The 506,604-nt window shown below is 49.7% G+C and overlaps 19 protein-coding genes across 48 annotated transcripts; 13 read left to right on the top strand and 6 right to left on the bottom strand.

Moving 5' to 3' along the window:
- Positions 1 to 6,194: 6,194 nt before the first annotated feature.
- Positions 6,195 to 9,352, bottom strand: VSX1 (visual system homeobox 1). The gene is made up of 5 exons (XM_065631512.1): positions 9,001 to 9,352; positions 8,529 to 8,607; positions 8,158 to 8,281; positions 7,070 to 7,250; positions 6,195 to 6,472 (listed from the first exon to the last, which is right to left on the bottom strand). The coding sequence occupies exons 1-5, from the start codon at positions 9,350 to 9,352 to the stop codon at positions 6,195 to 6,197; spliced, it is 1,014 nt and encodes a 337-aa protein (XP_065487584.1).
- Positions 9,353 to 42,191: 32,839 nt separating this feature from the next.
- On the top strand, positions 42,192 to 58,255 carry ENTPD6 (ectonucleoside triphosphate diphosphohydrolase 6). Of its 3 annotated transcripts, XM_065631850.1 has the most exons (15): positions 42,192 to 42,242; positions 42,710 to 42,817; positions 44,352 to 44,692; positions 45,993 to 46,069; positions 46,885 to 47,028; positions 48,149 to 48,224; positions 49,802 to 49,837; positions 51,008 to 51,096; positions 52,458 to 52,537; positions 53,433 to 53,497; positions 53,850 to 53,951; positions 54,419 to 54,559; positions 55,463 to 55,519; positions 56,502 to 56,614; positions 56,870 to 58,255. In XM_065631850.1, exons 3-15 carry the CDS (start codon positions 44,434 to 44,436, stop codon positions 56,957 to 56,959), a joined length of 1,329 nt encoding a protein of 442 aa, XP_065487922.1. In that variant the 5' UTR covers positions 42,192 to 42,242; positions 42,710 to 42,817; positions 44,352 to 44,433; the 3' UTR covers positions 56,960 to 58,255. The 3 variants fall into 3 exon arrangements, with proteins under 3 accessions (XP_065487922.1, XP_065487921.1, XP_065487924.1); XM_065631849.1 differs by lacking the exon at positions 42,710 to 42,817 and having other exon boundaries at positions 42,206 to 42,242; XM_065631852.1 differs by lacking the exons at positions 42,192 to 42,242; positions 42,710 to 42,817 and adding an exon at positions 42,454 to 42,615.
- Positions 58,256 to 59,156: 901 nt separating this feature from the next.
- On the top strand, positions 59,157 to 79,948 carry LOC135986451 (glycogen phosphorylase, brain form). 2 transcript variants are annotated; one of them, XM_065630381.1, is made up of 20 exons: positions 59,157 to 59,455; positions 61,705 to 61,806; positions 63,845 to 63,923; positions 65,273 to 65,376; positions 66,767 to 66,898; positions 68,459 to 68,570; positions 69,635 to 69,717; positions 70,666 to 70,809; positions 71,152 to 71,244; positions 71,369 to 71,515; positions 71,639 to 71,802; positions 72,151 to 72,265; positions 73,960 to 74,061; positions 74,199 to 74,346; positions 75,546 to 75,604; positions 75,919 to 76,060; positions 76,399 to 76,606; positions 77,013 to 77,147; positions 77,830 to 77,896; positions 78,156 to 79,948. In XM_065630381.1, exons 1-20 carry the CDS (start codon positions 59,213 to 59,215, stop codon positions 78,306 to 78,308), a joined length of 2,532 nt encoding a protein of 843 aa, XP_065486453.1. In that variant the 5' UTR covers positions 59,157 to 59,212; the 3' UTR covers positions 78,309 to 79,948. The 2 variants fall into 2 exon arrangements, with proteins under 2 accessions (XP_065486453.1, XP_065486452.1); XM_065630380.1 differs by having other exon boundaries at positions 75,522 to 75,604.
- On the bottom strand, positions 78,490 to 125,030 carry ABHD12 (abhydrolase domain containing 12, lysophospholipase). Its single transcript, XM_065630382.1, has 13 exons — positions 124,825 to 125,030; positions 102,306 to 102,430; positions 98,761 to 98,866; positions 96,250 to 96,369; positions 93,507 to 93,537; positions 88,882 to 88,927; positions 87,446 to 87,575; positions 84,615 to 84,652; positions 84,349 to 84,428; positions 83,498 to 83,580; positions 82,693 to 82,771; positions 82,274 to 82,401; positions 78,490 to 81,787 (listed from the first exon to the last, which is right to left on the bottom strand). Exons 1-13 carry the CDS (start codon positions 124,962 to 124,964, stop codon positions 81,748 to 81,750), a joined length of 1,146 nt encoding a protein of 381 aa, XP_065486454.1. The 5' UTR covers positions 124,965 to 125,030; the 3' UTR covers positions 78,490 to 81,747.
- Positions 125,031 to 138,560: 13,530 nt separating this feature from the next.
- PPP2R5D (protein phosphatase 2 regulatory subunit B'delta) lies at positions 138,561 to 174,679 on the top strand. Of its 4 annotated transcripts, XM_065633010.1 has the most exons (16): positions 138,561 to 138,643; positions 139,536 to 139,619; positions 146,002 to 146,200; positions 147,347 to 147,546; positions 147,935 to 148,045; positions 150,078 to 150,170; positions 150,659 to 150,789; positions 151,192 to 151,251; positions 151,942 to 152,050; positions 152,989 to 153,042; positions 155,732 to 155,902; positions 157,979 to 158,106; positions 160,166 to 160,267; positions 170,696 to 170,768; positions 171,243 to 171,359; positions 171,732 to 174,679. In XM_065633010.1, the coding sequence occupies exons 1-16, from the start codon at positions 138,617 to 138,619 to the stop codon at positions 171,867 to 171,869; spliced, it is 1,797 nt and encodes a 598-aa protein (XP_065489082.1). In that variant the 5' UTR covers positions 138,561 to 138,616; the 3' UTR covers positions 171,870 to 174,679. The 4 variants fall into 4 exon arrangements, 3 of the variants coding, with proteins under 3 accessions (XP_065489082.1, XP_065489083.1, XP_065489084.1); XR_010606055.1 differs by lacking the exons at positions 170,696 to 170,768; positions 171,243 to 171,359; positions 171,732 to 174,679 and adding exons at positions 160,604 to 160,748; positions 164,230 to 166,125; XM_065633011.1 differs by lacking the exons at positions 170,696 to 170,768; positions 171,243 to 171,359; positions 171,732 to 174,679 and adding an exon at positions 161,462 to 163,843.
- MEA1 (male-enhanced antigen 1) lies at positions 174,566 to 175,833 on the bottom strand. Its single transcript, XM_065633013.1, has 3 exons — positions 175,561 to 175,833; positions 175,333 to 175,444; positions 174,566 to 175,253 (listed from the first exon to the last, which is right to left on the bottom strand). The coding sequence occupies exons 1-3, from the start codon at positions 175,807 to 175,809 to the stop codon at positions 175,090 to 175,092; spliced, it is 525 nt and encodes a 174-aa protein (XP_065489085.1). The 5' UTR covers positions 175,810 to 175,833; the 3' UTR covers positions 174,566 to 175,089.
- Positions 175,834 to 176,006: 173 nt separating this feature from the next.
- Positions 176,007 to 199,015, top strand: KLHDC3 (kelch domain containing 3). Its single transcript, XM_065631360.1, has 11 exons — positions 176,007 to 176,192; positions 183,167 to 183,393; positions 185,690 to 185,866; positions 188,131 to 188,246; positions 188,743 to 188,814; positions 189,029 to 189,242; positions 189,529 to 189,615; positions 190,828 to 190,936; positions 197,138 to 197,211; positions 198,072 to 198,150; positions 198,348 to 199,015. The coding sequence occupies exons 2-11, from the start codon at positions 183,240 to 183,242 to the stop codon at positions 198,412 to 198,414; spliced, it is 1,149 nt and encodes a 382-aa protein (XP_065487432.1). The 5' UTR covers positions 176,007 to 176,192; positions 183,167 to 183,239; the 3' UTR covers positions 198,415 to 199,015.
- A 1,582-nt stretch (positions 199,016 to 200,597) lies between these two features.
- Positions 200,598 to 203,903, top strand: LOC135986953 (neuronal PAS domain-containing protein 4-like). Its single transcript, XM_065631510.1, has 8 exons — positions 200,598 to 200,895; positions 201,470 to 201,636; positions 201,733 to 201,869; positions 202,048 to 202,153; positions 202,303 to 202,549; positions 202,818 to 202,927; positions 203,377 to 203,512; positions 203,588 to 203,903. The coding sequence occupies exons 1-8, from the start codon at positions 200,795 to 200,797 to the stop codon at positions 203,901 to 203,903; spliced, it is 1,320 nt and encodes a 439-aa protein (XP_065487582.1). The 5' UTR covers positions 200,598 to 200,794.
- A 78-nt stretch (positions 203,904 to 203,981) lies between these two features.
- RRP36 (ribosomal RNA processing 36) lies at positions 203,982 to 213,676 on the top strand. The gene is made up of 7 exons (XM_065631361.1): positions 203,982 to 204,266; positions 208,701 to 208,839; positions 210,945 to 211,011; positions 211,862 to 211,966; positions 212,085 to 212,159; positions 212,254 to 212,371; positions 212,581 to 213,676. The coding sequence occupies exons 1-7, from the start codon at positions 204,041 to 204,043 to the stop codon at positions 212,718 to 212,720; spliced, it is 870 nt and encodes a 289-aa protein (XP_065487433.1). The 5' UTR covers positions 203,982 to 204,040; the 3' UTR covers positions 212,721 to 213,676.
- A 1,047-nt stretch (positions 213,677 to 214,723) lies between these two features.
- On the bottom strand, positions 214,724 to 218,081 carry LOC135987389 (transmembrane protein 121-like). Its single transcript, XM_065632262.1, has 2 exons — positions 217,998 to 218,081; positions 214,724 to 216,222 (listed from the first exon to the last, which is right to left on the bottom strand). Exon 2 carries the CDS (start codon positions 216,219 to 216,221, stop codon positions 215,283 to 215,285), a length of 939 nt encoding a protein of 312 aa, XP_065488334.1. The 5' UTR covers position 216,222; positions 217,998 to 218,081; the 3' UTR covers positions 214,724 to 215,282.
- A 12,990-nt stretch (positions 218,082 to 231,071) lies between these two features.
- LOC135986700 (phosphofurin acidic cluster sorting protein 1-like) lies at positions 231,072 to 323,222 on the top strand. The gene is made up of 24 exons (XM_065631003.1): positions 231,072 to 231,299; positions 298,440 to 298,527; positions 308,955 to 309,044; positions 309,416 to 309,541; positions 309,731 to 309,893; positions 310,043 to 310,134; positions 311,164 to 311,244; positions 312,042 to 312,101; positions 312,747 to 312,898; positions 316,712 to 316,805; positions 317,128 to 317,199; positions 317,493 to 317,623; positions 317,747 to 317,879; positions 318,004 to 318,108; positions 319,198 to 319,304; positions 319,618 to 319,772; positions 319,866 to 319,976; positions 320,831 to 320,933; positions 321,686 to 321,728; positions 321,832 to 321,874; positions 321,977 to 322,118; positions 322,280 to 322,503; positions 322,704 to 322,817; positions 322,917 to 323,222. The coding sequence occupies exons 1-24, from the start codon at positions 231,130 to 231,132 to the stop codon at positions 323,030 to 323,032; spliced, it is 2,715 nt and encodes a 904-aa protein (XP_065487075.1). The 5' UTR covers positions 231,072 to 231,129; the 3' UTR covers positions 323,033 to 323,222.
- On the top strand, positions 319,524 to 419,431 carry PTK7 (protein tyrosine kinase 7 (inactive)). 2 transcript variants are annotated; one of them, XM_065631002.1, is made up of 20 exons: positions 319,524 to 319,528; positions 403,216 to 403,509; positions 404,627 to 404,729; positions 405,174 to 405,364; positions 407,074 to 407,221; positions 408,182 to 408,312; positions 408,569 to 408,835; positions 409,063 to 409,196; positions 409,619 to 409,754; positions 409,889 to 410,008; positions 410,135 to 410,284; positions 410,560 to 410,710; positions 411,063 to 411,190; positions 411,479 to 411,682; positions 415,842 to 415,997; positions 416,180 to 416,412; positions 416,973 to 417,053; positions 417,129 to 417,280; positions 417,358 to 417,536; positions 418,566 to 419,431. In XM_065631002.1, exons 2-20 carry the CDS (start codon positions 403,233 to 403,235, stop codon positions 418,724 to 418,726), a joined length of 3,102 nt encoding a protein of 1,033 aa, XP_065487074.1. In that variant the 5' UTR covers positions 319,524 to 319,528; positions 403,216 to 403,232; the 3' UTR covers positions 418,727 to 419,431. The 2 variants fall into 2 exon arrangements, with proteins under 2 accessions (XP_065487074.1, XP_065487073.1); XM_065631001.1 differs by lacking the exon at positions 319,524 to 319,528 and adding an exon at positions 377,398 to 377,500.
- On the bottom strand, positions 323,641 to 340,203 carry LOC135986698 (cullin-9-like). Of its 5 annotated transcripts, none has more exons than XM_065630996.1 (30): positions 340,049 to 340,203; positions 338,749 to 339,357; positions 336,080 to 336,234; positions 335,278 to 335,799; positions 334,498 to 334,633; positions 333,873 to 334,063; positions 333,005 to 333,389; positions 332,582 to 332,783; positions 332,065 to 332,272; positions 331,768 to 331,961; positions 331,408 to 331,625; positions 331,040 to 331,274; positions 330,541 to 330,646; positions 329,986 to 330,216; positions 329,732 to 329,822; positions 329,472 to 329,643; positions 329,154 to 329,259; positions 328,668 to 328,763; positions 328,410 to 328,585; positions 328,058 to 328,203; positions 327,802 to 327,978; positions 327,429 to 327,544; positions 326,756 to 326,938; positions 326,269 to 326,426; positions 325,723 to 325,933; positions 325,466 to 325,631; positions 325,172 to 325,317; positions 324,903 to 325,020; positions 324,299 to 324,495; positions 323,641 to 324,218 (listed from the first exon to the last, which is right to left on the bottom strand). In XM_065630996.1, exons 2-30 carry the CDS (start codon positions 339,341 to 339,343, stop codon positions 323,934 to 323,936), a joined length of 5,922 nt encoding a protein of 1,973 aa, XP_065487068.1. In that variant the 5' UTR covers positions 339,344 to 339,357; positions 340,049 to 340,203; the 3' UTR covers positions 323,641 to 323,933. The 5 variants fall into 5 exon arrangements, 4 of the variants coding, with proteins under 4 accessions (XP_065487068.1, XP_065487070.1, XP_065487069.1 ...); XM_065630998.1 differs by having other exon boundaries at positions 328,058 to 328,191; XM_065630997.1 differs by having other exon boundaries at positions 329,986 to 330,213.
- On the bottom strand, positions 340,858 to 342,522 carry MRPL2 (mitochondrial ribosomal protein L2). The gene is made up of 6 exons (XM_065632101.1): positions 342,252 to 342,522; positions 342,012 to 342,153; positions 341,814 to 341,929; positions 341,614 to 341,724; positions 341,196 to 341,269; positions 340,858 to 341,106 (listed from the first exon to the last, which is right to left on the bottom strand). Exons 1-6 carry the CDS (start codon positions 342,520 to 342,522, stop codon positions 340,894 to 340,896), a joined length of 927 nt encoding a protein of 308 aa, XP_065488173.1. The 3' UTR covers positions 340,858 to 340,893.
- Positions 342,602 to 370,079, top strand: KLC4 (kinesin light chain 4). 6 transcript variants are annotated; one of them, XM_065632446.1, is made up of 16 exons: positions 342,602 to 342,804; positions 354,129 to 354,395; positions 354,566 to 354,796; positions 355,164 to 355,242; positions 355,329 to 355,554; positions 355,865 to 355,952; positions 356,346 to 356,447; positions 356,743 to 356,916; positions 357,074 to 357,173; positions 357,724 to 357,776; positions 360,902 to 360,969; positions 361,045 to 361,153; positions 361,832 to 361,954; positions 368,160 to 368,284; positions 368,390 to 368,447; positions 369,513 to 370,079. In XM_065632446.1, the coding sequence occupies exons 2-16, from the start codon at positions 354,147 to 354,149 to the stop codon at positions 369,600 to 369,602; spliced, it is 1,875 nt and encodes a 624-aa protein (XP_065488518.1). In that variant the 5' UTR covers positions 342,602 to 342,804; positions 354,129 to 354,146; the 3' UTR covers positions 369,603 to 370,079. The 6 variants fall into 6 exon arrangements, with proteins under 6 accessions (XP_065488518.1, XP_065488515.1, XP_065488520.1 ...); XM_065632443.1 differs by having other exon boundaries at positions 342,603 to 342,804; positions 361,832 to 361,981; XM_065632445.1 differs by lacking the exon at positions 342,602 to 342,804 and adding an exon at positions 343,113 to 343,134 and having other exon boundaries at positions 361,832 to 361,981.
- LOC135986701 (heme-binding protein 1-like) lies at positions 370,255 to 375,277 on the top strand. Its single transcript, XM_065631004.1, has 5 exons — positions 370,255 to 370,451; positions 370,664 to 370,749; positions 373,593 to 373,734; positions 373,877 to 374,060; positions 374,216 to 375,277. The coding sequence occupies exons 1-5, from the start codon at positions 370,286 to 370,288 to the stop codon at positions 374,388 to 374,390; spliced, it is 753 nt and encodes a 250-aa protein (XP_065487076.1). The 5' UTR covers positions 370,255 to 370,285; the 3' UTR covers positions 374,391 to 375,277.
- Positions 419,432 to 425,319: 5,888 nt separating the features above from the next.
- Positions 425,320 to 438,390, top strand: SRF (serum response factor). Of its 4 annotated transcripts, none has more exons than XM_065630713.1 (8): positions 425,320 to 425,857; positions 427,270 to 427,536; positions 432,699 to 432,960; positions 433,308 to 433,487; positions 435,095 to 435,214; positions 435,866 to 436,057; positions 436,590 to 436,666; positions 436,927 to 438,390. In XM_065630713.1, exons 1-8 carry the CDS (start codon positions 425,420 to 425,422, stop codon positions 437,020 to 437,022), a joined length of 1,632 nt encoding a protein of 543 aa, XP_065486785.1. In that variant the 5' UTR covers positions 425,320 to 425,419; the 3' UTR covers positions 437,023 to 438,390. The 4 variants fall into 4 exon arrangements, with proteins under 4 accessions (XP_065486785.1, XP_065486784.1, XP_065486787.1 ...); XM_065630712.1 differs by having other exon boundaries at positions 435,850 to 436,057; XM_065630715.1 differs by lacking the exon at positions 433,308 to 433,487.
- Positions 438,391 to 446,487: 8,097 nt separating this feature from the next.
- LOC135987780 (cullin-9-like) lies at positions 446,488 to 483,192 on the top strand. Of its 10 annotated transcripts, none has more exons than XM_065632936.1 (42): positions 446,488 to 446,897; positions 447,508 to 447,568; positions 448,712 to 449,320; positions 450,135 to 450,289; positions 450,570 to 451,103; positions 460,138 to 460,276; positions 462,694 to 462,884; positions 463,368 to 463,752; positions 463,974 to 464,175; positions 464,485 to 464,692; positions 464,796 to 464,989; positions 465,133 to 465,350; positions 465,484 to 465,718; positions 466,112 to 466,217; positions 466,542 to 466,772; positions 466,936 to 467,026; positions 467,115 to 467,286; positions 467,499 to 467,604; positions 467,995 to 468,090; positions 468,173 to 468,348; positions 468,554 to 468,699; positions 468,779 to 468,955; positions 469,213 to 469,328; positions 469,819 to 470,001; positions 470,331 to 470,488; positions 470,809 to 471,019; positions 471,111 to 471,276; positions 471,425 to 471,570; positions 471,731 to 471,848; positions 472,256 to 472,452; positions 472,533 to 472,792; positions 472,870 to 473,233; positions 473,558 to 473,698; positions 477,613 to 477,777; positions 477,867 to 478,030; positions 478,935 to 479,028; positions 479,247 to 479,321; positions 479,821 to 479,931; positions 480,978 to 481,095; positions 481,443 to 481,576; positions 481,769 to 481,863; positions 482,252 to 483,192. In XM_065632936.1, exons 3-42 carry the CDS (start codon positions 448,726 to 448,728, stop codon positions 482,448 to 482,450), a joined length of 7,572 nt encoding a protein of 2,523 aa, XP_065489008.1. In that variant the 5' UTR covers positions 446,488 to 446,897; positions 447,508 to 447,568; positions 448,712 to 448,725; the 3' UTR covers positions 482,451 to 483,192. The 10 variants fall into 10 exon arrangements, with proteins under 10 accessions (XP_065489008.1, XP_065489007.1, XP_065489006.1 ...); XM_065632935.1 differs by having other exon boundaries at positions 446,810 to 446,937; positions 466,545 to 466,772; positions 468,566 to 468,699; positions 481,772 to 481,863; XM_065632934.1 differs by having other exon boundaries at positions 446,810 to 446,937; positions 466,545 to 466,772; positions 468,566 to 468,699.
- A 3,830-nt stretch (positions 483,193 to 487,022) lies between these two features.
- THUMPD2 (THUMP domain containing 2) lies at positions 487,023 to 500,069 on the top strand. Of its 2 annotated transcripts, XM_065631092.1 has the most exons (11): positions 487,023 to 487,124; positions 487,785 to 487,917; positions 489,485 to 489,894; positions 491,060 to 491,137; positions 492,482 to 492,534; positions 492,835 to 492,922; positions 493,505 to 493,576; positions 494,198 to 494,312; positions 495,981 to 496,098; positions 497,639 to 497,888; positions 498,546 to 500,069. In XM_065631092.1, exons 1-11 carry the CDS (start codon positions 487,029 to 487,031, stop codon positions 498,558 to 498,560), a joined length of 1,428 nt encoding a protein of 475 aa, XP_065487164.1. In that variant the 5' UTR covers positions 487,023 to 487,028; the 3' UTR covers positions 498,561 to 500,069. The 2 variants fall into 2 exon arrangements, with proteins under 2 accessions (XP_065487164.1, XP_065487163.1); XM_065631091.1 differs by lacking the exon at positions 498,546 to 500,069 and having other exon boundaries at positions 497,639 to 498,508.
- Positions 500,070 to 506,604: the final 6,535 nt, after the last annotated feature.

The raw sequence follows: 506,604 nt of genomic DNA, 5'->3' as shown, positions 1-506,604 counted from the left end.
ACCTAGCAACTGACCCCAGCAAGGGGGAAGGACCGAGAGACATCAGACTATGAATTCTTAGCGTAAAACACAGTCTCTTCCTGGAATAGATACTGACACCTGTATATATACTGATACCTGTATTTACAAGTTAATTTAGGGGGAAGTGTAGCCAAAGTACCGAGAATCCATATTGATAAGGGGAAGGGTATTGTATGCGTCGGGGTAGTCTGTAAACCCTGCAGTACCCAACCAATGGGAAACAGGGGAGGGAAATTGCGGCCAGGATTTGGGGGGCCTATAACCAGGGGCTTTTTGCCCTATTAGGTGTGCCTACCTTTAGGTAGAACACCCGGCCTTGCAAAATTGTTATTAAAATATGCTTTGCTGAGAGATCCTGCCTGGGCCTATTATATTTGCAAAATAATTGTTTCCTACACGTTAGTTATAATTGTTTAGTTTCTTACTTACAATACATCTATTAATTATTAGTTAAGTATAAACTAAGCACTCTGCTTCTAGACGTATCACTTAATCTTCTGTCTCCCTCTTGTCGTGCAGAAGGATCTAATACTTGAAAAATATCCCCTCGTTTTGCAGGTGGTCAGAAAGCATTTATCTCATGTCAATTGGTTAATGATGGCTACGTCTTTTATAACTTAATCACAGTATACATTGATTTGGCAGCTTCTCTTCAGAGGCCTTTGCTGCCCTGCCCTCCCCGAGCCTCACACCAGCAGAGTGGAGAATAAGAGGCATGCACCCAGGGCAGAACAGGTTGCCCGCAGCAGTGCCAGCCTGGTGAGATTTTGTGGGCTGAATATGTGCACTTGGTTCATAAGAATGTGCTGGTATTGGTGTTAGTGCTGACCTAACCTTGGAGAGGAGCAGTCTAGGGGAAGTCAGAGTCTCTGATCAGCACCTGTGCCCGCTGCCAGAACCTACCTTGCTCTGGGGAAGGGGCTGCTCGTTGTACCGAGTGCCTGTTCATGCTCCAAGAAGTGAGTAATGAAAAACAAACTCCCAAAGGATTCTTTAATTCTGCATCCAAACACTCCTGCCTGTCGCCCCACAGGTGGACTGGGGTGTTTTGGCCTGAGGGGAAGGAATTTAGCCTGGAGAAAAGGAGGCTGAGGAGAGACCTTATTGCTGTCTACAACTACCTGAAAGCAGGTTGTAGCATGGAGGGTGTTGGTCTCTTCTCCCAAGTAGCAAGTGATAGGACAAGAGGAAATGGCCTCAAGTTGCACCAGGGGAGGTTTAGATTGGATATTAGGAAAAAATTCTTGCTGGAAAGTGTTGTCAGGCATTGGAACAGGCTGCCCAGGGAAGTGGTGGAGTCACCATCCCTGGAGGTGTTTAAAAGGCATTTGGACGAGGTCCTTAGGGACACGGTTTAGTGCTAGAGTTAGATTATGTTATGGTTGGACTCAATGATCCTGAGGGTCTCTTCCAACCAAAATGACTCTATGATTCTATGGTTGCCTCTAGCACTCTAGCCAGCTTTTTCTGTTCCTGGACTGCTCTCTGTGTCCCATCGCCCAGCTCCACATGAGGGAGCACTTAGAAAACATTTGTATCCCTTCCTAACCTCCCAGTCTGAAAATCAAACCAGTGGCTTAGGAGGATCAGCTGAGACAAAATGCCAGTTAGAAATGAGTATTACTAAGCTGTGCAGAAATGGCACCATGAAGTTGCTTCTGCAAATGCAGCTCTGCAGCCTTCTGCGTTCTGGCCCGCGTTGGGCCCATCACTGAGACAGCACCACCACCTCCTTGCAACGCCCAGACGGGCATGCCTGACAGCCTGCAATCCCATAAAAGTTGAGAGACATGCCAAAATAATCTCATTTTATTCTCTTTCCTTTTCCCTTCTTCCATGATTGGTTTAGCAGATCGCTTAAGTCCCTGGTAGCGCTGTACATATGGCACTATGTAAACATCTGTATGTGCCAGAGCAACTGGCAGCCCAGATGAACTGAAGTGAGCCTGTGGCAGCTCTGGCTGCTGAACAGTGGCTTTGATGGTACCAACTGCTCTTGGCCAAGCCTCATCAAAGGGATCTTCTGCCTGAGCAAACCCAGCCTTTGTGGCTGGGGGACCCACAGGGCCCCTCACAGAGGGAAGATCATGCCAGCCAGGCGCTGGTGTAGTCACTGAAATGGCTTGCTGGGTCTGACATGGGCAGCCCCACTGCAGCAGTGGAGATGTGAACAAGTGGCAGCCATTGCCTTAAGTCAGGGTTTCTTCTGTTGCAACCAGCCCTGGCCTGAACCAGCACTGGCAGGAGCCATGGCTGTGTTTGGCTACCATAAATTTCATGATGGATCAAATCTGAAGCAACAACAAGAAGAATGTGCTGCCCTACTCTCACTGCTGCTACAACAACAGTGACATATGGAAGACAAGGACTTCCCTGCTAGGCTTGGTGCAGGCGAGTGACTGCCTCTGCTCCCAGAACTGCCCCACCAGACCCTGCCACCAACTCCCGAGCCACCAACTCCTGAGCCACCAACTCCTGAGCCTTGGGCAGTGGCTGTCATCCATCAGCACCTCCCTTTGCCTGAACCTCCCTGGACTCTCACCCTGTGAGCAGAACAATAGGGGTACATCTGAACCCCAGCTTGCCTCGCTGCATGCCTGTCGTGGTTTGATTGCTGGGTGACAATAAAACCGTGGCAGATGTATTGTTAACCCCCTCTCCCCTCCTTCCCCCCTCACCCCTCCCTCTCCCCCCTTCCCACTAAGGACAGGCGATTGGGAGGGGAAGAAGGACAGAGAGAAGAGAGTTGGGAAAACTAAAAATGTTTTACTAATGCTACCAATAAAAATAGAGAAAATAATACAAAATACACAAAACCGATCTTGAAAGTCCCGGCAACTGCTCCAGCAGACGTAGGGCTGGCACCCGAAGTCCTGGACTGGACTCTGCAGCCAACTGGAGCTGGATTCAGTCTGTCACTTGGCCTCAGTTCACAGGGACAACTCGCAAGGTCCTCTCCCAATGTCCGCCATAAGGAAAAGGGACGAGATCCTCGTGATCTCCCACTTTTATACGAAGTATGACATGAATGGGATGGAATACTTTAGTTGGTCAGTTTTTTGGTCACCTGTTTCAGTTCACTGCTCTCGTGGGATGTGCATCCATCCTTATCAATGACCTCACATTCCATTGCTATGTCTACCAAAACATGTATCTAGCTTTCAGGAAAACTGCAGTTAGTAAGGAGACTTTAGCTGACAGAAATTCACTAAAAGAGAAACTTGTTTTTAACAAAACCAGGACAATGCCACAGTTACTTTCTGGTACACAAAAAGTGCCTCAGGCCAGCAGCCCTCCCTGGAAATCCTCCGTCACAGGATGAGGCGAGAGCTGGGAGCCCATCAGGCACTAACAGGAGAGTTGTCTGTGGGAATGGCAGGACGTGTGGTTCCAGCTACCTGGATGATAAAGGAAGATCAATACTAACATGACCATCTGGACAAATAATACTAACATGATTAAGTCACAGCAATTAGTCAAAACATAAAGGGCCTTGGACAGATTATACAGAAGTATGCTTTTTATGAGCGTAAGGAGTGATAGCTCAGGCCAATGAGAATGATATCTCGGGTTGGAAAACCGCCCCTGTATGTATGACATGTGAATGTTGAGCCTGGGCCTGTGTGTCTGTAATAACATTTTTTGAAAAAACATCCTGTCTAACCTCTTGGTCCAGGCGTGTATCTGTAAACCTATAAATTGAGAACTGTTAATTAAAGAGAGCTCAGCTAGGCTTAGCTCTGCCTGGCTCTGCTCTCACTGCTAACAAGAACTCTGTGTGTGTGCATCTCTGTCGGCATCTCCGTGTGCGTCATTCTCAGTCGCTGCAGTTATGTGCACCCTGCATGGGCCTGGGGCTGTGGTGTTTCCCCTTGTAGCAGTTGTGGCAGAGACACGCTTGCTTTTGCAGCGCTGCACCCAGCACAAGGCAAAGAGCCAGGCCATCTGCACACAGACAGGGTAAAAAAAAAAAAAAATATTGCAGGCATCTAATGCCAGCATGGCACAGTCCAAATAAAAGGTTTTCGGATGCTGCTCAGGCAGGATTAGGCCTCCAATGTGCTAAATCTCGGCTCTTGGTGAGCCTAATTGCTGCTGTAATAAGTCCTGGCTGGTCCTTTCCTGAACCGTGCTCCCCATGGCCCCCCCATCAACCATTTTTTTTTGCTGCAAAGCTTGTAGTTGTTATGCATATGTTCCCGCTGGCCCAGTAGGGCCTGGCTGAGTGGAGGAGGGGAAAGGCAGAAAATCTGCAGATGACACTTCTATTGCTCTGCTTTTCCCAGCCAGCATCCCACCTCTCTCCTGCTGCCTAGTGTGGGCTGTGGCTCCCTGTATGCAAGGAGCCAAGCCCAGCAGCAGAGACAGGGACAGGTGACAGCATCCTTACATGGCCACACACCCCCTGAGCTGTATTAGGAACTTTTTGATAATTTTCCTTTATGCTTTGGCCAGTAGATTAAACTGGAGGTGTTCAAGGAGAGCCATCGCAGTGCATGTGGGGGCCAGTTTAGCCCAGCCATGAGATGAGGACCTGTCGCAGCCTGCAGCTGGGAAGTTGGATGGCCACAATATCCTTGTGCCTCGCTGGGGGTGCTTGTGCAGTTACGACCCCACAGCTGCTGTGTATGCCTCCCTCGGAGGCAAAGGTACCCCCAACCATACCTCCCACTTTGTGTTCAACTGGCCCAAGTGAGCAGCTGCTCCTTGTATTTAACCACAAGAGACATGGGGGCACATGGCCCAACTCTGCACCTTCCAAAACAGCAGAATCAGGGGAAGGAGGAGAGTACTGTACAGACACTTGAGAGGCAGAGCACCTTTCCCACTGCCAGGGCAGAAACATTTCAGTGAAGAACCTCCCACTTGAACAGTACTGAAGAGGATTTTCAACCACCCTTGGGAGAATGGAGCCACTTTCTCCCCGTGACTTCACTCGGGAACTGGCTGAGTGCTCTGGTTTGGACCATCTTCTAACCCATCAGCCACGGTCTGGCTCCTTGGCTGGCACGAATCAGTCACCTGCTGGCAGGTGTAGGCCACTGGATTCATTTCTTCATTTCTGGGGAGAGACACAAGGGCTTCACTTTGCCCCTTTGGAACAACCACACTGCCTCAGCAGAGCTCTCCAGCCCAGTTTAGGCATGAGTCTCCAGAGGATGTGTTCAAAGCTAGCAGCTAGCACAAGATGCACCAATGTAAGGTACTAATTGCAATGCAGAGCATGAAAACCAAAGATACACCATGATTTTATTTATGGATGTGTAATAAATAAATGGTGGGCAAAACAGAAAGAGCCACATTCAAAAATCCAGATCACTAAAGTGCTTTTAGACATAAATATAGGATGACCAAGAAATAGCTCTGACATTAACACTTTTTACAGACAATTACAAAACATCTTAATTCACAAAATTGTTTCATTGCTCCGGGGTACTATGGCTTTGTTTTCCAAAACGTCTGTTCTATTATGCATAGTGTGGCAGATAACATTCAAGAGTGTACAAAATCTTTGCATAAACAAAAATGCCTTTACCCCATTCTGCCCAATATGAGTTAAGGAAGCTATGCAGTGTAAATAAGGCTGCATTGGCGGGACCAGATCCTCAGGAGTTATAAACTGGTGCATCTGTCAGGTTACACCAGCTTGAGGATGAACCCTACTGTCTTTAAAAACTCTGCTGCTCCTTGAGGTGGAAGAACTGTGTGTTCAAAGCAGAGGGCCTTGTCCGATGGGCGCTGTGAAGGGGTGGAAGTGCTCAGAGAAGGTGTCTGTAAACTCCTGCACTGTCTTTGCACCCACATGTTTGAGAAGGGAGCAACTCCTGTTGCATTGCTGTGCTTTGTGCTCCTGCCTGCCCAGGAAAACATTTGCAGCCCTGAGGGGAAGGGCGGCTCTTCCCCAGCAGCTGTATGTGATGACCACAATGCTGTCTCGTGTTCGCACTGCTCTTGGCCCTGCTGAGACACCTCTCCCACCCTCCACCCTGGCTCTGCTGAGAAATGAACAGCTTGAAAGTGAGGGAACAAGGAGATGTGTGTGCTCTGTTTTACAATGCCATGAATTCAGTTGAAAGTTCAATTATTTAAGAAAAAATATATATGTATCGATAAATCAATAAATATTATTAGCTTGCTAGGAAGCTGTGATGTCTGGCCTTCTCTGAGGCAGCTCAAACTCTGTGGTCCCTGTCCTTCTGCTCCGTGGGTGGGTCCCCATTGACACACTGCCTCAGTACTCCCCTCTTCTCGTGCTTGGCTGTCCTGGAGAGGTCAATGGCTGTGTCCTCCGAATCTTTTGCAGGGCCAAGCGTGTCGGAGCCCCTCTGGGAACTGGCCTGCTTCCCATTGAGCTCCTCCTCCTCCTCCTCCTGCTCCACTCGCCAGCCATCTGCCAGCTTCTCTTGGCTCTCTGCCTTCCTGCTCACCTCCGTGGACTTTTTGTGCATGCCTTGCAGAGGGGAGAGAGCAAAGCCAAGGGCACTACTTGCTTGTTTCTGCCCAGGACCACCTGCTGCCCTCCTGCTGCTTCCCTCAGCTCTCACTTGCATCCTGAGGAAGACTTATGCTAGCTACAAGCCTTTCCTGAGCCAGAGCCCTGCCACCTGCTCTCTGCTGCCTGAGAGGATTGGTCTGTACCTCCCCTGCACCAGGGGAGAGGAGTGCTGTCATGGCACATCCCAGCCTGGATTTTGAGTGCCACCTCAGTGTAGGACCATGTATGAGGTAGCATCTTCGGTTTGGGGCAGGGGGAGAGTGATGACTTCCTAGACACCCTGCAGCTCCCACGGTGGCTGCTAGCAACTATAGAGTGATACCTAGCCACATGCAGGCATCTGTATTACACAGCAGTAAAAGGTTTTTCCTTTTCCCAGCTGCCGTTTACAAGGCAGGAGTGGAAAAGCCAGGGCTCTTGGCAGCCTGCATACAGCTCAAGGCTGAGACTCCATTCTTTTCTGAGAAAAGCTGAGGACAGCCATACAAAAGAGGAAGGGCCACTTACTCTGCAGCTGTTCCCTGACCCCCCCAGTCCCAAGCCCCCACTTACCCAGCAGCCATGGGGCGCAGGATCCCACCAACCCGCTCTTGGCAGAGTTGATGATGGTCTCAGGCAGAGGGATGGAATGCCTCACCATGGCCCCGTAGAGTCCATACTCGGCCATCACGCTGCTCCGGCCCCAGCACTTCTCCCGCTTCCGCCACTTGGCTCTTCGGTTCTGAAACCAAACCTTCAGGGGTAACAGCCAGGAGAGCACAGAGGGGTGGGATTGTCGAGGAGACGGCCCCCATGGCGAGGCATCCAGGGCCCGTTTGGCACAGGGAAGTGTGCGTCCACGGCAAAGGGGCAGCCACAGGGGTGCATGGAGGGGTTTGAGTGTGTGAGCGCAAGATGTGGACATGCAGGTGGTATTGGGAGGGTGGCCAGAGCAGTACGTGGGGGAAGGGGGTTGAGGGAAGGTACACACGTGGGTGCCAGTGAAAGAGGGGAGGAAGGGGGTGAGAGGGAGCACACATTACACGAAGCTGATCGTGATACTGGAGCCAGAAGTCACCCTGAGCTCCCCCTGCCCACAGAGCCCCTCTGCTGCCTTTGTACAGAGCACCAACTTCTCCAGAAAAAAGAGTCCATAATGCAGTGACTGATCATGACAGAGGGTGCTCAGGTCCATCTCCTCACCCCCTTCTTGCATTCTAAGGAGTGTAGCTACAACCTGGCTGCTGCCTAGACTGCTGCCTCATTCTTAAGCCAATGAGCTGCTCCACAGTGGGCCAGGATCAGGCCCTAAAGTACCATGTGTCCCTCAAAGGGACAAGATAGCAAGTAAGCTAGTGGGACACAGCTTGGCCCAGTGGCTCCTGAATTGCTCTCAGCCCCTGCCTGAGTTCGGTCTCTGAGGGACAGAGCCAAGCTACATGCAGCAAGCAGCTGCCAGAGCCAGCTCAGTCCCCTGTTTCTGCGTTTCCATTTGGAGCCTGTTCAGTGCCGCGGGGATGGAAGCTGAGCCACTCCCTGCAAGTGCCCTGCAGCATTTCAGTGACACCATGTTTCCACCACCAGCACTCACTGGCCATAGGGCAAGGGACAGCCGGGCGCTGGCAGATGCCACGGGAGAGAGGACCGTTGCAGCCACCTACCTGTATCCTGTCCTCCGGCAGCTCTGTCTTCATGGCCAGCATCTCCCGGGCATAGACGTCGGGGTAGTGAGCTTCGTTGAAAGCCTTCTCCAGCTCCTCCAGCTGGTGAGCTGTGAACACTGTCCTGCCGACAGGAGAAAGCATCCTGTGACACAGTCCAGACCCTTACGGCAAGCAGCGGGGCTGGCAGCCCCCTCCCCGCTGAGGTTTTCCTCCTGGAAATCCTCCCCTCACCCCCAGCTGCAGCCCTTCTCTTTCTTTGCTCCCTTGAGGACATCCACCGCCACAGCCTGGGGACTAGAGGGACAGCGGGAGTCTGGTGGCAGCAGCGAGGATGCGACAATGGGCACAGCCCCAGTCTCGGGCTTTACCTGTGCCGGCGTTTCTTCCTCTTGGTCTGGGAGGCGGACATCTTCAGGTCGCTGGCGTCCCCAGACAGGCTGTCTTCATCTGGCAACAGCATGCGGGAGGGGAAGAGTCACGTTCCCGTTGGGAGCAGGGAGACCAAACCCAACTCCCAAAAACACGGCTTCAGCTGCCCGCGGGGAGCGGGCCCGGGGAAGGGGTCCCCTCCCGCAGCGACCGGCGGCATCAGGGCCGCGGCCGAGCCCGGAGCACCGCACCAGTGACGCCTTCCCGGGGCACAGAGTCGGAGCCCACCCTTGACGGATTGTCGGAGGGGTGGCAGCCCGGAGGGACGGGGAGCGCGGGGCCGATCCCGGGCCGGCGAGAGGATGCTCGCCGCCGCCGCCGTGTGCCTGGGGCCGCAGGTACGAGGCAGCGGCTCCGGCTGGGGGTCCCCGTGCCCAGGTGAGCGGCCACCCCCGCCCCGGCCCCGCTCACCGGAGATGTTCTCCTTGTGGCGGCGGGCAGCGGGCGGCGGCCCGTGGGGCGGGCGGGGGCCGCGGGCGGGCAGCAGCGGCAGCGGGGAGGGCAGCAGGCACGGGCCGCCCGGCCCCCCCAGGCCGCACAGCAGCCCCAGTCTCAGAGCCCCGCCGCCCTCGTAGCCAGCGGCGGGGGGGCCGGGGGGCGGCTGCAGCTCGGCCTCCAGCCCCAGCAGATCGGTGATGGCGAAGCCCTTGGCCCGCAGCCCCGCGCCGCCCGGCCGCAACGTCGCCCCGGGGGCCACCGGTACTGGCACCGCCACCGGCCCCGACGCGGTGCGTCCCCCCGACGGCTCCGCCCGGCCCGGCATCGCCGCCGCCGCCTGGCCCGGCCCGGAGCGGGCATCGCGGTCCACCGCCCTTTTTATCGTCCCGCCGCCGGCCCCGGCTCCAATCACATCCCAGGTCGCCGGGGGGGCGCTCCCAATCCCCAGATTAACGGCCACTGGCCCCCCCGCCGCACCGGCCCCGCGCCCCTCCCCTGGCTCCCCTCGGCGCCCCCTCCCGCTGTCCCTCCCTCCACTCCCCTCGGCCCCCGCCCCTCGATCCTCCCCATCAGCTCGCCGGGTCCTCTGCGGTCCCCACGGGCCCCTTCCCCGGATCTCCTTCGGTCTTTCTCAGTCCCTACCCAGGACCCTCTCAGCCCTCTCTGCCCCCGGTCGCGGCCACCCGGCTCCCGCATAAGCCCCCCTCACATATCCATGGATTCTCACCACGGGTCTTCTCCCAGGACCCCACTGCTGTGTCCTTATGTCCCTTCCCCATGTCTCCTGCAGTGCCCACCCCAGCTCCCCGCCCCAGTATCCCCATCCCACTCCATGGCCTCTCAGCCCCATGTCTCAGACAAGGCATCCCACTGGGCTGCTCTGTCCCTCTGCTCAGCACCTTGGGGCTGTGGACGGCCGGGGGCTGTGGAGCAGGACCTTCCCAGACTCCAGGTGTCCTGCTGCCAGGGCTGGGGCCACCTTGAGGTGCCTGGCCTCCGTGTTCCCTTTTGCTCCCAGATTCTTGCACCTGGGCTGCAATCCTTTTCCCCCTTCCCTTCATCTGTTGATGGAAATGATTTACAACCAGCTTACACGGACAGCCTGATCTGGGCCTTTGCTGGATGGTCAGATTAACCAAGGGTCCTTCTGATAAAGATAATTACAAGGGGACTCCGCATTAACTTTGCATTATTAAAGAAAGACCCAAATCTCCCTTCGCAAGCTGTTCCTAGGATTAGCAGAACAATAACTTTCATTTAGGATAATTGCCATGGCTGGCACTGGGGGCTGGCAGTGGGGGACCCTCTTGACCATCATGTTTTGCAACACGAAAGGCAAATGCATGCTAGGGGAGCAGAAGGCGGGGGCATGGTTGCACTCCCAAAGCCACCAAACAATTGGGGTCTCCATATGCATGGAATGCAGGGATGCTCGGCACATCTCCACCCAGGGCTGCCTCCTGTCCAGAGCCAGGGCACCCTGGGGTCCCCTTGGGTACCTTCTCCAACTTCTCCAGAGTGGTTTTGTTGCATTTTTGCTGGAATTGGAGACTTTCACTGCTAGGCAGGGAGGATCTGCCACAGTAATTAGACGCCATAATCCAGTCACCTCCCACAACAAATTTCCTGTCCGAGCAGATATTAGTGGATAAAACCCTAATTTTTGACGTTGTCCCAGAATCAGCTTGATTTCAGCAGTTTACATTCAGGCTGAGCTGTTGGAAGAGATGATGAAGCCTTAAATATGCATATGGCCTAGGCATTTGGAAACTTTGGAGATAAAGCACGTATAATTGCTCCTAATCAGTTTATGAAACATAAAAGCTCAAACCCAAGAGAAAGACGATAGATGCAGAAATGGAAATAGCGATTAAATCTCCCCGTGCTGGCGAGGTGGCCTGGATACAGCGCTGCTGCCCCAGGGCAGAGGGCAGCCATGGCAGTGCCATGGGGGACGGGGAATGTGGCCACTCCTGGGATGGGGCTGCCGGACAGGGTTGGGGGATACATTGGCTGCCACCACCGGCTCCCCAAGTTGTGCTGGAGAGGGGCATCTCCTCCAGTCCTTTGGACAATAAATCAGTTAAGGGATATGTTGATATATGCTCATCAGATAGGATTAGCTGGGATTAGACTAATCAGTAAATGTTTCTCTGCTCATTATTTTCCAGGGAAGATTTTCAGCTGATTCTCCGACACTGAAAGATTATTAATCGCTTAAAGAGCAGAACATCAAACATCGCCCCTTGCTCTAATTTCCCCAGAGTTTGCCAGCCGCCCTCACCCCCCATGGGCAGGGCATCTGCATTAGCCGGCCCAGCAGCCCCAGAGTGTCCCAGCACCCAGCCCTTCCAGGAGGGCTCTGGTCAGGGCAGTCAGAGGCCACAGTACCCCAGACCCAGTGCAGACCTGTGTCCCAGCTATGAGTGCTGCCAACAGCCAATGCTGGAGCACCTCCATCCCCTGCACTCTGCTCCCTGCTGCACTTTGCAGGACTGGGTGGCACAGAGAGGTGGGACAGTCCCCAAGATATAGCTTCCTCCCTGTGGCTGCTCTAGCACCATGTCAGGTACCCACCATGCCCTGTAGCACTCTGTGGGATGGCATCGTGAGGTCACACAGGATGGGGCAGGTGCCTGGGGCTGTCTCCTTCAGACACCGGGGACAAGCCTTGCAAGTCCTTGAGAAATTACAGATACATGCAACATTTTGACAAACACTTCTCAGCCAATGATGGTCCTGAGCCAGCAGCTGGTGTGTTTTTGGGGCCTTGTCTTTGCAGGGATGTGAGACTTAGGGAAATGCCAGAAGGATGTTCACTTATCTTGCAATGACCTGCTGTAGTGACGAGGAGGGGGATGCAAGGAGAGGTGTTGAAGGGCCTGGTTTAGGGGATTAGTAATTGGATAAGACAGCTTTCACCTCCCTGGTTTAGATATGAATCAGGTCAATAATAAAGGACCATCTGACAGTTTCAGGCATCTCAGGGTGGAAGAGACTGCAGTGCTCCAGGATGGATGGAGAACCTCTCTCCGAAAGCCCAGCTCCTGCAGCACACCCACCCGTTGGACTCGCACCAGCAGTTGCAGCCTGGCACTCCTTGCCAGCGCCCTGCCACACACCCGCATCAGCTCCTGGCAACCTGGCGCAGGAGCAAGACTGGAGCCTGATCCCCAGGGATGATGTCAAAACCACAGCCCTTGGGTGCCTGCTCTGCAGGGCAAGCTCAGGTGGTTGTCTGGTGGCCATGGTGGACCTTGCATGGGTATGAGGTGGCCCAGGAGTGGAGTGCAGTGGCGAGAGCAACCAGCCAAAAGCAACGCAGGCAATTTGGCAAGGGTGGAAGACCGAGGTGAAGGTTCCTGCCTCAATAAGCGTGGAGAGAAGAAAAAGAGATTTTCTTCTGCCACCTCTGTGTCCTGCTGGGACATGTTTATAAATATCTCAAGGGTGGATGTCAAAAGGATGGGACCAGACTCCTTTCAGTGGTGCCTAACGATAGGATGAGGGGCAATGGGCACAGACTGAAGTATAGGAGATTCCAGCTAAACATGAGGAGAAAATTCTTTACTTCGAGGATGACAGAGCACTGGAACAAGCTGCCCAGAGAGGTTGTGGAGTCTCCTTTTCTGGAGACATTCAAAACCCACCTGGACGCAATCCTATGCAATCTGCTCTGGGTGAATGTGCTTTAGCAGGTGGATTGTACTAGATGATCTCCAGAGGTTCCTTCCAACCCTAACCATCCTGTGATTCCGTGATTTGCAGGGGCAGGCGGCATGGCTGGATTAAACAAATGGCAAAATCTGTGCTCCCAGCACTGCCAGGCTGAAAAAAGTTATTTGATTCTAGTTCAAGTTTGTGTGGGTGAAGCAAAGCATTTGCAGGGTTAGTGCAGCCACAGCTGACCATGCACACCACCTGCTCCATGCTGTAGTATTGCCAGACGAGCTTACTACAAGTGCATTGGCAGCCCTAATTTGGCACCAGAGCGGGGGGTCCCTTTCCATGTCCCACTCTGCTCTACATGCCCCAGAGACATCCCTACTAATTCCTCTGCACAGATTTCTGTCTTAAGGCATTTGCCTTTGATTAAAACCAGAAGAGCAGTCACAGTTTAAGTGGAGTTAAGTGGAGCAAACCATGTGCTGATGCACAGGGCTCTCACATCTGGAGTGTCACAGATTTAATCAAACTGCTGGGAGGTGCTGCACACAGACAGCTGTCATAGCAGCTTGAAGACCATCTCCTAATTAATTTCTAGCCAAGCACAGGGCGAACAAATGATCATCAAGGTGATACACCTACAACTGTGACTAAAGGCATGACTGGCAATTGGTTAGCAAGCAGAGCTCACCCCATGTATCTCCAGGAGCTATAGGTGATGTAGCCTATATAAAGCCCTGTGCTTGCTCAAAGGGAGGAGGCTGTGGCTTCTCCCAGTGGTGTAAACCCTGAGGTGATATATGGGAACATAAGGGACACAGTGTTCGGGAAGAAACCCAGGTGTAGCAGGCACAACGGCTGTAGCTCTGATTTCTGGCTGCTCCTTCGGCTAGTGCTTTTTGCTTCCACTCCACTTTGTTGTTGTTTTCTAGCTCCATTTACCTGCCCATCTCACACCTTCCCTGATAACCCCTCCTGTCCTATACAGGGTGTGTGAGGTGGGACACAGCCCTCCCTGGGGATGCTCTGCCTGGTGGTACCCAGGGCCCCATGCCTGCCATTGGTCCTGGGCAAACTCCACTTGCTTTCACAGCCTTCTGCAAAATCTAGGCAACAGCAAAGCAGAGCAGGTCCAGATTCAGTTCCCCTTGGTGTTCATTCACAGCTTATTAAAGCTAAATGAAATGACTACCGGAGCTGGGTCTATGTGGGTACTTGGAAGTCCTGGGCACATGGCACAGCTAGGCTGGGAATATCCAACTGTGAGGAGCCCCACACTAGCTGATGGACTGTCCACCCCAATTAGCCCCACAAAGAAGCTATTATTCCTCCACACTATGCTTGTCTGATTACTTTATCTTATTATTTTTTTATCATTCCTCCAAAATGTGCTAATTAAACAGAAATCATCGAGTCAATTAGAGAAACAATCATTAAAGCAGAAAAGAAAATAAAATATCAACAGAAGAAAAGCAGCTGTGAGGCTCCCAAGCACACACAATAGCTGCCACATTCATTAAATCAGCATCTCCCAAGAGAGGGGTAGACACTGTCCTGCTCTGGTACGTGCCCTGGAAATGAAACTTCCCAAGTGATGGAGTCATTCCAAAGCGATTGAGTCAGATAGATATATATAGATATATATAGATATGTATATTTAATGGAAAAACAGCATTTCACCACCACCTCATGTTTCTTTTACATTTGAGAAAGAAGAGAATTTTTTGGTCCCAAGAAGGTCTCGACCCAAGGACAATGAAAATCCCCTGGAAGATTTTTAATGACATTCGTGAGTTTTGAACTGAACCTAGATTCTTAACTTCCAATCTGGAAGACTATCAGCCAGTTTCTTCATTCAGATGTTTGGCCTTCAATCAGATAATCGGATGAAGTGAAAATAAGTTAAAATAAGTTAAAGCCTAGCAAGGTCTTTCAGAATATCTCCACTGACATCCACAGTTTTAGCATTTGCCACCTAGATATGGAGGCTTGGGGGAGCTCACCATGCTTTAGCCTGGAGGATCATAGAATCATAGAACAGAATCATGGAATCATAGAATAATTTGGGTTGGAAGAGACCTTCAAAGCTCATCTAGTCCAACCCCCTGCAATGAGCAGGGACATCTTCAACTAGATCAGGTCGATCGGAGCCCCGTCCAGCCTGGCCTCAAATGATTCCAGGGATGGGGCATCAACCACCCCTCTGGGCAACCTGTGCCAGTGTTTCACCACCCTTATTGTCAAAAATTTCTTGCTCATGTCTAGCCTGAATCTCCCCTCTTTTAGTTTAAAACCATTACCCATTGTCCTATCACAACAGACCCTGCTAAGAAGCCTGTCCCCATCTTTCTTATAGGACCCTTTGAAGTACTGAAAGGCCACAATAAGGTCTCCCTGGAGCCTTCTCTTCTTTGGGCTGAACAACCCCAACTCTCTCAGCCTGTCCTCACAGCAGAGCTGTTCCAGCCCTCTGATCATTTCTGTGGCCTCCTCTGGCCCCTCTCCAACAGGTCCATGTCTTTCCTGTACTGAGGGCTCCAGAGCTGGATGCAGGACTCCAGGTGGGGTCTCACCAGAGCAGAGCAGAGGGGCAGAATCACCTCCTTCAACCTGCTGGCCACACTCCTTTTGATGCAGACCAAGATACGATTGGCCTTCTGGGCTGGAAGTGCACGTTGCCAGTTCATGTCCAACCTTTCATCCACCAGCACCCCCAAGTCCTTCTCTGCAGGGCTGCTCTCAATCCCTTCATCTCCCAGCCTGCATTGATACCAGGGGTTGCCCTGGCTCAGGTGCAGGACCTTGCACTTGGCCTTCTTGAAACTCATGAAGTTCACATGGGCCCACTTCTCAAGCTGTTGGCAGTGATGGGCAGCTGCTCTGTGAGCTATGTGGAACAAGCAGGGGAAAAGAAGAAACCTGCCCATAGCCAGGCATTGGCACAGCCAAATATTGCTGGATCATAGTGCAGGCATCTTATCCAGGTGCCATGGGCACTGCTGCTGCTCTGCATTTACTCTGGGTGTAACATCATAAAATATCCCAGCCTGCGGCAGATTCATTGGTTGCTTCCATGGGACATCTAGGCTTGTCTCCAGAACTCCAGTCTCCTGATGTGGCTGGCCCTCAGATACCAAGCAACATGCTGGGGAATAGGGCATGGCTCACTCCATCACCAGCAAGGAGTGTTAGAAAAGCGCAAGGACAACCAGGTTGATTTAGAAGCCACTGGTCCCAGGAGGTAAAGGAGCAATGGAGAAGTGCCTGGACTGCAAATCACAGAATCATAGAATAGTTAAGGTTGGAAGGAACCTCTGAAGGTGATCTAGTACAACCCACCTGGTAAAGCACATTCACCCAGAGCAGATTGCATAGGATTGCGTCCAGGTGGGTTTTGAATGTCTCCAGAGAAGGAGACTCCACAACCTCTCTGGGCAGCCTGCTCCAGTGCTCTGTCATCCTCGAAGTAAAGAAGTTTCTCCTCATGTTTAGCTGGAATCTCCTATACTTCAGTCTGTGCCCATTGCCCCTCATCCTGTCATTGGGCACCACTGAAAGGAGTCTGGTCCCATCCTCTTGACACCCACCCTTGAGATATTTATAAAAATTGATGAGATCCCCTCTCAGCCTCCTCTTCTCCAGGCTGAACAGACCCAGCTCTCTCAGTCTCTTTTCATAAGAAAGATGATCCAGGCCCCTAATCATCTTCATAGCCCGCCACTGGACTCCCTCCAGTAATTCCTTGTCCTTCTTAAACTGAGGAGCCCAGAGCTGGACACAGTACTCCAGATGTGGCCTCATCAGGGCAGAGAAGAGGGGTAGGATAACCTCCCTCGACCTGCTGGTCACACTTTTCCTAATGCACCCCAGGATACTGTTGGCCTTCTTGGCCACAAGGGCACATTATTGACCCATGGTCAACCTGTTGTCAACCAGAACTCCCAAGTCCTTCTCTGCAGAGCTGCTTTCCAGCAGGTCCACCCCTAACCTGTACTGGTGCCTGGGGTTATTTCTCCCCAGGTGCAGGACCTTACACTTGCCCTTGTTGAATTTCATCAGGTTCTTCCCTGCCCAGCCCTGCAGCCTGTTCAGGTCACGCTGAATGGCAGCAGAGCCTTCTGGTGTGTCAGCCCTTCCTCCCAGTTTGGTATCGTCAGCAAACTTGCTGAGGGTACACTCAGTCTCTTCATCCAGGTCATTGATGAACAGGTTGAACAGGACTCAACCTAATACTGACCCTTGAGGAACACCATTAACTACAGGGCTCCAACCAGACTCTGCATCATTGATCACAACACTCTAAGCTCTGCCATCCAGCCAGTTCATGATCCATCCCACCGTGCATTCATCCAGCCCACACTTCCTGATCTTGCCTATGAGGAGGTTGTGAGAGACTGTGTCAAAAGCCTTGCTGAAGTCAAGGTAGACAACATCCACTGCTCTTCCCTCATCCACCCAGCCAATTATACCATCATCGAAGGCTATCAGCTTGGTCAAATATGATTTCCCTTTGGTGAACCCATGCTGACTACTCCTGACAACCTTCTTTTCCTCCACATGTTTGGAGATGATGTCCAGAATGAGCTGTTCCATCACCTTTCCAGGGATGGAAGTGAGGCTGACAGGCCTGTAGTTTCCTGGGTCATGCTTCTTGCCCTTTTTGAAGAGCAGAGTGACGTTGGCTTTCCTCCAGTCCTCAGGTACCTCTCCTTTTCTCCAAGGCGTTTAAAAGATGACGGAGAGTGGCTTAGCAATAACATCTGCCAACTCTCTCAGCACTCGTGGGTGCATCCCATCAAGGCCCACGGATTTGTGAATGTCCAGTTTGTCTACATGATCTCTAACCTGATCCTCCTCAACCAAGGGAAAGTCTTCCTTTTGCCAGACTTTGTCTCCTCTCTAGGGTCTGGGATTTCTGAGGGCTGGTCTTAGCATCTGTCACTAGGGCACCATCCTCTTTCAGCAGTGGTCTTACATTTTCCCTAAACTTTCTGTTGTTGCTGATGTACTTGAAGAAGCCCCTCTTGTTGTCTTTGACATCCCTGGCCAGATTTACTTCCAAGTGGGGCTTGGCCTTCCTCACCACATCCCTGCATACTCTAACAGCCCCCTTATATTCCTCCCAGGTGCTCTGTCCCTTTTTCCACATGACATAAAGATCCTTCTTCCACCTGAGTTTTGACTGGAGCTCCTTACTCATCCATGCCGGCCTCTTACTCCCTTTACTTGATTTCTTCCTCATAGGGGTGCAATGGTCCTTGAGAGAACTGGCTGCTCCGCTAGTGATTTGAAGGTTGATTTTTTTCCCTGACTTTCCTCTTCTCCACCTCACAGCCTGTTTCCCTCCCAGACAGCTCTACCCATCCACCCTGCAAACCACCCCGTTCTTTCTCTAAGTGCCTGTCTAGCGCTCATTGTCACAACATCTGAACCTCTCTGCATTTTCTTCTTTCTGCTGCCTCCCATGGCCTTCCTAGTGCCCTGTCCAGGGGAATGGTGAATCCCCAGGCAGCACTTTATCCACATTCATAACCAGCACCTCACCAAAAAGAAGCCTCCCACGACGAATACATCCCTTCCCACTTCCCTGCCCTGACCTGCAGCAAGCTGGAAGCAAGTGGCTGGCCCTGCAGGCACAGGGAAATCCAGGAAAACACATGAAATAGTGATTACAGTATTTCTAGTATATCTCTGTTGGGTGTAGAGAAAAGGGGATTTCACTTCATTCTGACCTCAAAGTGATGCACAGACCAGCTCAGCTCTGGGTGAAGGTGTTGCCTAAGCATTTGCATTTCCAAATCAGTTCAGCCGTGCCTAATTGTAGGTATGATGCTATGAGACCTGACAGAATTACTTCTCCTTTAATTAATCTCCAAGTTTGCTATCTGAGTGCTGTGCCATATGGTATTCATTTTTTAGCTTGGTATGACAACACTTGCCATGAAAGAAGCCAACTTAATTAAAGCAGAGGACACCATGCGCACAGGCAACTACTCTCACTCTTCCCTTTAATACCGTTTTCTAGATCATCTCTCCTGAATGCAAACAGGTGATGAAATGTGGTGCCTCTGCTTGAAGGTGAATTTAAAGGTTTTGGCTGTGCAAAGAGGTCCAGGTCCCATTCTCAGCAGTGGCCTCAGCTTGCAATGTGGCTCAGGATCTGCTCGGACAAGCAATACCCTGGCGTTGCCCAGCTCTCTCCTCTCTGCAGGTGAACGGGGAGATGGCATTGGCAGAAGGGCCAGGAGATTTTGGAGCATGACTTCCCAACACCAAGCAATGTCTCAATTTCTTTTCAGACAGAGCAGATAGTTCATTAATGAATTTCACAGCCCCCTCCCCTCACAGTTAAGCACTGGACTCCAAGAGACATAAACTAAGGTCTTTTAGCTAAAGAGACTGACATGTGGCTGTCTCACATAGCCCACCTGGCATTACACAAGCAAATGACCCTTTACCGAAGCAATCCTGTCCCAAACAGACCATCTGAAGTACCTATAGAAATAACAGAAAAATAAAATCAAACATATCCCCATCCATGCATTCTCTTTCACATATGAGCACAGGCATATGTGCTTGGCTGCCTCACCTTTGCAGGCAATTGCATTATTTGGTGTTAGAAATACAGATATAAGAGGCAGGGTTCCCGTAGCTCATTTCACCCATTTTACTTGATCCTGCAGGAGAGCCGTTCATGCCCAGCTACCCACTATGCTCTCAGGGATGCATTTTCTGCACTTTTACACTGCATTCTGCAATTTTCTTTTTGGATGCAGAAAGAGCAGCTTTTAATGTGCACGGACTCCCTGCTGCCTGTGTCTCCTTCCATAGCTCAGCCCTGCTCTCACCAATGTCACTCCTGAGCCATTCTCTCCTCTCCTTCCTTTCTCTTCATCTCTTTCATTGGCAGCACCTAGTTGTAAAATGTGTAAAATGTTGTTGTGGGATTAATTTTTCCTGTAATAAAGGACAGATTTTAGCACAAAGGACTTTCCAGCTTTCCTACCAGCTCCTGATCTTTGCTTTGACATGATTCCTCCAACATGGTCAAGGTGGCCCCTGATGCCAAAAAGGAACATATTGTCCAAAATGAACAGATTGAACATTGCCAACAATGAACAGTTACTTAATCACTTCAAATAAGGACTTACATTATTGGTATTGTCACACTTGGGGGAAAAAAGGAGGAAAAGGATTAAGAGAAAGAAATAAACCTCTCCCTTGAGGGATCATTGTCTGCAGTCTTCCCTTTCAGCTCAAGGTTTTGCTGGATTTTGAAGGTGGAATAAACTCATTTTCTTCCTATTTGACAATGGCAGCAAAAGCTTTTGTTTCCTTTTGCTCAGTACCTAGAAAGGTTCTAGTTTCACTGGTGTAGAGATGCCCAGTTAGCAGTTTCCTTCAGCATTTCCCTGCTCACTCTTCTTTGCGTCTCCTGCAGTGCTCAGTCAGCCAAAGCACCCTTCAGCCTCCTGGGAGCTGAATGCATGGCGGAGGCAGTAGAAATCCTAGAGAACACCCTTCCCTCTGCTCTTGTTGCCCTGCCCAGCCCAGGGCAGGAAACCTCTGCTCCAGGCCCATTTAGGGTTGCTCGCTGCCCCAGGCCAGCAGAGAATTTTTGAGGGTGGACGCAGCCCATCTGGGAGGGGACTCGTTGCTGAGGGTGTGCTGCCCCACTTCCCCATATTTTTGTTGGCCATCCCATCCTCATAATGGTCTGGAGCACATCTGAGTGGGTTACATGTGTCTCCCCTCCTAGCTGGGAGTCCATGACCCATCTTTCCCTTTTTAAGTAACCCCCTACTTTGTTCTTCACCCAGAGGGTGGTAGAGCAGTGGAACAGGCTCCCCAGGGAGGCAGTCATGGCCCCAAGCCTGACAGTATTCAAGAAGCAATTGGACAACACCCTCAAACACATGGTGTGAATTTTGGGCTTGTCCTATGCAGGAACAGGAGTTGGACTCAGTGATCCTTGTGGGTCCCTTCCAACTCAGGACATTCTACGATTCTATTATTTGTTTCTTTAGTTTGTGAGAGGAGATGTGATGAAGAGCGTTGTGGCCCCATGCAGCAGCTGACTGTTCATTTGTTTGGCAAAGGAGATGCTCGAATTGGTGGAAAGCCCTGAGAGCGTCGGTGTGAACCATGGCTGGTGTAAGATGCACATCGAGCCGTGGGGCAGCCATCCCCAGGGATAAACTGAGAAAAGAGGCAATTAGCCAGTCCCTCACCAGCACAGCAGGAGCGGTTCAAGGGGAAAGAAAAGCCAAGCCCCGGTGGTAATGACATTTTTCCACATGGGTAAATGCATTGATCTGTGACAAACAATACCAGGCTGTGCCTTTGCCCCTGGTGCAGAGGAGGAGGGACGGGAGAGCTTCCCCATGCAAGATGTTAGAGGTAGAAGTTTCCCAGCTTCCCTGCAGAAAGCTGGATTTATGTGGCATACGGGGCTCTAAGTATGTGCTTCCAGCCCTTGCTGAAACCACAGTCCAGGTCTTACCCAGGGACAGACTTCCCAGCAGGTGACATGAGCTCCTCCTTAAAGGCAAGTGCAATGCAGGCAAGCCTCATACACAATCCCATCCCACATCCTCAGAATGTTCTGTAGAATTGAAAAGCAGGGTAGAGAACACTTGAGCAAAGCTTGATAACATAGCTATCCTGGGTTAGCAAGCATGTCTCTGCTTGTTCAGCACTCTCCTTTGGGCTAGAGCCATCAGGAAATGGATCCTGATGGTTGTTTAGTTGCCAGCTGGACTGTAGCCTGGGACCTGGTTTATCCCAGCTTCCTGCAGTCGCGTGGCTGTGCCATGGGCGTAGCAGGGTGGGACTAGGTCTCCCAACAGCAATAGTGAGCATAAAGGAAGATTTGTTCCCTTTGTGGCAGGCCTCTTCATCCATGAGACAGTGGCTGTAGATGCCTTGGCAGGCCAGGAGCTGTGCATGAGGAAAGGACCTGTGGCTAAATCCAGGGAAGGCATCACTCTTGCCCCCAACTCAGCACCTGCCTCACCCACCACATCACATGGGATTGCTTTTCTTTCCTTTTTAACAGCAAAATGGCACTTCAGGCAGTGACATTTCACCTAGAAAGCTCCAATTCAAGGCAAAGAACCCCAAACTGTGACTGGTTAAGGCAAAGCACCCTGTCCATCTGATGTGAGCTGCAATGGTCAGAGGGCTTTTGTCACTCACCTCTTCCCACCCTCTCTTTTTTTTTGATACTCTCTTCTGTTCTTTTTTGCACAGGAGCAAGAGGACTCCACCGCAAAGCGGACCCCAGCTGCCCTGAGCATGGTGGCACCCACCACACTCCCTGGCCAGAGCAAATTCCCCACCATGCTAGCAGGCAAATACCAGGCACAGGCATCAGATGTGCCCCTCATCCCAGCATCTCTCACTCCTCCTTGCTGAATTTCCAGCCCACAGAAGTGGCTCAGATTTTCCTGAGCAAAATCTAATCAGTCCTGTGTAAAAAAAACTGAGGGGAAAAGAAAAGCCCCGATGATATTTTTAAATAATACCAAAAAGCTGTAAGTATTTGGTCGGCCTGTTTGTTCTTACTGCCTGGGATCAGCCCGATTATTCAGGGATTCATTTTTATTTCTAAGTTTTTTTTTCTCTCTTTTAGCAGCTGCACATTAATAAAAACTCCATTTATTGGAGGATTTGGCTGGGATTGCTATAATAAAATAGAAGGATTTGTGCTGGGCACTAAAAGAACTCTCGGCAAAAAGTAGTGTTTTTCCAGTGATTAGGAGCGCCAGAACATATTGTTTTGCTGTGTAGCCCTGTCACTACCGAGGACGGTGACAGATGTCTTGTGTTAATGTTGAATGATTAAATGCCATTTCTGAAGCCACTCCCCAGCTGTGTAGCACGGTGCTGCTTCACTCACACAATCTGCCTTCAGTCTGTTCCCTTAGTCAAGAGCATCCTGCCTTGCTGACTGTCAGGAAGCCCCCATCACAACCCAGGCTGCCCAAGCCCAGCCTATGTCCTGCCCGTGTTGGGACATCAGCCTTTCAGCTACCCTGTAAGGACCAAACCAATCATCATAACAACTCAAAGATGGAGGATGCAGCCAGTGGAAGCAGAGAGACGAGTAAAGCTCTTGGGCTTTTCAGCTCTTGGGCTTTTCATCCTCTCCTGGTGTCCTTCACCCGCACCACTAGTAAGGGCAGATTTGGTGGGAAACATGAAGCCAGCTCAAGATGTCACTATTTCCTGCTCTATCCACTGCTCTGCTAAAAGAGGTGATACGTCCTATAAGAACAGGCTGAGAGAGTTTGGGTTGTTCAGACCGGAGAAGAGAAGGCCCCAGGGAGACCTTATTGTAGCCTTTCAGTACTTAAAAGGAGCCTATAACAAAGATGAGGACAGACTTTTTAGCAGGGCCTGTTGTGATAGGATAAGCGGTGATGGTTTTAAACTAATGGAGAGGAGATTGAGGCTAGACATGAGCAAGAAATTTCTTACAATGAGGGTGGTGAAACACTGGCACAGGTTGCCCAGGGAGGTGGTAGATGCCCCATCCCTGAAAACATTCACGGTCAGGCTGGCTGAGGCTCTGAGCAACCTGATCTAGTTGAAGATGTTCCTGTTTATTGCAGGAGGACTAGATGAGCTTTGAAGGTCCCTTCCAACCCAAACTATCCTATGATTCTGTGATTCTATTATTCTGTTCTATCCATAGGCCACTGTTTGGGTCAGCAGAGTCTTGATCTCATTTTTAACCATTGCATTTGAGCAGGGGAAAGAACATCCCAATTGGAGGTGTCTACACAGCCATGTCAAGCTGCACTGGAGGGATCCACAAGCCCTCTAGGACTGGCTTACTTGCTTTCCAGGATCCCCAACCCATCCCTTTTCACTTCTTTGTTCTGCTAAACCACTACAGCCCACAGATCGCATCCTGCTTTGCCCAGAACTGGGTAGGTAACTCAACTCTGGGAAAAAAAAAAGAACCTCTGCCCAGGAGGAGAAGATGGGCAGGCCAACAGTGAAGTGGAAATGGTGGTTCGCTGAAATTTAGCAAAGAGTGATGCTCCTCTTTTAGAATCCTTCTCTAGCCTCAGCAAACAGAAAGATACCCAGAGAGATGCATGCACACACACACACAGATCCTTCATCAGAACATCTGTATCCTCTGAAAGTATGTTGTCTTCGCAAAACCATTATCTGTTTGGCATCTGTTGCAATGACCCACTCCAGCGACAAGTTGTGCACACATCACTTCTGACCCATGTGCGCACATGAGACATCCGAGTCCCAACTCAGCACAGAGGACAAATCAGGTTGTTCTCCCAAATAGTGCTGATGCGGTTGGGGGAAAGGGAGGAGGTGGCTGGGGAAAATCTGGCTGTTCACGTGCATTCACACATGTCGTTACAAGTCCTGTCAGTCAAGGAGACAACATGGAAGGGGACACTTCAATAAGCTAAGAGGTGCAGAAAGATGTTAAGGAGGGGGATTGGGAAGCCAAGCCAAGATAGTGCAACTGCACCCATTCATGCCATCTGCAAACAGCACCCTTCTGCACACTTCTGGTCCCTCCAACCACCCCTCTCCATGTACCCCATGGATTCAGGGGTGATGTACCCCCTGGATTCAGGGGTGATGTCCCCCCTCAACCCAGGACCAAGCGCCACCGAAGACATTGGCCCCTGGGCTGCAGCAACCTGGCTGCGCAAGGCAGCTCCTCTGCAAAGCTTGAGGAAGCAGGAGGGCAAGGTGCTGCCAAACAGCAAAAGGTCCAAATTGATGTCTTTCTGCCACCTCTCCTTCAAAAAAATATGAAACATGCTGTCACTCACTAATCCATCAGCCTGACAGGTCAAGTAAAAGCAGGTTGCCCACTCGCTTTCACTTCTCCTCTAGCCTAATCTCTGTGCTAAATTACAAGTTGATAATGGGTTCCCATTAATTATTGATTTTCCAGATAATACTTGTTAAAGTAGAATTAACGCTATTGTTTCTGAACAAATACTGCCCAAATACTGTGTTTAGTGGGCTTGTAATCAGCTTTACCCACTTCTCCTCTAATCTGATTGAAACAGATTTCCTACCAAATCTTTTTTATCATTTTGTTGATATTAAAAGGTCACATATTTATGCCTGCCCAAAAGTTTAATTTAAGTTACTGCAATTGATTATCATTATGTGTTCATGCACGAACAGCAGAATGCTGATGGATGCAACTTTAATTTAGACTGGGAATGAAAAACCAGAGAGAAACCCGAGGTACACTTTTTATGGCATTCAGTGAGTGATGTTGGGCATTGTACATTTTAGCTTATTTTCCCAAGCCCTATATTATGATTCTGTTCATCATAATGCCTTTTGACCTGCTGCATTTACTCCATCATAATTATCCTTTAATACTCTTATGAATGAACTTTTAGCTTATCTTGCATTAATTCTCAGGACAAGCAAAGCACACACGTAACAAACAAAGCCATCTAAATAAAGTGTTTAACCCTTTTGATGGCTTTCTCTGAGTATTCAAAGGCGGGCCATGCATTTAAGAGGTAGGTGGCTTCCCCTCACGTGGTGCAGAGTGTGTCGTGGCATTTCAGCCCCTCTTCAAGCCAAGCCCCATTAAATGACTCTCTGAAAAGCAAAAGCAATTAATTAAAACCAGAGCAAAACTAGATGCAAGAGTATCACAGAGCAGTCTGGGATTTCTCTAATGTTGGGTGGCCACCCAGGCTGAAAGGCACACCGGACCTGAGATGAGCTAGTTAGAGGGGGAAGGTGGAGGCAACTTGTCTCAAGCACTTGAGAAGCTTTAATTCCATTTCCCACTCAGCCACAAGCTCTCAGTGAGCCCTTGGACAACTCAAGTCTCTAGGGCATGGAGGGAATACCCCTGCCAGGTCTGTCCTGTATACCTGCACCTTGGAGCAGAGACTGTCTTTCATAACACAACCATCAAAAAGCTCACAGTACTAAAAACTGTATCATCTTCAACCTTCTTTCTCCTCCATGGCCATGTGCAAGCCAATGAGTTGTTCCATTTACTGCGTTTCAGAGTTTGGCACATAATCACATCTCAGTTGTGGTCTCAGCAAAAGTTTCTATAAATACAAATATTCCAGGAATACAACATCTGGGGAGCACAAAGACCAACACTGTTTTGCAGCTGTAGCTGGGTGCAAGCAAGACCCCGTAGACTGGACTGGAGACACCATCTGCCAGAAAAGTCCTCCTTGTCCTTCATAACCCAAAAGGGACGAGAGTCTCTGATACTCCCAGCGCCTTGGACTCCTGCCACTGACTCAGCATGTCAGACTCTCTCAAACTTTTCTGCAGATGGCAAAGCTGCAGCCCATCTCTGCCGTAACCAGATTTCCCTTGATCCACCTTGCGACAAGCATGGGGGAGCTGGCAGTGGTCAGCACCTGCCTCCTGAGGTGGGAGACAGGCCCCTGGGCACTCACCACCCAGACAGCCCTGCTCGCCCTGCATTTCTGAACGTTCCAGGTGGGGTGGCACCTCCTTGGCAGAAGATGCCTGCTGCTTTCATTTTCCATCAGTTCATTGGAGAGCATCTCACCTGTGTAATCCAGAGGTAGTTAGAGGACAACTCATTAGAAACAATTCTTAAGATCCTTTTATAGACTGGGTAAACTCTGCAACTTGACAGTGAAAATCAAACAGATTTTCATGGAAATTTGGTGACATTCAGTGAAAAGCTGTTAGTGTGCATAATGAGAAAATACCTAATTCTCCCAAAGAAGGTTTTATGCCCATAAGTGCATCTATGATAACCTGGAAGGGTTAGATTATAGCTAGTAATGTCATGCAGACCTCTAAAGGAGATTAACTCAGGAGCTGCGTTATTAAAGGTGTACTGTTCATGAGTCTAACTCCACTACAGTGATAGAAACTAAACAGTACTAAAAAAGTTAACAGCCATGAGCAGCTCTACGAGACAACTTGCCCATGTTAGTGCACATTCCAATAAAAATAAAAATCTCAATAAATGACAAATGAAACAGCTGTCCTTTTTGTTCCCCAGTCCATCTTATTCACTCTCTAATATTATTTGCCCTCACGAAATCCTGTTACAGTCTTTTCCCTGGTTTTACCAGCAAGACGATGGTTCTTTCAAAGTCATGGGGCTGGATCCTCAGCTGCTGTGGACTGACCCAGCTTTGTCAGCTAATGGGACTATGTTGATTTACATCAGATGGGAATCTGGTTGCTCCCCTGCTTCATGTGGAATGGACTCACAAAGATTATCAGTTAGCTTTAAGACTATCGTGTTTTTGTTGTAAAGAAATCACCCTAAAAGCATTTTTCCCTATTCAAGTTTTAAGAATCCAATCCTCTGCTTCAGCTTAAGGACAATTTCATGATTACCACAAGCAAAGACGGGACAACTTGAGAATTTTTTATTTTTTTCCTGATAACATAATCCACATTCCACAGAATTTGCCATGTGAAATACACTCCTGTGTAATACTGAAGTGTTAATGGCACAGAGTAAAACCACAAGCTGTTTTGAAATGCAGAGGTTTTTAAGGAAAAGATATGAAATCACATAATGCAGCTCCATAATCATTTGACAATAAATGATCCTTTTATCCGATTATTATTTCAGTTGCATGTCCTTAATAAAATGCAGCAGTTACCCATTCCCCAAAGCCTTTGGACCACAGTTATGACCAAAGAACAGTGGAATGCTAGGTCCTGGTCCTTCATTACCCCACACAGCCTGAGCTCCTCAAATCTTAGGGCTGTCAATGGGATAAGACACAAGATCACATCATTAATTACTTTACACTGCAGTAGTTCCAACAAAATCATTGCACCAATGGTTACCAGCTAGCAGGCAGGAAATGGAGAGAACTGACATAGGAATATAAAAAATATTTTGAAGCATTGAAAAAGACCCTGACTACTAGAGTTAAAGAAAGTTAAGAAGGAAGTCTCTACATTTACCAAGAGCAAACATATTTCCTACTCATTAGCTAGCTTTTCTACAATACGCTGTTTGCTAAGCTGCCATTCATGGTTCAGAATAATTTCTTTTAGTCAATAAACTTTTGCAGTTTTAAACAAGGGAAGAAACAGTGGTCACCTCTTTTGGTGACAGCTGCAGGAAACACCAGCTCCATAACTTTCCAAGGGGAAGTATGATTAGAAGTTGGCTCAAATAATGTAAGCATGTCGATAAAATAATACTACAGCCTCTCAAAGGAATTTGATTTCATTCTGGTTTAAAAATAAAGGAGTGTTATACAATATTGGCTGTGCCCATACTGACCCGCTTTCAGTCTATTTAACTGCTAAATCCTCGAATTAACACCAGCCTTTTCTCAGCCCAGTAGAGTTTCATTAACTGCCAAACTGCAAAGAAACAATAAATGTTACTTCTAAAGCTTTATGTTCTGGAGGTTTTTTAATTATCGTTATTTTTTTTTCCTGGATTTTTTTTTCCTGGATTCTTGCCACATTTGCAGAGGATTCAAAAATGAGTACTAAATAGCACAGGGTCAGGTCAGATATGCAGACAAATGTAAAAATGTAATCACCTGCAGAAATACATTATTGTTTTCAAAAAAGCTACAGCCAAATGCAAGTCTACATCTCCACAGAAAAAGACAGTGACTAAAATAGTCAAATAAAAGGTTGAATAAAATGCCATGGTTGGAACACACTGTGTCTGAAGCGAGATGAATTTGGATAAGAAAGAAGGGGCATATTTTTCACCATGTATTCCCTAAAGTTATTTACAACAACCAAAAAAATGGGCTGTTCTTAACTGTGCCAGCTATGAACTTGGCTGTTTATGCATTGTGTCATTTGTACATGGGGTACAGTAAAATTATTCACTCCCAAAAAGACACTATCAGAAACTAGGGCATAAAGACAGGAGGCAGAGAGATATTTTTCTCTTTTTGTTTTGTTTTCTTGTTGTTTTGTGGCCCCTGGGGACAGAGTAACAGAGTTGTAGAGGGCAATTTGCCACAAGTAACTCACCTAATCAATGTGCAAGAAAATACATGTTGAATTTCTGGAGAAGGTCTTTTGCCTTCACAAATTCTGCAACTGGAAAGGAAGAGTCCTTGCATTTTGCCTTCCAAATAGTCTAGTGGAAAAAAAATAATCCTGCAAAATTACAAAAGCAGCATGGGAATCACACTGCCTTGGTCGTCCCTTGCTGACCTCACTCAGCAAGATACCAGCTGTTTGGGAAAACACCGAGTAACCTGGGATGCTTCGCTGCTGACTACAGACCTGTTACACAGATCCGTGATGTGGGTCTGATTTTAACACGTGCCCCACTCTACCCAGTTCCCACTGAAAGGTGTGAACACTGCAAGCTCACAGCACCCCAGGAAATCAGGCACCGTGCATCTGTACAGCAATGCCTGTGGGCTTTTTATGTATTTTTCTTGTAATAAATAGGCAATGACTAACGCAGTGAAAGAAGATGTGTCAGAGCAGAGCTACATGTCAGAGAACAAGCCACCAGAGCCAGGCTGGACAGGAACAAAGTGGCTGACCTAGTACAAATACACAGACCTTCATTAAAGTCAGCCACTGTACAAAATCATTCAAGAGCAAATTCTTGTTATAACAGTATTTTTCAAAGTTGTTACAGCTGTCAGAGATATGTGCAGAGCAGTAAATTTTCTTTCTTTACCCTGATGAACTACTTAAAGTAACAGATAGTCCTACAGAGCATCTGCAACAGCAGCCTCTGAGATTCACCAGAAGAAATGCAGATGTCCATGTAGCACATTCATGCCTCCTGACCAGAACTTACTTTTCTATAACTTTTCACAGCCCTTGAAGCAGCCCCTGGACTGCCAAGACTCTGGACTTCTGGCTGAAATCTAGTGGTCTGGATGGCGATGATACAGCAACAGCTGAATAGTTATATCAGAGGCTGCAAGGCATGCAAAGTAAGCAGCTCAGGAGGGTCCTTCTTCCTTGTAATGGTGGAGAAACATCCGCAGTTTCAAAGCTGGATAACTGAACTTTCAAATACCTGCAGAGATTATCAAGGGTGGTAAAAGCACAAACTCTTTCTTTGGCAGGTGCAGATTAATTGAAACATCTGACCAAAATGCCCAAGTATGACAGACACATCTCATGTATTTTTCTTCTGCTGATTAGGTAGCAGTGCTCTGCAGTCTAGGTTTTTGAACTGGATGACTGAATGTGGTGCAAATGCTGAGCAAGACCGTCTATTCATTTAGACTCTCCACCAGCCCCAGCAAATTCAGACCAGAATAAAACTGATGTCATTAAATCAGGCTGAATTATAGTGGTGGCTCTGGTACTTCTTTGGTTGTTGAAATCCCAACATGGGATTTCTCCAGAAATGAAGGAGCAGTTACAGGATTGGGGTCACATCTCCAAGCACAGAGCATGTGCACCAGTGATGGCAGTACAAGCTGACAGCTGTCATATATTTTCTCTCACCAGAAGAAAAAAAACTATTAAAAGAGCAAAAACTTTGCACAACACATGCCATCATTGCACCAGCATCAACCCAGAGGCTTAGAAACACACAGAGGCAACAGTTCTGGGAACCACTCTTTTCCTCCCAGGGATCCCATCCATTGCCTTTCCTCTCCTAGGAAGAGGTGAGAACTGTGTGTGTGTGGGGAGAAAGGTGTTTGTCCAAATTACCTTATTTATTCATGTGCCTTCCTTAATAGAATGATAAGAATAATAAGTCCTTTGGGAGCACTGTAACTAATTCAGGCATGGATGTGCAAATGGGTAATTTGCAAACTAATTGCCTCCAGACAATATGCTGTGCAGACAGGTTGTCCCAACACTGGCTCTGTGTACTTTTTGTGTGCGGTGGCTGCCTGGTAAGAGGCAGTTGAAATGCTTTTCTGGGCAGACAATAGGCTTGCTCAAGTGTGCAACTATTTTGGAGTGAAGCTATCCCGCCCACCCCGGGTGGCGAGGGTTTTTTCTGCCTGCGTCCAGCTGCCATGTCCTGCCAGGAAAATACAGAGGGGCCACGTATGGGACAAAACCAGTTTTGCCTTATTGCCTCTGCCAGCTTGGAAGGATGCAGAGAATATCAGCAGCATATGGGCCTCAGGGGATTTCAGCAATTTAACAAACATTATATGCTCCGTAACAAAACAACAATATTTTGGTACTTAGATCAACCAAATAACTAAATTAAATTCCCTAGATGGTGAGGGCTGGTATGCTAATTGGCTTGCCTTGTGGATTTTCTATGCGGCTCCCCATGAAACAGATTGGCCCATTTTTCAGGGAACTGATTGTTAATTGGAGTAATGAATAGCAGGCTGGAGGGGCCAATCACTTCGCTTGGTAAATTCGAACCCCTGTTATTCATGAGGACGAGCTAGAGGTGAAGTGGTTTGCCTGGGAGATGGGCAGATGGGCTGGTGCTAGTTTGATACAAACCTGTTTTTCTTTCCCTTTGGGCTGGGAACACAAGGGAAGGTTTAGCACCTGATTCCCCCATCCCTCTGGGATGCTGTGATCTTCAAAGAGTTGAACTGCTGGGGAGAAAGGCTTCCCCCATTGACTGTAGAAGGCCAGAAGATACCTTTCATAGAATCATAGGGTAGTTTGGGTTGGAAGAGATCTTCAAAGGTCATCTAGTCCAACTCCGTTGAATAAGCAGGGACATCTTCAACCAGATCAGGTTGCTCAGAGTCCCATCCAGCCTGGCCTTAAATGTTTCCAGGGATGCGGCATCTAGCACCTCTCTGGGCAATCTATGCAAGTGTTTCACCACTGTCATCGTAAAAAATTTATTCCTCATGTCTAGCCTTTACTGAGCAGGCCTTTGCTGATCTGCTGCTCTGGCTCTGTGGTCCCTAATACAGGCAACCTCTATTGCCCCTGGGAAAGTCCTTGGCTCTGCTGTGCTTTGCTTCCCTGGTAGCTCTGATGGTCTGGACAGAAGGGCTGGAGGGGCAGGAGCATGCTGGTGAAGCCAGGTCAGCAGGACACAGCACTGAGGCTTCTCCCTTCATCATCCCAGGTCTTGCATCCTCCGCTGGCTACACAGCCACTGCTCCTTCCCCTTCCCATTCAATCACCAGCAGTGGTTCTGGTTCCCCACTGTCTCAGCTTGCCAAGCTGGTTAGAGGAACACAACTGAGATGTGAGGAAGGTGAAGCTTGGGGGTCTTGTCTGCTTTTTGATCCAGAATCATAGAATGTCCTGAGTTGGAAGGGACCCACAAGGATCATTGAGTCCAACTCCTGTCCCTGCATATGACAAAGCCCAAATCCACACCACGTGTCTGAGGGCATTGTCTAAATGCTTCTTGAATATTCTCAGGCTTGGGGCTGTGACACCTCCCTGGGGGGGCTGTGACACCTCCCTTGGGAGCCTGTTCCACTGCTCCACCACACTCTGGCTGAAGAATCTTTTACTAATGTTCAACCTAAACTTCCCCTGGCACATCGTCCTGCCATTCCCAGCCCTCAAGCCCACACTGGCAAGGATAAAGGCTGTTACCTTGTTTCCCACCCCACTCTCTCCAATGCCTGCCCTTAATTTCAAAGTGTGAATATGCTGAGCCTTCTCTGTTTCCCGCAGACTTTGCTGTAAGCAAGCTCTCAGCATCTCCCTGGGGCTGAGCAGCCCTGCTCAGCCCAGGTTCCATGGTGGCACACAGGACACCTGCATGGTCTTACTCACAAGCACTTACTGCACCGAAACACAAGGTAACAATTGCCTGAAGACCACAGCCAAACTATGCACCAAGGACTATACTCAGAAAATTTTAGAAATAGGTCTCTTTAGGATATTCCAAGTACTATTCTGCAACTGATGACCTCTTCAGTTCGTTAGTTGAACCAAAATAAAGGTTTTCTATAACATATTCACAGAACAACCCTACCAAATTATTTTAACTCATTAATACATCACCTTTCCAGCCAGCCACAGTTATACTTTCTACAAAAACATAGCAATTGTTTCAGTTGCATATTCTCCAACAAATGCACAGTTTCGGTTTCATGTTGAGCATGAGAGTGGCTCAAACCAACACACAGGTACCTAAAGTCAAAAGTCACTTCTGAAACTCTCACTTACAGTGTAATTTTTCTGCGTCATGATGTCAAAGTAACTGAGCTCATCAGAGAGACTAAGATTACATTTTGCAAGAGGAGACTTATTTTTATAAATTATGTTAGAAGACAGGTAGGTGACCCCATTTACTGAGAAAAAATGTGGCACAAGAGAAGACACTCTATATTCAAAAGCAATTAATAATTTTTGGTGTCTGAATTTCTGGATGCCCAAGGTGGGTGGTCCAAAAGGCCCAGTCCTCAAAGAGCAGGGAGGTTGGTTTTGGAAAAAAAAGTCTTCTTAAAGTGCCTCAGGTTGAAAAGCAGAGATTTCCTAAGTTTGCTTCTCTGGGCTGATCACAACTATTCATCCAGGCACTTCTGCATTCACTCTGGCATACAAGTGCTTTATAACCAACAGTGAATTTATTACTGGAGCACTAGAAGATACATTCATTTGATAGGAACTAGAGGCTGTCACATTGAAATGGGCCTCTAGAGGTAGTTTTTGCTCTTTAATATGACCCAGTCACATTTTTGTACAATGAAGAAACGTGCTAGTAACTCTTCAGGTCAGATTTAATTTTTAGATTGGATACCTTGGGTTACAAACATAGAGCGTAGTTGGCAGGCAGCTTCATTTCCATATTTCCATTTCTACACATATTGAGTAATAGAATATTATCAATATTAAAGACAGACACTTTCAGTTTTCTGTTCTTCCTAATTTTAAATTGCTTCTAACATGCTTTAGGCAATAGTCATTAAAATATTGTAAGGCACACAAAGAAAATTTGTCATGAAACTAAACAGTGTGAAAACAAGTAATCACTTGAAAACGCAAATCATCGCACAAACCCCACAACTACTGTCTATGGTCAGCAGTCTAGCGGGCAGCTGATTACTAAGGACATTTTTCAGAGGTTGATACTATCTCAGGGCCTCTCAAGGTCCAGCAAAGGCACACACCAAGTCCTCCCCCAGGACAGAAAGAAATCCCCATGCAAGGGGACAGACTGAGGGGAAAAGCCCCTGGGGGTCAAGGAGGGATCAAGGTGACCAGGATCAGCAGGATGCCCTTGCAGCCAAGGGGGACAACCGTGCCCTGTTAGCAAAGGGGAGGAGAGGGATCCTACCCCTCCATTCAGCACTTGTTTGTTCAAAGGGAAGGCAATGGGAGAGAGCTTATTGCTATCTGCAGCTACCTAAGGAAGACAGAGCTGTGTTCTTCCTAGAGATCCTCAGTGACAGCACAAGAACTGATGGGCACAAGCTAGAACATGACAAGTTCCTGTTAGATATCAGGAAACAAATTTCATCTTATCTGTGGCTCAGTCTTGGGACAGGGCCCAAAGAGTCTCCATCCTTGGAGATACTGAAAGCTCAACTGGACAAGGCTTTGAGCAACCTGATCAAACTTCAACTTTGGCTCTCGTTTGTGCATGGGAACCTCAAGAGGTCAATTTGAAATGAAATTATTCTAGATGTCAAATATAATGCCCCCAAAATTATTTATTTATTTATTAAACCAGAGCACTTTTACTAGCAGCTGTTTTTTTGAACCTTAATGCCATACAACATTAGCTCTCAAAAGCTCTATAGAAGAGATTGGGATCAATTTTCTGCGGTGGAAGTAGAATGATAAGGTGAGAAAGGACTTTCTTCTCACTCAGATTATTTACAATTGACTCCAAGATTATGACAAGATCATAAAAACCTTTATTAACAAAAGCCTGGTCAAGGCACAGGCTGCCTATTCAGCTAGAAAAACCTGTGCCACTTGACAAACAGTTGAGCTAATGAATAATATACAGTTTTTGACTGCCTGGAAACCCATTCCTAACATGAGACACAGAGAGCAAGTCCTGAAATCATGAATAGTTAAAAATGGTTGGAATGTGTTTTTGCTTTACTCATCCTCCCCATACATTTTTTCTTGAGAACAAGCTTCTTGAAGGAATTACAGATAATATTCAACACAGTGCTATGTGACAGCCCACAGATGGATGCATTTCTAATTAATTTGGAGAAGTTAAAAATGCAGTGATAGCAGACATGAAAAAAAATGTGTGGACTTCTCCTTAATTAGATTACACTCTGTATGAATGAGGACACAGCAGTGTAAAACACCTGATGGCGTTGTTAATACAACTGCTAGAGTTCGTAGCAGCAGACATCTGTTTTAAAGCTGTGATCCAATTCTGCCCCTAGAGGCCAATCAGTCGGGCTTTGGACCTCGGTCTAAACTACTCCTATATTTACACAGCCCTAAAATTACATTTGGCCCTTCGAAGGCAACCGCAAGGCTGATGTGGCCCCCGGTGAAAATGAGTTTGACACCCATGGTCTAAAGCATTACAAGCAAAAATCAAACTTGCTGGGAGCAGGTGCAATTCCATTAAACTTGAAGGTATTACTGCTCACCACATTTCAACATCATCCTAGATTTTGAACAGTTCCTACAGTCTGCAAGTGAGACACAAGTGCAAGGAGAAAGAAACCCATTCATTATAAAATGTTCTAATATCAGCATGGTGTAGTAATGTTGTTTCCCAGCCTAGAAATGTGTCTCAACAGAGTGATTAAAGTGCAAAGCACATTCAGGTCCTACTCACTGGCCTACAAGTCACAGTCTTGAAAATGTTGCTGTATTTTCTCTCTAATGCTTAAACGTACAGACATGAACATGGACAGACATATTGTCTTGCCTAAAAGCCTTTTTTTTTCTTCTGAAAGGAGAATCAATTCATGTTTTACTGCAATAATCCAAAGCACAGGTCAAATATGGAGGGGACTGAGGGGGAAAATCTGGAAATGATCCTCCCATACATCACTGCAGACAATGGGCACACACCTCCATATAAATAAATAACTACTACGCCATCCCCATTCACGTTTCCAATTAGTGCAACCTATTTAACAAACAGACACATAATATAGGTCAGTTATGTAGGTCATGATAAATTTGTGAAGAATTTCAGCCTGTAGGGCACCAAAAAGGCCACATTGAGGCAGCATTTTCCAAGTTATAGCTCATTGCTACACATGGCTTCAGAAGAGCAGTGACGAACAGCAGAGACCTGTTGGCTTTTCTATTTTGTGGTACTACAGCCACAACCACTAACGAAAACATCAGTGACAGCCCCTGGGAGACACTCTGTGATGCGATCACAGAATGTGGTGGAGCCCATCTGGCATTTATTCTAGACAAATCCAATGCAAAGCCACTAAGATCACCTATTACACCCTACTATAAAGCAAGTGCAAAATATACTTACATGGCCCAAATCTAGAGTGCTTTAGAGTTTTAACTTATCGTCACACAATACCTTCAGCTCAAGAAAAAAAAGCCCAGAAGACAAAAAGACATATTACTTCAGATCACAGAAACCACTGAAGCATCACAAGAAAAGCAAAGACAGAGCTAGACAAGCAAACCAGTCAGTGGCGGGCTTACATGTGAATTTGGCAAAGGCGTGTTTTGATCATGATTTCCTTGGAATAGGAGGCTTATGTCATTGTTTTGCCCACCTGCTGCCCCTCCAAAATTTTTCAACCAGTTACTAGTTTCAGCCACAACTGCCAGAAATGTAAATGTTCCAGAGATGTTTAATTTCTACGAGTTTGTCAAAAACTGATGGGTATCCAGAGGAGATGGAGAAATATCTTATTTATGCTTTCTCTGTAGGAAAGGAAATGGCAACTCAGCATTTATCTAGTATGTTTGACCATGGCACTCTGACCAGGGACCAGCTCTGGAGAAGCCACAGTATGTGCCAAGTCCTGTCTTGCTAGTAATGTTGGGAACAGACGACTGGGAACCACAGTGGAGGGCATCAGAGAGCAGCAGGTGCCATATGAGGTTTCAGGTAAGTGATGGGACTGCAGAGCTGCCTATCCTGCTCAGTGATATGGAGAGGATGTGGGAACAGAATATCACAGCAAACATTACAGGTGTGTGGTTTGCAGCAGGGAGATAAAGGGGTTGTGGGACTCTGATCCATAGGGAGACAATCTTAATGTTCACTGTTCAATTTTTCTATTGAAGGTCAGCACTAGTATGATTTGTTCTTTGAGACGAAGGGAGAAAATGGATCTTGGATGAGAATTTGAGCCTTAGGTTTAGTAGTTGTTATCTTCCCTTACTATTTCCAGAATATTTTTCTTCTTCGGGCAATCCCAATTCGGCCTGTTGTGGGGGCAGAACTTCTGGCTTTCTGGACTGCTGTTAGCAGAGGAACTCCAAAATCTTCAAATGAAATATTTCAGGAAGTTAACCGAGGTACTCTTTTGTACCTTAAATGTGCAATAGTATTAACAGCATTATTAGCTAAGCATTTGGGGAGCATCTGGGAGCCAGGACACAGCTAGGAACTGAGATGCAAAGCAACAGCAGTTGGAAGGCTGATGCCTGAGCACCTGTGGGCTGCTACACCAGCTTTAGTGGCACCAGCACAAGCCACAAGCTGGGAACAGACTCTTCACTTTGAACTTCCTAAACCTCTGCTGCTGCCTGGTAGACCAGTACCTAGGCAGGGCAGGGGGTGGCAGCACCAAGGGAAACATGTTCTGCACAGGGAGCCTTAATTAACTGGGCAGATGTTCAAAACCCCACATATGCATCCAGGTCGACATAAAGCGGCCCAAACTTTATCACTGGCCACGTGTCAGTTAGCTGAACTCCTGTGTGCCTCTCTGAGGATGTGAGGAGATGGAGCGTTTTGTGTAATTTGGCATATGTTACTACCTGGCTTGCACAAAACAATATACCAATCATGTGCAGTTCATGAGTATGCTATGCCAAAAAACCTGACCTTCTATTTATGTCTATAATATAATCTTGCTACTGAACTGGTGAAACAGCCTTTTAATTATATAGTTTCTCATATTCGTACAATTTGTCTTTGATCACTGTTTATCAATTATCGTCCAGACATCCAACACAATCGTTCGTATAACACTGGAGTGACAGAGATAACCTGCATTCTAGCTCAGGTATGAGACCTATATATAATGCACCAAACTATGAATTTAACACGTACATATAAGTAATATATTTAATACATAGACACTATACATGAAAATTTGTTACAAAACTCAGACTATGTGGCCTAAGTTAATCCTAGGAATGACCACAGTACTGTCTGTAAGAAAGTCTTGGGAACAAATGCAAAACCTTTTAAACCATCTACACTCGCTCCCAGGGCCCCAGATGAGGCGAGGGGCTTTCCAAGAACAGATTGAGAAATGTTCCCCATGCACATAAATGATGCTTTTCACAGGAGGAAAAAAACCCCACAGCATTACATTCCCATTCTTTGGGATCTCTACTCCTAACAGCAGCACTGTTTATGAACATATATGCAAGACATTTCAACTATGAGAAATAAATAGTGTACTATTTTGCCCTGTGCCTGGGGAAATGGTGTTCCTAATAAAATACTGCTCTCTGCTGGCCTGGCCTGCTTTTTCACAAGGACCTCACTTCCTGCAGTCTTCTTTTCTGTATTCCCCAGTGAAAAAGGGAAATAACACCTTGTTTTGCTAGCTCTTTAATTGCATTTTTCAGCAATCTTCATTTAGGATTGAAAACCATTATATTGCTAAGGAAAACAATATTGATATCACATAAATCTTTTGTCTTGAAGAAAAAAGTGTAAGTAGTCCTTGAACCAGAGTAACTCTCCAGAAGTATTCCTGTTTTCTTGCAACTTGAAAGAATAGGCTTTTCATGTAGCAGGCTCCCCATTTTAACGAGCTCAGACAAGAGGTATTTCCAAACCTAAGCGACTGAAGTCTTGTTCTGGGTTTCAGGGAACATGCTTATAGGTGGAAATTCTCATAGCAGTGCAAAATCTCAGTGACAACCATAGGATTCAAGATGGGGCTACTTGGTCCTTTACTTTAAAAGACACCTCTAGGCCTGGGTATCTCCCTGACCCAAAACTTTTAGCATCTTTACTCCCTATCCCTATTTTTTGTTGCTTTACCAGAAGGGGATCACTCAGACCAAAGCTAACTGAAAACCCCCTTATTTGCATTGAATTTACCTTCACACTGCCACTAGGTGTCGCTGTGCTGGTGTAGCAATAACCATAAAAGCTGACATTCTTTAATCTGTCAGCATCTCATATTTCAGGTCAGAATAAGGTGATGCAATGCTGCAGACTCACCAAAACCAGCCACCTAGGCCCAGCTGCAAGTGTCATCTTCCCCGCAGTCCCAGGGATAAAGGGTATTTACCCAGCAGTCAGGCTGCATCTTTGCTGAGGTGCTCCTGTCTATCATCTACTTGACAGGTTTACAGCTCCTGAGATGCTCTGACCGACAGGACTGCTCCAGTAGCAATTTTGGGATTAGCACTGACACGAATTAACAGAGAGCTCTCAGCTGTTTGTTTTCAAACTGCCTGCAGACTCAGACAGGTTTCTGTGGAGAAACCACACTAGGTGTCAGGGTTTCGCCTGTAAACTAGGAGAGCTAGAAACTAAATACAGATTCTGTTACAATCACATCATGGGGGAGCCACAAATCTTAAAGATTTCAAGTCTTTGTGCCTTAATATTCCTTTGCAGGATTCTCCCATTAATAGCACAATTCCTTTTAAATATAATTAAACAACACTAAAATGAGTCAGAAAAACAGTTGGAAATATCAATTTCATTTACCTGGGTAAGGGAGTTTGATTTGAACAGTAACCATCAATTGAAATTCCTTAGTGCCTGCTACCCACAGGACTGGGAAAAAAAGTAACAAACTAATTTACTTTGCAAACGCTACTATGAGAGAGTCATCTACTGGAATTAGTAACACCCTGGTAGACTCTGCGCTCATTCCTACAGCAAGGTCTGACAGCACAGATGCCCGTACCTGTGTGGAGCTGTAGGTGCGACAGCTGGGAGGACGTGAGCGTCTCGGATACAGTCAGCGGCATTGTGCCTTAGACCTCCGCTCTGCATCTGATTTCCAAACATCAGTTTCACAGCATCACAGAATCACAGAATGTTAGGGATTGGAAGGGACCTCAAAAGATCATCTAGTCCAATCCCCCTGCCAGAGCAGGAACACCCAGATGAGGTTACACAGGAAGGCGTCCAGGCGGGTTTTGAATGTCTCTAGAGAAGGAGAATCCACAACCTCCCTGGGCAGCCTGTTCCAGTGTTCCGTCACCCTCACTGAGAAGAAGTTTCTTCTCAAATTTAAGTGGAACCTCTTGTGTTCCAGCTTGAACCCATTACCCCTTGTCTTACTGTTGGTCGTCACCGAGAAGAGCCTGGCTCCATCCTCGTGACACCCACCCTTTATATATTTATAAACATTAATGAGGTCACCCCTCAGTCTCCTCTTCTCCAAGCTAAAGAGACCCAGCTCGCTCAGCCTTTCCTCATAAGGGAGATGCTCCACTCCCTTCATCATCTTTGTGGCCCTGCACTGGACTCTCTCCAGCAGTTCCCTATCCTTTTTGAACTGAGGGGCCCAGAACTGGACACAATATTCCAGATGAGGTCTCACCAGGGCAGAGTAGAGGGGAAGGAGAACCTCTCCTAACCTACTAGTAAACCACCCCGCTTCTAATCCACCCCAGGATGCCATTGGCCTTCTTGGCCACAAGGGCACAGTGCTGGCTCATGGTCATCCTGCTGTCCACCAGGACCCACAGGTCCCTTTCCCCTACACTGCTCTCTAATAGGTCATTCCCCAACCTACACTGGAACCTGGGGTTGTTCCTGCCCAGATGTAAGACTCTGCACTTTCCCTTGTTATATTTCATTAAATTTTTCCCCGCCCAACTCTCTAGCCTGTCCAGATCTCGCTGGATGGCAGCACAGCCCTCTGGCGTGTCAGCCACTCCTCCCAGCTTGGTGTCATCAGCAAACTTGCTGATAGTACACTCAATTCCCTCATCCAAGTCGTTGATGAATATATTGAATAGTATTGGTCCCAGAACTGACCCTTGAGGGACTCCACTAGATACAGGCCTCCAACCAGACTCTGCCCCATTGACCACGACTCTCTGGCTTCTCTCCTTCAGCCAGTTTGCAGTCCACCTCACTACCCGATCATCCAGTCCACACTTCTTCAGTTTAGCCGTGAGCATGCTGTGGGAGACGGTGTCAAATGCTTTACTGAAGTCAAGGTAGACCACATCCACCGCTCTGCCATCGTCAATCCACCTTGTTACGTCTTCATAAAGTTTCCATCCATATCATAGAACCATTTCATTTGGAAGAGACCCTCAGGATCATTGAGTCCAACCATAAAGCAACCTAACTCTAGCACTAAACCATGTCCCTAAGAACCTCGTCTAAACACCTTTTAAACATCTCCAGGGATAGTGACTCCACCACTTCCCTGAGCAGCCTGTTCCAATGCCTGACAACCCTTTTCAGGAAGAAATGTTCCCTAATATCCAATCTAAACCTCCCCTGGCACAACTTGGGGCCATTTCCTCTTGTCCTATCGCTTGTTACTTGGGAGAAGAGACCAACACCCTCCATGCTACAACCCAGAGCTGGACCAAACGTGAAGCTGAGGAGCTCTTGCCAGGGCTGGATTTCACAGGGGCCAGTCTTCCTGCTGCCATCTCTTGGGTGACCCCATCCAAGGATTACAGGGACCTCTCCCTCCACTTGCCCAGACACTGGTCTGTTTCACAGCCACCCTCTGCCCCGCACCTCCACCTCCTTCCTTCTCCCACCTTGGGGACTGTTTCTTTCACACCTCTTCCTCACACCACTCTGGTTTTGTGGCATTTTGCCCTTTTTAAAGCACATTTTCCCTGGGACACCATCAATGAGGAGCTCCACTGGGCCTCATGGGAGGGCTGTTGCAGAACTGGCCGTGTCCAGCACAGGGCAACACCGGCTTCTCCTCACGAAAGAGTGTAGGAAACAATTACCTTGCCAATATAATAGGCCCAGGCAGGATCTCTCAGCAAAGCATATATTATTAACAATTTTGCAAGACCGGGTGTTCTACCTAAAGGTAGGCACACGGAATAGGGCAAAAAGCCCCTGGTTATATCCCCCCAAATCCCGGCCACAAATTCCCTCCCCTGTTCCCCACTGGTTGGGTACTGCAGGGTTTACAGACTACCCGACACCTGCCTCAGTTTACCGATCTCATTCATCTAATTCTAACAGCCCCCTCCCCTTATTGATTTATTTAAAATATGGATTCCTGGCTCTTTGGTTACTCTTTCCCCAGCTTAGCTTTTTAAATACAGTAATCAGTTTGCATTCCGGGATTAGCTCGAAGAGACTTCGTTTTACACTAAGGATTCATAGTCTGATGTCTCTCAGTCCTTCCCCCACGCTGGGGGCAGGCGCCAGGTCCTCAGTTTTGTAAAAACAACATTCCTTCGCTAAACGTCCCTCACAAGAGCCCCCACGGCCAACACGGCCCTCCGCGGAGAGTGCCAGGGCCGGGGCGCAGCCCCCACACCCCGGTCGCACCGCGCCTGCGCAGCGGGCGGGACGGTGGTACCGCCATGGCGGGGGAGGCGGCAGCGTGAGTGAGGGCGGCGGGGTGGGCCGGGAGCTGCGCTGGGTTCCAGTGGGTGCGGAGGCCTGGGCACGGAGATACGTGTGTGAAGGGGCGCGGCGGCGGGCGGGCGCCCTATGGGCTGGGCTGGGCTGGGCTGGGCTGGGCTGAGCTGAGCTGGGCTGGGCTGGGCTGGGCTGGGCTAGGGCGGGCCGGGCCGGGCCACTCGCGCTGAGAGGCCGCGCCGGGGCCGCGGAGGCCCGGCGGGCTCCGTCCCGACACCCGGCTCCCGAGGGGTCTCTATCCTGCCCGCGCTTGCAGCTTTCCCCTTGCAGCAAATCTCAGCGTCCCCTGACATAGGCAGGAGGAGTTAATCTCGGCTCTCCGCAGGAAAATGAGGGTAGGAGGGTCGTGCTGTCAGGCTGCTGCTCTTCTGTCCACCTTACCCTTCCAGCCTCCCCTTTTCTGAGGTGGAGACTTTTGTCCCCTCACAGGATCACCCGCTTCCTGCTGCTTTGCTACCATGATGTGTTTTAGCTCTCGTGTCGCTGCAGCTCAGGCCTTTCTGGCACACGGAAGAGCGCAGTAATCGCCTTGGATAGGTGCAGTAATTGCCACCTACACTTCTGTGCATGGTGATAGAAGCCAGAATGTTGGGTGTTTTTTTTGTTTGTGTGTTTTGGTTTTTGTTTGTTTCTTTGTTTTTCAATGCCACCTCCCTGATTTCTGTTTCGTGATGGCCTGTGATTCCTTTATCCCTATGCTGAGCTATTCTTCATGTGTATTTGTGCCTGTGGTTTTGCTTTCCTCCATTTTTATAAAATTTTGTCCTACCCGTTTTGGACAATACACTGTAATTGCCTTGAATTTAAATTCCTCCCCCTCATGCCCTCTGTGGACCTCTCTGAACTTGTATCATCAACAGATTACATATGTGTCAAAACCTTGTTTAAGTCAATTTCGTCAGTTGGTTTGCTTTCTCTTCTTTATTACACTATCAAAGAAAGAAAGGTACAATGTAATTTGCTCCCTATAAATCACCATGACTGCTTTTTAATCATCTGGATGATGTCATGTGGGCACTGGTAGCTTTCTTGTGTTGTGCTTTGCTGTGGTTTCTTTCCTGCTATTGGAGCTGGGGTGGGGGCGGCACTCTTAATTCCCTCGATCTTCCTTCTTGTCTTTTAAACACTGGGTTTAAATTGTCCTTGTCTAGTCTTCTGGGACCTCCTTCACCATTCAGGAACTAACAAAGCTAGCTGCAAGTGATTCAAGTTGCTCAGAGAGGTTGTGGGATCTCCATCCTTGGAGGTTTTCAAGATGCAGTTGGATATAGCCCTGAGCAACATGGCGGGTCCCTATAGCTGCCCATACCTTGAGCAAGAGGTTGGATGAGAGACCTCTTGAGGTCCCTTTCCACCTCAGTTACTGTATTTAGCTTCTCTGAACTTGTATTTAGCTTGTATTTAACTTGTATTTAGCTTGCTCTGTTCCATCTTAGACCTCAGTAGCAATGGGGAAAAGATGATTTATGCAGCTTCATGCCTTCAGATTAGCTGTAGATCTCAATGACATGCTGAAGGAAGATGGATATGTTCCTTCAGTAGCGTCAGGTCTGGTAGACATTCTGCAGCCATGGAGGTATTTGATGGTTAGGCCAAGCAATGTAGAATAGAGGGATTTTGCTGATAGATCCGATTTTACAAGGGATTTGCAAGTGAATCCCAGCTTTTTGAATGCAGGATTCTACACTTTTATATCTGAATAAATGTAGGCATTAGATTGCAAGTTCCCCTGGGTTAGCTGAGATACATATGAACACTTACGACAGTAGCTGTCTTATTCCAGATGCTGAAGGAGCTGCAGGCATAAATTCTTTTACTTGCCAGCAGTGGTGTGTGGCTCCTTGTGTCTAAGGTTTTTTTTTTACCAGACTGGTTGCTGTAGTGACTTACTGCTTACCTTGCCTGTTGTGCCAAACTTTCTTATCACAGATCTAAACCAACTAACAGTTAAGTATTTAACTAATGTTCAAGTCAGGTTTACTCCTGTAAGTCCCTTATCGAATAACCATCATATTCTTAGATGCTTTCAGCAAGTTTAGAAAATAAAACATACCTTTTCTGTTGAATATAGGAGTAATATGGGAACCACCTGTTCTGTGTGAAAGACAAGAAAGAAAACATTTGATAAAGGGAAGAAACAAAGCATCTAATAAATGGAAGCCATGAAGATATCAAAGCGGTTCTTTGCTTTTGGGATTTTGGCATGCATAGGTCTTTATGTTGCATACATAAAATGTCACTTGGATTCCAAACCAGTCATGGGAGCAACAGAAGGAGCTGCTGAAAGCAGGGGAGACAAACCGAACCATCAGACACTTACCACAGATCTCTCGGTCTTTTATGGAATTATGTTTGATGCAGGAAGCACAGGAACTCGCATCCATATTTTTAAATTTACACAGCAGCCAAAAGGTATGGCTTTCTCATTGCACAATAGATTATTTCTTCCTTAACACATGGAGCAGATTATTGATGATTCTTTTCTAGGGATTACTTGAACAAACATGCTTCAGCTTTCTAGAGAGACATCAGGAAGTATATTATGATTCAAGCATGTGGGTTTGGATGAAATTAGGAAAACATTCAACAAGGAGAAAATACTGTAATGTCAGAATGTGAACTAAATAGCAGCTGTACCTTTAGAATGATGCCTTGAAGAAAAGCAGTTTTTCATCACACTGCTTGCTACAAGTTCAAACTGCCTTATTCCCCCCAAATTTTCACAGTGAGGTTGCTGGCTGTCTCCAGATCTGGCAGTGAGCTGCTTCTCTCTCCATTGTCTTAGTGCATCTTTGGCTTCAGTATTTGATTTAAACTGCAGAACTCCACTGTTTGATTTAAATTGTTGTGTATTGCATCTTGACAAAAAGTATTGCTGAGAAGAAAGACAGAAGTGGATGTAAAAGCTCCAGTTTTCCTTTGCAGTTGTAAGCTTCATTTGTTTAGGTGTTGCCAGCTACTATTTCTGAAACTCTTAAAGATGAAAGAACCCATGTGGGTGCTTTGAGGATTAGCAGTGTGTGGTGTATGGTGCGATTGGCCTATGGGGGAGCACCTTAAGTTGCAGAATGAGCTAGTCTGAGGCTTAGCCACCAAAGGTGCTAAACAAAAATCCATGGATTTCCTTCATTCTTCTTTCAGTGTATTCCCAAATCTTTTCCTCTTCTTTCCCTGCTTCTCTTTAAACAAAATTTCAGAATATATTGCAGGTAACACTATGGAGTACAGTTGGGTACAGGAGGATATCAAGTTCTTGTCTTGCCTGCAGGTTTATGTAGTTGTCTATATCATGACTGTCCAAAATACTTAGGTCTGGTTCCTGCTGCTGCCATTGAAAATGGTGGTAAAGCTTCCACTGTGTTTTGCTGGAGTCAAGTTTAGCCAGAACAGAGCACACTGAAACATGAGGTCTTTGTTACTGGTGCAGATTGGGAAGCTGCACATGGCAGGTGACATGGTGATTGTCTGATGTGCATGAAAAATATGTGCGTAGTGGACACAAGCACCTGAAAAACAGTCATGACTTTTAAAAATAGCTTCCTTGGGAGCTAATTCCATAGCAAGGGCTGTATTTAAAGTTCAGGTGGCTGTTGATAGTTCATTAAACAGAGGCTTCAGTTGACTTCCATTAGCACGTAATGATGTAATTTTCTTTTTGTGTATGCAAAATGGTTTGTGCCATTACTTATTTTGGAATACTGCTTTTGAACAGAGACTCCCAAATTAACGCATGAGACGTTTAAAGCACTGAAGCCAGGTCTATCTGCATACGCTGATGATGTTGAAAAGGTAATTTTGTTTCTGTTGCTGTGAAAGTACATGTGCCAAAACCTCCTGTTCTTGATGTGCCCTGCAAATCACATCTTGCTATGGTACAGGATGCTGAACCGTCTCAGTTCAGGGAAGTGTTTCCAAATGATACAAGCCCACAGTAAAGTTGATCAGCATGCAGAGGAGTGAGGAACAGAATGCATCTAGTCCTGCTCAGTGATGTTAATTAAGCACAGTGGATGTTTTTCCTATCTCTGCCTTAAGATTTTTGATGCATTTAATAAAATGACAAAAGAGCTCTGCTGGATTGGAGAAGAGCCTTCTCCAAAAGTGACCAGAATTGGAATAGTCTAAAGGAAAGGAAATAGTCTAAAAAACAGGCTAAGTACTAAATTACTTCTCTCCCACCTTCCTTACCTTCTGGCTCACAGGGATTTAGGCACTTCCTGAGCCAGACTTACACACAGCTCATAGTGTCTTACTGGCTCCAAAGGCCTTTTTTTCGTTTTTTTCCCCCCGGCAAGGATTTGTCGTCATACTGCTTTTTCAACCTTTTGTAGCCAAAACACTCAGTGGCAGAGAGTTCTATGTCACCGAAAAAGTGACTCTTCCTGTTCATTTTTGACCTGTTGCTGGATAATCCCCATTATATCTACCAGGTGTCATGCTATTTGAGATAGCGAGTTCTCCACCTTCTGACCCCCTGTGATATTCACTTGTCTCTGTTCCACATTTATAGTGAATCATACCTCTGATCACACTTTTGTCCCTCCAAGAAAGGCAAATCTAAAGAGTTTCTAAGATGCAAAAAATTATTCTTTCTCTGCTCACAGAGTGGCCAGGGAATAAAAGAGCTCCTGGAGGTGGCGAAGAAGGACGTTCCAATGGAGCTGTGGAAGTTTACCCCTCTGGTCCTGAAAGCCACAGCTGGCCTACGGTTGCTGCCAGGAGAGAAGGCTCAGAAGTTGCTAGATAAGGTACTATCTCTTGTCTTTCCATTTGCTTTCCAGAAATTTTATAGCAAAATCTGGTGCTTTCTGTATAAGGTACATACTCTCTTATCTTCACGTACACGAGCCATTCCTATAATTTAACCCTGAAAGCAGTACAGAGCCACCTGATCTCAAATGGGGTTTAGGGAAGAAATTGCATGAGTACAAGCACAGACGAATTATGACAGCTCCAAATAAGCCTGGAGATGACATATAATGTAACAAGTGTAATGAGATACTCCTGATGGTCATCACAGGTTCGTTCTTACTGGATGTGTTTGCTGGTGGTTTTGACTAAGATGCTGCTGTTTTGAGAAAAGCACTGTACTGTTTGATTGGTCATGTTATCAGCCTGCTGCTGCAAGATGACTCCTTTATATTGGTTGGAAATAATGTAAATTGTATTTATAGGCATGTAAAATATGTTTAATATTTTTTAAAAATATAAAAATAAACAATATGTTCCAGACCTTACGGCTGCGGGAAAAGTTTATTGAGTGTGCACTAAATGTACTCTTTTCTACACAATAATTGGAAGGAAGAAATGTGGTGTGGTTGAAACCGATGTCTGTTTTGTTCTCTACTGCCTGCAAGCTGGCCCATCTCCACACTGAATTTCAGCTGGAATTGCTGCAGTTGTTACTTTAGAGGACCCCGGAAACGTAGGGCTTTGCCACCACATGTAGGATGTAGTCTGGAGGACCTCTAATAGCCAACATGCTCCTGTTAAAAATACCATTCCCTGGGGCATTCCTGACAGCCAGGGTGTCCATCTCCTGCCTATGCTCTGCATATATAATAACCTGTGGGTGACCAGTTACAGCAAAGTGAACTGGGCTCCCTTCTCTACCCATGTCCATCCCTTGTTAATGGCATTTCTGAACAACCTTCATGCTTGAAAACCCACACATCCATCCCTGTCTCTGCACCAAACTGCAGAGCCAGTGCGTAAGTGGCTGACCTTTCATAGCAGAGCACAGGGTGAGCAGCAGTCAGGATCTGGTCCAAAGAAGAAAAGCAGTTGTGTAAAACTGGAATTTAAAAAACCCCTGCTTTCCAGCTGGAAAAAAGATTTCTCTGAGTGTAGCTTTTATTTGAACTACAGGTGAAGGAGATTTTTCAGGCCTCCCCCTTCTTCGTGAGGGACAACTGCGTGTCGGTAATGAACGGAACTGATGAAGGTAGGCTAACTTGTGGAGACCCTTTCTTCAATCCTGGAGATTGCTGCTGCATTGTGAGAAGTCCCCACTCACTGTAGCAGGAACTCCCAAGCAGCGGGTTGGACACAGTTTTTACACTGCCTCAGGCAGTGCCTGCCAAAGAGATCTTGTGCTATGTTTTCCAATTTGAGGTCCTGAAGTCTGTCCTGGTTTTCAAATCTCTGAGTGCCAGGCAGTTCCCATGGGATCACCAGGAAGCCACTGTGCAGTCAGCACTTCTGGAAAGGTTTCTGAGTATCTGCTTGTTGAGATGGTCTACAACAACTGGGTTTGCACACCCTGCTCTTGGCAGCGCTTGTCAGAGCTTTCTGGAAGTAGTTGGTCATGATGTTAATTATAACTGATCTAATGAGTGTGATTGTGAATTCAATTTGGAAAAAATGTTACATAGACAAGAAAATACATGCTGAAGTAAGTTGATTCTCATAAGAAATACTGAGGACAGAACCCAGAATCAGTCTTGATTGAAAATAATTTGAAGAAACATGTCTGCATTCTATTACAAGTAACTGAGTGCTGAAATGTGTTTTAGAACTGCTTAGAAACTAAACTTTAAAATAGTTGGAGCTACTTGGAGCTGTTTATGAGTTTCTTTTTTACTGCTTAATGAAAGAAAGACATTGTAATTCTTTTTGTTTTCTTTTACAATCATTAATAGCAGTGACACCCTTGGTTCAGCCAAGGGTTGAACTAGACTGTGTTCCCTAGAATGCCTTGAGTTTTAACCACATGGATAAATATTTAAATTGGTTAACATAAGGCCCACTAGTTTATCTAATTTATGGAGCAAATGTTTATAAAACAAGAGGACAGGAACAGTACAGCTCACAAAAATCCTTAGAGGAAAATAGGAAAAATTGGAACACTAAAAAGATTAGAATTCTTAGTATTCAAAAGCAAAGCCAAGTGCCTGACATCAAATAAAAGCCTACCAGTGTATGTTTTCCTAGGAAATGAACAATGTGAGTGTCAGTCATTTCCTTGTCTTTTAGCTAAGCACTAAAGCCTTTGTGACTTCTCACCTAAGTTTTTGACCTGTGAAATACAGAGTTCTCCGGGCACTTCATATGTGGGGCTTCTTTTCCAAATATCACATAAGCTCTGGTATAGAATGTCATTCTCTTTGTTCAAGGTATCTAATCTAAGCCATTGAAAGTTGTGGTAACACTGGCTTTGGGGCAGGGTGGGTCAGGGGAGCTCAGCAGAGCCAGTCCTATTCACCTTTCTTGAAGGTTCTTGCTTAGCTCTCAGCTAAATATGCTTTGGAGACTTTGTATTAGAAGTCTTCCATTTCTGAAAGGGGGACAAGGGAGCTTGTGGCAGGTGGTATCTGGTGTCTCTCTGTTGTTGGATGACAAGCTCTGGTTTGCTGATGATTTTGTTTCAATGGTGCAGTTAAATTGTATGAGAAAACTTAAAAATGCCTCCAGCTAGAGCAGGAAGACCTTGTAATTCATCTCACCTTATTTATTACTGTTGTGTGATAAAATGAAATGGTATGATCTAACAGTGCATTTTCTATATATTTCACTTATTAGGTATTTCAGCTTGGATCACAATAAATTTTTTAACAGGTATGTGTACATGAGCATATGCATAAAGATGTCACTGATGCTGTGAAATTCATGCTGTTTTCTGCCCTTGCATGGCATTTGCTCATTCATTGGGGTGGAGCGGCAGAAAGAAGGCTCTGGGAATAAGTCAACAGTTGTTTTTGGCCTAGCCTTTTTAAGTCATTAGGATTTCGGCCATTTACTTCACAGAATGAGGAGTTTAATCCCTTTTCCTAGAGGTTTAACGTAGCCTTTCTTTCATTTCCCTGTAGGGTACTAGAGTATTTTATTCCTTTTTAGAGTCTGCCACTAATTCTGGCTAAATTTTTAATGGTGATGTTCTAGATCTGCTTGGCAGCTGCACAGAATGAAAGAAAGTGCTGTGCTACTTCCTTACAGATTTATAACAGAAATACCACAAGTATTTACGCCACTGAGTTAGAAAAGGGTAGCTGAAGAGTAAAGAAAAAAGTGAGTTGAAGCCCTCTCTGACAATTAGTAGAGCAGTCTCCCTTCCTGAGTGCTTTATTCAGTGCACACAGCATGTGAAGCAATATGATAAGTGCTCTAAAGCTTTTTATGCTCACAGGAAATATCAGAAAGGTCAGAGATCTTCTAACATCAGCTATTATGAGGGATACTGAGGTACTTGGCACAAACTAGTCTTGTCAGGAAGGCATATTTGAAGGATCTAACTGAGAAGAACGGGATTTAAATAAGAAGAGGCTGTCAGCAGGAAGAATTCCAAGAGAGCTGAGTCTCTGAGGTCAGTTCTTTTCAGTCTGTCATCCTCTTGGCCATAGGAAAGGAATCTGCAAAATATCACTAAGGGATCAGGGAAAGGAGGCCAAGAAAACCACATTCCTCTGTGTTATGAAGTGGTTACCAGGGTAGAATTTGCAAAGGGGTCCTTGCATCCACTGAAAAATGTTTAGGAATCCAGTAACTAGAGCTGCTGTAATTAGGTCATGAATAGCCACCAGAGAAATAAGAGAAACTCTGTCACTTGAAGATTTTCAGGGCACCCTGATAAAGCCAGAATAAGTGCCCAGTAGATGAGGATATAATTTAGTTCTGGCTGGAAGCTGACAGGTGAAGTAATGAAAGATTACCAGTATACTTCTGGTTTTGTTCCTAGCCAGTTTCTCACAGTGCCCACCATGGCTTTCTCTGTTCTGTCACACATTCCAGGTAGCCTAGATGATCCGCAGAAGAGAAGTGTAGGGATGCTGGATTTGGGTGGTGGATCAACACAGATCACCTTCCTTCCACGCACTGAGGTAATGTGAACATGCACACTGTTGGGAAATGCTCCTGCAGAAATCACTAACTGCTCAGATCTGCTTCCCTTGGAGACAGACCAAGAGTTTGTTGTTGTGACATGATGCCACACTTCTGACACAAAAACCCTGGTCACTTGGTCACATCTGCCTTGTTATCATCCATCATGGAGGCATTTACAACTCTTTGTCAGTCCTCTTACTCTACCTCATGGATCGGTGGTACATGTGGTGAATCTGCCAAGTCTACTTTATCTTGGGGAAAACGCAGTGTTCACCTGAGGGTCTTAATCCTTGACTCTCTGTTTGTGCTGCTTATAACAAAGAACTCAAAGGCAATGCTGTTAATGAATTCAGGTCCAACATTTGGCCTATATTGGCTTGTAAGAACACAGTAAGATGCCTTATCAATCCTTGTTTCTGGTTTTGCTGAGATCACTCAGATGCAAATGAATGCTTTCTAAGGAGCAACTGTTATTATGCAGTAAAAAATACGTGCTGAAGTTATCATTTCAGCTTCATGTTGTGGTGTTTTTACAGCTGTTCCATGAGCTGGAAGCCCTGTGGATGTGGAGTTGTCAGGCTCTAGCCTGAGCAAAGATACTGTTCATAGTAAAGCTGTGCAAAAGCAGAGGGTTGGGATGCTGTATCTGGTGTCCCAGACTGAGCTAATCAAGACATTGTGCTCTTACAGCAGAATGACAGGGGATGTGAAGAGTCCAGGATGTGGAAATTCTGGGTTTAGAGATGGTGTTAAGATGCAAGCAGCATGACTAGCATGGTGGCCTGAGCTTTTCTCCCCACAGACACACTAGCCATACTGGTGCACTTGGGGATGCAAAGTGCTTTAGATAATTACCTTTTCATTTCTTCAGAGCACTGGCTGGTCCTCACTCCGTTCCTTGGTAAGCACAGAGATGACTTGTGGAAGTTCACAGCTGAATTCACTTGAGTAGGAAGTCAATGCTTGCCTGGCTTTCATATTATTTTGTGTGCAGTTTTCCCTAGTAGGGATCATGTGAAGAGGCAGTTCTGTACCCTCTTGACAAAAGCAGTTAAGAGCTGGAATAAGAACTCCTTTTTAATTAAAATAATTCTTTCTTTTCATACACCAGTTTGGTGTGGATACAAATAGAAATGTAACCAGTTTAGACTCTGTCATGTGAAGATAGTATTTTAGATCAAGGTTTTATGGTTGTGTTGTGTATCAGCAGTCACGTCAAAATACTTGCAAGTTCATCATTTCTCTCTGAACCACGCTAGGATTGTTTAACGTTTTTGGTAATGTTTTGGAAGATTGTGTTGTTGATGTTTCCTCTTGCTGGCAGAAACCTTGCAGTGACATCTTTTTCTCCCTCCAGGCAACTCTCCAGACATCGCCAGCTGGCCATACAACTTCATTTCAGATGTTTAACAACACCTACAAGCTGTATTCGTACAGGTTAGTTGTGGGAAGAAGAGCACACTGTACAGATAGAAGCTTTCTATGAAATCAGTGATATCTAGGTGTTTTGCTAAAGTGGGGTCCTTGTAAATAAGTACTGGGAAGAAGCATTTGCTGTTGTGGATAAACTTTGGCTGCCTGTCAGGTGCTCACCAAGCAGCTCTATCCCTCCCCTTTCATCAACAGGACAGGGGAAAGAAAATAGAACGAAAAGCTTGTGGGTCGAGATCAGAACAGGGAAGTCATTTACCAATGACTGTCACGGGCAAACCAGACTTGACTTAGAGAAGTTAATTGATTTTATTGCCAATTAAACAGTAGGATAATGAGAAATAAGAACAAAATCAAAAACATCTTCCTCCCACTTCTCCCTTCTTCCCAGGCTCAACTTTACTCCCAGCTCTTGTACCTCCTCACCACCAAGTGTTGCAGGAGGATGGGGGTTGTAGTCAGTTCATACCACTTTGTCTCTGGCATTCCTTCTTTCTCACTGCTCCCAGTGTTTTGGGCAGAGGGAAGCAGCTTCTTCCCACACCTGTGCTTGCTGTGGGGTGTGTTTGGGCTCAAAAAGAGTCAATTCTGTGTGTTAGAGGCTGTGCTGCCTTTGAGGAGAGTAGGAGAAACGTTAGAGGAACAGTTCCCAGTTCTTGAAGAGCCAGCTATTGCCTTGACACTTGACAGCTATTGCCTGTGCTTTTTCAAAGAGAGGTTATCCTTCTGTGTAAGGGTAATAGGAGAGTGGGTTGTCACACTGTTCACCTTATCTGAGTTAGCTGCTAACTCGAGCCATTTTGCTGGGACTATGTAGAGGAGACTGGCATGTACCAGCTGAGTTATCAGTAGAGTAACAGGGGAAGGATGTTTGTTCACAGAGGCTTTTATCCCTTTGCAGTTACCTGGGACTCGGGCTGATGTCAGCAAGGCTCGCCATTTTAGGAGGAGTTGAGGGAAAACCCTGTAAGTTTTGGGCACTCCTCAAGGGTTGTCTCTGAGCAGAGGGTACGTAAATCCTGTTGTGGAAGGAGGAGTTGTCTGTCCCCTTCCCACTGGGCTTGAAGTTCTGACTGGTATGTGGACTCCTGTCACCAGGGCTGGGTGCATTTGAGACAAATGCAGGAGGTGACACTGCTAGATCCCAGGAGACCTGGATTCTTTTCAGCACTGGGGCAGGATAGGACATCTAAGCTATGACGGGGCTTGGAGGTGCCTTGCTGAGGTTGTAGTACTGTATGGAGCAGGGCTGGGGGTGAGGGATCTGAAATTAACTTCTTATGTTTTTCCCTAATGTGGCTTTGTTTCATTTCTGCAGTAGGAGAAGGGGAGGAATTGATCAGCCCTTGTTTACCACCTGGCTTCGAATCGGAGTGGCAACATGCTGAGATAATGTACAAAATTAAAGGACAGAAGGCAGGTATAGTGATTAATCACTCTTCCTATCTAGGCCAGGATGCTATTAGCAGAGTAAATGATATACTCTCAGCCTCTTGCAAAGACACTAGATTCTGTGTTTACTGTTCTGTCTGTCTCCTCTCAATGTGCTGTTAAAAGAGATTCTGCAGCCCTTTCCTCGTGTACTATGGCGTGTCTGTCCAGCCAGTAAAGCTGCCAGTAGTAAAGCAGGTGGAGCTGAGCAATCCCTGAACAGGTCTTTAAAAAAGTTCTGCCTCAAATGATGTTGTCCATCTCTGCATACTTAGGCCCAACCTGAGGATGGTTAAGTGTTGCCACTGGAAAAAGATGCAGATTTCAGTTCTCTGTGAGGAGCTTACAAAGTGCTGTTGTGCAAAAGGGAGCCTGTTTCCTGACAGATCCCTAATAAATGATATGTATATTTCACTCTCTGTCTATAATATGCTGGGTTTATTTGCCTTCTTTTAGGTGAGCCTCTGTATGAGTCTTGTTCCAACGAAGTTGCAAAGGTGCTCTACAAAAAAGTGCATAAAGCTGAGGAGGTGAAGGACTTGAATTTTTATACTTTCTCCTACTACTATGACCGTGCAGCAGAGGTTGGTCTCATAGGTAGGTTTGCTCCTTTTTTCATTTCATTTCATTTTAAATGACAAGTTATGGAAGTTATGGTAACACGCACATCACGATGCTTTGCTAAGCTGTCATGGAACTTAGTCTTTTGTTACACTGCTGTGCAGTGTTGGTCTTGACTGTATATTGAATGCTATTTGATTTCTATAAAGAAGGGACTGGAGCTGTGAAATAGGACCTGCAATTTCTGGTAATGGTTTTTAAACAAACCGTCTGCATTTCGGAGATCATTGTTGCCTGATTAACTTTACAATCCAAAATAGAAAAAAAGCCCTCATAATGATAAACAAATTTATTGGGTGTTAAAGCAGTAAAGTGATCTTGGCCTGTGTGTTTTGCTTTGCTGACCTTTTTAGGTGGAATGAAGATTTTCAGGTAATTCCACATGTATGCAGAATGCATCCCATCTCTTTTCCAGTGGTATGCTGGTGTACCCAAGGCTATCATGTTCAGTGGTTGAAAGCAGATGATGAGATCTCAAGATAGTTTGGACAAACATACCCCCCTCCTCAGCCGCTTTGTTTTACAAATAATTTCAAATTTATTATGTTGCAGAGCACCACTGCCTTGTCAGATCTTGTTAAAGGTGTTTGTTAACTGTGTTCAGGCATCACAGGGCAGGGCATCACAGACATGGGGACAAGGTGAGAGAGTCTGTAAACTATGTTTCTTTAGGAAACAAGGCTAGAAGTTCTTCATAAAATGAGGCTTTTCAGTCTGTATAAAGAATCTTTTAAAGGTGCTTTTATCTTTAAAGAGAGTGTGAGTTTTATAATTTATTTCAGTGGCTCAAGGTTTGATTTCCAAACAACTTTTATGACTTGAATCTACAATTGCTCTTATACAAAAACCATAAAAAAACATGGGGTTTTTTTCTTTTAGATAAAGAAAAAGGAGGAAGCTTAACTGTCGGTGACTTCGAAATTGCAGCTAAATATGGTGAGTGAAATACAGTCAAACACGCACTAGTAATTATGTGTAAATTCATACCTGGGTGGCAAATGTGTGACATGCTAAGAAGCCTGATTTTGTTATTTAAAGTAAATACTCAGCACCTCTCTCTGTAGCATCTTACCAACATTTCTGCTTATTTCTGAAAATCTGAACTATTTTTATATTAATTCTTGCTTTTGCAGCCTACATAAGACACATAACACATTTAAAAACTCTCTCAAGAACTACTAATAAACTTGTCAGTTAACAGTTGTCCTGAAATCATGCTTTAAAAATAGATGTGGGGGTTCTCATCCTGTTAGCATAACCTGGTTTTTCTTTTTGTCTTAAGATTTGTTCATATGCTTAACTGTTAATCAGAAGAGGGGGAAAACTGGTTCATAGCTTTTTGCTTCATCAGCTGCAGTGAGAACTGCCTACACAGACTGACAAATGTAAACATTCTTTACTTAATACCACAAACTCAGGCTTTGACCTTTGGTAAACTTTATGAATGACTGAACAATTGTTGCAGTTCTGATTTCTGGACTACCGTTTGCGTAATTCATCCTGAGAAAATAAGTGGGGTTTATTTTGGTTTTGTCTTTTTCTTTTGTCTTTTTTTTTTCCTTTGGTTTTGTCAAAATCTGTTGAGTGCTTATGCTTGACAAACATAACACACCCAAAGCTGCTCATATTTTTAAAGGCTTGAAGTAGATAAAAGGGGAGTTGGAGGCCCTTTTCATCCTTTCCCAGAGAGGTACAAGAAACCCAGCTGTCTTAGAGGCAAGACATGATGCCTTGATCATCCTTCCAGTGTGCCAAAGCTTTTGTCCTTCTGCTAACATGTGCATGTCATTTCAGCCCCATTGTAACAGGTTCTGTCACTGCCCAACTCGACTGACAAGAGGTGTTTTATGGATTCATGTGAGGTTTTTCAAAGCTGGGCCCACAGTTCACATTCGGACACTGTTTTCTTTCTCCTTAGTATGTAAGACCATGGAAATCAGCCCCGGGAGCAGCCCTTTTCTCTGCATGGACCTAACATACATCACCTTCCTCCTGCAAGAACTGGGCTTCCCGAAGAGCCAGGTCTTTAAGGTGATGCCCAAAAGGGATTGCTGGGGAGGGTGGGCAGGAGGGTGCTGAAGCAGCAGTTGTCATGCCAGGAGCTCAGTCCTGAATTTGCCGTCTTGCTACAACACATGCTCTGTGATAGGGGATAGAGGAACACTCTCCCCATGGTGGTGATGACCAGTTGTGATAACCTTCAGCACTGTATTCACCTTACATGCTTCTCCTCCCAGAAAATTGTGGTTTAACTTTTTTTGGTTGGTTGGGTTTTTTTTTTTCCAGCTTGCCCGGAAAATTGACAATGTTGAAACGAGCTGGGCATTGGGAGCCACTTTTCATTACATCGACTCACTCAATAGACTGCAGTACTAAAGCTCCTCAAACGCAACTTTTGGGAATCTCGGTTTTTTGGAAGCCCAACACAGGAGAATCTATTGAAGGGCCTGCTTTTGGATTCTGGGAGGTCGTCATAAACTAGGCCCCTTTCCTTCCACCCCCTGCCAAGTCCTCTCCATCACTAGCTCTTGTTTACAGCGCAGAGTGTAGTATCTAAAGGATAAGCCTTCATTCAACAGCATCTGCAGTCAGCTTGATGTAAAACTTGATCATTGTTAAAGGAAAACCAAGACTCTGCAGGACATCTATGATCTCTATGAGAAAAAAATGCCATTTTGGATTATGCCTGTACTATGTGGTTGTACTGTGCCAAAGTTGCTGTAGGAAAGGGTCACTCCAGAAGGAACTCTTTGCCATCCTGATTACAGGGTGCTTTTTCCTGCTTGTAAGCAGTTTCCAGTGATTATTTTTATTTTACTACTTCTATGTTTGAAGGTGAAGTTGTGCGCGTGTGTGCAAAGACAGTGCATTTACACATATTTTGCTGCTGACAGGCAATGTAAGTCTCAGCTCTGCTTTTTAGTTGCTGAATTAGAAAAGCTCTAGAGCAGTCTAGAAACTTGATATGAACTTAGAGGCATGAATTAGAGCCTACGTGCCCTGTAGGGTTAAAGGCTACAGCCTAATGTTGGTTCCCTGCCTGTTGGAGATGTGTGGTAGAAGACGATACCAGATTTACAAGGTCTGGGAGTTGGGTATGGGGCTAAAGATGGATTTGACAGTTCTAGAATCACTTGGGGCAAGACTGATGGACAAGACACAGCCACAAAAATAAACCCTGAGCATGGCTTATTGGACCCCACAGACGTTTGTGCCTTGGCAAGGTTGATGCAAGACCTGAGATGAATGCATTTATATGGTGTTTTGAGTGCTGCTTCCTGTAGATGCATCTCACTTTGATAAATGAATGTATTGTGGTTGCACTGAGCTGTGGCAGGGTGGCTGCGATGCACTACTCCACCAGTAGGGCTGGAAGTGATCTTGGAAGCAGCGGGAGCTGGAGAGGACATGTGGTATTTGTAATCTAACTGTGGAACTGTGTTGTACGTGTATGGATGTTTAGAGCAGACTCGAGTGGGCTTTTGGGGCTACAAAAGAGCCCAGGCCCTTGGAGAGCCAGCACTGCCTGTCCCAACTCATGGGCTTATGGTCACAGCCTTGTGCTTTCCTGGGGGTAGTGAGATGTGGTATGGGGTGTGCTGTGCTGCAGGGCTGCTGGATCTGCAGGTGAGTGTACAGAGGACACTTGAACCCCACTGTACTGACAATAAAACCCCAATTTAAAATGAAAATGTGGTGGTTGTGTGGCTTTTAGTGACAGAGCCCACAGGGTGGGTGTGGTGTGCTGAGAAAAAAGTGATTCATAGAATCATTCGGTTGGAAGAGACCCTCAGGATCATTGAGACCAACCATAAAGCAACCTAACTCTAGCACTAAACCATGTCCCTAAGAACCTCAACTAAACACCTTTTAGGCACCTCCAGGGATGGTGACTCCGCCACTTCCCTGGGCAGCCTGTTCCAATGCCTGACAGCCCTTTCCAGCAAGAATTTTTTCCTAATATCCAATCTGAACCTCCCCTGGTGCAACTTGAGGCCATTTCCTCTTGTCCTGTCACTTGCTACTTGGGAGAAGAGACCAACCCCCTCCATGCTACAACCTGCTTTCAGGTAGTTGTAGAGAGCGATCAGGTCTCCCCTCAGCCTCCTTTTCTCCAGGCTGAACAGCCCCAGTTCCCTCAACCGTTCCTCGTATGACTCATACGTGCCCTGACACCCCTGTCTCCACATGCCATCTGAGCCCCCCACACCTTCGCTGTCCCCACATGTCACCCCTGACCCCTTAAGCCCTTAATTCCCTAGAGGCCATCCCTGTCCTCACACACCATCCTCATCTCCTCACGCCATCCCGGTCCCTACACACCATCCCCGTCCCCACCAACCCCGCCCCGCCGCCACCCCAGTCCCGGGCACCAGGATGGGGCGGGGGCAGGGTGGTGACAGCCATCCCCCAATGTCGCGGCGTTGCGGCCCTCCCCGGCGCTGCGGGGCCGGACAGGGCCGGGAGGCCGCTCCCCTCATCGGGGATCAGGCCGGGCGCCGGCCCTGCAGGGCTCCGCCTCATCTTGGGCGGTGGAGGCGCAGGCGCGGCGGCCTCGGCTCCGGCTGCGGCAGAGCCGGAGCCAGCGGCGGAGCCAGCGGCCGAGCCGGAGCCAGCGGCGAGGGAGGGATGGCGGCGCCGCTGAGCGACGGGGAGCGGCGGAAACAGATCAGCGTGCGGGGGATCGCGGGGCTGGGGGACGTGGCGGAGGTTCGCAAGAGCTTCAACCGCCACCTCCACTTCACCCTCGTCAAGGACCGCAACGTCGCCACCCCCCGCGACTACTACTTCGCACTAGCCCACACGGTGCGTGACCACCTGGTGGGGCGCTGGATCCGCACTCAGCAGCACTACTACGAGCGAGACCCCAAGGTGAGCCCCCGCCGGCCCCGCCGCGGCAGCTGCGCCTTCCCCGTCGCCCCGCGGGGTTCACTTTGGATGTGACCCACGGCCGTGTCCCTTGCGGGAACCTTGCTTTTGCCATGTCGTCTTGGGCATCACCACAGCCGTGGCCCTTACCGTGGCCGTGTCCCTTGTGCACCTCACTATGGCTTCTTCCCCATGGGCATTGCCACAGGTGTATCACTCGCGTGCACCCTACTGTGGCTTTGTCCCCACGGGCGTTGCAGTGACCATGTACCTTGTGTGCACCTTGCTGTGGTGCTCATGCACCTCACCATGGATGCATGTCTGTGGGCATTGCCCTGGCCATGTCCTTTGCACGCACCTCACCGTGGCAGTGTCCCCATGGGCCTTGACCCAGCCATGTTCCTCGCGCACATCCTGCCGTGGCTGTGTCCCGATGGGCATCACCGTGGCCATGTCCCTCACGCGGTTCACCATGACTGTGTCCCCACGTGATTCTTTGCAGCCCTGTCCCGATGAGCCTTGCTGTAGCCATGTTCCCCCTCAGGCATCCCCATGACGGTGACTCCCTGCGCCTTGTCACAGCCATGTCCCCTGTGATCCCCCTGTGAACATGTCCTCACATGAGCCTTGCTGCTGCCAACTCCTCTGCATGCTTCACCATGGCCATGTTCTGCACTCACACCACCGTGGTGGTGTCCCCGTGGGCATCGTCACCTCCACATCTCAGCACATGCCTCAGCACAGCCATGTCCTGGCTTTGCTCCTGCAGAGCCCACAGGCAGCTTGGTTTTGAGGCTGGAGAGGTGTTTCTTGCCTTGTGCAAAGCAGACAGGCTCTCCCAGGTCACCAAACCCTGGGGAGCTGGTAGTTCCCAGGGGGCTTGGCCTGCTCCCTCCTCTCCTCCGCACTTGCCAAGTCAGGATGGTGATGCTGGAGATGTTGGGGGCCGCGGGACATTATTCAGCACTTAACTGGAGAGCCCCAGAGGGCAGGTGTATACTAGAAAAGGCATATACATTCCTAGCATGCAGGCAGCTGCCTCCTTGAATCAGCTCTTTTCTTGAGGTTATAAATATTGCTTTGACTCAAGAAACAAATGGCACTTTCACACCAGTATGGCTGCGTGTGCACTGGGAGTTAGGCTGGTGTGTGGAGCTCTCCCTTTTATCCTTACTCACACAAATGCACACTGATCCATATTGCTGCATCAACAGAAGGGATTGTGCAGATCCCATAAAGTCTAAGAGGAGTTTGGAGTGGGTTTGCTTACTGTTCCCTGCACTTAGATTTTCACTACAAACATGTCTCTGCAGGAGACTGAAAAGCACAGAGTATTTGTGCAACTGTGCAATGTTTTCAGTCTTTCTGATGAGCCCCAAGGAATAGATGGATCCTTTCAGACTCCCAGCAGAGGTGTCAGAGTGGGTAATCCTGCTGCTTAGCAGGGAAAGATCCCGGCGATGAAGAAAAGATATTCAAGGCAGATATTTTAAGGCAGACTATAGCTCTGTTCAAAATTCCTGTTTATAAAAATGTCTATAGCGATAAATCTGAGTGAGGGCAAAAGTTTGTACAGCCTGCTTTTCGTCCAACAAACAGGCTTTCATTAGCATCCACAGCACAGGCACAGCTCCTCTGAAACCTGGAAGGTCACTGCAGAGCAGGCTGTCTTGGCACAGTTGTGCTGGGAACCCTGCCACCCGTGGGACAGTTTATTTGTTCAACAGGGTGAAACCTGTGCGTGAAACTCGGCGAGGGGAGGAGGACCTACCCATGCACTGGAAGATCACTCACAGGAAGGTGCCTGGCCCTGAGCCTGACTGGTGTCCATGGGGCTGAGGGCTCGCTCCAGCTTTCAGCAGGCTCTGGATCAGCTTCAGCTCAGCATGGGAAAACTTTAAAAGCTCAGCATAAGCGTCACCTCAGCTGAGCTTGATGGTGTGTAAATATACCATTCAGCATCCTAGATAATTCTTGCCCTAAGTTAATTAGGGAAACACTTAGCAGGCACTGAGATTTTTCTATAGAAGGCTGTTGGCAGGGAGATGTGTGGCAGAGGGTTGGCTGGCATCCTGCTTGAGAGCTTTCTGAAAAACAAACTGCGGTGCATGGTGTTTGGCAGCAGGCACAAACAGCCAGTTTGGGAAGACATCCCTACTCAGGGAAGCACTTGGGTCTGCTCTTAATTTTAAGTGACTTTGTTGAAAGCAAAGTTCTGTGCTGTCTGTAAGCATCTTGCTTTGCCTCCCCAGCGCATTTACTACCTGTCCCTGGAGTTCTACATGGGCCGCACTCTGCAGAACACTATGGTGAACCTGGGCCTGCAGAACGCTTGTGATGAAGCCATTTACCAGGTGAAGTCTTGTGGGGCTACTGGAGTCTCCCTGAGGAACTGGCCAAACCTTTCCACGCAGAGGGCCTGCGTGTCTTTATTTCTCACGGTTTCCTCCTAAGGATGTGTTATTTTGAGTAAACAAAGCAAGGCCTGGATCTCTGTTAGTGTTTTTCATCCCCTAGAGAATACCATGGGAGGACCTGGAGTTCCTTGAGAGTTTTCCTGTAGTAGCTGGGAAAATCCAGAAGAGTACCCAGAAAGCAACACCAGTATCCCAAAAGACGAGGCTGCACATAGCTTTCCATTACTAGGAAAGATGATGACTTGTTATGGGAGATGTAGTCTAATGATGGAGGCTGGGCCTGAAGGGGAAACTACAGCACCAAACCACCAAATTGCAGTTCATACATGCAGGTACACAAGGCACCACAGCAGCGCTGCCAGATAAAAGTGAATCACTGGGAACGAAGAAAGGGGAGAAATCATTTGCTTGAATTAAAACTTTATCAGATGAGTTCAAACAGGAAAAAACACAGCTGAGGACCACCAAGGCAATCAAAAATGCGAGGCCATGCAGCCATCTCTGCAGCAGGAGAGTGACCTTTTTGACAGAGTATGAGTTTTTGGGCTTTCGTACCCAAAAGCTTTATCTCCCCTGCTCCTCTTCCCCTCAGCCCCATCGGATTGCTCCGTGTTACACTTTCTAGCAGAAGTTGGGCTTTGTCACCATCTCTCAAAATCAGGTGCTACAATTGTTGATGAAACACCCTGGTGAGCACTTTCCCTGCCAAGAGATGGGAAAGCATTTCCAGGGAGGGACCTGACGCTTTTCCTGTCTTAGGTGTCGTGCCTTGGAGAGCAGGCTGTTTTTTTTCAGGGAGGATCCCCAAGTCCCCTTGCGAGGTATTTTCCATGTGTGGATTTGGCCTGACATGCAGGTGGAGGCTTCCTTTGCTCTAGCCTCTGACATGTGGAGATCATCATGGCCAGTGGCTTAGTTGGGATGGGAGGTCTCGTATCTAGCATGGCTCTGTCCATGAGAGAATTTGCCTCAGTTTTTATTACCCCCGTCACACTGTGCATGGGGCTTTCCCAGTTTGTGGTGGCAAACTGCTGAAGTGCTAGGAGTGGTTTGGGGAGCAGCTATGGTTTCGGTCTGACTCCCCACTCTCCCTTCTGACACTGAGGTGAGATCATAGAACCATAGGATGCCCTGAGTTGGAAGGGACCCACAAGGATCATTGAGTCCAACTCCTGTCCCTGCATATGACAACCCCACAGTTCACACCATGTGTCTGAGGGCATTGTCCAATTGCTTCTCGAACACTGTCAGGCTTGGGGCTGTGACACCTCCCTGAGGAGCCTGTCCCAGGGCTTCACCAACCTCTGACTGAAGAACGTTTTCCTAATGTCCAGCCTAAACCTCCCCCGGCACATCTTCCTGCCATTCCTTTGGGTTCTGCCAGAGAGTAGAGATCAGCGCCTGCCCCTCCTCCTCCCCTTGTGAGGAAGCTGTAGACTGTGTTGAGGTCTCCTCCAGCTATGGACTCCAGCCAAGGAGCTCAGCACAGTCTAGGCAGGAGCATGATGGGGAACGCTGTGTTAACCAGCTGCCAGAGTGGCCATGCCCTTCCTCAAAAACTGGGTGGGCGTGAGCAGAAGGGCAGCGCATGAACTCGAGCAGGACTCAGTGGTCCCTTCTGCACCGATCTGGCCTTTCGCCATCCTGTCTCCAACGGCGAGTTTGGTGGAAGTGCCTCCTGGCATGAGGGGCTGCCAGGAAACGAGTGTTTTGTTTGAGGTCTCTAAGGAAACCTAGTTCATGGGAAAGCAATGTTTGATGATGAGCTAAATTGTTTTCTAATTAATTGGACTGCTTGGGACCAGAAGCTGGTGAGATGCATTGTGGGGAGGGCAGGGTGGGGGGATGCATAAACGCCCATGGGTTTAATTGCCTGTGCTGTGGGTTTTTGGATCTGTGTTTGCCTTCCTTGATGAACAGCCCCAGGATGTGGCCTTCAGCTGGTGACATGTTCTGCTGTGTCTCTCCCCAATAGCTGGGTTTGGACTTGGAGGAGCTCGAAGAAATTGAAGAAGATGCTGGGCTGGGAAATGGAGGCCTGGGCCGCCTGGCAGGTAATGGTGGGAGAGGGGAGTCCCCTCCTTACACAGAGTGCACGGGGACCAAGGGTGACCTGGCTGGAGGCTGTCATGGCCTTGCTGCTGGCACCTCAGTGGGACAGCATTCCGACCTCAGCCCTTCAGCAGCCTGGTACCCTCCTCCTGCTCCTGGCTGGCCAGAAATGAGCTCCCTGCCTGGGGAGGGCACCAGGGAGATATAGTTGTGTAGTCTGCAGCACAGCAGGCAGGGCTGTGGCTGGAAAAGGCTGTCTGGAGCCTTTCTGCTCACCTCCCCATGAAATCTGGCACTTTTTGGAGCCACCCAAACAGCTCTCATGTAGGCAGATTGTTGGCTGCTATTTTATTCTGACTGTCATCAATGTTTATAAATATATGAAGGGTGGGTGTCACGAGGATGGAGCCAGGCTCTTCTCGGTGACGACCAACAGTAAGACAAGGGGTTATGGGTTCAAGCTGGAACACAAGAGGTTCCACTTAAATGTGAGAAGAAACTTCTTCTCTGTGAGGGTGACGGAACACTGGAACAGGCTGCCCAGGGAGGTTGTGGATTCTCCTTCTCTGGAGACATTCAAAACCCGCCTGGACGCCTTCCTGTGTAACCTCACCTAGGTGTTCCTGCCCTGGCAGGGGGATTGGACTAGATGATCTTTCGAGGTCCCTTCCAATCCCTAACATTCTGTGATTCTGTGATTCTGTGTCATAGGATCATAGAATAGTTTGGGTTGTAAGGGACCTTCAAAGGTCATCTAGGCCAACTCCCCTGCCATGAGCAGGGACATCTTTAACTAGATCAGGTTGCTCAGAGCCCCGTCCAGCCTGGCCTTGGATGTTTCCAGAGATGAGGCTTCTACCACCTCTCTGTTGTCCTGCAAGACTGCTGGAGATAAGAGCTTCCCAACACAGAGGAAATGCAGGGGCTGATCTTTACCAGAGCTGCCATGGACCGAGGGCTGGAAGGGTTTGCTTTGAAAGCAATAATAGCGAAGTAGCTGGTGGAGCAGCAAGTTGGGGTCAGAAGCCCTGCTTCACTGGGCAGGCAGTCTCAGAGCAAGGCGTGGGCACCTCAGACAAGTTTAGAAGAGCTCTCACTACAACAAGGCTGGATTTGGTTTTTTAATGACCTGTCCTTGTCTCCAACAACTTTGAGGCGCTTGTGGTGGCTCAGCAGGATGTGCATGGGGTCCTGCTGTAGGCTGTCCCCTTCCATCCCTTCTGCACACGGATTTCCCCTGACAAATATTTCCGGTGGCACTGGTTGTGGCATCTCCTCCCCCCTGCGCACAACACACCGTAGCACGTGGGGGTGAGGTTCCTTGCAGAGTGACCATGCTCTGTTCTTCCAGCTTGCTTCCTGGACTCCATGGCCACGCTGGGGCTGGCAGCATATGGCTACGGCATCCGCTATGAGTTTGGTATCTTCAATCAGAAGATTGTTGATGGCTGGCAGGTACATTGACAAGCTCAAGTCATGCTTTCTCCTTCCGTTTTATGTTGTGGTGGCCACCTCTGCCTGTGGACAAGCCCTGGCCACACAAACAGCACTGAAGTACCTTGAGCATTGAGCATTTGAGCCCATCACCTGGTGCCAAATGGGCTGTCACCTCCTACCACTTGTGCTGACCCCAGGGCTCTGACCGTCTGAGCAAAGAGAAGTGATGAGGGTGCTGGGGGTGCATGAGTGGCTGGAGCTCGCCCAGGGCCATGTGCAAGCTCATCCATGCCAGTCACCAACCCAGCAAGATGGTGTTGGAGCTGAGCCCTCGGGGCTTGTCTGGGACCAAGGGCTCCACAGCACAGCTGCAACAATGCCCAAGTCCCATCCAGCCTGGCAGTGAGTGGGCAAGGAGTCAGGCTGAGGATGGAGATGTGGCCAAACACCTCATGAAAGTGCCTGGTGGAGTTTGAACTTGATGGAACACGTGCAAGTGCCAGCGTTGCTGCTGCTCCTGCAGGTTTCCTGGGAGACTGGCAGCAGGGGCTTAAACAGGGACTCTCCCATTAAATGAAAATAGGCTAAAAAACTGCCCCAGCTGGGGCAGTCTTCCTTAGTGTATGTCTGAAAATGCTTCTAAGTATAAAAGACCTTTTTTTCCATTTAAAGTAGCTCTCCTTAAGTCAGGGAGGGTGAGATGATTGTTTTTTCCTCCTTCCCCACAAAGAAGCTGCAGTGCTAGGCCCTGTAAATGGTGAAAACAGGGAAAAAAAGCATCCACTGTAATTGGCTTAATGTTACTTTAAAAAGAATGGGTGGTGGCAATACTGGGTCGTGGCTCAGACCTGCCCTGCCTGGCAGAGCAGCACCTGCAGGAACAGAGCATCTCTCCCAGTGACTCGGACCCTCTGGTTTCTGGTGCACACCTACCTCCGTGGCTCTGCTGAATTCGCTTCACTCCCATTGGTGCTGTTATAAGCAGAGAGGAGAAGAGAAATCCTCTCTGGAAGAGGGCAGAGCAGTTAGTAAGACCTGGGTTACAGGGGGTGGTTTGTGGCCAGGAACAGCATCAATGGGCTTCTAGGGAGCCACATCCCACATATCCCACTATCATGGCGAAACTGGATGTAAAGGCCTTGAGACAGACTGAGTGCAGCCATCTGTGCTGGATGGTTTAAACCTGTACAGGTCTGCAAAGCCAATAGACGCTGTTTTATTTATACCAGCTGGGATGTAATCATCCATGTTTTGAAAAGCCCAGCTGTCCTCTTGAGGCCTCTGCATATCCATTTTTAAAGCCAGCTTACTAAAGCTTTGCTTTTAAACTGACCTCCCTTTGGAGAGCCTAGTTTATCTGTCACTTGGAGAAACAAGCCATCACTTGAACCCCGTTTGCCTCTTGCAGGTGGAGGAGGCTGACGACTGGCTACGCTATGGCAACCCCTGGGAGAAAGCTCGCCCCGAGTACATGCTCCCCGTGCATTTCTATGGCCGCGTGGATCACACCTCTGAGGGTGTGAAGTGGGTCGACACACAGGTACCAACATCCCGCTGGGTGCTGTGCTGCGGGAGGATGGGCCAAGGTAACTTGGAGGGGGAGCGTCTGTCCCCGGGCTACCTGAGGTGGTCAGAATTTGCTTCTCTCCTGATCTGGCAACACTCACTCTGCTACCCATGCAATTACAAAGGTGACTTGGTTGGCTATGGCTGCAGCAGGATTTGAGGAAAAAGAGGGATGATCATAGAGTCATAGAATAGTTTGAGTTGGAAGAGACCTTCAAAGCTCATCTAGTCCAAGCCCCCTGCAATGAACAGGGTCATCTTCAACTAGATCAGGTTGCTCAACCTGTTCCAGTATTTTACCACCTTCATTGTAAATCATTTCTTCCTCATGTCGTGATATTGGGTCACTGCTGTAATTTCCGACCAGTTGGGGCCTCCTTCTCTACTCATTTCCAGGGTGCAGCCCTACAGTCTTGCATGGATTTATGTTGGCAGAGGATGATATCCCTGGCAGCTGTGCCAGGCTCCTACAGCACTGTTCCTGGTTACCACTCACTCAAATCCAGTGGTGTTGCAGGTGGTTGTGGTTCTGCTGCTGTGGGTAGGGATTCATCTTGTGGGGTGGCCATGGGTGTTTAATGCCTGTGATCAGAGCAAGTTCCTCTTTTCCAGAGCAGCATGATGCGTAGAGTGCTGTCAGGAGAGGCTGGAGCCATGGTTTCAAGTCTCCAGTCTGCCTGGAGGGCTTGTTTTGTGGCATCATGGAGAGCAAATGCTTCCTCAGCCTCCCACAGCTGGGGAGGTAATGCTGTCCTTCAGGAGCACGTGCCTGCTCAGAGCACAGGCTGCTGCATGGTAAATGCATTCCAGTCTTACAGCTGAGGAAGGCAAGCTTTAAAGAAGCACAGATTTATTAAGGGAACTGAAGATGGATCTCTTCCAACCAAAATGATTCTGTGATTCTATGATATGTAGACTGCATTAATAGTTTTGCACTCATGTTCAGTTCAGGTGCCAGAGATCTCAGTGGATTTACCCAGGCAGGTTCAACAAACCTTGAACATTGGATGAATTGCCCTGGGAGTGGTGCTGCAGTGGTAGGGTTTGGCCCTGACAGGCTGTGGAGGGCTTACAGGCAGGATTCAGGCAGTGGAGGTTATCTCGGATGGAAACACAGAGGTCTCAGCTGCTCTGGTCCTACCCCAGCACAGACAGTGTTGCAGTGGCCAGCTGAGGATGCTGGCAGTGTTCTGGTGAATAACTAACAGGTATGCCAGTTGGTATAGGAAGGTCAGCAGGTTGCTTGCAAATCTCTCTTACATTCCATTGGTGGTCTTGTAACTCCAGTTTGTCTGTAAAGCTCCAAACAACTCTGCTTCTCTTATAAATGTTTTGCCAGTGGGTGCTGGAAGTGCCCATGGTAGCAGGGAAGCCTGTGAAGCTCAGCAGGTGTATTTTAGTGAGGTGAGATTCTTACCACAGCCAGGATTTGTCTGTGTCCTCTGGATTGCTTCCTGCAGAGGTTTTAGCCACTTTCCCACTTTCTTTGAGGCCACCATGCTGCTAATCAGAGGGGAATACTGTTCTTTCGCAGGTTGTCCTTGCGATGCCTTACGACACGCCAGTGCCAGGATACAAGAACAACACTGTAAACACCATGAGGCTGTGGTCTGCAAAAGCACCCAATGACTTCAACCTCCAAGAGTGTAAGTGCCATCCCTCCCTGGCCTCTCTTCTGGCCAGACTGGGACATGGTTGTCCCGGTGTGCACAGCACCTGGCACTGCACTGTCTGACCTGCTTTATCCATGTCTCCTGGCCACCTCCAAAACACAGCGCTGTGTGTGCATCCATGGATCACGCTACCTCCACCCACTTCCAGAGCCCTTATGCGCCAGGACACCCATCCATCCTCCTTCGATCCCCATTGCGCTTATCATGCTCTCAAAATCTGCCCTGTGGCTTCCCCAAGTGATGGACCACCTGCCACTGTGCTCCCCACATCACCAAATGAGCTGCAAACCCACAACTGCCACAGAGGGTCATTTCTGTGCAGCATCATCCCTTAGTGCTGAAGGACAAGAGCAGCACAGCCCACCTTAACTGTTGTTTTCCTTTGAGTCTACGTGTGACCTCTCTAGTGCATTTTCAGACTCTGTAGTTTTGCAGAGCAGGTACAGGGCAACTAACATATCAAACGTCAGTGCTTGGCTGTTACGGAAGGGGAAAGTTTTAGACTAGACTGATTTGATTTATTCCTCAGCACAGAGATGTGTGTCCGAGCAGCCCTGCCAGCAGAACTTTTGTGGGACAAGGGATGATGGCTCTTGAGTTCTCATAACGTCTGCTCAATTCTTGATTGGCAGCTGCAAGCTGGGTTTCAGATGAGCCTTTTGTACACTTTAGGAGTTGAATGTGATTATGGTCTTTGTGCTTCTTTGCACTGCCCCATTTCTCCTTAGTCCTTAAGCAAGATGGCTGGTCATTCGCTTCCTTTTTTTCACCTTCTCTAGCTGCTGTCTGTCTTCAGTTTCTGTCTGTCCTTCCTGAGATGTGTATCTTGAGAAACTGCATGGAGATGTGCCTTTCTTTTAGCCCATCTCATGTCTCTCTGGTGCCTTTCACATATGTACATTCCCATTCATATTCCATTAATACCGGCCTGAATGTTCCTGTTACAAATCTCTTTACGAGAGAAAAGCACAATGTCAGGGACCTGCCTGACTCTCGACACCTGCTGCAGTGCTGTGTGTATTTCTGTCTTGCTCCAGTCAACGTGGGTGACTACATCGAGGCGGTGTTGGACAGAAACCTGGCAGAAAACATATCCAGAGTCCTGTACCCAAATGACAACGTAAGTGACTCTCTTGCCACTCTTCCCAGCTGCATGGGATCTTCCTCCCTGTAGTTGTATTGCCTTGTTTGCCAGAACTGGAATGTCATGGCTACCTGATGTTTATTGTTCTGGTTTGTTGATTTTTAATACAAGAGGTTGGCCCCATAAGTCTTAGTGAACAGACACAGCTCTGCTGGTTCCAGAGGGGCTCTGCTGACGGATGGCAGCTGAGAGTCTGGCCCATACTGTATAGCTGATCTGTTCCCTGCTTCAAAGTCAAGGCAGTTACCAATTTACATGGTTTACCCTTTGCAAAAGTAAGTTGGCATTTCAGAGGTGTCCATGAGGTGGACTCATTTCCATCCCCAGTTCAAGGGATTTGTCACTGCAGGGACTGTCCCAGGCCATGCACTCACTGGGTATAGGATCCAAAAGGGAAGAGCCCTCACTGTCTAGTCACGGATGAGCATCTATGCTGAAAAAACTCAGCTTCTGGGTGGTCTATCAGAGTAGCATGGATGTGGCAGGTTCTGTGGCCATCTGGAAGCAGCTTTTTGGCATAGAATCATAGAATCATTTTGGTTGGAAGAGACCCTCAGGATTGAGTCCAACCATTAACCTAACACTGGCACTAAAACGTGTCCCTAAGAACCTCATCTACGTGTCTTTTAAACACCTCCAGGGATGGTGACTTCCATTTCCCTGGGCAGCCTTTTCCAATGCCTGAAAACTCCTTCCATGAAGAAATTTTTCCTAATATGCTGAGCCCCTTGTCCATCCCTACAGTTGCTGCCCCATTAGAGGCAGAATGAGAAATGTCCACATTTGCCCTGATGAAGTGCTGAACCTGTGAGGTGCTGTTCCTGTTGGGAAGCCCATCAGAGTGGACAGGAGCATCTCCAGGGGTTTGGCTGCCAACTGGGGATGGTGGCTGCGGCACTGATGGCTGTGGTCCCCCACTTGCAGTTCTTTGAAGGCAAGGAGCTGCGGCTGAAACAGGAATACTTTGTGGTGGCTGCCACCCTCCAAGACATCATCCGCCGCTTTAAGTCCTCCAAGTTTGGCTGTCGAGACCCTGTGAGAACATGCTTTGAAACCTTCCCAGACAAGGTGAGTTTGTGGGCAGAGAGGGTCTGGGGGTATTTCAGCCAGACCTGCCTATCATGAGGGAGAGCAGGATGCTCAGGACCAGGTGGAGGCATGTATACCAAGACCTTGGCAGTTTGGTTTGGAAAACAGGTGATCTCCAGGCCTATTTTCCTGGAAAAAACTTGCAATTTGGAGCAATACTTGCAAAGGTTGAACAGCTCCGTTCCCGCGAGCAATGTCTATGGGGTGTGTGCCATGAGAAGAGGCCTTGGGCTGACCCTCACCCCAACCCTATGCTTGCGGGACACTGTCACAGTCCCATCAGTCATTGCCAGATCTGAGCCCAGCAAGTCTCTGTTACAGGTGGCTATTCAGCTAAATGACACCCACCCTGCCCTGTCCATCCCAGAGCTCATGCGGATCCTGGTGGATGTGGAGAAAGTGGATTGGGACAAGGTAAGCATAGCTGGGAGGTCTGTGCTGGACCTTGCAGGGACAAGAGCTGCTGTCCTGACCTCACATGGGATTTCCCTTCCCCTCGGGACCTGGGCACACGTGTGTTAACCTGTCTGTACTGCAGGCCTGGGAGATCACCAAGCGGACCTGCGCATACACCAACCACACTGTCCTGCCTGAAGCCCTGGAGCGCTGGCCAGTCTCCATGTTTGAAAAGCTGCTGCCACGTCACCTAGAGATCATTTACGCCCTCAACCAAATGCATCTGGATGTAAGGGACTGGGCTGGTTACAGGCTGTGGGAACTCTGGGGCATCTTGATCTGGCTGCCTTTAGGATGCAAATGTTGCTAGGTCCTATGGCTGGGTTGCTAATGTCCCTCTTTCTGCCTGCAGCGGGTGGCAGCTCTGTACCCAGGGGATGTTGACCGTCTCCGGAGGATGTCGGTGATTGAGGAAGGAGACTGCAAACGTATTAACATGGCGCATCTCTGTGTGATTGGCTCCCATGTGGTCAATGGCGTGGCCCGTATCCACTCTGACATTGTGAAGAACTCGGTGTGAGTTGGGGGACACCCAAGGCACCATCTCCATTCACTGGGCTTTGCCTGCAAGCCAGGGGGGCTAGCTGGAGCCATCAGGTGTCAAGATCTGCTTGGGTAGTCTTGCTGGGTTTGGCAGGCTTGGGAGATGGTCTCATTTGCATGCAAGGTCTATCTCATCTCCCTTTGGGGCTGGTAGAACCCTTGGCAATGATGGCTGAGGAAGGGAGTGAGAGGCAGCACAGAGAGTTCATATATGTTACAGGGAGATCTGCAGAGATGACCCTGAGTCAGGAGCAGAAACAGTGGGGGCCCAGCTGAAGCTCTGAGTGGTGGTGGGTGGTTCATAGCTCCCTGGTGTTCCAGGTTCAAGGATTTCTATGACCTGGAGCCGGAGAAGTTTCAGAACAAGACAAATGGGATCACGCCAAGGCGCTGGCTCTTGCTGTGCAACCCGGGACTGGTGGATGTTATTGCTGAGGTGAGTCGTAAGCATCTGAAGTGAGAGGCTCAGTGTGATCTGTTTGCCTCTGATCACCTCTTCATGTGGTCTGATCAGACCTGAGGCTAAAGCCTGGTGGGTGCCAGTGAGGACAGCCTGGGAGGAGCACGTCTGTGGCATGTGTCAGTGTGAGATTGGCTGGGTTTTAAAGTCAGTGATGAAGAGCTGGCCAAAAACGTTGCAGAAATTTGGATCTGTTTCCCTGCTGGAAAGCAGCATTGTGGAGAGGGACCTGGGAGTCCTGGTGGACAACAGGTTGACCATGAGGCAGCAATGTGCCCTTGTGGCCAAGAAGGCTAATGGTATCCTGAAGTGCATTAGGAAAAGTGTCACCAGCAGGTTCTCCTCCCCCTCTACTCTGCCCTGATGAGGCCCATCTGTGTCCAGTTCTGGGCTCCCCAGTTTAAGATGGACAAGGAATTACTGGACAAAGTCCAGTGGAGGGCTACAAAGACGATTAGGGGTCCAGAGCATCTTTCTTAGGAGGAAAGGCTGAGAGAGGCAGGTCTGTTCAGCCTGGAGAAGAAAAGGCTGAGAGGAGACCTTATTTATGCTTATATATATCTCAAGGGTGGGTGTCAAGAGGATGGGACCAGACTCCTTTCAGTGGTGCCCAACGACAGGATGAGGGGCAACAGGCACAGACTGAAGCACAGGAGGTTCCACCTGAATATGAGGAGAAACTTCTTTACTTTGAGGGTGGCAGAGCACTGGAACAGGCTGCCCAGAGAGGTTGTGGAGTCTCCTTCTCTGGAGACATTCAAGACCCGCCTGGACACGTTCCTGTGCAGTCTGCTCTAGTTGAACCTGCTTTAGCAGGTGGGTTGGACTAGATGATCTCCAGAGGTCCCTTCCAAGCCCAACAATTCTGTGATTCTGTGAGTCTCTGCAAAAGCATTCAGTTTCACAGGCACGAAGGAGCTCACTTGGAGCTCCAGCCCCAGTTCTGTCTCCTTTGTTTACCAGTACCTTTAGCATAGGTTTTTGCTCCAGACCATGACATGCCATAGCTGAATAACGTCCTGCAATTAAACATACCTTAATGTCCCACCCATCAGTTTTCCAGCTGCCAGGAGGCCGTGGTACATGTGCATACATCCTTCCTCTAGAGCTCCTTGAGAGAGAAGGACTTGTTTGGGTTTTTGCAAGTGTCCTGTTTTCCTTGTACCTTTGGGCTCCCTGATGACACACAGAAGAAAGTGTCCCCTTTCCTGGCCAGAGTACCTGTTGCGGTTGAGACAGACAAATGACATAGACCAGGTTCTTCCAGGATGAAAGTAGTAGATGCCATTTATTGCTACAAGTGCATTTTTATACAGTTTTACCAACTCGTGTTTCTTCACTATTAGTTAAAAGTTACAGCAGTAACATCTCATTGACTAATTTGCTATCATCAATGTTACTCTTCTACTCCCTTCTCTCTCACGGGTACACCTGAATATCTCTGGATACTCCTTTACTCCCATGTTTCTCATGGGTAAACCTTAATATCTTCAAGGCTGATGTCTGTTCCCATACCTTCTGTCAAGGAATCCACTGACCCACCGTAGTTTCCCACAAGCACCTCTTCCAATTCCCAGCGGGACTGGGGAATCTTTGTTGGGGAAGCACAGTTGTGGACTGGGTGAGGTGTCTCATGGATGGGACATCCGTCTCTTGGTTTGTTCTTTTAGAAAATCGGAGAAGATTTTATCACAGATCTGAGCCAGCTGAAGAAGCTACTGGATTTCATCAACAATGAGACTTTTATCAGGGATGTGGCGAAAGTCAAACAGGTAAGATGCAGTGGAGGTGGGGTAGGGAAAAGAAGGCTAAAGGCACCATACTCCCAGGGACATCCCAGCAGCAAATACTCACTTCTGCTGCAAGGCCTGGGAACCCACGCCTGTTCCTCATCAGATTTTCTTGCCAGGAGAACAAGCTGAAGTTTGCAGCCTACTTGGAGGAGAAGTACAAGGTCAAGATCAATCCTTCGTCCATGTTTGATGTTCAAGTCAAGCGAATCCATGAGTACAAGCGTCAACTGCTGAATTGCCTGCATGCTATCACCCTCTACAACCGTAAGTCCTGCCTGGGCTGGTACTCAAAGGGTGTCCCACCAGCCTCTCACTGCCAGGGTTCCCACATAAAAGTGTGCCAGGTGGTGGCCAAGGACTCCTGCACCTAGCTCTGTCCTGTCATGAAGGGCTTCTCTCCAGGAGTGAAGACAGAGAGTGTGAAGGGTTGTACAGAGCTCTGAGGAAAAGCTCACGGCTTGTGTCTCTAGTCCAGCTGGGTTCCAGGGCCCAGGTAACCCCCACACCTGTACTGCAGGTGTTAGGACTAACTGGAGAAGGCTGAGAGGAGACCTTATTTATGCTTATAAATATCTAACTAATGAGTTAAAATCCCACTTTCTGGTGTATGCTTTGGTCCTCTACCCATTCCCAAAGGGAGGCAAGTCATTGGAGCCCTGCATTGAGCTGGCTTGGGTAGTTCTCTAAGGACCATGAACCAGCAATGTGCCTGTGTGATCAAGAAGGCTAGTGGTACCTGGAGTGCATTAGGAAAAGTGTCACCAGCAGGTTGAGGGAGGTTATCCTCCTCCTCTGCCCTGGTGAGGCCGCATCTAGAGTACTACGTCAAGTTTTGGGCTCCTCACCTTAGAAAGGCCAAGGAATTCCTCAAGAGAGTCCAGCGGAGAGCTACAAAGATGATTAGGGGCCTGGAGCATCTTTCTTATGAGGAAAGAGCTGAGAGAGCTGGGTCTGTTCAGTCTGGAGAATAGAAGGCTGAAGGGTGGATGTCAAGAGGATGGGACCAGACTCCTTTCAGTGGTGCCCAACGACAGGATGAGGGGCAACGAGCACAGACTGAAACACAAGAGGTTCCATCTGAATATGAGGAGAAACTTCTTTACTTTGAGGGTGGCGGAGCACTGGAACAGGCTGCCCAGAGAGGTTGTGGAGTCTCCTCTGGGGACATTCAAAACCCACCTGGACACATTCTTGTGCAATCTGCTCTGGGTGAACCTGCTTTAGCAGAGGTTTGGACTAAATGATCTCCAGAGGTCCCTTCCAACCCCAACCATTCTGTGATCCTGTGACTTTGCAGCCCATTTTCACCCAGCACAGCTCTGGCAGATGTCTGGTTGGGCATTAGGGTCCTGCAGGTTTGTTGAATCCATGTGACATGGGCTGGAATCCCAGCCCACCGCTGAGGCATGCAATAAAACTCTGCTTTATTTTCACTTCAGCTGTCTTATGTCCTGGTTTTTTAGGCATCAGAAGCAATCCATCCGAATCCTTTGTGCCCAGGACTATTATGATCGGAGGAAAGGTAACATGCGTTCCAGACTCGGTGCGTGCATGGCTGAGTAGGGATGTGGGGAAGGTGTTGTCCTCTTTCTGTGGCTCTGCCAGGCCTGCTGTACGTTAGACAGCATGTGTCTACTGGTGGGCTCTTCAGGGACCACTTTCATGAACTAATCAGACTGAACAAGGTCCCATCACTCTTTCCCTGTGGCTCAGGACTTCTCCTCCCAGTAGAGTGTTTTTGTCCCTGTGAACAGCAGAGGTGAGGATCCACTCTGGCACCTCTTGTGCTCTCCCTTTCTTAAAAGCCTTTACTGTTTCTGGGCTGCTCTTCTTCAGGCAGCCCCTGGCTACCACATGGCCAAGATGATCATCAAACTCATCACATCCATCGGTGAGGTCATCAACAACGATCCCTATGTGGGCGACAGGCTCAAGGTCATCTTCCTGGAGAACTACCGGGTATCCTTGGCCGAGAAGGGTATGTCTGGTCTTGTGTGAGCACCTATCAGGAGCTAGGCATGTCCCAGCTGAGCCCAGAAACTGGCTGGCCTGAGAGACTGTCATGGAAGGTCACCTGGCTGTGTCTTAGGAAGGGCCTGAGGGCTCCACACAGGACAGAAAGCTACCTTCATGCAGTTGCATGGGGTTGTGGCAGGGTTGAGCCTGGCTCTGGCCCCAGAGCTGTACTCTTTGGGCTGAGGTTGACATCAGCGGGGCCACTAGCAGATGCTCAGGGTTGTTTTGCATTCCTGGGGCCAGGTCGTGGGGAGCTGCAGAGTGCCAAGGATTAACTCTTTCTTCTCTTCCATCTGGCAGTGATCCCAGCAGCAGATCTCTCCCAGCAAATCTCCACAGCTGGAACGGAGGCCTCAGGTACGGGCAACATGAAGTTCATGGTGAATGGAGCCCTTACCATTGGTACCAGGGATGGGGCCAACGTGGAGATGGCTGAGGAGGCAGGCGAAGAAAACCTCTTCATCTTTGGCATGCAAGTGGAAGATGTGGAGGCCCTGGATCGCCAAGGGTTAGTGCTGGGGAGACCCCAATGTGTGCCAGGGCTTGTCAAACAGGGATAAAAGTCCCAGCTCTGGCAGGGAGAGCCATGATCTCTGGGAGGGACACCCTCCTCCCTGGGCAGCTCAAAGCAGGGGGCTGGAGGCTGAGGGTTGGTTGGTGGATGGTCTGTCAAGGATGCAGCCCAAGCAGAGTGGCTGAGAACAGAACAGGAGGCTGGGTACGTAGTGTTTCAGGCACTGTGACTAGTCTCAAAGCCACTAGCAAGGTGTTGCGATGAACACAACCCCAGGAACAAGGCTAATCTCACCGTCCTTGCCTGCCTTCCCTGCCCCAGACACCCCAGGTCCTGCTCTCTGGGTGCTGGGCCCCCAGGGGAAGCATCAGTCCCTACAGCCCATCTCTGCTGGGTGCAGGTACAATGCACGGGCATACTATGAGCGCCTGCCAGAGCTGCGCCAGGCTATTGACCAGATCAGCGGTGGTTTTTTCTCCCCTCAAGACCCCGGTTGCTTCAGGGACGTCGTGAATATGCTCATGTACCATGACAGGTGAGTCCTAGCAAGCACCATCCCCCATCGGGGGGCTGCTCTCAGCTTACCCAGGTCTCCTTCCCTGCTGGCCTGAGTGCCCCTGCACAAGGGCTCAGCCCTGTCTGCCCACAGGAAAGTCTGTGCTGCCTGGTCCTGCCAGCCTGGGACCCTGTAGCAGGCAAACTCTAGCCCTGGCAGTTTTGAGCACCACAGTATGAAATGGACATAAAGTTACTGGAGAGGGTCCAGAGGAGGGCCACAAAGTTGGTGAAGGGTTTAGAGGGGAAGCCATATGAGGAGCAGCTGAAGTCACTTGGTGACTGAGGAGACCTTATCATGGTCTACAGCTTCCTCACAAGGGGAGGAGGAGGGGCAGGTGCTGCTGATCTCTTCTCTCCGGTGACCAGTGATAGGACCTGAGGGAATGGCAGGAAGATGTGCTGGGGGGGTTTAGGTTGGACATTAGGAAAACGTTCTGCACCCAGAGGGTGGCGGAGCACTGGAACAGGCTCCCCAGGGAGGTGTCACAGCCCCAAGCCTGACAGTGTTCAAGAAGCAATTGGACAATACCCTCAGACACATGGTGTGAATTTTGGGCTTGTCCTATGCAGGGACAGGAGTTGGGACTCTATGATCCTTGTGGGTCCCTTCCAGCTCAGGACACTATGATTCTATAGCTTTACTCTGCTTTGGATTTCAGGTTTAAGGTGTTTGCCGACTATGAGGCCTACATTAAATGCCAAGGCCAAGTGGACCAGCTGTTCATGGTAAGAACTGCCTCCTACCAAGGAGGTGGGACACAGGCATCCATGGCTACAGCAATGTAGCAGGGATGCTGCAGGGAGCTGGGACAGCATGCCCCTGTGGAGCCACTCTTCAGTCACTGTATGGTTTTGCTGCTCTGGCAGCCCCACACCACAGCATTTAAACCAGCCAAATGTGCACAGCCAGTGCCCTTGCAAGGCTGCGAGGTGGGACAGAGCTGGGTGAGGGACTGACTGCTGACATGGCCTCTCCTCTTCCCAGGACCCCCGGGAGTGGACTAAAAAAGTCATCAGAAACATTGCTTGCTCAGGCAAGTTCTCCAGTGACAGGACCATCAAGGAGTATGCCCGGGACATCTGGGGTGTAGAACCATCTGCCACAAAAATCCCCCCACCCAACCTCCCCCGGGATTGATGCAAGCACAGAGGGAAGGAGGGACAGCTTCCCAACCCAGAAGCCCTCACCTGCATTTCACCACCAGCCAGATGGGCTCAGCTCTGCAGCAACACAGCCTTTCGCTCAAGGAGCTGGAAAGATACTTAGGAGCCCTGACTGAGGAAGAGGAGCTGGCGGAGAGGAGAAAGGACCCTGTGTTTGTACCCTTGTATCCAGCCTGCATGTGCTGCATAGTGCTTTTAGTGAGATGACCACAGATAAGTCTTCCAAAGCTGTGCTCCATGCTTAACAAGGGCTTTCCAACTAAATCTTCCCTCTTTCCCTGCATGCAGGCCTGGCCTCCTTGACCCTGCCCCACAGGCAGGTTTAGCCAACAGAAGAGTGTGTCTTGCATCCTCCTCCAGTGAGTCTGCCAGCTCCAAAGCCAGAGGAGGGAGAGGCCACTGTCTGCCCCTCTGCCCCTTCCCCAGTAGCACCTAGAGAAGGTGGGGCTGGCTCCAGTGCAGGTGCCAATATCAAATGCTATTAATCCACAAGGAGAGAGTGCCTGGGATCAGCAACTTCCCTGCCACAGAGCTGTCTGTAGCTTCCTCCCATGCCTCTTTGTTAACTAAAAGCCCAGTAACCAAGCCACTCCAGGGATTTTTAGCCTCCATACCTGCATGGAAAGAGTTGTACCTGACCCTGCCAGCTGTGTAGCTTACCCTGCTGGGCCTACAGGCTCTTGGCTCTCCCCACACAGCTGTATGCTGGGTGCTACCCAGGGGGTGAACATGTATCACAGCTCTTACATCCTTCCACAGCTGAGTCACGCTGTTCCATGTGTCCCTCCCAGTCCTGGGGTCAAAATTTAATACCTGTAGTGCACCAGTACTCCCCTGTGTGACACCAACTCATTAAAACAACCACAACACTTGCTGGTTTGACTTTGCAGTGACTTGTGACTACTCTACACCTGTGGGTTCAGGCTGCAATAAGTTCAGGCCATAACACATGAAGCCATGCTGGCCTTCCCCAGCTGTGTCTTCATGGGATATGGTCCCCAGCAGCTGGCATGATGCTGGGGTGCTGGCACCATCACAGGGGCAACATGCCCATGGCAGAAACATCAGTCTTGCCAGTGGACAGGGTGTATGGGAGGGAGCTGGTACCAGAGGCTGTACTGGGCTAGCAAAGGCCAAAGCCATTTACCTGCACCCCTGGCACACTGACTGTATGGGGGTGGGGGTTACAATGCTGGGTTTGCCCTGCAAATGGCACACAGGGCCCCTGTGCCAGAAATTCCACAGGCAGCTCCCATTTCCCCCAGCCCCAGTGGGGAAGCAGAGCCTCAGCTGCAGCTGGACCACAGGCACAGACCCACTGGGCTCTGCTCACTCAGAGCTGGCAGCAGCCACAAAGGCTGGTCCAGTCCCAGCTGTGAGCTCATCTCCCATGCACAACCCTGCTGCAGCCCTGCCACACACCCAGCTTCCCTGCACAACTCTGGGAAAAAGTCTCAAAAACTGCCAGGTAAAACAGGTGAAGCTGATCAGCAGTCAATGCCTTTATTAAAACTACACCACTTTAGATAAACATTTCAGTTTAAATTTCCAAGCATATCACTGGCCTACTAATGGGAATGGCGGTGTTGGGATCACCAAAACCAGTGGTTTACATGCTGGACCTTCAGCTCTGTCCCACAGTAGGAAGGCAGCCAGCCAGCCCACCTCTGGCTGCGCTTTGACCCAAGCCAGCTGCTGGTGGCAGCATCAGCTGGAACATGCCCGTCACCCTCTGGAGCCAAGTAAGTGTTTCTCTTCTGTCAGTGCAATAAATACAAGTGTGTCAAACATAATTTAAGTGGCACAGTTAGCTTAGGAGTATCGTGGGTCAGAAATCTCAGGGACAATCACACTATAGCACTATCTTAGTACAAGAACAAGCTACTATCTTGCTTTGCAACTAATATGAGCCTGCCTATATAACTTGGATGCATGCTGAGCAGTTTATACTACGCTGTACCCCCCTGAACAGACCCTTCAGGCAGCACAATTCACTCCTGAGCACTAGTGACTAAACCTACAGCACCTGGCATTGTCTATATAGACTGACAGTGGGCAAATCCAGGTCCCCAGCCAGCCACCATAGAGTCAGCATATGACCCTCTTCTCATCTCAGTGCAGAGCTTGTTAGTGGCATAAAAGAGCCCCTGTTCTAGCCTCAAGCAGTGCAAGCACACCCCCAGAACCTCTCCCCCTGGGAGAAGCTCCTTTTCTGCCTCCTGGACAACATGCTCTGACTATGGCTGTCGGACAGGCTAAGAAGTGCTACTGGAAGCGCCTGGGGTGCCCAGAGCACAGAAGGGAGGTGGAGGGACAGCCCAGACTGTAATTTTTGCATCAAGAACTGCATACCACTGCCTGCTTTTAACTACAGAGGAACACAGTGTAGCCACCAGGAACAGGAAAACCTGACCTAAAGAGTTATAAGGTCATTAAGGAAAAAACTGCCCTTCCCACCCAAAGGAAGCACGTCTGTTTGGGTGTGTACTGGGAGAATGGAAGACATCCATTCCCACATCCTGGGCCTACACTGTTCATGGAAGGGGAGATGTAGCAAAAAAAGTAATCTCACGCTTTCCACTCTAACTCCCAAGTTTGCAATTTATCTGCATAAGTCACTTCACATGCACTTCCTAACAGGACTGAAGAAGGAGAGGAGCTCCACAGAGGATAGCAGGGATGGGAGCAGAAATGATGCTTAGAAGGAAAAGGGCACGAAAAAAAGGCACTAACCTTTTCCGTTAAATAGATGTTTGAAAAGGAAAAAACAAAAAAATCTTTTGTTTTATTTCCAAACGTGTGCAATTAGCCCAACACTTGCAACACATCGTCACCGAAGAGCTGAATAAAAATATCTCTCACCACCTCAATCTTCTGTGTATTTGTAATTACAGCCACTTAGCCAAAAGCCAAAATGAAACGTGTATTTCCTAGAAAGAAAACACCTCAAACTCAAGCAAGACAATTGTGGTATGGAGACACAACAGAAACCATTCACCTACAAATGAGTCTCTACATGATCCAAAACCAGCAGCAGTGTTTAGAAGTGAAAGAAACACCCTTGGTCATGACATGCCTGTCCCAGGAATGTCTGTCCTCAGTGGTACTATGCCAGACTGGCCAGGCTTTGTTGTGCTTAAAATTTTCATGGTTTAGTACTGGCTCCTGGGCTGTTATCACCCCTCCATCCATGTCAAAAAAGAAGTGAACAACTTCTTTCTTCTACATTCACAGACGCTGATCCTGGGAGCTGGAGTTGCCAAGGGTACGCATCAGGACCGGAGTGGGAATCCCTGACCTCCTCTAGTGCCAGGGTTGGAAGAACAGCAAACTGACTCATGGAGAGGGGGGGAGGAAAAAGAGAGAGAGGAAGGAAAGAAAGGAAAATATCTGTGCTGCCAAGCAGCCAGTCTTCAGTGATGATGCTCATGTTCAGATTTTCCCAGGAATTCCCTAGGAAAGGAAACGACACCACAGTGATACTCAGCTCTCTCCTACGCTCTGGTGCACACTGGAACCTGCAGATCTTCCCATTCCTCTGGAAAATATTGGGGCTCACGCACCTACAGCACCAAGCTTTGCTCTCACCCATCAGTGGCTCCCACTAGAAGAGGCAAGCAGGAGCAGCTGCTCTGCAAACAACTCCTCCAGAGCGACCAGCTCACAGCAGAGACGAATCCCAGAGAAGTGCTCACAGCTTTCTGTGGTTCCCCTTCCCAAAACCCACTTTGCAGAGAGGTAGAGAGATCTGAATTTGTGCTAAGCCAGCCCCGGTATCTCACCCACTCTGGAGACCAAAGGGGTTTTCAGAAGAGCTGCCCAGTACAGGTGCCTGTTACCAATCTCTCTTGCTCCTGGGAGCATGTCACACTGTGCCCCAAAGCCCCAAGCCCCAGCAGCGCCCAAACCAGAGGAGACCCCGGTTTGCTGTGCTGTTACCGCAGTATTCGAGGTAGCTCTGGACTCCTGTAGATGTACTTGTGTCGATAGCCGAGGTCTGTGTGGAACGGAACAAACTGCACCTTGTAGTCTCGGAAACTTTGTGATGTCGCAGCAATGTTGTAAAGCTGAGTCCAAGGAGAGGCAGGTGAGGAACATGTGTCACTCCAAACCAGCTACCCCTGCCAAACCAGCACTCCCTTCAGGGGTGGGCTATGGGCCCTGGCTTGACCAGCTTTGCTACCTCTAGCTCTGTTTCACTATTGATTTGATATTGCCGGCACCAAAGAACTTACAGTCCCTTCAGGCTATTCATTTCTACATATACCTTCCCATTGCTGACTTTTTGCCTGGCTGAGATGATGTTCTATCCATACCAGTTCCACCCACCCGATTAGTTTGCAGAGCCACACATGTACCTTCTTTCCTAGATGAAATGGCACCACTGGGTCATCCTCAGCATGAAGGATGAGCAGGGAGCAGGAAATGTATTTCACACTGTAAAAGATAAAACAATGTCACAAAGGCTCAGAGAAATGCTATCAGTCTCTAAAACCACCACACTTGGATTTTCATGGAAACTGCAATGACAAACATGTCCTCTGGGTCATTAACTGCAGTTCAGATCTTGAAAACACTATTATCTGGGCACCATTCTTTTGATGTATAGAAAATTTACTAGTGAAATAGGCACCCTTGTAAAAGCTATTTGCTGCTTAGACCAGGGAAAAGTGGTTCACCCCACTGCAAAACATCATCCCTTAAGGTCTGGTTTGGTTTTAGTACTGGAAAGCAAACTCACAAATCCTCAGGCTCTCTATAATGAAAGGCTCAGTGAAAAGAAACAATTACAGGCAGGGTGGCTTATGCAAATGCACAGCAGAGAAATCTTCCCAAACCTTCAATGTGCCAATGCTGCTGTTTAATACGTAACACACTTGAAAAGCATAAAATCATATGGACCAAATTAGCACATCCCCGAGTAGTCTCTGTGCTCTCTGTGGCATCTGTCCTTATTAAGAACAATTGAAAAAGAGCAAGCTCCATGGTGCAAAGCCATGTTGCACTCACGGCTGCAAGAGTAACTGAAATACCTTCAGCAAGTATAATGCTTCAACAAAAGAAAAAAAGAAAGCAGAGTGTGCAGTCTGATGTCTATCCTACTTGATGGTTGCCATGGCTCATTGTGGCCACACCCGAAATCCCAGTAAAAAGGGAACTCACTTCTCATCATTTGCAAATTTAATTCCACTTGTCGTGATGGGGTCAAGGAAGAACCAGTCAAACCCAGGGAAGTATCTGTATATCTGAGAGGAAAAATTTGCATTAGTTGCAGTTATACAAACAGCAGTAATGGGGCAGGCCACTGCCATCCCAGTAACATTCCTTGGCTGCTGGCTGGGCTCTCTGCAGTGAGATGGTCCATGTTTCCACCAGCATTATTTTTCCTCTCCTGTTTCAGGCCCACCTTACCAGCCCCCTCCAGAGCAGGCTCTCTGGGGGCTTCTGTGGTCAAGGTCTCTAGGTATCATGCTGCTGCTGGCAACAATCTTCCTGGAAGAGAGCTTTATCCCAGGGCATCTCACCAGCCCACCACATCTAACACCTGGTCTGGGTGTCTGCTCATTGCAGAGTCAACTCACAACCATGCCAGATGGAAGAGCTGGCCACACCAGAGTGAACTCACCAGGGAAACCATGCAAGCGCAAACAGGCCACATGGACAGGGCAGTGACCAAGAGAAGCCCAGCTTTGCCATCACTTTGCTCACAGCCCTCAAAATAGCCTCCTGCATCAGAGGAGCTACAACACAACAGGCTGTCCGCTGCTGAGAGCAGAGTCTGTCTTCCCATCGCTACATTTACTGCCCTTTCTGATCCCAGTTTCTGCTTTCTTTAAGCAGGCTCCCCCCATGGCTCTGGTACTACTCAGTCTTCTCTGCTGCCTTAAGTGCACCTCTCTACCCCTGACACCTTGAAATATCACTGCTGCCCCATAGGTCATGAAATTAGCTCAGATAAATCACTTCTGAAGGTTAATTATAGGCCACGAGCATGAGAGTCACTGTATACTTGCCACAGAAAAGGGGTGACTTCGCGCCTCCTCCCGTATGTTGGTGAATGGAGATTCCAGTATCAGGGCATCCGGAGGTGTTTCTGAAAAGCCAAAGGTAATGTGCTGAAATGCAGGGGTGCAGATAGCCAGCAAAGTCAGGGTCTGCCATGAGAGCAGCTGCCACCGTCATGCACCAACGACAGCCTTGTCGCAATCGCAAATACATGCAGAAGTCTGGGATGCCAGTGGGGGGCTGGGTGGGAAGAGCATCCACCCACCAGACTTACCTCTTTCACAAAGGCGCCTCACTAGATTTGTTGCAACCCTAGAAAGAAGAACAATGAGTATTTAATCTGGCGCAGACCTTCTGTAAAGCACGATGTTCTAGTGGTAGCAGGCGACAGAGGTACAACTCAACTGCCATAACGTCAACCCCTCACACTATCTGAGATCTGGGTAGCCAGCCCACAACGACTTGTGTTCCCACAGGTCTCCCATACCAAACTGTCTCAAATGGTACCAAATGTCTGCATTTAAGCAAGTCCAAGGAAGCAGCATACCATGTAGCCACTTGGAAGGACCTCCTGTAAGGTGGGTCTCAGGCTCCAAGCATATCTGCAGCTGTGTGACAGTCTCTTATCCCCAGAACACCAAGACTGAGCAAGAAAGAGGGGAACAAGCAGATGGGTGCTGTATTCCAGCCAGCTGGAGAGCAGGGTCTCAGGGTGACACTGCAAGGAGTTTCCATAGCTGGGTCAGAAAGCAGCAAGGTCTCCCCCATGCATCTCCCTAATGGGACAGGGATTGTTGGGTTGGTGCAAAAATAACTGCAGTTTTGGACTGTGAATTTTAAATCATTATAACTAGGCTCAAACACATCTTTATTAATCAAAATAGGAACCATTAGAATCAACACATTTTTGCCAACAAGAAATGTTTATTTCTATAGGGTAAAAATCCATGCTTCGGGATTTGCCAAACTCTTGGAAAGCATTTTCTGCATCCTGCTGGTTGTGGAAGCATTCTCCCTGCAAAACGTTGTCAAGATGCTTGAAGAAGTGGTAGTCAGTTGGCAAGAGGTCAGGTGAATATGGTGGATGAGGCAAAACTTTGTAGCCCAATTCGTTCAACTTTTGAAGTGTTGGTCGTGCAACATGCGGTCAGGCCTTGTTGTGGAGAAGAATTAGGCCCTTTCTGTTGACCAATGCCGGCTGCAGCCGTTGCAGTTTTTGGTGCATCTTATTGATTTGCTGAGCATGCTTCTCAGATGTAACGGTTTCACCAGGATTCAGAAAGCTGTAGTGGATCAGACTGGCAGCAGAGCACCAAACAGTGACCGTGACCGTGACCTTCTTCTGGTGCAAGTTTGGCTTTGGGAAGTGCTTGGGAGGTTCTTCACACTCCAATCACTGAGCTGGTCATCACTGGTTGTCATATAGAATCCGCTTTTCACTGCATGTCACAATCTGATCAATAAATGGTTTGTTGTTGTTGCATACAATAAGAGAAGATAACCCTTTCAAAACAATGATTTTTTTTTTGATTCTCGGTCAGCTCACGAAGCACCCACTTATTGAGCTTTTCCACCTTTCCAAGTTGCATCAAATGCCAAATGACTGTAGAATGGTCGACACTGAGTTCTTCAGCAACTTCTCGTGTAGTTGTAAGAGTATCAGCTTCAATGATTACTCTCAACTGGTCAACTTCTGACGGCCGGCCACTATGCTCTTCATCTTCAAGGCTCTCATCTCCTTTGCAAAACTTCTTGAACCACCACTGCACTGTCCATTCATTAGCAGTTCCTGGGCCAAATGCATTGTTGATGTTGCGAGTTGTCTCTGCTGCTTTACAAACCATTTTGAACTCAAATAAGAAAATAGCTCAAATTTGCTTTTTGTCTAACATGATTTCCATAGTCTAAAATAAATATAAAATAAACAGCAAGTAATAAGTCAGTAACAAAAAAACAAAGCCAGAAAAGCACAATAAAATGATGTATTACATAACCACATTTATTTAAGAATATACTGCAATATCAAATGGCAAATTTCAACAGTGCAAAAACCGCAATTGCTTTTGCACCAACATAGTATTTCCAAAGTTGCTGAATACCCCAAACATAGCATATTTCAAAACCTCAAACTCCAGGCTGGCTACAGTCACCAGGGAACTCAGCTGGGGACCACAGTGTCAGGCCACTTGGACTGCAGTGCATTGGGAAATGTCATGAACACGCTCTGACCCAGAAAGAGATCCTGAACAGGGTAAAAATTTAGAGGAAGAGCGACAGGAAAAGCCTTTGCCTTCTCTCAAATGAAACAGGATGTTTAGTATCACAGCAATGAAGACACACTATCCTGAAGCATGTCTCTATCCCAGCAACACATTTATTAGACAGAAAGATAAGCTGTTGTGGTCTCAAACAGTTTAATCTGCACACAGCTCAATTCAAAAGTCATTCTTGCATCTGCCCTCTGCTCCGCTGCAAATCAAGGGGGTAAGAGCAAATGCTGCCAGCTGGACATGAAGCACCTCCAGACAGCAATGGAAAGGGAGGAAGTGAGAAAGGAAAGCTAAAAACATGCAGGCAAAGGCACTTGACACTTCAAACTTCCCTGTGCCAGGCATGATCATGTAAATTTCATTGATGGCCAGCAGTGCAGTCATGTGGGCATCTGCTGAGTACTGATTACACATAGCATGTTTGCCAGGACAGGAGGAAAATGTTTTGTAAGAGCAAATGTTTTGTAAGCTGCACGTGCAGCTGGTCTGAGATAATCTTTTCAGAGTATCAGAGAAGCCTGATTTGCTCTGAGGGACATACAGACACAGGCTCGCCACAGGACAAGAACAGTGCAGTCCCACTTTCTCTCCCCTTGGTCAATCTGCATTATATTAGTGTAACCCTCTGAGTAATGAAGGTTGAACATCAATTCCTGCAAAGTCATTCACTGTAGTCCTTCTCACTCTACAGAGTGCAAAGGGAAAGCTATTCTGCAGCAATTACACCACAGACTCCAAGCCAAGCCAGCCTGGGGATAACAGCAAACAGCACCTTCATCTGACGTGTTTAATGTTTTTCAGAAGCTGCTAAATCCCACTTAGATTAGATGCTTACCCTGTGCCCAAGGAATGTCCCCAGATATAGACAGGGTTGTCTCCACTTCTTGCTTTTATCCAGTCAAAGACATGAAGGGCGTCATACGTCATTCCCCTCTCTGACGGGCTGCCTATCGAATCGCCCCAGCCTGGAACACAGAGAGTCCTTGTGAGAATCACACAAACTGGTCAGCAAAGCCAGCCAGCTCTCCCCACTCAGCCCATCTGCAACTGCAAAGGGACCTGGGACAGAGACAGTTTCTGTTTATTTCACTGTGCACCTCTACAATTTGGGGCTGAAAGCCCTGATTGATCCACAGTCATTTAAAGAAGGTAACTGCTGGCTACCAAAGGGTTTTTGTGGATTTAGTCAACAAAAACAAAAGCAGGATCTCCAACAGTGTCACACTGTGTTCCTGCACCTACCCATCTGCAACATCGCAGCTCCCCAATCTTACCTGCTTTTGCATGCGTGTAACCAATTTGTAAGCAGAGTCTCTAACAGCATAAGAACCGGATGCTTAGAGTCAAAAAACAAGCACGTTTCACAAAGCCATTGCAATATCAGTTTGTGCATGCTGTTTCATCAATGCCCTCAAGCATTTTTCCACCCTCCTGATTGTTTTGGCTCTATCACTATTGCAGCAAGTCTACACATCTTATGTTAAGCAGCAACCCACATCCATTCTGATACCTAATACTGGCAGCTGCTTCTCTAGCCGCTTAAGTCTGAAAAACAGGGCAAGCTCCTACAAATAAACCTCTCCCAGATGTCTTCTGGATAAAGATGCAACAGATTAATTTCTTTCTTGTATCTCCAGTGGCATTACACTGCAGCTATGGCTTAAATACTAAGAAGGGGGGGAAAAAAAAGAGCAGCAAATGCTTGACTACTCGTGGCACAGAGCTGCCAAATGGTCATGGCTTCTGCCAAGGACGTTACCAGTTGTTTGCAAATCATTTGCTCTATATCTTGTCTCACCTATCAATCAGCTTTTAAAAAGAAGTGCAAGTTCAGTTCCCTGTGTGACCTCAGGAAAGTCAATTAGATAATATACAAAAGACTATATCTAGGCAAGGTTACTAGCTTCCATATAGGCACCTGGAGGATGCCATAAACTGGACGCTGTGACAGCATATGTGTCCGGGTCACCCTCTGCTCCTTAGTTCCCAAATCAACAAACCCTGTGCATAAGGACAGACAGGAGCCAGAGTCCACCGAGCTGGACATCAAGGAAGCAGTGCTACAAAGGAAGGCACTGGAAAGAAGTTTCTGGAAGTTCTTTGGATACCCAAAAGGAAAAAAAGCAGCAATAACAAAATCTAATTAGCTGGTAGCAAGCATTTATAAAACAACAGCTCCCCATTTGGATCAAAAAAAAATGAGCAACTTCTTTGTTGCTTCTACAGAAAGAGACATCAAAAAGTGTTTCATAGTAAAAGAAGCCCACCTACCTCGATAATCAAATGTGACCACATGGTACCCAAGGGAGCTGAGAACCTGGCAGGGAGAGAAACATGCAGAAACCCATCACAGAGACTATACAGTAGCCACGCTCTTGCCTCAGGTCAAGGCGTAGGGATCTAGTGTATAACATTATCAGCCTAACACAGTAAAGTCATTAATGACAGCTTTTTGGTGTAGCAGGCACAAGGCCTTTCAAACACTGATCATCTCAGCTCACTGGCTTTACTCCATTTGTTTCCTGGGCTTTATATCAGGCTATTTTAGATGTTCATTCTCCCTTTAACAGCTTTGCCTTCAAGATCCACAAACATCCTATGGGTGTTTCCCCTACAAATACTTTCAGGTTTTCCAGTGAAACAGCACAACTGCTTCATTTATATTATTCAAATTGGCATTAATGTTAGCATAACATATAGGAGCCCATTTCAGGTTTAAGGCTTAAATGTATACATCCAAAACATGCAATTACCTTATCACAAAGGTTTATGTTACAGTCAATGGTAACCCTAACAAAATCTGTTCAAAGAAAGTAAAAATAATAATCTCTTATGTAAAACAAACACTTTATTTCTAGTGTAACTGAAATCTTAACAGCCTGTTACTAGTCCGGATCTCATTAGTACAGGGAAAAAAAAAAAAAAAAAGAGAAAAACAGAACAACATAGAAAAGAGGGGTGTTCAGGTAAGCTGGCAATTCAGCTCCTATGATGGTGACTGTTTCTCTCACTTCCCTCTAGGATCCATTTGGGCTAATTTTCATACATTTTGGACATGTATTGGATGATTCTTTCTAGTCAGTGGCCTGTGATTCCATGTTACATCCAAATTACTTTATGGGAGTGTGTTCAACATACATTGGAAACGTTCTCTTTGTTCTCTCCAAACAGATTTTTGCCTAGCTCCCAGATTTACATCTCTGTAGCTGAGCACTGCACTGCATTCACTCTCTTCATCCAGGTCATTGATGAACAGGTTGAACAGGACTCAACCTAATACTGACCCCTGGGGAACCCCACTAACTACAGGCCTCCAAACAGACTCTGCACTGTTGATCACAACCCTCTGAGCTCTGCCACCCAGCCAGTTCACGATCCATCCCACCGTGCATTCATCCAGCCTGCACTTCTGAGCTTGCCTATGAGGAGGTTGTGAGAGACTGTGTCAAAAGCCTTGCTGAAGTCAAGGTAGACAACATCCACTGCTTTATCTACCCAGCCAGTCATACCATCATCGAAGGCTATCAGCTTGGTCAAAAGGATTTCCCTTTGGTGAACCCATGCTGACTACTCCTGATAACCTTCTTTTCCTCTACATGTTTGGAGAGATGTCCAGAATGAGCTGTTCTATCACCTCTCCAGGGAGGGAGGTGAGGCTGACTGGCCTATAGTTTCCCAGGTCATCCTTCCTGTCCTTTTTGAAGAGTGCAGTGACGTTGGCTTTCCTCCACTCCTCAGGCACCTATCCTGTTCTCCAAGACCTTTAAAAGATGGAGAGCAGCTTAGCAATAACATCTGCCAACTCTCTCTCAGCACTCATGGGTGCATCCCATCAGGGCCCATGGATCTGTGGATGTCCAGTTTGTCTAAATGATCTCTAACCTGATCCTCCTCAACCAAGGGAAAGTCTTCCTTTTGCCAGACTTTCTCTCCTATCTCTAGGGTCTGTGATTCCTGAGGGCCAGTTTTAGCACTAAAGACAGAAGTGAAGAAGGCATTCAGTAACTCTGCCTTATCCATACCATCCGTCACCAGGGCACCATCCTCATTCAGCAGCAGACCTACATTTTCCCTAAACTTAATGTTGCTGCTGATATACTTGAAGAAACCCTTCTTGTTGTCTTCGACATCCCTGGCCAGATTTACTTCCAAGTGGAGCTTGGCTTTTCTCACTGCATCCCTGTGTACTCTAACAGCCTCCTTGTATTCCTCCCAGGTGGTCTCTTTTTCCACATTACACAAACATCCTTCTTCCACCTGAGTTTTGACTGGAGCTCCTCACTTATCCATGCTAGCCTCTTACTCCCATTACTTGATTTCTTTCTCATAGCAATGCATCAGTCTTGGGCTTGGAGGAAGTGGCTTGAATATTACCCAGCTCTCTTGGACCCCCCTACCTTCTAGAGCCTTATCTCACAGGATTCTTCCAAGCAGGACCTTGACGAGGCCAAAGTTCACCCTGCTGAAGTCCATTGTTTTAGTCTTACTTATTGTCCTGCTTCCTCCACACAGGATCCCAAACTCCACCATCTTGTGGTTGCAGCAGTCAAGGCTGCCCCCAACCATGACATCTCCAAACAGTTCTTCTTGGTTTGTTAGGACAAGGTCCAGCAGCACACCTCTCCTCGTTGGCTCTTCCACCATCTGTCAAAAAGTTGTCATCGCTGATCTGTAGGAGCCTCCTGGACTGTGCGTGCTTAGCTGTGTTGCCCACCCAGCAGATGTCAGGGTGACTGAAGTCTCCCATGAGAACCACGGCATGTGACCCTGAGGCTACTTCCAGCTGTCTGTAAAAAGCCTCATCAACTTCCTCTTCCTGATCAGGTGGCCTATTGTTTCATGTGCTGCTATGAAGTTGGGTAACCTCATGCAGTGGGGAAAAACACCCTCCGCATCAGCTCTCCACTATCCCAGCATATTGGTGTAGTAACAACTAAAAGCTTCACTGCCAAAGTCTCAATGTACAAGCACGAGTTGCAGAAGGAGCCTGTGGTAGTCTATCATTGACAGTCAAGGTAGCCAAGACAACAGGATTGTTGTCAGTTTTAAAAGGTTTTGAGTTGCATTACTCAAGCATGATTAATTTAATTTATGAGAATAACACAGTGACCCTGAATACATTGGTAACTGTGATATTTGGAAACCAGGCTTGAGCAAAGAATAACTGGACACTTGTCCAGACTAGAGGAAAGGATGCTCCTCAAAGCACATTTGTATCTGGTACTGCTCCACTGCTGCTCCTTCTGCTGGCTTCTTCCCCATGGCTCCTGCTTCTGGTTACTGTCTGCAAACACACATTGACCTGGGCAAGAACAATTTCGGACACTTGCTACTCACAGACTGTGCAGCATTGACATCCTCGATTTTCAGTGCTGCTGCTGAGAAAAGCTGCTCCCATGAATCAAGCACTCAGAAAGAAACGATAGAGACATCTTAGAGATGTTATTTCCCTTTTGAGGCTGTTTAGAGGGTTTCCCCTACTGCATCCAGCCTACTAGCAGCAGCAGCAAGTAGGACAGCAATCCAGCCTGTTTCATCCTGCTGGAATAAACACAAACCTAGAGATGATCATACTGGGTATTAGTGAAAGGCATTTAAAGAACATCAGGCACAGTCAACATGGGTTCACAAAAGGAAAGTCCTGTCTAACTGATTTGATACCCTTCTACAATAAGGTCACCTGCCTAGTGGATGAAGGGAAGGCAGCAGATGGAGTTTTTCTGGATTTTAATACGGCTTTTGATATTGTCCCTCACAACATCCTTCTGGGCAAGTTGTACAACTGTGAGACGAGCAGGTACGTGGTGTGCTGTGTGAAGAACTGGCGAGCTCAAAGGGTTGTGGTGAATGGGGCTAGAGCTGGTTGGGAACTGGTCCTCAGGTGTCAGTTCTAGGGCCAATTCCGTTCAATATATTTATCCATGATCTGGATGCAGGAGTTTAATACACCATTACAGCTGGTCAAAAGAGGTGATTGTCCCGCTGTACTCAGCACTGATGTGGCCTCACCTTGAGTACTGTGTGCAGTTCTGGTCCCCACAATTTAAGAAGGATGTGAAGGTCCTTGAATACTACCAGTGGAGGGCAACAAAGCTGGTGACAGGGCTGGAATGAATGTCCTATGAGGAGCAGTTAAAGACTAGGTTTTCTAGTTTAGAGTAGAGGAGGCTGAAGGGCAACCTTATTGCTCTGTACAGCTTCCTGAGGAAGGGATGTGGAGAGGGAGGTACTGAACTCTCCTTGGCATCCAGTGAGAGGACACGTGGGAATAGTTCAAAGCTGTGCCAGGGGAGGTTTAGACTGGACATTAGGAAGCATTTCTCTACCAAGAGGGTGGTCAAACACAAACAGGCTTCCTAGTGAGATGGTCGATGCCTCAAACCTGTCAGTGTTTAAGAGGCATTTGGACAATGCTTTTATATGTTTTAACTTTTGGTCAGCCCTGAAGTGGTCAGTCAGTTGGACTATATCATCATTCTAGGTTCCTTCCAACTGAAAATACTCTATTCTATGATTGTGAGTATATAGAGACTGATAACACAAGAAAGAATACTCTTAAATGGTACCTTAAATTACTATACTAGCAAAATCAATCAAATTAGAGCTATGAAGAAAACTTTACTTTTTCCTATAAACTGTGTTGTAAAAGTTCCTGGCAAAGAATTTGGTGAGCTCAGTCGGAGCCGACACTCAACAGCAGCAAGGTAAAGACCTTTCAAATAACTTTTAATACAGGGAAGTGTGCTCATAGCTTAAAGACCCCTGTTCCCATAAACACATCGTATCCAGAGGAGACTAAGAGTCCTGAGCTATCTGCCTGTTGGCAGGGGGCTGAAATGAGTGGTCTGCTCAAGTCTGTTAATGCAACTGCTTGGACAACATGTGCAGTCACTTACCTTGTAAAGCTCCACACGGTGATCCCCTCCTCTGGCCAAAGTGATTCATGAAGAGGAGAAAACACCAAACAAACAAAAAAGTCAAAAACAAACAAAAACACATGAACATTTACGCTTCCAGAAACAGACTTTCCCAATTGCCTTGGGCTTCCAGTTTAACACAAACATGCCAAACATAAGAAACACCTAACTGCTTTGCCACAGGCTTCAAGGAGACAGCAAGTCTTTGTTGAGCTATGCAGGACACAGTTTTAAAGTCAACTTCTCCTTATAAATCACTTCTCACAGCAGGTAAAGACAAACTTTTCAAGCTATTCTCCTACCTGCCTTTTCCAAAGCCTGTAATGCATCCAAAAGAGCCTGTCCCTGTTGGCTTTGGAGACTCTGCGCTCCTGTCACCAGTGCTGCCCCAGCCAGTGCTACACCTGCTCTCCAAGATGTGATGCTCTCAGCAGAACTCACCACACTAACCCAAGCAGCTGACCATTCTCAACTGACTCCAAGCACATGGGCAGAAAAGGACACGTGCAAGAGACTGAGCAGAGAAAACCAGAGTTGAACATTGTAAATAAGTCCAGGGGAAGAATTTACTTTAATTTTTTTTCATAAAGTGAAACCTAGATAATAAAATGGAAAGGAGACTGAATGCGCCATTACATGCTTTAAAATACATCCACAACATGACATGGCTAATCCACACTCCAATATTAGTATTGATGTAAGAGTAGATTTACTCCTGCACTCATATGAAAACTTTAAAACATTCACACTATGACTGGTTTGGTCAGTACAGCCTCCAAACCAAAATGCCACTTTCCAGACCTCCGTCTAAGAACACGTGCTTGCCAGCCAAAATCTGCCAGCTCCAACTGTACTACAAAATATTTAATGCAGCCCAAACCACTCAGGGCATAATACAAGGGGCTGCTTGTGAGTCATTTTGAATCATACAAGTCTGAAGAAGAAGATACACTTGGTTGAAAGTCACCCTTGACATGCACATATTAGTGCCTTTTCATGCACTCTTCAAATTGCAGAAGAGGAATTTTTTGCTAAGGGGATCAAGTAAACATAACACTTTTGCCTCAGGTCCAGACAACTCAGGCAAACCAGAAAGACAAGGCAGTGCCTTTTACTTATGGTTAATGCAGCCTGCATCAATAAAGCAGCCCTTTGACAAGAAACTAAATATGCAGTGTAGGAACATACAGAAATATCTACTAAAGCTGAGATAACAAAGGCAATACACCTCCAGCTTCTCCAATACACATAGTAAAATGAAATGTGAAATATGTAATCAATCCATAGCTCACTACTTTATCTCAATGTATCTCAACACACGTAGCAAACATATTGGTCCCAAATTACCACCACTAAGCTGCAGAATAGCTTCCATTTGCTACACCCAATAAAGAGCAACAACATAAGTAAAGCAGTACTTGAAAAATAATGCAACAATCTGATTAAACTTTGTAACACATCCGCACAAGACTACAAGGCCAGTTTCTGGAAACCCATCTGCTCACGCATTTCCAGGCTCACAGCGTGGATCTTCCACATTGTGCCCTTGTACCAAAAAAGAACACTGCTAAGACAAGAATTTAGGTGAATAAGGGCAACAGCACAGTTAAAACAAGAGTTTCTTTGCTTTACATCATGGAACTTGTATTTCTGCAATGTTTCTGCTCTTGCAGAGTATCTACGAGCAGACATGAGCTTCAAAAGAACATGCACTGGCACTCAAAACTCAGAAAGGGGCTGATACTCTTTGTAAGATGCATCATGCAGAGATGTGGTAATAAGAAGTTGATTATGAGAAATATCCAGGAAGTTTCACACTGCACTCATGGTTTTTAGCATCCAGCAACAAAGTTTAGAGAACCAACCTACTTCTTTAGCTGATACACCGTCAACTATAAAGTTACAGATTTTAGAAATGCTCCTGTTGCAAACAAATGTCCTGTACATATGCAATAATGAAATAAGACCAGCACATTACCTTCCTCTTTCCTTCTGATTTTCCTTCCTCATAATGCGTTAACTACTACAATAAGCTCACAAAAGGAACTGGAAAGTTTATTTAATGCATGTAAATCACATCTAAAGAAGTACAAATACTATCCTGTGTCTGGACTGAGAGACTACTTGCTGAAAGAAGTAAATCTCCCTACCTGACCTACTAAATGTCACAACCTCCTGGCTTCTCCCAGAGGCTACAAGGTAAACTATATCACCAGATGTCTCTGATAACTGCAATCAATCTATTCCCACACTCAATAAATTAAGAGACATCATTTCTTAAAACATGTTTTCCTTTTAAAAGAAATGAGAAGCACCAAACTGCTTTTAGATTTTGTTTTACTTTTAATCATAGAATAGTTTGGGTTGGAAGGGACCTTCAAAGCTCATCTAGTCCAATCCCCCTGCAAAGAGGGACATCTTCAACTAACCGATCAGGTTGCTCAGAGCCCCATCCAGCCTGGCCTGGAATGTTTCCAGGGATGGGGCATCTACCACCTCTCTGGGCAACCTGTGCCAGCATTTCACCACCCTCATTGTAAAAAATTTCTTCCTCATGTCTAGCATGAATCTCCTCTCGTTTAGTTTAAATCCACTACCCCTTGTCCTATCACTATAGGCTCTACTAAAAAGTTTGTCCACATCTTTCGTATCAATGTGTTGAAGCTGTGGCAAGCCAGGAAAACACAGCATGAAGCAAAGCCATCACTGTTTTGTGCCTCACCTTGTTCCTGCATTGCCGTGCAAGTAAAGGATTACAGGATGGCTGGAACCCAAAGCATCTTCAAACCACAACTGGTCCTTCCCTCGGGCATTCTTCCATAAGGCTGCAGGGACCGTGTGCCTGTATACAGAAGGACAAACTACATTGTTCTGTTGCTGCTCAGTGTCTCCTCCTCTAATTTTGAGTTTTTCTGATCATTAACTCAGGATTACACACCTCACACACACTCTTACTCAAAGTTGTCACAATTAGCCAAAAAACGGCCAAATTTAAAAGACAGTACCTAGGATTATATCTACATTTTCATCTCCATCAATGTTGCCTTCAAAATTCAGGGCTGTGCGAGGCTTCAAACTTCACAGGTAACCCGAAAGTACAACTAGTGAACTTCGCACTGTTCTGGAGAAATAATCTGAATTCCTCAGCTTTTATGGCATTTAATTACCTCAATTAACATACTTATACACCATAAACAAGATTTCATAGCTAGGTCAGCAGATATTCAGAATAACCACAGTCAGCTGGTTTTGGAAGGAATGTTCAACGAGTAAGACATATCTGACTCCATGGTCAACCTGAGAAAAAAGAAGGGCTCAGGGTCTGATGAGAAGATCATGTATTTTGTTTTCAGATAGCAGGTTCTTGAAGGTATAACATTTTAGCTGGAAAAGCTACAATCTAGAAGAGCCAGGAATTTTTAACTCGCAGCTGTTCTTCTGTAGATAATATAGCTGGGCAGCCTATTAGAAAGAATTCAGCACTGGTGGAATGGAAAGAAAGGAATGACAGACCAAAGAGAAGGAAGGCATTTAAACTGGATAATTACTCTAGAAGACGAACACTGAAAGCAAGTACATGCCCACAACCTTCTCAAATTGTTGAGAAGTGGGGTAGCTTACAGCTATCAGAAGTAACTGAAGTACTCATATGCCTTTTTCCTTGGAAGACAAACTCCATCTACCACACCCTTCCTCCCAGATGTGAAGTTCAGAGACAGCGAAACAATGTAAAAAGCCTCCATGCACGCATGCAGACAGCAGACATTGAGATCTTGAGGAGGAAAAAAGCTCCAGTAACTGCAGCACTCAACTTCCCCAACTGTTCTGCCTCAAGACTTTTGCAAGCTTATGAGTAAAGCAGGCTGAGGACTTTTTTTCAGAAAGTATGCTGAACACAAGACTTTACACTGGCATTAAAGCAAGGCTCCAAACTTTCCTGAAAACCTGTCTCATAAGTATCAAGACAAGTGGCAGGGGCTCTGCCACCACAAGCTGGAAGTTCTGTTTTAGTAAAGATACAGAGTACACTTGTAAGGGAAACAAAAATCTCATGACTGCATTCTAAACTTACTCAACAGCTTATCAGGTAGAATTTTAATTGTCCAAGTGAAGATACAAACCACTGTTTATCAGCCTACCCTGGAAACACTAAACTTCCAGCTTCTAAACATGCTTTCCACCAAAATTCACTTCCAGGAATGGAACCATCTTTATGTAGTAGGATATCACTGTCCCATTCAAAGGTCATATACCTTCAAGTGAATAGAAAACCTCTACTGCATTAGTGGACACATGCAAACTACCCACACAACTGAAACGTCCAAATCCTACAGCTTACAGATCTAACAACACTGCCTGTAGTATGGCACAGTCCCCTTCCCTCCACACCTGACATAGTGTCTAGCCTTTTTTTCAAGTGTTTGCTGCTTGTGCATAGATATTCAAACTGCAGGAAGTTCTTTTTCTTCAAAGGTAGCAGGAACTTCTCCGTGGCTTTGAAACTTCTGGTGTTGAGACACAACAGAAAGTAAATGTGAGAAACAGATGCAGAAGCTGATTTCACCTGGTGTGATAGTAAAGCAAGCACTGAAAGCAGATCTTTTCAGAGAGCTGACCCTGTGTAACAAGGAGCTAAAATTAATTGCCTTGCCTGGGACCAGAAAATCTGCCTCACGAGGAAGGAATGACAGGTGAGCTCTGACAATGTCACCTATTTTGTAAAGAAAGTAAACACTACATGTTCTGTTCTCACCTGCTCTCCAAACCTTACATTTGTGTTATACACAGAATACTCTTCCTCCTACTCTGAACACTTTGATCCCATTTTCCTATCTTCCCCCACATTTATTTTGCAAAACTAAATACGAACAGGTGAGCAGGTGAATGACAAAAATTCTAACTCCTTGGGTCTCATTTGATATGGAGGCATGATCTTTGTAGCAATGCAGACTTGTAAATTTTACTATTCCAAGTTATGAAGTTTCTCTGAATGCATGGGTTTTGCACTTGTGTTTCATGCACTACTGATCTGAGTTCAGATGAGCTCCAGAGGTTTGCATGCTTTTCAACATGAACTCAGTCACTTGGCAGAGGAAAATACAAACATTCACTAATCGGAGCTGGCAATGGCTATCATATGCACAGCAAAAATACCGGATAGTCAACACTGAGAACAGAAAGAAGGAAAAAGATGAATGGCACAGAACATACTGCACAGAACCATCTTCCTTACCAGACTCCAATGGTTACATCCTCCTCTGGCTGCAGGTAATAATTACAGGTGTGGTTTAAACCTTGATCCTGTGGTCTTTTCAAGTCAATGAAATATGGGACCCTCACTGAAATTTAAAAAAAAAAAAAGGAAAGAAAAAGAAAAATAATATGAAACCTTTTAATTTTTACCTTTATTTTCTTACAAAACTGTTTACCAAGGCACTGTAGAGTTGTAAAAACTGATCCACTGTGTTGGGAAGACCTTATGCTTTTTGTGTGAAAGAATGAACTGGCTACAGCTGTGACTAAAATACAAACAAAGAGACCAAGGTAAGAAGACCCAAGCAACCACCAAAAAAACAGGGAGCAGGCTAAAATTAAGAGCCAGGGGAGACAGATACAGCTTCCTGTGACACACATTTAACCATCTCCTGCCACACTGCTTTGTAAGTCTCCCAGACACAAGACAGTAATTCCTGTTGTGTCAATGCGGTTAGCTCATTCGGCAAACCTTTTAGTGTATGCATTGTAGCTGTACTCGAAGTTACTGATGGGACAAACTCCCTGGGATAAAGGGTGCATCCCAGAGCTGTAATGTTTCATGACAACATGTGGTTTCAGCCTCTGTAAGACAACAATCTAAAAGACGTACTGCATTACAGTAGCAGATGCGGCATTGCTCTTGTCCTGTGAGAGAGTAAGATAAATTGTGTTAAACACTGTCCTGAGCCTTTGAAGAAGATATGCAGTTTGTTAGCCCACTCTCCAAAGATGATCAAATAATTGCTGTATCTTCCAGACACTGCAGCATTTAAGAGATCATGCTAGGCCAGAAATTTCACCTCTTCAGGAAGAAATGCCTGAAAACAAAATCATTACACCTCAGTTCACTCTTCCAAATGTTTTATGTTCTCTGACTTTAATACACAACACACAGTTGTTCATAGCTTGTCATATTCAATGATTCAAACACGAGCAACAGAGTCAAACATCAAACATTTTTGACATTTTGTTTTCCATTGCTTGCTTCACAAGCAACATCTTACAGACACAGGGCCATGTGCTAAATGAGGGCATGTGCTTAATCTGAACAGTTCCTTTTCCATCACCAATGCTGTATGGCCTCTCGAGGCAGCCTCTGACACACACAATGCCAGAAGAGATGCTATAGAGATCTACTGACATCACTGAGCAGTTTTAAGGACTCTCTTTTCCCAGTGCTTCAGGCTTTTCCCATAAACTTGGGTTCCACTCCAACAGAACCAAGAAGTCCTTGAAATTTAGAGGCATAACAATTAACATACCAAAGTTTTTGCACTGTTGACACACAAAGAAGAGGGATAATGGTGACAGTCAATTCTCACTTTGCTTACCCCACCCCCCCAAAAAAAATTGCTAAACATTCCACAAACATGAAAGCCAAGGCAGACAACAAGTGATGTTAACCTGACAAATATGGCCCCTTTGACTGCAAGTCTATATCTGTGCAAGTCTGCTTGCTATTATGGAAAAGCATCTAGAAGAGTCTCAGACACATCATGAATGCCATCAGAGACCTGCTAGGTCACTGCACTGTCACTGCAGAACTTGGCGATGTTCTCACAAGGGTGGTGGATCCTCCAAGAGGCCAGTAAGTTCTGTGGTCAAGGTCTGGACAGGCGCACGAGTCACTTCTAGAAGTGTTCTGGGAAAATTATTCAACTTCTGTGCCTTGATTTTCACATTTGCCAAATCTGTTATGACTGTCTTGCCAGATTTTGTTTAACAAAGATATGAACAGGAACATAACATTAGCGATGAGGACCAGGTAAGCACCTATCTCAAAGCAAGAGAAAAATACAGAAGTACAAGCAATTTGTATGTATGGCATTTATCACTGGGATGGTCCACATGCACAGAAAACAGATCATCATCATCTAGATATACATCACATGGAGATTTAGCATATCAAGGGGGTTTTTTTTTAAAGACATTTCAGAGCTATTCGGCATCATAACACATCACATGACAAAAATCACATGATTTGTTAATCATTCTGATACACTAAATCTGATCTAGTCTGTATTTATGTTTCTAGAAATCCCAGTTTTCCAAAGACTTCCAAGGGAGACAGTTTGAGATCTCTACCCATATATCTGATAACCTGGAATAAAACTCTGTCCACAAGAACAAATCTAGACATCGGTTTAGTTGCTAACGGTGGGAACACTGCTATCAATTCATCTTCAGGTATCTTGAGAAACAAATGGGAGCCCTTTCTCCTGAAACTTTGTGTTACTGTTTTGGAAGCAAATACCAAACTACACAAAAGGAGGAGAAAAAGATGGCCGAAGAGTAGTGATTTATACTCAGGAGGTTAAAAAAAAGCAATGACAGGTCAAACCCTACACCACTGCTCTGAAGAAGAAACGTCACTCTCCAATGGAGAAGAATTATTCAAACATGCCAATGTACTTCTAACAAGTGTGTCAGAATGCACTTTGTGTTAAGGCAGATAGTTTTTCATGGGAGTACTGTCACAAGTAAAATCTAACTGCCATTATATAAAGCAGTAGGAACAATGCTGTAGTGGTATTAGCACAACTACTAGTGAAAGTGTTACAGGACAATTACTTCAGTCCCTTGGGAATGAATAGAGGTAGGAACTTCAGGGAGACCTAACAAAGCTCTGTAAGGGCAAATTAAAATTATTGCCGAAAAAGCGATGTAACGAAAATAGAAGTAACCTGCAGTATTCACATTACCCAGCTGTCAGTTCTGACAAACAAGGCAAAAGAGCTGGCCTGCACATATGCACACTTGAGTGACCAAGATCCAAGGTGTTAGAATAAAAAAGAGCATGCAATCAAAACGACCGAATTTATATAAAAGCAATATATTCATAGTTGGTCCTTCTAGCTTCTACAATCAAAGGAAGATACTTTTCAAAACTTCATTACAAAACACAAGTGAGGTTTAAAGACAAATTTAGATCATGAAGCAGTATCTCTCATACAGTGATGCTCCATCATTTTCCAACCTGTGGATGCTCAGGCCACCCTGGGCGACCTGGTAACCGAGTCAGCTCACCAGACCCACCGTATGGCCAGTCTGTCCAAATGCAACAGCTAAACAGACACAAGGAAAACATTCAATCTGACTGCATGAACAGGACTCTTCTGTCCCAAACAGAATATTCTCCTGAAATGCTTTCAGGTGAAGAGTCATTGCCTGGAAGACAATTCACTGGATTTAATTTCACTTGCTTGCTGTCTCTTCATGCAACTTTATTGAGCCCTTCAGAAAAATGCACTTGACATATGGCATAGTTCTCCTGGAGGAGACCCTTTCACTGAAAGTTGGCTTCAGTTTGGTCACTGTATTTATATAAAGACACACTACAAAGACCTCCAGGGCCACAGAGAATGCTTTCCAAACCGTAGTTTGGAGAACTTACAACCTGTGAAAGTTCATATCCTTCACAAGCTGTACACATGCAGGGTGAAAGTGAAGCCAGACAAATGAAAGATAATAGACACTCCTCCCCTTCACCCCTCACCCATCCCAACAGACTGAGTCACTTACCAAAGTTTAGGAAGACCAGCTTTGCCTGAATAGCAGGGCAAAGTTTTACTAGAAACGGAATGGCTATGTACACTCCCAGCAACCAGATTATTAACTTGCGCAATCGAAACCACAATCCGTATCGCCTGTAAAAAAGACAAAAAAAAAAAAAACAACAACAAACACACACACAAACAAAAACACACAAAAAACAAACAAACAAAAACAGCCTGGTCATTTACTCTTTAAACAGTTTCCATAGCCTCAGTTGTTTAAGAGAAGTAACCAAATTGTCAGCTGATGAGAGGCAGCTTAGAAAAACGGAATAGAAACTTCCCACTGATTACATTTTAAAACACTCAGTAACAAGAGCTTCTTTTCTGCTGATTTAAGGGATATCAGGATCTGTAGAAATGCACATCACATGTTTGTCTCCAAAAAGCAGCCTGACTGTACTTCCCATTTAAAACACTATCAGCAAGATTTTGTTCAGTTACATTTTCACATATTTTGAGGAACTATGTGTAATGAGACTGGTAAAATTACACATGATCTCATGTACAGACAGGAGCAGACATTCTGCTTTGTCCAGCTGAAAGTGTTCATATGTCTCAATGCCTTGGAATGCAAAACTTTCTAAGTTATAGAATGTTATGAAATTTCTTATCTGGAGCACCATTCTCTGAGTCCAGACTGAGTTTCGAACAATTGCCCTAACACTTTATTTCTGGTTTCTCCTAAGTATTCTGATAAGTAAGAGTATGCTACAAAAAAAACTCCACACCAATACACACAAAAAAAATCCAAGGCTCACACAGCAGCTAGTTAAGCAATTTTTCTCAAAATATACTTCATTGCCTCAGAACAATAATCACATACCCACTCATATGTATATATACACATACGCATGTACGTATACACAAAGGTGTATTTCTAATGATCTAGTTGATTAACATTTTATGAGCAGAAACACCAAGGCCATCAATCATAACCGCAATCAAGAACTAAAATGCGTGTAACCCCTTCAGGCAACACAACATCCTTTGCTTTCCAGCATTCAGTCTAGAGCAAGAATGACATTTCATGCCAGTGAGCCACAAGTTCTTGGTATCAGGAACTGCCAGCAGCTGAAAGCAGAGATCAGTTTTTCCAAGAAGCATGAAATCATTAATCTTCCATTTGGCAATTTTAGGACCTGAGACACTGAACTTGCTCCATACTAGTGCTAAGTGAGTTTGAACACTGTCAGCTAGTTGAAGCTGTCAAATAGAGAGCCTGAAGACCTTTTTTTTTAATTATTTCTACAAGAAATACGTGTACAGATGGAACTAGGATGGAAACAGTTTAATCATGCACCAAAATCTTCAAGATCTAAACATCTTTTTGTAGCCCTAGGCTAAAACCCAAGACTCTCAGGAACAGTTTTGTAGTACAAGTGAAAAAGGTGACACCCCAACCTCCTGCCTGGGTAAGTTTTTTGCATGGTTGCCGGGGTACTCCAGGGAATTGGCTGTTCCCTATTCATCCAAAACCTGCCTCCATCACACCGCTGCCTGCCTGTAACTACTTGTCTGTCTCCTCTCACCCAGGAACCATATTCTGGACTTCGGAAACATCTACCATCAAAAGCAATGCACTCTTCTTGACAAGCTAAAGGAACTGCTATTTTCCAAGAAGGGAAAAAAAAATACTAAGACACTGCAAACTGGCTCTGGGTGCAACAAGCCCATGTCAAAAGGTTCAACAGATTTTAGTACTTCTCATAGCAAACCTGACAATGAAGAGGTGAAGAAAGCCAGCAAGGCTTCCCAGCGAAATTTCTGTACCTCAGGCCCAGGTTCCTAAAGTATTAAAGAAAGCACAAACAGCAAAGGACTGGCAGAGAAAATAGTACAAAATAGACTTTAGAAGAACATTAGTGAGGACTAAAGCCTTAGACTGACCCACCTCTGCCCCATGAAGAGCAGCAAATAGAGGAGGCGGCAGCACAGGTCCCAAGTGCACAAGCAGTAACAAGCAACACAGAAAGTCTGCTTACAGCTCTGGGCTTTGAGCGGGGCCCAGCAGACAGATTCTAGAGCCAGAGTCTGCAGAGCAATCCACTGTGAAATGCCATAAGGTCAGCTAAATACACATGCAAACTCCACAGCTTTGGAAAACACCACACATTTTGCTTGGGCTAATTACAACCGGCCACAGCTCTCTACTCTTAAATTAAAACCAGCTTTCCACCACCACTTCCACATCAGCACCTACTGCCTATTTCCATTGCTGGAAAAGGGTTTGTGGAAGAGAAGGGGAGGAGAGATTATCAAAGGGTTGCTGAGCAATTGGAGTATAATTTAGCTCTCTTCAATGAGAAAAGCGTGTCTTCTCATTAAAACTTTGTCTCTTTTGTTGCTCAAAGTTAATCCAACCTTGCTGTTTCCTCTCATCACACCCTTGAGAGGTGACTCTGCCATCACCACTTCCTCACTGAGAAGGGTAACACAGGTGAACAGCCAGGCAGGATGGGGCTTTCCAGCAAGCTGTCCTGCCTGGGGCCCAGATCTGCCGCAGCAAAACAGAGCTCTCCTAGGGCACTTTTGCACATGCCAGGATTTCAGTCCTACAGAAAAAACCCCACTTGTTTAGGAATGCACCGGAGTCAGGTCTGAACTCCTCCAGACACAACCAGAGCACATCAAAACACACGTTCTTCAGATGCCTGGGTTGCAAAAGCACTTAGTATGACCCAGCCACAAGCTGGAATCAGGAGCAGAAAACACTGTAGGCAACATTGTCCAAGTAACGCTGTCAGAGCTCAGGAATTATTTTAGTTTCTCTTTTCAGAGACTGAACCGAGACATCTCTTCCTTTGCTGTGGTACCCCATGCCAAATGCTAATTGGTAATGTGACATTTAAACCTCATCTCCACGGAGATGTCTACTTAAAATGCAACCGGGCCAAAGCCTCTATCCACCACCAAACACCTTCTCTTTTGATAAATCCAAGACAACGTGCTGAAGAATAGACATTGTAAAATTATCAGTTAAGTCGTTAGTGAGCAATTTAGCTAAACTGAACTGCTACTGCTCTGCAGAAAAGCTATTTCAGGAAATAAATGGCCTACACAAGGAGCTTTTGGTGTGCTCAGGCAAAAGCAGCAGCAATATACTTTTCATCCCCTTTTCACCAGGAAACTAAGTAGGTCTCGGTTGGAAAATACAAGTGAGCTAGAGAATAAACAGCTGCAAGCTGAAGACATTGAAGAATATCATAAACAGATTTCTGGGAACAATAAACGTAATGTGTAAAGCAAACAAACAAAAAACAACAAAAACATCCCACACCAACCCAAAACACTCAACCCCAAGTCACTCCAAAATCAAAAACAATCCCCACTCACATCACATTTTCTCTCTTCATTCACCAAAGGCTTCTGCCCAACTTCTGGGTTCTGTCTAAACACACACAAAATTTGAAGTAGTTTTTGCTTCACAAAAGTTTCTGAAGTAGATGTGAAAAATGTGTTCTCTCTCCAGACATACTTGAATATGAAAGTAGAAAGTCCTTCCTCCAAGTGTGACATCAGGAACAGAAAATTTTCCTTGTAATTTAAACCTGGACAAAAGTCATATTAACTAAGAACAAGCATATTTTGCATCTGGGTAGACAATAAGAGTATCTGACCAGCAAGGAGGAGCTGGGGGTCCTCTCATGAAAGCTTCTCCTGAGTGCGCTATCTTTACCAGCACTAAGGGAAACAGAAACACCCTTCGTCTCACCACAGAGAACACCTGCCAAACTAAGATTTACATACTGCGCTATCACACAACAGGGATTTCAACCCGTGGTCCACACAGTGTGTCTGCAACAAGCAGCTCAGGCAAGCAAACTTTCTTTCCATTCACAGTGAACTCTGGAGGCTTTATAAACAGCAAGTGCCCAAACAACACACTACTGTGGCACGTTCTCCATATAGATTCAGATTAAAACAATTTCTGCTGGAGAGCACGAGTATCACTTATGTGTCAGAACTATGCTAGAAGAATTTCCACTAGTATCTCCTTATCAGCTGTGCTACAAGGGTGAAAGGGCAAGCCAAGTGTGAAACAAGAGACTGGTACCATCAGAGCTGCAGTTGAGAAACAAGACCATTTATCAGAAACACACACATGCTGAGCTTGCAATCCCAAAGGACCTACAGACAAATGCATGTAGAGCCCACATGGACCTTGCCATCTAGAAGAGGCAACAGTAAAATAAAATGCTCACAAACACCCAAGTATGAGGCTACGTTTGCTCAGTGAATACTATTTCTCTGGCTTGTTCTGGTGTCTCTCAAATCATCAGTTGTTTGAACTGCAAACTGGCAATCCTTTCCCAGCAGGAATTTAGAGCACAGGATGTGGAAAGCCAAGACCATTTTCATTCTTGGTTACACAAGGTATCTCCTGATTACCAGGTGACAAAAGTGACTTTATAAGACTTTATAAGGCAGAAATAAATAATGTGAATAATGGCATCAAGAGAACACAGTCCCCCACTTTTCTAACAGAAAACTCTTTTTTTTATTGATATATTCTTCCCCATAGACAAGGATCAAGACCATAACAACCAGGAGGCAGATGAAGACATGGGCAAATGATTAAAAAAACCTGAGGGTCAATGAGAATTTAAAGGACTGGGATGAAATTGAGTAAACAAAGTTATGCAAAAAGTGTCCTATTCTACAACTTGGAACTTGCAACTGAGCCCCAGGGCACACAGCGGTGTGCAGAAACAACACAGCAGCCAGGCACATAACAGCCCACACCAAGTCACTGGCAAGCCCTCCCAACTTCCTCGCTAGTCTTGCTTGAAACAAGAGGTGATTTCTAGCCCAGTGTCCTGGTTTTGTTAACAACAAGACTAGTTCATCTTTTAGTGAATTTTCCTTTCAGCTAAGTTCTCCTAAGTAACTGCACTTTTCTGAATTTGGCTGCATGTTTTTGCAGACAGGAGCTGATAACATTAGCAATGGAATGCAGAAGAGCCCCAGATTTAGATTTACTGCTATGGCAGCCAAGGTTGCTGATAAATTTTGCAGTTCCCATAAGTGAGAGGGGTGTATTTGCAAGGAGAGGCGAACAGAACAGGTGACCAAAATTGACCAACTAAGTATTCCATCCCATCCACATCATACACCCTGTAAAAGTGGGAGATCACAAGGGTCTAGCTCTCTTCAACCATGGCCAGCATCTGAAGAGGACCCTGCCTGTCATGCCTGTAATCCGAGGCCTGATTCCAGACCCTGCATCCCTGAATCCAGTCCAGTTTGCTGCAGAGTCCAGCCCAGGACATCTGGTTAAAAGCATTACTTTTTTTTTTTTTCCCCCCTGGCTTCTTTCATAAAACAACCCTCAAAATCATGGACATAAACATGTATATCTGCATCCTCAGAGATTTTTTAGTTTCAACAAATTCCTAAAAGCCTTCAGTCTTATAAAGACCTGAAAAACAAGAACAAAAGAAGCTCTACCAGATTCCTTTGCCATCTCCTACAAAAGTATCTTAATTTTGAATATTTGCTCATTCTGAAGAAATATTCTAGTCTCTCTCGAAAACTAAGCTGCAGTATAGTATCATCCCTTCAGCACTTCTTCAAAAGAATGAAAATACTATACTGCAAAGAGCTCTGCAGAGCACATTTTTACAAGGGTAAAGGACTTAATGATTTTTCAAGCATCCAGCAGCAAACATATTGTTAGTGACACATGCTACATCTGTGAAGGACATGATTTACTTTTTGATGTTTTAAAAGATAACCTGATCTTACAGCTATTGGGATGCGACAGAAAAGTTCGGATATCTATTTGTTTCTTGACAGCCTCTTACAATTCAAGTATAAATCCTTCTGCACATAAAGCCAAGCATTAACAGTAAGAGTTGTTAGACCTGTTACCAGGAAGTATCAATTAATACAAGGTAAATTTCCATTCTGTGCCATCAAAGGTAGAGAGGATACAACAGGCAAATTCACACCTGATCCTATGGCTTTCATCACTGTAGTATACAAAACATTCATCAACTCAAGAAAGGAATCTGAAATCAGGAACTATTTTAGTCATGTCATAGAATAGTTTGTGTTGGAAGGGACCTTCAAAGCTCATCTAGTCCAACCCTCCCATCATGAGCAGGGACATCTTCAACCAGATCAGGTTGCTCAGAGCCCCATCCAGCCAGGCCTTGAATGTTTCCAGAGATGGGGCATCTATCACCAATCTGGGCAACCTGTGCCAGTATTTTACCACTCTCATTATAAAAAAAAAAAAAAATTCTTCCTCATGTCTAGCCTGAATCTCCCATCTTTTAACTCAAGACCATCACCCCTTGTCCTATTGAAACAGGCCCTGCTAAAAAGTCTGTCTCCATCTTTCTTATAAGCCCCTTTTAAGTACTGACAGGACACAATAAGGTCTTCCTGGAGCCTTCTCCAGGCTGAACAACCCCAACTCTCTCAGCCTGTCCTCACAGCAGAGCTGTTCCAGACCTCTGATCATTTCTGTGGCCTCCTTGGGACCCTCTCCAACAGGTCCATGTCTTTCCTGTGCTGAGGCTTCCAGAGCTGGATGCAGGACTCCAGGTGGGGTCTCACCAGAGCAGAGCAGAGGGGCAGAATCACCTCCCTTGACCTGCTGGCCACAATTCTTTTGATGCAGCCCAAGATACAATTGGCCTTCTGGGCTGGAAGTGCACATTGCTGGATCACGTCCAACATTTCACCCACCGGTACCCCCAAGTCCTTCTCCACAGGGCCGCTCTCGATCCCTTCATTCCCCAGCCTGTATTGATACTGGGACATGCGCTCTGACTCAGATGCCAGACCTTGCACTTTCCTTGTTGAACTTCATGGTCCCAAGGCCCTGAAGTCTCTTTTGATCACCCTTGCACTATGGGTCACAACTTCATTGCCATCCACATGGAAGAACAGTAATGGGCAGTAGTTCAAGGGCCGTACCAGGCTAGGAAGTTTCCTGGTGCTGTCCTTAAACCAGACCCCAGGAAGGCAGCAGACATCCCTAAAAAGGAGGGTCTGTCCAGCATATTGGACCCTCTGTACCCCTCAGAAGGGAGTCACCTACAACTATAACCCTACTTTTCTTTCTCATGGAAGTGGTTATAATACAGGGGGTAGGCCTTTCTCATCCTGTCAACCCCTGTGGTGTAGATGAACCTTCATTTTCCTCATCCATTGTCTGGCCTTCCACATCCAGAGACTCATACCTGTTGTATAGAGGCACCTGGGAGGGAGAGGTGAGCAAGGGGGGGTTTCACCTGCTACCCCAAGTGTGGACTTGCCTCCATTCACTCTTTTCCCTTGAGCTACTGTCTTCAGTCTCCCTTAATCTTGTTTTTTTTACTGCTCACTCTTCCTGTTTCAGGAAGGCCAGAGCATGATGCCACCAGTCTATTTCCTCCTCAAACTCCCTGATGCTTCTACTTCTCCTCTCAGCTCTACTATCAGACAGAGCATATCATCCACCTGTTACATGAACAGTAAAGAGGCTACAAGAGACCCTGAGAAGCCACCCAGTGCGTTCTCCCATCCTACAAAGGACATGCTATTTAAAACAGTTGTATGCTTCATTCCTCCCACCACCTCCTGGCAAAGTGCAATAGCCCATGCTTCATGAACATACCTCTGCCAACGCACAGCTGAGCTTGATGGATTGAAGTTCATCAGGTACACACAACAAATCAGACTAGCTGACTTCTCACTGAACAGTGACTTTTCCCAGAAAAAGAGAAGGCTACCAGAGCACTTCAAAAGCTGAATAAAGATTTACCCAGTAGGCAGAGACAGAAAAGGTTATCCAAACCTCAAGATCCAGCTAAGCTACTAAATGGTCCTATTTACACCAATGAGAAAGTGGGAGAGGGGTGAATAAAACACTAAGCACACCTTCTTAAATACTGGCCTTAAAAAGCTAGGATAGAGCAAAGCACTCAAGTCTTCACCAGCAGAGACCCAGCCCAGGAAAACCTACTCTGCTCCATAGTTCCCACCAGCCTATTTAGTTTGACTGTACCCAGGAGCAAGCAGTTGGGATGTTTTACTATTTCTCTTTTAATTAAAAGACAAATTAACAGGAATAATGAGCTTAATAAGGCAGTGGAAAGGCAACTAATTTGAAGCCTATGGATTTCAATAAAAAAGACAGGAAAGAAAGGCAAGTTGAGTTTTTTGAGAATGTTTTCAAACATACAAGCTCTACCTTCAGGTTCCTCAGAATATATGACATCTTATTTTTTAAACAGACACACCACCAACAGTGATAGAAAGTGAAGGTGTCCCAACAGAGACAAAAGCTCAAAAACCAGCAATGACAAGAAGACGTCAGTACACCCATAAAACCTTTTGAGTTAGCATCTGGCAGAAAATTCAAACCATTCTAACCATAGAAAACCACTGCCAACTACTGAAATTTATTCTTTCATTTGCTATTATTATAGCAAAAAATGGTTTGTGGTTTTTTTTCTGACTAGTATGTTGTATCTCTAAAGCACAGCAGAAAGCTATCATAAGCATTCTCTTATTTCCTTGTTCATAGCAGTATCACAGACAGTGAAAGCTGCATACACAGTTTCAGAGAAATGCTGTGTGTCAGCAAACGAAACTAGAATATTTTGTCTATATGCTTACCAGCACTTTCAGCATCCCACCCCTTATTTTCCATTGACAATGTCCTACGTAACATCAATCAAATGCCTACTGACACTGTCTTCAGTTAGGCCTACTGGATTTCTCTCATCTTTTAAAAATCACCCCATATCACCTTTCAGTCAGAGAAGTTACCCAAGTTCAACTGACAAACTCTACATGGGCAAACTATGTAGTTAGTCCTACTTTCCATATGCTTTCATATCTATGCAGCCTGACGTTGGCAGACGTTAGTGTGGCAAGAAAAGAAAATTCATCATAGGAAGGACCTCAACCTGCATCATAGCAGATACATGCAAACAGATATAAAATGAGCTTTTCAAATTCATCAGTTTGTAGACATGGTTTGGCATTTGTCGTAGAAAAGCCTGTTCAAAGAAGGAGCCTCCAGGACTTTTTCTTTTGGCAGTGGCATCAGATTACAGACTGTACAACTGCTGCCTTAGACATAATGCTTTTCAGCAATGTCCCTTCCGCCCCTTCATTGCAAACTGCCTATTCCCAAACTCTTGCCTGAGGCTTCCTAATCCATTTCAGCCCCCAAACAAGCTGTTGCCTACAGGGCATCTCCTTTTGGCTGAGGTAAGAGCTTCAGGCAGTGTTGTTACAACTATCTGAATGCAGATGAAGTTTGAAACTTCAAGGTCCCAAATTTCCCCAGTAAACTACTTCACTACTTAGCTCCCCTCTTATCATAGAATGCTAGGAATTGGAAGGGACCTCAAAAGATCATCTAGTCCAATCCCCCTGCCAGGGCAGGAACACCTAGGTGAGGTTACACAGGAAGGCGTCCAGGCAGGTTTTGAATGTCTCCAGAGAAGGAGAATCCACAACCTCCCTGGGCAGCCTGTTCCAGTGTTCCGTCACCCTCACCGTGAAGAAGTTTCGTCTCATATTTAAGTGGAACCTCCTGTATTCCAGTTTGTATCCATTGCCCCTTGTCTTGTCATTGGTTGTCACTGAGAAGAGCCTGGCTCCATTCTCATGACACTCACCCTTTGCATATTTATAAACATTAATGAGGTCTCCCCTCAGTCTCCTCCAAGCTAAAGAGCCCCAGCTCCCTCAGCCTTTCCTCATAAGGGAGATGCTCCACTCCCTTAATCATCTTTGTTGCCCAGCGCTGGGCTCTCTCCAGCAGTTCCCTATCCTTCTTGAACTGAGGGGCCCGGAACTGGACACAATATTCCAGATGAGGTCTCACCAGGGCAGAGTAGAGGGGAAGGAGAACCTCTCTCGACCTACTAACCACCCCCCTTCTAATACACCCCAGGATGCCATTGGCCTTCCTGGCCACTCTCACTTAGACTGCTTCTGTGCCTCTTTCTGATTAATATCAAGTGATTAAACATTAACTTACAACAGTAAACAGCAAGAAGGAAGTGTTGTAGCTTAGCCCCAGCCCACCCCCCAGCCAGCAGCTCAGACAACATGTCGCTTGCTCACCCCTTCTCCGTCCCTGATGGGATGAGAGGGAGAATCAGAAAACAAAGGCAAAACTCGTGGGTTGGGATAAGAACAGTTTAACCGAACACCAAATAAAAATGAACAAACAGTAACAACAATAAAGAAAGAACCTACAAAGCAATGGACACACCAGCTGAGAGCAAGCGAGAGGCTGCCCCCACCCTGGCCCGTCCCCTTGGCAACTGTTCCCTCCGGCCAGTTCTGGGTTCAACTGTCCTGGCAGTGTAGAAATTAACCCCATCTCAGCTGACCCAGCACAGGAAGCCATCTTAGCCAGTCATTCACAAGAACTCGGGGCTGTCTCTAAAAAGAGATATAACTGCAAAGTAAAGGAAAGCATCTCAATGAACTGGGTTTTTCAGAAGAGACCAGCCATCTCCAGCTATTGAAACCTTAATAACCACATTTCGGCTTACGGAATAGGGCAAGATCTTGGGCAGGGCCTGCAAGAATCAAGACCCCAGTGCAGCAAGAAGGGGAAATGAGGCATGACCACTCAGGCTAAGAGGAATAGGAAGGTACTGTTGATCGGTCAGTCAATAGCAATGAAATGCCAGGGAGGGTCATGCAGGGACTCAAGAGGGCACCAGGAAAAAAAAAGCCCATAAGGTGTGAGAAAGGCAAGTTAGTGTACAATGTTAATGAACAGCAATTATGGAGCAGCCTCCAGGTAATGTATGGGCCTTTAGCAATAAAACATGTTTGCAAGAAGCAGAGCAAATGAGGCAAGGTACGGAAGGGCTCACACAAGCATTTACACACCCTGCAGGACAGGGACACAGGAGCTACATCTAACTTTTCCCCCTGAAGTACCCTGTCCCTTCCCAGTGCCATGCTCTGGGCTCCCCTCTTCACAACCATCACCTAAGAAACTACCCCTGACAACACTACTGGCCTAATTAATCCACTGCAAGTACTGGCACTTCTTCTGAAGGACAGGAGCCTGGAACTGGATCTTGATAGCTTACATTCTAATTGCATGAAATCTACCTATGTGTCACAGAGCAAGAGACAAGAACTAGATGGACATTCCGCAATACAGTACTGATTTATTTTAAATGAATACTGGTGGCATGGCCTAGGCAACAGCTATGCTACTTCTCAATGCTTGGGTAAAATGGTATTAGCATTCATGTGAATTGTGTGTGACAAGAGCAATCTGAAAGTTGTGTTTGAAGAAGAAAGGAGCAGATGCTTCTGTTATTTAAAGTATGGAGCAAACAATGAATAATTATACCCTAGGCAACTGAACAATTGACTTTTGGGACAGAAAAGCAGGCTTGTGGATTAGAGTTTTAAGGCTGTTGACTTGCCTTGAATGCATCTTCTGCAATAGCCATTTAGTTTGTGCCAGACCCGTTCCAGTAAGAACCATTTGTTTAAATTCTAATATGCTTTCTCCAGAGCTCCCCAGCAATGCTGCTGATGCTAATCAAATCTGAAGTCACCCACACTAGATTTTAGTTGAGCTTGGCACTGAGATACCACTGTAGAGCAAGGACACTCCCTCCACAGTGTTTACTGAATTCTTAAGTTTTCCACTCATTTCACAGCTGACAGTTGGTTTATATCAAAGGCACAGCCCTCTTACTAGTCCACAAGCTGGGGAACCCAAAGCTGTCTGCAAAGGAAAGAGGAAAAAACAGGACATAAACATGAAAAGACTGAAACAGCACTGAAGTGGAAATCAGGAATTCGAGACCAGCTGAGTCGGATTCTTATCGAAGCAGTACAGCTTATTTCTCTCTACCATGCTCTCCCTCACAAGGAGGAATATCAAGGTGCACAAGCAAAGGTTCAAAAGCAGAACCAATTTAGACAGTTCCTAACTGCTGTTTAACAGAGCCACTTGCCTGTTGAATACATACCATAATTGAAAAAGCATACAATACATATGGTAAGGGCCAAGCCAGCTCCCCTACCACCACTTAAAACTTGTTAACATGCTGTAAATCCACCAAACTTGCAAGCGTGTGTTAACCTCACAGAAATAACAGGAATCCAGAGTCAGACTCTGTTCCTATGGACACATGTGCATGAACACGTCTATATTTCCAAGCTGCACAACTTTGTGAACATGAAATCTTTTCATGCAACAGTTTTGTGATATGGCCACGAGCCACACAGCTTGAGAATTACCACTACTGGCATGCTCTGTGGCTCTTGCTCTCTTTTAAACCCTCTGAGCAAAAGTCTCATTTGTGTATTGTAGATCTTTTTCCTTTCAAATACATAAAGATGGTCATCTTATATTAGTCCAACTGAGATAGCTCTGCTTTTTCTGGCAGAAATCCAAAGCCATTCTTCCTTGAAAGCCTGAAGGAAAAGAAAAAAGCTTTTGCGTTAGCAGGGATTTAGGTGATACTGCCACTTTTTAGATGCACAACACACAATTATTAACATATTTTGATTACAATGCACCAACAGTTCCCTGTTAGAGGCATACAAGCAAACAAGAACATTAAACAATGCCAAATCAGTTACATTTAGCTGGCAGTCAGTGTCCTCTGTAATTGTGACCCGTTTAAAAAGGGAAGCTTAATGAACAGTGCATGGCCATAAAGCAACAGCCATGGTTAAAGAACAGATGTACAAAAAAATACACAACTGCTGTCAGCCTCCGACATACCTTGAACAGGGGGTTATTTTGCATACAGTCAAGAAAATTAATTCATTCCTACTTTCATCTGTGCATTATTCAGGGATTCCGGCTTTAGCTATCATCTTGTGAGGAAACAACTCCAAAAGGACAAATGCTTGAAAAATTAATGATAATTAAAACCAGCACCTTTGCTAATACTACAAAACTCTGAAGAGCCAAACTAGAAAACACATACTCAAAGAAAGTGAAAAGCAGGTGTTGGGAGTTTCTACTTAACTGCATGGAAACAGAACATTTTGCAGCACTTCACATCAGCCTGGCACAAAGTTTAACGTGAAATGTGGTCCATACTCTGGTAATCAAAAGGGGAAAAGAATGCTTTACTAGAGACAGCACAAAGCTATCAGAAACTGAAAGAAAAGGTTATTCACTGCATTTCTGCTGGATTTGCAAGGATAAGCAAATGGGATATTTCCAGTGATTGTGTCCAATTCACAGTTTTCATATCCAGCAGTATAAAACTGACATTGTCAGCTTTACTCCATAATACTTCCTAAAGCTGCTCTGAAACCAATCAAAACTTTACAAAAAGTGAGATAGGACTGCTTTAGGGGAGAAAACAGAGCCAGGCTTCCCTTCCTGGGGATGCCAAGGAAGTCTAAAAGTCTACTCGATTATTTAAACACCTTGCACACACTTTCCTCCACAACCAAAGGATGCTGCAACCTGGAAGCTCTGACTCCAAAGCCCCAGTTACATCACCCTCATTTGTGTAGGCTTCTCTGTCTCAGAAAAGTGATGCCAGGGGAAGCTTTACTACCAGCAGAAGGCAAATCAGCCCATAGGCAGGGTAAATGCATTTACTGCTCTCTGCTCGGAGCTTGCATATATTCCACTGAGAAGTACTTTTCCAAGAGGATTTTTTTAATCTATGCCACCTGAAGTCCTTTATTCTGCACACCTTTCGTAACAACGACCATATGACGTCATTTCTCTTACTGCTCAACACCAATCTCTTTTGCAAGAAGAATTAACCAGCATTTTAAGTGGGTATAAATCTGATTTTGATATAACCATTAACACTGAGAACAGCAGTACAGGTACTACAGGTAAGAACATTTGAAATCTCAGCTACCCTTCATTGTCCTGTGCCTGTTGTACAAGAAGCGTACTATAAGTGAAAGGTAGGGGCCAGATTTTGGCTGACCCATCAGTTCTTTTTGGAGGCTGAGAAGGAACATCAGTTCTTGCTATTCACACATCGCCCCTACTAGAACACAAGAGGATGGTAACCAAAGAAAACCATCATCTCTCATATCATGCTCAGGAAGAAAAACTCTGGGTTTAAGAGATGTTAAAAGGGAAACTCTGTATTCTACTATCTGTGCTTAAAGATATTCAGCATCCATTCAGACATGGCAGTTACCAAAAAAAAGTGAAACTGGTCAGACTATCGGGGGGAAGGTTTTTCTTTTCAAAATAAACTCCACAAAGATTGAACTACTTACACTGCTCAAACCCATTTGCCCTACACTGGAAGGTTTGCTTCAGCTATTTCCTAGATTCATAAGACAACTTCAATGCCTGGGGTTTTCATGCTCTTCTTTTGATTCCTAAAATTCTCTTCCTGTAGTTTGACAGATTGTTAGGAACAAGGAGAGGACAGCTGTAGGGCTTATCTCAAATACTTTCAAGTGTTTGTGTTCTAAAAGTTAATTTTCTAGTCCAACAAGCTTTTTTATTGCTCTACTACTCGGTAAGAGCTACGATGTTGAAATAAGAAACACTTTGATTTGGAAAGTAAACACAGAGATCCTTCCTGTTAGCTCAGTTCAATAGTCATACTTTAAATAATCAAGGCGCTTAATAGAGTCTAAAATTAGGAGATTCTGCTTGCAAGTTTGAATTGCTTTCAATAAGGAAGAGGCAGATTTCTGAAGCTCAGTGTTGCACTGTTTTCCCAACAGTTACTGTTCTGAGAAAGAGATAGGTGCACAAGCATGGCCCAAGTGCAAAGCCTGGACATCAGCCTGACTCCTGGACGGACAACACACATGCCAGGCCTCCGTGAAAGGACACCTGACAGCTTGCAGAGGCCATGACCCAGAACAACTTCACTCTTTTTCCACAGTTCCCATCCCACAGTTGCACACTCTTCCCTGCCTTACAGCCAGCTACATTTAATCTGTGTTCTGGTGACCTTTTCAGTACTTCACCAGTGGCCCTAGACTGCCAACTGCTCTGTTCATCAGTCCTCATCAACCTGCTCCTCCTCTCAGTTTTACCAATAGTAATTGTCTCATAGTTGGGATAGCTGATACACAAAGTTACGCACCCTTGAGCCCAAGCACCAATTCCAAAATAACTCCCCAGTTGTGTCTCTCTTCACTGAGTTTTCAACACAGAAAACATGCTCTCCATTAGCAATGCAAGTCCTGTCAATAAAATAAACTACAGTACAAAGTCAATTGCTTTGGAGAAACAATTTTACCACTGATGCTTTCATCAACCAGGCTGTAATCTTGACAAACCTGTCACATTTTTACACTGAGACCTCCCTTCCACAGGGCAGATCTATTTTCATGTATATATATATACACTTAGCTGCTAAATCTTCTTCCACTGAATTGCAAATCAACTCTTACCATTAAAATTGCACAGACAACCTCAGGCTAATGACTTTAAAGACTCCTCGCTCTCCCATTACCCTTTTAATACACTAGAAGTACTTTCTTTTAATCTTCTTGTGGTACTGATTCAGTCACAGCTACATTAACATAGTGCTCTCACATTACCACCTTAGTGAATCTCCCTTGCTTACAATCACTCGGTCTTGATGTCAGTTTTCCACAACTGCAACACCAACAACATGACACACACAGTGCAGCCACCCACTGAGTTTCCAAAACCCAGGGTTCTGCAGGGGAATTGCTATAGAAGCTTATTTACTAATTTCACATCCTGGCACGATCACCAGAATAATCTGACCTACCCTTCAGGCCTGGAAGGATAAAGTAACTTCACTGTAGCCTCCTAAGAGGACATCATGGTGCCTTTCAAAGGAAACTGGACTCAGCAGGCAGGACTCTTCATCTACAGAAGTCCTGCTTGGGTGTATTAGGCCTCTTGCACATGCTGCAGCAGCGGATTCTGGAGAAGAAATGATGCCACCATCATTAGTTTTAATGAAAATACCACAATGTTGTTTTCACCAAAAAGAAACACATATGTATTACATCTGGAGAAAACTTACAGACTCACTGTGATGACCTGTGACTGCATTTGCATCTGTATGCCATTTATAGCATGAAAGCAAGTCATCCTCAAAAACTAGTTTGTCAGAAGTAAACCACTGATCCTCTGTGTAAGTGAAAACAAGCTGGAAATAGACATGGGGATACCAGAGGAAAAAGGGATATCTAGAGGGAAAAGTACGCACAGGAACCTAGGACTTGTGCTGATGTTAGAAGCTCAGTTTAGCTGGTCATCCTATAGCACAGCACCACACTGGCTGACAACCCAGCCCATGATTATACTCACTGGTATGCCCAAAGGAACTGGTAGTGGCCAGTTGAGAAGAAAGGACAGAAAAGATTGTGACAACACTGAGAAGACCTTGGTCTCCACAGACATCTTCACTCCAGAGGTGACTAGAAAGTCCTCTCAGTCCCAGGAGTTACCCACAACCACCCATACACTGGGAAGTTTAGGTGTACTGAAACAAACAGAGGTCTGCAATTCAGAGAGCTCCTAAGTAGAAAAGGACTTTCGAGAAATTACAAAGTAGCAGCAATTAATAACACCACAGTAATTATTAATTCAGGCATAAGCCATCAAAGCAGAGCAACTGAACCCAAGGGCAGGCATGATGTCACACGTACGGCACCACAATGACATCAGGAGTTCAAGGACACCAACAGAAAACTCAGTCATAACTACAGGGCAAACTGTCTTCAGTCTGAAGTAAGCCCGCTCAAGTATAGGGCTCTCTGAGAAATATGTGCACTTGAGAAAGCTGCAAGACTGTAGGATGACATAACACAGAGCCGATGCAGCAGAAAAATGCTGTGCATCAGAGATAATTAAGAGAGGCTCAGGTGAAAGGTCCAAGGAAATACATTTTAGGTCATACAGACAGGCATGCAAGTGGATGCTAGGAGTCTCAAGAGATGCTCGAGAGAGTAAATTATGCCTGTTTAACACAAAAAACAAAGTCAGTGATGAACATGGTGAAAGAAGCAGCGCTTTAACAGTAATGCACTGAGGCATGGAACTGTCAGCTAAACATCAACACGGTGGCCTCACAAATCAGCAAGTCTTTGGAAAAAAAAAGTCCCATATTAAAAAAAACAACACTAATAAAACTAATAACTTCCCACATTGCAGGGAGTCTTGCTATTTTCGCTGAATGAATTACACATCTTCGAGAAAGAAGGAGGACAAGATGAACACAAGGAAGGAGAATTATAATGGCTGCAAAGGCTGAACGGATTGGGAAGATGATGTAGAGCCTAAACACCTAATGCTCCCAACTGGGTAACGTGGGAGCAAGTCAGGGCACTCACTAAGACACAAACTGCCAAAATGGATAACAATGCACGAGACACACCAGAATTTAGACACAGCCACAGAGTTCCTTTTCATTTAAAAAAAGAAAAAAAAAAGAGTAAGGCATGGAGTAATTACACAATCCCACTTTCGACAGATCTGAGCAAAATAATACTGTGCATCCTCTTCAAGAGAGAATTGTAACAAAAACCCCCAAAACATGACCAAAAAAAACCCGAGCAAGCCATGCTACAAAAAGAATCCACACACAGAGCAAGCTGCTTTTACACATTTTACACAAAAGAGGAACTGTGATTCAACCTGCACTTGGAAGAAAGCACAGACAAGTGACTGGAAACCATTCCATAGTTCCTTTGCAAACTTTCTTCAAGAACAACTATGAAGAACAACTGAAATAGCAGCAGCTACCCAGTAGGAAGGTGGAATTGGTGAAAAAGATGGGTGACTGATGAAATGTCTATACAAACAGCACGTTTCCTCTTTGAAGAGTACTAACAACTGATTTAACCTGAAGACAGCAATTAAGAGAGATAATTGCACAAAACTCACTTGGGAAAAGAAAAAAAAAATCTTAAGGAAGATATTGATGAAAACTTGCAGAACAATTCAAAATTTGTCATCTCAGCTACAATGACTAGAATGGAATAATCATAAAAGACTGTGCAAATGCTTCCAAAGTAGCATCAGGAAAAAAGAGGCCAGGCCTTGAGATACAAGGCAAGAGAGGGAACAGGGGGAGACATAACAGATATGGCCAAGTTTTCTATCAGAGGAAAGATACTGCTGCTTAAATCCAAAGAGACACAGGAAGGCATGGAGCACTTCAGCAGCTGGCGCAGGATGGCACCAAGGGTTACCACATATCGTATTTGACACACCTGGGCATACTCACCATTCCAGTAAAATTCAGCTGCGTCAGATGGAAAGACAGCAGCAGACTACTGCAGCCCCGCATCCTCAACGCTCACTGTATTTTCACAGAACTCCCAGGAAAGGGTACCATAAAAGCAACCTTCTGCCTTTCCAGAGAAGTTTCTAAGTGAGAAAGGTGCACACAGCGAACACAAATGCAAACGTGGGTGACTACAGCGTAACTGAAATTACACCAAACCGTAACATATTCAGACAAAAAAGATCTAGCTTGTGGGATCCACATGCTAGACAGCCAGAAGTGTGCCAAAAACGCACCGTGTAGGGACCTATACCATGAACAGGGGGTCACTAGGAGAAAAGATAGCTGAGAGAACTTAAGAGACAGCTTCTCCTTGGACGCAGGAAGACAAAAGCGTTGAGATACCTAGCTTACACAGAGGGGACCTGGAGCTCTTCACTGCTTCACAGCATGGAGAGACACAAGTTTTAACACTTGCAGCAAACTAGTGTTTGTAGGAGAACAAGGAATGGCAAAATTCATACTTCAGGTATACAGTCTGACTATTGATTGGGATTAATGAGGCACAGATTAAGGACTAGGTCACAGAAGGGAAGGGCAATATACATGTGACTGCCACCCGGACCAGGGTTCAGCAGAAATGAGACAGGAAAATTCGCTTTTATATCAATGCCAGTATTAATACCATTTGATTTTCTTTATTCTCTGTGCTCCCACATAAAGGTTTTCTAAATCTAAGGCTGCTCAAATGCATTTCCTCAGAACACCAGAGCCACTGACCACAAAAAAAAAAAAATCAGAGCAACTACCCAAAACACAATGCTACCTTAAAAACCACCCAGCACTTAAATGCTGTCACTTGGAAAAATGCGTCACAACAAACATTAGAGGAATGGCCATTCATGCAAAACACGCATACTGGGAAAACCCAGCACTGCATGCTGCTTCTTTAGTACTGCATTATTGCATGTAATAGTTTCTGACAAAACATCTCCACTCCTTTAAAAAACAAGTTATTCACAGACTTTTAAAGTAGCTACTGGTAAAGTTCTTAGATAACCACCATATTGTATTTTACCACTACCTATGGAACTAAAATGGAAATATCTGTATTTGTTCCTTTCTGTTTGTAAACCACTTAAGAAGAGCCATATCAACTACAGCATGCACTAGACAAAGCCACTTAAATCTTATTTATCAGATATTCATCTCCATTATACATATATGCACACACCCTTTCTGTAACAGAGTAGCTCAAATGCATAGCTGAAACTTCAGAATGAATTTCAGCTCCTGGATGAATGAGCACAGTGTGATGATATGACTGAATCAAACCAGAGGGACAAATACGGTGCTAGTGAAAATTTAAAAATTAAACAATACTGTTGCAAGAATAAGTTGCAGCCACTTCAGACAACTGTGGGGTGGATTTGCTTTTCTAACCAGCAGTTTGTATCGTTTACAAAGAAAAGATGGAAAAATACATACTGAAGTCAAACGTATGTGCTGTTTTCCCAAGTCTGTGGGGAGACTAAATAACAGCAGTAGGAAATGCAGACAACCCCACTTCCCCTGAATGCAGAATTCACAGCCACCAGAGGAGCTGATTTTAACTATTCCACTAACAAGCATGCTGCTAAGAACAGTTTGCTGTGGTACAAGTCCCCAGTTCCAGGTATTACACCACCTCCAGCATCCCAGCAACCTTGCGGCAGAGTTTTCACCTCCTTACAGCTTCTGCGAGCTGGGGAGTAAAACTGATGTACAACACCGAAAATACCGTCACAATCAAATGCTAATTTTATAGCCAGTGGTATAAAAAATGCTGCAATAACAGCATGACTTTGCATATTAAAGTATGATATAGATTATCGTTCAGCAACTTGTTAGCCAAATAACTGGCCACAGTCAGGGTAACCCCAAGGGAGGTCTGCTGTGTACGTACCCTTCTCATGTTCATCTTTAAACACCCACTGTTGTCCACTGCTGAAGGTGGGGTACTGGTCTAGGGAGCTGTATGACCTGACTCAGGGTGTTTGTTCTGGATGACAACCTTATCTCTGAGCACCATACTTTCTTCTGCCCCTCCCATTCCTGCATGCTCAGATTCACACTTCAGCAGCGTATTTGTCATCCTGTAGAAAAACATAACTGGATGGTACTTGCAGACCCAGACGTCTTGCCTGAAAACTACTGTCTGAAGGCTCACAAGGTGAGGAAATCAAAGGAGGTCCATTGAACGTCAGTAAGAAAGGCAGACAACTCAACCCATAACAGCAGAAAAGAAAAATCAACACAAGCAGAGAAGTGCGCAATTGTTGCACTTTGCACTTTTACTCAGTTTAAAACACACATGCCATTTTGGCAACAACGCACAAGATGATCTACAGGACTTTTTTTTTAAATAATAATTTCTTGATATGTGGAAGGAAAGTGAGTTCCAAAGCTTTCCTACAATGTCAGGAGTTTCAGAAACACTGTTGTATGGAATACAGTACCTAAGAAAGAAAGAGCAAGTCCAAAATACATGTAGGATACTTCAGGGATTTCTGAAACAGGCTTCGAAGGCTCAACATGAAGAAAAGTGAGAAAAATTTGCCTGCTGACCATTTTCAAATGCACAAATGGAGAAATAAATACAAGAAAACTTTCCACAGATTGGATGTTTTCCCTGCTTTTAGCTTGGCCTTTACAATACAGTGTATCTAATAGCTGTGCTATGTCTGGTTTCCACAACAGCCTGCAATACGTGCCCTTTGGGCTTGCTCAGTGCTCATCACTGAAGTATTTCTACCTCAGTAAAAAGTACTTGAATGCCATTCACAACGTTGAAGAAGTTAATAAGCCATCATCTGATTACCTTAGAAGTTATACTCTTGGACAGATGGAATAAATACGCTGAATTTTTAAATATTACAAAAGCGGAACACTGACAGAGCCTGATCCATTGCACAGTCATTGGAAGAATCAACCCAGTGCCATCTTCAATTACCAAAAGCTTGTCATAATAGAGATCGCTGAAAACATCCAAAGGTTTACCACCAGGGCATAAAGTTGAATAGCTACTACCCAATAAAAGAAATAACATTTTAAAGCTTCTGTCTTTGAACATTACAAAAATCCATGCCATGAACAGGAAAAAGTTATTTTCAAATGTTAATTTTGTCTATGAGAACAGAGAAATTTTACCAGGGAAATAGCCACATTGGCTCATTTTCTAGAAATCCACTGATAAACACTTTTTTTTTTTTAAACAGACTGCTGTATTCCCAAAGCACAGCAATTTGGCTTCAGCTACCCAAACCACACAGCTCTTTTGATCATTAAATATTCTTCACACTTACAAAACACAGTCAAAGAAAAGCACTATGCTGGTGTAGATGAAACTATAAAAGGTTGCGCCTTTTCCTTCCCAACCCTCTGCAACTGTGAGTCAGTCTTCACTGTGCACTCCATCCCCTGAAATCTTGCATGAAGGTTTCAGCTTATAAGCATCTTCCATTGTTACAGATTTTATCTTTTTATAGAAGAACACAGCATAAATATGCACAAAATGTTTAAAACGTTAACACAGCTGGTAAAAAGCCACAGCTAAACTCTCTTCAACAGAGCCACACATATAAGTTTCTCCCATCAACACCTAAATCCGATTCATTTAATCAGTCTACCTGCAGGTCCCTGCTCCTCCACACTCTCTGATGGATAAGATTTTGTGCTAGCCAATTTTTGTGGGGTGAATGCCTGCCTATACGAAGGGGGCTGGACGAAGCAACCCTCAGGTATGAAAAAACAATCCTTCCAGCCTTTGCTATGCAGATCTGCGTCTGCAGGACCCGCTACCACCCCATCCTCTAATGAGTTACTTGTACCGAGAACTCGAAAGCACCCGAGGAGGGGACGGCACCTGCTCACCCGGCACACAAGGGCCCGAGCAGTGTAACCGACGTGCGAAACATCCCGAATTCCCACGTACTTTTCTGGCCCCGGGGCTCTCCGGCCGCGGGCTGCTGCGGTGCTGCGGAGGGGCGGAAAGACCCTTTTCTCTCTCCTTGCATAACACAGCCCCGCCACCACCGCCTCCCCCATCATCCTCCCGCCCTGCCCCCGCCATCCCCGCCACCAGGCTGAGGAGGTGCCCGAGGCCGCGCTCCCCGCCAGGCCCCCGGTGGGGAGGACCGAGACGCCGCTGCGGCCGCAACCCACGGCGTAGCGGGGTTGCCGAGGCCAGGGGTCCCTCCGGCGCGGTGCGGCGGGCTCAGCAGGAGCACGGGGCGCGGAGGACAACAAAGCCCGGCGCGGGGACGCCACCGCGGCGGCACTCACCTGCCCAGCGGTCGCTTCATGCCCGTGTCGGCAGCGGGCAGGCGCAGGCTGTGCCTCAGGCTGCAGCCCTTGTCGAGGGACACGGGCGCGGCGGCGGCGCGTTCATGCTCCACCGTGACCGACTCGTTGCGCTTCCTCATGCCGAAGCGGCGGCGGCCGGGGCGGCGGAAACGGCAGCGCGGCTCACGGCCACCGCTCGCCCTGCGCCGCGCTCGCGCCGCGCCACGCCCTGCCCTGCCCCGCGCCGCGCCACGCCCTGCCCTGCCCCGCCCCGCCCCACCGGCGCCCCCGCCAATCCCCGCCTCCGGAGCGGGCTCGCGAGGAAGGTGCTGCTTGCCAGTACTTCAGAGGGACCGCGGCGCCATCTTTACTGCGGGTAAAAGCGCCGGCTGCCATTTTGTTGGCAGCTGGAGGTGAGGCCTTGATGCTGTGTTGGTGCGTGTCACAGGGCAGGGACCCGGGAGATATCGCCGCTGTCATCCTGGAAACCTGCGGGTGGCTGGAGCTGCTGGCACCTGGCATGGACACCTGGCCTGTGGAGCTGCTGCTCACAAGGGGGGATGAGCCTGGCATCATGAAACTGCTGCTGCTGAAGAGCTGGTGGAACACGGGGAAACACGGCAGCTGTGAATGAAAGAAACCACCTGGTCTGCGTGGGCACTGTGAGACCCTGCCCGGTGTTAGAGGCAGCAGCATCTGAGCATGGAGAAATGGCAAAGCTGATATGGATGCAGAGAGAGGCAAAACTAGGAGCAGCTCTGACTGTTAGACTCAGTAGGAAGGACGGACAGGCATGAAGCACTGAGATGACACAGATAATCGTGGCCTTGGTCCCTGAACAGTCAGAGATCATTGCCTTCCTCTATTTTGTCTTCCAGAACTTTCTCTGAAGCAGAAGGCAGCTATATCAAAGTTACGGATGTCATTGCCCCCCTCCCATTTGCTCTGTAGCCCTCTGGAGAGGTTACAAAACCACTCTGGAAAGCATGTCCTCATCTGCTGATCTCTACAGATGCACAGAGGCAAGGCTAACTTGCTACAGAGCTTCCCAGCAGTGTGGTGATTCTGCACTGGAAACAAGTGGTGGCAAATAAAGAATAAATAAAACATCCTCTCCAGTATCAGCAATAGCTGGTGGCCGCGCTGTCCATACCATCGCGGAGCAGGACAGCAATGCACTGCAGAAAGCAGCCACGCTCAGGTGTTCTGCCTCCCACTGCTGCTGCTGGGTTGATGTATTTGGGTATCTTCTGTGTTCCTGTAAAGCGAAAAAGTGAAGCAATTATGGGAAAATGGCTCTTCAGACAAGTAATCTCAGCTGTCTTGCATCCATTTCTTCTGACTTGCTCCCAACTGATCCTGTACCTGGTGGAACATGTAGATTCAAGAGAAATACATTAATTAATTAATCCCAGCAGCAAAGACAAAGGCAGTGGACCAAAAAGGGGGAAGCAATTGTTAAAATGCAAGCCTCAACTGTCTCAGCAGTTACAGATAGCTAGCAGAAAGTACTGTGTAACGTGCTGATATGTGCTTTGTCATGTCTCTGGAAGATTCTCCTAACATTTGCAACCTTTTAGGAATTTTTCTCTCAAGCAGATCATAATTGCTAAAATTTTCAGCCAGGCTTTTGTAAAGACTGGTTGTTCTCTTGCCTGCTTTGAGCAGGAGAGTGTTCTTGTTCCTCTGTTTCATTTCCTACATCTCATTGGTACGACTCAATGCTGCAATTGGGTATTGTTAGCCATGTGTTAGCCATAGCTTTGCCTAGTGATAACATGTCATCAGTGGTGGTCTCTCCAAAAGCAGGCTCTGCAAAGGCTGCATGGGGCTCCTTGGGAGTGACAGTGCAGTCCTGTGAAGAGGGAATTGCCAGCTGCTACCACACTTTGACAAAAGAGATTCAGGTGTCATAAGTCCTCTGAGATGCTTCCAGGTGAGGTTTATTACTGAGAGGGATGATTAAGGAAAATTACTTGAAAGTCTGTCTTTGTGGCATGGGCCTTAATACTGGTTGGCTTTTTTTCTGTGCTAGGAAGAAGACAAGCAAGTATTTTCTTGTGGCAACCTTAAGCTATTCTCAGCATTTCTAAAGGCTTTTCTTCCTTAGCCATGTACAAGTATAAACAGGTGCTTGTTTAGTCACTCTCATCACATGACGTTTTTAAGATTCATAAATCACCACATGATTTTTTTTTTTTTTAGTGTAACGTCCTCTAGGCTGCAAGTACATAATTTATAGAATATGAAGAATATGAAGATCCCATTTTCCCTTCTTACCTATTGAAAAAGATGAGTGCTGCCTCAGAAATACACCCACTCATAGAAATAAATGCATGGCATCCATTCTGAATTCCAAATTAACCCCAAATGCCATGGTTGAATTCTAGTGGAATTGATGGGGGTTTGTTACAGAGACAAGGGTCCACTACAAATTGTACTTCTGCTGCTGTTACAGGGAAACCAAAGTGAAATTCTACCATCTGCGGCTACCAAATACTTTCTCTGAACAATGCAAAACTGCTTAGGGAATGTGCATGATTTCTTAGCAGCCAGTAACTCCATGTGGTTCTACAAAGAGAGCATGTACAGGAAGAACAGGAAAATCCAGTCAGGGTAAAGGCTGGGAAAGAATCTGAGATTTCTTAGCTCAAGGCATGAGCAAAGATTATGGTACAGCAATAGCAGAAACTGTCCCTGTGGGCAAGGACATGTTCCATAGGGTTTCTGTATGTCTGGAATGATCTGGCAGAGGTCTGGAGACAGGCCACAGGGCAAGGACACAGTCTGCTGGAGTGCACCAATGGTAATCTCCTCCCCACCCTGGATCCTCCAGAGGCAGCTTCACCTGAACTCACCTGCCTGGCCTGGAGATGAGGAAGAGAGGTGGAAATTGGAGGACAGCAAGTGGGTACACATCCTAAGTAACATCAAGAAAAGGGATGAGAGCTGTGTTTGGCTGTGGATGAGCTCAACCAAGTCTCCCCAAAGGACAGAATCCAGAGCAGTAGAAACTGACAGAACCCCAAAAGGCTAGGAGAAAGTACTGGTTAGGAAACCACTGGGAGAGAAATCTCTGGAGACCACAAGGATATTCAAAGCAGCAGAGAAATTAGAAAAGAGCAGAGCCACCTCCTTTGAGGAGGTGCTTGAACGGGGAGCAAAAGCCAAGGAAAGGTGACTCAGGGCAGAGCAGATGGAGACTGCACCCTGCTGAGGAAGGCAGCAGTACCTCTGGAAATGCAGAGAGGCCTGCAAGGAGGACAGCTACCCAAGCTTTCTGTTCTGCAAATTGCTCTTCTCTGACAGGACAAAGAGAGAAACCTAATGCTACAAGCTTTCCCTACCCACCATTCATGCCACAAATTCTACAGCTCAAGTTAGTGGCACGCGTTTGTACTTGATGGGCAGCATAGGGCCTTCTGGTGAGTTGAGTGCTCCTCCGGCTGCTGCCTTTGCAGCACAGCACCGTGGTATTCTTCATTCTTCATTGTTGTGATAGGACAAGGGGTAATGATTTTAAACTAAAGGAGGGGAGATTCAGGCTAGACATGAGGAAGAAATTTTTTACAGCAAGGGTGGTGAAACACTGGAACAGGTTGCCCAGAGAGGTGGCCGATGCCCCATCCCTGGAAGCATTCAAGGCCAGGCTGGATGGCGCTCTGAGCAACCTGATCTAGTTGAAGATGTCCCTGCTCATGGTGTGGGAGTTGGACTAGATGAGCTTTGAAGGTCCCTTCCAACCCAAACTATTCTATGATTCTGCCTACCCAGCTGTCCCTAAGTTGGGCCATGTAGAGGAAATTATGAAGAATTCAGATGGAGAGGACTGTGGAGCCATCCTTACATGCTGACTTAATGAAGGCAGGAAAATCCGGGTTACTAAGGGCAGAGCCAACTTTGGAAAGGTTCATCATCCAGTGCTCCTAACAAGTCAGGGAACTCTTGCTTCCTGATGATCCCAAGTCAGTACAACCTCCTGCCTGCTACCTGCTAGTTTTCCTAGTCGACAGTAGACACAGAGCTGACTGAAGCCAGCAGAGCTGGACAGAGTTTCAGTGTGTGGTGGTGCTCCAGTCTGCTATGCAGTGGCTGAGCCAAGCCTCTCCAGCAAAGCTAGAGTGTTTCCACCACTCTCCTGATACATCCTTGGCTATAGCTAAGCCAGTTTCTGAAAGCCCTGTGTTGAAACGAGTAGTGCTTTTTAGATTACAGAGTTCTCAGTTAAGTAGTAAAGCATCTGGGAAGCATTTCTACTCACCTGCCTGCCTGGGCACTTCCTCACCAGTGTGTCTGAAGGTGTCCAAAAGACATCTCTCTACAGTTTTCTCTATGCTGACTATCTTGCATGCCAGTGACAATGGTCAGTAAGATGGTCATGAGGTCCAGGAATGTCATTCAAACCCCTTTTCGTCCACCTCAGTTTTCCATGAACGTCCTCTAGATCCTGCAGATCTGGTGACTTCATTTCCAGGAACTGCAGAGTCTGTGCAGAATCATAGAGTGGTTTAGGTTGGCAATGACCAAAGTCCAACCTCTCTGCCATGGGCAGGGACATGTTTCACTCCATCTGGTTGCTCTAAGCCTTGCCCAAACTGACTTTGAACACTTCCAATGATGGGGCATTGTGGTGGATACACTCGACCCCCCTCCACCAAACCGGCAGCAGTTTGGTCCAGGCTCCAGAGGAGGTAAAGGCCTGAGCCATAGCCAGGCCAAGAACTCCTTCTAGGAAACCCACAAGGAAGCAGAACAGCACACTGAACACTGGTAAGTTGTGAGTGCAGGGAGTCTCGTGCAGACTTTTCCTACTGTATGCAATTTGACTATGAGTCAACCACTTTATTCTATAAATATGACAGCCTGGGTGAGCCCACTTTGAGCTCTCCCTGCTAAGTAAGTGGACTGTATGGCAATGGTTTTATTACTCACAGGTCAGTGGATGAGCCCAGTTTAAGTTTAATATTAATCATTTAGCTTAAGTAAATGCACACTAAATATAGTGAATCATTTGGAAGTATAAGGTGGTATGATTTTTAATATACTCTCTACTTTGTGTTACTTAGGAAGCTGGATTTTCAGAGATCTTGAGCTGTAATGTTCTGCTCATATTTACCAAAAGCAACTGCAAACTACACTGAACACTTGCAAAATAAGGTCTACTTTGCACTTCGCTGGGAAGAATGGAACTGACTGGGGAAAAAAATAATGATTTCAAGGCTAACGCAAAGACATTAAAGACATCTGTGAAATGGGCCTGTTTTGCACTTCACTGAGAAAGAAAGGATTTATTCAGACAAAACAGCACCTGCAAGGCTGTGGACCATAAACAATGTCTACAGCTAAGCAAAACAAAGACACATATGAGATCAGTGAAAAAGATCCAATGAGAAGTAAGAAGACCCCAAACTGAAATATTGCTATTGGACTGAATCATGGTATCAGTGGTCTTTAAAGATATAGAAGTCTATGGTTTTCTATGTTCAGGTTGGACCTCTGTGCAGGGACCCAGCTTAATCCAGCCCTCCTGCTATTCTACTCCATTTTTTTTTTTTTTAATTTCCGAGAATTTTGTTTCCTGAAAGTTTGCTCTGCAAACAGTTATCAGGCCTCACCTGAAAGTTTGCCTCTGAAGTTCTAAAATACAGACGCCGGAGCAAATGGTTATCAGGGAGGGAATGCCTGAAAATTTGCTCTGCAAACTGGTATCAGGCTTTGCCTGAAAGTTTGCCTCCGGAGCTCTAAAATACAGACTCCGGAGCAAATGGTTATCAGGGAGGGAAGACGCCTGAAAGTTTGTTTCATGAATGGATATCAGGCTGCTGGAGAGAACTTAAGCAGCGGTAGGCTTGGCGTATTTCCTCTATGCGGTAAATAGTAGAGTGTGATAGAGGGAACTAATGAACTGACACTTTAAGGGTTAACCACAAAATGAATGCCTAGTATAGAGCTTTATGTAACCAATTATGTTAAGAAAAACAGAGCTTCATTGAATGCAAAGATAAGAAGTTTTACAGAGACAAGACAACAAAGATTTTCAGCAAAAAGGAGGGCACCAATCTGGTTTCAACCAACTTGACAGTTTGGGTTCCAGCCAATTCAGCATACTAAGCCAAAGGTAAAAAGTTCACAGTGACAAAGCCGAAGGAGCCTTCCTCCAAAGACCCCTTCTCAAGACCACCAGGGGGCACAGCGCAGGCGCAACAGGGAGGGGCCAAAGAGGTGACTATGGAAATGATTTCCTGGGACTCATTTTAATAAGAACCGCCTTCTCGGGGAAAGGTTATGAATATGTATAGGCGTACATGGGGTTACTATGAATATGTAACACCTTGTGGTAGATAAACACACCTTCTATTGTTAGAAAGCGCACGCAAGATTAAAGGGTGATCCTTCACACGCCCGACATCGTCAAATAAACATACCTACTTTATAACCTTGCGAGTTGTAAAGTTTTATGACTTTATAGGTTGTAAAGTTGTTTCCACACGTCAAGCGAACCTGTCATCAAACCCTTTCAACTCATGCTTTTCTTTGAGAAATCTAAACATTGTTCTGCAGTAAGCAGAACAAGCATCCACAGCTTCTCTGGACAACCTGCTCTAGGGGCCACTACTTTCTCCTCTTCATTAATGACCTGGATGATGTGTCAGAGTGCACCCTGAATGAGTTTGCAGATGATAAAGCTAGGAGGAGCAGATGATACACCAGAGGGTTGTGCTGCTATTCAGAGGTGAGTGGCCAAGCTGGAGGAATGAGCCTCATGAAGTTCGGCAAAGGCATGCGCAAAGTCCCGCACGTGGTAGGCGGGTAAACCCCAGGCACCAGTACATGCTGGAGGTATGATAACTGGCCAGCTATGGCCTCAAAACTTTTTGGCCTTTGCTGCCTTCAGGAATTGTGGGCCCCAGAGGCCAGAGGGGGTACCAGATGTGAGGAAGAGTTCTCCTTGGAAAGGGAGAACTGGTCTGAGGAACATTTAAACAAACAGGACAGACACAAGTCCCTGGGAGCAGGTGGGATAACCCCAGAGTACTGAAGGAGCTGACTGACATCTTTCCAAGACCACTCTCTATCACCTGTGTAATTACAATGATGGTGATGGGGAGAGGTTCCCAGGGACTGGCAGAAAGCAAGTGTTGCTTCTGTCTTCCAGAAGGGCCTTCTGTTCCCTTTAGAAGGGAGTCTCCTACAACCACAATCCGCCTTTTTTTCTTGGTGGGAGCTGTTTTGATGGAGAGTGCAGGGTGACTTATCCTTTGGAGGGTGGGGTGGTGACAGCAGGGACCCTCCTCCTTCTGCACAGGGCAGGAACTTGCTGCCATTTCCCCTGGTTCCTGAAGCTGCTGCATTCCACATCCTGAGCCTCATGCCTGTTGGACAGAGGCACCTGGGAAGGTGGGGTGGGTAGCAGGGTGTTTCTCCTGCCACCCCGAGGGTGGACTTGCTTCCATTCATCCCTTTCCCTTGACTTGCCTTCTTCAGTCAGGCAAGGGGAGGACACAGGAATCCCTTGATCTTCATTTCTTGCTGGTGGTCTTACCTGCCCCTGGGCAGCCAGAGCTTGATCCCACCAGTCAATTTCCTTTTCCAGCTCCCTGATACTTTTCAGCCTTTCCACCTCCTCTTGCAGCTCTAGTACCAGGCTGAGCAGGTCATCTACCTGCTCACACCTCACACAACTGTTTTCTGTATTACCGCTCCATACCAGTGAAAGGCTCTGGCATTCTCTGCAGCCTGAGGTCTGGGTGGCTGCATGTTCCCATGGCAACTCTGTCTGAGTTGCCACCTCCTTCCTGTTGAGCACAGAGTACTTTGCCCCAAGTGAAAACCTTAGTCAGCTCCTTCTGCAAGGGTGACAACAACCAAGTGAGGTAAATCACTTGAGCTTGCCCTGCCTGCACAAACTGCCTGCGCAAACTGCTGCACTAACTGCTTCACCCCTGCTCGCTGGCCCTGTTTGCTGGACCTGGTCGCCTGCGCTCCCTAGGAGGGCGTTTAAACCTCCCCCGCTAGCTCTTGGCAATGCTCCTTGCGGGTAGGTCAGCCCCTCTCTCAAGATCAGCTGCTTTCACAGGGATTCTCTTGGCAGGACTGCAGTTCCAGGATCTCCCTCTCACCTCCTCAATCCATGCCCAGCCTTAGCTCTTACTGTAGCTGCTGCTGTGCATGTCGGTTCACCGTGTTTACATCTCCCACAGTTGCTCTGTAGTCACTGCTGTGCTCCTCACTCATTGCTGACCAAGTGTTGTTTCGGTTTTGCAACGTTTAAATTTCCCCCGGTTGCTCTTGGCAACACCCTATCAAAGGGATGCAGCCCAGGGACAGGACATAAAGGGTGATCCCAATGCTCTCAGTGTCCGCCAAGAAGGGCTTATAGGACTGTGCCTGCATCTTGGGAGAGGCATAAGTGTAGGACCTGCAGAAGGTCTGGCTCAGCGCCAACTTGGCTGACAGCCCCCCATGTGAGGAGGCCCCAAGGGACTCCCCACTGGCATCCTGCAGGGCCATCCTCCTGGAGAAGCTGGAGATGGAGACCTTCACATTGTCCTCAGTGTCCAGGGGAAGGTTTTCCAACTGTAAGGCTCTTGCAGGGGAGGGGCAGTGCGTGCTGGGGGCAGGCAGGGGCAGATGGCAGCTGTGGAGAGGGAGATGTCGGGGCCAAGGAGGGAGCTGCGGGTAGATGAGGGTCTGCAGACTCCTCTGGGAGGAAGAGGGCTTGGACTGGGAGCTGTGGGGCAGGTGGCTGTGTGGAGGGAGGGTAGGTAGGTAAGGGTGCAATGCAGCAGGCAGAGGCGTGGAGGCAAAGAGAGGCTTCCAGGAGGCCCTTCATTGCCTGTGCTGGGCTGGGGGGAATGATCTTCCAGGCAGCATGGCTGGAGCCTGCAGACCCCTCGCTGCCTTGGGGAGCTCTGTCCCCAGCTGCCAGACTGGAGACCCCATGCCTCCATGCTCACCCACTGGTGAATGATGCTGCTGCTGTGCAGTAAGGCCAGAGTGAGGAGCAGCTGGGAGAACCAGAGCCCTGCCTGGCTCTGGGAGCAGAGCTCCTGGCTCTGCACCCATGCCAGGATGCTCCCTGAGGGGGCCAGCTCACAATGCATTTGGCCCAGGAACTGCTAACGAACATACGGTGCAGTGGAGGTTCAAGAAGTTTCACAAAGGAGACGACAGCCTTGAAGATGAGGAGCGTAGTGGCTGGCCATTGGAAGTTGACAATGACCAAATGAGAGCAATCATCAAAGCCAATCCTCTTACAACTATATGAGAAGTTGCTGAAGAACTCAACGTCAGCCATTCTACAGTCGTTCAGCATTTGGAGCAAACCGGAAAGATGAAAAATCTCAATAAGTGGGTGCCTCATGAGCTGACTGAAAATCCAAAAAAATTGTCATTTTGAAGTGTCATCTCTTATTCTACACAACAGCAATGAAGTATTTATCGATCATATTGTGACAGGTAACAATAAGTGGATTTTATACGACAACCAGCGATGACCAGCTCAGGGCCTGGACCAAGAAAAACCTCCCAAGCACTTCCCAAAGCCAGACTTGCACCAAAAAAGGTCATGGTTACTGGTGCTCTGCTGCTGGTCTGATCCACTACAGCTTTCTGAATCCCAGTGAAGCCATTACACCTGAGAAGCATGCTCAGCAAATCGATGAGATGCACCAAAAACTGCAACGGCTGCAGCCGGCATTGGTCAACAGAAAGAGCCCAATTCTTCTCCACAACAAGGCCTGACTGCATGTTGCACAACCAACACTTCAAAAGTTGAACGAATTGGGCTACAAAGTTTTGCCTCATCCACCATATTCACCTGACCTCTTGCCAACTGACTACCATTTCTTCAAGCATCTTGACAACGTTTTGCAGGGAGAATGCTTCTACAACCAGCAGGATGCAGAAAATGCTTTCCAAGAGTTTGTCAAATCCCAAAGCATGTATTTTTATGCTACAAGAATAAACGAACATTTCTCATTGGCAAAAATGTGTTGATTGTAATGGCTCCTATTTTGATTAATAAATATATGTTTGAGCCTAGTTATAATGATTTAAAATTCACAGTCCAAAACTGCCATTACTTTTGCACCAAGCTAATACAATGAAGTTGGTGAAACACTGGCACTGGTTGCCCAGAGAGGTGGTAGGTTCTCCATCCTTGGAAATATTCAAGGCCAGGCTGGACGGGGCTCTGAGCAACCTGGTCTAGTTGAAGATGTTCCTGCTTATTGCAGGGGGGTTGGACTAGATGAGCTTTGAAGGCCCCTTCCAAACCAAACTATTCTATGATTCTATGAGGAGGTAGAAGCCTGTCTTTATGTCCATGCTTTAGTACAGTGTAATAAGGTGCTTGTAGCACAAGCCCTTCAACACCTGTGGGCAGCAGGGGCTTGACGTGGGACAGGCCTGCTCCACTCTGGCCTCCCTTTGCCTTGCACCTCTGCCTGTTTTTGCCCATCCATGCTCCCCTAACTCCTGGCAGTTCCCCACAAAGTGCCCGCCATGGCTGCCACCCTCCTGGAGCCCCCACTGCCAATAGCTCCCTGCCCCTCTGAATCTCTGCCCATTGCCCCCGGGTGCCCCCAGTGCCCCCTACCCCATGGATTCCCCCAGCTGCTCCCTGCTCCTTTGAGCTCCTTAACGCCCCTGCTGCATTGAGCGTCCCATTAGCACCACTGGCCACAAAGCTCCCCAAACGGTGTCCCCCTGCTCCCCTTAGCCCCTGATGCTCCAGGGACCCTCCAATGCCCCACCCTGCCCTGCAGCATTTAATGGTGTTCAGGGGGCCCCACCACTGGCCCTTGCCAATGTCTCCTGCTTACCCTGCCTGCATTGGACGGGGCAGGAGCTTCCTGAAGTCTTCCTCCAGCACCTTCCTTTCAGAGGTGACCTTGATGGCCACCTTGTGCCACAGCAAGGAGACTGCAGCCTCATACTCCTAGCAGGCACCATGAGCCAGCAGCGGCTCCAGCTGGAAGCCCATCTTCCCCAGCACCAGGACAGTCTGGGGATCAGGGGGTGCCTCCACCATGGACAGCATGGCTTGGGGGGGGTCAAGCAAGGCTGGGGGGACCCCAGCTGGAAGCAGGTACCCCCAGACCTCTGTACTCCGCCTGGCCCCCAGCACCCCTTGCCCTCCTTTGGCTGTTCTCCACTCCTGCTCATGGTTTAGCCCCTGGCACAGCTCATCCCAAGGCCTGGTGAGTGCCAGCAGCAGCCACCCACCTGCCAATGACCCACCAAGGTGGGGGTGACAGGGAGGGCAGCCAGGATGGCTGAGGGAAGCAGTGGGCAGGAACAGATAAGGTCCCTTCTCTCCTGCACCTTTGCAGCAGTAGCTGGGCAGTCATTTCTGAGAAAGCTCCTCCAAAGCTCCCAGAAACACTGATGGCTACAGCCAAGACCCAGCTGGAAGGTCAAATACTTGAGCTGGCCTAGAAAAGCCCTTGGAGCAGCAGCAGCAAAAGAGCTGAGGTCCCCAGCTTGTGAGAGGGAGCTACAGTTGAGCACTCTCACTGAGGAGGGGCAACACACGAGCCCTCTCACTGCCCACCTTGAGCTGAGGACCCCATGCCCTGAAGCCATCACAGTCTTTCCCCTTGTCATGCACCTGCTGCCATAGAGAAGGGGGTCCCCTCTGGGTGTGGGGGCAGCACTACCAGCAGCCCCACTCGGGGATGCAGAACTTGCTTGTTGAGGTTTGCTGCAGGGGCTGGATCCTGAGGTGTCCAAGGCTGAGGGACCAGGCAGGTGGCAGCAAATGGCTTTCTGGTAAAACACCTTCCAGAGCTCTTGGGCAAGCTTGGAAAACTAGTTTTGCTCTTTCAACACTTCCTGCCCTGGGCAAGCACATCCTTCACCACCAAGACTAGGCTGTAAACTGAGACTGGTAGAGAGCAGGTCTTGCTGCTCATGTGCTCACACTGGGCATGCAGGGCTCCTGCTGGAAGAGGCAGCTGCTAAGCAGCTGAGGCAGTGAAATGCAACTTCTCTGCTGGCAGGTTGGGGAAAAGTAGGCCCAGACACCAGCTGCTTGGCACTGGGAGGAATTCAGGGACCAAGCAGCAGCTTGCTGATGCTGGGCTCCTCCAGCATCAGTTGCCAGAGGAACTGCACGGAAAGCCAAACTAGAACTCAACATGACAACTTACGAGGGAACAGTGATAGCCACAAACTCTTCAAGCAAGTGGCCTTTACCTCCTCACAGCAGTGTACTGCCCTGCTCACAAGCACCCAAATGGTTGTACCAATCCTCTGGTCAGGGTCACTTGTGCACAACATGGGAGAGGGACAACTGTAACCAGGGCCTTGCTCTGCTTCTGGGGAACCTCCTGAGTGCCAATGGCTTTCAAGCCAATGATGATAAGCACAATGACAACAAGCTGTTGGATGGATCTTTTCTAATGGTCTCAGGGAAAATTTTTCCCCTTGTGCCATGCCAGGTTTGTTCACCTGATGACTTTAGAAAAGATTGTGCTCCTGCTGAAGCACCTCTGACACAGCACAGTGACCCTCTTTTCTCCCCACTGATGCAGCACATCCCATCTGAGAGTGTGCTCTGTGCAGAGTGGCTGTGTAGGGCTGAGGATCCAGTACAGGTTTTCCAGTAAGAAGCCCACAGCACACACCACAACACAGGCTCTAGGCAAAAGCTTCACATGCTTCAAGTCAAAGTGATCCTTGCTGCTGGCTTCGCTGAAGTGAATAGAAGCTCTTGCACCTCTTGCAACAGGCCAGCAGCCATCATTTTAAGCATGTTGGACCGACTTAAGCTTTTGGATCGGCCTTAGGTCCTCTAGGCATAACGAGCCCTAATGGCCTTCCCAGCAGGTTCTGCTCAGTTCAGGTCTGTGAACTTGAGGGCAGCTCGCTGTCCGCTGGTTGCTTTTCCCATCAGCTTGAAGGCAACATCTGCAGGCTGTTTGAGGCTGTCCTCCTACTGCAAGGATGCAGAGCCATCTGCCGATGAGTTGTCAGAGTTACCCTATATAAGCACGGAAGTGTCCAGGGACACATGACCCAGGAACAACCTTCGCTGTTACTAGCAGGGGCACTGCTCTGGCTGTACTGGGCCTTGCAGCGCTTCTACGGACACAGTTCCATCCACCCTTGGGTCCATCTGTCCACCACCTAGCCCCATCACTTCCATCAACAGCCTTCCCTCGGCCGTGCCTCAGAGCACCAACAAGCACCTGCCCCACAGCGCTGAGGTGCAGCCCCTGGGGCCCACTCAGGCTGTTGGGACTCTTTTTCCCCAAGCAAAGCAAGGGAGAACTGCATAGGACGTGGCAGAAGGAGAAGCACTCCCGCCGCTTTTACTCCCGCCCTCCGGGAGGCATTTCCAAGCGGCAGAGACCCGGGAGGCCCAAGCAGCAGCTCCGCATCTCCCCACCGTGGCCGGGCGCCTGCCTGCACCGGGGCTCCCGAGGAGACCGTCCCCTGGTCCCGCGCCCCTAGAGCTGCTTCCCTGTGGGGGTTGCTCGGGCACCGCCGCCTCTAACCCGCCCACACCGAGCCAAGGCCAAGGCCGAGTCCCGCCACGAACCGGCGCAGGCGGCGCGCTCCCCCGGAAGAGTCCGTCGCCCACCGCCCCGCCCCGCCCCTAGGAGGCGTGCCGGAGCACAGTTTCGCCAATGAGAAAAATCTTCTGCCCTGCGTCAGCGCCGCGAGGTGGTGGCGGAGGCTGTTGCTAGGCCGGCTGGCCCAATGGGAGCGGGGCGCTGCGGCCGGGCCCGGGCGCAGGCGGTGGCGGCGGCGGGCGCGGAGCAGCTGGGGCCTGGCCCTCACCATGCCCTACAAGCTGAAGAAGGAGAAGGTGCGGCGGCGGTGCGGGGGTGGCCTGGCGTGCTCCGGGCACTGGCCGTCTCGCTCCCGCCGCCCTCCCCGCCGCGGCCTTCACTCGGCGCGGCCCTAGGATGGGGGCGCGCGCGGGGCTGCGGCCGGCAGGGGGCGGGGGCGCGCGCCCGGGGCGGGCGGGGCGGGTGGTGCAGGAGGGCGGCGGGGGCGCGCGCTGGGCGGGGGGCGGCCGTCGGTGCCGGTTACCCCGCGTGAGCCCGGCGGGGGAGCAGCGGGGCTGCGGCCCGCCCCGCGCGCTCGGGAGACGGCGGGAAGTCGCGGGGGCTGTGGGGCACGGCCGCCCCTCCCCCGCCATGTCCCCGGTGGGGGAGGTACGGTCCCACCCGTGTCGCGGCCCCGCAGCGGGGCGGCCGCCGGCGGCTGCCGGTACCCCGCTGCCCGGTCTGTCTGCGGCGCTGCCCGCGGGCGGGGTCGGGGCCCGGATCCGCCTCTGCCGCCGCCCGGGGCGGGCGGGCCGGGCCGTGCCCGGCGAGGCTGTGGGTGTCCTGCGCCTTGTAGCACCCGTGGGCAGCGGCGGGGCCGAGTCCGGGGGAAGGGCTGGGCCAGGCTGGGTGGGCGTGGGGCCCGGTCCCCCGAAGGTGCCCGGCCGGGGTCTGCCGGCGATGACCGGGACAGGACGTGCCAGCACCGCTCCTGCTTGGGCCCGAGCCCCCACCGTGGGTGTCCCGTGCCACGGGAGTCGTTCTGAGTGCCCTCCTCAGGGAAAAGGGCTTGGAGTTACCACTCGACGAAGAGCTTGCTGCAGGGGTGGAGGTGGGGTGGGTCTGTATTCATGCACAGCTGGACTCTGCAGAGATGCTAGAATTCTGGACAAGGTGAAATTTTCTCTGAATATATTTTCATCTTTTCAGGAGTCTCCGAAGTCTACTAAAAGCACCACAAAGCCTGGCAGCAGCAGTAGCGGGAAGGATGGTGGGGCAGAGAATTCGGAAGAGGTAAGGCTTTTACCTTGGGTACAGCAGAGCGTGTGTGCAGCTCATCTTTGAGGAAGAATGACATCTTTCATTCTAGCTGCTTCAGGCTGCTCTGCCAGATAACTTATGTCTTCAAGATCTTAAGGAATTGGAGAAGACGGCAGCAAAGAGTAAAATTAAGATGGAGTTAGTTCCTCTTAAAAGTTGTTTCAAAGGGAACGATGACTATGGAAGAGGCCAGGATGAGTCTTGTACCCTACAGCCCTGCAAAAAGAGACTTGGCAAGAAGCTGATGGCAAGCACTTCTTGCAGAGCATGGTGAATTTGGCTGCAGAGAGGGAAGAGCCCTGGTTATCAAGAAGGAGGAAGCCTGACAGACGGGAGCAGCTTCCTTGCTCCTATCAGAGCAAAGCGCAATAAACTCTGTTGTCGCCTTGTGTCAGAGTGAGAGAATAGCGAGAAGCAATAAAAAAGGAACAAAATGCCTCTTCTGAGGCTTTTTCTAGGGGAGTGAAATTAGGAAGTAATGGATAGGTCACCTACAAGAATAAACTGCTAGAGATTAAATGGTTCTCCTTTGATATAACAGTTTTGTTGCTGAACACAACATTATTCACAAGGCAGTACAGTCTGTATTCCCAGCTGTGCAGAGTCTCCTTCGCTCTTAATTTTGATGTTGCCAAGCTAGATGTGTTAGAATGGCCTCAGCGGAACATGATATGTTAAGCTGCGCTTAAAACTAACAAAAATTTGGGTAAACTGGAACTTTTCTGGTAGACTTGAGTTTGTCCAGCACTCAAACAGTGAGGTTGTGGTTTTTGAGACTTGGCTCAGAAGAACATTGTACACATGTCCAAGGAAGCATGCATATGTGTGTGGTTTATTTTTTTTAATACTGCAATTTGGCAAACGAGCTGTGTCACTTCTATGTCCGTAGAAGCCTGTGTGCTGGAGTCTTCTCTGGAATACATTGCACTTGTAATTTGGAGGATTCGGGGTAGGAGACGTAAGGCTAATGAAGACTAAGAAGAAATCTGTAGTTCAGTGGCATGGTTGTAGTCAAAATAAGGTTGTTGTAGAAAGCATAGATCTGTGTTGCAGAGGCTCAGAAAATACCCCTTCTACTGGCCACTCTGTTTCATGGTCCAAGCCGTGCTCTTGCCTGTCATCAAGGAATCAGAAGCTGAGTGTGTTTGCCTCAGAGCAGGTAGCAGTTTTGTAGATTTTCTTTTTATATCCCATCCTGGTCTTGGCTTCTGCCCATTTTTTTGTGTATACGGCTGAAAACAGCTTGTTGGCAGAACTGTCTGCAGACTCTGAGGAAGGGAGAGAACTCCTGCCTTGACATCATGGAGTCAGGCTTACCTTTTATTTTTTGTCTGCTGAGTTCACAGCTCTGAGAAGAGGAAGGAAAGCCTGGGTCTTGCAACGCAGGTGTGACAGATAGCCATCAAAGCAGAGCAGTCTGATGTCCCCATCCAAATCAGCAGTGGGCTGTGGTGCTGTTTTCTTGGTTACAAGTGGTGCAGCAAGAAAGGAAGAATAGTACAGCCTGCAAGCTTCCTTCCATGACCTGAAATGGCATGTAATGTCTGGTTGTTCTGGGTGCAGAAGAAACTTAGAATTGGTGCATCTAATTTTCCCTCCCACAGAACATACCCAGCCACTTCCTCATACTCCAGACAAAATCCAGCCCTTCTTTAAGATGGAAGGCTGGGTCTCCTTTGATCATAGGAACAGAGAGCAGAGCAGAAAGGAGACACCTTTGCGGTGTGCACTGTCACAGCTATCTTCTCCCTTTCCCTGTTGAGTTTGCAGTGGAGTTTGTTCTCTCTTGGTGCTTTCCTGTCTCTGGACTGCTCTACTGCAGGATGGAAGAGAGCTCTTTGCTTGATGAGAAGAAATGTATACCGGTTTGAATGCGATTTTCCTGCTCTTCAGGAAGCACAGAAAGGTATTTTGACTTTAATATTTGGGGGGTCATGAGGAATTAGGTAATGTGTGCTGGGAGAGGGACTCCTTCCTCATGTCAGAAGCAAGAGGTGCTTTGACTCTTTAAACACCAGGAGTGGTGTTGCCTGGTGGGGTTGATGGGCTGAGCCTGGCCTGGATGCCTCTGCTGCCATTGTGAGAGTTTTGTGCCCTGTAAATTCCTTCATGGAGTTACGGTTACTTGGTTGCCTTTTCTAGAGTGAAAGTTGTGTGCACCAAAGAGAATTCTCTTTTTTTTCATGTCTCAATAGATGCTTCACGGGCTTGCTGGAGGAGAGCAGCATCTGAGCAGCCCTCTTCCAGTACACACTTTCCTCTCTCACACCATGCTCCAAGGAGCTGTGGAGGACTCACTCTAATTTATCCCAGTACCAGAAAGTTGTGACTGGTTTTGCAGGCAAGTTGTCTGGCTGGTGGAATGAGTAAAGCTGGTTGAAGAGCAACTCTGCTTTGACAAATCTGAAAAAGTGCAGTGGATGAGGACCTCATATGTGGATCTCTGTGGAGGGAGATGAAGGGGGTAGGAGTCAGTTAGAAACCTTAGAGCATAGTGCTTTGTTCTCTGCAGCGAATGAGCTTTTAGTGGAGCTGATCTGTAAGGGCAGATATGTTTAAAAGCAGGCACATCCCCATAAGGGAAGGAAGTGTTTGAATTCTCCCTTAAGTACAGGGGTAGTGCAGTGCTCTTTTAGATGCCCATCTTAGAGTGAAGCTGTCTGAGGTGAAAAGCCAGCAGAGCTTAGCCAGCCCCTGGCTTTGGGGAGGCAGTTTGCTCAGGAAGAGACAGGAGCAGTGGAGGAAAACATGAGAGCAGGGAGTGGTAAGTTAAAGGTTTATTTAGTTCGTTCCCTCTGGAACATGATGAAAATATGAATGGAGCGAATTTCTGTGTGGTTATTTATGGAGAAAAAATAGATTATGTCAGAGACTAAGGCAGCATTGAATGAGAGGATGAGAAAGAGTTACTCCTGGCCAGAAAGACTGGAAGAGACAGCTGGGTGGGGAAGAGAGTTAATGACCTGGAAGTGGGAGCAGGGATTAGCAGCAGCAGCAGTAAAGAGGAGAGAGGAGTTGCTCTGCAGCCTCAAGGGCAGCTTGAAACCTCGCTGATGAGATTTGCAGCTCTGGGAGAGGGTGCTTCTTTTTACTGAGCTGCTATATTTTGCAGATGTCTCCATGGGGCTTGTTACTGCAGTACCTGGAGTTTATTATTCAGAGATGGGCATTACAGTGTGTTAGTATTACTTCTGAGGCAGAGCTTGATTTTAATAGGGAAGCTGTATAACAGCAGACACAGAGAGCAGGTATTGACTTGAGGGATAGGAACAGAAGAGTCATCTGAAGAGGAGGAGGAGCTGAGAGCAGATCTGGGCTGAGAGAAGCTTTAGCAAGCAGGGGATGCTCAAGGGACCAGTGAGGCAGAAGGGCTTTCCAAGTGGCGATGCAGCCAGCCGTGGTAGGAGTGCCTGCAGAGGTGAGGTCATGCATGAGTAGGAGAGTGGAGGAGAAGCTGGCAGAGCTCAGGGTGGCTGGGGAAAGAGGGTCTCTGTCCCTGGGAGCCTGAGGTGAAGAGAAAGGCACAGAGCAAGCCCAGGGCCTGGGGGTCATTGATGTGTGCAGGCAAGTTCCTCTCAAGGAGGTGGTGGGAACCAGTGAGGAGGAAGTGCTGTGACCAAGGAGCCTGTGCTTGGAGGAGTTACAATGCGGTTGCAATTGGAGCTGGCCCATTTGTCATGAATAGCTGCTCCACCACAGCGGCAAAGGTGGGGCTGCCACACCGCAGTTGGGCCAACACCTTTGTGCTGTTCTCTTTGCTGCTGGCAAACAGTGTCTCCCAAGCAGCTGCCTATGCTGTGGTGGTGTGAACCCTGCCTGCCAGGAAGGGGCTGAGCCTTGTCAGGTAGATGTGTGCCAGCAGCCGTGGAGTGGGCAGCTGGTGGTCATGTTGGAGAAGCAGTTTGTGAGGTTGATACTTGTGCATTAAGAGCTTTCAGTTTTAGTAGTCTGCTGTCTTTTCAGAGATGGAAACTTTGGAGAAGAAAGTGTTAGGAAACTTAAAAGAAGCCTCTTCTGATTCTTGTGGCCAAGGTAGGAGCTGTTGAAGGCAGAAGAGCAGCAGGCCTGCCACGGGAAGCACACCCTGAAAGAAAGTATTCAGCTTGATGCCAGAAAGTCCATATAGAAGCAATCCATCTAAAACCCTCTGAGCACTGCAACGTAAAAGTACATATGACCTCCTCCATCATTGGATTTTTCTCTAACAAACTCAGTTGTGTGATTTTTTTTTTTTTTTTTTTTTTTTTAGTGTGTATGTCTGCTTCCTAAATAACTAGCAGCTAAACCTGAAACTGTGTTTTGTCTCTCTTCATGCCAGCTGTTGAAGACTGTAGAAGCTGGTGGCAAGAACTTTTCCAGACCCCTGATGAAGTCAGTGTGGCTGCAGCCTGTTCACAGGCAGTACACACACCATGTTTAGAACATTTGAGGAAGAAATTTTTTACAATGGAGGTGGTGAAACACTGGCACAGGTTGCCCAAAGAGGTGGTAGATGCCCCATCCCTGCAGATGTTCAAGGCCAGGCTTGATGCAGGTCTGAGCAACCTGGTCTAGTTGAAGATGTCCCTGTTCATTGCAGGGGCATTGGACTTGATGACTTTTGAAGGTCCTTTCCAACACAAACTCTTGTATGATTTGCCTGTGGCATTTCTGGGTGGATGAGGAGTGCACAGGCATGTCCTGTTGGCTAGGAGGGAGGACCCATGTGTCCTGCTTCCCTCAGTGTTACCTATGAGGCTGACGGTGCACCTTTTGTTTCTGCCTGTACCATCTTTTCTCCATGGTGGCTCAGCATTCAGATTTTGCCCTCCTTCCCTGTGGAAGAAGAGTGATGGAGAGTAAAGGACTAGCCTTCCCAAAAGCATCTGGGCAACAAGTGAGTAGCTCCTGCTGCAATGATACCCAAATACTCAGGATGAGGAATGAACTTCTCACTCTTGGAAGGTTACCAGCAAGGATTCAGCCTGACTTAACTGAGGAGAGACAACAGTTCAGGATAAGTTGCCTCTGATTTGTAGTCTGGGCCTGTTTTGTCTGACTGACACAGCTGTTTTCATCATAAGCTCATCTTACCCCTTCCTCTCATTGTGGGACAGTGCTACTCCATGAAAGGAAACAGATCAAACCTAAATTCAAGACCATTCAAATCTTCTTGTCTCCTGCTATCTTGGCTTGGAGCTGAGCTTGAAACAGAACAGATTTCCTTCAAGCAGAGCCAGACCAGAACCAAAATATTTCTGATTTCTGGTTCAAAGTAATGGCTTGACAAAATAATAGGTGTTTCGTGTTGAGCACTGTTTTCACAGGGAATCTTTGCACTTGTCTCCCTGTAGGCAGCTTTCTCTATTCCTACCTTGCTGCCTCCCCACATGCTGTGGGGTGCAGTGGGTGTTGCCTTCTTCCATGTTAAGTTTTCCATGAGTTGGGTCAATGTGGTGTTAAAGGGTCAGTTATTGAGCTGTTACGGCCCAAGTGGGACTTCAACCAGTGGAGCTTCAGCCGAGTCAGAACAGAGCTGAGCTGAACAAACACTGGCCTGAGTTTCTGGTCACCTGCTAAAAATAGGGAAGTGCCCCTCTAAGTGCTGTTTAACAAGCATGAAGTGGAGAGGATGTCTGCTGGAGGAAAGTGCAGGCAAAGAGGTTGTGTGGCTAAAAGGGATGATGTGGAAAAAGCAAGTTGACAGGAGAAGTTCAGACAGCAGGGAGGCTGAGACAAGGCAGAAATGGAGGGAGCAGCCAGAACGGGTTGGAAAAGCCCCCAGCCTTGGACCTCAGGGTTGGGTATGGCCTGTGTGTTTTTTAGACTAGCAGCTGCTTGTCTGTGGATGGAGCAATGATTTTAGCCTTTCCAGGGCTGTCATGTCTCCTCTATACTACATGCTGCTTTGCTTTTTCCCGGCTGTTTCCTTACACAAGAATAAGGAAGCAACTTGCTAGTTTTCAAAAGTTGTTTGCTCTATGTTGTACAGAGTGCTGTCATTGGATGCAGTAGCACACTGAGATTTCTGTTTGGACCATGGAAAGCTGTTATTTCTGCTTTTTTGCGTCAACAATTTCCTGTAACTTCTTGCGAGATATGGCTTTGCTTTCTTTAGCACCCAGTGTGCCGAGAGGCTTCAGTGCCTTTGTGGTACCTCACAGATGTGGGTAAAACTGATGTTGCTTTGCACATATGCTGCAAATGCAACCAGTGGGTCCAGAGCCCTGCAGAAGCGGGTGAGATGCACTGAATTGCAAGTGCAACAGTGAAAAACGTGCCTAGTTTCTTCAGTCCAAGAAGAAACTGATGACACCAGATTGCTTGTGAGGCTCGTAGGTAAAAAGTTATGAGTTGTTTTATTTTCCCTCATCAGGCTCAGCAGCTTCAGCAGCAGCAACAGCAGCAGACAACTTCGAATAAGCGGCCCAGTAACAGTGCTCCCCCACCAACCCAGCTGAATAAGATCAAGTACTCAGGGGGACCCCAGATTGTGAAGAAGGAGCGCCGGCACAGCTCTTCTCGCTTCAACCTGAGCAAAAACCGCGAACTACAAAAGCTCCCAGCCCTTAAAGGTAAAGAAGCTGTGGGGTGGGGGTGACTTCCATGACAAGCTGCACCTTCTCCAAGCAGAATGGGGTGGTGTAAGGGTTCTTCCCAAAGCGACCCTGGCAGTGTCCTGCTACCCTCCTGCTGGCAGTGCAGCAGGGATGGCTCTGGGAAAGGTGCTTGGCTCGGCAGCAGGTTGAGAATTGATGGGTAGCCTAAAAGAAAAGGAGGATACTCAATGCCAACTTCAGTACTTACCTTCCCATTTGAACTGTTTTAAACCCTCATGCTTATATGTACTTAGGATTGCCTCAGATTCTTCAGCAGGTTGTGCAGGAAGGTGGTGAAGTGCAGAGACCTTGGTGCAGACTGCTGTTGGTTCCTACAGCCATCCGTTCCTGGGAGAGGACCAGGCCTCCTCCTCCTTGTTTCCATTGCAAATTACAGTAGTGCTATTGAACTTGTCCACATTAGGGCAATTACCCAGCATTAGCAGTTAGTCTGCATAATGGCGCAATTAAACATGACTTAAGTGTGGACAAGGAGAAAGCATTTGCAGCAGTCACTCAGCCAGACCCGTTGCTGACATTGCTCACAGAAACAGGTGGTCCTTTTAGAAAGGGCAACTGCCTTGCAGCTCAGCAACCATTCTGCAAGCAAGAGGTCAGTTTGCCTGATTTGCCTTAGCAGTGCGTAGTTTTCAGTGGCAACATATCAAAAAGAGAATACTGTTAATATAGAGCCTCTGCCTCCTTGTCCCCTCTGTTCTGCGCTGCTCTCTGGGAGGAGGGTTAGCCTGTAGTGTTCTCTGCCCAGCTCCCTTTGTGACTGGAGGTTGTCACTGGTCTATGATGGGAGCTAGTTAAGTCAGTTTCTTTTCTAGTGTACCTTGTACTGAGAAGGGATCAATGCTTATCAGATCAGAAACTGCTACTGTGTTTGAAATTGCCTTATGGGGTAGTGCCTCCAGAGGCTTTGTAATCCCTGTGCCTGCACTGTTCCATCTCCACAGCAAGGGTAACACTGCCTCTTCTCTTCCCCTGCCAGCTCAAGGGGCATTGTGACAGGGAAAGGGAAATGCAGGACAGGGAGCAAACCACACTGATACCTGGGCAAACCAGGAAGATGTTCTACCTGTCTCCAAGGACAGATGTCCCTACTTTCTCTGACAGATGCTCCTCCACACGAACGAGAAGAGCTTTTCATCCAGAAGCTGCGGCAGTGCTGCGTGCTGTTTGACTTCATCTCTGACCCCCTCAGTGACCTGAAGTTCAAGGAGGTGAAGCGAGCAGGTCTCAATGAGATGGTGGAATACATCACACACAATCGTGATGTTGTCACTGAGGCCATCTATCCTGAAGCTGTTATCATGGTAGGGTGTGGGGCCAGTACATGTTTGTGTGCCAAAGAAATAGGGGCTGTTTGGAAGCATGTGGGGAGGAGGGGATAGGGATTTTTCAGAGAGGAGTGTGACCCCAGTCCTACCCATTCCTTATTATCTGCCCACCTCCAAAAAGAGAAAAAGGAAGTGGGGGTGACAGTGCCTGGTGTAGGGAGAGCTGGTAGCTCTTGTCTCTGGCACAGACTGTACTTGTGGAGTTCATATGCATACTGTAACCCTACAACCTCTGCGGAAGGATTTATTTGTGGGCACAGCTATGGCAAATCACAGTGTGTTGCTCTGCCGTGAAGGATTTGCTACAGGAAGGACCATTGTGAGGTACAGGTATGTCGTTCACACACCTTTTCACTCACCTCAGTTTTCAGTGAACCTCTTCCGGACACTCCCTCCATCATCCAACCCCACAGGCGCGGAGTTTGACCCTGAGGAAGATGAGCCTACGTTAGAGGCTGCCTGGCCACACCTTCAGGTGAGGAGGTGTGGGGGATATAGATCTGGTGAATTTATCTCCAGGAAGTTGAGAGTCCATGTGAATGCTGGAGCCTGCCAGCCCTGCTGCTGGCTGCTCCCCTGGCCTGCAGGGGTTGCTGGTGTGGGGATGGGGAGAGACCAGGCCTGCCAGCCATGGGTCACAGGTGGCTTGTAGGCAACGTAAACAGGCTGATGCCTGTGTGCAGCAGTCACTTGCGATGGCTGTAGTCCCATGTGGCCCTGAGGTAGGCTAGGAGTGAACACTTTACTGGCAGTGAGGGAGTTGTGCCGCATTGCTTGTGTAAGAAATGATTCCCAGCAGTGTTAATGTCCCTCCTGAAGGCTCAAGAGCCTTCTTCCTGTGTGCTTCAGCAGCTTTGGAGACAGCACCCCTGCCTGCTTTGGCAATCCTCTCCTTGCCCAGCTCCCTGGGAGGCACATGGAGGAAGAGGGACTGCTTGGTGCCAAAGCAAAGCCTGCGCTGGCACCTGCTAGCATGTCTCCTATATAGAATCCTAGAATAATTTTGGCTGGAAAAGACCTTTAAGATCATCGAGTCCAACCATTAACCCAACACTGCCAAGTCCACCACTAAACCATATCCCGAAGAACCTCATCTGCATGTCTTTTAAACACTCCAGGGATGGTGACTTCCCTGGGCAGCCTGTACCAATGCCTGACAACCCTTTCTGTGAATTTTTTTTCCTAATATCCAATCTAAACCTTCCCTGGCATGACTTGGGGCCATTTCTTCTCATCGTATTGCTTAGTACTTGGGACAACAGACTGGGTGTATGCTGGGTGTAATTCAGTTGGAGGAAGGGAGCCAAGGATCTTTTCATTAGGCTATTTGTCCTGGGAAATAGATTTTAAGGCAAACTAGGTGAAAACGGTTATGAAAGCAACAGTGAGCATGGTTTAGCAGAGCTCAGCAGTGGAAGCTGGGAGGTAAACTTAGGAGGGCCTCCCCAGGAACTTGCACAGGGACATGTTGTCAAGCAGACAAAGGCAGAGCAAGAGTCAGGCACTGCAGAATGAAGCAGAAAATACCGAGAGGAAATAAGGTGCAGTTCTGCAGTAGTGGTTAATCACATCTCACTGCTGCAGTTGACATAAGGATGTGAGCGTCAACAGAAGTGGTGTTTCCTCAGCACCAGAATGCTATGAATGCCAGGAAGCATTTGTTTCTCAGAGTTAAGTCCGCAGCAGCAAGCATGGATTTGCGGCAAGTGTGTGCTGAGTTTTTTGGTCATCACCTCAATTTTTTTCTGTGCTGCTGTCTTTGGCAGCTGGGCCTTGCCAGTGGATGGGTGGCCCCATAGCTCCTTCAACTCCTGAATCAGGCATTTGGGTTGCAGCAATCTTGTTTGGCCTAGTGTCCCTCAAAACCACTAGTCAGGGTCAGCTTAGGAACAGACTTGTGCCTCTAGGAGCACAACAGGACCAGAAGTTGCTGTTTCAGCACTAACAGCCTTCTTAAGGCAAGTGGCCCTTTGTTGTCCAAGTGGGACAACATGCAGCTCATGTGGCTTAGCAGATCCAAGCTAATCTGGGGTCAATCCGCAGGACGCAGAGGACACAGTGTGTTTTCCTGGGTTCCATTTCATTTCTCTGCCTCTTCCTTATTGTGTCTCAAGTGCTTCTTCCAATGAAGCCTGAGCCTTTGCCATCTCCTCTGGAGGTTTCCCTTTTCTGTAGAGTCGTGGGCTGAAGGTGGGAGCATATTTTCCCAGGCCAAGTATCTTCATCTGAGTAGGTGGCTGTTGTATTTGGCGAGACCTGAGGTGAGGAGACCTCATGCAGACTCGGGCCTTTATGTGCCACCATCCCCTTGCCCATCAGAGCAAGGGCAGCTGAGTTGATCCCACTGAGTGGGGAAACACAGGTTGCTTTGTTTTCTTTGCTCCAGTTCAGGCTTCCTAGCCTCTCCCGGAATCTTTAAGGAGAAGGAAAACTTTTAAAATCTGAAGTAAACACTGGCGAGAGGATGGGGGTGGATTTGTAAGTGATCTCTCTTTCTCCTCCCATAGCTGGTGTATGAGTTCTTCCTCCGGTTTCTGGAATCACCTGACTTTCAACCAAATGTAGCCAAGAAATACATTGACCAGAAGTTTGTGCTATCTGTAAGTAATTGTTTCCCCTGCCACTGCGTACCACCTTTATAAAGGACATGCAGCAGATTTTTTGTCAAGGTGTTATGCAAACAGTCTGGCTTTGTCAGCAGGTGCTTGATGATGTGGGGTTTCTTTTTCCCTTTGTCTAGTCTGGAATGAGTAGCCAGAATTCTCTGTATGGGGTAAGAGTGTGTGCGAGCTGTAGTCCCTGGAACCCGTCACTCACTGTACAGGTGGAGAGGGGCACTGGGGGCCTTGCAGGAGAAATCCAGGGACATGCAGCTTTGTAGAGTGTGCAGGCAAAAGAAGTGCTTGATGGTTCCAGCGTGTGACTAAGAGGCTGCATGTTTCAGGGAAACAATCGTGTGCTCAGGATGCAGAAGACATCATTCAACTGAAGGAGCCACTTTTGCCAAACAGAAGCAGTGCTCAGTGTTGCTGGTAGTTTTGTCCAGACAGGCAGTATGCAGACACTGACTGAATTTCTCTCCCCACAGCTGCTGGATCTCTTTGACAGTGAAGACCCCAGAGAACGAGACTTCCTAAAGACTATTCTGCACAGGATCTATGGGAAGTTCCTGGGTCTGCGAGCATATGTGAGGCGGCAGATCAACAATATATTTTACAGGTGAGATGTTTCTTACTGCCATTGGCCTAGTGAGTCAGTGGGACAATCCTGTGACATAAGTTTGGGGCACTAGACTGTGATTCTCTCTGAAACAAACTGTGATTAGCTAAGTGACTCAGTTATGTCACGCTACTTTGGTAGGGATAGTATTCATCTGTGCTTAGGAGCTGTGATGATGTGAGAGTGCTGTCTTCAGCGCACATAGCAAATGTTGGAACCTGTGAGCTTTAGCTGATCTGGAGGCCATGAATTTATTTGCTTTATCTCTTACATCTTGCCCTGTCATCTTGGAGTTCTGTTATTTGCTAGTAAGCTCTCCACATCCAGTGTTTTTCCTTCCTTTTGCTTATCAAACTATATCCAGCACTTAACAATGACCTGTCATTCTTCTTTCCTCCTTAGGTTCATCTATGAAACAGAACACCACAATGGGATTGCAGAGCTGCTGGAGATCCTGGGAAGGTAAGGGTGCTTTCAAAAGTCCCAGAGGGTCCGTAGTGAGTGAGACCTCCCAGCCCAGCGTGCTATGTGAGCTGACAGTGCCTTCCTTCAGCAGTTCTTGCAGGAGCCACCTCTTCTAGAGGATCTCAGTCTGATTGAAGCACACAATGAAAGTACTCTCCAGCCTGCTGATACATGCAGTGGTAGCCTTCTCCTCCCCGGATTTGTCTCCTGTTCATTTGAGTCCAGTCACGCTTGCTGTCTTGTCTCAGCAGGCAGGAAAAGAGAAGAGTTCCTCACAGCCCTGAGAAGTCTTAGCAGTGGACAGCCTACTCCATGGTTTCAGCTGCTCTTCTGTTTGCAGCCCTCTCTTGTGCCACCATCCTCCTGTTCTGTAAAGTACAAGCCTCAAGGACTGGCTGCCTCTGTGCTGGCCTTACCCAGAGCTTCTGCTTAAGTGTGTGTGGGCTCAGCCTGGCGCAGGACAGAGCAGAGCACAGGCCCCATCAGAGGCGTTTCTCTGCCGTGCCTGCTGAGGAAGCACTCTCGCTGAACGTGGTATGCAGGTTGGCTCCAGCAACCGTGCTGCTTCTGGTGGGTGCTTTCCCAAGTGACTAATGAGAGCTAGGGCAAGCCACTGATTCTTTTGAGGTGAGAGATACTGTATTTCTGCTGGATAAAGATGTTAACGAGCCTCTTGTTTCTTTTCAGCATAATCAATGGGTTTGCTTTGCCTCTGAAGGAAGAGCACAAGATGTTTCTCATCAGGGTCTTGTTACCACTGCACAAGGTGAAGTCTCTTAGTGTCTACCACCCACAGGTGAGAAGTGCTTCAAGTTCCCAGAGTAGATCGTGATTCTTGCAAAAGCCATTGTTCCAGCTTGCTTATAGCTGTTCACCAAGCTGCATGACTGTGTTGTACAAAGTTCTTGCTGTGAGATGTTTTGGGCTCTGCACTACTCCCTTACTGTGGTGATTTGTCCCAGCTTCGCAGTGCCTGGGCCTGTATGTGTACGTGTGTGTTTTTTGGCACTGACTGACAGGAGGGTGTCCTGCCATTTCTTGCTGACTTAATGCTGTGGCCTGCTTTGCCTTTCTGTGCTGGAACTTTGTGAAATATTAGGGCCCTGCTGAAAACGGAGTGGTAAAATTCCCAGCTGCAGTCATCAGCTTATGTGTGTGTTGTGTCAGGTTAGTCACCACTGAGATGTGTGGAGAAATCAATGTGCTGAACTGCTGGGATGGGATAGAGATTAGTTTCTTGCAATTTAGAATACATAATAGAAGAGCAGAGAAGATCAGGACTCAGGCTAGGAAGTGAAAAGGTATGGGTACTCAGCAGTGATGTCTGTTCTCTCAGCCTTGTTTTTATGGGGCAGGGCTTTAGGATAGTCAGGTTTGTTCCTTCCCAGGTGTGCAGTGGTGCTTGCACTTGAATGTATTAGCTGCGGACTGCACTAGGCGGCTCAAGTTTTATCCTTTATGCTGCACAAATATTCTGAGCTCAGGCCCTGCCTGCCTGGTCTTAGAGTATTCACCTGCCATCAGAAAAACTGGATTCATTTGAAGCTGCAACTGTCTGCTCATCACACCTACTATGGAGGGCATGATGTGACTTCCAGCTTAGGGTGGTGGTGGCATTTAAATCTCTGGTACACTTGAGGAAGCTCTAATCTTGTCATGTTTTTGTTGTTGTGTGTGTTTTTGTTTGGTTGTGTTTTTTTTCTTTTTTTTTCTTTTGTTTTTTTTTCCCTACAGTTGGCGTACTGTGTTGTACAGTTCTTGGAGAAAGACAGCAGCTTGACAGAGCCAGTGAGTAACCTTGCTTAACCTCTGTGTGTCAGTCAAGTCCCAAAAAGCTTAATGGCTTCCTTAGAGTACAGCAAGGGTGAAAAAAGGTTAGAGAGGCTGGGAGTCAACTGGATTGCTTACTGGGTTTGCCTGGTACCTTGTGGGCAGAAAGGGCTGTGGTCTTCATGTGTAAGCCTTTAGCATCCTCTCCTGAAAGCTTCAGGAAGATAGGCTATAGTGTTCCTTTGTGCTTCAGTTCTTGGTATAGCAGAAGGGGCACTATACCAAGCTGTCCGAAAGGGCAGGGCTTTCTGCTGGTGACAGATGCTGCAGGGACAAAACACATGGCTATCTGATATATGATGGAACCAGCGTGAGCTCCCAAGGGCCCTGAAATAGTAAGAGCTCACTCCAGACTGCCAGGGTTGGCCGAAAAACTTGGGGGATGAGGTTAGGAACCTGGGACACAAAGGTCTACTGAGGCAAGCCCCTGTTTTGTGATGAAAGTATTCTCCTTCCTGCTGTGGCATCAGTTTACTACCTCCGTAGTGTTAAGTCACACTGTAGATGCATTTGCCTTCAGGACGTAGCGCTGGAAAACAGCAGGTTCTAAAAGGTGTGAGCAGTGTAGGTGGGCATCTGACATATTCCAGTTACTGGTTGCGCAGACCTGCAGCGTTAACTGGGCTATCTGCCGGCTTGACAGAGGGTGCAGCAGAAGACAAGTGTTTCTCCACCCACTGCAGGACAGGAAATGTCTTCTACAGAGCTGAGCTTCACAGCCTCAAAACAGCAGATGGCCAAAGAATGTGTACTTGTGTCACTGTAGCAGGGAACACCAGAAAGTGTGAGCATTTTAATGAGTAACAATATCTGAGGTCGTTCTGTTCTCTGGTTGAAATGTGTGTGTCTGTGGTGGGCCTGACTGTGCTCAATGGAAGCTGGTCAGCTGTTGTCAGCTTTCTGGCTTCTCAGCTGTGACACCAGCAGTGCCAAAGCAGACCTCCTAGCTTTTCCTTTAAATGTGGGTCCTCCATTTCCTGCGTTCGCAAGAGCCTGCTCCAAAACTGTGTAAAGCAGCTTCCTGATCATGCTGAGTAGTTCCTGTGGCTGACATCCAGCCCAGCAGCCTCCTGCCAAAGCACTTACTGTGGGGTGAGGGAGAAGAGAGAAATAGAAATCTGTCAACATTTCCAGGATTCATTTTTGCAGGTTATTCAAATAGGAAAGCTCCATAGCTCGTCATTGCTTCCTGGGTAATGGGTTAGTGGCACCTGGATTAGAGACCCAGATCTGGTTTGGTGCTTGTGGAAAGCTGTGGGATGACCCAGTTTCATTACCTTCAGTGGATGTTGCATTGAGTCTAAACCAGACATACCATGGCCATATTGCCACAAGTTGTGTCCTGTTGAAGCATCCTGTGACTCCTGAGATTATTTGGATTGTTGAAGTCTTGAAGAATTACAGGGCTTGTGCATTGGCATCGGCAAGCCTCTGAATGCACTGGGAGACATTGCCACCAGTGCCAGATCACTCACTAGGTCCACAGTCAGAGCGGGCCTCCCAGAAGCTTGCTCAGCAAGGCTTGACATGGTAGCTCTTGCATTAACAGCAGTCTGAATGACTGCTAGGTGAGCAAAGCCTCACATGTTCTTAGTAATAGCAAAGACAGACTTGACACACCTTGTACCACCTTAGCTGTAGGAGAAATTATGTCTGAGTCACTGAAGCTAACTCTTGCCTGAATGGCAGACCTGAGTAATGACAAACACTGAGGATACCAAACTGTTGGCTTCTTGAGCCTTGAGTTGGTGGAAACATAATGCTCAGATGTTTCTAATCTTGGTGTTGCATTACCCACTACTTGTCCCTCCACTGCTGTGAACTTCCTTTCCAGTGCTGGCTTCAGGATCAGGTTGCTGAAGTACACAGAGTTTGAAAGAGCAACTACCACTACTACTGTGTGTGGATTTAGTGTCCACAGAATTAGCATTTCTGTAAATGCCATACTGATGGCTCCAACAAAGTAAAGGTCTGCAGGATCTTGGATCCTGCCTTTGACCATGTCTAGAAGCAGATGGATAGGAAAGGAAGCAGTACTAAAAATCAATAAAATCAAGTGGGATATAGCCATTCCCCTAGTATACTCTTCCAGTACCTTGTAAGCAAAAATTTACTCAGCCAGAAGTTGCATCTGCAGTGTCATATTTAATTATCACCATTAGATGTAACCTCCATAACCCATCCATTGCATCCCTCCCAAACCCATCCATTGCACTATTTATTGAGTGTTCCCTGGTGTTCAAGCTCTGCAATGTACTGAATAATGATTTCTCAGTGACCTTCTCCATATAGTTTCCAGGTTTATTAGTTGATCTTCCATGGTTGCTCTGCACCATCTGCTAGCCTCTGCCCACTCTGTTTTGAGCCTTTCTTGTTAAGCTATGTTTGGGGAAAAAGTGTGTCTAAGCTTTGTGCTTGTAGCACAGAATCGTAGCAGCCTGTGCAGTGCTGGTCTCTTGTGTGTGACTTGACAGAATTTGGGCTTTTCTTTCTTCCTCGGTTTCTGACTTTCACCCTGACTTTCTGATAAAGTATCTTCTGTTACTCCCTGCCCTCTGCTGTTGTGACCAAACCTTTAAAAATTTATTTCGCAGCTGGTGTTAACTTTCAGCCTCTAACATTGTCTCTGTATATCCTCCCCACTCAGGTGATTGTGGGCTTGCTGAAGTTCTGGCCGAAAACTCACAGTCCCAAGGAGGTGATGTTTTTAAATGAGCTGGAGGAGATCCTGGACGTGATTGAGCCGTCTGAGTTTGTGAAAGTTATGGAGCCTTTGTTCAGGCAGTTGGCCAAGTGTGTTTCCAGCCCACACTTCCAGGTGGGTTGTAGCCCAGGGAGGGGGATAGGGCACTGGCTTGTAACCCACTTGGCATGTGAGGGTGACACCACAGCTTTTGGGCTTGTCTTTGTGGCACATAGAGGCGTGACCAGGGTGACTATTGGGGTGACATGTGGTGGGAGGCTGTGAGAGCCCTCGCCACAACCACAGAGCAAGTGCATCCAAAGAGAAGACAAAGTGGATCAGTGGACCTCCTCCTGCTGCACTGGGCTATTCAGCACCATGTATTGCAGTGGGCTGGAGCTGGAGCAGAGATGCTCTGCCACCTCCTGTTGTGTCTAGCAAGCATAGAGGAGACCAGTCCAGTGTCACACTGTTGCAGTAAAACCAAGCTGGCTGCAGTATTGGAGGGGGGCCAACCAAAGAGACAGTGTGCAGAGAACGGACTTACGAATTATTCTGGTGTAGGTGGTAAAGAGTGAGGTACACTGAAAAAGTGCTAGAGTCTGCTGCTTTCTTGTTCCCACCAAAGGGAAGCTGGCTGTAGTACCAGGCTAAAACAATCTCTGTGGCTGGTAGTCTTAAGGTTTAAAAAGTCTAGGATGGTAGGACTTGCTAGTAGCTCCTAGCAGGTGTTCTTGGCTCACTGGTTTAGGTTGCCATGAAGAGTAAGTGCCCAGGAAGAAGACAGCTTGCTGGTGAAACACATGGCTGGCCCAGGTATGAGTGGGTTGTTAAATAGTGACATAGTGCTCCCATAGAGTGAGTGTGAGTGCACAGTGAGGCAGACTGGCTTTAGTCTCTCTTTTGTTACAGAGGGGTACAAAGTCATGTGTTTACAAACCAAAAATGAAGTCAGTCTAGGTCACATGTGTGTGTAAAAGATCACCCTTTCCTGGAAAGGACTGGGGGAGCCTGATGGAAATAAGCTGGACATGGGTTACTGGTGTGGTGATGAGAACCAGAGGACTAATGTGACCTTTGGGCGTGGAAAGGACTACCACAGGGAACTAAAGAGCTTGAATAAAGTAGGGTAAATGCCAGATGAGAGGCATCCTGTCCTTGATAGCAGCCCTCATCCGCTGCCAGCTTTTTGAAAAACAAGACTGAAAAACCTGAAAAGGTGCAAACAGCCTAAGAAAATTAACCCTGAAGGTGTCCAGTGCGGTCAGGCTGAACAGTCTCTGTGTCTACAGTTTGTTGGAGAGCAAAAGAGGAATGGACTTCTTGGTAAGGCTGAACACCTTGGTAGGGGGAGAGTTTTCTCTGAGTGGATTGTCTGTTAATCTAGCAGACAAAAGCTTAACGAGATCTGATAGTTGGAAACGAAACCTACATAAGTGAACACAAGGTGAGTTTCACTTTGTTTACTTGTGTGGAACAATCGTTGACGGCATATAGCGAGTTCTTCATCGTCTGAAATATAAAACACACTGGATGTCTCTCTTCCTAGGTTTTTAAGCCATTAGCTAGTGCTAAGACCATGGATTAGCCTGGTGATCTGCATTGCCCAGATTTTTGTTTAAATATGAAGAATTATAATTGAGTCTATCACTATGTGGGAACTCGTTAGACTAGTTTGTCTTGTCAGAGCAGGATGGCTGCCCTAACATTTTCCATATTTTCACCCTTACTAAATTAGGGGCATGAATTGTTGGCCTGGTGACTGAAGCACCCTCCAAAGCCCAGAGGGTGTCTGGTGTGGGTAAGAGCAGGGAGGAATGGAGCTTTACAGAGGACAGCCTGAGGAAATTAAGGTGGCTTGTGGCTAGTCTGAGCTGGGACCTGGAGTGGATGACTGTCCTCAAGTCTTGTGTGAAGGGTGTTAGAGTCATCAGTATATTGATGGTAGGCTTACCTAGTCAAGAACATGAGGTTTTCCCCAGGAAAGTGAGGATTCTCTAGCAGAGGCTAAGGGAAAGCAGGCTGGGTGGCAGGGATGAACAGCCTTGGGGAAGCTGGAGAAGTTCAGCTCTGCTGCCCATGCTGTGGGGAACCGTTTGCTCCTCAGCTGGGTGGTGGCAAGCTCTGGTCTCAGCACTGCACAGTTTACCTGTGCACCACAGGTGTTACTGGAAGGAGCCTCTCCAAGGATGGCTTTCTCTCCCACTGCAGGTGGCAGAGCGAGCGCTGTACTATTGGAACAACGAATATATCATGAGCCTGATCAGCGATAACGCAGCCAAAATTCTCCCGATCATGTTTCCAGCACTCTACAAGAACTCCAAGAGTCACTGGAACAAGTAGGTCTTTACGCATGCCCTAGCACTTGCTGCGCATGCAGGATTGCTTGACTTAGTAGCAATCTTGGGGCGTGCTGCTACACTGCAATGATGCGCAGCACCTGGTGACACCAGGTGCTGAGCCAGAGTGGTTGTTCATAGTATCAGCATGGAAAAGTGCCACAGGGGACCACAGTGGCCCACTTCTGCAAGCGGTCAGGTGCCTGCAGTGACCCACCATGGGGTCGTTGAGTCTACCCGGACTTTGATACCTGCATATCACTAATGCTGCAGGTCTCTTGGAGGTTTTCCAGCCTACACCTGGCTGCTTGTTCGCGTATATCACACAGATGCTGTCCATGGCCAGGGATGCTGGCTAATGCAGTGCCTGACTCCTCAAGTGCAGGAAGAATGGAGAAAGTAGAACTGAGCGGAAGTCCCATGTCAAATTATTGCACCCTGTGTCTGATTCCTCAATACTAGTCTGTTTTGTGGTTCTCCCATTAACTTCCTGATCACCTTTCTTCTGACTGCTTCTTCAGTTGAATCTTTACCTGCTTAATTGAAATTGTAAAACTCACGTCCTTTTAATAAATCAGCTAAAAATACTCAATCCACAGCTGAGATCCTAAAGTCTTCCAGCAAAAAAAACACACAAGAGACAAAAAAAAAAGTCATCTTTCCCTATTCCGGAGGGTGGGAAAAAAGCAAAATAATTAATTCTAGGCAGGCTGGGCAAGTCCAGGGCTTAGGAGTATACTGCAAAAGACAGGTTTCTCAGGTGGAACTTGTTTGCAGAGAGCTCCCCACTGGTCTGCTGTTTGACTGCTCTGATCTCTTCATTGTATCAGGAAGCATGAACTTGAGCCACCAGTCAAGGTTGCTCTAAAGACTGGGGTAGACATGAACGCATACCAATGCCCAGATACACACGCACCCCAACAGGCACACACGTGCAGATGGGCACATACATGCAGGCACACACACATAGGATGTGTGTGTAGATCTGGTTGTGTGCATGCAGACAGATGTGCACGAACACACTCTCACCCCGTGTTACTGCCTCTCCTGATTAGAGCTCAGAAAAGGACTTTTATGTTCTTGTCTGAAACCCTTCACCAGTTCTATTTCCTTCTTGCACCAGTCAAGATTCATGACTCTGCTGTTTGCCTTCTTGTCTCCTTCCAAGTGGTATGGCAGAAGTCCTGAAGGTGTTCTCTTATTTCTCCTTGTCTTTGTTTTAGCACTAACCGTATCTTCTCAAGGCAGGTTGAGTAGCTCTGATTCTCCTCTTCCTTCCCATAGCTCATCTGCTCCAATACTTTGTTAGACAGCCTGCATAAATCCAGTGGGGCTGTAGCTCTCTTCTTTATTCCATTTGTAGAGCTGGGGAGGCACAGATCTCAGTCCTCTGAGTCTCTCATCTTTTGCCTCTAGGTCAGCTATTTCAGAGACAGCTTCAATACTTGTTTTTATTCCCTGGGAGAGTCCTTGTCCTAGAGAGAGCTCACACACAGTTCAACCTATCCATAAATTGCTGACATGAAGTTGTCTTTTCTGCTGTGATATTCTTTGTGCTAGTTCCCATCTCCACAGGGCTGCTGAATGTCTGTGTTTTGGGCAGCTCAGTGACAAAGCTCATGACTGAACACTGGACAGCCCAAAAATGTCATTGTGTATATGGGAGGTGAACTGTGGGAGGCACTAAAGGTAGATTAGGTAAAGTCCCCTTGAGAACAGCCCTGAGCAGCTGCCTAGCATCCTTCCTTTCCAGTTTCTGTCTACAAGAAATAAATGCACGAATGCTTGTTTTTGCACTCATTAGTCTGACCACAGTCAAAGCAGACCTGTCCCAGTTGTCTTCTCTTTCTTCTCCATCTCTTTCTCCCTGTGCCATGGTTTTGTGGATGTGGAGGGGATTCTTCTGTGCTAGGGACTGTGCATAAATCTTCTGTCACATTGCTGTGGTTTATGAGTTGCTGCTGCTGTTAGCTCTAGTCTATGCTGCTGAGGCTAACACAGGGCTGAGAGCCTGGAGGATACTGCCACAACTTGTTCTTCTTTCCTCATTTCTTTGCAGGACAATCCATGGGCTGATCTACAATGCACTGAAGCTGTTCATGGAGATGAACCAAAAGCTTTTTGATGACTGCACGCAGCAATACAAGGCAGAGAAGCAGAAGTGAGTAAGAGTGTCTTGCCAAGTAACTTGAGCTCATCCTGGAGCCTCCTTGGGGTACAGTAACAGATATGTGTCAGTAGGCAGAGGGGAAAAGTGGTGCAAATCATTTCATCAAAAAGTAGGATTCCTCAGCAATAACTGTGTGTAGGGATGAGAAGAGATAAAATGTGTGCCCTTATAAAAATCCTTTCAATTCTGCTGAAGCAGGTAGCATGGAAAAGAGTGACAGAGTTTGCTGGGTCATGAGGAAATAAATTGCAGTGTAGAGGATACTCAGCTTTGCAGAGACGCTTATACGCTGCCTTGGAAATATTTACCAGTTCCTTTATGTTGTAGTGATGCCAGTGGAATCCTGCTGCTTTAGAAAGATTTTTCTGAAGAGCTTTGCTGCAGTGGGCATAATGCATCTTTCCTGCCACAGGATGCTTTCAATTTTCCATAATAAAGATGGAATAATACCTGGAATTTCAAAGAGCAAATGGTGGGAATAAAATCTTAGTTCAGCAAGTACCTATGCAACAATGCTGTAAAAAGAAAAAAAACTTTTTTCTTTCCTTGTGCTGGTTTTGGTGCTTGTATGACCTGCCTTGATGAGCTGAGTCAGTTAAGTAAGCTAGAGGAAACTTCCTTTTTTTCCTGGGTCTGTTTTCTGCTGACTTAGCGACATAAGATAGTGCTTCTCATTCCTGGGTGAGCCAGGGCTGCCACAGTGGTGGCAGTGGGGAGAGCAGGACTAACGCTGCTGGCAGTGGGGAGTTTGTGGATACATTCAGTTGTTTTGTGAAAGAGTAATAAATAACAAAGTTGAGATATGAATCAGAGCTTGAGGTTGGGTAACGTGCATAAGGAGAAATTAAGGTTTTGTTAACATGTAAATTGAGAGCAAACAAGATTTTTTTTTTTCCTATTCTAGGGCATTTGTGAGGCCCACAAGTCTCTGCACATATATTTTAAGTCACTGTGACAGCACATTTACTATGAGATCTACCTGGTGTTTTCCACCAGGAGATTTTTCTACCTGTTTAGCTTCTACACATGCTGACCTGCTGAGGGTGACTGATCCCAGTATTGGTGTGTGGCTGATGGAGCATTGCTCTGGAAAAGGTCAACAAAGCAGTTTAGAGCTGTGCAAGAACTGGATGGGTAGAGCTGTGCTGTTTTCTGTTCACGTTAAATGACAATTTTTTTCTCTAGTGCCTCTCTGCCTAGTCATAGAATGTCCTGAGTTGGAAAGGACCCACAAGGATCAAGTCCAACTCCTGTCTCTGCACAAGACAACCCCACAGTTCACACCATGTGTCTGAGGACGTCGTCCAGTCTCTTCTTGAACACTGTCAGGCTTGGGGCCATGACACCTCCCTGGGGAGCCTGTTCCAGTGCTCCACCACCTCAGCTAACGTCCAACCTAAAACTCCCCCGGCATATCTTCCTGACATTCCCTCGGGTTGTGTCCTTGGTCACCAGAGAGAAGAGATCAGCACCTGCCCCTCCTCCTCCCCTTGTGAGGAAGCTGTAGCCACGATGGAGTATGCCCCTAGCCTCCTCCAGGCTGAACAAACCAAGTGACTTCAGCTGCTCTTCATACGGCTTTCCCTCCAAACCCTTCACCCATTTCATGGCCCTCTTCTGGACACTCTCCAGTAGCTTTATATCCTTTTTATCCTGTGGCTCCCAGAACTGCATGCAGGGCTCCAGGTGAGGCCGCACCAGTGCAGAGCAGAGCGGGACAATCACCTCCCTGCCCGGCTGGCAATGCTGTGCTGGATGCACCCAGGACACAGTTGGCCCTCTTGGCTGCCAGGACACACTGTTGGCTCATGTTCAACTTGCCGTCAACCAGAACCCGCAGATCGCTCTCTGCAGAGCTGCTCTCCAGCATCTCGTCCCCCAGTCTGTATGTACAGCCAGGGTCGCTGTGTCCCAGGTGCAAAATCCAGCACTTGCCCTTGTTGAACTTTATGCGGTTGGCGATTGCCCAGTTCTCCAGTTTGTCCAGATCCATCTGCAGGGCTTTTCTGCCCTCGAGACTGTCAGCAGCTCCTCCCAATTTTGTGTCATCAGCAAAGTAGTAGTATTCCCTTAAGTCCTGTGTCCAAGTCATTTATGAAGACACTGACAAGTACTGATCCTAAGATGGATCCCTGTGGAACCCTGCTAGTGACTGGTCGCCAGCCTGACATAACCCCATTTACTGAACCCTTTGAGCCTGGCCCGTCAGCCAATTGCTCACCCACTGCATTGTGTGTTTACCCAGCTGTGTGCTGGATATCTTGTCCGGGAGGGTACTGTGAGAGACAGTATCAAAGGCTTTACTGAAATCCAAAAAGATCACATTGACAGGCTTCCCTTGGTTGACTAGGTGGGTAACCTTGTCGTAGAAAGAAATTAAGTTTGTTAAACAGGACTTTCCCCTCATGAACCTGTGCTGGCTGGACCACTGACTGCGTTGTCATTCAGATGTTTTTCAATAACTCCCAGAACAATCTTCTCCATGATTTTGCCAGGCACAGAAGTGAGACTGACAGGCCTATAGTTGCCAGGGTCATCTCTGTTGCCCTTCTTGTAGACTGGGACAACACTTACCAGCTTCCAGTCAACTGGGACCTCTCCAGCTTCAGAAAACCTTGTGCTGGGTCTTTATCCCAGATATACCTTTTGCTATGCTAGGTAACCAAATTTGGTAAAATGTCAGTTGAAAGCTTGATGGGTGGGATGTAAAAATGTCTTTTAGCAGCAGAATCAGAGACGAGTTTGCTTATGGCAAGCATGATACAATTCCTCAGCTAAGTGAGATTTCCCTGCCACAGGGACCCAGTCAAGGAGGCCTTTCTGGGCAAAAACAAGAAGGCTCAACTCTATTGTCACTAGCACAGCATTAACAGCCGTTTCTGGCTTGAAAAGTGTGACAATGTCCCCCTCTGAAGGGTTGCTAGAATTGGAAAGTTGTGAAAGGTCTGTAGGCACAGACTGGGAAACAACTGGACAGGGAAATCAGTGGCAGAAAAGAATGGGGTAGGACAGCAGGCTGGGGTGAAGAGCAGCTTATCCAGGCAAGGAGGTAGAAAGGAGGGTAGAGACTTTAGGTTGAGGTACAATGAAGAGCCAGGTTGGGGATGGTGGTGTTACTGTTATTTTTAATGTCAATGGATAGTAGGAATTGGGTGGGTAAAGGGATCAAATTAGAGGAGAAGTGAGGAGATCAGGGCTTGCTGGGCAAAGGGCTGGGACTGGACAGGACGTGGGACTATGGTGGGGAACAAGAGCATGCATTTGGAAAGATGAGTTAGAAACCTGAGTTTACTCAAGTAATACACCTGAATTCTTTGCTTAAGTTTATTGTGAAAATGTCTTCTCCATGTCTTCAAAATATCCAAGGAATATAAGCAAATCCATGTGCACTTAACACTGTGGCTGCGTGTTCTGGAGTGTAACAGAATAAATCATTGCTGGAATGAATGGGGTTAGAAAAAGCAGGTTTCACAGCAGGAAAGTGTTATTTAGTGGTATCTTCCTGGTGGAAGGAAATAGTGTCGTAGCTGAAGAGTCTGCCTTGGAGTTTGAGGTGACAGTCCTGCACTTCCCATCCTTGCTCTTCTTTCCACGGAGTGCCGTGACCTGCTCTGGTGAGCAGCAGGTCCCATTGCCTCCCTTTCAGTGGAGAAGACACACTGCGTCCACAGCTCATTTCTGCTGCCTCTCTGGCAGTGCTGATTGCAGACTATTCCTGTCACTGTACAGTAATGTGGCTTTGCAGTCAATTGCCATTTTCTTTTCAAACATGGAGATTTAAACAGAATAGAAACGGTAGGGTTTTTTTTTTTCCTAATAAAACCCATGAGGCTGTGAAGTCAAGTGCCTCCGGAGTAACACAGTGTGCGCAAGGCTGCCTGTGGGAATGCTGGCTGGATCACTATAATGCAGGATCGACTTTTAACTGTGTGGATGCCTTGCTTTCTCCACAGGACCTCAGCCTTGTTCAGTGAGACTGATGAGTTTGAAATTCTGTGGCTTCTTTACCATAGATAGAAAAAGGAAGAGAAACCTATGAAGTGTTTTCCCAAGGAGCTGCTAGACACCTTGTGCTGTGAACTAGAAAACAGCAGATGTGGGAAGGACTTCTCATGCAAACAAAGCCAATAAATGTGAAAGTGAAAAGGAGAGAGCTTGTAGGTATGCAATTAAGCTGCAACCAGATATTGAGACTCCTACTCACAAAAGGCTTAGCTATGTTTTTAAGTAGTTACCATGCTTACAAGTGATGTGCCGGCTCAGATCTGTCACCAGTGCACCCCTGCCTGTGCAGCTGCAGCCAAAGGTGGTGATGGAGGGACAGACTCTTTCTGGGACATATGGTGACTCTGTACTGTTCAGTGCAGATGGACTGACTGTGCCTCACTAATCTCCCCAGACATCTGGAAGCTGTTTGAATTATTGGAACCCTTCAGAAAGCAGTGAGGAGGTTGTGACAGATAGATAGTGTGTTGTCCTGAACCTGCCTTCTGGAAAAGTGTGAGGGCCTTTCTAGAGGTGTGGTGTCAGCCCTGGGGCCACCCTGACACCTGGGAGCAGCTATCTTGCCACCAGAGCAGTGGGAAAGAGAAGATCCCTCCTAATATAGCTCTTCATTTCCAGATGTCCTGCTGGTGGCTTTCTCATACAGCTAAGTAATGGATTTAGGAATGAAGAGAGCTGATGAGGTACACATCAGCTAGAAAGTAGGGCTGAGACTCCTGTAGACGTGGCACTGTTCTGTGAGGCATTGCTGTTTGGAAAGTTAGGATTCTCCAAAGACTCACGTGGGTGAGTGACACTTTCAGGTAAACTGCAGTGGAAATGTCTTAGTGTAGGAGGTAAAGCCAGGCTGACTGATGAGGCTGGAAGGAAGCTTCTTTTATAGAAGGATGTTGGACAGCTATAATAGTAAAGTCAATGTGGCGTCAAAATAAAGATGAAACTTGGTTTCATTCTTTGGAAATACTTGTTTGGCTGAAAAGAGTGATCACAGCTGTAAAGCTTTCAGAAGCACTGCTCTTAATCAGACTGGGTATTCTCTTTGCAAGGTGGACTTTTGCAATACCAGCTGAGCACATGATGGGTAAACTGGTGGATCTCGAAATGCAATGAGGAGTGCAGGGCTTCCCCGATGTTATTCAGACTGCTCTGGTGATCTGAAAGGAAAGACCTAGAGATGCATGTACCTGAATGACTGGATGGGTGCTCTTGGTTCACTCTGTACCAGACTAGTAATGTCATGTAGTCTGCCCAAGCAAAATTAGTTTCGTTACAGCCTTACATGGTTTTGCAGTAGATGCGATACTGGCAAAGTAGATGTTGCTTTGAGGGGGGCAGCGGCCTTCATGGTGTGAGGGCCTTTGTGGACAGACGTGTTGGTCTACATTTCCAGTGGCAAGATGGGAGTAGTACATATGTTTCTGATAACCAGCCTTTAAAAGGGTGCCAGAGAGATTGGGGATGAGGCAGAAAAGAGCTAGGGAAGATCAGTGCTAACTACTGGTCACAGTCTGCTGCAGAGATCTCCAGAGCTCTGTCAGAAAATGAGGTTTGGGTTAGTCATCTGGGGTTTGTTTTGGTTTGCTTTTTTTTGACCGTGTGTTCTCTGATGGAGTAGTCTGCTGCTTAAATTCTTGGCAGCTTCAATCTCATTTTTAGCCTACATTCTTACATATATTTCAAGAGTGTGAGATGATTGCAAAGTATAAGAACTTCGTTAGCATGGATAGATAGTGCACTAGAGAGATAACTAGCTGGGATGAAAGCCAGATAGTTAAATTCAGAAATAAAGCAGAGATCTTACGGCAGAGAGAGATAAAACCGGGCAGTTGAGTCCCAGCTCTATTAGGAATAGAACAGCAGTGTGCCCAGGTGGCCAAAAAGGCCAACAGCATCCTGGCTTGTATCAGGAATAGTGTGGCCAGCAGGACTAGGGATGTGATTGTTTCCCTGTACTTGACCCTAGTGAGGCCCCACCTTGAATCCTGTGTTCGGTTTTGGGCCCCTCACTACAAGAAAGACATTGAGGTGCTGGAGAGAGTTCAGAGAAGGGCAACGAAGCTGGTGAGGGATCAGGAGCACAAGTCTGATGAGGAACAGCTGAGGGAACTGGAGCTGTTCAGCCTGGAGAAAAGGAGGCTGAGGGGAGACCTGATCGCTCTCTACAACTACCTGAAAGGAGGTTGTAGCATGGAGGGTGTCGGTCTCTTATCCCAAGCAACAAGTGATAGGATGAGAGGAAATCACAGAATCACAGAATGTTCGGGATTGGAAGGGACCTCGAAAGATCATCTAGTCCAATCCCCCTGCCAGAGCAGGAACACCTAGGTGAGGTTACACAGGAAGGCGTCCAGGCGGGTTTTGCATGTCTCCAGAGAAGGAGAATCCACAACCTCCCTGGGCAGCCTGTTCCAGTGTTCCGTCACCCTCACTGAGAAGAAGTTTCTTCTCAAATTTAAGTGGAACCTCTTGTGTTCCAGCTTGAACCCATTACCCCTTGTCTTACTGTTGGTTGTCACCGAGAAGAGCCTGGCTCCATCCTCGTGACACCCACCCTTTATATATTTATAAACATTGATGAGGTCACCCCTCAGTCTCCTCTTCTCCAAGCTAAAGAGACCCAGCTCTCTCAGCCTTTCCTCATAAGGGAGATGCTCCACTCCCTTCATCATCTTTGTGGCCCTGCGCTGGACTCTCTCCAGAAGTTCCCTATCCTTCTTGAACTGAGGGGCCCAGAACTGGACACAATATTCCAGATGAGGTCTCACCAGGGCAGAGTAGAGGGGAAGGAGAACCTCTCTCGACCTACTAACCACCCCCCTTCTAATACACCCCAGGATGCCATTGGCCTTCCTGGCCACAAGGGCCCAGTGCTGGCTCATGGTCATCCTGCTGTCCCCCAGGACCCCCAGGTCCCTTTCCCCTACACTGCTCTCTAATAGGTCATTCCCAAACCTATACTGGAACCTGGGGTTGTTCCTGCCCAGATGCAAGACTCTATATTTACCCTTGTTATATTTCATTAAATTTTTCCCCACCCAACTCTCTAGCCTGTCTAGATCTCGCTGGATGGCAGCACAGCCCTCTGGCTTGTCAGCCACTCCTCCCAGCTTGGTGTCATCAGCAAACTTGCTGATAGTACACTCAATTCCCTCATCCAAGTCGTTGATGAATATATTGAATAGTATTGGTCCCAGAACTGACCGTTGAGGCACTCCACTAGATACAGGCCTCCAACCAGACTCTGCCCCATTGACCATGACTCTCTGGCTTCTCTCCTTCAGCCAGTTTGCAGTCCACCTCACTACCCGATCATCCAGTCCACACTTCCTCAGTTTTGCCGTGAGGATGCTGTGGGAGACGGTGTCAAATGCTTTGCTGAAGTCAAGGTAGACCACATCCACTGCTCTGCCATCGTCAATCCACCTTGTTACGTCTTCATAAAAGGCTATGAGGTTGGGTCAAACACGACTTCCCCTTGGTGAAGCCATGTTGACTGTCCCTGATGACTCTCTTATCCTTGATATGTCTTAAGATGGCACCAAGGATAAGGTGTTCCATCACTTTCCCAGGGATGGAGGTGAGGCTGACCGGTCTATAGTTGCCCAGGTCCTCCTTCTTGCCCTTTCTGAAGACCAGAGTGACATTTGCTTTCCTCCAGTCCTCAGGCACCCCTCCCGTTTCCCAAGACTTGGCAAAGATGATGGAGAGTGGTCCAGCAATGACTTCAGCCAGCTCCCTCAGCACCTGTGGGTGCATTCCATCTGGACCCATGGATTTATGGATGTCCAGATTGCTTAACTGGTCCCTAACCCAGTCCTCATCAACCGAGGCAAACTCCTCCATTGCCCTGCCTTCCTCTGGGGCCTCAGGGGTACGGGGCTCCTCAGGACAGCCTCCGGCAGAGTAGACAGAGACAAAGAAGGCATTCAGTAACTCTGCCTTCTCTGTATCTTCTGTCACCAGGGCACCTACCCCATTCATCAGTGGGCCTACGTTGCCTCTGGTGTTAGTTTTATCTGCCATGTATTTGAAGAAGCTCTTCCTGTTGTCCTTGACCCCTCTTGCCAGGTTTAACTCTAAGGAGGCCTTAGCTTTCCTAGTTGCCTCCCTACATCCTCTGACAACAGCCTTATATTCTTCCCAAGTGGCCAGCCCCTCCTTCCGTGATTTGTAAACCCTCCTCTTCCACTTGAGTTTGCCCAGCAGTTCCCTGTTTAACCATGCAGGTCTCCTGGCTCCCTTCCTTGACTTCCTGCGCGTCGGGATGCACTGATCTTGAGCTTGGTAGCAGCAGTCCCTGAATGTTAACCAACTATCTTGGGCCCCTTTACCTTCAAGCAGCCTTGCCCACGGGATTTCCCCCAGCAATTGTTTGAAAAGGTCGAAGTCGGCCCTGCTGAAGTCCAGGGTTGCAATTCTGCTCGGTATTCTGCTCCCACCACAGGAGATTCTGAACTCCACCATCTCATGGTCACTGCAACCAAGGCAGCCCTCAACGTTTACTGCTTCAACCAGACCCTCCTTGTTAGCGAGGACGAGATCCAGCAGCGCACCTCTCCTAGTCGGCTCCTCCACCATTTGTATCAGAAAGTTATCGTCAATGCACTGGAGGAACCTCCTAGACTGAGGCTGGCTGGCTGAGTAGTCCTTCCAGCAAACATCAGAGTAGTTAAAATCCCCCATAACAACCAGAGCCTGTGACTGTGAGGCCACGCTCAGCTGCCCGTAGAAGGCCTCATCAACATCCTCACTCTGATCTGGTGGCCTGTAATAGACTCCCACGACAGTGTCACCCCTGCCAGCCTGCCCCTTAATTCTCACCCACAGACTCTCAACTCGCTCCTCAACCGCACCTGGACAGTACTCTATACATTGTACTTGCTCTCTCACGTAAAGAGCAACTCCACCACCACGCCTGGCTGGCCTGTCTTTCCTGAGAAGGACATAGCCGTCCATGACCACATTCCAGTCATGTGAGCTGTCCCACCATGTCTCTGTTAATGCCACCAGATCATAATCCCCTGACCGAACGCAGGTTTCTAACTCCTCCTGCTTATTCCCCATGCTGCACGCATTGGTGTACAGGCACTTCAGGGAGCGAGCCGAGTACACCGATTTCACCCTAGGGGTATGGGGGCCCTCCCGGTCTTTATGGATTCCAGTGTGCTGCCCCACTGATGCAAGCCCAGCTACAACCCCATCCCCCTTCAAATCTAGTTTAAAGCCCTCCAAATGAGCCCCGGTAATTCCTGTCCCAGCATCCTTTTACCCCTGTGGGATAAACCTTTCCCACATATCACTGACCGGACTGGTGTCTTATAAAACCAGCCGTTATCAAAGAACCCAAAGCCCTGCCTGTAGCACCAGTCCCAAAGCCAATCATTTACGGACTTAATTTTTCTATTCCATCCCACATCATCACCCAAAAATGGAAAGAGGGAAGAGAAGATAACTTGAGCCCCAGACTCTTTCACCATTCGTCCCAAGGCCTTGAAGTCTCTCTTCATTTCCCTCAGACTACAGGATGCCGCTTCCTCCCCATCTGTCTGGAAGATCAGTAGGGGGTAATAGTCCGTTGGGTGCACCAGTTTGGGGAGCGCCCTGGCGATGTCCCTGATCCGAGCTCCAGGTAGACTACAAACTTCCCGATGATGAGGGTCAGCTCTGCATATCGGGCCCTCCGTCCCTCTCAGAAGGGAATTGCCTACCACAATTACCCTTCTTTCTTTTTTATTGGAGGCAATAATGGCCTCAAGTTGCACCAGGGGAGGTTCAGATTGGATATGAGGAAAAATTTCTTCACGGAAAAGGTTGTCGGGCATTGGAACAGGCTGCCCAGGGAAGTGGTGGAGTCACCATCCCTGGCGGTGTTTAAAATACGTGTAGGTGAGGTTCTTAGGAACATGGCTTAGTGCCAGAGTTAGGTTAACGGTTGGACTAACGTGATCTTGTGGATCTCTTCCAAGCAAAATGATTCTGTGATTCTATGGAAGTGGCAGTTTGTCCCTCTACGTCTGTGAAGCACCAGGAAAATATCTGTTTGATATCCAAAATTGTGTCATTGCTTTACTCCAGAAACCAGTTGCTGTGCTCCCCTCCTGCAGCACAAAGCCAGGGAAAAAGCACCTGTTCAGCCAGTGCTGCCACCCTGTGCTCTGAGGCAAAGGAGAACATGCCTGCCTACCTCCTGCTAGCTGCAGCGTGTCCCCTCTTCTTGCCATATCCCACCTGTAGGTGAAATTAGGGGTCTCTGAAGGACAGAGCAGCTCTTCCCCTTGCCGGCATGTTTCTGCTGTCTCTTGCTTTTGTCTTTCTGTGGGTGAAAGCTGCACTTTCCCTGGGAGTTCATGCTTGTGCGCTCTGTCTCTCTCTGTCTATCTCTGTCTCTCTCTGTCTCTCTCTCTCTCTCTGCAGGGGAAGGTTCAGGATGAAGGAACGAGAAGAAATGTGGCAGAAAATAGAGGAGCTGGCCCGGCTGAACCCCCAGGTGGGTAGCAGCAGGACCTATGATGAATGAGGCAAGAATGTGCTAGGGGTCTTGGCCTGCTTCCTCAGTTCATGGGAGCAGGCTCTAAGCGCCTGATCGCAGTCTTGTGCACACAGCTGCAGCAATGGTCTGTCCCTCTCAAGACCTAGGGTCTTGGGGATGCTGGCAGTAGTTTACCAGCCTGGCCCCCTCTAGCACTGACCTTTAAGTAATGCCTTATAGAGAGCATGTACATGTTCATGGACTCCTTTCTCAGCTGTGGCTGCACATGTAGTGTGCTGCGGCTCAGAGGGCACAGGTAGGCATGGAGGATAGGAGAAAATATTCCTTTCCTGTCTTGTGTACTGACTGCTACCTTTGTGGGTGCCAGAGAGGATGGCTGGAAGAAGTGTGACATGCTGTGTTAGGATGCTGGGGCAGATGGCTTGGTGGTGGATGGCGTGCTGACTCTCCAGCTCTCTGTGTTGTCTGCAGTACCCCATGTATTACGCACCTCCACCATTGCCCCCTGTATGCTGTATGGAAACAGAGACCCCAACTGCAGAGGATATACAGCTACTGAAGAAAACAGTGGAGACAGAGGCTGTGCAGGTGCGTAAGTGACTAGGGTCCTTCCACAATTACTCTCAGACCAGCCAGGACATCAGCATAGTCAGTCCAGGGTCCCACAGCCAGAACTGGCTCCTTCCAAAATGTTCTGAGAGTAAATGCCCCTATTCTCATCCCTGATTGTTGGAGGTCAACCTACATACAGTCTGAAGAGTGGAGTTTATCTAACCTTCCCATTCTGGAAAAAGTGCAAATGGGACTTTTCTGTGTCTTTAACGTCTGTATTTGGCTCTCAGCCTGTTCTGCAGCATGCTGCAGTGTCACCCAGCATATCCTTGAGTGGTTGGAGTCAAAGGATGGGGAGGCTGGAGGGGTGCAGGGGTTTCCTACTGAACTCCTTTGGTTTGTCTGTAGATGCTGAAAGACATTAAGAAGGAGAAAGTTTTGCTGCGCCGGAAATCTGAGCTTCCTCAGGACGTCTACACTATAAAAGCCCTGGAGGCCCACAAGAGAGCAGAAGAGTTTCTCACCTCAAGCCAGGAGGCTCTCTGACGGGCTCAGGAGCTGGCCCAGGAAGCTCTGCCCCATTTTCTACCCCAGGGGTCACAGAAATGCACTCGGTTCTCATGTATAAATAAGGAACGAACACGGTGAGCTGTGCCTGTCCTCCACTCCATCTGCATCCCTCCAGGGTAGATCTGGTTTTATGTTATAACTTGTATCTCACTACTGTCATGTCCTCCTGCTTTTCCTCCTTCTTCCTACTTCTCCACCTTGGGTGTGCGTGTGTGAAAGGAGCCTCCCTGACCTACAGTTTTATCAGCCCAGGCAGGAGTTGCTTCATTTACAGCTCCTGCCTGGTTATTACTCTGCCTGGGAGCCAGAGCCTTACTGCCCCACAGCACAGGCTCTGTGTTGGCTGGCGACAACCACACGTAGCCCAGCATGCTGCTACGAGGCCTAGCTGCCCACCTCTGCCATGCCTGCCCCCACACTGCCTGTGCAGGCAAGCCCTGCCTTGGTCAGAGGTCAGGCTGAGCTTTGGCAGAGTTTGTGGTGGCTCTGCTGCCTCTCCGCCCTACCTTGGGGTGCAGCTCCGCAGCTGGAGAGTCTTACGTGCAGTGGAGGAGATGTTTGCTTCCACCTTTCTTTTGCCTCAAGCCCCTTGTTCTGTACCCCTGTCAGTGGAGTGGGGGTTCAGTGCTTCACCACCCCCAGTAAAGGCTGGGTGCAAGCACTTCATACTATTGCAGCCCTCCCTTTAGAGCATCCTTAGAAGCTCTCTTGTGGGAAAGTGAATTACTTCAGCTGTTTGTGTTGGTCCATGCTGACTCATCTCCATCCCGGTGTCTTAGGTTAACTGTGGGCCCGGAATTAACTTCCTGCTTTGTAGCAGGTGTCAGCCACTGACTTCTGCTTTCTTCCTCTGCCTGCTCAATTAAAATACTCCTGCAGCCCTCCCTTTGTCACCATATCCCATCCTTAGCTCTGCAGTGGCCAAGGTTTCTAGGGAGCTTGTGCTGCTAAAGTCATTTCTGCAAACTAATGGAAGCAACGGATACATGTTACGGGGCCAGGTGCAGTTTGTGAGTGTTCAGTTGTCTCCTCGTTATGATCAATGGCTAGGTGCTACTGCTGAATTGCTTCCGTGTGTGCTCTGAGCAAAGTTCTCCTCGCCCTGTTACTTTGACACCTGCTGGTGGCCTGAGGCCCTTGTTACTTATCATATGGTGCATCAGCGACTTGTGCTAATTTAGCATTTAGAGCGCACTTGCTGATAGCCCAGGGGATTGTGCAGCACTCAGGTGCTGCTGTGATCCAGCTTTCTCCCCTACTTTTTGTCGTGCAGATTCAGTCCCAGACCAAGGTGCCACCTCAGAGAGGCTGGCTCACGAGAGAAAAGCTGCCTTGCTTCTTTACCTGCTGTATTTGCTTTTGTGACACGTAAGCTTAAGTGGGTTTGCAATAGTGCAGGGAGCTTACGAGGTTGGTGCTAGTCTGACACTGCTTTGCAGCACCATGGGATGTTGCAGAAGGTCCTCCTGTATCTGCTCATCACCAGTAAACCATTCCCAGGTCAGAGGTTCATCTGCTCTAATCTTACTGCTAGTGTGCAGCTCATCTTTCCTTCAACCCAAACTAAGCTGTTTTTTCCCTATGTATCCTGTACCCCTTGCCCTATTTAGATGTCTCTCAGCTCAGCTCTCATTAGGCATGATGCCACCATCTCTTAGGAGCAGCTGGCAAGCATGAGTTATGTTTGAGATCATCCACAGTCACGCACAACCCCATTGCTTCCCCTCTGCTTCATGCAGTGGGCCAGTTCATCAGGACACTTATGAAACACCTCAGGGAGGTTATTGCTTATTTTGAACATTAGTCTAAGCTCGTGACCAGTTGCCAATCAATTACCTCATGCCTGGCACAGCACATAGACGTGCACTGGGTGATGCCGGATGGCGCACAGGAGTGGCCAGCAGCTCGGGGCACAGTGGAGACAAGGATGGCTGAGCACCACCTGCAGCAGGGCTCAGGCTGGGGAGGATGTTTCTTCCCGTTGCAGTACAAGCTTTCCAACTCCTCCACTTAGCCTTGCTTTATAAGCCGCCACCTCATTTTTAGAGCACTACAGCATGTGTGCCTTCATTCGAGCCTGCTTGCAGCTCAGCAGTGGCTACATTTCCCTGCTGCGGGCTGCTCTGCTCACAGAAAGAACAGACACCTCTGGGGCACAGAGGCAGTTGCTGTCCTGCAGATGGTCTGTCTCTGCCAGCCGTCCCTGAGCATGGCAAGAACGCTGCCAGGGTCGTCCCATGTGCAGGGGCAGGACTGTAACGCATCACAGCTATGTGCCATATGGCTTCATAGCTTTGTGTGTCTTGTTCTGGGTCAGGGAGTTTATGCTTAGTACCTTCACCTGGCCATTAGTTTGCTGCCTATTCATTCCAGTGTCCTGGACATCTAAGAAAGGGACCATGTGAGAAAGGGGAGGAGCGTGTTCACCCTCTCTGCCACACATCCTGCTCATACACAGACCTGCATCTGCCATGCTACAGCTGCCCATTGCACAACACTTGGTTTCTTGCATTAGCGCTGCTCATTTCTGCTTATGCCTTTCCCCACATCAGCCAAATGGACAGAACTGGAGCTGCCTCTTCTGCTTCACCTGGCTCCCTCCTCCCAAGGGAACAAGCAAAACTAACTACTGCATTCACCCCCTGGACACAAGTATTAAGCTGCTTACAATTCATATGTACATATGGTGTACTTTATTTTCAGTAGAGCATTACATAGTATGAAAGTGTTGGATTTTGTACAGATGTCCCTGTATGTACAGAACTAAATAAAACCGATCTCTTGGAAAGACACATTGGACTCCACCTTTGATACTTCAGCACACAGCCCCTGTCCTGGGAAGTGGGGCCCTAGTGTGGAGAGGGACTTCTCCAGCACTGACAGCATGGGGACAAATCCAGTGTTTGTCCCAAGGGAATCTGGGCAAAGCTGGTCAAGCCCCCTCCCTCCCCATGCACACAGGTCAGGCTCCTTGGAGGCAGAGGAAGCCAACACAGGGACATTACAGCAACTTACATGCCAGCCAGAACCAGGAAAGAGGAGCAGGAAGGTAAGTCAGACAATGTCAATGGAAGAAACTGGAAGGTTGATGCTGGCAAGTCCCATCACCACCCGCCTCTAAGGCGGCAGGTGCCTGCCTCATCTGCACGGCAGAGAGACGACTGGGGTCAGTAGTCCCCCCGCTGCAGCTCGGCCCTCACTTCCACTCAGGCCTGGGGCCGCTGAGGCTCTGCCGAGCCTGCAGTGTGCGCTGCACCACGTCCTTCCACTGGTCCTCTGAGATCTGGCTGGCCCAGGCAGGGATGCCCAGGGCGGGAAGTCTCACGCTGGCCATCGTTTTCTTCACCAGTTCCACATGCTCTGGAAAGAGAGAAGGCATGACACCGCGGCCGAGCACGCCGCCGGGCGGCCGGGAGGGCCCGGCAGGAGACACCATTACCTGCATCCATGGGGATGGAGCTGCGGCTGCTCTGAGCCGTGGCACCTTCCTCCGGCGCCTCCTCCTCCTCCTCACTGTCCGCCGGCGGGTCAGGCAGGTGCAGCCTCAGCATCTGCAGCGAGAGGCAGGCAGCGCGATCGGGCCTGCTCCCCTGCCCGCGGGGCCGCGCCGCCCTGCCGCGGCTCTCCCCCAGCCCGGCCCAGACAGATAGGAAGCGCTGGGTGGTACCTGCAGCCGCTCCTGCAGGCCGGGGCCCGCCTCAGCGCAGCCCTCCAGGCCGGCGGGGAGGCCCGCCTCGCCGGGGCCCTGCTCCGGCTCCTGGCTCAGTGGCTGGTACAAGTACCCGCCGCTGCCTTCCTCCTCCTCCTCCTCCTCTTCCTCGTCACCGCTCCAGCCCGCCGCGCCATCGGCGGCCTCCGGCGGCCCCGGCTCCTCGGGACACACCCGCCCCGGCCCCATGCTCTGCGCCACCGCCATGCACCGGGCGCGGCGCCGGGGACGCTCGGCCACCGCCCAGAAGCGCCGCGGCCGCCACGGGGCACTGTGGGTGTTGTAGTCGTGGGGCGGCGCGAGGGGGGCACGGGCGCGCGCCGCCGCTGCCCCGCCCTCTCCAGGCATCGCCATAACGTGCCCGGGCAACGGGGCGGCGCAGGGCAGGGCAGGGCACCACCCCACCCCCGAGGCGGGCCCGGGCGCAGCACACTGGGAAAGGCCCCGCGGGGCCGTGCCAGGCCGAGGCGCCCCGGCGGGGGAGGGCGCCCGCGGTCCTGGGCAGGCGGGGCGGCGCCGGACTACAAATCCCAGGGAGCGGTGGGCGCGGCCGTCAGAGCGGGACTGCCGGGGCGCCTTCCTACTGCTAGGTATGGGACTAGGGCTGAGAGGGTCGGGGGCTGAGGGGGGTCGGTCGTTGGGGCGAGGCGCCCGCGCCGCCCTCTCGGGGAGCTGGTGGGGTTGTTGGGGATGGCCGCGGCGGGCGGAGGAGCTGGAGCTCCCGCCGAGCTCCTCCGCGAGGGCTGGGCACGGGGCTCGGGGCTGTTGCCCTTGGCCGGGGGGGGGCAGGGCCCTGAGGCGGCGGTTGGAGGCGCGGGGCGGCCCTGGGGGGCTGCTGCAGGGGGCGGCCAACCGGCTCCGCGCCCTCGTGTAACCGCCGCTGGGCGGTCCTTCTCTATCCCCGCAGGACTGTGCGATTTCAGCCCATTTACGCTTTCCCCCAGGCTTCGCCACGTTGATGGGCTTGGGGTTTCACGCCTGGTCCTTCAAGGCAGAGCAAAGGCTGACGGCGGTGAGCCCGGCCCGGCTGTGCTCGATGCTGCCCACTGAGCCCAGCGAAACGTTCTGCATGGCGGGTCCTGGTGCTGGCGTGGCAGCAGGTGCCGGGGAAGAAACAGGTTGGCCTTTGCTTGAGCCAGAAATGCCACGTTCGGCTGTGGTCTCGGTTTTCCTGAGCCTACTGCCTCTGAAGGGTTGCCCTCTGCATGGCAGAAACAGCTTAACGTTTGCCAGAGGCTGAGGCAAATTCCTGGCAGGGAAGAGGGGGTCAAGGAATGTCTCAGAAGCTTAGGTGCATTCCATAGGGAAGCAGCAATGGGGTTTGGGAGGCAAGGTGAAGACTGGGAGAAGTCAGCTTAATAGCTGCAGAATCTTAGCTGGACTTTGAGCAAATGTAAATCAGCCATGGGCAAAATATTTGGGCAAAAGTAAGGAGGCGGTGCTGCAGTCTGCAGGGACAGTCACTGGAATGAATTCCTGCCTGAGCAGTGTGGTCTATGATTTCTGTGTCTAATACGAGCTTCTAGATAGGTCTCAGTTAACGAGCCTAGGGGCTGTTCTAGCACAGTCTAGTTTACCAGTGCTGGAATTGCATTGCGAGTGTCTAAGCTGCTGAATGTGCAAGCTTGCAATTTCACACTACCTTAGCATAGTCAAAGCATCAGATAAATGTCAAGCATGAGTAAAGAAAGCTGTTTGTTCTCATGCTATTTCTAACAGTAAGTTGTATGTACTTGAAATAGAACTATCTATATGGTCTTCTGTGAGCTGACTGGGCTATTTTAAGTGTTACTAAACCTTGTTAGCTGGCATCTTTTGGGAGACGGGACTGAGGCAGCCACACGGTAGAATTTGCTCTCTGGAGCAACTTTGCAGGGGCAGTTGGCTGCTCTGCTTGGAGTGGTACTGTAATTTTGAGGGTGACAGAGCGAACCCTTGAAAATCCAGGCCACTTTCTGCTGGTGTTCTCTCCCTTGCTGTGGGAATTGACTGCAGCAAGGCTAATCTGAGCAGCTTTCACAAATGGCTCTAGGTTTCTTTCTCTGTGTGTAGATGAATGAGGCAGCCCAGTGAGCTCTCTTTGAACAAAGAAGTGGATCCTAGGATAAATATTTTTGTTCTGAGATTTTCATCTGGCTGCTGTATTGGAGATGGTCTGTAGCTTTCAAGCTCAAAGGAAATGTTTTTGTAGTTAATTGTAGGGAAAGTCTAACACAAATAGAACAAACAGCTGAAAAATTTGTCCGTATAAACCATGATTGCTCATTTCTTTTTTTCCCTCTCTCCAGCTACGCCACTTTACTCAGGTCACCGCAACAGTTTGGAAAGATATGCTATTGATAAATTACTGAGTGACTTTTCTGGTGATCTCAGATGGCTATATGCTGTACTGGTAGACTCCTGTTAGGTATAAGCTGGGGCAGTTAGGATGGAGGTTGTTTCAGGCATCATGTGTGTCTTCAGACAACAGGACAGCCAGAGATTTGGGAGCGCTGTCTGTAGGTGCTGTATTCGAAGAATGCAGAGCTGACTTCAAAATCTGGTTGTTCCCTTGCTTAGTAGTGAAATGCCTGTGGTGAACTACTGCGTTCTCTTTGCTGGATGTCAGCGCTGACAAAGAACAAGGGAGGTCCATGGTTGTTTCTCTGCTAACAGACTCGTAAGCTTCCACTTGTGGTCGGGTGTCATGCCTGACTGCTGTGACAGAGCCAGTCTGTGGTCACCCCGTGGCCATTGTTGCACCACTTGCTCTGGAAGTGTGTACCTGGGCTTGTGGTGCTGTGCACAGTCTGTGGAGGGTTGCAGGCATTTCTGTGGAACCACAGCAGGTTATTTTGAGCACTTTTTAATTTTAGCCTCTCTGTGCTTAGTGGCACAGGAACAGCTCATTGCTGTGCTCACTTAATTTCCAGCATCGTCAGCGTTGGGTAATTCAACAGTAGGTGAACTGTAACCTGATTTTTAGAAATGTTCTTATTCCTGGCAATTAACAACAGGACCTACCAGGATTTCAACCTGAATATCTCAGTGTTTGACTGTAACTCTGGATAGATTATGCGAGACCAGAGAAACGGGGAGTTATGAAGATTGCATGATTGCTGCCTGTGTGAGTGGAAAATGAAATGAAAAGATCTGTTAGTTTTTGGAGAGGTGAAGTGGGGAGCTGACACCTGTATTGGTGAAAGCAAGCGTTGGCTTGAACAGAAGCACACGTGCACTTCTGTGAAGGAGACACCCGAGTGCATCGTCAGGATGCTCAGTGCATTGCTTCTCCCCACTGAGACGGGGGGAAGAGGGGCAGACAGAGCTTCCTGATCTAAGGTGAGCGAGCGTATGCTGAGCCAACAGTATGTGGGACTGCAGTTTCTTTGGTCATGTTTCACCTAGAAAATCTCTCGCTGTATGAGAAACCTGCACTTGTTTTGATGGGGCTTTTTGATCTCCCTATAAGGTCATAGTTCCTGGGGGCACTGGGGTGTGATTCCAGCTGGACATGCTGAATCAGTCAAAGGAGATTCTTCAGACCTTCAATCATCTTCTGCTGTGAGCACAGATGAACTATGGAGGCTGCTTTAAAAGAGAGAGGCGCAGCTCTGGGGAGGAGAGGGGTGGCTCAGCAGGATCCAGAAAAGGGGCACACACTTAGCTCACTGACTGTGCGAATCCTCCTCTTACTCTACTGGCTTTTGGCAGTAGCAATAGCTTCTGTGATTTAAACAATTCAAGCTTAATTTTTCTGTGCTGTGAAAGCCCTTCCTCTGATCCGTGATGAATGTCAGTGTCTCTAACTGTCCCTTTGGTTTGCAGTAGAGAGTGAAAAAGCACCTGGTTCACCTGAGCTGGGATGTGTCCCACCTCCTGCAGACAGTGCCCTACCGGTTCTCTGGTACAATTTGCCTCTATCTGATCAATATTTATGTGTGTTATAGCCTACATCCCTGTTGCTGGTGTCCTAAATGAGAAATCACAGTATATATTTTGTATAACTTAATATTGTACAGTTAGGGGAAATTTTTAATAAATTTTTTCATGTTGATTTTGCCGTTTCCCCCTCCTGGCTGTACCCTATATAATCTTTAAAGAAATCTAAGGCATGCTGCCTAATGTCAAGTGTATTAATGCCTCCTACTAGTAAGTCCTTATAGGAATTATGTTGGAAAGTGGTGTGTTTATGTCCTCATTTATATCATATAAATTATTATTGGAAATGAAAACCTGAAATGGAACTGAATAGTGTGCATAGTTGTAGGGTAGAAAATAACTTTTCCCTCAAAATATGTGTTTAACTTGTATTTGCAGATGGTGCAGAGAGGGGAATTGCAGGAGGAAAATGGACTTTGGGACAGAAGACTGCTCTAATGAAACGATTTCAAAAAAAGGCATGAGAGGAGAGAGGCTAGAAATGGACACAGAAAGCATGGCGGGGGTCCTCAGGAGGTGGGGCTTGTGCAGGGGAGAGAGGGGGGTGGACCTGTGCGTGGCTGAAAAGGGGAGAACAAATGCTTGGCGAAGGCAGGAAGACATGATGGTTTTGGGGCAGGGTTGTGGGCAGTGGCAGAAGAGGAAGATGGAGTCTGGCTGGATGTTTTCATTACAGTGCAGAGAAGAGCACTAGGGTTTGGAAAAGCCCTGGCATCTTGTTAAATCCTGTGTTTTCCTTTGCCTTTTAATATAATAACCTGTAAGGATCACTTCACACTTCTAATTGTTTTCTTTTCATAAAGTGAATGAGTGTTTATGCATGCCCTGGATCTGATGAGTGACAGCAAGAGACTGTGCTGGCTCAGCTGTGTTTGCTCTGTATGGGTGTCCCCTTCCCCAGCCAAGGACAAGGGCAGCCAACTTCAACCCCATCACCCCCACCACTGCCCCGGACCTGCCTATACCCACATGCCTCCTGGGAAGGGCTAATATCTGAAAAAAAAAAAACCAAACAAACAAACAAAACCCCCCAAAAACCAAAAACAAACAAGCAAAAAACAAAAAAAAACCACCCACAAACCAAAAAAAAAACCCCAAAACCACCACCAAAACAAAAAAAACCTTTCCCAGAAGTCGTAATTGTAGGAAACAACGTTGCAGCGTTGTTGCTACATCAACATCCTGCTATAGCGAAACCCACTGGGCCTTGAGCTGCTGCTTCTTGGTTGACCAGATTAACTTCTTAGGATGTGCAGCCTTTCGTTTCCTGTCTTCTGATGACTAATCTTAATTATGAAACTGTACGGCAGGGTAGCCAACTCCTGTTGGAGTGAAAGGACCAGTGTCCTGCTCTGGCAGCAGCATATCCCTCGGCCCACGGCTTGAGTAAGCTCCAAGGAGTGAAAAAGACTTTCCCCAGCCTTTCTGGCAAAAAAAGCAAGCAGCTTGGTACAATGCCTGCCTGCCATACCAGGCTAGTGCACTCCTCTAGCCCAGGAGGAACCAAGTGAAGAACTTGGAAGTAAGATTAATCCTCTTAATCTTCCAGGATCAGGCTCAGTCTGAAGGGTGTTGAAAATATTGGCACTGGTGATAAAGTCCAGTTAAGCTCCTTGAGGAGTCTCTTACAGAATCACTTAACCAAGAAGCTATTTTTGAGGAACATATTGGTTAGATTTTTTTTCAGTGGTAACTCATGACTGAGGCAGGAAACATATTTAGATATGTGAAGTCTTCAGAATAGCCCAAAAGGTGACTTTGGTGATCTCCATGGAAACTCATCTATTCTGTAATTTTCTGGAGGACTTATACAAGAGCTGCTGCCTGGCTCTAAAAAAATATATTAATTTAAAAATAAAAAATCCTACTAGATCTGAATTTAGGGTGGTCCCAGACATACAGTGAAGCATGGCTTGTGGCAGAGAGGGGCTGTTCCTGGACCCTTCTGGAGCAGGTCTGATGGAGAAAAGCTTGATGTGACTTTCTGGTTTGCTGACTGCAATTTAGGTTGTGGTGGTTGCTGTAGGAAGAAGCAGCTTTGCACAAGGCACTCCTTTGCCTATGCTTATTTGTTACAAGTAATGCTGCATGATACTTTCTGGTTGGACTTTGCACATGTCTTGGTGCTGTAACTTTGAGGCACAGGGCATGGTCTGGCTGCTGGTCTGCATTCTGGGGAAAAAAAAAAGAAATCACTTTAAAAAGAAATTACTCAAATTTTGCTGAGATTTAGGAGTTCTGGAATGAAGCGACTGGTTTCTGGATGCTTTCGAACTGTCTGTAGTGTGCATGGCTGGAGCTGGAAGCAGGAGCTCCCTGTTGGGCAGCATCTCTGACCCTTTCCCCAGGTGCAGGTGGGCCAGATGCTGCGGTGACCTGGTTGCTGATGGGCTGTACCAGTGCCTGGTTATGCATAGTGGCTCTGCATGGCTGAAGGTCTGGGGGAGGCCAACAGCAGCAGAGCAGCATGATGCTGGCCCTTCTTGCTGCTCCCTAGCTACTTCAGAAACTTTAAACAGGAGGAAAGTCCTTCTTCTGGAAACTCACTGCTTTCCAAAAAGAAAAGACAGAGAAAATGTGTAGGAATTTTAGTCCTTGTTCTAAGGCATCCGTAAATTTCTTTGCATTCTGCAAATACTAAAACTGGGTGGCGGGTGGGAGCATGCTGACTGCATCTTCAAAGAAGTTCGAACCAAGCAATGAAAAAGAGAATTTTCTTTAGGCTGTCTGAAACACAAGTGTCTTTTCTAATGGCTGTTTTCCAGCTGTGAGGAAACTGCTAAAGGATCAAAGTGACCCACGTTTTCAGAAGCACCTGGGCAGGACTGTGCTCCAGATCCTTAGATCCAAAGGAGAATCTCTGCAAAAATCAGCTGCGGAGACTTCTCTAAGAGCTGATCTAAGCCATCTGTTTGAAGCATGAAGCCTATCTGTTTCTTAATTGAGATACGATGTTATAAAATTTTAATAGATGTGCCTGGATTTGCTGCAGGAGAAAAAGGCTTTATTCTGTTCATTAGCAAAGAGCTTTCTCCCCAGACTACGGGGTTTCTGTTTTCTTGTGTTTCATTAAGCTGGACCTTAGTGTTCAAATCAATGAGTCCAAATGCTAGTGTTGTAGTCCACGACACTGTAGTATCAGAGAGTTGGTTGCTTTATGTAGGGGTGGTTCTTTGTTGGTTTTTTTGTTGTTGTTGCGGGGTTTTTTTGGTGGTTTTTGAAACTATTTTCCTCTGCTGTTTCTCATGACTGATGCAAAGAACATGCTCTCTTCTTTTCACCTTCACACTTGGCTCTTGCTGTGTCCTGAGGACAAATTATTCTGGCTTGTCTAGGATGTGTAGATGACCAGGGTACTGCCAGGCATACAGCATTCAGCTGCCTTCATCAAAGGTTCTTGGCTTATGCTGCCTGTATAGCCACCCTGAGGGGTTTTTTCTGTATGTGAAGGCATCTCTGCCTGCTCTCCTGAGCCTTGCTCTGGTTACGGTACCTGCCTTGTGTCTCCTTCCCAAGGGGAGAATAAAACTCCAGTTTGGAAGCAGATGAGTGAGGACACACACCTTTGTAGTTGGCATTCAAGGAAGACAGGAAGACCTGTGAGATGGATCATGTTATTTTAGCATTCTTGTCTTTATTACAGAGCCTGGTGACATCGTGGTGGCCTGGGAAGCATGTGGCTGTGGCGCCAGGGCCCCTGAAGACTGCCTGGAGGAATGCTACGGTGGGCAGTGCACTTGGAAGGTGGGCCACGGAGAGTGAATCACGCAGCCGTGGCTGTTGGGCACAAGGTCTATTCCTTTGGTGGATATTGTTCTGGAGAAGACTATGAGACTCTGCGGCAGATTGATGTCCATGTCTTTAATGCAGGTAAATGTGTCTTTTTGGTGCACGAAGGAGTGACTTGCTGGGCTGGGTTATTAGTTTTCTTGCCCACTGCTACTTAACCTGTTATGCTCCGTAACATGCTGTAACATTTGCAAAAAAAGTTATCAGTGTAGATGGGAGCCTCTGCCTTTGTGCAGCCGTGGATTTTCAGCTTCAGGGGCAGGGCACAGAGGGTCTGTAATTCAGCATACTGCTAGGATAAGGACTCACTAGAAGTAACCACATAACCAATGGCTTGTTTTGTCCTTGTTCTCTGTGAACACTAACTCAACTAGGTGCAAAGAGGCAATGTTTAGCTAGCTCCGATCCCGCATCCAGTTTGCAGGATGACTGTGCTCAGCTGCTGATAGGGCGTAAGGCAGTGCCTCAGTTACATCTCCAGGTCTAGAGTCCTGAGCTGTTTCCCTGTGGGGCCAACTGACAACTGCTGCCAGCATGATGAAGTCAGTAGGGGCATACGGCTAGGATAGAGGCCTTCCCATTTTGGCAGCAATCATGCAGATTCAGTGTGACTTAGAAAAGGAGCTGGAGCCATTTGTATAGGGTAGCCAGTATCTGTCAGGAGGCTGAGCTGGAGCCATGGCTGTGATGGGAGAAGCTATATTTCTTGATTCAGTGCTATTTGAACTGAAGAGGTTACTGAGCTGGTCCATTAAGTATTTCCCTATAATTAGGGAGGTGATTGAAAAACTGCATAGATGCTTGGATGAGTCTAGCTGAACAGAAACAAGAGCAGAGAATCAATGACCAGTTTTACAGACTGGACAGCATGCTGAATGCTCTCTTAATGCACAAGTGCCGTGTAGATAAAACTAGTTTGTAAGATGCAGTGAACTCGCTCCTCTGACTGTGGAGAAGACTGACTTGTGCAGTAGGGGATGAAGGCTTTGGTTACACAGGGCTGCCAAGGTGACCTGCTCATAGTGTAGAGGGGAGTGTAGCTCAATATCTTGTGAACAGACGTTAATCTTTATTCAGAGAGACTGGGCTCTCACACTCAAGACAGTTGAATGCTGTAGCTTGTAAAACATGCCAGTAGAGCACCACTCTTATGGTGGAAGCATAATTACTGTGCCCAAATGAATGCTCCTGCATTGTCTTCCCTTCCTACTACTCCCAAATAATTGAGTGTCATGATGCTGCAGCCACCATCTGGGAGGTGACACTGGCTTTCCAAGCACACCTTTGCTCAGTTAGCTTTGCCAGGTTGCAGTGCTAAAGCCAAGATGCCAAATCTTGAATGATCCTTCTTCCAAAGAGGAAGACTGTGTTTTAGGTAGGAAACATCCCATGTAGCTTGACTTCAGCATTGGCTGTGCTTCCTCAGTGCCCTTCCTGCCTCTGGGGTAGATGTTCACCTTTTAAGATGCCTGACCTTTTCCCTATGTTAGTATTTCAGGGGAACTGCAGACTGTTTTCTACTGTGTTTTGTATTCTGTCTGTGTTGAAAACAAAACTGGAGGCTGTATGTATGGTAGAGGGATGGTGTCTGGGTGCTGTTATGTAATGGCCATGGAACACTCACTGTGACTTCTGCACTGTCATTAAACCTGGTAATACCTGTCGATTGCTCTGGCTGAGCATGACATACAGGCTGCCAGGAAGGACAACCCATAAACACAAGGAACTCCTATTAGTAACGCAAGGTTAGCAGGGTGAACTCGTATGAATGGGGAAAAAGGAGACAGCTGTCTCATGTAGAGCTTAAACAAAATAAAAGCAAACAAAACCTGTTCCCACAAAGCTGCTGCATTGCTTTAGTTGAACTCCACTACTGCAAGTCCAAATGGTGCCTTTAGGTATGTTCCCTTGTATGTTGCTGCAGTGAAATATTCCTGTGTTGCCCATTCTTCCAGCTTTGAGTCTCTTCAAAAATGTCACTAACCTGAAGTAGTGTCTGTATTCATTATCACCTCTGTGCTTTTTCCTTTCCCTATTTTTTTTTTGTGTATGCTGTACCTTCACTCAGTCTAGAATGAGCCAGAGTGGAAACCTTTTCAGTGTAATTAATGCAGAATGGAGCCCATTTCTGTCCAGAGTCCTTTGGTCTTCCAGTGCTTCCTCTAGTCTCGCCTATGACAGGGGTCAGTGGAAAACTGGGCTTCCATATTCCTTTACTAGCCACTACTCAGGATCAGACACAGCTTTGTCTTGCTTGCTAGATGTCTTCTGCACCCTGTCATAGGGGGAAAAATGCTCCCATGCAGGATGGGTTGTGGCCTGTGAGCACATGTAAGCAGGCTTAGCATTTGACATGGGCTCAAACTTGTGCTTTCAGTCTCTCTGCGCTGGATCAAGCTGCCTCCAGTATGGACAAACAGCCGAGACCATGTAAGAGAAGTGCCCTACATGAGGTATGGGCACTCGGCAGTACTCATAGACGACACCGTCTACATATGGGGTGGTCGCAACGACACTGAGGGAGCCTGCAACGTGCTCTATGCCTTCGATGTCAGTAAGTTCCAGCTTCTCGCTCTTCCTTGTCACAATTACTTTTGATGAGACCTCTTCTCTGTCCCATTGCACTGCTCCCCAACTTGTTTTCCTGTCCCTCAGTCTCTCTACAAAGTGGCAGTCTGGAGGAAATGGTACAAATGGGGAATTGGTGTTGCTGGCTGTTTCAGCAGGTTTAGAAGGGCAGCAGGGTGGCCAGTGAGTCTACACACTTGACTTGCTGTAAAAGCCTTTGAACAGAGATTACTGAGCTTGTCTAATAGTCAAGCTGGTTTAAATTTTTCTGTCAGCTTTGTGTGCTCTCTCTGATAGTAACTACAGCTGGAGCATTCTCTCTATGTAATATATTATTCCTTAACAGTGGCTGAAGATTGAAGCAAGAAACAGCTAGAGCTCTTGACGACTGTGGTTCCTCTCCAGGATGGTCCTTCTTTCTGAAAGCATGAAGGAGAGTGAGGAATAAAACACAGAAGGAGTCAAGGACAGGATGGCAAAATAAGGGAAGGCATGAGTCAAGTTAGATAAACCTGAAAGTTAAATTCCTTGAGCCTTTCAGTTGGCTTCAGTTGGAGAGAACAGGCACCATCAGGACCTGGGTGAACAGGAGTGTCAGGAAAGGGAGTACACCTGGATTCTGGAGCCAGCTCTATCTAAATACTGACCAGTAACTGACTTGCAAGGAAAACTGCTTGTTCTAGTGCTTTGTCATGGGTTCCGTTCTTCACCAGGAAATGTCTCACAGCTTGTAGCTGCTCTCTGGGCTCAGAGTTTCCCCCCTTCCCCTGATATATCAGCTGGGAAGCCACCAGTAAACCTCTGCCTATGCAGAGCCCTTGTAGTGGGAGCTGCCTGGTCTCCCTGCCAACTCCAGCACTTTAGCATTAAGTGAAAATTAACTGAAAGGCCAGGCTTCAGTCCTGATCTGAACCTTCTGCAGCTGTCTGTACATGCTCTGCCCGTTCCCTGCCAATCCTGGAAAGTGAGGCTGGCAGTTGCAGTCCCATGTCTGTGGTGTAAGTGCCACTGTGGGAGTCTCACCAGGCTGGATAAAGTCCTGGCTGAGTGCATTTTTGTCCCCTGGCATGCCAAGCAGATCACACATTGAGGTCTTTTCCATCTCTAATTTGACATGTTGCACTTGGGTGAGCTCTTGCCGCTACCATGTGCCTGGGCTTGGAAGCAGCTCCCTGAAGGAAAGCAACTCGATAGCCGCTGCAGCTTTCTTGCTAGAGGCTGCCCAGGAATTCTGTTGACCTTGCAAGACCCTTTGTGTGGTTCCAGCTAGAGTCTAGGTCAATAGCTGTGGCTGCAGGCCAACTTAGGAGTCATTATCCTCGTGAAAAATGTGGCTTTGGCTCCCCTATTACCACTTTCTGACATAAGCACTGCTCTTGGCAGCTCACAGCAGTTGGAGGGGAGAGGCAGGGAATGTCTCCTGCTACTTCCAGGCTTATCTGTGCCTCTCTGGGCTCTTGGGACAGGTGCCTGTGCTTGGCAGAGAGTTGCTGGCTTGGCTCCACGTTGCCCTGGCGTGGAGAACAGCTCTGGCTGGATTTCAAGTCCTCCTCTAAATTGAGCCACAACCTCTGGAGTGTGGGGGCTAAAGGGTTGAATCTGGCTGGTGCAGGCTCTTGGGGAGCAGTGTGAGGGAAACCATGGAGAGTGGAGAGGGAGGAAGGCTCCCCTTGAAGAGGGGATGAGCATGTAACAAGAGGAGCAGATAAAATAGGGAGAGCCATGCTTCAGAGGTGGGGACATGCACAGTAGCTCTGACATGGTGAGCTTGTGGTTGACTTCTGCCTGGATTTGAGACCTGGTTTTGCTCAATCACTCAGCATCTCCATGCCATGAGGTCAGTTGAGCCACTTAGCATCACTGCTTCACTGTAATTGAAACTCTAAATGCAGCGTTGATAAGTGGCTCACAAGTAGGCTTTGCAAGAGATTCAGTAAAAATAACATTGCTCAAGCAGTGCTGTACTACTTACATTTAAAATGTGAGCTGTTTGTCAGGTTGGGCAGAGTCATTGGCCATGCCCAAGAGCTGAGACCTCTGTCACCGTGCCCTTCTGTGGAGGCTCAGACAGGCGGCCTTGCCTGAAGAAGCTCGCAGCCTCTATGGAGAAGCAAGTGTTGTGAATGAAATGAAATGAATGAAATGAAAGAGAGAAGGATTTCTGTCTTAGAAATGAAGAACAGTAGTAAAGAGCTATGCCATCCCAACAGCTACTCTGTTTTCCTAGCATTACTTCCTGTTTTGTTTCAGACACACACAAGTGGTTCACGCCAAAGGTGTCTGGAATGATCCCAGGAGCAAGAGATGGGCACTCAGCTTGTGTCCTGGCAAAGAGCATGTTTATCTTTGGAGGCTACGAACAGCTGGTGAGTAGTGTCTATAACTGTTATTTGGCAGTCCCTTGGGAAGGAGGACATTCCTGCCCAGGACATTGGTAGAGGCAGGATACAGGGGCATATTTGTATCCATAATTGCTTTTATTTCTCAGCAAAGTTATGGCATTAATTACCCAGGTTATGCTTACTGTTTGGAGAGAAGATGGTTGGGAAAGTAGTCCTAAAAAAATGGTGGATGTTTTTTTTTTCTTCCGCAAAACATATAGAGGTAAAAATATAAATATTTCTATATATAATTTTTGTCTGTCTCACTTGTCAGGAAAATTTAGATAAAAACATAATATTTTTCATAAATATATATTGGTCTACATTTATTTTAATTCCGTGACATTGTGGAGCACAACCATCTGGAGCACAATTGACTTCAAAGGGATGCACCAGGTCTGTAGAACAGCATCCTGCCTGGGGTCAGATGTGACCAGGCTTCTCAGTCCCTTTGTGACCAGGCTGTCCTGTTGTCTTCCAGGCTGACTGCTTTTCAAATGATATTCATAAGTTGGATACCACAAACATGATGTGGACCTTAATCTCTGCCAAGGTCAGTGTCTGCTTTTCACTTTGGTTTGTGTCTGCTGTTCTCTGGGGTAGTTGCCCACGCTTTTCTCGCAGCTTCTGTTTGGTGTGGCTGGAATCTGCAAGGAGGGGAAGTTCTCCAAGAAAAAGGCAGCCACCCCAACATTCCCATCAAGATGTGTCATCTCCCTGGGTAATCTGCATTCTTTCTCTTGTTCTGTTTTACTCTGCCCCTGCAGGGTACACCAGCTCGCTGGAGAGACTTCCATTCAGCTACTATCATTGGAACAAAGATGTATGTATTTGGTGGCAGAGCTGATCGTTTTGGGCCATTTCACTCCAACAATGAGATCTACTGCAACCGCATTAAAGTATTTGATACGGAAACAAACTCCTGGTTGGACTCTCCTCCAACTCCAGTGCTCCCTGAAGGCCGTCGAAGTCATTCAGCATGTGAGTGTGGGTCTGCTGAGAGAGGACAGTGAAGGAAATTCCTGCCTGTCTCAGAAGAGGGGTGTCTGGTCTGCTGGGTGGAGATATGGGTTAGCAAGGGGTGCACAGAGCCTGGCTTCCACAGAAAGCTGCTGCCCAGTGAAAAGTATTCAGTGTAGCCCTGGACATGAAGGTGATGTAAGCAAACGTGGACAACCAGCACCACTTTGCTTTGTGTTTGTTGGAACAGGGACCTGCTGGGCTCTGCCATGGGTGGCACATTAATGCCTATGCTTGCTCTCCACAGTCAGCTACAACGGGGAGCTATATGTATTTGGTGGCTATAATGCACGCCTGAACAGACACTTTCACGACCTCTGGAAATTCAATCCAGGTATTTATGCTTTTAACTTGTTGCAGTGATAGTGTTCAAGGCCCTCAAGCCTGTGAGTGCTCAGATGAGTGTACTTTCCAAGGGCTTGCAGCCTGCTTGGGGGGGAAATGGCTCTTCTGATGGCATTGACAGGAGCTCGCTACTGTGCTTCGGACCCCTGTTCCTCTGCAGACTGTCTCCAAATCTCAGTTTAGAAAGTGGAAAAAGAAGTGTTCCTGAAAGACACAGCTAATCAAAGGGTGGTTGGCAAAACTTTGTCTTCTTCTTAAATATGCAGAAGTGTTGGCAGAAAATAACATATGGGGAAGCAATGGGGTTAGGGAAGTGAGAGACCATAGCTGGTCTCTTAACTTGAGCTGCAGGATTGCCATACCGCACTGTCTAGGTACCAGATCAAACTGTGCAGCAAAAGGGGTGGTGGTTCTGCTGGTACCCTGAATATCAGTCAGCTGTAAGCTGTTTTGAGGTTCTCAGGCACTTTTCACAGTCCATTAGACTGGTTTTGTTTGCTTTGCATAGTAAATTTGCCTGAGAGTGGCCAACTTGCTGTTCCCCAAGCTGATCTATGAGCTAGTGTGAAACCTCCCAAAGGTTTCAGTGCTGTGCATTAGGGATTAATCACCCCCGCAATGTCCTGGCCACAGAGAGCAGCAAAGACAAAGGCTTCTGTCTTTCTCCACCTGGTTCAGTTCCCCATGTTCCCCTCCCACAACCAAGCTGTCCAAGCAGTCTCCACTCTGCAAGAGTGCTCTGCATCCACAGTAGCTGCCAGCAGATGGAGCTGGTTCCTGGGGCTCCCTCCAGATCCGGACCCCAGCGGGGTGCTGCTGGGGACAGGAGGCTGCCTGCTCCCAGAGCTCTGCCTCACACAGTTCCCTGTGATGTCCAGCCTACTGCTGTGGTACCTGTGGGTCCTGGTGCTCAGGCTTTGCAAGCAAAAGGCCTTGACCTGCAACTCCTGTCTCAGCAGGCAGAGCTCCAGGGCTGTACCTGGCATCCCAGCAACACTTCAGTAACAACCTTATAGAAGTGCATCATCTTGCTGCTAGCCAGAAGAGGAGGTTGTTAGGGAGCGTGGATATTGGCTAGTTGGTGTGTGTGGGGCAGTGGGCCTCAGGTTTTGCTGTGATTTGTTTAAATCCGTAACCTGCTTATACCTGGGTCTTGGCCAGGCTCTTATGACAAGCAGATGCACTCTTTTCCACTCCTTAGTTTCTCTTTCTTGGAGGAAGATTGAACCCAAGGGGAAAGGCCCATGTCCTCGACGCCGGCAGTGCTGCTGCAGAGTGGGGGACAAAATCATTCTCTTTGGAGGCACCAGGTGAGTTGTGTGGGATGGCTCTGTGAGACAGTTTGCCCTTCAGCACCGTGTCCTTCCACACTCTGCCCCATACTGTAGTCAGATGCACTTCAGAGCCACATGGCAACTGTCCATCTACCTTGCAAGTGTAAGAAGTTGTGTAGATCAGGGCTTTTCTGGAAAGAGGCCAAGAGGGAGACTGAAGATGTCATGTAAGCTTGTAAAGCACCTGGTGACAAGCCCTCTTGCACAAGTAGAGGCAGAAGTATGTAACATCTTGTTCATGAAGGGTTGTGCCATGGTTGAGCTTTCTGTGAAAGAGGTGGTGAGGAACAGGGAGGAGATCCTGCTGTCAGGACAAGTATCTCAGTCTGCAGTACTGTAGCAGAGCTCAGACTGACTAATCCTTCCCTGTGTGCTGCCCTGCTTCTCCCACTGGAGTTTCTTTCATTGGCAAGTGAGGTGTCTGCCAAGCTGCAGTGGGATGTCAGCTCAGCTGGGAGCTGTTTGAGTAGCCCATACACACCACAAGACAACATTCCCTTCTGTGCCAGTGTTCCTTAGCAAAGTTTCCATTCACAAAAGTGACCTTGTGTTAAGGATTTAGCTGTCAAACCCTGGAAGTGATACTGTCAGGGTGCAGGGCAGCTGGATGTGGCCAAGAGCCTTAACAGCTGCTAAAAGAAAGGAAGTGACCCATCTCCAGGACATGCTCTATGCTGTCTGGAATGACAAATTGCAGCTCTGGAGCACAGGCCTGTTCGCCAATATCTACCTTGCAGAGACATCTGAAATTCCTTCAGACTTCCACATGGTTTGGAAAGCTTTGAGGCTTTCTCTGGGATCCTGACAGTGGCTCTTTGAGGATAGTTTTGAAGACAGATTGGGATAGAGAACAAGGCAGAGCAGGTTCTGCTGATGGGCTGACCATACCACTGTGTGATGGAGTGAAGGGCCTTCAGGCTGCAGGAGAGCTGGAGGTAGGTGCTTAGTTGTAGGATGTCCATGTGGGTGTGAGTGCTTAGTGCAGTTGAGGTATGCAGAGGTGCTGAGTTTATCCAGTCTTCTCAACAGATACTGCGTGCTGCTTTGTATGATAGATGCCCATCTACAAGAAGGGCCAGAAGGAGGATCCAGGGAACTACAGACCTGTCAGTCTGACCTCGGTGCCAGGGAAGGTCATGGAGCAGATCATCCTGAGTAACATCACACAGCACATATACAAGAAAACGGTGCAATCAAGCCCCGTCAACATGGGTTTATGAAAGGCAGGTCCTGTTTGACCAACCTGATCTCCTTCTACGACAAGGTGACCCACCTAGCAGATGAGGGAAAGGCTGCGGATGTCGTGTACTTAGACTTCAGTAAGCCTTTGACACCATATCCCACAGCTTTCTCCTGGAGAAGCTGGCAGCTCATGGCCTGGATGGGTGTACTCTGAGATGGATAAAGAACCGGCTGGATGGCTGTGCCCAAAGAGTTGTGGTGAACGGAGCCAAATCCAGTTGGCGGCCAGTTTCCTGGGCCTCGTGTTTCCTGGGGCTCAGTATTGGGGCCAGGTTTTTTTAACCTCTTTATCAATGATCTGGATGAGAGGCTTGAGTGCACCTTTAGTAAGTTTGCGGATGACACCAAATTGGGTGGCAGTGTTGATCTGCTGGAGGGTAGGAAGGCCATGCAGAGGGATCTGGACCAGTTGGATCATTGGGCTGAGGCCGATTGTATGAGGTTCAACGAGGCCAAGTGCTGGGTCCTGCACTTGGGTCACAACAACCCCAGGCAGCGCTACAGGCTCAGGGAAGAATGGCTACAAAGCTGCCTGGAAGGAAAGGACATGGGGGTGTTGATTGACAGCCAGCTGAACATGAGCCAGCAGTGTGCCCAGGTGGCCAAAAAGGCCAACAGCATCCTGGCTTGTATCAGGAATAGTGTGGCCAGCAGGACTAGGGATGTGATTGTGCCACTGTACTCAGTGCTGGTGAGGCCGCACCTCAAATCCTGTGTTCAGTTTTGGGCCCCTCATCATAAGAAAGACATCGAGGTACTAGAGAGAGTGCAGAGAAGGGCAACAAAGCTCGTGAAGGGTCTGGAGCACAAGTCTGAGGAGCGGCTGAGGGAACTGGAGCTGTTTAGCCTGGAGAAAAGGAGGCTGAGGGGAAACCTTATCGCTGTCTACAACTACCTGAAAGGAGGTTGTAGCATGGAGGGTGTTGGTCTCTTCTCCCAAGTAGCAAGTGATAAGACAAGAGGAAATGGCCTCAAGTTGTGCCAGGGAAGGTTTAGATTGGATATTAGGCAACATTTCTTCCCAGAAAGGATTGTCAGGCATTGGAACAGGCTGCCCAGGGAAGTGGTGGAGTCATCATCCCTGGAGATGTTTAGGCAAGGTTCTTAGGGACATGATTTAGTGCTAGAGTTAGGTTATGGTTAGACTTGGTGATCTTGAGGTTCTCTTCCAACAGAAATGATTCTATGATTTTATGAATTCTGACATTAAACCTAGGCACTCCTAGGAAATGCTAGCAAACCACAACAAATTTGACACAAGATTTTTGGAGTTTGGTCTACCTATGCCAGGCAGCACAGCAGCACCTTGTCTTCTCCACCAAATGACTTCAGTATTCAACTTAATCCAGGCTCAACCCCAAGGGAGGCCAGTTCATCAGCACTAGTTTGGGGTAGGAAGCTGGCAGCCAGGAACACAGCCTGCTTGGACTAGAAGGTCAGGTCTTGCAGGCTGGGGAAGGAGGAGACAGGACTGGGGGCTGTGTTTGCTTCCTGTAACAGTTATCAGGTGTGTTCTGGAGCTGCCTGTCGAGATAAGAAGTTTTCCAGGAAGTTGTTGTAATGGAGAACTCCCTGTGGTCTGCCTGCTGACCTGTGCTCCTCTGCCCCTGGAGGGGAGAGGGGGGTGGAATTCAGCAGGGCTCAGCTTTCTGGGCAGCAGCACTGGGGGATGGGCAAGCAAAACCCCTTTGTGTCCTGCCTTCCTTACAGGATTCATGAGCCCTGTAGACAGATCAAGAGGCACTTCTGCAGGGCGCCTGCTCCTGTGGCATCCAAATGCTTAGTTTCTTTTGTATACCTGCCCAAAGCCTGGTCTTTTCACTCCAGCTTTGGCCTCTCACTGTGGCCCGTTTGAGTGATTGGGAAGTCATGTAGTGCTAAGCTCAGTGTTCCCATTAGCTGTGTCACAGCTGTGGCCCTGGTGTGGTTTCCTCCCAAACCCACCAGTGCTTCAGCATGCAGAGACCATTCATAAGGGAGAACAAGGGGAGAGGGAATGCAATAAAACGAGAGTTTAGCTGAACAAATGCCAGTCCAGGTTTAGCTTGACACTGTGTTTACCCTGACAAGGCTTAGAAATGCTTGGCTCTGATGAAGGGAGGAGGGGCTCTCACTAGGTGCTTGGTGAAGGGCACAAGAGCATTCACCAACATGCTGAACTGTGCAGCTGGAACCAGAAGTTTTGCTGGGGTCTGGCTGGCAAAGCGGTGCCCTGCACCCTGCTGTCTGGGAGTTTTGTCTCTCCTGGTCTTGAACTCCAGGCTGCTTGCAGTTTGGTGATTAAAAACACAGATGTGGTGCCTGCTGGCTTTCCTTTGAAAGATAAGGGATGGTCTAGGGTTTCCTGTGACGTGGATGTGAGATTAGATTGTGGCATGGTGAGCACACTGGGGTGGAATTAAAGAGGATTTTGCCTGTATCCGGGCAGATGAGACCCATCAGCAACAGGTCTTCTCTGCTAGCAGTGAGCTGTGCACTGCAGCTTGTGCTAGAGTTATGGGGACCTAGAAGGGACAGGTACTGTCTCATGTCCCATGAGAGGTGAAGCTTGGTGGGGAAGCAAGTGACACTGGGGTGAGAAGTCACTGCATAAGGTCTCAGCTGAGCAGTGAGGACATGCTAAATTGCCTTGTCACAAACCAGAGCAGGACTTGAAACACCTTTCTTTTATTTCAAATTCTCCAAAAAACTATCAGCCGTGGGAATGCTTTCCCCTGGCTGAAGTGCTACTATTCCAGCATGGGCTGGTGTGTCTGCTTGGGGGTACAGTGACTCATCTCTCAGGTGCTTCGGCTGTTCCATCAAGACTGCAGAGGCATGAAACCAAAGGTGGGGCTGTCTGTCTTAACTATGTGAGAACTGGAGAGATGAACAGTGTGTGGTTAGGCAGAATCTGTTTCTGACCTTGTGCTGTTGTGCCAACACGTGACTTCAGCTCATACAGAAAAACCCAAAAGCAGTCCAGCTGCTGGCCTAGTCAGAGGAATGCAAGCTAATAGGATGTTTTCCAGGCTGCGGGTTGCTAACCTGTTGGCTTTTGCTGGAGAACTTGTGCTAATGCAGCAGGTACATATGGTTGTTGTGACAAAGAGGGAAAGAGCTGCCACTAAGCCAGGTGAAGACCTCAGCATCTGCTTCAAGTGCTTATTCTCTGCTGCTGCCTTTGCTCCTCTGTAGAAAAAGTTGAACTTCTGCAAAGCACCTTCTATATTGTCAGAGAAAGCAGCTTGGCTGATCACACTCTGGCCCACTGCAGCGTGGGGGCGATGTGGTGCAGTGCATGCTGCCTCTGTCCCCAGCAGCATTGGTGCTCCTCAGAGTTTAGACAGGAGAATCCATCTCACAGCTTTCCATGGCATGAGTAACATATACAGCATGTGGCAGTCTGCAGATGTTTCATACAGCCCTGGGAAGCTAGAGCTGAGGTGGGCAGGGAGAGCACAGCAGCGTTGCTTGCAGCATATGACTCCTTTCATTGCTTCTCCAGGTTGCAAAAAATTTCATAGAATCATAGAATAGTTTGGGTTGGAAGGGACTTTCAAAGGTCATCCAGTCCAAACCCCCTGCAATGAGCAGGGACATCTTCAACCAGATCAGGTTGCTCAGAGCCCCATCCAACCTGGCCTTGAATGTTTCCAGGGATGGGGTGTCTACCACTTTGCTGGGCAACCTGTTCTTTGGCCACTCGCTACTTGCAGAGTCTGCTGCCATCTCTGGAGATAGATCATGGCTCCTGTGATCTGCAGCACAACTGGAAAGCCTTGAAAAAGTCCTCTTGGGTCTCCAGCTTATCTCACCTGCCTCACTGGGGACACCAGCACAGCTTTTTGGATTTCGTATTGTGCCACTGTGTGGTGTCCGATTCTTCCTAGATCAGGTGCCTGTCCTGTATGATATTCTCCCAAATCCTTGTGCTTCCCATTACATGCTTCCCCTTGGCCATGAGATGAAGCTGGCCTGAGGTCTGTTAGAAGACAAGGCAAAGGCTGTGTCCTTCTGCCCCATGTGGTGTCTGGGGCTGTTTAGGCTGACCCTGCATGCCCAGGCAGTTTGATCTGTTTGTATTTCCTAACGTGTTACTAGGGCAGCCTTCCATGATAGAGCATTGCCATGAAGCTGGTTAGTCCCCAACAGCGTGCTGGGTTCTCCAGGTGATGCCAGCCTCTCTGGCCCTGCCTGCTGTGGAGCAACCCATCAGGCCTGCTGATCACACAAAAAGCAGGACAGATGCTTGTGCAAACATGCCTGCCTGCTCTCAGGAGCTGCTGTAACATTCCTTTTCCAGCCTGCTGGGTCATCCTCGGTCTCGTCCTAGAGCTCAGCTTTGCCTCTCTGAGTGGAGCTCTTTGGAGGGTCAGATCCACTGAAATTGCTGAGCAAATAGAGCCCTGAAACAAGCTTCAGCTCTGGAGGCAGTTGTTTGTCAGCACTCTCCTCCTGCCCTGAGGATGGGTGTCACCCTCTGGGGGAGGCCCCAGGGTTGCTCAGTTGTTGGAGGTACCTGAGAAGAGTGTGAAACCAGCCAGAAGCTGATCAATGTACCAGAAGGGAAAAGGGATGTTCCCTGCAGAGCAGGACCTGTGGAGGTGCAGCAAAGGAAGAGGCAGGTGAGATGAGGGGGAGGCTGGCAGCTGGAGTCATTGTGGTTGTGTGTGAGGAGGAGGCAGCTCCTCCATTCCCTGCTGTGTCTTGCAAAGGAGGTGCTTCTGCCCCTGGCGTTGTGCAGCTCTGCCTGCTCTGTCAGAAGCTGGGAGAGTGATGGCTTTGGATGCTGCTGGGTGAAACAGAGGGACAGAAGGGATCATAGGGGCCCTACATGGGGCAGGCAAGCCAGGAACAGTCCTGGACTTGCTCAGCACTTGGGGAGCCCAAGGGACCATTACTGGTATACAAGCGTTTTGGCACTGACTGACGCACTTTGCTTGGCTTCTGCAGCCCATCTCCGGAGGAGGGAATGGGTGATGAATTCGACCTGATGGATCATTCAGATCTCTACATCCTCGACTTCAGTACGTGAGCACTCCCTGCCCAGCTTGTGCCTCTCACCACAAGGTGCCCTGTGAGCAGGCCCTGCTGTGAAGCACTGTACCATGTCCTGTGTGGTGCTGGGTACTGTCTTTCAGAGCCAGGTGGCTGTTTCTGGCTGGTGTACATGGCTTAAGCCTGACCCCCGCCAAGAGATGCAGCTGTGCTTGCAGACTGCGGCTAGGCTTATGGCTCTTCATGTGCTCCTTCACACAGAATTCTTCTAGGAGCACAAAAAACCACTCACGGAATGGTTGGGGTTAGAAGGGACCTCTGAAGATCATCTAGTCCAACCCACCTGCTAAAGCAGGTTCACCTGGAGCAGATTGTACAGGAAAGTGTTCAGGCAGGTTTTGAATGTCTCCAGAGAAGGAGACTCCACAACCTCTCTGGGCAGCCTGTTCCAGTGCTTGGGCAGCCTGTTCCAGTGCTTGGTCACCCTCAAAGTAAAGACATTTCTCCCCATGTTTAGATGGAACCTCCTATGTTTCAGTCTATGCCCGTTGCCCCTCATCCTATCGTTGGGCACCACTGAAAAGAGTCTGGTCCCATTCTCTTGACACCCACTCTTGAGATATTTATAAGCATAAATAAGATTCCCTCTCAGCCTTCTATTCTCTAGGCTGAACAGACTCTGCTCTTTCAGTCTTTCCTCATAAGAAAGATGCTTCAGTCCTCTAATCACTCCAAGCCTGTCCCTGGTGTGCACCCTGCTTTGTCCCTCAGAGGAGTGGTTGGGGTGCTCTGCCCTGTTTTCTATGGCACTGATTGCATGATGCCTGGACCCCCGCCCCCCCATAGCATCCAGACAAGGACTGCTGTACTAACTGCCTTCTTTCCACAGGCCCCAGTCTAAAGACGCTGTGTAAGCTGGCAGTGATTCAGTACAGCCTGGATCAGTCCTGCCTTCCCCATGACATCAGGTACTGTGTGCTTTGCTGGGAGGTCCCCCATGGGTGCTGCCTGTCCTTGGGGTGCTCCAGCCCTCGCCAAGGGCTGCTTGGGGCCCCCCCAGGGTACTGTGTAGCTTTGGGGCAGGCTGGGCTGGAGACCACAACTGGTCCAGCCCTGCGTACTGTGTTTGTGCTTTCTCTCAGTGTATCCCATTGGTGTGTTACAGATGGGAGCTCTCAGCCATGACGACAAACAGCACCATCAGCCGCCCCATCGCCTCCTCCCAGGGCTGACGCCAGCTCGTCCCTCTACTGCCCTGCCCTCGTCCCTCCACACACCGTCCTCTTACTACACTGCCTGCATGAGTTTTTAGCCCTTTCAAACAAGGAGCATGTGAGCTCAGTTTGTCTTGCCCTAGTCAAGCCTCTCTCTGCTCTTGTCATGCTTTGGGCAGCATGAGTGTGCAGGCATAGCAGGCCACCAGGGAAGAATTCGTCTCGCCCCAGCAGCACAACTGTGAACCCCCCTCCTTGGTGATGGCTCTAGCATCTCTTGCCTGCTTTCCCCTTGCCTATGGAGCTGCAGCTGTGTTGGCCTCATCCCTGGCCACTTTCCAGGGACCTGAATCAACTCTTGCCAACAGCTATGGCCTGGGATTGGCCTTGGGCCATGAACTGTTCCTGCACAGCCTTGAGAGAGCAGGGGCCTCCACGCCCATACCTGCCAGTGCTGACCACCATACTGGCACTGGAGGGCATGACCCAGCCCAGAGCTGAGCCTGATGTGAAGGCCTGGGCCCAGCTGGACCCTCTGCCCAGCTCCTGTTGTAAAATAGCAACTGGGGGAAGTTTTATAAATGCTGAGGCAGATGTGGTTTCTGCTGCTGTGCTTGAGCAGGCAAACGGGTGGAGAAGAGGATGTGGGAAGAGAGAGGTGGAACCAGGTGCTCTCTTGGACAGCTGCAAGCCACCAGAGGCTTGTGGCAGCTGGGGGCTGTAGCTGGTATGAGCCACAGCCCTGGCTGGGGTGGGAGAAGGGGAGCTGGGCCTCCCACAGCAACACTGCCCTGGCATGCCTGCCTCCTGCCCAGGGCTGTGCTGCCCTGTGAGATGGCAGGGAGGAAGGCAGTGCATGTCTCCTGGGCTGTGCTGCCTCAGGAAGGTGGGTGCTCTACAGCTCCCTGCCCCAGGGAGGGAGGTGAAGGGAGGTCTGGGGCAGCCTTTGTGGGTGGCATGGGAGGGTGTGCCTGAGCCCCTTCCCATAAAGGTGAGGTGTCCAATGTGAAGATCTCCAGTGTCAACCATAGCATGGCTAATGCAGGGAAAGCCAGGGAAGTGCTCAGCGTCTTCCCTAGGATGCCAGGGTCACAGGGCAGCCAAGAGGTGGTGATGGTGGCACCTGTGTGCTGGGAACAAGTGGCCCAGGCCATCTCCCCTGTCCTGAGGGCTGGCATATAGCCAGGATCAAGTGCCTCTTATCCAGCAGCATGGGGTTGCAGAGGTGCCTGGGTTCCTCAGCCTGCAAGAGGTGGCCAATAGGGGTGCAATGGAGCAGCCTGGAGTGGCATGAAAGCAGTGAAAACTCCATGGTAAGAGAACAGAAGGCACCACAGTTGTGACAAGAACTTGTTCTTCAAGTACTGGCAGAACCTTGCTGTGGTGGGTGACAAGCATCAATGGCAGGTGTGGGGCCTGACCAGAGCCAGGGTGTGCTGGCAGCACATCTGGCCCGGGGAAGGGCACCCTCGGCTGGGCTCCCCCGCCATGTGGTCCGTGGCACCTGCAGGTTACTTGCAAGGGCTAGGTAGGCATCTCCCATGCAATATCCAGCAGCTCCAGCTTCCTTGCTCAAACAGCTGCCTCAGCCACAGGCTCTCTCAAGCCGTGCCATGAAATGTTGCAGTTTTTTGCCATGGCATCCTCTTCCCCGGCACCAAAGCATCAAGCTTACTCTCCTTGCAGGGTGCCAGACACCAGGAAACACTTGTGGACCACCCAGGCTCATTGTACTGGGCAACATAGTGCTGAGCACAGAGGCTCCCCAAGGTGCTTCTGGCTCTGTCCATAAGTAGCTGTCACTGGGGCTTCTCTGGGGAGAATTACAAGTTCTGGGACATGGAGACAGGGTCTAGAAAGCCTCAGTGCCTCATGCCAGCCACCTCTAAGAGAGCAAACCTTTGGTGTGGAGAAGGCTTTTCTTGGAAGAAAAAGAAGGGGCTCATCAGGGAGAGGCTCACAGGCACCCCACTGCCCTTCAAGGGACTATCCACAGGCCTTCAGCCCATTGTGGACCTTGCTGGGCTGGCAACAACAGTGTGCCAGCAGCTGGCAGATGTTTGTCCCATGGCGGGGGGGTTCCAGCTACCTTCATCATCACCCCCTCCTGAGCAGCCAGGTTTGCTTTAAAGACCCCAGCTTCCTTTTATTGCTTCCCTTCTCAGATTGCAGCCCGCTGCAAGGGATATTTTTAGCAGCCTGCCTTCTAAAAATAGCTCCAAGCTGTTTGGAGTTACGTCATGAGAGGTAACTCTCTCCATGCGCCGCAGCTTGGCCCCTGCACCCCAGGAGGGTACAAAAGGAGGCCGGGAGCAGTGGGGTCAGCAGGTTTGGACGCAGCCAGAGGCAAAGGAGGCAGTGGTTTGCTGCCAGCTGCAGGCATCCTACTGCCGGCACCATGACCATCTTCTGCAGCCACTGCCACAGGCCGCTGCAGGCAGAGATGAGCTGCCTGCCCAGGAGAGGCAAGCAGGTGCCCAGCACCCCGAGGCCATTCAGGTGAGCTCTCTCCCGCCTCCTGCGATGGCCTTCTACGGAGGAGAGCCCTGAGCCAGCTTGCCCAGTGGCTGATAGCCCTTCTCAGGGGCTCGCACCAGCCTGGGACAGGGGGGCTGCCAGCTGGTGTGTGGGGAGGAGGTGTGGGAGCTTAGAGGGGCAGAGGGATTTCAGGTGGTTGAAGAGTAAAGGCCAATGAAATGGGCTGGGGCTCACATTCTGGCACTGGTTGCGGTTTCCATCCTTGTGGGGTTTGGCAGGGGGGTTGTGTCACTTGGGCTCCCCCCGGCCGCAAAGCACAGGTCATTGTCCAGTGTGGTCCCCTGAGAGAGGGGTAGCAGCCATGCCAGCGGTGTGTCCCCCTGGGTAGCCATGAGCAGCTCTGCCTTCGTCCACTGGAACAAGACAGCCACCAAAGGTTTGCTCTCCTAGAGGCTGCTGGCACACGTGCTGAGCCTTTCTAGGGGAACATCATCACCCCATGTCCCCCAGCTTGCAATTCTCCTCATTGCAGTGGGTGGGAAATGCTGTCCCTCTCCCTCCCTGGACACGTCACCCCAGTCGCCTGGCTTTGCAGGTCAACCAAGAGTGCCTCCAAGGCTCGCCGGGACCAGATCAACGCGGAGCTGCAGGCACTGCGCTCCCTGCTGCCCATCTCTGCACGGGAGAAGGAGCGGCTCTCCTACCTCCACACCATGGCCCTGGTGTGCCTCCAGCTGCGGGGGGCTCAGCTGTTCACCCCAGGTACCCATGGCACTGCCGTACCCCACACTAGTTTGGCTCTGCGTGGGGCACTGCTCCTGCCCCAAAACAGCGCTTCACCCCCTGCTGTCCCTGCAGACTTGGCTTCTCCTGCAGGACTGGCCCTGGGCACGGAGCTGCTCTCCCTGCTGCCGGGCTTTCTGCTGGTGCTCTCAGCCAGTGGCAAACTGGTCTACGTCTCAGAGAACGTGGCTCAGGTCCTGGGCCTCTCCGTGGTAAGGCCTGCCCATTGTGCAATTGTGGTCACTGTCCCTGGCCTGGTGCCTTTGTTGCGTGCACGACATGCTGCCCCAGCAGATGCTGGCCTGTGGCTCCAGTGGGCTGTGAGTTCCTGGTGCCAGAGAACAGCCCACTGGGGCAGGCACAGTCCACCACAGCAGCCCTCTCTATCAGGTGGAGCTGCTTGCCCAGGGGGACACAGTCTTCGACATCCTGGATGGGCAAGCACATGAGGACGTGCACAAGCAGCTCCTCCTCGCCCAGGAGGAGCCTGGCCGGGGTAAGGAAGGCTGGGGCTGTCATCTCACAGACGCTGCCGCCCTGCTCTGGCCCTTGGTGGCTGCAGTCAGAGAGCCAGGGCCAGCCAGTTCTGCTGGGAGCAGACCAAAGGAGCCTCTGAGCAGCTCTGACTGGTCTGTTTCCCTGCAGAAGTCACATTTGTCGGCGAGATGCACACGTCCAAAGCCTTCCGGCTGCGACATGGGGGGAATCGAGCCGTGGCGGTGCATGGGCGCTTTGCGGCCCTTGGCCAGCCAGCCTCTTCCACCAACTCGGTGTTCCTGGCCCTCTGCACACTGGTGGCACGGTTGCCTACAGATGGTGATGCTGGCTTCCAGGATGACCTATTCCAGAGCACGCACATCCTAGACATGACATTTACTGATGTCACAGAGAGGTGAGGGGTGCCTGCTCACACCACAGCTGCAGCTCGGACAGCCAAGATCATTTCCCTTCACCAAGCCTGCATGTCAGATGCAGGCTGACCCCTGTGCGAACAGTGAGACTCTCCCAGATGCTTCCCAAGCCTCTTCCCTCCCTCATTTGCAACTCATTTCTGTATCCCTGTTGTTTTGCTGTCTTCTCCATCATGCAACAGCTGTTCCTTGCTGACATGGTACAGACCTTGCAAAGCACTCAGTCACCACTCCCTTTGTCTTCCCCAGTGTCACCTATCACCTTGGCTACCGCAGGGAGGAACTGATCGGTCAGTCGTGGTACAGCCTCCTGCACCCTGAGGATGCTGACCTAGCAGCTGCCCAGCACAGGGCCGTGGGTGAGTGTCAGGCCTGGGAACATCTGTGCTTTTCTCTGGCTACGTGCTCTGGCTATGCCTGATATGTGGCTGTCCAGGACAACAGAAGTGAATTTAGACCTGCCCGCTGTGGCTCCCTGCTCTGAAAAGGACAAAGCAGAGAACTGGTTACGTGTTCCATACACTGTCTGTAAGGTCACAAGTAGCTTCCAGGTTTGGGAATGTGGGCACCCTGTTTTGCCACAGTGCAGAGGAGGGACAAGCCTACTTGGGCCCCAGCATTTTGGGAGGGCAGGACTTTTACGGACCTGACATTGCTACCTGTGGCTTCTGTTCTGCTGGGGCCAGAGCAGCAACTGACTACAGGCCCCATGGGGGCAGCCTGCTGGGTCCCCAGGCAGCGTGCCACTCTGCTCTGGCACCTGTGCCCACTGCGCCTGCCGCAGGCTGACGCAGCCCCTCGCTCGCAGCGCGCGGGGCCGGGGCCACGGCAGGGACAGCAGTGCTGCGTGTGCTGCGCAGAGACCACACCTGGGCCTGGCTCCGCATCTCGGCGCGGCGGGACGGCGGGGGCCACTCCATCACCTGCACCAGCCACTGCCTCAGGTGAGGGTTCAAACGGGGAGGAGGCCCAGGCGGTGCCGCAGCCCGGGCCGCCCCTCACCCCCGTGTCCGCTGCAGGGAGGAGGAGGCGGCCTACCTGCGTGCCCGACAGCACCGCCCCACGCCCCGTACCGCGGCGGCGGCGCCGCCGCCCGCGCCTGCCGCCGCCCCGCCGCCGGGCCGGGAGCTCAGCCTGCTGGCCGCACAGCTCCGCGCCCTGGCCGACAGCCTCTCGCCGCCCGCCACCCTATCCTGCCGCTCGCCCTGGCCCGAGCCCGAGCCCTTCCACCCGGGCGCTCCCGGGACGGCCGTAGCCCGTCTCGCGCACAGCGCACTGGAGGGGGCGGGGCCTCCCACCGCGCACGCGCACTGTGCGCACTACTCCTGTCAATAAACGCCCCTCCCTCCGCCTGGCTCTGTCTGCGTGTGCGCCGCCACACTCCGCCCACTTCCGGTCCTGCCGCTGCTGCGCGGGCTGGAGCCCGAGCTGGGGGCGGGGTTCCCGCGCGGTGCTGCTGGGAGCGGGCGGCGATGCGGCCGCGGCGGGAGCCGGCGGGGGCCCGGCCCCGGCGGAACTGGCGGGCCCGGGCGGCGAGACGGGGAAGAGCTGCGGCCGCGGAGCAGCCCCTCGGGAGGCTGAGGGCGGCGGAGGGCGAGAGCTGTGGCGACAGCAGCGATGGCGGCGACAGTGAGGAGGGCGGGAGCCTGCCGGGGGCTGAGGGCGCGGAGGAGCCGGCGGCGGGGTCCGGCGGGAGAGGTGAGGGCTGCCCGGCTGAAGCGGCCCTGCGGCGCGGGAGGGAAGGCGGCGGTCTCCGGCCCGGGGCTTGCCGCCTCTCCCCGCCGGTGGGCCGCACGCGGGAGGCCCGGGGGCCGGGCGAGGTTCCCGGCGTCACCCACACCGCGGCGCATCGAAGCGTCCTGGGCATCCATCGGGTGCGGAAGGAACTGGCTCGGTCACTTCCCGTGTTGTAGCTCCTTCGTGCTCCTGCTCTGCTCAGGGGAGGAGTTGGGAGTCGAGAGCAGAGTGTCGTTCTGAGCTATTTGAGGTGTCTCTAGAAGAAGAACGTACAGGAGCCCCTTCTTCCCGTGTGTGGAAGATCTCGCACATCTTCTCAAAGACAGTTGCTCTGTGCAGATTTAGACAGACGACAGCTGTCGAAGAGGTCCTCAAGGGGACAGGTACACTGGAAGGACCAGGTGGTGTGTAGCTGTGAGAACAGCAGCGGTGCTCAGGTTTGGGGTATTGAGGCAGTTGTTTCCTCTGCAACAGCGTACACCGTGTGGTTTCCTTGCCTTGATCAAGGTGAGAGCAAAAATGAGAATTGTGAGGGAATGGACATTGACGTTAAATACATGGTATGGTGCTGTGTGTCACAGGTGAGAGAAGTTCCTGGTTATCTTGTGAGAGGAGGCTCCTTGTGTTTGTCTGGGGGAGCTGCATCTCATCCAGAGGCTTTCGGGAAGGGGGTGTCAGTGGTGGGTGGGGTGCCCCCCCCATCTGTGCACATTTCATTTTCCTGTTTTAATGGTGAGCTTTAATAAAGCTCAGAGAGAAGACCACTGACAGTCCCTTTCCTTCCCACAGCCGATGTGCATGGGAACAGTAGTTTTGCTTTTTGTTTCTGTCTGGGCCCCCTATAATCTTGTTTCTGGAACAGAAGTAGTTATATTAGAGACCAGCACAAAGCTTGTCTCAGTAGGAAATGACTGGGTAGGTACAAGCCATTTCTTAGGCCATCTGTTTTTACATTTTGGACACTCTCTGATGGGTTCAGCAGGTCGTATAGTTCTCAGTAGGTTCAGCTGAGAAAGGCGTAAGGTGTCCATGTGTTGCAGGAGTCTGCACGAGGTGAGAAAACTTGGAGAGGCCGGTGCTGGTGAGCAGGACATGTCCATGTTACCAACAGATAACAGTAGCTTAGCAGGAGATTGAAAGGAAACAACCAAAAAAATAATGAAGGGGAAAAACAGCAGAAGGGAAGCTGAAATGGACTACAGAGACAGCACAGAAGGGGTAAATTATATTCTAGAGGAGGCAAAAGGAATTAAATAAAAATTGGGAAAGTGTCAAGAAAAAATGCCAAAAACAAGGAAAGAAAAGTAATCCTGTCCCTTTTAATAAGTATTTTGATGGAGAACCCATAGCACAGATTTTAAGGATCATGAACTCTCCTTGTGCAGAGGCTGCGGACAGGACCACTTGCTTTGGAGCAGTAAGCCAGCAACCTTTTCACACACACAGTTGCCAAATCTGCTGCCCAGCAGTGAATGTCTGCTGGGACTGTTCACTTCTGCCCCAAAACAGGCTTTTTTTTTTTAATGCTGATATCAGTTATGTTTTTATCAATGTGAGTGGCTAATTTAGTCTCCTACAAGTAGATAGCAGGATGTATTTCATGGACTGATAGTACTGTGTGGAAAGTACTTTCCCCATTAGGTTTTGAGTGGTCAAGTCTGGTCTGGTATCCTGCACCACTATTGAAATATTTTGTCAGTAGACCTGAGGACTGATTCCTCCTTAGAAATGCCACTTCCTGACTCACCCCCACTGTGGACTGAGAGCTCCCACATGCTTTGCTAGTGTGCTGGTTTGACTGAAAATGGGTTAATTTTCTTCATGCAGTTAGAAACCTTTCTTTTCCATAGCTAGCATGTTCATTATTTGGACTTAGTTTAAGAACAAGAGATAACACCCCAGCACAGAGCTAATGTTTTTAATTGCTCTGCTCTGAGAGCCAAGGACATTCTGAGTGCTCTGCCCACAGGTGTGAGGCAGCAAGGAAGGGGGACAGAGATGGGGCAGAGCTTGACTGACATCCAGACTGATCAATAAGAGTATTCCATCCCATTAGCGTCATGCTTCGTATTTAAGGAGAGTCGGGATCTTCCACACTCTCTCTCGTCGTCTTCATTTTCTTTGCTCTCTGTGTCAGAGCCAGGGGAGTTCTGTTCAGGACTCTCATTAGTTTGGCCTTTTGCCATCCCGCTGTTTGCAGAGGCCTTTGGGCCTTTCCGCCTCTTTCCTTTTTTCTCTCTGTGGGATCAGGACCAGGTGCTGCTTCCTGGGACTGGCTGCTTGGTGTGGATGGAGTTTGTGAGGAATTGCATTGAGTATCTTTTATTTTATATTCTATTTCTATTTTATAAACATATATTTACTAGTAGTGTATTAGTATTTTGTTATTTTATTAAACTGTGTTTATGTCAATCCAAATTTCTCCCTTCCCTTTCGATTCTCTCCCCTATTGGGGGTGAAGAGGGGAGCGAGCGAGTGGCTACTGTGGTTATATTGCTAGCTCAGGTTAAACCATGACAGAGGGGCAGGAGCTGCTTCAGGTGCTGGAGCAGAGATTCCCCTGCAGGCCATGGTACATACCATGGTGAGGCCAGCTGTCCCCCTGCAGCCGTGGAAGTCCACAGTGGAGCAGATCTCCGCCTGCAGCCAGGGAGGACCCCATGCTGGAGCAGATGGATGCCCGAAGGAGGCTGTGACCCTGTGGGCAGCCCATGCTGGAGCAGGTCTGCTGGTAGGACTTGTGACCACATGGGGGACCAATGCAGGAGCAGTCTGTTCCTGAAGGGCTTGCACCCCATGGAAGGGACCCACACTGGAGCATTTAGTGAAGAACTGCAGCCCATGGGAAGGACTTACTTTGGAGATGTTTGTTGAGAATGATCTCCCATGGGAGGGACCCCACATTGGAGCAGGGAAAGAGTGTGAGGAGTCTCCCTGAGGAGGAAGGAGCAGCAACACATGATGAACTGATCACAACGCACATTCCCTGTTCCCCTGTGCCTCTCGGGAGGTGGGAGGTAGAGAAAATCAGGAGTGAAGCTGAGCCTGGGAACAAAGGAGGAGTGGGAGGAAGGTATTTTAAGATTTGGGTTTTATTTCTCATTAACCTACTCTGGTAATAAATGAAATAAATTTTCCCCAAATCAAGTTTGTTTTGCCTGTGCTGGTAATTGGTGAGCGATCTCTCCCTGTCCTTATCTCAACCCACGAATCTTTCATTAGGTTTTTTCTCCCTTGTCCTGGCTGAGGAGGGGAGTGACAGAGTGGCTTGGTGGGCACCCAGTGTCCAGCCAGCCTCAGCCCACCTCAGGCAGGATGTGATCGTTTTTGCTGTACCATAGCTGGATTGTTTTGTGCCAAATGCATAGTAGTGCAAAGGCTTGGAAAGACCATGTGCCCAGCACTGCTCTGCAGTTTTGAGCTGTCAAATGCCACCCAGGTGGTGTTTGCTAAGACTTTCCCCTTCAGAAGGGAGCCGGTGCAAACCATCCTGTTCCTTTTTGCCCCTACTGTCATCCAGAGAATGGAATGAGCATATCTAAGTGCTGCCTTAAGAAATTGCTAGTCCTGAACACCCAAAAGTGTGAATTCAGAAAGAACTGTTGATAATATTTTTACTTTGTGGTTATAAGAGATGTTAAAGGTTACTGGCACCAGGGATATTAAAGAAACATAGCAACAGAAAACTCTAGAAGAATATCTTGTGCATTCGTCAGCACTTGGGGTAGAATTTGTTTTGCTGTTTCTTGTGTTGTGTTGGTCCTCTAGCCAGCAGTGAGTGGAAAGAAGGAATATTTTATGAAACACAAGGTGTAAATAATACTGTGGGGAGTTCACAATAGGGCTAGAATATGAAACTGCCTTTTGGTGTTGTGGGGTTTCGTTCTTCCCCCAGTGAATCAGGCTATAAGCTATTTCTGTTGGTAGTGAGACAGTGAAGGTTGAACATCCGGATTTCAGTAGTTTACAGACCGTTTCCAGATCTTTACAGACAGACTCAACAGGCCACGGGGTTTTCCTGTGCCTTCTGGCTGGCCTTGTGGTGTCAGAGGTGTGATGATGCCCATTTAAAGGCGATGCGACAAGATCAGTCTGTTAAAGTGAAAGAGTTGGGACTGAGAGGTGACCCCAAAATATACCCCAGTGCAGAGCTTGTACTACTCTTTGTATCAGGTAAAAGCTTTGAACTGGAGTTGCGTGTCTTACTGAGTGAAGAGAGAAGCAAAGGCATGTTGGGGAGAGGTGGTTTCTTTCTGCCGTGCAGTTGTATGGGGATGGCACCACTGTTTTGTTGTCGCTGTTTCAGGCTCCGAGAGATCCCTCTTGGTGGAATTTGGTGGTGGGAAGTGCCTTGAGAAGCTGTTCGGGTCAGTTGTGTGCTGCATTCTCTTTCAGATCAATCTGACATGTCTTTTGAGGAGCTACTGTGGGTGCAGAGTGATATGAAAACAAGAGTGCGCAAGCAGGTGACGAATGGGAAGAAAACTGCAAAACCTACCAAAGCTACAGTGAAGCAGCAACAAAGCAAAAAGGGGTAAAGAGGTTCTTTTGTGATCACAAAAATGTGCATGTGTGCTCTCTGCACTCCAGAAGTTATGCTGGGATCTCCTCACAGTGTTGCCATTGCCTTGGAACTGGTGTAGATCTCCTTTAATGTGCTACACAATAATGCCTTTCACTGTAGTCTTTCATTTGGGAACAATCTGTTGCTGTTTCAGAGCTCTCAATATCCTATCCTGTTCAAATCCCCAGCAGCCACCTGTTACCTGGTAGTTAAATCAGCACTCAGGTCCTTTACACCCTCTGTATTAAGGCACTTTTAACCCACAGCATGGTATGCTGCTCTTTTAAGCTGTATGATGGTGCTTTACTTGTGTCCACTGGGCCCTGAAATAGTTACCCTGCTGTTTTCTAAAGCCCTTCCTGCTTATCAGCATCTTTTGCCTGGCTCCCTCTGGCTGGAGTTGCAGTGACAGCCAGTTGTTCTGGAATTTCATTCATCCTTGTCTCATCTGTGGCTTGTCTGTGTTGATTTTCTTTTTTTTTGACTTTACCATCACAGACTGTTTCCTGTCCTTAGTGGTCTTTACATCTCCTATTTGCATCCTCTGTAGTTGCTGTTGATGTGATGACTATAAAATGTATTAAACACAACCAAAAACTATCAGATCTTTTTACAGTCCTCTGCAGGCCCCCACTGGTAACAACTGTTATATTGTTACCCTTTATTTGCAGTAGTTAGATGGTTTTCAGTCCTCAGGGTGATACTGAAGTGATTTGAACAGGTTTCTTGTGTTACACTGGCATTCCCTAACCTGTTTCTGAGTCTCTGCTGAATACATGTTTCTTCTGCTGTAAACAGTTGATTAATGTTTCTGCTTTATCTTTTACCCAAGAGTCTGGGGGATTTTGTATAGTGCAATGTCTTCACGCAGTGTCTCTCTTTCTGCCACACAGTTTGCATAATTCTGTTTTTATTTAATTCCCCTAATCCTTTAAGTCACTGTAAATCAACATGCTGTTTCTCTCATGCTTTTTGTTATGGAAGTGAGCTTCTTAACAACAACAACAACAAAAACAAACAAAAAAAACCCAAACCACAAACCCCAACTTCTGGGAAGTCCCCAGGAATTGTGCTGCTTCAGCAGTGCTGTATAAAACTGACTCAGGAGCATTGTATAGGGGTGTGGCCACATTGGCAGACATGAAAATACACTGAACATTACCCTAACTGGGATTTGGAAAACTTACTTATGCCTGTGGGGTTGTTTATGTTCCTGGCCTGGTGTTATTGTGTTGTGGATGTAGGTATCACACCCATGTTGTGGGGACTCTGAGCAGGTCATTCACAGGTCTTCTCGTGTTTCTAATAACTTGCCTGATGTACTGATAAATCACAGGACACAGCACCAAGAAATATGGGGAGAGTTATACCCCGTTCTTTCATCTTATACTGTCACCTGCATACACCTAAAGCATCAAGCTCTAAAGGCCTGTGTTGCAAGGAGAACTTGTTCACTTAATTGGTTGTCACTATGGTTCTCATGGTCTTGATTCACTGTGAATCCTCTTTTGGGATATGTACCATCAGCTCTATGTCCCTTATTCCTGGGGGCTGATCTTTTCTTGTGTTATGGTTTGCTTTCTTGCTGAACCTGGCCATAATAGACTTTGCATGGTTTTGTAACTACCAGGTCAGTGCAGAAATTCCTAATTTTGGTGTCACCTTCCAGTGTAAATATTAGTCAAGAGTGGGTGAGTTGGTGGGCCAGGAATAGAAGAGGGTTGTTGCATGATGCATGAAGACATGGAGAGGGAGAGGAATAATTAAGTGTGGCACATTTACTGATGCAGGTGGTAGGTTTTCACTTAATACAGTGGGGCTGTATCAAGTTTTGTGTAGAATTCTTTTAACCATGCACTTCTAGATCATTTGGTTGTAACAGCCTCATCTGGCTCTTGACTGAGTCACCTTTTTGCTCTCTATGGGTATCACAGTGAGGACTGAGTGTGAGAGTCCGCTGTTTCAGCACCATGTAGTAATGTTTTCCTGAGGATCTGGCTAACCTCCTGACACATTAGCCTGGGCCTACATTCTGTCCCCTGCTCCTCTTAAGTACATTTTTCTCTTTTTTTTAGGCCATTGGAGATGTCTGCCAAGAAGCCCGTACCTTTCCTGCGACAAGTTATCTCTGTTACAAAGAAGGTGAGTGTTCCCCCTCCCCAGTTCAGGAGCTGACTTCCCTTAGTGATGCTTATTAGCACAGACATAGTAATGGGGCTGCGGAAGATGACACAGGCTATTTCTGGAGGATAGGGTTTGAACTGCTGTCTGGTGAGTGCAGGTAGTGGTATCATGTCTTTGGGGAGAACAAAAGATGGGATGCAGGTGTGGCTGCTCTCTGTAGAACCTGTTGCCCTGCATAATGTGCAACTTGAAGACTAACTTGAACATCTGAGACCCAGGTATTGCTAGAAGATGTAATGGCTGCCACCAGTGACGGTCACAGTACAAGCTATGGTCATTGTTCTGTAGTAATTCTATTGAAAGTTCAAATGTCCATCTAGTTTCTAAGCTGAATATAACTTTGACTTATAATTGCTGGATCATCTTAATACATTAATTTCCACAGTTAGAGATCTCTTTTTGTCTCTCTCGTTTTGTATGACCTTACCCAGGTAGCCTGCAAAAATCCACATAGGTTTGAATTCCCAAATCTGCCACCTTGACAACACATGTTCAGCCAGCTCTTGGTCTGGGAGTTGCAGGTGTTTGGAGGCAACACTTCTGCTGCTGTTCCTCGAATTGGCTGCTCCTGGGTGGTGGACTTGCAAATGGAAATGTCTGTTGCCTGGTAGACATGATGACTTTGTGAGGGACTGCCAGCTTGATTATTGGACTCAGTCTTTGCCAACTGCAGTGTTCTCAATTGGTGGGTGCATAGTATTGCTAGTAAAAAAAAAAAAAAAAAAAAAGGCAGGGCCTGATCCATGGGAAGAGAGTAAGCAGGCTATTAAGAGGGTAATGTGGGCTGCAGCTCTTTACCTGCCTTCAGGTCCACAGAGACCCTCGATTTGATGACCTGTCTGGAGAGTATAAGCCTGAAATATTTATGAAGACCTACAGCTTCCTGGACAGCATCAAGAAGCAGGAGAAGGAGGTAATGCTGTGTGCCTATCCTTGGCCAGAAGAGCCTTGCTTGGCAAGGGCAGTTTCCACAAAGGCTGTTCACAGTGGAGGTGGCAGGCAGTCATGCAGCTTTCTGCTCTCTTCTTCAGATGGTTCAGAAGCAGCTGAAAAAATGCCGGAATGTGGAACAGAAGGAGAAACTCCAGCAACTCCTGAACCGCATGGTGAGTTCAGTGCAGAATCTCCTCTCCTGTGAGGCAATGTGTGACATGAGGTCTGCCTAGACACTTGCTGATACAGGCCATCCTTTCTTTACAGACACAGCAAGAACAAGCACAGAAAAAGCAGCAGAAATTAAGGGAGAGGGAGCTGTCTTTGAAGAGACAACAGAGGGAATTGGCCAAGCAGGGAAAGAAACCTTTCTTCCTAAAGAAATGTAAGTACTCAGTGTGAAAATGGTGCAGGATGACCTAGAGTACTGCTGACAGGACTCCAAGCACTGGATGCAAGTTGTCCATAATATTCCACAGAGCTGTGGAGGGCTTGTTCTAGCACACCCCTCCAGGGAGGGAGAGGTGAGGAGGGGCTAGTATATAGAGATGATTTGGGCTTCAGTTTAAAACCTTGCTCCTCTCCCCTCTACAGCTGAGAAGCGGAAATTGGAGCTAGCTGAGAAGTATGCAGAGCTGAAGAGGAGTGGAAAGCTGGAGAGCTTCCTGAACAAGAAAAGGAAGAGGAATGCCGTCAAAGACAAGCGCCATCTGCCCTCACAGAAGAACTTGTGACTGCCACACAGATATGCTGTTGTCTGGCACTGAGATTCTCTCTGTCATGGCCAGGCCTGAAAGGCCATTGCTCCTCCCAGTATCTGCCTTTCACTGTGCAGTGATGCTGTTAGGCAGCAGAGCAGAGGTTGAATTGAAGGAAATGGTGCTTTTTATAGCCAAAATGTCCTCTTCACTTGTGGTTTACACCACACCTAGGTGGTGACAAGTCTGTCATGCAAATGCACATGGTGTCTCAGTCCTTGCAACCTGCTCATCTCTTCCTCTAGCTTGGGGGGCATGAGCCCTACCCTGCAGTGCTGGCTTTACTCCAGGTCTTATCAGACACCAGCTCAGGTGGGAGGGCGCTGGGAATGTCCAAGGAGAGATGCCACCACCTCTCTTGGCCTCTGCTCTACTGCTTCAAGTTCTCAAGATGATTTTTTTTTTTTTTCCTCCTCCAGGAAACCTGCCTGGTTTCAGTCCATGTTATCTATTTCTCAGTGAAGTTCCTGGCTCTATCTTCCTGGTAGCCTTGTCATAGGTCTGGGGGGTAGGTGGGAAGGGGTGCTCTGAGGTTTCCCCAGAGCCATCTCTTCCTGAGGGTGAATAAATCCTCTTTCCTCAGCCTTTCTTTGCAGCACTCCAGCCTCTGACAACTTTCACATCCTCAGCAGGAGTCAGCCCAGAGGACCAACATCCATCTTCTGGGGGCCCTGTGTGGATTGCAGTATCTGGATGTCTCACAAGTGCTGAGTAAAGGAGAGATGATTGGATCCTTCTGCATTGCTCTACAGCCCCTGGTGAGGCTGCCTTTCCTTGCAGCCAGGGCATGCTGCTGACTGTGCTCAGGTGCTGCTGCCTGGGATCTCCCCAGTGGGGCTGCCTCTTCTCAGCTTCTTCAGGTGGTCTCTACAGGGCTATTAGTGCTTCTAGGAAACTGATTCTGTATGAAATAAAATACCTGTTTTCCTTTATTCTCAGTGTCGGTGCTGTTACAGTCAAAAGCATTTGAACTTAGGGGAGTTAATGCCTCTCTCCAACATTACACGTGACCACCAGCCCTCTTGTTCCTGCTCAGTTTGATTGCCCCATCTCCTGTGGCTGTGCTGACAAGGTGATGTGGATGTGACCCAGATGATCTGTGTCTGACAGGTTGGAGTGTGTACCAGGACAGTGCCTCAATTCTACAGGGCAGGGTACTCCTTGGGCACAACCTTGCTGTGTGTGGGCAGGCACCTGGTGTGTGGGGCCTGGGGAAAGGCCTTGCCATGAGCAAGCAATAGAATGATAAGCAACTCCATCACACCCATCTCAGGGTGTTGCTTAAGCACCTGCCTCCACTGCAGTTCTTGTGGGTGGTGTGAGTTCTTCTCTGGTGACAGGTTTTAGTGTAACTGGTGGAAGTTAGTAGAAATCATAGAACCATAGAATAGTTTGTGTTGGATGGGACCTTCAAAGGTCATCTAGTCCAACCCCCTGCAATGAGCAGGGACATCTTCAACAGATCAGGTTGCTCAGAGCCCTGTCCAGCCTGGCCTTGAATGTTTACCACCTATCTGGGCAACCTGTGCCAGTGTTTTAACACTCTCATCATAAAAATATTTCTTCCTTGTGTCTAGCCTGAATCTCCTCTACTTCAGTTTAAAACCATTACCCCTAGTCCTGTTACAACAGGCCCTGCTAAATGGGATGTTCCAGTTGGTTCAACAGACAGTGGTGGCTGATAAAGCTTCAACACATACCCTCCCCCAGTGACACTCTCAGAGCCCACCAGGCTTCTAAGAACCTGCCTCTCCAAACTGCTGGCCAGGAGGAATGGCTTCAGCCCCAGGTGCTCAGGATGCCCTCCTCAGGCCTGGGTGGTCCTTGAGCAAGCCCTCCCCACCCCAGATGTGCTCTGTGCCCAGATATCCACGCACACAAGTGACAGGCACTCAAGGGAGCTTGGGAGACCTGCCTGCTGACAGGGACACAGACATGAGAAAGCTGCAGGGCTCAGGTCTTTTATTGCAGAGGGAGATAAGGAAAAGGACAGTCACCCTCTCTGAGCCCCTGAGGCTGAGAGTGGTGATAGGCAGTGGGGGGCCATGCCTTGCTCCCCCAGCATGGGAAGCCTGGCTCACCCAGCGGGGAGCCAGCTGCTGCCTGGCACTAAGTCAGGGTCAACTATAGCAGTGGAGCAGGTGACCTGCAGTGTCCCTGTGCAGCCACCCTGGCCTGGGCCCTGGCTGGCTGGAGGACAGTGCTGTGTGGGGAGCACTGACAGGGGGAACACAGCACAGGGCAGGGCTGCCTGGCCCCAGCCAGACATGGCACGCAGCAGGCAAACCTGGCCTCCTCCTCTGCTCTGCTGCCCATCTCGCTTCATGGGGTGCTGATGTCCCAAACTGTTCTGGGGCCTTATGAAGGCTGCTACGGCGGCCCTTCTCCTGTGACCCTCAGGGACTGGAGCAGCTTTGCCCAGGGAGAGAGGGAGCAGGGCCATTGCCCTCTGTCTGGAGAGGGAGCTCAGTGGCCTGCCTTTTGTTTGCAGGTACAGCCAGGCATGGTGGTGCCCAGGCTGTGGCTCCTGCTGGCTTGTCATGTGTTGTCCTGGGCCAGCTCCTCAGGGCAGGCAGGCTGGTCCTGGGACTTGTGCAGCCCTGGAGAGGGCTGGGCATGGGCGCTGTGCTGCAGGGCCAGGTCTGGCCCCTGGGGCACGTGGTGCCGGTGCTGCTGGTACTGCAAAAACGTACAGACCTTCAGCCCAATAGCCAGCATGTTCTTGCCCATAAAGATGCTGGAGACCCGGGCATCCTTGAAGAAGACCATGTTGCTGCCTCGGATGAAGATGGTGGTGATGTTGACAGTGAGCATGCTCAGCATGGGGTACAGCATCATCCGGTGCGGCATGATGCCAATCCCTTGCATGCTGATCTCACAGAGGGACACGCAAGGGAGGACCAGGAGCAAGATGTAGCAGTAGAAGAACATGATGCCCTCAGCCCAGAGCGGCAGCCCCTTCTTCTGGGGCTCCCACAGGTTGGCCTGGATGTCCAGCACGTCCAGCATGTCCACAATGACCCAGAAGAGGCGGTTGCGGAGATCTTCTTTCTTCTTGAATGTTCTGATGTATTCCATGTGCTCCGTGGCTACCAACAACACGTAGAGGGCTGGGATGCAGATGGAGAGCAGCAAGGTCAGCGCTTTGCGGGCTATGAGATCCAGGCTTTTCCGGTCAGCTTTATAGTTCTGGTATACAAAGTAGACTTTGATCTCCAGAACGAAGACATACAGGAACCAGAGGATCATGGCATAGCCCCGCTTAGCTGTCTTTACCTCTGCCCCGACCCAGATGGCCACATAGCGGAGCACCAACAGGAAGCACACGTCACCCACTGCCACCATGACACAGATGCCCAGCTTCCTGGAGCCCTGGCTCTGCTCCACCAGGTAGGCATCCATGAGGATGAGGCTGGTCATGATGAGCACAGTGGAGAGGCACACATGTGGCTTGCTGACAGGTGGTGGGGGAACCATTCTGCATGGAGGAACAAGCAGTGCCATCAGGGAGTTGCTGGGATTCCCCCTACCCCCCACTTGGGTCCCCTTCTGCCCCCCCACCTCCCCAACAACTGTGGATGGCTGAAAGAGGGTGGAGGTGTGTGGTTCATAGACTCTTATCCCATCCGATGTGCCTGGTTTGTTCCAAATCCACAGACTCCTAGCCAGAGTGCTCTTGAGACTCTTGGCCGGCCATGCTGATGGCATATGCTGGCTGACACCTAGCTCCTGGCCTAGGCTGCACATGGGGATACAGTGGGGTGAGCTGGACAGCCATCAGGCACTGGGGATGCTACTGCCCTCTGCCACTGTGAAGGGCACATGCCTTATTTTCCACTGGATTTCCCAGTCAGTGGCACTGCTTATATTCCCCCCGCCCCATGGCATACAAGACCATATCTATGCTTTTAACCCAAGCAGGTCCTTAACTGCTATGATCCAGGACCATTCTCTTTTTAGTGTCCTTTATTTTCATGCACAGCATGAGATGAAGGATTATTTTTAGCCTGGCTGTCCTGTGGGGTTGGAGGGAAGGAATCAGCCCAAAATCTTCAGTTTCCTGAACTTAGCCTAGTGGAAAGTGTCCCTGCCCATGGTAGTGGGGGCTGGCACTAGATGATTTTTAAGGTCCCTTCCAAATTAAATCGTTCTATGATTCTATTAATCCTTCAGCCTCACACTCTCCAAGAGGTCTGCCTACAGCAGTTTGCCCATGCCCATGCTGCCACAGAACAATAAACCAAAAAGGCAAGGAAAAGCAGAACCAGCCCTCAGCTCCAGGACACAAGGAGCTTTGCAACAGGGCCTCAATTTCAGCTGGATGCTCATCTTTCCCAGGCTGGGGCAGAGCAAAGCACGGGCCCCAAAATCACCCTGCTTGCCTTGGATGGCACCGGGGTTGTCTGGCTCGCTCCCCCTGCCCAAGCACAGCTGCAGGCAACTGCTGCCAGAGATGGAGGGAGGATGGAGCCAAGGCCTTGTCAGGCACAGCGTGGCAGCTGCTCTGGAGGGGAGCCAGCCCCCTGGCCAAAATGGAGGATGAAGCTGGGCTGCTGACTACACAGCGCTGCACGACGGCTGCCCGCACAGAGCCCACGCAGCCACCTCACTCCCTGGGCCATGCAGGGGCCCTTGCACACCATCCTGGTCACCTGGTGGGCAGTGTGCAGGTGGCATTTGACCTTTGAGCAAGTGCTTCAGGAGCAGGATGGACGCTGCGTGGTTAATGGTCAAGCCTGCACACCTGCACTCCTGGTGCTGACATCGACCACCCAGGCTACAAGCTACCTGAACTCCTGCTTTTAGGCCGAGGGAGTTGCACAGTTGTGCATCCACAGGCCCAGCAGCATCCTGGCACGTTGGGGGATGCAGTGATGCCCAAGCCTGCCAGAGGTACATGCCTCTAAGGGGGAGATATCGGAGGCTGGTGGGCACGGGGAGCTGGTGGATGTGGCATATCTGGAATGTGCTACACAGCTGGGGCTCTCTCGTGTTCCACCCCACGGCCCGGCCAAGCCTTCACAGGAGCCAGAGACAGCCCTGGCCACAGCTCGGCCGGCTGCGGCCCCGCGGGGTGCCCAGAGATGCCCCGGACGCCCCCGGCCCTGCCTGTCCCGAGTCTCGAGGCGCCTGGAGGGGAGAGGTGGGAAGGGGAGGGAGGGCAGGCCCTGCCCGCCCGTCGTGGAGGCCCGACCCGCAGAGGGGGCCCGGCGCGGCCCGTAGCCCGTCGCCCCCCGCCCGGGCCGCGCTTACCTCGGGCGGCTATCCGGGGCGCCGAGGCAGGGTGGCGGCGGTGACGGCGGGGGTGGCCCCGGCGGTGGCCCCGGGCCCTGCGCGGCATCGCCCGGCGAGCCTCGGCGGCGGCTCTGCGGCGGCGGCGCCTGGCCCCTCCCGGCAGGCGAGCGGGCGGGGACTGCGGCGGCCTCCGCCTGACCAGAGCGTCCGGCACCACCCGGCACCGCCCGCCACCCCCTCTTGCTCTGGCCCCCTCTGCCCGCCTTCCCGCCCGGCAACTCCGGGACCGCCGCCGCCCCTTGTTCCCCCCGGCCCGGGCACCCTCCCGCTGACCTCCCGCCCTGCGACCACATCCTGCATACGGCCCCCACCGCGCCTCCAGCCCACCTCCTGCCCCACAGCCTCCTCTTGCCCACGGCCTTCTCCTGTCCCGGCCCCTCTGCCCGCAGACCCAGACTCCCGAGGGCCATGGTGGTCGCTGCAGCAGCCCAGGGGAGGCCCCAGGAGAACCGTGGGTCCTGCCCACTGGCTGCACACCGGGAGGGACCGGGACCCCTCGCTGGGAACTGGTTGGCAGAACAGGCAGGGGAACCCACACACTGCTGTGACCTGGCACCCAGCCGCGCTGCTCTGCAGGGTCCTGGGGAGCTCCAGCTCTGCAGGACACTGGTAGAGCCCGGCCGAGCGCGGCTGGCGTCTTCATGCAGATAAACCGGGCCAGTGAAAGCAAAAGATTTCTCTTACCCTAGTGGGCATGCCTGTCTGCAAATCTTCTTCTGTCAGCCTGAGCAGCTTACTGTATTTAACTCTGAGCTTGCTTCTAATTGAGTTAGGTCTTAGCTACACAGGGAAGGTTTTCCAGTATATTTCCACTCTGACTTCAAAGTGCTCATTGTAAATATATGTATTTCGGAAGACAGGGAGGCGCTTGGGTCTCTGGAGATAGGCCAAGAGCAAAACCAGGCATAGACCTGAGTGAGAGAACAAGTGCCAGTCGCTGTCACAGGGTGTCAGGAGAAGTGCAGCTCACCTCACCTCTAGCTTCTGACAGAGTGACCATAAATCGCCTGTTGTATGTGATGCCCTGGGGCAGCTTGGGTAGCACCATGAAAATATGAAGCCTGCCTGTAGTGTCCATGGCAAATGGGTTTGCCATGGACACTACAGGTGGGATTCATATTCTTGACACTGAACCAGCATCCAGGTTGAACTTGCATGTCCCACGGTGAGCGTGGGCTGGTTTATGCAGGCAGGCGGAGGGAGCAGACCTCTCAGTTAGACAGGTGCAACAAGGTAAAGAGTTTGGCTGCGCGATCATTCTCCTAGTCCAGGAAAAAACAGCAATCTCCAAAAGGGCTGAGAGAGTGAGGAAAAAAAGCACCCAAAGCAACCTGCCTCTGAAAAGGAAAGGAGACCTTGCAACTCAAGCTGAGTGGAGAGCACTGCGATGCATGAGAGGGGCAGGCAATAAAGAATCAAAACCCTAGATCTTTCCTGCTGGACACAGAAGCAGTGGCTCTCACCATCAGGGCAGTCTCTTGCAGGCTCTAGGGAGGAGCATAGGGTGTCTGTCCATGGAGGCACCCCAGGGGTGACCACACAAGTACCCACATGGCAGAGGTAGGAAGAAGGTGCTGTAGGCAGCTATCAAGCAGTGGGGCTAAAGACAACATGATTTATACCTGCGCTGGAATCATAAAACCCCTGAGTCTTCACTAGAAGCTGGGGCAGGAGGTGACAACATTCGCGTGGGAAGCAGTAAAGAGCTGCTTTAATGTGGCACATAAAACTAAGCAGCAAGAGCAGATATTTATGCGCTTCTAGGGCAGTGACCACAACACACTCAAAGGCTGTTGGGAGAGAGCCAGAGAAATCTGTCAGTCACGTTGAGCATCCTCGAAAGGGAATTGCAGGAACTGGGGGAAGTTTGTCATTAAGGAACCGCAAGCAGTGGCTGTGGTGGGGAAAGGCTGGCAGTAGCCTGGGGACCATGCTGAAAGCTTCGAGTGTCCAAAAGAGCCTCGAGTCCCCCAGAGCCCAGGCACGGTGTGGAGGGTGAGAGGTGGCTGGAACTGAAGTCCATCCCTCAGAAAGGCAATTTAAAAAAAAATTTTAAAAAACCCCAAAAAACAAAAACCAAACGGATTCTGAGTGAAGGATCACAGGGTGCTGAAGGGTACTTTAACATCACAAAAAGACCTAAGGTGAGCAAGGTTCTGGAAGGAGACATCAGAAATTGCCAAGCAGGAAAACAAAGGAATGAACATAGTCAATCCAGGTAACCATTTGTCAAAATATGTAATGGAGGGGATGGCACTAAGCAATGGTGACAACGTCCTTTGGAGTGCAGGCTGAGCCTCTATGAAAATGCTTTCTATTGAAAAACCTTAATTTCCAACACAGCATATGCAGCATCACACACCTGAAGGGACAGTGAGTGGCTGTTGTACTTCTCCTGGCAGCAACTCAGAGGAGGACTGAAAGGACCATCATGGAAAACAGCATGATAAGGGGCACTTGGTGCAAAGCTGTGACAGCACACATACTGGACCACCTTGATGCACCCAGGGAGGAAGGCAGTAGCTGGTAACACAGGTGGTCCTGGCAGCCTAGGCTCAAAAGGATTTTGAAAATTGAGGCTTGTGGCATTAAGTCTGGAGCACATAGATTCTGGAGGTCCTGCAGGGCAGGGAGCTACCCCAGCCCTTCATAAGGTGAGGTACCCGAGTGGCGCAGCAGGAACCAGCAGCCCGTGCACTGGCAAAGTGGCACTGTCCCTGGGGTCCAGGCTGGAGGGAGCAGCTGTTAGTGCCACAGCCACTGGGGGCCAATGCAGACCTATGCAGCCTGCTCAGGACAAAGCTGCCCCTGGCTCCTTGTCGTGGGGTGGGTGGGTATGTAAACGGCAGTATCTACCTCTCCCACCCAGGCCCCAGGGCCAGAGTAACCCCCGAACATCCCTGTAGGAAACTATTATTTTGCAAATATAATAGGCCCAGGCAGGATCTCTCAGCAAAGCATATTTTAATAACGATTTTGCAAGACCAGGTGTTCTACCTAAAGGTAGGCACACCTAATAGGGCAAAAAGCCCCTGTTTATATCCCCCCAAAATCCCAGCCGCAATTTCCCTCCCCTGTTCCCCATTGGTTGGGTACTGCAGGGTTTACAGACCACCTAGACACATACAATACCCTTATCAATATGGATTCCTGGTACTTTGGCTACACTTCTGTCCTGGGTCATTAGGGGGAGCAACGAGAGGAGGTGGTCTGAGTCAGGTGACCACGAATTGACCAATTGGAGTATTACATCCCATTCACGACTTCCTGGATATAGGAGGTGGACCGGAAGGACTCTCTCTCTTCTGGGTCTCCTGCTGGTTTGCTTTGTCTCTGCGTTTTTCTGCTGTCCCTGCAAGCTGAGGCCTTGTGGCCTCGTGGCTCTCTACAGGCTTGCGTCTCTGCTGTGGAGAAACTGTGTGAAAAATCTGATGACCGGTTTGAAAAGCTGTTGCAAGAAATCAAAGCACTCAGAGAAGACACACACGATTCACAACTTGTACGAACCAATGTTGTAGCTATTAGGAGAAGGTGTTTCCAATCTCCAGAGAGAGGACAGAGGCAGACCACCACCAGGAGTTCACTGTGGTCCTTCCTACGTGAGCAGGGAGAAGATATGAATAAGTGGCATAAAAGACCTACTTCAGAACTTCAAGAACGAGTACATGAGTTAAAAGGGAAAATTCCTAGGAAAAGGGCTGCCCCAGTTTACAGAAGGGACAGAAGAGATTCAGATGCTTTTGACGGAACCTCTAATTCACACTCAGAGACTGTGCAAAACAGAGATCAGTGGTGCCCTGCCTCCAGCCAGGCGGAGGAAAGGGATAACAGAGTTTATTGGACTGTACAGATACGATGGCCTGGTACAATGCACCCCCAGGCGTACAAGGCTTTGATGGACACTGGTGCTCAGTGCACGATAATTCCTTCAGATTATAAAGGAAACAATCCATCAATATTTTTGGAGTGACTGGGGGATCCCAGGAACTGACTGTTGTAGAGGCTGAAATGAGCCTAACTGGAAAAAACTGGCAAAAGCATCCCATTGTGACTGGCCCAGATGCTCCGTGCATCCTTGGCATAGACTACCTCCGGAGAGGGTATTTTAAGGGCTTAAAAGGGTATAAGTGGGCATTTGGTAGAGCATCTGTGGACACTGAAAAAATTGAACAGCTGTCTGATTTGCCTGGTCTTTCAGATGACTCTTCTGTTGTAGGACTGCTGATGGTTGATGATCAGCAGGTGCCAATTGCTACGACGACGGTGCATCGCCGACAGTATCGCACCAACCGGGACTCTTTGATTCCTATTCAGAAATTGATTGGTCAACTAGAAAGCCAGAGTGTGATCAGTAAGACTCGCTCACCTTTTAATAGCCCAATTTGGCCAGTGCGTAAGTCTAGTCATGAGTGGAGACTAACTGTAGATTATCGTGGCCTGAATGAGGTTACACCACCGTTGAGTGCTGCTGTACCTGATATGCTAGAACTGCAATTTGAACTGGAGTCAAAGGCAGCCAAGTGGTATGCCACCATTGACATTGCTAATGCATTTTTCTCTATCCGTTTAGCAGCAGAATGCAGGCCGCAGTTTGCTTTCACCTGGAGGGGCATGCAGTACACATGGAATCGCTTGCCCCAGGGGTGGAAACACAGTCCTACCATCTGCCAGGGACTGATCCGTACCACGCTGGAAGAAGGTAAAGCTCCAGAACACTTGCAGTATATTGATGACATCATTGTATGGGGTGACACAGAGAAAGAAGTCTTTGAGAAAGGTGAGAGAGTAATTCATATTCTTTTGGATGCTGGTTTTGCCATAAAACGTAGTAAGGTCAAGGGACCTGCACAAGAGATCCAGTTTTTAGGAGTAAAATGGCAAGATGGTCGGCGTCAGATCCCAATGGAGGTGATCAACAAAATTTCAGCTATGTCTCCACCTGCTAATAAGAAGGAGACACAGACTTTCTTGGGTGTTGTAGGCTTTTGGAGAATGCATATTCCTGACTGCAGCCAGATTGTGAGCCCTCTCTATCGAGTGAGTCGTAAAAAGAACCAATTTGAGTGGGGACCAGAACAACGACAAGCCTTTGAACAAATTAAGCGTGAGATAACTCATGCGGTGGCCCTTGGACCAGTTCGGACTGGACTAGATGTTAAAAATGTGCTCTACACTGCGGCCGGAGATAATGGTCCTACCTGGAGCCTCTGGCAGAAGGCACCAGGAGAAACCTGAGGTCGACCTTTAGGTTTTTGGAGTCGAGGATACAAAGGATCGGAGGCCAATTATACTCCAACTGAAAAGGAAATACTTGCAGCTTATGAGGGAGTCCGAGCAGCTTCAGAAGTGATTGGTACTGAAGCATAGCTCCTCCTGGCACCTCGACTGCCGGTGCTGAGCTGGATGTTTAAAGGGAAGGTTCCCTCCACGCATCATGCAACCGATGCTACGTGGAGTAAATGGATTTCATTGATCACGCAACGAGCTCGAATTGGGAGTCCCAATCGCCCAGGGATCTTAGAAGTGATTACGGACTGGCCAGAAAGTAAAGACTTTGGGATATCCCCAGAGGAGGAAGTAACATGTGCTGAAGAAGCACCACCGTATAATACCCTTTCAGAGACTGAAAAGCAGTATGCCCTGTTCACAGATGGATCCTGCCATCTTGTAGGTAAACATCAAAGGTGGAAAGCTGCTGTGTGGAGTCCCATACGACGAGTCACAGAAGCCACTGAAGGACAGGGTGAATCTAGTCAGTTTGCAGAAGTGAAAGCCATCCAGCTGGCCTTGGACATTGCTGAATGAGAAAAGTGGCCAATACTTTATACTGACTCATGGATGGTGGCAAATGCCTTGTGGGGGTGGCTACAGCAATGGAAGAAAAACAACTAGCAATGCAGAGGTAAACCCATTTGGGCCGCCGCACTGTGGCAAGACATTGCTGCTCGGCTAGAGAGACTGCCTGTGAGACTTCATCATGTAGATGCTGATGTGCCTAAAAGTCAAGCCACTGAGGAACATCGAAACAACCAACAAGCGGATCAAGCTGCTAAGATTCAAGTAGCTGAAGTGGATTGAGACTGGCAACATAAAGGTGAACTCTTCTTAGCAAAGTGGGCCCACGATGCTTCAGGGCATCAAGGTAGGGATGCAACCTATAAATGGGCTCATGATCGAGGGTTGGACTTAACTATGGACACTATTTCACAGGTTAGTCATGAATGTGAAAATTGCGCTGAAATCAAACAAGCTAAAAGGTTAAAGCCTGTATGGTATGGGGAGTGATGGTTAAAGTGTAAGTATGGAGAGGCTTGGCAGATCGATTATATTACACTTCCACAAACTTGTCAGGGTAAGCGGTATGTACTTATAATGGTAGAAGCAACCACCAGATGGTTGGAAACATGTGCTGTACCCCATGCTACAGCCCGAAATACGATCTTGGGCCTTGAAAAGCAAGTCCTTTGGCGACATGTTGCGCCAGAAAGAACTGAATCCGACAATGGTACTCATTTCAAAAACAGTCTTATAGACAACTGGGCCAAAGAACATGGTATTGAGTGGGTATATCACATTCCATATCATGCACCAGCTTCTGGGAAAATTGAAAGGTACAATGGTTTGTTAAAAGCCACACTAAAAGCACTGGGTGGTGGAACCTTTAAAAATTGGGATTCCCATTTAGCAAAAGCCACTTGGTTGGTCAACACTAGAGGATCAACCAATCGAGCTGGGCCTGCACAATCAGAAATTCTACGTACTGTAGAAGGAGGTAAAGTCCCTGTAGTACACATGAAAAATATGGTAGGAAAGGCAGTTTTGGGTCACTCCTACCTCAGGCAAAGGCAAGCCCATTCGTGGGATTGTTTTTGCCCAAGGTCCTGGTAGCACCTGGTGGGTGATGCTTAAAGATGGAGAAGGTTGATGTGTACCTCAAGGGGATTTGATTTTGGGTGAAAATAGTCTAGACTGAACTGCATGATGTTAATTTCCATACTAACAGTGTCTAATAAGTGTCTTTCAGATCAAGACAGTGGTGATGGAACTAGAGCTGGTTTCTTCGAGTGGCGCCTGACAACTTCTTCGAAGTTGATGTCTTTAACCCACAAACAGTGGTCATGAGATGTACTAGATGTGTGATAAGTGAACTTAAATGAGCTTTTTCAAAGGATGGTCCATGGACTAAGAGAATGATGAGCTACACCTGCATATATATGTGTATATAGTTGTTGTAATTAATTAGATCACATTGATAGATTGTATTAATTAGATTGTGTCGATGAGGTTTAAATATGCCGTGAATGGTATGTTATAAGGAGTGGAATGTCCTGGGTCATTGGGGGGAGCAATGAGAGGAGGTGGTCTGAGTCAGGTGACCACGAATTGACCAATTGGAGTATTCCATCCCATTCATGACTTCCTGGATATAAAAGGTGGACCCGAAGGACTGACTCTCTCTTCTGCTGGGTCTCCTGCTGCTTTGCTTCGTCTCTGCATTTTTCTGCTGTCCCTGCAAGCTGAGGCCTCGTGACAGACTGAATCTAGTTCTGGTTGGCTGAAGGATCCTGCCGGACTAGCTGCTGGGAATTGCAAGACTGGTTCTATAATATTTGTTCTGCTTTATTTTTCTCTACGTTTATTTAGTAGCATTAGTAAAACATTTCCAAATTTTCCAGCTTTCTTCTCTCTGTTCTTCTTTTCCCTTCCTCTCAAAATCGCCTGTCCTTAGTGAAAAAGGGGGAGGAGAGGCAGGGCGGAAAACGGGAGGGGGAAGAGGGTTAAGGAAAATACATCTGCCGCGGTTTTTGATTGTCCCCCCATGGTCAAACCACGACAACAGGTGTCAGTATATATTCCAGGAAGAGACCGTGTTTTACATTAAGAATTCATAGTCCGATGTCTCTCGGTCCTTCCCTCCTGCTGGAGTCAGTTGCCAGGTCCTCAGTTATGTAAAAACAACAGTTCTTCGTTAAACGTTCCTTACAATCCCCATGTATCCTCCAGCCCCAGTTGTAGTCAGAGCACCCCCAGCACCGTTGGGGTGAGCTCCTCTCAGCCCCGTATTGCCCAGGGCACAGCCAAATGCCCCTGCACCAGGCCTGCTGCCCCATCCCGGCGTGAGGCTGCTGGCAGCAGGAGCCCACAGGTTGTGGTCACAAGGGAGAAAACATGATTTTGCACCACAAGGGGTGCTCTTACAGCTAAAACCAGGGCAGTTTGAGGGGGACATCTGTAATGAAGAGCAATGCCCTACTCCTGAGCAGCTGCCATGTCTTGCTGCACCTCAACCTTGTCCAGGGTGCAAAGGCTGAGGTGGCACATGGCTTTTGCAGGAACAGTGTGGCTGAGAAAAGTGCTGGACCAAAGGAATCAAGTGCCCTGCAAGGGCTTGACCAGCACATGGGGGCACACTGGGGGGTGCCTTGTCTGCCAAGGACAAAGGTGCCTGCTTCTACAAGGTCTCTAAACAGTGTTAAAGTGCTAGAGAGAAGCTGGAGAAAATGGTCTATTTGGATAGCAGTGACACATAGAAAAAAAAGGGTGTTTCTGGTGGCATTTCAAGCTATTTGCCTTGACACTAAAGAGCAAGAGTTCCTTAGCTGCTTTCCCTGATGTGCTTCAAGATCATATCCACAGCAAAGTAAATCTCAGCTGGTGCCTGGCACACATAAAGGTCTCAGCTTAAAAGGAGGTGGGGAAGGAGCTGAATAGGACAACGACTCTACCAGGCTCTGTTTAAGCTGAAAGACAACCAGGCTTTGGTACTTACAATGAAAAACACAGGAAATTTTTTACCCCAAAGACAGGGAAAAGCCACCGTGTGTGGAAAAGCACAGTTTTGGGTAGCTCATCCTGTAGGCACAAAGTCAATATAACACGAAAGTAGGAAAAAATGAAGAGCAGCCCCCAAATAAACAAGGCACGTTGAAATAGCCTGAGAACAAATGTCTAGATTCATCTGTACAAAAGCCAGAAGGCCAAAACAAAGACATGAGCTGCACTAAGGACAGGGGTGCTCAAAGGGAACAGGCTGCAGGGAGAGAACCAGAGAAATCCACCCTCAGTTCCACTCAACATCCCTCCAGGGGAAATGCAGGAAAAAGAAGAAGATCATCAGCAGGAAACTGCAAGTGGTGGCTGTGATGGGGAAGGCCATTTGTGACCTGGGGACCATGCTGAGAGTTTCAACAGCTCTGCAAAAGCATCACAGATCATAAAGCATGGCACGGTTGCTGAGCAGAGGTGGCTGGAAGTGATGGGCATCCTCTGGGTGATATAAAGCTACTGGAGAGTGCCCAGAGGAGGGCCACAAAGTTGGTGAAGGGTTTAGAGGTGAAGCCATATGAGAAGTGGCCAAAGTCACTTGGTTTGTTCAGCCTGGAGGAGACCTCATCACAGTCTACAGCTTCCTCACAAGGGGAGGAGGAGGGGCAGGTGCCAATCTCTTCTCTCTGGTGATCAATGACAGAACTCGAGGGATGACAGGAAGATGTGTCAGGGGAGGTTTAGGTTGGGCATTAGGAAAAGGTTCTTCACCGAGAGGGTGGTGGAGCACTGGAACAGGCTCCCCAGGGAGGTGTCACAGCCCCAAGCCTAACAGTGTTCAAGAAGAGACTGGACAATGCCCTCAGACACATGCTGTGAACTGTGGAGTTGTCACATGCAAGGACAGGAGTTTGATTCAATGTGCATGCCTTTCCAACTCAGGACATTCCATGGTTCTATGATAAGGCCCAGAGAGGTGGCCCAGCAGAGCTGCAGGACTGCCAGCCCTTGGGGGCTACCTGGAAGGCTGTGATCGGGAACTGTCACTTCACCAGGCTGCCTTGGGCTGAGCAGAGAAGTGCCTCTGGCCTCCTGGAAGTGAGAGGACATCCCTGGAAGCCTGGAGCACTCAAACCTATTAACATACCACACATAGTTTGGAATGATGACAAACACTTGAAAGAAAAATGGATGAAAGCAAACAGGGGGGGCACCTAGTGACAAATCAAGCCTCCAGATCTAGCCGGGTCCTCTGGAGCAGTCAGCTGCTTTTGGGGAAAGGCAATGGTGATACCCAGCTGAGAGCAAACCATGATGGGTAGAAAAGTTGAGATAAGGCCAGGTCAGCAAGACCATCACATAACTCCCTCCTGCTGCAAACCAAGGTTTCCACACTTGTCTGCAAAATGCTATGAAAATGCAGCTCATCCTTGATCCAGTTGGACGTCCACAAAAGCCTCTGCTAAGATCCCTTAGCAAATGCTCTTTGAGAACCAAGGCTTTCAAGGATGAAAGGAAAGGTACATAATGCATTAATGATTTGCTTAAAGGAAGGAAAAATGCATCAAAGCAGCAAACGAGCTCTTTTGCAAGCAAGACAGGAGGTCTGGGCAACTCTGTGCTGGGATCTGTGCTATTCAACAGATATAAAAATGGGTTAGAAAAGGGGGGGCAGAGAGCAAGGTCAGAAAGTTTGATGTGATGGTTCATGTTATTCATCTATTCAAACTGCAAGCTGATGTGCATACCTGTGTGTTACTCAGAGACCTGAAGCTCAACAGTAGATGAAACGTAGAACTGACAAACATCAGTAAAAAGAGGTCCGAGGGACAGGCTATAAATTAGACATCAGTACTCAGCAAAGTGACACTGAAATATTTATTAATAACATTCTGGAAACACCAGTGCTTTGCTCAAGATCTACAGCAGCTTTGCAAGTTTGTGCTGCTTCTTACATCCTAATCCCTCCAGTGACATAAGCTACAATTTTCAGTCTGCCTGGAATAGCACTGCATCGATGGAAAACTGTCACTGCTGAGTATATTGAACAGCTCAGGTCCTGGTGCGGTTCCTGCTGAAGCTGGGGACTTCTCTCTGTTTTGTGGTTTGGCCGCTATTGACTTGGCCATTTCTTTCAGGTAGTTTTGAGCAAGGAGCACTGCAGCTCTTTGTTTATCTCTGCCTCCTTTCAGTACCCCGCATCAAGCATCACCCTGCTCTGGTGATTTGGTACTGTTCCTTTTCCATTTTTCCAGAGGCAGTGCCATTTCAGTCAGATCCTCTGCTAAGGCCCTGCTAAAGATGAGGTCCAGCAAGGGATCCTTTCTGCTAGAACAGCACCACAGCAATGCATTTCTTCAGCTACTGTGCCACAGGCTCGCGCCAAGCTCTGCCCCTGCAGATGCTCTAGTGAGTCCTTGCTCCCAGGGGTATTGAGAAAATAGTCAGTTTTAGCTCCCAACTTTCTTTTGCAAGACTCATCTTGCTTTTAGTTTCAACCCACCAAACTCCTGGGTCTTTATAGAATCATTTCAGTTGGAAGAGACCCTCAGGATCATTGAGTCCAACCATAAACTAACTCTAGCACTAAACCATGTCCCTAAGAACCTCAACTAAGTGCCTTTTAAACACCTCCAGGGATGGTGACTCCACCACTTCCCTGAGCAGCCTGTTCCAATGCCTGACAACCCTTTCCAGGAATAATTTTTTCCTAATATCCAATCTGAACCTCCCCTGGTGCAACTTGAGGCCATTTCCTCTTGTCCTATCACTTGCTACTTGGGAGAAGAGACCAACACCCTCCATGCTACAACCTCCTTTCAGGTAGTTGTAGACAGCAATAAGGTTTCCCCTCAGCCTCCTTTTCTCCAGGCTAAACAGCCCCAGTTCCCTCAACTGTTCCTCATCAGACTTGTGCTCCAAGCCCCTCACCAGCTTCATTGCCCTTCTCTGAATTCTGTCCAATACCTCAATATCTTTCTTATGATGAGAGGCCCAAAACTGAACACAGGATTCAAGGCACGGCCTCACCAGCACCGAGTACAGTGGCACAACCACTTCTCTAGTCCTGTTGGCCACACTGTTCCTGATACAAGCCAGGACGCTGTTGGCCTTTTTGGCCACCTGGGCACACTGCTGGCTCATGTTCAGCTGGCTGTCAATCAACACCCCCAGATCCTTTCCTTCCAGGCAGCTTTGTAGCCATTCTTCCCTGAGCCTGTAGCGCTGCCTGGGGTTGTTGTGACCCAAGTGCAGGACCCAGCACTTGGCCTTGTTGAACCTCATACAATCGGCCTCAGCCCAACGATCCAGCCAGTATTTTCCCTGTTGCAGTCCCGCTCCCGCACTCTGACGGTTGTCCGCTCCTCATGTCCACCTGCTGACTCGCCGTGCTGCTCACCTGCTTCTGCTCCCAGTCACCCTATTCAACTCCGTCTCCGCGAGGCCCAGGCACCCCCATCCCCAGAGCAGCCGAAAGCCCATCATCGCCCCGGGGGCGCTGGCAGATCTCTCCGCGACAGCCCATCACCCGCCGCACCGGCCCCAGGCGCAGCGCCTCCACGGCCGGGCTCTGAACCGGTCCTCAGAGGCTCCCCTCGGACGCCTCAGGGCAGCGCGGCCCTTACCCTCGCTCGCCCACGACGGCGCCCCGGGAGTGCAGCGGCGCAGCCCCACCGCTCGGCTCCCCGCTGCCATGGCAACCCTGCGAGTAGGCCGCAACCCCGGAGCGAGCGAGCGAGCGGGCGGGCGGGCGAGCGAGCGGGCGAGCGAGCGGGCGAGCGAGCGAGCGGGCGGGCGAGCGAGCGAGCGGGCGGGCGAGCGAGCGGGCGGGCGGGCGGGCGAGCGAGCGAGCGAGCGAGCGGGCGGGCGGGCGCGCCCCCGACCACGCCTCTCATCGAGCTCGCGCCGGCTGAGGCTGATGCGCTTTAAAGGGATCGCCACTACGTCCCCCGCCCCCAGCCGAAGCAGCGGCGCTGTTCCCATTGGCTGGCCCCACCCAGGCGGCCGCGTCCTTTTCTCTCTTCGATTGGCTACTGGCCGCTTCGGTCACCCCCTCTCTCCGTTCCGATTGGCTGGTTGGCCAAGTCGCCATCCTCGCCCTTTCTCCGCTCCCATTGGCTTGTCTTCCGCCGCAGGCCGCGCCCTAGCTGCACTCTGATTGGTCACAGGACTCCTCCGCCGCGCCCTTCAACGCTCGGGTTGGCGGTCGCGGGGCGCTCAGGCCCGCCCAGCCGCGCGAGCGAGCGGGCGCGCGCCGAGGCGGAGGCCGGCGCTGAGACGAGGGCTGGGGCCGCACCTCTTCGCCAGTAGCAGCGGCGGCGGGATGGCGGCGGCGGCGGCGGCCGGCGCGTTGGGCTCGGGTCCCGCTGCGGGGCCCCCGGCAGTGGCCGGCGGGCCGGCGATGGCGGTGGCCGGCCCCGGACCGGTCCCGGTGCCCATGAACCTCTTCGCGACGTGGGAGATTGACCGTTCGGCGCCGAGCTGTGTGCCCAGGTGAGCCGCGCCGCCCGCGGCCTCGCCGGCGGCCGCCCCGCTCCGCTGCGGGGGCCCTGGTGAGCCCGGGGCCGATCGGGGCCAGGGACGGCACGGGCGGGGAGGAGGCGGTCCCCGGCCGCCCCGCCCTGCGCCTCCGCGATCGGCGGCCCCTGCAGCATCTCTGCCCGCCGAGCCGGGCCTGGGGCCGCGCTCCTTGCTGCCTCGGCTGCCGTTCCCAACCGTGCCGCCCGGTGTACGTCCAGCGGGAGCAGCGGCAAGCACCGGGGACCGGCGGGGCTGGGTGTGCCAGCACCGGACCACGGCTGCGTTGACTCCATGTTGCAGCCTCTGGCTAGTGTCTGCTGGGATGGCCACGGAAGATCTCAGAGTGGGGTATGTCATCGTGGCCATGCTGCTTCTGAAATCTGCCTCTTTGCTCCTGAAGTGAACAATAGCCTTACAGCCAGTCCCCTAAAGCCAGATAGTGGCCACCTGGCATCCATGGGCTTGTGGGGGTACCTGTGTCGCCTGCACTCCAGAACATAGGTAGCAGCAAAAAGGATTCACTGTGCAGCCAGCTGTGTTTCTAGCAGAGCCGGAAGACAATCTGAATAGTGTAAATGTTGCTGCTGACTATGGTTAAGGCCATGTCCAAGGTAGATCATGGGAAGAATGCAAAGACCTGTCTTGGAGCCAGGAGGTGCTGGATGTAATAATGAGCTGGGTGTCTTTTGGCCCACTCATCAGGCATTGATCAGGAGGTCTTCTCATGAGAGTTAATGGGCAGATTGAAGAAGTCACTCTGGATTCATGTATCTCTGGGCTATGGTATGCTGTCTGCAAATGATGTATTCAATGCTGCACAAAAACTAGAGGAGTAAAATTCAAGAGGTGAAAAATAATTGTTCCTGTAGAGCAGGAGAACACCATCCTTTGTGAAAGGACGTCAGAAAGTTGTTTTTGTAGGGAGAAACTTGGTGACTGAGTGGCAAGATGGGTCAGACTAGAAATGTTCTGAAACACTCCGAGCTAGGAGTGTGATTGCAGTGCCCCAGGAGGTCCTGAGCTGGGCAGGCAGCAAATGAGGAGTTTGCAACATGTGTCTGTCAAAAGCCAGTGCACCTTTTGATGACACATGCTGAGGCAGTTGTTTGGAGCAGGAAGGAGTGATCATTCCATAGCTTTAAAGTGACTTCAGGTATTGTTTATTTGTGGGTAGGTTACTCCCAAGCTGGAATTTGGAGAGCAAGACAGAATTACCAGGTTGACTTCCTGCAGAAAGAATAGAAGCTGCAGATATGGAGCATAGACTTAGTGATGGTGAAGCATGTCTGTGGACATAGTCTTCACAAATGGAAGTACTGCAAGAGCTACAGAGAGGAGGAACTGCTTTGGCCAAATCAAAGGCAGAATGAGACTGAGTTTAGAAGTGGGTTACATGGGTGGCAGGATGCCAGTGGGTGAGCAGAAATGGTGTATCATCAGTTTGAAAGTTCGTAGAATCGTAGACTATGAGGTTGGAAGGGACCTCAAGGATCATCTAGTCCAACCTTTCTTGGCAAAAGCACAGTCTAGACAAGATGACCTAGCACCCTGTCCAGATGAATCTTAAAAGTGTCCAGTGTGGCAGAATCCACCACTTGCCTGGTGAGATTATTCCAATGGCTGATTGTTCTCATTCTGAAAAATTTCCCCTCTTGTGTCCAATTGGAATCTCCCAAAGAGTAACTTGTACCCATTACACCTCATCTTTTCCATTTGACTGCTGGTAAAAGGGAGTCTCCATCTTTCTTTGTAGCCACCCTTTAAATACTGGAACATGGTGATGAGGTCTCCCCTAGGCCTTATTTTCTTAAGGCTGAACAAGCCCAGTTCTCTCAGCCTTTCCTCATATGGCAGCTTCCCAGTCCTTGGATCTCCTGTGGCCCTTCTCTGGACCCTCCCCAGCCTGTCCACATCTCTTTTGTATAGTGGGAACCAAAACTGAACACAATATTCCAGGTGTGGCCTGACAAGCACTGAGTAGAGCAGGATAATGGCTTCTTTGTCTCTGCTGGCGATGCCCTTGTTCATGCAGCCCAGCATCCTATTGGCTTTCTGTGCCACAGCAGCAGCACACTGTTCACTCAAATTGAGCTTGTTGTCCACCAGGACCCACAGGTCTCTTTCCACAGAGCTGCTCCCCAGCTGAGTAGATCCCAGCCTGTGCTGCACTCCTGGATTATGTTTTCCCAAGTGCAAGACCTTACACTTGGCCTTGTTGAACTTCATAAGGTTCTTGTTAGCCTACTCTTCCAGCCTATACAGGTCTTCCTGCAGGGTGGTTCTCCCTTCCAAAGTGCCCACTTCCCCACTCAGTTTGGTGTCATCAGCAAACTTCATCAAGGTACACTTGATCCCATCATCCTGATCATTTATGAATATATTAAAAACATTGTTGGGCCCAATATGGATCCCTGGGGGACCCCACTTGTGACAGATTGCCAGTTTGAAAAGGAGCCTTTTACCACCACTGTCTGGTTATGGTCTGTCTGCTGGTTGCCCACGCACTACACAGAGCACTTGTCTAGACTGTAACACATCAGTTTCCTTAGGAGGAGGCTGTGGGAAACTGTATGAAAAGCCTTGGAGCAATCCAGGTAGGCAAAGTCAACTGCTCTCCCCACATCAACTGAGCAGATTACTTTGTGACAGAAGGTGATCAGATTTGTCAAGCACAATTTGCCCTTGGTTAATCTGTGCTGGTTTTTCCCAATTGTGTGCTTCATTTGGCTGCATTTGACAAAATTGTTTGAAGAACTGCTCTTTGGCCCAGTGAATCCTATGGCTTTTCACAAGGACAGTTTTCCATTAGCATTGTGTAGGTGCCTGTTCTAATACGTGAGCTGCTTTGTGTGTTGGTAGCTGTGGGGGCAGCCATCTGACACACCAGCTTGGAGGAAACTTCGGTAGAATTAATCTGAAATTTCATCTCTGGAATGTCTTCAGATACACCATTTGTTAGGATGGGAAGAGGCTGATGGAAGCTGATTCTTCCTTCAGAGGCCATGGCTCTAACAGGGTGTGCTGCCATGTGTGCAGAGTCAGCAAGTGTTTGGAGAAGTCCTGTCAGGCCACAGTGACCAGTGTGGGACTGGCGTGTCTGTGTTTTCTAGTCTTCAGCTAGCCCAAGGTTTCCTGAGTGAGCAGGTCACAAGTGGGCCCCTACCAGGCAGGTATTTCTGTTCACTAAAACTAAAGAGAGATGAAGCCCCAAACCTGAGCTGGGTTAATGGTATACCTGTGCACTGTGCTTCCTTATTGCTTGCCCATATTCTTCCTCTACTGATCTGCTTATATAATGTTTTAGTCCTGACATTATGTTCTTCAAGGTAGAAACTCTACTGTACTGTTCCAGTGTCTGGCACAGGTGGTCTCTGGTCTTATTGTTCTCTGGGGGTGGTGTGATGGCAAAATAATATCAACTCAAGTGCAGTAATCCTTTTCCCTTGGGTCTCTTTGTCTCTTATGCATGTGTAGTCTCAGTTCTTTCAGCCCTATGCATATCTAGGGAAAGGAGAACTTTGCACTGATTTTAATGCTTTCATGCATTCTTTTTCTAGACTCTGTATTGAAATTCTTTGTTGTCCCTGTGTTCCTTCTTAGGTGATTAATTTTCTGAAAACGCAGCTCTGGCTGCTGCAGGAGCGGGACTGGGCTAGACCAACCTTTGTGGGGTTGCTTTGTGTTTGGCTGCTAATACTCAACAGGAGAGGTTGTGTCCAGGCCTGCAGGATTTCAGAGAGGCAGTCTGGGCCAGTAAAAATAGGCACTGTGAAGTATAAGCCCCAATGTACTGAACAGTTAAGTGGTATGACTGTAAGAATTCTGATGTCTTATAGGAGGATCTTGGCTTTCTAACATGAACTGTTGCCCATAAGTGAAGTCTTTCCTGCTGAATCAGGAATGCACCACTAAACTAAGTCCATGTTTAGTTTTGGAAGTTACCTTGCTCTCAGAATAGAGGTATCATCCCTCCTGCTGGGGTCTTTCTTTTTTCAGGGCCAGGTTGAGAGAGATCTGGGAACTTTTAATGCCCTTCCTATGAACTGAGTAAGCATAGCTTAGACTCAGCTGCCTTTGGCTGAAGTGGCTCTCAGGGGAGGCAGAGCTGAATTTTCTGGGCCGTGGGTTATTACGCAGAGAGGCTGAAGGAAGTAGGCACCTGGAAACCAAGCAAAATGCTCTTTGCATCTTCAGCTAGGCTACCCACTGGTATAGGGATTATTGGCTTCCCATCATGATGCCTTAGAAGGAAAGCAATCCTGGTTGATTCATGCTGCAGGATGTGAGGCATGTTTTTGCTAAAATAGTCGATCAATCAGTCTTAGCTTCTACTCATAGTTATCTTAGTAAAAGTCTTCATAGTGGTGTTCTGAGGTAGGAGAAAACATCCTTATTGTGGTACCATGCAAATAAGTACACTTAAGAGTCGTAGCAGGTTTTCACTGTATGGAAACTGCGAGAAATGTACTAGAGCTTTGCCAAAGCAAAATGTCTGTCCCTTCAAGGTGATGTCTTACTGTATTTTAATTGTTTTGTGTGCTGATCAGGCAATACATTTGGGAAAAAAATGTATGAAAGGACTTTGTGCAAACATACTTCGGGTCTCGTTCTTGCCAAGTAGTGGTATTTTTTAATCTGTTAATAGGACTGCTCTTCCTTTTCTTTCCCTTTAATATCTGACTGCACATAAATGCATGTTCTTAATTAGGAAACAAGATAAGATTGTGTGATTGTGTTCACTCTTTTTCCATGACATAGCTGTTGTGTTTGGTGCTATGTGCATGTTGTTGCAGTGGTAAGTCATCACATTTCTAGTTAGAAGTGAGAGATACGAGTTATATTTTGGATAATGTGTCAGTATTGTTGAGCTCAGGTTGCAAACGCATGTTCTGCCTCTAGAAATTATGCTGTGAATGACACTGCAAGGATTCAAATATACTGCATTTCGTCCAGAGTAGCTCGTATCTCAGTAGGATGCATGAGCTCAGAAACATTCCAAGTCTTGCTGCCACCCACACAGTGTGCTCAAACACAGCGTCTCCTGCTTATGATAGTCAGAAAAGCATTGACTTAGGGAAATGCGTGTGGTTTGGGCTCATTTTGTGGGACGGTATATGTGCACCTTCAGGACATTATGTTTCAGAAGATGCCCTGAATTCTCTATCGTTTAAACTTGCAAATGTGTGTTTAGGAGGGTTATAGCCTAATGAATGTCTTCTTGGATGGAGAGCAGTTATTGCAAGTACTACTGGAAATATGATCCTTTGAAGTGCCATGAGGCAAATGTTGTCTCTGCAACCCTGTCGTCCTCTTTGGGAAGACAGTATCTATTAATCTGACACCTGATGGAGAGTAGCTAAGACATCGTTTGTGCAGCTGGTTGCTTGCTTTCCTTTGCCTGAGGTCCTGGAAGCCTTGCAGTGAGTAGTACGGGTCATACGGTATGGAGGAATGTGCTCTTCTGGCATGGCTGCATTCAGCTGGGTGGGCAGCATCTCACAGCCTCATGAAGTGTGCAGCTCTGACATCGGTGGACTCAGTGGTCTGTTTCCTCTCAGCAAGGAGTATTGCCTGTCTTTTTCTAAAACCCCTGAAAGTTTCCTTTTCTGAAGCTGATTTCAGCACAAAGAGTCTCTGAACTGGGTGTTCCTTTAAGAAACACTTATTTCAGCTGGAATAATATATATCTATCTGCCTGAGATGTTCTTGAGTGGTTTCCTGGGTAGATCAAGCATTTTCATGGTAAACTTCCAACCTCAGCAAAATCTGCTCTGTTTGGGTAAGCTGCAGAGTTGCACCTCTGGGAATGTTAAATGATTCCAGATTTGTTCCCTCAAAAGATACTGTGACGCCATGACAAACCAGGGTAGCTCCAGCCAGGGAGTGCTTGAGAGAGGCCGCAGTTTCTTGTAAGGAAACAGTCTCTTATAACTGGTGATATTTGCTGTGTTTGAATTATGATTTCCTTTTAGTCCTATATAGAAAACAAAATGTCCTAAACAGCCATTGGATTGCTTATTATTCTTAATATTGTGGGCTTGGCTACAAGCCTGCAAGGTAATGTGTCTGATGTGTTGTCTACTATCTGTCACTCTCTGTGACTTGTCTGTCGCAGAGGAGCATGTTTCCTCTGGCAGTGTTTCCCCTCCGAGCATATGATAATTGAGTTGGTGTCTGTTATTCCTTCTTTGTGCTCATTAGTGGACCTTGGGACAAGTGTCCCCTGCCAGTATGATTGAGGGGATGTGTGTGTGTGTGTGTGTGTGCTCCTTTCAGAATATTAATAGTGATTTTTCTGAAGGTTTAGTTTTGTTTGAAGTACCTGCCACACTGCCTCCTTGCCTTGCTCTCCAGTGTGTCATTCATTAGCTAGGCTGTGTTAGCTTGTCTGATGGCTTATAAAAAATATTGCATTGTTCTTATTGTGCTAGTACACTATGAGTGCTCATTCTGCTTCCTCTGGCACATTCAGTTACTTGTGATTGATTACTAACAACTATGTAGTATGTGTGTAGTGCACCCTCCTCTGGGACGGAGATCATCTGACCTTTATCCTGTCAAAAGAATAAATTGCTGAGTGCCAGTATCTTGTGGGGTTCCTGTAGCAGATCCAGTATTTGATGAATTTTCTGCTGATGCTTTTGTGTAATTGTTTGTAATGTGCAATGATTCTAGATTTGACGCATGTCTCCAGTCAACTTCAGAAGAAGTTATTTCCAAAAAAGAGCCAGAAGTGAGAAACATACTGCATTTTATAGCATGTCAGATTTGCGTCTGTCCAAGCCTGTTTTCTGAATACCTTGTGTTCTTATCTGGTCCAACCTTTCAGCATCCCAGCTGGTGGGGAAGCTGTGCTTCTGTTTTGTTTTGGTTTTTTATTTTTATTTTTTAACTACATCAAAGCTGGTGGATATTGTTTTGGGAAATGAAGAACCGAGTGTCTTACTCCTCTGTGTGGGATGTGGCAGCAGGAAATCGTCTCTGCCTCCGGGGAAGCAGACAGCATAAGTGATACTGCTCTTGTACTTAAAAGTCTCTTAGATAAATGAGTCTTTGTTTAGATGCTCAATATATTCGTTGCAGTGGACTCGAAGGAGAGATGCAGTAGTGCAGGTACCTTAATGCATTGCAGCCGTGGTTACAGAGACCACTCCCTGCTGTGATTCAGTCTCTGAGCACACAGCTCAAAATCAAACTGGCTTTTTCTTCAGGCCTGTTGCAATGCTATCTCCTTTATCATTTACTGCCCACTGCCATCTCTCCTGCTCTTTCTGTTTCTCCTGTCTCATGCAGTCAAACCCAGTGAGGGATTTTGTTTAGTAAATAGAAACTCCTGTTGTATTTTGGCTGCTATTCTAGTTTTTCTAGGTTCTCCTTATTTTCCTACTCATGCTGATTTTTACACTTCCACTGTAAATCCTTCTTATCATGCTTCTTATTCTTCTGGGTGAGCATAACTTAAGTAGCATGAGATCCAAAGCCAGTGCATGTAGGATCATCTCCTGGACAAAAAATGTCCAGGTTCCATGCCCAGCTGTATATTTTTAACTGTTTTTCTGTGCATATAACTAAATTCTTATCAATATAGGCAGTTTGGAACTCATGTCTCTGGTTCCATTTTCCAAAACTGAAAAAAAGGAACAATTAGCTGTTGTGCTGTTACAATGGTAGCAGGGTTAGAATAAGAGTAACTCCCTTGTAAAGGGTTCTGGTACTCTTTTGCTGTTCTTTAATACCTTTTCTCTACCAGGGGAGAAGATCATGTCATTCAAAGCTTCTCATTGATTCTTCTGCTGTCTGATTTTCAGTAACAGTTCAAGTAGTGTCTCTGAATCTGTATTATTTAGATTTTTTTTTTAGATTTACATTGTTTATATATATTTTAGAAGAGCTCCCTTTTATTTGTCCTGCATTTTCACCTGTGTTCTTTCAGCTATCTTCTACTAGTCTGTTTATTTTCTACCTTATCAATACATCCACTTTCTTATTGCTTCATTCCCTCAAAAGCAAGCCCTGCACATTCCTGCTGATAATTTTGGCACTGTTTTCATGTTTTTTCCTTGCTTCTGATTTGCCTTGCACACCTATAATAATCTTTAGTTCTGAATCTTATTTTTTTTCATTTCTAAGTAGTTTACTTTTTTTTTCCTCTTTTTCCAGAATTTAAAGACTCTTCCTTATGAAGCTGCAATGGCCACATCTTGTTCTTATATGGCTTATGTTTTTCAACTGGACTACATTCTTGATGTTATTTTTCTTTCTTTTAAGTGGCTTTTAAGTTTTTTTACTTAACAAATATCAGCTTTTTTCTTTTGTTAGACTTTTTGAATTTTCTTGTATGTATGTTTCTGAAATACAGTCCTGTAAGGTGACATTTCTTTCAGTCCTTTCATACCTTATGCTTGAGGCTGCTTGCTCCAGGTATTCCTTCCATTGTTGTGTGCTCCTTTGTTAAAAGTTGACTCAGGATGTCCATTTGGATTTCACAGCATACTGTATATATGAATAATTTACTCATTTTTTACCTTGATGTTTGTCAGGTCCCTTGACTTCAAGCTTTTTCTCTGCCTATTATGTTCCTTAATCTCCAGTCAGACAAAAGGACAACATTCCCATTACTCTGCATTTACAGTTTGTTCTTCTTACCCATGTATTGATGAAATGTTCATACTTGTTTGGGGATAACTTTTATCTGTTGCAATACTGATTTGTGGAAGTGTGAACAAGTCACCCTTATGTCAGGGACCTGCTCCACACACAAGGATCTGAGCAGAGAACTGCATTGTACAGTCTCTGGTTACTAACAGCTTCTGTTGCAAGTGGATGAAAATTCTATGCACAAATTTACCAGTTTTGGTGAGTAAAGAGTCTTTTGAGTAAAGAGTCTTATTTTTTTTTCTTACAGTTATGAAGAAGCCTTACAAATGAATGCCAATGCTGGTTTGACACTGTCTCTTCTATAAGCCTGTATCACTGATAATGTATCACTTCGATACCTCCCCTGTGCTCTCTTCCCAGATGTATCTTACTATGGTACCATGTTCCTGAGTCTGCAGATAGTCAGGTCTAAGGTACTTGCCAGCTCAAGGTAACAGCAAAGGAAACAGATGGGTTGTGTGGTCTGTTTACTACTTCAGAAGTAGCAAGCTGTAATGCAGCCTTAACTCTGCATTCGTCATTAGTAGGGAAGTTGTTACACTATGCATTACAGAAGCTGCTGTGTTGCACATGTTCCCTTTTTGTCAGCACGTGTGGAGATCTCTACCAGGAGAGGGGATGCTCTGTGTTTTAAGTCACTGTAGCAGGGCTTGCCAGACAGGTGTGTATTGGCACTTGAACAAATGCCTGCAGCAGAGAACTGGAGGAAGTTGATGTGGATCAGTGGACTAACCTTGACATCATTTCACTGCTTTTCACAGCTTGGCTGCATTGGCACATCTCCAGTGGACTTTTAGGTATGTCCCAGCAAGTTCTGCCAGGTGATGAGTGTTAGGATGTAGCCTGTCCAGCATCCCCATTAGCACTTTCAAACTTGTTTGAAAGGTGCTTGTCACTGCATCTTAAGCACTTGTTCTTTCCCTCCTGTAGACACGGCTGCAAGCAGTGTTTTTGTAATCACTCCCTGCTTTGTGGTGGTTAATTCATTAACACATTTTATTTTAGCCTGGAGGCACAGTGAGTGAGGTGTTCAGCAACAGTTATCGTGGCAGACTGCTAGTGCTGTGGCTCCGTGGAGGTGTGGTGCATTTGCACCTTGCCATACCATTGACTGCTGCTCTCAGCTAAGTTGGCACTGCAACATCTTTTTTTAAAGCAGCCTTGGATTTGGGGGCAGCTGGTGCAGCAATTCTACTTCTTATGTAGACAGAGAAGTTCAAAATCTGTTACGTTTGTGAAAAAAGTTCTGTGACATTAGCCATACTAATGCCTAATTTCAGCATGGATAGTATGACAGAAGATCGAAGTGCTGCTGCAGACTTTCACTTTTATTTTTTCTGTGTGGCCTGAGGTTGCTTTTGCGCAGACCCCCAGTGAACAGCTGGAAGTTAAAACACAGTGATCTTAAGTAAAGCACTGACCAGTTAAAGATGTGTTGTTTCTCAAGTAATGTACCCTTTTCGTTGCCTGTAAAATATAATTTTTAAAAGTGTTGTTGCAGCCTGTAGCCTTACCACTGACCTGTGGATTGTTTAGTAAGCTCTTTCTAACATTTCTGGGGGGACTGTTATGCAGCAGCAATGAATTTGGTCACATGCTTTTTGTTAAACAAGTAACTTGTTTGAAAACAGAGCAGAAAGATGATCTTGTGGTTTGGACACTAAAGTGAGGCTTAGATTCAGATCCATGATCTGAAGTTGCTTGCTCTTCTTCTAGTTCAAATAACCCTTTCCCTGCCTGAAGCCATAGCTGTGACCCGTGTTCCTGTTCTCCCCACTTTGTTCCCAGCTGCTTGTTTCTGTGCTACGGTGTCGCTGTTTACTTGCTTGTGCTAGAGTGACTGTGGAGTTGTATTGCAAAGCAGAAGTGATCTTGAGGTGTGGAAGGGTTGCTCCCAAAGCCAATGTCCTGTAACACAGTCCAGTACTCATAAAGGAAGAAATTTGTAATTCTTGGGAAAAATAGAGCCTTACAAGACTGCCCATACAGTCTGGGGTATTTCCCTGATGTGGAAAGATAAAGCTGAAGCTTGAGGAAACGGCTGGGGATTCTTCCCTGGCTTCCAGAGACTGGAAAGCTGGACTAGGAAGCCTGAGGGTGCTCAGAAAGGGGCAACTGGAGAGAAACGATTTGAGAGCCAGGTCACCGGCAGAGTTTTCCTTGCTGCCTAATCTGGATGCTGCTGGCTGGGAATCCCCTGAAAAGGCTCAGAAGGCTATGGGAACTGGTGGAGTCTGGAGGAAGTTTTGGGGAGCAGTATGTGGAAGTCAATTGGGATTTTTTTGTACTTTCTGCTGAGGTTTTAAGGGCTCTTTGTGCTGAGGAAAGATGTTGCTCCTGGTCGGAGCAATTAATGTCTGCATAGCTTGCAGTGGAGCATGAAGGAGGCTAATGGCTGTGTGACTGAGTAGCATGCTGTGCATTATGGGATGGACTGTCTGAGCAGATCCTAATGCCTCCTCAGGAGATGCTTCGTGACAATGTGCTTATTATCTGGAAATCAGCTTGTGTGACAGGTGGTGCCAGAAGGCTATGGCAGAGTCTTGTGTTCTGTTGTGGTAGATGCTGCATGATGTGCTATAATGAAAAGCTACTTATTCTGTGCAGGTTTTACTCAGTGCTTTGGATAAACATGGGTGAAGGGGAAGCAGAGGTGAAGCGATTCACTCAACAGTTAAAAAGTGGCAGAGATGGATTAAATCTTCCCTCTCTGCCTGGAACCAGATCTTAAATTTAAATTGCTGCCTTCTGTAAGAGCAGTGAAATCTTGCTGTAGGAGAGCCTGGGGGATGTGGTTATGTCACTGCAACTCTCCTGTGCACATGGTGGGGCAGCAGTTGTTTGTTATGGTTTGTCCTCAATTAATTTTCCCTTCCCCCAGCCCCCCAGATGTTTGGGTATTGTGAATAACACAGCAAATGTGTTGTAGCTTCACACAGGAAACTACTATGAAAATACATGGTGTCTGTCTGACTCTCTCAGCTTCTCATCTATTTGCCCAATTTTGTCCTGGCTTGTTAAGGGCAGCTGCCTCAAAGAACCATGTTTCATGGAAATCAGTGGTTAGAGGGAGGCTGGAGGTCCTATTAGATCCCCTGTAATGGAGAACTTGTCTCTCTTCCAACCCCCTGTTTGCAGGCTGATGTGCTTGGGTGCTTTGCAGAGGTAACTCTCAACCATCCTCAAGGTTTGCTGTCTTCTTCCAGTGGGGTGGTACTGAGAGTCCAGAGGGGAAAAGAATATGAGAAGACAGCCTGGAAAGAGCCGATATAAATGTGGAAAGGGGGTAGTAGAGAATGGTGCATTTTCAAGCGAAGCTGTTTCATGACTAGCAGCAGTAGTTTAAGCAAAATTTGAGTGGTGATCTTTCCAGTGATGCATCTGTGTGGGTATTTAATGTGAAAGGATGCAGAGTGATGGGAGAATGGTTTCAAGGAGCCTGTTTCATTCACTGTTTGTGCACCAAGGTGCCCTTGCTCCCTGCATACATTGGTAAATGTGCCTTTAAACCAATGAGATGAGAAGTGTCAGTTATAAGTAGGAGGCAAAATTAACAACCCTGAACAGCCCTCTTAAGCAACTGGAAGAGGAAAGGTTTAACACCCACTTCCCTGCCTTATAACTTCTGCCTACTCAGAGCCCGGAAAACAGGAGGGAATTGAAATCTCTTAACCTTATTATTGTTTGTGACTACAGTAACCAATCCAGTTACTGCCATCCTTTAATTCTGATACTCTTGGATCCCAATTAGGAGAGAGAAGTCTTGATTTCATACCCTTTCAGGCAGGGATCTGGTGTCTGTGAAGGAAATCACCACACCTCTCCGTGTCTTGACCATTACCTGAAGAAACTATGATGAGGCTTCACACTGACCACTTGGATTTTGTCCAAGGAGCGTGAGACAGTTGGCCCCAAAATTTGAGTCCTGCCTATCTGTCCAGGTAAGGGCTAACTGCCTGTCTGCCACTGGGTTCTCCAGACTCTCTTTTTCAGTGACCTTGGCACTTTCTTCATAGATCTAAATGTCTTTGGGGGAAAATTTTGAGCTTTTAGCAGATCCTGATAGTTCCTTCATCTTGAGAAGAGGTATCTCAAAAGGCATGTTCCAAAGAGCACTTCTACCACTGTGGCCATGGTTATTTCTCCTCTGGGTAGCTAGCAGAGCTGTGAGATATGTACGAAAGTGAGCCGTAGACTGTGGTGGCTTGTGCCTATGCCGGGGGAACGGTAAAATGGTTAGTGATGGGATAGCAGAAGTGGTCAGCTGCTGTGACCAGAAGGCAGAGCAGTTAGTTATTGGCCTCCAGAAGATCTTTTTTTCTCTTCTGAAAAATGATGAGACACCTGTGTTGTGCCCAGTCCTTATTGTAGTGGCAAACACTCCTGTTGACAAGAATATGAATGGACTTCAGGTCCCAGGTGACAAAAGATTAATAACTCTGCTTAATTACAATCTATTTTTTTTCTAATACTCTGAGAATAAATGACTTTTCAAGGGGAGCTGGCTCTGACATCTGTAGGACTTCAGAACTCTCTTCGGGAAGAAGGCAAAACTAAGTAGATCAAGGTTTAAAATCCAGGGTAGCTTTTTGTGAGAGAAGCTCGATGGTCTCTGCCTTCAGAATAGATGTGATTTCAAGCCAAACAAACTTTCAATTGAGGTTAGAATTGTTCAGTGTAGATCTCTTCTAGGGTGGTTACAGTCTCAGCTCTCCAGATGGAGACAGTTCTACAGAGCACCTTCCTTGTTATACCTGACAGTGCAGCACCCTGAAAGAGGTGAAAGCGTAGAGTCATGCATTGCTTTGCCAGCACTAGTTATATTTGATGGAATAAGTAAAACATGTGAGGTTCCAGAAATCAATTCCTGTTACCCAGAACAAACATTTACTGCTGACAGCCGTCTCAAAGGATCCCTGAGTTGTCAACAGTACAGGTAAATTGATATCTGATATGGTTTCTCTGTCTAAGCAATAGGGCAGAGAGCAAGACAGTGGACTATGGAAAACGAAGGGAAATAACTTGCTTCTTTCTGGTGTTTAGAGAGAGAATCTCAGACTGTCTGAAAGGAGACTTTTGAACAACTTCCTCCCTTTTTTGCAGTAGCAAATATTTGCTTCCCACAAAAATGTGGTGTATGTTCTGTAGAGCATCTGTTGCTCTTTGTGCATGTAACTGAAACATGCGCGCACATGCAAACACACCCACCCCACACCTGACAGACAAAAAATGGACCTCAGTGACAAGTTGCCACCCTTGTCAAGCACACTTTGGAAATGCATGCACTGCAAAAGACCTTTGAATTTGAGCTGTGGTGACAAGGCTGTTAGTCCTTCCTGCTTCTCCCTGTACCTGTGGACTTTTTGTGGAGTGCCAGCTCTGTGTGCTAGCTTCTGTACCTGTAGAATGCTCATGGGGTGGCAAGTCACAGCTGCTGCTTCTGAATGACAGCTGGTGATGAGAGGTGGTGATGGAGAGTATTTGAAATGCTACCTTTGAAGCACATGTCTGTGCAGAATACTTGGCTTCAGCAGCGTGCTTGTCCTGGATGTGACACCTGCACTGTGTTCTGCCTGTTGCACATCATCCTCCTTCTCCTGGGACAGAGGTGCTCAGCTTTTTAGAAAACCAATAAATTCATTTCAAGCAAACAAGTCGCTCGCTGGTACTGGCCACATCTCTGGTGTGCAGGTCTAGGGAGAGGGGGCAAAAATGGGACAGAGTTTATGTTCTTCTGTCCTATTGAGTTCGAAGCCATTTTGTAACTATATCACTAAAGCACAGTAGGAACACACAAGGCTGTGGTGTTTGCTTAGGATCTCTCTGGTTACCACAATTATCAAGCTTTTCTCTTGTTTCCTACAACATACAGGTCATATAAAGGACAGGTGAGGCTGGATGAGAGCCAGCCATGCTTCGCACTTGCTGTTTTTCTTCCCTTTATATTTTCAGCTTTTGTACTACCTTGAGGTTTCTCATATTTTGGCTATGATACAAGTATTTTGAAGGATTAAGCCTTAATGTTTAGGATTAGATAAAAGGTGTGTTGCGGGAAGGAGTCTGTTTCATGCCCAGTGACCATGTTCTTGTGCATAGACAGCCTGTGATGTTTGGGAGGAGAAGCAGCTCCTGAACAAACTGTCGAGTAGGTCTGCTAATGACAGATGGTGGGGCGGCAGCTGCTAGTGACCCGGTAGTAAAATGACCAGGCCAGCGAAACAGGGTAGGAGAGAGATTTTCAGGCTTGGGAATTTGTAAGAGGTTGTGTATGACTGACTCAAAAGACCTTTTCAGTGTTGTACTATGTTGCATTTAAAGCTGCAAACATGCAGCCATTTCCAGTCTTGAGATCTTGGTTTTGACATGCTGACTTAAAATTTACAGCCTGAAACACAAGGATTGTTGCTTGTGCAGAGTTTCACCATACTCTTTCACTGACATTAAATTGCCCCAATGGAGGACAAACTTAGAGCAAACTCACCTAAGCTGAATGCTTCCTCCCCTCTGACTTACACCTGCTGTGCTTTGAGGAGTGAACCTCATAAGCTTTCTTACAGTATGTATGCAGGTCCACAACAAGTACCCCCTAAATCTGAATTTTTTTTTTCTTCTCGATTGAAAGGCCTCAGTACATTAGAGACTAGGGAAAAAATCTTACTCTCCCATGTGGACATACCTGAGAACAAAAATGTTTAGAGTTGCGCAGGACCCACTGGGGTACTTCTTTCTTGCCCATCTTTCTTTCTCACCCTCACAGAATTTGGCATGTGGTTTCTGTTGCATTTATAGTAGGAGGTTTTCTATAAAGCTTTGTGATTCTTAAGGCAGGCTTTAGTTTCTTTTTACTTTGTCTGCTGAGGGTATGTTTTTGGGGAATGTCGTCTTCTGAATACCAAACTAGCAGCTTTCCTTTCTTTAAGAGTAAAGATCTGATTGTGAAGGGGTATGCAGATTTTCCTCTGAAGGAAGGTGGCTAATAAAATCAGGAATTTTCTATCAGGACAAACTGTGTGTTTCTTGGTAGCTGCAGCTTCTAAGTGAAATGAGTGAGAGGCTCCTAAAGCATATATTTTAGAATCAGGTCTGTCTCTATGCTGTGAATGACTGGGCTACGTCCAGTTACAAAACTGGATGTAAAATCCTGTTCCTGACTGCAGACAGCTCTTGAGGCCACAGCTCTGGAGTGTAAAAAACATGTGGAGTGTTAGGTTGTTCTTCAGGCACCTACTTTTTTGCAGATCTGAATAAGCTGAGCTATGTATGTGGTTGAGTTTTTCCCCCCCTGTCCTTTGGGATGCATTTAAAGCTGTTTCTTAATGGCTGTTGGCAGACTTCCAGTCTCTTGCTGCTTTGCTAAATCACCTGTAGTGTGAGTAGTTTACTAACACATGAGAATTACAGCAAGCATAAGGTGGCATGACTGCAGTGTGTGAAATACACTGTTGTGCCCAGGGAGTGCAGATGGGAAAGTCTGCCTGAAAGTGGTGTTTGGAGTGACTGGTTAGTACGAATTTGAGTGCAAATCCAGCACTAACTCCCAGCAGCTGACATCCCTAGCAGGGGATAAGCTGGTAGGAGTTCTTTTCTCTCTTTTGAGTTAGTTTTCTCACCAGTCCAAAGGAGAATGGAGTAATATGGCAAGGACACAGAGAAGTTGCCCCTTCATAGAAGAACATTGCCTGGTGGGACCCTCTTGAGCTAGCAGCAGCTCTGCTGGAAAGCAAGACGAGGGTTTGATGAAAATCTACTTTGAAACCTGGCTGCTGGAAGGATACTGTTGTTTTTGGTTTCTTCATCCATGATAGCTGACTTTTTCTAAGGAAGTTTGTCACTCAGTGGATGAGGGGAGAAATGCCAGCTTTCCAGGCAGTGGTGCTGCTGGGCATGGACACCTCTTGCCTTTACTCCTTCCTGCTGAGAAACCTCTTCCAGTGCACCTGAAATCCTGCCCTCCCTCCTCTTTTCTTGAAGAGATGGGAAGGGGCATGCAAGCTATCTGTGAAGTATCTACTAGAGATATTGATCTCCAATTGGTTGCTCTGCTTTTAGACAAAGCAGGGGTCTGGGTAGTTACAAATTTTATTTATTAGAAAATAAAAATAAAGCTTTTTTTCGAGCACAGTCCCACCTTTTCTCTCATTTGCTTCTCCCTGGGCATATGGAGATAAAAAAAAGCTGTCTGCAGCCCTTCTGGAAGTCGCTTTAAAGTTTGGCTTACCATGGTATGAAGCAAATCCTATGGCTGCTCAGGTGCCCTTTGCAGGGTTGTTGATTTACAAGTTCTAGGTGTTAGGGGAGTGTGTTAAGACAGAAGAAGCATTCAAATATCATCGAACTATTGAATCTCCTGAGTTGGAAGGGATCCATGAGGATCATTGAGTCCAACTCCCGACTCCGTGCAGGGCAACCTAAAAGTCTCACACTTTAACTGGATATGGGTACTTCCAAACCTTGCAGCAGGTAATGTAGTGTTAAGTTTGTGGGTTCAGGTAACACAGTAGTGGGGCCCATGCCAGAGAGGAGAAGGTAGGGAATGGTAAAGCCCACCAGATGACCAACTAGCTGAGCACTGGACGTGGGAACTGGCTGTGGACAGCTTGTGCAGATGCTAATGTGCAGTTAAGCTCTGCTACCTGCTTGAAATGCAGCAGAACAGACATGGCATGCTGCAATCTCCTTGAGACTGTGCCCACCTATGAGGTTGTGAGGGTAGATGACGGTGATTGTCCCCATTTCCAAAGAACTCCTTGTAGCTCCCTGGTTCTTTGTCAGAGACTTGCAGGCCAGGAGTGTAAGGTGAGGAAGGGAAGCTTTCTCTTACCCATTAGTACTTTGTTTTGGGAAAGGAAATAATTTCTAGGCAACAACTTGAGCAGCCATCGCTGGATCCAGGCAGAGCTCTTTGGCATTGTAATCAGAGCTCTTCAAAACACTGTAACTTCTGGTGCTCTTTAATGCAACAATGACTTTGGAGTTTGTGAGTTTCAACTTCGCAACTGTTACATTCAGCTCCTGCTAATGAATATCAGTCACTGTGTTGCTGGATGAGATAGTCCTGCAATCAGGCTACTGCTTTGTCTGTCTGTTGAAGAGTTGCATGTAGCCATGTAGCTTGTTATTCTCTTGATATACCTTACAAAAAAAGCAATAGATTTCAGAGATGGCTTGACACCAGCCCAAGTTATTTTGTTACTCCTGAAAAATGATGGACCATTTTTCTGTGGGTTTTGGTGTATTGCCATTTTCTATTTTCCTGAGCAAATATGGTGTTTGTGTATGGTCTACAGGAGGTCAGGCCAGCCAGACCTTTAAGACTAGTGTCCCTCCTAATCTTAAAAAAATACGGAAAAAAAAAAAATCGCAGGGGAGGTTTTACATGCTGAGCCTTAGGAGGTACACTGAATCGTTTTCGAAGAAGTATCTTCTCAAATATCAGTTGTGGTGGTGGTGGTGTTTGTTTGTGGTGTGGGTATTATATTATAATATAATGTTATGTTATTTCCCAAAGAATATTTTTTGTTTGGCATAATTCATCTGCTGCAATGCAAGTAGCTGGGATGCACAACCCAAAGCTGTTGTGTGAGCTCTCATCACAGCACAGCCGGTATTGTCAATAGAAATCTCTGCAGCAGATTGCAGGACTCAGCACAGGACAAAACAGGTGAAATAAAAGTACTCAAAGCCAATACTGTCTTGATGAGGCTATGTTAGCACTATGGTATACTGAGGGAGAGGAAGATGAGTGGCACCCCAAATTGGCTATTTGCTGTTGTCTCACCTTAGCTGGAAGCCATCCTGAGTTACATGCCTTTCTGCTGGGGTGCCAGGTGATATGTGTAGTTGGCATTAAAAGTGCTTCCTGTGGGTGACTCATGCACTGGGTTGTTTCACAAGTAGGTAGGAGAGCATTATTCTTTTCTTGGGCTGAATTTCAAACCCAATACACATGGTATGACACCTTGGATGGTGTGAATTGGCAGTCCCAGCCTCACAGCTTGGGACTGGCACCCCTTCTCTGGCACTGGTTCCAGTGCATGCCTGACTATGTGGCAAGCCATCTTAGTGATATCCTGGAAGGAAACAACTCATTATTTTTCTTTAGGTTCATTCTTTGCTGGATTAGCAGGTTGAGTCAGTTCATCATGTGCTCAAACACACAGTGGTGGTGTGGAATCACAGGAAGTGGAGAATAAGGCATTGGCTTCTGGTGGTGGGAACTGCTGGCTTGGTTCACCAGCTTGTCTGCCTGTACCATCTGAAAGGGATGTTGGTGTTCCCAAAGAACTGGGGTGGTACTTGATTTCTGTGAACATCTCTTACAAGGCTCTGAAAATTAGCTTGGAAATGAACCGTCTGGACCTCTGGGGGCATTGCCGGGGAAGCTGGCTATGAGCAGTAGCATATTACCCCAGATATCTGTCTGCTAGATGCTGCCCATTGGGTGCTCACTAATGGGCACAACCTGCAGCATGAAGCATGAAGTCCACAAAATGAAGTCATGCTGTTTTGTCGGGGTGGGGGGGTGGGGTGCAGCTTTATAAGGAATGGGTCTTTCTGATTTAACCATAGTGTAAATAGATTAAATCCTCCTTTTTATTTATTCACAAATGTCTTTTGATTAATTTCATTAATGTGGATAAATAGTCCTCTTTATATTTTGTTTTGGGCTGGCTTCAATTAATGGTGTTTTGGAGGATAACTGGGTAGAGTAAGGTATTTCTCATTGAGTGCTGGTTCTAATGGGTATGTTACCAGGTGTCCTTTTCCCTGGCACCTTCTCCAGGTGACTCCTTGAAGAAAATTCTCTACAGAGATGGAAATATGTCTCTAACTGGAAGAAAGGCTCTTCCAAAAGCACCAAAGCATAGTGGAGTTGCACCAAAGCATAGGGATTCCCTAGGAAATTGCGGCAGTGTATGCAGGTGTAAGAACTCATTCTTTCTTGTTCTGTTTGAAGCTGCTACAGAATTTACTGGAGATAGAATTGTTTTAAGCCCAAAATGCTCTGATGTACCTGGAGCTGCAAGCAAACATTCAGCAAGCGAGTTGCAGGCATGTTCACAGGGCTTTAAAATTTTAATGCTAGAGACAGTTCAATCAGGAGTACAGCTCTCAGTCAGAGGTGTGTGCTGGACAGATTATCAATAGTGCTCTGATACCAGCTTTAGCAAAAGGGGTATGAAATCAAGAAAAAAACTGCCAGAAACAGCTAACAAATAACCCCCACAGTTCTTTGTTCTACAACTGAAGTGTCTTTCCTTTAAGCCTTTCTTTTTCCAGGGGGGTAATTGACCTTGAGTCTGAAATTCAGTGCTTAAGTGTCTGTGAGCAGCTCTTCTTTGTGCAGGATGCTGCAATGAAAGTCGCTTGTGGGAGACTGTCTCAGCCCGCCTTTTGAGGAGTAAGCAGCATTACTCTGGAGAGATGGGGTGCAGGTTCATACACAGGGTGTGCATGGAGAGCTGCTGGCAGATACCATGTGCTTTAGGTATCTACCAAACCTTGTAGCAAATGAGGCATGGACTCTCGATAAGGTGCAATGAGACATTTATTACAAATTCAGGCTTGTATTTATACTTGCTAGGATGCTTGCTCAAGCATTGCTGATTTGCTAAGTTAGGTATTACATAAGCGATACATTTTGCGTTCCCACCAAAGTTACTACCATAAAAGCATTTTTTGCTCTATCACAAGTTACCCCCCTGCCCTTGATGTATTAATCCCTCTGTCCTTGATGCATCAATCAGTATACAGTCCTTGCTTCTTGTATTTTTCCACCAATGCTTGTTCCCATGCCGTTGACTCTTGTAGTTTCTCACATGCCTGATATCAGAATACTGCCACATCTCCTCCTTCTTTGTTTAATAACTGCATAGCCATAGCAGCATGTAATTGCATAGCCATTACATGATTCAAGCTTTTTTCAATCATTCGTTGTACACAAGATAAGACACATGGTATACAAATCAGAATAAGCAACAAGACTCCACACACAAACATTACAAGCATAATTAATCATTTTGCCCATGGTCCTAACCCCCCCAGCCAAGAGAGCAGGCTCCAGAAATCACCATCATCTTGTTTTTGCAATTGCTTTGTTAATTCCTTTAATTTAGTTATGCTGGCATGGATGGATTCTGAGTGATCACTGAGGTTCATGCAACACATTCCTTCAAAGTCCTGACAACCATGACCTTGAGCTAATAATAAGAAATCAATGGCAGCTCTGTTTTGTAGTGAAGCATGTCTTACAGCATCAACATCTGTTAAAAGACCATTCAGGGCTAGGCTCGTAGCGTTAGCTTCTTTTGCAAGCCAGCAGCCTAGTTTGTTTAAAGTTGCAAATGCATGTGCAGTACTTACAGATGAAAAAAGGCTTGCTAAAACTCTCTTTTACCTCAAAATTCTATGTTTGAGTTACAGGAATCTGAGAACTGGTGTATGTCTTGTTTTTGCCATACGGCTCTATTGTGTGGTAAAACGTCAGGGTGAAAGAATGTTAGTTGTCCGAAAGCACAAGGCCCTCCTACCGCTCTCCCCGGGATTCCCTTCCATGCTCGCTGCCCACAGATCAAAAACAAATCCTCAGGTAAACTGTTCCAAGAGTGACTTGATCAACACTTGTGGTATTGCATCACAGGGAGTGATTGACATATATCCCTGTAGGGGACACATCAAACCCTAAACTAAATTTCACAACATGTCAGTATATAAATAGATAAAAGCAAATGGGTGCCTGTAAGGTTCTCATGATGTCTAACTCTTGTGGTTCAAGGGACAATGCAGGAAAAATCATTAAACTTGTACGATTTATCACGGTACCATGTAGCTTTTTCCCAGGCAGTCTGTCTCCAAGTTTCCTGACACCACCACCGTGGCTGCATAACTCCTGGCTTGGTGCAATTGCTTCTAACAGTTTCATTATATAAGTTACTTAAACGTTGTTCTGTTACTGGCACTCCTACTAAGCATGTACAAAAAGGATCTGTTGGTGTGGACAAAGAAACACAGACAGTAGTTGCACGGGTTAAGTTAGCTAAGGTAAGCCATACATTTTCTTGCTGAATCAGTCCTCTGTTGAAGGGCCACCCGAAAACTCCAAGGAGGAGGCAACATAAGGTCGTGCACATCTTGATGGAATCCTTTTCACTTGAGAACCTGCAGAGACACAAGCATAGCCCCTTCCCGAGGTTATTAGATCAACAGGTCCTGACCATTCCTTAGACACAGGATCTTTTACCATCACTAGAGGCTGTTGCTGTTCTGGTGTGCTGGTACTATGTTGTCGTTTGTAGCTACTACACCCAGTATGATTGCAATTAAAAAAATTCAGAACGTAAGAAGCTTTCCATAAATGCTCCTGGGATGAGAGGCCAGGCCTCCCCGTCTTGTTTAGTAAGCATAGCTTTAAGGTCTCTATGAGCTCATTCTACTATAGCTTGTCCTGTTGGTGAGTGAGGTATTCCCGCAATGTGGGAAATGCCCCATTCATTTAAAAAGAAGCCAACTTGCCTGGAGCAGTAGGCTGGACCATTGTCTATATGTCACGGACCTCCTAAAACAGCAAAACACATTAACCAATGTTTGCAGACATCACGTGCTGTTTCACCAGTGTGTGCAGTAGCAACAAGAAATCTGGAATGAGTGTCTACAGAAGCATGTACATATTTGAGTTTACCAAATTCAGAATAATGCGTTACATCAGTTTGCCATATCTCATTAGCAGTAATTCCTCATGGATTAACACCCTCTTTGGATGGCATAGGTGCGAACTGTTGACAATCAGGGCAGGACATAAGAATGCTCCTGGCCTGATCCATTGTAATTTGAAATTGTTGTTTTAACGACCTTGCATTCTGGTGAAAGAATTCATGTGATAATTTAGCTTGCTCAAAGGCTTTATGCACAATAAGTGGCATAGCTAGTGCATCAGCCCTCTTATTGCCTTCTGCAAGAGGTCCTGGAAGGGCAGTGTGAGAGTGGATATGCATTGTATAAAAATCATGATGTCTATGATTTATTAGAAACCATAACATTCTCAATTCAGCCATCAAAAGAGGATTACCTACTTCCTTAAGAAAAGAAGCTTCTAAGCGGTTAAGTATGCCAGCTGCATAATATGAATCACAGAATGTTAGGGACTGGAAGGGACCTCAAAAGATCATCTAGTCCAATCCCCCTGCCAGAGAAGGAACACCTAGGTGAGGTTACACAAGAAGACGTCCAGGCGGGTTTTGAATGTCTCCAGAGAAGAAGACTCCACAACATCGCTGAGCAGCCTTTTCCAGTGTTCCGTCACCCTCACTGAGAAGAAGTTTCTTCTCAAATTTAAGTGGAACCTCTTGTGTTCCAGCTTGAACCCATTACCCCTTGTCTTACTGTTGGTTGTCACCGAGAAGAGCCTGGCTCCATCCTCGTGACACCCACCCTTTATATATTTATAAACATTGATGAGGTCACTCCTCAGTCTCCTCTTCTCCAAGCTAAAGAGACCCAGCTCGCTCAGCCTTTCCTCATAAGGGAGATGCTCCACTCCCTTAATCAGTTACAACATTCAAAGATTCATTACAGGATACCTCAAAAGCAATCCTAACAGCTGCTAGTTCAAGAACTTGTATTGACCCTTGATCTCTTTTTTCTGCCTTGTGTTCCCAACACTGCATTTCTGAGTTTAGCCACATAATTGCAACTTTACATGAGCGACCAGAAGCATCAGTGAAAACAGTTTTGCTGCTTACCGGTTGTTGCTGACAGTGGCGTTTGCTGTACAATGGTAAATAACCAATCTCAGCCCACAGTCTATGTTGAGGGTAATGAACTGATATGTTCCCTCTGTATGACGCTAATGCAATCTGGAAATTCACATCTTCAGTTAATAACCATTGAAAATTCTCTTTTGTTGTAGGAATAAATAAACATTCAGGGTCTGTCCTGTCTATAGCATGTAAACGCTCTCTGCCTTTAATTATTAGTTTTGCATACATTTCATTAATTGTCCAAACTGTTTTAGTCGGTGTGTGAGCTAGAAAAACCCATTCTAACACTCTTACAGAATCACTTAATGATTTGTCCCATTGAAACAGTACTGCAAATGGTTGGAATTTACTAGCTACAAGTGCCAGCCAAATAGGCAGTTCCAGACTGCGTCGCCATCCCTGGTTTTGTTCAATAGCATCAGATGCTTTCTGTATTGCGTGCTTAGCTTTGTCATCTAACGCCTGAGTAGATAATAAATTTGGGTCTCCTTTCAAAAGTGTAAAAAGTGGATGCAGTTCTTCTGTGGTAATACCCAAAATAAGTTGGAACCAATTTATGGCTCCTAGCAATTTTTGTAAGTCATTTAAGGTCATGACATTTTGGAATTTAGGAGTTACTGGCTGAGGAATCATTTTTTGTTTTGTTATTTGCCATCCCAAATATTTCCATGGAGCAGTTTTCTGAATTTTTTTCTGGTGCAATTTGTAATCTAGCCTTTTGTATAGTGTTACATAGGGCTTGCATTACTTGTTGCAGTTCCTGTTCTTGTGTTGTGGCAACCAAAATATCATCCATATAATGATAGATACAAGCTGAGGGGTACAGCTTCCTTACGGGTTGTAAGGCTGCCGCAACTACTGTCCAGCAAATGGTTGGACTATTTCTCATCCCTTGTGGTAGTACTACCCAATGGTATCTTTTCATAGGCTCTGCTTGATTAAGTGAAGGAACAGAAAATGCAAATCTGAGGACATGCTCAGGATGTAGCAATATGGTAAAGAAGCAGTCTTTTAAATCAATTACGATCATTGGCCATCCTGCTGGCAACATTGCAGGAGAAGGCAGACCAGGGTGAAGTGCACCCATAGGTTCGATAACAGCATTTACCGTGCATAAATCGTGCAACATTCGCCACTTCCCATTTTTCTTTGGAATACAAAACACTGGAGTGTTCCAAGGACTTGATGTTGGAACAATATGTCCTGCAGCTAGCTGTTCTTGAACTAATTTCTGTAACTGTTCCAGCTGTTCCCTTTTTAGGGGCCATTGATCTACCCAAACTGGACTATCAGTTGTCCGTTTCAGTTTGCATACATCCTGTGTGGATTTTTGGAAAGGCTGATCAATGACCCCTAAGAAAAAGACTTTTGCTGTTCAAAATCAATGTGTACTACTGTGCCGAATTGGCCTAATACATCCCTGCCCCATAAGGTACACAATATGGGTGCGATAAATGGTGCAACTCATGCATGCTGCCCCTCTGGTCCAAGTACAGTTAATAGATGTGCACTCTGACGTGGCTGTTGAATACCATCCACTCTGATAATAGTGGATGCAGGAGTGACAGTGGGCCATTCAATAGGCCATTCAGAGCTGTGAATGATAGAGACATCAGCACCGGTATCTAGGAGACCCCAAAACTTCCGACCATCTATGGAACAGGTAAGCACAGGTTGTGCTGCCTGAATAGTTTTTGACCAGAAAATCTGGGGTTGACCTGTGCTTCCAAAGCTACCATCACCTTAGTGCCCTTTCCCTGCAGGGGTAGCACTATAGAAGGGTATTAACTGAGCAAGTCACTGACCTTGAGGGATGTAGCAAGGTGGCACAGGTGTCCGAGCCATAATTTTGATTTCACCTTGATAATCAGAGTCAATTACTCCAGGTAAGACAAACAAACCCAACTTGGTAGTGGATGATCGACCCATTAACAAAGCATGCACGCTAGGTCCTAAAGGCCCCCACTCTCCTGTGGGAATAAGCACTACCACAGTAGTAATTATAGTCACTGATTGGCTGGTGGCCAAGTCCACCCCTGCGCTTCCAGCTGTTGCAGGGAGGAGATCACTGGCCATGAGTTTTGACTCACATTTGTTTGATTGTTTGAGGCACGGTCCCGCCCTCCACCTCCCCTTTCCCTGGGAAGAGTTAATTTGCTCTGAAGGGTTAAAGTGGCTCCCCCTTCACATTAACCCTTGAATGACATTCACTAGTGCAGTGCCTGCCTTTTCCACATTTTGGACAATCTCTCCGAAGTCCACCCATTGAAGCCTGGCCTGCATACTTTGTGCAATCTTTCTTTATATGACCCAGTGCCCCACAACAAAAACATCTTGGTCTCAGTTTTGTTCCCGACACTTGCAACTGTGGCAGCTAGAGAGCTAGTATAATGTTCAGTTGACCCTATGTTTTGACACGCTCTCACCATCTCTGCTATAGTACACTTTTCCTTATTCCTAATACCCTGTAACACACACCGACAATCAGCATTAGCATTCTCAAAAGCCAATTGTTTTAGTAACAACTCACGAGCTGTGTCGTTATCAATTTGTCACTCCGAAGCAGTTTGCAAGCTGTCTAAAAACTGCGCATAAGGTTCCTGTGATCCTTGCAAGATTATTGAAAAAGACATATTGGCATCTCTCCCAACTTCCGGCAACTTCTGAACCGCTTTCATTGCTAGTTTTGCCTTTACACTGTATATGTCCCTGGGATATGCAACTTCATTCTCTGGCAAAGCATGAGCACCTTCCCCAGCTAAATGACTGCAATCAATCCCTCTTTGCTGATATGCATTATCACTAGTCTCCATAGTACAGTTCTCCCAAAAATCAGACAGCCATACAGTATATTGAGTAGTGGTTAAAATAATTTTCAACAAAGAACGCCAGTCATGCGGAGTAAGTACATAGGAGGAGCTTAACGCTTCCAAAAAATTTATAACAAATGACAAAGTAACTCCATTTTCTTTAGCTAACATCTGTAATTCCTTTGCAACATCATACGGTAGCTGTTGAAAGCCTAGAGTCTGCTGTTCACGATAGATCACGGGGCATGCCATAACCACTTTCCAGTCTCCTGCTTTCAAAGCCTCTTCTCTGCATTTATCCCACATGGTTAAATTAGTGTGCACTTTTGGTTGCAAAGTAACATCCGGGGGAAATAAATCAGGCTCTTGCTCCAAGTCCATCAGGCCAGGATCAAGAGGGTTGTTGGGTGACTCCCACAAACCATCTTTTGTCAAAAGCATTTGCTGTAGCGTACAAGCGGGGGCTTCATTATCAGCCAGCCCTTTCTCCGCTACTGCATCCATGGTTCGTGCATTTTTGCCTGATACAGTTACAGGATCCCCCTCCTTCTCTGGCAAGGGAGAAGCAGAAGGTTCATAGTTAGTTACGACCTGCACAGCTACTTCCTTCTGAGCCACTTTTAAAGTAGTCATAATTTTCCCCCAAGTAGATAAATGTTCACAAGCAGCATTATCTCTGGATGCTGCCTGTTCAAATAGTTCTCTTCCAACTTTGTGCCATGCCTCCAACTGAAATGTACCAGTTGTGGGAAAGTCTGGCACATGATTAGCATTCTAATAAAGTCACTAATCGGACTCCTGGTATGTCCTGATTTTTTTAATAAACGTTGAAGGACATCTAGGCTTTGTCTTTGTTCAAGGGATAACTTCCCTCCCATGGTTCCCAATCGCCCACCTTTTCTCGGTGATAAGTGTGCACTTTCCTGGTTCCCAGTTCTTTTTCCCGGCTTTGTTTCCTGGTCCTGGTTCGACTGGGCTTCACTACCGGAATGACTGCTTCCTTTACAGCCACATTGAAAATGCCTGTTCAGGGCGCCATTTGTAGTGAATGAGGCACGGACTCTCTGTAAGGTGCAATGAGAGACATTTATTACAAATTCAGGCTTGTATTTATACTTGCTAGAATGCTTGCTCAAGCATTGCTGATTTGCTAAGTTAGGCATTACATAAGCGATACATTTTGCGTTCCCACCAAAGCTGCTACCTGTCGTGTACTGATAAGGATAATGGCCGAAACATTGTGGCAAAACCAGTTCATCTAGCCACAGGAGATGATACATCCAGTTTAGGATGAACTGCGATTTACAGCTAAGGAGCCGCGGGACATGCCGGAGGGTACATAGCTCCATCTTCTGATATGCCCAGCATGGCACACAAAGGGGAAAAGCTGAGACTCTTCAATATGGCCCGGGACTTGTCGAGACTTGTTGATCTTTTGCAATCACCCCTTCTCCCCAGACTTTCCTCTACTTGGAGGGCTATAAAAAGCTCACCTAAACCAGCACTGGTAGGGACCCCTCCACCCACCAGCCTCGCCATGGGAACTGGACCAGACACTGGAGGAACTACAAACCCCAACAGCCTTGCCGCAGGACACCGGAGGCCACACATCATCATACAAGTCTCGTCAACCATGCTGCGGAGCTGTAATAGTGACTGGATCCCTCACCCTTTTCTTTCTTCCTTTCTCTCTGCTCTTTCCTTCTCTTTTTTTTTTTCTTCTATATCCCTATTTCTTTGCCTCTCCTTCTGTGAGTGGTGATATCTTACTCTCTTCCTCTCTCTCTCTTATACTTTAGTTTTCCTTCCCTCTCTACCACTCTCTTTCTCTCTCTTCCTTTTGAAGATATAACAGTAACATCATTTTAAGTTCTGCCATTGAAGTCTTGTTAAGTTTTGTATTATAGCTACTAGTGGTTGCCAATCCATCGCTCGCAGAAGGACTTTTGCTGTTAATGTATCGATAAGTTCTGTGATATCATAAAATACTTTTGCCAAGTCACTAATCGCTGTAATTAGTATTTCCGCCACATGCTTTTAGTAAAAAAAAAATTGAATTGGACCCCTGGAGTGATCGTCTGTCATTCACTTCACATAACCACACAGAATTAACCCAGAGTTAACTCACACCGGATCTCATCTGTTGAGTCAGGGCGCATGTCGCATTCAGAGTTAACTCATCCCTCATCCTATCTGTTGGGACGGGACACTACCATAAAAGCATTGTTTGGTCTATCACAAGTTACCCCCCTGTCCTTGATATATCAATCCTGTATCAATCCCTCTGTCCTTGATGTATCAATCAGTGTACAGTCCTTCTTGTATTTTTCCACCAACGCTTGTTCCCACGCCGTTGACTCTTGTAGTTTCTCACAGGCCTGAAGTCAGAATGCTGCCACAAAACCTGGAAGCAGAGGTGGCTGTAACTGATGCAGGGGCTTTTTTTTGCCTGATCTCTGTCTTAACGCTTGGTTGCCACCTGCATCTTCTGGATTTTTTCTTCATATTTCGTAGCTGTTCACATTGCTGGGTTAAATCTTTTTTCTTGCAAGAAAAGTTAAGGCATATATCTTATGTTTCCTCTGTCAATGAAATGTCTGCACATCTGGGGGTTGTTATGTTTTGCAAGTGTTCAATTGCAGAGCTTTTACATCCTGCAGCACCACCAAAAGTGAGGCTGGACTTGCTGTCAAATTGGGATATTGCAGAGAGAGGCAAAAGCACTGTTGACAGAAATGCAAATGGTAGATGAGTCTCATGTTTCAGGGTATTCCTAGAATTGCTGGAATAATTTGTACTTTCTATGTGGCAGCTACAAGCAGTCAGAGGTGCTGACAGGAGCAATTGCATTAAGCCTACTAACTCTTGCTAATACTGTGAGCCAGAAGGATTATAGTGCTGTCTGACAGAGGCTTAAGCCAGGTGTTTAATATCAGGTACTTTAAGCTCAAGCTTTGAGAAATGATGTAAACAAGAAGGAGGGGAAAATGCCCAATTTTATTTCTGGGATGTTGGAAAGCGCTGGAAGACCGCTGTGCTCTGAATTATTGTCAGCACTCATAAAGTGGTTCTGAGGACTACTTACTCCACTTTGGTAGGTCTAGTTTTATGTTTTTATTGCCTACTGTGCTGAAGCAGCTCAGGCTACTTTTTAGCCAGAGAACAAGCTGTTTGTGTTGCACACAGCATGCATGCTGCTCTGCAACTGATGTGTGCAGTCTTCAAAGATCTCCAATGTGTCGTTCCCTCAAATGGAAAAACTTGCAGAATTGATCATGGAAGCAGTTCAAGGATCTGCCTTATGGTACCTTTACAGCCCAGCTTTGCTGGATACTGAGCCTGTGCCAGATGTCCGAGCTGCTGTGGTCTCCCTTGGAGATCTTCCATTCATAAGATTGAGCTAGGCTTGCAGTCCTCCTGCCAGCAAGCAGGATAACTGGCTTTCATCCAGGTGCTAGAATGTCTTTGCTGTCTAAATTTTCTGACTATGGTGGTCTCTGGTGACATGGATTTGTGGAGTTGCTGTGGCAACATGCATAGGTTCCCTCAAGCCGCAGCCTGGTTCCCAACTTCCCAATTAGCTTCACTATTCATCCGGCTGGTGAGAGGGGGGAGTGGGGACTGGGCCCTGAGGCAGTTTGCCTGCTGGAGGAGCAAAGCAGCCCCCAAAGGGGCAAGGGGCTCACAGGGAGCTGCAGCTCCATGCTGGCCTCTTTCTTCTCTCCCTTCAGTTGGGCGGATTAGCAAGAGCCACTGGCAACCTCCCTGCTGCCTTCACTTGCTTATTCCTGCCATAGTTAAAGGGTTTTGTTGTCTCCCAGGCCTGATGCATTTAGGTCAGTGTGAGCTAAGCCACAATTTAAATCAAGCTTTTTGGAAGTAATTTCAAAATTTGTGCTGTTTTCTTTTTAGGTGAAATACTATTGATAACTTAGGCAGAAACATGGCTCTTAAAACGGTTCTTGCTGCAAGGGAGCTCATTCCTCTGAAGTTTGTTTGAGTGGAGTGTAGTTCAAACAGGGCCTTGATCTAAGCCCTTGAAGGCAGAATTTTTAAAGCCCCCAACGTGATTTAGGATCTGACGCTTCCTAGAATGTCCTCCCTGGAATGAGCAGCCTGTGTAGAGCTATCCCCTTCACTTCTGTCAGTTCGGTGTGCAGCACTGTTGGCTCTACATACTCACAAATTTTCTTCTGAAGCTTTGATGCCTTCTCATGAGGACGCTCACAAGGCTTTGGGTGGATATCTCTTTGAGCGTGACAATGTGAATCCCCAGGGAGAAAATTAAACTTCCCATTTTATGTGGATGTTTTCTAACAGATAAGAAGCTGTTTAATTAAATGGTAGACACAGCTGTAATATAGGGAAATTAAGGGTTGGAGAGATAAAAGTCTTTTTCTTTCTTATCAACTGAATTTTATTATTATGCATCACAGGGTAGCATGTGCATACCTGGATTGAAATTTTCCTGTTTTCTCTTCAAGATCTGTTCACCCATCCCATCATAACGGTCTTGTTTTCATGTTTCTTGTGAGGTGCCCAGCACAACTGTGTACTTACTGTTCAGGTCAAGCTAAACATGCAGTGTTCATCAAAAACTGTTCCAGTTTTTATTTTTCAGTCCAACGGGTTGTGCATAACTGGTGTCTTTTTATGAATCTTGATTCAAATAAAAAGTACATAGTTTTTTTTCCCATTTCTGTGAAGCTTAACAGCAACCATGGAGAAAAAACTAAGCTTAGTGAAATGCTGTTTGGAGTTCCAAGACAGCAAGAGTTGCTTATTGTAGAATATAGAAGAATTTTGGTTGGAAGAGACCCTCAGGATTGAGTCCAACCATAAACTAACCTAACTCTAGCACTAAACCATGTCTCTAAGAATCTCATCTAAACACCTTTTAAACACCTCCAGGGATGGTGACTCCACCCACCACTTCCCTGGGCAGCCAGTTCCAATGCCTGACAACCCTTTCCAGGAATAATTTTTTCCTAATATCCAATCTGAACCTCCCCTGGTGCAACTTGAGGCCATTTCCTCTTGTCCTGTCACTTCCTACTTGGGAGAAGAGACCAACACCCTCCATGCTACAACCTCCTTTCAAGTAGTTGCAGACAGCGATAATGTCTCCCCTCAGCCTCCTTTTCTCCAGGCTAAACAGCCCCAGTTCCCTTAACTATTCCTCATCAGACTTGGGCTCCAGGCCACTCACCAGCTTCATTGCCCTTCTCTGCACTCTCTCTAGTACCTCAATGTCCTTATGATGAGAGGCCCAAAACTGAACACAGTATTTGAAGTGCAGCCTCACCAGTGCTGAGTACAGTGGCACAATCACTTCCCTAGTCCTGCTGGCCACACTGTTCCTGATACAAGCCAGGATGCTCTTGGCCTTTTTGGCCACCTGGGCACACTGCGGGCTCGTGTTCAGCTGGCTGTCAATCAACACCCCCAGATCCTTTCCTTCCAGGCAGCTTTGTAGCCATTCTTCCCCTAGCCTGTAGCGTTGCCTGGGGTTGTTGTGACCCAAGTGCAGGACCCAGCACTTGGCCTTGTTAAACCTCATACAATTGGCCTCAGCCCAACGATCCAGCCGGTCCAGATCCCTCTGCATGGCCTTCCTACCCTCCAGCAGATCAACAGTGCCACCCAATTTGGTGTCATCTGCAGACTTACTAAAGGTGCACTCAAGCCCCTCATCCAGATCACTGATAAAGAGGTTAAAAAAACCTGGCCCCAATACTGAGCCCCAGGAAACACGAGGCCCAGGAAACTGGCCGCCAACTGGATTTGGCTCCGTTCACCACAACTCTTTGGGCACAGCCATCCAGCCGGTTCTTTATCCATCTCAGAGTACACCCATCCAGGCCATGAGCTGCCAGCTTCTCCAGGAGAAAGCTGTGGGATATGGTGTCAAAGGCTTACTGAAGTCTAAGTACATGACATCCGCAGCCTTTCCCTCATCTGCTAGGTGGGTCACCTTGTCGTAGAAGGAGATCAGGTTGGTCAAACAGGACCTGCCTTTCATAAACCCATGTTGACGGGGCTTGATTGCACCGTTTTCTTGTATATGTGCTGTGTGATGTTACTCAGGATGATCTGCTTCATGACCTTCCCTGGCACCGAGGTCAGACTGACAGGTCTGTAGTTCCCTGGATCCTCCTTCTGGCCCTTCTTGTAGATGGGCATCTATCATACAAAGCAGCACGCAGTATCTGTTGAGAAGACTGGATAAACTCAGCACCTCTGCATACCTCAACTGCACTAAGCACTCACACCCACATGGACATCCTACAACTAAGCACCTACCTCCAGCTCTCCTGGGGCCTGAAGGCCCTTCACTCCATCACAGTAGTTCCCCAGATCATCCTTCCAGCCCTTCTTGTAAATGGGCGTCACGTTAGCCACCTTCCAGTCAACTGGGACCTCCTCAGTTAGCCAAGATTGCTGATAGATAATGGGAAGTGGCTCAGTGATCACCTCCGCCAGCTCCCTCAGCACCCTTGGATGTGTCCCATCTGGTCCTACAGTCTTGTGGGTGTCCAAGTGGTGTAGCAGGTCAGTAACCATTTCCCCTTGGATTATTGGGGCTTCATTCTGCTCCTTATCCCTGTCTTCTGGCTCAGGGGTCTGGGTACCTGGACAACTGTTCTGACTATCAAAGACTGAGGCAAAGAAGGCATTTAATACTTCAGCCTTTCCCTCATCTTCTGTCACTATGTTTCCCTCCGCATCCATGAGGGGATGGAGATTCTCCTTAGCCCTCCTTTTGTTGTTGATATATTTATAGAAACATTTCTTGTTGCCTTTAACAGTGGTAGCCAGGTTCAGCTCTAGTTGGGCTTTGGCCCTTCTAATTTTCTCCCTGCATAACTTCACAGAATTCTTGTATTCCTCTTGAGTAGCCTGCCTCTCCTTCCAAAGGTTATAAATTCTCTTTTTATTCCTAAGTTCCAGGCGCAGCTCTCTATTCAGCCAGGCTGGCCTTCTTCCCTGCTGGCTCGCCTTCCAGCACATGGGGACAGCTGCTCCTGTGCCTCTAAGATTACCTTCTTGAAGAGAAACCAGCCTTCCTGAACTCCTTTGTCCTTCAGGACTGTCTCTCAAGGGACTCTGCCAACCAGCCTCCTAAACGGATCAAAGTCTGCCCTTCAGAAATCCAAAATAGCAGTTCTGCTGACCACCCTTCTAACTTCTCCAAGAACAGAAGGCTCAGTCATTTCATGATCACTATGCCCGACGTGACCTCCAACTGACATATTGCCCACAAGTCCTTCTCTATTTACAAGCAACAGATCCAGTGGGGCTCCTTCCCTAGTAGGCTCACTAACCAGCTGTGTCAGGAAGTTGTCTTCCACGCACTCCAGGAGCCTCATAGACTGCTTCCTCTCTGCTGTGCTGTACTTGCAGCAGACATGGGGTAGGTCGAAGTCCCCTGTAAGAACAAGGGCTTGTGATTGGGAGACTTCTCCCAGCTGCCTGTAAAATATTTCATCTGCCTCTTCATCCTCGTTGGGTGGTCTGTGACAGGCTTCCACCAGGATGTCCACCTTGTTGCCCTTCCTTTGATTCTCACCCATAGACACTCAACCCTATCATCACCTTCCTCAAGCTCTAGACAATCAGAACACTCCCTAACATACCCCACCTCCTCTCCTTCTTCACCTATCCCTTCTGAAGAGTTTATAGCCATCTAGTGCAGCACTCCAGTTATGAGAGTCATCCTACCATGTTCCTGTGATGGCAACTGCATCGTAGTTTTTCTGCCTCACAGTGGCCTCCAGCTCCTCCTGTTTGTTGCCCATGCTGCGTGCATTCGTATAGATGCACTTCAGCTGGGCCACTGATTCTGCCACCTTTTTCTGGTAAGAAGTCATAATTCCTTTGTGGCCATCACCAAGTGCTTCCATGGTTTCTAACACATCAATAACCCTTGTGTTTCTCTTACTGCATGGCTCTCCATCCTCCATCTCCACTGGGATGACAGATCGAAGGGCCTTGCTAGCACTACCCTCAAATGCTGGCATGTCACTCTTGGGTATGCCTCTGCCACACCTGATTTCCTCCCCTTATCCCTTCAAATCTTGTTTAAAACCCTCTCAATGAGTCCTGCTAACCGCTGCCCGAGGTTACTTTTCCCCTTTTGAAACAGGTGTGTCATCTTTATTGCTAGCAGGCCAGGTGCCATGTAAGCTGACCGATGATCAAAAAAACCAAAATTCTGCTGGTGACACCAGTCCCTCAGCCAGGTATTGATCTGCTGGGTTTTCCTATATCTTTCCTCATCATACCCTGCAACTGTAGGGGTAGAGGAGAACACTACTTGTGCTCCTGATCCCTTGACCATGTGGCCCAAGGCCCTGAAGTCTCTCTTGATTGTCTTTAGTTTTCCTTTTTCAGTTTCACCACTGCCTACCTGAAAAATTATTAGGGGATAATAGTCTGAGGGCCTAACCAGGGCAGGAAGTTTTCTTTTTACGTCTTTAACCCTGGCCCCAGGGAGGCAGCAGACTTCCCTAAGAAGTGGGTCTGACCTGCATATGGGGCCTTCTGTTCCCTTTAGAAGGGAGTCTCCTGTGACCATGCCCAGTCTTTTTTTCTTTGTGGGAGCTGTTGTGATGGAGGGTGCAGAGTGACTTATCCTCTGTGGCACCTCCAACTTAGTTGAACCACCTCCCTCATTGTTGTTTGGTTCCTCCTGCAAAGCCTCATATCTGTTTTGCAAGGGAACCTGGGAGGGTGGGGTGGTGACAGCAGGGACCCTCCTCCTTCTGCACAGGGCAGGAACTTGCTGCCATTTCCCCTGGTTCCTGAAGCTGCTGCATTCCACATTCTGAGCCTCATGTCTGTTGGACAGAGGCACCTGGGAAGGTGGGGTGGGTAGCAGGGTGTTTCTCCTGCCACCCCGAGTGTGGACTTGCTTCCATTCATCCCTTTCCCTTGACTTGCCTTCTTCAGTCAGGCAAGGGGAGGACACAGGAATCCCTTGATCTTCATTTCTTGCTGGTGGTCTTACCTGCCCCTGGGCGGCCAGAGCTTGATCCCACCAGTTGATTTCCTTTTCCAGTTCCCTGATACTTCTAAACTGTCATAGAATAGTTTGGGTCAGAATGGACCTTCAAAGTTCATCTAGTCCAATCCCTCTGCAGTGAGCAGGGACATCTTCAACCAGATCAGGTTGCTCAGAGCCCCGTCCAGCCTGGCCTTGAATGTTTCCAGGGATGGGGCATCTACCACCTCTCTGGGCAACCTGTGCCAGTGTTTCACCGCCCTCATTGTGAAAAATTTCTTCCTCATGTCTGGCCTGAATCTCCCCTCCTTTAGTTTAAAACCATTACCCTTTGTCCTATCACAACAAGCCCTGCTAAAAAACCTGTCCCCATCTTTCTTATAGGCCCCTTTTAAGTACTGAAAGGCCACAATAAAGTCTCCCTGGAGCCTTCTCCAGGCTGAACAACCCCAGCTCTCTCAGCCTGTCCTCACAGCAGAGCTGTTCCAGCCCTCTGATCATTTTTGTGGCCTCCTCTGGACCCTCTCCAACAGGTCCATGTCTTTCCTGTGCTGAGGGCTCCAGAGCTGGATGCAGGACTCCAGGTGGGGTCTCACCAGAGCAGAGCAGAGGGGCAGAATCACCTCCCTTGACCTCCTGGCCACGGTACTTTTGATGCAGCCCAAGATACAATTGGCCTTCTGGGCTACAAGCGCACATCGCCAGCTCATCTCCAGTCTTTCATCCACCAGTACCCCCAAATCCTTCTCTGCAGGGCTGCTCTCAATCCCTACATCCCTCAGCCTGTATTGATACTGGGGGTTGCCCTGACCCAGGTGCAGGACCTTGCACTTGGCCTTGTTGAACCTCATGAGGTTTGCATGGGCCCACTTCTTGAGCTTTCCAACCAAAATGTTCCTATGATTCCATATCTTTCTGAGTCTAGGTTGTTGCTAAGTGGACATGTGTGTCTGATCATTTTGTGGTGCATGGTTGCTGCAATAGTCATTCCCTTTATATTGTCCAAGCCACACAGTTCACTTGAAGTAACTTTTGACTTAGCTTTACACAACCTTGAGCCTGGAAATGTTCTGGATAGTGCATGTGTGTGATAAAAATAACAGAGAAGCAAATAGATGATCAGGACTTGAACTCTTGCAGAGCTGTTAGTGATCTGAGAAACCAAAGGAGTGTCATATTTCTCAGTTCCCAGATGGAGATGCCTGGTAATGCCTGTGTGAAATGTTCCAGGATGCTATTAACATGGAGCCTGGATGCTGCAGAGGCCATACATGGATAGAGAAGAGCTGTTTATTGTATGGTAGCCCGAGTTCTGATCTTCAGTCTGGGCAGAAGACTGTGCATGCTAGTGTCTGTACAGTTAACTTGCTGTGTGAAGAGGGGATGTGCAGGGGGAGCTCTTGCACATTTGAGTTGGGTTTGCAGTCTACCTTGTGTCTCTTGGGTATATCACAAACATACCTGAGTGTCCATTCCCAAACTCCTAGGGGGAGGTGATGAGAAATGTAGTAGACCAAGGGGCAGGGGGTGATGTTCAGGGCACAGAATTGCTGTTACTTGCTTCTGCTTTTGCTATTTCCATGTCATCTTAAATATTTGTGTTACATCTCATTGCATTCTGCCTCTTACTTGCTAAGGCTGGTTGCCTTAGCCACCAGGGCTTCGGTAACTAGGACAACAAGATTGAGCAAGCAAAGGTAGAAATAATGGTAATAACTTTCTCAACTCTTTCTGAAATTGGCTTGTATGAACCAATATTATGCATATGGGCAACTTGTGTCAGCAGTCTGTTCTCTCTTTCTGGCTTGATACATCCTGAAATCCTATGGGCAGCACCACCCTAACAGAGCTGTGTGTTGTGCCCTTCTGCAGCTGGAAACAAGCCTGTCAGGGACGTGAATTTTGCTGGCCACCTCCTTTCTGAAGCATGGCAGCCTGTGTTGGGGCTGGAGCAGAGTCCAAGGGGCACTTAAGGCAAGCCCTTGGGGGCCAGCACTTGTATTCCCACCAACTTGGTGGCAGATCCTGAGTGGAAGGTGTTGAGGTAGTGTGTCTGCTGGGGTGGGGAAGCTGGCTCCCAGTGCTGGGAGCAGCTGGTGGCTGCCATAAAGACAATTTCTTCCATAGACATTGTCCTCTCCTGTAGTAGTTATCTATTTGTTGTTTGTTTGCTTACTGTCAGACTGAGAAGCATCTGGGAGATAGTAATTGGTGTCCTTTCCCTCATGCCTCAGGTGACTGGCTTTTGGGTACTGTTTACACTCTAGTTGGAGGTCAGCTTTTGATGCAGCTCTGCTTTGCTTTGAGAGTAGGCTGCTCCTGTCCTACCCGGTAATCCCAAATCCTGACTTGGGACAATGAAATTATATCTCCCAACCCACCTTTGAAACATATTGCTCCTGGAAGGTCCCATGGGGCTGCATCCTGCTGCATCCGTGCCTTGTTACTAACGCCTTTTCTGCAGTAACAAACCACTGCTGTGTTCTCTTCTCTGGAAAGCCTCTAGCTCCATGAATTTGTGCTAGCAAGGCACTTGTCTGGTATTCCTCACTGTTCTGTGTGTTGGTTTCCTTCTCTCTGCTTGTTTTCTCTTAGCTGAAAATTATAGGGAGCTGCAGTAAGCACAGTCAAGGGATTCCCTGGAAGCACAAGCCTGTTGCTTGTGGGCACCCAGTGCAAGTTTAACAGACCTTCTTTAACACTTTAGGACAAAATTAGTCACCATTCTTAGTAAAACTAAGCCTTCAAAAAAAACCAAGTTAAAGAACTTGGAGGTTCTGAGAGTTTCAGCAGTGTTTGGAGGAAGGGTTGTACGCTTTTAGGCCTCTGTGAAGACTATTCTTGAAGTGGCAGGGGAATATGTGTGCAGATGGGAAATGGTAATAGCTGTGGAAAGCTGCCACTTCTGTATGCTTGCAAACATCAGTCCATACTCCAGTAATGAATCCTGCTGCTTGCAGAGAAAAGAGCAGCCTAGATTGGTGTCTTGCTGCAAAAGGAACTTTATACTCACTCTGTCTTTGGTTTGGATTTCATTTAAATTTTGAGCTAGATGATCAAAATCTGTTACTTTTCATGCTGGAGTGCAATACCCAAGTGTTAATGTTTATGCCAGCCTTCCTTCTAATTCCCTGGTCATAGGTCTGTAGTCAGATACCCATGACCAATACTTCCTTCTTCTGTGCCACAGTGCAAATTTGGGATCACTCGGTAATGCATAGAGAAGGACTGGAAGAACTGCCCCTTCAGGAACACTGTTCAGGGATTGCAGCATGTCCACCTTTTGCTCAGCCACAAAAAAGGGGAATAGTTTGGGCTGCTTTGCTCACCTGGCAAGGATTAAAATAAATTCCTTTGCCAGCTGTGGTTAGTCAAAACTGTCTGCAAGAAACCTGCTTCTGATCTCTCAGTTGGCTGTGACCATGTTTGCTCCTTGATCTGGGACAGATGATTTCTGAGGCTGAACACCAGGGTTTTGTGTGACCATGGCCTGGCTCAGGGAGACAGTGTTCTGTGCTGCTGAACCTTACCAGTGGATCTACTCAGAGAGGTCCCCAACTATGTAGGGGAGGAATTGGAGGGTTTGTGTTAATGTGATGGGAGCAGTGTTGGCCTTTCACTTGCCAGAGGAGTGCATGTGTGTGGCAGTACGCAGGAAACCATAGGTCGGAAGTGTCAGCAATAGCATAACTCTGAGCTATTTCTGTACTGGTCATGGGGGCCAGTGAATGGCTGAACCCTCCCAAAGATATCCATGCAGCCTAATTAAAAGCTTAAGTTAAAGATATGAGTCTTTAAAATAACTGTTCTGATACGATCCCTTTGACAAACAGGACCTGGACTAGGGCTGCAGAGTGCTTCTGCTGTGGATATAGTGTTCCAGTTTGAGCAAGTATGTCTATCTAATTTTAAGAACAGTGGCTCCTGATCTGGATAATTTTTTTAACTTATGCGATATTGCCTACTGCTTTTATTTATCACTGCTCACCCTTTGGATACAGACCATGAAAGACCCAGGAGCATATTGAGACCTTGACAGTGTTCTTGAGCTTCAGGTGGTACCTGGGCTTGTAGCTGTCGAGCATTGCGTGACGGCAGTGGTTACATACTGTTGACCTTAGTGGCTGGAAAGCTGCCTGGCAGAAAGGGATCTGGGGGTGTTGATTGACAGCCGGCTGAATATGAGCCAGCAGTGTGCCCAGGTGGCCAAAAAGGCCAACAGCATCCTGGCTTGTATCAGGAACAGTGTGGCCAGCAGGACTAGGGAAGTGATTGTGCCACTGTACTCAGCACTGGTGAGGCTGCACCTCAAATACTGTGTTCAGTTTTGGGCCCCTCATGATAAGAAAGACATTGAGGTACTAGAGAGAGTGCAGAGAAGGGCAATGAAGCTGGTGAGTGGCCTGGAGCACAAGTCTGATGAGGAACAGTTGAGGGAACTGGGGCTGTTTAGCCTGGAGAAAAGGAGGTTGAGGGGAGACCTTATCGCTGTCTACAACTACCTGCAAGGAAGTTGTAGCATGGAAGGTGTTGGTCTCTTCTCCCAAGTAGCAAGTGATAGGACAAGAGGAAATGGCCTCAAGTTGCACCAGGGGAGGTTCAGATTGGATATTAGGAAAAAATTATTCCTGGAAAGGGTTGTCAGGCATTGGAACAGGCTGCCCAGGGCAGTGGTGGAGTCACCATCCCTGGAGGTGTTTAAAAGGTGTTTAGACGAGATTCTTAGAGACATAGTTTAGTGCTAGAGTTAGGTTAGTTTATGGTTGGACTCGATGATTCTGAGGGTCTCTTCCAACCAAAATGATTCTATGATTCTATGACTTACTGTGAAAGCAGTTAGTTACCAGCAGCAGGGTACTAGACTGAAGGTGGGTGCCCTCTGAGGAGTGACTGCAGATCCAAGGGTGCCCTGAGTGCATTGCCCTGGTTGTGGCTCTCCAGGGAGGACTCTGCAGAGCAGTGCTGGGCAGAGATGTCCTGCTGCCTCTGTTACCGAGGAAACAGTGGCTGCACAGCTGCTGAGGATTTTTTTATTCCAGTGTAAAGTACTAATTTCCAGACTGGAGCTACATCAAGCTCCTTGGAGCATGAGCACACTGATCTGTTTTGTTATGTGTAACCTCTTGGCTGAGTTGCAGCTAGATCTCAGATGTGAGTTTTCTGATGTTTTGGATCTCTGTCTAGCAGCTTTTTAAGTATCTGAGGATACTGAGATTTCACACTGGCTGCAGTACTTTGAGAGGGCATTGGAAACAGGTCATGGAAGTTCATCCCTTTCTGCTGAGGTCAGCTGGCTGTCTCTACTCTGCCTATCTGCCCTTTTTCCAAAAGCCCATTCATTTGCTGTACATGTTATGTGTGTACAGGGAGGTCCACAGTAGAGTGCTCTGGTGAGAAGTAGTAGCAGTGGTCCATGGTTAAAGCTGCAAATGCTCTTACAACAAAGATGTGGTTGGGCAGTGTCACCGTTTACTGCAGGCAACAATAAACCGAGGCAGATGATCTCTGTTAACTCCCTGCCCTCCCCACTAAGGAAAGGGAATAGGCGGAAAAGGGAGAGAGACTTGCAAGTTGGAAAAAAGTTAAAAATGCTTTACTAATGCTACTAACAAATAGAGAAAATAATACAAAATATACAATACCCATGTTGAATTTCCTGGGGTAGCGCAGCGTTGCTCCGGAGGCTGCAGGGCAGGCACCCAGAAGTCCTGGGCTGGACTCCACAGTAAACCAGAACTGGATTCAGGGATGCAGGGTCTGGAACGAGGCCCAGGATTGCAGGCATGACAGGCAGGGTCCTCTTCAGATGCCAGTCATAGTGGAAGAGAGCGAGACCCTCATGATCTCCCACTTTTATAGGGTGTATGATGTGCATGGGGTGGAATACTTAGTCGGTCAATTTTAGTCACCTGTTCTGTTCGCCCCTCCTTGCAATATGCCTGTCTCACTTATGGGACGTGCAAAATTTTTCAGTAACCTTGGCTGCCATAGCAATAAGTCTAAACCTGGGCCTCTTCTGCATGCCATTGCTAACGTTATCAGCTCCAGAACGAACAGTGTATGAAAAACATGCAGCCAAATTTAGAAAAGTGCAGTTGCTTAGAAGAACTTAGCTGAAAGGAAAATTCACTAAAAGAGAAACTGGTCTTGTTTTTAACAAAACCAGGACAAGCAGTATCTCACAGTAATACATTGTTTTATTGACCACGAATAGTGTAGTAATCAGTGTGAGGAGATTCTGCCTGCTTTAACTGAGCATGAGAGAACTGTTGGTTGTGCTGTGATTCACGATGTCTGGGGTTAACCTCCCCTAGGGTCTGACTGTCTTCTGTGACTTGTACTGAGGAGGGTACACTTGTGGTTGAGCAGTTTGCTACTGACTGGTAATTTTAGGGAAGCCACAGGTCCAAGAGCTGAGAAGTCTTTTGGAGCAGGTTCTCATTGGAGCATCTTCTGGTCATTCTGAGCCATTGTCTGATCTGTGAGTCCTTCACTAAGATCACTTCCTAGGGTGAATCTGCAGGCCATTCTTGCTCAGATACCTCATTAAGGACCCGTGTACCAAAAGAAAACAGGCTGAGCAGTCGTGGCTTGGCAGAGGGGCAGTTAAAGTTGTCCGACAAGATTACGTTAAAGTATCATTTTCAGGAAAAGCACTGACTCTTGCACTCTGGCTGCAGAAAAGGTGTTCTCTTCCCAGAGTTGTGCCTGGTGCCTCCTGTGTGTGCTGGGGAAGCAGCTACTAGTGCAGGTACTGTGCAGGGAGCTGGTACATAGAAATCTGGCTAAAAGACCTCTCTCTGCTGTCTCAGTTGCTAGGGGAGCTGTGCCAATCTGTTTGCAGGGAGCAGACCTCTGTGCTTCCCCCACCCCATCTCCAGCTGCCGGGGTTTCAATGTGGTGCCTGTAAGTGAGGACAGTGCAGGCTGGCATGGTAGCATGTGTGTGACAGAGGGCACTGGGTGCTGCAGCACTGGCTCTATGACTTGCTGCTGCTGCAGTGTGCTGTGACAGTCTCTTTGCACATCACCAACTGAATGTGCCTGCAGGAGCTCTGGAGGCCTTTTTAGAGGAGGGAAGGAGAGGACATCTGATGTAGCTGTGTGTGTTCTGGGGAAGCTCTCTGCTAAAGTCTTGGTGTTAGTGTTACTTGCTTCCACACTTCTGGGAGCTGTATAGGTTCAGCAGTGTGTCTGACACCCTTTAGAGGCTGCCAGACTGTTCTTTCTCTCTCTTTAAGGCTAGAGAAACAGGAGGCTTGAGACAGAGTAACTTCAGTTAATTTAGCATCAGTGGCTATGTTTCTTTGCTTGTCCCTTCTGATGTGATGGTCTAGTTCATAGACTGAAGTTGTTCTCAGGGAAGGATTTTTCATCTGAGGATGAATAACCTTGAGAATCACTGTGACAGACCAAAATTGGTTTGTCATCCCTTCTCATGCCTTGGTTGCAAAGCAAGGTGGCTTTGCTATTCTTATTCTGGTGGACAAGGTGGTACTAACAGCTCAGCCTCACACAGAAGTGTTGGACACTGCACAGGCATTGCCACACAGTTGAACCTGGGATGCCAGTCATTTATTAAGAAACTCTTCTCCAAGAATGAATGATTCTTTTATTTAAATAGTTTTGTATTTCTTGATTTAGAAGATTAAATTCCTTTTGCAAAAGGGGTTGGGGGGGTTGCAATACAAGAAGCATGGACATGCATAACCACTGTTAGAGAAGTTTGAAACAAGAACATTAAATAAGGCTGGATTAAAGGTACTCATGTAGCCTTGCTGTAGTTCTGCTGTTCTTAGTTTGAATGAATGAACTTTATTTTAATGCAGTTTCAGACTGCAAAGTCTTTAACAAAATGGAAAAATAATCCAAGTAAGTATCCTGCTAAATTATACGTCTTGATATCTGCATGATCACTGGTTTGGTTAGGGTGAACCTAAGAACATGAATATGTCTGTACTGTTTTGGTCTAGAACTGCCATAGCCACAAGGCCTAACTGTGGCTGACAGGATGTTTACAGAAAGAGCATAAGAAGGGCAAGCACGGCTCGCTATCTCTGAAGGGGAACAGCTTGGGTGCTTCCTTGGCTGAAACGTTTCTCTGTAGTGGGTGCATTGGAAAAGCCTTTTACAGCTTGAAGTGGTAGCAGAAGAACTTATGGAAAAGATGGGGGAAAAACCTGAGCAAGTAGCCCAGGATTAAGGGTGGGTGTCCCGAGGATGGAGCCAGGCTCTTCTCGGTGACAACCAACAGTAAGACAAGGGGTAATGGGTTCAAGCTGGAACACAAGAGGTTCCACTTAAACTTGAGAAGAAACTTCTTCTCAGTGAGGGTGACGGAACACTGGAACAGGCTGCCCTGGGGGGTTGTGGAGTCTCCTTCTCTAGAGACATTCAAAACCCGCCTGGACGCCTTCCTGTGTAACCTCACCTAGGTGTTCCTGCTCTGGCAGGGGGATTGGACTGGATGATCTTTCGAGGTCCCTTCCAATCCCTAACATTCTGTGATTCTGTGATTAGATCTCAAGAGCAGTCTGGACAGATAACAGTCAGGAATAGCTGGACTGAGTGCAATATGTAGCCTCTTGATTCAGCCAGTGACTTTTCCAGAAGAATGGGAGTGGCTGATGAGAAGCTACACTTTTCTGAGGGTTTTAAGGGAGATTTGAGTAATTGTAGACTAGTTAACATCAACCACACTAATAGAAGCTGAAGAACAGAGTTAGTGGAGCACATGAATGGATACGATGTTGATGTATCGGCCCCTTTGCAAAAAGATTTACCTGTCAGATGTTTTGGAAATGTTGAGGCATAAGAACTGTGAGATCCAGTTGATATACTACTTGGATTTCCAAAAGATCTTCAGCAAGGTTTCTCAGAGGAGCTTCTTAAAAAGCAAAGCAGCTGTGGAACAAAAGGGAAAGTCCTCGCATAGATAAATAATTGTTTAAATAAATAGCAGGAATACATAGTCAGTTGTCATGGTGAAAGCTCACCAGTAGAGATCTGGAGGGACCTGCACTCAGGTACCTGCTCAGTATAATCCTAAGTAGAAATATTCCTTCTTGGAGAAGATTGTTATAGTACTGAAGAACTCCAGCCCAGAGAGAGTGTCTCCTGAGGGACCGTCTTCCACATACACTCACACATATTCTCTGTAGAACTTTAGCTCCCTGAATTTTTAGGGAGGGTTTGTGATGTTGTGCTGAAGACGTGGATGTAGCTTAGGTTTGCATTTCGGGAATGCAAGTTGAGCTGTTCAGGCTCAATCTTTTATTGCTTTTTGACTTGAGAGTGTTCAGAATCTGACATGTCTCTTCTTGGCAAAATATTGGCTTGGAGCCCTTGAAACTTTCCAGAGATCAGCACAGGTATTTAAAGTGGGCATATTCCTTCATCCAGTTTCTTTTTGTGAAGTATGGGGTGTTACTAGACTTCTTGCCTTTCCTTAGAAAGAGGATAATTGATGCTGAATCCCAGGGAAGCCATCAAGCATGGTTTAAGGAGTACATTCCAATCAGAAGCTGTTGCGTGAGGCACTCTGGCAGCTGGAGACAAGTGATTGAGTTTACTGTGGCAACAGTCTGAATCAGCTGCAAGTTTTGATGAGCTCTGTGGTTTTTTAATATTCATGTCACATGCAGTAGTGCAGTAGCAAGTATTTTATTGTACACCTCTACTCATGTCCCCAGTGCCTCAGCTGTTCAGGCATATTTATATAAAAGCTCTGCCAGCCAGACCTTCTCATCTCCCATCCTAAGAGGGTGGCAGTTCATAGTGCAGTGAAAAGTGAGGAAGAAATAACTGGGAACAGAAAACATGTATTGTTCCAGACACTGGGAAAACAGAGCTTATTCGTCAGCACTTTGCAGTTCAGCTCTAATCCATGAAATGCGCAGTGCCTGCTCAGGCACCCAGGGCTGGTCTGGCACTGTGTGGTTGCACAGGAGCTCTGAGGATGTGCAAATCCACGTGCTGAAACAGGTCACATTTCAAACTCTGGTCTCACAGGTACTTCATCTGCCATGGCTGTAGGATGATCCCCTTCCACTGCAAATGTTCATGTCTGCTCTCAGAAATGAGAACCTGAAAACTGAAAAGGTGGAATGGGGAACCCACAGTTTACCTCGGTGACCTCCCCTCCAACGTGGTTGCTATTGCCTCTTGGCAGTCCTCTTGCCTGCATTTTGCCTGTGCAAGGATCCAGCCAGTTCATAGAGAGGCTCTGAGCATTTGGAGAGGGATGACAACATCATAACATCTGCTAGAGGGCTCATGGAGACAGGAGAGTGAGTGCTGCTGGGCCTCTCCTTCTCCAGCTTATGTGTATGGAGATGTGCACAAACATAATGTATTTAAACTTTCCATGGGGAAACATATCTGTTCACATACAGAGCCCAGCTTGCATCAAATGTTGCTAGCCACCGTCTTTGTGCTGCAATATACATGGATGTTTGGGTGAGCTTGCGTTGATGGCAGGGCTTGGGGGCTTCTGGTTCTCTCATGGTCTGGCTGTTCCTCCTGGGAAGTGCTGGCTGCTCATTCCCCTGCTCCCAAGGAGCTGCTTCCCAGCATATGGAAGCTCATTGCAATTCAGGGGAAGTAGATGAAACTTCTCTTCTTCTGGAAAAGTAGGTCAAGGAAACCTGCCTGTTGGGAATGTCTGGAGGGAGAAAAGGAGATTTGATTAAGACAGTAAGAGCCCAACACAATCCACCTTCATCTGTTTTTGTTGAAGAGATTTGTGGCATGAATGTAAGTCATAAAGGCCTGTATAAAATACCAGTTCCCAGCACGTCTTGACCAGAGGTGCAAGTCCGAAGTGGTACCTTAAGGTCCAACTTCTTTGTGATCTTGGGCATCTCACTTTCCATTTCTGAATCCTACCTTCTCATCTGAAAGAAGGAGCAGTTCTAGAGGGTGTTGAGGAGATGTAACTGAATGACCAACAGTTTTGCTAAGTAGTGTAGTGGGATGGGAGGAAAAGGCGAATTGTCCAAGCTCCAGTGATCTGTCACAATAGCTAAAAGGAAGAGATGAGTACAAACAGCTGTGTTTTGGCTAGTTGCTCTTTGTCTGGAGGGGAAGAGCCAAGGGGATAATGTGTGCTATTGCTTCTCTTCCACTTCAGCAGTGGAAGAGAAACTTGTTCAGCCAAAGAAACATTGAGTCCAGTTCAGACCAGGCTCAGTGGGAGCTGAGCATTGCTGTCCAATTTCTGGCAACCTGGCTGGCTTGAGTAGCTCTTGTTTACATCCCTCATTCTCCCAACAGGAGTATTTTGAACCTGGTCCAAATGGGTCTCTTTCCTCTTACCTGAGAGATCTTCAAAGATGTGCAATTGCTGCTGCAGGACTCTTGTCAGATGAGTGCTCTGGCAGGAGAACTTTTGGCACTGTACTCTGAGCTGCCTTCCCTTAGCAACAGCATATCCCAGGCCAGCCTGCAGTGGGAGTGGTTTGCAGCAAGTTGGCCTTCCTTCCCACATCCATCTTGTTTTCATGGCCATGTATCATCTGCTGGAGACAGTGCCTGGTAAAGGAAGGGTCTTTTGGCATACATTGCTCACAGTCTGGTGAAGGCAGTCAAAGAGCAGAGCTTGGCTGTGGGCATCTTTGCATTTGCATGGGCTGTATTTGTGCATTGCTGCACAAGGCAGCAGCTTGCAGGACGTACTTGCTTGAGCTTGCCACAGCAGGAAATGAAGTGTGGACATGGAGAAGGAGAGGCTTATCCTGTGCCACTGGCTGGCGCAGTGACTTGCAGCCTGCAGAAGACATTGGGAGGTGCGGCATTGTAGCTCTTGTGTGTCTGAGGCTTTGCTACCTTGGAAATGGGCTTTTTAACAGCTTTCTGGACTTGCAGGGTATATATAGACTGACAAGTCTTGGGAGGGCAGCAGTGTGTCCTGCTATGACCTTTTACTGTACCTGGGGCTCCTGTTTGACCATGGAGAACAAAAATGCTTTCCTTTTAAGAACGACTGTACTTCTGAGAGTGTGTGCATAAGGCTGGGCAGAGGAGAAGCCTTGTGAACAGCAGCAGCCTCTTCTGTTGTGGAAGTTACACCTGTCCTTGCATTGCTGAGGACAATCAGCATTTAGGTAGAACTAACCTGTCTCTTCCTCTTTCCAAACATGCGTAGCCGGTAGTCAAGTGGGTGCTGAGTTTTTCAGCTGCCTCAAGTGTGAAATAAATTTATTCAATGTTGCTGCTTCCAGTAGGTGATGGACCACTTCCAAAATGGGAAAAGACAGTTTGGTTTATGTTAGTGAGGCAGGTCAAGTTTTCAAGAACATTGATGGCTTTATGCCATTTTCTGTGAATAGAATTGATTTTGAGTGATGTAAGCAAGAGTGCCTTATGTTGCCAATTCTTAGCCCAGTAACTAGTCTTTGAATATGGGAGTAATATATACCAAGAAGACAACCTCAGTCTCCTGCTCTGCCAGTGCTTTGGGACTGAAGTACAGATCTAGATCAAAAGCATCAAATGGGGGTGTCTTAAAATGCCAGACTCAGCTGGAGGCATAAATTTCAAGATGGAAGTGCCTCACCAGTTCATATCATAAAGGCATGTCCCAGGGAGGGAGGTTTGCTTCAGAAAACTCACTAGGACTTATCCTAAAAATATTGGGCCAATGAAGAGAATAATTTTTAGGCACAACAAGGTCAATGCATCTTCATGTTAATTACTTCTGACAGTGTGCACATATCTTTGACTTCTGCCAGCACAAATGCAATGGACCTCAGACCTCTTTGACAGAGTTCAAGATCTGTATGCTGCTAATAGGAGTCTTCAGAGGCTGGGATGATAGTTGGATCCCTTCTCCCTTTTGATGGTGAGAAGAGAAACATGCAAGGCTGTCAGACAACATAAACTCCCTTTCTTCAAAATGGGTCAGAGCTGGAATACCAAATGCTAATAGTAATGCTGCTGCTACTGCTAGCAGGCTCCCCAGGGCTCTTCTGCAGCCTTGCTTCTGCTTTCTGGAGCATCTCAGTTATATGTGAAAAGCTTTATGTACCTTCTTACAGAAGCAGATTGAAGTCGGTAATCTGTCTCTGGAAACTTCTTTACTACTTACCTATAGCATAGCTGTTGAGGGGAGACCTTATCGCTCTCTAAAACTACCTGAAAGGAGGTTGTAGCATGGGGGGTTCTGGTCTCTTCTCCCAAGTAACAAGCGATAGGATGAGAGGAAATGGCCTTAAGTTGTGCCAGGGGAGGTTTAGATTGGATATTAGGAACAATTTCTTCCTGGAAAGGGTTGTCAGGCATTGGAACAGGCTGCCCCGAGCAGTGGTTGAGTCACCATCCCTGGAGGTGTTTAAAAGATGCATAGATTAGGATCTTAGGAACACGGTTTAGAGAGGGACTTAGCAGTGTTGGGTTAACAGTTGGACTCAATTATCTTAAAGGTGTTTTCCAGCCAGAATGATTCTATGATTCTATGGTCACCAAGGTAATGTGTACCAAATCACATGCAAACTCCCTGCTGTCTTTCCTCCTGGAGCCCTATAAAAATTATAGGGTTATTCACCATATTTGTTTCTAGCTTCCTTTTTTAAAAGTGAGAGGGTGACTCACTTTGTGTTTACTAGCTTGAAAATTCACAAATAATTAATCTGCTTTTATATAGACATGAAAGCTCAGTTAAAATCTCCAAGGTCAGTCCCTTAAAATTAGCTCACTAAGATTACTTTACATGTACTGAATTATAAGAACATTCATCTAAACGCATTTTGTATAGAAAGCCCAGTTAATTGGATAGAGAACTGTTATTCCTGAGTAGTCAGAAACCAACAGATCTGTTCAGTGCCTTCCAAGTCTGGAGCTTGCAGGTCTTATAGTATACACTCTTCCCTTTTACTTGCAGGTTCAAAGAGGAAAATCAGCTTTCTGCTTTTTCAGGCTTCCAGTTTGGTTTCTCAACACTGCAACTTGCCAATGAACCAAAGTGTTTCATTTCTCCCTGCTCACACTATTCTCTTTGTGCACCCAGGGCAAGAAGCGGCTCTCAAGGCTGGGGCTAGCGCTCAGCTATTAGGTTGTTGCAAAAGGAATTGCGGGTTTTGCGTTGTTTAAATTTGCCATTTGATACTGCAATATATTCTTAAATAAATGTGGTTATGTCATACATAATTTTAATGCGCTTTTCATGCTTTTTTGCTACTGACTTATTACTTGCTGTTTATATTTATTTTAGACTATGGAAATGATGTTAGACAAAAAGCAAATTTGAGTGATTTTCTTATTTGAGTTCAAAATGAGTCGTAAAGCAGTGGAGACAACTCACAGCATCAACAACGCATTTGGCCCAGGAACTGCTAACGAACTTACAGTGCAGTGGTGGTTGAAGAAGTTTCACAAAGGAAACGAGAACCTTGATGATGAAGAGCACAGTGGCCGGCCATCGGAAGTTGACAACGACCAGTTGAGAGCAATCATCGAAGCTGACCCTCTTACAGCTACACAAGAAGTTGCTGGAAAACTCAACATCGACCATTCTACAGTCATTTGGCATTTGATGCAAATTGGAAAGGTGGAAAAGCTCGATAAGTGGGTGCTTCATGAGCTGACCGAAAATCCAAAAAAATAATTGTTTTGAAGTGTTGTCTTCTCTTATTCTAGACAACAACAATGAACCATTTCTTGATCAGATTGTGATGTGTGATGACAAGTGGATTTTATATGACAACCGGTGATGAGCAGCTCAGTGGTTGGAGCGTGAAGAACCTCCCAAGCACTTCTCAAAGCACTTCTCAAAGCACTCCCAAGCACTTCTCAAAGCCAAACTTGCACCAAATGGTCACTGTTTGGTGCTCTGCTCCTGGTCTGATCCACTACAGCTTTCTGAATCCTGGTGAAACCGTTACATCTGAGCAAATGCTCAGCAAATACATGCTCAGCAAATAATGAGAGCCACCAAAAATGGCAACGCCTGCCACTAGCATTGGTGAACAGAAAGGGCCCAATTCTTGTCCACAACACCTGACTGCACGTTGCACAACCAACACTTCAAAAGTGGAACAAAGTGGGCTACAAAGTTTCGCCTCATCCACCATATTCAGCAGACTGCTCGCCAACTGACTACCACTTCTTCAAACATCTCAACAACTTTTTGCAGGGAAAACACTTCAACCACCATCAGGATGCAGAAAATGCTTTCCAAGGGTTTGTCGAAGCACGGATTTTTATGCTACAGGAATAAACAAACGTACTTCTTGTTGGCAAAAATGTGTTGATTGTAATGGTTCCTGTTTTGATTAATAAAGTGTGTTTGAGCCTAGTTATAATGATATAAAATTCATGGTCCAAAACCACAATTACTTTTGCACTAACCTAATAAATCTGGTTCCAGATGTCAGACTGCTGAGTTCCCTGTGGTCACTTTGAGTTTTTTAAAAGTACGAAGCAATTTTATTGCAAAATTTTTTTTAAGTTCACAAAAAAATTGTTTTTATTAGCTGTATAGTAGGATGATTGTTAAAATGTCAATGTACTTTTAAGGTGTATTTCTCTTTTCTAGAAGATTTTAATAGAATATCTCAACTTCTTGTTCACTCTAAGATGTGCTGGTTTGGCCTTTATCTGTACATCTGCTTTGGAGGAAGGCAGTTACAGAGGAGATTAAATAAAAGAACTTTTTGGAAATATTCTTGCTGCACTGAGGCTCAAGTATAATGAAATCTGAAGGGAGACCAGGACTACTAAATGATGGAGATTCTCAGCCCATATGAAGAGCCACTGTTGTATGGTCCCCAGAACACACACTCACCTGAAAAGTGTTAGTTGTAGATCCATGACTGACAAATCTGGCCTGGGGTCTGGGCAGGACTGTGTACTTTATTAGCAAGAGTAAGGAACCAGTTATACTTTGCAGCTGTGCCCTGTGATCTACAGGTCCTGGGAAGGTGATTTTCAAGGGCAGGTGCTGTGCTGCCAGGACTTGCTACCTGACTTCGATTCATTCTTGGCTTCCCCAGAAGCTGCAGTTTTTGCCTACAGAGGTCCTGCTATTGCAAGATGCTCTTACCTCTTCTTTGGATGTGAACCTTCTTCCTTCCTTTGATTGTGCAGTTTCTTTGTTCTCATCCCATCCTTACTGTCACCTTTCATCTCCTCTGATGACACAGACCATGGATGGATGCTACCTAGAAGCCCCTTTGACATTGAACATGACTTGGATCGCCTGGAGTATGTGGGATGATTAGGAATGATTGTGTGCAGACGAAACAAAACAGTTTTCAGAAAGAGCTCACAAAACCCCTGCAGTGAACAAGGCTGATTTCTACATGCAGAGTACTCACTTTTGACTAGGATAATATCAGATCACCTTGTGCCTTGTGACAGTGCTGGAGAGTTAGTTGCTTCTAAGCAGGTAAATTTTGTCCCACAGCCTTGGCCCTGTGCTGCATGTGCTTTGGCTGTTGCAGTGTGAAGGATGGCAGCGTCGTGTATGTTCTTGATGAGGGCAGGAGTAACTTCAGTGGGGTCCAATTTTAACTGACCTATACCTGCTTCTCTAATTACATGCTGATTTTAAGCAGAGATTATGCTTGTATAGCTTTATTTAAATGTGCCAATGCAATTTTAGTGCATGTTAAAAAACCTGAATGAGTGCAGGCTTGGCATATACCCTTCATCAGGTAGAAGAAACTGCAGAGGGTGCAGCTGAACCTACTCTGGCAGTTTGAAATCGCACTGTTCAGCCTCACATGGGTATTGGCAGAGAAGTTCTGGCAAGCAGTGTAGTAGTTGGTTGTGGACCTCAGTAAGCACTTCTGCCTTTCCTCTCAAAAGCACTGTAGCGCTTTCCTCTCTGCATAGCGTTGCCCTTTAGCCTTTCTGAAGCAAAAGCCTCCTCCATCAATGGCTGATGCCTTGGAAGGGAGACTCCCAGACCTTCCTTCTTTCAAGCTACAAACCTATTTTAATTCTTCCTGTTGCTAGTTCAATTCCTGGGCTGTCTTTCCCCTTTGTAGAAAGCAGGGTTGGCTGCACTACAGGTCTGTAAAGGCCCACATTGTTCTGTGTGGAATTTCCCATCACAACTGCTTATTCCCTTTAAACAAGCATCTTTATGTGTAGGTGACACCAGAGGACCTTAGTGGTATTTGCTTCTGTGGATAAGATCAAACTCAACACCTGATCCCTCAGTGTGTCAGTGTACTTGATACTGGAGCCAATCACACTGATACCGCAAAACGGTTCTTCCAGACAGCATTGCCAGGGTTACAGTGGATGAGAGGTTCACTTAAGATTGAGTGGGACTTCCCTGTATTGTGACATGGCTCTGGGGCATGCTATGTTGGCTATGAGTGCTTGTTAGTGGGGAGCTGATGGGGTCTAGCTTTATCTACTGTAGGACAGACTGGGCTGAATATGGGAATCCTAGAGATGCTGCGCTGCTGCTCTAGTGCAGATGTTGGGGGAAGCATGCTACATCTGTAGTGACAGTGGTAAAACTGCTTCTCCTGTGTCAGGTTGGTCCAGAGAGCAGCTCTAAGCATCTCCTGCCAGGACTGCTGCTCTTGGGCTGGGTGTCCCTGGCCCTGCCACTGCTGGACATATATATGGCTTGTGTTTGTGAGGCGAGGTACTCTGAGCATGTCAGATGGTCTATGCAGCTTCCAGGATTCTGGAAAGTTGCTGGGTCTCCAGATATTGTGAACCTGTGTCTCACCTCAGCCTCCGTGCCTCTATCCCCTCCACCACAACTAGGCTGATCCTGGCACCTGCCACTTACAATAAGAAGCAATGGTGATGATCTGATGTAGAATCTCTTTTTTTTTTTTTTTTAATATCTCTCTTACACTCTCCTGCGACAGAGGGAAGAGTAGGGTGTTTGCACCCAAAGAATCGTGCTAACAAAAGACCCTCTACTTTTGTAACTGGGTAGCAACGCTCTTCAGCCTTCCTGGGGGAACAGCTTCCTCTGCCTCTTCTCTGTATGTGATTATCCTGAGGAAGAGATTCACCTCTCCTTTGAACTGGCAGCCTATTTATAGCTGCCAGCTGAGCACCAGTGAATATAACATGCTACTGACAAGCTGATGAATGCTTTGGGGACCTTGGCTTCTCTGGGCTTGTGTTTTGTTCTGGTTTCTGCATATTGCTGTTCATGCCCTTGGTAATTTTACTTAGTTTCATCTTTTAGATGCTTGCTTCTTGGTCCTGGGAACTGAAGGCAGTGCCATCTAGGCAGGCTGCTGTGTGCCTGTGCTGGTTTGACTGAAAATGAGTTAATTTTCCCTCATGCAGTTAGAAACCTTTTTTTTTTGTAGCTAGCATGGTCATTGTTTGAACTTAGTTTGGGAACAAGAAGATAACACCCCAGCACAGAGTTAATGTTTTTCATTGCTCTGGTCTGAGAGCCAAGGACATTCTGAGTGCTCTCCACAGGTGTGAGGCACCGAGGAAGTGGGGCATGGATAAGGCAGACCTTGATTGACATCTAGACTTGTCAATAAGGATATTCCATCCCATTAGCATCATGCTTCATATTTAAGGAGAATCAGGATCTTCTGGCTAGCTTTGGTTGGAGTCAGGACAGAGACCTGTTCAGAGAAGTTCTATTTGGGAGTTTCTTTAGATCGGCCTTTTGCCATCCTACTGTTTTGCAGAGACCTCTGGGCCTTTCAGCCTTTTTCTCTTTTCTCTCTCTGGGATCGGCTGTTCGGGACCAGGTGCTGCTTCCTGGGACTGGCTGCTCGGTGCAGACAGAATTTGTGAGGAATTGCATTGAGTATCTTTTTATATTCTGTTTCCATTTTATGTATAGTAGTAGTATGTTAGTGCTATTTCATTATTTTATTAAACTGTGTTTGTTTCAATGCAAGTTTCTCCCTTCCTTTTCGATTTTCTCCCCTGTTTGGGGATGGGGAGCAGGAGGGGAGGGAGCAAGTGGCTGTCATGGTTATATTGCTAGCTCAGGTTAAACCATGACAGCGCCCCTCCCTTCAGGCATTAGGGTGGGTTGTCTGATGCCTTTACTGCATTTCTGTTAAAGAACTGCCAGATATTTCTCAACCAGGCTTTTCCTTCGAGTGGTTACCCTATTGGTATGTCCATATCCTGGGCTTTTAGTTAAGTTTGCTCCTCTGATGTTGTTGTCCCTAGGCTTATGTCCTTCTCTTAAACATTGTGACTGGCTAGAATTTCAGAGTCACTTGCAGTCTTATTGCTTGCTCTGCTTACACTTCCTCTGTGTTAGACAGACTCAGATTCAGAGGTGTCCCCTCATGGCTGTTTTCAAAACTTTTCAGTATTATTCTGGGCTTGAATTAGCTTTTATCTTGTTTATAGGCTTCTTTTACAGTTTGACCAGTGAAGCAAAAAAGCCACATTTTTGTCACCTCTGCTTCAGTTGGCTGGTGCAGAGCTGCCTGTGGGCCAGTCCCAAGGTATGCGCACTAGCATACATTTTTCTAACAGGCTGTGTAGACGAGCTAGGGATGACTCATTTCAGAAACGTTTGATGACCTCCTGTATAAAATTCAGAGTACTTTAGAAAGAAAACAGGGACACCATATCTGAACATACAGGTTTGACTTGGCCAACACATGCCCAGATAATGGGCATAAAGGAGCACCTCTGTTGTACGAGGTGGTTTTGTGTGCACTTATTATGCAGGAAATCCTTCACTTCAGCCACAGATTCCCACTAATTTGTGGGAAGGATTGCATGATAAACCACCTGTCCCTCTATTTCCCGAATTCTCCAATAGGCACTCTGGTGCTCTGGTGAGCACTACAAAAATTTGCTTTGAAGAGAATAAGTGGTTGGTAGGGTGTTGAATTTTTCATGTATGTTACAAATTCAAATTGTCTTGGCCAGAGTGTCTTTGGATGACTGAATGTGCCCAGTGTGGCTGTAATAGAGGATGTGGTGAGGAGGCGCACCAAGTTATTCACAGACCCTTTTGCTAGACAAAATGTCTGTCATTATATCTCCTGGCTTTGCTTGCAGCTTGCTGAGATGCTGAATGGGCACAGTGATCCTTGGAAACAATGTCCTGTTCCCCTGGGACAGCGGCTGGAAGTGAGCAGCTCCAGGTGCACAGAGTGTCATCTGCTCAGTCTGTGTGCTCCTTGCTGGAGCCCCCAGGGCCTGGTCAAGCCTGTCTGGAACTGCCTGACACTGCTGAGCCCAAGCTGGAGAGCTGTGCTTGCTGGGCAACCTGGTGGCCTGCGGGGTAATCTGGTGGGGCCAGCAAGCATGACTGACTGCAGGCAGTGGCTTCCCGCATGCTCTGCCTGGAGAGGTCCTCAAAGGGAAACTGCCTTTGCTCTGGCCCACTGGAGCTCAGGCTGCTCCCTGGACACAGCTCCTCTGCTTTTGCAGGGCAGCTAGTCCGTGCTTCTGGATGCCTGTTCCCAGAGAGCCTGCTCTTACAGAAATGGACCTGAGCACAAGGCACTGTTCTATTGCTGGGTTTTTCTGGTAAATACAATGGTACCACTCAGCTATGGATTGAGCATGAGCCTTCTCATTTCCAGTGTGCTGCATGGCTTGTGTGGCATCTCTGCCTCAGAAAAGAATGCATGGTTGGGTAGAAACAGCCCAGCAGCTTTTGATTGCAGTGGTGTGACGAGATGGACGTCTCTGCCAGGACGGGCTATTCTGAAGCTGACTGACAAGGAGAAGCAGTGCACACTAGAATATTTGCAGGCATCTCTGTGCTAAAAGGAAAACTGTTCTATAGCACCAGGTAAGCTGCAGCTCTTTGCCATGTGGTGTGTGAGATAGCTCTGGTATGTTTGTGACAGTGACAGGTTGGAGCAGCCCACAAGGTCTTTCTAGGCAGATCTCACAGGTTCCATTACACCCTCTGATCTTGCTTTTGACACTGACTGCACAGAGTGATTGTTCTCCCATGATTTTAAAAGCTGTCCTTTCTTAGCTCCCCCACTTTTCAGACAAGGGTCCTTGTGTTGTATGTGGTCAGCACAGTGGTCTCACTGGTCTAGACCAGTGGTTTAAGAAACCTGTGTATTAGAGATGTTAAAAACCTGTTGGGAAACTCCATGCAGAATATTCGAGCTGACTTTTAGTCAGTCTGAATCCCTTTTTCATCCTCTTGGGAAGTAGTCCGCAGAGACACAGAGGTCTGAGGTGGTGGGCGAAAAGCAGTGTTTTCAGCAGCGCTGCAGTATGGAGGTACAGGTGGGTACACAATTACAAACTGGTTAAGAGGAAAAGATTTAAGGCAAAACTAGTGGAGAAACCTGTGAACAGAGGCTGAATACATCTGGGAACACAGGACAACAACTTTATTGAAATAGCAGTGTTCCAGCCTGTGCAGATCCTGGGGATGATAATACTAAGCCATTATGCTTTGGTAGGGCATTTTTCTGTTGCTGACTTTTTCTAGCACAGAGCAGCATGACCAGACTCTAAAATGACTTTATTAGGTGCCAGGTTTTTGTATCTGACTTGAATCAAATTAAATGTTAGCAGGGAAATAATTTTGCAACATGCAGTCTTTCCTCTCAGATTTTGAACCTGTTGGGCAACTTCATTTAGTGTTGATGGAAGAGCAGAAGGAGAGAAGTTTAAAAACCACATGACTGGTGCAGGGAAGCCTCACAGCCAGCAGAATGTGTCAGTTCAAATGTTGAAGTTGCAGCCCCATCAGAGTGGAGAGCTGGCCATTCTCTCTGCCTTGTTATTGGCACCTGTTCCTTGTGTTTTGTCTTAGTTATATTGCCTATTTGCGCAGGCTGGAGGCTTTTGGAGCAGAGCTGTCCTGTGTGAGGGAGGCCTTTAGTGCAGTTTCATATGCAGGCATGAAGCTGCGATAAAACAGTAGCAGCCTGGCTGGTACCTGTGCTGGGTCCAGGGCTGTGCTGGTACCATCAGAGATCGAGCAGCTCTTCCCTGCAGTGGCTTGGTTCAGAAAGGAAGTGTTGAATAGCACAGAGAAAAGCTGGATGTGCCAAAGGCTGTAGTGAACAGTGGTACCTGCCTTAACTCTCCGTTCAATCCCTGCTAGTTCATATGCTCTGCTGGGCAGAGTTCTATATTGAATTCTGTCTGGAGAGAGCAGACTTGCTAAGAAGGAGGGGCAGGAATAACCCTGCCGATGCTGACAGGCTGTAGTGGTCTGTTTGCTGTTGCCCAGGTTCTGTACTGACAGCATACACAGGCACCGCTCACCCTGCCTGGAATTTGTGGTGCTGGGTAGGCCTGAAGTCACATTAGCAGCTGCTCTGTCCTCCCACAGTGGGACTAGCTGCATGGGCAGGAATGAAGCCTGAGATCCGGGTAGGAAGAACGTATGTCTTGTGTGTCATTTGTTCTGCAGCCTAGCTGTCGTGGTTTAACCCGAGCTAGCAATGCAACCACGATAGCCGCTCACTCACCCCCTCCTTTGCCCCCCAATAGGGGTGAGAATCAAAAGCGAAGGGAGAAACTTGGATTGACATAAACACAGTTTAATAAAATAACAAAGTACTAATACACTACTAGTAAATATATATGTATATATAATAGAAATAAAAGATACTCAAGGCAATTCCCCACAAACTCCATCCACACTAAGCAGCCAGTCCCAGGAAGCGATACCCCAGTCCTGAACAGCTGATCTAAAAGAGAGAAAAGAGAGTAAAAAGGCAGAAAAGCCCAGAGGCAATATGGCAAAAGGCCGGACTAAACATCCTGACCAGAACTCCCCTGGCTGTGCCCCAGAGCAAGCATGAGCAAGAGAGAGCAGAAGAGAAGAGCAAGAGAGCAAACTGGAAGGCCTTGACTCCTTAAATAATTAGCATGACACTAATGGGATGGAATACTCTTATTGATCAGTCTGGATGTCAGTCAAGCTCTGCCTCATCTCTGTCCCCCTTCCTCGCTGCCTCACACCTGTGGGCAGAGCACTCAGAATGTCCTTGGCTCTCAGAGCAGAGCAATTAAAAACATTAGCTCTGTGCTGGGGTGTTATCTCTTGTTCTTAAACTAAGTCCAAATAATGAACATGCTAGCTATGGAAAAGAAAGGTTTCTAACTGCATGAAGAAAATTAACCCATTTTCAGTCAAACCAGCACACTAGCAAAGCATGTGGGAGCTCTCAGTCCACAGTGGGGATGAGTCAGGAAGTGGCATTTCTAAGGAGGAATCAGTCGTCAGGTCAAGAGATGGCATTCAGGTTGTATGTTGACTTCAGTAGTCTCTCTGTCTGCTGTGTACAGTGTCCCACACTGAGCCATCCTGAAAATGTGCATAGCAGCAAGCACTTGTGTACTAGGCACAAGTCCACAACACAAACAGCTGGTAGGCCAAAGTAGTCCACTTCTTTTCAAGGCTGCCTGTATTGTTGAGTCCAAAACTGTGGAGCTGTCTGTAGCTATGGAGCCTGCAAAGGACAGTTGTGCTTAGAAAAATCTGTCTGGGAATAGGACAGGAGTATTTAATCATATAGACTTATCTTTTAATTGCTTCCACTATTGCATTTGCATCGGTCTGAGAAAGCGGCATCTATCTTGTTTAGAAGCAATGTGCATGGAGAGATGCTGACATACACTTGCCCACGTGATGAGGCATGTCCAAACCTCAGAGAACAGACCAGCAGCCTTGAGAAGGAAAGCACATGTGCTCTGGAGCGGCCGGCTGCACACCTGACAGTGGGAATCCCAGGCAGCTTCACTGGGTTGAAGTTGTCACTGCTGTCTGTGTGTAGCGGGGATGCTGGATAATGGGGAATATTCACGGAATCACAGACTGGTTGGGGTTGGAAGGGACCTCTGGAGATCATCTAGTCCAACCCACCTGCTAAAGCAGGTCCACCCAGAACAGATTGCACAGGAAAGTGTCCAGGTGGGTTTTGAATGTCTCCAGAGAAGGAGACTCCACAACCTCTCTGGGCAGCCTGTTCCAGTGCTCTGCCATCCTCAAAGTAAAAAGTTTCCCCTCATGTTTAGATGCAGCCTCCTGTGTTTCAGTCTGTACCTGTTGCCCTGTCCCTGATTTGGCGTATGGCCTTGGCCAAGCATTTGTGTGAGAGCTGTTTTTCCGTTGCAGCTGGTCTCGCTCTGTCCTGATTTGGGATGCCATGGCCTCTGCAATGGCACTGAGGAAACTGTGCATTCTCATGCTTCATTGCCCTGCTGCTTGAAACAGCCCACCCTTCCTCACTACGCCACGGGCAGCAAACAAGCAGGGGGATCTTGATGTTAGCACTTGTCCTGAGCAGCCATTCTTTCATTAGAAATGCAGTGCTTTGAGTAGTTCAGATCTTCTTCCATATGCACTGCCTGCCTGTTAACATTTTGGCAACACAAAAGCAACTGAAAGCCTGTAGTAGATATATAATAGCTTTCAGAAAAAATAGTGCTACTTACCCTGAGCACAGCGCTGCTCTTGGTCTATCTGCCTCTTCTTGTGTGATTCCCTGCATTTAGGGCTAGTATACATTCAATAATGCATCTTGACTGATCTCTTTTAACAAGGATATTTCAAAAGCATAACCTGTTAAAACTTTGTGAATGAAACATAGTGGCTGGTCCAAGAACAGTTTTGGCTGCAGTTTGGCTACAGCTATCATATAGCAGTTTTGAAAGCCCTGGAGGATGACTTTGCACCTCATGTTAGGTATTTAGAAAGATTTAGATCTTAGATAAGTCCAACAGATCTCTTCTGTAATGCTGAGTGAATCTTATATATTCGAGACAAAATGAGTGAATCCATTTACTGGCTGTGCTCAATCTTCCCTCACACCTGGCTGCTTTCACACAGGTAGCAAGCAGCTCTGATAGCTGTTGCTGGTGATCAGCAGTAGCTTCTGCTGCTGGCTGAGACATGCACATGGTCTGTCAATGTTCTTGTCCCTTCTCTGAGCCTCTCTTATCTTGTAGGTGCATTTAACCCAGCCTGGTATGTCTGCTATGCCTTGTCCTAACTGTTTTATCTCTTTGAGGTGTGACCTGTTCTTTCCCGTGCATCTGCTGTGAGTGGCTGTGCCGTCTCAGTGGTACCGCAGTACTATGAAATATATATCTGAACACAGAGGAGTGCTAAGAGCTTGTGATAGGAGAGCAGGCTGTTCCCAGAAGGCCCCTGTGTGGCTGTCAGAACTCCTGGGCAGAACCGTGCATGGTCCCTGCGGGACCTTGTAGGAAAGCTGCTTTTGAGTGTGTTTAGTAGAACAGCCAAGTGCAGCAAGCTCAAGGACATCTCACTGACCAAACCAAAGATCATCTGCCCAGAGATTAAAGAGTTAGGCACTCTTCCAAGGGCTGATCAGAGCAGGGCATGCCTGATAAATGGACACACACTGTGAGATGGTGACATTTCGTGGACTGCCCAGTCAGGTGAGAACAGTGGGGCCTGTTGGGATAGGCTTTCTCTCCTGTGAGGATAGGAAAAATGAAAAAATGAGGTGCTCCAACTCAATACAGTGGTGCTGAGGTCCCATTTAATGTGCTGCACTGGCAGGGCCTGCACTAGCCTCTTTGAAAAGAAGCTGCAGTCTGTCTTGAATGGCCATCCCAGGGGCATGTGCTAGCCAGGACACAAGGCTGTGAGGAGGACGCTGGGCAGCTGCAGGCAGCCAGCCATGAAGACAAGGAAAGGTGGACCTATCTACTTGCAGGACACTGTTTTCTTCCCGTTGTCTCTCATTTGTCCTGACTGAGGGTGCTGTCTTGCTCTTGGTAATGTATACCTTGCCGACACTGGCATTCTTTGCTGTTCCCAGCATGCCATTGCCCTCTGTCCTCCTTCTGTGTAGTGCAGCCAGCTTGCTGCTGTGGGGAGAAGGAATCCCTTCTCAGCATGGTCTTTACATTCCTTTGCTGTTATAACCCCCAGAGACAAAAGGAAGAAGAGTGTCAGCTGGTCCTCCAGAATGTCTGAGCTTTGGCCTTGGGTTTGGTCTGTCTAGGGGCACTTGGAAGGAGGTAGGATGATGGAGGAGACTGGGAATAGTCACCTGGGAAAAAAGCCTGGATTTCCTAAGGCAGGCAGAGCAAAAAACTCTGAAATCCTAGAATCATCATAGAATCATAAAATAGTTTGGCTTGGAAGGGACCTTTAAAAGTCATCTAGTCCAACCCCCCTGCAGTGATCAGGGACATCTTCAACCAGATCAGGTTGCTCAGAGCCCCGTCCAGCCTGGCCTTGAATGTTTCCAGGGATGGGGCATCTATCACCTCTCTGGGCAACCTGGGCCAGCGTTTCACCACCCTCATTGTGAAAAATTTCTTCCTCATGTCTAGACTGAATCTTCTCTCTTTTAGTTAAATATGCTTTAGAGGAAATAAAGGGATGTAGCAACTTGGGGAGTTTTGTCTTTCTGTCCCTCATGCTTTGGGATTTGCTTTTGGAAAGACGCTTGGGAATTGGGATAAGCGAAACCTACTGCAACTTGCAGTAACAGAAGTCAGCTCTGGATCCAGCAGCACAGCACATGTGTGCTATTGGTGCGGCAAGCTACTGTCGGCCAGGGCACTGGGGAGCCAAAATGCCTCCCTCAAGGCAAGAAGATGGTTGCCGGTCAGCACCAGCTGTTGTGCTGCACATCACCCTGCGTAGCTCAGCTGGGAGGCCTGATACACAGCAGGCATTTGGTGGCCCTGGCCCTCACTCCTTTGGGCACCCCAGAAGGGTGCTGTCACAGCTTTTGACCTCTGCATCCTACTGTGTTACACCACTTCAGCGCAGCTTTCTTTCCTTGCCCTTCCCAAGCTGCAGCAGTTGCAATTGCTGGATGGCAGAGAGGCAAGAGTGTGCTAGCAAGCCTTGTGTGCTGTCATATTTTTCATGGGCGAGGCTCTCAAAGCAGGCTGATGTCAGCCTTCATACCAGTTCATCTTAAAACATGCAACTAGCCCACCTACCCATCCTGATGCCTGAACTGCAGAGCTTGATAAAGAGCCTGCTGCTGACCCAGTTCATTGCTCCTGTTTGCTGGGAACAGGGACTTGGTTTCTGAAAGTGGAGTAGGTCTCTCTTCCCCTCTGCATGCATCAGTGGTGTCTCGTGCATACACATCACTTACAGCTCAGGGTGTTATCTTGTACTTCAGAGAGCTATGACAGAGTGCATTCCAGCCAGTATCTCACTGCTCGCATCCCGTTTGTGTGCTCTTCCCTTGGCACCTGCTTTGGCCCCTGTCAGAGGTGAGCTGTAGGGCTGGACACCCCTCTAATCAGAGTGGGTAAAGCTACTTTTACAAACTTCTCTATGAGACTAGCCAGTCTGCAGAGCATCCCCATTGCCCAGGGTGTCTGGTCCTGGCTACCTTCTGCCCTCTAGTGGGTAGCGTTGCGGGAAATAGGTGCTGCACAGCGGTGCTGCACAGCAACTGAGCAGGGGTGCAGGAGTGTCCTGTACCTTGTGAGCCCCACTGAATATCTGGCATTCTCTCCAGAAGCCATTCTCTCCATTCTTCTCCTTGAAAGGCAAACCTGAGCTGTCAAACTCAGGAATAATATTGAGGAGCTGATAAACCGCTGCTATTGAAGGCTTAGCCCGCAACTGTGCAGCTAATAAGAGTGGTAGCGTTGACGAGGATGTGTGGAGGGCCAGTGCTAGGAAAGGTGGATATGCTCTAACATTTGTACGTGGCATGTGAGCTACAGGCAAAAAACAGGGAGCCAGACTGCTGCCACATGAGGAAATCGGTGCAAACGTTCAGGAAAATAATCCTCCCAGAGAATGAGCTGCCACTCACCAGTAGCCAATAAGCCAAGCATTGAACAGCCCAGGGTGCCAGCAGAAGAAATGTACCATGTCTATTCAAAAGGAGTGTGAGGCCTGCTATTAAGGTTTTATATCCTGTTAGTGGCCAGATATACCATTCAAAGAGCCCTCGCTGCCTTGCTTTAGACTCTACCCTTCACCTTCAATGAACGATCCTGGTAGTGCTCCTTGGCACCTCTCTCTCTGCAATGCCTTTGCCCTGTGCAAAAAGAGATGTCTGAGGTTCCTTGTTTACAAAGGGCTCAAGCTGCTTCTCTGCCAGGCACCTTTGCCAGTTTGTGGTTAAGTTTTGGAGAGTTGTGCAGCTCCAGTTTTGTAGAGTTCTTCTAAAGCTGCTGCTCCCCCACTGTGTACAGTGTGCCTCCAAATCTTTTTTGCTAAGGCTGTAGGTAAGTCAAAATTGTTTTCCTCTCCTTACCAGTTGCTCTCAGGCTTATGGGCAAAGCACTGCTCCTCCTGTACTGTGCACAGATGTATTTTCATCCTGTTTTCCTTCCCTCTCTACCATCCTTGGGAATTGTACCTCTGGTTTGTATTCCCCCAGCATCAGGGGTTTTAGAGATGTGTGGAGTTTACTGAAACATCAGCCTTGAAATGCAACAGCAAAACTAGCTGCTGTGTGTGTCATCTGTGAGCAGCAGTTGCCTGTTGGGACAGGAGGTTGGATGAATTTGCAAAAAACAGCTGGAGCCAGTGCTTTGCTGATGACACTGAATTTCACAACATGCAGATGTTACAGGAGCTTTTCTTTTCAAGATGAATTCACCAGCCAGGTTGGTGACAGTGTTATAAGTGTTTCATCAGACTTCAGAGCAAAAACTCCACATTTGTCATTTAACTAGAGAGGAAGGAAACAGCTGGGAAGCTGCAACCTGGACCAAAATAAGACCTCAGTCTTATTTTGGTGTAATTGGTTGCAGTTCATAATCCCAACTTTGAAAGTCAGTGCTTGCTTAGTGGAGTGAGAGTTTCTGTCTGTCTCTGTGCATGTGTGTCAGTGCACTCCTGTACCTGCTCCTTAGCGGGGGTGGTGCTGTCACGATGCAGGTGTTTGTGTGTATGTGCCTGTGCTCCTTTTCATTACCCTCATCTTAGCTGGGGGTGGTGGCAGTGGTGGGTGTGTGAATGTGTGTATGTGAACACGTACTCCTGCTTGTTATCTCCTTGGCCAGCAGTATGTGCTCCTGCTTGGCACCAGGTTGAATAACAAGGTAGAGCGGAGTGAATGAAACATAGAAGCTGCTTTATTTTGTTGCATGTTTAAAAAGCCACGATCAAGAAAGGAGATTTTTGGCTGACTGGCCATCCCAGTTAGTGATGGAAAGAAGGCAGCATTTTTGAAGATAATACCAGGAAATGGTGAGTACCTCTCACCAGTAAATAACCAGTAGTGAAGTGTAGGAGTACTGGAGATCCAGGAGCCTGTCAGACTGTCTCACTGAAGATCATTTTCCTTGTTGCTTTCAGTCATTGTTGCTGTCAGGGTGTTATACAGTCTTGTTAACCACAACTCAATGTAAAGTCCTTGCAGTAGTTCCACAGCTCAAGAACAGTTGTCACTTATCCTGTTTTAATTATATGAGCAAGTAGATCCAGATTTATAACTAATCTACCAAAAAGTTCAGTGTTTTGGGGGGATCACACAGTAATCAGTTTCAGGCAAGACCATGTGGTAGTTGCCATGGGATTTGGCTGAAGTGTTCGGCGAAGCATACCCTTCTGATCACTGTAGATCAATCCTGTCCTACAGAGATCTGCAGGGATTAGTGTGAGACCCACTGCTGTCCAGTACTGGTGCCACATGTAGTGGTGACACAAAACTGGGTGATGCAGGATTTGGTTAAGTAACAGATCAAAAGAGGGTCATCAGGGAAAACCAAGCTGCTAAGGAGCACCCTTTTAAAAATTGTGTGCTCTTGTGCTGCAAATAAGTGCATTTAGACTCCAGAATATGCGTGCTAATCCCTGTGGGAAGAGTAGTAGTATTTTAGAAAGCACTGTTTGAGGAAGGAGTTGGAGTTGCAGGGTACAAGCTATACCTGAGCTAATGAGATCTTTGAGTGGGGTAAGAGCAGAGGGTGGAAGGGGGAAACCTGCATGTGGTATGGGAAGGACCAGGGGCAGCGTACAGGATCTCCTACTGTGTAAATGAGATCTTGAAAACTGGAAAGAGGTAAAAGAAGAATAAGAAAGCTTTAAAATGCCTTATCAGAGATAAAAGGGCTACCCAAGTGGGCAGAGCTCATCAGTATGCATGTATTCTTCCTCGAGGAAAAATATCAGGTACTGATGGGAGTCCTGAGTGCCTCAGAAAGGAGCATGAAGAGCTAATGAGTGAACTAGTTCGGATAAGGAGTGTTTTCACAATGAGAACAACAGCCAGGTAGAATTATAATTTTTCAATATCCTCAGATTAAGACTCAATATATCCTTATGGAAGTTTTAATCTTTTTGGGGTAACTTCTCCATGCAGGTAACTATTATGACTAGATAAATGCTTCTAAGGAAAATTAGCAGATGGTTCTGTCTTTGGATTACACATTCAAGCCTCATTCCTCTCTGTGGCTTGTTTAGGGACTAGAGACAGTCAAAGTTAGCACTAGTTAGTGACAATGTTAGCTAAGCTTAGCCTCTTTGCGAGCTTTTCCTTAGTACATCTGGTGTAGTTGCTATACCCCATCTTTCTGGCTAACACTGAGTCCTGCCCTCCCTGCCCTAGAGATGGTCTCCTTGTCTTTGGCCATGCTCCGCACAGCTCACTCCTAACCTTGCTTACATATTTCTGGGGAGCAAGAAGCCTGCCCTAGATAAGATTTCTCCCTTTTCTACAAGCAGAGGCTCAGAGGGGAAGGGTGGACAGAGATGGGATCACTGATTGCAGTGCTGGGGTGCACAGGCTGAAGGGGCTTTGGCTGAAGGACTCCAGGACATCTAGCAAAGAGATGGGTAGATCTTGCCTGTACTCCCAGGGTCCTCACTTCTGGTGTCCAACATGCCCGGCTACCCAGCATCAAAGGACGGAGCAGCAGGGTTGCAGTCACAGTCCAGCAAACCTTCTGCACCAGCTGAAATAATTTTAGCAGGGAAAGCAGGCACATGGTAGGAGGAGAGTCCTTGCTAAGCCCTAAACCTGTCCTGCAATATGGCTGTCTGTGCTTCCCTTTCCAGTATCACTCTACCTCTGGGCGGTTCTACACTGTTGCTATATATTAGCATAGCAAGAGCATGTTTTTTTCCTTTAAAAAAAAAAAAACGGAGGGGGGGCAAAAAAGCAGGGAGGAATAGATTTGGCCCTCAGAGAGCACAGTGTGTCAGACAGAAACACCTTTGGTAGTGACCCATGTGTTCTCCAGGAAGGGTGGCCTAAATCTCAGGTACAGCACACTGGTATCCGCAAAAGTCCTGGGTACCGCTGGCTGCAGCACTGCAGACATAGAGCATAGCAACATGTGTGTGCCCATGTTGCTTGTAAAACCACGTCTGGCCTGCGCTCCCTGACACATTGTTCCTGACAAGTAGTCCCTGTGGGAGTCCTGTTGCAGGCTCCTAGGCAGGAGATCGGGGTGGCTGGCTGTCTCGCAGGCACTGACTAATCCTTCAAGCAGCAAAAGTAGCTCTCCTCGCTCAGCCTCAGGCTCCTTTGTGGGTTTTTCCTGGAAGTGCTACTTACCATGCTGAGTCCCCAGTTGTCAGGGTGGCTCTGCTGTATGAGGCTTCCTGCAGGGCACCTGCCCCCAGGCTTCCCAAGTTACCTCTGTGTGGTACTGGGCAAGAGAAGAGCTAAGTTGTGATGTCTGCATGGGAATATTTGCCTTAACTAAGTCCAGGATAAGAGTGGATTTAAGTGCTTTGGTTTATAAATAAACAGTGCTGTGACCAAGGTAGATTTAAGCAGAGCTGGCAACAGGCCTACTTGGGAAGGGATCTCTTTACCACATGGCCTGCTGTTGGACTTCCTGTTGCATGCTAATCCTTTAAGCCTGATTTAGCTCTGTTAATTTTCCTTCTTTCCTTTTTTTCCCAATGGCCTGTCTCGGTGGCACATGAATGCCAGTGTTCCTCCGCCAAGCTTGTGCCTGTGGCTGGGCCAAGCATCCAGGCTGTCTTCCCAACACCGGGTACCATGTGGCAGGGCCCCAGTGATGGTGGTGCCTGAATGTGTCCCATTCTCCCTGTCTTACAGGCTCTGCAGTCTCCGCCTGAAGAAACTCACGGTGCTGAAAGAGCTGGACAAAGAGCTGAGCTCCGTTCTTATTGCTGTCAAGATTCAGGTAGGCTCCTCTCCTTGCTGCTGCCTGATGGCAGCAAGCCCATCCTTGTGCCCTCTGTGAAGTGCTGGTTTGCGTGCCCCTTGCCTTGTGCCCACCCCTTGCTTCTGTCTTGGTTAGCACCCATAGGTAGATTTTGGCTCTCAGGCAGGTGGGAATGATGTCCTGGGGACAGCAGCAAGCTGCTCAGTGCTGGTTTATGTCAGGAATGAATTTGATTAGGCCTCTGCACCAGGACATAGTGCATCTTGCTTCCCTGCCTGCCTCAGCCAAGGCCTTCCTCTCAAGCTGCTGTTCAGAATTTGGCATCCTCTACTTCACCATTCCCAACCCTTTAGACAGGCTCAGTGCTGGGTTGTTTCAGGCGTTGCCCCCCATCTGGATCCCCTCCTTGGGGAGTGAAAGGTGGGATGGGAAGCATGCAAGGGATCAGCGGCTCTGTGCATGACTTCTGTTGACACTTGCACCCTATGTGATCTCACTGCTGCATCTGCTGTCCCCTCCCTTTCTCTGTGTATCCCTCTAGGCCTGGTGCCTCTACTCTGAACCAGGCAGAGGGGAGGGGAGAGGATCTTTGTCACCAAAGGAAGAGGGAATTTGCCCCCATCCTAGAATGTATATCCTCCCCCCTACCTCTCTGCAGCTGGTGGTGAAGAGATGGGTCCCTGTAGGTGCAGGCACTTCTTTTCTACCTGCCAAGGGACAGCACAGAAGCAAGATGCCTCTTGAGTATGCTGTCCTTGCCACAGCTCCCCTAACCCAGCTGAGATGCTGGTGTCCTTCCTTCATTCTTGTCAGCACGCAAAAAAGCTGCTGATGCCATTGAAAGCTGTGGGGTGGGAGCTTTGTGCTCCCACAGACCACTTTGTGCTGCGCGCATCAGGATCTAAATCCTGGATTAGTGCTGGAAGCTGCCGTATTAGTGGAGCTCTGGGAGCTGGAGTTTGCCTTCATGGCAGACCTGATTCACTTGCGCAGAAGGAACTGAAAGTGAAATGTTTGAAACCTGGGGTCTGGAGTGAGGACAACAGAAAGATGCTGTGGTCCACACACTGCTTGTCAGTGTCCCACTGTATGTATGGTGCTGTTGAGGAGAGCTTTCAGCCCTGAGACCCCTGAGACCTGTGCCCCTCCTGGCCCCTGGACATGCAGGAGCTATCATGGCTGGGCCACAGGTGCCAACAGCACAGGACTGGGGGGCTGGGAGCCAGCTGGGGGCTGTGGGTCACATATGGCTGGGAGGGCTAGGCTGGTCCCTCACTCCTTTTATCTCCTGCACTGTCAGCCCAAGCTGTCTGTGCTTCTCTGGACTGGAGAACCTTAGGCTCCTGTGCAACCTCCTTATGCTAGGGCTGCTGTGTGCTGAGCATGTACATCCTCAACTGCCCCTTCTCTCATGTGCTGCAAATATGAGACTGTGGAAGAGACTGTGCAGTGGGACTCCAGCTCTTTCAAACTGCCACAGGCCAACCTTGCACCCTCTTGGCAAAAGTCACAGGCCTTAGTAGTGACTGTTTGAGGCCACAGGGGCTCTTCACTACAAGACTCCTTTCCCTGCCAGGGAATGGAGGCTGCATTCAGGGTCTTAATCTAAACATGATTGCCTCCTCTCCATGTGGCCACATACCCATATCTGCATGCTGGCACGCTGGTGTGGGCCTCATGCAAAGCTGAAGGAAACTGGAGGATCATGCTTCTGCCTGCTTTACCCTGTGGCTCAACACTCATTGTAGGAGTGGGGTGTACCTGTGTGCCTCTGGAGGCTGCTTCCACCTGCCTGACCAGCAGCCTTGGCAGGGCTGGGGACTGTTGAGCCCTCCTGGAAAACAGATGGAAGTAGTAGGCAGCTTAAGCACAGCCTACCTACAGAATGGCCTCATATGGATCCGTCCCTCCTGCTCCTCTCCTAGGTAACAGATGAGTCATGCTAGCAAGATGCTGTTTAGAAGGTTGCCCAGCAAGTGTTGCCGTCTCCATCTTTTGGATGGAAACAGCCGATGCATGTAATTTGTGGAGGACCTGCAAGTTTCCAATGGGACAGCTGGGGACTAGTGGAAAGGGGAACTATATTTTCTCCCATTTCAGTAGCAGCTCTGTTGGGTTAAGTAAGTTGCCCGTCAGGAAGTTGCTGCTCTGAAAGGCAGGTTGCATGGAAACAAAGCTCTGACCCTGCCTGAGTGGAGCTGGCAGCAAGACAACAGCCCCAGCACTGGAGACAGTCTGCTCAGTGAATGTACATGACCCAAAGGATAGTGTAAGCCGGTCTAGAATATCTGATCTCCTTCTCACAGTGATCATGCCTTCTGGTCTTAAAAAACAGCTTCCAAGTGTGGCATGTTCTGTTATCTGCTCCTTCATCTGAAAAGACCTCTGTCAAAAGACTAAGGGAGCTTTAATTGTCTATAGAACATAACCATTTCCCAGAGACGATTTGAATATTTAATGTTCAGTGGCTTCCAGTGAGATAAAGTCTGAACTACTGCGAAAAAGGGACTTACTCTCATATCACTTGAGTGGTTTTTAAACCTTTATCCATCATTATTTGTTTTAAAAGACTGGAGAGGTCATAGAGCATTTCCTCCTGTGTATTGTTCAGCATGGCATTAAGAGATTCAGATGTGCCTGGCTCAGCTCCATAAAGGTGCAGATATCTGTCTTGGCATCGTAACTGTTTATGATGTGAAGGGAAATGTGGTAATCCTTCTTGGCAGAGAAACACCTAGTCTTGAGCAGTGAATAGAGGAAACAAAGAAAGACGAAAATAAGCCCCATCACTCCCAGAACTCTCAGCTCCCATGACATGTGCTGTGGGAGGGATGCAGATCCTCCTGCAAGCTGCTGGCAGGTTGTGACTGGTGGCTCAGGTTCAACCCTGGGTGCTGCTGTAGAGGGCTAATGCTGGCAGCCCCTATATCATAGACCACAATGTGCACTACAGAATAGGCCAGGCTGAGAACCTTGTTTGCCTCTGCCAGGCCTTCCTGCTGCCCTGGCACTGCTCCCTGCAGGAACTTGGATTTTTTTGCTCCTTCTTGCCATGCATGTAAGGTATATACAGAGTTTTCTGTCTCAACCTCACTCATGCTTTGTTTCTAATCTTTTTGCAAGCACTTGTAGGATTTTCCACTCCTGCCTGAGCAATCTCAGCTACCCTCTAAATAACTAAATTTGTTGATGATATTTAGTGGGCTGTTCTTTCACAAAATGCACCTTTAGCTTGAATTCTGGGTAGTGCTTTGCTGTCTGCCTTGGCCTGGTCTCCCATACTATGCTAGTTCTCTCTCTGTTTGCAGCTTTGGTATGCTCTTCTTGCCTGAACCCTCTGTTTTAAACAAGACCCATCAGGACAGATTTGTACCTAAAACTGGGCATTGTACCTCGCAAACCAGACCTGGGTATCATATGCATGTATATAGTAGTGAAAGCTTCTTTATGTTCTCAGTCTGTTAGGTAGTGGAGATCTGTGATTACAGCCTCTCCCTATAGCTTTTCACTTCCTTAACAGTCTTTGTCATCTTTGATCTTCACCGTAACACTCTGATTTTAAGTTTTCCTGTAGTACTGATGGTGGTACTCAACTGTTTTGCTGAGAAATTGGTTTCGCCTGACTTTACTCGAATTCCAGAACAGCTGAGCTACATCAGGTGCTGAAGGCCATGTCCAGTTGAGGTTTCAATTTCTCAAGGGATGGAGAATCCTCAGTCTTCCTGTGTCCCGTCTCAAGGTTTGACTGCACTCATAGAGAAAAAGAAAAATGCCAACATCTGATAGTAATTTCCCATGCTCCAGCTCATCCCTGTTGCCTCTCACTCTGTCCCTGTGCACCTCTGAGGGGAGTTCAGTTCTGTCTTCTCTACACCCTTCTGCTAAGTGTCTGTAGGCAGCAGTTAAGGATCCCTTCACCCTCTCTTTTTCCAGCTGAACAAACGCAGCTCACTCAGCCTCTCCCTGTATGTCCTGTGCTCCAGCCCCTGCCCATCTTGATGTCTTCTGCTGGACTTGCTCCAGTCTGTCAATGTCTGTCTTGTACTGGGGAGCCCAAACTAGCTCTGGAATCCAGTCGTGGTGTCACCAGTGCTGAGTAGAGGGAAGGAATCCTTTTTCTCTGCCTGCACATTTGCTGAGACTGAGGTTGCTGCCCTCTGGCAGCAATGACACCAATGTAGGGTTACCCCCTGTCCCTTTCTGCAGAGCCTGTCCTGCTGTCTTGGGTTCTTCTCAGGCAGCAAAGTCACAGGATGTCCTAGGGAAGGACTTTGCTTTTCCTTTTATTGAACCTCATGAGGTTTGTGTCAACCTTATTAGAAATCCCAAATTCTTTTTAACTCTCTGTTGTTGTTAGGCAAGTAGTAGCCTCCAGGTGCCAGCTTCTAATCTGTTTAATTGGAGCAGTGGTCATTTCTACTGGGTTGTGGTTTGCTCGTGAAGGTGATCAGTGTTTCCTATGGCATATGTGAGTCCCATCCATTTAGTGAAACATAGTATCCCCAGAAACAGCATCTTCAAGAAGAATAATTGCACTAGTATGAGTGGTTTGACGAATGAATGAATCTTTTGGTGCATAATCTCTCTGCAACAAATAGCGAATGCTAAATGTGCTGAAGTAAATGGTCACTGCCAGAGTGACCACCTATGATCTCTTATTAAAGAAGAGTTCAGGAATGAAGAGTCAGTGCATTCTTGGCCAGGAAAGCTCATGGATGGTGAAGGGAATCATCTCTACCATCTCTCCTCAGTTTTAGGGAGACATTTTACAGGAAAGCCTCACTCCTTTCCACTGTTGTTGGGAACAGTGTTGCAGATAGCTCAGATTGGGCCTCTTGAAAAGCAAGGAGGGTTTCGCTAAAGCTTTGCTTTGCTTTGGCGTGAGTGAGAAATGTAATCACAGAATGTTAGGGATTGGAAGGGACCCTGAAAGATCATCTAGTCCAATCCGTCTGCCAGAGCAGGAACGAGTAGATGAGGTTACACAGGAAGGTGTCCAGGCGGGTTTTGAATGTCTCCAGAGAAAGAGACTCCACAACCTCCCTGGGCAGCCTGTTCCAGTGTTCCGTCACCCTCACCGTGAAGAAGTTTCTTCTCATATTTAAGTGGAACCTCCTATGTTCCAGTTTGCACCCATTGCCCCTTGTCTTATCACTGGTTGTCACTGAGAAGAGCCTGGCTCCATCCTCGTGACACCCACCCTTTATATATTTATAAACATTAATGAGGTCTCCCCTCAGTCTCCTCTTCTCCAAACTAAAGAGCCCCAGCTCCCTCAGCCTTTCCTCATAAGGGAGATGCTCCACTCCCTTCATCATCTTTGTGGCCCTGCGCTGGACTCTCTCCAGCAGTTCCCTGTCCCTCCTGAACTGAGGGGCCCAGAACTGGACACAATATTCCAGATGCGGTCTCACCAGGGCAGAGTAGAGGGGAAGGAGAACCTCTCTCGACCTACTAACCACCCCCCTTCTAATACACCCCAGGATGCCATTGGCCTTCTTGGCCACAAGGGCACAGTGCTGGCTCATGGTCATCCTGCTGTCCACCAGGACCCCCAGGTCCCTTTCCCCTACACTGCTCACCAACAGGTTGGTCCCCAACTTGTACTGGAACCTGGGGTTGTTCCTGCCCAGATGCAGGACTCTACACTTGGCCTTGTTATATTTCATTAAATTTTTCCCTGCCCAACTCTCCAGCCTGTCCAGGTCTCGCCAGATGGCAGCACAGCCTTCCGGTATGTCAGCCACTCCTCCCAGTTTGGTGTCATCAGCAAACTTGCTGACAGTGCACTCTATTCCCTCATCCAAGTCGTTGATGAATATATTGAATAGTACTGGTCTCAGTAATGACCCTTGAGGGACTCCACTAGATAGAGGCCTCCAACTAGACTCTGTCCTATTGACCGCAACTCTCTGGCTTCTTTCCTTCAGCCAGTTCCCAGTCCACCTCACTACCCGATCGTCCAGACCACACTGCCTCAGTTTAGCAGCGAGGATGCTGTGGGAGACTGTGTCAAATGCTTTACTGAAATCGAGATAGACCACATCCACTGCTTTGTCATCATCTATCCACCTCATTATGCCCTCATAAAAGGCTATGAGGTTGGTGAAGCATGACTTCCCCTTGGTGAAGCCATGTTGACTGCCCCTGATGACCCTCTTATCCTTGATATGCCTTGAGATGGCACCAAGGATAAGTTGTTCCATCACCTTTCCAGGGATGGAGATGAGGCTGACTGGTCTATAGTTACCTGGGTCCTCCTTCTTGCCCTTTTTGAAGACTAGACTGACATTTGCTGTCCTTCAGTCCTCAGGCACCTCTCCCGTTTCCCACGACTTGGCAAAGATGATGGAGAGTGGCCTAGCAATGACCTCAGCCAGCTCCGTCAGCACCCACAGGTGCACCCCATCAGGACCCATGGATTTATGGATGTCTAGATTGCTTAATTGCTCCCTAACCCAGTCCTCATCAACCAAGGCAAACCCCTCCATTGCCCTGCCTTCCTCTGGGGCCTCAGGGGTACGGGGCTCCTCAGGACAGCCTCCGGCAGAGTAGACAGAGACAAAGAAGGCATTCAGTAACTCTGCCTTCTCTGTATCTTCTGTCACCAGGGCACCCACCTCATTCATCAGTGGGCCTACATTGCCTCTAGTGTTAGTTTTATCTGCCATGTATTTGAAGAAGCTCTTTCCGTTGTCCTTGACCTCTCTCACCACGTTTAATTCTAAGGAGGCCTTAGCTTCCCTAATTGCCTCCCTACATCCTCTGACAACAGCCTCATATTCTTCCCAAGTGGCCAGCCCCTCCTTCCAGGATCTGTAAACTCTCCTCTTCCACTTGAGCTTACCCAGCAGTTCCTTGTTTAACCAAGCCAGTCTCCTGGCTCCCTTCCTTGACTTCCTATGTGTCGGGATGCTCTGATCTTGAGCTTGAAAGAAGCAGTCCCTGAATGCTAACCAACTATCTTGGGCCTCTTTACCTTCAAGTACCCTTTCCCACAGGATTTCCCCCAGCAATTGTTTGAAAAGGTCAAAGTTGGCCCTACTGAAGTCCAGGGTTGTGATTCTGCTTGCTATTCTGTTCCTGCCACACAAGATCCTGAACTCCACCATCTCATGGTCACTGCAGCCAAGGCAGCCCTCAGCCTTTACTGCTTCAACCAGACCCTCCTTGTTAGTGAGGATGAGATCCAGCAGTGCTACTCTCCTAGTTGGCTCATCCACCATTTGCATCAGGAAGTTATCATCGATGCACTGGAGGAACCTCCTGGACCATGGATGGCTGGCTGAGTAGTCCTTCCAGCAAACATCAGGGTCGTTAAAATCCCCCATGACAATCAGGGCCTGTAATTGTGAGGCTGCTCTCAGCTGCCTGTAGAAGGCAGCTTCCTCACCCTGATCTGGTGGCCTGTAATAGACACCCACAATAGTATCACCCCTGCCAGCCTGCCCCTTAATTCTCACCCACAGACTCTCAATTCGCTCCTCATCTGCCCCTGGACAGCACTCTATATATTGTAGTTACTCTCTCACGTAAAGAGATGTAATGTAATGTAATGCTGCACCATTGCAAAATGTGGAAGCCCTTTTTCCTCCCCTCTACTGTTTTTTTGGTTTTTTTCCTTGCTAGCATGGGTAACACCAGCAACAGAGGTGCAAGAAGGCCTTATAGCAGCTCCACCCAGGTTTGCTGGACCCTGCTGAAGTTCCCATCAGCAAGCTTCCCTGGTGCTCGCTGGATGCTGAAACACATATACATTCATTGCCATTCTCTTTGGTTGCAGAGGGGATGTAGCTGTGGTCTCCTGTATGGTGCCACCTACATGCTCCTGTCATGACTTCTGGGGCTGCTGTCCCATTTGCAGTGGAGTTGAAGAGCTGGGGGCTCTAACCTCATCAAGGCTCTAAGCTCACTTAACCTTAGCCAAATCTAGGATTTGTCTAAGCTGCTGAAGGGTCTCTGGCTACGGCATCTGTCAGGATCAAGCTGGGAAGGGTATAGGGGTGCAATGAGGTCCTGTGAAGCAGCAAGATGTATGAGGTGGGACCCAGTTCCTTTGGACTGCTGTGCCTAATTGGTTAGCTTTGGCCCATCTGCTCACTGTCTCACAGTTTACATTAAGGAGTGCTTGCAAAAGCAATTGTAGAATCATAGAACGGTTTGGGTTGGAAGGGACCTGGTGAAGTTTGCTGATGACACCGAACTGAGTGGGGAAGTGGGCACTTTGGAAGGGAGAGCCACCCTGCAGGAAGACCTGTATAGGCTGGAAGAGTGGGCTAACAAGAACCTTATGAAGTTCAACAAGGCCAAGTGTAAGGTCTTGCACTTGGGAAAACATAATCCAGGAGTGCAGCACAGGCTGGGATCTACTCAGCTGGGGAGCAGCTCTGTGGAAAGAGACCTGTGGGTCCTGGTGGACAACAAGCTCAATTTGAGTGAACAGTGTGCTGCTGCTGTGGCACAGAAAGCCAACAGGATGCTGGGCTGTATGAACAAGGGCATCGCCAGCAGAGACAAAGAAGCCATTATCCTGCTCTACTCAGTGCTTGTCAGGCCACACCTGGAATATTGTGCTCAGTTTTGGTTCCCACTATACAAAAGAGATGTGGACAGGCTGCAGAGGGTCCAGAGAAGGGCCACGAAGATGATCCAAGGACTGGGAAGCCGCCATATGAGGAAAGGCTGAGAGAACTGGGCTTGTTCAGCCTTGAGAAAATAAGGCTTAGGGGAGACCTCATCACCATGTTCCAGTATTTAAAGGGTGGCTACAAAGAAAGATGGAGACTCCCTTTTACCAGGAGTCAAATGGAAAAGATGAGGTGTAATGGGTACAAGTTACTCCTTGGGAGATTCCAATTGGACACAAGAGGGGAAATTTTTCAGAATGAGAACAATCAGCCATTGGAATAATCTCGCCAGGCAAGTGGTGTGTTATAAGCAAAACTGTATGCCAATCTTAATTATCCAATTAGAATTTATTAAGCAAGCAGTAAACAGGCAAAACAGCGCTGGGTGGCCGGGGAGTCTCAGCTCTACCAACGGCACGCACCCCGCCCCACCAGAGTCCCTCTTTTATAACTTTCCGGTCTCCAGGTAGATTTCCAGGCTGGCGTGGCTTGGTCCGATGTCTTCTGCGGCTGCGCGTCCTGTTGCTAGGGGGTCATGGGATGAAGGCAATACTTTTCCTCCACACCGCGGGCTGCGACCCCGCTCCCTCAGACATGCGCAGCACACTTCACCCACATAACTCCATTACATTTCTCCCCCCCCACCAGGCAATCATGCCAACATATTTTGTTCACCCGGTTTGATCAACAAATTTATAATATGAGTCTATTACAGGGTGGATTCTGCCACATTGGACACTTTTAAGATTCATCTGGACAGGGTGCTGGGCCATCTTGTCTAGACTGTGCTTTTGCCAGGAAAGGTTGGAACAGATGATCCTGTGGTCCCTTCCAATCTCGTATTCTATGATTCAATGATTCATTAATAAATTATTTGCAAGAACAGCTGTACTGGTCTATCCTGTTGGATCCCTAGATCAATGTCTCAGCTTGCTGGCCTATTCACAGGGAGACAGGAGAGAGTGAGGAACCACCATGAGCTATTTTATACTTGGAGCTGGTCCCACAGCCCTGTGAGGACACAGTCAGTGGACATGGACCCTCTGTGGGGATCTGTGAGTTGTGCCACCCTGTGATCAAGAAAGCCTGGTGCGTGCAGAGTGCATTTTTCATCTCCTGAGTCATTTAGTGTGTCCGTCAGCAGCCAAGCCACAGAGATAGTAAAGACAGGACAGAAGTAAAGGAAAGTGTTCCCTTGGGACATCCTGCCTTGGTCCCAGCAGAACCATCCTGCCAGCTGTGCCTGGGCAGGGGTCTGCACTGAGTCCATCTGCTGTGGGGCAGAGATGTGCTCCAGGACCCATCCCTCTCCTGGCTAGGCAGTGTGTTGGGACCCTTTCCTTCCCCCGCATGGCTCCCTCTGGCTCTAGCAGTGTGCCCTTCTACAGCAGCTGGTGGGCTCCAGGTGCAAGGAGACAGATTAAGCAGAGCAGGTTTGAGAAGAACAAGTGTTCCCTGGCAGTTGGGCAAGGAGAAGGGGTCTTTGGCAGCTCAGGAGAAACTGCAGGCTTTTGCAAAGCGTTGATTGGTGTATGGCTCTGTGAGGTGGAACACAACAGTCTCTTTCTTTGTGGACCGTGAACACCATTGACTTCCCTATCCCTGGAAACATTCAAGATCAGACTGGGTGGGGCTCTGAGCAACATGGTCCAGTTGGAGATGTCCCCGCTTATTGCAGGGGGGTTGGACTAGGTGATCTTTGGATGTCCTTTCCAACCCAAACTATTCTGTGATTCTATGACTTGTGTGTGTGCTGCAGTGCAGTCTGTGGTCGAGACATTCCAGCTTAGCCATGTGCATCTGCCAATCTTGTTGTAGGGTTCAAAGCGAGTCCTGAGATCAAATGAATACGTCCTCCCTCCTGGTGGCCTGATGGAGACCGAGCTGGAGCTTACCTTCTCACTGCAGGTACCTTGTGTTGCCTATTCCCCATGGCTCCCTAGTGTTCCCTTCACTGGCATTTCTTGGCAAGCATGGCTTTGAGGGCTCAGTGTGAAGGGGACAGCCTCTGAGGAGGGGCCTCCTGTGGTTGCCTGTGCTCAGATCATAACACCACAGATTCCTGCTGCTGGTGAGCTGCTCCATTGCTCCAGGATTTGTTCTGCTGTGCAATGTAGATTTGGAGGATCATGCAGAGTGCAGGTGGCCCTTGAGGGGTGCCTCAAAGCTCAGCAGGTCAGATCCTGCTGTACATCAGCATCGAGAATGAATTTTCTACCTGTGTGTCATGCTGAGCCCTGCCCTTGTGCTGACATCTTCCCTGTGCTTCACTTCCCCAGTACCCACACTTCCTCAAGAGAGATGGCAACAAACTGCAGATCATGCTGCAGCGGAGGAAGAGATACAAGAACCGCACAATCCTGGGCTACAAGACCCTTGCAGTGGGCATCATTAACATGGCTGAGGTACAGGGTGCTGGGAACACAGGGGAGCGTCGCATGACCTCCCCATGCCAGCGCTGGGAAGGGAGCTGGGCTGGCTGGCAGGCGCTGGGTGCCATGAGTGCTCTGGCTTGTTGGCTACCTATAAGACAGAGGGGCTGGGCTGCCAGCTGTCATTGTGTCACCCTGGCAGGGGCTTGTCTGTCTGCCTAGGTGATGCAGCACCCGACGGATGGCGGGCAGCTTCTGGGTCTCCACAGCAACATGAAGGACATGAACATCCGAGTGGCTGAAATCAGCATCTACTCTTTGTCCAGTCAGCCCATTGACCATGAGGATGGGAGCGTCCCCTCAGGTCCTAAAATCAAAGCTTCAGGTGTGTTAGCGCTCACAGATCTGAAGCGATAGGGGTAGGACGTGGGTAACGGAGCGCGTCCCCAAGCACCTGCCAGCAATACCAGTCATTTCACTGGAGTCATGACAGGCATCATGCTTAGCTGTGGCATCTGCACTGTCTGCTTTCAGATCGCTCCCCCGACATTGATAACTATTCTGAAGAAGAGGATGACAGCTTTTCCTCAGAGCAGGAAGCCAGCGATGATGCTGTGCAGGGTCAGGTAAGGGAGGCCTGGCAGAGTGGCTGATGTCCTGTTCCCGTTTCTGGGGCAAGAATCGGAGGTTGAGGGTCTCAATCATGCTGAACCCTCCCATCTTCCTTGTAAACATTTGTCATGGTTTCAGAGGGTAGAGAGCCCCAATATCTGACAGCAGGAAGAACTGTGGGCTGCTGTCAAATCTATGATGGGGCAAGGGACTTTGGAGAGCTCTGGTATGTGTCCTTGGAGCCACCTCGTCTGCAGCGCAAAACCCCTGCTGAGCCCCCTCCACCTTGCACCATGATTCTCTCCCATCTCCCTGTGATGATGGACCAGAGCTGCCCTCTCTGAGACAGGATAGAATTTTTAGGAAGAAGTACAGTCTGGGTCTGAAAATGGTCAGAGCTGGCAGACATGTCCCAGCTCTGTGATGAGCTGTGCCACTGCTGTTTGCTGTTCTCTTGTTGTGGTGCCTACATTCAAGGCGAAAAAAGACTTGCGGTAGCATGCTGATCAAGCACAGGGACAAACCCTTGTTCAGGGTCCTCCACATTACCTGTCTCATCATGCTGGTTTCACACATCAGGGCCCTGTGTCCCTGAGAGCTGTGTGTATTGTTGAGGCTGATCCCTGGAAGAACACTTTTAGTGAGCTCAGGTGCTGTGCCCTTTGAGTTAACCCTGGAGATGGGTGAGCAGGAGAACAACTCATGGGTCACAGGGAGGCTGGTGAGTGCAGAGAGAAGAGTTTCAGGTTGTAACAAGGACTGTCAGAGAAAAGCTGCTGTCTCTACTCTGAATCTTGGTGGTACATGTTTGCCTGGAGGGGCCTGGGGACAAAGGCACTGGGGAAGAAGGTCTGGTGGGGGACAATGCTAAGGAGGGAGAAGCTGCACGGAAAGAGGTGGGAGAAGTGAGAAGCAAGACTTTGGGGGCAGAGTGTACCAAAGCTTTTCAAAATAGGAGGCAAGTGTGGAGTGGGGGAATTTCTAGGAGATGCTGCTCCCTGCACTCTGAGTTGCTCTGATGTGCTGTGACCTTTTGCCTGCAGGATCTGTTTGATGAAGAAGATGACTTGAGGAAAACCAAGAAGGCTAGGAGGAAAATGATCCGAACCACATCAATGACCAGAGTAACATCAGCATTTACAACCTGATCAAAGGGATGGAAGGGATGCACTTCCTTACCTCCCTGCAAGGAGTGAAGGGGGCTTGAGGGGGATGTTCACCGTGATGCAGAACAGGGGAGAGAGCCGTGGGCTCTGAGAAGAAGGCGCAAACCTCTTGCCGTTAGTGAGTCAGCTTGTTGTGCAGAGCTGTACACCAGCTCATGGTCTGCACTGTGTTTAGCCTGGCTCCCTCTCAGTGATGATCTGCGTGCAACACAGTTTCGACTTGCTGCTGTGACATGGTTCTTCTCTTTCTGTCCCTAAGGAAGGGGAAAGTTAGCGCAAGAAAGAGTGAGCCATTAGCAGCTCTTCTGCCTGTCAGCAGAAGGGGGAAGCTGCCCTGCCAGGCTCCTGCTCCCCAAGCATCTCCCCATCTGCTTCAGCCCTGCAGGTCCCTGGGCACCTTCTTCTGGAGTTTGTCACCCATCTTTTTGTGCTTGAAGGCAGCATCCCTGAACCAGATGGTCTGGGGAGAAAGGCGATTTAAATGGAGAGAGAGTGCTATTCCAGCCTGTAGCAGAGTCTGAGTCCTTGAACCCTCCCTCATGCCCAGATACAGTGGCTTCTTGCGGAATCTAGATTTAGTCCAACTCCTCCAGGAAGTTCAAAGAGCAAGGGAGATCATAGCTGACCTTGGGCCTGTGGACCCAGAAAGGAGCTGACAGCATGTTAAAGAGAGCAACCACAACCTGAACATTAGTGATCTGGGAAGCTGGTTTGCTAGTTCTGCTGATCTTTTTCCTTTCCTTGTTTTGTTTTAGCAACCAAACTTCAAGCAGAAATTTGTGGCTTTGCTGAAGAGGTTTAAAGTGACAGAGGAGGTAAGAAGTGGGAAGGCTGCCCCACCTGGCAGTGTCTCTTGCAGACATGGAGGTGTCAGAGTGCTGGTTCCCACTCACTGGGAGCACAGGCATGAACTGCAGGTGCTCAGGGGTGGTGGTGTGAGACATGGCATGGACTGGGGCTTGGCTTTTCCAAAGCCCTCTGCCTCAGGAAGGCAGCTCTGAGCCTTGTGCTCAAATCAAAAACACCTTCCTGTTAGGGAGAGGGGCCAGGGGAAGAAGGGTGCTGTCATACACTGGCTCTGCCCCAGGAGGTGACATTGCAGGGGCAATCTTGTTCACAACTGAGAGCAGGCCAAGATCAGCCTGGGGGTAGCTGGCCTTGGCTGGGAGCCTGGAGCCTGCACTGAGTGTGCGGCACAGCCAGAGGAGTTCCCTACCAGGTGTCTTAACTCTCCCAGTAAGTATGATGGGTGTCTGAGACTCCTTTAGATGTCGTGCTCATGGCACCATCCTTTGGCCCAATGACAGTGTCGCTTGCTTCTTCCACAGGCTGGATTTGGCTCTCTGAGGTGGGAACAGTGCTGTGGTGTGCCTCGTGGCTGGGAGGGAGCTTGTATGTGCCTGGGTAGGTATGCAGGTGACTCCATATCTCTTCATTGTCCTCTGGACTTGGTCCCACAGGTCCTGGACTCTGACCCTGTAGACCAGACCCAGGAGGTGGAGGAAGACCTGGGCTTGCTCTATGACAGCCTGGAAGAGTGCAACAATAGTGACAGTGGCCCGGAGATTGAGGACAATGAGAGTGTGCACAGCACACCCAAGCCCACCCTGAGGTAAGGGTTGCAGGGAGTCACAGGCCAACAGCACAGTCTGTGTGACCTGGAGACATGTCCTCTGACACTATTCTGTTGTTTGGGCTAATGCAGGCATTATCTTGTTTCCACTCCCATCACCATCTTCTGTTGGCACCACTGAGCTCATCACTTGCATATCTTGTTTAATAAACTCAAAACTGCCCATTAAAACTGGCTTCCTTCACATTTAGTCTCATTTAATTTCCTGCCAGTCCAGCATCTGACACTGATCTGCTGGAAGAATACCTGCTTCATCTAAATCCCTGCTGTTCCCAGCTCTCATATCTTTCTGCTGACAGTCCTGGCTTTCTCAGGGCTCTCCATACTGAAGCATGCCTGTCTTTTGAGCACTTTGTGACTCCTTGGACCAGTCCTTATGTCCCTACAAGATCTGCATGCTGCGTTCCCACCCTTTGTGGAGACAGGTGACTAGCAACCATCAGCAATGTTCCTAACCCTGTTCCCCAGGCACCCAGTGGCTTGACTTGCTCTGCCAAGCACTACTGACTTGGCACAGAGGTCTCTAGTGATCCGCGTTTACCTGGCCTCTCTGCTCATGGCTGTTCTGTTTGTGTGCTGTCCTTTCGTGAGAAAGTTGCCTTTTATTGTCTTTCTCCATGGCTGCCTCACAGTGCGCTGGGTCTCTTCTAGTTAAGCCAAGCTTACTTGTCATTATTGTTTCTGTAGTTCAGTATTTAAATATAATTTGGATTAGCTGGAATCCCTGCTGGAGGTACTTAGCAGGGGTAGCAGACTTAGTCTACCACAGGCAAACTGTTTGAAATTAAATCTGCTAGATTCGGGAACCCCTGGGAAGAAATAGGAACATGACAGAAGTTGTCTTCCACAAACCCACAAGTCGTTGTGAAGGAGACAGGAGGCACATGGGCAAGGGGGGGCTGCTTAGGTGGTCTGCTTGAACTTCAAAAGGAGTTCTAAATGTTCTCCTAACGAAGACTTTAAAGAAACAAAGATGCTGTTGGAGAAGAATGAAGGTCTTTTTGTTGTCAGTTAATGGTTTATGTATGCAAACTCTGTAAACTATAAGAAAAGTCGAGTAAGGATATTATTAAATATAAGACCCCACCCTGTATCTGCAGATGCCCACTTGCAAACATCTGGTCACTGGGAGAGCATCCTAAAGTGATGGTTTGTGCTTATACCTGCCTGTATAGTCTTCCTCGGGTGTTTGCTGCTGTCTCTGGTAGGGCAGTTGAGTGGGCCTTGGACTGGTTTTCAGCCTGTTCATGTGTCCCTAGCTTGGTTTACTCTCTAGTGTCTCAGTTTCTGACAGTGCTGAGTGTGTAGCCCCTGAATTCACGTTACTGGGTCTGTACTTTTTCTAAGGAGATGTAGGAGCTGCCAAGGTCTTCAGTGTAGCCTGCATGGTCCCCAGGCCCTGTGTAGCCTTCTCAGCTGGTGATGACCTTCCAGTCCAGCCTGTAAATTCAAGATGTGATCCTTACGTTGGATTTGTTTATTGTCATAGGCAGCCTTGCTAGACAGTGTGAAGGCTTTAAGATAATCCTTAAGGGTGAGCAGTGGCTGGTGCCCTGGGCTGGGGCAGTCGTGTTGGGAGCAGATAGCCATCCTTTTGATCAGCCAGGGAGGCCATGCAGCTGTAGTGCGCTGGCGTGAAACTAGAGCTAGAATGGAGGCTGTTAGGTAAGACCTCAACAGGCCTTTGATTGAAGATCAGAGGTGAAGGAGCAAATGTCTCCACAGGTGACTGGGAAAATGGATGGGGAACAGGAGGCTAACTCATTGCAAACAGAAGGAGGCTGTGCAGAAGGGCTGGGATTTACCTAAATCTCAACCTGCTGAGACTCAGACTCAGGCGCATAGGAGAGATTTTAAACTGTGGAATAGGGAAAGCTGAGAATTGCAGAAGAGTTCTGTGCTTGGTGTGACACATCCTCTAGGGATGAAAGCTTCTGAATTGCAAGTGGGAGAGGGCAGAAACAGACACAGCTTCCACAGGGAAGGGGAAGACAGCACCATTTAAGTGGGATGTTGAAAGCCAGACCAAGCCTATACAATCTGGATGCATCCAATGTCTAAGAAAAAGGAAGGGATGAAGATACTGTTTTGAGGTGCCAGTGGCCACAGAGGTATGTCACATTCTGGTGGGATTACTGAACAGTACAGAGGAGTGTGGGAGAGATGCTGGTTGGAGGGATGAATTATTAGAAAACTTACATATTTCTCTGGTTTGACTCAAGTTATTAACATGGTCTGTATGGAGTGAAATTTCCAGCTGTGAAAAGGCAAGTGTAATGACTGTACAGAGTGGTGACAATGCCTGAGATCCTGCAGCAGAGATTGGAGAAGTGGAGAGAGCAGAAATATATTAATAACAGGAGACATCATTTAGCCCTGTGTGACCTGGAGAAAATGTCCCATTGGGCCACAATGCCAACTCTACACCTGTAGCTTTGGTAAATGAACATGTGAAGCAGCTGGTCACAGAGCCAGTGAGGAAAATTGAGCTTCGACTTCTCCCAGCCAGTGTATAAACACTGCTGCTGAAGGGCTGCTCTGTGGTGGGGACCATAATTTACTGAGATGAAATGTCCTTGTAGGAGCAGTAAAAGCAAAGAACCTGACAAACACTGTTGAGCCTGGCAACACAGTGTGGTGTATACAAATGAGGAAACAAGGTCGAAAGAAAGTAAAAGGAGTAGATGTTCAGAGGTCTGTAGGTGCCCTGCAGATAGATCCAGATGAGGACAACAGAAAACAATGGAAACTTTGACAGAGTCCTAACAGAAGAACTGGTCTAAATTCTACACGTCTGTGGCCATCTCTGGAAACCTGCAACCTGGTATCCCCATCTGCACACCACACAAATCAGGAGAAACTTTTATTGGGAGTTAGTGAGAAAATATGTAGAGACAGCTTAGAGGGAAGCTGGCTCAGATCTCCTGCAGGGAAGTCACATGTTGCTGCAGTTGCTGCAAGGGTCCTGGGAAAGCTGACAAGTGAGATCTCTGTTAGTTTCCTAAAGAATGGTCTTTGAGCAGCCCACAGCATGGGGAGGGGGTCCTTGGGAAATAAACAATGGGTGGAAAAAGGGGAAACAAAGGTGAAAGCTCACGCTGTGGTGGCAGAGACAGTCTTGCTGTCACAAGGGAATTCCTGTGTTGCCCACTGTGATTTGGGAGGAGGACCTTGGAGTTGCACTGTGCAGCTCCACCAAAACGTCAGCTCAGAGACCTAAAAATAGGCAAATTTAAGTGTTGGGGAACAAAACAAGACATTGCTGTGCTGCTGCATTACATGGGGTGTGATTCTGTGTGCAATACTGTGGTCTTCAGAGCCTCAGGAAAGGGGAAAGCAGAAAGGGAATGTAGAAGCTGCTACTGGAAGTGTTCAGAAACAGCAGTCAGCGAGTGAGATGGGGCAATGGTTCCTCACCCTTCACTGCAGTGGTAGAGGATCACTTTAGAGAGAAATCATTGCTGTCTAGGAGACAGGGATGCTGCCTCCAACTCACAGGGGCCACAGGTTTAGTTCTGGTGGCACCATCCTGTCCCTGCACCCAGCATTGCTGCAGCAGACCATGGTGTGTGGGGCTGGCAGTCCTTAACCTGTGAGATGCTTGAATACTTGTGTGTCTGGCCCTGTGTCCCACTGGGGACCTCTCCAGGGTGCTCTGTGCTTGGGACAGGCTGGTGGGGTTGTGCTGGGATCATGGTGACTTTGTTCCTCTCTTATTCCTGCCTTTTTCTCTCCCATCTGTCTGTCTGTCCATCTGTTCGTCTGTCTGTTCGTCTGTCTGTTTCTCTGCAGGCGTTTCTTTGAGGGAGTTTCTCATTCTGGTTCCCAGACTGAGATCGGCAGTCTGCACAGCCAGAAAGGGCAGGATCAAGAGTCGGGCAGCCCTGTGAGTTATACCACCACCACCACCACCACCTCTTGCTCCCTTCCCTCCCCAGCCAGCCCAGCAACCCTGCAGTGCCTGCAGCTCCCTCTGAGCCCACAGCTTCTGGCAGCACCTGCCTGGGGTTGCTCCGTCCCTTCTTTCCTCTTCTTTTTCCCAGTGCAGGCAGACAGGTAGCAATGTGGGGCAGCCTCTGGAACCGGTTCCAGGGGGACGCTGGGCTCCCCTGTGGGAGCATGTGTTCTGTGAGGGCAGGTGTGAGTCACTGGCAGCCACCCCACCTGGGGCGCTCCATCCTGCTCTGACCCCACTCCCTGTTCCCCAGGGTGAGGCAGACAAGCGGAAGCCAGGAGTGCTGCGACCACAGGAGGAGCCAGGAGTGGAGGTCCCTGCACTGGTGAGTCCAGGCTACGGGATGTGGAGTGGGGCTGCACCTCCCATATGCCTCACCTTGCTTTCTGGTTGCCCGCCAGCACGGGAGCAGGACTGGGGGGACAAATAGATTGGTCTGGAGAGCAGCAAGAGTGGAAGGAGGGGGGTCTGCAGGAGGTGCAGCCCAGCCCCTTCAAGGCCCTGCAGCCTTGGCTCTCCAGCAGGGCCACCAGGTCTATCCTGGATGGGTGCACCCATGTGTGCAGGGAGCAGGGCAGGGAGAGCAATGTGTGCAAAGTGACTGTGTGTGTCCCTCAGGAGCTGGCCACAGAGGAGCCATGTTCACGGCTGGCCCCTGGAGATGCTGCCATGAGGGAGGGCAGTGTGGACAGGCTGGCCCAGCTGGGCCCCGGAACCAAAGCCGAGCTCCCCGGTGCCGTGTCTCCCAGGTAAGGTGGGTCTGCACCCCATGCCAGGCCTGTGGGGGCCCACGTTGGCTCCCTGGGGTGCATGGGGGTTGGTGGAGATGGGATTTCCTCAACAGTGTCACGTCTCCTGCTTCTCGCTTACAGCAAGGCAGAGAACAAGCAGTTGTGGCGTCCTCGCAGCACCTCTGTGAAGGACCGGCAGAGCTCAAAGGGACAGGGTGGCCGCGCCAGTAGCCTGGACAGCGAGAGCTCTCCAGACTCATGGCACAGCACCCAGGTGAGGCTCTGGAAGCCACCTCACCTGGAGGTTTCTCACTCAAGAGCCCTGCCAGGCCTTCAGCCATGGCTAGAGCAGCCAAGGCAGCCAGCTGGGGTTAACCTTTGTGATGATGCTGTCATAGGTGCCCCGAAAGTCTGTTTACGATCAGCTGAACCAGATCCTGGTCTCAGATGAGCAGCTCCCCGAGAGCATCGTGCTAGTGAATGTTGCTGAGTGGCAGGGGCAGGTGAGTAGGCGTGACAGGAGCTGAATGAATGGGAGGAGCTGTAAGCAGTGTCCCAGGGGATTCTCCCAACCATGGCAGCGTGGCCTAGGGAAACTGTCGCCAGCTCTGCCTTCCTCTCCCACAATGTGGCACTTCTTTCAGGGAGACAGTACATTTCGCAGTGCTGAGCTACATATACAAGAGTCTGGTGTATCTCCTCCATCATATGCCACACACCAGCATTTCTGGATTTGTGGCAGAAGAAATGGCTTCTCAGCAAGAGGCAGTGGAGTCTTGACCCAAGCCGCACATCCTTGGCATGTTCCTGCTCTAGCTCTTGTCCTGATGGGGAAAAAGGAGCAATGCCCATTCCCAGACCCTGTCATGGCATCTTCTAAGCCCCATTGTCTGGCATGACAGCCTGTTTTACCACTGTTCGGCTGCACACAGACATCTGAAAAGGCGCAGAATGATGATAGGGTAATAGGATGATAGAACAGTTTGGGTTGGAAGGGACATTTAAAGGTCATCTAGTCCAACCCCCTGCAATGAGCAGAGGCATCTTCAACTAGATCAGGTTGCTCAGAGCCCCGTCCAGCCTGGCCTTGAATGTCTCCAGGGATGGGGCATCTACCACCTCTCTGGGCAACCTGTGCCAGTGTTTCACCACCCTTAGTGTAAAAAATTTCTTCCTCGTGTTTAGCCTGATTTTGGAGTGCCACAGTGGGAGAGAGCAAGAGAAGGGGATGAGCAGACAAGGACTGAGCCGAGAGTGGGGCCCTGCTGTGGGATGGCAGGATTTAAATCAGAGGATCCCTGGACCAAACCCTTTATCTCAAGGATAATAGCCTCATTCCTGGGAAGATTTTGCCCTTGCTCATCACAGGCTGGTGACTACTGTGCTCAAAGGCGAGAATGGAGCTGGGAGGAGTGAGGATGCTCAGGCATGCAGCCGGGGGGGACCTGATGGTTTCAGCCTCCTTGCGTGGCACGGGTGGGGACAGAGACCCCATCTCTGTCCTGGGGGCACAGGGACCAGCGTGGGTTGGTGCTGGCCAGCACAGCTATCGCCCCTCAGAGTGCCTTAACCCGAGCTCTCTGCATTGGCAGTACGTGAGTGAGCAGCTCCAGGCACACAAGCAGTTGGTCGTATCCACCTGCTCCGTGGCGGACATCCAAGCAGCCTTCAATACCACCGTCTCCCGCATCCAGCGATAGTGAGTACAGTCTGGGCTCAGCCTGGCAGCTCCCTGTGACTGCAGAGAAGGGCTGGGAAAGGCCCTGGGACCCCAAGGGCTCGTTGGGACCCATTGGGATTGTGGACATGACAACTATAGGAGCAGGTGTTGGTCCTGGGGAGAGTGGGCAATCCCAGGGCTGGTTGTGCCAATGGCAGTTCCCAGCAAGCTGGAAATGGTCAGCAGTGGGTTTCTGATGCTGGGTTGACTAGCCTCGCTGAGCATGTCCCCCGGCCCAAGAGCCACCTGCTGAGCTTGTCCCTTATGGTCTCTTTTTCTCTCCCTTTCGCAGCTGTAACTGTAACTCCCACATGCCTCCGCCAGTGAAGGTGGTGGTGGCAGGGGATCAGAGCTACCTGAGCATTGTCCTCCGTTTCTTTGTGGAGCAGCTGGCCAGCAAGACACCTGACTGGCTCAACTACCTTCGGTTCCTGCTTGTGCCGCTGGGTGAGAGCTACCACAAGCCCAGCCCCAGGGTTGTCCTCTCCCACCAACCTGGGCTCCCCAGCTTGGAACCAACATCGCCCTTCTCACCCGCAGGCTCTCACCCTCTGGCCAAGTACCTGGCCTCAGTGGATAACAAATACAGCACTCTCTTCCTGGACACAGCATGGCGGGAGCTGTTCAGCAGGGCTGAGCCACCCATCGCAGGTGAGGAGCAGGGCAGGCTGGGACCAGCAGTGCCTTGAAAGGAGGAGCCCAATTGCCACCAAGTCTTAGAATCATTGAATAGTTTGGATCAGAATGAACCTTCAAAACTCATCCAGTCCAACTCCCCTGCCATGAGCAGGGACATCTTCAACTAGATCAGGTTGCTCAGAGCCCCGTCCAGCCTGGCCTTGAATGTTTCCAGGGGTGGGGCATCTACCACCTCTCTGGGCAACCTGTGCCAGTGTTTCACCACCCTCGTTGTAAGAAATTTCTTGCTCATGTCTAGCCTGAATCTCCCCTCCTTTAGTTTAAAACTGTTACACCTTGTGCTGTTGCAACAGGCCCTGCTAAAAAGTCTGTCCCCATCCTTCTTATCAGCCCCTTTTAAGTACTGAAAGGCTGCAATAAGGTCTCCCAGAGACTTCTCCAGGCTGAACAACTCCAACTCTCTCAGCCTGTCCTCACAGCAGAGCTGTTCCAGCCCTCTGATCATTTCTGTGGCCTCCTCTGGCCCCTCTCCAATAGGTCCATGTCTTTCCTGTGCTGAGGGCTCCAGAGCTGGATGCAGGACTCCAGGTGGGGTCTCACCAGAGCAGAGCAGAGGGGCAGAATCACCTCCCTCGACCTGCTGGCCACGCTCCTTTTGATTCAGCCCAAGATACAATTGGCCTTCTGGGCTGGAAGTGCACATTGCTGGCTTATGTCCAACCTTTCATCCACCAGTACCCCCAAGTCCTTCTCTGCAGGGCTGCTCTCAATCCCTTCATCCCCCAGCCTGCATTGATACCAGGGGTTGCCCTGGTTGCCCACCAAGCCCGGTTGCCACCAAGTCTCACTGCTCTTTGTGCCCACAGACACTGTGGACATTGCAGGCCGTGTCGCCCAGTTCATCGCTGGAGCCAGCCTCTCTCACCAGCTCCCCATCTCTGAAGCCATGCTGACCTACAAGCAGAAGAGGTGAGTGTGGCCCCGAGGTGCACCTCCAGTCTGAGCTGTGCCTGGGAGAGGGCTGTGGGAAATGGGGGACAAGCGAATGAAGGACCGGAGACCTGCACTCTACTTCCCCAGTGAGCAACTTGGTGCTGAGGGGAGCTGGGGTTCCACACAGAGAGGCCTGCAGTGCCATCCCCTGCCACCCCCGGAGTGCTCGGCCCGTCCAGCAGCTGTTGACTGTGGCAGCCCTCACGGTGGGGACCAGCTGCCAGGGCTGGGCTGGGCTGGGCTGGGCTGGGCTGGGGACTGCGAGCCAGCACGGTGCTGCCTGGGGGTTGACGCTCATGTTCCAGCTGCACTCTCACCTCTCCCTTCTCTTGGTTTCTGGCACCCAAGGAAGAGAAGTCTCTATTTTGATTTTTATATCAGGTATTGGCTTGTGCTTGCTGTGCCGCTGCCTGGCCTCCTCCCTTCCCCCCATGTGCGTCCATCCCTCTTGCCGTGCAGAGGAGCCGTGACCCCAAAGTGGGGCAGGGCTACCCTCCCGCATGCAAGCCCTCTCCCAGCACCGGAGAGGCTGACACCTTGCCTCCTTGTGTAGTGTGCCCTGTGCTGCCATGTGGGGGACAGGGAATCCTATGGGAAGGGAGGGCAGAGGAGAGAGTCCCAGTGGCCATGAGCCAGCACTGGCCCCTTCCAGCCTGGGGGTCCCCAGGCTACAAGGCACTTGCTGGTCAGCACACCCAGACCCTGACCAGCCTCTCTTTCTTGTGCAGCCCTGACGAGGACTCCTGCCAGAAGTTTGTACCCTTTGTGGGGGTGAGTGCATTGAGGAACCAGCAGGCAATTTGGGCTGGGGTGGAGAGGGGTAGCAGACAACCCCGATGATGCTGGGATTCATCTGACTTGTCTGTCCTTGCAGGTGGTGAAGGTGGGTCTGGTGGAGCAGTCCTTCAGTGCCTCTGGTGAGTCCCTGAGGGCCCACAGTCCCTGGCTCCCTTCTCTGCTGTGGGGAGGCCCTTGTTAGTGTCCCTGAGCCCCCCTCGACCCCCCCTCTTCCTCTGCAGTGGACTCAGATGATGCCACAGTCTGCACCCCTTCCCTGCTGAGCTCAGCACCAGCTGCTGGTGGAGCATCTCCCTATGGCAAGGAGACTGTGAGCACCCCACCACCCTCCCCGTCTGTCAGCAGTGGCCTCTCAGGTGCTGGGTAAGGAAGCCCCACGCAGTCTGAGGCAGTGGGTGCTGGGGTGGGAGGGTTTGAGGTGCTGTTTTTTGGGCCAGTGTGCTCCCAGAGCAGGCTGCAGCTGCGCTATGGGGAGCGGCAAGGACAGCATCTGTGTGCTGCATGGTGCTGCCCATCTTGCCCAGGTCTCTGAGCCCTGGTGTGGAGGTGATGGGCCTGCAGGTGGACTACTGGACAACACAAGGGCTGGACAGGAAGAAGGAGGGCGAGAAGCGGGAGACGGGTATCAAGAACACGCTCAAGAGCAACTTCCGCTCACTCCAGGTCAGCCGCATCCCTGGCACAGGGGAGCTGGTGCCCCCTAGCACCATGGCCATGACTGTGGTCACCAAGGAGAAAAACAAGAAAGGTAACCAAGCCCACCCCTGGGTGCTCTCCAGCTGTGGGGCCACAATCCATTGCTAAAAGGGTGGGGGGAGCCCACAGGAGGGCAAGGCTGAGACACCCCCAGCAGGGGCCAGTCAGTGCAGCCAGCTCTGGGGTGAAGGCTCCCACGCAGGGCCAGGTGGGGACATTGTAACATTGGTCATGTCTGTCTTTGGCCCTCAGTGATGTTCCTGAGCAAGAAACCAAAAGAGAAGGATCTGGAGCCCAAAAGCCAAGTCATCGAAGGGATCACACGCCTCATCTGCACAGCCAAGCACCAGAATACCATGTTGCGAGGTGAGGGGAGGTGCAAGCCCCATGGGGCTGGAGGTCTCAGACCCAGCAGTCCAGGCTGCCCGTGGTGGGGCTGCGCCTCACCATACGTTTTCTTCTCAGTCTCTATAGATGGGGTAGAGTGGAACGACGTGAAGTTTTTCCAGCTGGCAGCACAGTGGCCAACGCATGTCAAGTACCTCCCTGTGGGCATCTTTGGCTACTCAAAGAGTGTGTGAGAAGTGGAGGGCAGCCCTGGGATGGAGCTGCAGAGGGTCACAGGAGCAGATGGAGAGACAGACACGCTCTTGTCTCCTCTCTTCTGCGGCCCAGCCCCTGCCTGCTCTGCAGAAGGAGATAAAACACCTGCACCGCCCCCTTTGTGGGCCAAGACCCGTGAAGGTGAGGCCAGTGAGACTAGGTCCACACACCTTCCAACACCAGCCGGGGCACCATGCCACCTGCCTCCCCTAACCCCCAACAGCAGCCTGGGATGAGGGTTGGCACAGACAGCAGGGACCCAGCAAGGGCTCTGGCCCCTTCTCTCCCCAGCTCCCCAGCCAGTGGGGCCCAGCTGGGCTGGGCCCAGGCAGGTTCCCCAGTGCTGGAGCCAGCAGGATTGCCTAGCAGACAGGGGACAGGTGCTGAGCAGAGCCCACCACCCAGATACCGCCCCTTGCCAGCCCCACTGCCAGCCCCATGCTAGTGTGCCTGGCCCTGCCCTGCGGGGCTGAGCCTCAGCAGCTTCTCTAGTCCTGCTGCAGCCCTGCTGTGGAGGCTGGCATCGTGCTGCTCAGCCTGTCCTCAGGCTGCTGGGGGTCAGCCTCATCTCCTCATCCCTTCCTGGCCAGCCCTGCCCCATGGTGCTGCCACCTGGAGGTGTGGCATGGGGGCACCTGTTTTGTTTCTGTTTTTTTTTTTTACAAGATTCTATTTTTTTTAAATTTATTGTACGGTTACTTTTTGGGATTAATTTTAATAAATTAATGCTGGTACCATTATGGTGGGGCTGTGTGTATTCCTCCATGCCTGAGGACACAGCCCAGCACAGATAGGTGAGAAAAAATGGGGACAGGGTCTAGCTACTGCCACCACTCCGGCAAGCACAGCTGTGTTCTCCCAGCCCAGCCAAGTCCTTGACTACCTGAATGTAGAAAAGGTCTGTCTCCTTTCAGCAGAGGCTGGGCTTGCTGCTGTCTTGATCTCTACAGTCTGGAAGGCAACCTGGGGCTGGACCTGAGAGGTAGGGGGTGTTGTGGGTTCAGCAGAGACGTATTCCAAGACATGAGGCCTCTCCTCCTGGCGCCGGAGATAGCCCTGGTTCAGTAAGTGCAGGACACAGGACAGCACGTCCACACTGTGGCAGAAGAAGCTCAAGAACTGCAGCCCTGAACACAACTGGCCCTTCTGACAGGCATCAATCACCTACAGCAGCAAGGGAGCCCCACACTGCAGTGCAGTGCAGCACCCAGGAGAACTCCCTCTCCTCCTCAAGCCCGCCATACCCTAAACACCAGGTTGTCAATGTGGAGCTGCTTCTCCACCTTGAGGATGCGAGTGATGAGGCAGCAGAGGACATTCCTCTTCCTTTCCAGGGTGCTGACATCAGCCTTTTCTGCCCATAGGTACCTCTGCTGGGGCAGCAGCCTCAGGTGGCAGCCAGAGGCACAGGCCAGGGCTGCCTGGTTCAACTGTAGCACACCTGGAGCCAGCACCCGGCCCAGGGTCAGCCAGGCCCTGAGCTGGGCCCTGAAGGAGCCCCAGGACACACGTCGGGCTGCTGGACCCAGCCCTGGGCCTCCCGCTGCCGCCTTCACAGGTGTCAGCCCCATCCCTGTTCCACACACGTGGCCCCAAACAACAGTGACACCCACCACCCCTGGCCCTGGTCCCCAACCCTGCACACAGACCCGAGACCCACCCACCCATGCTGACACACACCCCACGCACGGCCCCAAGCCCAGCCCCACAAACCACCCCCAGCCCCCAACTTGAAAGACAAACCCGCACCGCAAACACCCACACACCCACCCCAGCCCACTCGCTTCCCCTACAAGCTCAGGTACGCTCACCCCAGTACCCCCAGGGGCGCCCCAGCCCCACACTCACCTCCCGGCGTGCAGCTCCGCACCAGGACGCCCTCGCTGTGGGTCAGCGGTGTCAGAGCGTGGTGCAGCAGCTCAGCCGGGAGCCCGGTGGCCTGCAGCAGGGCCTCCACAGCCACCTCCTGCAGGAGGGTGTGGGAAGGGAATGGCCAGCCAAGCCACAGGCCCTGCCAAACAAGAGGGGCCTCTGCCCCAAACACCCCTGCAGACCCCACCAGAAGGGAGGGCACAACCCTGCTGTGCTCCAGCACCCACCGCCGCGCCAGCTCCTACCTCAGCACTGTTGAAGCACAGCAGGATGTACATCTGCAGGGTGGACACGTGGAGGACGCAGTCTCCAAACTGCAGCTCGGCATGGCCCAGCCATGTCCACTGCAGCCGCCGAGGCTTCGAGCGCTCCCAGCCCAGCTGGCTCTGGCCTGCCAGAGACGGCATCAGCGCCAGGGCTGGGGCCAGCCCTGCTGGGCACCCCCAGCGCTCCCCAGCACTCCTGCTGCTGCTGGCTGAGCTGCTGGGGGGGCCTGGGCCCTGCAAGACCCCCTGCACACCCACAGCGGCCACACTCACTCTGCCTGCAGAAGGCAGCAAACTCATCCAGAGGGGACCTCAGGGCAGCTGAGAAAAACCTCCCAGGTTCATCCATGTAGCAGAATGGGGACACGGGCCAGCAGCGTGGGGACAGGGCCAGCACCTTCACCTCCGGCACATCCGCCACCGAGGCTGTCCCCAGCACCTGGACACAAGGGCAGCTCAGCACAGGCCCCAGGATCACTGTGAGGAACGTGGACAGCCTCCTGCTCTCCCCACCCCACCAGCATGCTCACCTCGTCCAGGCCCGTGTCCAGCTCCAGCAGCCACTTGTCCTGCTCCTGCAGCCGGAAGAGGTAAAACTGCTGCTGGAGCTCCTCTGACTCGGCCAAGTTCCTCAGCATCTCCTGGGGGAAGCGGCTGGGGAAGCACAGCCCAATCTGCTCCATGACAGCTCCTTCCAGCCAAGACGACCCTTGCGCCAGGAGCCGGTCCCCCAGGTAGTGCCTGCCACAGGCCACAGGGTCAGGTCAGGAGCCGGCCCAACCCCTGTGGCCACCAGCCACCCACCAGCAACATGGCCTCAGTCCTCTCTGTGCCAGGCTAGGCAGCACCCGTCTTCCTTCCCTGTCACCAGCAGGGAATGTGCCTCCACAGCCTGGCAGTACCCACGGGCCCTCACAGCCTTTCCCTCCCCACACCAGAGCTGGGGAAAGCAAGCGGGAGCATCACGGCCACTCCAGCCACACCAGGCCAGGCTCAGCCACAGCCCCAGTGCCACCTGCGCCTCCCTCGCCACACCACACCAGCCCTCTGGTGCCGTGGAGACATGGCACCCTCACCGGTAGAAGTGCTCAAAGGTGTGAGCAAGCTCCAGGCCACTGAAGACGACAAAGGGCTCCAGGATCTGCTGCAGCTGCTGCATTGGCCCCACGCTGCCCGCAGCCCCCTGCAGCTCCTGGATCTGCCTGTCCAGGTAGCGGGCAAACTGCTCGCTCACCTGCAGAGGAATAGGGCTGGTACAGAGGGGGCTCAGTGGGGGCCAAGGCCGGGCTGGGGAAATGTCCCTGGGAGGAGCAGCCAGGAAACCCTGGGGCTCTTGGGCAGGGGCCAAGGGTGCGCAGGCACCAGCCCAGGACAGGACACAAGCACCCACAGCTGGGTACCATCCAGGGCGGCCACAGGGCTCGGCTCCATGACCTGACTGTGGGGCTAAGACATCCCCCACCCGCAGCTCACCCAAGGCTGTGGGCCAGGGCAGCCTCCCCAGCCTGTGCCGGGGCTGGTGACACTGGGGCCCGGCACTGGTGCCGCGCTCCCTTGACTCACGTGCAGGGTGGCGAGGAAGGAGAGCTGCAGCAAAGCCCCCCCAAAGCCCTGGCCCAGGGCCAGCATGAAGGCGGCCTGCTGCCCAAAGAGCTCCTCTGTGGCCCCACGCAGGCGCTGGTACAGCCCACAGTATCGTTCCACGAAGTCTGGTGCCTCCCCTGCCACCTCCAGGAACCCCTGCACCTGTGGGAGGCAGCACGAGAGGGGTGAGCCCCACGGTGGGATACGTCTGTGCCCCGCGGGAACCTCCACAGCCCCACCCTTGCTCTGTCGACACCAGCTGCCCGTGTCCCAGCCAGGGGCCAGCTGGAGGCCCCGGTGCTGTCAGGGGCTGCTGAGCACTTGGGGTGAGGAGGGAGCAGAGCCCAAGGGCTGGGCAGGGCCTGCAGGGGCAGGACAGAAGTGCAGCAGCCACCCAGCAGAAATAAGTCGCCCAGCGCTGGACCCGTCTCCCAGCCTGGGCACAAGGGCCAGGCTGACATCTGAGCCCTGCCATGGGGGCAAGTGTGGCAGGGCTGTCCCCATACCCCTCCAGGCCCTGCAGAGGCCAGGTACAGCCCCGCACCCTCCCCACGCTCCCAGGGCACCACCAGGCCCTGCTCCGCACAACACCTGCCCGGCACACAGTCCCACGTGCCCTTTCTGGCCTCACAACTGGCTGTCCAAGCTCTACCTGCTGCTGCACCACGCCACGCCAGCACTGTGAAATGCCCCACAGGCTGCTCGACCCCTCCACCGCTGCCTTCGCAGCCCTGGCTGGCACCTCCTTGTTCTTCCTCTCCTGCCCGCCTGCCAAGAGACAGCCCTGGGCTCAGTGTGGCTCTGTGCACAGGCTCCACACAGCAACCACAGCAGCCTCCCCCTCTCCCCAAGGGGCAGAGGAGATACCGGGGAGGCATGGCTGCTGTGGGGGCACAGCCACCATTCTTCCCCAGCTCAGGAGCCACAGGGCCCTCCCCAGAGCTCCCAGGCAGATCCCCACAGCCACAGCCTGGCACTCGGGACCACTATCCCCCAGCTCCATGGGAGGGCAGCGCCTCACTCACCAGCTGCTCTCGCCTCCTCTGGCTCTGTGCTGCTGGGGTCCACGTGCACCAGGAGCTGGGTCAGGCGCCGCACGCGGGAACCAAAGACAGCACTGCGGCTGGTGGCGCGGCGGGGCAGCTCCACACTCTCCAGGTACTCCCTCAGCAGCCAGGCCAGGGCACTGATGCCATCGGGGTCTGCGAGGCCAACCAGACTCAGAGCGGGGTGCCTCAACCTGGGGCACAGTGTGGATGGGCCCGGGAGAGCACAGGGTACCTGGGCTGGTGATGCTCTGCACCAAGGGGCTCACCAGGGCCTCCCAGCACGTCCTGCCCAAGGCCTGGGCTGCCTCATCGTCAGGCAGGAAGCGGTCGGCAAAGCCCTGCTCGTGCCGCAGAGCCTGGTTCAGCCTGCAACAGCAGCTGGGCAGCACACAGTGGGGGACTGCAAGGTGGCCCTGGCCCTCTGGGACTGCTGCTGGCCAGGAGAAGCCAGAGCCTCTCCCTGTCCAGCTGGGACACCCAGCTGCTCCTCTCCTGGCCCTGCAGTCCCCTTGCGTGCTGCCAGCACCATCCCCCCAGGCCCTGGGACGCCAGGGACATGATGACGTAGTCAGGAGACAACTCACCTGCCAAAGAGCTGCAGTAGTCGTCCCCGGTCCTGGCAGATCTCCTGGCACCAGGCATGAGCCTGAACAGTGTAGGAGAGGAACGTTCGCCAGCACAGCTGCTCCCTGAAGACGGGCCAGAACGTGGGCTTGGGACCCAGCACCTCGATGCCACGCACACGTGTGTCAATGCCGCCCTACGGGAAAGTGTGACCCTTAGCTCCTCCAGCCTGTCCACGACACCCCACGCTGCCAGTTCCTGGCCTCCTGCTCCCCTACCTGCTGGCATCGCTTCACCCGGATCTGGATGACGGGCCAGAAGCGGGTCATGTTCTCCAGCAGGACCACTCTGCTGTCTGAAGGCAGGATGGTCACCTGCATGCAGACAGCGAGCTCTCAGCACGCCAGCCAGCGAGCACCAGCCACCCTGCGTGCTCCCCAGCCACCCCACATTACAGCCATGAGGTGTACCCCCAGCAGCCCTGATGCAGTCAAAGGGCACCCCCGGCAGGGCCCCATTTGTGGCTCACAGCCCCAGCACACCAGCCTGCTGCAGGCTGGGCTGCAGGGCTGCCCCTGCCCAGGTCTCCAGCTCCCATTGCCTACAGCCAGGAGGAGGCTCCCACAGCAGCTCCTGCTGGCCCCACCTCCCTATGGGCACCTCCAGGGCCCCATGGCCAGGACAACACCTTCATGGGGCACAGCAAGGACCAGCCCACTGCTCCCGTGGGGCCCCATGGCCAGAGCAGCCTGTGCTAAACTCACCGCGTTGAGCTCGGTTCTGATGGTGGTTGGGCTGTCACCCCCCAGCACCACGACACGGGCCGGCATGTAGCTGGAGTCCTCGCTGGCCACCAGCATGCTCATCTCCCTGCAGCGCAGCAAACACGCTGCTGCCAAGCTGTCCACACCTCCCTGCCCTGGCCCCTGCCAGCCCCACACACCGCTGCCCACATCCAGTAGCCCCCAGGATGGGGACCACTGGGGCAGGGCTCACACAGAGCCTCCAAAGTCCTCTCCTCCTCGTACAGCTGCTGGCCCTCCTGGCCCCAAGGCCTCCCAGCCCTCCCGGCCCAGCCCCACCTGACCAGCACCCCACACTGCATGTGGACAGTGATGAAGTGGGAGCCGGTGCTGCCGTTTGACTCCCAGTAGGTCTTGGGGTTCCTGTCTGTCAGCTTGCTGGCCCGGTGGGGGTTGGAGGAGACCTGCACCTTCTCCCAACACTTGTCCTCCTTCACCTCCACGCTGGAGCCTGTGGAGAGAGCACATGGAGCCTCCAGCCGCCCGGCCAGCACATACCAGGCACAGGGCTCCAGATCCCACTCCCTGCAGTCAGTCACCTCGGCACAGGTTGCGCAGAAAGACGTCAAAGAAGGGGATGCTGATGGGCTGCTGGCTCCGGCGGTGCTCCTCTATCTGCCCCAGCACCAGCTACGGGATGGGTGAGGCTCTTACCAGGGGCCCTGGGTCCTCCTCCCCTCGCCCACCGCAGGGCTGTGGCAGGCAGGGAGCAGGCGGCTGCCCCTCAGTGCCAGGGACGGCTGGATGCCGCAAGACTCAGAGGCCCAGTGCAGCCAGGCCTTCCCAGGCCCACCTGGATGCAGCCAGCCAAGATGCTGGTTGTCAGCTTCCTGCAGAGGCTGCTGTACTTCTCGCAGTCGGTCACCAGGTCGAGCAGGGCTGGTGCCTGTGACGGGGCTGTGCGGTGCTTGTCCAGGGCTTTGGCCAGAGCCTCACGAGAGCCCGCACGGCACATCACCACGGCGCAGTCCTTGCTGGCACTGGCCAGGCGGTGCAAGAAGCCCACAACCTCCTGCACCACCTGCTGAGTGGCAGCCATGAGTGGCCAGGCTGGCACCAGGAGCCCTCCGGCCCCAGCAGCGGGTGCTGCAGGGCTCCATCCCCCCCACCCCGACACTGCAGCGGGGCCCGCCAGAGCCCAGCCGAGTATGGCACTGGGCACACTGGTCACAAGGATGTGGCCGTGGCCATGGCCAGGATGGCCACTGCCCACCTCTCCCAGTGCGTTGGCCATGACACACTGGGCTGTGGCAGGCAGGGACCTGCTTCACCGACACCGGGCCCAGTCGACACACAGCACAGCCACCAAAGCTGTCCCTGCCTGCCGGGAGTCCCGCAGCCTCCCTACCTCCCCATCGCTGCTGTGCGCACTCAGGGAGAACAAACAGGGCTCCACACACTCGTGCCAAGGCAGCACATCCTCCTGGTAACCCTCCAGGAACTTGTTCAGGATCCTGAGTGACAGAGGGAGCCAACTCAAGCTGGGGCACAGACAGCAGTGCCAGGGGCAGCCCTGCTCCCTACCCCACTGACAAAGCCAGCACTCCACAGGGACTGGGAGCCAAGGCTCCCCAGGCACCTCGGACACCACACCAGCACCCAGGCATCTGCTGCACTGCCCCAGCATGTCCCAAACAGCATCCAGACATGTGGTGCTCTGTCACCACATGGCCCTGTGCCCCAGGACACCCCAACCAGCACCTGCGGATGCGCTGAGGTGCACCTACCCCTGCCCCCACTGAAGAGGAACAGCCCCACCAGCACCAACAAACATGCTGTGTCCCCCAAACATCACCACCAGCACTCGCTGCAGAGGCCCCAGACCCCCCAGATTCCCCAGGACCCACCTGAGGATGCTCAAGCTCATGGCCTTCTCTGTCCCCAGCAGCTTCAAGCTGCGCAGCAGCAACCTGAAGCACCCGTGGTCCTGCAGCAGCTGGGCTGCCTCACCAGAGGGGACGGGGCCTTCGGCACAGAGCTGCCGCTCCAGGACCACCACCACCTCCTTGGACAAGGTGCTGTTGTCCCCCAGGCTGCCCAGCAGTGTCTGCACGTCCCCCAGGCCCAGTGGCACCTCTCTGCCTGCGAGGACAGGGACATACAGGCCTGGCCCAGGCACTCACAGGAGCCATGCCATAGGGTGCTCTGCCCCACAGGCGAGGCAAGCCGTGCCCGCTGCGTCCTGGGGCACGGAAGGGCTGTGGGGGCATGGTACCTGCCATCTCCAGGCGCAGAGGCAGCCGGTGCTCTGCCAAGCGGTTGATGGCACTGAGGGCCAGCATAGCCTGAGGGCAGCCGGTGCTCTGCCTGTCCCACCAGCAGCTCTGCAGCACCGTGTGGAGGTCACAGCTCAACAGCTGCTCTGCCAGGCCCCGGTGGCCATCGATCAGCATGTTCACCACCAGCAACCCATTCTGCACGCCTGAGGAGCCCCTGCAGGGACAGAGCCATGCAGGTGCCTTCCTCTCCCCAGCACGGAGCCTCCCCTGCACCCACAAGCCACCTGCCTGCCTTGCCCGACTCCCAGCACAGAGGGTCCCCCCACCCCCAGCCACTGTCCTTGCTCTGTCCCTACCCTGGCACTCTCTGCATGGTGCTCACGGCAGCAGGGATGGCACTCAGCAGGCTTGCCGAGCCCTCGCTGGAAGCAGAGCCAATGCTGGCAAAGATCTCTCGCATCATCTGCGCATCAGCCTGGTTCAGGGGCAAGATCTTCCCACTGGCACCTCCTGGCTCGCCGGCCACAGCTCCCACCAGCACCTTCAGGGCCTGCAAGGCCCAAGCAACCAGGAGGGCAGTGGGCATCTCCGCCACACCTGGGCAAGCCACTGCCCTGCCTGCCCGCCTCCAGCATACCCTCCGCCACACTCACTGCCAGGCCGGCCTGCTGCACCAGGGCGGAGGAGGCGTGCTGCTGCATGCTGGCCAGCACGGCACACACACCGCCCTCTGTGGCAAATGCCACGCGCCAGTCGTATTTCACCATCAGCATGGCCAGCAGCCGCAGCGTCACCACCACCAGGGCCTTCTCTGCCACCTCAGTGCTCAGCAGCTCCACCACCACCTTCACCAGCTTCTCCCTGCACAGGAAAGGACACCTCAGGAGCAGCTGCCTGGCACTGCTGCTGGCACAACAGCACCCCGGGCTCTGCCAGCCACCTTCTCCCTGCCCACACGGCTCTACCGCAGCTGGGTCAGCCCCAGGAATCAGACTGCCTGGGACAAAAGGATGCAAGATCCACCTCTCTTCTTGCCGAGCACACAGGGACATACCGGCCTTCACACTCCCACTGCCACCTCCCGCACTCCCACCTCCAGCACTGGCCCCCATCCTGCCAACACAGCCCTCCCCAGCCAGCAGGACGGGTGTGCAGCACACCATGGCTCACCCAACACTCCTGGTCCCCAGCCCAGCCTGGACTTTGCCGACTCGCAGCTCGGGCTCAGGCTCCTCCTCCAGGATCTTCATGATATGCTTGAGCCCGGCTAAGCACAGCCCCAGCTCTGAGCTGCTGCTCTGGATCACGTCCACCACGGCTGCCATCTTGGCCAGTGAGCCCCTCTCGCTCGCCTCATCGGAGCTGCCCAGCACTGGCGGGAGGGAGGCAGAGACATGGACGTCAGGGCAGCAGTGACGCCCCAGTAGCTCCCATAGCACTGAGCACCCACAGACCCAGCACCCACAGGCTCCCCCCTCCCCAGGCAACCTCCAGGTGCCGTACCTCCCATGCCCTGCCCAGAGCCTTCCTCCGCCAGGGCAATGAGCCACCTCCAGCTCCATGTGGGTGCCCCAGCACATCGCAGGCCATTACCTCTGATCTGCTCCTCTGGCACCTCTGGGAAGAACAGCCCTTCCCTCTCAAGGAGCTCACTGAACAGCTGGGAATCCGACTTTGCCACCGCAGTGAGCGCTTGGGGTGGCACTGTGGATGTGGAAAGCTCTTCCTTTGCTGCCTTGGCCACTGTGGTTTCAGGGCCATTGCTCCTGCAGCCAGCACCCTCCAAGGACACTGCAGTGCTCACCCTGCCTTCCTGCTCAGCTCTCCTACCAAGGAAGTATTTGGCGTAGATGTGGGATCCACGCAGGTTACGCTGGGTGCTGCCCTGGCACCGCTTCTCCAAGACCTGCAGCACCTTCTGGGCCAGATCCGCAGGTACCGATAGCTGGATCAGGGCTTCTTCATCCACCTTTGACAGCTGGACAGACGAGGCCAAGTTCATCCTCATGCACTCACCACCCCATGCCCCTCGTGACAACCAGTGCCAGAACAGACAGAAAGGCTGCACCACCAGGGGCCTCCAGGACCACTCCCCAGTGCCACCCTCCCCTGGCTGTCCCCAACCCAACCACCACCAGCCCAGACCTCCCACCTGCACTCACCACCCAACCGCAAACAGCAGAATCACCCCATAGGCTTGCCTTGCCTACCCAAACCTCCCTGGACACTGTCCTCTTCCAGGGTCACGGGAGGCGGCATTTTCTCTCATCTCTCCTCACCCCTTTGCTGTGCCCAGCTTCCCACACATCCACCATCCCCCACTTATCCATTTCAGTCCCATTTCTGCCCCATTCAGGCTGTCCCTGCACTGCTCATGCTTGTTGTCTCCTCCTCTGGGATCAGTTGTTTCCCTCATGTTCTCCCTCCCTCCCGTTTGCCCACCGCAGGCTCTGCCCCACACCTGCTCCTCCTGGTCCTGCTGGATGAGACAGGTGATCTCCTTCTGCCCTTGTGCTTCCAGCTTCTTCACGAAGAAGAGCAGCTCCCACCACTCGGCACGGCTCAGGGCCTCTGAAGCCTTGGACGGCTGCTCCCCCAGGTATGGCAGGGAGTACAGCCCCCCAAAGGGCTTGCAGAAAAATGGCTGTGCAACTGCAGGAAAGCAGAGCAAGGAAGGGCACTGTCAGCTCTGCCAACTTCCCCATCCTCTGCTGGACACCCCGTGCTCCTCAGGGAAAGGGCTCATGCAGAACATCTGGGCAGAAGAGATCCCCATTGTCCCAGAGCCTGCTGTGGTAAAGGGAGGTGACAGGAAGGCAGTGAGAGAGTGGGAACGAGCTGGGAGGAGACCCTAGAAGCTGTAGAGATGGGGATGAACATCTTCACTTGAACCTCTTTGGGCTGTAGAACGTTAAAAGCACAAGCTCAAAACGGGCACCTCTAGTTCACTGGTCTCCCAGCCTGTTCCCACAGTGCCTGGAGCAGCCAGGGCAACGCACTGGGACACCCACCACCTGCAGAATCCAGTGTGCAGCTGCAGAAGAGCTGCAAAGAAAAGCTGCAGGCCCAGCTGACAGGCTGCTTACCTCCTGCCAGCTTGTAGTTGTGTGTCAGGGCAGACATCTTTTCCTGGCCCTCATGCTCCTCTTGTCCCACAGGGCCAATGATCTCCACCATGTGCCAGTGAACCCAGTACGTACAGCCCAGGGCTTGCCAGTGCACCTGAATCATAGAATCATAGAATGATTTAGGCTGGAAGGAACCTCTAAGATCATCTAGTTCCAACACCCTTGCCATGGGCAGGAACGTCTTCCACTAGACCAGGTTGCTCAAAGCTCTGTACAACCTGGCCCTGAATACTTCCAGACATTGGGCATCCACAGCTTCTCTGGGCAACCTGTTCCAGTGCCTCACCACTCTCATGGTGAAGAATTTCTTTCTTATAGCTAACATAAATCTACCCTCAATCCATTTATAGCCGTTAGCCCTTGTCCCATCACTACATGCCCTTGTAAAAAGGCCCTCTCCAGCTTTCCTGTAGGCCTGCTTTGGGTACTGAAAGGCTGCAATAAGGTCTCCCCGGAGTATTCTCTTCTCCTGGCTGAACAGCACCAACTTTCTTAGCCTGTCTTCTACTCTAATACTTCTCTAATACAAATATATATGTTTACCAAGAGGCAGCTATCCATTATGATGAACAGTAAATTTATGTATTTATTTATATAATTCCGAGGAGAAGAGCTCAACACACACCAGCTGAGGGAAAGCAAACCCAACCCTGCTGTTCCCACACAAGGCTGTGTGTTTCCAACAGCACAACAGAGCAGAGAGGGCCCGTGACAGCCCCTGCCTCCCAGCAGAGGTACCTGCACTGGTGGCATGCCGTCGTTGCTTTGGCGAAAGTCACCCTCGTCACCTGCGCTGACCTGCTCATAGTCCTCCAGCATCCGCACCCGCATGCCACGCACCAGTGTTGCCTGCATGTATTCCACATAGCTGCTGCGGCTTGGGAAGGCTGAGCGTGTCTTGAAGATGCTGAGGGGCTCTTTTGGTGAGGGAGTGAAGGCTGCTTGAGCAGTGGTGCAGGATGTGGCCCCATGCTGGAAGATGGAACGGGTGGTGCGAGGCTGCAGCTCCTGTCCAGGTAGCGGCTCTGGCTTGTGGCTGTGGTCCCAGCCCATCACGTGCGCCAGCTCCAAGATGAGGTTTGCCATGGCCATGCTGAACTCAAACTCCTGCTTTACTCGGCTCCTCTCCTCAGGGAGCAGGCTGGGCACAGTGCAGTCCTGCTGCTGCCCTCCCTGCTCCACATCACCGCTGAGCTTGTCCAGGAGAGAAGTGACACACAGGTAGCGTTTCACCAGGACAAACAGCAGCTTCCCAGGGATCTGCAACAAGCACAGCTGTCAGACTCCAGCCTGCAGAGTGCCTCCAGCCCCCACATCATCTCCCGGCCCAGAGACATGGCTCTCCTCCTGCCTCCCCACCACCCCCCAGCCTCGAGCCAGGCCCAGATCCTGTGCCAGCTCTCCCTATACCCAGTCCTGCTCAGCTGCCCACTGACAACTGCGCTCCTGCCCAAACAAGGACCCCAGCTCTGGCCACCCACTCTCACTCCTCCTGACCCCTGAAGCCCACAGGCCCCAGGCTGGCAGGGCCTGCTGCTACCTGGGGAATGTGAATCCCCTCAAAGGACATGTGGTGTTCTTCAGAAGATGTTGTCTCAGCAAACAGCTCCAGCAAGGTGTAGCGACTGTCGAAGTCCATGTGCTGCTCAATGCCATCCTGCTGGCTCAGGGACAGCAAGACATAGGCCCAGCTTCCTGCAACAAGAGAAACCCTTCAGGCTCCTAAAGATAACCCTTATCCCCACTTCGTTGAATGAGACAGACTCACAGGCAAGGAACAGCTTCGCTGCTCAGTGTAACCCAGAACCATGTTCTGTCCTTTAACCTGGATTGGCAACATTTTGCTCTACTGAATATCACTGCATTTTTTTCCACCCTTAATGCTGCAAGATTCCCCCGAAGCAGCCACCCCAAATAATTGACTCCAGAATAGGGTTCCAGAGAAGAAAAAAAGTGAAGTTTTAATCCAACTCAGCCTCCCATCTGCCCCACTGCACAGCCTCATGAACTTGGACACTAGGATGGGGAAAGCCAGACCTCTTGTGGGACACACCACCACCAGCACCCTTCCAGGTGTACCCAAGCCTCATCGGGCACTTCCAGGCCACAGCCCATCCTCTCAAACGAGAAGATGGGGTGAGGACCAGTGCTCTACCCACCGAGGCTCTGCTAAGCCCCTCAGCACAAGTCTTCATCGTAAGGGTATGTGGAAGGAGACTGTCTGCTCCTTTAAGTGCGTCTGGTCAAGGACCTTTTCACTGTAAAAAGGGAAGCCATAAACAAGAACACAAAGGATCACAAACCTGACTGACAAACACTAGTAGAAACAGTGAGGAGAAACAAATCTGGTCAGTCACACTAATTGGTAAGGACATTTGGAGTGTGAGAATTATTATTTTTCAGTAAAATTATCTGGCTAAGGACCTTGTCAAATCAGGATGATAAGGAAAGGAAGGGACACAAACACATATAGACATAAAACCTGAAGACATAATCAGAAACAAACCTAGTCAGCTGCATTAATTGATGGACTATGAAGAAACTGCAGGCAAACTGGCACCTTGCAACTGATAAAGATGTAACCCTGGGGGTCCAGGATGTTGGAGGTTGCTTGGTGGAACTGTGTCAACCCATGGGGCACTGTGCCTGGGAAGGAAACTTGCAAGGAACACTGAGGGGTTGCTCAGAAAGGGGTATAAAAGTGGCCAGTTGTGTAAACTACGGCTGGTCAGTGCTCGTCTGAGCCCTGCATCTGATTGCTGCCATTTGTCTTACTTTCTTACATCTTCTCAGTAAATCTTTTTTCTCTCTCTCTATGCCACGTGTGTATGCTGCAAGGACTAAATGCAAGCTACTGGAGAGACCTGCGTGTGCATGAGTGGAAACTGGTGCCAGCAACTGGAGCCTGACTGGGGGTATGTAAGCCATGTGGCCTGTGGTGTTCATGACCAGAGCGACTGAGGGTCTTGGAATCAGCAGTTGGAGGCACCATCGCCCTCTTGATCTGAGGAGGGTCCCACAGACTTTGAGCCTGGAGTGCCAGCTACTGGGGAGACTGGCATAGAGGGGACTGGGTGCCAGTTACTGGAGTCAGACTGGGGGTGTAGGCACCCATGGTCTGTGGTGCCAGCTACTGGACTGAGTAGGAGAGTCCCAGTGCTGGCAACTGGAGAAGGTGTGGTCCTTGGCCATCAGCCACTGGGAAGGGAAACACACATGTCCCAAAAAACAGCTGCTGGGAGGAAGTGAGGAGCTCAGTGCCAGCAGCTGAAGCAGGACTGCAGTGCATGCTCCTGGCAGGGTGAGGACGAGCATCTGTATCTTCCCAGATCCTGCTGTGCACGGGGTGCGCATGTAATTTGTGAGCAAAACTTCACACTAGACAAGCTGACAAGTAAGAGGCCCTGGTCCAGGCCAGGATATGAAGTGGGTAGTGGTCTGTGCTGGAAGTCCAAAGGGACTTGTGAACAGGGACTGCATGAGGGACAAGAGTCTGAGTGCTACCTGTTTGCTAGGGAGCAGCCAGTGCCCTTGCCCCTGGGGTGGGTGATGGGGCTCAGATCCAGACAGGGGTGCTGGGCAGACAGAGGGGTGATGCTGGTACTCAAGGGATCCATGAATGTGTGTGTGCTTGTGAACCTGGAGAGTGCTGTGTGTGCTGGCACAAGTGACTTTCTGTCTCTGCCAGGTGAAGAGGAGGAGGGGACTCAGCTGTCTGTGCTTGTGTTTGTGTGAGTCCCATAGCTATGTGCTGTTGAAGGCAGCACCTTGTCTGTGGCTGTGTGTGTCTGTGTGTCTCTGGGATGGGTGCTCAGCTTTGCTACTGGTTGAACCTGCAAACAGGAAAGTGGCAGCTGCGTCTCTCAGACTGAGGGACCCCAGATCCCCAGGCTGCACTCCAGTGGTTGGGCAAGAGAGGTGCTGGGCCTGCTGGAGGAGACAGCTACCCCTAACATCCCTTAACACTCCTAACGGTTACTCAGCACCCCAGCTCAGGAATCTGTTGGGGAAAAGAGCTCCCAAGTCTCAGAGCACCCCAGACAACTATGACCAAGAAGCCACTTGGAAACTCCAGTCTGATTCTTCCCCTTTTGCCAACAAGCCCCGAGACACACTGCTTCCCAAGCAGCCCACATCTGCAAAAGGACTGGCACCCCTCAGCTGCCCAGCAGCACCTCCTCAGTGGCACTGAGCACTAGCAGCCCTCACCTGCATCATGCGAAGCCAGGGCCCTCAGCATCTTGCCGGCACTGTGGCGGATTTGCTTCTCCTTGTGGCACAGCATCTTCATCAGCAAGTCCAGGGCTCCCGTCTCCTTGAAGGCACCCGCCAGCGAGCCAATGCTGGCATACGCGCTCAGGATGTGGATGGTGTTGAGGATGAAGGACTCGGGGGCCCCGCTCTCGCCCATCTGCCGCCCGGCTCGCCGCACCAGGCTCCTGACATCAGCCTTCATCTCCAGCAACGAGGCTTCATCCAGTGGGACATCTGCAGCAAATGGGCTGGCTGCCTTCTCCTCTTTCACCCACTGCCCTTCCAGCTTCCTCTTGCCCAGCAGCGTCGGGCAGCTGGCACAGACCTCTTCTGCAGACATCCACATGGAGATGTCCTCTGGCTTGGTGTCTGCACAGGAGGCACCGTCGCCTCCCACTGCTCTCTCTTCCAAGCTGACAACACTCCACTGGATCAGGTACTCGGGCTGGCCGTCATGGCCCCGCCGCTGCCGGAGCAGCTCCTGTGGGTAGGCCTGCAGTTTGGGTCCCAGGTGCACAAGCAGGTTGCCATTGTGCCTCTCATTCACCATGGCAGGAAAAGTGCCTGCAGAGACAGAGGGGAAGCAGGAGCTGCGGAGAGGTAGCTGAGGCACAGGCTTTCCTATGGCTATAAATCTATGATCCTGTGGGTCATAGTGCTTGTAAAGTGGCAGTGTAAGAGAAATAAAACGTGTTATTGTACTGGCTGTGCTCAAGGTCAATGCTCTAAGCCTCTAACACAAGAGAGCTAACGAATGAGATGCAGCTCACTTTCTCCTTGGAAAATAGATACATGCAGCAACAAGACAACAGGGCAGGATGTCGCGAGCTTTTAACTGTTGAACAGCCTGCGGGCACAGCAGGAACACTGGCAGCAGTGCTCGAGGAGGGCAGGTCTTCCCAGGAAACTCAGCAGTAAAGCCTGGCTGTGTGCTGACAAAGCCCTCCAAGCAAGGGCTTGTTCTGGAGGGCTCCGCTGCACATCGCCCCGCCGGGACACCTCACACGCCAGCACCAGGCCGTGCCCCGGCTCCCAGGACACTCACGCCGGAGACGGGCTGCAAGGCCCCACAACCACCGGGGAGCGGCCTTGCGAGTGCAGCTCCCGCTGGGGGCAGAGATAAAGCTCCTTCTCAGCGTAGGCCACGCGAGAGCTCCCAGGGCACAAGAAGCGTCCGGCCTTGCCCGGTCCGGCGCGGCCCAGCCCGGCTGCCACAGCCCCTCCCCGGCCTCGTCCGCGGGCCGGGCTGCCTCACCTCGGGGCTCCGGTACCGGGGACTCCCACAGGGCTTCCTAAACAGGAAAGGGCTGGGATCTCCCCAGGACAGCTGCGCTGGAGGCGCGGGCCCAGCCCGGCCCGTCCCCGTCCCGCCGCTCTCCGCCGCAGGACCGGGCCGCTTCTCGCTACCTCCGGCACTACTCCCCGGTGGGCGGGCGGGCGCGCATGCGCAGGAGCCCGTCCGAACGGGAGCCGCGCGGGGCCAAACGCGGCCCGGGAGGGGGCGCGCGGGACCCGGGACAGCGGGGGCTGGGGCAGTTCAGGACCAGGGGAGCCGCACGGGGCTGGGGGCACTGGGAGAGCTGAAGGCACTGGGAGAGCTGGGGGCTGCGTGAGGCGTGGCGGTGGCTTGGGGGACAGCGGGCTTGGCCAGTGTGGGACAGGAAGTGCAGGGGAGCCGGTGGCAGAAGGGGCTGGGGGTCAGCAAGGGCATTACCGAGGCTGGGAGGTGCTGAACTCTGTGCTCCCCAGCTACACAGCAGGTCACTCTGGCTGGCAGCCCCCTTCCTGCCTTACCACAGGGCTGCCCACTTGCCTCCAATGCTCCACAAGCTGAGGTCAGGGACAGAGCTCAGCTGTCCCAGTCAGGCTTGGCTCAATTGTACAGAGCTCTGTTTGACCCTATCAGGACACCCATCCCCTCCAAACTAAAGCCAAGGCAGCCCAGAGCCCTGCAATCATCTCTCCTAGCAGCCAGAGTCCCACCAGGGGCTGAACACAGCCAAATACATCTCACAGGTAAAGCACCCCGAGGCCCCATACAGAGAAGGCAGCAGCAACATGACAGCAGTGGCATGGAGTATGCTTTATTGACCCTCAGCATCACTCTTGTGCTGTAACCCGTGGCAGATTGACGTAGCTCTTCATGGGTGGGAGAGGCTTGATCTTGCGCCCAGCCCAGCCACCCTTGCGATGCCACAAGCCTGTGTGCGGGCGCTTGCCCAGCCAGCGGTTCCGGCCCGCCTTCCCGATCACCCGCTTGTTGTGGTCGACATTGGACACACGGCCCACCGTGGCCACACAAGTGTCCAGCACCTAGGGTACAAAGAAGAGCTGCAGGCCTCCTTGGGGATGCATGGCCATGTGCTCTGTCAGCCAGGTCAGGGACAGCATGGCTTCTCTACCTGCATATGCCTCTTGGAGGGCAGCTGCACGATGGCAGTCCCATTCACTTTCCTCAGCAGCACCCCACAAGTCCCTGCAGCAGACAAGGGCAGAGTCAGCAGCTGCCCCAAGCAGCAGGACAAAGTATCCCTCCCTGTGATGAGCACACCCCCATGCTGGGAACTCCCCAAAGCCCCCACCATTGCCCTTCGTGCAGCACTTCTTCCTGAAGACAAGACTCCAAGGCATCACCAGGAAGCAATGGGACAGAAGTGCCACCCCCTCTGTGGAGGGCTGTTTTACATCTTCATGCAGGGAGACAAGAGGACAGCAACTCCCTGTCACTGGCCACTCAGAGCTGTGCTTCCTTGCCCTCCTCTCCATCTGCGCTAAGCCAAACCTGGCTACAGATGGTGGATCCCCTACCCAGAAACTCACCAGCTGCCCGGATGTACTGTGCTCCCTTCCCAGGGTGGCTCTCCAGGTTGCAGATCAGTGTGCCCACAGGCAGAGCCCCCAGTGGATAGGCATCCCCTTCATTGGCTGACACTGGAAGACAGAGGCTGATAATCTGGGCAGGGAGCAGCCAACGAGCCCCTGGCAGGGTCGTCAGGGTCGCCCCTTGCCCCTGCATGCACCTGCCATCCTGCCGATGTGAGAGGAGTTCTTGATGATGTCCCCTGGCTGCATGTTCTCCGTGGCAATGATCCAGCGCTTACGGTTGCCACCGGCCACCAGGGCAATGTCAGCTGACCTGCACAGGGAACCCAGGGTGGGCAGGGCTCACCTCGGGGACAACCGCGGGGCCCGGGGCCGAGCCTGCACCCCCCACTTGCCTGCAAGGGTCGTATCGGACACTGATGACCTTCTCAGAGAAAGGCTCCTGCGGGGCCCCCTCCTCGTAGCGCAGCCGCTGGAAGTCGATCATACGGTACCGCCGCTTGTGTCCCCCGCCGATCCCCCGTACCCGGATGCGGCCTGCGGGACAGGGGAGCGGCTGCAGGCAGGTGCACACCCATCCTGCCGGCCCCAGGCGCCCGCCGCGGAGCCCTGCCCGCTCCCGGTCACTCGCCTACCTGTGTGGTCGCGGCCGCCCGTCTTCTTCATGCCCACGGGCCGCACCGTGTACTTCACCCGGCACTTCCACATGGGGTCGATGGTGCAGCGCGGCGCCGAGCCGCTTAGCCCGCGGCGGACAGCCGCCAGCGCCCCCGCCGGCAGGCAGGGCGGGGGGCCGGGCGGGGGGGCAAGAGGCAGGGCAGGGAGCCGGGCGCGACGCGGCGCGGCGGACAGCAGGAGCGCCCCGAAGGCTCGGCACAACCCCGCCGCCATCACCCCCGCCGCCATCGCGCCTGCGCCGCGGGGCGGGGACTCCGGCGGAAGGGGCGGGCGGCAGCGGGGCGGGGCCACACCGCCAGAGACCGGCGGTGCTGCCGGGAGGTGGCGCGCGCCAGCCGGCGGGACCGGGCCGGCGGCCATGTTGGATTTAAAGGGGCTGTGCCACTGAGGGGGCGGGTGGTGCCGGGCTCGGTTCCTGCCCCGCCCTACCCGCAGCGCCGCATAGGGACTGCGACTGCAACCGGGACAGCGATTGCGCTGCGGTGGCCATCGGGACCGAGCGCTAAGCAGGTTGAGCGGGCGGGGGCACCGAGTGGGGTTGTGGCGCCTGGGGTTCGGTCGTTCCCCTGGCCGCCGCGGGCAGGCGGCACGCTTGGTCTCCCCGTCTTGGGGGCCTGCCACCTCCCCGACCGACCGACCGACCGGGACCCGTGGGGAGGGTGACCGCCCGCCTCGGGACGGCTCCGGGAAGCCCCCACTCGGTGGCGAGAACACAGCAGCGGATGGCGGGGGAGGGGGGTGTGGGGGGTGGGGCGCGGGGCCCGAGCGGCACCGGCCGTCCCTGCGCGGCCTCCCCGGGGCGGCCGGGGGCGGAGCCCCGCCGCGGGCAGCGGGAGTGAGGTGAGGGCCCCACGGGGGAGCCCCCGTCACGGGGTAGGGCCCGTGACCGTCGTGGCTCGGGAGCGGCAGCGCACCCTGCCCGCCGGGGAAGTGGGGGCGAGGGGCAGCGCCCGGCCTGGGACCGTCGTACCCCAGCGCCGGCGAGGTCGGCGATAAGACGCGCTGCTTCTGCGGACTTTGGAGCCAGTGGGGTGTGCCCGCGGGCGGCGGGACCCAGCCCGCTCCGGCTGCAGGGCGAGCAACCGGTACGGGGGGCCCTGCCGGCCCCCGCCCTCCTGAGGCAGCGCCGGTCCTCGGTGCTCCCAGCCGCCTGCGCTCCTGCGCGCCGCGCAGGGTCGGCTGGCGGAGGTCGGGAGCCCCGGAGGGAGGCGTGTGTGTGTGACAACGGTGGCACAGCCCGAGGGTCCCAGTCATAGCTGTTTCCAGGGTGCTGTGCGCACTGCGGGATTCACTGCTCTATAATTAGGCTGTGTCTTCACTGCCAGGAATAGATTTCAGTGTAAGATAAATAATATATGTTTGCGCTCCTGCTATGTAGCTTACGTGAATTTTTTTAAACTGTGCTGTAGTTGTGTGTACTAGTGCTGTAGCCAGGTTTGTCCTCCTGAACTAGGGAAGGGAGAACACTAAGATGCTTTAGTGAAGAAGTGTGTATTGTGAGATGAGGCAGGAGATAGCCTGTGCGTCAATGTGGCTGGGCTTCCTAGAACACCTGAAGCCCTTCTAGCTCTAAGGGAACCTGTGGGGAGGGGACAGGGGACAGGAATCCTGATGAAGCACTGTCTCATGCAGATGTAGGTAGCTGGGGACTGTGTGTCTCCAAAGGCTCATGAAATATTGTAGAGAGCATTGTGAAGGTCACGTCTTACCATGGATGGGATGGTCGTAGCAACAAGCCACTGGATGTGTTGGACACTGTGGTGCTCTGGCATTTGTCCTCTGCATAAAGCATCTAGAGGCTGAATGAAGGCTTCCAGGGGATGCCTGGCCCAGCTCTGCACCATGTGGTGCTGGTACAGTGGGACTCCCAGCGATCTTGTCCTCTGTCTGGCCACTTCTGCAGGCACAGCGGTAGCCATTGCACAGCTGGAAGGTTCTCTGCAGCTCCACTTGCTTGGCTTTTAGGGCCTGAAATGGCATCAGCAGTGCGGACACAGGTGAGAGTAGTACCAAATGGGATGTAAAACCTTTCGTGGAAAGATCGAGTGTAGGACAGAGTAGATCTAGCTGGGTGTAGGGATATTACTCTGGCTGTCTGAGCCTGATGGTAGAGTAGAGCCCTTGGGCAGCAAGCGGTGGCATTGTGGGGGCTCAGCTCTGCTCCTTGGTGCTCCTGTGGGTCCCCGAGAAGGGAACCTTGGGCTTGATGTGCATGGTGCTTTCTGCACTCACTGGAGAGTGTCCAACTGTCCTGTTTCTGGAGCCTGGCTGCATCTTCTCCCCTCCCCCTGCTGCAGTGTGGTTGGCTGCCGAGCGCCTGGTGCCTGCGCTGCTGCTAGAACCAGAGGGCAGCGCGGCAGATGCTGTGGGAGCCGTGCATTGCCGTGGCCTGCGCTTCTCCCTGGTGCTGGGGCCTCCGGGAGTGCCAGAGCTGGATGAGCCACTGTAGGCAGCCAGGTACCACTCCTCTGCGGTGTAGGGTGGGGGAGGATTCTCGTGCAGTGACTGAGCCAGGCAGAGTGCCCAGCTGTCCTGTAACAAAGGGCTGCTTTGGAGTACAATTTCAGGTAGAGCTGATGAAAACTTTTCTCCTTGGGAAGCTTGCAGTTAGCCAGGTGGGCAGAGAATTTCTCTGTGGTGGTACTGAGGAGGGATGAAGGGATTTCTTTGGCTTGCTTGTCCCAAGGATATGCAGCGGGCGTGCCTCCTGCTGCCAGACAAAGATGGAGAAATGATGACGGAGGCAGCTCCTAGCATACAGCAATGGCTCTCAAACTTTCAGAGCCTTGTTTCCTCCTAAACCTTCCTCCCATTATTAAACTGCTTACTAAGCTGTTCTAGAGATGCACACTACCAAAGGCAGGGGGGTGGAGGGGCGATTGCTGGTAAACCGAGTGTTCGAGATTGCGGCTGGGAGGAGGTGTCTGGGGGATGGTGTTGCAGCAGAGTGCTCTGGCCAGGCAGCCAGGAGAAATTTGCACAATGATAGGAGGCAGCAGCATGTTACCAGCAACCACTGGCTTCTCTGTGCCTTGCATAGCTGGCATTTGGCACTCCCCTGTGGCTCCATGCCAGGGTCTCCTGTTGGTCTCCGGTCTCCAGTGCCACTTTGGAGACGTGGAAAACACCTACCTGCCCCCCCGCCCCGCCGAGGGGAAGGAGGTTGGTGTTCAGCACACAGCTAGTCAAAGATCTGGCCAGCTCAGACACAGGTTAAATAAACATGGCTGAGCTTTGCTGTAATTGGCAGAAAGAAAAGGAAGCCTGTGTTCTTTCATCTGCTGTTTTGGAGGAATATCCAGGTAGGAAGAGCAACATTAACCCTAAATACCAAAATAGCTCTTAGGGCACAAAGGACACCTGGCAAGATTTTTGGCCTTGGCAGAGCTGCTGGATGAAGGCTTGATTTGCTAGGAAGGAACTGTTTAGCTCCTCAGAGAACTCCAGCTGGTTGGAAGAGCCAGAGATAAAACAGATCCTTTGCTTATTATGCAGGTAGAGCTTTGTCTCTGTGAATTTGTCTGCCTTGTTACAATTTACAAGACCTGTTTCCTTCTGGAAATAATAGCTCAGTCTTGCAGCCTGTAGTCAGCTGGCCTCTGCAGCTGCCCAGGTACACTGTGGAGGGAGTGTGGTGCCTTTGGGCTATGGAGTGTCTCCAGAGCACTTGCTGGTCCCAGCTCCATCCTAGCCATCTCCTGTGCTCCTGAGGCACATCTAGTGCATAGCCCTCAGTTTAGACAGATGCCTGCAGAGGCACTGGCTCCTGGGAATTATTCTGCCTGCTTTAATACTGCTTCGTGCTGTCAGGGCAAGGTAATGGCTCTCACTCTGTCTTTTATAGGGTGAGACCTCCAATCAGATTCCGAAGCTAGGAAGAGATGCTTGTCCTGGCTTCGTTCCAGCTGCTTAGCTCTTGTCTCTGCTAGCCTGGAAACAGGTTTTAATGGTGTTCCACTGTAGTCCCAGGCACAGCAGATGCAGAATGGATTTGGTGAGCTGCTGCAGACGTGAGCAAGAGTTTAAAAACAAGGTCTTATCAACTGATCTAGAGGTGCTAGCTGGTGGGGCTGGTGTTGACTGCTGTTCCTGTTCGAATGGCTTGCTGAAAGGTGCATGTTTCCCTGGCCAACTGGGGTTGTAAACAGCATGAACTGCAGTAAGGAGCAATATGGCTTTCTGCTAATGGCACATGTTAGTGCAGTTTTGTGGGTTTTTTGGTTGTGTTTTTTTGTTGTTGGTTGTTTTTTTTTAAACACTTCTTGTCTCCAATGTCTGTGTTCTTTGATTGCTAATGAATGGAGTCTTTTCTGGTCTTGAAAGGAATGAGTGATCTGATACAAAGCCAACCAGACCATCTCCTCTGTCTTCTTCAGAGCACATATGCTTACTGAAATTGGATTGTGCTTTGGTAATGCATGAATTGCTTGCTCTGGTCAATCAGAACAAACCCTAGTAGCTTTTGACTTGCCATTTCCGTCTGTGGGCTAGAAGGCAGGAGGGGGATGGGAAGCTCCCAAGTCCTTTCGGGAGTGATGTGAACCTGAGTCACCGTGGCCAAGTCCCTGTAAAGCCCTAGGTTTTGGGAAGGTTATGGCCACAGTGTGTTATCTGTTAGAGATTTTAGGTAGTGCAGAGCTGAAGCTTTTGGGACAGGACAGAGGAGTGTTTAGTGCTGAAGGGAAAGAGCATGAAGGGAGGGAGCCTCCTGTCTCTCTGCAGGAGAGACCTTCCACTTGGGCTGCAAATCTAGTTCCTTAGTCCTAGTTAAAAGGCCCTGGGGCTATTGCAGCCAGCTGGTTAGCACAGACTTACCCAACACGGGCCTTCCAGTATCGGGAGCTTCACACTCAGCTAGATCTGGCATGTGTCAGCTGCTGCTGAAAGAAGTAATCCTGGTCTTGATCCCTGTCCAGGGGTTGGGGAGGGCTGGGGTGTTTCCGACAGCACAGTCACCTTGTTCTGAGTTACACATGACTCTGAAGCTTGGGGAAGCTGGTTGTGTGGAGCCTTCTGGGCTTGGAGATTGGCTTTAAAACCAGGCAAGGGAGTGCCTGAGTGCTAAGGAGAGTCCTGCATTTTGGACATAGGAGATTGTGGGTAAGATGGCTCCTTGTCTCTACTCCCTGCTCGGCTGCTGGAAGTGGACTGTACTGCCTTTTGTGCTCTGGGACAGGTGGACCCTATTCCCATGGGACCCTGCCAAAAGGAAGCATGTGATGCATTCCCTTCCTCTGGGCTGAGGGTCAGCTTCTAGTGCTGTGGTGCCTGGTCCCTTTGTCCTGAAGTGGTGTTCAGCAAAGGCAAATGTAAGGAATTCAGATGAGGATTGTTTGTTAGTTGGGTTTTTTTTCTCCCACATGAGGATGGTTAAGCCATGGGACAGGGTTCTGAAGAGCTCATGGGATCTCCATATTAGGAGATACTCAACCCTTGACTAGACACAGATACCTGATCAGATACCTGCTTTGAGTGATGGGATGGACCAGAGACCTCTAAGAGACCTCCAAGCATCTCTTCCAAGTGATACAACAGCCAGACTCTTTTATTAGGGAGGAAGTTGCAACACAACAGTCTCTCTATGCTACTTAAAATCATCTGTGTGGTGTTTTGACTCTCTAGACTGCAGTTCAAGAAAGGTCCAGGCTGGAGGCTGGGATTGGGAAAGAACTTTGGGCAGAAGACGGGGCTTTAGGTGCCCCTTTTTTGGCAGTAGGGTGGAGAATCTCATGAGCCAGAGGCAAATGGTGGCAGAGGACCTGATGCATGTAGAAGTTTGAGTGACATCTTCTAGCTTTGGGATTACAGCTCAGAGAACTCCTGACATCTCTTCTTTGTGTAAGGGAGCATTAGATGGTACCAAGCATTGCAGAGTACCATTCCTGCCCTGTGCCTCATGTGAACGTCAGCAGGCATGTATCCCAGGATGGAGCCATATACTGCAATTATTCCACCAGTTCTCACTTTTAGGAGTCCAGCATTTGCCCTCTGATTTTTGGGCCTTATTCATTTTGCAGTTTTTAACGTTACCCTGAAGCTGACTGCACACCCATCTGTCCCTTCATTTGCAAAACATCCTTCTCTTGCCTTTGTTTCTAAAGCCTTAACAAGTGTGTGTGCAGTTGCTCTTAGCTGTGAAGTTCTTGGGCACCATACAGAGCTGATTATATTTCTTGTTTTACCCATATTGGAGCAGCTCTGGAAATGCTGACTGTCAGATATGCAGGTCAGCAGCACCAGTTTGTCCCTTTTCTGTGGTTCTGTTGCAGGTGGCCTGAAGTGGTAACCCTGGGCACAGTGGCTGTTCTGGCAGTGCCATGGCAATGTGCAAACGTCCTGGCGGTGTCAACATGTCCTGGCTGTGCAGTGGAAACCTCAGAGACTCTGTGTGGTTGGCTATAATCTACAGTCTCTGCTTTCTGACACTACAGTATCACAAAATAAGGAGAAAATTTGTGCTTATGACACAGCCTCTGCAGTGGCTGCAACCTTGGCACTCTGATTGCTTTTTACTGATTTTTATTTTATTTTTCAGTCTCCAAGATATTAGGTCTAGGTTTTATTGCAGTATTGCTTAGTACTGGAGACTCAGCTGTGTATTGGCTATGTCACTTCTAGCTTCATTGGAGGTCAACCAGTCTTTCTAGAGACTCTTTATTCTGTTGTTTAACAGTAATGAGCTGGCAGAGGTCCAAAGGAAAAAAAAAAGGCCAAAAAACCCCACAAAAAACAAAACCAACAAAACCAGCCTCTGTACTTGATAATTATCAAGTTGCTTTGCTTCCCAAATACATAACCTTGCTGTTTCTCCAGGTAGCAAAAGCATGCCTCACAGCATGAGACTGGGATAAGTATTGTAAAAATAAGACTTTAAGCCCTGTATTTTCATTTCTCAATGCTACCATTGCTATCTGTCTCCCAAATGTGGTCACTCATTCTTGCTATGCGTCGGACTTACTCTTTTCCAGGAAGCTTTTTTCCAGAATCCAGCTGTTTTTCCTCAGCTACTGTATCCTTCGATCATCTTCTGCAGAAGAGTTTGCTGCTGAAAATCTGTGCCCACTTCTATGCAAAAAGTGCTGGCAAGCCATCTGCAGTTTGAAGGAAGCTGCAGTTATTGTCTTGACAGCATCGCTTGTGCAAGTCGTGACGGTACCCTGTGTCTCACTTATATTTGGTCCAGGGACATGCAGGGAGGCAGTGAAGTGAACTGAATTTGTTGAGGCATGTGTAGACCTGAGGTCTCTGTCCTATTGTAGTTGACTCCTGATTTCCCTGGTGCTTATTCTTTTTTGCTCTCTGTAGTCTTCTAGCATTAGGCATCATAATCTAAGCTTTAAGATTCACTTGGACCTAGTTAGTCTGGCATCCTTGTTATTGTTGTGGCAGCTGCTGTGAGTTTAAGATATAAGCAGTAAAGCTTCCAGCTCTTTCCTCTTGAAGCTCTTGCATGTGGGAGTAGTTTTCAGAGACAGAAAAGTGGGCTGCTGAAATTGCTGATGCACAGTGATTTCCCAGTTATGCACTTGAATACAGGAGAAGGTTTCTGCCTGTGAGGACATGCTGGCTGGTGGATTCCCAGCTGATCCCTGCAACTGCCACAAAGCTTGGTGCGCGCATGTTCCTTCCCTGTCTTCCTGCAGCACTCCTCCAAATGGGAGCCAGGGAGGGGAGATGGAAGTTACTGGAAAGCCAGGCTATGCTAGCAGCTCACTGTAAATAGGGAAGACGTGCCAATTGGAGCAGAAACATGCTGGTGGAGACCTGGGCCGTGATACCTGCAGAGCTGTGAAGAATGCAGCAGGATAAGCTAGGAGCTGGGCACTCCAGCTCCCAAGGAACTCGTTTGAAAAGCATTCTTTCTTCCTATTCCAGTCTGAACCTTCCCCTACTGAAAGCAAAAAGATGGTGTCTCCCCTCCCCTCTGCAGGAACCATTGAGTGCATTTTCTGCCTGGATAAAGGACACTCAGTGCCTTTTACTAAAGGTGCAGGAGTAGGAAGAGTGCTTATACAGCAGCCTCAGCCTGCCTGACCTTGGTGTTGGTTGCCGTATTTCCTCCTTGGATATTAGGAAAAGGTTCTTCACCCAGAGGGTGCTGGAGCACTGGAACAGGCTCCCCAGGAAGGTAGTCATGACCCCAAGCCTGACAATATTAAAGAAGCGTTTGGACAACGCCCTCAGACACATGGTGTGAACTTTGAGGTTGTCCTGTGCAGGGACAGGAGTTGGACTTGATGATCCTTGTGGGTCCCTTCCAACTCAGGACATTCTGTGATACTCTCTGGAGGACTAGGCACTGAGTATAGACCTGTCAGCACTGGGGAGAGCTAGAAACAATGTTCTGTAGGGAAGAACTGTCACTTAGGAGGGATAATAAGCCAGCTTCTACCAGTGTTTGTTGTTGTTCTTTGCTGGGCAAGAAGTGGCAGCATTTAAGTGACTTCTCTGCAGTCTTGTCTTTGTTTTCTTGTTGGTACTTGGAAGTGAATAGCCTGTGTGCTGTTCTCAGGTTTGACACCCTGTGTCCAGCCTGGACAATCCCGTGTCCACCCTTGAACACCAGAAGCATGTTGGTACCTAGCATTGCTGTGCTACAGGGATGTCATCTTAGGGGAGAATGATCAGGGTTGTTTAGAGGTGTTTGCACAATGCTTGAGAGGAGCCTGTATGTCTTGAGCATCTGAGGATGTAGTTGCAGGGTAGGATGAGTCTGACGTGCTGTGGGTCAGAACATTTTCATTATTGTCTCTTTTCAGACAGTCTGAGATCTTTACAGTTCTGAAAAACTAGTTGATCGTCGGGACTGCGAAATGCTCGAAGCTTTTTCTGTTGGAAGGGCTGAAGAAAGACAAGATGTAGCTGTGGTAAAGGCACTGGCGGCTTAACACACAGCTAGTGATTTCTCAGTTGAGGGGTAGTTCTGTGCACAGTGGAATTAATGAGCCTGATTTTCTATGGATCTAGGTCTTGTCTGACTCTGTTATCTTGCAAGGTGTGAGCTCTGGTGGCTTTTTAACATGATTTGTAACATGTTCCTCTTCCCAATGCATTTGTATTGTACTTTTAAACTATGGCAACAAAATGGACATAAATAATGCTTCCATGAAAACTGTCGGCATTTCCCAGTGGGTACTTGTGCTGCACAGCTGTATGAGCCTTAAGGCAGAGCTCTAGATTTGTTGTATGCTGGGTACGAGGCTGTTCCTGGTGATCTCCCTGTGTTCCAAGCGTTGCCCATGCTCCAGAGGACTCTCACTGCACAATTTCCTTGTTTCTGTGTTTCCTTATAAGCTGAAACCAGTGATGGGGCTGTTGCACCCCTTAGCAGTTGTTACCTTGGCTTCTGTGGAAGCAGGTAAGTGCCTCTTGAGCCTTCATGGCGGGGGGCGGGCTGTCTGGACCTGTTTCAGAGCAGGACAACAGTGCTTTGCCAGATGTGGCAGCACTAGGGTCCTTTGGGCTTCCAGCCTCTTCCTCTGGACTTTGGAATCATTGCACATCTCTTCCTGAATTGTGCTTACCCACAGATGACTGCCTTAGGCAGGGCTTCCCTTGTTGCTCTAGCACTTGATCACTCCCGATGATGTGATATAAAGGTGGGGAAAAGAATAACCAGGGGAATTATGAACCAGAACGCTTAGCTGCCAGTTTCTGCAGCATGAGTTTGGAAGACAGGATGTGAATGGCAGCCACCTCTCAACAGACCTATTCGTTTCTTCAAAACAGTAGTCTGTGCTGTCCGTCTTGATCTTAATGAGTTGTTTTTCATGCTACTCTTATCATATGGTCTTCTCTAAAGCAAACTGGGAAACGTCACAATCCAGATGAGACTTTTCAGTGTAAAATGCACAATGCACAGGGTAACTGCCTGTGGAGCATGGCAGATACCCAAAAGTGAAGGATGCAGTGAACTATGACTCAGGGTTGGTGCTGATGCTGGATCATGAAATGAATGTGAAGTTAGCATTGCAATTCTGGGTTAGATGGGAGAGGACTTGGCTCTTGCTCAAAGGCACAAATAGGAACCCAGTCATCAAGAGACAAGAAGTGTTTCTGCCCTACTGAGGTTCAGTAAGGTCTCTGCTGTATGTCAAGAGTTTGCTGCCCTTCCTTACTGAAACCAAAGAGGAGCTGAGAGGAGAGCTCAGGGCCTATAAAACAACTCCAGGAACTTCTGGAAGAGTGAAGCTAAAGAGGAGGAAATATGTGGGTATGATGAGATGTGTATATTTACAGTAACTGCACCAGCACTGTTCACCATCTTCACTTTCAGTGCTGCAGTCAGGAAGAAACTGGACCTCTGTATTGCTTGAGGCCCACTGCCTGGCAGAGATAGTGGTAGCTGAGCTGAGGGATTGTCCTCAGGCCCCCTGGGCAGAGTGCACAGTTGGGGAGGGAAGGGGCCCTGCCAAGAAGAGGAGCTCTACTCCCTCTGTTCCTGTGCCTGGGGCAGCACTTCTGCTCACTTGGTAAACCAGCTGTAAGGCTGCTGCCAAACCAAGAGCTCAAACCATGCGGAGTTGGGTCCTGCAGGAGGACAAAGACAAGCCTGTTGGCAGCTTTTTCCCTCACCTCCTCCTGTAGCCCTTGGGCAGTTTGTCAGCCTCCTGGCAGCAGAGCCCTGGGCACTCAGGCTGCTGTGCTTCCTGCCAGCTCCGGGCACTGCCTGTGCCGGGCAGCACAGCTGGCTGCCTGCAGCCCTGCAGGAGGATAGCCTTGGAGTGACCGATGGCGGCTTTCCTGCCATCGCAGAGTCATCTGAAGAGGCTGGCGGAGGGGAACAGCTTGGTGGGGAGGCTGAGAGTTAGGTGAACGAGTCATGGAGCAGCCAGGGTACTGTTGACCTGCAGTAAGAGATCTCGCCTGCTTCTTAAATCTCCCGTCCTCTGGCCTGCTGTGTTTTCCTAGCTCCTGGGTTTTCTGTGCAGGGATCTTGCAACCATGCTCACATTGAGGGTTGTAGCACTTGTGTACGTGTGCAAAGGCAGTAGCTTGGTACTCTCCCGTTGTATATCTGGGGCAAATGGGACACTGAAGGAGTCCAGAATCCTTCTACCATCCTGATGAGTCCTTCAGCTGGCAGCAGGGTGACTGAAGCTGGAAAAGTTATTTCTGTTTCAAGCTGACACTCGCACAGGGGTTACAGTGGTGTGACTGTAGCAGTTGGTGTATGTAAGCTTTCCCACGCAGGCTGATTCTGTTCATGCTGGTGATGTTATGTCCTTTGTTGCCACAATGACCATTCTGTGCCAGGGCTGGGATCCTCAGGGTGTACTCTTCTGGTCAGGGAATATTTTGTTTGGCCCAGTAAGGCCCCTGATGTCTATCTGTCTGAAAGATGCTCTTCTTGGAGATTTTTCCACTGAGGAAGCAGAAAACTTTGAGCTGGCATCCCTCCACATTCTGTTACCTTTCTTCTGCCTTTGGAAGAGGTGTTGAGCTCTGGCAGTCTCCTTGCATCAGTGGTCTGTGAGCAGGAGGTGTGCACACTGCAACCCCAGCTGCCAATGACAAATCTCTGCTCTTAAATGGAACCTGGATCAGTTTTCCTTACTGCTGGAAGTGTGGGTGTGTTGGAGGTCAGCACTGATTCTAGCCTTTTTGCCTTCTGTCCACATGTGCTGTCTGTACTGGTCGCCAGCACTCAGTGCCACAAAAGCACAGACATGCCCTGGCAGCTGTCTGCTGCCAAAGGGAGAGGGGAAGATGAAGGAGAAGGGAGGCAACTAGTTGAACACTGTCTCTGGCTGCTAGAAGGAGTCTGTGACACTTGTGTCTGGTTCTGTCTCTCTGAAACAGCACTGAGGTGCTCAGGTTTTGTCTCTGTGTAGGGGTGAAGGAGTAGGACTATGTCCACCATGGTGTACCCAAGGGAGGAGAAACTGGACAAGCTGAGCCAAGAAGAGATAATTTCCAACACCAAGCTGGTGATGCAAGGGCTGGAGGCACTCAAGAATGAACACAACTCGATCCTGCACAGCTTGCTGGAGACTATCAAGTGCCTGAAGAAAGATGAAGAAGCCAATCTCGTGCATGAGAAATCCAGCCTGCTCCGCAAGTCAGTGGAGATGATCGAACTGGGACTTGGAGAAGCTCAGGTGAGAGTGGTGGGTGCCCCCCTAGGTATTACTGACAGGGGAAGGCAGTGGGCATGTGGCCATTCCCCATAAGCTGCAGGGGCAGCAAGGGGCTGGGTGTAGAAGGCCAGCATGACCCTGAGGGGTGGCCCTAAGCATTGTGGTGGTTACTGACTGGGACTCTTGACAAGGTGATGATGGCATTGTCCAACCATCTGAATGCTGTGGAGTCAGAGAAGCAGAAGCTGCGTGCTCAGGTGCGGAGACTGTGCCAGGAGAACCAGTGGCTGCGCGATGAGCTTGCCAACACCCAGCAGAAGCTGCAGCGCAGTGAACAAACTGTGGCTCAGCTGGAGGAAGAGAAGAAACACCTTGAGTTCATGAACCAGCTGAAGAAGTATGATGAGGATGTCTCACCTTCGGTATGCCCTTGTCCTGTAAAGTGGTCACCTTTGGGGGTGGGGGTGGTTGGACCAGCAGGATTGCTTAGGTGTGATAGTGTTGCCCTGGATTTTGCCCCTTCCCAGCACAGCAATGCCTGTAACTAAAGGGAGCTGGCATGAGGCAGGCAGGATCTCTGCGAGAACATGGAGTAGCATGCCAGGCCATGCTGTGGGAATTTGGCTTTATTAGTTTTGTTGGATGAGGGGGAAGATGGTGGCAGAGACAACAGGGGAAGCTGAAGGTGTTGGTGGGCTGCAGCAGAGAGGAGAAGCTGGCAGCTGACTCAGCCCGGGCTGCTGCTGCCTCGTCTGAGAACCAACAGTGTTGTGATTCCTGTCCTCTCAGGAGGAGAAGGAAGGCGACTCCACCAAGGACTCTCTGGATGATCTGTTCCCAAATGAGGAGGAGGAGCATGGTCCTGGATGTAAGTGTTTACTCATGCATGGTTGCTAACTCTGTTCAAGCCTGATGTGCCAACTGTGCCTCCTGTTTATTACTCTGTGCCTGCAGTGCCCCACCAGCACAGCAGTGCAGTGGCAGCTGCCCAGCAGGGAGGCTATGAGATTCCCGCACGCTTGCGCACCCTCCACAACCTTGTTATCCAGTACGCCTCACAGGGACGTTATGAGGTGGCTGTGCCACTCTGCAAGCAGGCACTGGAGGACCTGGAGAAGACATCGGGCCATGACCACCCTGATGTGGCCACCATGCTCAACATCCTGGCACTAGTATACAGGTGAGCATGGTAGCGAGGACAGGACTGGGCCAGGAGAGCTTTCTGCCTTTCCTGTTTACCAGGACAGCACATTCTGGTAACAGGGAGCTCCCCCAGCTTCTAGTGGTTTGCCTTTCAGAAAGGCTTTGGCACAGATGAGGTATTTGGACCACTAAACTCCCTGATATAACTAGGGAATTGCTAAGGTAGGAAGGCATGAAAGGGCTGTGGGGAGCTGGGTCTGTGTGGAAGGAGAGCTGTTGTTCACAGTTCTACTTGCCATGGGCTATGGTGCCCAAATCCTGAATAACTGGTTGGCTTTGCACTGCAGGGATCAGAATAAATACAAAGAGGCAGCACACCTCTTGAATGATGCTCTCTCCATCCGTGAGAAGACTCTGGGCAAAGACCACCCAGCAGTGAGTGTCTCCTTCCTCCTTTCAGTCACTTCCCTTGACATGAGGGTGCCACTGGGGCTAGAACAGCACCCTTATGGTGTGTCGGCAGCGGGACTGCCAAGCACAACAGTGTGCTCTGTGATGTGTGGGGTGCTGTTCACATGGTGTGGGGCTCCATTTTACTACTTCAGTTTTTCCTGTGGCCTTGTTCAGTATGGCCTGTCAAGAGTTGACTTCTCCTGGATCCTGCAGTGGAGGCAGGGTTGCCTTCTGGCTCTGGACCTCCTCCTCTTCAGAAGCAGCCGTACTGAAGGGGTGGAGGAAATGGGACAGTTGCTGCTACTGCTGCTTGCACCCCTTGTTTGGTCCCACTGGATTCTGCTTTGTTTCATGGATGAACTTATGTCTCTGCAGGTGGCAGCAACTTTGAACAATCTGGCAGTTCTCTATGGCAAGAGAGGGAAGTACAAAGAAGCAGAGCCACTGTGTAAGCGAGCCCTGGAGATCCGTGAGAAGGTACTGGTCTGCCACGCACTCCTTCCTTCCAGCTCTCCCTAAGGGGAGAGGTTACCCCACTACCTCACTGCACCTGGGAGATGCAGGGCCTACCTAATCTCTTTAGCTGCTGATTCTGCCACCATGTTTCCCATCTCTCCAGTGTTTACAGCCTTGGAGAGGCCTGCCAGGAGGTGGAAGCTGGGATTTCTCTTCTTTACCTCCTTAGTCCTTGGCTTCTATCTGATGTAGGCATGTCCTGGAGGGAATGCAGTCTTTAAGTGCTGACTTTTTGTGGCTTCTTTTATTTACCCAGGTCCTAGGCAAAGACCACCCTGATGTGGCCAAGCAGCTGAACAATCTAGCCCTGCTGTGCCAGAACCAGGGCAAGTATGACGAGGTGGAGTACTATTACTGCCGGGCCCTGGAGATATATGAGAGCTGCCTGGGTCCTGATGATCCCAATGTGGCCAAGACCAAGAACAACCTGGTGAGACCCTGGGGAAAGGCCATGTGGGGATGGGGAGTGGTGCCATGGGAAAGGTTAGCATTGCGTGGTGCTTGAAGAAGCAGAGAGAGAGCTTCAAGAGGGGGGTGAAGTTAATCTGTGTTGCCCAGTGGGGCTGGAGCTGTTTTCTTGGTTGCAGGCCTCCTGTTACCTGAAGCAAGGGAAATACAAAGATGCAGAGGTGCTGTATAAAGAGATCCTGACCCGTGCTCACGTGAAGGAGTTTGGCTCTGTGGATGGTTTGTACAGCAGAAGCTGTTGGGTGTGGGGAAGGGTGAGCAGTTTGGTCTCCTGGCTCTCAGCCTAGGCTTGGCTGGTTCTGGTATCCCCCTGGCAGAGGGACGGGAGGCCTTGCAGGGCCCATGCTTTGAGCAGCCCCTGAGACACTGCCATTCTAGTGTGTTATGCTGCTCTGCCTCTTGTCTCAGAAGGGGTCTTGGAGAGCTCTGGCTCTCAGTCTTTACTGGGTTGGGAGTTGTTGTTGCTAAAACGAGGAATGGCAAGTGGCACAATCATTCCCAGGCATAGGCTGAAGTTTCTCCTGTACACCTAGCACAGATATTCCCCCATGGGAAAACTCTTCCCTCCCTCCCTCCTTCCCTTCCTCCCCAGTTGCCTTTCTTGGAGCTTGGGACCAGGGGAGTCTGGAAGCTGTGTCACTTCCCTCTGGTGAGCTGATGGCTCTGGAGACAGAGTACTGGACTGGGCAGGAGGCAGAGCCCCAGTGGAAGTGGCAGAGCAACAGGGTGAGGTGGTGAGCAGAGCTGTCTTGTGTTCTTCCCCAAACAGATGAACACAAGCCCATCTGGATGCATGCAGAGGAGAGAGAGGAGATGAGCAAGGTGAGTCTGACCTCGTGGTGCTGCCTGTTGATAGCAGCAAGAGCCCTGGGAGGGAAAGAAGATCCAGAGGTTTTGATCCTCTCTTACCCTGGCCAGACCCTCTTTCCTGCAGTCTGAAGAGCTGCCATGGCCACTGATGAAGGCCAGGGAGGAGTCTGGAGAGTAGGGAGAGAGAATGGCTGCTCCTTGGGGCAGCAGGGGGAAGGCCCATCAGCTCGATGCTTTTCCTGGGGCAGGGGTTTGTTCAGCCTCTCAGCTGTGGCTGCATGCCCCCTCTCTTTGATTCAGCAGTCCCTCCAGGGCATGCAGATGATGGAAAATGGAAGATGGCAGAGGGTTGTGCTGCAGGGTGTTGGCACTCTGTTCCAAAGAGCTGCCATTACCCACAGGACAACCTGCCTCTGAAGCAGCCTTAAGGCTGCATGGGGAAAAACGGAGGTCGAGAAGAAACTGCTGCCATCACCTTACTTAGGAAATGGAGCCAGACCTCCTGAAAAAGATCTCTGCACAGTGTGGGCCCTAGCTGTTCTGTGTCATAGCTGGCCTCTGAAAGAGGATAGACATGGGTCATGCTTGCCTTGGACCAGACTGAGAGGCAAAGAAACCTGCTTCTGTTGCCCAGGTCCTGCTCTACGCTCAGCTGATAAATGCAGCAGTCCTGTCTGCTTTTCCCAAGCCTAAGACCTCACCTGCATTTCTGGCAGTTGGGTGAAGCAGGAGAATGAAGGGCTCTGCTTTAGTCTTCTAGCTGCAGTGGGAACAGACACTCTTTCCTTTTTCTGTGCCCTTGGTGCATGCCCCATCCCTACATGGGCTCAGACTGCAGGCTTGGCTTAGTGACTTCTCAGTCCTATCCTGTGAGCCCTAAGAGCAGGCTGGAGGAGACTGAGAGGAGACTTCATTGCGGTTTGCAGTTTGCTCACAAGGCGAGGAGGGGCAGGCGCTGATCTCTTCTCTCTGGCAACCAATGACAGAACCTGAGAGAATGGCAGGAAGATGTGCCAGGTGAGGTTTAGGTTGGATATTAGGAAAAAGGTTCTTCACCCAGAGGGTGCTAGAGCACTGGAACAGGCTCCCCAGGGAGGTAGTCACGGCCCAAAGCCTGTCAGTATTCAAGCAGCAATTGGACAACACCCGCAGACACATGGTGCGAATCTGGAGTTGTCACACACAGGGACAGGAGTTGGACTCTGTGATCCTTGTGGGTCCCTTCCAACTCAGGACATTCCATGATTCTGTAATTCTAACCACTCCGTGCGGTCCCCAGTTCAAGGCAAGGCAGAGCTCCACCTTGTACTGCACTGGTTGCTGCCCTATGAAGGCTCTGCTGCAAAGAAGTTACACTTGCTGTGGCACCATCCTGTGTAGGAGAAATCAAGGTTGGAGTAGTGACCGGGCTCCTCTTGCCCTCTTTAAGACTGAAATACTTCTGATGGTATCTTTGGAGAATTAAAAGGTCAAAACTAGATAGTTGTGGTATGGAGCTATGCCCAGGTAATGCAAGCTTTGCTACAGGGCAAGAGAACAGGCTCAAGGACCTACAGTTGGAGTGAGATTTGGTTTGCAGCCTGGGGCAAGGGCTGAGCCTCTCTCCCTGCTCATGGGGCTCCTGTCCCATGGCATGGCATGGTTGACATGGCCTTCCTGGCTAGGCAGTGGTAACCACACACCTGCTCACACTGCTGGCCTAGGGGCTGGGGCTGCTATGCTCTGCTTTGTGCTGTGTTTCTAAATCCCCTATTAAAAAGCATCAAACCCCTCTTGCAGAGCTTTTCTTCTGTTTGTTTTTTTTGTTTTTTGTTTTTTTTTTTTCCCTTGCCCCTCTTTCCCTCTGCTCTCAGTGGCAGCAGGGGGAGGCCAGCTTGTGCCAGCAGCAAGGCCTTGGGCACAGCTGACAGCCCTGGCCTGTGAGGCTCTTTCTGCCCCAGAGGATTTGACACCTTTTCGCTCAAGTTCAGCCACCCTCTTAGGGCTGCCTCTTTGCAAGCTTCAGAGGTGTTTTGAGTCCTTGGGCCATGCCCAGGCTGTGCAGGTTCTGGTGCGAGGAAACCCACATGTGCCTATGGCTCAGGGAGGCTCTAGCACATGGGGTAAGGATCTGAGAAGTGTTGTGGGACTGAGTAAGAAAAGTGGTCCCTGTGAGAACAGTTTCTTTGGGGCTACAGTCCCTGCCAGAGGGAAACTCCTGCTGTGGAGCAGTGGCTGTCTGTACCTGCTTGGTGAGAGCAGCCCTGTTGGGCTCAGGGCTGAGCTGGGTGGTTCCTGCACAGCCTTTGTGTCCTGTGGGTACAGAACCAGGGCCATGGCACACCTCCAAGTGCTTGCTATGCACTAGGGTGCACAGTGTGTGGACAGGCAGCCGTGCTTCTGCAGCAGTGGCGATTCCTGCCTGCTGGTGCTGTGGTCCCCACTGACCCAGGGCAATTCTGGCCCTGTAAAGTGTGTTGTCCTGGCTCTAATCTTTCTTCTTGAGTGTCAAGCTCTGCCCCCTCCCCTGTTGCTCTGGCCAGCAGCCTTTTTGCTCCTGGCTGTGGCAGGGCCAGCCAGCCAGCTTTGGGGTGCAGAGGCATGGAGAGGAGACAGCTAGTTGTGGTGAGCTGCAGTGGGGCAAGTCTGACCTTGCAGGCAGAAGGCTTGGATGTGGCTGGCTGATTGCTTTGCTAGCCATGGTTGAGAGGTTTAGTGCCCATGCTTAATGGGGTTTCTGTTGGTCGTGGGGGGTTTTTTTGTTGGTGTTTGGTGGCGGGTTTTTTTTTTGTTTTTTTTTTTAATCTGCCTTTTGCATGCTGAGGATGTGTCATGTTCTCCAGAGCACCGTGAAGATGGGCTGTGTTGTCCTTTCACTGCCTTTGGTACCATAGAAGGGGCAAGGAGAAGGCATTATGCTCCTTGCTGGGGTTGGGACATCACTTCTACTCACAGCCCAAATCTGTTGCATCAAATGGGCTTTCAGCTTTTCCTCCAGGAACATGCTGGGCTTTATCAGTTGTACATTGTGTTTGCAAAGGCTGGGCTGGTGTGGGAGCGCAGCCTGGAGCCTTAACCTGGTACCCAGTGGGAGAGCACAGGCCAGAGAATGGCAGTAGGCATGGAGCTAACAGCTTTAATCTCTCTTCACCCTGTAGAGCAAGCACAGAGACAGTGCTCCATATGCTGAGTATGGTGGCTGGTACAAGGCCTGTAAGGTTAGCAGGTAAGAGGTGGGCTGCTGTGGGCTCTGGAAGGGGTGGCCCTGGGGCTCCTGCTCACCTTCCATCTATTACTACAGCCCTACTGTGAACACGACTCTGAGGAACCTGGGTGCGCTCTATCGACGCCAGGGCAAGCTAGAGGCAGCTGAGACCTTGGAGGAGTGTGCAGTTCGCTCTCGTCGGCAGGTAACCCCAGAGGGACCTTCTCTGGTGGAGGCAGCATTGTGGGGCTTGGGGTGGCAGGTCATGGCACAGCACTTGGCTTGGGGTGTGGTAAGGGTCTCTCCTGGGCCTTGCAGCCTCTGATACCACTGGTTTACATACCCATAACACCAGAGCACCTTGGTGGTTTGGGTTGCATTTGTGCAGGGGTACACACGTGTACATGTGTGAGGGTGTGCCTGTGCACATGGATGGAGGAGATGTCAGTGTGTGTACGTGGGATGTTTTCCTCCCACTATTTTTTTTCCAGGGAACGCACTAGAGGTTTCTTAGAGTACCTTTCACCTAAACTCCTGTCAATCCTCACATAATAAAGCAGGAGCTGTAAGCACCTAGCACAAAAACTGAAAGATAGCAGGAACTTTCACGGACCAAAATGGGAAGAAAGCAAGCTGTCAGCTTTGGGGTGGCAAGCCCTCGTCCCCCAGGGTGGTTTATTGGCCTGGTCAGGGGTTCACTGAGCTGGGAACCCAACCAGGGACCGCTAAGTGCAGGATGGCATTTGGCTCCATCTTTCTTGTGCTGGAGAGTTTTGGATGGGATGGGGCAATGGCCAAACACAGTGATGGCACAGCAGATTGCTAGAGGGAAAGAACACAGAAGGGCAAAACATGGTGCTTCCTTATCCCCTTTTACTTGCAGGGCATTGACCCGATCAACCAGACGAAGGTGGTGGAGATCCTGAAGGAGGGTGATGGCACAGAGCGACGTCAGAGCCTGGGGAGCGGTGTCAAGTATGAGAATGCCACAGACGGTAGCGAGGAAGTGAGTATGGGCGTGGAATGGAGTGGGGTAAGTACAAGACACCATCAAGAATGGCCTCAGCTGGCTGCCAGAGGGAAGGGACAGCCTGGCTCAGGGCTGTCCCTGCATGACCTGTCGTGGCATCCTTTTCTGCCTCCATTCGTTCCCTGCAAACTTCCTTCCTCTCTTTCTTGGTATGAGCCAGGCAGCCCATAAAGGTGTGTGCCTGGGCCTGGCTTCTGGTGTACAGGCCAGATATCCCCAACTAAGGGCACCTGCTTCCATGGGACTGCCAGGCCCTGGCAGTGCACAGCATGAGCTGGGCCTGGTCTGCTCTTAATCTTAGCCTTGCAACCTTATTAACATCTCTCCCTGCTGTTCCCCTCTTGAGGCTCTGGCTGAGAGCATTGGCCCCATCTCAGGCCCACACAGCCCTGTGAGCAACTTGACTGTCCTGCAGTTTCACTGCAGGCAATGCTTAGCCTGGGAAGGTGGTGCGTGTGTGTATGTGCCTGAGTGACTGCAGGGCACAGGAATAGTCTGCAGCCAGCGTCTTTGCTCTCCCCCTCTCCTGGTCTCATGCCCTCCATGGGCTCTGGCCAAGCAGAGGTGGTGAAGGGCAGGCCTCTGGGATACCAGGCCAGGCTGACCAGTGGTGGCAAAAGAGGCTCATGTTAGCTGAAGCACAGACAGGGTGACCTGAGCCTGTCTAGGCTTGCTTTGAGACTGAGGGGCACTTGGGTCACCAGTGCTGAGTTTGGAGGAAGGTAGCAGTCCAGGTCTGGGCAGGTGCCTTTTGTCTTTTGCAAGGAGAAGGATGGAGAAGAGGTGGCAAGTGAGCATGGTGCTGGTGGGTGCTTGCCTCGAGGGCTGCTAGAGCTGTTAATGCTTATTATTCCTCCTGCAAACTCTAGTTTAAAGCGTGGTGTAGCTGAGTACCCAGAAGTTATTGCAGCCTGACATAAGCGACACACTGAGCACACAGAGTCCTTCGCTCTCCCCTCATATCTGCTGTCACTAACCCTTCCCCACCTGGCTCAGCTCCCTCCCCACCTGCATGAGCTCCCTCCCTTCCTCCTTCCTCTTCCCTATTGCCATGACAGCCCCTCAACACCCAAGCCTGAAGCCTGCTGGCTCTCTTGATTGTGGATTGTACCCAGGAAGCGGCTGAAGGGGACCTGGGGAGCAGAGCATTAAGAGGACTGGGCAGCTCTGCCAGATGCAGGACTGTTCTCTGTCCTGCATGCTCTTGGCATCAGGAGCAAAGAGAGTCTGGGCCCTGGAAAGGCACCAATCCTGGGCCCTTGCACTCCCCATTAGTAGAGGAGCTAGACAAGCACAGAGGGAGGGCCACAGGTTTAGATTAGGATCACCTGGTCCTTGTCCTAGCTGGTGTCTCTCTGCAGTTCCTCCTGGCTGTGGTCGGTGTTGGATGATCACTTTGCACTGGTCATAATCTGGGAGACTTTCTTGATGGTCTCTAAGCTGATCATCCCAAGGCAAGCAGGCAATGCCAGCCTGACCCAGCCAAGGGGAATAGTCCCTGCTCATATGACCCTTTCCCAGGGGGCCTGGCAGGGCTTTCCTGGCCCAGCCAGCTATATATAGGAGGTTTGAGGGCTAGCCCAGCACCCTGGGGACATGGCTGCTGCCGCATGGTGCTGGGTGCCTTTTCCAGCCTGCTGCACGCATAGCCAGCCTCCTCTCCTTACCCAGCAGCCCTGCACTGGAACTCCCCCAAATAGAAGGCTGAGGGAGCTCCTGCTGCTCCTATCTGTCATGGCCAGTTGTTCTTTGTGCTGGTCTAGAGACCCTGGATGTGCTGCCCTCAGGGCAGGCTCTGCTGCCATCCCTTACCTGCTCTCTGGGTGACCTACAACCTCACAGCCTTGTAAATTGTGTCTTTCTCCTCTCTGTGCACTAGGCTTAAATGCCTCCCGAGACTCCCTCTTTCCCCTCCACCGCAATCACCTGGATGTTTGTGTTGTATCTTCCGACTTTTCCTCCACACCATCCCTCCTTCCTCGGCAAGAACTCCACGCCAGTCCCCCAACCCTCCCGGCGCGCGAGGGCACAGCGACGCCTGCAGAGGAGTCCCTGGCCACATGGCCCAGCACCAGTCCCCTGGCCAGCAAGAGCAGGAAGAATCTGCGAGGAGCTGCCCACTCCCCCAGGCCAGGGCGAGGGGTCACCATCCCCTTGTGTGTGTCCCCACCCCCAGCCTGTCCTTGCACATCCCTGGAGACCAGGCCTGCGGGGGATTGTCTTCACTCCAAGCGTGCTGACTCCACCATCATTAGACATCCTCAACCCTCCTAGCTTTTTCCCCTCCATCTCTGCAGAGGCCAGGATGGAGGCATGAAGATGGGGGGTTGTTTTGGGACAGAGAGGCCTGGTCTTTGCAGGGCTGTCATGTCCCCAGTTGCTTTCTTCCTTGTAGACTTAGCTGATATTAGTGCCCTGTAGCAAACCTGCACTGGCCACCGCCAAGCTGGGCACTCCCTGCAGCACAGGGCAGTCCCCGTCTTGCCACCCTTCTCTCCATTGAGGTCTGGAACCAATGGATAGTGTGTGGGTCTCTCTGCAGGGGCACAGGAATGTAGAGTGACCCATAGCTACTGTACATCTAGGATGTGGTGGGGGTTGACAGCCAAGGGCCATGCATGGAACAGGGACCTGCCAGGACAAGTGTGTTTGGGTGTTGCAGCCTCTTGACCTGATACTGTAGCCAAATTCCTCATCTGATGGCATTAAGGGGTGAATCAGCTCCCCATTGCTCCAAGGTCCTCAGGTGTGGCTGCTGGGAGGGGGAAGAGGCAGGGATGAAGCTGTCCTTGGAGGCAGAGGAAAGCAGAACTTTTCTGCGAGGGGCCAGGCCATTAGAAGTGGCTGAGATAGGGAACAGGCTAGTTTGGAGCAGAGTGGTTGGGAGAAAAAGGAAGTGAAAAGAAAGGAAAGGCAAGGCAAGGCTGGGGCTTGGGAAGCTCTGAGCATGTGGGGGAGTGGGAGGGCTAGAGGGAGGTTTCCACAAGAGAAAGAGGAGTCAGGTTGCTCATAGAGGAGACCAGTTCTTGAACACAGGACCTGGCTTGCCAGGTGTGGGGCTGTGACTCGCTGTCTGGCTGTCCCTAGCCAAGTGGGTGGGAAATCTGTAAATCTGTGACTGCAAAGAAGACAGTGCTGATCCTGGGGGTGTGTGTGGGGTGGCTCAGTGCCTCTGATGGGACTCCAGGCCTGCACAGGGTCTGGTGCTGTTGGTCACTATGGGGAAAGGGGATGTTTTCCCAGGGCCAGTGACTTAAGCCTCACACCCTTGGGTGCGCACCCTCATGCCACCTCCTATAGGAAGTGAACCTCCCTGGCTCCCTGACATGGCAAGAAAGCTGGGGAGGCTGTAGCCAGCAGTATAGAGACCAGTGCAGGGCTTCTCCCTTATTTATTTAGCTAGATAGTTTCTCTCATGCTAGTCATCTGGCAGGTTGTGATACTAAATGTGCGTGTGTCTGTCTGAGCCTGGCTTTCCTGTGGTGGTGCAGAGGCCTTGGGGCACATGCATGCTGTTCCTCTGAGAGTTTGTGCTTGCTGAAAGGAGGTTTGTCCTCAGGACCATGGGGTGTGAAGCCCAGGGCTGAGTGCTCTAAGGCTGTACCTTCCCTGCCTCTGTCTCCCACTGCTGTTCCATGCTTCTGCAGAGTGGTGAGCCTCCAGTGCAGGGTGCATTCGAGCCTCAGTGCCACCTGCCCCTGTGCTTTGCCATGTCCTGGACCTGGTGCTGTAACAACCGTACCTCTGATTAAAGGTAGACAGATCTGAACTGCTGCCCTGTGCTTCTTTCCATGCTCTGTAGGCCAGCATTGGTCAGCCCTGGGGTGGTGGGTGCAAATGCTGCTGGAGCAGGTGTGGGGGTGCTTGGTGTCTGTGTATGCATGCAGGGAGATATGCTGCCCCCGAGGCACCTCTCCTTGGCTGAGCATTGGAGATGAGTGACCCAGCTCTACTGTGCCTCTCCCTAGCCTCCAAACCAGGTTTGCTGGTAACCTCAGCTCTGTAGCCATGTGTGGCAGGGCTGCCCTGGGGCCTCTGAGCTTGTGCCTTTCCCAACAGATGGTTCCATTAGCCAGAGAAATACCCCGTTGTGTCCCCCAGTGCTGAGCTCCACGTGCTGCCGAATCGTGCCCAAGTCCTCTGCCTCTATGCAGCAGGCAGGGTGGGAGCACGCAGTGGAGGGCAGCTCAGTGGTAGAGCTGCTTTTTTCTTTTGAGTGCTCTCATCCTGGTGGGTGTAAAGGGATGTGGGCTTTGTGGTAAACCAAGCCCCATAAATGTTCTGGGTTTAAAATAACCCTGCAGAAAAGGGGGTGGGGAGAGAAAGGAGGCTATTTTTAACCCAGCATACAGCACCATTTGGTTCTGGTGTTGGTCTGCAGTCAGTCTGTACCACTGCAGCTTGGTAACTGTGGCTCCATCCTGCAGCCTTGACCCCAGAGTGTCTTTCCTGGCTGGATCCTGCTGCCCTTGTACCATGGTCCTGCTCTGCTGCCCCAGCTGTGTTCTCTTCTCCACTCCTGGCTTGCATGCCCTGGCAAAAGGAACAGTGCCTGGCATGGTAGTACCCTGCAGGGAGGGTGGTGACCCAGTGCAAGTCTAGTGCAAAGCAAAAGACAGCCCCCCACCATCCTTGTCTTTGCTGGTGCCGCATACTGATGGCCAGTTCCTCCAAAACCTGCCCAGGATGCCTGATGCAGGAGTTGAATTGTTTGCTTTGCTGATACTTTTGGTGCTCTCTGCATTCCTGGTGAGTGGGTCCCTTGCAGCAACAGCACACGGCTCCTGGTTTGGAAACCCTTCATCCTGATGAGAAAGTGAATGAGGTTCAATGCACTTGGCTTACCCAAAAAAGGATGAGATGAACACCAGGAGAAAGGTTTACTGATAGTAAAAGTTCTGTTCAGCTGTTGAAGAGGGTTCTAGGACTGGATCAGCTTCAGGTAACCGGGGTGGGGGTGTTGAAAAAGCCTTCCCCAGGACCACAGCCCAGAGGGATCAGCACAAAGGGGTAACAGGCCTAAGGGAGAGACCCTGCAGAGGTGCATGGACAGTCCTGGGGAAATTGCTGCTGCTAGCCTGGGCCGCAGAGCATTTTGGTCAGTTGGAGTGGTACAAAGGGGCTCTCACATGTGCTCATAAGAAGCAAATGGCTTTTGAGGTTCCTTTATTTCTGTTTCTTCTGCCCTGATGTGCCAGGGACCATTGGGATCAGAAGCAGGGAGGACTACTGTTATCAGGCCATCAGGGCAAAAGTAACTCCATGTCAGCAGTGATGCCACAACCTTGTGTAACAAGCATGTCTGGCCACAGGAGGGAAGCTCAGTGCCATGATGGCATGGTGGCGTGAGGTGGTGTGATGCTGGCAGCTTGAGCCTTGTGTGCATGTGGAGCTGAACACGGGAGATGGGCTAGAGCCTGTCAAGGGCTGAGAGTGCTTTTCTGAGTACTGGGGGCTTTTGGGGGCATGTGGGAGGAAATGGGCTGGGGAACAAGATTTAAGGCTATGCCACCCTGGGGCAGCTAATGGGGCTGGGCACTAGTTGGGGGCTAAGGTGAGTGGTGCCTGTTGGTGCAGCCACATGAATGCATGCCAGATGGAGCTGCCTGAGTTGCTCAGCAGGCTCAGAGCTAATTGTCTTGGGGGCATTAGAGATGGGACAAGGCTATGTGTGCATGTAGATTGGTCTTTTCTGATGTGAGTGAGCCTGTAGGCCTGGCGTGCAGGACTAGGATGTGCATCAGGATGAGTACTGGATGGGGAGAAGAAAAAGCAATGGCATGGTGAGGAAAGGGAAGGACAATCGCCAGACAGCAGCAAATGGGGAGGGAGTTCTTGAAACGAATGTCACAGCAATATGTCCTGGCCTGACAGAAGCACCCCCAAGCTTGGGGCTTCCATCAGGGCTTGGTTGTTGGACTTGCACCAGGCAGCAGAAAGGTTCAGTCAGGATGAACCAGGCTATGGTGGTGGGGGTCCCCAACTCCATGGTCATGTCCCATGGATAACCAGGGTGACAGGGAGCCATGTAGTGAGCAGTAAGCTTGCTCTGGGCCAGGGCTAAATCCTCGGTGCAAGTGGGTGTTTGGAGCCAAGTCCAGTCCTGGCTACTCATCTGCAGCATACCAGAGCTTGATCGGTGCCACTCAGCCATCACCCTGGCTTGTGTCTCTGTGTCCAGGATGGCAGTGGCACCCTCCAGCGCAGCAGCTCACTGGGGAAAATCCGGGATGTCATACGGAGGAGCAGTGAGATGTTGGTCAAGAAGCTGCAGGGCAATGGTCCCCTGGAGCCCAGGAACACCAGGTAGGGACCAGGGCTGTGGGGGCCAGGCTGGGTGCAGGGTGGGTGGGGGCTGTTGGGGTCTGGCCAGGTACAAGATCACACTTGCTCTCCTCTGCTTTCTTATAGCATGAAACGAGCTGCATCATTAAATTACCTGCACAAGTCTAGCGATGCTTCATTTGAGGTAAGCACCAGGTGAACGGCAGGTCTTGTACAGGAATGGGTGCTGGTGTTGGGACTGTGTGGCCGCAGAAGGTGGTGAGGGGCACAGTGAGCCACATGTGCAGTGTCCGAGACCCCACTGGAGGTGTTCATCCATGCAGAGGTGCTGTTCTGCTGTGTGGGGCTGGAGCTACTCTGCCTTACCAAGAGGTGGTCTGGGCTGGTGCCACCACTGCACCCTCTGGGCAGCTGCACAGCCCTTCTTCTGAGATCATGGCTTCAAAACTGAAGGTTAAAGGGCCAGTGCAGTTAGAGGACCGATCATGTCCTGGGGTGCATCAAGCACAGCATTGCCAGCTGGGCGAGGGAGGTGATTGTCCCGCTCCGCTCTGCACTGGTGCGGCCTCACCTGGAGCACTGTGTGCAGTTCTGGGCACCACAGGATAAAAAAAGATATAAAGCTACTGGAGAATGTCCAGAAGAGAGCTATGAAGTTGGTGAAGGGTTTAGAGGAGAAGCTGTATGAGGAGTGGCTAAAGTCACTTGGTTTGTTCAGCCTGGAGGAGACTGAGGGGAGACCTCATCGTGGTCTACAGCTTCCTCACAAGAGGAGGAGGAGGGGCAGACGCTGGGTTCTTCTCTCTGGCAACCAAGAACAGAAACTGAAGGAATGGCAGGAAGATATGCCAGGGGAGGTGTAGGTTGGACACTGGGAAAAGGTTCTTCACCCTGAGGGTGGTGGAGCACTGGAACAGGCTCCCTAGGGAGGTGTCATGGCCCCAACACTGCCAATATTCAAGAAGAGACTGGACAACGCCCTCAGACACATGATGTGAACTGTGGGGTTGTCCTATGCAGGGAAAGGAGTTGGACTTGATGATCCTTGTGCGTCCCTTCCAACTTGGGACACTCTGTGAAACCCTCCAGCTGGAAAATGGGAGTGGGGAGGGCAGAGGTGGCACCTAACCTCGCTGATCGTGGCACTGGGGGTGTCCTGATGGTGCAAGGCAAGGGGTGCAGGAGGTGAGCTGGAAGCTTTGGGGTGTGGATTGCAGGTACTGGTCCTCAGGAGCAATGTACTTTCCAGGGCACCCAAGGTCTCCGTGCAGAGAGCAGAGGCCTCAGCGCCAGCAGCATGGACCTGTCCTCCCACAGCTCCCTGCTCTCCTCTAACTGACCCACCTGCAGGTGCCCCCTGCACCGGGCCCCTCGGCTGCTGCCGCACCACAGCTTCGCGCTGCCCGGGGCAGCACCTGCCACCCTCCCCCCTCCACTGCTCGGGTTTCCCTGTCGCCGGCTCCTGTGCCACCGGCTGCCCGCCCGGCCCGGGGCCCTGTCGGCCTCTAGCTAGTTTGGGAACCGCAGCCCGCACGCATGCTCCTCTGCTGCGCACCCAGGGCCGGCAGCTTCGGTGGCGGCACGCTCGGCCCCAGTCGCACACGCTAAGCCAGGTAGCAACGCCGGTTCGGGGGAGGGAGGTGGCCCCGGCCGGGGCGGTGGCAGGAGCGCCCCAGGCCGCACGTATCCCTGCCCGGTCGCACGGCCCGGCTGTGGCAAGGGCGGCACTGGGGAGCGGGGGCGGCCGTGCGCGGGTTCCCCGCGGTGGTTGATCGCTGTACTTTATTTTATTAAATAAAACCGGCCCTAGAAGCGACCCCGGCTCAGCTCGTGGGATGTGGGACGTGGGCGGAGTGGGGCGGGAGCGCCGCCTGCCGGGGGAAAAAGGGCAGCACGCGCCCCGCACCCCGGCAGCGCGCACGCTGGCGCGCGAGGGGCGCGGCCTTGTGACGGCGCTGTGTCGTCACCCGGGGGCGGGGTGATGCCCGCGCGCTCACTTCCGGGTGCGCGGAGGAGCGGGCGATGGCGCGTATTACCCTGGAGGACCTGGAGGGGCTGGGCGAGGAGGCCGCGGCCTGGGAGGACGACGACGGCGACGAGGAGGAGCATGACGACGACGAGGAACGGGGTCGGTTGTTCACCTACTGGGAGGCCGTAGCCAGTACCCACCGAGTGAGCCTGCCCCCAGGTGAGCCCTGAGCCGCCCCCCGGCGGGGGCCCCGCTATCTGGGCAGCCTCAGGGGGGACCCCGAGCCGGGCCGCGGAGGGTAGGAGAGCCCTTCTGGGGCTGACAGCGCCTTGTGAGCCGGCTTCGGGGCCGGGCCGAGCCCAGTGCGCCCCGGGACTCGCTCTGCTCTCCAGCCGGGGTGAGCCTCGCCTCTCCTGTGCTTTGCCTTGCAGACATGGCAGGCCCGATCGTCCAGATGACCCGGCACAGCCAGGCTCGCGAGCCCGTGCCGTACGTTACCCTCTCGCAGCACGAGAAGGTGAGACCTGCACCTCTCTGCACACCCGGGTTTCCATCCCCTGCCTGCCTGTGGTGAGGCTGGCGCTGGTGCTGCCTCCAGCCTGGGCAGCAAAGAGAGCATCTTCCTTGCGGAGAAGGCAGCCGTGTGTCAGCTTGTGCACACCAGCCTTGCCGAGTTTTCTGTGGAAGCACAGCTGCCAGGATGGCAACTCTGGATTGGGGCAGCATTGTGTCATTTCCCCATCTTCTTCTATGTTGAGTAATGGCAATGCTCAACTTCCCGGCGTTTATTTTAAAATTGAACTGGTCTTGCTGCTTTCTCCTGGCTTCCAGCTGCCTTCTTTACCAACCTGTCTTCTGCTGGGGTGGGCACATCCAAGAGTGAATTTTCAGTTCAGAGCCTGCTCCCTGCCTTGCTCAAAACACCTTGTTGCACAGCTCAAAGTCCTGCCGTGTTTGCGGTTTCTCTTAGCTATGTGGCTACTGGTTGAGCTGGAGATCTCAGGTGGCACAAGATAAGGATGCTTTTGTGGGGAATATGGGGCCTGTGGCCCTGCCTGTCAGACCTGAGCACGTGTTGTTGTTTGTCACAACTGTCAATCCAAACATGGTAGCTTCTGCCTGAAGTTCTCCTGTTCTTGCTGGCTAAGTCGCACACCTTCTTGCATGAAAGCGTGCTTCTGAGCTTTGAGAGATAACTGTAAAGAAGCGCTTGTCAGTCTGGTTCCTGTGCCTCTGCAGGCTTGGCTGGGCTTGCTACCAAGAATTGTAGCAATTGTTATTTGTCCTCCATATGAGGAGAGCTTAACCAGTTTCTCCTGGGCTGAGGTCCAGCACTCCTGCCTGTAAAACACGTCTCAGCATGTGGGTTGTACAGTTCTGAACTGAGGCTTCACCACACTCCCTGTTCTTCAGGGTCCAAGGGATTTAGCTAGGGCTCTTCTGTACCTGTGCCCATCCCAGGCAGGAACGGGGCCCCAAGTCTCTGTGGCGTTTGAAGATCTTTTCTTGCTGTTGGCATCCCCTCTGTGCCTGAGGAGGGTTCTTGGAGTTTGACTCTGGGGCACTGTGAGGAGGCAGGAGCCATTTCCTGGCATTAGTGCTGAGGGGACTCCGGAGCTGGGGCCCTTAAGGACACATTTCCTTGGCTTGTGCTGGTCAGTAGTATTTGATTGCTCCTCCTGAGCTTTCAGTGCTACAAGCCTGCATCATTTTGGAGGCAGGTGAATTACTATGCAACCTACAGAGTCTTGCTCTGTCAGTACTCAGTCACTAATTCCCCAGCTCACATTGCAGGGAACTCTTGCCACTGTGTCTGTGTGAGACATTTTCACTCTTTTTCTTGGTCAAGTCTCATATTCTGGAGTGGAGGGGCTTAATATAAAGGCTAGGCTGTGGAAGGACCAGACACAATGCCTTGCTGGGTTGATAGGTTTATTCACAAGTGGTGTGGCAGATGACAGCTGAAAATAGTCTAGAGCAGAGTCAAACTCATTTTCATCGGGGGCCACATCAGCCTCACGGTTGCCTTCAAAGGGCCGAATGTAATTTTAAGATTGTAGTTACATTTACACAGTCCTAAAATTACATTTGGCCCTTTGAAGGCAGCCGTAAGGCTGATGTGGCCCCCAATGAAAATGAGTTTGACACCCCTGGTCTATAGGGACTAGTGGTTCCCTTGCTTGGAAAATGCTCTTGCTCTTATTTGCTTGGTGGGAAAATAGCAGGCGTATTCCCATCTAGAGGGCAAATGCTGGCTGGCCTGCAGTGTTTTGGGGCAATCTTCTTTCTCGCACCCCACTGATGTGCACGAGCAACCCAGATGCCTTCCTTCTGCCTTTGCTTTGGCTTTCTGAGTAAAGACCTGGTTTGGGCGGAGGCACAGGGAGGCTGCACTCAGTCTTGAGGCTCATCACAACTTCCTGGCTCACTCACTGCCAGCACTGCTGTGGGGCGCGGAAGTTTGTACAGGTGCCCTGAGCTCTGTGGAATAAAGTTGTCTCATGACAGCTTTAATCTGGCTAAAGAACAAGGTGAGAGCAGGAAGATAGGTGCTGGCTACAACTGTGCACCCCCTCTTTATGCAGTACCTGTGGCTATAACTGTGCCATGAGCTGAACTGTGCGCAGATCCAGATGCAATTTCCCCACTCCCCCATCACCCTTCTGTGTTGGATTTGTGTAGAAGATTGGACATCTTTGCTGGAAATAGAGATTCTGACCCATCCCACAAACCTGTGCCCTCTGCACCAGCTGGGTTGATGTCTCTTCTTCCTCCTGTCACTAGGTAAGGGAGAAAGATCTGAGAGGAGTTTTGTTCCAACCTTCACAGCTCTTCTGGGTACTAGAGCTCTTCTGCCAGACTTTCCCTTCTACTGCACAGGAGGCTTTTTTCTTGTTATCCTCTGTGCATGCAATACTCTAGGGAAAAGCCACTGCACTTGAGAATCATGTCAACCTTACTGGAGGCCTTTGGATGCCTGGAATCAGGAACATCCTTGTGAGTAGGCAGGACAGCAACTGGAGAGGAGCAGAAAGTCCTCTGCCCCCTGCTGAGGATGTGCTGCATTCCTTGTGCATGTCAGGAGCCTCCAAGCCTCCCTGCACCCTGTCCCTTGTCTGTGCTTTTCCTTTTGCTGTCTTTTGCCTGGTGCTGTTAAGTGTCCTTGTCTGAGGTGTGTGTGATGCCAGTTTCCCTTGCCTTCTCTGGCCTCCCCTGCTGATCACTGACTAGCAGGGGGGCTTATTTTGGCAAGGTCCTATCTCCCCACCTCCTGCCTGTCAGTGTTGGTTTTACAACCCAAGTGCTGCAGTATTGTCAGGGTGCTTAACTCTGACTTGGCTTGTCTGTGGCCTATTTCAGTGTGAGGAAGCAGCCTACGAGGAGCGGCGGTACCCAGCTGGGAAGTGGGCGTGTGTCACCAAGGGGGAGCCCATGTATGAGCAGAGCATCTCCATGAGCTTCATGAAGCTCATGCGCTACATCTGCAAGGAGAACTCTGTAGGTGTGTGCAGTCAGGGGCTGGAGGGGGCTGGCAGGCTGCACAGAGGGAGGGCCCTGCCACTGGTTGTCTGGAGTGGGGAGGAGGGCTGCCACCACAGACCCAGCTGTCTCACTGTGCCCACTGCCTTCCTACCTCTTTCCAGGTTGCTATCTGGGCATGACAGTCCCAGTGCTCAATGAAATCCACCTGACCAAGGAGGGGACCAAGCTGGAGCGTGAGGTTGTAACCGCCTATTATCTCCCGGGAGAGTTCCAGCAAAACCCCCCTGTTCCTACGGACCCCGAAATCCACATCAGCGAGAGGGCATCACTCCGGGTTATAACCAGGTGACCCCAGCATCAGAGGTGTTTTCTTAGCTCAGCAGACGTGTATGAACTCCCTGCATGGCTGCTGTGGTTCCTTGGGCAGAGGAATGGGAGCTCTGGTTGTGGGAAGGGGGAATCTGCTGGTTCTGTTGCTTAAGTTGCTCCCTTTGTTGCAGGGTTTTCTATGGGATGACCACTGAGGAGACGATTCTGCGAGAGATCAGTCTCTTCTGGGAGCTCTTGGGCTCCACAGACACTGTCCTTCGGGAAACCTACATCGTGGCTGCTTATGAAAATCCTAGCATCCCTCAGCGCCGCAATGAGATCTGGTTCATCTGCCGAGCAGAGTGAGTCCCCTCTGTGACTGCAAACTGTCCTGCAACTGGACCTGGTGTAAATGGCAGTTCTGACGCAAAGGAGATGAATGCACATCCTGACCCACCATTCATCCACAAAATGACAGCCCAAGAGACTGAGGGGTGGATTTGTATGCTGCCCTGCAAGTGCCCAGACAGGGGAAAACCTGCCTGGTCTGCACTTCACCTGCTCCCACAAGGGCAAGCTGAAGCTGCAGGTGGCACCAGAGAGAGCCTCTGCAGCGAGCTCCTGGTGGGAAGCACCTGGTGGGGGCTCATGTCAGGCAGTAAATGTGTGGACCTGTGCAATGTGCTAGCCTGCCCTGAGTTTCAGCTCTGAGCTGGGGTTGTAGAGCTATGCCAGGCACACTCGTGGGGCTTGTGGCTGGCAGTGTCACAAGCTGAGGGTGTCTAGAAGGAAAGTGACTGTGTACGAGGTGTGGGGCTCTGTCTGGGTTGTGGCCTGTGTCCTATGAGAATGGCTGCCTGTTCCAAATTGAGCCACTGAAATGCTGCTATAGAGATGGGAGTTTGAGGGGGAAAGGGGCTCACCACAAGCGAGATGTGGATCCTGAATGTTTCCTGCTGGGGTGGCTATCTTTGTACTATTGGGTGCCTCCCCAGCTATCGCTCACCATCCCTCAGCCAGGGCCGGGGTGCTGGCAGCCTTTGGCCATCAGTTGTGGGTGCTGTTTTGTGGACTTGCTGCAAGATGAGAGGGACAGGTCCTGACAGCAGCAGCAGTGGCACCGCTGTGTGTTGTGTTGTGCATTGATCAATGAGTTTCACAACCATGAATACCGTCACGCTTTCCCAAGGGAAGCTGGTAGTGCCAACAGTAAATAAACTCAGCTCAAACAACTGCAGCTGCAAATCAGTGATGGTGGTGAGATGGAGGGTGCCCGGGTTGGCTTAGGAAGAGCCTTGCTCTCTCCTTCCTCAAGATGCTCTAGGTTGTAAAGCTGTGGCTAGTTAGAAGGGCTCTAATGTTTGTCCCAGTGATGGCCTTGTGTTCAGCCAGGCATAGACTCTGCATTGCTTGCACAGGCTGCTTACATTGCTGCTACAAACAACTGTGGCCACACTCCCCTGCAGATAAGGTGGTATTCTCTTGGATGGGGTCTGCTCTAGCCTCATTTTTCACCTGTGCAAAAAGCAGTCTCCTTTGACTGTACTGCACATGGGCACCTGATCTTGGGCACTGAGAATTCTAATGTGACTGTACATCATGCTGGTTGGCTGCAGGAACTGGTGTACTTTTGCAGGAACATGCTTGAGCGGCTTGGTGTGGAGGGACTTCTGGCTGCTTCTGACCCAGTTCCCAAAGAATTTCCTCCTGCCATAACTGGAGGTGTGCTGTGTTCCTCACCGCCTGCTGCCGCTGCTCAAACTCTGGCTCTGGCCCTTTGGCCCTACAATGCAACCAGAGGGGGCAAGACCAGGGCCAGCTCTGTGGTCTCGTTGCCCTGGCAGTGCTGGTGGCTTCTGCTCCATTTTTCAGTCAGATGCTGTTCTCTGCCCTGTCCTGGCTGGCTTGCCCTCTGGCAGCAAGGGAGCCTGGCTGCCCAGCCTGTGGCTGTGAGGAAAGCAGGGCCAAGCATGTTCCACCCTCCTCTTCAAGGGACTAAGCAAGCTTCAGGCAGAGTCTGGGCAAGCACAGCAAGAGCAGTCAGTGGTTTCCTGGATATCTTGTGGTGTGGTTCTTGTCCCTGGGGCACTAAAGGCAGAGAGGGCTGGGGAGGTGCTGTGGCAAACTGCAGCTCTGAGGGCTGATGTGGCAAGTGCTCCTCGGATAAAAGTGGTGATACCTGGATCAGCAGTGCTGTGTTCACCTCTTGGGCAAGGAGAAGCAATTCCCTTATACGAGGCTGGGATCAGGTGGCTCAGCATCAGTGAGAGAGCAAAGTCAGCCAACACGTGTGGGACAGAGACCCTTACTACACATCAGCTGCTTCGCTTGCTTGTCCTGAGCTTGCAAGTGGAACTAAACCTGCTTTCTAGAGCTTGCTGAATAAGCTGCCACTTCCTCTGAAGCTGCCTGGTCCCCAACCACAACAGCTGTCAATGACAGGAAGCAGTGGTTTTCCCATGAGAGAAGACCAGTCTGCGGTTACTGGCAAAGCTGCAGAGACACGTGCCCTGCGGGGGCAGCTCTATGGTCTCCCAGGCCCTGCTGGAGGTGGCAATGGTAGGGCCTTCTGGTGCAACTCCAGGCCAGCACCACCACAAAGTGCAGCAGGCATGCTCCAATCTACGCCACAGGCTTCGCCAGGTCAAGCCTTCAGCATCCTCTGTGGCAGATCCAGCGGCACTCTTGGGGATACTGTGGGGTGTCTGATGGCAAGTCTTCTGGGCAGTACCAAAAGCAGCCAGCATTTTGGAGTCTCAACAAACCACCTGGAAAGCTGGTGTTCAGAGCTGCAACTGGCAGAGCCAGTGGCACAGGGCTGCAGCAGGCTCCCTGGGACACGTTTGGTCAGGCAGGGAGGCCTCTAGCCTGCACTGTGCAGGTGGCCAGGCCAGCTTGCACAGCTGTGCCCTGACTTTAGCTGATGCAGACAAGCAGCAAGGAGCAGCCAATGTGTTGTGCAGCTGGGGCTGTGTCTCCAGCCCTCTGCCTGCAGCAGGGTGCAGAGCTCCTGGCTCTCAGGTGTCCCCGTGCTTTTACAGGGTCTCAACAACAGTACAGATAGGGCGCTTCTACCACCAACAAACAGCCCGCCTCGGAGGAGCCCCTTGACAGGAGGGGAGCTCCGTTGCCTCCTCGCTGCTCGGGCCGCCCCACGTTGGGGCTTGCTACGGACAGAAGCAGGGCGCGCCTCTTGTCTCCTCCGCCGGTGCGGCTCCCCAGCGGCCCGTCGGGCCCCCTCTGCGCGGGAGAACGCTGGCGGGAGCGGCAGACCGAGCCCAACGCTGCCCACGGGGCCCAGCTTTCCCGCTGCCCGGGCCCCGCCCGGTTTCCGGTGGCCGCCCCGCCCCCGGAAGCCCCGCCCGGCAGCAGCGGCAGGCGGGGCGGTGGCATGGCCACGGGCTGGGGCGCGCACTGACCGGCGCGGCCGGGAGCGGCGCGGAGGATGGCGGCGGTGCGGGCGCTCCTGATGCTGGGTGAGTGCGGGCCGGGCCAGGCGCCGCAGCCTCTCCTGCCCTGGGGATGCGGGTCCTGGTGCCCACCCGCGGCGGCGGGGCTTCGTGCCCAGCGGGGCCGCGCCCGGGGCCGTCGGTGGAGAGAGGGCGGAGGGGCTTCGCGGCCGCCGCCCTCAGCAGGGTGTGGAGGCGGCCTCGGTGGCCTCCTGGGCCGAGCCCCCGGTGCTTCGGGCTCCCGTGAGCCTGGCGGTGATGGGTCCCGGCGGCCTGGGACGGGCCCGTGGGGCTGCGGCGCGGAGCAGGGGCTGCGCGGGGCCGCGTCGCTTCGACCCCGCAGGGCAGCCGCGCCTCCGCCCCTAGCCCCACTGCGCTGCGGGAGCCGCCGGAGCGCCTTGCCCGGCTCGTCCTCCCCGGCGTGCGCCGGCTCGCCCTGCCCGCCCGCCCGTGCGGGGGAGCGTCGCGCTTAAATGAACTGGGATGCAAATGCGCCAGACATTTGCCGTCTGGGAGATGGCGAACATGCGTTCCCGGAGCTGCCGCGCTGTGGGGAGGTGGTTCCAGGAGCCGCCGCTCGCCGGGCTCGGCCCCATCTCGTAGCCTCTCCGGGTCCTGTGGTGAGGGCTGACCCCAGAGAGGCTACTTGTGTGCAGCAGTGGGTGGTTTTCCCATTTAATTTGAGTAGATCAAAACTCGGAGAAAAAGCAGTGGTCACACAGTGTGCTCCCATCTGTGTAAACTGGCTTTCCAGCCGCTGAGGGGGTTTTGTCCTTGCTGAGCACATGTGGATGAGCCATCTCCTTCGTGCCACCCGCCATGCTGTGCAGGGTGTGAGCCAGCCACCCTGCCTGTTCCCAGCCCTGCCATCCTCGTCAGTGGCACAGCGGCTTGGAGGCAGCTGGTTGATTTTTCTGGCTGCTGCTTTTCATGGTGTTCAACTCCAGCTGCGAGGCCCAAAGTCACCTTCCCTCCCTCTGCTCCATGATGATTCTCCCCACTGGCCTCCTGGAGCCATCTTCCTCGCCTGAGGAGCCTGGAGTTTTGGCTGTGGTGCAAGAGCCACAGACAGGGGTTGTGAACTGGTTTCCAGCTTGGCTTTGAAGGTCCCGAGTCTGCCACATGCTACGCTGCTTTGTTTCTTGCCCTCTTCAGCTGGTAACACTGCAGACAGAGTCCTGCATGTTGCTAGTATCCGCTTGTGGTCCCTTCTGTGTCACCATGCACAGCTGTTCAGTTTGCTGTGCAATTTCTGCTGCAAAATGGAGAGCAATCTTAGCCTAGCACCTGGGATTGGAGGGGAGGATACTGCCTGTGAAGGAAAGGTATTTATAGCACTGCTGTTCTTTGCGTGTCTGGAGCTGTGATTGAGCCCGACTGCCAGACTGCAAGTAATGTCCAGTTTACAGCTGATAAGCATGAAAAAGCCACATTTATTTAGCTGATTGCTACTGTAATTGCCAATTGCCTTGGCAGCCTTCTGGGAAGGCTGTTTCTGCAGGGAGAGTGCATGCTTTGTGTGGGCTGTGATCTGGAGCTGTGCGGCCCTGCTGCACTGTTCACCTACCTGACAGCATGCTGCCACCAGCAGCTGGGGTGTGCAGGTGGCACCCCACAAGGGCTGTCTGACCCCTTTCCTACCAGAATGCTCCCCTCTCCAGTTGCTGGAGTTTCTGTGCTGCTTTGAGCATGTACTCTCCTCCTCATTTCTCCTGCTTAGGAGGACCATGCTTGCTGCTGTCTGTCTCATGGACACTGAAAAATATCAGACACCAGCAATGTGGCCAAAATGTACAGTTTGTCTAAGTTTTACGGGCTAGTGCTGTTTTGTGGGTTGAGGCACAGTGTCTCCTTTTGTCTGTGGATGCTGTTTGGAGAGAGGGCCAGGGAAAGCCCCGTGTGTGACATGTGGGGGTATCCAGGGCACACGCGGGTCCTTTCTCCGGTCTTTCTTTGCCACATATGTGTTCCAGGAGTGCTCGGTGCCTGGGCTGCCAGTCCCTGTTCCTCCATTTCCGTTGTTCAGTGAAGCTGTGATCTTTCTGGCAATGACACTGCAGCATGCCAGATGTGCGCTGGCTTCTGCTGGAACATGTGGTTGAAATGCTAGCGGAAGAAGTATTTGCTGAGTCAACTTTTCTTTGAAGCTAAAAAACCCCCAAAGATCTGTTTTGTTCTGGAAGTGCTTCCATGTCCTGTGTAGAGCTGTGTGTTTCTGTTTGGCATTGCTTTTCTTTTGCTTGCTAGGAAGCCTGTTCTGAAAGAAGAAAATCTCCGAAAACAGGAATGGTCAGATAGGGTCTGAGAATTTCTCTTGGGTTTAAAGAGTCCAAAATAAATGTCCAGTAGTACAACTTCGTTGACTTTCACTCTTTGAGCTGCCATCTGTTTTCCAGTGGCTCTGAGTCCTTTGCAGCCAAAGTTCTATGATAGTTGATCTGAGTGAGCATCCCTTCAACAGCCGAAAAGTGGTGCTGCTCAGCACATTTCTGGGCTGTTTTGGGGCAAAGCGGTGACAAGCAAATACCATTCTTTTCTTATAAAGCATGTGATCCCCCTTGGGACTTAGCAGTGCTCAGGCAGTGCTCTGCACAGGCTGTAACCTCAGCATCACAGAAGCTTCACAGGCAGGGTGACACCATAGTCATGGCCGTAGGCATTTCTTTGTCTCCACTGTGAGTCCTGGACTGCTGAGGACTGGCACTGACCCGAGGTTACCATGTTCTGCATCCTTTAAAGATGTCCTCTGATCTCTTAATTGAGCTGGAATGACACCGTCTTCTAAAGGCAGATGGGCACCTGTGTTTAGTTGCACGCTGGGTGATCAATGTTCTTGCTGATGGGAGTGTATTTGCTCCCAGTCATAGAATCACAGAATGTCCTGAGTCGGAAGGGACCCACAAGGATCATCAAGTCCAACTCCTGTCCCGAAATTCACACCATGTGTCTGAGAACGTTGTCCAGTCTCTTCTTGAACACTGTCAGGCTTGGGGCTGTGACACCTCCCTGGGGAGCCTGTTCCAGTGCTCCACCACCCTCTGGGTGAAGAACCTTTTCCTAATGTCTAACCTAAACCTCCCCTGGCACATCTTCCTGCCATTCCTTTGGGTCCTTAGTTTGCTGAAGCACTTTTACTCAAGAGAGGTGGGTGGTTGGCACTGCGCGTCTGTGTGTTACTCAGATGGATTTGTTTGAGCAAAGGCTGGTCCATGTTGCATCCAAGCAGATGGGTATATGTGTCCTGGGAGGGCAGGCAGTGCTTTTTCTAAAGGCTGTGGAACCCAAGGGAAATGGAGGGAAGAAGGTAAGAAAAGAGTACAAAGAGAAGAGCCTAGCTTTGGGGCAGTGGGCAAGAACGCAAGAGCCAGTCTGGCTGTAAGTGATAAGACACTTAAAAAAAGATCTGAAGTCTGTGAGGCCAGGTTACGGGTATTTACTAGGGGAACTTTACACTAATATTTTTCTTTCCTTCATGGCAATTCATCTGCTATATGAGCTGTAAAGATCAAAGCTGTCTTCCAGCAAGCACACGTGGACTTGAGTAAATAGCTGGACCTACACCTCTCTCCAGTGAATAAACACTCTTTCCTCTCTGAACATTTTCAAGCGTAGCTCTCAGGCCTGGAATGCAAAATATTTCACATTAGCAGTGGGTGTTTCCACTGCTTTCGATATTTGGGAACTTGGAACAAATGCTTATTTAGCAGCAGACAGACTTGGGTACAAACGTGCTCTTTGTGAAGGCAGTTGCTGCTGCAGTGTTTGCAAGGAAATTCCCCTGAGATTGGAGGACATGCAATTGTTCGTCCAGATCCCAAGGAAACAGATCAAGTTCTCCTAACATGAGTGACAGTCTCATGAGGCCCCAGGTTCTCCCAGATGAACACCTTTGGCATGGTGATACCTCCTGGAGAAGGTCGGTCGTGCCTGATGTGGGAGAAGGACAAGTGTAGTGTCTTTTATGTTTATAAGAAACCAACTGTGTCTTGGGGAAGAGGGGGAAGGCAGATGAAGAAATGATGATTTGACAATTGGTAACACGTTGGTTCTTGAGCATCAGTGTGCATTTCAGCATGGCAGAGGTGCTGTGCTGGGTGGCTGCTTGGAAATGCCTTTTGTCTGTTAGAAAAGCAGAAGTTACATTGCGCAGTGAGGTTAAAGGACTGTGCTGTGAATGTAGCATACCATCTGTGCTGGCTTGTCTGGAAGAAGCAATCCCACTGCTGGGCATGGAAGGATTTGTTCTCTGAGACACCTGACAGGGAGCAGAAAGGGATTCTGCAGGTTTTCAGGCTTTTCATGTGGCTGCCTGCTAGAGCAGGGGCTGTTCCTGGACTTTGTCATGGTTAGGAGGCTCTACATGTGGTTCAAGTTTTGTTCCTGATGTCCTTGTGAGCTTTCAGCAGTCCAGATACATTGTACATCTCTTGCCATTTAGGGAGGTTGTTTAGAAGGAGCGCGAGTAAGGTGGCAGACCCTGGGGTCTTTTAGAAGCTGTTTGCTCACTTCCTAATGCCAAAGCTATTGAACCACAGCATCAGAAAGCAAGCACACGGCTTTTTGATTCCGGAGAATGTGGTCTCGGCAGGGTCCTGTGCTTCCACCTCCTCCATCCTACCCAGCCCTGTCAGGGTCTGCTGTACTGGTTGTGTTGATGAGTTGTCAGCTTTCCATTTGTCTCTCCTCTTCCTCGCCTGTTGTTGGGGTATCTGATCCAGGGGCTGCTTTCCTGCATTGCTGTTGGGTGCTATGTGAGGGAGCAGCGTCCCACCACTTCTCAAGTCACATGATGTCAGCAAATCCACCTTGCACTGGAATGGTAACTGTTGCTATTGCTGTTTGGTTTAGGCCAGATAGATGATGTCCCTAAACAAAAAAGGGCCAGACTGAAGGATCACCATGAGGAAGACCATCTCGTGTTTCAATCTTCCTATGCTTTCTGAATGTACCACTGTGCAGGCAGTGGGAAAGAAAAGAGGCTTGCAAGGCATGTCTTTATACAAATGTAGGTTGCACCACAGTGCGACAGAAGCTTTGCAGAATGCTCATGAGTGTCTGTAGTCTCAATGGGTGGAGCACTGGAAGAACAGTTGTCTGGGCTTCCTTCTGGATGTAGGTTGTAGTGGCTGGTTGTAGTGAACCTCCTGTGGGCTCTTGAGGTTGGAGGTACATTCAGTGTGTTAAGCAGCTGCAGGTCTCTGGATCTAGGCTGTGTGTCTTGTGGGTCTTGGTACTGCTTGAATTCAGGTTGAATAGAATCCCATCCAAAAGCTTGTCAAATGTTACCTCTTGCTTCTGCCTGCTTTGGCATGTTGCAACACAGTGAGGATGAACCCATGACACTCCATCAAGGCAGAGACTCCATTTGGGATCATTCCTTTGTTCTGGGAAAACACTTGGCAGCAAGCACTGTTCTCCTGTGTTTACCTGTGTCTCTTTTTAATCTGTGCAGCCCCTGCTGAGTAGCCGTGGAAGATCTTCAAGCCAAACACAAGTGGTCTTTGTTTCAAAGCATCAATTTGTGTTGGCAGCCAGGTCTGCAACGCATGTGCTTTTTATTGACTGCTGCTCCAGCTCTGTTCCTCACTCGTGCCAGCTTTTTTTAAAATTTAATAGAAAAATGTTTTTCCTGAGTTTAAAAGGCTGAGCTGTACAGTACTTCTAGTCTTAATTTAAGCCTTGTCTTTTCAGGGAAGCAATCTCTGTGCAGAGAACAGGCTGCTTTCCTCTCCTCTGAGAGGTAACTAATACTTGCTGTCTGATCAGCAAAGAGAGAGGCAAGAGAGTGGTCTGAAAGCCTGGTCTGTGTGCCTGGGATGAGGAGTTTTGGTGTGCCAGCCCAGCTTGGGCTGTTCCTGAGCCTGCTTGTCTTAGAGCACTTTGGGAAGGTTGATGGGTCGGTGCTTTTGTTGATACTCTTTGCATACTGTTACTGCCTGGGGCTGCTGCTTTAATTTGGTCAGCTTTCAAAAATCCATGCTCTGTTCTCCGATTTTGACCCTCTGAAGTTGTTCTGCAAAGACTTCTCTTGAAAACACATTTTAATACTTAAAAATATTAGGTGACATTCAGACAAGGCCCAGGACACTGCTTACAACATCCCTGTTGATAGTGAATGGATGGATGCTGAGGTGTCCAGGTGCCCCAGAGAGCAGAAATGAAAATTAGCCAGATCCAACCACAGTAGAATTCAGACTGGGACTTGGCAGCATGGAATGTTGCAGTGATGAGTCCTTGTGAAATCCCTGTCCCCTTGCACAGCAGGTGCACACAAATTGTGTGCCTGGAGAGGAGGCATGACTGGTTTTAGCTGATGATTCCTAATGTGAGATGGAACTTACTGGTGGGATACCAACGGCCAGTCTTCTCCTTGTCAAATTAAGCTCTGATTTGAATGGAGCAGGCTGGAAGTTTGGCATTTGTGGACTGGGGTGTGCACAGGGCCCCTGAGTATGTGCGAGTTGAATTCACCACTGTCAGATGGGCTGGACCTGTGAGGTTGGGTTGTTTTGGATCATTGTTCATCTTGTGCAACATGATGAACGAGGCAAACTGATTCCAGGCAGCAGTCTGCTCGTAAGTAGGGTGACACAATGCATTTTGGGTGTGCGAACCCTCTCACTCTGCAAAGCGAGATGTTGCAGGCTGTGAGAAAGCGGTGACACACACAGGGAGCTGTGTGGGAAGGGGTTGGGGTTTAAGTGGTTATTAGAAGTCTACTTGTATTTCAGCTCCTGGTTGACATACATTCAGTTCCTAGATGACTTCTGTCCTGGAGGACAGGAGTGTCTGTGAACACTTTGCTCTCTGAGTTCAGTGCTAACGACAGGTATTTTTTTTCAGGGTAGCTCTGGGGTGGCAGGCTTTATAGCTTTTCCTCTCCTGTGATGCTGTTTGAGATGAGGTTTGTCCCAGCATCAGGATTCAGTGCCTGGGTGCAGCCCAGGCCACCCTGAAAAGCAGCCAAGACAGTGCCCTGCTGCTGTTGATACGGGCACGCCAGCAAGTTGGCTCTTTCCTCCATCACCTCAAGCCAGAGGGCTCTGCCCCAGAGCCACAGCATGAGGAGGCCAAGTCCTGTGCTGGCTGGAGAGGGGAGGCCTATGTGCCTCTGGGCAGCTCTGTGCAGGGTTGTCCTTGCTGTCAAACATGATGCTGGCAGAAGATAGGCACAGTGTTTCTTAAGACCAGCTATAAATGCTCTCCTCGTTATGATTGCTTGTCGGCATCTGTAGTAGCACAAAGAAGGCCTTTGATTCCAAAACATACAGTGACTCTCCAAATGGTTAAAGGCAGGACAAGCTGGGGCTTGCAAGTGCCTTTACTGCTCTCCACACAGCATGCTTTGCTGTGTGTCCTGGCTCTGCTGGGGAGGCCCATTGCATGCATGACACAGAGCTGCTCCGCGGTGCTGGCTCTGTTGAAGTCACTGGTGGTGCCTGTGTCAGTGGGAAGCTTTCATGGGAGGAAAGGTTATGGTTTTTGGCTTTTCCAGCAAAGACAAGATCAGAGAAGATAAAACCAGGCACTCTTGTATGGTGCCACGCAGAGCAGTGCATCTAACTCTTCTGAACCATCCATGGGAGCGTAGATGGGTTTGTGGTGCTGAGGATGTTCAGTTGTCTCTGCAGCTGCCATGGAGAGAGACTGACATCAAAAGTCTCCTCCAGCTGTTGAAGAGTTGTGCAAATCATCTTAGACCAAAGGAAACAGAGCTTCCTGTGAGTTACTTGGCATTGTTCTTTGTTCCTATTCCTCAATGCTGCCTGCTGTGAACACTGGGAGCCATCAGAGAGCACCTGACAGGTGCTATAGGAGGGGCCAGTTCTTGGGCTGAACTTCCAACTGCAGCAGAGAGCTGGCTGAATGTCAGCTGACTGTCTTGAGATCAGCCTTTCCTCCAGACAGGTTTGAACAGATGTTTATCCACTATCTTCCGAGCAAAAGCCGAGCTGTGAAGGTGACACATATGATTTTTCTCTGCTGAGTGAGCTCCTGATGGCTTTCCCTGCCAATTGTGTGTGCTTGCCACCTTCAGATGCATGTGTGGAGGAGCTGCTTGCTGGGGCCTCACCTGCCACAGCAGCAGTGATCCTTCCATCTAGGTCCTACCTCTGTCTTGCTGCCTTGTTGCTCTCCCCAGATGCAGCTGTTCCTTCTCCAGTAGTGCCTCCTTACCCTCTCTCTGGTGGTTCTTCTGTATCCAGACCCTCTCCATGGCATGCCAACTTTGCACTTCTCAGACTTCCCTGTTCCTCAGCTAATCTCCAATGCCTGGTTGTGAGCACTGCTGTTTTGCCAGGTGTGGATGTGGCTTCCTCATCCCATTTTGAGGTTGCTGTTGTCTCCTTGAGCCAAGGAAGTGGTGAGAAATGAGAGCAGAGCTGGGGCAGGGTTACTGAGATGTTCAGGTGGTTCTTGGAAATCAGAGACTTTTTTGATAAGAGTTCTTCCACTGAGCTAAGGAAGAATCTCAAAATCACGTGGCCTGAAGCAGAAACCATTAGTCTGAGTGATTAACATTTTGGCAAGCAAATAAGCACCTGGGAAACAAGAGTGTTGTGCTGGGCATCCTTCAGTATCACACTGTGTTGCTGTGGCCCTGCTGGGATTTCATCCTGCCTCTCACTAGCTGGAGATGCTCTCCTGCGTGGCTCCTGTGCAGACGAAGACATGCTATGGGTTTGATGGAGCAATCAGTCCATTTTACCTGGATTGCTGAGTGGCCACAGCAGGTAGCCAGGCACCTGCAGATATCTGAGCACAACTTCTTATTCTTCAAGACGTGGCTGTTGGGTGTCTGTTGCTACTGTTTGTGTGCCTCCTTGGCATTTGGTTGCTTAGGATGTCCTCGTGCTCTTCACTGGTGGATTAGTGACTGTCCAATAAGAATTATTTGTTCTCCAGATACATTGGGAATCAGCTGTTCTGCCACTATGGAGAAAAGTTATTCAAGGAGATTTGGGCAGTATGAATTTCTGTAACTTTAATTTGTCACTGGGGCTTTGCATTAGATCTGTCTGTGGCAAGCATTCTGCCTAGTTGTTGATTTCTAAAAGTATTCTAGAAAGTGCCTTGCTTGTATATTCTTCCCACTGAGTGACCTTTGTCCATTTTTAGCTGAGAGGTAATGTAGCAATGTCTCATAAAGAAGCTACCTTTTAATTAATATTGCATGAGCAGAGGAAATATTAGCTTCTCTCTCTACTTTCCTATTTTTGTGGCTTTTACTAATAGTTTCATAAATGGCTCTAATGAAAATAAACAAGGAACTGTTCTGTGCCCTCTTTGCTTTCAGAGATGATGCCGCAGGCCCAGCCTCCCTGGTGATGTTTCCCCCAGGAGGCAGGTCCTGGGCTGTAGTAGGACAGCAGTGCTGCCCTGCACAATCATTAATGGTGGTTGTGAAACAGGGCTGGTCCTCAGCTTTACAAGCAATGAAAAGAGGAACTGGATGAAATCTGCAGACCTGTAGGGTGTAGTTAGAGAAGGATATGGGGAGTTTTGGATGATGCTTTGCAGCAAGGAAGAAGACAGTGCCATATAGGCTGAAAATGGATGTGTGGATTAATGTCCCTGAAATGTTCATGAGGGGTGACACACAAATTATATAAACCCAGAGAGAAACCATGGACAGCCAGGCCCTGCTCTGCAAGCTTCAGGTGCAGGCAGAAGTTAAACCCCAGCAGTGTAGAGCTTGTATAAATAGGAGTGGCATCAATGCAGCCAGTGGCGTGAGACTGATTTCAGGTGTCTGTCTCCTCAATGTCTTTCGGCAGCTCCCGTTGTCTCTGGCATTGCTGGATACATAGGGCAATTTTTAGCTTGCAGCACCGTGATGGCTGCTAGGACAAGCTAGTGTGTGTTCTTGGGAGCACCTTTCCTGGGAGCTTCTTCCCTTCTGATGAGAGGAGAACAAACAGGTCAAACCTGCAGTAAACCAAGTGGCGAAACAGGATGCTCCAGAGACTTGCTCACATCAAACTGGACCCACGGCACAGCCTTGCTCTGTGGGGAGAATGGCTGCGGGATTGCCCTGATGTAGAGCTGTATGTGACATCCCCCAGCCTCTGTGCCGTCCCCGTGCTCCTGGGAAGGCAGAGTGGCTGGCTGGATACTTGTGGGTGGGCTGCAGAGAGGCAGCTTCACGCAGAGGTGCACAGCAGTTGCTGTGGCAAGACTGTGGCACTGGATGAACCATTTCTCCCATGAGCTAAACTGTCTGGGAGAGCTTAGCCAGCTGGATTTTCCTGGCTTCATGGCAAATCCCATCTGAGTCTCTACAGGCAGATAACTAAGGGGAAACTTAGCTGCAAATATACTGCCGTGACCTGGAGAGATTTAAAATATTTATCCCAGAGCAGAGCTTGGGAGATAAATAAGCTCCCTGTCTGCTTCCTTGCACGCAAGACAGGAGTGCAGCTGTCCCTTTGTCCCCAGCTCTCAGAGTCCTCCTTGGGGCTGGAGGGTTGCTTATGGGTGGGCTTGAAGTCCCTGTAGATAGTGTAAACATATAGCTGCCAGCAAAACGGAGAGGGAGACAACAAAGGTACTCGTACTGGTGTAGATGTGAATTCTTGTCTGCAACCCCTCTCCCTTCAGTCATGCCCCCGAAGCTGCTGTCCCAGCTCTGTGCTCTCAGGGTGTGGGTGGAGCTCGCTGGTGAACTGTGTCAGGCTTGGGGTCTGCTGGGTGAGGTTTGCAACCCTCTCACTTGGCCCCTTCAGGAACCAAGATCTGGAAGATGTCCCGACCAAGCATATCTGAGAACGAGCACAGGTTTGGGTGGTACCAGGGAGGTTTTCCTGCTTCCAGTGAGTTTGGTGGCAGCATGCAGAGAAACAGCTCACTTGGTCAGCTTCTCTGCCAAATTTGCTTCATTCTCCAGCAAACGGGCCTGAGAGAGCAAGAAGGGCTTTCTGGCATGAGTGCACCATGCCCAGCGCAGCCTTGGCTCAGGTGCTGACCCAGCGTCCTTGCTGCCTGGAGAGGAGCCAGCTCTGAGTAGCAGCCTTATCTTCTCTGACAGTGTGTTGGTGAAGCAGCTGGCTTTGCTTGGAGGCCTCGTGTGCACGCTGCTGCTCTTCGCACGGCTTCCCTTGCTCCGGCCTCCTCCTCCCCACCCCCCTCATCCCTCTTTTGTCTCTACAGCCTGAGTTTCCATTCTCCGAGCTGGCTGAGGCTCCTGTTTTCTGAAGGGAAGCACCAGGCAGCTTTAGGGAGCTTGTTCAGTTTTTTCCCATCATCTCCTGGAATGGCATTTCAGCTGGGACAGGAAAAACGCGAAGCCCTGGCCAGGGGCTCCCTCTGCACACACACACAGTGCTGTTGTGGAGGAATCCCTCTTGGCTGGGCTTGTGATGGCAGGAGCAACGTCAGCCTCAATGAAGGAGCGTGAGGATGTAGCGGTGGATGCTTGCGTGATACCTGGAGGTGCTGGCCCCAGCTACCACAAGGCAAAGTTCTCAGCCACACGGACCTTGTGGGTGAAGCAACGCAGCCTCATTGCTGCAGGGTCTTGCCTCCAGCCCTGGGGCAAGGAGAGCTGCAGCTCTGTCGCAGCTCTTTCCCGCTGGCAGGACCTACCTGGCTGTTCCACACACCTGGGCTCTTCTCTATCACCAAAGGGGTTTTGCTTGGTAAAGACCTGGCCCCTTGCTTAAACTGTGGAGAAGCATCATCCTTTGCTGCTGCACAGGGAGCATGTGGCTCATCCTGGCTCTACTTGGTGCCTGGCTGCCTTGTTTCCTTTCATGGGAGAAAAGGGAAATACCTTTGCTTTGCCAGCCAGAGAGCTAGGCCTCCAGATTAGATGCATCTCCAGTCTGCCATGCACTGCCAGTAGTGTATGTCAGCTATAAATCAGTGTTTCTGAGGAAGCCAGGGAATCACTCAAGGGCTCTGAGCAAGGCTGGGAGAGTCAGCTGGGAGTGCAGCAAGCCTGTTGCTGGTGCTGAGTCACCCTTGAAGCATTTGTGTTTCTCACTGGAGCTTGGCAACGCAGCTGGTGATGTCTGCTTGAGAACCTTTGGCTGACGCACTATTAAAGATGGTTTTATTGAGCCAGCAGGATTCCCAGCTCCTGCACTGGGCTTGCGGCCTTACTGTCTCACTTGTTCCTTTGTTTATTTGCCACCAAGATACTGTCCTGGCCTTCCTGGGAGTCCCATGGCCACCACTGCCGTTGCTGCTCAGCAAGCAGGCACGGGCTCGCCTGCCTGGCCAAAGCAAGCCTTCTTTTCCACAAGCTGGAGGCAGAGTGGTGCAGACAGCTGCCAGCATGTGGTTGTGCCCTGAGTGCTTGGGCAGGAGAAGCTGTGGTCTGGTTGCTAACTCTGCCTTGTCTCCCTCCTAGCTGCACCACTCCGGCACTGTGCTCATGGCTTGGACTGGTTCTCTGGGATGGAGGCTCAGGAGGCGTACTTGGGCTTCTTTTAGGGTCCTGGGACCACACAGTTGTCTCAGTGCTCCAGCAGAATGTCATCTTTTTCCTGGGACCAGGCGTGTCCCCTCAAAGATCATAGAATCATATTCTATTGTAGTTTGGGTTGGAAGGGGCCTTCAAAGGTCATCTGGTTTCTGGTGATAATTGCTCAGAAATTCGGCTTAGCTATTCCCAAGTATAGGATCCTGGGCCTGGATGGGCAGGGGGGACTTGCTGACTATTGGGGAGAAAATCCCTCACAGCTTGCATCCTCTCTGAACAGTTCTGGGGAGGCTAATGCAAATTGGGCTCAGTGGTTGTGGCTTGTCATTTTTTAATTCTAAAGCTTGGTTTGAAGGCCAGAGTTGTCTTCTCAATGGATGCTTGGAGCCTGTGTTTAAAAGCACCCCTCCATGCAGAGGGCAATGGAGAGGTGCTGTGGCCACCAGGTGTGAGGCTCAGGCTGTGGTCCCGTTGCAGAGCAGTTGTCACTCACTGGTAGACCAGCAACCAAGATGTTTCGAAACAAGGGCTTGCATCTGCCATACATCATAGAATCATAGAGTCATTTTGGTTGGAGGAGACCCTTGGAATCATCAAGTCCAACCATAACCTAACTCTAGCACTAAACCATGTCCCTAAGAACCTCGTCTAAACACCTGCAGGGATGGTGACTCCACCACTGTGTGTCTACACAGATATGTCTTGTGGTACAGCACCACAAAACCCGTATCAGCACAAGTAACCCCATGTTGTTTGTGCATGGGAGTCTGTGTATTATGTATCAAACTCCTGACAGGGGGCAAGATACCGTAGACATGATCTTTATTTTTATGATAAATGACTGACTAAGCATGGTATCAAGACCATCAGAGCCAAGACGTAAGTAGAGCATATGAATACCACAGAAAACCTTTCAGCATCACAAGATGCTTGTATCCTATCTGTCCACTGCCATTTATTGTTGGTGAAAATTTTGGCTATGGGATGTTGCCAGCTGATCGTAAAATCATAGAATCATTTTGGTTGGAAGAGACCCTCAAGATCATCTAGTCCAGCCATCAACCTAACAGTGACAGTAAACAATGTCCCTAAGAAACTTATCTATGTGTCTTTTAGACACCTCCAGGGATGGTGACTCCACCACTTCCCTGGGCAGCCTGTTCCAATGCCCGACAACCCTTTCCAGGAAGAAATTGTTCCTAATATCCAATCTAAACCTTCCCTGGCACAACCTGAGGCCATTTCCTCTTGTCCTGTCACTTGCTACTTGGGAGAAGAGACCAACACCCTCCATGCTACAACCTGCTTTCAGGTAGTTGTAGACAGCGATAAGGTCTCACCTCAGCCTCCTTTTCTCCAGGCTAAACAGCCCCAGGTTCCTCAGCCGCTCCTCATCAGACTTGCGCTCCAGGCCCCTCACCAGCTTCGTCGCCTCATCTGCACTCTCTCTAATACCTCAATGTCCTTCTTATGATGAGGAGCCCAAAACTGAACACGGTCATAGGCCTCCTGGTGGGATTCATGAGGGTGGCCAGGGTATGGGCAAATGTAATCTTGCATTGGCCTACAGGGATGGAGGGGAACAGCTCTGCAGTTTCCATTTGGGACCCAAGCGAAACAGCCAAGTATTGTGGGAAAATCAGATGCCCCCAGCTGTTACACCATGGGGTTGCCTCTGTGCCTACGTTCATCTTGGGTTGCTTCTCCTCTGGATCAGTAAATCCCACCTGCAAGGTTGCACGTCTGGGTGCTTTGCAATTGAAACTTTGTTCCTGGATGCAAATAGCTGTGGTACAGGCTGATTCAATGTGACCCTCCATGGAGCATGTGGAGAACACTTACATGCATGGTCTGTGTGGTGGTATGATAACTGGTGTGAAGTGATGGTATGCAGGCATCGCATCTCCTGCAAGTCCAGAGCAAACCGCAATGAAAGTGAGAGGTTTGGTGCTTGTCTGAGCAGACCTATGCTCTCAGAGCAGGGCTGTTGGGTCCAGGTGTGTGGTACAACTGTAGGGGCAAATAGATGGTGTTTTCCCAAGTCCATCATCATCATCTTGATCCACCCTAGCGTGACCGTGCTGTGTTTATCCCAGACCTGGAGCCTCTAGGTATTGGTGAAGTTCCTCCCAGCTCATGAAGCCAAAGCTGCTGTAGCCGAGCATATTTTGGAAAGGCTGTTTTCTACCCATCTAGTTGTGTTGTGGACTCAAATAGGAATGATTTTTTTTTTCCTGGGTTTAGATTGAGTTTTTGTTTTTGCTTTAACTGGAGTGGGAAACAACATAATTTTTAAAGGCTGATATGATGGGTGCCCAAAGACTTTCCAGGTGTTGGACTTGATCAGACTAAGCCTGCCGTGTTCAGAGCTCCTTGCCTGCATCAAACCATTTCCATCTGGCCTGGTGGGAGTGGTTTATTGCAACTCTACCCATCTGAAAGGCTTTCTCAACTGGAATCTCTTGAATGGCAGAACATGCTGGCTGGAAATCATTTGGAGATGCAAATGTCTCTGGGTGTTTGGCTTAGCTGCAGTTTCTGCGATATCTGCTAAGCAGTGGAATAGGCTGTGTGTGGAGCAGACATGCTCTGAGCAGCTGCTTTATTTGGCTATAGGGACTGACCTGTGAGGTGACGGGGTTGTTTTTGTTATTAAGCATGACTTTTCTTACCTGCTTCTACAGCTTCAGCTGGCACAAATGATCCTGCTGGCTCTGTGTTTGTGACCAGGAGGGGAGGAAAAGCTGACCCACGTGTTGTTCCCAGTCCTTGCATGCCAAAAATCTGCTTTTATTAGGAGCATGTTCATAATGAACTGTGCCAGGAAACACATGGCTTGCTTGAGCCCTGAATGGGAGGTCTGTATGGGGCCCTGTGCTTGCTGAGAGCCTCGTGAGGACAAAGAGTAGATGCTGGCATGCGTTACTTGCTCTGTGGCAGCCTGCATCCTCTGGGCTGCAGTGGATGGGGAGCAGGACATGGGATCAAGGTACTAAGTGCTTCGCTGGTCTGGTGACAGCAGTGAGGGCAGGACAAGAGGCCAGGCAAGTGGTTTTACTGCATGCCGCTCTTTGTGGCTCCACCGGCCTGGGGAGGGCTGGCTTATTTCTATGCAGACGTGGCTGTTTGCAGCAGAGGCTGGATTGGAAGGAGCGTGGGCAAGCAAAAAAGTGCTGATGATACCTTGGGATGATGATCATGGATGGGGAAGGGAGAGAAAAGATTGCATGCGTGGATCCATTGGGGCTCACGTGTCACAGGGACAGTGGAGCTGTGCATGCTCTGGTGAGACCCCACCTGGAGTAGTGCATACCTGGAGCCCTCAGTACAGAAGAGACATGGACCTGTTGGAGAGGGTCCAGAGGAGGCCACAAAAATGATCAGAGGGATGGAACAGCTCTGCTATGAGGACAAGCTGAGAGAGTTGCTGTTATTCAGCCTGGAGAAGAGAAGGCTTCAGAGAGACCTTTTGGACTGTGAACTGGCTGAAGGAAAGAAGCCAGAGAGTCGTGGTCAATGGGGCAGGGTCTAGTTGGAGACCTGTATCTAGTGGAGTGCCTCAAGGGTCGTTACTGGGACCAGTACTATTCAATATATTCATCAATGACTTGGATGAGAGAATAGAGTGCACTGTCAGCAAGTTTGCTGATGGCACCAAACTGGGAGGAGTGGCTGACATATCAGAAGGCCGTGCTGCCATCCGATGAGACCTGGACAGACTAGAGAGCTGGGTGGGGAAAAATTTAATGAAATATAATAAGGGCAAGTGTAGAGTCTTGCATCTGGGCAGGAACAACCCCAGGTTCAGTACAAGTTGGGGAACGACCTGTTGGAGAGCAGTGTAGGGGAGAGGGACCTGGGGGTCCTGGTGGACAGCAGGATGACCATGAGCCAGCACTGTGCCCTTGTGGCCAGGAAGGCCAATGGCATCCTGGGGTGGATTAGAAGGGGGGTGGTTAGTAGGTCGAGAGAGGTTCTCCTTCCCCTCTGCCCTGGTGAGACCTCATCTGGAATATTGTGTCCAGTTCTGGGCCCCTCAGTTCAAGAAGGACAGGGAAGAGAGAGAGAGTCTTGAGAGAGTCCAGCGCAGGGCCACAAAGATGATTAAGGGCGTGGAGCATCTCCCTTATGAGGAAAGGCTGAGGGAGCTGGGTCTCTAGCTTGGAGAAGAGGAGACTGAGGGGTGACCTCATTAATGTTTATAAATATGTAAAGGGTGGGTGTCACGAGGATGGAGCCAGGCTCTTCTCGGTGACAACCAATGATAAGACAAAGGGTAATGGGTTCAAACTGGAACACAGGAGGTTCCACTTAAATTTGAGAAGAAACTTCTTCTCAGTGAGGGTGACAGAACACTGGAACAGGCTGCCCAGGGAGGTTGTGGAGTCTCCTTCTCTGGAGACATTCAAAACCTGCCTGGACGCCTTCCTGTGTAACCTCATCTGGGTGTTCCTGCTCTGGCAGGGAGATTGGACTGGATGATCTTTCGAGGTCCCTTCCAATCCCTAACATTCTGTGATTCTGTGATTGTGGCCTTTTGGTATTTGAAAGGAGTCTTCAAGAAAGTCGGGGACAGACTTTTTAGGAGGGCCTGATGTGACAGGACAAGGTGTAATGGTTTTAAACTAAAAGAGGGGAGATTTAGATTGGACTCGAGGAAGAAATTTCTTACAACAAGGGTGGTGAAACACTGGCCCAGGTTGCCCAGAGAGGTGGTTGATGCCCCATCCCTGGAAACATTTGAGGCCAGGCTGGATGGGGCTCTGAGCAGCCTGACGTATCGGTTGAAGATGTCCCTGCTCCTTGCAGGGGGGTGGACTAGATGACCTTTGAAAGTCTCTTCCAACCCAAACTATTCTATGATTCTATGCTTTGCCTGGCTGCAGCAGGAAGGAAGGGCCATCAGATGAGAGCTGCAGTCCTGAGCATTAGCAGCACTTCAGCGTCTGGAACGTTGCTCCCGTATAAGAACTGCTGCCAAGCCTGCATGGGCTGAGTTGCTGGCGAGAAGCTCACACCCAGCACGTGAGGAGTTAAACCTGCCTACGATGAGTGGAGCCTTGTTCTCACAGGGAGCTTGGGGCTTCCTCTGGACCAGCAAGCTCGGGATGCTCCATCCAGCCCAGTGATTTGATTGCCCAGCTTTTGGAAGCAAGCTGGGGCTTGAACCCAAAGTCTTCTGATCCAAGAGTGGCTGAAACCAAAGCCCTAGCATTGCAGCTATTCCCAAGGACTTGGCAACAGAAGGAGTTGCTGCCTGCAGACGATGATGTTTAATAAATTGCTCCTAAAGACAAGACCTGTTTGATAATGCTTTTTTGGAATGTTTTATTGAAACCTGTGAGAGTCCAGGACCCCCAACTCTAACATGATGCCCGCTGTGCCTTTTGTGGCCTTGGGATGGAGCACAGGTCGCAGTCTTTTCTGAAAACATGTCTCTGATTGCCTTTGACAACAGACTTCTGCTCTGGCCTGGTGTCTTTGCTGGAGAACATGGTGATAAATCACTCTCGTGTTTATGGCTGTCCATGTCCATCCCATGTTGAGCTCCTTTGGGACATGGGACCTGAGTGTGAGCTTCTCAGTCCCTTCTGCTGAGGTTTGATGCTCTTTTCCAGGGGTTCTCTGTAGCTGTGGCCTGGGTTGTTGGTTTTACTTGGGGTTAGCAGCAGCTAAGCAGCTGAGGGATGCGATGGCAGCTTCAAAGCAATGCTCTGCCTGCATCTTCCTTGCCTTTTTACAGGTCTATGGAGCTTGGGGCAAGTGCTGCAGAGTGATATCAGTCCAGAGTGTGTTAGCTCAGTCAGACCTTCTTTTTTCCTTAGCGATTCCTCATTGAAGATGAATAGCCTTTATTGCTGCTGGGTTGATTGCAGAAGCTTTGTTTCCTCAGTGGTCTGAGCGATGGCAGTGGCAAAAGCATAAAGGTCATAGTATGGATATGGTGGACTGGTGATAAGTCAGCTGTGGATTCCCCAGTGGCAAAAAGCTACTGCTGCCACCTTGCTTTGTTGAGGTTTGTTAATTAGCTGACACATCCGGAGTTAGTCACCTGGTAGAAAGTGGTGAAAATGTCTCTTAATCCCGCTTTTTGAGTCTGAGGTTGAAGGACCACAGCCTGGGCATGGACTTGGGCTATTCTCACTGCCCACCTCGAGTTAGTGGTGGGGGCTGGCCAGGTCACCCTTCTCTCTCCTAGCTCTATCTCTGGCCTCTTTTCTGCACTATATGGTTGCTGCAAAGTACCCAGGGCCTTCCCCAGGTGAGCTTCTGTGTTCCTTGGGTATTGCAAAGTGCCCTGCAGATTTGGGGAACCAGGGAGTGCAGGCTCCCCACCTGGATGCTGCTGCAGTGCCTTCCTAGGGAACATGGCATCTTTGCAAACTGTTAAAGAAAACACAGGGAACACATGTTACGGAACTCTCTGTCTAGTTTGGTGCTGAGGTGGTGGTGTAAATAGATCCAGCTACCACCTCAGGGCTGAGACTTGCAGGCTGGTTGTGTATCCCCGGGGAGCACTGGCTCCACAGTGGAAGTGGGACAACTGTGAGCTCCCTGGCTCTGGCATGGGAGAATTTGTGGTCCTCTCTGCTCTGAGAAGCCAGAACAGACACTGGCTAGCTGTGTCCTCTGCCAGAACAGCTCCTTGGGGGAGCTGTCTGTGCCAGTTTTTGCCACTACCTCCTTCCGTTGCGTCTAGGTACCTATAGGTCTTCATTTTACTTGTTCTCTGTAAACCAGCCATCCCCCTCCACAGCTGGAGCAGATCCAGTGCCTCCTGCTGGCAAGGGAGAAGAGGAGGAGGATGGTTCCCCTTTGAGGAGGAAGGATGCAGTTTGGGTGCTCTGGGCTTTGCTGCCCTGGGCACTGCAGATGAGTTATAGCTCCTCTAATCTGCTGTTCCAAATGCAGAGCGCTAAAGGAGCTGGCTTGCACATCTGGCTGAGCTGATCCAGGGTGCACTTTGCTGAAGCGTCCCTGGAAGCTGGTCTGCAGAATGACGTTCCTGTGGCCTGGCTGTGGGGTGGGTCTAGGCTACAAGCTGCAGAAGCCCCACAGTGCTGGGCTTGCTCTCCAAACCAGGAAACCTTAAACTTGCACAAAGCCCTCTCCCAGATCCCTTCCCATTCTTTTAATTCCCTGTTTGGTTGCAGGCAGCTTTGGGATTACTCATGTCCTTGCATCAGCTGTGATGTCTCAGGAGGCTGGTAACTGAGGCGCTTTGGGGTACAAAGTGAAACAGATCCTTTCCTTTTTCTGTCCTCTGTCCCAAGCACCTTTAGCTTGGTGAGGAGGTACCCAGGAGCTGGGCACTGGGCATACCGTCGGAGGAGGTGGCTTGGGGTTGAGGGGGAGCATGGATCTGCCCTGGGGCTGGCGATGTGGGACACTGCAGTGCTCCCATGGCTCTGCTGGCACTGCAGCCGTGGCAAATGCCTGCTGAGGCAGCCATCACCTGCTGGGACCTGTGCCAGCTTCTTTCCTCCTGCACCGGGTGGGCAGGGGTCTGCCATGCTGCAGCACAGGCCACTGCTAGCCAGCTTGCCTGTGGCTTCCCCAGCGTGGCTGTAGTGAGTGAGACAGCTGAGGAGACAGCAGGGGTGGGGGGCTGTGCAGCAGCCGAAGGCCTTGTGGTTGTGGCTGTATTTCCAAGTGATGTCATTAGGCAAGGAGACAATGTTTTTTTGATTGCTTCAAGATGTGACTCAGCCTGCCAGGAGAGGCAGGAGATGTACTGCCTGGTCTCCCCAGATCGCACAGTTGCTCCACAGCACTGGCATGGAGTTGGGCTACTAGGGTGTCCCCAGGTGAGCATTAGTGTGGGACTGGCACTATCGTGCCACTAAGCGATGGATGGGATGGATGGATGGAAAACTCAGCCCAGGTTGAGGCCTGGCTGCCCCATGGCAGAGACTCACCAGGCAGTATCCATGGTGCTCTCAGGCCCTTTGGCATGGTGCAGAAGGTGGGCTGGGTGCTTTCACTGCCAGGCCAGGCTGTGCCAGGGCTGCAGACCCTCTTGTTGGCTGCAGCCCTAAATGTAGCCTTATAGCTGGCTGATTCCCCAGGGGTGATTTCTGCCACTCCATACATTTTCTGGTTGTGTTGCCATGATTACAAAGCCCAGCATCCCACAAGGGTGTGCCGTCCATGAGGTTCGTGTCCTTCTGCCCAGCTATCTCCACAGCACAGTGTGGGAGGACAGCGTCCAGCCTCAGAGGGGAGCATTGAGACACATGACTGGGCAGTTTGCTGCAACCTCTGTCCCCAGAACCCTACAGTGTCTCTGTGCCTGGCAGGTACCAAACCTGGTGCTGCCCATGTGGGAACAGGGATGTGGGATCCCCTGAAACTGCAGCCCCAGTTACCCAGTGTTAGCCCTCAGCTCTGCCATGGCTTCCTCAGATCCTTATTACTCTTTTCATAGAATCATAGAATCATTTTGATTGGAAGAGACCCTCAAGATCATAGAAGCCAACTGTTAACACAACACTGGCACTAAACCAATTCCCTAAGAACCTCATCTACGTGTCTCTTAAACATCTCCAGGGATGATGACTCTGCCACTTCCCTGGGCAGCCTGTTCCAATGCCTGACAACCCTTTCCAGGAATAATTTTTTCCTAATATCCAATCTGAACCTCCCCTGGTGCAACTTGAGGACATTTCCTCTTGTCCTGTCACTTGCTGCTTGGGAGAAGAGACCAACACCCTCCATGCTACAACCTCCTTTCAGGTAGTTGTAGACAGTGATAAGGTCTCACCTCAGCCTCCTTTTCTCCAGGCTAAACAGCCCCAGGTTCCTCAGCCGTTCCTCATCAGACTTGTGCTCCAGACCCTTCACCAGTGTGGTGCATTTTCTTACACAAACAGCAACACTGTCTCTTGCTTTTCTAGCTCTGGAGAACAGCCCCAAACCAAAGCTATTCCCAGGCTGTGCTGCAGTCTGCTTCCAAATCGCTGCAATAATGCTGTGGCACTACCATGGGGCTGGGTCGTCTTTGCTGGAGGTGTGGAGAGCCCTTTGCTTTCTCATAGGATTGAAAACTTGCTCTGCAGAGCTTCAGGCAGCAGTGACTAACTTCATAGGGTTGCTCACAAAGTCTGTCCTGGATGCAGCTTTACTGGTTTTGTCAACCTGAAATGCTCTGCACATGCTCAGTCCACTGTGGTCTTTGGAGAAGGCTGCAATGGCCCAGTCCTGGGGACATCCCCAGCCCCAAAAGTGAATTTAGATACACTTTGTAGAAATTCAGGCTGGCAATGCAGGTGTTAGTGTTTTTCCTGGGAAGCTGCTATTTGCCTCCTTGAATAAATGAAATTAATTTTGAGCATGGGTATATGTCTGCATGAAGGATGTTGTATTCTTGCATTCAGATCTTTGCCGTAAGTACGCTCACAGAACCAGGGTGTGATCCAAGCTACCTCTTCTCTCTGTCCTTGTGCATCCTGCAGATGATTTGTTCTGTGGTGTGCGGGAATGATACCCTGGGGACCTGTATGTACCAGTGCAACTTCCCTATGCAATTCCCTTAACATTCATCTATTATCCCAGCAGGAGGGTTTTGCATTTCGATTAAATATCCTTTGGGTAAAACACCACTGTGTGTTTTCAAGTGTGCTGCATTTCAGATGTCTTTATGTAATCTGGTTGAAGCTTTCCTGAAAAGCTTCCTGTAGCCACAGTTGAAATGGTTTTAGGCCAGAAACGCGTTGAGGGTTTCTTTTTCTCTCAACCAAGGGTGGCTTGTGTCACACACATATGCAGAGAGCGGGTGTTTGCCAGGGCACGCATTTGGGGTTGCTGCTTGGTGTTGGCTTTGTGGGACTGTGGCTGGCCCAGCTTTGTTACTAGATGAGAATTCTGCACTGCCTTGGGCTTGCTAAGCTGATTTCCAGTAAACTTGCTTTTGCTGGCTATTTTTTGGGGTGGCTGTAGCTAAGGGAAGAGAAAGAGTCGTTTTGGTTCTTTCAGTAGCTCCTTACAATGCGGCCCAGCCCAATGTAGCTCATGAAAACCACAGCAGAAATATGCTCTTGTGAAGGTGTCCAGGTGGTGCAAGAACCCTCTAATCTGCTGGTTCTGGTAGCTTCTGGTGGCTAAGCCATGCATGACCATGGCTCTGCCACACAGTGGTGCTGGGAGGTCCTCTAGCTGGGTGGGTGGAACAAGCAGAGGCATTTTGTTATTCATTCAGTACAAGTACTGATGTCTGTCTGCTTTATACAGGTTTTACCCAAACTCTAGCATAATGGCATCCCACACAGGCCTCTGCTTGGATAGATTTCTTGAGCCTCTGTCTCAAAAGCCCAGATGAGGTGGAAGGGGCTGTGTGAACCCTGCTGCCTGCAGCCTTTTCCTGGACAAGGGCTGCACAAATTTCCCATCTCCAAACACTGGGCTCTGGTGCTTTAGATTTAGAGTGCTGTGAAAAGCTGTGTCCAGCTCTGGGCTTCTGATGTCTTCCAGCCCCAAACATCTGGACCACATCTAGCTGCTCCTGGTCTTTCACAGAATCACAGAATGATTGGGGTTGGAAGGGACCTCTGGAGATCATCTAGTCCAACCCACCTGCTAAAGGGTGTTCATCTAGAGCAGATCACACAGGAATGAGTCCAGGCAGGTTTTGAATGTCTCCAGAGAAGGAGACTCCACAACCTCTCTGGGCAGCCTGTTCCAGTGCTCTGCCACCCTCACTGTGAAGAAGTTTCTCGTCTTGTTTAGATGGAACCTCCTATGTTTCAGTCTGTGCCATTGTCCCTCATCCTATTGTTGGGCACCACTGAAAAGAGTCTGGTCCCATCCTCTTGACACCCACCCTTGAGATATTTATAAGCATAAATAAGACCCCTCTCAGCCTTCTCTTCTCCGGGCTGAACACACTCAGCTGTCTCAGTCTCTCCTCATAAGAAAGATGCTCTGGGCCCCTAATCATCTTTGTAGCTCTCCACTGGACTCCCTCCAGTAATTCCTTGTCCTTCTTAAGCTGGGGAGTCCAGAACTGGACACAGTACTGCAGATGGGCCTCACCAGGGCGGAGTAGAGGGGTAGGATAAATAACCTCCCTCGACCTGCTGGCCACACTCTTCATAATGCACCCCAGGATACCATTGGCCTTCTTGGTCACAGGGGCACATTGTTTACTCCTAGTCAAACTGTTGTTCACCAGAACTCCCGGGTCCTTCTTTGCAGTGCTGCTTTCCAGCAGGTCAACCCCTAACCTGGACTGCTGCATGGGGTTATTCCTCCCTAGGTGCAGGACTCTGCACTTGCCCTTGTTGAATTTCACTAGATTCTTCTCTTCCTGGTCCTCCAGCCTGTCCAGATCATGCTGAATGGCAGCACAGCCTTCTGGTGTATCAGCCACTCCTCCCAGTATCATCAGCAAACTTGCTGAGGGTGTGCTCAGTCTCTTCATTCAGGGATGGATTCCTTGCAGCCCAAATCTGATATATGGTTGGGACAATGGTTTCCAGCACATGCAGGCTGTCCATCCGTGGCACCTTGGATAATATTGTCAAAACAGAACACAAGTTAATGGGTTTTATTGTACTTTAACACTTATTTCTTTAGTTTCCTTTTGCTTTGGCTTTTGTACTTGTTCCCTTGAGGTGTTCATCACAAGAATCTCACTTGAGCTGAAAAAGTTGTGTCCATTTCCCTAGGATGGAAGATAAGGACATAAACAGTTTCTCCTGTTTCTCTGGGGAAATGGATCTCAGTGTTTCCTGACACCTTGTAAAATCCCTGCTTCCAATGTGGAGCTTGCTGCCAAGCCTTCATCATGTCCCCTGTCCACAGAGCCATGTCCTCCTGTCTGGACATGGGGGATGCTGAGGCAGCAGGAGGCGTGTGATGAGGCTGTTGAAGCTCTCAACTGACCGGCACTGAGTGAAATGCAATTGTGCTGGCCCTCTTTTGTACAAACTCCAGGCAGGATGATGCAGCTGACCCCCTGCCCTTCAGCTGGGCTTGGATCCTGCTCATGTAACTCATCCAGGTGACCACTTTCTGAAGCTGTTTTCTTTGCGGTGATGGGAACGCACTGTTTTGACCACTTTGTTGTTGGCCTTCATGAGACATTTCTTCTTAAGATGCTTGAAATCTGCCTGGCTTGGCCTCTTTCCCTGCAGAGTATGGTGCTGGCAACCAAGTCCAACAGCAATCGGTATGTGCTGAACTGACCTTTGTCTGCTTTCCACTCTGCAGCCATCTGGCCGCGGAGCTGAGTGCCTCCATGGCTGCTGCAGCCAGACTGCAGCCAGATTTAGGAATAGGCAAGCACGGTCCTTGGCAGCGATGTCAAGCAGTGCCCAGGGAAGCACTGATTGCTCTGTCCCTGGGACCCTGAGCTCTTGGGTGAAGGTTAGTGTGTGGAGGACGATTCTTGGGCTTTTCAGCCACTGCAGAGAGGTGCTTCCAGCTCTCCAGAGCCACCCCATGGCCTCTATCAGACCATGGGGTCAACCATTGGAATTCCTTGTTTCCACTCTTACTTGCAAGTGGGCTGAGTCCCCAGCACAAGCTTGGGGTGTCACTGCTATATCCTGTTGTGCTGTGCTCCAGCAGCTGCTGTGTGGATTTCCATGGGCAATCCTTGTTCCAGACCAGCTTTTTTTCTCAGTAATTTCTGAGGATGTGGAGGTGAGATGGAGACATGATCCCAAGGGGAGAAGCTTTGAGGAAAGCCTAGAAAGAGTCTATGGGTGTTTCTGATCTGGGCCAATCTTGACGCATGGCTGAGACTTATGACATGTCCCCAAAAAACAGGATGAGGAGCTCAAAGAAACATCTGTACTGCCCAGGAAGCTGCTTGCTCTCTGGTGTTTTCGTGACTGTCGTTCTGGCTCATACACTGTCAGACAGCTCTCTGTTCAAGCTGGAAGTCCAGCACTCATAGAATCATAGAATAGTTTGGGTTGAAAGGGACCTTCAAAGGTCATCTAGTCCAACCCCCTCCAATGAGCAGGGCCATCTTCAACATAGAAATACTCAGCAGTGGGTCAGGAGAGCTTGCTCCTGACACCCATGTCCCCAGGGAGCAGAGGGCTCTCCTTGGCTTGTGGCAAGCTCAGGCAGCCCTGTCCCAATGACTGCTGGAGAGACAGCCTCAGAGTGGCTGTGCTGGAATCTGAGCACACATCTGTCTAAACTCCCATTCAGGGTTGGCGTTTGGCAGATGTTCTTTGGGGTGTGTTTCATGTAATGTGGCGGTTTCAGCAGTCTGGAGATGCTTGAGAAGAGCTTGTGCTCACCTACTCCCTTTTCCCCAATGCCTGTGCTCTAAACGTGCCCTTCTTTTTCTGTCTTGCAGCTGTGGGGACTCAGGCAATGATCCATTTCACCAAGGAGCCATACTCCCAGGATGCCCTGCATGGCCGCAGTGCCATCCTCCGCTGTGAGGTGGAGGAGCCAGCTGATGTGGAGTTTGAATGGCTGCAGAATGGGCTCCCCATTCAGGACACGGATCAGCGCTTCAAGGAAGGCAGCAACCTGCAGTTTGCTGCTGTCGATCGGCACCGGGATGCCGGGGACTTCCAGTGCATAGCGAGGAACTTGCTCACTGGGGAAGAGGCTCACACAGCCAATGCATCTTTCAATATCAAGTGTGAGTGTGGGGTGAGGGCAGCCAGGAACACACCACAGTCGAGTGCTACCCACCAGGGACAGAGCAAACCACTAACTTGGGAGGGCCCAAGACTGGAAACAGCTTTACCAGGATGCCTGCTAATGTGTATGTGGGTGGTGGTCATACAGGGCAAGTAAGATTCCTTTCCAGCTGCCATGTCCTTCGTACCTTCTAGGCCATTTGTATCTCCCGATGTCCCCAAGGCTGTCAGAGATGCTTTCTTCTGCTGCCTTCCCTATTTGTTTATATGAAATGGGGATGTTACTGCACCAAGTGTGTCCTAAGCGCTGCAGATCTTTTCAGAGCCCCACTTATCCCTCACAGAACAGCTACACAGGGCAAAGCATGACATTTACAGGGTGGGCATTCCTTTACTCCATGTAGGCTTAGGGCCAATCATGTCTTGGGCTGCATCAAAAGGAGCGTGGCCAGCAGGTCAAGGGAGGTGATTCTGCCCCTCTGCTCTGCTCTGGTGAGACCCCACCTGGAGTCCTGTGTCCAGCTCTGGAGCCCTCAGCACAGGAAAGACATGGACCTGTTGGAGAGGGGCCAGAGGAGGCCACAGAAATGATCAGAGGGCTGGAACAGCTCTGCTGTGAGGACAGGCTGAGAGAGTTGGGGTTGTTCAGCCTGGAGGGGGCTCCGGGGAGACATTATTGTGGCCTTTCAGTACTTAAAAGGGGCCTCTAAGAAAGATGGGGACAGACTTTTTAGCTGAGCCTGTTGCGATAGGACAAGGGATGATGTTTTTAAACTGAAGGAGGGGATATTATGCTAGACATGAGGAAGAAATTTTTTCCAATGAGGGTGGTGAAACACTGGCACAGGTTGCCCAGAGAGGTGGTAGATGTCCCATCCCTGGAAACATTCCAGGCCAGGCTGGACGGGGCTCTGAGCAACCTGATCTAATTGCAGATGTCCCTGCTCATTGCAGTGGGTTGGACTAGATGACCTTTGAAGGTCCTTTCCAACCCAAACTATTCTATGACTCTATGCTTGTGCCCTTGCTACCTGCTCTGATTATTACTGAGTTGGCATCCGCCTGGGCTCTGTAGGTTTGGAGAGCCATCTGTTTTGATATTCTTTGATCCTGCAGGGATTGAGACAGGCAATGTGGTGTTGAAGCAGCCGGCCAGCGTAGCTGAGATTCAGCCCTCCTCCACAGTGGTCCTGCGGTGTCACGTTGATGGCCACCCGCGGTAAGGGTTGCCTCCCAAGGAGTGGACCCTGTCAGGGGTCCCCCTGCACCTCCTCTGCCTGCTCTTCCCCTCTCTCTCTGTCTTTCTCTCCTCGGTATTCGGTAGAGTCTAGGGAAAGCGAAAGGCAGGATTGAGCCTGTGGCTGAGCCCCGGGGGAGAAGGAAAATGGCTTCCTCTGAGCCGCATAGCGAGGAGCACAGTAAGGACGGGCTGTCACAGTCCAGTTGCTGAGCTGCTTGGTGTGCTGCAGTCACTCCGTTGCTTTCTAGTCATGTCCCGTCCACTTGGCTGCATGTCTCATGGCTTTGTGTCTGTGTTGGGGACAGCAGTGGGGACGGAGAGCCAGCGACATGGGCCATCTCTGGGCTGTCTCCTCTGCACACGTGCTCTCTGGGGAGTCCTGCTGGTGCCCTGCACCCATTCACCCTCTTGCCCGTCTTGCAGCCCCGCATGGCAGTGGTTTCGAGATGGTACTTCCCTCCCTGACGGCCGCAGTACCTATTCTGTCAGCAACAAGGAGCGAACGCTGACCCTCCAGAATGCCAGCCCTGACGACAATGGTCTCTACTACTGCTGTGCCCGCAGTGCTGTCGGCTCTGTCTGCAGCCAGAACAACTTCACACTGAATATCATTGGTGAGTTGTGTCCTGGCTACTCAGGGCTGGGGGCTCAGCTGTTTTACTCTTCTGCTGAGAGTCCCGCCTCTGCTGCAGGGGAAGTGTCAGGCTGGTGTGGTTTTATCTGTGTGAAGCCTCTTCCTAGAGACAGGCCTGGCACACCTGGCCGTATTCGACCCTTACCCTGTCTACAGGTGTAGATTTGCCCCTGCATCTTTCTGGAGCAGGTATATGGTCAATGTAATGGTCAATGGCACAATGGATGGACAGCAGTGACAAGTGATGTCCCTCAGAGGTCCATATTGGGACCAGTATATTTAACATCATCGTCAGTGACACGGACATTGGGATTGAGTGTACCCTCAGCAAGTTTGCAGATGACGCCAAGCTGAGTGGTGCAGTTGACATGTCTGAGGGACAGGATGCCATCCAGGGGGACCTGGACAAGCTCAAGAAGTGAGGCCATGCAAACCTCATGAGGTTCAACAAGGCCAAGTGCAAGGTCCTGCACGTGGTTCAGTGCAACCTCTGATATCAATACAGGCTGAGGGATGAAGGGATTGAGAGCAGCCCTGAGGAGAAGGACTTGGGGATACTGGTGGATGAAAGATTGGACATAAGGTGGCAATGTGCGCTTGCAGCCCAGAAGGCCAATCGTATCTTGGGCTGCATCAAAAGGAGCGTGGCCAGCAGGTTGAAGGAGGTGATTCTGCCCCTCTGCTCTGCTCTGGTGAGACCCCACCTGGAGTCCTGTGTCCAGCTCTGGAGCCCTCAGCACAGGAAAGACATGGACCTGTTGGAGAGGGGCCAGAGGAGGCCACAGAAATGATCAGAGGGCTGGAACAGCTCTGCTGTGAGGACAGGCTGAGAGAGTTGGGGTTGTTCAGCCTGGAGGGGGCTCCGGGGAGACATTATTGTGGCCTTTCAGTACTTAAAAGGGGCCTCTAAGAAAGATGGGGACAGACTTTTTAGCTGAGCCTGTTGCGATAGGACAAGGGATGATGTTTTTAAACTGAAGGAGGGGATATTATGCTAGACATGAGGAAGAAATTTTTTCCAATGAGGGTGGTGAAACACTGGCACAGGTTGCCCAGAGAGGTGGTAGATGTCCCATCCCTGGAAACATTCCAGGCCAGGCTGGACGGGGCTCTGAGCAACCTGATCTAATTGCAGATGTCCCTGCTCATTGCAGTGGGTTGGACTAGATGACCTTTGAAGGTCTCTTCCAATCCAAACTATTCTGTGATTCTGTGATTCTCTGGTACTGGAGCACCAGGGTTTTCCCTCCTTTAATACCACTTGGATCCTGGAGGCTGTAGGTCCTGCTGGTTTTGCCACTGTGATGTTGTGTGGTTGAGACACCCCATTGGCCTTTGGAGGCAAGGCCCAGGGAAGGCAGGAGATGTTGTCATTAGAGAGGTGTTTGGAATTGAATTGGAGAAGGGAATTTGCTGTCCAGTGCCAGGTTTGATCCATTTGGTAGGAGCCCAGGGTGTTCAGGGCCTTGCTGGATGTAGAAGGGGCTTTTTCCAGAGCAGCTACTATATTCAGTCCTGGGCTCTGGCTGTGTAACTACAGCAGTGCTGGCACAATGTCTCTCTCCTCAGGCACATTGTGTGCTCCCACGGAGCATGCAGCTCATCTTTGTGTTTCCATCAGGGCACTAGTGAAGGGACACAAGAGGCCACTCTGCTCTTCTCACCCTCCTGTGGTCTCTGCCATTGCAGATGAGAGCTTTCCTCAGGCAGTGATCGTCCCGCAGGACCTCATTGTGACCAAGAACGAAGAGGCCATGTTTGACTGCCAGTTTGCGGCTGTGCCCCCTCCCACACAGGAGTGGCTCTTTGAAGATAGCCCTGTCACCAACAGATCCAAGTAATAGGGACCCCAGTGATGTGGGCATGGGTGGGAGAAGGGGAGGCACCATGTTCCAGAAACAAAAGAGAGAGGCCAAACCCTGGCTATGCCTGAGGGCAAGCATTCAGCATCCATCTGGACATGGGGATTGGTTTTTCAGCTTGGCTGGCTTGGGTTTAACAGGACCTTGGTACTTGTGCATGGCCTTTATCTGCATAGGATTCAGCAAGCAGTTTGTCCTGGAATGAGTCTGTGGGTTTGTCAGTCCTAGATGCCCACACGTGATGATCCCCATACTTGGGGATGTTTCCCAGGTCCACCTGTCCACATATGGCTATTTCATGGAGCCAGGAACAGCTCAAGCCCCAGACACCCCCTTAGGACAATTCCTAGAGTCAGGGGTGTGACCCGGTACCAGATGCCCACAGACCAGATCCCCAGACTCAGGCACACCTCCCAGCTCCCAACATCTGCACAGTGATCATTGGGCCCATGGCAACCCCATATACCAGTACATGGTGATCCTCTGAGCCCCAGACACCTACACATGGGGCAATCCCCAGAGCTGGGGACATTTCCCAGCCTGCCCATGGGTGGTGATAATGGAGCCCAGGATGTCTCTTAGCCAGACTATGCAAGACAAGTAGTACAATCTCAGTTCCAGGTGCTCAGTGGCCTGGCAGCTCCCGGGCGCCACCTTGTGCTCCATGTCCCCTTTCATGGCTGTGTCAGCTTTCAGAGCTGGCCCAGTTTGGTGGGAGTCGCTCTTCCCATAGAAAGAGACTTCTATTAGCTCATTTCCTCCATGAAGCATGTGTCCCACCATCTTCTGTGCTGCTTCCCCCACACTGGGAAGCTTTGATCGACATAAAGTCTCCTTTTAGTTCTGTGGGCTCACATAGGGCATCATGGGGCTGTGGCTCTGGCCCATGTCCCGCAGAGATGCCTGCTGAGCCCTGCCTCTCCCCATGTGCCCAGGACCACCGTATTCGCCAACGGCTCCCTGCTGATCACCCAGGTGAGGGCTCGCAGCACCGGTGTCTATAAGTGCATTGGCCGTGGGCAGAGGGGGAAAGCTCTTGTGCTGAAGGCGACTCTGCAGCTAGCAGGTGAGGTCCTGGGGCTGGTGGCAGGGAGGGCAGCGGGTCCCAGAGTTGCAGTGTCACTCTGGAGTGATGTGACAATATAGTGATGGGTCAGTACATGGAGAATTGCTTGGTTTATCTGTGAAATGGCTGGATGAAGGAAGCAAACAGCTTGTACACTCTCTCCCTTGGCTGGTGCCTCCTGTGGAGATGATGATGATGGTGGGTTTGCTACATGTTCCTGCCCTGTTTGAGCCCTGCTGTCTGTTGCTCCTCTCAGAGATCGAAGAAATGGCACCCTTCTCCCCGAAGGTGTTGACGGCAAACCAGGGGCACCGTGTGGCCTGCACTCCCCCACGAGGCATACCCACGCCTCAGGTCTGGTGGGAGAGGAACCAGGAACGAGTTCCCACCTCTGGCAGGGTGCACCAAGAGGCAGAGCAGCTCATTTTCACGAGTATCGCAGAGGCAGACGCGGGGACCTACACGTGCCATGCTGCCAACAAGGCTGGAGAGAAGAAGCAGGAGCTGAGCATCACTGTGGCTAGTAGGCAGCTTTCTAAGAAGGGCTGGGAGCAGAGAAAAAGGCGCTGAATGGGGGGTTGGGGTGAGCAGAGGTGGGATGACGCATCACCTCACTGATACAGAGGGACACATCTCTTGTAGCTGGGCTGCAGGGCCCCATGACTGGCTGCATGCTTCTGTCTGGTCTGCGCTGGTGCTGGCCAGAGGGCTGGTGAGTGGCCCTGTGTAACCCTTTGCCTCCATGCCCAGCGGTACCCAAGTGGGTGGAGATGCCCAAGGACAGCCAGCTGGAGGAGAGCAAGCCAGGATACCTGCACTGCCTCAGCAAGGCCTCCCTGAAACCCACTGTCACCTGGTACCGCAACGGTGTCTCCATCTCTGAGGTGAGGCAATGGGGCAAGCTGCTGCTGCTCATGGGCTCTTCTGACAGGCACCTGCTCAGCTTCTCCTGCTGCTGTTTATCATCTTTCTCATAGGCCCAGCATCCCTGTCACCCCCACTTTGGCCATGTTCCTGGCACCATCTCCGTCCTACTGGTGTATGGGTGCACAGCTGGCTGTCTGTAGCCACTTGTCTGGCAGCCAGGTCTGTGTTTTTGGGGCAGTGACAAGGGAGATGTCCCTCAGAAAGCTGTCACTGCAGCTTGTCTCAGTTCTCCATGTGGGTCTCAGCAGGGCTGTGTCTATCTGAGGAACAGTGTGGGCAAGTGGAGCATCAGGAGTGCCACAAGCAAAGTCTGAGCCCAGTGCTGGTGACAGTGTCATTTCTGCCCTGCTCCCTTCCCTCCCTCCCTCCCTCTGGGCAGGACTCACGGTTTGAGATCTCTGAGAATGGGACGCTGCGCATCAACAACGTGGAGGTATATGATGGGACCGTGTACAAGTGCGTGAGCAGCACACCGGCAGGCAGCATTGAGGGATACGCACGGGTGCACGTGCTAGGTATGCTGGCAAGCACCCCACATCCTCTTTTTGCGGGGAGCTCTTCTGCCTGGCAGGGTGCAGGTGTGAGACCCCCCAGCTCTGCTGCCTCATGTGGCTGGGGGGAGTTTTAACAGCACATCTGTCTCTTGCAGAGAAGCTGAAGTTCACCCCTCCACCCCAGCCACTGCAGTGCATGGAGTTTGATAAGGAGGTGACAGTGTCCTGCTCAGCCACTGGCCGGGAAAAACCCACCATCCAGTGGACTAAAACAGGTAAAGAGGACTCAAATGCCCTGTGTCTCTTTCTGACCTGGGGCCCCAGCAGCTTTGCATTGATGTACCTCATGTGGCACAGCGCTTCATGCATTACTGCTGTGTCCCTCTTCTTGCATCCTGCAGATGGGAGCAGTCTACCATCCCATGTCAGCCACAATGCTGGCATCTTGTCCTTCCACAAGGTGAGCAGGAGTGACTCAGGGAATTACACGTGCATCGCCTCCAACAGCCCACAGGGTGAGATCCGTGCCACCGTGCAGCTCGTGGTAGCAGGTGAGGGCTCTACAGCAGGCAGGTGGGTTTCCTGCTGTGCTGGCCTTGCAGTGGGTTTTCCTGGGTGGCACCCAGCCGGCAGGTCCATGCATAGAAATAAATGTCTGGCCTGACCCCCAGGTCTGCACCGTGGCACAAGTCTCTGGTTTGTCAGTGCTTTGCATACAGCCTGAGAGGGTATGTGCCATTGTGCCAGTGCTGGCCCTGCTCCCCTGTGGGAGTTCAGCACCATTCCCAGGACATGACAACATTTGTGTTTGCCTTTCTGCCTTCAGTTTACGTTACCTTCAAGCTAGAGCCAGAGCCCACAACAGTGTACCAGGGACACACAGCCATGTTCCAGTGCCAGGCAGAGGGGGACCCTGTGCCGCACATCCAGTGGAAAGGGAAGGACAAGATTTTGGATCCTGGCAAGCTCCTGCCCAGGTACACAGCCTCCGTTCCAAACTGCAGTGTGGTGCAGCATGGCACTCTGCATGCCTACCCAGCATGCGAGTGCCAATGGCATGGTCTTGGGGTCCCAGTTTGGGGGGCATACAGTCAGTTGTCACTGTGTCCCAGAGCCTGGACTCTCCTGGCCCCAAGGTTACCCTTTCTGCCACAGCCTGCCAAGCTGCAGTTGAGCTGCAACCACTTGTTCTTGAGCATTGCACAGCCTGAGATTCAAGCTGATTGCAATGGGGCATGGGGCTGAGGCATGCTGAGGAGATGGGGCTGCAGGTGCCCCAAGCCTGCCTCTGTCCTCTGGTGCTTGCACAGGGCTCTGTGTGGTTTGCAGGATTCAGATCATGCCCAATGGCTCCCTGGTGATTTACGACGTCACCACTGAGGACTCTGGAAAATATACCTGTATCGCTGGCAACAGCTGCAACATCAAGCACCGCGAGGCCTTCCTGTATGTTGTAGGTAAGGGAGGTGCCCAATGTCAGGACATGGCTTCCTGGTGTCCCCAACAGCTATAAGATCTGCTTCTGGCCCCACCAGTGGGTGCTGTATGTCAGGTCATCCCTGCTAGGGAGTCACAGCAGCATCCCTGCCAGGGATGCAGAAGAGTCTGCTGTGAGCTGTGGCTGAATGAGGAGGTGACCACAGCAGCTGGGGTGGGAGTCTTTTCTCATTCCTCTGGCCTGTTCCTGAGCAGGATTTGAGAAATCCCTCCACACCTTCATGAGTTCGATGCTCTCTGCCCCACAGACAAGCCAGCAGTGGAAGAGGATGAGGGACCTGGCAGCCACACACCCTACAAGATGATCCAGACCATTGGGCTTTCTGTGGGGGCAGCTGTTGCCTACATTATTATCGTGCTGGGGCTGATGTTCTACTGTAAGAAGCGGAGAAAAGCCAAGAGGCTGAAGAAGCATCCAGAGGGCGAGGAGCCTGAAATGGAGTGTCTGAATGGTGAGGCTGGCACTCCTGAGGCTGGAGACTTCACTGCTGACCCTTTAGCCCAGGCTGGAGGGGCAGAAGGGCAGGGAGCTCCCAGGGAAGAGGAGATTCCTCCTTACCCTTGGAGTCTCTTGCTCTTGGGTTTTGGTAATGGCTGGCGGCAGAGACCTGATGCCAGGTGAGAAATAGGCAAGTTAGTGTGAAATCTCAGCCCCACACTGTGGCCGTCTCTGTATGCATTGCTCCTGGTTTTCAGCACCCATACATGGCATTACGTCCACCCTTTGCCAAGGGGAGGGGAGTATCCCTATTGCAATATAATGAAATTATAGTAGTAGTCTGCCAGCCTGTTCACATCACTGTTAAGCAGAACAGCCCTGAACTCTGCTGTGAACTCATCCTGTTATCTCTGAAACCCATATAAGCTTTGAACCTCTACAGCATCCTCCAACAAGGGCTTCTGGAGCGTAACAGATTATCTAAAAACTATCTCTTTGCCTTTCAAGCTTGTCACCTCTCAGCTCTGCACTGGAACACACAGCTCTTCTGTATGTCTCGTTTTTCCTGTGAGTGCCTTTTCTGGTTGCACTGTCACCTTTCTGAGAGGGGAAGTCCCAGACAGGACTTGGTGCATCCAGCTTTGCAGAGTGACCCAGCTTTGCTGTGTCCTGTTCGCAGCTGTGCTGCTGGCTTTAGTTCCCTGTTCCCTCACATTGTATCTCTGGCTGCACCTCCCAGTGCTCAGTGTCCTTCTGCAGCTGGCCACAGCTGGCCTGCACCTTTACTGGTAGCTAAGTTGGTGGCTTTGGCAAACAGCTGCCAGCAGCACCCCTTTCAAGTTGGCAGCGTGTTGTACTACCCTGGTTCCTACCTCTGTGCATCCATTGGAGGATGTTCCCTCCTGTCCTGTGGCAGCTGAGCTGCTTTTTGACAGCTATTTCCATGAGACCTCACAAAATCCCTGCAGATAGGCTAGACTGGTTCCCCATTGTGTGTGAGTTACATGACTCCTTCCGTGAATCCAAGAGATCTCTGGGGCATCATTTTCATTTCTAAAAGCTGTTTCAGCTTTCTCCTGATGTCATGGTTGTCCTTGCATCACTGATAACAGTGAGGACTTGTAAGTGATGGGGTGTAGTTGAGTTTGCTGCCCTTATAAATCCCTGGATCTCCCCCCCGCCACAAATGCAGACATTGTGCTTCCTCCTCCCAGTTCGCCAGAACACAGCCACATCCTGATCATGTGGGAGTTGCTGTGGATCCTGGCAAAACATCACCACTGGTTTTGTCTTCTGTTTTTCCTCTTGTATTGGTGCTTTGAACAGAGCCAAACCTCCAGAAGAGAAGTCTGGCTGTGGGGAACCTCCTTGGAGCAGGGATGCAGGAGCATCTCTGCAGCTTTATGCTCTACGGCTGTCACCACTGTGAGCTCTTCTGTGGACAAGTTTCAGGCAGCTCACCTGTGCCAACAGGCTCTGGCCCGCATTTTCTTCCTGGGAAACGATTTGGTTTAATCTTTTTTGAGCTGGTCTCCAATTTTTATTTTAGCCTATCTTTATTATATTTTTCTTTTTATTCTGCCAGAGTTTGCCTCTTCCTATCCCCTTCATTTGGAACAAGTTTAGCTGTCAGAGAGATGCATCCTCACTGCTACAAGCAGACCCAGCTGCCCAGATGTCTACACTCGTCCTTGGTACTTCCATAGCCTCTCTGGAGAAGTGGTTTGTGTTTGCTGTCAGCTCCAGTGGAGTTACCCCGTTCACCATAATCTTCAAAGATTTGGCTCTTTTCCTCCTTTTGATGTGGTCCCTCTTTAGATGGGTGACCTGAAGTATCTCAGCATCTACCTGATGACAAGTACTCCCTGGCTAGCCACCAGCTGACTCTTCCAGTGTCCTCAGGATCCATATAGATTTGACCTTCCTGTGGATTTGCAGTGGATCCTCCCTATGGATTTCCTGTGGATCAATGAACTCCTAACAAGTCAGTCACCTTCCAAGGTCGCATCCTTGGTGTACCACATCCTCCGTAACAAGGATGTTTGCTATCTGTGTCCCTCTGTCTGTGGTGCTTTTTTTGGGTGAACACAGACATAGTTTTTGGGGAGGTTAATGGCTGTGGGGACTGAGGGAAGCATTTGATTTCTGCATTGGCACGTGTTCATTTCTCTAGGGCAGCAAGGCTGTGTCTGTTTCTCCAGTTGAAGCTCAAGTGTTGCAGGCAGGTGGGCAAAGCAGGCAGCTCCTCTACACTTGATTTCCCTTTGGACTGCTGGATACATAAATTAAATTTCTTGTTCATTTTTGAAGTCCCTTTTTTATCTACTGTCTTGTCAAAGCTCTGTGAAACATGGGGATGTCTGTTCTCACAAGTGTCTGTCATTGCTGCCTGCTGGTGTTGTCTCTTGGTGGCAGTGTGCTTGCTCTGTAGCCTTTGGTATTTTCTTGGCACAGTTGCAGTGGTTGTCTCTTGTCTTCAAGCTTGTTGAGACACTATCAGTCAGGAGTGCAGACAGCACAGGGTCAAACAGTCTTGCTAATAATTAGCATAAAACCAGGAAGAGTGTAAGTAGCGCCGAGCTTTGATTTATAGGGTAGATGGTTTTTTGCTGTGGTCTTCTGTAAATATTACTCCAGCGTGTGAGAAAGGACAGCTGAGAGTAGCCGTGGCACTTAAGTCAACACATCTCAGTCTTCACAGCTCCAAGCCTACCTATGACAAAGCCACAGTCCCTGTCATTGTGGCTGAACCCACTCAGGATGTGCTGTTGGGCTGGTACCTCCCTTGTACACATACATTGTAAGCATGTATGTACACATGCTTCTGTACAATACCCCTTGATGGAAATTATGGGAAGTGGGATTCCTGTTGGAGTTACCTCATGTTGCGTCAAGTCCTAATTTTGGGACTAAATCCTTTTGCATGGCCAGGTGTTTCCTTCATGCTTGCTCCTGGACTAACTGAAATGGAGTATGCACAGTAATGCAGGGTGATGCTGCACATGTGTCAGCCACCTTAGCTCAGCATTGTGCCCTGCTTTACATTCAAACTCCTACTTCAGCTTGTGGAAAGTACTGCTTCCTAGCACCAAGTCTGATCCAAGCAGCAAATGCATTCAAAATCAAGGTTTACTATCTATAAAGGTATATATAATATACAGTCTTTCCCCTACAAGCTGCCTGTAAAATGCGGGGTTCTCTGCTTTCTTACAGCAATAATATTTTGTCCTGTTCACTGGCTTCTGTATGTGCCGAGGAAATTTCTAGTGGAGTTCCTGAGCAGAAGGCTTGTTGGGGTTGATTGCAAGGATAGTGCTTTTTAAACTAAAGGAGGGGAGGTTCAGGCTAGACATGAGGAAGAAATTTTTTCCAATGAGGGTGGTGAAACACCGGCCCAGGTTGCCCAGAGAGGTGGTCGATGCCCCATCCCTGGAAGCATTCAAGGCCAGGCTGGACGGGGCTCTGAGCAACCTGATCTGATTGAAGATGTCCCTGCTCATTGCAGGGGGGTTGGACTAGATGACCTTTGAAGGTCCTTTCCAACCCAAGCTGTTCTATGATTCTATGATTCTATGCTTCCTAGCACTGCCTTAACCCAGGCAGTAAAGGAAACTTCAAGCTGATCTGGTCTGACAGGTTCAAGATTTCCAAGGACCTGAGCATTGCTGGCTTGCTGGGAAGTGAGCAGGAGCAGGGGGTCAGGCTGCAGCAGCCAGCACCAGATGGACTTGAGTCTCTTGGGCATGAAGAGACTGTGGCTATAGCGAGCAGGGTCCTCTCTCTGCTCTCTCTCTGCCTCACACATCCAATCTCCTGCTGCTGTTGTGCAGAGTTTTGTCACTGGCAGTTTCAATGTAGCCACCCCTTTGGGATGGCTGGGTGGCATGGGATGGGCAAGGCCAGATGGAGCTGGTTGTCTCTGGGACCAAAGCCGTTGCTCAGCACCTGATCTCAAGGGTGGCTGCAGGGCTGCCCAAAATGTGGCCAGACGTGAGCCCAGAGAAAACAACTGTCCGGAGGCCACTCCATTGCGTGCAGCTAGGCATCAAACTGGGGTTCTTGGAGCCAGTTGTGGGTGTTCCGAGTGTCAGCCCCAGAAGGTGCTGATCGCCAGCCTGACGTTCTCTGCACAGCCTGCCAGGATGCTGAAGCCATTTGTGCTTCCCTTACAGGTAGTGCATTGCTGCAGAATGGGCAGATGACAGCAGAGATCCAAGAAGAAGTGGCCTTGACGAACCTGGGCAGCAGCTCTGGGGCCAGCAAGCGGCATAGTGCTGCCGACAAGATGCACTTTCCACGTTCAAACCTGCAGACGATCACAACACTGGGTATGCTGGGCCACCCTGGCCCTGACCTCACTCCAGCAGAAAACCTGTGGCTGAAACCCCAGCACATGCTAGCCGGAAAACTGGATATGCGGGGGTACAGAGGGGCCCACAGCTGCTGGGTTGTGAAATACTGTGCTGTCCTAATGTTTGCTGACTTCTCATGTGCTGCTCTACACTTCCAGGCAGGGGGGAGTTTGGTGAAGTGTTCCTGGCCAAGGCAAAAGGTGCAGAGGATGGTGAGGATGAAGCCCTGGTTCTGGTGAAGAGCCTGCAGACACGGGATGAGCAGCTGCAGATGGACTTCAGGCGAGAGGCTGAGATGTTTGGCAAGCTGAACCACCCCAATGTGGTGCGGCTGCTGGGGCTGTGCCGCGAGGCAGAGCCACATTACATGGTCCTGGAGTATGTGGACTTGGTAAGGGCCCGGCCAGCAGTGTTTGCAGTGAGGTGGAGGAGGAGGGGTGGTCACTGGGCATGGGGCCTGCAAGTGTGACATGGTCCAGGCTGGCAGCACAGGACAAGCAAGGTGTAAGGAGACCAGACTGAGCTTAACACTGTTCTCGGTGTGTGGAGGAGTTTTAAGGGGAATGAGGGTCTCCTGCAAGACCCGGAGGTGACTTTGTCTGTTTCCACATCCTCCCGATTTCTGGTTTATGCCCAGGACTCAGCTGAGTGAGTTAAGCTGTTGGACCCCATGCTGCAGAGTGGCTGCGAATGCTAAGGGCTACTATGGGGAACCCGGAGCTCATGGGAGATAAATCAATTTGGGGCATGAAAAATCTCTTGCAAACATCAGACCTGCTTGCCCTGATCTTAGCCAGCTGAGGCCCAGAACGGAAATACTGCCTTGCCCTACAGGGCAGTGACCAGGAGAACAAGCAGGGACTATGGCCCAGGAGATGCGGATCCATGGGGCTCCCACATGCAGGCACTGCATGGAGAGGTGCTGCCTCTGAGTTGCTGTCTGTCTCCCAGGGGGACCTGAAGCAGTTCCTGAGGATCTCCAAGAGCAAAGATGAGTCTCTGAAGCCACAACCCCTCACTACCAAACATAAGGTGCAGCTTTCCGAAGTGTTGTGGGGCTGGGGACCTTGAGGAGGGCAGCCAGTGCTGACACCTCTCTGGGGTCAGGTATCTCTCTGTGCACAGGTGGCCCTGGGCATGGAGCATCTCTCCAACGGCAGGTTCGTGCACCGGGACTTGGCAGCCAGGAACTGCCTGGTCAGTGCCCAGCGGCAGGTCAAGGTCTCATCCCTGAGCCTCAGCAAGGATGTGTACAACAGGTCAGCTGGGAGCCTGGGGGAGGAATGGGAGGAGATGGGGTGCCACCAGTCTCATTGCCTGCTTGTCCTGCCTGCAGCGAGTACTACCACTTCCGCCAGGCCTGGATACCGCTGCGCTGGATGCCACCTGAAGCAGTGCTGGAGGATGAGTTCTCCACTAAATCAGATGTGTGGTCCTTTGGGGTGCTCATGTGGGAAGTCTTCATGCATGGAGAGATGCCCTACAGCCCAATGGCAGATGATGAGGTCCTAGCAGGTATGTGAAGTAACCTGTGCTGTCCCTGGCATTGTGGCGTATTTCCTTTTTCTGTGGTAGAGGGGGCCAGCTGGGCTGTGTGACATCTCCCCTCTTGACACAATACAATCCCCTCTTGACTCACCTCTTGATACAATCATTTGTTGGGCTGCATCAAAAGGAGCATGACCAGCAGGTTGAAGGAGGTGATTCTGCCCCTCTGCTCTGCTCTGGTGAGACCCCACCTGGAGTCCTGTGTCCAGCTCTGGAGCCCTCAGCACAGGAAAGACATGGACCTGTTGGAGAGGGGCCAGAGGAGGCCACAAAAATGATCAGAGGGATGGAACAACTCTGCTGTGAGGACAGGCTGAGAGAGTTGGGGTTGTTCAGCCTGGAGAAGAGGGGGCTCCGGGGAGACATTATTGTGGCCTTTCAGTACTTAAAAGGGGCCTCTAAGAAAGATGGGGACAGACTTTTTAGCTGAGCCTGTTACATTAGGACATGGGGTAATGGTTTTAAAGTAGAGGAGGGGATATTCATGCTAGACATGAAGAAGAAATTTTTTCCAATGAGAGTGGTGAAAGACTGGCACAGGTTGCCCAGAGAGGTGGTAGATGTCCCATCCCTGGAAACATCCCAGGCCGGGCTGGACGGGGCTCTGAGCAACCTGATCTAATCGCAGATGTCCCTGCTCATTGCAGTGGGTTGGACTAGATGACCTTTGAAGGTCCCTTCCAACCCATGACTCTATGCTTGTGCCCTTGCTACCTGCTCTGATTATTACTGAGTTGGCATCCACCTGGGCTCTGTAGGTTTGGAGAGCCATCTGTTTTGATATTCTTTGATCCCCCAGGGACTGTCCCTGCTCATGGTGGGAGAGTTGGACTAGATGAGTTTTGAAGGTCCCTTCCAACCCAAACTATACTGTTATTCTATGACATGGTGCTGGTCTGGCTGAGGAGGCTGTTCCAGCCCACGTAGAGAGATGCTGCCCTTGTAACTTGCTGAGAGGATCACACCTCTTCCCTTTGGACTTTGTTTTCACACCAGGTCTGCAATCAGAAAAGACGAAGCTCCCGCACCCTGAGGGCTGCCCTTCCCGCCTTGCCAAGCTGATGCAGCGCTGCTGGGCCGCCAGCCCCAAGGATCGACCCTCCTTCAGTGAACTTGCCACCGCTCTCGGGGACAATCCAGCTGACAGCAAAGCCTGAGCAACCTGGCCCTTGCTGGGGAAGGACATGGTGGGGTGGACAGGGGTCTGTAGGTGCCTGGGGGGCCCCTGGTACTCCTGCAGCCCCTTGCTGAGCCCGACCCCTGTGTGCCAGTGAGCAGCTGGGCACCAGCAGCTGCTGGACTCAAAGCACAAGCCAGTGTACCCCAGCCCCGCCCCCCCCACCCCTCTCCTCCATGGGTCCCAAAAAGACAGCTCTTGTTGCCTCTTGCTCCCCGCCTGCCCAGCCTGGTGCCCTAGGGCTGCTGGCGTGGATGGAGCACAGCCCTCCTTACCCAGTGAGAGCCGGGCTCCAGCACCAGGCTCTCTGTCCCTGCTCACCATGGTCATATCTGCTGGCCTGGCCCAGCATCTCTCTCTCCATCCATCCCTCCGTCTGTCTGTGTTAGGCATGCCTGCCACCCCTGCGCCTTGCAGGTACAGGCCAGCCAGCAGGAACACAAAGTGCCTGGCATATGAAGGAGCTCACTACCTTTCCCAGCTACCCTGTGCCTTTTTTTTATATGAGGACTCTGGGCAGCATCCCCTTTCTCCCTCCTCCAGAACGCTGACTCCTCCCTACCATAGTATTTCTGTTACTGGAATGCAGCCTAGAGTGGGTTTAGTTTGTTTGCTTGAGCAGAGGGTACTGCAGCCAAGAAGGGTTGGGTTTTGTTGGGTTTTTTATGTGCTGCTCTCAATAAAGAAGGCTTTTTTTGTTTGTTTGTTTGATGGTCTTTTGGTCTTTGGAAGAGGCTGCTGTCAGATGGCTGACTGGTTCCTGAGAAGGGTTGGGGTCTGGTTCCTCAGGCATTTCTCTCCTGTGTTTAACCCTTTTGCCTCTTACACAGCTGGATCTGAGATGCCATTCCCAGGCTGTCATACCCTGAGGGAGCACTTCACCTCAGCACTTGCTGTTTCTCTGGGCAGTCATAGTCTCAAGAAAATGTCCCTCTAGGACTCCCTGCAAGCAAGTGCTTAAGGACATGTTGACAGGCTTCCCCCCAGTTCAGGTAGCCAAGCTTTCACAGCAAGTTTTCTCCTCTGTAATGGGGTTTGTGCACCCACCCCTGGGCCCTGGGGCAGCTTTGCAGCCAGCACTGGGCTGTGTGTTCACATGGGAGATGTCAGCTCCTGTGTCTTACAGGACCAAGGAGCTAGCAGCGCCAGGCCAGGATGGAGATACTGGGGGACTGCGGTTGTCACGCATGGACTGTGGCAATGGCCGTGAGCAAGTGCAGGCTTCTGACAGTCTGCTTGGGGAAGAAGGGGTGGGCAGGTGATATACAAGAAGCCTCAGTCATAGAATCATTTTGGTTGGAAAAGACCCTGGAGATCATAGAGTCCAACCACTAACCTAACACTGGCACTAAACCGTGTCCCTAAGAACCTCATCTATGCGTCTTTTAAACATTTACAGGGATGGTGACTCCACCACTTCCCTGGGCAGCCTGTTCCAATGCCTGACAACCCTTTTCAGGAAGAAATGTTTCCTCATATCCAATCTAAACCTCCCCTGGTGCAACTCGAGGCCATTTCCTTTCATCCTAACACTTGCTACTTGGGAGAAGAGACCAACACCCTCCATGCTACAACCTCCTTTCAGGTAGTTGTAGACAGCAATAAGGTCTCCCCTCAGCCTCCTTTTCTCCAGGCTAAACAGCCCCAGTTCCCTCAGCTACTCCTCATAAGACTTGAAGGGGTTATGGAGAAAGGTCTGAGCTCTCCTGGGAGGCCTACTGGGGCTGGACTTGAGGCGATGGGCACAAGCTGCACGATGGAAATTCATATTAGATATTAGGAAAAATAGCTCCCCCCAAGAGCGGTAAAGGTCTGAGGCAGTCCCAGAGCTGTTATGGGTAGAGGTCCCAGGATGTGCCTTCTCTCCCCCTTGCAGCTCCATGTCCCTCTTGTCGCTCCTTCCAGTCCTTCCCAGTGTGTACACAACCCTTTTGAAGTGTGTAAGTGCTGTATCGCTGCTGCATGCATGCTCACCAACTTGCAAGTGACCTCTCACATGCATTTGCTGTTGTTTGATGTCCTTTTGTTCCATCTCTCTCACCTGTCCCATTCCTGTGGACTTTCTGTCTGCTGGCTTGTGTTTTGGGCAGGACAGCCGCACACTGTGGGCTGATTCCTGCAACCACATCACTGATAATTGTATCTTGTCTTGCCTGTGCATCCCTGTGGTGTTCTTTACCTCTAGAGCACATCTTGCCCCAGAAATAACTCCCAGCTGGTTCTGCAATGGCTTCTTCGGGCACTTGTGGATAGATCACTAGATCCTTCTAGCTGGACAGGCATTCCTACACTGCAGCATCTCATCCCTCAGCAGGGGTTACCTGCTCCATGCTGGTCCTTGGTGCTCTTCCTCAAAGGCTGTCTGAGATGAGCGGCAGGGAAGGGCAGTTGTACAGCATCAGATGACAGGCAGGTCAGTGAGTGACCTTCAGTCTATGTCCCAGGTGAAGGCCTTCTGCATCTCGGACACAATGAATGATCCTCGTCCTCCCACCTTGCTGCCCCATGTTGTGACAGGCAGAGTGGCAGGGCTATTGCTGTGCTTGCTCAAAACACTCCGGGGTGGGCTGGAGGTGGAACCAGGCACCATCACTTGTGGTGGCCCAGTGAAGCGGCATCTCTGTGATGCCACAGCTAGAGAATAGAGACACCAAGGACTTCTGGAGTGACATCCTTGCTCTGCCAGCTTCATGCACATATGTATCTCTGTGTATTGGGAGGGAATGACGTGGCTGCAGCAGGCTGGTTCTGTGAACAGTGTCAGGATGGGGTGCTCAACTTTATGCTAACGCATCCTGGGGACTCAAGTGCCTGTTTACTATGCAGTCAAGTCCTGGTGACTATGGAGAAGCACCCAAATGGAAAGGCACCAAAGCTAGGACAAACTGCAGGCCTAAAGAGTTCAGAAAGATGGGGATTGAGATAGTGTATTTTTGTGAATGATGTCATGACAAAGTTTTATATCCTTGGGGGTGGGACACACGTTGGCCAAACTAATTGGAAACAGCGAGCTGAGCAAATACAGTCCTAGCTAAATGTGGTGGAGGAGAGCAGGAAATCAGAGCCCCTGCAAGAGAATGAAAGGACCTGGGCAGTTTACAGAGGTGTGATCCAATTTCCTCAGCCCAAGTTGAAGGAACTTCTTAAAAAAAACCCAAAAAAACAAAAAAAAACCCAAAAAACCCCAACATGGAAGGAAGACAACGTGTTGTATCCAGGGCCAGAAAGAATAGCAACAGGCCACCAGCTGTGGCCAAAATTGTACATTTACTGAATAATGTAAGAGGTAGGCACTGTCCCAGCTAACAACTCTCTAAAGCATAAGGATCTCCAAACCAGGCGTTTCCAGCAGTCCTTGATACTTTTTCTTGCCAGAAAGTTATCTAAGTTTATCCCTTTATAACTATGCATGCTTTGAACACCCTAGGACAATAAGTGCACAGATCCACTATGTAGCCTGAAGAAGAGCTTTTTGGCTTGCTCTGATTTCATCTGCTGCCCCGTGGCTCTTATGCAGCTGTGTCAGGCACCTGTGGCAGAAATAATGAGCCTTAATTGTCCTAAGCAGCCTCAGCTAGGACCTCCCACCCTTTTGAGCTGCATTTAAGCTCAAGCCTGGGCCTTCAGTTCTGTTTTGAGCTGTCTTGTAGGTGTTCCTGTTTTGGCCTTGTCTCTAGCCCTATCTTCTGGGCATATATTGTGACCTTATTATCCAGTCCTGGCTTTGGCTCTGTCATGTGAATAAGTAGATACTGGGCTTGGTTCATTGCTTGCTCTGTGGATGGATCCTGTTACCAGCACCTTGACTCTGCTTTGCTCAGGTACTGTGGGTCTATACCTGTTAGTGAGGGCACGGGGTCACCCTTAGGACTAGGCACCCCTCAGGGAGTGGTCCCACTTGTGCTGTTCCCTGATATCATGTATGAAGAGCAGAAACACCCCTCTGCTGACCAAAAAAAAAAAAACCACCACCCCACATTAAAAAATGCCCTTACCTCATTTTATGTGAGCAGCAATACCTCCAAGCTAGTTGTTACTGCTGACAGAAGAGATCTGGCTGTTAAAAAAGACCATCTACCTGTACTCAGCAGCAGGCAAAAAAAAAATGCTGAAGTATCGATGATAAGAAGACCAGCAACAGGACAGGAAACCATCACAACTGCAGTGTTGAGTGCAGAGGGTGTTTAATAGTTCCCCAGAGAGCTGGAAAGAGTTGGAAAAGGATGCAGAAAATACTTGTTGCAATGGCCTATAATAGGGATGCAAAGGGGACATGGAGGGCTGGGATGATGCTGGGGGCAGCTGGCAGCAGGGCCGACGCTATAGTGGCCCTGGCATAGAGAGCAGCTTGTCTGGAAGGATCCTTGAGGGTAACTGGGTAAAAGGTTTTTATGACGTTGTGCCAAGTGCTGTGCCCACAGCTGTGTAAGAAGACCATTAGAAATGTGAATTTTATGACTAGGTGGTTGTGAGAACAACCCTCAAGATGAAATGGGACTGTCAAGTGGCCAAAAACCTGGTTTAAGCTGCTTTCAACCACCACTTGGTGCTGGTTTGGTTAGGGAGGTCCAGTGTTGCTGGAAACTTGCGTCCTGTGGGTAATGGTGGCCCTGGGGAACAGGGCTTGGTTTTACAATGTGTGTCTGGTATCTTGGTGAGAGATTAGAATTCCAGGAAGCTCAGAGGCAGGCTGATGTTCTGGTCACATCCAGAGCACAGGTGAGACAAGCATCTCATAAGGCATCCCCAGGATGCGGCTAGGAAGGGGGAAGATGGCAGCAGAAGGAATGAGCCAGCCCAAAAAGACCTAGTTCTCACCTCTCACCTGTGCAGACTCTCCTGCAGTCTGGAGAGCAAAAGACCCAAGGGGGAGCATGTAGAAGCCCCATGGGCAAGAGGAACCCCCATCCTGGTACCTGCAGCAGTTGCAGACTTATGCTAAGCAAGTGGATTGGACTGGCTCTGGCTGTCAGACCCATGTGCCAGTTGCTCTCAGCTGAACTGCTGCCTCCAGCCATGCAGGGTGTCTGCTGACCCTTCCTCAGCCTGGTGCGACATGGCCAGGCCTCTGTCTCACCTGTGCCAGGTGTAGTTTGTGCTCGGAGTGAAGGGAGTGTGGCCAGGGCATGTGATGGGAGGCATGTGAGTCCCAGCAGCCCTGCTAGGAGCTATAAATGGTATGTGTGCTCACTGGAGGAGCATGGCTGGCAGGGAGGAGGGGGAGGCGGTGGCAGCAGTGAGAGGGGTGTTTGGTTTTGCAACTACTCTCTTGCTCTGTAGGAGGTTAGCCCTAGAGAATCGGAGACAGCTGTGAAGGCTGGTGGCAAGCATGCATGTCCGGAGTGATGAGACGGATATGGAAAGGTCTTGTGCAAGCTGCAGAACCCTCTGTGGGGTGCCCAGGAGGCAAAATAGGTCTGTGGCAGGGCTGGTGCTTGCAGGGGTGAGGTCTTGCCCTGGGCTGCAGCTCCTATTTGAAGGATATGGTGTGGGAGAGCTCTTTTCTCAGCCAAGGATGTGGCTCTGTCCTCACAGCTTCAAGCTCTGGGGCTGTGTGGTCCCTCCTGCACCCCTGCTGACCCCCATACAGCCTGCCTTGTACCCAGTTGTCCTGTCTGCATGGGCTATCCCTCTCCTGTGGAGATCCTGGCTCATACCTGAGCAGAATACATGGCCTGTGCCACCTGCTAGGAACCTTCTGAGCTGCAGAGTTGGGGTGGACATGGGCCCCTGTGTGTGTACTGGGGCCAGCCCAGCCATCCGCCCAGGGGACAAGTGTACAGTCAGTCTGTCCTGCCCACAGATGCTGTGGTCCAGGACCCCATTCTCTCCTCCTGTGGACTCAAAGGTAGCTGTGGGCTCATCCTTTTTCTTCTGGCCAGTGGTCAACTTGTGCTTGGGCAATGTGTATTTTGGTCATATCTGCCCAGCCCAGTGCCTTGAGCACCCTTGTGTCCCTCAGACCCATTCAGTGCCTCTGCAGCCCCTTCTCCTGACCCTAGGCAGACCCCGCAACCCCCAGGCAGATGGGCAACATGTTGTCACCTACAGGGTGTGGGAACGGTGGAGGGTTGCCTGGAGCAACACCTGGTGGCATCACTAAGAGGCGGCCGCAGTAGTGGTGCGACTGTATCCCGAGGACGGCAAGGCAAGGGGTCTCTTGCATGTGGTGTGTCGTCTACGAGGACACGAGTTCCTGGAGCTGGCAGCAGTAACAGGGGAGTGAGGGCTGGAAGAGCAGCTGTCTCAGCCGCCCAGCCGCAGGACAGCCGGGCCGGGTACCGGTGTACGCAGCGGCAGCACTCCACCAGCACCGCCCGCCCCGCCCCGTCCGCGCCGCGCGGCGTGCCTGTCTCTTTAAGAGCCTCCCTGCGTGTTTCAATCTGAGAGTGACGCGAGCGCAGTCGGAACGAATGCAAATCAAAAGCCAGCCGCCGGCCAATGGGCGCCGGCGCTTAGCGGCCGCCAGCCAATGGGGTAGCGCCTCCCGGCGGGGTGCCGGCTCGCCCCATATAAGGAGCGCCTTCTCCATAAAAGGCAACATTGTATCGCTTTATATGGGGGCGGCGCGGCGCGGCGGGGGCGGCGGTGGAGCGGGGCCGTGATCGCGGAACGGGCGGCGGGGCCATGGCGAGGCCGGCCTGACCCGATCCGACCCGCGCTCGCCGCCGCGATGTTGCCGAGCCAGGCCGGGGCCGGGAACGGCGCCGCCGCCGCGCTGGCCCGCGGCTCGGGGCTGGGCCGGTCGCCGGTACCGGTGCCGCGTGGGGCGAACGGCGGCGGGGCGGCGGCGGGCCCGCCCGGTGGCCGCCTGGAGCGGGAGGCGCTGTACAGCGGCAGCGAGGGCGACTCGGATTCGGCTGAGGAGGAGGAGCTGGGCAGCGAGCGGCGCGGCGTGAAGCGTGGCCTGGCCGAGGCGGCAGCGGCGGCAGGGCCCGCGGCGGGAGCGGCGGCAGCCGCCTACAGCGGCGGCGGGGCCGGCGGGGCCGTGAGCGGTGCCAAGCCCGGGAAGAAGACGCGGGGCCGGGTGAAGATCAAGATGGAGTTCATCGACAACAAGCTGCGGCGCTACACCACCTTCAGCAAGAGGAAGACCGGCATCATGAAGAAGGTGCGGCCCCGGGGTGGCGAGCGGCCGCGGGGAGGGGCGCCCGAGGTTGTCGGTTGGCACCCACCTGTCCGTGGCCGGCGGCCCGGTGCCAGCCCTGGCCCCTGGGCGGTGCGCGGCCGGGCCGAGCGGGGAGCCGGCCGGCGGGGCTGTGCCCGGAAGCGGCGGCGGCTTCTCGGTCCCGTGGGGGGAGGCGGCCCGGCTCCAGCGTCTTCCGGGGGGCTGCGCGGGAGCCTCCAGCGGGGCCGGGTGCCGCCTGCGGCTGGCCCCTGGCGTCCGCGGGGCTCCGGTCAGGGACCTGGGTAGGCGGGAGCGAGAAGGGTGGTCACGCAGCCCGGAGCATGCCGGGTGCACACGCCGGTGCCCAGCTTTTGTGCCCGGAGAGGCCCGTCCCGGTGCAGCCTCCAGCCCTCGGCTGGAGCTGCCCGGTGCCCCGGGAGTCCTCGGGCTGCCTCTTTGTGAGCCGTTGCTGGGTCCTGCGCCAGTCGTGTGGCACAGCCGGTATGCCCTGCCAAGGGCTCAGCAGCGCTGGCTCCTTTGGCCACGAAAGGGGCCAGCACCATGTCTCGGTTGGCCCGGAGTGCTCTCCGTGCCTCCTGGTGGCTGGAGCCGTTGCGCAAAGACAGACTGGAAACTTGGGAGATTTTGTGTGCAGTTGGATGCTGCTGGCTCATCTGCATCCCTGTTGGTGCTTGTAGCATCCTCTGAACAACGGAGCAGTGCTGTATCCCAGCCGGGCTGGGCTTCACACACTCTGAGAAGGTGGGGACAGCTCTGGGGTACTGCTGGGCACATCCTGCCTGCACGGGATGCGGAATGAGAACATCCTGTCAGTGGTAGCTTGTGCAAGACCACTGAGTGTGCCATGATGGCATATGAAGAGTGTTCTTTTTAGCCCACAGGTCAATCCTGGTTGGTAGGTGTGCTCAGGACTGTGAATACAGAGAGGGGAATCTGTGTCCTGGTCTGGCTGGAGTGTCAGTGAGGGATAAGAGGTAGCAGAGACACATGGACTGAGTAGCATCCTCTCACATGGCTTAGCAGAGGTTTAGGGGGGAGACATCTAGATCTGTCTGGAGATGCAGGTGGGATTTCCAGAATAGGGACATCCCAGTGTCCCCATGTCCTGAGCTTACTCTCTGGAGCAGCCACTCTTCTCCCATGGCGTCTTGTCACGCACATTCCCTAAGGGCACACTAAAGGAGATGGGAACACAGCATGGGGAACTTCAACATGTAGGGAAGTTTTGAGTTGTTTAGTGGCCGCAGCTCCTCTGGGGTGGCAGGGAGTCAGAGCTGGTGTAAGCAGAAAGAGGGCTGTGCTGGGAGCACAGGGACATGCCAGGGACTCTTGTCCTGCACTGTATGTGTTCCTGCTGCTTGTGACTCCCTGTTCTTCCCCTGTGCTGCTGGCAGGCCTACGAGCTTTCCACACTGACTGGCACTCAAGTCCTGCTGCTGGTGGCCAGTGAGACGGGCCATGTGTACACGTTTGCCACGCGGAAGTTGCAGCCCATGATCACCAGTGAGACGGGGAAGGCGTTGATCCAGACATGCCTCAACTCCCCAGACTCACCTCCGCGCTCGGACCCCACCACTGACCAGCGCATGAGCGCCACAGGCTTCGAGGAGACGGACCTCACCTACCAGGTGTCCGAGTCAGACAGCAGTGGGGAGACCAAGGTAATGTTCCTGTGCTCAGCCACACACCTGGGCACGCTGGGGGGTACGGACTGTGCTTGTGCGGCATGTGCTGGGAGCCCTGGCCATCCCCAGCCCTCCTTGAAAAGCAGATTGGAAAGCTGAGAATGGGTCCCCTTTTGCTGCAACTCCAGCAAGCTTGTGCTCCCAGGGCTGGCTCCATTACTTGGCTGGTGGTAGTGGTGTTTTGGAGGGGGAGGGAGGTGGGTGGCAGGTGTCCTGGCCCTGGCCTTTGCTGCAGGGCTCCCCACTGGGCCCAGCCCACCCCCTGGCCAGTTCTCAGTGTTGTTATCTCTCCGCGGGCGTCTCCATGCTCTTGCACTCATTGATAAAAATTTGATTCTGCCTCCATGGCCTTATAAGGCCTGGTTTCCCTCGCCAGAGTCCCTGGCAGGGCCCCTCACATTCCTTATAAGCTGCAGCTGTCTCTTGCTTTGGTGCTGTTTTGGAAGGGGGCAGGGATGACATGGGGAATGGAAACATTTGGCTGGACAGACGGTTTCTTCTCTCTGCCTGGTGTCCCTGCAGGCACTGGCCCTTGACTGCTGCTGTTACTTGTGGCCTCTCGCCCAGGGTGTAGCAGAGGGCCTACCCGTGGGTGCAGAGTCAGGCAATGGCCCTTTTCTGCTGGAAGGTCTTTTCCCTGTGTCCCTGTGTGCTCTTGCTTGGAGCTCCTGCAAGAAAGCTGGCTCCTGTATCCCTATGCTTCCTTTGCAGGATGGTGCTTGGGTCCACAGGTACTTGGAGATGGGAGGCCAGGGAGGTTGTGGTGCAAGGCTGGGAGGACATGCTGAACTGGGGGTTGTGCCACAGCTTCCTAGGCCTGTGTGGAGTGCCATTGGGTGCTGCAAGTTGCTGCAGCTCTGCTATACTGGTGCTCATGGCATGGGTACTGGGGTTGCTGCAAAAGCATCCTTCCTTATTGACTGTGGTCTTGCTCTAGGAGCCCTCCAGCCAACTGTATGCAAGCCACAGCAGCATCCTTGCTATACAATAGCCACTAAACATTAAGCAGACAGAACCCGGAGAAGGGTGTTTGAGATCTCTGTGCTGTAATCCCAAAGGCAGTGAGTGCAGCCCTGAGACGTGCTCAGCATGTTGTCTGAGGCTGCGAGAGGTGTTCTTATGTGTATTTGTATCCTGTGGCAGCCCAACAGTTCTGGTCATGGTGCTGCGGGGTACCTGGCAGCCACCATTCCTCCATGCCTTCTTCTCCACATGTATGCAGTGCTGCACCAAGCAAAATCTTATCACTGCTGAGCCCTGAGAAGTATCAGCAGTCCCAGAGATCCCTGCAGGCAGAGGAGCTGTGGTGGGCCAAGGTGTTGCTGGCTGGAGTGCTCTGTGCTGGAGCCCAGCAGAGTCCCTGGCAAGGCTTCCCACTGATGGGAGCCCAACAACAGTCGTGGCTGTCCAAATCTGGCATGATGCCCCTGGGTGCCTCTGGTCCCTAGTGTGAGCTGTACCAGCCCTTTCCAGTAGGCAAAATAACCCATTGTCACCAGCAGTTTCTTCCTTGTGCAGCCTGTGTTTGTAAGGACTAGTGTCTCTTGGGCTTCTTCTGGATGAAAAGGCAAGTCCTGTGGGCATTTTGTAATGAGATAAGTTACCTGTGCCTGGAGTAATTTGGAGGTGTTGTGTATGGCAGCTGACCTGTCCCTGGCATGGGGCTTGTCCATGTCATGTCCTTTAAGTTTTTCCCTGAAAATACTGCTCGATGGCCCCAAAAGAAGTGTGTTCTTGGGGTGCAGTTACTTGGCAGAGGAGAATCTTAACACAACTTATCTTTGCCTGCTTTCTGATGCAACCCCCACTTAGTGTCCTGCAAGCTCCATCCCAGTGCTCACAAATGGTAATGCTGAGTGTGGGGTGCCTTGTGGCCACACCCAGCATCTGGTGTGGGGCTAGAGGAGCTCTGTGGCCCTGTCTTCTCCTTGACATTCTGGCTAAACCCCCTCCTGGCCTGGTGATGGTTCTTGTCATGGCAAACTTTGGGGCTGGGAACAGTCCTGCCCTGACCCTCTTCAGTCCTACTGTGCCTTCTGTAGGGCTGAAAGCCTGGTTCAGTGCTCTGGCAGAGGTCAGCCCAATTCAGACAGACCAAGAAGCCCTCTGAGGATGAAGGGAGCCTGTGGACAAAACCTGCTTGTGTTTGGCAGAGAGGGGAAGCAATACAGCCAGGCTGTTATTCCTTTCTACTACAGGCAGCAGCATCTATGAGATCCTCCTGCTGTGCCAAACCCGAGCTCCATGCCGTGGAGCTGAGCTCAGACTGCAGCCAGGACTGGGGCGTGCTGTACTTTGGAGACTGCAGCTATATCCTCATTATGATACTGTTGTGCACTGACCTGTCTGGTCTTATGAGAACCCCAAAGGATACTATGCCCTCTTGTAACCTCCTGGGTGTGGTTATGTGGGAGAGGGGATTTTGGAGGGAGCTCAGGGGCTCTAGGTTGGGGTCAAAACATGAGAGTAGCCCTGATCTTGTCATCTGTTTTCGGGATGGGGGAAAGGTGGGACTTTCTGCCCCATCTGGAATGCAGACCAAGTGTTCGAGACTAGGTTGGGTTTTCCCATGTATCTCCAAGGGCAGTTGTCCTGCAACATCCATGTGATAATGCTGGCTGGGGCGTCTGGGCTGTGCTGAACAGCTTTGTCCCAGGCAGCCCCCAGAAGCTGTGGAGTGGAATTGTTTCTGTCCCCAAGACCCTACTACGGTCCACAATGGGGATCAAATGGCCCGGGCTGTGCCCTGTGGTCCACTCATGCTGTATAACTTTACTAAGCATGCCCAGTGGTGTGGGTCTGTGCAGACATCTGCCACTGTGCTGCACCTCTCTGCTGTGTGTCAGTTCCCCAGGCACTGCTCTGCAAACTGAAGTCTGCCATGAGTGATGGTGGGGAGCGAATGCGCCAGCTGGATCAGGAAAGGAAGGGCATTCAGGGCTGCTGTGCTGCCTCAGGCCTTGTCCACAGCCCTTTGGATAATCTCTGCAGCTGAAGGTGACCTATGATTTGGTTCTTCTTGGAGGCTGGCCTTGTGCATGTAGTCTGGGGTTTGCAGGGTGCAGAGGGGAGCCCAAGTGCCCAGGGGCTCTAAGGCATCTCAGACAGTCATGGGGAGAAGGCAATGGATGTCCGGCCCAAGGTCTCTCCCAGCTCTCTTTCTGTACTGGAAGCTATTGCTACAGCCCAAGAGAAACACAGCAAAGACAGGAAGAATCTGAGTCTCACCTGTGGCAGCGTAGGGAGGGCAGAGACAGAGCGTGCGTAGTTCAAGCCTGCTGGCACGGCATCCCTCCTGAGCACCTTGGCTATTCTGATCATACTGAGGTTTGTCCTTGTGCTTCTAGGGAGTCCTGGGAATCTCCCTGAGTAGGGTGCTGTAAATCTTTTGGTATGTCTCCTCCAGCCCTGAGAGTAGGGAGTGTGTGGGTGTGCTAAGTGCCCTGGCCACTTGGGGACCATATCTCAGGGGTGTACAGCTTTAGGGCTACATCTGGGGATGAGGGAGCCTGGCTTTTCCAGCTGGGAACAGGACCTGGCCTGCTCTGCTATGGCTCCCATGGCCTAGAGGGCTGGGGAGAGCTCTGCTCTGTCACCCACGTGGGGAGGGTGCCCATAGCCTCCATGTCCCATGCGGGAGGGCAGGAGTTTGTGATTGAGCTAATGGAAAGTGCCTCTGCTGGGCTCCACTCTGTTATCATGTGCCTCTTCTAATTTGGACTTCAGGGACTGTGGTGCCAAGGCAGAGGGGCGTTGCTCTCCTCCCTCCCCAGGCTCTGGGGCACAGCTGAGCTCCCAGGATTGGCTCCCCCTCTCCAAAATGGGCTGCCTTCCCTTTTTTAGCTGTTGGTTGAGCTGTGAATTCCTCGTTCCTGGCAGCTTGACAAGCTGGGAACAAGGCTTAGCACGTGGGAGAGCTGGGCCCACCAGCCTGCAGCAGGAGGGGTGGGAGTGTGGCAGCTTTAATTTCCCAGGCTTTCTGGTGGCAGGGCACGAGGACAGCAGGTCTCTTGTGGCCTGTGGCATGGTCTCCTGTGGAGCAGTGTATTTGCAGTCTGCTTTTGGCCAGCTGAGCAGGGCAGGAAAAGGGGCCGTGGAGACCCTGGGTATCCAAAAGGGGATTTAGGGGAAGGAGGCATGTTAGGTGAAGTGTGGCTGCCAGGTGCAAGAGGGATCATGCTGAGCTTGGTTGGTTCCTGCAGATTCAAGCCATGTCCAGCCACATGCTTTGTGGCTGTGGAAGTCTGGGGTGTTAGGTGCCCTGCAGCCTGACACACGTTCCTCCCTTGTTCCCAGAGCCAGCTGCTCAGGCTAGTGCTGGCCCAGAGCAGGGCCCCTTTCCTCCTGGTGCTCAGCTTCCCTGGCTATGCTGTCCTCAGACAGGCATCGCAGACGCTGCTTGCAGGAGCATGTTTTGTTAGCTACAGCCTGCACATGTGAGGTCCCTTGGAAGCCTTTGCCTTGTGCCCATCTCCTGCTAGTGGACTGGCAAATCGATACTTCCTCTGGCCAGGCTCTCCCTTTTGCTCCAGGAGATTTGTGGAGGCATTCCCCAGGGCCTGCCCAAGCATCTGTCAGGGCTGTTTGGACCTCCTTGGTGTCCAGGTTTGGCCTTACTCACTTCTCCCTTGCCGCTTTTGGTGTAGAGCTGCCTTTAAGAGCCAGTTCTTGGCCATGTGTTTCCTGCTAAAAGGGAAGTGGTGTGTATTCCTGACGGGAGACAGTGTGTTCGCCTGTAGGTCTGTCCCTGCAAGGACTACTTTTGCCTGTTGTGTGCTAAAAAGAGGCTGTTCTCTTCTTGGAGGCTATGGGAACTCCTGGGGAGGGGAAGGGTTGCTTCATCCCTTGGTGTCTTGCAGGGAAGTCTCTTGGGGGACCTGTGTGGCCTTGGGCTTGTATCCAAGGTTTATGCTGAGCTCTCTCCAGCTCTCCTCATGCTGCATTATTGGGCACGGTCTCCTCATGTTTGTACAAGCAACTCTTCTCTGCTACCCTGGCTCTGCTCCATGTGCTGGCAGCAGGCTATGGGATACGGTTTAGCATGGGAGTGCAATCTATGGAGCCTGGTTTGGTCTCACAGGCAGATGTTGACGAGATCCAATGGCTGATCTGAGTTGTCACAATCTCTCCTTCCTCAGGATGCACTGAAACCAGCATTCACTGTCACCAACCTGCCGGGGACAACGTCCACCATCCAGACAGCCCCCACCACCTCGACCTCCATGCAGGTCAGCAGTGGCCCGTCATTCCCCATCACTAATTACCTGGCGCCAGTGTCTGCCAGCATCAGCCCCAATGCCGTCACAAGTGCCAACGGGACAGTGCTGAAGACTACTGGAGCCAGTGCAGTGACATCTGGAGGCCTCATGCCGATACCCACTGGCTTCACCCTCATGTCAGGTCAGTGCCTTTAGGGGCTGAGGACTGCATCCATCCATCCATCTCTGCACCTGGTGTGTGTTGCTGCCCTCTCCAGTGGAGAGGAAACCTAGTAGCAGGAGGAGGCAGAGTGGTTGCTGCTGTAGGGTGAACCTGACTGGGATTCCTTGCTCAAGCCCAGGCAGGCCAGTGGCTGGAGAAGGGTCATGTAGTGGCTGTTTCCTTAGGGTGCTGCTAGCTGGCCCTGCTGTTGGGAAGGGCATGGTGGCAGGGAGCTGAGCTGGGACCCCAGGGCAGCACCGAGAAGCCTGGAGGGAGTGAAAAGAGCTGGTGGTGACAAAGCTTTTCTTTCTCCCTCCTTTCGGCAGGTGCTTCCCTTTCTCCGGGGACCCCTACACTTCCTCTCACTCAGTTACAGCCGCACTCCCTGGCTCTTTCCAGCCAGCAGGGCCAGGTGGTCATGAGTATGGCTGGACAGCTGCAGCAGGCACAACAGACAGTCTTCCGCTTCCCTGCCAGAGCTGGAGGGCAGATCATGTCACTGACAGGTCAGCACTCGCTTCTCCTCCGCTTGCTTGAGGTGGGGGGATGGAGGCATCTGTGGGGGTCCTGGTCCTGGCCAGAGAGCTGACCCCCAACTGAGGTGTGACCACAGAGAGGCAGAGCACAGGGCACCCTGGCTATGGCTGCTGGGGAGAGATGGGCAGACAGCAGAGAATGCTTGGCATAGGCAAGAGCAGCATCCTGGGGCATACAGACCAAGGGAAGCAGTGAGTTGTCAGTCTCCTGCCCCAGGGTTTGCCCTGTGGCTAGCAAATGCAGAGGAGACAGGTCCCTGGTGCAGCTGTACTGAGGCTGGCCTGTGCTGCTGGGAGGACTGATGGAAGGAGACCACAGGGGCTCAGATGCCCCATGGATGTTTTTTGGGTGCTGGCATTTGGCTCTGAACAGCTGCCCTTGCTTTTGTACTTGGATCTGCAGTCAGTCACTGAACCACAGCGCAGAGGGTAGATTAGGAAAGACTCAGAGCAGAGGAGGGAGTGGTGCTGCTGTGCAGCCTTGTGTAGGAATTTGTAGGAATTTCTTGTTGTGAGTCAAGACTGTCCAGGTGTTGCACTGGGGCTGGACATGCTCTTGGCTGGAGTTTCAGAGCAGGGCTAGGCTTTCCTTTGTGGGGGCAGCCATCATTTGAGGACCAGCACTGAGAGTGGTACAGTATTTCTTGTGTCCTGCCTGTTTGTGCCCAAGTCAATGAGTCTCATAGCACGCATGCTTTCTTGGAGTGCTTATGGCTCCTTTGGGCCCTGGCAGACAGCATGATCCCATACAAGGGGACTGGATTTCCCTTCTGATCTGGAGGAGCTAAGAGAATAATGGACTTGTGTCTCTCTCTGGTCTGGTGCCTGGGGAGATGCCCAGTCTGAGTGAGGTGGCTGGTGATTCCTGTTCTCTGGCATCCCTTGCTCTTCCCTCTGGAGACAGGACCTGAGCCTAAGTGGAGCTTCCTGTGCTGAGCGCCATCTCTGGAGCTGAAGAGCTTGGCAGCAAGTGGGCTGGAGGTTGTGTGGCTGTGCCCCTGCAGCTCTGGGATGCATATCTGGTGGTCCAGTGGTCTCTAATCCCTGTGTAGAGCACTGTGATGTCCTTGAGATCACAAGCTGTTCCCTGGGTGCCCAGTGGAGGATGGAGCTGAGCTCCAGAGTATGAAGGCAGTGTGGCCCTACTGGCCTGGACATTTGGGCAGTTCTGCTCGGTGCAGGGAGATGATTCTTGCAGAGCTGGCTGACCATGGGCAGTGCTGGGGGCATGTACTGGGTCCTGTCCTCCCAACATCATCTGTGCTGTGCCTTGGTGCAGCCAGACATTCCTGACCCATGCCTGCAAGCTGAACAAAAGCTGCTATGGCCTTTTTTCTCTGGAGCCCTGTAGGCCAGCTAACCCCTCCTTTGCCTCTGTCTGCCAGGAAAGAGCAGGTTTTGGCCTGGTCTTTGGGGCAGGGCCTGGTTTCTGCCATCTCCTGCTTTTGGTTAGCCTTCCCCAGTGCAGTGCAGAGCCACGCTGTGGAGCTGTGTGTGGCCAGAGGACTGGGGTGGCTTTCTCATAGCCCAAAGTGCCTGTATCCCTGCTGAGCTCATGGGCTCATCTCTCTCCATAGGTGGTACCATGGCTCAGCAGGTCCCAGTCCAGGCGATCCAGGTGCACCAGGCACCACAGCAAACGTCTCCCTCTAGTGACAGCAGCACTGACCTTACTCAGACCTCTTCCAGCGGAACAGGTAATTGGCACATTACGGTAACCTTGTTCTGTCTTCCTTCCTGACCACTGCTGATTACAACCCACACCGACAGACCTCATGCTTGCTCCTTGCCCAGGATCCTCCTTCAGACCAACTATGTCCCAGGCTTTCTGACAGTTTCCCAGGTGTATTTATCCCTGTTGCCAGCCCCTGTATCATCTGCTCTTGCAGCATGGAGAAGGGAACAGTTTGCTCAGTTCTCAGATGGTTTCTCAGCCATCGTTGCCCCTAGCACAAGGCATTGGTTCACATCTACTTGCAATTTTTACTGTACATGCAGAGGACATCTCTGTTGTCAGCAAAATCTGAGTTCAAGTGCCTGGATGCAGGCTGAATCAACAGCTTTATTAAAGCTTCATCAGGAAAATTGTATGTCAAGTTTAATTCAGTCCTGGGGTATCTGGCTACTGTGCTTTTCTGTTGTCTTGTACTGACTTAGTAAAAGAGAGGTTTGAGCTCAACTGCCTGTTTCCTGGGGGTTTTCCCCAAAGAGATTGGGAGAACAAGATGGATACCTCCATACACTTTAGGCCAGCATGCCAAGGGTAGCTGAGGGAGGAGTGCTGAGCAGGCACGTGAGTGTAGCAGATTTCTTTCGTGTGGCTCACATGTAGTCTGTCCTGGTGCCAGTGACCCTCCCGGCGACCATCATGACGTCGTCTGTGCCAACCACTGTGGGTGGCCACATGATGTACCCCAGCCCACATGCGGTGATGTACGCGCCCACATCTGGCCTTGCAGACGGTGGACTTGCAGTCCTCAACGCTTTCTCACAGACGCCCTCAGCAATGCAGGTGTCCCACGGCCCGGTCCAGGATCAGGGTAAGACAACCGTCTGGGTCAGTGCTCCCTTAAATGCTCTGACGCCCTGATTTTTCTTGTCTTGCATATCTTTATATTGCATATTAATTTCAAGGAATTTTCCTATAGGCAGTCCTAGCAACTGTACAAAGGCCTGGCAAGGGTGATGTCTGATGCGTCCTTTTAGGTCCCACCTTTCTGCTGTGCAAAGGATTGCTTGAGCCATTTGCTGGGGAAAAAGGATGAGGGTTGCTGGGATGGGTGGCATATGGGGCAAGCAGTGGAGTGAGCTAGGGGACTCTGGAGAGGATGTGTGGTTGCATGAGGCAGGGCAAAGCAGCATGAAGCCATGCAGGCAAGACTTGGCTTGAGGGCTTGTGCCTGCTTCTCCCAGCATTTGGAAAACTAGCATGTGTGGCTTTCTCCTGGGATGCTTCCATGTATGCAAACAGGCACCTTCATACTTGCGAAGCTCCATGGAGCTCAGAGAAAGGACCCATGCAGGGAGTACTGCTTAAGGGATGGTGTCATTTGTGCTCTTTCTCTGTTGCAGGTGGCGTCCCCCAAGTGTTCCTAACAGCCCCATCAGGCACTGTTCAGATCCCAGTCTCAGCTGTCCAGCTTCACCAGGTAGGTGCGGAGTGGTACTCATGTTCAGGGGGTGTCCTTGCTCTGCCTCTGCCTGCACATGCTTTGTGGGTCTGGGCAGACCTTGTCCCTTGGGTAGGACCAATCCTCAGGCCTGGAAGTGCAACCCACTCTTGGGTGAGGAAGTCTTGCCCTCCTTGGACAGGTGCCGAGAAAGGACAGTGCCACCCTGGCTGCTGGCACATGTGGTCTCAGGGCATGATGTCTATCCCTCAGTGCTTCCTCCTCCCTTTCCTCTCTAGATGGCTGTCATCGGGCAGCAGAGCAGCAGTGGCAGCAGCCTGACGGAGCTGCAGGTGGTCAACTTGGACACCTCACACAGCGCCAAGAGTGACTGAGAGGCCTCTGCTGCTGGCCTTGTGCTGTCCTTGGCTTGTCATGCCAGTGCCGAGGCTGGTGGCAATTCCTTCTCGTACAGACTGCACCAGTTATTTATTGTTGCCTTTTCACGTTTCCTTCATCCACACATGCACACACACACCCACCCACACACACATACACACAGGCATGCGCGTGGGGCTGTAGGACCCACCCGTGGTGGGGCTGTGCTGGGGCCATGCAGCACTTGGTGGTGTTTGGATGCTGCAATAGCTGTGCTTGTCTCATGCCAGCCAAAGAAATTTGTCTCTTGATGGGGGAGGATTGCTCTCCGCTGTAAATAAATACTGCGGGCCATTCCCAACTGGAGGCTCTGGCTCCTTCTGGGTGCTCCGAGTCACCTTGCCCATGAGTGTTTGCTCTGCATGGGGCTCAGCTCAGACCCAGAGCTGTGCCTCGGGCACAGATTGGAGTGGAGTGGGCCGAGGCTGTGCTGCTGGCCTCAGCAATGTGCCTTTGTGGGGGTGACAGGTCCTGGCCACACCAGCTCACCCTGGGCTCTGGACAGGAGCAAGTGGCCAGCTTGCACGTGCATTTCTGGTTGGGCAGGGCACAGCCTGCAGCACCAGCCCCATCCTCTTCGTCTGCACTACAGGGAGCCCTATGCCCTCAGTGCCTCCTCACTGGGCTGCTGGCAGATGTGGTGGCTGCCCTCGCAAAGCTGAGGTGGTCAGTGGATGGATGCTCAGGAGCACAGTGATGCCTTGGAGACGTCCTGGGCAGGGGGGGCTCTGCAGCTGGTGCAGCCCCACGCTTTCCTCTCAGCCCTCGCACTGCTTGTGGACTCCATACACCCAGGGGATGGTGGCTGGGTCTTTCGCACATCCCCCCTGCAGCTCCAGCCAGTCCTTTCTAAATTTCTATCCGATACAAGGTGGAGAAACAACTCAAGTGTCAAAGGGAAGAAGCCCATGGGGCACTGAGCTGCTGGGCAGGTGGCGGGCTCTTCCTCTGAGTCCCAGGGTGATGTGCAGGCCATCCTGGGCTGTGGAGGAGCAGCTGTGAAGCCTGTGCAGGCTCATCAAGGCCAGGGCAGAAGGGCTTGGAGCATGCGTGGTCCTGCATGGGAGTTGCTGTGAATGGCTCTGCTACCTAGCCCTGTCCCTGGAGGGAGAGCGAGCAAGTGAGAGAAGCTGCTGAATCCTTAGGGGAAGAAGCAGCTACTGTAACTTTTTTTTTTTTTTTTTAAGTTAACGACAAAAGAAGCCTTGGAGAAAAAAAAAGGAAAAAAAAAAAGGAAAAAAAAAAAGAAAATTACTTTATTTTTCTAAGTGTTAAACTCAGTATTTATGTAATTCTTTAAGGAATAAAAGTTTGGCTCCTGTACAGTTTTCATGGGGTTTGTACCGGGGGATGGGAGGGGGGTGGGTGGGCATGGAGGCAGGAAAGAGGCCTTGCTTTTGAGTTTGTATTGTAACCTTGGACATGTTCCCTCAGCATTAGCGTTTAAGCTGCACTCTCCACCCACCAGCATGTGCCAGGTATCAAGCTGAACTGAGTGGGATGCTTGTTTCCTGCTTACCTGTACTGAGGACTCCATACCCATCATTTTGGGCTTAACAGGCAGAAGGCAAGTGAAGCAGTGGCTGGTCTCTAGCAGTGGGAAACCCCATCCCTCAGGTGCAAGGGGCTTGCAGCGTGCCTGGGAGCCAGAGATGGGCTTGGGTTTTCTGATGGTCCTGGGACCTGTGGCAGTTCTGTCACTGCTCTTGGTGTGGAGCAGTGCTACCTGTGACTGCCTAAGGGATATGGGCATCCCCACTCCTCCCTGGGGGGTGAGTGCCTCACAGTGGCTGATCCCTGCTCACTGTGCAGGTGGCATCTCCTGAACGCCTAGCTAATGATCTGGGCTGTAGTTCTCCCTCCAGAGCTGTTCCTTAGTGCACAGATGTGAACAGGTCCCTTCTAAGCCTCTGTGTAAGAGCTCCCAAAATGGTCTTTGTTTTGCAGCCTGGGAAGGATTCGTGGTGTGGCCCATCCTGGCAAGTGTGATGTTGTGTGCTGCCTCACATTAGTGTCCTTGCTCTCAGAGTAAGGAGTGTGTGAGAGTGCTGTGCCCCGTTGCTAGGTGTATGAAAGATGCTCAGTGATGCTGCCAAAACAAGGCTGGGTACCTCGGAGTTCATCCAGGGAGAAGGATGGGGTTGGAGTTTGCATTGTCCTATGCCCCAGCGCATTGCTGTGGCCCAGCTTTGCTCCGCTTTGCTTGTGCTGGCGTTGTGGAGCAGAGCTGTGGGGCCAGGAGGGCAGGAGTGCCCCTGCTGATTCAGGGTGTCTGACTGTACCCCCCTCACCTGCTCCCCAAAGACAACTGCTGGTTAAACGCTAATGGTGTATTTTATTTAAGTGCAGACTTGTTAAGAACACTTGTGTATCAGGGATGAAATGGCATTTATTGTGTGGTGACATTTTAAATTCATTTTACTTGTTTGAGGGGTGTGTGTGTGTGTGTGCGCGCGTGCGTGTGTACGCGTAAGTGTGTGTGGGATTATTTTTTTTGTTTTTTCCCCTCCAGTTTCCAGGGTTGTGTTTCTGGAAGGACGTGGGAGTAATCACAGTACTATGTACAGAGCTTTCTTTTGTATTAAAAAAAATTACTCTTTCAATAAATGTTATCATTTTGTGCACAGATTTGGGATCTTGGCCATGCTTTGCAGGAGGGGATGACACACACCTTAGGGCCAATGAATGGGGATCAGAGGCAGATTCCTGCACCAGTTTGTGTACTGCAGGGGGTGGGGGGCTTTCTGGGCATGATGTGGGAAAGAGGAGGCTCTTTGCAAAAAAGTCTCTGTTGTGGTTTAACTGGAGCTAGCAATTGAAAACCACAAAAACTGCTCACTCCCCTTTCCCCTACCCCCCAACAGGGGAAGATAATCAAAAGGGAAGGCAGAAACTTGTGGTTTGAGAGAAACACAGTTTAATAGAATTAATAAAATAATACTAATTTACTGCTACTACTACTGATATATGTAAAATGGAAATAGAATATAAAGTAAAAGATACTCAATGCAATTCCTCACAAATTCTGTCTGCACCGAGCAGCCAGTCCCAGGAAGCAGCACCTGGTCCTGAACAGCCAATCCAGGAGAGAGAAGAGAGAAAAAGGCTGAAAGGCCCAGAGGCAAAACGGCAGATGGGAATAGGCTGGACTAAAGAAACTCCCAAACAGAACTCCAGCGAAACAGAGCTGAACCAAAACAGATCTCTGTCCCGTCCATCCCTCTAGCTGGAAAGTCCCGACTCTCCTTAAATATGAAGCATGATGCTAATGGCATGGAATATTCTTATTGATCAGTCTGGATGTCAGTCAAGCTCTGCCCCATCTATGCCCCCCTTAATAGCTGCCTCACACCTATGGCAGAGAGCTCAGAAAAGACCTTGCTCTCAGACAACGACAATTAAAAACATTAACTCTGTTCGAGGCTGTTATCTTGTTCTCAAACTAAATCCAAACAACAACCATGCTAGCTACAACAAAGGAAAGTTTTCTAACTGCATGAAGAAAATTAATTTGCTTTCAGTCAAATGAGCACAGTCTCTGTCTCCACTGCCTCCTGCACAGGTGAGACCTGACCAGTTGGACTTCTCCTCTGGGAGCCTCAGAGCTGGTGGGTGGCCCAGAAGGGGCCTGTGTTGGAGAGCAGGGCTGTGAGGGCTGTCCCTTCTGAAAGCTCAGGGATGGCGGTGGTGAGCAGGGCATGGTGTTGAGTCATGAGAAACAACAGGAATGAGGAGGAATGGGGACTTCAGGAAAATAATTGTTCTAATTCATGAGTGTTAATGGGGAGAAGCAGGATGACCTCAAGCAAGGGTTAAAATGGGGAGAACAAACAGCCCATGTTGCTTATGGAGTAGTTGGGCAATAAGTAAGGCCTAGGAAGAAGAATTTTTGCCATTGTAACATGAAAGAAAAGATGATCCCTAGGTATGGCTCCAGGTGGATTATATATTTATAAATTGATAAACTACCACACAGCAAAGGAGGACAGAGGTATTTGTTGGTAGTGGCAGAGGTTTATCCAAGACAGATAAAAGTTTTGTACAAAGATGCTGTTGTTAAGGTAGTGTTTACCTGATATGGGACTCAACAGCTAAGTGATACTGGCCAAGGCTCTGTCATCACAGGAAATGTCAGGCAGCTGACATCTCAGAGCATCCAGACATGGTGGTTGGTGTGTGCAGTACCATCCCCAGGCCTCTGGACAAGGAGAAAGAACAAACTGGGCTTAAAAAAAAACCAACACCAGTTGAAAGGCTTCGGGCAGAACAGCTTCATCTGACTTTGACAGGCTTCTGATCTGGGTCTCAAATTAAAATGAGGCCGTTTCCCCTTCCCTCTTCCAAGTCCATTACTTTTGGACACCTGATTGTCTTTGAGGATGAAACTCAACTGTTGTCTTTATGAAGCTCAACACCAAGACTTTAAATTCCCTGCAGAAGGCTGCTATGAGAAGACAGGGCAATATTCCAGTCCAAGCTGGAGGCATTACTTGAAGTCAGGTCAAAAACAGGTGCCTGTAGGCCCCTAGAAACTCAGTCAAGGGCACACGGGGCTCAGTAAAGTGCCTAGAGGTGGGAAAGAAACCAAAGGGAGAAGGGCTTGTTCCAGTCATCAGTGCTGCTGGGTCAACAGTATGCCAGCTAAAATTGGAACTACTACCCTCTACATAGCATGAGGTCCCGGAGCAGATGCCAATATAATGTAAAGAGACCTGAGCAATGGTAAATGTCTGTGTGGTGGAGAAACTGTGCTATTCTTCACAGTGCAATCTGGAGAAAGTACCTCTCAGTGTAGCTGGAGAGGATTGTACGGAAAGTGCTCAGGAGCAAAACACAACTGAAATGGCTCTTTCCCCATCGGGAGGTGAGGTGCTTCACTTTTACAGGTTACACCACAGCCAGCCCCATGTTCACTGTGTCTACACAGATATGTCTTGTGGTACAGCACCACAAAACCCATATCAGCACAAGTGGTGTTTGTGCACGGGGGTCTGTGTATTATGTATCAAACTCCTGACAGGGGGCAAGATACCGTAGACATGATCTTTATTTTTATGATAAATGACTGACTAAGCATGGTATCAAGACCATCAGAGCCAAGACGTAAGTAGAGCATATGAATACCACAGAAAACCTTTCAGCATCACAAGATGCTTGTATCCTATCTGTCCACTGCCATTTATTGTTGGTGACAATTTTGGCTATGGGATGTTGCCAGCTGATCGTAAAACCATAGAATCATTTTGGTTGGAAGAGACCCTCAAGGTCGTCTAGTCCAGCTGTCAACCTAACAGTGGCACTAAACCATGTCCCTAAGAAACTTATCTATGTGTCTTTTAGACACCTCCAGGGATGGTGACTCCACCACTTCCCTGGGCAGCCTGTTCCAATGCCCGACAACCCTTTCCAGGAAGAAATTGTTCCTAATATCCAATCTAAACCTCCCCTGGCACAACTTGAGGCCATTTCCTCTTGTCCTGTCACTTGCTGCTTGGGAGAAGAGACCAACACCCTCCATGCTACAACCTCCTTTCAGGTAGTTGTAGACAGCAATAAGGTCTTCCCTCAGCCTCCTTTTCTCCAGGCTAAACAGCCCCAGGTTCCTCAGCTGCTCCTCATCGGACTTGTGCTCCAGACCCCTCACCAGCTTCATTGACCTTCTCCGAACTCACTCTAGTACCTCAATGTCTTTCTTATGATGAGGGGCCCAAAACTGAACACAGGATTCAAGATGCAGCCTCACCAGCACTGAGTACAGTGGCACAATCACTCCTCTAGTCCTGCTGGCCACACTGTTCCTGATACAAGCCAGGACGCTGTTGGCCTTTTTGGCCACCTGGGCACACTGCTGGCTCATGTACAGCCGGCTGTCAATCAACACCCCCATGTCCTTTCCTTCCAGTCAGCTTTCCAGCCATTCTTCCCCGAGCCTGTAGCGCTGCCTGGGGTTGTTGTGACCCAAGTGCAGGACCCAGCACTCGGCCTCGTTGAACCTCATACAGTCGGCCTCAGCCCAATGATCCAACTGGTCCAGATCCCTCTGCATGGCCTTCCTACCCTCCAGCAGATCAACACTGCCACCCAATTTGTTGTCATCTGCAAACTTACTAAGGGTGCACTCAATCCCTTCATCCAGATCATTGATAAAGAGATTAAATGGAACTGGCCCCAATACTGAGCCCTGGGAAACATCACTCGTGACCAGCCACCAACTGGATTTGGCTCCGTTCACCACAACTCTTTGGGCCCGGCCATCCAGCCAGTTCTTTATCCATCTCAGAGTACACCCATCCAGGCCACGAGCTGCCAGCTTCTCCAGGAGAAAGCTGTGGGATATGGTGCCAAAGGCTTACTGAAGTCTAAGTACACAACATCCACATCCTTTCCCTCATCTGCTCGGTGTGTTGCTTTGTCGTAGAAGGAGATCAGGTTGGTCAAACAGGATCTGCCTTTCATAAACCCATGTTGACTGGGCCTGATTGCATGGTTTTCTTGTATGTGCCATGTGATGTCACTCAGGATGATCTGCTCCACGACCTTCCCCAGCACTGACATTAGATTGACAGGTCTGTAGTTCCCCAGATCCATTCGAGGTGTTACAAGCCAGCTTGCATTTCCCACTGCAGAGCATTACCACCATGTCGTGCTTGTGACATTAAACACAGCAGTGCTGCAGGTGCAGTACATGCACAAAATGACAGCTGCCAAGAACAGAAGAAAACAGCAATGGTTGTGCATGTGGTATCAGCTTTCATGCAGCTGTGTGGCATTTAGGAAGTTATTTTCCCTTTCATTAGTGCAGATATACTGTGTTTATCTCTACAGGTGATGAAGTGAACTGTAAAGGCAAAGCATGATATAACTAAATACCAGTTTGATCCTCTAGTTTTAAAAATGCGTTGGGAGTTAACAGGGAAGGAAAATGCCATGTTAATGGAAAACACAGAGGTTTCAAGAGCAACCACAGGATTCTGGAAAGAGGGCATCAGCAGCATCTACAGAGGTTGCACATACTAATTGAGAAATCAAGAGGCTGGCTTGGAAACACAAACATTTACAATCCAGCGTTGATGCCACAGTTTTAGAGGATGGTCCCCACAGACTAGTGCAGCACTGCACTGATATATCCAGCCTACAGTTAATTGCAATTACATTGCTTTTTAAAATTTCTGGTAGCTATCGTAAAACATGGAAATTGCCTAATCAGTTGTATTAGTACCAAGAGTAGAAATGAGGTTGGGCACACACATGAAGCTGCTCCAGGATCAAATAAGAAAGCAGGGTCTCATCTCTTTATCCTGTAATTTTTGTTTATAATTTAAAAGAAGTTTTATCAGACTGATAGAAACGTGCACCTACTGGATTGTAGCTGACTGCTGTCAGGCCTGTCAAGGAAGGGAAGTATGGGCAAAGGAAAAGCATTTATATGTTATGGTATGGGCATTACAGATCAGTGTAACATCAAAGCAGAAAAGGAACTGGAAACGGGCTAAACTTGTGTGCAACTGGCTTCAGTTGCCTCTCTAGCAATGTCGAAAATAGCTGAGGGCAAGCACATTTCTCACTGAAGGAAGCCAAACAAGGTGGATGGAGAGTGGAGTGTGGGGCTAAAATTACCCTAGAACCCCAAGTCTGAAGAAGTTGCTGCACTGTAATTTTTGGTTAACACTGCATTTGCAATAATGTTAGTGCTGACATTACATGCTTTTAGCCTTCCTTTCACCTACCCCGCAACAGTCCTTAACAAAGTCCATTAATCACCACAGAATCCATACCAACACACACTGTAACATGAACACCTTGAGCTGCTGCAGATGCAGTGTTCAGCTCCCAAATTCCATTTTTTTTCTAGTTTCTAGTAGTAGCTAGAAGAATCAGAAGATATTATCATACAATTATAGAATGGTTTGGGTTGGAAGGGACCTTAAAGATCATCTAGTTCCAACCTCCCTGACATGCATAGGGACACCTTCCACTAGATCAGATTCCTCAGAGCCACATCCAGCCTGGCCTGGAACACTTCCAGGGATGGGGCATCCACAGCTTCTCTAGGCAATCTGTTCCAGTGCCTCACCAACCTCATAGTGAAGAATTTCTTCCTTATAGCTAACCTAAATCTATCCTCTTTTAGTTTAAATCCATTACCCCTTGTCCTACCACTACATGCCCTTGTAAAAAGTTCCTGCCAGCTTTTTTTTTTCTTAGGTACTGGAGTGCCATAATAAGGTCTCCCCAGAGCCTTCTCTTCTCCAGGCTGAACAACCCCAACTCTCTCAGCCTGTCCTCACAGCAGAGCTGTTCCAGCCCTCTGATCATTTCTGTGGCCTCCTCTGGCCCCTCTCCAACAGGTCCATGTCTTTCCTGTGCTGAGGGTTCCAGAGCTGGACACAGGACTCCAGGTGGGGTCTCACCAGAGCAGAGCAGAGGGGCAGAATCACCTCCCTTGACCTGCTGGCCACGCTCCTTTTGATGCAGCCCAGGATACCGTTGGCTGCAAGTGCACATTTCTGGCTCATGTTGAGCTTCTCATCAACCAACACCCCAAGTCCTTCTCCTCAGGGCTTCTCTCAATCCAGTCTGTGCCCAGCCTGTATTTGTAGCCTGGGGCTGCCCTGCAGGACCTTGCACCTGGCGTTGTTGAACCTCGTGAGGTTTGCATGCGCACAAATCTTGAGCCTGTCCAGGTCCCTCTGGATGCGCTCTAGCATATCCTCCGCATTGCTCAGCTTGGTGTCATCGGCAAACTTGCTGAGGTGCACTCAGTCCCACTGTCCATGTCGCTGACAAAGATGTTAAGGAGCACCCGTCCCAGTACTGACCCCTGGAGGAACGCCACTTGTCGCTGGTCTCCACGTGGACATTGGGCCACTGATCGCAACTCTTCGAGTTACTATTCTGATCAAATATCACCTATAAAGTCTTGCAACAGAAACTTCCATCCCCTTTCTAAACGGCTGTTATCTTCTTTCTTCTGATTCAGGTTAAAGAATATGGCCACGAATATCCTTGGCAAAGTTTTTCGTACTTCTGCTTATGTCCTTATTCTTCTTCCCATTTTGTAAATGAGTATCTTAAACCGACAGGTCACATTGCATGAAATGAAAAGCTGTGGCACTATGAATAAGGACAATACCTTCTGAAGACACATAATTCGTGTCGGTTGTTATTCTGTGTCATTCTGTGATGAGGACTGATATGAGTGGCAAAAAGAAGTAAATCAGGTACATCTTTAAACCGAGATATAGTTTTATTTTAGAGCAACAGAATACCTGTTTCTAACTCATATTTAGGTGCGTTTGCTCAAACTTTTCCCACCCTTTCCCCGAACTCTCGCGGCTCTTGCTGCCCCCTGTAGGGGGCGTGCTGCGCACGCCCGTGCGTGCCGGGGACCCGGAAGTGCGGGGCGCGGGGCTGCGCAGGTTCGTCCCTGCCGGCGGCGGAGGGAGCGGCCGGGCCCGTGCGGCTTCGCGCCGCTCGGCGCGGAGGCCGCGAGTCTTGGTTGCGCCGCCCCCCGCGCCGGGGCTGTGCAGGATGCAGAAGAACTGAAACGGCGCCGGGCGGGGACGGGGCCACCCGAGGGGGCCGGACGCGTGAGGGGGCGCCTCCGTTTCCCCGTGTCGGGGCGGATCTGGGGGCTGAGCCGCCTCTCCGTGCGCCGCGGCCGGACCCGCCGTCCCCTGCGCCGCTGCTGTGGCGCTGCGGCAGGCCTCGCTGCGGCTCCTGGGGCGGGGGCGGCGGAGAGCGAAGAGAGCAGGAGGAGAAGCGGGGCTTGCTGTTGGGTCTGGAACGGCCCGGGAGAAAACCCGGCTTTTCCGTGGCGGCCATTGCCGAGGTAGATCGGTCTTGCCGGCCCCGCTCGGTTCCGTGTGCAGGTGGGCCCTGGCCCGACAGTCGTGGGGGTGGGGTGGGGTGGGATGGAACGGGATGCTCTGCCTGCCTGGGCCCAGGCCGTGCTGGGCTGCGCTTCGGAACCCGCTGCCGTGCTGCTTGATGGTTTGGGCATCGTAGCTGGTGTATCATTTGCCACGACTCTGAAACTTACTGTAATGCGTGTATTTAAGCAGTCTGACAGTTTAACTGTGGGTTGTTGTAGGCTCCAGTGTGCCTCATTCATTACACAGCTTGCAGCTACTTCTTCAGGTGCCCTAAATCCAAATTCTCATATACCTAGCTACAAATCCTTTTGGGCCCCTTCTGTTAGCTCTGCTCTAAAGAGATTTTTTTCATGCTAAGTGCTATGATGTGGGGACAGGGTGAAGTTATCAAAATAATGCTTCACAGAGACTTCTGTTTTACTATGATTTTTGTTCTATGTGAACCTCTTGGGGTAGGATTTTATTTGTGCACTGTACAAGCACAGTTAGGGAAAATCTTTGGTTTATGGTGTGGCATCTAAACACTGTTACAAAGCACAGTAGAATAGCTTGGTCCTTTTATTACAGAGAGACTGCAAGAAGATTCCCAGCTGGCTTCTTGCAAATTCCAAGGCAGGCACAATTGAAGGTAGGTATGAATTTCTCTGGAGTTCAGAACTGCACCTGAGAAACATCTTTAATGTGCGTATCATTGTCTTTGACAGTCTGTATCCTCTTCAGTTGTACATGGATTGACTGTTTCTGATATATGTTAGCTCTTTTTTAAAGAATGAGTTGTGTTAACAGCTGAACAGCATGTTGCTTCTCTGCTTCTTTTGCTGGTATGTGTCAGTGATGAGGGCCTGTTCATGTGTTCCCACTGTCACCTGCCTGAGCTCCTCTGAAAACCTTCTTATCAGACTCTGATCTGGCATCCTGTGTAGTAATGAAGTCAGACCATTGTGTGTGGTGTTGTATATGGCTGGCCAGCTGATTACTCGCACTCAGGCAGCAAATTATTTCATGGTCCTCTTTGCATAGATGAAAGCAGAGATGTATTATGGCTTCTTTGTAGTCGTAAGATACACGGAACAATCAGGCAGCAGAGAACATCAATCTTTTCATTTTGTTGAATTTACCCATTGATTAAACATCATAAAGGCAAAGAACATCTGAGAGGACGTCAAGGAGGAAATACTGAGTGGCTTTTGGATAGTGACCTGATTTGATATATATGAACTTGATCTAAGAGATTGCTGGTTATTTTTGTCAGGGCCTAGTGACTCAAGTTAGATCCAGCTCCACAGTGAGAGAGAGTGTCTACCTGAAGTCTGAGATCTGGGTAAACTTGCAGTGTGAACAGATATAAATGTTAAATAACAAGAGGAAAGACAGAAGTGCAAAAACAGCAACTTGCACAGGGTCATGGTGTGAGCAGCGGCAGAGATGAGAACAGGACCCAGGGCTCCTGTTGTTATTTGCTGTCTTGTAGGAGGATCTGAATGGGTCCATTTAGCCTTAGTTTTTTTGTGGAGAACCTCTTTCTGTGTGTGCCAGTAATGCTGGGAACAGGGTTTGTATATGAAACACTGGCTTATTTTCTTGAAGTGGGGATGTGAGCTTATGCAAAATGGGGTTTTCCTCAGAGCTTTATCCTGAGTCTGGGATTTCAGGGTCAAAAGCTGCGCCTCAGCCACTTCTACTGTCAAGCAACTGAGGTACTTGCTCACACTTTCCCTGGCATGCAGCTCAGAAATAAAAGCTTGCCTCTACTTCCCTTCTATCTCTGCAGGCACTTTTCCTGCCATGGTGAATGAGAGGCACAATGGCAACCTGCTTGTGCACCTGGGACCCAAACTGCAGGCCTACCCACAGGAGCTGCTCCGGCAGCGGCGGGGCCGTGACGGCCAGCCCGAGTACCTGATCCAGTGGAGTGTTGTCAGCTTGGAAGAGGGAGCAGTGGGAGGCGATGGTGCCTCCTGTGCAGAGACCAAGCCAGAGAACATCTCCATGTGGATGTCTGCAGAAGAGGTCTGTGCTAGCTGCCCGACACTGCTGGGCAAGAGGAAGCTGGAAGGGCAGTGGGTGAAAGAGGAGAAGGCAGCCAGCCCATTTGCTGCAGATGTCCCACTGGATGAAGCCTCGTTGCTGGAGATGAAGGCTGATGTCAGGAGCCTGGTGCAGCGAGCCAGGCGGCAGATGGGTGAGAGCGGGGCCCCCGAGTCCTTCATCCTCAACACCATCCACATCCTGAGCGCGTATGCCAGCATTGGCTCGCTGGTGGGTGCCTTCAAGGAGACGGGAGCCCTGGACTTGCTGATGAAGATGCTGTGCCACAAGGAGAAGCAAATCCGCCACAGTGCCAGCAAGATGCTGAGGGCCCTGGCTTCGCATGATGCAGGTGAGGGCTGCTAGTGCTCAGTGCCACTGAGGAGGTGCTGCTGGGCAGCTGAGGAGTGCCAGTCTTTTTGTAGACATGGGCTGCTTGGGAAGCAGTGTGTCTCGGGGCTTGTGGGAAAAAGGGAAAGAATCAGACTGGAGTTTCCAAGTGGCTTCTTGGTCATAGTTGGCTGGGGTGCTCTGAGACTTGGGAGCTCTTTTCCCCAACAGATTCCTGAGCTGGGATGCTGAGTAACTGTTAGGAGGACATATGGCAAGGGGCCTTGGCAGAGTGTTGGGGTGTCTCTGCTGCATGCTGTCAGTTGGAATGGCTCTGGCCTGTTCTTAGTGGGGAGCCTTTCTTCCAGTCCTGGTGGGTAGAGCACTGGGTGAGAACCCATCCTCTTGTTTGAGAGGAGTTGCTGTGGCCTGGAAGTGCCCAATGGGGCTTGGGTACACCTGGAAGGGTGCTGGTGGTGGTGTGTCCCACAAGAGGTCTGGCTTTCCCAGTCCTAGTGCCTGAGTTCATGTGGCTGTGCAGTGGGGCAGATGGGAGGCTGAGTTGGATTAAAACTTCACTTTTTTTCTTCCCTGGAACCTTATTCTGAAGTCAATTACTTGGGGTGGCTGCTTCGGGGGAATCTTGCAGCGTTAGGGGTGGAAAAAATGCAGTGATATTCAGTGGAGTAAAATTTTGCTAATCCAGATTAAAGGACAGAACATGGTTCTGGGTTACACTGAGCAGCGAAGATGTTCCTTGGCTGTGAGTCTGTCTCATTCAACGAGGTGGGGATAAGGGTTATCTTTAGGAGCCTGAAGGGTTTCTCTTGTTGCAGGGAGCAGAGCCTATGTCTTGCTGTCCCTGAGCCAGCAGGATGGCATTGAGCAGCACATGGACTTTGACAGTCGCTACACCTTGCTGGAGCTGTTTGCTGAGACAACATCTTCTGAAGAGCACCACATGTCCTTTGAGGGGATTCACATTCCCCAGGTAGCAGCAGGCCCTGCCAGCCTGGGGCCTGTGGGCTTCAGGGGTCAGGAGGAGTGAGAGTGGGTGGCCAGAGCTGGGGTCCTTGTTTGGGCAGGAGCGCAGCTGTCAGTGGGCAGCTGAGCAGGACTGGGTATAGGGAGAGCTGGCACAGGATCTGGGCCTGGCTCGAGGCTGGGGGGTGGTGGGGAGGCAGGAGGAGAGCCATGTCTCTGGGCCGGGAGATGATGTGGGGGCTGGAGGCACTCTGCAGGCTGGAGTCTGACAGCTGTGCTTGTTGCAGATCCCTGGGAAGCTGCTGTTTGTCCTGGTGAAACACTACCTGTGTGTCACTTCTCTCCTGGACAAGCTCAGCAGTGATGTGGAGCAGGGAGGGCAGCAGCAGGACTGCACTGTGCCCAGCCTGCTCCCTGAGGAGAGGAGCCGTGTGAAGCAGGAGTTTGAGTTCAGCATGGCCATGGCAAACCTCATCTTGGAGCTGGCGCACGTGATGGGCTGGGACCACAGCCACAAGCCAGAGCCGCTACCTGGACAGGAGCTGCAGCCTCGCACCACCCGTTCCATCTTCCAGCATGGGGCCACATCCTGCACTGCTGCCCAAATGCCTGGGCTCAGTTCAAATCATGGTCCCCACAAAAAGCAGGGTCGTGCCTTCCTGACCCCATCAGACTTTGCAGACCGCAGTGGCTATGTGGAGTACTTAAGGGCAAACCTCCTGCGTGGCATGCGGGTGCGCTTGCTCGAGGACTGTGGTGATGTTAGAGCTGGGGAGGAAGGCGAGTGTCTTCAGAGCACTAACAGCATGCACACAGTACAGGTAGGTCGCTAGTAGAAGTAGTCTGGCTGGGATGGCAGAGGGGAGTGACAGGGGTGACTGATGACTTCCTAATGATGTCTCCACGTGCAGGAAGTTGGACACTAGGCATATAATAATTAGGACAGTGTCTGCATCTTCCTGCAAAGAAGTCGCCTTTCAGAGCTGCAAGTATGGGTCCTGAGGAAAGCTAGTCTTGTTTAGTATGGGCTTTCCTGCTGAGATTTCTTAGCTCCTACAACAGGTAGCCATATTGTCCCTAGCCCTGGTTTGATCTTGGGGGTGGTTTGCAAACAGGCCAGCTGGCACAGATGAGTAACACAGCAAAAGGTGCGTAATGGTCTTAAGTCTTGGTATATGAGTGAGTGTACTTATGACATGCTGTTGTCCTCAGTGGGCTGGACACAGCCTACATAGCTGTTTATTTGATCTGTGAGTATATGCCATGATGTTTCCCTTTAAAAAGACCCTTTTCTTGAGTAGACCTTAAATGAGAACTGGCGTTGAAAAGAGCTGTTAGAGCTTCATATTTGCAGTTGAGTTGCAAAGTTTGTGCCAGAGTTCAGAAAAAAGGCCTCAGTATTTGAAGAGGGGAGGAGTCACAGAATCAGAATAGTTTGGGTTGGAAGGGACCTTCAAAGGTCACCTAGTCCAACCCCCCTGCAATGAGCAGGGACATCTTCAACAGATCAGGTTGCTCAGAGCCCCGTCCAGCCTGGCCTTGAATGTTTCCAGGAGTGGGGCATCTACCACCTCTCTGAGCAACCTGTGTCAGTGTTTCACCACCCTTGCTATAAAAAATGTCTTTGTCATGTCTAGCCCGAATCTCCCCTCCATTAGTTTAAAACCACTACCCGTTATCCTATTGCAACAGGCCCTGCTAAAAAGTCTGTCCCCATCCTTCCTATAGGCCCCTTTTAAGTACTGACAGGCTGCAATAATGTCACCCCAGAGTCTTCTCTTCTCGGGGCTGAACAACCCCAACTCTCTCAGCCTGTCCTCACAGCAGAGCTGTTCCAGCCCTCTGATCATTTCTGTGGCCTCCTCTGGCCCCTCTCCAACAGGTCCATGTCTTTCCTGTATTGAGGGTTCCAGAGCTGGACACAGGACTCCAGGTGGGGTCTCACCAGAGCAGAGCAGAGGGGCAGAATCACCTCCCTTGACCTGCTGGCCACACTCCTTTTGATGCAGCCCAGGATAAGATGTGCTTTCTGGACTGCAAGCACACATGGCCAGCTCATGTCCAATTTTTCATTCACCAGTATCCCCAAGTCCTTCTCCTCAGGGCTGCTCTCAATCCCTTCATCCCTCAGCCTGTATTGATACTGGGGGTTGCCCTGACACATGTGCAGGACCTTGCACTTGGCCTTGTTGAACCTCATGAGGTTCCCATGGCCCCACTTCTTGAGACTGTCCAGGTCCCTCTGGATGGTATGCGGTCCCTCAGACATGTCAACTGCACCACTCAGCTTGGTGTCATCTGCAAACTTGCTGAGGGTACACTTGATCCTACTGTCTATGTTACTGATGAAGATATTAAACAGAACTGGTCTCAGTACAGACCCCTGAGGGACACCACTTGTCACTGGTCTCCATCTGGCCATTGAGCTGTTGACCACTACTTTCTGGATGCAACCATCCACCTAATTCCTTTTCTACCCAATAGTCCCCCCATCAAATCCATCTCTCTAAATTAGAGAGAGAAGGATATTGTGAGGGACCATGTCAAAGGCCTTACAGAAGTCCAGATAGATGATACCAGTGGCTCTTCCCTTGTCTATTGATGTAGTTGCTCCATTGTAGAAGGCCACTAGGTTGGTCAGGCAGGACTTTCCCTTGGTGAAGCTATGCTGGCGGTCTTGAATCACCTCTGTGTCCGCCATGTGCCTTAGCACAGCTCCTAGGAGGATCTGTTCCATGATCTTCCCAGGCACAGATGTGAAGCTGACAGGTTGTTCCCAGGGTCTTCCTTTCTACCCTTTTAAAAGTGGGTGCAATGTTTCCCTTTTTCCCTGATTGCCATGACTCCCTGTGCCATCAGGTGGTTGCTTCCACCATTGTAAGCACATAGCACTTGCCATGGTGGGTTTGTGGGAGTGTAATATAGTCAATCTGCCAGGCCTCCCCATATTTATACTTCAGCCATCACCCGCCATACCACACAGGCTTTAACCACTTGGCTTGTTTAGTTGCAGCACATGTTTCACATTCACGGATAACCTGTGCAATAGTGTCCGTGGTCAAGTCCACCCCTCGATCACAAGCCCATCTATATGTTGCATCTTCTCCTTGATGACCTGAGGCATCATGAGCACATCAAGTTAGGTATAATTCACCTTTATGTTGCTAGTCCAAATCTACCTGAGCCACTTTAATCTTGGTAGCTGGATCCACCTGCTGGTTGTTTTGCTGTTTTTCAGTGGACTGACTTACAGGCACATGGGCATCTACACGGTGCATTTTTACAGGCAGGTTCTCTAGTCGGTCAGCAATATCTCGCTACAATTCAGCAGCCCAGGTGGGTGTCCCTCTGCACTGCCAGGTGCTCCTCTTCCATTGCTGTAACCAGCCTCACAGGGCATTTGCCACCATCCATGAATCAGTATAGAGATAAAGCACCAGCCACTTTTCTCATTCACCAATGTCTAAAGCCAGCTGGATGGCTTTCAGTTCTGCAAATTGACTTGATTCATCTTGTCCCTCAGGGGCTTCTGTGACTTGTGTTGGAGTCCACACAGCAGCTGTCCACCTCTGATGCTTTCCCACAACACGACAGGATCCATCTGCGAACAGGACATATCGCTTCTCATTCTCTGGTAGCTTATTATACAGTGGGGCCTCTTCAGCATGTGTCGCCTTGTCTTCATCTGGTGACATTCTGAAGTCTTTACCTTCTGGCCAGTCTGTAATGCCTTCTGAGATCCCTGGGTGATTGGGATTCCCCATTGGAGCCCGTTGTGTGATCAATGTGACCCACTCATTTCATGTAGCATTGGTTGCATGATGTGTAGAGGAGACCTTCCCTTTGAACATCCAGCCCAGCACCGGTAGTCAAGGTGTCAGGAGGAGCTGTGCTTCAGTACCAACCACTTCTGAAGCAGCTCAGACTCCTTCATATGCTGCCAATATCTCTTTTTTCAGTTGGAGTATAGTTGGCCTTGGATCCTCTGTATGCCTGACTCTAAAAACCTAAGGGGCAACTTTGAGTCTCCCCTGGTGCTTTCTGCAAGAGATTTCAGATAGGACCATTATCTCTGGCTGCGGTGTAGAACATGTTTTTAACATCTAGTCCTGTCCAGACCGGGCCAAGTGCTACTACATGAACTATTGCCCTTTTAATTTGTTCAAAGGCTTGTAGTTGTTAAGGGCCCCACTCAAAATTGTTCTTTTTTTAAGTCACTTGATGTAGAAGGCTCACAATCTGACTGTAGTCTAAATATGCATTACCCAAAAACCTAAAATGCCCAACAAAGTTTGTGTCTCCTTTTATTAGTTGGTGGAGACATGGCTGCTGTTTTGTTGATCACATCCATTGTGTTCTGATGATGTCCATCTTGCCATTGTATTCCTAAAAACTGGATCTTTTGTGCAGGTCCCTTGACCTTGCTTCGTTTTATGGCAAAACTGGCTTTCAAAAGAATTTGGATTATTCTCTCACCTTTCTTGAAAACTTCTACTGTGTTGCCCCGTATGATGATGTCATCCATGTATTGTAGGTGTTCTGGAGCTTTACCTTGCTCCAGCATCATTTGGATCAGTCTATCGCAGATGGTGTGGCTGTGTTTCCACCTCTGGGGCAGTTTTTTCCAGGTGTACTGGACGCCCTTCCAGGTGAAAGCAAACTGTGGCCTATACTCTGCTGCCAAAGGAATAGAGAAAAATGCATTAGCACTGTCAGTTGTGGCATACCACTGAGCTGCCATGGACTCCAGTCCAAATTGCAGTTTTAACATGTCTGGAACTGTAACTTTCTTCAGGCCACGACAGTCTGCGGTTAGTCTCTGCTTTTCACTAGATTTATGCACTGGCCATATGGGGCTGTTAAATGAGACTGCACCCATGGATTTAGTGTGATTACTGATCTGTTTCAAGAGATGGCACACGAGGTAGGGAAATGACAACAATGCCACATACAAATACCAGCCTAGTTGCGTAGCAAGAGATGTTAGTATATCATAAGTCTATATTACACAGGACAGTAATATGATAACCCTATTCCTTCTCCCAGAGGTGCTAAACAGCACTGCAGGGAATACATAGCGCATGTAAGAATTCACATAACACTGCTATGTGAACAAACAAAGCAACATCGTGACCAGCGATTACTTAATTAGTTTAGTAGATGCATATTTTAATGTGCTCTGGTGAGATCTGTCATTATCCCAGCCCATCGTTGCCCCGCATTGGGTGCAAAAAAGGACTGTCATGGTTTAGCCCCAGCCCCCCATAGCCAGCAACTAGAACTACATGTGACATGCTCACCCCTCCCCTGCCCCTGGTGGGATGGGGAGAAGAATCAGGAGACAAAAGGCAAAATTTGTGGGCTGGGATTAGAACAATTTAATAGGACAGCAAAAAGAAAAACAAATAAACTATAACAATAATGAAAGAATATACGAAGTGAGGGATACACAGCGCAGTCTCTCACCACGTGGCAACACCAATGTGCAGCTCGTTTTCTGAGTAACAATTCCATTGAGCAGCCGTTGTGAATTCCAGACTGCAGCTCCTGCAGAAACCTCACCCTGCCCCTGATAGCAGCTTACGCTCAAAACACAGTAGCACCGAAGCCCATGGAAAGCAAAAGAGCATCTGGGACCACCTCCCAGAACATCCTGCTAGTGTATGGGTCAGTGCTGGAGCAGCAGGGCTGAGCAGCAGGGCTTTGCCTCAGGCCTGGGGGTGGGAGACCATTTGAGTGTTGCTCCAGCCTTTTTGTGGGCACGGAGAAGTGTTTGTTCTTGCTTAGACTTTTTTCTTGATACTTTCTGCTCAGTCCTGAAGGCTGGATGTGTTCAGTGAGAGCTGAGATTTTGGTTTTGACTATGCAGTGGGGAACTGGTGGGCTTTGTGCATCACTAGTGTATATGGGCATTTCTACAGGCTGTCTGCTAAACCTGCACTTTGGCCATGCTCTTGAACTTCCCAAACATTGCAGCTACAGGCACGATTTATGTTCTCTAAAAAATCAAGCTTTAGCTAGCTGCTATCCTTAGATAGAGGGCTGTCTTTGCCTTTGTCCTCTGCTCAGTCCAGCGTTGCGTTGGCTACAAACAGGGCTATAATTCAGTTAGTGAAATCTGTATTAAATTGAGATAATAACCACTCGAATGAGAAACTGTAACCACTGCACACATGTTAGTGTGTGCAATTGTGGGTTTCGTATTGTTTTCTTTCCTCGAAGTAATTTGCAAAAGTGCATACTTTAGTTTTGCAGATGATAAATAGGGAATCTGAGGCCAATTCAGTTGGTTGGAGCTGTACTTCTGGTGCTACTTCAGCCTGTGCTCAAAGGCTTCCCTACTTCAAGCTGATTTATGTGGATGTAAATGGCCTGTGAACAGACTTAAGTGCCATGCTAGTGCAAAACTCTGTGTTGCTGATATTCAACAATCAATAGCTGAAAAGCCTCACTCTGTTATCTGTAGAAATGTATGACTTGATAATACTTCCAAATCTCTCTTGCTGTAACTTAAAGTTCATTACCAGCCGTTCCAGAGAAGAGGTAGAGAATTTGACATTGCTTTCCGCATATTTGAAGACCACCTCCTTTAAATCTGCTTTCAGCTTTTGTTAAGCACAAGATTCTCTAGCCTTCTTGGACTACGGCCCATTTTACTTTGTGTAATACCATTGTTTTCATTCACAGACAAATAAAAATTAGCCAGTTAAGAACACTCACTTATTTGTTTTCTCTTACTGTCTGTCTTGAACACAGGGAATTTGTGTGAATGTTGGTTTTTTTTTCCTCAGCCAGTTGCAGACTGCTTCTTCCTTCTGATACTATTCTGTTTATTCAGTGAGAACTGGTTTTAGGATTAATTTCTCCAGTCACCTTTGGGTAACTTTAACTTAGGCTGGTCCATGCTCCTTAACTACCTTCTAGTTTTGGAGCACTTCTTGCAGATGGAATTTAAACCAGCAGCTTTAAAATGCTCTGAAATGTGCACGTGCAGGAAGGATCCTTCCAGCCTTATCTGCTTGTTTGGTGGTGGATGTTACTGGTATGTGCTGGTATTGTGAGAGTGTAACTATTAGGGCAGCATGTGCTCTGCAAATATGTCTTGCCCATCTTATTTGCACCTTCTTCTAGTCCTGTTCTTTTGCCTTCATACTAAGTTCTTGGGTTCTTTTAAGTAGATTTCTTGCCCACAGTTCCTCTACTTAATCATGTTCTTCTCTGGTTTAATAATTTACCATTTGATACCCAGTGCTTTACTCAAGTTGACAATTGAAATGGGTTGATTTTTTTAATCTAGAAAATCAGTTATTTTGGCAAAGAAAGCTAATGCATTGGTCTATCAGAAATGAAACTTCAAGTGGGTTTTCCTATTAATTCAAATTTGTTGTTTATCTTGAACACCTTTAGTTGTTCCTTCCACTAAAATATGGTTTAATGGTTTGCATGCTACTGAAGTCAAAGGAGTGAAGCTGTAGTGATGACTTATTTTATTTTATTTTTTTTTCTCAAATTAGAAGCACTGGTTTTAGTGTTCATCAGTCACATGGAAGTACCACTGAACAATCTGAATCCTTTCCACTTACCAGCTGTGCTTTTGGCGATTACTTGGCATGTCTTTCATCTCTCTCCTCCGAACAGAATTTTGCTTCCCTCTCAGTTGTGGCAACTTCTGCATTTGTATCTCTCTACCTGTTATCAGTTTGCTTTGTTTCTTTTGTATTTACTCAACATTGAAGTAAAGTAATCTTCTAGTTTTGGACCATGCGTAGGTGATTTTTCATTGCAGGTCCCCTCAATTGAATAACTGCATCTTATTTTTAAGTGTTATAAACCTTTTGTCTTTTGTAACCCAGTCTGTAAGAATAAATTGCAAAGGAAATACATTTCCTGCTGATTCTCTCTTTATGCTCCTTGATTTCTAAGATCTGTGTTTTTCTAAAATTCTGTTTTCTATTTCTTATAAGCCTGTACTTGCTTTTATTCTGAATGTAACTAGGCACTTGGAAAGAGCACCAAGATCCTTTCACTTTTTTCTCCTGTTGCCTGTGATATAAATTTCAGAAGGTTTTTTAATTCACTGTTGAGCTGAAGTGTACTGTTAACTTCCATTCCCTTTGTCCAGTTGGTCCCTATTTTTCTATTTAACGAGGTTGAATGAACTTGCAATTGCTCCATCCAGGCATATTTTCAAAAACGGTCTTCTGTAAGGCTCACACTACTGGCAAAACCAGATCTACATGGTAATAAATATTCAGTGAAAAGTTTGGCTGTTATATTTGGAAGTACCTAATTTCTGCCACCGTTAGTGTTCCTTGCCCTCCAGCCTGTCTAGGAAGTTGAGAATGTATATGCAGTCTTTGTGGGTGTTAATTGTTACCCTGCTCTTTATGTTCATATCCTTGTATGTGTCTGTAGCAGTCCCCGAGAGTTATGTGAGAAACTTGTGAGTCAAACCATTCAATGAGATTTTTATCCACAGGGAGATACCAGAAATCTGACATCTCAAACACATCTTTGTAATGACATCTCTTGATCATTGGTGCTTTTGCCATCAGTCTCTCTTTGAAGGGAAACTTGATTATCTCTGTTCCTCTTTCTCATCTTGTATATCACACTTGTTTTATATTGACAGTTTATCTGCTGGTGACTGGTGAGTTCAAGTTACAAGAGCTGCTTCTTCCTGGTCTTTATTAAAATCCGATCCCTTGCTCTTTGATTAGTTCTGCTTTTGCAGCTTGCCCTGCCTGAGGCTTGCTGTCAGTCTTCTGTGTGTAAAATACAAATTCATGTGCATTTTTGATTTAGGCCAGTCCATCATTAGTCTGTCTCCTACCTCCTCTTACCTTTCCTTTGTTGCTCTGTTTTCTGTTGCTTTCTTTGCCTCTTCAAGAAAAAATTTCACTGTTGTATCTGGTCCTTCAGTCATATCTTTCCGTGATTCCTTTGATATGATATTTGGTACATAACTTGGTCAGGGACTCATTGAAGACTAATTAGTGTTTGTAGGATTTAGTTCAATCTCCTTCCTTATAGTACTTTCTTAAAGCCTGTCAGCATCTTATTTGTTTAGCTCTCCAGCACAATGGAGTCATAGTAGCATTGGTGTAACTCCAAAAGAGCTCAGTGAATCACGTAACCCAGATGTTTTTCTGCTGTGTGGTTTTCTTTGAGATGTTGTATTTGCTGTTTTGTTGTGTCCTCCTTCTGCTCAGAAGGTTAAATGTAAAACTACAGTATGGGAAGCTATTAAAAAAAATCCGTCTGATTTTGAGAGTGACTTGGACAAAGTGCAGAACACAATTGCCTTCTTTGAGACGTGCTTGTCAAGAGCCCCAAACCTGTCTGAGAGGGTTGGCGAATGACCAAGGTGTAAAAGTATAACCAATACAAGGTAAAATCAGAGTAGGAAAAACAGTTTTCTTTACATTTGCATTCAGCAGGTGGTTTGTGCCTCAAGACCCTTTATATACAGCTCATCTACCTTGAGGCAGTGTTGTTTAAATTCTTCCTTCGCGTGCTTTTCCCAAGGCACCTACTGCTGGGCACTTTCGAATGGGCATGCTTAACTAGATGCACTTCTGTAGCTGCTGCTGTGCTAGATGAGATCTGTAGTGGTTGCAGGCAAAGTTGGTGGTTTTTTTTAAACGAAGATCCACGTGTAACCAGGGGAGCAAGTTAATAAACGTGGTATGCTTGAAAATTAGACAATGTGTGTGTTGAAATCTGTATATGAATTAGGTGGTCTTCTTGAACAGTACTTGCTATCTCCTTGCATTTGGTAAATGGGAGGACAAAAGTATCATGAGGATTGAATGAGCGAGCAAATCTGATCATCTAGATCTGTTTCACCCACAGGTTTTATGGCAGTCAACAGGTCGGACCTACTGGGTGCATCGGCACATGTTGGAGATCATTTGCTTTGGAGACCAGTGGGAAGATCCTGCTGCTCAGGAAAAAGAATGTAGTCTGATAGAGAGCTCTAATCTAGATACAGGTGAGACTATGTGCTGCATGTTTGTATCTGTGTTATCTCTGATTCTGCAGTGGTGTATTTTCAAGTGGTAAACTTTATATGGCTAAACATATAGTAACTATCAGGTTGGATTTAGAAAGTACTATGAGCTTTTGGTTTGTATGACCATGTAGAGCTGGTTAAGTAATTAAATGGTTTGTGGTTGCATGGAGTATTTTTGAATCCTAGACTTCTGTCATGATATAATAAAAGTCAGGATATAAAAAGCATAACATTTGATTTAAACTGCAACTGTCAAAAATGTGTGTTTGAATTAACTGAACAAACCAAAATAAGAATGTAGGATCTCTCTGAGATGAAGGTGCTTTAGGCACTCTCAGATCCCCTTAAATAAATCATGTAGATTTTTAAAAGCATTAACGTGCCAACGATTTGTTTAACTTCATACCACTCAGTTTTGGGCAAGGTGAGCAGTAAATGCACTCTTTTCATAAGAGATCTGCAGAACCTCCTAGAATCCATTGACATTGTCCTTGTACTGGGAGAAGATAAAAGGGAAAACCCAGACTTCAGATACCTCCTTCTAGTTCAGCATCTGATGTGAATCTGGCCATGGAAAGCTGTCTTTTATCATGCCTGTGATCTTGTAGGACATGTTTTGTGTAATTTGGACTTAACTGTTGCAAGAGACAGAATGTGCAAGAGATCAGCAGCTAATTAGCCACTTCAAAATATTCTTATTGCGAGTCGAAAAGATGGCTTCTTTAATGGCTTCTGTCTCTTGTAACTAAAGACTTAACTGCACATCAGTTTGAAGTGGCTAAGTTAAAACAAATTGGTTAGACTTTGCCTTTTTTCTTTCTCTCTGATTTTGGTAGAAGCATGGGCTCTGTTTCACTTCTGTGTAAAACTCTTTCCAGTCATGATATCCCACATAGAAACTGAGTTGAAAGAGTAGATGCTTTCTGCTATGTATCTTGTCAGCTGGATAAATTAGCTCACACTGACTGACTGTTGGTAATCAGACGTGTATGTAGTTGCTCTTGGCACGCTTGAGCATTTTGGAGTGAGTTTGGCCCTTTTCTGTTGAGTCTTGAGGTGGTGAATGTCGCCCACCTTGCACTGGCAGAGAGAACTGCAAGTTGTTGCTTGGCAGATATCAGCAAGTGTTTGTTCAGCTCTTATTTCTAAATTACCTAGGGAATATCTAACCTACATGATGGATTTTATTTCCCTCTCTTCATTTTGGATGCATTACCTAAAATGAGTGTGATAACTGTGCAGTCTTGTTTTGCTTTTGCCTGTAAGTACTTACCCTATTAGCAAGCAAGAGGCATTTGGAAAAGAGAGACACTCATGGCAGAATTAATTTCCAATCTATTGACTCGTCTAGCGTCTTGGACGTGAGCTAGCACTTCCAGCCCAGAAGTGAAATCGCATCTTGGGCCGCATCAAAAGGAGCGTGGCCAGCAGGTCGAGGGACATGATTCTGCCCTTCTGGTCTGCTCTGGTGAGACCCCACCTGGAGTCCTGTGTCCAGCTCTGGAGGCCTCAGTACAGGACAGACATGGACCTGTTGTAGAGGGTCCAGAGGAGGCCACAAAAATGATCAGATGAATGGAACACCTCTCCTGTGAGGACGGGCTGAGAGAGTTGGGGTTGTTCAGCCTGGAGAAGAGAAGGCTCAGGAGAGACCTTATTGTAGCCTTTGAGTACTGAAAATGGACCTATAGAAAGATGGAGACAGACTTTTTAGCAGGGCCTGTTGCGAAAGGACAAGGTTTTAAACTAATGGAGGGGAGATTCAGGTTAGACATGAGAAATAAATTTTTTTTTAGCAAGGGTGATGAAACCCCGACACAGGCTGCCCAGAGAGGTGGTAGATGCTCCATCCCTGGAGACATTCAAGGCCAGGCTGAATGGGACTCTGAGCAACCTGATCTGTGTCCCTGCTGATTGCAGAGGGATTTGACTTGATGAGCTTTGAACATCTCTTCCAGCCTATCCTATGATTCTGTCTTGGGCCAGCTCTGTTTCCCCTTCTGCAGCTGCGTGCTGGCGATGCGGATTCTGCAGGTGGTGGGTGTCCCAGTGTGTTGCCCTGGCTGCTCCAGGCACTGTGGGAACAGGCTGGGGGACCAGTGAACTAGAGGTGCCCGTTTTGAGCTTGTGCTTTTAACGTTCTACAGCCCAAAGAGGTTCAAGTGAAGATGTTCATCCCCATCTCTACAGCTTCTAGGGTCTCCTCCCAGCTCGTTCCCACTCTCTCACTGCCTTCCTGTCACCTCCCTTTACCACAGCAGGCTCTGGGACAATGGGGATCTCTTCTGCCCAGATGTTCTGCATGAACCCTTTCCCTGAGGAGCACGGGGTGTCCAGCAGAGGATGGGGAAGTTGGCAGAGCTGACAGTGCCCTTCCTTGCTCTGCTTTCCTGCAGTTGCACAGCCGTTTTTCTGCAAGCCCTTTGAGGGGCTGTACTCCCTGCCATACCTGGGGGAGCAGCCGTCCAAGGCTTCAGAGGCCCTGAGCCGTGCCGAGTGGTGGGAGCTGCTCTTCTTCGTGAAGAAGCTGGAAGCACAAGGGCAGAAGGAGATCACCTGTCTCATCCAGCAGGACCAGGAGGAGCAGGTGTGGGGCAGAGCCTGCGGTGGGCAAACGGGAGGGAGGGAGAACATGAGGGAAACAACTGATCCCAGAGGAGGAGACAACAAGCATGAGCAGTGCAGGGACAGCCTGAATGGGGCAGAAATGGGACTGAAATGGATAAGTGGGGGATGGTGGATGTGTGGGAAGCTGGGCACAGCAAAGGGGTGAGGAGAGATGAGAGAAAATGCCGCCTCCCGTGACCCTGGAAGAGGACAGTGTCCAGGGAGGTTTGGGTAGGCGAGGCAAGCCTATGGGGTGATTCTGCTGTTTGCGGTTGGGTGGTGAGTGCAGGTGGGAGGTCTGGGCTGGTGGTGGTTGGGTTGGGGACAGCCAGGGGAGGGTGGCACTGGAGAGTGGTCCTGGAGGCCCCTGGTGGTGCAGCCTTTCTGTCTGTTCTGGCACTGGTTGTCACGAGGGGCATGGGGTGGTGAGTGCATGAGGGTGAACTTGACCTCGTCTGTCCAGCTGTCAAAGGTGGATGAAGAAGCCCTGATCCAGCTATCGGTACCTGCGGAGCTGGCCCAGAAGGTGCTGCAGGTCTTGGAGAAGCGGTGCCAGGGCAGCACCCAGCGTAACCTGCGTGGATCCCACATCTACGCCAAATACTTCCTTGGTAGGAGAGCTGAGCAGGAAGGCAGGGTGAGCACTGCAGTGTCCTTGGAGGGTGCTGGCTGCAGGAGCAATGGCCCTGAAACCACAGTGGCCAAGGCAGCAAAGGAAGAGCTTTCCACATCCACAGTGCCACCCCAAGCGCTCACTGCGGTGGCAAAGTCGGATTCCCAGCTGTTCAGCGAGCTCCTTGAGAGGGAAGGGCTGTTCTTCCCAGAGGTGCCAGAGGAGCAGATCAGAGGTAATGGCCTGCGATGTGCTGGGGCACCCACATGGAGCTGGAGGTGGCTCATTGCCCTGGCGGAGGAAGGCTCTGGGCAGGGCATGGGAGGTACGGCACCTGGAGGTTGCCTGGGGAGGGGGGAGCCTGTGGGTGCTGGGTCTGTGGGTGCTCAGTGCTATGGGAGCTACTGGGGCGTCACTGCTGCCCTGACGTCCATGTCTCTGCCTCCCTCCCGCCAGTGCTGGGCAGCTCCGATGAGGCGAGCGAGAGGGGCTCACTGGCCAAGATGGCAGCCGTGGTGGACGTGATCCAGAGCAGCAGCTCAGAGCTGGGGCTGTGCTTAGCCGGGCTCAAGCACATCATGAAGATCCTGGAGGAGGAGCCTGAGCCCGAGCCGCGAGTCGGCAAAGTCCAGGCTGGGCTGGGGACCAGGAGTGTTGGGTGAGCCATGGTGTGCTGCACACCCGTCCTTCTGGCTGGGGAGGGCTGTGTTGGCAGGATGGGGGCCAGTGCTGGAGGTGGGAGTGCGGGAGGTGGCAGTGGGAGTGTGAAGGCCGGTATGTCCCTGTGTGCTCGGCAAGAAGAGAGGTGGATCTTGCATCCTTTTGTCCCAGGCAGTCTGATTCCTGGGGCTGACCCAGCTGCGGTAGAGCCATGTGGGCAGGGAGAAGGTGGCTGGCAGAGCCCGGGGTGCTGTTGTGCCAGCAGCAGTGCCAGGCAGCTGCTCCTGAGGTGTCCTTTCCTGTGCAGGGAGAAGCTGGTGAAGGTGGTGGTGGAGCTGCTGAGCACTGAGGTGGCAGAGAAGGCCCTGGTGGTGGTGACGCTGCGGCTGCTGGCCATGCTGATGGTGAAATACGACTGGCGTGTGGCATTTGCCACAGAGGGCGGTGTGTGTGCCGTGCTGGCCAGCATGCAGCAGCACGCCTCCTCCGCCCTGGTGCAGCAGGCCGGCCTGGTGGTGAGTGTGGCAGAGGGTATGCTGGAGGCGGGCAGGCAGGGCAGTGGCTTGCCCAGGTGTGGCGGAGATGCCCACTGCCCTCCTGGTTGCTTGGGCCTTGCAGGCCCTGAAGGTGCTGGTGGGAGCTGTGGCCGGCGAGCCAGGAGGTGCCAGTGGGAAGATCTTGCCCCTGAACCAGGCTGATGCGCAGATGATGCGAGAGATCTTTGCCAGCATTGGCTCTGCTTCCAGCGAGGGCTCGGCAAGCCTGCTGAGTGCCATCCCTGCTGCCGTGAGCACCATGCAGAGAGTGCCAGGGTAGGGACAGAGCAAGGACAGTGGCTGGGGGTGGGGGGGACCCTCTGTGCTGGGAGTCGGGCAAGGCAGGCAGGTGGCTTGTGGGTGCAGGGGAGGCTCCGTGCTGGGGAGAGGAAGGCACCTGCATGGCTCTGTCCCTGCAGGGGCTCCTCAGGCGTGCAGAATGGGTTGCTGGTGGTGAACATGCTGATCGATGGCCACCGGGGCCTGGCAGAGCAGCTGTTGAGCTGTGACCTCCACACGGTGCTGCAGAGCTGCTGGTGGGACAGGCAGAGCACCGGCTGCCCTCAGGCTATGCTGGCCCTCAGTGCCATCAACCGCTTGGCAGAGCACCGGCTGCCTCTGCGCCTGGAGATGGCAGGTACCATGCCCCCACAGCCCTGCTGTGCCCCAGGACACAGCGGGCACGGCTTGCCTCGCCTGTGGGGCAGAGCACCCTATGGCATGGCTCCTGTGAGTGCCTGGGCCAGGCCTGTATGTCCCTGTCCTCGCAGGCAGAGAGGTGCCACTGGGCCTGGGGGACGTGCAGACACTGCTGGGCAGCCTGGGGGACAACAGCACCTTGTCCAAGGAGGTGGTGGTGGTCCTGGAGCGGCAACTCTGTGCCGAAGGCCCCGTCCCCTCTGGTGAGGCAGCCCAGCTGCTGCAGGACCACGGGTGCTTCAGGTTGCTGCTGCGCAGCTTGAAGCTGCTGGGGACAGAGAAGGCCATGAGCTTGAGCATCCTCAGGTGGGTCCTGGGGAATCTGGAGGGTCTGGGGCCTCTGCAGCGAGTGCTGGTGGTGATGTTTGGGGGACACAGCATGTTTGTTGGTGCTGGTGGAGCTGTTCCTCTTCAGTGGGGGCTGGGGTAGGTGCACCTCAGCGCATCCGCAGGTGCTGGTTGGGGTGTCCTGGGGCACAGGGCCATGTGATGACAGAGCACCACATGTCTGGATGCTGTTTGGGACATGCTGGGGCAGTGCAGCAGATGCCTGGGTGCTGGTGTGGTGTCCGAGGTGCCTGGGGAGCCTTGGCTCCCAGTCCCTGTGGAGTGCTGGCTTTGTCAGTGGGGTAGGGAGCAGGGCTGCCCCTGGCACTGCTGTCTGTGCCCCAGCTTGAGTTGGCTCCCTCTGTCACTCAGGATCCTGAACAAGTTCCTGGAGGGTTACCAGGAGGATGTGCTGCCTTGGCACGAGTGTGTGGAGCCCTGTTTGTTCTCCCTGAGTGCGCACAGCAGCGATGGGGAGGTAGGGAGGCTGCGGGACTCCCGGCAGGCAGGGGCAGCTTTGGTGGCTGTGCTGTGTGTCGACTGGGCCCGGTGTCGGTGAAGCAGGTCCCTGCCTGCCGCAGCGCAGTGTGTCATGGCCAACGCACTGGGAGAGGTGGGCAGTGGCCATCCTGGCCATGGCCACGGCCACGTCCTTGTGACCAGTGTGCCCAGTGCCATACTCGGCTGGGCTCTGGCGGGCCCCGCTGCAGTGTTGGGGTGGGGGGGATGGAGCCCTGCAGCACCTGCTGCTGGGGCCGGAGGGCTCCTGGTGCCAGCCTGGCCACTCATGGCTGCCACTCAGCAGGTGGTGCAGGAGGTTGTGGGCTTCTTGCACCGCCTGGCCAGTGCCAGCAAGGACTGCGCCGTGGTGATGTGCCGTGCGGGCTCTCGTGAGGCTCTGGCCAAAGCCCTGGACAAGCACCACACAGCCCCGTCACAGGCACCAGCCCTGCTCGACCTGGTGACCGACTGCGAGAAGTACAGCAGCCTCTGCAGGAAGCTGACAACCAGCATCTTGGCTGGCTGCATCCAGGTGGGCCTGGGAAGGCCTGGCTGCACTGGGCCTCTGAGTCTTGCGGCATCCAGCCGTCCCTGGCACTGAGAGGCAGCCGCCTGCTCCCTGCCTGCCACAGCCCTGCGGTGGGCGAGGGGAGGAGGACCCAGGGCCCCTGGTAAGAGCCTCACCCATCCCATAGCTGGTGCTGGGGCAGATAGAGGAGCACCGCCGGAGCCAGCAGCCCATCAGCATCCCCTTCTTTGACGTCTTTCTGCGCAACCTGTGCCGAGGTGACTGACTGCAGGGAGTGGGATCTGGAGCCCTGTGCCTGGTATGTGCTGGCCGGGCGGCTGGAGGCTCCATGTGCTCTCTCCACAGGCTCCAGCGTGGAGGTGAAGGAGGACAAGTGTTGGGAGAAGGTGCAGGTCTCCTCCAACCCCCACCGGGCCAGCAAGCTGACAGACAGGAACCCCAAGACCTACTGGGAGTCAAACGGCAGCACCGGCTCCCACTTCATCACTGTCCACATGCAGTGTGGGGTGCTGGTCAGGTGGGGCTGGGCCGGGAGGGCTGGGAGGCCTTGGGGCCAGGAGGGCCAGCAGCTGTACGAGGAGGAGAGGGCTTTGGAGGCTCTGTGTGAGCCCTGCCCCAGTGGTCCCCATCCTGGGGGCTACTGGATGTGGGCAGCGGTGTGTGGGGCTGGCAGGGGCCAGGGCAGGGAGGTGTGGACAGCTTGGCAGCAGTGTGTTTGCTGCGCTGCAGGGAGATGAGCATGCTGGTGGCCAGCGAGGACTCCAGCTACATGCCGGCCCGTGTCGTGGTGCTGGGGGGCGACAGCCCAACCACCATCAGAACCGAGCTCAACGCGGTGAGTTTAGCACAGGCTGCTCTGGCCATGGGGCCCCACGGGAGCAGTGGGCTGGTCCTTGCTGTGCCCCATGAAGGTGTTGTCCTGGCCATGGGGCCCTGGAGGTGCCCATAGGGAGGTGGGGCCAGCAGGAGCTGCTGTGGGAGCCTCCTCCTGGCTGTAGGCAATGGGAGCTGGAGACCTGGGCAGGGGCAGCCCTGCAGCCCAGCCTGCAGCAGGCTGGTGTGCTGGGGCTGTGAGCCACAAATGGGGCCCTGCCGGGGGTGCCCTTTGACTGCATCAGGGCTGCTGGGGGTACACCTCATGGCTGTAATGTGGGGTGGCTGGGGAGCACGCAGGGTGGCTGGTGCTCGCTGGCTGGCGTGCTGAGAGCTCGCTGTCTGCATGCAGGTGACCATCCTGCCTTCAGACAGCAGAGTGGTCCTGCTGGAGAACATGACCCGCTTCTGGCCCGTCATCCAGATCCGGGTGAAGCGATGCCAGCAGGTAGGGGAGCAGGAGGCCAGGAACTGGCAGCGTGGGGTGTCGGGGACAGGCTGGAGGAGCTAAGGGTCACACTTTCCCGTAGGGCGGCATTGACACACGTGTGCGTGGCATCGAGGTGCTGGGTCCCAAGCCCACGTTCTGGCCCGTCTTCAGGGAGCAGCTGTGCTGGCGAACGTTCCTCTCCTACACTGTTCAGGCTCATGCCTGGTGCCAGGAGATCTGCCAGGACCGGGGACGACTACTGCAGCTCTTTGGCAGGTGAGTTGTCTCCTACTACGTCATCATGTCCCTGGCGTCCCAGGGCCTGGGGGGATGGTGCTAGCAGCACACAAGGGGACTGCAGGGCCAGGAGAGGAGCAGCTGAGTGTCCCAGCTGGACAGGGAGGGGCTCTGGCTTCTCCTGGCCACCAGCAGTCCCAGAGGGCCAGGGCCACCTTGCAGTCCCCCACTGTGTGCTGCCCAGCTGCTGTTGCAGGCTGAACCAGGCTCTGCGGCACGAGCAGGGCTTTGCCGACCGCTTCCTGCCTGACGATGAGGCAGCCCAGGCCTTGGGCAGGACGTGCTGGGAGGCCCTGGTGAGCCCCTTGGTGCAGAGCATCACCAGCCCAGGTACCCTGTGCTCTCCCGGGCCCATCCACACTGTGCCCCAGGCTGAGGCACCCCGCTCTGAGTCTGGTTGGCCTCGCAGACCCCGATGGCATCAGTGCCCTGGCCTGGCTGCTGAGGGAGTACCTGGAGAGTGTGGAGCTGCCCCGCCGCGCCACCAGCCGCAGTGCTGTCTTTGGTTCCCGCGTGCGGCGCCTGACCCAGCTCCTGGTGCACGTGGACCCCAGCAGCACAGAGCCAGAGGAGGCGAGAGCAGCTGGTGAGTGAGGCGCTGCCCTCCCATGGAGCTGGGGGATAGTGGTCCCGAGTGCCAGGCTGTGGCTGTGGGGATCTGCCTGGGAGCTCTGGGGAGGGCCCTGTGGCTCCTGAGCTGGGGAAGAATGGTGGCTGTGCCCCCACAGCAGCCATGCCTCCCCGGCATCTCCTCTGCCCCTTGGGGAGAGGGGGAGGCTGCTGTGGTTGCTATGTGGAGCCTGTGCACAGAGCCACACTGAGCCCAGGGCTGTCTCTTGGCAGGCGGGCAGGAGAGGAAGAACAAGGAGGTGCCAGCCAGGGCTGCGAAGGCGGCGGTGGAGGGGTCGAGCAGCCTGTGGGGCATTTCACAGTGCTGGCGTGGCGTGGTGCAGCAGCAGGTAGAGCTTGGACAGCCAGTTGTGAGGCCAGAAAGGGCACGTGGGACTGTGTGCCGGGCAGGTGTTGTGCGGAGCAGGGCCTGGTGGTGCCCTGGGAGCGTGGGGAGGGTGCGGGGCTGTACCTGGCCTCTGCAGGGCCTGGAGGGGTATGGGGACAGCCCTGCCACGCTTGCCCCCATGGCAGGGCTCAGATGTCAGCCTGGCCCTTGTGCCCAGGCTGGGAGACGGGTCCAGCGCTGGGCGACTTATTTCTGCTGGGTGGCTGCTGCACTTCTGTCCTGCCCCTGCAGGCCCTGCCCAGCCCTTGGGCTCTGCTCCCTCCTCACCCCAAGTGCTCAGCAGCCCCTGACAGCACCGGGGCCTCCAGCTGGCCCCTGGCTGGGACATGGGCAGCTGGTGTCAACAGAGCAAGGGTGGGGCTGTGGAGGTTCCCGCGGGGCACAGGCGTATCCCACCGTGGGGCTCACGCCTCTCGTGCTGCCTCCCGCAGGTGCAGGGGTTCCTGGAGGTGGCAGGGGAGGCACCAGACTTCGTGGAGCGATACTGTGGGCTGTACCAGCGCCTGCGTGGGGCCACAGAGGAGCTCTTTGGGCAGCAGGCCGCCTTCATGCTGGCCCTGGGCCAGGGCTTTGGGGGGGCTTTGCTGCAGCTCTCCTTCCTCGCCACCCTGCACGTGAGTCAAGGGAGCGCGGCACCAGTGCCGGGCCCCAGTGTCACCAGCCCCGGCACAGGCTGGGGAGGCTGCTCTGGCCCACAGCCTTGGGTGAGCTGCGGGTGGGGGATGTCTTAGCCCCACAGTCAGGTCATGGAGCCGAGCCCTGTGGCCGCCCTGGATGGTACCCAGCTGTGGGTGCTTGTGTCCTGTCCTGGGCTGGTGCCTGCGCACCCTTGGCCCCTGCCCAAGAGCCCCAGGGTTTCCTGGCTGCTCCTCCCAGGGACATTTCCCCAGCCCGGCCTTGGCCCCCACTGAGCCCCCTCTGTACCAGCCCTATTCCTCTGCAGGTGAGCGAGCAGTTTGCCCGCTACCTGGACAGGCAGATCCAGGAGCTGCAGGGGGCTGCGGGCAGCGTGGGGCCAATGCAGCAGCTGCAGCAGATCCTGGAGCCCTTTGTCGTCTTCAGTGGCCTGGAGCTTGCTCACACCTTTGAGCACTTCTACCGGTGAGGGTGCCATGTCTCCACGGCACCAGAGGGCTGGTGTGGCGTGGCGAGGGAGGCGCAGGTGGCACTGGGGCTGTGGCTGAGCCTGGCCTGGTGTGGCTGGAGTGGCCGTGATGCTCCCACTTGCTTTCCCCAGCTCTGGTGTGGGGAGGGAAAGGCTGTGAGGGCCCGTGGGTACTGCCAGGCTGTGGAGGCACATTCCCTGCTGGTGACAGGGAAGGGAGACGGGTGCTGGCCGAGGCCATCTCTGTCTGCTGGTGGGTGGCTGGTGGCCACAGCGGTTGGGCCGGCTCCTGACCTGACCCTGTGGCCTGTGGCAGGCACTACCTGGGGGACCGGCTCCTGGCGCAAGGGTCGTCTTGGCTGGAAGGAGCTGTCGTGGAGCAGATTGGGCTGTGCTTCCCCAGCCGCTTCCCCCAGGAGATGCTGAGGAACTTGGCCGAGTCAGAGGAGCTCCAGCAGCAGTTTTACCTCTTCCGGCTGCAGGAGCAGGACAAGTGGCTGCTGGAGCTGGACACGGGCCTGGACGAGGTGAGCATGCTGGTGGGGTGGGGAGAGCAGGAGGCTGTCCACGTTCCTCACAGTGATCCTGGGGCCTGTGCTGAGCTGCCCTTGTGTCCAGGTGCTGGGGACAGCCTCGGTGGCAGATGTGCCGGAGGTGAAGGTGCTGGCCCTGTCCCCACGCTGCTGGCCCGTGTCCCCATTCTGCTACATGGATGAACCTGGGAGGTTTTTCTCAGCTGCCCTGAGGTCCCCTCTGGATGAGTTTGCTGCCTTCTGCAGGCAGAGTGAGTGTGGCCGCTGTGGGTGTGCAGGGGGTCTTGCAGGGCCCAGGCCCCCCCAGCAGCTCAGCCAGCAGCAGCAGGAGTGCTGGGGAGCGCTGGGGGTGCCCAGCAGGGCTGGCCCCAGCCCTGGCGCTGATGCCGTCTCTGGCAGGCCAGAGCCAGCTGGGCTGGGAGCGCTTGAAGCCTCGGCGGCTGCAGTGGACATGGCTGGGCCATGCCGAGCTGCAGTTTGGAGACTGCGTCCTCCACGTGTCCACCCTGCAGATGTACATCCTGCTGTGTTTCAACAGTGCTGAGGTAGGAGCTGGCGCTGCGGTGGGTGCTGGAGCACAGCAGGGTTGTGCCCTCCCTTCTGGTGGGGTCTGCAGGGGTGTTTGGGGCAGAGGCCCCTCTTGTTTGGCAGGGCCTGTGGCTGGTGAGGCTTGGCTGGCCATTCCCTTCCCGCACCCTCCTGCAGGAGGTGGCTGTGGAGGCCCTGCTGCAGGCCACCGGGCTCCCGGCTGAGCTGCTGCACCACGCTCTGACACCGCTGACCCACAGCGAGGGTGTCCTGGTGCGGAGCTGCACGCCGGGAGGTGAGTGTGGGGCTGGGGCGCCCCTGGGGGTACTGGGGTGAGCGTACCTGAGCTTGTAGGGGAAGCGAGTGGGCTGGGGTGGGTGTGTGGGTGTTTGCGGTGCGGGTTTGTCTTTCAAGTTGGGGGCTGGGGGTGGTTTGTGGGGCTGGGCTTGGGGCCGTGCGTGGGGTGTGTGTCAGCATGGGTGGGTGGGTCTCGGGTCTGTGTGCAGGGTTGGGGACCAGGGCCATGGGTGGTGGGTGTCACTGTTGCTTGGGGTCATGTGTGTGGAACAGGGATGGGGCTGACACCTGTGAAGGCGGCAGCGGGAGGCCCAGGGCTGGGTCCAGCAGCCCGACGTGTGTCCTGGGGCTCCTTCAGGGCCCAGCTCAGGGCCTGGCTGACCCTGGGCCGGGTGCTGGCTCCAGGTGTGCTACAGTTGAACCAGGCAGCCCTGGCCTGTGCCTCTGGCCGCCACCTGAGGCTGCTGCCCCAGCAGAGGTACCTGCGGGTGGAGAAGGCTGACGTCAGCACCCTGGAAAGGAAGAGGAATGTCCTTTGCTGCCTCATCACTCGCATCCTCAAGGTGGAGAAGCAGCTCCACATTGACAACCTGGTGTTTAGGGTATGGCGGGCTTGAGGAGGAGAGGGAGTTCTCCTGGGTGCTGCACTGCACTGCAGTGTGGGGCTCCCTTGCTGCTGTAGGTGATTGATGCCTGTCAGAAGGGCGAGTTGTGTCCAGGGCTGCAGTTCTTGAGCTTCTTCTGCCACAGTGTGGACGTGCTGTCCTGTGTCCTGCACTTACTGAACCAGGGCTATCTCCGGCGCCAGGAGGAGAGGCCTCATGTCTTGGAATACATCTCTGCTGAACCCACAACACCTCTTGGGGGCCAGGCACAGATGGTTTTTCAGAGCAGGCCACCAGAGGCATCTCTGGATGATGGCGACACAGACTGCCTATATCGGTAGGGATGCGTGTCACCAGATGTGGAGGGGTGTGCATGTCTACCCTGTATAGACATAACACATTTCTCCATGTCAGGTTGAATCCTGGCATAGGCAGGTTGGAGGAGTTTCTCATGGCAATGCTGCAGATGCCAGTGGGGCACACACTTAGTCCAGAGGAGGCGAAGCTGCTCATGAACCAGACAGTACAGCAGGTCCAGGATACTCTGAGCATCCCAAGTGATGTTGCTCAGCACCTCCTCATGCACTGCAGGTGGAATGTGGACTTCCTGATCCAGTGCTATGTGGAGAACCCTGAGACCCTGCTCATCTCCTCGGGGCTGCAAGTGCAGGATGCCCAGCCCCCTCCAAGTCCAGGAACCCACTGCCCAGTCTGTGTGAACCAGCTGTGTCCCACTGAGAAGCCACCAACCCTCTGCTGTATGCACTACTGCTGCAAGGTGAAGGTCCTGGGGTCTTTGGCTCCTGCAACTTGGTAGGGAATTGCTGCTGCCTAATTGGTGGCAGTCGATTGGCTTTGCTGAAGCTATTTTCAGGTGATTTTCACAGGACGCACACATTCTTTTTCCTCAGCTCCCTTGTTTATTGTGATCCTTCAGCTTCTGATTAGTCTGTTCCCACCTTTGTGCTTTTGAGTATTTATCCATGATTTGTGGGGTTTGTGGTGGTTTTGTGCACCCTCTGCTGGGTAGGGTGGGCTTCCAGGGTGGGATGACCCAGGTGGTGCAGCTCCTGTTTAGCTCTGTTCTCTTCTGTCTTCACAGCCCTGTTGGAGTGAGTATCTCGCGACTCGCATTGAACAGAACATGGTTGTCAGCTGCACCTGTCCCATATCTGAGTGCTGTGCACAGCCAACTGCAGCTTTCATTTGTTCCATCATTTCCTCCGAAGAGATTATAGCCAAGGTGAAGTAGGAGAGGTGGTTACTGAGTGTCCAAGCTCTATTTCATTTTGGTCAGCACTAGCAGACAATCTTGCTGCTAAGATTACTAAGACTGACAGTGTGATAATTGAGGCAGACCAGATTTCTGCCCAGTGGTGTCTGTTGTCTCTGATCATGGTCAATACCAGCTATTCAGGTACTGACAATGATCAATTGCAGACAGTTTTAATAAGTTGCCCTGATGTTCCCACTGGAATGTTATGTTTCCCTTTTTGCTCCATAGGGAGCAAACATCATAACATCAGGAAAAGAGCACAGTGGTGTTTCATTTAAATGTGTCTCCAGCAAACAACATTTCAGGTGCATCCTTGATTGAGGACCAGGTGGGAGCTATGATAGCAGCTCATGCATGACAAGTGTCCTCTGCTGGTGTGCTGGAAGCAATTGTGAAATCTAGGACAAATGAATAGGAAACCTTTAAGCACTTTATTGCTGCATCAACGACCCCAACATCCTTTCTTTTCTATCAGCCTCTGGCTTTGAGCACTGCAGGTTTTTGTGAAGATGACAGAAGTCATCACATCAGACTTAATCGTCGCTCTAATTAAGTCCATGTGAATCTACAGACATCTCTAAACCGGGCTTCCTGAGCTCTGCTCACCTTAGATCTTAATCAGCAGGGGGAAGCAGGAGCTACTTGTTCTGAGGCAGAAGCTAATTTTTCTCCCTATTATTTCAGTTTTGAGTTATTACTTAGAGCTGAATGCCTCTGCCTCCCCCACCTAATGGCAGTGCTGTGGCTATTGCATGACTGACTATTTTTGTTAATTGCTGAGCGGAACAAGTGTCTCATCTGTTTTCCACTGCTCTGTTGTTTGACAGGTCTCCACCAGCAATTGCTTCTCCAAAAATATTCTCCTTCTCTTCCAGCTTGTTACTGTTATTATGATCCTGTGTGAACAGTCATAATGAGAAATTAATAGTAGTCATAAAGACTGCTCTATCTTATAATTTTTCTTTAAGCTTGTAAACTGGCAAACAAAATGAGCAAGGCTACAGAAAAGCATTTCCTTTGATGTGTCTTTTGTATCTTGTTTTCTATAAGAAGTGCTTGGAGAATTAGTTCATGTAGCTGGGCAGTTAGTTTTTACTGGCTTTGCAAATCCTGTAGTCACACCTGTCTGAGAGCAGGATTTAATATCCTATTGCTACAGCCATTTTATAAAAAAATGTTATTGCAGGTCAGTGTGAATAGGAGTCAATTTTAACAAGTTGCTCTGATGCTCTCACTGAAATGTTGTGTATTTCTCTTTTTGCTCAGTAAGTGGTGTAGCTGGAGTGTTAAGGCCTCCTGCATAGTCAAACATACAGTCATAGAATAATTTAGGTTGCAGTAATCTGTGGAGATCTCTGGTCCAACCCTGTGCTCAAAATAGCCAGATTCTTGTGTGAAGATCTAATGCCGCAGTTAAAACACACTGCTCCAGGTTCAGTTTTCTCTGCATCTTATGTGTAGGTAGCTCTAGGCAGTGGTAAGATTCCCCTCTGCTGCCTTCTCCCCAGGCTGAACAAACCCAGCTCTCTTAACCTCCTCTCCTATGTTCTGTGGTCTAGCCCCTGTCTATCTTGATGGCCTATGGATGACGTTTTCTCTAGTCTGTTAAGGTCTTTCTTTTACTTGGGAGCCCAAACTCTTCACAGTATCCAACTGTGTCACCAGTGCCAAATAGCTGTGACAAGTCTCTTGCCTGCTGACTGCACTCTTGCTAATACAAGAATATTTGAGTTTAAACTTTTCATGCTTGTTTTTCTACAAAACATAAACCCTATCATATTTCTGAAAGAGGTTTTCTCTCAACCTTATTCCTTGAGAGTCTGTTTTTCAGAGCTGGTCTTCCATTCTGCCTTCAGGGATTCTTTCCTGGGAATCATGCTATGGGCTCCATACCTGGATTAACTCCAGCATGTGCAAAGGTTCCTCTTAAGATCTGTTGGTCAGTGTCATGTGGTACTTGGCAACTTCCTGATTGTACCTGGCTAGTTTTCTTCCCAGACCTTCATTGAACACTTGTTCGCTCTCCTCTTAGACTTCCCAAGAGCAGCTCTTTCTCTTGTGGTTCCAGTAGGAATCCTAGATCTGCTTCAGCAGTTGCATCTCTGTCTCCTCCTCACCAAGAAAACAGGATAGAACAAAACTCCTGATGTGAAATTCAGCCTCTGTGAAAGCTGTGATTTGTTGCTGTCTGCTGACTTCAGTACCCATTTATCTCTCTGGGTACTGGTGTCTCGGCAGAAGTGATCACAACGCCTGTCAACAGGATGACAACAGACACAGATGTTGACTCTCTGAGAAGAATGAAGTGGCTTCGTTGAGACTTAGCCTCCACCTGGCATTTTGCCATGACAGTGGCTGACATCCTTGCAGCCAGTCAGTGCACACTCTCTGGTTTAGGTTGCCTGAGGGAGAGAATAAACAAGAGAGAATAAATGAGAGAGAGAAGTGAATGTGAGCCCTGCCTGAGCCCTTCAGTGCTCAGGGCTTGTACCTTTTATCTCTAGTGCTGTTGTGATATGTATTGTCATTTCTGTGCCTGGTGGCTTTAGAGCAGCTCTTCAAGTATGCAAAAATATCTGCAGGAGGTCTATGAAGACTATAGGATTTCTCCTGAACTTCCTCCAGCTTTGTGTATGTTTGCAGTCCTTACACTGTAGTATTATAACTCAGCATAGAAAACTAAGCTACAATGTGCAGTATAGTTGCATCCTTGGGTCCCTACCTGAACAGTCCCTTATTGATAACCAATTTGCCTTTTCCTCTGCAATAATGTTTATAGGCTGTGGGCAAAGCGAGTCTCCTTCCCCTTTGCACTTCATGTAACTAAGCAAAAGTCTGCCGAGGAATTTAGAAAAAGTTTAAAAGAGCACCTGGTAGTTTTCTGTGGTGAGATGATTTGCCTTGTGGATGAGGGAAGATGTTGTCTCAGCTTCAGTAAGGCTTTCTATAATACACCATCATCCACAACATCCTCATAGAAAAAACTGATGAGGTAGAAGCTGTATGACTGGACAGTGAGGTGGTCTGCTGAACTCAAAGGGTTATGGTCAACAGCAGAAAGCTCAGCTGGAGGGCAGTCACCAGTGGTAAAACCCAGAGGTTGATACTAAGATTAACATGGTTTAACATCTTCATTGATTAACTGGATAACGGGACCAAAAGAATTAAAAAAGGATCATGGTGAAGAACAAGTTGAACATAAGCCAGCAATCTACCCTTGTGGCTAAGAAGGTCCACTAGCCTCTTAGGTTGAATTAGGAAGAGTGCTGGCAGCAGGCTGAGGAAGGTGATCCTTCCCCTCTACCTAGTGTTGGTGAGACCACATCTGGAGTACTATGTCTATTTCTGGGCTCACCAGTACAAGAAAGACATGGACATATTGGGGAGAATCCAGCAAAAGGCCACAAAGATGATTTAGGTTTTGAAACACCTCTAGGAGAAGCTGAGAGTGCTGGGTTTGTTTAGCCTGGAGAAGAGAAACCTCAGGAGTGGATCTTATCAACATGTGTAAACACACAAATGATATTAAGGAGCCAGATTCTTCTTGGTGATATCCAGTGAAAGGATAAGAGGCAGGGGGCACTAGTTTAAATACAAGGATTTGCAACCCTGCTTTGAGCTGGAGGAGTTGGACTAGTTTTTATCTCCAGATGTGCCTTCCAACTTCAGCTATTCTGTGATTATATGAAACAGCCTCCAGATATAACATGAGGGGTGTGGAATTTACACAAAGGGGATGAAAGGGTAAACTAACTTCGTGCCGGTTTGTTGTGAGCAGTTGTTCAGTCAGATGTAGAGCCCAGAGGAAACAGACCCCAGTTGTAAGGCTTAACTATGCAGCTTCTGTGCCTTAAATCTCCTTCCTGGTTTCTTTATTACAGTATGAAAAAGCCCTCCTCAGAGGCTACGTTGAGTGTTGTTCCAACCTGACATGGTGCACCAACCCTCAGGGCTGTGATCAGATCCTCCTCAAAGATGGACTTGGTTATGGGGCAGCCTGTTCCAAGTGCTCCTGGATATCCTGCTTCAGCTGCAACTTTCCAGAGGTGAGGCTGAGCTGAATCATAGGGAACAGTGTCTTGGGTTTGGCACATACTGTTCTGCTTTTGTGTGGTTGACTGGTTCTCTCTTTCAGGCCCATTATCCCGCCAGCTGCAGCCACATGTCTCAGTGGGTGGATGACAATGGGTATTACGAGGGAATGACAAGTGAAGCCCAAAGCAAACATCTGGCAAAGCTCATTTCAAAGCATTGCCCAAGCTGCCAGGCTCAGATAGAGAAAAATGAGGGGTGCCTGCAGTGAGTATCCATTTTTGTTTGCTACTGGAGACAGGAAAGGGCAAAGACATACAGTTAGGTCCATTGTCCCTTTTATTTATTTTTTTTTTTATTTGGCTATGGAGTAAGAGTTATAGCAGGTTTGTTTGAGAGTAATGAGTGATTGCTTTTAATTCCTAGTAAAGGCAAAATGTTCCCCAGCATTCAGAGTTAAATCTGTTGATAACTCTGTAGCAGAACCCAAATGCATTTTGCAGTACCTTTTTATAGCATACACTTATCTGCACTCAGAATCAGCTGTAGACATACAGAGGTACAGGTTAGGGGAGTGGATATCTCAGCACCATTTTTTCTTTCATGCTCACCTATACCTGTAACTTCAAGCAATTTTCTAACTGCCTCTTTTGAATTGGCTTGGATCTCTGGCAGCTTTTTACATCATAAGGGAGTTACCTCTAGCTTTGAAGACAGGGCTTAGGAGTCACCATTTGTTTCCTTCTTGCACTGGCACAGCCCTTAGTGCCCAGCTGTGATTTGTCCCCACAAGTTGTGTGTGGCCCTAGGGCTGTGCAGTGCCTTTCTGCTCTGCGGAGTGCTGCATTACTGGTGCAAGAGGTGAGGTGCTCATGTGGATCTTGCTTCAAAATGTGGAACGCTTAGTTTACCCTAGAAGTACTTGGTAAGTTGGGACCATAAGATTGTGCTGCCAGGTTACGCAGCTCATTTTTGGAGACACAATGACTGGTTTTAAGCATCATCTGCTTCCAGCAAAGGCTTTAAAAAAAATACGTGCAGGGAAATGCATGGTACTGAGTGGATGGGAGAGACTGGGTTGTGTGCTCCAGCCCTGTGATGTCGGGGAGCGCTGGGAGGAGCTGTCTGCAAGTGACTGAGTGATTCCTCTTGTTCTTCTCCTACCATGCAGTATGACGTGTGTGAAGTGTAATCATGACTTCTGTTGGCGTTGCCTCAAGCCCTGGAGGCCAACTCATAAGGATTATTACAACTGCTCTGCTATGGTGAGTGGTTTGCTATATCCCAGTGGTTACTGCTTGTGTTCAGGTGCACCTGGCCTATCAGAGGGTCAGGATCTCCACTTGTGTCCTTTACTCTGGACTTTGTGCACTTGCCAATAATATTGATAGTATTGTCAAAGTCTGTATGTGTGGTAGCCTTTTCCAGGCAACCCTGGTACTTGAGGGAAATTGCTACTGGTTACTTCTACCTTTCCTTTCAGGTGAGCAAAGCAGCTTGGCAGGAGAAGCGTTTTCAGGATTACAATGAGAGATGCATCTTTCATCATCGTGCAAGGGTAAGGCCTCCTCTTTCCTTTGCAGATGCTGACTCTATTCCCTTAGCCCTGGTGAGCAGGACAGCTTCTGTTGTCTATCATTGTATGTCACCTGAAGGTGAGAAGCAGGCTTCAGATCCAGGTGGGGATGCCTGGTCATTTCACACTTGCTCTGATGTAACAGATAGTTCTTGACCTGCTTTCTTCTACTAAGTCTGTTGTTGAAATTGAACATCTCACTTGTGGTGTTCACATGCTGGAGCCGATGCAATACTTGGAAGCAATGGCAACTGAAGGACTGAAGGCTGAACTCTTCCTAGAGCTGAGATACTATAAAAGGTTGAAGGGATGGCACAGTAGAGATGTCATAGTTGGGTACAGTAAATGCTCTCCTGCTGCCTACATCTTTTGGGATAGCACTTCAGGATGCTTGGCAATTATCTGTGTTGAAATAATTTTTTTTTTTTATTTTGTGGAGCTTGACATTAACTTTTTTTTTTCCCTCCTGTGGTTATTGCAGGAATTTGCCACGAGTCTGAGGAACAGGGTTTCTTCTATCAGTGTGATGCCAAAAATTAGGACTTTGACCTTTGTTCTTGATGCCTGCAAAATGCTCGAACAGGCACGGAAGGTAAGGCTGTATAACTTACTGAGGTTTAGGCTTAATTCTGTTGGTGTGTTTTATGCCTTTCTTAAAGTGAGGAGATGCCAGCATTGCTCTACTCCAAACAAGGGGAGACAGAATAAGCGTGAGGGGAGGAATAGCATCAGGGCAGAAGAAGAGTTCACGTCTGTCTTTCCCTGCTCTCACTTTGAGTTGGGCTCTGTGTTCCTCACAGTTGGATCATAGGATTTGGGGCTTAGCTCAAGTTGACACCATGGAATTAGTACAAGGATCTGTATTTAGTGTTTTCATATACTGGATTGGGTCCATTCCAATTTGCTTTTGCAGTATTGCCTTTGCAATATATGCCTTGTTTGTGCTGGCAGGCTTGATTCTGAGAGAGGCATGTAGAACAAGGGTGTCTGATCCTATTTTATCTTTTCCATATGGTAGCACCTGTGTTTGCCAGGACACATGTCACTGTTGCTTTCTTCTGCTGGCTTTTCTGGCCCATTTCTTTAAATGGAAACCATGGTCTTTTTTCTTGCTGGGTGCCTGGGTGGCTTTAGGGGTCTTTAATTCATAATAGGAGTTTGTCACTTGTTGAAAGGCCTTTGTCGTGGGCTCTTGGTGCTGTATAGCACCATGCCTGCTCCCCTTTGGGCTCAGTTCTCTCAGTTCATTGCCACTTGAGTACAGCCTGGGCTGCCCAGCAGAGCGTAGATTCTGTGTGCTGGTTGTTTTGACTCTCTGCGTGCTGATCAGTCATACTTATTTTGCATTTACAGTCTGTGTTCTTGTGCTGGTTTGCAGGTGGGAACAATTGGTTATTTCAGACTTCAGTACAAAATGATTACACATTCATTTCCAATCCTATGAGTAGCTCTGGGTACCCCGGCACTGCTTTCACTTGGCATGATGGTTCACTGGGCTATCGCCACAGACCAGAAGCACTGCCAGGCTTCTCTCAGCCACTGATACGTAATGAAGACTGGAAGGGTTTGATGCTACTCTCTTCTTGCCCACTTTGAAGCTGAAGGAGGATGCTTACAGCATGATCTGTACTGTTCCAGGTGCTGGCCTACTCCTGTGTGTACAGCTACTATAACCAGGACACTGAAAGCATGGATATTGTGGAACAGCAAACCGAGAACCTAGAGCTGCACACTAATGCTCTGCAGATCCTTCTGGGTAAGTCCCACAGCCTCTCTGAAGTAGAGACTAATGTTCCCAGCTGTCTGGTTCAAAGGGTGGCAGCTCTGTAGTGGGACAAGAGCGTACACACCAGCACACAGCTGGTCTCTCTTACTTCTCCCAGCCCATTTTGCCTTCTTGATGTCATTTCTGGGAAGTCCACTGAAGCAGTTGGGCTGCCAGTGGAGACTGATGCAGTAAGGAGCAACACGTTCCTTTCTGAAAGAGGAATGTGCATGCACAGGAGACCTAAGTAGCTGTGACTGGCTTCATAATCAGAGCCAAGGGACTCAATCTCTGCTTAGGAATGTGGGAAACAGTATGACTTTGGCCTTGAATTGCAGAGGAAACCTTGCTGCAGTACCAGGACCTGGATTCTTCTCTTCAGCTCCTGAAAGCAGAGCATTTCAGTGCTGGTTTGGAGTTGGTACACCAGATCAAGCAGCGCCTGTTTGCAATTCTCTGGCAGTCCACACAGGTGAAGTCCACATGCCTGTTAGTGCCTTGTCTTGCTCTGGTCTACTTTGATCTTGGGCAAACCTAGAAAGGGGGTTGATCAGCTGAGAGGATAGACTCTCAGTGCTGTGTGTATGTGAGGAGGGGGTTTGCAGTACAAAATATGCCCCAGCTGACATATTGTCTCCCTCTTCTGGCTATTCTTCCATGCTAGCAGGATTTCCATGTTGGGCTCCAGACTTTGGCTGATCCTGGTCAGAGAAAGGTGAAACTCTCCAATGTGCCTACTTCAGTCTCTGCCTGTGTAGGGTGAGTTCTCTTAGCGGGGTAACAAGGAAAGGCGGGTGAGTGCAGACAAAAAGCAGGTGACCAGAGTTTTCTCCTGTGCTTGCTGACATACAGAAGAGTTAATTACAGATATTGATTACTTGCATCTTGTATTGTGGTTTGAGGTAACTATGTAAGTGACATAGTAGTGAAGACCAGCAAAACCTCTGCTCTGACACAGCCCTGTGCTGCATGCATGGATAAGGCCATTTAATCACCTTCTCTTAGGTGCACCTGCACAGCTGCTGTGACCCTGAGGCATGGCTTTGGGTGGGGATGCTGAGGTGATAGTAGTAGGGAGGATGAGGGTGGTGTGGGGCTGGGTTGTGGTTGCTGCTCACAGCCGGGGCTCTGCTCTCCTCCTCAATAGGCCAAAACATACCATCTCATGTGACTCCCACAACCTAGATGAAGGTGGCAAAGAAGCTGAAGATGAGGAGTATGAACCACAGTGGCAGGAAGACTATGATGATGACGACGACCTTGATGAAGACAACTTTCTGTTTGATGATGAGTCAGATAACCTTGATTGTGACTCCTACTTTGATGATGATGATGCCTATGACTAGAAGCGGGCTGTCACCCAGCCCGACAGCCTGGACCTCTGCCTCTACTCTGTCTTGATCAGTTTGTTTGTATTAGCATCTTTCCTCAAAGACAGTGAGGAGCTTTCAGGCAGAACCAAGAGGCATTTCCTCCGAGGGCTGCTTGCTCAGTGACTTCCCCTTATTATGCAAAAACATTGCTCTGGTCAGACGGGCTATGTTACTGCGGCCACCTCTCTCAGAAAGACATCTCTTCGCCTTTCTTCCTTGTCTCCATTTCTGCCCATAGGTATCTAATTGGGTTAGAAAGTCGCAGTCCAGCTGCAAAGTGAGGACTGCTGAAGGACTGTTCTGTGTCCTTGGGCATGCTCTCCCCAAGGGCTGGGCACAGGTGAGTGTGTCCTAGTGTGGCACTATCTAGTCCAGCCCTTGTCTAGAAATACTGTAAAGCAATGTGTTTACACTCAAGTCAGAGCCTCCCACCTGGAGCTGGTGGGGTTCCCTCCAGAGCCACAGATGGACATGGTTCAGTGCATTCCCCTAGCTGAGTGGGACAGCTTTTTTGCTGTTTGTTGGAGTTGGTGTCTTCTCTGCTCTGAAGCAGGATGGGCTGCTATGAGTGGCACAAGTTTGCAGGACTGTTTTTGAGTGTATAAATGTATGCATGCACACACACATACATTATGTATATATACATACATATGCAGATGTTCAGATAATACTTTATCTTTGCAAAAAAGAAAACCCTGAGGAACAAGGGTTGAAAAACAGTTCTGTTTAAAAAAGAAACAGTTTTCTTCTAGCACAAGCCTCTTGTTGTCTATGTGGAACATTGGGTGTGAAGGGAGAGCAGAACATTCTCCAGTGAGAAGGCTGTGACCTGGATGTGCTCATCCCAGGAGTTATTTGTGAAATTGGTGTGGGTTTGGGATCCTCACCCAGACCATGCAGTCTGCCCTGCAAAGTGGTGGCTTTTCGTTCCTGGGCAGTTCAGGGAACAGTAGGAGGCATGGGGAGGGATGGAAAAGAGGCAGGGGACCAGACTATCCAGAGTGATGGGGCTGGTATTTTGGGGAGCAGCTGCAAGACAGAATGCCTGTTGATGGAGGTGGTCACATCTGGTGCCCAGCAGGAGGGAGATATGGGACTGCAATAGGGGCTTGAGGGATGATTTGGAAGTTTGTGGAACTGTCTTGGAGATATGGGGCTCTTCTCAAGCCTTGGATATCATCTGGGAGCGAAGCTGGGTTGTTAGGGGATGCTGGGCAGGGGACAACTGTCAGGGGCAGGCCATGGAGAGAGGATGATTTTTCCACTCCTACCCTCCTTGCTCCTAGCCCTGCATGGGGTTCTGCCTCCTGGCTGAACCCCAGAGCCTGTCATGGTAGAAGTCCCAGCCCTGTTCCCTCTATGTGGCAAATGGGTTCCCTACCTACAGTCAGAGATGGACACTTCTCTGGGCCCTCTCCTCAGGGCCACTACAGGGAGAGATTAGGTGGGGATGCCCAGACAGCCATATCTTCCCCAGTGTGACCAGTCCTTGCATGAACAGCCTGAATTCCCCAGGTTGTTGTGGGACGGAGCAGAACATCCTCGATGCCCGAGTTCCTCGTGTGGAGACTCATGCCTGGTGTTCCTTATCCACTGTCTCCTGGATGGATGCTTAAAACCCAAAAAGTCAGAAGGATCATGAGGCCCTGCTTTCATGGACAATATTTATACTGAAAATCAAGATCAACCTTTGATCTTCTGCTCCGCAGGAGGTTTCTGTTCTCCCTGAGATCATCTTAGGACATCTGTGATATGGTTTGACAGGTGTACTGCCCCAGTCAAACTCGCCACCTGACACTGCCCTGGAGCAGGTTGTGCCAGGTACTTGGCATCAGCAATGGAAGCCCTTCGGGGCTCACCCTTCCACACACCTCACTGGGTAAGTGGGAACAATGATCAATAGGATTTCACTGGCAACTGGACCATGGCCTGAGTTGCTCAGCCATGGGGCCTCCAATTTATTGTACATCTCTGATGTCTCCTCACAGTGCCAGACTCAGGTCATGCTCAGGTCTTCTCTCCTTGCTGGTTCCACCAAGCCTGTTCTCTTGGCTGTGGTTTTGCGGGATAGTAAGTAGGGACAGTGGGAATCCCATTCATCCGTTTATGTACATCATTAATTGGATGATGAGGTATTTGGCTATTTATTTATCACACATAAATTACACAGTCCTTTTCCAGGCTAAGTAAGGTGGCCTGTCCACCTAGGTGAAGCCGGTTGATTTTGTTGGCAGATAAGACTATGCAGCATGATTACCAAGTTCCCTTTTATTCACTACTTACTTCTACTTCCATTACTTTTGATGAGCATCAATTTCCCTAGATCACGACAGCCTGTAAAATAATTTATTTACAGTAAAATGAGTTAGCACATCACTTTCAAAGATATGTACAATATCTACAGATGTGCAACCTGCCCACTTTCCTTCCTGCTTTTACATTCCTTCCTTCCCTCCTCCCTTCCAACCTCCTTCTGTCCTTCTTTCCTTCCCCTTCCTTATTTCCCTCCATCCTCACTGTACACGCTTCTTTCCTTCCTACTTCCTCCTTTCTTTATTGCTCTCTGTCCTTGCTTTACGTACTTCCTTACTTCAATTCCCTTTTTTCTGCCCCCACCCGCTTTTGACTTTCTGCTTTCCTCTATTCTTCCTTGCCCACTTTCCTGCCTCCCTGATGTCTTTCCTTAATTACTATCTTATTTCTTCTCTCACTACTTTCCTCAATACCTTCTTCCTTCCTTCCTTGATCATTCTTGCCTTCCTCTCTACCTACCTAAACTGCTCTCCTTCCTTCTCACGTTCCTGACGGCCTTCTTTCTTTTACCTTTTGTTCCTTTCATTCCGTCAATTTTCCCTTCGCCCTCCCCCTGCCTTCCCCTTCCCCTCGCCTTCCTGCCTTTTCTTTTCCCCTTTCCTCCTTCCTTATGTTCAACTAACATCCTACCCAAAGTTGTAAGGAAATGCAGTGGTGACAGGCAAAGACCACCTGTATTGCTCTGTGGGTGTCCATCAGCTGCTGGTAAGCTTTATGCTGAAATGGCCAGGGGTGAGTATTATGAGACTTCATCTGAGGGGAAAAAGACAATTCCTGAAAGAGAGACTCACCATGTTGAAAGTGCAGCTCTTTGAGGGAAACTCTGCAGTGTTGCCAAAGAGGATTTTAGGTACTCTTGTGAAGTTGTTCCATCCCTACACCCTCACATGGACACATAGCTACACTGCATTGATGCCCAGATGAGATAGAGGCTCCTTGGAAATGCCAGATTTCTGTTGAGATGGCTACACAGTCCGACTGCCCTGGCAGCTGCTCTCCAGCGTGCGGCAGCACTTAGGTAAGCATGTTGCCTGGTGAAAGGCGGCTGTCAGTGTTCCACTTGCCCAGCAAGTAAATCAGTACTGTTTAGGTTGTTCAGTTCCTGCTGGCAAAGGGGACTGAATTTGTCCCTTGCAAAGCTCTGCACCTGTAGCAAGAGTGGATTTGGCCCCAGGGAGGGTGGTTTACCTACCACTGCATAGGAGGCTACTACTGGTGCAGTTTGTGATGTTCATCTGTTGCTGATGGACACGTGGGTGCTTGCCCCATCTCCTGTGTTTCCATTTCCACTGGCTGTTCCTGTGTGTTTCAAACCACCGACTGTCCCCAGGCAAACCATCATGGGTATCTGCTGGAGGCTGCAGTGTGGGCATCCGTTTGCCCCTTCTGTGGTTTGTGCTCATCCCCCCGCAAAGCAGCCGCTCTCACACCGTTCCTCGTAGCTGTGCGTGGGGCTATGGGTGAGCGGTTAACATCTGATGCTTATTTTGGACATTTCAGCTGACAGAAGCAAAACTCTGCTCGCCAGTCCTGTGTGCAGGTGCTTTAGAGTGTGTTCCATGTGAGACCCTGCACCCGGGCTTGGTTGGTGACGGGTGATTTAACATGTGAAGGGAAATGTTCACTGGTGCAATGTCAATAAAATGACTGAAAAGAGAGAAAAGTCATTTAGCCCCTCTCCCTGTGTTACCAATCTTAACGGGTTTCTCCAGCCTGCTTTAAAAAACAGCCAAACCCTCCTCTTCTGACCTTGCCTCCTGCGCTATGAAAAAACTTCCCCGATTTCCACCTGAACCTTCACGGCCGTGCAACTCCAAGGCCACGACTCCCACATCACCCACGGGCGGTGTAGAACACGTTCCTCCCACCCTCTCCTTGCCGTGCAGCCTGCCGCCGTACTTCCCCTTTGTTATCTTCAGACTATGCAGCCGCCAGCGCCGCAGACCTGGGGTTGGCTGTGGGGAGCTGAACAGGTCGCCCGTGCGCCGCCCGTCACGGTGACAAACGTATTTAATGGTGAAGCGGTTCTGTGAGAGCAGGTGAAGATTTCCCCCGGGTGTACACACACAACCCCGGGCCCGGTGCTGCTAAATAACTTTCTGGCAGCGAGACCCCACGCCCTGGCCCGCCGTGGAGGGCTCACAGCGGGAGAGCCGCCCCGGAGGAGGGGCCCCGGCCGAGGAGGGCCGGAGCCGCCAGGCCGCTGGCTGGGGCTGATGGGCGGCGCGGCGGGCTAACATGGCGGCGGGGCGCGGGCGGTTCTTCTGCACGGCGGGTCGCGGGCTGGAGCCTTTCCTGGCGCGGGAGGTGCGGGCGCGGCTGGGCGCCACGGAGGTGAGGGGCGATCCGGTCCGGATCGGCGGGGAACGCGGATCGTTCGCTTCGCACCCTGGAGCCGGGCGGCCGAAGCGTGGGCTGTTGCCGCCACCTGCTTGGGGCCCCACGGGTCCGGTCGTGGTCTCGGCCTGGGTCGAGCTGGACCCCTGAGCGCCGCCTGGTCCAGCCCTTGGCGCAGGCAGGCCGTGTCCCCTCTGTAGGAAACAATTACCTTGCCAATGTAATAGGCCCAGGCAGGATCTCTCAGCAAAGCATATATTATTAACGATTTTGCAAGACTGGGTGTTCTACCTAAAGGTAGGCACACGGAATAGGGCAAAAAGCCCCTGGTTATATCCCCACAAATCCCGGCCGCAAATTCCCTCCCCTGTTCCCCACTGGTTGGGTACTGCAGGGTTTACAGACTACCCGACACCTGCCTCAGTTTACCGATCTCATTCACCTAATTCTAACAGCCCCCTCCCCTTATTGATTTATTTAAAATATGGATTCCTGGCTCTTCGGTTACCCTTCCCCCAGCTTAGCTTTTTAAATACAGTAATCAGTTTGCATTCCGGGATTAGGGCGAAGAGACTTTGTGGGTGTGAGGGGTGGTTGGGCGGCTGGAAGTGCTCACCCACAACACCTTCCTGGTTTGGTTTCTGTTTTCCCTTTGAGGTGGACTGTGTTTTAGGAAAGGTCTTCTTCAGCACAGAGGCGGAGCTGGGTGAGCTAAAGAAACTCAAGTCTGGAGAGAGACTGTTTTTGCTGCTTAAGAAACAAACCCCACTTGCGGTTTCTAGAAATAAAGGTATGGCACTGATTCCTTCCCTTGGGTCGTCCCCTCCAGTTTGCTCACAGGGTGTGTGCTCAGAAATGTGAAGCCCCTGTTCAAGTCTTATTTATAAAATTAGTATTTAATTTATTTACTAACAGCTGTAGTTCTAATTGACAATAATAAATTCTGAAAAAAAATAATGAAACTGAAGTTCTGTTCTGAACCACTTAAGTGCATTTTAATGATGAGTGCTTTTCCTTTAGTCAAAGTGGATCCAGACATATATCCTGCGTTACTTAACTGTTCACAGTTTTCTTGTAAAACTCAGCTACTCAGGTGATATTCTTTGTCAGTGTTGGAATAAGAATTTCAGATAAGATGGATGGATATCTGCGTGCTAGTGAGATTTTATTTGGGAGATCACAGATGGCCTTCAGCTTTGAGGATCAAATTTAACCATGATTCTAACTGAGAAATAGAAATACCATTTGTGGTTTTGTGTTTTGTTTTTTTAATTATTTTTTTTCCCTCTTCCTCCCTTGACCAGCTTCAAGGTGAAGTGAATTTGCTTTTATATTCTCTGTGCCTTTCTTGTTGGAGCAAATTCTGTTAGAGGGAACTAACAATTAAAGGGTTAACCACATAGCTAGGGTCTAGAGCTTTGTGTATTAAGTTAAGAAACAGAGCCTCATTAAATGCAAAGGTAAGAAGTTTTACAGCATCCAGCTGTATCCTTGAGGAGATGAGGTAACGAAGATTTTCAGCAAAGGGAGGATACTTTAACCGACTCAGCAGTTGGGGTCCCAGCCAATTCAGCATACTGAGCCACAGATAAAAAGTTCATGATCACCAGATAGCATCGTGCAGGTGCAACAGGGAGGGGCCAAGATCCTGGAACTCATTTTAATAAGAACCACCTTCTCGAGGAAAGGTTATGAATATGTATAGGCGTTCCTGGGGTTATGAATGTGTAACACCTTGCTGTATTTAAACACACCTCCTATTGTTAGAAGGGGCATGCAAGATTAAAGGAACGATCCTTCACACGCCCGACGTCGTTGAATAAACATACTTACTTTATAACCTTGCGAGTTGTAAAGTTTTATGACTTTATAGGTTGTAAAGTTGTTTCTGCATGTCAATTCAACTACCCATGGGTGTAAGTTTAGGTGTATGTTGCAGGTGTATTGCAGGATCGAAGGCAGGTTGATTTTTTTTTTTTTATAAACTTATGGCTTTTATTCTGATCTGAATCAAAGTGATTCACGTTCATGTCTGTCTTTCAATTCTGGAAGTTTTCCCAGGTCTCTTAATCCTGGACCAAGTGCTTTCTGGGGAGGATCGCATGGTAGGCTGGTCCTCTGACTCTGGGAATGAGACTCAGAGGTGGTCTAGTTTTCTAAAGCTGCTGAATTCTTCTGCACAGCTCAAGCCCTGCATGATTTAATCTTGATTCTGCAGAACTTATAATCGAAGTGATGACTGGGTCTCTCCAGTGTGGTATGTAGGTGTTGAGAGCTCAGCTGTGTCTGTGATTGCTGCTGCTGTGATCAAATGCTGAGATTGAACTGCTTAACCTGAAACTGCTTTTTTTTTGCAGGGAAGATGCTGCATGACATTAAAAGCCTTGTCGCTGAGGAACCAGACTATTGGCTGGATATTATCTCTATTTGGAGGAACCTTCATGGATGCAAGGGGAAAAAAGGTGATGTCTTGCAGGAAAACCGATTGCCTCTCAAGAGAAAATCAGAAGAAGAGACAAATATTGCAACTAAAAGGCAGAAGACACAACAAGCGAGGGAGACTATGTCTGAGGAATGTCATGTGGAAGCTGGAGAGAGGTGTGAGATACCAGAGAGAAAGAGTGATCAGGACTGCTGGGCTGAAAGCAAGGCTTCCTTAGAAGACCCTTCCAAAAGCAGTGGAGAGGAACCTGTTGTGAATGAGAAGCTTAGCTTCAGAGTTTCTTGTCGTTGTAGCGGAGCAATTGCCAAAATACTTACTTCACAGGTATGCTAAAGTATCTATGTTTTAAAAGAATTTAGCAAAGGTGAAGGAAGATATGTAGTTTTATTTGTCGTTTAAATTGCATTGGATGTTTTAGAATAACAAACTGATCAAAACTTTTTCCGTTTTTTCAAAAAAGCCCTTGACCTGCATTGACCTGAAGCAAGTGGAAATACAAGGGCTGTTGTTAATTTCTGGGCAGTTACCCTGAATATTTTTCAGATTGATGTCTTTTTTGAGGATAAGTAAAAGAGGTTGAGGTAGCTGGACTTTTGGAATCTGAGGAGTGATCTGATAATAGTTTACAGGCTGTTGCAAGGACAGTGGAGCCAGACTCCTCTCAGTTGTGGCAGACAGTGTAGAAGAAGGGGCAAAAGCTGGAACTTGGAGCTTTGGTAGGCTCTGGTTGAGTATTGAGGGGAACTGGTTACCCAGAAGAGTGGTGCAGCCCTGGGAGGTGTCCTTGGGGGTTGGATTTTGGGAGAGAGTGGTGCTGTAGAGACCTCCAGGAGCCCCTTCCATCCCGTACTTCTCAGGTATAATATATTTGTACTGTGAGGAAAATTTATAAAAACAAAAACAAAAAACAAACCAAAAACCAAAACCCAAACCTGTGTAGCTGCCATTTATGTAGATTTCTCTTACTTGAAGATAAGAGTAGTTTAACTTGATTTTTTTTTTTCCCCCTACTGAAGCTAGTGACTTGGGAAGATGGGACATACGAGCCTACTGACACAAATGTTTGGTTAAATTTGTGCTGTGCATTTGAACTCTCATACTCTGAAGGGAGTTAGAGCCATAAAAGCATTAGAACTGAGAGTTGCAGTTGTGCATTCACGGATATTCTCTTAGGTAATCTAGTTTACAGCCATCAGAGATATTTTGTGTGTGATAAATAATCATGAAATGATGACAACTTCTGCTGTGCCTTGGACAGGACTTGAACTTCAGCATCCTGCACTCCAGCTGAGTGATAGTCATTTTGTCCCGTGGTGTGTTTGCTCTGCCCCTCACTCTCCACAGTTGTACCTCTTCTAGTCCTTGTACAAATTGTTCTCCTAGGGATAGAGACTCTTTATTTTCCCAGGTATTTATAAGAATTGTACAGTCAAGGTTGTGGTCTGTAGTTTTCTTATTTCTGTTATTTTTACTGCCTTCCTGCTTGCAGGAGATCGGAAGAGCCATTGGCATAGCACTCATGAAGCAGTTTGGGTGGCGGGCTGATCTGCGGAACCCCGATTTAGAGGTAGTGGTGCTTCTCTGCCAGGTGGCCTGTTGCTGCTTCCGGAACTGTCCCTGGTATCTTTCGGTTTGTTCTCTGCTACCTTTGCACTCAGGACTTCTCCCTGTTTGTCTTTCTGTTGCTGAATTTAACTAGAAATCATGTGGTAGCACTGAGCAAAACTTTTATGTGTGCACACCTTCCAGAGCACTTAAGCTCCAGTAATGAATACCAGAACGGTCAGCATGGGCCTGTACGTCAGGGGAAGGATCCATACAGGCGATGTCTTGAGATCCAGCATGCTTACAAACTGCTGGACTCTAACTCTGCTGAGAACGGAGATCACCCGAGCTGTTGGGTGGCTTGTTTGGCTTCTGTAGGGGAAAAGAGTGAGCAACAAGGCTGTGTTCTTGAGGAACTCAACTTGAGAAGGTTGTTTATGGAAGAGCCTCCTCCTAGACCATGTCCCCGACAAGCCGCTTGCTTAAGACACCCTCTGTGGTACAAGCTGTCTGGAGACCTTGGAAAGGACTCATTGCTCTTGATAAGCTGGTTTTCCATCCCTGTGCTTGGCGGATAGAAGCTGCTCTTGACGCTGATGCTTGGGAATCTGGGGCCTAAAAGCTATGAGTTCACCTACTGGCTCTGGTTTTCCCAGGCCGTGAATCAAATATGGCTTTGTTGAGCCTCGAATGGGGCTCTTGTTCTTGTCCCAGTTTTTGCTCCGAAACCATTCACTTGCTGAAGACTGGGATTTTTCAACAGCATTATGTTTCTCTTTGGGCTTCATGGGGAGGGATTGCAGTCATGCAAGACCTATTGGAGAGCTCAGTCTTCTTTTGGGGTGCTCCCTATGGGACAGGAGAACAATTGCTTTGAGCTGCCTGTGTTTCTGGAAGGTTTACTCACATTTACCTCCATCTGGAGTGTCCCTTGGTGTCACTTGTGTGTGGGTTTATTTTTTTAAGAAAAAACCAAACCCCAAAACACACTGTATATGTGTGTGAGAATACCTGAGTGCTAGTATACAGTGAATAATCTTCTGCTATTTAGAGTAAATGGTTGTGTAATTTAAAATATCAATTCAAATTTATGAAATCTCTTCCCTTAAAGATTCAAGTACTTGCTGATGGATTCCTGGCTGACAAAATTCACCTCCCAGCTTGCTTAAATATTAAATCCTCTTTAAGGTGGCATTCAGATTACCTAGTATTTCTTCCAATTAATCATAATTGTCTAAAGCATATATTTTTGTTCTTAAAAACTAGGATCAGAAGTTTGTAGAAACATCTTCTGTCTCATTTAAATGAGTTAAAGCTATTGTCATGTCAGGTTGAGGGTTTCTAATGTTATTTTTTCCTTTTTCAGATCTTCGTACATCTTAACAACATTCACTCTGTGGTGGGGATTCCTCTTTTCAGGTAGGCATTCTCCTTATTGGATTTGTCTTGGCAGCATCAGAACTGGCATATTTTTTTAAATAGTCTTGTTGTCCACTGTGAGTATTTATCTTCTGGTTTAATATTTGCTGGACTGTCACATTAGTCTTGTGGTCTGTCTGGAGATTATCTGAGCACATAGGACAGACTTTGCAGTGAGTTATAGATAAAAGCAGACTGTCTGCAGATCTGTCAAATTCATTTATTCTTTCATGTTACTTGGGCTTTTCTGGTTGGCTGTACCATTTTCTTATGCTGATTTTTTTGGTGTGCTGTCTGCAGGCTTCCATTGGCAAACAGGGAGTATATCAAAACAGCAGGACTGCGGTCAACAATCGCGTGGGCCATGGCATCTCTGGCTGAAATCAGTGTAAGTGAATGTTCATGGCAAAGATGTAGAGTCCCAAATGAAGGGGAGATTGCTGCTTGTCAGAGCTGGAGCTGAAGCTTTGAAGTGTGGTGATTTTAATGCCCCATCGTCTAATGTATGTGGACAGGGTTTATCTATGATCAGAGTGTGCTGTCACCTGCTGTTCAACCAGATATCTGCTGTAATCCAGGTACTTCTCAGGACAGGTGTTATTCTTTGTACAGATATATGTCTAAATGGCAAGATTTTTTCACTGTCCAGGCTTCAAACCTTGTTTGGGGTTGTTCTCCCAAGAGAAAACAGAAGCCAAGTATGATGTTTTCCACAGATTAATTTGGTACCAATATCCATCTGCAGTCCACTCATAATTTTTCCTCTAGATGTCACCTCAAAACTAGATGCACTGGCTTTAGTGAAACTATTGATGCTTTCTACAGGCAAGTTTGGCCTGGTGAATCAGCGATTGTTGTTACCTACACTGGATTCAGTGGGAGTATGTGGGTGATCTGTACATCCTTGAGTAAGCTTTGTCCTGGGAGAGGAGTGTCTTCCTTGAGATGCAATAACCCATTTATTTTTTAGGCAGGTGCCTTTGTGCTGGATCCCATGTGTGGGTTAGGAACGATACTGCTGGAAGCTGCCAAAGAGTGGCCTGTGAGTATCACAGTGGCAACAGGCAGGACCTGTGCAAGATGTCTTGTAGTTGCATCAGGAAAAATCTGTACCATAGTAATACCAAAGTCCATTACTGGAAAGCTGGAACCAAACTGATAGTTTTAGACAGCTGTCAGAAGTGTTTTAGTACAAATGTTCCTCCACAGGAATGTAAACCAAAGTCCTGTGTACTTGTGCAGGCAGGTGCTGGGAGGCCTGGATTTATAGTGCATGGTTTGTGTGAGGCAACCATGGACTTCTAAAACTCCCTGGGCTTATCCTGGGAATGGAGCTGTCAATGTGACAGTACAGTCAGTTGTCAGTACTAGAAGCAGTGGGCTGTCTCTAGCCAGCTGGAGTCTTGCTGTTAGGACATAACTTACAGAAATACTGAAGCTATAAGTCTCTTGAGCAGACCAAAACTTGAAAGGAGTGAAGGTAGGATATACTTGCCAAATTCCTTTGTTCTCTGAGTCTGTATATTGCTTTGTGTAATGTTACAAGATCTCCCAGCAATGGGTTTGTCTTGAAAGAGTTGTGCAACAAGGCAGTTCTGTGAAGGGTTTCTGTGAAAGACACCTCTTTGTCAAGAAAATGACTTTTCTCTTTTTCTCTGAACAGGAAGCCTGTTACTGGGGTGCTGATCTAAGTGATTCGCAGTTAGAGGGTGCAGATGTGAATGTTAGGACTGCAGGCCTGATGGATAAGATTGAGTTATTAAGGGCTTCTGTGAAAGGTATGTCTGTAGGCTTTCCAAGTGAGACGTGTTTGAGGTTTTTATGGTTCTGGGGTTGTACAGGTAGCGTAGGTTCTCTTGAGGTGATGTGTAGGAGAGCTAACTCAACAAATAGCTGAGTAGTGACTCTGGTGCTAGTGAGTGGATAATTATTTGTTCTCCCCTCCCTGCCCCCGAACTTTGGCAAGAATAAACTCAGCAGAAGACAATGAAAATAGTAATTGTCAGACATGGGCAGTAGTTATCTGTTTTAATTGTAAATTTGTGAATACCACGAAGAGTGCTTACTATATGAGAGTTCTTTGTGTCTTATGAGAACACAGAAAGGACAAATCCAGATAAAATGTTGCTTGTAACTTAAATTTACCAGATGACTCATTAAGCTCAGCTGAATTGTAGTAGGAGTATTTTAAATGATGTCTTTCTCCTGGAAGAAGGAATGTGTTTGCTCTCAGTTCATGAGCTAGTCTGGGGAGAAGGTAATAGTTTTATGACCTTAGTCTGGACTTCAAAGCCCAAGTCTAAATTAGTCCTATATGAAATTCATGACAGACAAAAGCTGAGTGCTTTTTCCTGTGCATGGGTGATGAAGTATGCATATTATTTTTACCTTGCAATATTTATTTCTTGTTAGAATGGTAAAAAATATTATTTTTTATAAGAATATATATAGCTTTATTTCTTAAAAGCTGTGATTTGCCTTGGCCAATGGAAGGTACTTTGATATCAGGCTTTCCTAATACTGAACAAGTAACTGGTGTCTTTGTCACTGATCAGAAGATGTTATTTCTGCATGTTTTGAGAAGGACTGTAGGTTACTTGTCCTTCCATTCGTAGATAATGGTTGTGCTGCAAGTGTTGATCCAAGGATGGTCCAAGAACTATCTCCAGCTAGAATCACAGCAGGGTTTAGGTGGGAAGGGATCACTGAAGGTCTTTAGTCCTGTCATCTGCTGGGAGTGGGGCTATCTTCAAAGCTGGGTCAGGTTGTTCATGGCCTTGGCCAGTTGAGTTTTGAGCATCCTAAGTGATGGAGAACCCATAGTCTCACCCTTTCACATGCTGGCTACGCTGTGGCCAGCACAGCCTGGTATGTGGCCGCCTTTGTCACCACAGGGGTGCAGTGCTGCCTCATGGTCAAGAGAAATGACTATTCCCAGGATAAAAAATCTGTGGGGTGGTACTTCAAGGACACTATCCAATTGTCCTATCCAGTCCAAGTGATTCTGGCTGAAGCCAGATTATTGGGAAATTTAACGTGGTTGCACCTCATACGTGTGTATCTGAATATCTGTGCTAAGTAAAGTGCTTGCAAGCTTAGCTTTTCTTTTGCATTTTGCTTGTAAAGACGTACTGCGTGTTGAGAAGCAGCAGTTAGTTTGGAACCACGCAGTCCCCTGTTTGGAGTGTCTTGCTCTTGGAGCAAATGTATCACCAGTAACAGGAAATCTGCAAGCTAAACCGCGTGCTCATGCATTTGTCTCTTCCTAGTCTGCATCAGATTGGTGGCTTCATAGTGCTGTTTATGAGGGTAAGTATAGAAAGAGCTGCAAATCTGGTTGCATAACGTGCAAAAGAGCTGGCAGACAGTTTTGTAAGATGAATTGGGACATAGCTGCAGTTCGTTTTTCTAATAGTTGAATGTAAAAATCTGCTTTTATTCTGCAGCGTTGCCATTGCCTTCAGAAAGCTTTGATGCTGTGATTTCGGATATTCCATTCGGGAAGAAGTTCAAGATCACAAAAGACATACAGCTCCTTCCAGATATTCTTCAGGAAATGGAAAGGTACGTGTGGCCTTTGACATGCTTGGGGTTTGCTGTAAATGTCATGATGGTTTGTGATCCTCAGCATTCAGTCAGCTTTAGGTTTGCTTTATTCCAAACATTCTCCAGCTCTGTAATCTGACCCTGTGCAGGCTGTGAAAGTCTGAGTCCTTCACTTGTCCCTTAAAGGCTGTTGTGGCTTGTCTTGCAAGCTGTGGAAGTGCTGACGGCAGCGTAAGCTGACAAGGAACGAGCTCGTTGTATGAGTCACGCTCCCAAATATTCTTTACAAGGCATGATGGTGAAACATTTGTGAGCCACGCGTGAGCTAAAAGCATGGCTCACAAATGTTCTTTACAAGGCAAAAAGAAGGAAGAGGAGAGGATGACCTAGACAAAACATGGCTAGGCCAGTAAAGCAATAATCCTTTCTTGGTTGTGGTTGGTTTGTATGGAATCGTAGGCTTTCCTTTTGGGTTCACAACAAAGCTTTTACCATTCTGCCTTGGCAGGAAGAATCTCAGACCAGAAAATGTGGTATACATTTTCCTTTCTGTTAGTGTGTACTGGAATATCCAGCTAGCCACCTGGTCTGCTTTTAGATGTCTCCTTTCATCTCTCACCCTGTCATTTTATGGCAGAGTTGAGCCAAGTTAATAGTGAGCTGCTTCTAACAGACAGTTCAAACCATCTGTCCCTTTATTTCGTTTCTTGGCTGAAAACTGTAGTTGGTCTTCAGTGGGTGTTGACCTTGCTCACCCAATGCAGGAATGTGGTGGGATGATGGTGAGGAAGGTGAGGTAGCTCCACAGACTGGCAGGGCAATCTTAGGTCGGCTTATGCTGACCGTCCCTCCTGTTGGCCATGCTTGTCTTCTGGTCTCATTTGCTCTGTTGGGCCATCCTAAGCAAAACATTTCCTTGGGATAGTGGAGGTGAGGAAGGGAACATTATTATGGGAGCCCCACCAGTAAGATTTTTTTAGTCCACTTGCTGTGAACAGAGCAAAGATAGTAGTTTTCTCCCCCTCTTTCAAAGCTGAGTGTAATGTTTCCTCATGTACTAAAAAAAAATGGATTACAAACAATGGTTAGTTTTCCTCTGTTTCCTGAGTTTGAAAGCCATTAAGGATTGGTGGAGCACAGAAAGGACAGACCTTTTAACATTTCCAAAGGGAAAGGCCAGCTTCAGAATTGCTTTACCAACCTGAGAAGCTCTTGCTGCCCTGGGAAGCTGTTCCTTTGCAGGCTGGTGGAGACTCATATGAGGGGAAAAAACTGAGTCCATCTTCCCTGCTAACTTAGTGAAAAGAACTCCCGAGGTCAGAAATGTTTGGAAGTCAGGACAGGGCCTAGTTCTCCCATTTAGAAAGAGTTGTGAAGGCAGGGAGTTTCAGTTCCATTTGGAGATGTAGCTTACTGAGTTGAGCCATGCCCTTTAACGTGCTTAGGTGTTTTATCCAATGCAGCTGGCATCTGAAGTGTCAGCAGTGTTGAGTTCTGCACAGAAGAATGAATGCCAGGCAGGATGAACACCTAACCTTCATTTTTTCTGCAATTGCAGAGTACTTCGTGTTGGAGGCACTGTTGTATTGCTGCTGAGCCAAGATCTCCATCAGCGTATGGATGGCATTACTGAGTGTGCTGGAAAGGACTCTGCTCGTGCCATTTCTGACGGCACAAGTGAAACTGCCACTGCAAAAGCCCTGAATGTGGATGGGAATTCTTCCTCCCTGGTGAATGGTGTTGATGAATCCTTTCTCAGCAGCCGACAGACATGTTTTGGGTCTCTGGTGCCAGATGGTGTCTATGGGGTTAGTCTTGGAAAGACAGATGCTTTCATATACAGATACAGGAAGATCTCTACTGCTGGGAATCAGCAACTTTCTTGCGCTGTGCTTATGTGAATTTGACTCCTGATACACTTGAAAAGCAGCATGGCAGTGATCCGGTGGAACCCTGCTGATCCGAACAAACCCTGTGCCGTTTGTTAGCTCACCTCGATTTCTTTGGATGTCCTAAGGCTTTGCCCTTCTCTCTTTGGTTTTTAGGAGAGGTAGAAGATGACTGCTCATGTTTCAGATGTTTTTATTGTAAAATACTTTAATGAGAGAGAGTCTGAAAATCTTCATTTAAGCTAAGGCTTTCAGTATTAGGAGGAGGTTCTTTGGGAAAAGAAAGTCTTTGTTTGCAGAATTGCAAAAACAAGTGTGGTAATATTAAATGTAAATGGATATTCACCTTCAGCAGTATTTTTTAGGAAGCACATCTTGTCTGAAGAAGTCTTCAGCTTTTTTTGAAGGCTGGATGTATGCTTTACCATGTGCCTTGCAGTCTTGTATTTTAAAGCTCATTTCTGATTAGTTTGAAATGTTGCTATTGATATCTCTTGGAAGTGAAAATAAACTGTTTTCTGTATTAAGTCTTTGCAGTGTTTGCATGCGTCTAATGGGAATGTTTTAACTTTCTAGGGTGAAGACACTTAACTTCTATCAAAAATAATGCTTTCCTCACTTCATAATGTTACTCCAAGTGCATGATGTGGAAGATGGAAAAACTTGCCAAGTAGATGAACAATTAGAAGCCTGAGAAGACAGAGGTCTTAGCAGTTCTTATAGCCAATGCAAAGGGTATTTGGGGAGGAATAGTCTAATTCAAGGCTTTCCTGTGGCTGCTGAGTTGGAAGTATTTTTATAGAGAATGACTGCAGATTCTTTTCAGATGCTCTTTTGGACAAGCATTTGCAACTTGGCAAGCTGGGATGGACTCATGCTGTGATTAGTGTGGAGATAACAATTAGTAGTGTGTCTGGGTTTGTTTGGGCTTTTTTGGTTTTTTTTGAAGTTTGTTGTGTGTAGCCTGTTGGAAGCATTGCTTTATCCATGTGCTTTCCACAGCAGAGCCTGTACTATGGAGATCTTGGAATTTGGAGTAAGAGTACATGGTGCAGAGAGCTATGGAGACACGAAGGGAATTATGGTATGGGTCATATTGGTATGATCCTGCTGCTGTGAGTCCTGCTGTTTAGCTAGTACCTGGAAACGTGCTAGTGCACCACAAGTACAGATTTTTGGCTTAAAACAATATTTTTATAATTATCTGCACTCCCACCCAAGTTCAGCTTTCAAGGAAGCCTTGGAGAAGAAAGTAGTGAATTCACTGCAGGAAAGGTAATAGTTAACTTGTTTGTGCCCTTAGCTCTCTGTCAAATATGCACAGTCAACAGTAATGTGTTTCTTCTAACTGGCACCAGTACAAATCTATTGTAGGAGATGAAGCTTCATCTGGGTTGCTTAGTTCTTAATGTATCCTGAGGACATAACACTGTTTTCAGTGAAAATCTGAGACATGATGTGTTTTATCTTTTTAATGTTTTTTTCAGTGAAGCTATGTTGCCGTGATAGATAGCTAAAACATTAATCTTGCAAAACTCTCAGAAATTTAAGTAAAACCTTGTCCAGAGGTGTCTCCTCTCAAGACTGCTAAAATTAATGGTGAAATTGAGTTACTACTTTGTCAGACAGTTGATATATCTGTAACAAAACACAGACAGATGACCTGCTAATAGTGTGTTTTTTGGAGTTAAGTATTCTTGAGTGTTGCATATCACATTTTCATTTGTATGGTTTTGTTTTCTGTGCCTCAGTAAACTTACTTGTCAAGTAATTTAGCTTCATCTAAAGTCTAGTTTAGAGACTGACAGCAAAATTGCTTTTCTGATTGCAGTTATGTGTCAGGAGATTTTTTGAAATTTGTCTTCTGTTTCTGTCAAATGTTCAAAATTACACTTGCTATAGAGGGTGAAAACTAGTTCTGTCATACAAGTAATTTCTGTCTTTTGTGTTTTTGTATTTCACTGCTGCAGAGAATATAATTGTGTGGGGTGGTCAGCAAAGCATAAAAGAATAGTTACGTTTTTTTGGTTGTGAAAAAGAGACACTGTCCTGTCCTGCTCAGTTTCAGGAAGTATTTCCAGAGTTAAATGGGGAGGTAGATGCTTAATTTTGTTTGCATTGTGTTTACTTCATCTCACATTTAAAAAGACTCCTCTGACTCTTAGTATGAAATTGGCATTCTAATCATCCCTGTTCCCAGGCCCTCTGTAATTTATGCCATTTTTTGAGGGTTTGGGTTATGAGTGCTGCACGTGGTATTCTGACAGAGACCATACTAATAATTTGTCCTGTTTGCCCCATCCTAATACCTTTGGTTTTGGTGGTAACAGCACGTTGATTTGAAGTATATTCTGTGGTGATTCTAGGTCCATTTCTTTTCTTCATGCAATTAATTTATATCACAGCATATCTTGGAAAAAAAAAATCATTACTTTGATTTAATAAAGGTTGAACTTCATTTGCCATCTCACAAGTCATTCATCTAGTGTGAGTGGACCCTTAAAGATTTTCAGGATATTACAAAATGAAAGGCCTGTCTTTTTATTTTCCTCTTTACTAAAATACAAATAGTCATGATGATCAGTGAGATGATTGTTCCTGCAGAGGTGTCTGTTATACCGTGTCTGTTTTATTTGTGTTTATTTTGTTGTTTTGTTATTTATGGCTTTAGCCAGTTAACAAATGGAGATACAGAACTCTGTAGGATGTGCTTTGCTTGAGGTCTCTTTTTAAAAAAGAAAAAGCCTGACTTTCTGCTCCCCAGCCCTTTGGCATGGGTGTTGGTTTTGGTGAGGGAAGTCATGTATCTACCAGCTCAGCTGCTTCACGCTGAAACTCTCAGATTCTGTGGGTGTCTTTGGGGAACACCTGATGACTGTTGCTGCTTTCTGCTGCCAACTGTGTTTCAGAGTCTCTGGTAGCACTCCTGGAAGAGAATGTGTCTAGAACAGATGAACCTGAGGGGTCTCCCGTTTTGCAGTCCTACGCACAAATCTCTTCTCTCTGCGTGTGTGCCCTTGCTCCTTCCTCCTGGGGTGGTCCAGGAAGGCCTCAGTTCTTCTACAGCTTTGCTGCTGCTCAGATATTGAAACTTGTGCCTTTTAGTTGTATGCTTTTTGGCAGGCATTTTAGTCTTCCTTCTCGATTGACCTTACAGCTGTTGAAGCTCCTTTTGGCGTTGCTAGGAATAAATGTCTATGTTTTGAGGGCTCTCTATTTCAGATTTAATCGCCATTTGAAGCTTGTCAGGCAGACAAAGAGGAGTGGATGTTTTGCTATCCTGTATTTACTGTGCTAAGTAACACAGGGCTTACTTTCTGTGACTGGGGTTTCCATAACTATGAATCTGTGCCTTGCGCAGGGATTTTTGTTTGCCTTTCAGATCTGTTTGTTTAACATCACTTTTATCAAAGCATTGGTTTCTAAAATTTTAGCTGTCTCCTTTTGGTACCACACTTCCTACCAGAATGGGAAACCTAATTGTTTTCAGCATTATTCTTAGTAGTTCAGTTCCTGTTAATTACAGCTGTGACTTTGTAGGATGGGCTGAAGTGATAAACCAGCTCACTGTTGCCCAAGAGGGGTGATTCCCTACCCTGATTCTGGCTGTCTTGCTGCTTACATTGAGTTAGCTCTGGTGCTCAGAGCGATGCCTGGGCCAGCACAGTTGCTGACCTGGCAGAAAACGAACCAAATAAAGAGAGGCAGGTGGGTTTCTGCTGGCTTGGAGACTTTAATCAGCTCCTGGGGCAGTTATGTGGGTTTGGGAGAGGCTGAAGGGGTGGGTTGGAGGGCTGGAAGCAAGGGGTTCAGGAAGCTGTTTGGGTGCATTTTCCTGAAGAGTGAGCTAATCTGTGTCAGGAAACGTGTCCGTATCCTGGGACCAGTTATCCTGTGAAGTAGCAACTTGTTTAGAGATTGCTCATCTGCATTTTGTTCAATCATTCACATAGGAAGAAGTCAAAACCAAAGGTGCTCTGTTGTTACTATCTTGGACTTTGCTTTTTGGCCTGGTTTTTGTTGCAGCATTATACACCTTATATTATCAGCTTCCATTTGAAGGACAAATATAAACTTGGCACCTCCTTGGACCGTGGATTTTATGTCTATACTGGTATAGCTGCACAGACCTCTCCTGGATCTGCTGGTGTGTCATATTTTAGAAGCAGTGCTAAATACTAACCTTCCTCCTCCTTTTCTTTTCAGACACACACTGTGCAGATCTCTTGCTTGGCTGGGATTTCCCAGTAGAGCCCATCAAAGTACTACTCTATCATTGCTTTTTTCTTCTCTGTTTCAAAGTAATATGGTCTTTCTGGTTGTGAGGCGTTTTGGCTAATGATTTTTTGTATAATGCAGTAGCAACAAAACCTAGCTTTTATTTCTAGTGAGTGGCCATTTTTATATAGCATTTTGATCTCATCCTATCATTGTCACAGAGACAGTAGCAATTATTTCCTGTTTAATTATAGAATCATAGAGTCATTTTGGTTGGAAGAGACCCTCAAGATCAGAGAGTCCAACTGTTAACCTGCCACTAAACCATGTCCCTGTGAACCTCATCTACATGTCTTTTAAACACCTCCAGGGATGGTGACTCCACCACTTCTCTGGGCAGCCTGTTCCAATGCCTGACAACCCTTTCCGGGAATAATTTTTTCCTAATATCCAATCTATCCTCCCACCCCGACCCCCCAGGCACAACTTGAGGCCATTTCCTCTCATCCTGTCACTTGCTACTTGAGAGAAGAGACCAACACCCTCCATGCTACAACCTCCTTTCAGGTAGTTGTAGACAGCGATAAGGTCTCCCCTCAGCCTCCTTTTCTCCAGGCTAAACAGCCCCAGTTTCCTCAACTGTTCCTCATCAGACTTGTGCTCCAGACCCCTCACCAGCTTCGTTGCCCTTCACTGCACTGTCTCTAGTACCTCAATGTCTTTATGATGAGGGGCCCAAAACTGAACACAGGATTTGAGGTGCGGCCTCACCAGCACTGAGTACAGTGGCACAATCACTTCTCTAGTCCTGTTGGCCACACTGTTCCTGATACAAGCCAGGATACTGTTGGCCATTTGGCCACCTGGGCACACTGCTGGCTCATGTTCAGCCGCTGTCAATCAACACCCCCAGATCCTTTTCCTCCAAGCAGCTTTCCAGCCACTCCTCCCCGAGCCTGTAGAGCTGCCTGGGGTTGTTGTGACCCAAGTGCAGGACCCAGCAATTGGCCTTGTTGAACCTCATACAACTGGCCTCAGCCGAACAATCCAGCCAGTCCAGATCCCTCTGTATGGCCTTCCTGCCCTCCAGCAGATCAACACTCCCACCCAACTTGGTGTCATCTGCAAATTTACTAAGGGTGCACTCAATCCCCTCATCCAGATCATTGATAAAGAGATTAAATGGAACTGGCCCAAATACTGAGCCTTGGGAAACACCACTCATGACCGGCTGTCAACTGGGTTCAACTCCATTCATCCCAACTCTTTGGGCCTGGCCATCCAGCCAGTTCTTTACCCAGTGAAGAGTACAGCCCTCCAATCTGTGAGCTGCCAGCTTCTCCAGGAGAAAGCTGTGGGATATGGTGTCAAAGGCTTTACTGAAGCCTAGATACACAACATCCACAGCCTTTCCCTCATCCACTAAGCAGGTCACCTTGTCATAGAAGGAGATCAGGTTGGTCAAGCTTCTCCAGTTTGACTTAGCAGTCAGTGGAATTTTTTTTTTTTTTTTTAAACTCCTCCCCAGATATAGCAACCTAGATCTCCAGAAGAGTATTGTTCTTTCAGCCGCTGGTAGAATGAGGATCTCTATTATGGTTTTCCAGGGTAAATATTGTATAAATGCGGTACACATTTTGTAAAGTGACTGCTTGTAGGTGCAGGCATTGTAGGCCAATCTTTGCTTCTCTAAAACCTATGTAATGCATTCCCATTGACATGGTGAAATCTGCATGAGAAGGAATTAGTTGCTGGCTCCTGCTCGTGGAACCAAGGATAGGAGGAACAACTCTTGGCTTTTGCTGTTAACATCATCAGAAAGGCCAAGAGTTAGAACACTTATGGGGCAAGAGGAAACAAAAAATGAACATGTATTTTCTTACATGAGGCTCTTCGAAATTTTTGGTTGTATTTGCCAACTCAAAAATACTTGTTTGAAATTTTTCTTCTTCCCTTATTAATGCTCCAGTCTCAAACCCTGTAAGTAGTTGGCACCTTTAGTGTGATTATGCTAAATGAAAGTACTGGACAGTGTCCTCAACATACTGAGCAACTGTATGGTACGTACACACGCACCCTTAATGTAAGAGTTGAAGCCAACTCCAACATGTGTTGAGAAGGACTGAAGTATTGTATGGTTTTCAGTCTCTCATTCCTTTGAGCTTAGGCAAGGAATTATTTCACAACTGAGACCTGTCAGGGGCACCTAATCTTCATCCTTTGCAAGGAACCCTTGTGTTACTACAATCAGGATATCTTTTTTTTTTTTTTTTTTTAATACACCCAGATTAACAAAAGCAATTGTTATTCTTACTTGTGGCATAACTTCAATGCTAATCACCCCAAATGGAATAGGATGCAAAGTGATAACTTATTCAGATTGTCAACCTCATGTCCTATTTTCTTAAGTAACAATGTCTTAAGGAGTTGGTAGCCTGCTCTTCCTGAAGGCATTGGTAACCTGCATTAAATCAGATTTTGTTCCTCATTTCTGGCTTTCATGAGCCCAGGCAGATACTGTTCCAGAGAATGGTCAGATGGCCAAAGAGTTGCACTACTGCTGGTGTTGAAGAAAATAAGAAATGCCTAAGCTGAAGGTGAAAAGACACAATGCTTGTTCTTTCCTGCCCGTGATTTTCAACAGTACTTCAACTGTTCTCAAAAGAAATCACTTTGTGATTTAAGGGGCCCGAATTTGCCATGAGGGGTGGAGAGTGCAGGTGTGGCAAGGCTGCCTGCTGCTTGGACTCTCTTCCTTTGGCTGGGATTTTGCATGTCCTGCTCCATATGTGCCTATAGATTTGTCTGTCTACTATTGATAGTTTTTTTTTGGCATCACCACTGCACAGGGCTTTGTGATGAGTATCCTCAAATGTTTTATTCAGATTTGTTCTGAAATTGTCAGTAGCTCCTACCTACCTTCCATCTTGCTTTAGTTGCCATAGCATTCTGCAGACCATAGTGAACCATGGACCAATAGTCAGAGAAATAAATTTCTGACAGCTAGGCACAGTATTGTTAAATAGAAATATTTTTTTTTAAGCTACCAAACCTTTTTTTTTTTTTTTGCTAGACTAGCAATGTCCCTGAAGCCTGTGAAATTTTTCCAGCTTGGCTCGCACATCCCAGCTGCATGCAGGATGTATAACTTCAGGATCTCCTTTCTTGTATCCACTACAGTTGTGTCTCATTGATTACCTTGCTAGTACAAATTGCCCCCAAACAGGTCTTTAAGTATTAAAAAGATTCCCTGATGATCTCAGGTCATCATTAAACCTTAAGTAATTTTTCTCGTAATTCTTGGAGGTTTAAAAAAACGCTGACTTTGATATGTTAGTTTCTTGCTATGAAAAGAATAGGGAAAATAAATAAGAATAGAGAAAAGAAATAAGGAACAGAAATCTTAGTGCATGCTTCAGTGGTGCCACTTTCTAATGTGTTGCCTTTATTCTCTGGCACAGATAAAGGAACTCCTATTTTTGCTGTTCTTAATGTCTTTAGCATCTTTGTTTCAGGATACAGTGATGTGTGGAGACCCTGCTGCTATCGGTGGGGCGGGCAAATAATGACTTACAGGGAAGGCTGCCAGGGAAAATTTATTTTTTAACTCTTCCCTCCACAGTCCATCAAGTTTGGACTACTCTATTCATAACCTTCTACCTGCGAATTATTTGGAAATGCCAGTACTCCCAGAGTTGCAGAAGAGTGTTGCCACACCGAGGAACAGTGGGAGGTTTGAGATCAGCTGTGCTAGGAATGAGCTGGGTAGATCTCTGAACACAGGAATACATGCTGTGTTTATTTCTAGACTTTGCTGCTGGCTATTTTTTGTAGTCTTGGCTTTTTTTGCCCCTCCACTTGTGGTTTCACAACCAGCTCTCAAGCTGCCATGTTAAGAATCAATAGCTTACAGCAGGGGTCTCAAACTAATTTTCACCAGGGGCCACATCAGCCTCACAGTTGCCTTCCAAGAGCTGAGTGTAATTTTAAGACTGTACAAATGTAGGAGTAGTTACATTTACACAGTCCTAAAATTACATTCATCCCTTGGAAGGCAACTGCAAGGCTGATGTGGCTCTTGGTGAAAATGAGTTTGACACCCCTGCCTTACAGTATTTGGTGAGTCGCATGGCCAATCAAAAAAAGGTGTGAGCCCCTGCGCTCCTAAAGTGACTTAAATGAGACCATTAGCCACCGTAAAGCTGGGCACCTATCTGCATCATTAAATTCTGCAGTTCTGGCCTCTTTTGATTTGAAAGTGGCTGGGGAAAAAGCAAAAGCTTTAGCTTTAGCTCTTTAGCTTGGAGAAGAGGAGACTGAGGGGTGACCTCATCAATGTTTATAAATATATAAAGGGTGGGTGTCACGAGGATGGAGCCAAGCTCTTCTCGGTGACAACCAACAGTAAGACAAGGGG

This window comes from Caloenas nicobarica, chromosome 3, assembly GCF_036013445.1.
Source record: "Caloenas nicobarica isolate bCalNic1 chromosome 3, bCalNic1.hap1, whole genome shotgun sequence".
In the NCBI taxonomy this organism is placed as follows: Eukaryota; Metazoa; Chordata; class Aves; order Columbiformes; family Columbidae; genus Caloenas; species Caloenas nicobarica.
The sequence above is the reverse complement of the archived record's forward strand: the minus strand, read 5'-3'. Positions and strand labels throughout refer to the sequence as shown.

Excerpts from the sequence above, each read along its gene's own strand:
- ABHD12 (XM_065630382.1), bottom strand. The coding sequence starts at position 124,964 with ATGAGGAAGCGCAACGAGTCGGTCACGGTGGAGCATGAACGCGCCGCC. Across the intron at positions 96,370-98,760 it reads GATGTAACCATTGGAGTCTG|GCACACGGTCCCTGCAGCCT; the intron begins GTAAGGAAGATG and ends TTCTGTATACAG. Across the intron at positions 84,429-84,614 it reads GAGGCGCCTTTGTGAAAGAG|AAACACCTCCGGATGCCCTG; the intron begins GTAAGTCTGGTG and ends TTGGCTTTTCAG.
- PPP2R5D (XM_065633010.1), top strand. The coding sequence starts at position 138,617 with ATGCCCTACAAGCTGAAGAAGGAGAAG. Across the intron at positions 138,644-139,535 it reads ACAAGCTGAAGAAGGAGAAG|GAGTCTCCGAAGTCTACTAA; the intron begins GTGCGGCGGCGG and ends TCATCTTTTCAG. Across the intron at positions 158,107-160,165 it reads TCCAAGAGTCACTGGAACAA|GACAATCCATGGGCTGATCT; the intron begins GTAGGTCTTTAC and ends ATTTCTTTGCAG.
- MRPL2 (XM_065632101.1), bottom strand. The coding sequence starts at position 342,522 with ATGGCGGCGGGGGTGATGGCGGCGGGGTTGTGCCGAGCCTTCGGGGCG. Across the intron at positions 342,154-342,251 it reads GGGCGGCCGCGACCACACAG|GCCGCATCCGGGTACGGGGG; the intron begins GTAGGCGAGTGA and ends CCTGTCCCGCAG. Across the intron at positions 341,107-341,195 it reads CCTCCAAGAGGCATATGCAG|GTGCTGGACACTTGTGTGGC; the intron begins GTAGAGAAGCCA and ends TTTGTACCCTAG.
- LOC135986701 (XM_065631004.1), top strand. The coding sequence starts at position 370,286 with ATGGCGCGTATTACCCTGGAGGACCTGGAGGGGCTGGGCGAGGAGGCC. Across the intron at positions 370,750-373,592 it reads CCCTCTCGCAGCACGAGAAG|TGTGAGGAAGCAGCCTACGA; the intron begins GTGAGACCTGCA and ends GGCCTATTTCAG. Across the intron at positions 373,735-373,876 it reads CTGCAAGGAGAACTCTGTAG|GTTGCTATCTGGGCATGACA; the intron begins GTGTGTGCAGTC and ends ACCTCTTTCCAG.
- LOC135986698 (XM_065630996.1), bottom strand. The coding sequence starts at position 339,343 with ATGGTGAATGAGAGGCACAATGGCAACCTGCTTGTGCACCTGGGACCC. Across the intron at positions 329,644-329,731 it reads TCTGCGCAACCTGTGCCGAG|GCTCCAGCGTGGAGGTGAAG; the intron begins GTGACTGACTGC and ends CTCTCTCCACAG. Across the intron at positions 327,979-328,057 it reads GCAGAGCATCACCAGCCCAG|ACCCCGATGGCATCAGTGCC; the intron begins GTACCCTGTGCT and ends TTGGCCTCGCAG.
- LOC135986700 (XM_065631003.1), top strand. The coding sequence starts at position 231,130 with ATGGCGGCGGCGGCGGCGGCCGGCGCGTTGGGCTCGGGTCCCGCTGCG. Across the intron at positions 317,200-317,492 it reads GAGTGGAGGTCCCTGCACTG|GAGCTGGCCACAGAGGAGCC; the intron begins GTGAGTCCAGGC and ends TGTGTCCCTCAG. Across the intron at positions 319,305-319,617 it reads GTCTCCCGCATCCAGCGATA|CTGTAACTGTAACTCCCACA; the intron begins GTGAGTACAGTC and ends TCCCTTTCGCAG.
- RRP36 (XM_065631361.1), top strand. The coding sequence starts at position 204,041 with ATGCGGCCGCGGCGGGAGCCGGCGGGGGCCCGGCCCCGGCGGAACTGG. Across the intron at positions 204,267-208,700 it reads GGCGGGGTCCGGCGGGAGAG|ATCAATCTGACATGTCTTTT; the intron begins GTGAGGGCTGCC and ends ATTCTCTTTCAG. Across the intron at positions 208,840-210,944 it reads CAGCAACAAAGCAAAAAGGG|GCCATTGGAGATGTCTGCCA; the intron begins GTAAAGAGGTTC and ends TCTTTTTTTTAG.
- LOC135987389 (XM_065632262.1), bottom strand. The coding sequence starts at position 216,221 with ATGGTTCCCCCACCACCTGTCAGCAAGCCACATGTGTGCCTCTCCACT.
- KLHDC3 (XM_065631360.1), top strand. The coding sequence starts at position 183,240 with ATGCTACGGTGGGCAGTGCACTTGGAAGGTGGGCCACGGAGAGTGAAT. Across the intron at positions 188,815-189,028 it reads GGACCTTAATCTCTGCCAAG|GGTACACCAGCTCGCTGGAG; the intron begins GTCAGTGTCTGC and ends CTGCCCCTGCAG. Across the intron at positions 189,616-190,827 it reads CCTCTGGAAATTCAATCCAG|TTTCTCTTTCTTGGAGGAAG; the intron begins GTATTTATGCTT and ends TCCACTCCTTAG.
- SRF (XM_065630712.1), top strand. The coding sequence starts at position 425,420 with ATGTTGCCGAGCCAGGCCGGGGCCGGGAACGGCGCCGCCGCCGCGCTG. Across the intron at positions 427,537-432,698 it reads ACAGCAGTGGGGAGACCAAG|GATGCACTGAAACCAGCATT; the intron begins GTAATGTTCCTG and ends CTCCTTCCTCAG. Across the intron at positions 436,058-436,589 it reads CGGCCCGGTCCAGGATCAGG|GTGGCGTCCCCCAAGTGTTC; the intron begins GTAAGACAACCG and ends TCTCTGTTGCAG.
- LOC135987780 (XM_065632936.1), top strand. The coding sequence starts at position 448,726 with ATGGTGAATGAGAGGCACAATGGCAACCTGCTTGTGCACCTGGGACCC. Across the intron at positions 451,104-460,137 it reads ACAGCATGCACACAGTACAG|GTTTTATGGCAGTCAACAGG; the intron begins GTAGGTCGCTAG and ends TTTCACCCACAG. Across the intron at positions 473,234-473,557 it reads GTATGCACTACTGCTGCAAG|CCCTGTTGGAGTGAGTATCT; the intron begins GTGAAGGTCCTG and ends CTGTCTTCACAG.
- LOC135986451 (XM_065630380.1), top strand. The coding sequence starts at position 59,213 with ATGGCGGCGCCGCTGAGCGACGGGGAGCGGCGGAAACAGATCAGCGTG. Across the intron at positions 61,807-63,844 it reads GTGATGAAGCCATTTACCAG|CTGGGTTTGGACTTGGAGGA; the intron begins GTGAAGTCTTGT and ends TCTCCCCAATAG. Across the intron at positions 71,803-72,150 it reads GACATTGTGAAGAACTCGGT|GTTCAAGGATTTCTATGACC; the intron begins GTGAGTTGGGGG and ends CTGGTGTTCCAG.
- THUMPD2 (XM_065631091.1), top strand. The coding sequence starts at position 487,029 with ATGGCGGCGGGGCGCGGGCGGTTCTTCTGCACGGCGGGTCGCGGGCTG. Across the intron at positions 492,535-492,834 it reads GTGGGGATTCCTCTTTTCAG|GCTTCCATTGGCAAACAGGG; the intron begins GTAGGCATTCTC and ends TGCTGTCTGCAG. Across the intron at positions 493,577-494,197 it reads AAGCTGCCAAAGAGTGGCCT|GAAGCCTGTTACTGGGGTGC; the intron begins GTGAGTATCACA and ends TTCTCTGAACAG.
- VSX1 (XM_065631512.1), bottom strand. The coding sequence starts at position 9,352 with ATGCCGGGCCGGGCGGAGCCGTCGGGGGGACGCACCGCGTCGGGGCCG. Across the intron at positions 8,608-9,000 it reads CCACAAGGAGAACATCTCCG|ATGAAGACAGCCTGTCTGGG; the intron begins GTGAGCGGGGCC and ends TGCTGTTGCCAG. Across the intron at positions 6,473-7,069 it reads CTGCGCCCCATGGCTGCTGG|GCATGCACAAAAAGTCCACG; the intron begins GTAAGTGGGGGC and ends CCCCTCTGCAAG.
- KLC4 (XM_065632443.1), top strand. The coding sequence starts at position 354,147 with ATGTCCACCATGGTGTACCCAAGGGAGGAGAAACTGGACAAGCTGAGC. Across the intron at positions 357,174-357,723 it reads GGAGTTTGGCTCTGTGGATG|ATGAACACAAGCCCATCTGG; the intron begins GTTTGTACAGCA and ends TTCCCCAAACAG. Across the intron at positions 368,448-369,512 it reads CTAGCGATGCTTCATTTGAG|GGCACCCAAGGTCTCCGTGC; the intron begins GTAAGCACCAGG and ends TGTACTTTCCAG.
- PTK7 (XM_065631001.1), top strand. The coding sequence starts at position 377,470 with ATGGCGGCGGTGCGGGCGCTCCTGATGCTGG. Across the intron at positions 409,755-409,888 it reads CGCACGGGTGCACGTGCTAG|AGAAGCTGAAGTTCACCCCT; the intron begins GTATGCTGGCAA and ends TGTCTCTTGCAG. Across the intron at positions 410,285-410,559 it reads CGTGCAGCTCGTGGTAGCAG|TTTACGTTACCTTCAAGCTA; the intron begins GTGAGGGCTCTA and ends TTCTGCCTTCAG.
- MEA1 (XM_065633013.1), bottom strand. The coding sequence starts at position 175,809 with ATGGCGGTGGCGCAGAGCATGGGGCCGGGGCGGGTGTGTCCCGAGGAG. Across the intron at positions 175,445-175,560 it reads GCCTGCAGGAGCGGCTGCAG|ATGCTGAGGCTGCACCTGCC; the intron begins GTACCACCCAGC and ends CTCTCGCTGCAG. Across the intron at positions 175,254-175,332 it reads CTCCATCCCCATGGATGCAG|AGCATGTGGAACTGGTGAAG; the intron begins GTAATGGTGTCT and ends CTCTCTTTCCAG.
- LOC135986953 (XM_065631510.1), top strand. The coding sequence starts at position 200,795 with ATGACCATCTTCTGCAGCCACTGCCACAGGCCGCTGCAGGCAGAGATG. Across the intron at positions 201,637-201,732 it reads GGCTCAGCTGTTCACCCCAG|ACTTGGCTTCTCCTGCAGGA; the intron begins GTACCCATGGCA and ends CTGTCCCTGCAG. Across the intron at positions 203,513-203,587 it reads TGCACCAGCCACTGCCTCAG|GGAGGAGGAGGCGGCCTACC; the intron begins GTGAGGGTTCAA and ends TGTCCGCTGCAG.
- ENTPD6 (XM_065631850.1), top strand. The coding sequence starts at position 44,434 with ATGGAAGCCATGAAGATATCAAAGCGGTTCTTTGCTTTTGGGATTTTG. Across the intron at positions 48,225-49,801 it reads AATGAACGGAACTGATGAAG|GTATTTCAGCTTGGATCACA; the intron begins GTAGGCTAACTT and ends TTCACTTATTAG. Across the intron at positions 53,952-54,418 it reads AATTAAAGGACAGAAGGCAG|GTGAGCCTCTGTATGAGTCT; the intron begins GTATAGTGATTA and ends GCCTTCTTTTAG.